Genomic DNA, 513,636 nt, shown 5'->3' on the forward strand with positions numbered 1-513,636 from the left:
TGGGAGTAAAACTGCAAGCTATCCGCACCCAAGTCTCTCCTCTGGGCTAATGTAGCGTTTTGGAAAGCGAAAAAGAGGACCCATTTCCTGGCTTTCAAACAAGTGACCACTATGACATATCTCCTTTTAAGCCCCCCCCCCCCCCATTTAAGCTGTGTTAAGGGCAACTCAGAATATTCCTAAAATATTCAGCAGTTGTTTAAATAAAAGCCCCAAAGGGGACAGACAACAAAAAAGAGGATATCTTCTCTGCAAAAAGAACATCTGATAACCAGGTCCTTGTGACTCCCAGTAGGGGATGGTGGGGGAAGGTTGCTAGATCCCAGCCAGGAATCTCCTGGAACATAGGGAGGACCTCAGTGAGTCTCCCCTACAAAGCATCCACTTTCTCCAGGGGAACTGATCTCCACAGTCTGGAGTCGAATTGTAATTCCAGGAGATCTCCCGGTCCCACCTGGAGGTTGGCGTCCCTGGTGACCTAAGGCTAATCAAATGCTTAATTCAGAAATATAAATTTCACCCATTGGCCCCATGCGCCACCTTGTGGTCATGTTCTACCACAGCACTGTATTGGCTAGCACACTTCTCCTGTCTCCTATCTTCTTCTATAGGTCTATATGATTCTTCACGCTGTGTATATAATTCTGCCATTCGACACACGTTCCTTTCTCTTTACATGCGGGGATAGTTGTGATCTCATCCATGCCACCGTGCTTGTCAAGCCTTACGTCTCCAGAATCCATGCAAACCCATTTCCTGCCTTTAATTTTTTTTTAATTTTGATGTGAGGATTGCTTCCCGAAAAATGAGCGTTACAGAAGGGGTGCATGAATGCTCACTGCAGTTTCCAAAACTACAATCCCCATGTCTCTTTGCAAGAGCAGCATCCCTCCCACCAAAAAAAGCAGAAAGCCAGCACAAGAGCTCAGAGATGGATAAGGTCAGTGGTCCTAGGAAAGAACTCTCCTGGGAGACAAATTCTGAAGGCAAATTGCTGCACCGTGGAAAATTGCTAACTGTGGGAATGATCTCTGACCCCAGGGATTGATGTAAAGGTAAAGGTATCCCCTGGGCAAGCACTGGGTCATGTCTGACCCTTGGGGTGATGCCCTCTAGCGTTTTCATGGCAGACTCAATACGGGGTGGTTTGCCAGTGCCTTCCCCAGTCATTACCACTTACCCCCCAGCAAGCTGGGTACTCATTTTACCGACCTCGGAAGGATGGAAGGCTGAGTCAACCTGGAGCTGGCTGCTGGGATCGAACTCCCAGCCTCATGGTCAGAGCTTCAGACAGCACGTCAGCTGCTTACCACTCTGCGCCACAAGAGGCTCTGGAATTGATATAGAGGAAGGCTAAATTTCCAGTTTTGATCATGCAAGGGATTGTAGAGCCACTGTGCAGTTGATAGCGTTTTGCACTAGGTTAGATTCCCTGTTCTGTTCTGGCTTGCTCAGGAACCTCAGTTTCTCTCAGCCTAAGAGACCTCGGGAGGACAAAGTCTGAGTCCAGGGGCAACTTTTAAGAGCAACAAAAGTTAAATTCTGGGTAGAAGCTTTCTGAAGAAGTGTGCTTGCACAGAAAAGCTTCTGCCCAGAATTATTATTTATTTATTAGATTTCTACCCTGCCACTCTCAGACAAGTTGGCTCAGGGCAGCTCACAACATAGTAAAAACATTTTAGAAACCCATAAAATACAATTTAACAGGTAAGATCACCCAGCAAAAAAACAGCAAGATGGCGATCACACAAGTTGGCCCCATTAGGCCCATCTTTTCCACATTGCATCAGTTCCCAGCTATGTCAGTCAGATGTAGATCAGATGTAAGCCCCCTCCCAGATGTAAGCCCCCTTCGATTATACAAGGATGAGGAAGGACCTGCTCTTATAATCCAGTATTCAGCTCAGCCTCAACCAAAAGCCTGGCGGAAGAGTCTTGCAGGCCCTGCAGAGCCCAGAGTGCTCTGACAGGGCCCTTAGCTCTTCTAGGAGCTCGTTCCACCAGCTAGGGGCCAGCACCGAAAAGCCCCTGACCCTAGTCGAGGCCAGGCATGCATCCCAGGGGCCTGGGACCCTCAAAAAATTCATACCAGCAAAGTGCTCTGCAGGGGGCATAAGGAGACAAGCGGTCCTGCAGATAGGTAGGACTCAGGCTGCGTATAGCCTTAAAGGTCAGAAACAATACCTTGAACTTGATTCGGGAGCAGACAAGCAACCAAAGCAGACCAGTGAAACTTTGCTGGCCTTAAAGGTGCCCTGGACTCAAACTTTGCTCTGCCTCTCAGAGTTTTTGTTGTGAGGACAACGTAGAGCTGCTTTCTGTCTTCACCAGATGCAACTGTAAGGTGTACACATTTCCCTCCCCCTCTGAGGCAAGTCTTTGATTCATCGGGTTTTGTTTTGACCAGCAGCCAAATCCGTTGCAACTGTGCCAACCCAATTTGCAGAAACAAAGCCAGTCAGCTGAATCCATCCTAGTAAAGCATGCCCTACTCCTTGCATGAAGAATGCACGCTCTTACTTCCCTTTTTGGATCTCCTGTGATCAGCTGACCTTGAGCAATGACTGAAAGAATCATGCAGCCTCTCCCAACCATCCGACCCATCGCCCGTCTGCATATGGCCGGAGATTCAAGCAAACCGAATGGATTTCCCAGGCAGACAAGCTAACGCTTGGTCGGCCTTCCCCGCCCTGGCGCTCTCCACTGCATGACACTCTCCTCTCCCAACTGCTGGCAGGATCCACGGTCCCACTGGGAACAGGGGATGATCGCGGCTGAATGGCAGCCAGCATCAGTCTGCGAGGGCAGAAAGGGAGCATTCATCGGCCTGATGGTCTCCAACACGTGGGAGGCCATTCAGATTTGGCTGTGGCAGTCAATCACATTCCTCCTGGGAGGAACACCCCCCCCCCCCCCACACACACACACGCACACACCACCACAGGCACCCTTTGGTTCCTCCTCCCCATGGATGCAGTGTTCACAACTGGCACGCTTCTGTTACGAGCTGAGCATTCGTTTCAAAACGCACACTTCCTGTACCTTAGGTTCCACGTGTTTCGAGACGCATCCTCCGTTTAAGGGCTGCTTGAGATAATTGATTTGGAGCTTGCTTGTTTGTTTGTTAGGCGTATTTGCTTGGGAAATCCCTACATGGGGTCTTAAAAAAAAATAACCCCATTCTGTGCGCATTTACCTAGGAGTCAGCCCTGTTGATATCATTGCGACTTAATTTTGATCAGCCATGCACAGCCATGCAGAATCTATAGAAAACCAGGCACATCTCTCTCTTTCTCTTGTATGCGCTGCTGCTAAGCATGTGCGTGCACGCGTGTGTGTACAATGCAAACAGGAGATGAGACCAAATCACACGTGCCAGGAATTGCGAAATGGCTGGGCATGCACAAAATCGTTTTTTAAAAAAATAATTAGAAACGGGACTTATTGTTTAATGAACAGGTGCGCGCAGGTAGATTTTGAGAGCATCTTTTAAAATACCTGTTGGAGTAAGGCCAGGATATACATAGCTAAACATCTCAGTGGTCTCATTCTCTTCAGCGTGGTGGCCGGAATAGATCGTTCAATATCAGCCATAAGGACCCAGGTTCAAATCCACGCTCAGCAGCAGACCGCGCAATCCTGGCCTGGGTTTACTCCACTCTTTTCAAAGGGCTTAGAACAGCTCTAAACTGGATAGTTCTGAGGCTCTTTTAGGGAACCTTGGGCTGGTCAGCACCTGTTCGTGCTGAACTGCAGGTCCCTGGAGAGGTTCAAAGGGAGAAGAGACAGAGATTCCCCTCCAAGCTTTTGGCTAGGGGGCTGGGCTACAAATCTGAGAGGAAAACAAAATGTTCAGAAAGGCGCAAGATGAGCATCAGCAAGGACTCCAGTACCCACTGGACTAGCTAGAAGTGAGTCGTGTTCGATGCAACCAGACATAGATTTTTAAGCCTCCTTGGTTAGAGAACAGGTTAAGTCACTTCCTGCTCCTACTGAAATCAGGGGGACTTAAAAGATGGTGTCTGAGCACAGATGTACATATTGTAAGGAAGCCGAAGATGGATACATAGCAGCATGCACACAATATGCTGGCAATTGGCCAACACCCCCCCAACTTTGCAACATGTTCAAGCCGACGCTGAGAATCGCATTTTAGACACCTGTATTTCTTGGACAATTTCCTGACACTTGCAACATTTCGTTGTGCTCACATCAGACTGCCCGGCATAAAAATGTGTTGGCCTTAAAGGTGCCACAGGACTCTAAATTTGTTCTGCTTCAGACCGAGGCAGCTGTCTCTCCGGATTTATCATTCCAGTTCTCGTTTACGTGCTGCCAAAGCGAGCACACCTGAATCGATCAGCATGCTAGACGTTCCCCAGCTCCCACTGATCTATCCTCCCTTTGATCCTCACAACACCCTTGCGAGGTAGGTAAGGCTACAAGGGTGCGACTAGCCCAAGGGAGCTTCAGCGGTAGAACAGATATTCCACCCGGGGCCTCCCAGATCCTGGTCTGTAACTGTTCCTCCCTCCCTCCCTCCCACTGGTTTCTTGCACCACAACACAAATCATATCAGAATGAGCTTGTTTAGTGGCAGACATACCCTGATGCTGGCTTTGCTTCTGCTTCCCAGATTCAGTGGCTCCGGATCAGAGGAGGCAGCATGGAGGCTCCGGGAAAGGACGGGCCCTGCGCAGACGGCAAAGGGTGCAAGAGGCAAACTTTATTTGCTCCCCGTCGACACACACAGTGCCGGTTCGTTCTCTGGCGGATTCTTCGCACTTAGCACCTTTGGGCTCCGCTTCATGCACTGGCAGGATCCTGGCTGTGCTCCTTCTTTGCAGAGGCTGCTGTCCAAACGGCAGGTCTCTCCCAGATGCCTGTATGGGGTAAGCTAGGCCCGGCCAGCTGCGAGCCACTGTTGGTCCTGCGAGATTTGCTCTTGTCCCTCCAACAAGGCGGCCGGCCGGTTTCGGAGAAGGGAACGCGGTCTGAGCAGGGAGCGCAGAAGAGAACGCAGGGGTCCAACGAGCTGGAAAATCACAATCGTGCCCAGGGGGGGAGGGGCGCCCTCCCCTTCTCCAAAGAGCCGGCCCCTCTCCTGCAGTCTGCCGGCTCTCCTTGAGCATCCGAGCTTCAGCGGATGGCTAGCAAGCCGTTCTGACTTGGTTAGCTGATGGGGTTGCGAGCAGGCGCCCCCCTCCCTCCCCACAGTTAATCTCATCACTCTGTGTGTGTGTGTGAGTGTGTGAGTGTGTGTGTGTAGAGGCAGGAGGGAGGGCTTTCCAGCCATTGGCTGAGCCATGCCATCCCACCCACATCCCTTCCACATCACCTTGGTGTCTCCCTAAATAAAACCAGCCCTCCTTATCGCAGCGAGGAAATCAAACGCCGGAGTTGGCAGTGGATTTTAAATAAACATTTTACACTCCCCCTCCCCCCCTCCCACCGCCCTTGCCAGGCTGCTGGGGGAAAACGGGCCGGAGAGCCTTCCCCACGACCACCGTCCCCTCCCGTGCACAGCTGCCCCTCTTGGCTGGCCGCCTCCACTGCCTCCCTCGCCCCATGAGCGCCGGCAGGAGCCCCGGAGAAGCCGGCTGCTGGCAGAGGAGGGAAGGGACGCCTCGATGGCCAAGTCTTTCTCCATGGATCTGAAGGACAGCACCAGCGAGGAGAGCCTGGGCAGCCTCCAGCCCTCCAGCCTGCAGATCTTCGCCAACACCTCGACCCTCCACGGCATCCGCCACATCTTCGTCTACGGACCCATGACCGTCCGGCGGGCCCTGTGGGCTCTGGCCTTCGTGGCTTCCCTGGGCCTCCTCTTGGTGGAGAGCTCGGAGCGGGTGTTCTACTACTTCTCCTACCAGCACGTGACCAAGGTGGACGAGGTGGTGGCCCACAGCCTGGTCTTCCCGGCCGTCACCGTCTGCAACCTGAACGGCTTCCGCTTCTCCCACCTCACCACCAACGACTTGTACCACGCCGGCGACCTCCTGGCCCTGCTGGACGTCAACCTGCAGATCCTCCAGCCCCACCTGGCCGACCCGGCGGTCCTGGCCGTCCTGCAAGAGAAGGCCGACTTCCAGCACCACCGGGCCAGGGTCTTCAGCATGAGCGAGTTCCTCGGGCGCGTGGGCCACGACCTGAGGGAGATGATGCTCTACTGCAAGTTCCGGGGTCACGAGTGCAGCCACAAGAACTTCACGACCGTGAGTACTCAGTTTGGCGTCTTGTGGCGGAGTGCGGCGCGCTCAAACGGGTGTCCTGATGAGGCCTTGTCTCGAAGCCAGAGCACCTTCGGCCGAGACCCTGGTGGCAGGAAGTTTGGGGTGTGAGATGGTGGACGTTGTTTCGAGCAAAGGGTGTGAAGCCCACCCCCTCTAGGGCTGTACTTGTTCCAGTTGTGGGCAGACGGTGGCTCTTAGAGGCAAAAGGATTCTTGCTCCCGTTTTCCGGGAAGAGGTAGGGGAATCCGGGACCCCCTGGGTAGTTCCCGTAACCAAACCGGTGTGCGAAGGGCTGCCCTCGCCTTTGAGGTCTTTCTGGCCGATCTGCCCCTGGCAAGAAGCATAGACCACTTTGGCCAGCATGGGCAGGAGGAAGGTGTGATGTTCTGGCGAGGCGAAGTTGTTTGTTTTCAGCGGTGGCTGTGAGAGAGGCAACCAGACGTGAGCAGCTCCACTGTTGCCCTCTCTCTTCCGGCTGGCGTGTGTGTGTGTCACTTGTTGAGTGTCGTGCCATGTGCCGCGTGTGAACGAGCCACTACGGAGAGCTCCCTGGCTCGCCTCCCCTCGTGAGACCCTGTGCTTTTCGAGAGGAGACGGTTTGCACGTTGTGTAATCAAGTGGCAACCCCCCCCTCACCCCAATTACGCAAATAGATTGCTCCCCGTTTGCGAACGCAGCCCCTGGACTGCATGCTCCGGATGTCAGCCGCAGACCCACCAATAAATCGGGGGAAGCTTCCTTTCTGGGATCAGGTGTTCAAAGCAGACTTGCTCCTTGCCTTATTTCTTGATGCCCGACCTGCTCTTAAAGGGGCAGGAGCACAGCCGGGAAAAGAAGTGGGTGCTCGTCATGGACAGACCTGGAGGGATCTGTGAGGCTCCGTAATGTGCCGTCGGCAGTACTACCAGCTCCCCTGTTCTCTAGGGAGGCTGCTGTTTCCCAGGATATGTTCTGAGGCTTTTAGCAATATCCTGAGCTGGAGAAATGTAGCAGGTGAAGTTTTCCCGGCCAGGGAGATAAGCGGATTCGGGTGGGTAGCCGTGTGGGTCTGAAGTGGCCCAATGCAATTCGAGTCTGATAGCGCCTTCGAGACCAACAAAAGTAATTGGGCTCCGGTTTTGCTGCGGGGTTAAGCGGTTAGGGGGAAGCTTCATTGGTAGGGTTGCTCGGCTCTGCATTGAGAAATACCTGGAGATTTGGAGGGGTGGAGCCTGGGGAGGGTGTGGTTCGTAGGGGGATGGTTAGGCCAGGGGCAGCCAAATGGTGGCACTCCAGTTGTCCATGAACTACAATTCCAGCTGGCAGGGGCTCATGGGAACTGTAGTCCATGGACACCTGGAGAGCCACCATTTGGCCACCTCTGGCCTAGAGTCTACCCTCCAATGTGTGTGTGGGGGGGTACTGTGGCACTCTAGTTGTCCATGTACTACAATTCCAGCTGGCAGGGGCTCATGGGAACTGTAGTCCACGGACATATGGAGAGCCACCGATTGGCCACCCCAACAAGAACTTTACCTCTCCAGTAGTACCTCTCCTCACATAGGGTTGCCAGCCTCCAGGTGGTGCCTGGATATCTTTTGGGATCACAAATGATCTCCAGGTAACAGATCAGGTAGCCAGGAGAAGATGGCCGTTTAGGAAGGTGCATTCTATGGCAGGGGTAGTCAACCTGTGGTCCTCCAGATGTTCATGGGCTACAATTCCCATGAGCCCCTGCCAGCAAATGCTGGCAGGGGCTCATGGGAATTGTAGCCCATGAACATCTGGAGGACCACAGGTTGACTAACCCTGCCCTATGATATTATACTGCACTGAAGCCCCTCTCCTTCCCAATCCCCACCATCCTCAGGCTCCCAGTCCAAAATCTCCAGATGTTTCCTGATGCGGATCTGGCAACTGTGCGTCCACGAAAAAACGTCTGAGATTCTTTCCCCCCTGCCACCAGCAGGTTGGGAGTCAGAGATGGGTTTGTTGATCTGCTGACGTGATTTTTGTTGTTCCTTAAGAGATTTTTCTTTACACTGAGAATAAGGAGGACAATCCTTAAAAACCGTGAAGGTAGGAGAAAGTTTTGGAAGTCTGACCCTAGAGGGATCACAGAGAAGCAAGCGATCTGGGCTGTAAGGAATGGGCTGTTCCAGTTAATATTCCTGGTAAGGGCTTGGAGGAGGAGCATGTCTTATGGCTTAAGTGCCACTCAGGGCTTAACACCCACTCGGGCCAGTTGTTCTGCCCCTGAGTGCCTCCTCCTCCAACCGGCTTGCCTGTCAGTCCAGTGGCCAGCCAATCACCTTCTGTCCCCCATCCCTGACCACCCCCTCCTCCTTCCACTTCCCTATGATGCTTGGAGGCTGCAGATCCCTGCCGCTTGAGAGCTGCCCCTGCCAATGAGTTCCCTGTCTGGGGGCCTCCAGCCTGCAGCCTTTCCAGGTCCTGGGGGGAGGGAGAGGCCATCTGCAGACTTCTTCCACCCCACCACCCAATCTAGCACCATTGTATTCCTTAATGCAACAGGCTTTGCCCCTAGTTAGTTAATAATGTGACTATTTAGCACAACGCGTGACGTTTTCAAGTATCCAGAACACTTTCTCTGCCTCCTTCGACTGGAATCCTTACCGCATCCCTAGAAGATGTATTTTTATTTATGATTAGATTAGATTATTAGATTTATATGCCGCCCTTCCCGGCAAGCTGCCTTGGGGCGGTTAACCGCAGAATAGCACATCACATAAATCTAAGGGGCTCACACAGTACTCACGCTAATTAAGCCATAAAACTAGTGAAAAATCTCTCTCTAAAATTCCATCACCAAAACAGAAATGTCTGTATTATTATGCCTCATGCTGGAGGGGGGGATGGGAGAGCAAATGCCTCAAATCTCCTAGTCAGATTTTGAATCCACCTTCCATTCAAAGATGGGTTCTCCCTTCTCTGTTTTGTCTCATGAGAACACTTGATACTCAATAAAATTAAATGTAAAGTTCAGTGTTCTAACTCTTCTGTCTCTTTCTGCATCTGTTTGCCTGCCTATTGATATTTACAGTATTTGCTGGCGTATAAGACTACTTTCCCCCCCTGAAAAACATGCCTCCAAGTGGGGGGGGGGTCGTCCTATACGCCGGGTGCACTTCAGTTGGGATAGACAGAGCTGCCCATAGTGGCCCATAGTACTGTAATGTAATGTAACAAACTCTATATTTTGAGTGGTAAATTTGGGGGGGTCGTCTTATACCCCCAGTCGTCTTATACGCCGGCAAATACGGTATTTAGAAAAACAGATAATAGGAAGAAATCACAGGAAAAGAAGGGTCATTATGTCATAAACCCTGAACGGAAAAGGTTTCTCCTCCGTACCACTTTCATCACAGTAAAGAATTTCTGAAACACTATAAAATACCATAAAAATAACTTCTGTCCATTCAAAGTTTAACCGTTAAAAAATGGCTCTTCGTACTACAACTTCATTGCAGTTCATTTATATGCAGTATTTTAGACGGCTGCTGATTCTAGATTTGTCTTCTGCTTTCATGCATATAATTCACTCTCCATCTCACCTTGAATTTTGTAACTGATCTGTTTCTCAAGTAAGTTGTTAGTTTTGCCATCTCTCTTGAGTGTTTTTGTTGTCTCCTAGCCTGTTTGTAGGAAATGTTCAATTCAAACTGGGAACTTTTCAGTTTGCAGCCTTGTCTCTTAGGTTGCCTAAAACAGTGGCTCACAGCGTGCTGTTGGCAGGTGATCATGGGACTTTTGTAGTCCATGCACATCTGGAGAGCCACAGTTTGGCTACCCCGTCATAATATGCTTGGGGGGGGGAGCAGAATCAACATTCAGTTTCTCAGATGCTTTTTTTTTTTGGTTTGTTGTTTGGTATCTAAACTGACGCCTAGTCAAAATGTTTGGAACTCTGATAATGGGAAATGTCGGCAATGCCAGGATATAAAGGCAACAATTTATCATATGTGGTGGACTTGTCAAAAGGCAAGTAAATATGAGATGCAAAAGCTACTGAATATAAAATTTGCGTTTGATTCACAATGTATGCTATTAAAGATGGCACCAAATAATATTTAGACTGGTTGCGTGGATGGTAACAGGGGCGCACAGATTCTACAAGCACCAAGATATAAAAACGAAACTCCACCAAATCTTATGGCCTGGTTCAACAAATTGGGCAAATACGTAGCAATGGCAAAACTTACGTATCTGATGGAGAACAGACTAGCATCAGACTTCAGAAGAAAATGGAATTCTATCTTAGACTGTATTGATCAGTAAAATGAGATGGAAAGAAACAACCAAATTATACACTGCAAACTGTGGAAATAATGTAGAATGCTGTATGTGGATGTGATGTGGTATGAAGAGGATGTTATATGATGGGTCTTTTCTTCCCGTTTCTTTTTTCCTTAAACGTTGTCTTCTAGGAAACAAGAGTTTTGAAAGGGTGGGAGTTGCACACTCAGCCAGGGACAAAAAGGTTTGGGACTAGCAACAATGATTGATGCTTTGTTGGCGGGAGGAATGCTGCTCTTAATGGGACACGAAATTTGGGAGCAATTGCTTGTGACCCAGAGGGACTGCCATGTTTAGATGCACGTTGCTGTTGGGAGGATAAAATGGAGGAGGAGAACAATGGAAGCTGCTTCGGGGTCCCCATTGGGAAGAAAGGAGGGGTATAGGTGAGGTCAGTGCATAAATATGTTTTTCCAGAGCTTGTGTCTCAAGGGATGCCTATGGAGAACATACACACACACACACACACACACACACACATATATAAAAGTTCCAGCCCTCTGAGTTAAATAAAAAGTTTGTTTGGGGTGTCTGAAATTGTGACTGTGACTGAGAAAAATTGGGAGAAAGCATGCACGGCTTTATCAACTTGTTACATTCATACCCCCCCCCCCCTTTCTGATGAGCTTGCCTTGCATATCGGATGGGAGATACACTTCTGGGTGGCAGTGTGTGTGAGTGAGATTTTGGGGTACTTGTGGACTGTAAGGTAAATATGAGCAGGCAGTGTGATGCGGAGGTAAAGAAGGCAAATGGGCTGTATCAACAGAAGCATCACATCAAAACTGCAAGATGTCATAGTTCTGCTGTCTACCGCATTGGTTAAACCACATCTGGAGTCCTGGTTGCAGTTCTGGAGGCCCCACTTCAAAAAGGGGCAGAGGAGTGCCAATCCCTGTGAGGAAAGGCTGTGGGGCTTGGGAATGTTCAGCCTGGAAAAGGGAGGTTGAAAGGGGGACTCTTTAAGTATTTGCAAGGTTGTGCCTTGGAGGAGGGTAGGAAGTGGATCCTGTTGGCAGCAGAAGATAGGTTAAACCCAATATCGTGGTCCTATGTGTAGAACAATACAGAGCATCTCCTCCTTCTACCATGTCCGCTGTAAGGCGCGAAGGGGCTTAGCCCAAGATTGCAGGTCTGTCAACAAACATGTGGGTTTAGGCCCAGTTTCTCTTGCATGGCACGAGCCCAGCAAAAATACATGTTTTTTTTTTGTTTAAATTTTAGTTCTTGCTCATAAATTGCTCCTTATTTATGGTAGAATTCCCCCTCCCCCCTGCTCCTTCTTGGAGTTCTGAATAGTGAAGAAGTAAGAGCCACTTTGTTCTGTGAGGTTCATAAGTGACCCATAAAAGTGGTTCCTCTTGACATCTCATGTACCATTTTGAATGTCTGAGCGATCTATCAAGCTGCGGGGAAAATACCACAGGAAATATGCATGAAATGGGAAGTCTCTGGCTTGAAACTTTAAAAACACGACTCCCTGGGCATCTAAATATTGATGTTGTAAAGCCTAGGAATGTCATCTTCCAGGCGTATTTTAGCCAGTTTTGATCATTTCCTGCCTGAAAGCATACCCAAGCCAGATTTCCCCCACCATGTGGATTGCTGTGACGGGCTGCAATTCACGTTACTCCTCCGCGTATATTAATTCTTTCCCAACTCCAGGTACTGGATGTGGGATTATATTAGTGTTCTCTAGGCAGGGTGGATAAATAGGTACGAAAAGGAAGACCCAGATTCCAATCCCTACTCTGTTACGATGTTTACAGTGCAGTGATTCCAGTTGCCTGGTGGGACTGGGAGCCATTCCACCCAGAAAAAAAAGCCTTACATCATCGCAATGGTGTAACGCTAAAAAAACCATGCACCTCCCAGAATTCCTCTCTCCCCTGCTGCCGTCTTGTGCTTCCTGGCATTTCGCACACCTGCTCGAAATGGTGGACGAGGGGAACACGCTAGACACGCTCCTCTCTTCCGCCTGTCAATCAAGTCAGGCGGCCAATCACCTTTCTCGCTCTTTTAAAGGGACCGCAGTGCCCGGTATCTTTTTCTTAAATGAGACTTATTCGTTTAAATGCATACGTGTTTATTCATGGAGTTCCAGCTCATCTCCACACTAGAGAGACCAGTTCTCCTGGAGAAAATGGGTGGCGTTGTAACCCACTGAGGTTCCTGTCCTCCCTGGGTTCCACTTCCAAATCTCCAGAGGTTTCCCAAACAGGAGATGGCAACCCTGCCTCTCCTCCCTTCCCGGTGACCAGTGGGACCTGGCAGTTTCCTTACAAGGCAATGTAGAGGAATCTAGATTAGGCTTAATAATCAGGGTGTTGTGAAACCCTGAGGTTTCTTCATGACCCTGGAAGGGTCCTGTTGGTCCGCCACCCGCTCCCCCAAATGGCCACTGATGGGCCTGGGGAGGAGTGGGAAAGGGAGGTGCCCTGGGTGGGCGTGTCCACAGCTCTGCTTCCCCACCTTATTCCGGATGATCGTGCCACTTCTGGGGTTTTTCGAAGCCTTAAGAACGTTTCAGGGTTTTTGTCACTGGTCAGAACATTGAGAAAGGCTAGTCTAGAGAGTTAAGCACCTGCAGTTCTCCGAAAGTAGACAGGATATCTCACAGGCTGCTTAACTGCTTCTTTGCGGAGGAGCCATGAAATTCCCACCCCAAGCGTCCTGGGAATATCTGCGAGAGTGGTTCTTTTGACAACTCGCCAGGGCCAATGTACCCTAAGTGGCTATTAACTAACAGCAAGTGCAGCTTGGGAGTGTTTGTGCTACTCGCATGAATAACACATGAATTGGGGCCCATTGAGCCAACGTCTGTGGATTGCGACTGAATAAACATGAGCCTGCTGGACAGCCTGCCGTAAGATTATGGATGTTGCATTTCCACCGCAGCTTTACTCAGAGGCCGGGTGTGGACGGCTGCCGCGCAAGCCCTGTGTGAAACGAAAGGAAGGGAGCGCCGCCATGCGCCAGCTCCTCCTCCTCCTTATTCAGTGGGGTTTGCGCAGGGGTGATATTACCCCAAATGCTCCCTGCAGCTAGCCTACAGACTTTTAACATCTCAGGTTTTCTGGACCCAATATGAGGATCGGATAGAACTCCGGTAGATTACTTGGCCATCCCTGTTTTAGCGCTGTGTTTGTGGCTCTGCCAAGGACCAAGGCAGGATCTGAGTGTGCAATGAAATTGACCAACGCGTGGCTAGATCCAGGATCCGGTCAGTTTAAACCAAAACCGACCAATAGCAGGCCTTGGTGGGTAGATCTATTATTTGCTCCCATATATAAGTGGAGTTATTCAGGGAGTTTTCTGTTCAGTTTTGCCTCTTCTAACACCATGCTAAGGTCACAGTAAAGAGCTGGTTGAGCTCCCCGTGGTCCTGGCTTCCTCCGAACCCACGGATCTAGCAGTTAGTGCACAGTTTACTTAGCCATTCCCTTTCTTGTTGCGGGGGACATTACGTTGAGGTTAGTCGCAGCTGAAGAAGCAGGGAGTCATCACTGGTCACTGAACTCATCCCCACTTTGTGGCTGTCCCATCTTCCGCCGTTGACCACGGTTGTCTCACCTCCGTAAGAATCTCCGACCAGTCGGCGCTCAGAAATCGTCCTAAGCAGAGTTAGACTGAGGGTGGGTTTGTTGATGTGCTGAAAAGAGAGATTCTGGGTCAATCCTGACCATGGATGTGGGAGAGAATTGGCTCAGGAGAGGAGCCGGGTCTGATGAATATTTCATGGCCTTTATTCCTGGCAGCAGCATCTCCTTGAAGGTGTCGGATTGGCAGGCAGGTGTCTCTTGCGTGTGGACTCCGAGGCAGGGATTATGCTCCTCAAAGATGCTTCACGCACCAGTAACTGTGGCTCATTGGATTTGCAACGGCTTTTTAAAGCATTAATTGCTGTTTTGCAATGAAATTCTTCACCCCGGCTGGCGTCACATAAGCAAGCAGCTGGGGTGGTACAACAGCAGTTGCCGTCGCTACCCTTCTGAGGCCGTCGAGGGTCAGTGGGTTGGGAAGGGCTGTTGTCCCTGTTAGACCGGCACAGGAAGAGCAGTTCCAAACCAGGAAATCCCCTCCTCCCAGTTCAAATCTTGCCTTAGGCAGTCCCTTGCGTTTCTCACGTGGCCGTCCCAGTTTGCATTGTGGGAAGAATAACATTTACATAGTTTGCAGGTTATTGCAAAATTCACAGTGTAGGAATAACGCCGAGGTAATTTGGGCTTTTGAAACACGCTACAAGTCCTTGGTATTGCCGTTAGGGATGCCAGCCTCCTGGTGGGGCCTGGGGATTTCCTGGAATTAAAGCTCATTTTCAGACTATAGAGATCTGCTCCCCTGGAGAAATGGGCTGCTTTGGAGAGGGGGTGGGTGGGACTCAAGCCTTGGGCCCCCAGAGGTTCATTTTCTAAATCCAGAGATGCCAGATCGCCATATATATGTATCTCTATGGGTCTACGAGGGATGTCTCTGGGGGCCAATCCAGGCTGTCCTTCTAAACATTAAATTGAAGGGTTTACCACATGGGTATCATTCCAGCTTGGCTTGCTTGCTTGAGACGTCTGTTTGCTTAGAACAAATAGTGTAACTCTTTTAGTCACATTCAGTCACCAGACTCGAGCTAGGACCTGTCGGTTCTGAGCGGGGAGCCGATTGTTCAGGGAACGATGCGGAGGTGTTTGGACAAATTTGGTTGTGCGTGATTTGTGCAGTTCTGGGGTTTTCTGACATGATTAGTCATTCTCAGCTTCATTATCCCGGTGGCCACCTGTCTACCTCTGCTGCTTCCACCGTCCTCAGTTTTTAATAGGTCCGTAGTAAAAGGGAACAAACACAGGTTCAGTTTGGGATTTCTGAGCTTACTACCTGTCCTAGGCTGTCCTCATTCCTGGAAATCGGTTCTACCAAAGCTTACACCAAGACCGCTTGGAATGATCCTTTTTCATCCACAAATACGTGGAAATTTTAAATTTTCAGCGTGGTGTAGTGGTTAAGAGCGGCTGCTTCTAATCTGGCAAGCGGGGTTTGATTTCCCACCCCTCCACCTGCAGCCAGCTGAGTGACCTTGAGCTCATCACTGTCCTGTTCATTTCCAGGGTGGGGGGGGGAACTCGGGGAAAGGGATAAACGGGCAGATACATCTTCAGCTCAAATGCCAAGAGCTGAGATCATGTCACCAATTTCTCTCCATCTCCTCTCAAGCGTGGTGGTATCTTTCAAGCGGGGCGGTTAGCTGTGTAGAGTTGTCTTCCCTGTCCCCACACTGGAGAAATGCATATCACTCAAAAGGACCTTATATTGTGCTATTCATTACATTACATTACGATCCGCTATTCAGTTCTGTTATATTCCGAATAAAATCAAATAAAGATGTATGGTTCTTTTGAGGCATGCAGAGGTAAGGGATGAATGAGGTTAACATATCTTAGTGAGATAAGAAACCCATATCCCTGTAGAGCCCTGGGGATTCCATTGAGTGTTGCAAGAACTTGCCACTCTGTAGCATTATGACCCATTGATCTCCCTCCCCAAATCCCACCCTCCTCAGGTACCTCCCCTCCAAATCTCCACGTATTTCCCAATCCAGAGCAGGCAATTGTACACCCCCAGCAAACCTGTGAAGGGGCATAACTATATGGTATAGCTTTAACTGTGGCCCTGCTTGGGAAAGGCGAATTTGCTAGGCCACAGAGGGCTGCGCCGACATGCTGGCGGTTGGGGAGGGTACATCATTGATTGACGTGGGGGACAGGGTTTGGGGGTCCTTCTTTGCCGCTGCTTCTGCAGCACGGGTGCCTTTGAGCACCTGTATGGCAGAAGCTGAAGCCTGGATGGAAGATGTTTCCTGCAAGGATATTTCAATCAGAATTTAAAACTGGGGTGCCCTTTCAGGGCTTGGGGGGGCTTCGATACGGATATGGACCAAGATTCATTTCAGTGGGGCTTAATGGGCTGCTTTTGGATATTTGCCAGATAAAACTGGGGGGGAGGGGGAGGGAAAGAATCATTTTAAGAGCCTTTGTTGTGGCTATTTTATTTATACCTCCTCATAACTATGGCAACGCACTTGGGTCCTTCAGCCAGCTCCTTTTCAGCTTATCCTTTGGCATGCCTAGGAGGAACAGACTGTTTCCAGCACTGGCACCCAGGGACAAGCCAGGTAGAATCTGCGAGGCCTCTGATTAGGATCTTTCCTGCCCTTTTTAACAGATGAGAGCCACTGGGCCCCACCACTGAGAAGCAGGCATACTGGATGGGAGATACACTTGTGGGGAGCAGAGTGCGTGAATGAGATCTTGGGGTCCTTGTGGACTATAAGTAAAGGAAGCAAAGGTTGCCCTAGGCTGTTTCGACGGATGTTCCGGGTAGCTATTATGAACTTCTAGGTAAACCGCCCAGAGCCGTATGGAAGGGCGGCATAGAAATCCAAATAAATAAACAAACAAACAAACAAACTAAATAAACAAACAAACAAACAAACAAACAAATAAATACTTCAGCTGTGGAACTGAATGCCTAAGGAGGTGGGGAGCTCCTCCTCACTGGCAGTCTTCAAGGAGAGGCTGGGCAGATCCTTCTCCTGGATGCTTGAGGCTGATCCTGCACTGAGCAGGGGGTGGGACTAGATGGCCTGCATGGACCCTTCCCACTCTAGGATTCTGAGTCTAGTTCAGCAGTGGGAAGGGCTGCCTAAGGAGGTGGGGAGCTCCCCCTCACTGGGGTTCTTCAAGCAGCGGCTGGACAGATCCTTATCCTGGCTGCATGAGGCTGATCCTGCATAGAGCAGGGGGTGGGACTAGATGAAACAGGGGACCCTTCCCACTCTGTTTCCCTGATTCTATAACTACAGGGATGCCCAGCTCTGGTGTGGAAAACCCAGAGATTTGGGGTGAGTCATGGGAGTGGGATATAATGCTGTACAATCCACCCTCCAAAGCAGACTCCCCCCCCCCCCGGAACCGATCTATGTAGCCTTAAGATGAGTTGTAATTCCGGGAGATCTCCAGACCCCATTTGCAGGCTGGCAACACATTCCTCTTCCCATCCCTTCCTGGCCCATCATTGGCCATTTGGTGAGGAGGTCAACGTGGCCATATAGGGTCATAGCACCCCATGAATAACAATGTTTTCAAAATACAGAATACAAAATAATTAACTTTCACCCTCTCAGGAAACCCATCCAGGGCTGTCCAGAACCCCCAGGGTTTTGCGAAACCCTGGTTGAGAAAGCCTGCCATACTCTGTAATATCACTGTCTAAGATAACTTTAGGGGAAATATTCTGATCTTCCTTTTATTTAAATCCCAGTGTTTCGGGCACAAGGGCGATGTGTTGAAAAAGAGAGACGTGCAGCTTCACCGACTCGGGGGGACTTAGCCGATCCAAACTAGTAGAAATGGTCTCTAAAGGCCAGTTTTTGTTTTTTTTTAAATATCCTGGGATTTCAGTATTTGCTGTAATAGACCTGCAATCTTACGTTCATGCTGCAGTGCATTTAAATGCAGGCTGCAGATAATGCCAGCGCTGGCACCAAGCAGGCAGCCCCTCCCCCCCCAGGAGCACCTTCTGGAAGGTCCGAGGGCTTTTCGGCTCATTTCTGAGAGCTGCCACAGCAGTTTCGTCTGTAGCAGGATGGAGCCCCAAGTTATCCCAGGCTCCTTGCCTTTGAGCGCAGCGTAGGCTGCCTCCCATAACAATACTGAGGATTTATAGCTGTTTGACGCTTGGTGCGGAAAGGGTTCTTGCTACCTCCACAGCATTTTGGGGTGTGGCAAAGTCCATAAAGTGTAATGTAGGAAGGTGTGTTTAAAATGAAGCGCTTCGAGATTGCCTCGTGCGTGCGCCGCTAGGGCATGCTGAGAAAAAGTGGGTTCTTTTTCTCAGCCAGTTTGGTGTAGTGGTTAGGAGTGCGGACTTCTAATCTGGCATGCCGGGTTCGATTCTGCGCTCCCCCACATGCAGCCAGCTGGGTGACCTTGGGCTCGCCACGGCACTGATAAAACTGTTCTGACCGGGCAGTGATATCAGGGCTCTCTCAGCCTCACCCACCCCACAGGGTGTCTGTTGTGGGGATAGGAAAGGGAAGGCGACTGTAAGCCGCTTTGAGCCTCCTTCGGGTAGGGAAAAGCGGCATATAAGAACCAACTCTTCTTCTTCTCCTCCTTTTCTCTACCCTGAGGAGGCTTCAAATCAATCGCCTTTCCTTCCCCTCCCTAAGGTGGGTGGGGCTGAGGGAGTTCTGAGAGAACTGTGACAGGCCCAAGGTCACCCAGCAGGTTTTGCATGGGCCTAGGGCTCCTCCAGTAATGGAGAAGCCAGGCTGTCGAGCTCAGTTACAGAAATCGAGGATCTGGCCCAGGGGATATTATAAGAGAATTCTTCCCTTTGAATCAGCACTGGAGGACTACGGAATTGATAAAGCCTTGCTAGAGCCTGGGACAAACTCGGGCAAACTCCACTCGGTTGACTTCTCTGTGGTGAATTACAGACACATCTGCGGTGGGATTTATTTAATACACAGGCTATATCGCACACCCATTATCATTTTCCAGCTTGGTGTAGTGGTTAGGAGTGTGGACTTCTAATCTGGCGAGCCGGGTTTGATTCCCTGTTCCCCCCACATGCAGCCAGCTGGGTGACCTTGGGCTCGCCATGGCACTGATAAAACTGTTATGACCGAGCAGGAACATCAGCCTCACCTCCCTCACAGGGTGTCTGTTGTGGGGAGAGGAAGGGAAGGCAATTGTAAGCCGCTTTGAGACTCCTTCGGGTTGAGAAAAGCGGCATATAAGAACCAACTCTTCTTCTTCCGTAATATCAGGGCCCTCTCAGCCTCACCTCCCTCACAGGGTGTCTGTTGTGGGGAGAGGAAGGGAAGGCGATTGTAAGCTGCTTTGAGACTCCTTCGGGTAGAGAAAAGCGGCATATAAGAACCAACTCTCCTTCTTCTTCTCCTCTTTGGCCTTAACTGGTAAGTCCCTGTGAAGGCAACCAGGAAACACGTTCATTCCAAAACAATAACAATGACATTCTGTGAGCAACTGGACATCCTCCCGTGATATGGGATGATTACCCGGCTGTCTGACATGCCCCATACCCCTGGGGGGAATGGCATAGAGGGAATAGTCTCCTTTAAAAATATATATTAGTGGCTTCCAGGCATTGTAAGCACCATGGCAAATTTGCCAGTTATGACCGCTCAAAAACCGACTGGTGGAGCTATACCTCTGGAGAGCTGACTGCTGGCTTTTACTGTCTCTGGAGGCTCAGAGGCCGACAGATGCTCACAGGTGGGGATGTAGGTCTTTCAGAGAGATCACTGCCTCCCGGGGCCTCTTGCCAGCCGCAGGATTGTCTCTTAGGCTCGTGCAATTCCTTTGGGGACTGGTCCTTGTTTGGGCCCCAGCTGTCTATCTGCGAGAAGAAAAATCTGCTTGCGCTCACTCCTGTCTGCAACTTAATGATAGTGAAATTGCTGCTGTTCAAGAAGTCAGTGAACTTTAGCAGGAGGGTATTTCATTGCCCCGACAGTCCACTTATATCAAGTGAGGCAGGAGTCATGAAAGAAGAAGAAGAAGAGTTGGTTCTTAGATGCTGCTTTTCTCTACAAGGAGTCTCAAAGTGGCTCGCAGTCCACTTCCCTTTCCTCTAGAATGCTCGTATGCCATTCACCTGTTCCACTTAATATTTCTGGTAAGGGCTTGGAGGAGGAGCTGGTCTCACGGCTTAAGTGCCACTCAGCACTTAACACCCACTCAGGGCAACTGTCCCGGCCCTGCATGCTGCTTCCTCCAATCGGCTTGCCTGTCTGTCCTGTGGCCAGCTAATTGCCTTCCATCCCCCTCCACTGACACCCCCTCCTCTTTCCATTTCCCTACGAGGCGGAAGCTGCAGATCCCTGCCACGTGGGAGCTGCCCCTGCCCATGAGTTCCCTAACAGCTGCCTGCAGCCTTTCCAGGTCCTGTGGGGAGGGAGAGGTAAGGGAAAGGAAAGAGAAGGTGATTGTAAGCTGCTTTGAGACTCCTTCAGGTAGAGAAAAGCAGCCTATAAGGACCAACTCTTCTTCCTCCTCTTCTTCCTCTTCCTCTTCTTCATCCTCTTCATCCTCTTCATCATCTTCATCATCAGTGGGACTGGAGCAGATGCAGCTGTACTGGAGAACCTGACTGAATATATAATTCATCTTTTGGTATGTTTAGGAAGGTAGCTAGAAGGATGCAGGTACCTTTGTTGGCTAAGGGGGTTTCTAAGCAGCATTGTGTATTTTTACAGTAGAATTGAATAGCCGCTTGTAATTTGATGTGGTGAAGGGTAGACTGTAATGTGATTTAGAATGGGAGATTGAAATTTTATTCTCCGGTCGGAGGACAGGACTTTCCTGGCTGGTTGCTTGTGGGGATGCCTCTGTGCTTCAGTGACAGGTTTTCTTAATTACTTCCAGGTTCCACAATTGGGAATGCATCTGCTCATTAATCTTTAGAAGAAGAAGAGGAAGAGTTGGTTCTTACATGCCACTTTTCTCTACCCGAAGGAGTCTCAAAGCGGCTCACAATCACCTTCTCTTTCCTCTCCCCACAACAGACATCCTGTGAGGGAGGTGAGGCTGAGAGAGCTCTGACAGGATTGCTAGGTCAGAACAGCTCTATCAGCACTGTGACTAGCTCAAGGTCACCCAGCTGGCTGCACATGGAAGAGCGGGAAATCAAACCTGACTCGCCAGATTAGAAGCTGCCACTCCTAACCATCACACCAAGCTGGCTCTCCTGTTTAATCGTGACATTTCATTCCCTTGCCTATGCTTCCTCCCCAGAGCTGAACCCCGACAAATAATAGACTGATAAACCTTGCTTGTTATTTCTGTCAGACCCTTGAATCCAGTGAACGCTTCCATCATGTCTGACAAAGTGTGCTACACACACAGAAGCATACACCTTGAATAAAACTTAATTGGTCTCAGAGTTGCCTTTGGACTCAGCCTTTGATTTGCAAACACGACCTTTGCGTGGGATTTTTAAGCAGCCGCGTTATCACAAGATGAAGGACTATCATCCGGAGGAGGGAGGTATTGAATGGGGGCCAGGCCAGTCCTGGTTCAGAGACCCGTGCCCACAGACCGGTTCCTCTTCCCTCCTCCTGACATTTGCAGAAAAGGCACGAAAAGTTCGCATTAGGGTAAGGTTCAGTAGCCATGAATTAGCTGCCAATTCCCACCTGCCATCAGAGAGAGCCAGCTGAGTCATCTCCCCCCCCTTTTCTGAATCACTTCTGCGTCTGGGGGAGGGGAGCGTTTCTCCGGGGAGATGCCTGACCCTCCATAAAGTTAAGCAAGATGGGGGAGAGGGGAGATAGACGAGGGGCAGGGATTACAAGGTTTCCTATACAGCTGCCATTTCTGTATTCACTCCCCTCCCCTCCCGGTTTGATTTTATTGCTTTCCACCAGTGTGGGCAAACATAGCTGGATTGACTAGCCAGGCAGCTGCATCCCAGCACACCCAATGGCGGTCCTTTGTGCCACAACTGATTTCGAATCCTGAACCTTACTTGCAGGCGTGCTGCTTTTCTTTCTTTCTGCGTTTGGAGGCAGCTGGATGTGGTTGTCGATTGCCTTTCCCGGCAGCATAAAATTTTGCTTATTTACTCTTCGGTGCACCCGTGCTCCAGGGAAGGCATCTTTCATCCCTTGGCCTTGGGAGGGGGGGGGGCTGTTGGGGGAGAGATTTCATTCCTTGCAGTGAGATTTCATTCCCGCTGCAAGGAGTGATGGTTTGCGAACGCCCTTTGGTGCTCTGATCTTTTAAAAGGATAGGGCATTTGGTCCAGGTAGATTTGGAGTGCTTGGCTCCCGGCCAGATCTTGCTGTACGCTGATTTAGCTTCACTGCTGAAGGACTCGAGTTTCAGAGGCTGGAATCCACCAGGACCCAGTTCTGTTTCCTTTACAAGTTATCTCCATCCAAAGGATCCTGCAGCTTAATCCTCCCCAGAGGCAGGGTGAGCAAGAGTTTACATATGCAAATATGTCTGTGTTAACAAAGTGTTTACATATGCTAATAATGTCTGAGAGCCCTTGTCTCTCCCCAGATGATTCCAGATGGGTAGCTTGTTAGCCTGTAGCAGCACAATGTTAGTCCTTAAGGTGGCAGTGGATGCCGCCTTAGGTGACTGAAAGCGGCTTTGAGCCTCTTTCGGGTAGAGAAAAGTGGCATATAAGAACCAACTCTTCTTCTTCCTATTAGTCCTTAGATTCTCCTGTTAGTCCTTAAGGTAGCACTGAGTTCTTCTATTAGTCCTTAAGATGGCAGTGGATGCTCCTGTTAGTCCTTAAGGTGGCACTGCGGTCTCCTGTTAGTCCTTAAGGCGGCACTGGGTTCTTCTGTTAGTTTTTAAGGTGGCAGTGGATTCTCCTGTTAGTCCTTATATTGCCAATAGAGTTTCCTGTTAGTCATTAAGGTGGCACAGGGTTCTTCTGTTAGTCCTTAAGGTGACAGTGGATGCTCCTGTTAGTCCTTATGTTGGCAGTAGATTCTTAGCTGAAACCTTTGCACTGTCTCTGAACTCTCCTGGCAACATTTGAGCTGGCTTCTTCGGCTTCCAGGTCCCAGGGGGCGGGCAAATAGGAGCCCTGGAGCAGGAGTTGCAGCCTAGATTTTGGGTGAGGTATGTTTCCATGGCAACCTTCGCAAGGAGGAAGCTTGACAACATGCTTAGACCCGATGCGGCTTGATTTTTCACGGATCTCCATCGCTTCGAATCCGCATGTCCTTCGGCTGCAGGCTCCTCCCCCTCCTGCCATCAAGAATTCAGGCGAGACAAAAGCCCCCTCGTTAAAGACCCTCAGAGTGTGGACTGAAGAGTCTCCCCAGAAGTTAAGGTAAAGCGAAGGAAGAGGAGGAAACAGCACAGACTGTCCTGGATGTCGTCTCTGTGCAAGGCCTTTGTCTGGTGCTGTCCGTTCATTTAGGAACGGTCACCATCTGGCTCCACCAAACCCCTCCATTCACCCCTAAGCATGCGTGAAATAGGTTTTGCCGGCGTTTTGCTCCAACCTGGAGTGTGAAAGGGTAAGCGATCCATCTTGCATGTTCTTCACACTTGAGGCTACTGCAGCACACCCAACAACGTGGGAGTAAATCCTGTTGAATTCGGAGGGACTAAGTGGTAAAGAACGGTGGACTCTAATCCGAAGAACGGGGTTTGCTCCCCCCACATTCTCAGAAACCGCTAAACCCCACCCACTCTCACAGAATGACTGTTGTGGGGAGAGGAAGGGAAGGGGATTGCATACCTCTTGGAGACTCCTTAGGGCAGAGAAAAGTGGGGTGTAAAAACCATTACCTCCCCCTCACCTCCTCCTCCTCCGTCTTCGCCTTCTTCGTTGTTGTCGTAAACAAGTCTTGGAAGTTAAGCAAAACCCATCTGCAGATGGAGATTTGTAATGCCTCCCCCCCCCCCCAAATTACAGTCACTCAGTGTCTAGGTGTGGCATTTTAATAGGTTTTTACATAGATGCTGAAAAAACAGCCTCTCCCTTAACTGCCGGGATTCTCTGGAGCTTTCAAAAGCCATTTCCCAAAAAGGTGTGCATTGTAAAAATCAAAGCCTTTTACCGTAAAACCGACTTCTTGACTGTTGAGAATCCCCTGAAACATTCTTCAGGTTTTGAGGAGCTCCAGAAGTGGTGCAATCATCCAGAATATGGTTGAGAAGCAGAGCTGTGTTCATGCCCACTTGGGACCGCTCCTCCCCCCTGAGGCTCATAACTGGCCATTCTGGGAGGGGAGGGGAGGGGAGGTCGACATGACCACATATGGTTATATCAGCAGATAAAAGTTTAACACATTTTTAAAATACATACAATATGAATTAACCCCCACAGTCAGAGTAGTCCAGCAATGGAATGAGCTGCCTAAGGGGGTGGCAGTCTTCAAGGAGCGGCTGGACAGATACCCTTCACTGGTGGGAGTCTTCAAGCAGTGGCTGGACAGATCGTTCTCTTTAGGATGCTTTAGGCTGATCCTGCATTGAGCAGGGACTAGATGGCCTCAATGACCCCTTTCCACTCTAGGATTCTATTAGTCCAGTTCAGCAGTGGGATGGGCTGCCTAAGGGGGTGGGGAGCTCCCCCTCACTGGTGGTCTTCAAGCAGCAGCTGGACACATCCTTCTCCTGGAGGCTGATCCTGCATTGAGCAGGGGGTGGGACTAGTTTGCCTGTAGGGCCCCTTCTGACTCTGTGATTCCATCACAGCAGAACGTATTGGGAGAGGCAGTTCTGTGGATCCGTGGGTCCTTATACAGGGGTGTCAAACAATACAGCTCACGGGCTGCAATTAGCCTGTCCCAAGCTCTTCTCAGGCCCATGAGCAACTGGTCATTACCTTTATGGCCAGAGGCAGGGCATTATGTCCCTGTACTCTATCCCAGTGCTAATAAGTATCAGGGAATAGTATAAGAGTGTTAATGTTTAAAGTGTGCTTGTGTTGGGAGTGAAAAAGGAATATTTCCCATTGGGTTTGCCTGTGCTCTTTACAAAATTGATATCTCCGGGACGTGGCATTACATTTTATATCACACAAGTGAGGCCAACACCTCTGCCCTAATGCGATTGTCAGGGAATGCGGCACCATATCCCTGCGAAGGCAGGAAGGGTCGATAACGGCGACCGCAAATCACAGAACAGGCATTCTATCTGTGCTGCCCACTTTATTTGGCTGTTCTTGTTACTAAAACCTCTGCCACTGACTCATTCAACGGGGAATCAAGAGTGGGCCTGCAGAGAAGGGGATGCTACCTCTGGAAGGGATGAGTGCTAATTTTTCTCCCCCAGCACGGCCAGTGCCACCCCATTTGCCAAGTCAACCCCGCTGACAGACGCTCCCAGGTGTCGCATGTAGGCCTGTCCTTATTAGCGTCCCCGCTTGACAGCCTGGAAACAGGAGGAAGTTCTCACCAAAGCATCTGGCGTGAGATGAATTGTAAATGCCCGTCTGATCAGCCGGCCGAAAGCATCGGTTGCCAAGAGGCAGGCAGCCGAGGGAAGAGGATAAGTGTTATTCTTCTGGGGAGGCTGCACCGATGGCCGGCCGTTTTTCCCCGACTGAAGAGGAGTACGGCCTTTCTGTCGCCCTTCTGCTTGAGGCTGTTTTAAGCTCAGTAACGGGTTCCGGACTCCCCTCAGAACTGGTTACATGTCATCGTAGGGCTGCCTGCTTGTGATTTCAGATCCTGGCCCCCTTAATGACCTGGGACAGATGGCAGGATGTGTTGAGAAACGGCACCAAGATTGAACCTGTCAGATAGTTAGAGAGGTTCCTCAGTGGAACAGGCTTCCTCGGGAGGTGGTGGGTTCTCCATCTTTGGAGTTTTTTAAACAAAGGCTGGATAGCCATCTTATGGAGAGGCTGATTCTGTGAAAGTTCAAGGGGGTGGCAGGTGACAGTGGGTGAGTGAGAGGGTTGTGAGTGTCCTGCACAGGGCAGGGGGTTGGACTAGATGACCCAGGAGGTCCCTTCCATCTCTGTGACTCTATGATGGGTCTGCTTCCGTGTAAGGCAGCTTGATGGGACAATTTTGTAAGCTGCTTTGAGTCTCCAACGGAGTGTGCAAAAGCAGATTCAAAGCCCCCTAGACACAGAAATATTTTCCCCGGAGGCGTGAGTGTATGGGAAACATGGCTTCCCCGTAAAAGGCACAGATCCGAATTAGAAAAATGAAAAATGTGTCTGTTTCTTGCATCGTTGCAGTTCCAGTCATCTGACATATGATGGTTTATGATGATTTTCCCAGCAGGATTCAGCGTAGGCCAGAACTGGGCAGAGGAGGGGGTGTGGCCTTTCGGAGTGGGTGAGATGGAGCTGTCCGTAGTGCTGAATGGCTGCCGAATGGGGAATACCAGTCAAGCCATTTTGAAGCCAAGAGTCAAGGTTGTCGAGATTTTCTATATCAGCACCAGCAATGCCATGACAAATGCAATGAAACAATTGCTTGGAACCTTTGGTTTGGAGTCAGACTAAATTAGCCATACTTGCCATGTTCTTCAGGTTCATTTATACCAGTGTATGTGTGTGTGTGTGGGGGGGAGCGGACTGTGGCTCTCCTGATGTCCATGGACTACAATTCCCATGAGCCATTGTAGCGCATGGCCATCTGGAGAGTCACCATGTGGCCACCCCTGCCCTATACCCTATACTCAGCATTTGATGGAGATCCGTGTGTGTTTGTGTGTGTATGTAGGAGGTGTGAAAGTTCTGCTCTGCTGTTAGACAGTTTAGCCTGGCTGCATCCTCCTTGCCTTCCCATGTCAATGCAACGCCTGTTAAATATCTTGCCACACTCACAGGCAAAGTGCCCTGTGATTCGCTGTGCAAAATAGATGAAGGACTCCTCTTCAAATCTCTGCTGTACAACTCACCAATTAAGGCCGATGAGATTCCATTACTGCTCAGGTTCATGTTCGTAGAACGGGACACAGGATTTTAAATGCTTTGTTCGGGCTGAACATCCATGATAGGCGAGGCGGTGGTGGTGGTGTGGGGGGGGGGGAGAGATAAAACTTTCAAGCCTTGTTAAAACTTGACGAGGAAGAGCAAGTTAGTGAGCAAGAGAGGGAGGGAGCGCACTCAGGCCAATTTGTCTTCTTTCAGAGATTAATTTTTCATTTTCGTTCTCAAGGCCGCAAAACGTTTTTAGCCCCCCCCCCCTCCCATCCTCCCCATCTTCCAGGCATATGTTCAGTCGAGGACAAAATAATCGAGATGGATTTTAAAGCATCTCTCAGTATAGATGTGAGCCGCAGAGACATTTTTACAGCTATAGAAGTCCTGGTCCGCCTTGAGCACAGCCACTTCCTGCTGAAATTCCCGAAAATGCCAGCTTCCTGAAAGAACCATGGCACTACCTAATGACAGAGCTGTGAAGTTTCACCAAATGTCATGGAGCGTGTTGTTAGGGTTGCAAGGTCCCGCTTCAAGAAGCCCTGGAGATTTGGGGGTGATGCTGCAGAGTTTGGAGTTTTCTCTGGGGTGGGGGGAGTTCAACAGAGATGTGATGTCACTCTAGAACAGCCTTTCTCAATTATTTTTTTTACCATTGAGAAACCCGTGAACATTCTTCAGGCTCCGAGAAACTCCGAAAGCGGTGCGATCGTGCAGAATAGGGTTAGGAAGATCACAACCTGGATATAGCATCAAGAGCCATGGTAGTGGCTCGTGGCTGGGGCAGTAAGTTTTTTTTTTGGGGGGGGGGGTTCTCTGAATTTGTACCACCATCTTATTTTTATTGAGAGCCAGCTTGGTGTAGAGGTTAGGAGTGCGGACTTCTCATCTGACGAGCCGGGTTTGATTCACCGCTCCTCCACATGCAGCCAGCTGGGTGACCTTGGGCTTGCCACAGCACTGATAGAGCTATTCTGACCGAGCAGGAATATCAGGACTCTCTCAGCCTCACCTCCCTCACAGGGTGTCTGTTGTGGGGAGAGGAAAGGGAAGGTGATTGGAAGCCACTGTGAGACTCCTTCGGGTAGAGAAAAGTGGCATATAAGAACTAACTCTTCTTCTTCAGTATATATCAGGGCTCTCTCAGCTTCACCTCCCTCACAGGGTGTCTGTTGGGGGGGGAGGAAAGGGAAGGTTATTGGAAGCCACTTAGAGACTCCTTCGGGTAGAGAAAAGTGACATATAAGAACCAACTCTTCTTCTTCTTCTCCTATTGCTACTAGTTGTAAATGTTAGCTTTAGATTGTTTTTATGTGGCATGATTATTGCTTTTACTTGGAAGCCGCCTGGGGCCAACTTGGTGAGAAGGGGTGGGATAGAAATTCAAAAATAAGGATCCAAGGGCCCTGATGGAGCTGCCTAGGTTCTGCAGGGCCTGCAAGATGGAGCTCTTCCGCCAGGCATTTGGTTGAGGCCGGGGTGGGGGGTGTTGACTGGAGTTCTTTCAGGGGTCTTACCCTCGGCAAGCACCCCGAGCATCCCAGGACTATAATTATAACTTAGACTCAATTTACATTCTGGCTGGATTAAGTAGAGTTGCTTTGGAGTAGATTGTTTTCCGCCATCTGATGGAACACTATGTGTACTGTTCTGCTGTTTTAAAGGGGTTTTACGGGATATGGTTTATGGTTTTAATTGTTAGCCGCCTCGAGGTGACAAAAGTCTTGAGAGGCGAGATACAAATCCAAACATAAATAGAAATAATAATTAATAAGTGAACGAATTAATAGGAAGCATAGCTGCGGACACGACCACCTGGGGCCCCTCCGGGCCCATCACTGGCCATTTGGGGAGGGTGTGTGTGTGTCGACTTGGCCATATATGGTCATATCACCTGATAAACAACTCCCACCATTTGGGAAACCCTTCCAGGGCCATTAAGAGGTCCCAGGGTTTCATGGAACCTTGGTTGACCAAGACTGCTCTAGAACTTCAGTTCTCCTAAATTCTGAGTTATCCTCTGGCTCAGACTGGGGCACCCCAATTTTTACCACAATAGGCCTCATGGATGGAAATTGATACATGTGCTGGCTGCATGAATTTTTTTAAATTGAGAACTATGGTGAAGAACACCTTTAGCGCATTAAAAAATGGATTTTTAGAAGTAATACAAAAACAGTCAAAAATCAATTAAATTGACTTTTATCCATACAAAAGCGTACAGGGACAGGCTTCATGCTGTTCACAAATAAAATGGATAAAAATACTGGCAGTTAACAGACTGAACCATTCTCAAGGAGAGAGGGTGTTTTCTGACAGGGTACATCCCAATTCTGACACCAGGTTTATATCAGTGCAGGGTCTCTCCGCATCCATTTCAGCCTCTCATGAAGGCGAACGTACTTCCCAGAGCCAGGTGGACTCAAAAACTGCCCAGAGTTGGCCACATAGCCAGGCATCTCAGGATAGTTCTGAGATTCATATATTTGTCTGTGTAAAAGTGCCGCGCATGCGCGATTTCGGCCGCACATGCGCAATGCGTGGGCGCGGCCCTGATTCCCTCTCCCCTCCCTCCCCCAAGCTTGCGGCCTGGGAAGTTTTTTACTGCGGGGGGGGGCGGGGAGAGGGAGCCGTGGCCCGGCGCCATGGCCTTCGCGGTTTAGAGGCACCTTAGTCTTAGCAAAGCATTGGAGAAGTCCTGCTTTTTCCTAAATAAAGATATTTCTTTTCTCCAACAAAGTCTGCTTCTTGGGAATATCAACTGGAACTTCACAATAACTTCTCTACACCAACTGGGAAGTGAGCAATTTCAGAGCATGCTTGTTCACAGAACCTGGGGATGTCCCCAGAGGAAATGTAACAGATAATTAGCCTATCAGATTTTTTCCTTTTTTGGGGGGGGGGTTAAAGTATGCAAGCTACTTGAGGGCTTTCAAAGTACTACATAAATAAAAAATGCTTGAACATGGCTGTGTGTTGGGTTTTTTGACTCAAAAGTTTGACAGGAGATTCTGACCTTCAGCCCTGCACAGCTCTTAATTATAACCCAGAAAGTTTCAGGAATAATTAATCCCAAGATCAATTTAAAGTTATCTTCCTTTGTTTTTATTGTTCCAGCTGGTCTCATTTTCTTCCCAAGGGCAGCAAAAGCTCAGATTTTATGCCCTGGAGCAAACCCTCTAATATCTTTAGGGTAAACACCCAGGGCTCTTTAGCAAACATAGGGGAAGCGTGAATTAATGAAATTGGGCTAGCCATGGGGCATGTTTGGGAAGGACCTCCCCCCTCCGGTATATTGCTCAGCCTGAAAGCCTCTAAAAAGGTGTGTATGTGTGTTTTGCCATTCTTGTGGGACTGAAGTCACAACCCCTTCCTAGAACGCCTATGTTCTATTCCTGTGATTTTGCCACCTCTGCGGAAAGCTGCTTTGTCAATGAGAAAGTCTCTAGGCTGTTTCTTGAGTGTCAGCCTGATTTAGATCAAGGTGGGAGTTGGTTTATGCCAAGGGAGTTTATGCAAGCCGTTCCTGAAAATCATGCTCAGTTTAATAAATATATATCGCTGTGATTCCTAGAACCTTCCCTTGACTAAAATCGACGGGGGTCAGACCTTTCCCCTCCTTAGTCTTTGAGGGGAAAATTGGTGTGGTAGTACTTGCAGACACCTGGGGTTGCCAACCTCCAGCGGGTGGCTGGAGATCTCCCGTTATTACAACTGATTTCCAGGAAGCATAGATCAATCCACTTGTATAAAAACTTTTGAAGGCAGACTCTATGGCAGGGGTAGTCAAATTGCGGCCCTCTAGATGTCTGTGGACTACAATTCCCAGGAGCCCCTGCCAGCATTCGCTGGCAGGGGCTCCTGGGAATTGTAGTCCACGGACATCTGGAGGGCCGCAGTTTGACTACCCCTGCTCTATGGTATTATTACTCCATGGAACCCCTGCCCTCACCCATCCCCAAACCCTCAGGTCTTTCCCAACATGGAAATGGCAACCCCTAGTCCCTTTCTTCCAGCTGTGTTTTCTTTCAGCAACCACTTCTTATTGCACATGTTTGCAATTTTTAAAAAATGAAAGAAGAGAGGAGGCAGTTGTTTGGTGAGGAATCCAGCCTCTCCTGTCCCAGCCACTTAGGGAAATTTTGCACCACTTTGAAATTCAAATATAGATATAGGCTGGGAGGAGGAAACCTAATAAGGTTAGATCTACATTAGCTGATTTCCCACTCATCCCTCCTTACCCCGCCCCGAGCAAATAATCATATTGCTCAAGTCTCACAGGTATCTCAGACTATATTGGGTTTAGTAAGTCTTTTCTGGGAAGACAAAGAGGTAAAAGGGACAGGCGGGGAGGGAGAGTTGTCAGCTCCCAGTGAAGGCCACGGAAACAAATCTCTGAAGAAGTGAGGCTGTGGGAATAGCATCCAGGGACCTGTTCCTGTGCCATTCACTTGTTCCTTTCCAGCGGCAACACACGTTCCTCTGCAAAAGTGCACGTGTGACAACAGTCCTACTAGGACCGGCTGTGGCCTGCCCTCCTACCCTGTCCGTTCCCTTTGCTTGCAGACCCAAGCTGTAACACAGCAGGGCAGCTGAGCAGAGAAGGGGGGAAAAAAAACTCTTCTAAAGGGTTGCCATTCCATTTTTCAAGTGGAGCTTTGCTCCTCCCTCCCACTTTGGGCAGGTAATGACCAGCCCACCCCAAGGATTTGAGCAGTAGGATGAAACAGTGGTCTCAATGCGATGACGATGAACTGTGCAAGGTCTCCCAGTCAAGGTTGAAGTGCTGATGTCGGGAATCAGGGGCTCATCAGGTAGAGGGTCTACTGCTTGGATATATGTGATGGTACTATCAAGTTGAAGGGGTTGGCTACGGGGTCATGTTCCTGGCAGTTATCCCTCCCCGATGTCTTGGTTCAGTGAGAAGTTGAGGAGAGCCTTGGTGACTCGTCCTGGTAGCAAAGACCTCAACTCCAGATTGGCACCAGCAGAGCATCTGACATGGAAGGGGAATTCATGGCCTTATCTCCATCTGACAACATTGGGGAACCCTCGGCCCCTCACCTACAAACCATCTTTGGCTCTGTTCAGTGCAGTTGATTAGGATGGCAAATGACTTAAAAATCAACTGTTTATTGATTGAAAACAAGTCATAGGACCCTGTTATAGACAAAGAGTAGCTGGAATTTCATCCGATTGGAGGGTGGTAAACAGTGGGGTCCCACAGAGCTCCAAACTGGGTCCAGTGTGTTTCAATATTTTTCATCTAGGATCTGGATGAGGGGGTGGAGGGATCAAGTTTGCAGATGACGCCATGTTGGGAAGAGTAGCGCACACACCAGAAGATAGAAATAGAGTTCAGAGAGATCTGAACATGCTGGGACAGTGGGCAAATGAGAACAGGATGCAATTCAATAAGGAGAAATGCAGAGTTCTACATCTGGGTCACCAAAAAGGAGAAGCAGACATACCGGATGGGAGATACACTTCTGGGTAGCAGCGGGTGCGAACAAGATCTTGGGGTCCTTGTGGACTGTCAACTAAATGTGAGCAGGCGGTGTGATGTGGTGGGAAAAGGGGAATGCAGTCTTGGGCTACATCAACAGAGGCATCAGGTCCAAACTGCAAGATGTCACCGTCCCCCCTGTTTATCGCTAGGGAGGAATGGGGGCAAAGCCAAGGTCTAACAAAGCCATATAGGGTGGAGAACCAATGGGGAAGGGAAGCAGCAGGGGGAGGATGGAGGCTGAGGTGCAGTTTGGCCAGAGGGGGCTGCAGGCAGGACTAGGGAAGGAAGCAGGGTTGATGTTAAATGGTCAATCCATCCACGTACAACCTCAGGCGTTCCCTGATTATTATTATTATTACTTATTGTTATTGTTATTGTTTGATTTATAGTCTGCCACTTCCACAAGGCTCGTGGCGGGTCACAATGATAAAACCCCCATAAAATCCTCCTAATACAATAAAATCTCATAAAAACCCCAACAACCCAACCCAACCAGCTCTTGTTTGGTCCTGGCTTGGAGATTCTTTTGGAAAAGGGAGAGTGTCAGACTTCAGAAATATTCTTCAGGGTTTATTTTTTCCCCTTTGCTGTTGCTGTTGGGGAAGGGTTAGCAGTTCCTCCGACAGCTCTTCTTCCCTTTTCAAGATTAACTGTCTGGATTCTTTTAAGGAAGCCAGGCTGTCGGTGCATAATCCCAGCCTCACTGAAGCATCTCAAATGGGTCTCTTTAGAAAAGTGGATGGGGATTTACTGCTCGCAAGCACTTGTTGCTGCAAATGAGTAGCAAAGAGCCGCTAATGACGGGAGATTTACAACCACACCTTATTCCAGCCAGCCACTCGAGCGGTGCCTGTGGGTTTTTACAACCGGGACACCGTCGGAAGTGCCGTAGCGGTTTGGAAAGCAGGGCCTCCATTCCTGCTCATAAATGTCATGATTTAAGTTTTTGTTTGGTCTGCTGTCATCAATCCCTCCATCATCTGTGTGGCTCAGGGCTGAAGATTTATTGTGGACATTGAGCTACAGAGGGCAGGAGGCTGGCGTCGCGGAAGAAAAAACGCAGGAGCATTTCTTGTGTGACGGAGACAGCAGCAGCACAAAAAGGCAAGAGCATGTTTCCCGGGAGCAGAACTTCTCTGTCATTACACTTCTGCTCTGTAGTGCTGTACTTTGATCGGAGAGACCCAGGTTCGAATCCCCACCCACTGTGCTGTGGATGCTCGCCGAGTGACTTTGGACCAGTCACCTGGTCTCAGCCTAACGTGCCTCCCAGGATGGTGGTGGCAAGGATTAAAAAGATAGGAAAATGTTGTTGCAAGCCTCTTTTTGACCCCATTGGTCCTATAAAGAAGTACTTTTGTGTATATCAAGGCCAAAAGGGATGCCTTCTTTTTAGCATTGTTTTCCTATAACGATGTTTCAGGGTAACAAAAATTGAGTTCAGTAGCACTTCTAAGACCAACCAAGATGAATGATCATATATGGCATCACACGGCTTAATTTGGATATTATGTCACAGTTTACTAATTTGCCTCACTTTACTTTTGCCTTATATCTGTACGCTTATGACCCTTGTTCCATTTAGTCTGAGGAAGAGTGCTTGCATTCAAAATCTCACACCTTGAATGCATTTTTGCTGGTCTGAAAGGTGCTATTGGACTTCATTTTTGTTGTGATACTTCAGTCCAACACGGCGACCCACTTGATGTTTCAGTGGGTTCACATCTGTCCCGGGAGGGTCAGCTTCTTACAGAGCCCAAGGAGGTGTAGAATGCTTCTCAGGGCAAACTGTTGGGAGGGGATTGTGTTTTGACCCCACCTGTATCCTGACCCCAAATACAGTATTTTATTTTCCCCTATAAAACCCAGAGCAGCTGTTTGCTTATGAGGGGAGGAGTGCAGCCTGCCCCCCTTCCATTGAGGCACCCTGGGGTTTTGGAGGAGAGCCAGCTTTGCCCCCGTAAATTGCATCTCATAGTGCTGTGTGTATACTTTCCCCCATAGAACTCAAAGGAGAATCCATTTAGACCTCTGTTGGTTCACATTCCATTTCTCATTCATGCTAGACTGTAGCAACTTGGGCACCCATGAGAAACTGTGGACAAGGGAAATAATTTGTTAAGTGGCTTAGAAGTTTAAGACTGCTGACCCCTGGGGCAAAAGGTGTGCTTACTTGCTTATTCGACCTGAATTGAATTGCAGAGGCCTCATACCATGGTAACTGGTGTTCTTGGGCAACCTCATGTATGTTCCTGTGTTACTGATGTTGCAGAAATATGTATCTAAGGAAGTGAGCTCAGGAATGCTTGTATTGAGAGAAGAGCGGCAGGGATGACCTGGGGCCTGGGGACCAAGTTCTATGAGGAAAGGCTGGGAGAATTGGGAATGTTCAGTCTGGAGAAAGGAGGTTGAAAGGGGACATGATGGCTCTCTTGAAATCTTTGAGAGGTTGTCAACTGGAGGAGAGCGGGGAGCAGTTCCTGTTGGCACCAAAAGATATGACCCGCACAATGGGTTTAAACTACATGTAGAACAGTACTGGCTAGATATCAGGAAAGGTCCCCCCCCCCCACAATCAGAGTAGTTTAGTAGTGGGATCAGCTGCCTAAGGAGCAGGTGAGCTCCCCCTCGCTGGTGGTCTTCAAGCAGTGGCTGGATAGATATCATGAATGCTTTAGGCTGATCCAGCATTGTGCAGGGGGTTGGATTGGGTGACCCGAAGGGCCCTTTCCAGCTCTTTGGTTTTATGAAATAAATATTGCTAGGGTTTAAAGACCTCACAGACTTTAGTTTTCATTACAGACTGTTACAGCTGCCCTTTTGCCAAAAATACATATACATGCATGACAAAAAAAGAGAGCAGTGAGTGTAACTTGGCCAGGGGACTCAGACCTTGGGGGTATTATACACTGCAGGAAACGCCACAAAAAGACTTGGAAAAAAAGACATCTTTAAAATTCTGCACGTGGTGCCATGGAAAAACCCACCATAATATTTTTCATGCTGCATTGTACTCCCCGCTCATAGCAGTGACTGTGTCTTTTCAGTGCAATATTTGAAACTAGCTTCACTATGACTTTCCTTTTACGATGGTGCTGAAGACTCCTGTTTTCGCATGCATGAATGTTAGCGTCTTTTTTGTCTCCTCCCCTGTGCCACCATATACCAATGGAATGTCCCCGTGTATCAGATGCTGGAGACTTTACTTCTCTGAGTGTTGTTGCATTTCTTCATTGCTTCCTAGGGCTATGGTCCCCACACCATGTGTGGGACAGTATTACGGTTTCGCCCTGCTAGGTATAGGTCTCCTTCCTCTGCCTTTGCTTTTCCTTTCATGGAGTTAGAGAGAAGGATGAATAAGTTCTCCTGGTCTGCCTACTCTGTTTGATAAATGCCTTCCGTGAGTGATTTTGTGCCCAGCTCGGGCTTTGCTGATTCAGACCTGCCTGCAGTTGGCTGGGCTTCTGCACCATGGTTCAGAGGCCGGTCTTTCAGCTTGCCAGGCAGAAAGGAGAAAAAATGGAGGAGGTGAAGAGGTCTCGGGCTCCTGGATGCAAGCCTGGAGAAGGCCAGGAGTTCAAGGCTTACCCAGCAGAACCCTGTTTCCTATCAACTTAGTTCTGGGGTGACTGATGGGGAGTGTGAAGCACCAGAACACCTTTGAATTTCTGTTCTGCTGCTTGTGGGACGTGCAGGTGCACTGGCTTTGGAACACAGAGCAAAGCGAGGTTTTGCATCTCCGTTCCTGATGCCCAGAATGCACGCCTCACTTATTGCTTCAAAACAACCTCTAGGGGTTTGACTCCCCTGGGTTTCCCTTTCAGCTTCCTTTGAACTATTCCCTTCCTTTTGATGAAGTTTCCTTTTTTGAAATCAAGCGTTCCGATTGGACTTTAGGGGCCAGTTTCCGTTGTCCTGAATGCTGGAAGTTATTTATTTATTTATTATATTTATATACCGCCTTCCCCTGAGGCTCAGGGTGGTTTACACGGAACTGGAGAAAAACACTACGAATAACACGGTAAATTGAACAATAGCGATACAACAGTAGACCAAGATAATAATGGGAGAAAACATGGTGAGAACATCCATTTAACTGTAGCATACTGATGGCCTCATGGGATGGACATATCGGTGGTGGTTTTCATGGGGGGGGGGCCACAGGGGCCAATGGGAAGTGATTGAATTCAGGTCAACCTCAACCAAATGCCTGGCAGAAGAGCTCGCTTTTGCATGCCCTGCGGAACTGATTAAGCTCTGCAAGGGCTCCTCCGGGAGCTCGTTCCACCAGGTGGGGGCCACGATGGAAGAAGCTATGGCCCTTGATGAGGGTGGTACTTGAAGGTTTTGGACTCACTGTTCCCATCTGAGCAAGCTTGGTGTAGTGGTTAGGAGTGCGGACTTCTCATCTGGTGATTCCCCACTCCCCCATTTGCAGCCAGCTGGGTGACCTTGGGCTTGCCACAGCCCTGATAAAGCTGTTCTGACCAAGCAGGAATATCAGGGCTCTCTCAGCCTCACCTGCCTCACAGGGTGTCTGTTGCGGGGAGAGGAAAGGGAAGGTGACTGTAAGCCACTTTGAGACTCCTCCGGGTAAAGAAAAGTGGCATATAAAAACCAACTCTTCTTCTTCTAATAACCGCTCACGGAGTCTTGAGACCTGCTCCGAACTAAGCCCAAAATCACTACCCTTCTAGTTATAGATCTCTTATAGATCTGAAGAAGTGGACCAGTGACTCGCAAAAGAACCATGACTAGCCCAACATCTGCCAGCTGCCTGCCTGCGAAGGAATGGGGAATCAAACCCAGCTCTCCAGATTAGAGTCCACCACTCTTAACCATGAGGCTACGCTGGCTAAGAAACAATGAGAAGTGCAGGATACGAATAGAGAGTTTTGCAAGCCGGTTCCTCCCCCAGGAGACTGTCAGGCGCTCCGAATCATTTGAACTCTCTACAGGACCCTTAGCAAGACGGGTGATTTCCATGACCACAACGCCTCGTTTCCATGGCTTTCTGTGTGCGTAAGAGAGGATTTGGGTGCCAGCCAGACAAGGACTGGGCTGTGCTGCCGATCCCTTGCAGCCAAAATGATCTGTTGGCATGTGGGATCCGTTGGCGTTCTGCAGCAGTGCTCTGAGTTGTCCGAAATAGGGGGGGGGGAGTCGGTAGTGCCAGCCGCGATTAAAGAACTCCTTCAATCTTCTTTCAGGTTGTAAATACGAAAAGAATTATATTGCCTGTTGGCTGTGATACAAACCAAGCTCTGGCCGCTGGATCCATATGAGGTGTGAAGGGGAATTATATGCCAAGGACAGCTGCATTCTGCACCCCTGCGCAGTTTTAGAAAATGCACACGTCTTTCAGTTCATTCAGTGGGTGCTACTCCCCTTGATGCTGAGCTGCCTGCCTGCTCCCTCTCCTGCATCTCAAACAATTCTTTCTCGAAGCCCCTCCCCTCCCACTTCTTATGCCACAAGGACTAGAAACTTGATTCTTGAATGCATTTGTTTGATTTTACTTCTGTTATACCCTACCTTTCTTCCCCAAAGAATCCTGCCAAATCAGTCTCCAAAGTCATGTGTGGACATCACAAGGCAGTCTTTTGGGTAGCAACTCGCTTTTGGCATGCCCTCCCCCCTGAGGCTTGCTTGGCACCTACTTTCTTTTGAGTGCTAATCTAAGCACATCTTTTTACCCAGGCTTTTAGAAGAAGAAGAAGAGTTGGTTCTTATATTTATTTATTTAATTTATTTTTATGTTTATTCCCCACCTCTCCCAAAGCTGGCTCCCCGTGGGTTACACAAGTCCATAAAATCACATTCAAACCCCCATTAAAAGTAAAAAATTCCATTATGCCGCTTTTCTCGACCCGAAGCTGCTTACAATCGCCTTCCCTTTACTTCCTTTACTCTGCCCACAACAGACACCCTGTGAGGTGGGTGAGGCCAAGAGAGTCCTGACAGAACTGTTGGGTGAGAACAGCTCTAACAGGACTGCGAGTGGCCCAAGGTCACCCAGCTGGCTGCATGTGGAGGAGGAGTGGGGAATCAAACCCAGCTCTCCAGATTAGAAGCTGTCACTTGCTTGTTCCAGCTTGGGGCATTCTTGGTGAAGTGGGGGCTGATGTTTGTGGGGGGGAGGGAGCTCGGTGGGGCTGTGATACACTCATTTTGTCCAGGGAACTGCATTCTGCAGATCGGCTATAATCCTGGGAGACTCACAGTCACCCCTTGAGGTCAGCGGCCCTATTTATAGACCTCACCTTTCTCCAGACGTAGCCCAGGCTCAACATGGGTGACATGAGTCCCCTGACCCAAAGCAGTCATCCATTAAATTAATTGAAAGCCATAATTAAAAACAGACAGGTGAAACAGTTCATTAAAATTGCTAAGGCGGAACCTGTGCAAGTTGCCCCGTGGTGTGTCTTTCTATAATTAAGTTGCACCGGAAGGCCGCCTAAGGAAAGGGAACCTGCTGGGGCCACAGCAGAAAAAGGACCAAGCTGCTTCTCAGGAAAACTATTTGGAGGTCCCGTGGCAAAGAGCACAGCAGTCCCACAAGCCCAGATTAGAAGGTACCTCCTGGTTACAAAACACTTCATGGGCGCTGAGAGTGCTTACTTTGACCAGGGCCTGTTTTCAAAAGATTAGAGGCCTCAGATAGTTTTCTCTGGCCTTCTGGTCCACAAAAATTGACTATGGGTCCCTAGTGTCCTGAATAGATCTTTTTGTGTAAGGGAGCTAGCTGGCTATCACGATTATTTTATTTATCGTATGTTTTATTTATGCTGCTCTTATTTGAAAAGAGCCTCTTGTGACACAGAGTGGTAAGGCCTCTGCATTGGTTCTCAGACCTGCAGTCTGAAAGCTCTGCCCATGAGGCTGGGAGTTCGATCCCAGCAGCCAGCTCAAGGTTGACTCAGCCTTCCATCCTTCCAAGGTCGGCAAAATGAGTACCCAGCTTGTTTGCTGGGGGGTAAACGGTAATGACTGGGGAAGGCACTGGCAAACCACCCCGTATTGAGTCTGCCATGAAAACGCTAGAGGGCATCACCCCAAGGGTCAGACATGACCCGGTGCTTGCACAGGGGATACCTTTACCTTTACCTTTACCTTATTTGATGCCTGACCACTGATAAAGGTGATCTGGCCAGCGGAGGCATTAGCATGTTCGCATGTGTTGATTATATTGAGGCTATGCAAAAAAGCCTTGGGTTTTTTAACCAATGAATAAATATTGGGAGTATATTTTTAAAAATGGTGTTCCATCTTTGGTAGTTTTCATTTCTTTTCCCTTGGGTTGACCTCTGTTGCTTCCAGGGCTAGATATTCCTACGGTAGGCAGACCCAGCCGTGCCCGTGAGGCTGAGTCAGTTTGTGAAAAAGAAGAGGTCCAGAAAAGCAGGCCGAGGAAATGCTTTGGAAGAGGGGTGTCCAAGCTGTGGCTCTCCAGATGTCCATGGACTACAATTCCCATGAGCCCCTGCCAGCACATGCTGGGAATTGTCGCCCATGGACATCTGGAGAGCCAGATGTTGTGAGGGAGGTGAGCTTGGCCACCCCTGCTTTAGAGCAGGGGTAGTCAAACTGCGGCCCTCCAGATGTCCATGGACTACAATTCCCAGGAGCCCCCTGCCAGCATTCGCTGGCAGGGGGCTCCTGGGAATTGTAGTCCATAGACATCTGGAGGGCCGCAGTTTGACTACCCCTGCTTTAGAGGAAAGCGTCGGCTATCTATTTTTTCGTAAACCGTTTTGGGGTGTGTTCACGGCAGGGAGTTTCCAGCTGCGTTCCAGCGTCAGCCCAGAGTCCGCTGACTCGTCCTCGGCCGTCCTTTCTAGATTGTTTTAGATGCTGGGGTCAGTGGGATATGACCCCTCCTGCCGCACGGCAGTCAGCTGTAAAGAGCGGCCAGGCAGCCGGCGGCTTGACGCTTTCACCTTTGCTCTCCCCCACTCCCCTTAGGGGCTCGGTCTGGGGAGTCTCTGTAAGCAGCGTGGGCCGCCGCGGATGCAGAGAGAACGGATCCGCCTGGTTGTCGTAGCAACAGCCTCCATCTGGTACGGATCAGAAGCCGCCCGAGAGCCCCTCGGCAAATCGTTTCGGAGGCTCCGGCTACAACCCTGCAGCCTCCTGCACCGGGCTTGCAGGAGGCTGCAATAAAGTCATAGGATTTATTGGCCTGGCAGGTGGAGCGTGGGAGGGAGAGGCGATGGCGGGCCGAAGTAGAATTAGGGCTGAGCCCCAGGATCCATGATAAATGCTTAGGGGGCTCAGTTCCAGGCTGGGGTCATGATAAAACCTGGAAACCTTTGCCCATGTGCAGGGTGCCTTCCTCCTAATATGCCCTGGAGACCCATGCTGGCCATCATTTTAATGATTTTTTCTTCTGGATTATTTCTTTTTTTTCCTTTTTTGGCAACGCATATTTTTAAAGAAACCAAATGGAATTTCACAGAACTCAGATTTTAAGACTCAAAATTAAAAATTTAAAATAATAAAGCACGAGCACATCTTTAATCCCTTCCCCTGTTCAAAATCCAGTAATGAGAAAATAACGCTAGGGGAAAGGCAAAGTTAAAGACTCCCCACAACAAATTATGAATCCATAATATATATATAGCGTCATGCTTGTAGTCCGCTCTTCCCATAAGGCTCAGGTAACATAATTCAATAAAATTCAGTCATAAGAGAGAGCCTGCTTTCAAGTATCCCAAAGGATGTCAAAGGATGGGGCAAGGGGGAGTAACAGTGGACACAATCCACCAGAAATGTGCAAGATTTGAACAAAAGAATATTGGGACCTTGGCAGGAGTGTTGTGAAGCAGGATGTTAGGTCCTTGTGAGATTTTTCAGGACAGAATTGCTCTGTGGGATCAGATCAGAAGTCCCTCTAGTCCAGCATTCTGTCTCCCACAATGGTCAACCAGTTCCTCTGGACAGGCAACAACAGGCCAGAGAGGCTGAGGCCCTCATGTGGCCTCCTGGTTTTCGGATTCAGAGGTTTAGTGCCTCTGAACACAGAGGTTCCCCTCAGTCCCCTCTATCCCCCTTTAAAGCTGTCTGTATCTGGGGCCGTGACTACATCTTCCGGCAGCAAACGGCACCTTTTAATCGCCCTCTGTTTAAAAAAGCTGGAAAGCCTCCCTTGGATCCATCAGAAACTTCCATAAAGGGAATGCTTTTCTTGACCAGTTGCTTCTCTTTGTAATCACTGAGGCCTCCCCATCCCCTGCTAAGTCTGACGTGCTTAGCTTTCGGAGCGGTTCTCTCTTGCTGGCCTTACTGACACTTCGTAGAAAGGCAGTGTTTTGCATTTTTTTTTGAAAGGCAGCATTAATATTCATTTGCGAAAACAGGTGTAGCGTTGCAAGCGTACGGCAATGCCCTTGCATGATGCGATTTTGCAGCGTCTACCGCCCAGTAATAGGTGTTCTACACATCTTATGGGAGGATATGGTTCCCCCCTGCTTCTGGGAGCAGAGGGCCCACGGAAAAAGTAAATGCTCTCAGATTTCCTAAAGCAGCGGGTGGACAGCTCCTTATCACGGATGCTTAGGGCAGAGGTAGTCAACCTGTGGTCCTCCAGATGTTAATGGACTACAATTCCCACAAGCCCCTGCCAATAAATGCTTAGGGGATCCTACATTGAGCTTAGGGGATCCTACATTGAGCAATGGGCAGTGTGTGGCTTCAGACAGCTGCTGGGCAGGGATCCCTGAGTTAATGAGCATGGCCACAGCTTAGAGGGAACATTGGTATGGACTCATGCCCCTTCCTATACTCTGCCTACAAACCCTGCCTCAGGCCTCAAAGCCATCTCTACTTGGTGGCAGCCAAGTCACTAGTCATAGAAACATAGAACCATAGAGCTGGAAGGGACCTCCAGGGTCATCTAGTCCAACTCCCTGAACAATGCAAGAACACAATGCAAAAAGTTGTGTGTCACAACTACCTGTCCAGCCACAGTGACTCCAGTTTCAGACCCCCTGTGAGGGAGGTGAGGCTGAGAGAGCCCTGATATTACAGAAGAAGAAGAAGAAGGAGGAGGAGGAGGAGGAGGAGTTGGTTCTTATATTCCACTTTTCTCTACCTGAAGGAGTCTCAAAGCAGCTTACAGTCACCTTCCCTTCCTCTCCCCGCAACAGACACGCAGTAATGGTTTTATATGGTCATATAGTTGACAGTTTTAGCGTTCACAATGTTTTACAAATGTACAAGTTAATGGGTTTAATCGCTATTTATCGTCCCAAGACGAAAACAGAGCTGTGAACTGTGAATTCGTGACGCGGACCACCCTGAGCTGAAAGGGAGGGTGGTATCAAAATGGAATGATGAAATCAAATCATAAATCAAAGTCATCAATACAGGTGGCAGCGTTTACTTTGTGACCCTTTCCTGTCACCTCCTGTAATCCCATGATGGAGTGACGTCTCTGATATTCTTGAGGTCAGATTTGGGAGATTGTTCAGGAACCCCCCTATTTCATTGTACAATTAAGGGGTTTTATGGGATATTTTATGGGTCTTATATTGTGAACCGCCCCCAGACGATTTGACGCAAGGGGCGGTATATAAATTTAAATATGAATAAAGAAAATAACCCGTCTTCAGTCCGTTAAGGTGGGGTATGAATGCTAGAAACTTTATTTATTTATTTATTTATTTATTTATTTATTTATTTATTTATTTATTTATTTATTTATTTATTTATTTAGATTTATATACCGCCCTCCCCGAAGGCTCAGGGCGGTTTACATTAAAACTAGTCAACGATACATGAAACATGCTTAGAATTCCTGCCTTTTCCTTGAAGTGAGGCATTGGCATTTGATTCCTTCAGCTTTTTATTTGCAACATTTATAAATTTGGATTTATAGAATATCCATGGAAAGTATGACATCAAAGGTCATATGTCACCAAGACATTACAACATATGATTTTTTAAAGGAGAGTCTTAAACCTTTTGTAGCTATGAACTCCATATGTTTTAAAGAATGATTCCATTGTAAATGCAGTTTTTAACGTCTTGGGATCTTCGTAAAGCTGTGAATCTGAGCAGTACTTACCTCTCTTTCATTTTACCTAGCCCCCAGGGAAGAGTCTTTCCTTTCTGCACCTTCGCAAAGGTCAGCCTCGCTACAGCTAATATATTCACGAGTAATATTGGGCAATTTTTAGAAACTGCAAATACATAATTAAGCTGAGCTAATTCTGGAGTGCAACTCACTCTAACACCAGCTCTTCAAAACTGCACAATCAAAAACATGGTGCCTAATCTGTTTCCTCCTCTAATGTGAAAAGTTTGCCTCTGGGTTATAACTGAGAATCTCCGGTTATTCTTAATAAGCAGGTTTCATTCAGGGAAAGAAAGCTCTTTATTGGAGAAATAATGATCACGGGTTTTTTTTTTTTTTGCTAAGACTGGAGAATCAAACCCAATGACCCCTTATCTAGAAGAAGAAGAAGAAGAGCTTCTTATATGCCACTTCTTATATGCCACTTTTCTCTACCTGATGGAGTCTCAAAGCGGCTTACAATCTCCTTCCCTTTCCTCTCCCCACAACAGATACCCTGTGAGGGAGGTGAGGCTGAGAGAGCCCTGATATTACTGAAGAAGATGAGATGATTCCTATATGCTACTTTTCTCTACCCAAAGGAGTCTCAAAGCAGCTTACAGTTGCCTTTCCTTTCCTCTCCCCACAACAGACACCCTGTGAGGGAGGTGAGGCTGAGAGAGCCCTGATATTACTGAAGAAGAGTTAGTTCTTAGATGCCGCTTTTCTGTACCTGAAGGAGTCTCAAAGCAGCTTCCCTTTCCTCTCTCCACAACAGACACCCTGTGAGGTGAGTGAGGCTGAGAGAGTTTCTGCTCAGTCAGAACAGCTTTATCAGTGCTGTGGTGAGCCCAAGGTCACCTTGCTGGCTGCATGTGAGGGAGCAGGGAATCAAACCCAGCTTGGCAGATTAGAAGTCCGCACTCCTAACCACTACACCAAACTGGCTCTACCCCTCTGCTCATTGCCCCACCCAGCACCAAATAGTTTGAGTACGCAGAGTCCGTTTTGATGGAACAGACAGTCTCTGGTGCTCAAGGCCTCTGAAAATATAGTGGTTCCAAGGTACAACAGGTGTGTGTGTGTGTGTGAAGCAGGAAGGACAGGCCCAATGCATTCACACTTATGTAAGGCAGGACGGCTAGCTTAAGGATCAAAGAGGTTGCTGGGGGATGCAGGCACAATTAACTCTCAGAAGAAGCATGCAAGGTCCGGAACCAGGTTACCTTGTGACCATAACATGCTATCTTAAAATCTGCCTTGGGAAGATCCTCCCCTTGCATCTGACGAAGTGTGCTTTGTTTCACAAAAGTTCATAATGAAATAAAATCTGGTTAGTGTTTAAGGTCCCCCCCCCCCCCCCCGGCTTCTGTTTCTCGTTACCGCAATAGACCCGTACAACCCCTCCCGGAGTGTCCACTGTTGTGACTAATTAGATGTTGATGGGCCTCTCCTCCGTGAATTTGTCAGTCTTTTTTTAAGAGCCCGCTGAGCTAGCCGACAACTCGACAACTTGTTAATTATGCAGTACGCTTAAATGAGCGCAGGAGCCTGACGGTGAGCTGCGCTTCGCGTTATCCCAAAAGAAAAAGAATAGCCTTTTCACGGCTTTGAGAGATCGGGGATCCTCACAACGAATCCGATCTTCAGTCCGTTCACACCTGCTGGCACAGTTCAGGCATTATGTGGAGCGGTGGCTTATTTGAACAGTGGCTAGTTTGTGAGGATCACTCCAACCATTGGGTTCCTCAGCAAATGCTGGTTGCACGGACTTCCCTGACCTGGCATGACCACAGGATGTCCCCTGGAGAAAATGGCTGCTTTGGAGGGTGGACTCCATAGCATTATACTCCACTGATGTCTCATCCTGCCCACTAGAGGATGCATCATATCACATCACAGAGGCATATAAAGCTCAAAACCAGAAGGCCCCAGGGGAGAATAAAAGTGGAAATCACACTGTCAAGATGTCCTGCTGACCTCAGAGGAGAAGGAACCTTCTTGATAAGTAACCAGTGGTCCATTTCAAGCCCATTGGAGAGTAGGAGCAGGGCTATGAGATGGTTTCCTTCCAGTTTTTCCTCTGCTGCTCATTGGACTAGAGGGGAGTGTGTCTTTACCTTAATCATCCTTCCCTCAGTTCTGAGCTGATTTAACCCTGTGGCATTCCTATCACTGCGGGGGCACCTTAGACCAATGTGTTAACATCCCAGTCTGTTCCAGAGGAAGGACTGGGAAACATAATGCACGGCTAAGATTCAATGATGCACAATCAGAAAGCTAGACCCAGTTAGCACAGTTTTGTTTAAGTTGTTTGAGTCCAGTAGCATCCTTAAGACTAACAAGGTTTTATTCAAGCTATAAGCTTTTGTGTGCATGCACACTTCATCAGATATCCGACAAAGTGTGCACGTACATGAAAGCTAATACACAACATTAATCTTGATTGGTATTAAAGTTACCACTGGACTCAGACATGGTTCTGTTGTTTCAAACTCACATGGCTCACCTGAATCTATCTTCACATTTTTATTCATGCAACAGGACCTTGGGTAACAGCTACAGCTTTCCTCCCTTTAGACAGGTATTTAGATTGTTGTTGTTGTTAGGTGCGAAGTCGTGTCTGACCCATCGCGACCCCATGGATAATGATCCTCCAGGCCTTCCTGTCCTCTACCATTCCCCGGAGTCCATTTAAGTTTGCACCGACTGCTTCAGTGACTCCATCCAGCCACCTCATTCTCTGTCGTCCCCTTCTTCTTTTGCCCTCAATCGCTCCCAGCATTAGGCTCTTCTCCAGGGAGTCCTTCCTTCTCAAGAGGTGGCCAAAGTATTTGAGTTTCATCTTCAGGATCTGGCCTTCTAAGGAGCAGTCAGGGCTGATCTCCTCTAGGACTGACCGGTTTGTTCGCCTTGCAGTCCAAGGGACTCGCAAGATTAGATTAGAGAAATATAACAAACTCTGTTTTTCTCCCTTTATATTATGGTGCCTTGGAACTGGTTGTACAAGATTCTAGGCAAGGGGGGACACAAAAGAGGGATGCAACAAATTTGACTTCACACAAGCAGCTAGTGTGTTTTCCCCTTGTGTTTCCACTTGTGCAAGAGCATTTGGCACAAATGAATATTTTGTGCTGGATCCAGGACGTGTATGGTGTGTTTCTTGTGTCAAAGCTTGGGTAGGCTACACACTTAGAAAATAAACCAGTTGGATAGCCCAAGAAGTTATCGGTAAAACAGTAGGAGACATAAATGTTTAAGGCAAACATTAGGAGGGGTTTTCCGCAAGAGGAATTCAGTTCAGCAACAGAAAGAAGGGGATGTCCTTGTGCTACACAAATCCAGCTCTTCTTTCTTCCAATGTATTTAATTTAATTAATTTAATTGATTGCTATACCGCCCTCCCAGCAGATTGGCTCAGGATGGTGTACAAGATATCATTCACATAAAATGACTAAAGGAGTTCATTAATTCAACGAATAGTTAAAATTGCTTTGTAACAGCGTTTAATTTAGGTACTAGATCTTAGTACCGACTAGCAGCGTCAACAGTTCCAGTTAATGACAATTCTTCTGGAGCTAGAGTGTATTCAGCTAGAGTGTATCTTTCTGGTAGGGAGGATGGTATTTAATATCTTCATGGGTCCTATGTTGTCTCAGGAGGCTGTAACACTTTATTTAGCAGAACAAAATCCACTACCAAGAAGTACTTCTCTGCCCTTATCCTAACATATAAAATTATTTCAGTGCTTCCGATGACGTGTTGAACATAACAAGCCTCCAGAAAGAGCTCCACCCATGCAAAGAAGATTTGGAATATTCAGCACACTGGCTGAAGCATGTTGCCCCTTACCTTCACAGGGAAAGCTGTTTGTGAAGGTGGGGGGGGAAGCATTTAAAGGGAAACCCTACTTAGCACTGGGGCGGGGGGGGGGGGGAGCCAGCAAGCAGCTGTCCCAATGAGAAAGATGCCAGCTCCTTAAACCTGCCCCCTGCCATCTGGTCAGGCATCAGGGAGAAGGCTACTTAGCACCCAGTGCATTCCAGCAGACAATGGGCTTCACTGCTAGTACAATATATTTTATGTCATTGCCTTATGTGTTCTTCTGGGATTCTCATATGCCCTTCTGGGAGCCAAGGTTTAACTGAATGTTGGGATTAAGTCCATGTAAACTCTTGGGGGCTCCTAGGAAATCTGAGAAGGCTCTCTCTAGTTAGTAACTGGTAAAGAGAGCCAGTTTGGAGTAGTGGTTAGGAGTGCGGACTTCTAATCTGGCATGCCGGGTTCGATTCTGCGCTCCCCCACATGCAGCCAGCTGGGTGACCTTGGGCTCGCCACGGCACTGATAAAACTGTTCTGACTGAGCAGGAATATCAGGGCTCTCTCTCACCTTACAGGGTGTCTGTTGTGGGGAGAGGAATGGGAAGGCGACTGTAAGCCGCTTTGAGCCTCCTTCGGGTAGGGAAAAGCGGCATATAAGAACCAACTCTTCTTCTTCTTCTAAATCTTTACCTGATATGGAAGTCAGCAATGGCTGCTTCCCACATCAGGATGGGTACTCTGCACATACTCTGATGCCCCCTCCCCTTTATTCTTTGCTGATTACTTCCCAGAGCTGAGCCCTGATATTTAAAATGGATCTGAGGAGCATTCACTCCCTAAACTGGCCCTGTTTGGTTCATTTACATTTAATATTTGTAATGTAATTGCATGGCAAAGATGGCCTGTCATAATCCAGCCTCTTCCAGCTCAGCTGGTCGACCACGCAAGGAAACATCTCGTCCCCCGTGGACTTGGCACATGGGACGGTTGTCCGTTTCCTCTGCAGCAGAGTTAGCCCTTCCGGCAAGCACCTTGCAATGCGCTTGTCCAAGCAGATGTGTCCCTTTCTCCAGGCGAATCTCCCCAGTGCACTGCTGATAATTTTTGCAAAACAAAAAACAAACAAAAAAAAAGGTTCCAGGCACTGCACATCAAACTGCTCCTGCACCTCCAGAAACGTGTTCTGGCATTCGGCGACGAGGTAAAGCAACTCCATTCCCTTTGCATCTCCTTCTATTTTTACAGAGCATGCCTGGTTTCGGGCCTGCCAAAATCAATAGCTGCCTCACTTGGATGTTTCTCTCTTGCAATTTGAAACCTCAGATCCAATTTCTCAGGCAGCCGCAATATTTCCTTCGTGGCGATCTTGTTTCCAGCTTAGCTGGAAGAAAAACACAGACTCGCAGACACAGACACACAAAAGCAAACCGTGAATTTAGGAAGATCTAGTGACAAAAGCTGTTAGATCAAGCATGTTGTTCAGAACAAGCATTTGCTTTTCAGCTGCTTTCTGGGGTAAAAGGTTGCTAATGAGCAAGACTGTCAGGGAGTGATTGCTAGTAAACGAACCTGGTTTTGATATGCTCAGAAGCATTACAGACTGGTGGGTGGGTGAGAGCAGAGTCCCTGTCTGTAGGGAGAGGTTGTGGGGAAGGGTAGTCTGAATATACCAGGGGTAGTCAAACTGCGGCCCTCCAGATGTCCATGGACTAAAATTCCCAGGAGCCCCTGCCAGCTGGCAGGGGCTCCTGGGAATTGTAGTCCATGGACATCTGGAGGGCCGCAGTTTGACTACCCCTGGAATATACAAAGGAAGTAGTTATGCCTTAAATTGCCTGGAAAATCCCACTCTTTGAGAAGAAGAGTGGGTTTGTATACCCCGCTTTTCTCTGCCTTGAGTCTCAAAGCTGCTTACAGTCATATTGTTTTCTTTCCCCATGGAAAGCTCGTTGTGAGGTTGGTGGGGCTGAGAGAGTTCTGAGAGGACTGGCCCAAGGTCACCTCAAAGGCTTCATGTGGAGGAGTGGGGAATCACACACAACGATCCAAATGAGAGTTCATTGGTCTTTACCACTGCACAAAGCTGGCTCCCAACCAAAACCAAGGAACGGAATTTTCAAATCTTCATAGGAATTGGATGTCTGCTATCATAAATTTTCATTCATTCATTCATTCATTCATTCATTCATTCATTCATTCATTCATTCATTCATTCATTTCCTGCCACTCTTGAGGCCGGCTCGTGGCGGATCACAAAGTCCATAAAAACCATTTAAAACCCCCATAAAAGGACATAAAACACAGTAATAATAATTCAGTATTCAAATTTTGCTGGGCGTATGCGTTTTCTTCCTCAGAGTTGCCCTGCAGCATGGAATTGGTGGATCTGGAAGGGCAGGAAGCATGTTTGCCTACATGTGCTTCAAGAAACTGACCCGATTTGTAAGATTTGGAGTGTACAGGAAACGGTGCGACAAGCAAAACAAGATGGTCACATTCTTGCCAGAATGCAGGTGCTGCAGGAACATGGAATTAGTATTTCTTGATGGAAAGTGCAAAAACAAAGGCATCTTTCTAGATTATTTGCCGATGCACACATTGTGTTTTTGTCACAACTGCGATGGGTTTTGGAAAGAAAGTGCCAGAACTTTTGCATACCCTGAATTTCCTGGAGCATAATATTCCTTTCAAATTCTGTTGAATTTCGGGGTCATCACCAAAAACTCTGAGAAGGTCAAGAAACAACAAACCACTGTAATTTAGCCAATTCCATCTTGAAATGTGCAAAACAGAAGGATGGGTCCCTTTGCACATATACCATTTCTGGCTTTTTGTGAGGCCTTAGTGAATCTTAACAGAAAGGTGTATTATTGGGGTTTTTCACAGTTATTCCAACATATTTCTGGGTTTCATGATGGCAGGAAGATCTGAGTCAGGGACTTCAGAGCGAAAAATGGAACCAGCACACTAAATGTGACCAGAGGAAGTCAGCATTCCTGAGTGTGGGTTGCAGAAACCAGTTGGAGAAACAGATGGAGGCTGAACGCATGAAGCTGTCTTACATCAGATCCCTGGCTTACCACCAGTATTGTCTACTTACATTCGCAGTAGCTCTCCATAGACTCAGACTGAGGTCTTTCTAATCACCTATTGCACATTGCCTTTAGCTGGAGAGATGCTGGGGATTGAACCTGGGACCTTCTGCGTGCCAAGCAGAAGCTCTGCCACTGAGCCACGTCACCTCTCCGTTGGGGACTTCCAGGAAACAGCCCTGGCTGTGAAGTGGCGAAACCTTTATTTGTGTCAGTAGAACATTCTGCTCTCCTGTCTGAGGCTGTGATCCTGCTGCCTGCTGCCAGCACATGGGTGGGAATGTAGCATCCTCTATCCAGGGAAAGGGGCCATGTGGCTTTGTTGTCATAGTAACAGGAAGGTGGGAAGCATTTGTCTTTTACGACTTAAGATAATAATAAGACGTTGAAGAACACAGAACGCAAGAAGCTGCATTTTCTGGGATTGCAGGGATTGCAAGAGCATGCCCTGCATTTTATTAGAATTAGGCGTCCGAGTCTTGTTGAGCTACTGGGTGCATTTTTTGCCAGGCATTGAGAACATCATTGGGATGCCATGGGGGCTGGGTGCAATCACAAAAGGCTGAAAGGTTCCGTAATGGACCACACTGATTCCACTGAGGTGATTTTGTCGGTACAAAGTTGATCCCTCCTGGGTCTTTTTCCATTGGTGGACAAAGTTTGAGTGCAATGGCACCTTTAAGACCAATAAAGTTTAATTTATTAAACCTGCCTTGTGTAGTGGTTAGGAGTGTGGACTTCTAATCTGGTGAGCCGGGTTTGATTCCCCGCTCCCTCATCACAGCACTGATAAAGCTGTTCTGACTGAGCAGGAATCTCAGGGCTCTCTCAGCCTCACCTCCCTCACAGGGTGTCTGTTGTGGGGAGAGGAATGGGAGGGCGACTGTAAGCTGCTTTGAGACTCCTTTGGGTAGAGAAAAGCGGCATCTAAGAACCAACTCTTCTTCTTCTTCAGTAATATCAGGACTCTCTCAGCCTCACCCCCCTCACAGGGTGTCTGTTGTGGGGAGAGGAAGGGAAGGCGACTATAAGCCACTTTGAGACTCCTCCGGGTAAAGAAAAGCGGCATCTAAGAACCAACTCTTCTTCTTCTTCAGTAATATCAGGGCTCTCTCAGTCTTACCTTCCTCACAGGGTGTCTGTAGTGGGGAGAGGAAGGGGGTTTCTTCCCCTCCTCAAACGGGAATGATGATCTGCCCCACATCATTTTGAAAGTAGGGCCTAGTTCCACCCCCTTTCTATAGATGCTACAGGGCAGTATCCAAACCTATCCCTGAATATTTTAGACCGGATGAAACAAGGTGTATTATCTTTCTGGGGCAAAGTCAGAGGAATTGGAGCTGGACAACTTGTGCATAGATTGGGTGTGACATTGTTTGAATACTCCCTTTTGCTGCAGGGATTCTGCACTGCCCGTGGGGGGGGGAATCTCCATCCTAACAGCTGTGGAGTTTTCTCCCCCCCCCATTGCTGTTTTAAATTCACTTCAAAATAGAAACTCAGCAAAACCGTTGAAGCAGGCAAAAAAAAAACAACAGGAAATTTCAAAATGAATACTTAAAAAGGGAAGGAGAAGCCATACAAGCGGTGTGCTTGCATTTGAAGAACCCCTTAGGAACAAAGGACAATGAATGTAGACGCTGGGACAGAAAGGGGTGAGAAAATGTGACGGCTTATGTCTTGGCACTAATTGGACCAGCATTGGGCATAAGTGGGTCCACAGTGGGAAGAATTCTCCTGCTTGGACCCATTTCACCCCTTGCTATGTAACAGACCAGCAGGTGAAAAATACAGGGGGCTCTTCTGGCCAAAGGTAAACATATAAAATGGAAGTGATATTAGTTCACTCATACGATTTACCCAAAATTCTATTGTTTAACCAGAGGGTTCAACTATAGAGTTTTGTGTCATTCCTAGAGAATCATCCAAATCAGGACCACGGTGCACCGGCTGTAGGGGCTTCAGCCTTCCCCTCTAGCAGGGTTTCCCCAACTTTAAAAAGTTATTGCACCTGGGAAAGAGGGCCCAGCATGGGTACTTATTCCTGTCTCAGGCTGCCTCCTTTCCCTCTTCTATTCAGTGAAATCCTACAGCAGTCTTTTTCTTTTGACTGTGGAGGAGCTCCTGAAATAATTTTTCAGACTTCAAGGAGGCCTGGGAGTGAGGTCAGCTGGCCATGCCCCCCCACACCCCCCAGAAGTGACATCTCTACCTACACCCTTAACCCTCCCTTTGCTCCCTCCCTCCCACCTTTACTACTACTACTATGGCGGCTCTGCCTCATCAAGGCTAGAAAGAAGAGCAGGAGCTGAGAGGACCGCCTGGACCACCTATATCACACCACTTCAGAGCTCCTGCGGACCCCCTTCAGAACTGTGGACCCTCGGTTGGAAATCCCTACCCTACCACATCAGTGCTGGCATGTTCAGGATCCAGCTGGAAGTGACCTTAACAGGGGTAGTCAAACTGCGGCCCTCCAGATGTCCATGGACTACAATTCTCAGGAGCCCCTGCCAGCGGCAGGGGCTCCTGGGAATTGTAGTCCATGGACATCTGGAGGGCTGCAGTTTGACTACCCTTGCCTTAGTACAACGTTGATGTTTTTTCCCCATGTTCCTCCTTCCCAAGTATCTTGGGGGGTCCAGGCACGCCCCTGGCCAAACTGGATGTCACATGGGATGTCATGAGTGGGGGGTGGGTCCAGTCTTAATGGTCAGACTTTCATCCACTGCTAGAAATGGTTCCACTGAATACTATTGCTGCATATCTGCCATACGTGCTTTGTCACATTGCGTTGTGAAGGGATGGACTGTTTGCAGTGTTCAGAATAAAAAGGAGTGTGAAAATTAACTATGCGTTACGTGTAAAATGTACCTGAGTTGTTTGCGCTACATCGTTGCCTCCCGCCTCCAATTTACAATGCAGTTGTTATCCTAAACAGGCATGCACGGAATCTTCAGACTAATCCATGAAGTTTGTGGGTCAGAATTAGCCCCCAAACCTGTTTTTAAGCATTAAAGGAAGTGGAACATTGAACATTTTCTCCAAACAATTATCAGTTTGGTGCAGGGTTTGAGAGTGGCAGCTTCTAATCTGGCAAGCTGGGGTTGGTTCCTCGCTCCCCCACATGCAGCCAGCTGGGTGACTTTGGGCTAGTCACAGTCCTATTAGAGCTGTTCTCAGAGCAGTTTCTCTCAGAGCTCTCTCAGCCCCACCTCCCTCACAGGGGGCCTGTTGTGAGGAGAGAAAGGGAAGGTGATTGTAAGCCGCTTTGAGACTCCTTTGGGTAGTGAAAAGTGGGGTATAAAAACAACTCTTCTTCTTCTGGTGTGAACTGTATGGTGTGCTGAAATGCTCCCCCCCTGCTTTAGGGATCCCCCCCTCAAGGAGGGGAGGGGGAAGGACAGTCCACAAGCTGCTCTTCATTTACATACTGATTCACCTGGCTGACAAAGGATGGGTGGTCAAATAATCTCCCTTTCCTCCAGACAGGTATTAGAAGTGGAGGGGTCTATAATACTAGATGGTCTCCCAGGAAATACTAGAGGACCCTCCCAAATCTTGAAGGGAACCTATACTGGAGGGAGGACTGGAAATACTGAGGACTGAGTTATTGTTGTTACCATTATGGAGTTTGTGGGCTTTGAGGATTGGGTGGGGGGGATTGTATTTTACAATGTTTATGATTGTATTTTTATGAAATATTTTACTATGAACCGCCATGGGCCAGCTTGCTGGTAGCAGCGCTATATAAATGAATGCATGAATGCATGAATGTTCCTTGGATCCCATGTGACCTAGGCAGAGTGGGTGGGGCAGCTGAGCTGAGAAAATCTCCTTGCAACAGGGACTAGTTCTTTTTCGATCATCCTAGCAGTAGGACCTGGACGTAACAGAGACGCCTTAGAACTTGGCACTCTCTTAAGAATCTGCAGCCTGCCTGACATGTTGACAATCTGGTAGGTCATGTCTAGCGGAGGGTCAGAGGAGCTGCTGTTTCCCCACCATTTCTTTTGGAGTCTCTTGCTTCCAATCTGGACCATGGCGCACCGGCTGGAGTCTCATTAGGATGCGAAGCCTGGCTTTGCCCAGCACCGCGGGGATTTAACCTGAAAGCCTCCTGCTAACGAGCAGGTTCCACCCAGCGCATGTCAAATTGCTTCTCTTCGCTAGCCGTGGCGGATTGAGCTGGGCCGTCGGCGTAGGACACGCGCCTCAGCGTCCATTCAGGGCCGGGAGAGAGGCCTGGCTGTCCCTCGAGCTGCACGGGCAATTTCTCATCAAATCGGAGCGTTCCGGATCCAGATCCCACACCTCATCAGGCGCCGATTGGCAACAGGCCTCTGCAGGAGCCATCCACAGACTTTCTGATGGGTTGCCTCTGTGAGCCTGCAGTCCCTTGAGCATATCTGACAGTGTGGTCAGGGGAGGAGGTAGCCTGGGTAAAACAGGTGTGTGTGTGTGTGGGGAATAGGCTGAGTTCAGATTCTCTATTCCCAGGGAGGAAATGCAACCGAGGTGAAAGCAGACCAACCAATCAGCTTTGGCCCTCGGTTGGTTTTTCTGAGGCTGGGAGGTTGTTGTCCAGAGTTGATGGTGGTGTGTGAGGGCATAAGGAGCTGCTCTTTTCAAGCCATCCTATACTTTATAAGCCCTATGTTGATCTGCTCTAGGGCTGAGCCACCAATACATGTGTATGTGTGTGAAGTAGGAGTGCCAGCCTCCAGGTTGGACCTGGGGATCCATGGAATTATAGCCCATTTCCAGACTACAGAGATCAGTTCCCCTGGAGAAAATGGCTGCTTTGGAGGGTGGACTCCATGTCACTGGGCCCTACTCAGGTCCCTGTCCTCTCCAGGCTCCATCCCCAAATCTCCAGGAATTTCCCAACCTGGATCTGGTGGCATCCCAACCTCCCTATCCTTTGCCAGTGACCAGCGGAGACCTGGCCACCCTCATGTAAAGCGCTTCCAAAGCAAATGACTAAAAAGAGGTGACTTGCTATTGCTCTCCTTTGCAGGGTCTTCCTTAATGTCCTCACTTCCAAGTTCTGATGTAGCTTCAGAGATCAGGCTGCACATGCAGCCTTCCCACTCATAAAGGAATGCTGATTTGCATTTGATGTGCTGCTTCGTACAGCTGGCAGGCCCTGCCATGGTCACTGTCAGAAGTGGACAAGGCTAACCCTGGGCTCCCTCTGCGTCAGCCTGGATGGTAGGGGGAATGGTCTCTAGGAGACACTTTTCAACATTGCTGGTCCCAGGGACTATGCTCTGCCTTCTCTCCCCTTCCCTTGTGTAGGGAAGAGATTGCAGACACACACACAGATATCTGGAGGAAAAGGACTCTCTGCCGAGCCCCTCAAAGCCCAGCATCTTTATTTAGCTTTCTCACATAACATGCATCACTTTTGGCCTTCAGAGCCTGTAGCAAAAGGACACAAGCTTCTTGCATGTAAAGCATATCTGTATCTTCGTTCTTCTACTTGCTTTGCAGTTACAGCTGATGTATGCAGATTAAACAATACACAGCAGGCTTGTGCCTCACCTTGCTACAGAGGATTGTAGACAAGTTGTTGTTGTTGGATCAGACCCATTGTATTCTGATAGCATCGCTATGGCCCAGGGGGTTGTGGTTTCTGACCATTTAAGAGAATCCCTCAGCCTCTGGTTCGATACCTTCTATCCTGTGGCTAAGTTAGCCGTCCCATTATGGAAGTGCTCCAACTCAGTGCATGGTTAATTTCTCCATAGAAAGGTCCTCAAATCATGTTTCTTAAATACTCGTCTCCTCATGTACACAAACTATGCAGAAATCGTATAATGCTGAGTGAGAGCGTTTTCGTCAATGGGCTACTGAAAGACATATAATGCTGGATTCCTGTCGTTTGGTAGAGGTTTTTGAATACCTCCTCTTTCTTAAGGATGGAGGTCTTTTCATGTCCTCCGTTAAGGTTCACCTTGCTGCTCTATCAGCTTATTTACCTGGGTTTTGATTCTGAACCTTTGTTCTCTCATCCCCAGTTCAATAAAGAGTTTGCTAATTTGCATTCACCTGTTAAACCTCCAGTACCTCAATGGAGTCTTTCTTTGGTTCTTTCACAACTGTTTCATAAACCTTTTAAACAGAGAGCCAGTTTGGTGTAGTGGTTAGGAGTGCGGACTTCTAATCTGGCATGCCAGGTTCGATTCCCCACTCCCCCACATGCAACCAGATGGGTGACCTTGGGCTCGTCACGGCACTGATAAAGCTGTTCTGACCGAGCAGGAATATCAGGGCTCTCTCAGCCTCACCCACCTCACAGGGTGTCTGTTGTGGGGAGAGGAATGGGAGGGCGACTGTAAGCCGCTTTGAGCCTCCTTCGGGTAGGGAAAAGCGGCATATAAGAACCAACTCTTCTTCTTCTTCTTCTTCTTCTTCTTCTTCTTCTTCTTCTTCTTCTTCTTCTTCTTCTTCTTCTTCTTCTGAACCAATGGCTACTTGTGATGCCTTGTTTCTGTCTTTTAAAGCCATGTTCTTAGTAGCTATTACCTCTGACAGTAGGGTTTACGAGCTGAGGGCTCTGGGGTGCTCACTGCCTTTTATCAGATTTCACAGAGATAAATTCGTTTTGAGACCTAGTATTGATTTCACACCTTAGGTTGTTACCAATTTTCACATCAACCAGGATATAACCAGTACTCCTTCTCAGTCCAGTTTCTCCTTCAGGACAGACAGTGCCCACTCTGGATATGAGATGGTCACTATGGTGTTGTTTGGATCATACATTGTCCTTCAGCCAGGATGTCTGCTTTAAACAATCTTTTTGTCTGCTTTAAACACCCCAGCGCGGCGTAAAACAGCTTTTATGTAGACTTTGTCCAGATGGTTTACCACTGCAGTTAGCTTAGCATATTCTGCAGCTGGTTTGGATTGTCGATTTCCAGTGAAAGCCCTTTCCATTTATGTTCAAGCTTCATCTGCAGCTTTCAGAAATCATCTGGGCATCAGGGACATATGCAGAACAGTGACATAGTCCTCAGCATTGACAGTCATCAAATATTACTTGATGCTGCTGTGGGAAAGGCAGTACTACCATCACTGTTTCATTGAATGTCCCACACCCACTGCCATGGTAAGCTGGCTTGCTGTTCTTCCATGTGGGACTGCACAGAAGCCACGGAATTTAAAAAATGGTTGAACTTACCTGTAATTCATGTTTGAGTGTCTTCTATGCGGACATACATCCCTCCCTCCGTCCCTGCTGTGAGCAATAGACCATCTCTTAACCTATATGGCAGTGGGAAAGAGGATTTGTTTTGTTGCTTCAGACCAACGCGGCTGCCCACTTGCACCAAAATATGGGAGTTTATGTTTCCTGCCTCTGTTCAGAAGCCTTCATTGGCTCAACCCACGTGCACATTAAGCCCTCGTGGGGCTTGATTTGTGTTCTTCCCTGTACATGCATAACGATCTTGGAGGAAAATAAATGCTTCTGTGATGTTCAGAACATTTTGGATGATTGTCATGTCAGGTATTACCTCCTGCGCTCTCCGTGTCACCTCTCCTGCCATTTCCTCCCAGCGTATCTATTTAAGACAAGATGAAAACTGCTGGGATTAATTGAAGAGGCCCCGAGTGACTCATCCTTGTGTATTGAGGAACACTTCCCATGCTGCTCTTGTCGTCAAGGTCAGAAGTACAGTTAACATCAAGGGTTCTTGATCACCTACCTGTGCCAGAAGCATCCTGCTTGCAGGGAGTGCTTGTGGGAGCTGCATATTCAACGCAATGCTCAAATGTGTCTAATTGCAGAACAATGGTGGGGTTACATACTGTTCTGTCACGTCAGAAAATACTCTGTTCGCGTTCGTGGCACAAACACAATCCCACCCTCGTGGAAGTAACCCCTCACCCTCCCCCTCGCCATGGCGGCGAAGCATGCAAGAACATTTCCACACAGGATTTGTGCATGTGCACACACAACTTCAGGGTGGACACTGTGTGCCGGGGAAAATCTTCCCCCCTTGGCACACAAGAAGCGGTGGGGCAGGCCGCTCTGCCACAAGAAACCCGCTGATCTCTGAGATTTAAATCGCATGTTGAGCTGTACGTTTGTGGAATATCACACAAGAATTCCTCAACAAACAGAACGGACAAAGTTGCAAAAATCAGATTGTTGTGTAAGATGTATGTGAACACATCAATCATTAAAACTCCGTATTCTTCGAATTGTTGGTTTTTTGTGTCAAATATTTTATGTCAACTTAAAGATCTCAAAGATACCAAACTGGTGGCGAGCCCAGCAGGCTGCATGAGAGGAACATGGAATCAAACCTGGCTCATCAGATTGGATGTCCACACTCCTAACCACTATACCAAGGTGGCTTTTGAGGCCAACGTACCTGACTTGGGCCAGGGATCACCAGCCTGTTGGAATTGGTGGAGCGCAATGCTCTTTGATTGGTAAGTTCTTGAAGATTTTGGGGGGTTGAACCTTGGGGAGAGGAGGGACTTGTAACATAGTATGCCATCAAATCTACCTTCTGAAGCAGCCGTTTCTTTTTGCAGGTGAACTGATCTCTGACACCATATCTCTAGTCACCATATAGGGGATGGCCATCTTCTTAAAAATGCAGCCATCAACTGGCAGAATGAGTGTCTTCTATTAGGTTACCTAAAAAGATTAAGTATTCCAACTCTGTATAAACTCAGTTGGCGTTTTTCCAGAGCAAGGGTGGACTCCTTGCAGTTTACAAAACTGACTGCAGATGAAACAATACGAATTGATCCCTGGTTGCTTATTTTTGCAGAATGAGTTGCTTATTTTTGCCGGAATAGCAATGCAATCTTAAACAGACTTAATCCTTCTAAACCCATTGGCTTCAATAGATTTAGAAGCTGTGTTAAATCTGTTTAGGATTCTACTGATTCAGATTCAGAGTACCTTTATTGGCATACGATTGCAAAGGATTCTACTATTCTAACCTGCTATTTTTCACAGGGAGGAGGCTGAGACCACATCCCTGTTGCAGTCCCAAGACTGAGCCGACCACAGCAAAGCTGCTGTCCTCCAACACAGCAAAGAATGGGGCTATTTAGTCTGGGATGCTGGCCTACCAACTGCTTGACAGCCCTGATTCCATTTGTCAAACCGCCTGGGCAGGCAGGAAAAGCAATCGTTTTATTGACCTTTGAGGGCTACCATGCCTTCCGGGCAGTGAGGGTCAAGCCAGATTGAAGCCATTTTCCTGCTCAAGAGCCCACATTGTCCTGCTTAATATAGGGCTTCACCACTCTCTCTCTCGTGTGCCTCAGAGTTCTCGTCCATTGATTTAGCAAAGAACTCCTCATTTCTCTCAAGAAAAGCTGAGCCGAGAACAAATATTCAAAGACTTCGGAGGAACGAACAAAGGAACTATTATCTGCTTGTTAACAATGAAATCCTCGGGAAAGAGCTTCAGAGAGCTTTGTTTAATTGCCCTTGATAGACAGGAGAAGCTTTCCTTAAACCGAGGGATTAGGAGCCAGAGAATCTTACCAGTAGAAGAATCCAGGGCTGTCTTAATGTTTGGGCATGCTGGGCAGATGCCTGGGGCCTCATGAGCACAGGGGCCCCATGCTAATCTGTGTATGGGTTGTTTGTGATCTGTGCATGGACAAAGCTCTCTCTAGAAGGCATAACTCAAGCTCAAGGCTCATGTTACATTGTCCAACGCTTGTGTTGATTAATCTTTGCTGCACAGCATGTTTTTTCTAAAAATAGTGTTCATATTACATTATCGGTTTTCAGGTTGTTTTCACGTTGCAATTTGTATTTTACAACGTTGTAAGCTGCCATGAGCCGGCCTTGTGGGAGCGGCAGGTTAGAAATTTAAGCAGACAAGCCAACAAATAATGTTTGGACACTGGTTTTTGTTGACGGCACCGAGAAAAATATTTATATTATTGATAATTTACTTTTTTATCCCCATGAGCAGTTGTGTGGGTAGGGGCCCCGTGTACTGCTTTGCCCAGGGGCCCAGAATGCTAAGGTGGCCCTGGGCCTAGTCAGGATACCTTTTATAATCCAATCCATGATTTGTAACTCAAAAGAGAGGTATCATAAGGAGCAGTGTGGAGGCTCCTTATTGTGATGGCATGACTCCCTGGGAACTCTCTAAATCTCTATGGTTTTACCATAGAGACTGAGGAATTCCTAGTGTAGTGACATCAGTTCAGGTACTCAGCTGGAAGTGATGATGCTACCTTGCTTCCCAAGTCCTTCCTTCAAAATAACCTTTATGGTTGGCAGCAGGATGGTGAGGTAAGATCATTGAGTGGTACCAAGGATTCCTTTTTAGTATTGGCATGGTCAGAGATCCTGGCCCCGCCTGCTCCTGTCACATGACTATAATGTCATGTGGTTTCCTCTGACGTACTTGTTGCTCAGCATGCCCAGGGTTTAAACAGTGATTCTGTCAAGGTTGAAGAGACACAGTTTGGTTGTTGGAGAAGATGCTCTGGCCAATGTTTTAGCTTATCCTGGGTTCCTAAAGGTTCTCAACAGCCCATATTTTAGTGGGGGTTTTGTGACATATAACCCGCCACAAACCAACTTGGGAGTGGTGGGAAATAAACCTAATATACTACTACTACTACTACTACTACTACTACTACTACTACTACTACTACTACTACTACTACTACTACTAAATTTCTCATCTAGTAACAACAAAAGAGAGAGCAGCACCAGTCCCAGGAGATAAAAATATTAAAAGTATTAAATATTATATTAAATAAAAATATTTAAAATATTCGAACCTTAAACAGTTAATGACTTCTATTGAATTTGGGTCCTATTTTTCTTTTTTCTAATGTATGTGAACAAGGAAACTCTGTAGAGATAAATTCAAGTGGATAGGTGTGTTGGTCTGAAGCAGCACAACAAAATTTGAATGATCATACTGAATATTTTGGACGCTGTGATGCCGTTTACTATTTTACTTTCTCCTTTTATCTGTACCCTTATGATCCTGTTTCATTGTCCAAGGAAGTATGCCTGCACACGAAAGCTCACACCTTGAATTAATCTTTGTTGGGCTTACCTGATCCCCCACTCCTCCTCCCCATGCATCCAGCTGGGTGACCTTGAGCGAGTCAAAGTTTTCTTAGAGCTGTTCTTGTAGAGCAGTTCTTTTAGAGCTCTCTCAGCCCCACTTAGCTCACAGGGTGCCTCTTGTGGGGGAGGGTAGGGGAAAAATGTTCTTAAGTTGTTTTGGGACGCCTGCAAGTAGTGAAAAGTAGGGAATTCACACCCCAGCTCTTCTTCTCCTTATGCCCATTCCATTCATGCTCAGTTGAAAAAGATGCTAGTGTATGGTTATCTTTCCCCCCTACTCATTTGGAGGGGCAAGTGGTTCTGGCAGGGATACTAAGGCAGGGACTTTGGTGCATGGAGGAGCAGCACACTCAGTTGAATAAGCATCCCTCAAGGTGCAGCAGCTGCCTGGCCCAAGGCTCCTAGCAGGATCCACAGCTGTTGCTCCCATCTGTACCTCTCCACTGCCCACCCACTCGGCCATGAGCCAACTGCACTCCCAGTTGCTCGCGCTCCCCAGTGCAGCTGGGGGAAGGGCATGTGCACACAGCACCCAACTCAGAGCCTAGGTGGTGGGAAATCTCATAAGCGAGGACATTAGCACAGCAGGGACAGGAAAGCAGGTGGGGCAGGAAGAGGGGTGCAAGTTGGGCAGGCACAATGGCGAGCAGGTGGCCTCTCCAAACCAGGCAACAGCCCTGGTCGGCTGTCTGACATTTTGGCTGCTGAATTCCCTGACGAGCAATTATTTCCTCCCGATTTGTCGGTGAAGTAGTGCACCGTTGTAAGCATTAAATATGATGACCCAGCATCATTCCGCTTCCAATTTGTATGCAGGGAGATGAAATAGCAGCCTCCTGGGTAAAAAGGTGAAGAAACGGCTCGTGGTGATTCAGTATTTCAGAAGGGTGTTTGCAAATGTAATCCTCGACGTTCTTCATTCCCGCAGCGATAGGCCGTTCTGCTTTATCAACCTGGGCAGGTTCCGTCAGGTGAGGTCGTTGTTCTTGAGATGTATCAGTCCCATCAGGAGTCCTGAGTGCAGTTCTGGAGGCCTCACTTCCAAAAGGACGTGGGCAAAAGGGAGAGGGGGCAGAGGAGAGCAACGAGGATAATCAGGGAGCCTGTGGACCAAACCCTACAAGGAAAGGCTGAAGGACTTGGAGAAGAGGAGGTTGAGAGGGGACAGGATGGCTCTCCGGAAGCATCTGAAAGGTGGTCCCTTGGAGGAGGGCAGGAAATGGTGCCAGGTAGACATCAGTAAACCCAGAGTAGTTCAGCAGTGGAATCATCTGCTAAAGGAGGTGATGATCTCCCCCTTACTGGTGGTCTTCAAGCAACAGCTGGGCAGAGACTTCTGGATGCTTTAAGAGGATCCTGCATTGATCAGGGGGTTGGACTAGATGGATTGTACGGCCCCTTCCAACTCTGTGATTCTATGAAATTCCGTTCAAAGCCCTTGCAAACAACCACAGCCACAAGCCTTTCCAGCACTCCCCCCACCTCCTCGGGGAGCCCCCTGTGCAATGCTGGGGCCACGAGAGAAAAAGGAGCACCCCTTGCAAACGCCAAGCAAGCTGCCTGAAGCCGAAATCCAGGCAACATCCTTTATTAAGACAAACCAGCAAAGGGCACTTCATGGGTTTTGTTTTGGGGATTTTTACTTCGGATGAATGCAGTTATTTGGGACAGTTGTTTTCCAACTGCCTGTTCTGTGCCATGTCTCTGGGCTCGTGATTATGTCTCTGTTCAGCAGGCCCTGTTATGCCACGCTTGCCTCCAGAGCCCAGGAGAGGTTTACATCCACAAACTGACAACTGGGTCTCGTTGCAATTCCAGCAGTCGCCCGGGGGCAACTTGGCAGCCACGGCCAAGCGGTGAGACAGCAGAAACAGGCTGCTTTTGCATTGCAGCCACTACGGCTCCTTTCAAAGAAGCATTTCCCTCCTCCCAGGTGGAAAACAAGGGACACGAAGCCAGGGATACTAACCCAGCAGCTCTTGTACACAAAAACTGAGGCTGCTTTGAGCACTGGTCCCCAACGTTGCACTTGCCCTATAGGGCTGAGAAAGGCACCTTTACAAGTGGAGGTTGTGACTGATCAGCTGTTCCAAGCTGCCACTGGGTAAACTTCAAGGCCTCATGCCAGGAATGGAAGAGCAGCTTTTTGGTTCTCTGTAGCTCTCTGTAGTCTGTTGCCCCAGAGCAAAGAGGGCCATCCGCTCAGCATGACGCTCCACTCATTTTGAGTCCTTTTTGAAGTGGGGATCTGATCACCGTCTTCAAGTATTTAAAAGGCTGCCATGTAGAGGATGGAGCAGAGTTGTTCTCTCTTGCCCCGGAGGAACGGACCAGAACCAACTGGATGAAATTAATTCAAAAGAAATTCCGTCTAAACATCCGGAAGAAGTTCCTGACAGAGTAGTTTCTCAGTGGATCAGGCTTCCTCGGGAGGTGGTGGGTTCTCCATCTTTGGAAATTTTTAAACAGAGGCTGGATAGCCATCTGATGGAGAGGCTGATTCTGTGAAGGCTCAAGGGGGTGGCAGGTGACAGTGGATGAGCGAAAGGGTCGTGAGCATCCTGCACAGTGCAGGGGGTCAGACTAGATGACCCAGAAGGTACCTTCCAACTCTATGATTCTAATGTATCCCGGACTTCACATCCATGTAGACAGTACCTTTCTGATGCACAGGCTTGGTGGAACCTTCCCCAGGAGGTCCCTTACAACTCTATGATTCTATGACTTATTGAATGGCCAAGGCTTTCTCTGAATAAGAACTGAAGAAGAACAGACCCTGGGTTTTTCTCCCTCCAGGTCCAAGCGGAAGGTTCACAGTGGCAGTGGAACACATGTCCTTCATCACCAGTCCAGGGAAGGGGACAGAGCTAAGCTGCATTTCCAAAATGGTGCAGGGTGGCTCCCCACCATTCCAGCAGTTCTTTTAGGACTTTGAAGGGCTTTCTTCTTTCTTCCTTAGAAACGAGTCTTAAAACTTAATTGTTATTGTTCAATAGGGTTATAATGCTAGCTGAAATACTCTCATTGTATGTTGTTGCATTTGTTGTGATTTTACTGACGTTGCCCTCCCTGAGTCTGCTGAGAAAGGGCGGGCGATACAAATAAATGTATAATTATAATATTATTATTAAAGTGCAGGGAAACAGGGGTGATTATTAAGCCATGGGTGGGCAGCACAACTGTCTTCGGGTCTGCATTTTTGGATAAGTAAAATACAGGAAACAGACAGAAGGGGGGTCCACGGCAAAAAATGCAAGGAGGTTTGCTAGGCAAATGCCAGGAATCCTTGGCAGATTTGGGGGCAGGTGGGGGGGAAGATGTTGATACATCAATCCATTTTCTGTAGCGACTGGGAAAATCCCAGCTTGTCCATGAAATCATGTACAGGTCTGAGCAATTGTTGACATCTCTCCCCATCCCCACCTCCCCATTTCCACTCACTCAAGCAGTAGCTGGGGCCAGGCGATAGCAGCAGGAGATTGCCTGCCAAAGCCAATAAATTGGGGACCCTACGGGGTTGTGGGCACTGTGCCCACCATCTATGACACTGCCGGCTACCATCACCAGGGAAACCTCCCCCCCTGCCCATGGAAACAAAGGCTTGAAGGATTTCAGCAGCAGGATAAAAGTATTTGGCAAGCTGAGTACGGATGGACGTTTGTTTTTCTTCCTCATTGCAAAATTTTTGGCTGGATCTTGCTGATAGACAAGTTAAACAGAGAAGTACTTACGATTGTACTGCACCCACAACTGGGAAGCAGGATTTTTTTTGCAACTAAGATGGGAAGGGTTGTTGTAGAGCAGGGGTAGTCAACCTGTGGTCCTCCAGATGTCCATGGACTACAATTCCCATGAGCCCCTGCCAGCAAATGCTGGCAGGGGCTCATGGGATTTGTAGTCCATGGACATCTGGAGGACCACAGGTTGACTACCCCTGTTGTAGAGGGTCTCCTGGAACTGTGAGAAGAACTCTTGAGGTCAGACTCCGGAGACCCAGCTTGGTGTCACGATTAGGAGTAGAGGCTTCTAAACTGGCGAGCCCGGTTTGATTCCCCACTCCTCCACATGCAGCCAACTGGATGCACTTAGGCTAGTCACAGTCCTGTTAGAAGCTGCTCTCACAGAGCAGTTTCTTCCAGGGATCTCTCAGCATTATCTACCTCACAGAGGAAGGGACGGTGATTGTGAGACTCCTTCGGGCAAACTAAAGTGGCGTATATTAAAAAAACCCTCCTCCTTCTTCTGGCTGGGATCCAATCAGTGTTTCTTCTGGAGAAAAGGGGAGGATGGAGTTCTCTTTTGCCACCCAAAAAGGTTACAGTGGGACTCATAGGACCTGCATGGGATAGAGGCTATAATAAGGAGAGGTATTGGTTGAGATGGAGGAGAAAAGCTGGTAGCTTCCAACCTACCATGCTTTTCGCTGAGCATTAAGCAGGGGCTGGTTGTGCTGAAAGTGGTGCTCCCCTGGATGACCTACTTCATGATGGTCCCTCCCATGTGCCAGATTCAAGGTGAAGCATCCCAACATCGCCTTTTCTTTTGGTCAACTTTTGCCAGTGGCCAAGGAAAGACATTGAGCACTGAAGCAGCATTCCGTAACACAAACAACCTCCCCTGCTCCCGAATCATGAGCATTTCACCACTGTCCACATCTCCTGTTAATGGCCAGGAATCAGAACAGCAGCAGCAAACTCGCATCTCCCAGTTGATGCAAACCAAGTTAATAACCCCCATGCTTAAAAAAGTGGTGGAGCGCTGACATTGCATTGTTAACCGAATTTCTCTCTGCAAAAGGACACTGAAGCGAAGAGGAGCAGGAAGAGGTGTTCTGGGGGTAAGAATCAGAATTTCACTCTGCAGATGTTCAGAGACAGGCAACGTATTTCCAGTCTTCCCTATCCTCCAGCTAGAATGCAACAATGTGGTGTGTAACATCAGTTTAAAAAAATGCTGCTGGGGCTCAATTTACAAAAGAGCTTATACATGTTGTGACCGAAAACAATGAAGGGAAATTAAAGAGAAATCCCTCTTTTGAAAGCGGAAAAGTGAATAAGAGGAATCAAATAAAAAGGGAATTTTGGGGATAAAGGAACAATACTAGTGAGATGCATTTAAAAAGTGACTTGTAAAGCAGCGTATAGCGTGATATTGGTCAGAAAGTTGGCAGAAAGTCTGCCGTTCATGGTTAGCTCTGAAAGGCAAAGAGATGGTGACAATGTGGCTCATTTCCAAAAGAAAAACCCTAGATTTCCCAAGAGCGCGAGGAGCAAATAGCGTATTTTATTTGAAAAACCCATGTTAGGTAACTGTCAAACTTCTGACTCCTGTGCAGTTGTCCAAAATAGAAGCTGACTCAGATCCTCCCTACCCATCATAGATTTAAAGCGGAAAAATACATTCTCCCAGCTGTTCCAGGGTGTCAGTCACATTTCAAGACTACAGCAGGCAAACTGCTAAGTGTCATGTAGATGTCTTATGTGGAACTGCAGAACAGAAGCCACCCTGCAGCGTACAAAAGAGTGTCACAAAAAAACCCTGGAATAGAAAAGGGCTTAAACTGTTGAAAGTAATAAGAACTGGCATTTATACCCTGCTTTTCACTACATCACAAAAGGAGTCACAAAACAGCTTATTATAATTGCATTCCTCTCCCCCACAACAGATCCTCTGTGGGGCTGAGAGAGCTCTAATAGAACTGAGATCCTCTGCGGGGCTGAGAGAGCTCTAATAGAACTGAGATTGACTTAAGGTCACCCAGATGGCTTCATGTAATGAGGAATCCAGCCCAGCCATCTGGATTAGAATCATGGAAACCTAGAGTTGGAAGGGTCCATGCAGGCCATCTAATGCCACTCCCTGCTCAGTGCAGGATCAGACTCAAGCATCCAGGAGAAGTATCTGCCCAGCCGCTGCTTGGAGACTGCCAGTGAGGGGGAGCTCCCCACTTCCTTAGGCAGCCCATTCCTCTGCTGAACTAGACTCCTAGAATCCCAGAGTGGGAAGGGGCCATGCAGGCCATCCATTTTCACCCCCTGCTCAGTGCAGGATCAGCCTCAAGCATCCAGTAAGGGGGGCTCCCCAGCTCCTTAGGCAGCCCATCCCACTGCTGAACTAGAATAACAGAATCATATTTATCTTACAGGCCACAGGTATCCCAAGACCTCATTCACCCACACTGCTTCCCAGCAGCGTCTCTCCCATCCAGTATTCATGTGTCTCATTTTTGCGACCCAAATGTAGAACTCTGCCCTTCTCCGCATTGAATTGCATCTCGTTCTCATCTTCCCACTTTCCCAGCATGTTCAGGTCTTGTCGAACCCTGTCTCTGCAGAATGTTGCTCGTATCATCGGCAGACTCTTTTTCTTGGCAAATGGGGCTTTCATAGATTTTTGTATGGCTTTGTTGAACTTGTAAAAGGCCTTGAGCCTCAAGGAAAAGGCCAAGGAATATTTTATTAATATTGAATAGAAAGGGGATCCTGAGAACGACGGAAGGGCAGCTGCAGATGAAGCATTTCCTCACCTGAAGTTCTGCGTGCAACAGAAGATCCATGGAATATCCAAATGCTATGCACAAATTGCAATTGTTTTTGTGTGCAAGTGCTTCTCTTTCCCACTTCCCAGTGCTGAACTTTAAACTAATTTCTCTGAAACAGCAGCTTCACCTGTAAATCCCAGCACATTTCCCCCCCAAGGCCTTTAATGGATGTATTATAAAACACCAGACTCTTTCCCCGGGCTGAACCTCTCTCTCCATCATGAAAATGGACCATTTGAGGTAATACTTGGACGCTTGTGTGTTCACCTCTTTCTTATTTGTGGAAGGAACTTTCCAACCCTGTGCAATAAGTGACCCTGAAAGGTTTCTATTTTAAAGCCCCTGCGAGCTCCTTGCAGAATGATTCAGCCGTTTTAAAAACCATCCTTATTTATCATGTATATATCTCTAGGCTATTTCTAAAGAGCCGGGTGCTTCCTTTCTGTTTTGTTCTTCTTAGCATGGCAAGGGTGCCAACTCCAGCTAAGGGAATTCCTGGAGGCTTGGGGGGTGGGAGCTCAGGAGACTCTCCGTGGGGATGAAATCGGTTTGTTATTTATTTTATTGAAAGACTTATTGAGTTGCCTTTCTTCCTGATGAGGCTCAGGGCAGCTTACGACAGATAAATAAAATACATAAAACAGAGTGCTTTAAAGAGGTAATTTAGGATGGCTTTATTCAAATGCAGACTTAAACAACACCATTTTCAGCGGTCTCCTAAAGGTCAGAAATGGGGAGGTGGGGAAGTGGAGCTCCCTGGGGAGATTATTATTATTATTATTATTATTATTATTATTATTATTATTATTATTATTATTATTATTATTATTATTTCGATTTATTTCGATTTATTTCCCGCCACTCCCAAATGGCTCGCGGCGGGTTACAATGTCTTAAAAAACCCATTAAAACTCCCATTAAAAGACTTTAAAATGTCACAACATGGCAGCACAATAATAAGATCCCCTTCCTACCCCCATTCCTAAAAAAGGGGGGGTGGAGGAGAAGGAGGTCAACGATGTTCAAGAAGCCCGGGGGAGAGCAGTCGATGTACCCCAGCAGCCCCAGCCTCAACCACAGACCTGGCGGAAGAGCTCCGTCTTGCAGATGGTTCCTTAATTGTGGGATGCCACTGTCCTCTCTTGTGTACCTACCCGACAAGGTAGGTTTGATTGATGGGGCATTCAGGAGCGCTTCTCCCTCTGGTTTGAATTCCTGGGTGGGAACATATAGGATAGGGATTCCCAACCAGGGATCGGTGGACCCCTTGGGGTCTGCAGGAGCTCTGGACGGGATCCACAGCCTTTCCTCGTACTGCCTTAATGGACTCAGCCACAAGCTAGGGAACCACCACTTCAAGTGCTTCCCCTCCCGAGCATGAGTCAGTTCTTTCATGGTTTCTGTGCCTAGGAGGGGGCAGAGCCTGCACGCTTACTCCTGCCTTCAACCACCTCCTGTCTCTCCCACCCCTCAGTCAATGCAGGTGGGGATGTCACTTCCAGGGATGTGGCAGGGAGGTGTGGCCAGCGGACAATACTTCCGGGGCTCCTTGAAACCTGAAAAATTATTTCGGAGGGTCCTCCATGATAAAAAAGGTTGGGAAATGGTGATATAGGAGAAAGTCCTTCAAATACCCTGGTTTGGAATCATTTAGGATAGTTTCCCCCAACCCCCGGTCTGCAGATCGGTCCTGGTCCATGGAGCCCTCAGTTCTGGGCCATGGTGGGGGGGCATGCCAGCGGCCGCTTCGGGGGGGAGGCGTGGGCGCAGGCACCAGCAGGCACAAACCCTCTCCCACCCCCGGCCCGAAAAAAGGTTGGGGACCACTGGTTTAGGGCTTTGAAGGTTAACACCAACACCTTGAACTGGGCTCAGGAGTGTATTGGCAGCCTGCAGAGGATTTCTGAAGATAGACAGGCATTCTGGCAGCAGCCTTTTAATGCCTATTTAGGAGGCCTTTCTAGAGCCGGGAATGAGTGTTCCGGTCTTGGCCAAACGGCCCGGAGAATCTCCATCTTTCCCCTGTTGTGACATTCAGAAAGATCTCTCTTTGAGCTGTGCCCCCAGCAAGAATTAATGGACTCTCCAACAAACTGCGAACACAAAGTTCAGTGAAATAGATTCCGGATCCGTTTGGCTGGCGGAGACGGAGCACCTGTCTCCCGGATAAATCTCGTCACAGTACAATTAACGCAACCGTTAAGTGTATAATTGAATTTTTATTAATGTTCTCTCCACTCCCTGTCTTCATTTCCATGTGCAAAATATTTTTGCCTTGCTGCCTGCCTCACCGCCCCTAACAAGTTTGTTTAAAGATGATGATGATGAAGAACTTTGGACAAATGTATAGAATAATTTTTCACCCTGGAAAAAATATAGTTCGAAAGCGTCTTGTTAGCTATCTGGGTTTAAACGGTAGCTGTAGCCTCAAGCATTCATCCGGCAGTCATGAGCAGAGAGATGCAATCTGCATCTGTTGATACTTGCATAATTATTACAACTTAACTACACTGCGGGCAAATTTGTCTTCTTATGCAGCGAGCCTCCCCGAAGTTCCACCTGGGATACTCTGAGATGCAAAATGCTCATGAAGGCTCACCCCTTGATTCATTTCCAAAGACAGCTGGCAGTCTGGAAGAAGGAAAGCCGGCTTAATTGGAGTCTCATTCTAGCCCTTTGGCCTGCTTTGAATGCCACGGCTTGGCCTCGGATGGCTCTTAAGGATGGGTGCTGCTGAAAATGCACAAAAGGGCTTTTCCTTCTTGGCTGGCTGAACCTGTGGCATTCAAACCCTCAGTTCCAAAGGAAGCACTTTCCAAACAATGACTTTCAGACCTAGGTTGAATCCCCATTCAATCATGGAGACGTGTACTCTTGCAAAAACAAAAACAAAAAATTGGTAGCAGGGATAATGATATCGTGCTTTGGGTCCCCATTAGGGAGAAAGGCAACAGCAGGGGTAATCAAACTGTGGCCCTCCAGATGTCCATGGACTACAATTCCCAGGAGCCCCTGCCAGCGAATGCTGGCAGGGGCTTCTGGGAATTGTAGTCTATGGACATCTGGAGGGCCGCAGTTTGACTACACCTGGGCAACAGTGATATACCTAACTCATCCTTTCTCAACTTTTTTACCATCGAGAAACCCCTGAAACATTCCTCTGAGAAACCCAAGAAGTGGTGTGATTATGTAGAACAGGGGTGGTCAACCTGTGGTCCTCCAGATGTTCATGGACTACAATTCCCATGAGCCCCTGCCCACAAACACTGGCAGGGGCTCATAAGAATTGTAGTCCACGAACATCTGGAGGACCACAGGTTGACTACCCCTGATGTAGAATATAGATGGGGACATGCCCATTAGAGGCCCCTCCCCTTCCCACTCCCTGCAGGCCCATCATTGGCCAGGTTTTGTGGGTGGGGTGGTCACCTGATAAAGGTTAAACAAATTGAAAAAAAATTAACTTGCACCCATTCAGGAAAACCTTCTAGGGTTTCATGACACCCTGGCTGAGAAAACCTGACCTAAAGCCCTACTGTGGGATTCCCTGGTCCCTCCCCCTCCCTCCCTCCCTCCCTCCCTCCCAGACACACCTTCAGACAAATGCAGACTCCTTCACCCCCACTTCCCCATTCCCTCTCTCTCCTTCCCTCTTGCTTTCCTGACCTCCTCCCTGGTCCCTCCCCCTTCCCTCTCTATCACACACTCAAACACCCACACTCAAACTCCTTCCCTCTCCCCCTCCCCTTCCCCCTCCCCCTCCCCCTCCCCCTACCTCCTTACCTGTTGAGACAGGAGGAACCCGCCTCTTCCGGCTGTGCAGGCAGTGCTCCAACCCTGGCATCTTTGCAGGCACTGTCCCAGCCCACGGAGGCTTTGCAGGTGGGGCCGCAGACTGCACTGGCAGTCTTCAAGCAAGGGTTGGATACACACTTTTCTTGGATGCTTTATGATGCTTAGGGCTGATCCTGCATTGAGCAGGGGGTTGGACTAGATGACCTGTATGGCCCCTTCCAACTCTATGATTCTATGATCCTGCGTTGAGCAGGGGGTTGGACTAGATGGCCTGTATGGCCCCTTCCAACTCTATGATTCTATGATTCTATGATTCTATGCATTGAGCAGGGGGTTGGACTAGATGGCATGTGTGGCCCCTTCCAACTCTATGATTCTATGGAGGCTGTGTAGATGCTGCCTCAGCCCCCAGTGGCTTTGTGGCCACCACTCCAGCCCACAGAGGCTGCACAGGCAGTGCCACCCTCCTGCCTCTTCAGGTGTGCTCCTTGGGGACATGACCTTCATAGTCACATCCGTTTCAGGGGGCGTGCCAGAAGATGTGTTCCACATCAGTAAGAAAGAGCTTTTCCTGCAAAGTATCCTTCTGGACTGGTTGACTACCATGAGGATTGGAGGCTCTGTTCTCTAGTGGTTCTGGGGATCCTCTGGAGATACTGATAATCTCCAGACTACAGAGATCAGTTCCCCTGGAAAAAGTGGATGTCTTGATTGGGGGGGGGGTGAGTCCATGGCACTGCAGCCTACTGAGGCCCATGTCCTCCCCAAGCTCCATCCCCAAATCTCCAGGAGTATGTTGTGGAAACACACAGAATCGGGTGTGATGATGGGAAATGTTCGAAACAGTGTTTTCCTCCCCCTCCCCCAGCTTTTCCCCTCAAGCTCTGGAATTCCTTGTCCTTGGAGGTACAGCTGGCTGGCTCCTCCAGGCGTAATTTAGAAGTCTGGCCCTTGGGAGAAGGCCTTTGAAACGGGCTGTGTTCTTGCTCTTCCAAAGGCCTTTTAGAAATGCAGCTGCAGAGCTTTAAGGCTGTTTTATCTTAGCCATTGATCTCGATTTGCGCTTTCTTTCTCCCTGATTTTGTTTTGCGGTTCTTGAAGTTATTATCTTTCCTGTTGGAAGTTGCCTTGGGTATTGTTGAGTAGAAGCGGGGCGGGGTGGATATGTATTTTCTGCACAAATATAATAAAATGGCACTCCCCACCCCAAGCAAGCCTTTGGCTTAAGTTAATCAGTGTTTATCCGATGGGCCTGTTGAGCGTGAAATCTGGTTGTTTGTGTTATATTATTTAATTGATTAGTCTATCTGTTGGCTGTTCTCCCCCCACCCCTGTCCATCTCTTGTTGATTTTATTCTTGATGCCTCTAGTTAAATCTGCATGTGTTATTGATACAGTAAGTGGCTCTGCTGAAGAGCAGAGAGTAAGTGTTTTACAGGAATAGTAGACTTCCTGCTGGCACTGAAAAAAACACCTACTGGCTTTCATTTGCTTCCTCCCTCCAGTTAGCACACAGGTATCCAGATGAGACTTAAGCTCCAACTTTTACCAGCTTGGCCCCAGCACCTAACAATTTACTCCATCACTGTGGCCTAGAACAGGGGTAGTCAACCTGTGGTCCTCCAGATGTCCATGAACTACATTTCCCATGAGCCCCTGCCAGCATTTGCTGGCAGGGGCATGGACATCTGGAGGACCACAGGTTGACTACCCGTGGTCTAGAAGGTAGGGAGGACCTGGGGCTGCCATTTCCACACCAGTTTCAGGCATTGCCTGAGTGGTCACGTGACACTTGGGACCTATCAGAACATCTCAGTCTCTGTGGCTTGCAATTGACTGTGAATAAGAAGAGTTGGTTTTTATACCCCGCTTTTCTCTTCCAGAAGGCATCTCAGAGTGGCCTACGATCGCTTTCCCTTCCTCTCCCCACAACAGGCACCCTGTGGTGTAGGCGGGGATGAGAGGGCTCTGGTAGAACTACTCTGAGAGAACACCTCCAACAGGACCGTGGCTAGCCCAAGGCCAACAATCTGGCTGCATATGGCGGAGCAGGGAGTCAAACCTGACTCTCCAGATTAGAAGACCCATTGGTCTTAAAGGTGCTACTGGGCTTTGATTTTGTTGTGCTACTTCAGACCAACACAGCTACCCATTTGAATCTTGCCAGGTCAAGATGGACTGTTCCCAGGGCCGAAGTTCAAAACCAATGGCTCCTTTCAGACCAGTTTCATTTCTGTGTGTAGGAGAGAACTTTGTTCTATTGCTGCAGGGCAACACAGCTGCTCACCTGAATCTTATCTTGATGGTAAACGTGAGGCAAGAATAACAGCTTGGGACAGATGCTTTCTCTGCCTGCAACTTGAAACCTGGGTGTGTGGCCAGGGCCTGGCGGCGGTGATAATGGCTTTGTTTTGTTTTTACAGGAGAGGAGCAGGGAGCTCTGGCCTCATAACCTCATAAATCTTAGATGTGTAGGTGTCAGGGAGGGAGCACCTTGCACGTACCCAGAGGCACTCTCTTTTGTTATCCCTTCATGTCGCTTTGTGTGTGCAGCTGGGAGTTTCCAGGGTCGCTGCTATTGTGGCTGTTTTCTTGTGAGGAGAGGGTGCACCGCAGGCACGCTGCGTGCCTGCAATACATGTTTATTTGCAAATACACATGCTGAACAGGCAGACACCCACACAGTCTAGCATGCTGACTAGTGCTAATCTGTAAACAGCAGAAGTCCCCCCTCCCCGCTCCCTCCAAGCAAACTACGTGTGCTGAGAGCCTGACAAATATTCTTGCTTTTATCCAGCTTCCATACTGAGGGTTTTCTGCCTTTGATTCCCAAATTGCTATTCCTCGAGCTCCTAAACAGAGGAGGAAGAAGAAGAGTTGGTTTTCATAGCTTGCCTTTCACTGATGGAAGGAATCTCAAAGCATCTTGCAACTGCCTTCCCTTTCCTCTCCCCACAACAGACACCCTGTGAGGTGGGTGAGGCTGAGAGAGCCCTGAGATTACTGAAGAAGAAGAAGAGTTGGTTCTTATATGCCACTCCTTTACCAGAAGGAGTCTCAAAGTAGCTTACAGTCTCCTTCCCTTTCCTCTCCCCACAACATACACCCTGTGAGGTGGGTGAGGCTGAGAGTAGCCCTGATATTCCTGCTTGGTCGGAACAGCTTTATCAGTGCTGTGTCGAGCCCAAGGTCACCCAGCTGGCTGCATGTGGAGAAGGAGCAGGAAATCCAACCCAGCTTGCCAGATTAGAAGTCCGCACTCCTAACCACGACACCAAGCTGGCTCTACACTAAGCCATGCCAATTCTTATTGCTCTACCTCAGATCGTCCTAAAAGAGTAGGTCTTCAAACCCACTCAGAAGCCCTTTAGGGCAAGGGTAGTCAAGCTGTGATCCTCCAGATGTCCATGGACTACAGTTCCCATGAGCCCCCGCCAGCAAATGCTGGCTGGGGCTCATGGGAATTGTAGTCCATGAACATCTGGAGGACCACAGGTTGACTACCTCTGCTTTAGGGTACAGCCATTCATGTTTAATACAAGATGGTTGTATTCTAATGACGCACCATAATAGTATTTCTCTAAAGGGGCTCTGGGGCAAGAAGGTGGGTCTTTCCCCCCTTTCTGTGCTACGCTAGTCCAGTGATTCTGCTTTCTTGTGGGGCACGTGGCTTGTTTCAATTGTCGGCACCATATTTGTTCTGCATATTTCTTTCCTTTGGGGTGGCTGTTCTCTTCCTGGGACCTGCTGCGGTCTGGATTGTGCCTGTGGGTAGATGGGGGGCGGGGGGAGTCTAATGACAGGGCCTTGGTAGAAACCTGGCCCTTCCTCGAATCTGCAAAATCAGTCGGCAAAATGTGATTTCCCGTTTTCCTTGGAGGGCAGATTTCTGTGGCCAGCCTGCCTGCCTCGTTGGGTATTTTGGAGGATTATGTTTGTGCCGAGGCGCCTCCTGTGTTCTTGATTAATTGTGTCAATTAAGAGCCTCCGCTAGTCTTATAGCTTGGTTGGAACAACAAAGCCAGCAAAAAAAAAAAAAAAGAAAGTAGAAGAAATTAGAATATTTGCAAGGAGACATTTTGAGAACAGAGGTAGAAAATGCAAAGGGATTTGGAGGCCGGAAATCCTGCACTTGGGAGTCATGAACAGAGACCGTGGGTCCCATTCATGTTAACAAAGCAGCTCAGGAGAATATTCTGATCTATTGTGCCCTCTGAGTTGGATCTCTTTTCCTCCCACTGTGCCAACGCTTAATGACATCCAAAAATCTGCTGTATAAGACTTCTTCTCTGGTGTTTATGCCATGATTCAGCCAAGGGATGGCTCTTTCGGTCACTGAACAAGGCAGGAGCTGATTCGGCATACGAGTCCTTCAAGAAGTCAGGGGGAATATCTGGAAGTTTAAAGTAACCAGGACTGGGTTAGGCTGTTCAGGACTTGAGACAGCTCCCAAAATTCTCTCTCGCACTCTCTGTCTCTGTCTCTCTCTGTCTGTCTCTGTCTTTCTGTTTCTGTCTCTCCCACACATGCACACACACAATCCATGAGAGTGCCATGGTCAGACCGTATTGCCCTGAAGGCTCGAATCAGCACCCTGGAGAGCTCATCCAAAGAGGCCAGTGGATCCAATAGGTTGGTTCTTATATGCCGCTTTTCTCTACCCAAAGGAGTCTCAAAGTGGCTTACAGTCACCTTCCCTTCCTCTCCCCACAACAGAAACCCTGTGAGGGAGGTGAAGCTGAGAGAGCCCTGAGATTACTGAAGAAGAAGAGTTGGTTCTTATATGCTGCTTTTCTCTACCTGAAGGAGTCTCAAAGCAGCTTCCATTCGCCTTCCCTTTCCTCTCCCCACAGCAGACACTCTGAGAGTTAGGTGAGGCCGAGAGACCCCTCAGATTTCCTCTGTTAGGTGGGGCCACGTCTATCAAGTTGGTGCTTTGGCTTCTGACAACGGAGCAAATGCTTCTTTCCCTGAAGAGCGTCCTTGGATCTCCTGTGTGAAAAGTGGTCCTCAAGGACTGCAGGGACATTTCCTGAAATATCTGGTCGATCCTACTTAAAGTTACGCTCCAGTGCAAACCGGTGCTGAGCATATAGGACTTGCTCATAAGGGCAGTAGATTTTTAAAAGATCTGTTTATGATCAGTTCAAGCGCTCCCTTTTAAAGAGATGTCTTTTTAAAAAGGGAAGATTAACATTTCATTGAAGAAAGGAGAGGGACTCTAACCTTCCTCAAAGGCTCCAGTAAATATTTCTTTCATCGGCCCCTTCAAACATTTCAAAGCATTTGGGGCCTTTGACAATGGCTTGCATGTCCTGGTTTGCATTCCTTTTCTCCAGGCTAAGCACGCTTGTGTTTTCCTTTCTTTTCTCCCCCGCCCTCCTCCTGCATTCCCTTCGTGTGTCTTGTGGACAGACTGTGAGAATAGTGAGTGATATTTGGGGAAGCAATTATGTATGTTGTACCTGTGCCCACATTTTCAGATCCATAGTTGTCTCCTCTCAGGAGATCGCTTGCCTTGCCGATTCGTCCGCACTTGGTTCCTATTCGGCATTTTGCACAACGGCTCGCCTTCATTGCCCAAGAGGAATAAAGGACCCCGGATTATTAGAGGTCCTTTAGCAAAAATGTATTTACCTCCAGGTTTAATGATCTCTCTCACACACATACTGATTCACACTAGGTGTCCACCTAGCTCGTTAGATGGTGAATCAGGCCTCGTGAGAAGAATTTAAATGGATAAGTCTGATTGGGAGGGGGGAGGGGGTGCTGTAAGGTTACTGCCAAGCTCTCCAATAAGCAGGCTCTTTGTTGAAGAAATCTCTTTATTGAAGAAATGGGTGCTTAAGGAGGTAATATGCCCCCCCCCTCACTGGCGGTCTTCAAGCAGCGGCTGGACAGATACTGTGGATGTTTTAGGCTGATCCTGCATTGAGTAGGGGGTTGGATTAGATGGCCTGTAGGACCCCTTCCAGCTTTGTGCCTATATGATTTCAGGTGATGGACCCTTGCAGTGTATGATTCTATGAAGGAGAAACAAAACAGCACGACTCCATTATTCTAATTCTAAGACTAAAAATCTCCACAAGCTACAGTCCTATAAAGCCCACAGATACTATCTCCCCTGACCCCGAGTCCAACCTTTGAGAGTAATCAGTCAGGTTGCCAGCTCCAGGTGGGGAACTACCTGGAGATTTTGGGAGTAGAACCTGGAGAGGGTGGGTTTGGGGAGGGGTGGGGTGGGGCTTCAGTTGGGTGCAAAGCATCCATTTTCTCCAGGGGAACTGACCTCTGTAGTCTGGAGATCATCTGTAATATGATCTCTGTAGTCTGGAGATCATCTGCCAGAGATATCCAGGTCCCACCTGGGGGTTGGCAATCTGGGCCAGAATCGAATCATTATTTAAATCCTAGGCTACACCTTAGAGAATGAGGGAATTTATTCCGTTGTCAATTTACGCCAAAATAAATGTTCCTCTTTAAGGTGCTACTGGACGGCTCTGTAATTATCTCTTAGATCTGGCTTCCCACGGTGCAGATTTAATGGATTAATCCTTATTTTCGATTCTGTAATGCAGAGGCCTAGCATACTGGCTAATGGGACAAGCAGTGAATGAGGAAACCCCTTGTTCAAATGTATCTTCCTGAGCTCCTGAGGGCAAGCCATCCTTTCTCAATCTCTGGGCAAATAATAGTTACTGAGTTGTGTTAGGGTTATTGAGATAAGTATACTGAGGCTGCAGGCAGCCATGCTAGTCACCGAACGACACAAAATCGAGAGTTTGGTGTAGTGGTTAGGAGTGCGGACTTCTAATCTGGCATGCCAGGTTCGATTCTGCACTCCTCCACATGCAGCCAGCTGGGTGACCTTGGGCTCACCACGACACTGATAAAGCTGTTCTGACCGAGCAGTAATCTCAGGGCTCTCTCAGCCTCACCCACCTCACAGAGTGTCTGTTGTGGGGAGAGGAAAGGTAAGGCGACTATAAGCCGCTTTGAGACTCCTTTGGGGAGTGAAAAGCAGCATATAAGAACCAACTCTTCTTCTTCAGTAATCTCAGGGCTCTCTCAGCCTCACCCACCTCACAGGGGGGGGAGAGGAATGGGAAGGCAACTGTAAGCCGCTTTGAGCCTCCTTCGGGTAGGGAAAAGCGACATATAAGAACCAACTCTTCTTCTTCTTCAAAATAGTGTGCAACCCATCCAGTTCTCTCGAATCCTTCATTTGGAGAGAGGAAAAAGAGGAAAAAGAAGGCCAAAGGGAGCTGTTTCATGCTACGATCCTTAGGCCTTTATGTCGGCCTCTTTTGTAGGACGCCAAGGTGGTTATAGAGGTAGAAGAGGGCTATGTGGAACTGGTATCGAAATGGTCTCCTGGGAAGAAAAAGCAAGGACGTAAAAACATACAGTTGAAAGATTAACAACAAGAACAGGTAGCAGATGAAAGGTCGAACACCAAAGGCAACATGTGAGTCCCTTACCTGGCTGGCAGGTGATTCATTTGTTTTAGAAAAAGAAGTAGAGCTGTTTTTTATTTTAGGGTAGAAATGGATGAAAAAGTTGACCCTTTAAAAATGCAAATCTGAATTATATCGCTAGTGCGGAAACCATCTGAGTGACTGGAGCAGGGTCACCAGCAAAGCTGGGGATTTGAACTTGGTGCTCCCAGATCCTTGTTCAACACGATTGATTGATTGATTGATTGATTGATTGATTGATTGATTGATTGATTGATTGATTGATTGATTGATTCATTCATTCATTCATTCATTCATTCATTGTCAGCATTTCTTGCTGAGGCTCAAAGCGGATTGCAACTCAAAGCAAGGGGGTAAGAACCGTGTAAAGCCTCCAAACAGCAGCCCTAGAGCACAGCACACAAACACACAGAATCACACACACGATAAAGAAGGATTTACAAGCCTGGAGGACAATGCAGTGAAACGTTTTATTTCATACGGCGAACAACAGGAGAAAGCCAGGCTGCCAAATGAGGAAAGGAGAAGTGGAAACTGTCGTAAGATGTACAGCAAAATGACACTAAGTGTACATAATGAAGTGCAGAGAAATCTAGTGGAATATATGCACATGGGTGGCGGTGGGGGGAGGAGCGTTCAGGGTTGCAGACGGCATTTTTATTTCCTAAGCCCTAAATGCAAACCTACTGCTGTCGGAGAAGCAAGGAGTTAAATGCTGATGTTTCCACCGAGATGCCAACCTCAGGGCTTCCGGGATTCTGTCAGGTGCCATCCTGGCCCTGCTGCTGCCATACTCAGGAGGGTCACCCATCGAGGAGGAATCCAGGGGACTTTCCTGCCAGGGAACTTCATCATTCCATTTGACATCCCCTCCTCCACTAGCTTCCAGCTGCTACTCTGCTGCAGCTGCTGCGGCTGCTTTTGTTGGGCTGCCCAATTGGTCGTAATGCCTCAACCGTGTTCCGCCAACAGGGCAGACAGCGGCGGGGGGGGGGGGGCAGCCCAAGCTGATGTGATGCTGATTTAAATAACAGTGAAGATTACCAGGGGGTGGGGGGGGGTTGCACAGACGAGTCTCTTCTGCTCGCAGTGGAGCTCCAGCGCAATGGCACGGAGCAGAGCACTGGAGAACAAAGGAGTCAGAAGAGTTGTCATCTCTGCCCTGGAGATCTGGGGGTGGCGCATGAGGTGGGTGCTCAGCAGACCTGTGAGGCCAAAACCTCCCCCCAAACGGCCATTTCTTGCAGTGGAATGTTTTTGGTAGTGCGTAGATCAGTTGTAATTCCGGGAGAACGCCTGGCCCTCCCTGGAGGTTGGTAAACCTGGTTGAGTGAGTTTTCCAACTTGAGGGGAAGGGGGTGTCTCCAAAGATTCTCCCACGAGAGAGCTTTACAATGGCAGACATTTTCACCCAGCGGGACACTCCACCAATGCTTTGCAATGCCCAGGGCGCATGAAGAATGCATCCTCTGTCCGCGGGGACCCTGAGTGATTCCTTCAGCCCGTGTTCCACAGCATGCACAACTATGCACCACTGAGCGTAAAGAAATCAGGACTCACTGGAAGTTCCAGGACTCACTCCTGGAACGGCAGCACCATTGCTATGGCGCTGTGATTAGTTTTTAGTGGTAATAGTCAAATCTATGATTGAAACAGGGGACAGAGGAAGATTCCACCCCCTATAGCAGGCTTTCCCAACCAGGGTTTGGTGAACAACAACCCTTGAAAAGGGTGGACAACATGGAGAGGGTGCAGAGGAGAGCAACAAGGATGATCCAAGGACTGGGGACCAAACCCTTTGAAGAAAGGCTGAGGGACTTGGGAATGTTCAGCCTGGAAGAGATTCAGAGAGAACATGGTGACTCTCTTGATGTATCTGAAAGGTTGTCACTTGGAGGAGGGCAGGGAACAGTTCCTGTTGGCAGCAGTACATGGGACCTGCAGGGATGGGTTTAAACTACGTGTAGAGCGGTACTGGCTAGATACCAGGGGAATAAAATTCAGTCTGAGTAGTTCAGCAGTGGAATGGGCTACCTAAGGAGATTGTGAGCTCCCCTTCACTGGCGGTCTTCAATCAGCAGCTGGACAGATGCTTTAGGCCCTGGATGCTTTAGGCAGACCTTGCCCTGAGCAGGGGGTTGGACTCGATGGCCTGTCGGGACTCCTTCCCGCTCTGGGCTTCTATGATTTCCGACAATGCTTCTTAAGAACAGTCCCATTAAAAACGATGGGGTATATTTGCTGAGCCCTTAGCTGCAGACCTGCCAAAACGGCGGAGGGTGTCATGCCCAGCAAAATCTCCCCCGGGGACTATTTGCTTTTCCTGTTATCATCTCTGCACCGTGAAGACATTGAAGTCTGAAAGCATAAACTCACTTCCTGCATATTTAAAAGGCCCTCGCTTTGATGGATGAGAGCAGCAATTACCCGGTGCGTCGTCCTCTGAAGGATCGCCCAGGTGGGATGACAGAGTGCTGGAATGCTGTTGCCACTGCAGGGGAATGGTAAAAGCGGCACTTCGAAATGGGCACATCACGGGGGAAACCATTTCGGAAGCGCTTGTGAAGAACAAGAGATGCCACAAGCAGCGTTAGCTTACTTGGGCTCTTCTGGGGAGGGGGGGGCTTTCCTCATTGTCCCGTCGATCCCAGTCAGGGGTGGTGAGGTGGAGCTGGATTTGAAGGAAGTGCACCTTGTGCATGCTCAGGTATTGCGCCGTGGGCATGCTCAGGGAGGGTTTCTTCTTCTGGTGCAGAGAAAAGGAAGAAACAACCTTCAGCTAATTTTAATTGTTTAAATTTGGAGAGGCTTCGAAGATTCCCAGAGCTTGTCTCTATAAAAAGGAGTGGTTGCTGGGAGATTTTATGTATATATTTAGAAGATAGATATTCACAAGAAAGAGGCAGGCTTCCCATGGAACCCTCCCACAATATTTCCTCTTTCCCCTCCTTGGCAGCCCCCGTAGCCCCTTTTTCCTGGTGCCTATTCTCCTTCCCAACATACCAACAAGCCTGCCTTTATCTGTCCCCTCCCATCTTCAGCTTTCCCTCTTTCCTGCTGCCTGACAAGTTCTACCTGGGGAAGTTATAGACCCGTTGTGCAGCGAGGGCTCCTCAGCCCAACTGCAAAACCTGCAAGGATTTTCTGGGAGCCTCTTACTTTTCTCTATATCCCCCTTCTCACATGATTCCCTCTTTCTCTCCTCCTGTCAAACCCCCCGTCCCATCCTTACTTTGGTTTTCTGGTGGCTTTCATCCACCCTCCCTTCCCTGCTCCCATTTTGGTTCCCAGGTTGGTCTGCTCCTTTGTAGTTTTATCTGTATCCACATCTTTGTTATGTCTGAAGGCCAAATGGCCATGCCAGCTCATTAGCACCTGGGTGTGAACTCTCTGCTCCGGTTTTACTGTGAAGATAAGAACCTGTGTTCAGCGGGAAAGTATTTTGGTGCACCAAATTTGTGTGTGTGTGAGGGAGGGGGATCGCCTCTATGAACCCCAGATTTTTATTAGTTACTTGGTCTTAGCAAAGCCTTGCTACTGCAAAGTGGCCTATAGTGCTCCCTGCGGACTTTAATCAACAGCTTCTGGACTTGCAAGAAATGCCTCAGTTTGTTTTGTGTCCCTTGGAATTGCACCTTAGGTTTGTGACAAATTACGCAAGTAAATAAATAAGTTGAGCAACCTAACAACTTGACTACAACGACCCTTCAGAGTTGACTTCACCCAATTACTCGCAGATTGTGATGCCAGCAAAAGCAGATGCTCTCCCACTGTACCAGAGCTACTTTCCAGATTGTTTCCAGAATCCGCCTGTATGTCTTGTAGTGTGCTAGCTGTATCTCCTCATGCGGGTAATTCTCAGGGGACTTCGTGAGGCTGAAAACTTTGTCCCTCTCAGTTTCCTCAAGATAACCACCACCGGGGCTTCCTTTCAAAGATGAAACAGGTTAATCAAGACCTTTTAAACATCTATTCTTGCTCTCTGCTTGCTTTTCGTTTCCCGCTGAGTTTGGGGCCATTGTGGCACAGAACAACGATGTCACGCTGCTGAAGTGCAGTCCTGAAGGAAGGATTGGCTCTCTAGGGAGCAACAGCATCATGAGGAAATGAAACCTGGGAACATCTTCCTGGAGAAACTGATGGGACAGACATTTAGAAGACCTACTTTCCTAGGGTTTTTTTTTTTTTTTTTTTTTTGCTCCTGGATCCACATTCCTCCCAGTTCAAATCCAGTGCAAAGCTGGGGATTTAGTGCCAGTTTCACACGGAGCTGAAAAATCCATTGACAATGGATGTACTTTTCAAATCTGAACCTTCCAGTATGGAATTTTAAAATAATCTGCTGGCAGGAGTTGATTTGCGCCTCCATGCGCCTTCTGCCAAAGCATTCCCCGCTCCATTCACAATCCAAAAGCACATGTCGGGAGTCAGACTTGAAATCCGTAGCCTAAAATAACGTTTTCTGAAGTCACGTGGCTGCTTTTTGACCTTCAGGAAAGCCCTCTTGCTTATCCATCAAACCCAAAGGCCTGACAGGCTCCAGTCAGGGCTGTGTGCTGCAGATCAGCCTCCGTATCTCTCAGCAATTCTCCCTGCTCCACCCGGGAGCTCCTTTGCAGGCATTTTGACCTTTGGTGGGAATGAACTGTCTGTCAAAACCCATCATTCCGGGCCCTTTCTTGGTGCCGGATGAGAAGAAAGCGCGGGGGGGGGGGGGGGGACATGATTTATCATTAGCCCCGTTTGGAGGGAGGGAAGAATAGAATGCAGGAGTTTAGACCCAATCTCATTGCATGCAATTAGTGTGCAGCGTTACTCCGGTTCTCCACTAGATGGCAGAAAGGGACCAGAAATGAGCTGGACAGGACCGTGAAAGACATTTCGGTGCCAGAATGAGTAAGGTTGGAAGGGGGTGGTTAAGGGAAACCCACATGGCTGTGGAATGGTTCCTCCTTTGGCGGCGCTTGAGTCTCTGCAGCGTGCCTGCCGGTGCAGGTGTGAGTGGAAGAAAACCCGGCTATGTTTTAATGCTCCTTCCTCTGCACATCTCACGAGATGAGTCAGCTGGTATTTGCACACTCGCCTTCCTTCTGCAGAAGCCGGTGGCTCAGAACACAGGTGGTCTCTCCCCAAGGCGGATCACAGTAAAGAGAGGAGCTTTTGCCGGCACATTATAAGGCTGCCGCCTTCAACACACAGGTCAGGACCCTCAGGTCAGCTGCAGAAGTGCCTTCTCCCCGATGCCACTTGGAGAAGTTTAAGATCGAGCATGCAAAACCTGCACGAGTTCCTTGGCCCCAGAGAGATTAAATTGGCCTTTAAATTGCCTCTCCCCATGCCAGCTTCCGCCCTAGTGCCCTGGTCTACTTCTCCAACCTTCAGGTTGAGAGGAAGGAGGCTGCCATGGGGATATAATCTGTAATCATCTGATTCTCACAAAGTTTTGTTTTTAACATTTTATGGTGTTGTTGTTACTTGTTAATTATCTCTGAGAGCCAGTTTGGTGTAGCGGTTAAGAATACGGACTTCTAATCTGGCATGCCAGGTTCGATTCTGCCCTCCCCCACATGCAACCAGCTGGGTGACCTTGGGCTCGCCACGGCACTGATAAAACTGTTCTGACCGGGCAGTGATATCAGGGCTCTCTCAGCCTCACCCACCCCACAGGGTGTCTGTTGTGGGGAGAGGAATGGGAAGGCAACTGTAAGCCGCTTTGAGCCTCCTTCGGGTAGGGAAAAGCGGCATATAAGAACCAACTCTTCTTCTTCTTCTTCTGGTCTCTGGACCAGTTAGTGATCGCTCTGGTCTCTGGAGAGGTAGGATGTACACGACCTAAATAAATAACTTTTAAAAGTTCCAACCAACATCTTTATTGTAGGTAGAGCTTGAGGTAGGGGCCACTCCTTCTTATACATCCTCTTTTCACTCTGGTGACCGTTTCTTCTTTTTGGCCTGGGATCTGACGCCTCGGCTCCCCTTCCTGGGGCTGGCCCAGAAGCAGGCTCTGATGAGAGAGAGAAGCTTGTTGGGCTTCCGTTCGGCACCTGAAAGAAGCCCAGAGAGAGCGAGTGTGGGTTAAGGTCCAGGAAGGCAGGATTGCGATTTGAATGGAGGCCTGAGGAATGGACAAATAAAACCAGCGACGGGGAGAGTAAGGAGGGGAGCCACGTGCCATAAAGTGGGTGAAGGAATGCGGGTAGTGAAAGGAGCGTGCAGAGGACAGCGGAATGAAGAACGACACAACAGTAGGGGATAGGATTTGAGAGACCCGGTTTTGAATCCCCTCTTGGCCACACAAACTTGATTGATGGCATTTATAGGACTGCCCCTCTTGGCACAGCTCTCTCGGGATGGTGTACAACCATTTAAAACCAGCAGAACAGTAAGCAATAAAATTCATTTTCTTAAAAACACATCACAAGGCAGCCGTCAGCATCCTTCCTTTCCCAACTCTGACCCATCCATTTTTGGGAGCACTTTGAGCTGCCAAGGGAGGTCAGAGTTGAGGAAATCCTAGTCTGCTGATGGAAGTTTCTTCTCTTAGTGGAGGTGGACCTTTGGATCCTAGCCAGAGATGCTTCTTTCCAAAGTGCATTTAAGGAAAAAACACCCGGCAAGGCAGCACTGGTATTTTTATTGCCGTGATGAGATTTTGGTTATCACTCACAACCCTTTCTGTCATATTGTTCCCTGGCCAGTGTGATTGTTACCCTTCCTGTGGTAGGAAGCAATGAGTAAACAATATCGATTTCGATAACAGGGTGTGGAAATTCTGAAATTCAATGTTTTGGATATGAAACCGGTCTGTTTTTTCAAAGTTGCGCTGAATTCCACTGCAACGTTGACCGCATGTGGCTTTTGTGGCCTACTACAATGTTTCACAGAGATTTTCTTGTATTGATGTCAAATAAATTGCTCTTGGCAGCTCTTACCTTTGCGTCCAGATCTTTGATTTGGCTTATCTTCCTTGATGGCCTTTCTGAAACAGGAAAGGGAGGGAGGGAAATCAGTTTTTGAACCCATAACCCTTCTCTCCTTTAATGGTCTGAACAACTGTACATTTCATACTCCTACAAAGTTCCTCAAATTCATGTCTGCATGTTCCTCAGATGCTTTGTGCTATCTCTTCGCTTCAGAGGAGAACTTTACAGAGCTGGAGATAGATAGGTCAGGAACTTGGGAACATTTCCTTTTTACTGCTCTGATACTATCCGATGTATAGATTTCTGCTTTGGGGAAAATCTTCTTTCCTTCTGTCTGACTTCTTTTCTCACAATTTGCCAAGGCCTGGATTTTTTCCCTGCTGTGGGATTTCATCCAGAGCGATAATAGCCCGTTTTCAAAACCCTCTTCTCTGTGTTGTAACAGTTTTTTGTTACAACGCGATCCTAGTAAATAAAAACAAATTATTTCCGACTTCGAGAGGGTGGTGCTCAAATGGGGCAGGAAGTTGATTAGGGAGTTCTCACCATGTCACTATGATTGACGACCAGCAGGAAGGTTCAACTTCCTGTCCATCAGCTACCTTGTGCGGCAGGGAATTTCCTGGGCGGACAGGTGGAAACGGGCCACATTCTGCCCCGTGTGGTAATGTGAAGATTTGGGGAGGCTAGCCTTGGACCGAAAACCAGGCTGCAGTGCAGCTTTGCATCCTCCATGCAGTAATGGTCTCTAACTTTTCCGCTAACCCAGGGTTTTGTCGGTTTAACGGATGACAGTTTCCCTGTGTGAACCTTCTCGTCCTTTGTGTCACACGTAATGTTCAATGCAGGACTGGAAAGGAAACCCAAAAACATTGGCTGGGTTTTAGGTTTGCACCGAGGATGGATTGAAGTCCAAACCGTTTTCTAATGAGGACAGCATTTTGCATTTAAAACTTGGACTACCACGGAGAACGGGCGGGCTCTCCTTCCCTCCCTCCCCTCTCCCGCAGAATGCTTTGGCTCGCTCACCAACACTGTGATCACATCCCTTGTTTCCCCTCCTGTCTCTGCCAGCAGCAGCCGGCAACATGGACTAGGAGGGGTTGATCACACTGCTGTGTCACAGCGCATGAAAAGATGCCTAATCATGACCCAAGCTCGTGGGGACAACGCTACAAGGGACAGCTGGTTTGGACTGTGACCCAGTATCAAGAGCCACGTGCCGTACGTGGCAGGGGGGAGGGCCACAGCTCACAGAGCCTCATTTTGGCGCACAGAAGGATCAATTCCAGGTATCTCAAATTAAAAGGATCTCATCGTAGGGGATGTGAAATTCCTCTGCCTGAGACTCTGGAGAGCCAGTGCTTGTCAAGAGTAGATATGAGTAGTCTGGTAGGCTATGTTTCCAAATCTGGTTATGGCAGCTCCGTGTCTTGGCCAGTTTTCCTTGAAACCAGCCTGGCGGGATCAGTCTCCCCCTCGCGTGCCTGCCACCCCGCCCACCCCCACTGCTCTTCTGGTACCTGCGGGTGGGGGTGCTGCTCTCCCGCCTCCCTTTCTGCCCTGCCAGACTCTTGCGGGAGGGTTTTTTCTCTCCTGGCGTCCCCTCCGGCACTTCAATCACCTCCACGGCCTGTGGAGGGGGCGGAGGCCTGACCAGCTTGGCTTCTGGCTGCGTTCTGTCCGGCGGGGCTGGCTCTTGGGCTTTGCCCACGTTCCCAGGAGACTTGGCCTTTTTGCTTTTTTTCTTATGTTTCTTCCCCATGAGGCTTTTGGTGAGGGTCCGCTTACTCCCCGGCGTTGCTTTCTCAGCTGGGCACTTAGGAGACGGAGCCTGAGAGGGGAAGAATAGATCGTGCAACAGTCAGCATTAGTGGAATGCCAAGAAAGCAGATTCCACCTCACCTGGCCTATCCCTCTAATCTGGGGCTAGTTACTTCGGGGTCAAGTGGCCCCAGCAAAGCCCCCAAGCCAGGAATGGTCAAACTGTGGCTCTCCAGATGTCCATGGATTATAATACGAATAAGCTCCTGCAAGCATTTATCATCTGTTTTTTCTTCCTCTTCTACCCATCCTAATCTGTCTGTTCCCAAGAACTCCCGCCTGGTGGAATGAGCTCCCAGGAGAGATCAGGCCCCTGTCGGAACTGTCCAAGTTCTGCAGGGCTGCAAGATGGAGCTCTTCCGCCAAGCCTATGATTGAGGCTGGCTAGATAATAAACATTACATCCAAATCCCGGGCCTCCTTCCCACCCCTTCTGCCCTCCCTTTCCCCCTGGATTCCTCCTTTTTAACATTTAATTGGTGACAAGTCATTACTGTTTTTGCAATAATGAGAATTGTGGTTTACAAACTACTTGAAAATTTTAGATTTAACATTTTAGATTTTAGAAATGACTTAAACATTTTAGACTTGTCAAATGTATTAGTTTTATGAACTTTGTTTTGTGTAATCTGCCCTGAGGCAGTACCACCAAGAGGGGTGGCATGTAAATCTCCTATATAAAATACAGAGGTAATATAAATAAGCCTCCCCTGGAACATTTGAAGGGGGCCACAGATTGAAAAATGTGAGAAAGGGATCCCAAAATGTTTATGGGGACCCTGACAACTGAACTGATGAAATACCTTTTTGGTCACACATGACGACATTAATTTCCAGAAAGTTTGACCTTCGTCAAGGGAAAGAGGAAGAAATGTCATCCATTCCTTCGTGTATGCTTGAATCAATGCATTCAAGAAAGGAAATGAACGTATATTCTTCTCTCGGCCGAAGGTTCTAGAAAGCTGTCTCGTGTAGATATAAAATGTGGTACGTTGGACATCCTTTGGATTTGGTACATTAAATCTAGTTAGCTCACTCTTGGCTTAGGCCTTCCTTAGCCTAGCTCATTGCACAAGCAGACAGCCTACTGCAGGAGGTCTTGGAAGCTGCAAAGAGCTCCTAAAAGGGCTGACCCCCCCCAAAAAAGGAGGTTGAGAATGGCTGGTTTAGAGCATGACAACAGGATGAATGATGGGCATCAACTCCCCTGGTGCCTCCAGGGCCGTGCTGGAGAACATGACGGGTGAGCTGATGTTGCCAGAGAGTCTGGGCCAAGTGACTCCTGGGAGTCAGTTTTGTCCAGGGTTTAGCTCTTGCTCAATTCCAGACAAGCTATAGTTGTCAGCCAAGGTATTAGACCAAGCTTTCTCAACCAGGGTTTGGTGAAACCCTGGGGTTTCTTGAAGGCCCTGGGAAGGCTTCCTGATTGTGTGGGGATTAACTGTTTTTTAATCTATTTTAAAAATGGTTAAACATTTATCGGGTGATATGACCATCTGCAGTCATGTCGATCTGCCCCCCCCTCCCAAAATGGCCAATGATGGGCCTGGAGGGGGTGGGAAGGGGAGGGTTCCCCGGTGGGCGTGTCTACAGCTCTGCTTCCCAACCTTTTCTGCACAGTCACACCACTTCTGGGGTTTCTCGAAGCCTGAATAATGTTTCAGCAGTTTCTCAACACAAAAAAAAAATTGAGAAAGGCTGTATTAGACCTGTTTGCAAACACAAGCGCCCTCGCTCCCTTCTCCCCAGTCCCTGCCCTTCATGTTCTCCCCACACATTCTACGGGATGGCTGCGCTTCTCAGAAAACTCACTTTAAGTTTCGGAGACGGAGGCCTCCTCATGCAGCCGGACTTGATGGCCTTCTCTTTCTTCTCAGGCTTGGCTTCTGCCGGCGGCCACAACAACTGGATGACCCTGATCCAGGAATCAAAGAGGAATTCTCCCCTGTCCGACTTGGGGCACAGCTGGAGGTAGAAGGTGCGGCCGCTCGCCAGTTTGAATCTCAGCTGCTGCCTTTCTGCGTTGTGGATGGAGATCTTCACCAAGCGCAAAGGGAACAGCCTGCCGGGGCATGAGGTTGGGGTCAGGCAGATGTGAGGCTTTCCACTATCACAAATTATTCTGTGCTGTTGGACAGGATTCAAAATGGTAGCCTTTTTCATTGAAAAAAGAATCCCTGTTTCCATTCCCAGTTTGAGTGAATCTGCTCATCTGTCGTTCCGTATTCTAGGAGGAGGATTGTGAGGGCCAGTGGCTCGGCATTCTCATCTTAATCTTGTCCCCCCCCCTTTTTTTTTAAGAACGATGAGAAATTTCAAGATTTTGGCAGAAATTGTGCTAGGACATGCAAGTCTCACTAGAGGACTACTATTCAGTGTCAGGGAGTGAGGACCCTCTCTCTCTCTGTGCAGGGGGCTGACGGACTTCCTGGGATCACGTGTCGAAATAGAACTAGGAATTAAATGACACAGTTTAGGAAGCTTTGTGGTTTCCCGGCTGGCTTTTCCCCTTTTGAGTTTTGCTTTGTGTAGTCGCAGCCTCCCCGTGCTAAGAGTTAACTGTGCTTTTATTTACTTGAATTCTGTAGTATTTGTCTCATAAACCACTTCTTGTTCACTTTACCGGAGTTCATGCCTCAGGACACCTCCTGATTGAGAGGGACATTGTCAGAGTGGAGCAGATATAAGAAGAAGAGTTGGTTTTTACACCCCACTTTTCACTGTCCGAAGGAGTTGCAAAGTGGCTTACGCTCTCCTTCCCTTCCTCTCCCCTCAACAGACAGCCCTGTGAGGGAAGTGGGGCTAAGAGAGCCCTGATAGAATTGCTCTGTGAGAATAGCTCTGACAGAACTGTGACTAGCCAAGGCCTCTCCAGATATCCACGCACTACAATTACCATGAGCTCATGCAAGTGTTGGCAGGGGCTCATGGTGATTGGAGCCCATGGACATCTGGAGAGCCACAGTTTGGCCACCCTTGTTCTCCGTGGACCCTCAACCTGCCTCATGTCACATATATCATCTAGCTGAGCTCTAAGAGGGGCTTTAGAGGTTGATATAAACCACAATGCTTGGAAAACATGATATTACTTAATTTTTATGGGGGGTTGGGGGAGTGGAACGTCCCTCTGTCCTCTTTTTCAGCCACATTCTTGATGTCCACCACTAAACCCTAAGGGTGCCCTTTGAACGTGCTGTGGAAACTGGATGAACGACTCACCTGCTCAGCTCGTATTTCACTTTGCGTTCAGGATGGAACTTGGTATCATGTGGCCGAGTGGGGTCTTCGGACAGGTAAATGGGCCGTGCCACAAGCAGGACATCGGGGATCCGGAGAAGAGGGCTGGTGAAGCTGATCCCGACCGTCATAATTTGTTCCTCGTTGGTGACCTCTATTGGACCCCCTTGCTTGCTGATCTGAGGGGCAGGGAAGAGGAAATGCACCGTTGGCCAGCCTTTCAACATCGGGAATGTCTTTCCTTATTGATTTCTCTCCCTGTGGACCAAACTATATAATTTTTAAAAAATGATTACAGAATACACATACGTGGGATCAATATACACCCCAACTAACTGAGAATTTCACCAAGTGTCAGTTTTGTCCTTTCCCATGCTTTAGATTGGGGTAGCCAAACTCTGGTTCTCCAGATGTCCATGGACTTCAGTTCCCATGTGGTGCCCTCAGCCACCGCTTATATCTTCATAAATATCATCCTGGGTTTAGCTTAGTTCCCCTGCTGCTGCCTTATTAGCTGCTGATGGGACTGGAAGAGAGGTTTCTCAGGGCTGCGAGGAGTGGTAAAAAGGTGACCCTAGCCCACTCCTGCAGCAAACTGGCAACACTGACTTGGCTAGCATGTCGCCCCCGGAGAGAAAAGGCACATTTAGCTCAGAATGAATGAGAATGCATCCCAATCAGCTCCGCTGTTGCTCAGAATGTTATTTTTTCTTAACCCACGAGTTGCTTGCCATCCTATCCCTGCTTATTTGAAATGGCCCATTTGGGTCAGTATTAATTTGGGCAGGTTTTTCAATTACTGGCTTGCTTTCGCAAGCAGTTACAGGAAGGCAGCTGGGGTGGGTATGCTGGGTGCCCGTGTATACCTGTATATGTGTTCATGTGTGTGTCTGCTGGCCAGCTGGCTAAAGGCCCTCACCTGGGACTGTTGGTGGCAGGCACAGTCAGGAGGATCAAAACATGGTAAGGTCACCCAGGGAAAGAATTCACCCTTCCAGTTTCCCTTTGAATGTTGTTTTCTTGTGGGGCTAATGAGCACTGTACAGTGTGGGAGAGCTACTTTTGCATTCTCTCTCCTTCACCTCTTTCTCTACATTGACTATCAATGCGCAGGGAGCTGGAATTGGCGTGTGTGTGTGTGGGGTGAACAAATGAGACCATAAGGTGAGCTTTCCTAAGAAAGCAGAAGGGGGGGGGGGAGATAAACAGGTGGAGCACCTTGCCCTGCATGGCTGCAGTGTGTCCTGGAACAAGGTGCCGGTGTTAGAGGCAGTGCGTTTGGGGTGGGTGCACTGGGCTGACTGGCAGATGAGATGCCATTTTTGTGATGTCAACCAGGCTGCATCATACAAATAATGGAAAAAACCCTGAAATCCACTAGTATAGATGAAAATGACACAATGCATAGAATCCTAGATGAAAGGGATCCCGAGACCATCCGAGAAGCAGCCAAGGTATCGTTAACAATACAAAGGGTAAATTATTCATACTTGAACTTAATATCGGCTAAATAACTAACTTCTGTGAACTCCACTGTAGACTGCACATCATAATATGACCATCTTATAATACATAAGCTACTGAAGGATTGCATATATCATGTCACTGTACCCTTCTGGCACTATTTTATTCTTTATTTTTTATTATACTAATAAAAGTATTCTCTCTCTCTGTCTCATACAAGAGTAACCCAGTTGCTATTGCATGAGTAACAGGCAAGTTGGTCAGGATTGTGTGTGTGTGTGTGTGTGTTTGCGATGTACCTCCCCTCCTGCCCCAGCCTAAAGCACTGCTCTTCTGTTCACACACTAGAGACAAAAGAAAACGTGATGCGCACGCATACTGAAATAATCTCGCCCAATTTAATTAACTCTGATCAGCACACAACACACTAAAGCAGATTTGCATAAAGTATAAAAACAACATAATCATATAATTTGGGATTGCTCTGTCCCAGGTGCCAAAATCCAGACAGCCTAACATGCATATTATGCAAATTATTAATTATGAAAAATCAAGGACATTAGTTATGCATTTCCTATCTCTTCCTTCTTTCCTTTTTCTTTTTTTTTACTAGACTCAGTGAGCACCACAACAAGTGGGAAAAGAATAACATCCTTGTTTTCTTAACTGTTTGCTCATGCGTGCCTTTTTTCTCGGTGAGTCTGTCGTGTGATATTCTACATGGACATGGCTCTAGAAGTAAATACATCTTTAAAAGTGCACGTAGGATTATGTGCACTAGGGCCCATTCTGCACACATTGGATAATGTAATTTCAATACACTTTAGAAGTAGATTTTCAAGAAAAACCCAGGGCTCATTATGCACACATTGGATAACCTTCAATGCATTTTGGAAATAGGTTTTCCTGTCCTGCACAGGAAAAGCCAGCTGAAAAAGCACACTGAAAGTGCATTATTCAATGTGTGCATAATGGGCCCTGCTGTAAGAGCATGTTGAAAGTGTTAGGAATGGGAATTTATTTCTTTCATTTATACCCCATTTTTTACCCTAAGGGACCATTTATGCACTGGGAACTTCACTGCCCCAGCTCCCGTGCAGTAACACAAATTGGGGGTGGATGAGGTGCACCAGGCCAAATGCTCCCCCAGGTCAGTGCAGGAAGAGGTGGGGCAACCTGCCACCACTAAAACTCCAGCCTGTTGCCTGGCATGAAACCTCCAGTGCATAAACGGTCAGGGTGATCCAAAGTGGCTTATATTGTTCTCTTTTCCATTTCATCCTCAGAAGAGCCTTATGAGGTAAGTTAGTCTGAGAATATGTGACTCTCACAAGAGAACCCAGTCAAGGGATACCAGCCTCCAGGTGGGAGCTGGGGACCCTCTGGAATGATGGTTCATCTCCAGGCAACAGAGATCAGTCCCGCTGGAGAAAAGGGCTGCTTAGAAGGTGACTTGTATGGCATTATACCCCACTGAAGCCCCTTCCCTCCTATACTCTCCCTCTCCCCCAAAGTCTCCTGTTTTTTCCCCCAAGTTGGTACTCTCCGGCTTACTTCCATGGCCGGGTAGAAATTCAAACTTGGCTCATTCCATTCAATCCAATTCTTCAGTTATTGGCATCTCTGTCAAAAGGTACACTCAGTAGGGGATACGGACAGCAGCCATTGATCAGCACAGCAAACTAAACCTTGAATTTCTTAAACTGTTCCTTTTATGCACCTATTTTTATACATTTCATCTAGCGTGATTATCTTGCCCTTTATCCGCCTGATCCTTATCGATGGTGTTTGCTGTGCTTATAATTTGCTGCTGTCTGCCGTACCCCTACTGAGTCTCCCTTTTAATTGATATGCCAATAAAGGGTAGATTGAATCGAACGTCTCAAACTGGGCTCTCCCAGATCTTTCTCTGACACTTTAAACACACTGACTTTCATCCTTAAAGTCCAGTCCTGCCCAGGTGTCCTCAGACTGGAGCGCTGTGCATTTCAACGGCATTTGCTTCTGAATGAGCGTAACACAGAACATGATTCATGGCTAGGGAATCAAAGCATTTACTACAGAGGGAAGCTCTTCCTCCAAGTGCTCTCTTTTGACAAGCATGTAGATTAGCCTTTCTCAGATTTTTTTATCGTTGAAAAATCCCTGGAACATTCCTCAGGCTTTGGGGACCCCCAGAAGTGGGGTGATTGTGCAGAATATGGTTGGGAAGCAGAGCTGTCATGGGTTAGCAAGTGGTTTTAAAAAAAGAAGAAACGCGGTCGGATTAAATGGACAGCTTGAGCAATGGGGCGACAGGAGCCGTGGGGTCGTAAGGGTTGGGAAGCGTTGTTAAGTTTTACTGTCAAATGACCTGGCATCAAACATGAACGATGAGGGCAGCGTGTTTCAGCGGACCTGAACGGAAGGAAGCTTAGCAGGATTTTTCGCTAAAAGAGAAAGGAGGCAGAAAAGAACACAGGGAAAAAGAGCTGGTTTTTAATGCCCCGTTTTTCACTACCCAAAAGAGTCTCAAAGTGGCTGACAATCTCCTTCCTTTCCTCTCCCCTCAACAGACATCCTGTGAGGGAGGTGGGGCTGAGAGAGCTTTGAGAGAACTGTGGATAGCCCGAGGTCACCGAGCTGGCTGCATGGGGAGGAGGAGTGGGGCATCAAACCCCGTTCCCCAAATTAGAAGCTGCCACTCTTAACCACGACACCGAACTGATTTGCAGGTATATGCATTTTTAAAAACCACCACACAATCTGGCATTGGCTTTTAATATTTCCTTAGAAATCTGGGCTGTGTCGGCCCCATGGGTCACAGACCGAGCCGGATTGTGCTGAGACTGCACCCTACCAGCATGAAGGCATTAGAATGCAGCGGTTATAGTTTTGAACTTGGAGGCTGATTTGATCCCAAGAAAGGGCCCCTTTTAGAACTGTGAGCCCTCTCCTCGAGACTTCCCCACATTCACCATTTCTGCTCCACTCGGCTGCTTACCTGCACAAAATCGCTTTCCAACATGGGGGAATATTTGAACAGCCCATATTCCCCCTTCCACAGCTGGCGCTGAAGGGGCCCAATTTTCGTGCTGCAAAAGTCTTTCCTGACTCCCATGTCCCGAAAAGACATCTTGGAATTGTCACCAGAGCTGGGAGAGAGGGAGGGTAACGAAAGCAGACGTAGTCAGAAATTTGGCCCAAATTGTGGCTTTGGGGATTAATACTTTGACTCACAAAGTTTTATGGCTCCATTGGCGACTCTCTGTTTAGCCTTGAAAACTGCATCTAGGGGGTTAGTGCTCAGTTGGACTCATGAATACTTTAAGTTCAAGTAAAGCAGTGCAGGAAAGGAGGGATCTAAGATTATTACTGTGTTGAAGTGTGTGTGTGTGTGTGTGTGTGTGTGTGTGTGTGTGTGTGTGTGTGTGAGAGAGAGAGAGAGAGAGAGAGAGAGAGAGAGAGAGAGAGAGAGAGAGAGAGAGAAGCATTGTGTTGGCTCCAGCCAGCTTTTCCTTTAATGAAAAAGGAGGGAGGTCCTCTTTGAACCCCAAAAGGCTAAGATGGAGTTGATGGGGCCTTCTTGAACAAAAGCCGTGTGGGATGCAGACATGGGATTTCCCCATTTGAGGTTCATGATAATTGCCTTTGTCCGCAAGACCAGGGTTGCTGTGTCTTCTCTAGGTATGCAGGAAGGGCAGGAACATTTCTGTTGCATCAACAGCATGATGGCAGCATGTATGGAATTTTAGTATCTTGTTTTAGTGGGGTTTTAATAGGAATTCATGGGGATATATTATTATTTTATGATTTATATGACGATATTGTAAACCGCTCATCAGGAGTCAGTGTCCTTGCCTCTGCCGAACAGCGCATCCATCTGCTTCTGTTTAAACTAAAGAGAAGGTTCACCAGGGTGCTGGTTTGGCCCTGTAATTCCAGTGCCCAGTCTCACGCTAAGAACACATGAAGCGTTCCTCAAGGAGACAATGCCTCGGAGGAGGCCCAGAGTGCCCTGCTCAATTCCAGCCAGATTCCAGATGCCTGGTCTTAGGGGGAGGTCACCTGGGTTTCTAGGCATACCTGGAGCACCAGAACCTCCTTTTTTGTCGTTAATGCCCTGCCCCACTCACCTGCGGGTCTTCGACTGACCTGTGTGCTCCCTGACTGATGTGGCCCGGCCCGGCCAGCTCTTGTTCTTCAGAACCCGCCTTGTCTGTTGCCACATCAGAAGCGGTTTTATGACATCACTATTGGTTTTGAACACTACTTATGGTGCAGACGTTTTAGAGGCTGAGGAATTGGGAGTCGGAGAAATTATGCCTTGCCCAAAAGCAAATCAGGGGTTTGGATCTGGACTCAGGATGTTTTTAACTTCCTCTCCGGTGAGAGTTGGTGAGCCAGCGGCAATGCAGGGATTTCACACTGGTGCATGCTTGCACAAATCCTTGAAGTGGTCCACAATTACCTTGTTTCCTAGGGTCTGAGGTGAAGACCCCACTATTTCTGCTAGTTTTTAACTTTAGAGGTCTCAACTTTTTTTCTGATTGTTAGAAAGTTGAGGATGTTTACCTTGTTGTCTCTCACAATTCTTCAAAATAAACAGTTGGACATGCAAGACGCCCATTTTCATGTGTCCATCCATACAAGCCGTCGCAAATACTTGGAATTCAGGTATATAGAGTCCTCTTAAGAGCATGGTGTTCTGTCTTTTGGCTTGGAGGTAGTAGTGAAGAAGAAGAGCTGGTATTTTGTTCCCCACTTTTTACAAGGGTTCTTTCCCAACTTACTTTGACACCTTTTGAGCCTTCAGCATCTTATTTGATATCTATTTTGTCCATAAAGGTATCCTGCTTGGTGGCTACCAGGAAGATGTGCCATGATCAGCCAGGAGGATGGAGGGCTAGTGGATTTACAGATTGGCCCTACCCTTTATTAAGTTTTTTTCAGAAAAAAGTGGTTTTATGACCCAGTCTACAGTTCCTACTAAAGGTGGTTTCAAGAAATCATTTGATGCAAGATATTATACTCATCTTTTCCCCTTCACTCTCAACTAGTGCAGAAAGGACTCTGCACTCACTAGATATTAAAAGAGCTTTATTGTTTTACACACAACAGTTTTCCTTAAGGCTCCATACTTATTTCTTTGTTGTTCGAGATCATACAAAGGGAAACACGCCTCCTTCCCAACCTTGTTTCTACTACCAAATTATGGTATCAACAGATGGAACTGCCATATCCAATTAATATCTGAATGCCAGCAGCTTTTGTTTGAGGGATTCCATTGACTTGATATCTGCAGAGCTGAATTAAGGTAATCTTTGGACACTTTTGTGAAACATTATTCTGTGGACATCAGTGCAAGAGACATCAGTTGGCAAAGCAGTCCCACATTTTCTGTTTAAGTGAGAACTCCATGCCATGTCCATGGTGAAGAGTTTTTAGTTTACTAATCTGGGACTTCACAGAAGACTGAAGATGGAAACAGTGATGCTCTTGTCTGAAACTTTTGTTAATTGAGTTGTTTTCTATGCAGGCACGCATCCCTCCCTCCTTTCCACACTGTGAGCTCTCTATTGATATATCTAGGTGTTTCTTTCTAGTGAAGCCATGTGGCCACTCTGGAATATAGAGGGAAGGGGAATGCCTGTCCTTAGAGCACGTGACCATTTGAGTCAGAAAATGGCATCTGGCATGCTCCAATGAGGAGGGGCTCCCCTTTATTAAAACAGTCTAGAAAAAGCTGGAAGAATCTTCCAAGTGGCCGGTATGCTCATGCACAGCCCCAATATGTGCCTTCAATGAACAACAATAAGTACAACACTGTTTATCTTGGTTAATAGGGTCCCAATTTAAATCAGAAAGGTGGCATAAGGAGAGGGGGATTTTAGAATATCCCCAGGCTTATTTTCCTCATTTGAAATGGACCATAGGCAGTGCTGTTTTCCATTTTGTGAAAACACATTGGTCCTTTTGGGGAGAGAAATTTCCCGGTCTCCATAATTTTATCTACCTCCCTCTAGCCTTCCCCAGTCACCATCTCTCTGCACTAAACATCCCCAAATGTTTTTGACTTTTCCAGATAGAGAAATTGTTTGGACTCCTTTGCTCATTTCACAAATGTCGCTAAGTCTTTGGGACCGGATGTGTATACAGTGTTCTTGATGCAATTGTGCCATTGAGCTTGCTGCCCATAGTAATTAGCAAGAACTGCAGGGTTTCTATCTAATTCCTTTTAGCCACACAAGAGTATAGGGGGAGGAAAACCTCAAACGATACTTCAGAACAAATCTGTGTAAGTTTTCCCCAGCAGGTGTAAAAGCAGCTCAGGGGTAGCTTTTTATGGCAAGAAACAGGAGGGGGGGGAACAACATGCATCCTGAGGGTTCTGTGGGGAGAGACTGTGTGGGGAGAAATTGAAACTTTGAAAAAACTTACCTGCCTAAATGTTCTACGCTGCTATTGGCAGAGCTGCTGTGACATCACAGACTGCTTTTCAGATAAAATTGGTACAAATGAATTAGGAAGACATTACAATTAAGTACAAATGTTTGGGGTGGGGGTCTTGGGTCAGCTGAATTTAGGCATGAGAGAGGGCTGCCTGTTGGGGCCTGGGCGCCCGGTTTGGTGCCTTTCCTCCCATTTCAAGAGTTTAAGGACCCAGGGGAAATCCCCTCTCCCAACAGGCAAGAAGCCTGAAAAAGAGCAACATTTCTATGTAGCCTGGAAGTGATGAAGGGATGTCGGTGACATCATCATCATCATCATCATCAACATCATCATCAACATCATCATCATCATCAATTAAATTTCTTACCTGCCACTCTTGGGGCATCGACTCATGGCGGGTTTCAACATATAAAACCCCACATTAATAAAAACCCACTTTGTGTGTGTGTGTGACAGCACTCTGCTTTGGGAGAAAAACTCTACGGTAAGCTAATTCTAGCAGAAAGGTTTGCCCCAAAACCAGAGTGTCACCCTGATGTCACCAACAGCCTTACTTTTACTTCTTTTACTTTTACTATTACTTCTAGGAGATGTAGAAATGTCTTTTTTTTCTGGCTTTTCCCCTCCCCTTTCATGGGAAGTTACCCCCATCTCCCACTGGCTGGTGTGATGGACCTGGAAACCCCGATGCCACCTAAAGGAACTTGGGGGTCTGTCACCTGGTGCTTGATCCAGATTCAAAGAAGATTGCTTGGCTATTTAGTATCTTAATTCTGGTGTCCTCAGTGGGAAACTGGAGGGGGGGGGGAGGAATCTTTGGCTGGAATTGAGCTGGAGAGCCAATCAGAGGCTGAGAGATGAATTTCTGAAAAGCCTTATGAGGTTTTACTTGTGCAGCCCTTTCCCTATTGTTAGACTTCAAGTATGAAAAGTTCCTGCATCACAGTTGTTGGTAGCACAGAGAGTTTGGCTTTCCAAGTGGTCATCGTGTGGCCTTTTGAACTCCCATGCCACATTCAGTATCACGGACTGAAGTGGCAGGGTGGCCCAAAGTGCCTAAGGACAGGGTCTTCCACTTCTGCAGGCAATACCAACTCTGGGAAACTATTTCAGTTGGGACAATGTTGACCTGCTCTCCCAGCAACACGCCTTCCCATCCAAATGTTTTCTTCTTAGCAGATGTCTGCATTTCTTTTTCTAATTAAAAGATAGGATGGCTGATCACACAGACTTATTACGTAACATAATTTGATCATTGGATGCTGTACAAAGGTAATGATTTCATATCTATTTGTAAGGTGTTGCCATTCAATTTGCTACAGCACTGGTATTTCTTATTTATATTGCATCCCTTTTCTGTTGCTCCCCCACCCATTTCTATTGTGGATTTTATATTTTCTAAGCGACTTAGGTGGGAGGACTGCAGACACCTTTATTGGCATAACAAACATCTGAATCAGAGGAAACGGAGCTAAATACCAAAAGAAAAATTATACTGTACAAATCTAAGCGTGTTACTTCCGCATTGGCAAACATCGACTGTTTACCGTTGGCATATTCCAAAGTACTTGGCAACTCTAGCAAGCTTCGTCAGATCCTTTTCACATAAATGTGGATTTTATAGCAAGGCACTGAGCTCTGCACCTTGGATTTAAACCTGTGAAATAATCTTGAACTGCAGCTCGTTGGGCTGAAAAGGCTCAACAGTCTAATACAATATGGATTAATGGATTAATCTAGGTATTAATGCAGGTATCTTCAAGTATTTAAAAGGCTGCCACGTAGAGGATGGAGCAGAGTTGTTCTCTCTTGCTCCGGAGGGACAGACCAGAACCAATGGGATGAAATTAATGCAAAAGGAATTCCGTCTCAACATCCGGAAGAAGTTCCTGGCTGTTAGAGCGGTTCCTCAGTGGAACAGGCTTCCTCTGGAGGTGGTGGGTTCTCCATCTTTGGAAATTTTTAAACAGAGGCTGGAGAGCCTTCTGATGGAGAGGATGATTCTGTGAAGGCTTAAGGGGGTGGCAGGTGACAGTGGATGAGCGATAAGGTTGTGAGTGTCCTGCATAGTGCAGGGCGTTGGACTAGATGACCTAGGAGGTCCCTTCCAACTCTATGATTCTATTTTTCTAATGTGTCCAGGACTTCACATCCATGTAGACAATACCTTTCCGATGCACGGTTTGGTGGAACCTTCCCCAGGACACCTTTGAGATAAAAGAGTTTGCTTTTGCCAAGATAAAAGAGTTTGCTTTTGCCAAGATAAAAGAGTTTCCTCCTGCCGGATACCTGGGAGGTAGATTCAGGTGGGTGGCCATGTGGGTCTGAAGCAGCAGCACAAAGTTAGTGTCCGGTGGCACCTTGAAGACCAACAAGATGTTATTCAAGATATAAAACTTCCAGGAGAAGCAAAAGGCAAAGTACAAATATTTTATTCTTTATTTAACAATGCAATGACCCAGTGGCCTTGGAGAGAGCCTGTCTTCCAGATCCCATCCTCTCTTTCCAATTCTTGAGTAGAGGCCACTGCCTGGATTTTAGCCACGGTCGGACTAATATCAGGATCTGGATCAGCTAGCAAGGGACATGGCGAAACTTGGAAACTATCAGAGGCTGTATTCACGGATCTCTCAAAGGGGCAGGCCACTCACAAGCAAAGAAAACCAAACAAATGTTTTATTAATAAGAACGCAAGTGCACACCCCATGTGCTGCTCCTCCTTTGCTGTCCCCCCTGGCCAGGCAGTGGGTACAAAATAGATGTGGTACAGGCTGCTCCTTGTGGAATCTCTTCCCTTCACTTTGCTGACAGCCTCTTCTCTCTGGACTGGGATCTGACACCTTGGATAACCTTCTTGGGGCTGCCCCAGGAGCGGGATCTGATGAGAGAGAGGAGCTTGCTGGGCTTCCGGTTAGTGTCTGAATACGGAAGATAGGGGGAGGGGACGGGGGAGAGAGAGAAAACACCAGCATGGATTAAGGCAGGCGTGAGATTTGCACAAGGCTGGGGAATGGAACAATTGCACTCTTTCCAAAGTGCTTTTAAGGGGGAAACATACATCTGGCAGGATGGCACTGATATCTTTTTATTGTCCTTATGACATTTCGGTCTTTACTGGCCTCTTGCTAAGAATGTAAGTGCTTCCTTTGCTGGAGCAGCTAAAAAAATTTACTAATATATTGTTTCCAACTCTTGTGTTTCTGGAAAGTTCCTAAGTCAGCCTTTCTCGACTCTTTTACCCTTGAGAAACTCCTGAAACCTGCTTCAGGCTTTGAGAAACTGCAGAAGTGGTGCAATGGTGCGGAATATGGTTGGGAAGCAGAGCTGTGGACATGCCCACCCAGGCCCCTCCCCTGTCCACCCCTTCCAATGGCCATTTTGGGAAGGGTGGGTGGGTTGACATGATCGTATGTGATCATATCTCTCAATAAATGTTTAACAATTTTTTTAAATTATAAAATATTAATTAACTCCCACCCATTTGGGAAACACTTCCAGGGTCATCAAGAAACCCCAGGATTTCACAAAACCCTGGTTGAGAAAGCCTGTCCTTTAGAGAGCCAGTTGTACATTTGTTAGACTGTGGTGTAGTTCTTAGGATCTAAGAGACCTGGATTGCATCCCCATTCTGCCCTGAAAGCTTGTGGGTGACCCTGGGCCAGTCATAGTCTCACCCAAACCTGCCTTGCCTGGTTGCAGTTTGGTGTAGTGGTTAGGAGTGCGGACTTCTAATCTGGCATGCCAGGTTCGATTCTGCACTCCCCCACATGCAGCCAGCTGGGTGACCTTGGGCTCGCCACGGCACTGATAAAGATGTTCTGACTGAGCAGTGATATCAGGGCTCTCTCAGCCTCACCAACCTCACAGGGTGTCTGTTGTGGGGAGAGGAAAGGGAAGGCGAAAGTAAGCCACTTTGACACTCCTTCGGGTAGAGAAAAGCAGCATATAAGAACCAACTCTTCTTCTTCTACTTCTTCTTGATGTGGAAGAGAGCAGGACAATGTTAGCTGCTTTGGGCCCACTGGGGGGGGGGAGCATAAATAATTGTCTCTGGCTGCCTGTCCCCAGTAGAGATGAAAGGTTTCCAGAAATTTTGAACCCACAGGACAAGTCAAACATTTTTTCTTTTTTTTTCTTAGAAAAAAATGGAAATTTGGGAGAATTTTTGAACTATATGTAATATTTACCCTCCTATCAAACCTATGCTAATTTTTCCCCTTTAACAACATAGGATACATCCTTTATAACTTGCATAGCATATTAAATGTGCCTTAGTTTTATACAAGCAAAATTGCAAATATTTCCAGTGCTCCAGGCCATACCGCGAGCTGATCTTAGCACATATCCCTTAATCTTTGCGATCTGGTTAAAGAAGCTCCATTTTCAGTTTCTGCCTCACCTCCTTCTGGGGAAAATAAGTTAAATAGGAGCCAAAAGTGCAATACGGCAGTGTGATATTAGGCTGCATTGTTATGAGCAGAGAATCCAGAGCAAGGGGAAGTTATAATGCTTCTCTATTCCGCATTGGTTAGACCTCTTTGGAATATTGTGTCCCGTTCTGGGGGCCGCAGTTCAACAAGGATATTGCCAGTTTGGGAGATGTTCAGAGAAGGGCTATTAGGAGGGTTGAGAGGCTGGAATTCGTGTGAGGAGAGGATGAGAGAGCTGGGTATGTGTTGCTTGGAGAAGAGATGGGCAAGGGGTGATAGGATAGCTGTTTTTAACTACATAAAAGGTAGACCTGTTGAAGAGGGGGCCAACTTGTTTACTGCAGCTTTAGAGACAAGGACTAGGAGCAAAGGGTTCAAATTACAGGAAAGGAGGTTCCACTTAAATATTAGAAGGCATTTTCTGACAGTGAGGGCTGTTCGTAGTTGGAATTTGCTGCCTCGGAGAGTGGTGGAGTCACCCTTGGAAGATTTTAGGAGGAGAGTGGATGAGCCCCTGTAAGGAGGGTGTGGTTTTTAGGTGCCCGAGAAGGGGGGGAGGTCTGGATGGGATGGCCCTTTATGGTCTCTTCCAGCTCGGTGTGATTCTGATCTCCCCCCTCCCGCCCAAGATAGGGCAATAAATGACGCATTACTCAACTGTGTCAGTGGTTTGAAGGAGGTAAGCAACAACGTCAACTACCTCCGGTTGAAAGAACAACCGAAGGCATGCAGCAGCTGAAAATCTGTGAAAATGCCATTTGTTCCCCTCATGACTATTAGTTACCCTTGTAGGTGCAGAAATGCATACTAAATTTAAGGGCTATTTATGTCTAATCTTGTTTTTAAAAACATGTAATTCATAAGAGTTTTTTTCTCCAGCTTTGGCCCAATTTCCCATTGTAAAAACTGGGGGAAAGTCCTTGGGAGCGGGTGGAATGTTATATTTCCCTGAATCTTTACTGTTTCTTCTCCAGACCTTTGCATCTCTGTCCCCCAGCATCCTCGTGAGCAAAGTTCTTTTGCCTCTAAATTCTGGGGTTCCATGTTTGGCAAATGGCGAGCATTTTGCCTCTATGAATTGCCTAATCCTTTTTCAAGCCACCCATGTTGACGGCTATCATGTAGTTGGGGTATCGCACAGCACCTTTTCTGGCTTTTCTTTCACACCTTGGCTGGTGTGGTTGCTTTCCTTCCTTTGGCAGGAAACAATGACTAAACTGTGTTGTCCTAAAAGATGAATGGAAGAATTCTGAAACTTGCCATGTTGTATTTGAAGAAGAAGAAGAGTTGGCTCTTATATGCCACTTTTCTCTACTCGAAGGAGTCTCAAAGCAGCTTCCAATCTCCTTCCCTTTCCTCTCCCCACAACAGACACCCTGTGAGGGAGGTGAGGCTGAGAGAGCCCTGATATCACTGCTTGGTCAGAACAGTTTTCTCAGTGCTGTGGCGAGCCCAAGGTCACCCAGCTGGCTGCACATGGTGGAGCGGGGAATCAAACCTGGCTCACCAGATTAGAAGTCTGCACTCCTAACCACTACACCAAGCTGGCTCTGTTTTATCTGTTTTGTCAAATTGGTTTTGAATTTCATTCCAGCTCAGCCTGCCTGTGGCCTATCGTAGGGTGTCACGGAGACATCCAATTCCCTTTTTTGATGTCAAACAAACAGCTCTGGGCAACTCTTACCTCTTTGCCCAGACTTGCTCCGACTAGGATGACTTTCTTTGGCGGGTCTTCTGAAATGGGGATGAAAAGAAACATCAGAAAGCCATTTTTCAAAGCCCGTAATCTTTCCTTCCCTTTTAGTGTGTCTGAACCCCCCCCCCCGCCCGCCCGCCCGCCCGCCCGCTTCACATGCATAAAGAGATCCTCAAACTCATGTGTATGTCATTTCACAGATGTTGAACTTGCAAATTGTTTTTTTCCGTGTGACACTTCCTTGTAGTTTGTGTCATGGACAAAGGTTAATTCAAGACTGGCAAGGAACCCCCCACCCCCACCCCCCCAGAAAAAACCTTGCTGGATTTTCATTTTGCACTAAGGACTGATTAAGTCAGAACCGATTCAGAAGTGGGACGGCTTCTCGCACGTGAAAATGATATCTCTGGACGGAATATGCCTCTCCTCTCACCCACAATGTTTTGACACACGTGCCTACATGTTGATCACATCCTGTGCTGTCTCATCTTTCCCTGCCAGGAGCTGCCATCAACATGCATAGGGACCGGATGATCACACTGGCATGTCACAGCTCATGAAAATAGGTCTAGACAGTATACGGGCTATCGGGGAGAACACCACAGGGGACAACCGGTTTGGACTGAGATCCCATGTTGAGAGCAGTGTGTTGCTCTACTTTGTGGCTGGAAATACTATAAATCTACCTCCTGAGGCCTGGATTGGAGAGCGAGGGGTGGGGAGACGGAATCAGCTCTCCTAGATGGAGGAGACACAGTAAGACCACACAGCAATACCAGTTTAGTGGATAAGTGGCAGGTGTAAGGGCTGTGGTTTACTGCTAGAACATGGCCTTTGCATGTAGAAGATCGTGAGTCCAATCCGAGGCACCTGGACTTAAAAGGTGATGGGGAAGACCCTCTCTTGAGACTCCGGAGAGCGACTGCCAATTGGAGCCAACATTGCTGGCCTTGATAATCCAAGGGCATGATTCAGTATAAGGCAGAATCTTGGATTGTGCCTCCAAGATCCTCCAAGAAAGGAGCTTGCACTGTCTCCTGAGCACCTCCCACCAAAGACCGGCGCCTCCTGATACCTCCTAGCGGAACGGCTGCTCTCACGCCTCACTTCCTCTCCCGATGGGCTCCAGTAGGAGGCGTTTCTCTCTGCCGGCTCCTCCTCCAAGGCCTGCGGTGCTTTGCCCAGGCTCAGGGGAAACCTGGCCCTGCTGAAGCTCTTGGAGAACTTGGCCATGCTGAAGCTCAGGGGAAACATGGCCTTGCTGATGGTTCTTTTTTCTTTGTCTTCTTTGGGGAGGATGAGCTCGCTCCAGGCCGTTGTGCTCTTAACTGGACGCTTAGGAGATGGAGCCTGGGTGGGAAAGAATAGATCATGGGACAGCCAGCGTGGTGGGATGCTAAGAAAGCAGGTTTATGTTTTCAAGGACTCCGCCCTAATCCCTCACTCTGAGGTTAACTAGAGTTTGAGGCTCCCCAACACCACCACTCTTACCCAAGGTGCTCAGTTCCACTTTGGTTGTTTTTCTTCCAACCTGAGAGCCAACAAAGGTTCCTTTAACATGGTCTTCCCTGTGCGGACAGCAACAAACGTTCTGTCCAAGGCCTCTCCTCCTCTCCTGGCCCCACCCTGAGACCCAGCAAGGGTCCTGCAATGCTTTCTCCTCCAGTGAAGACAGCAACAGTCATTCCGTCTCTTGGCCTCAGCCACTTTCCTCCACCCTGCTAAGGGGGTTGGACTAGATGACCCAGGAGCTCCCTTCCAACTCTATGATTCTACGACTCCCAAACACCTTCTTCCCCAGAGCAGACAACAACAGAGGCTCTGTCCACTGGAATACTATTGCAGTGGGGGCAGCCAGACTAGGGGTGGAGAGCCCCCCCCCCCAGTGGAAAGGGGTGTCACTTGGAGTGTCCTTAAAGAGGGAAAAGGGGGGAGGAAAGTGACTACAGCCCTGTTCCATGGAAGGGGGGAAGAGGCACAGTGTGAGGCCCGTAGAATGTGCTACATGAATAAACCGGCCCTGATTATAAATGAAACCTAGAGCTAAATTTCTGGGCCAGTGGCTTTCAGACAATAGCAGCCTAACAATCACTGATAAAACAGCTAAGCTTTTGTCTGATACGGAGCCTTTAATTACCTATGATATATCACACTTTGCTTTTGGCTGCAAAAAAGATAAGGGCCAAATTAGTTGAGAGCAAACAAGATCCTAATTAAACCCAATCTATAACTTGCTCTTGTAACTCCTTTCCTCTTTTTAACAATATTTATTTGTAGGGAGAGAATTTTTCTTTTAAGTTTATATATATACATATGGGTGTGATAGTGATATGCATGTTTGGAATGCCAAACGATATTGTCCCATGGCAGGGGTGTCCAAACTGTGGCTCTCCAGATGTCCATGGACTACAATTCCCATGAGCCCCTGCCAGCACACGTCTCCAAGGCCATGAAGGGCTCTGTATGTGATAAGTGATACCTTAAATTGAACCTGGTCTCTTCTTGTGCCCCTTTATTCCACCATTCTACTGTCCATTTTTTAAAAATCTCCACCGCACCCTGTGAAGTAGGCTAAGCCGAGAGAGAGTAACTAGTCAACTATCTGGTCAAAGATCACCCACCTTCATGGCTGGGTGGGGGTTGATCTGAGTTCTCTCGGATCCTAGGTCAACACTCTGGCCCTCATATCATACTGACCCCTTAATGGTGGTCAGGTGGAGGAGGAGAGAAGATTAGACCCCTTTGCTTATATCCTGGTGATGTTTTAACCCTTCCCCAGTTCCAGAAATGGACTCTTTCAGAAAATAGTTGTCAGATGAGACCTTAGACCAGGGGTAGTCAAACTGCGGCCCTCCAGATGTCCATGGACTACAATTCCCAGGAGCCCCTGCCAGCGAATGCTGGCAGGGGCTCCTGGGAATTGTAGTCCATGGACATCTGGAGGGCCGCAGTTTGACTACCCCTGCCTTAGACCCTTGCTGTGTCTGCAGACGCAAAGACCCTGACTCCATTCTCCCCGGTTCCTGACCTTCCTGTTCTGCTCCCCACCCATTCTCCTCAATGGCTGTCCTTCACAGAGGACTTACTTTAGGTTTCGGAGGTAGAGGGATTCTACTGCGCCTGGCCTCAGTGGCTTTCTCCATCGCAGCCTTTATCTCTGAGGGTGGCCACAATAAGTGGATGATCTTGATCCAGGAATCAAAGAGGTATTCTCGCCTGTACGATTCGGGGCACAGCTGGAGATAGAATTTGCGGCCGCTGGCTAGCTTAAATTTCAGCTGCTGCTTATCGATGCTGTGGATGGAGATCTTCACCAAGCTCAAAGGGAACAACCTGCTGGGGCATGAGGTTGGGTTCAGACACATGTAAGACTTTCAGCTGCCACTGACTGTCCTATGCTGTTGGACGTTGGGCTTTGAAGTGGTAACATATATATATATATATTAAATCCCAGTTTCTATTACCAGTTTGAGTGAATTTGGTCCTCGGTCATTCAGCATTGTTGGCGGGTGAAGTCTACTGGCTTGTCATTTTAAAAACATATGTGTTCTTATCAAGTTTATTCACAGCCGCAGACCAAAAGAATACAAAAAAAAAAAAGATAACAGATAAAACATAGCAGCAATAATAACAAACCAGGTATATCGGCTAAGTAAGGTCAAAAGTTAAAAGGCAGGCCCAAGAAAGCTGGTAACCTGAGTATAAAAGATTAGTAGTGAACAGTCAACATTAATCAACTATAGAGTGACTCTGTTAACAGCTCAGTTCTTTCTGATTCTAGCAGCTAGCCAAGCTAGTCTAGCTAACTTGATTTGTTCACTCACTGTTTGAATCCGATAACAATAGTTGTAGGCGTTGGTTTCTCAGGCCACAGGGGCAATCTATAAGCAATGGTACTAAAACTCCTGTACGTATGCAATTATATAATTTGCACTCAAATAAGACATGCTCAGTGGTCTCAATTTGACCCTCATTGCAGATGCAAAGGTGAGATCCATGAGTGAGACTCCGTTACATTTCCCACTCAGATATGCAGAGGGGGGGGGGGGGGGAGATCTCATGTGTTCAGAATTTGCAACATTAATTGGGTATGGCATTAATGTGTTCCTAATTAATAGATCTTTCCCAAAGAGTGGGTCATGGATTTTATTGAGATTATGTTGCCTCTCTACTTCCATCACCTTTGCCTTGACAAGATCTGGAGCCTTGGCATAGCCCATGGCCAAAATCAGTTGGTGTGAGAGACTAGGGTAGCACAGTTTTTCTGCGAGTACTGTTTGCCTGGGTGCAACAAAAGAGTCCGTCAGAATTAAAGTTGCAAGACCCTGCTGTGGGAAAAGCAATTTAAACCAAAATATAAAGGTAGAAATGCAAAGCCTGGACTGAACATTTACCCATCCCGTCTCAATCCTAACTGCTGCGTTTGAAACATAATTTGATACCTGCAAAACTGACCTCAGAAATTTAGATTGGACACTTTCTAGATTATCTAAATTGCCAGTTATACTGATTGATGCCCCACGAGTGATTTGAGCGAGAGTTTTAGCTTTAAAGATATTCATTGCAGCTGGTAAACCGCAACCTCCTTTCTGCCAAAAGGATTTTTTAATTGCGCTTACGCTTTTCTGCACAATTAAGGAGATGTTATTGATATGGGCAGATCTTGCCTGGATAATTTGCCTGGAACAGGACACCAAGGTATTTGTATTGTTGAACCTGTTCTGTCAGAGATCCGTTAAGTCTCCAAACATGGGGATTCAGTCTATTCGTGTATCCACCTTGGTCTTCTCATGATTACCATGAGCTTGGTGGTAGGGGTTTAGGGCCCGAAGGCTCCTCTCAGACCTATTGGGGTTCTGGCAAATAAGGCTAAGGCATCAGCATATAATAGTAATGAAATATGTTTCTCCCCAGTTTGGGGTGGATGAAAATTAGGGTTCTTCAGAACACCACCCATATCATTTATTAAAAAGTTGAAAAGGAGAAGTGCTAAAATATAGCCCTCCTTAACTCCCTTTCCAGAGGAAATTATATTTGTTGGGTGACCCTGGGGGTACATTTGTCTCTGTGTTCTCATTTTTAATGAGAAACGTCAAGGAGAATTTGGTAGACCTGTAGGAAATGCGCTAGAATGCAGCTACTGCGTTTTCTTCAACAAGACTTGTTAGATGATTCCACAGCTGCTAAAGAGACTGAACTGGAAACCAGGACTTATGATATACACATTTATACTCCTTTCCCCCCCCCCTCCTCAGTGGGGTCCCAAAGTGTCTCTGAAGGGTGGCCTTAGAGGTTGACATAAACCACAACTCTGGGAAAACACGATACTCCTTAATCTCTACAGGACTAGAACATCATTCTGTCTTCCTTTGGAGCCACAGGTTGATGTCCGCCACCAAAACCGATGAATGGTTTAACACAGTAATGGTGGTATCATTCGTGGGGTGAGACTGAGGAGATTCCCTGGAGGACTGAGTAGCTTTCCCTTGCTTCCCGTGGTGCACCCTCCTGAGGGTGCCGTCTGAACATGTAGTAGAAACAGGCTGAGCAACTCACCTGCTTAGCTCGTAGTTCACTTTGCGTTGAGGAGAATACTTGCTTCCATAACGCAGAATTTGGCTTTCAGACAGGCAAACGGGCCGTGCCACAAGCAGGACATCAGGGATCAAGAGGACAGGGCTTGTAAAGCTGATACCCACTGTCACAATTTGCTCCTCATTAGTGATCTCTACTGGACCGCCACGCTTGCTGATCTGAGGGCCAGGGAAGAGGAAATGGACAGTTGACCAGCTTTTCAACATGGGGAATGTCTAACCACCCTGTCACTCCTTATTGAACTGTGCATGTGAGTGTGTCTGTGTGTGTGCAGTTGTTCCTATGTAGAGGAAGCAATGTCCAATGGAATTGTAAAGGTTTTGCAGAAAGAAACACTCATAAGTTACTTGAAATGGTCAGGTTTAAGTTGTTTCCTTCCTATCACCAGAAGCTAGTCCAGGCTTTCTCAATCAACTTTTCGTGAAACCCTGGGGTTTCATGGAGGCCATGGAAGGTTTCCTGAATTGGAGGGAGTTAATTAATTTGTATATATTTTAAAGATATATTGGAATGATATGACCATATATGGTCAAGTTGACTCTACTTCAATAGCCAATGTTGGGCTTGGAGGGGGGGGGAAAGAGGAGAGGTCCCAGGTGGGCTTGGAGGGGGGGGGAAGAGGAGAGGTCCCAGGTGGGCATGTCCACAGCTCTGCTTCCCAGCCATATTCTGCACCATCATGCCACTTTTAGGTAAGACCGTGTTGGATTTAGTTCAGTCGATTTGGCCAAATCCCAACCAGTGAAGGGCAGTTCAGTTGATCTGGATTCAGTGCAAATCAATTCTGACCGAATCCAAAACAGTCAACATTTCTCCCCCCCCCCAGTGCACCCTGTGAGGTAGGTGGCACGGCTGAGAGCTCTGAGTACTGTACCTGGTCCAAGGTCACCCAGCTGGCTGCATGTGGGGTGGGAGTGGGGGATCAAACCCTGTTCTCCAGATGAGAGGCCATTGCTCTTAACCACGGTGCCCAGCTGGGCATGATACTGTTAGCCATGAGGGGCAAGAGACAAGCCTGGCATGGCAAACTGCACTTCATCAGGCCTCACCAACCTGAAAGTCATCCATGCAACTCAAACCAGATGGCACCCCCAATGGCATCTTGAGAGTGAGCCCACAACAACTGTGGCCTCTAAACTGTGGCGGATGGGAACAGTTTTATCTGCAAAAATACACTGCAAAACAGTCACAACAGGCTTGCGTGTTTCCTAAGTCCATATCCTTTGGGGCTTGAGAGAAAAGCTTCTTCACAACCCAGATCATATATAACTAATATAATTGTATAACTCAGCTTAGCCGTGTTCCAGCTACCCAAATCCAGACAGCCTTATATCCTTATTATGCACATTATTCATTATGAAAATAATCCAGGTTATTAGCTATGCTTTTTCTACCTTTTTTGAGTCTGGCCTTGGTGAGACCCTCAACAAGTGGAGAAGGATAAAGGTGTTTGTCTTCTTACACAACTGTTTGCCCAGGCCAGGAGATAGTCTGCCTGCCTTTTTGTTCTGTGAACGCAGCAAGACAATGGCGAAGAACAATGTAGCCGGCGGCTCTATCCTGCCACCATTTGAAGGTCCACCTGTACATGCTTGAGAAGCAGATCTAGGCATGGGTCCAGCGATGTGCAAAGGAAATGATGTGCAAACATAAATGATCTCAGCACAGTTTGCAGTCTTACAGTGGCCAGGAATTGGCTTTTGTGAGCAGAATTGCAAGTGGGGATAAAAGAAATTTGACTTGGTGCAAATGGCTACCGCACGGTCCTTTTCTTGCATTTCCTCTTGCGCGAAAGAGCTAGCGGAGATTCTGTGCTGGTTCCAGCCCATAATAAGGAAATGTCAAGTAAAAGGGAGAGCTCTTCCTTGGCAGATGCGTGTCAAAACCCTGTATCTATGTATGTATTCCGACACTTTTGCCATGATGATTGTGACTTCATTTTATATGTCTTTGCTTATAGTGAGCTGGGATAGGTCAACTAGGGTTCATTAAATGGGGAGTGCGGGGTTGGTATTTGTTGCCTCTGCCATTCGAGGGGAGGTAGTAAATCTGTTGGTGCTTGGGCTCTGGGTATCTCTGTATCCTTGGGGCCCAGGCAGGGCTGTTGTATCTGGTGGTAGTTTTGTTTTTGGGAGCCAGGAGAAGAGAACAGGAGGGATGTCATCTGGATTTTTCATGCCCAAATTTAATCAGGGGTGAAGAGGGATGGGTTTGGAGATATAGGGGTGCTTGAGTAGGCATGACTTAAGTCTTAGCAAGAAATTGGAGAAGTCCTGGTTTGCTCGTGCCTGAATAAAGAGATTTCTTTCATTAGCAGTCTGCTTGTTGGGAATATCAATGGGAACCTCAGAACATGTTTTAGAAAAAAGGCTTGGGGAATATTAGCCCTAGTTACGAGGGAAATGGCTTGTCTTCTCAGGCTGATTCTGCAGGGAGGTTTTTCTTTGTTTTCATTAATTTTTCTATTCATTCAATTTATATACCGCCTCTCACTAGGATGTTTTGACTACAGTCCATCTTTGGAGCATCTGCATAATGTCAAGCCCAGTATGCCTTTTCTCAACTCTGCTTTTCTCCAGTGTGTTTGGAAAAGTTGCAGTCCAAGCTCATTAGCCGAACATGTGGATGGAGAGTCATGGGTTTCCTTGCATTGCAAAGTTCCTGCCCACATGGGTGTCATTTTCCTATTTTAAATTATTTACAGGCAGCAGTTTCACTGCCATGCCACCAGAGAAGTTTCAATGGCTTTTCTTTTCCTTTTTTTTAAAGCAATTAGTTCTACAGTAATTACTTTAAAAAAATGACTACCCATTTAGGATATAACAAGATGTTTTACTTTCACATACAAATAGACAACCTGGACTAAATATTTCTGTAAGACTTAATCTATTTAAAGACTTTGCTTCAGCTATCTGCAGGATCTATCTTATAAAAGCCATCTTGCAACCTTGAATTTCTGATCTCACGAATGAATTAATTGGGAGTTCTATTTTCTGAACTAAGACCAGCAAACCAGGCAGGAAATCTTCAGAGAGTATCTTTTATTGAAACAAAGGAATAGTTCTCTTTATTAGACAAGACATTAGAAAATACAGGCAAGTGAAAATTAACCCTATAGCTACTGCAAAAATAGATGGCAAATTCATCAGAGCCCCTAACATTTATCAATCTTATCCTTATCCATTGTTCCTCTTAATATCTGTGAAACAGCCTGGGGGTAGAGAGTGTCCTAGCTGTCCACGTTAGAATAGGGCCAATCAGGCCTTTGCTGGCAGCACCCTGATTGGCCCTGCACCTACAGCTCCTGTACTCCCTCCTAGCCACTTTGCTCTAAGATGCTGCAGGAGCTAGCACCTGAGAGAGAGACACAGAGAGCCCCGCCAAACCGCAAACCAGCCCTGATTGCCTGCTATGGCTCCTGCTGAGATGGAGACAGAGAGAGAGAGATCTGCACCTCCCAGTGTTCCCTGGGTCCTAGCTCCCATTGCATTCCTGGTTGCAATGGGCTTTCTTTCTAGTTGTTAGAATAAATAAAATTGAAAGAAAACCAGCTTTCGGGTTATTGTCTTAAGACTGCTTTTAGGAATATTTCTATCAACCCATCTCTCTCTCTCTCTCTCTCTCTCTCTCTCTCTCTCTCTCTCTCTCTCTCTCTCTCTCTCTCTCTCTCTCTCACTCACTCACTCACTCACTCACTTGAGACCTCTTTCCCAAGGAGGACTTACTGAGCAGTTATGCCGAGCTCTCCTGGGAAGAGGGAAAGGCAAGAAGGGATTCTCCCCTTTTGGCCTCCTTTTTGCTGGTAGAGGAGGTACATGATGGTGGTGATGGGGATTTCGTGGATCCAGCAGCTTCATAATGGCCTGCAAAGCATGGCAGTGTGTGTGTGTGGACAATTTTGTTACACTGGAATGGCGTTATAACGCAATTGTGGTAATTAAAAACATTATTTTGGACTTGGAGGCAGGTGCTCAAATATGACAAAATGACATTGGGAGGTAAGTGGGAGATTCCACCACATGACGATGACTGACAAGTAAAGAAAACGGTGGGAAGTTTTGAAATCCTGTCCCTCAGCTATCGTTGTGCATACACCAATCTGTGTACACAAATACACAGAACAGAAGAGAAGAGAAGAGAAGAGAAGAGAAGAGAAGAGAAGAGAAGAGAAGAGAAGAGAAGAGAAGAGAAGAGAAGAGAAGAGAAGAGAAGAGAAGAGAAGAGAAGAGAAGAGAACAGAACAGAACAGAACAGAACAGAACAGAACAGAACAGAACAGAGTTGGAGTCCAGTGGCATCTTTAAGACTAACCAAGTTTCATTTTGGGCATTTTCAGATACGAGAAGACACGAAAGCTTATACCCAGAATGAAACCTTGACTGTTTCTGCACTGGAGGTTCTGCGCCAGGCTGCAGGCTGGACTTTGAGTTGGGGCAGGTTGCTTTGTTTATTCCTGCTCCCACCAGGGGAGAATTTGGCCTGGTGCTCCTCATCCACCCCAGATTTGTGCTCCCGTATGGCAGCCAGGGCTGCAAAGTTCCCAGTGCGGAAATGGTCCTTTTTGTCTTTCAAATCCAATTGGACTCAAACTTTAACCTTTGTTTCAGACCAACATGGCTACCCATCTGAATCGATCTGCAGAGAGGGAGAGAGAGAGAAATCTCACCTAATCTCTTCCAAGAGTTCCATACAGAGAAATCTGATTTACTTATCAATGCATTTTCAGACAAATTGCAGCCTTCTCTTATGCTAAATCTTCCTTAATTTAAATGCGTGATTATTACCTAGATAAACGATTGGCACTTAACTATTGATGAGCTAATCAGATGGATGCAACCAAGATTACACCCGATATGTGCTCATTATCTTTTCTAAAGCAAGACGAGGAGGCCAAATTTAACTCTTAATCTCTATTAAAAGGCAACAAATCTAATATTTCTGCTCACAGTTTTAATTAGCGATCAAAGAGAAAAGAAAAACCTTCGACAATCAGAGTTCGCCAACAGCAGAGCCTGGAATTGGAGCCTACTGTAGGGAAAACATGTATGATAAGCATGATACTGCTATGAGGCCCTCCTGATTGGTTGGAAGGAGAGCTGGGACACCAGTGGGAAGGCAGAGGCTGCTTCATTGCCTGGGCCATCAAAAGACAGCTGTGGACCCAAAGAAGGAGGCTGGGAGGAGGAAGTTGCTGTTAGCAGGCTGCACAGGGGAAGTGGAGGCAGCACCAGGTGTAGCCATCTTGGTGTAGTGCTTAAGAGTGGCAGCTTCTAATCGGGAGAGCTGAATTTGATCCCCCACTCCTCCACGTGTAGCCAGCTGAGTGACCTTGGGCTAGTCACAGACCTATCAGAGCTGTTCTCAGAGCAGTTTCTCTCAGAGCTCTCTCAGCCCCACCTCCCTCAAAGGGGGCCTGTTGTGAGGAGAGATGCTTTGTGTGTACTTATTCTCCAATCTTGAATTAGATGTCAAATATATATATATATATATATATATATATATATATATATATATATATATATATATATATATATATATATATATATATATATATATATATATATATATATATATATGAGCGAGAGAGAGAGAGAGAGAGAGAGAGAGAGAGAGAGAGACTTTTCATTCTTCTAATAAGTATGTGTGTTTATGAAAGTTAATATAATATAATTCCCTTAAAATTCTGGGATGTATTGGTTTGATGAGTCACAGGCCATGCAGAAATGTGCGGACCCCCATTTACTGACTTATGCATATAGCAGTGTGCCCAAACTGGGGCTTTCCAGATGGCCATGGACTACAATTCCCACAAGCCTCTGCCAGAGGGGCAGAGGCTCATGGGAATTGTAGTCCGTGGGTTAGAGCTACCATTTGGCCACCCCTGGTGTGCGACTTCCAACCTGAATTGAGCCTGAGAAATGGCTCATTTTGGAAATGAAACCTCTCTCCCTGCATCTCTTTGGCTTTCCCCTTTCCTGCCTCACCTCAGTGGCTTACCTGAACAAAATCGCTTTCAAACATGGGCGAATACTTGAAGAAGCCGTATTCCCCGTTCCGCAGTTGGCGCTGAAGCGGCCCTATTCGCTTGCTGAAAAAGTCATCCCTGCGATGGATTCCTATGATGTGAAAAGCCATCTTGGAATTGTAGATAGACCTGGGGAGGGAGATGGAAAGAAGGGTTCTGAGCTGGTCCTATTGATTGCTTTCTTGAAGGGTTTGGTGCCTGTGTGTGTGGGAAGAGGCAGGAATATTGGGTTGGCTCCAGACAGCTTTCCTGCTAGTGAAAAAGGGAGGAGGGGTTGGTCCCCAAAAGGCTAGGCTGGGGATGACAGACCCCATGTGGGATGCAGGATGCAACAAAGAGAGGAAGTGGGTACAAGTTAGCAAAATATGTTGCTGGATCGAGCCCACTATTTATTATTCTCCTCCTGTTTAATTCTGAAGCGAGAACTGAATATGGAACTTTGCTGTTTCAGGCTCAGAACATTGCGAGAGAAGAAAAGTCCGCTAGGAACACCTCACAATACCCGGTTTGCCAGTTCTCCTGCTTTATCCTTCAACCCACCAACCACTAGGAAGACTAGCAGGGGGAAATTGCTATTGTGTGGACAGCATGATGTCATTTCTGGGGTAAACCTGGAAGTGAGGTGATGGCACTCTAGGATTCAGCAGAAACTCTATGATCCCAGTGTTGTAACACCACACTAGGAGTCTGTAGAAACTCTATGATAAAGACATGGTGTCTCCACAGAATCCTAGAGTGACATGATGTCATTTCTGGATTTCCAGAGGAAGTAATGTCACATTGTTGGTGCACCCACCAATCTCTTGCACCCTACCTGAGATCTACTGCCCTGCTAGGGCGAGCTGCAGTCATTCCTTACTTACCTCCTCCTTCTGTCTGGGCAGTGAACACAGGAGTAGAAGTGGGACCCCCAAAGAGATGGGGCTGCCTCCCTCACGAAGTGGGGTGTGTCCTCCAATTCCTCCCCTCCATGGAAGCTGATCTTGTAGACCGGAGAACAGTTGTCATTTTGGGAGAACTGTCGGCCCCACCTGAAAATTGTTAACCTCGGTTTTATCCTGGAAACAGGCCCAAAGAGATGCTGCTCGCCCCATGGGCTTAATGACGGTGTACTAGTGGAGGGGTGGCCAATTGGTGGCTCTCCAGATGTCCATGGACTACAATTCCCATGAGCCCCTGCTGCTGGCAGCAGGGGCTCATGGGAATTGTAGTCCATGGACATCTGGAGAGCCACCGATTGGCCACCCTTGTGCTAGTGGATTACTTGTAAATTACTTCGAGCCAACTAGTCCCTCCAGGGGACCATTTCAAGGCAGCAAAATGGTGCAGGGGGAAGGCTTCGACCTTTTTCTTCCCCACCACTATGGATCAGGACTTCAGGGCTTCCTCCATTTGCAAGGGGACTTCCATTTGCATGAGGCCCCCAAGAAATGCTGCACATCATTCATGAGGCGTTTTGCTCATTTGGCTCACTAGACAGCCAACCAGCGCATCCATCTGCTTCTGTTTAAACCGAAGGGATGGTTCACCGGGGTGCTGGTTTGGCCCCGTAATTCCAGTGCCCAGTCTCACGCAAAGAACACGTGAAGCATTCCTCAAGGGGACAGTGCCTCGGAGGAGGCCCAGAGTGCCCTGCTCAATTCCAGCCAGATTCCAGATGCCTGGTCCTAGGGGATGGTTTCTAGGCAGACTTGAAGCCCCAGAACCTCTTACATTTTTCATCGTTAATGCCCTGCCCCACTCACCTGCGGGTCTTCGACTGACCTGTGTGCTCCCTGACTGACGTGGCCCGGCCTGGCCAGCTCTTGTTCTTCAGAACCCGCCTTGTCTGTTGCCACATCAGAAGCGGTTTTATGACATCACTATTGGTTTTGAAGACTACTTACGGTGCAGCCGTTTTAGAGGCTGGGGAATCAGGAGTCGGAGAAATCATGCCTTGCCCGAAAGCAAAGCAGGGGTTTGGATCTGGACTCAACACATTTTTAACTTCTTCTCCAGTGGGAGTTGGTGAGCCAACGGCAATGCAGAGATTTTGCCCCGATGCCTGATTGTCCAAATCTTCTCTCCTGCCTTGCTTCTGGTCTCCATATTGCTGAGCATGGGAAGAGTGGGACAAGATGGCGTACAATGGAAGCATTCTAGATTACGGGCTGCAAGGTGGTGGCTTTGCATGCGTTGTGCTTGTGAGATTTCTCACAGACCATTTGGGTGCAGTGTGAGGGAGAGATTAGTTTAACCCCTTTGGGCAGCTTGTTGGCTTTGGGGCTCAATCCCTCACCAAGGAAATGGTCCAAAAGTGCCTTGTGTCTTGTGATTTGAGGTAAAGAAGGACCCCAATGGTTTGTCTTCTGGGTTCTGCTCCCAACAGAATTCAGGCCAAAGGTTCTCAGTGCTGGTCACAGTTAAGGTACAAACATGATTGAGTTTTCTCGGCTTCTGGTAATAACAGGTTGTAGTTGACATGTCTGTCTGTCTTCTGCCTCTATGAGGAAAGGCTGAAGGACTTGAGAATGTTTGGCCAGGAGAAGAGGAAGTCGAGAGGGGACATGAAGGCACTCTTTAAGTATTTGAGAGGTTGCCATTTGGAGGAGAGCAGGGAGTGGTTCCGGTTGGCGGCCGAGGAGAGGATCCAAAGGAATGGGTTTAAACTTTGGGTAGAACAGTACTGGCTAGATATCAGGAAAATCTCTTCCACAGTCCGAGTCGTTCAGCAGAGGAATGGGCTGCCTAAGTAGGTGGTGAGCTCCCCCTCACTGGTGGTCTTCGAGCAGCAGCTGGACAGATTCTTATCCTGGATGCTTTAGGCTGGTTGTACATTGAGCAGGAGGTGGGACTAGATGGCCTGCATGGACCCTTCCCACTCTAGGATTCTAGGAGTCTAGTTCAGCAGTGTAATGGGCTACCTCAGGAGGTGGGGAGCTTTGCCTCACTGGCAATCTTCAGGCAGCCGCTGGATGGATATTTATCCTGCATGCTTGAGGCTGATCCTGCATTGAGCGGGGGGTGGGACTAGATGGCCTGTGTGGCCCCCTTCCCACTCTAGGATTCTATCTACCTAATCACACCATCAATGTGTTCTGTGCTTTACCGAGAACCCCAAGACCATTCCCTCTCCTCTGACAGCCACTGTCTAAAATTGGAGATGGTAATAACAATAATAATATTGTACAGCTTGCCCAGGAAAGAGTGTGCCTCCATTTCAGTGATATTCATAGGCTACACTCCGAAAGGAACGGAGATTAAGGCATTGTACCGAAAGCGTCCTCAGAAAGATGGATCTTGAAGCTGGCAATCATCATTTCATCTTGTGGCCGCGATCCCACAGGTTCATCGCAAGCGTAGCACTCAAGTACGGCCGAGGAATCCTCAATCTCTTTGATGCACACCACTCTTTTCATTCTGCTTCACTCTCTTTGACCTGTGCTCGTAATTTTATTTTCATATAGTATTGTGGACAAGGGAAGATTGCAACCACTTGTTTTTAGTGAGATATTTTTATCCCTTGTTTGTATAGTTGTGATGGTTCGAGCTTCGGCAACAATAACCTTATCCATCCATCCACAAGGGTAGTGTTAGTAATGCAGTGGTAATGCTGTTGAATAATCAGCTCTGCCTACATCAGGCTTTCTCAGCCGGGGTTTTGTGAAACCCGGGGGTTCCTTGGCAGCCCTGGAAGAGATTCCCGAATGAATCATGAAATCATAAAGTTGGAAGGGACCTCCAGGGTCATCTAGTCCAACCCGCTGCAGAATGCAGGAAATTCACAACTCACCCTTCTCTCACCCTTCTCCTTGCTCATCTCCCTCAGAGAAGGAGATTGGAAGAGAGGAAAAGGAAGAGGATAAAGGATCTCATCAGCCTTGCCTGATAGCTTGGAGAGCAAGGCAACATATGGATGGACCAACAGTTCATGAGGCAGATTGATAGAATTGTAGAGTTAGAAGGGCCCTCCAGAGTAATCTAGTCCAACCCCTGGCAGAATGCAGGGAATTCACAGCTACCTGCCCACTCACAGTGACCCTAATTTAATGCCCAGATGATGCCCCCTCAATCAGAATCCCTGGTCAATCTGGCCAGGAGGAAATTGGGTGGAACACACACACACACACACACACACATGATTTTGTCATATATGTTTTAAATTTGATAAACATTTCTTGGATGATAAGACCGTATATGGTCATGTTGACCTGCCCCCCCTCCCCAAATGGCCAATGATTGGCCTGGAGGGGGTGGGAAGGGGAGGGGCTCCAAGTGGGTGTGTCCACAGCTGTGCTTCCCGACCATATTATGCATGATGATGCCACTTCTGGCGTCTGTTGAAGCCTGAGGAATACCTCAGGGGGTTCTCAATGGTAAAAACGTTGAGAAAGCTGATCTATGGCATTCCTATATCACCAATTGGAGCTAGCCACACCCACCAGATTGGGACAATTTTGGGGGAGGTTGATGCTGGAATTTAAGTCTGGCCATACCTGGGTGAGCTGGTACAGATGAATAGACTACCCCAAATCAAACTGGAAATCAGTGTGTGTGTTAAATTTTATTTATTTATTAGTTGCACTTCTACCTACCTCCTTGATAGGACTTGAGTCAGATTATATAAAACCCCATAAAATCCCCCAAACCACATAAAATCCCACCTTCCTGATGGGAGAAAACAAAGAGAAAAAGCCCTCCACAACCACCCACATAGGGTCCACTGGTTGATATAGTAGAAACCCAGAGTTTTATCTCTGTTCTTGTGCACCCACTGTGCTGCTGGGTGCAGTTTAGCGCTGGGTCAGGAGGGAAGCCGGGAGCAAGAACCATTTGAGGTCACTAATTTAAAGCTGAGGCTTCTTGCAGATGTGGACTCTGCACATAGGGGAATGCCCAAGATCACAGTCATAAGAAGTCAGGAGTCAGACGCTAGGGGGATTATCGGAGCAGAGAGAGAGTCCAAAATCAAACCGAAGAGTCCAAGCCAAGAAGGCCAGAAACCCACAGGGGAGTGCCCAGAGACAGAGTCGTTGTTCCCAGTTCAGGATTGTCAAGGAGTTCAAAAACAAGAGCGTGGAGTCAAGAACTGAGTCGTTGCATCCACACTGCCCTCTTTATGGCTGTTCCTTAAATCAGGCTCAGCATCTGCAATCAATCGCTGTCAGGCTCTCTTGCACACTTAGTACGCACGTGGGGAGCCTTTACCAACAGCGTTTGGCTGCTTGGGGTGAGTCGGAAGAACTACTCTCTTTAGAGCCTGTCGCTTTAACAGGCAAGCTGCTCCGATCCCCTGGCTGGGGCTGTGCCTCATCGGCTTTTGCATGCCTTCATCTGCTGAGCTCCCAACCCTCTGAGAAACCAGCCCCCCTGCTTCCTCTGAGGAATTGTCATCACTGAACGGGGGGGGGGGGCATGACAGCTCCCCTCTGCTCCCACGCCCTGCCCTGCCCTGCCCTGCCCTGCCCTGCCCTTCAAAGCCTTCTCTCACTGGGGGTCAATAACTGGGGATGTGAAATCAATAACAGGGGACGCTGGCACCTCCGCCTAAGAAATTGCATTATATTGATCGATTGAGGGATCGATTTGTTGCTTTTGAACTGCTAGGCAGTGGGAAGCTTTCTGGTGCACCACCGACTAAAATAGTCCGCCATCAGAAGTTGGTTAGCGATTGTGTCAAAAGCTTGCCCTTCTCGTCTGTCCAGAATGCATGGTCTGATATGAACCATAGAGTTGGAAGGGGCCATACAGGCCATCTAGTCCAACCCCCTGCTCTACGCAGGATCAGCCCTAAGCATCCAAGAAAAGTGTGTATCCAACCTTTGCTTGAAGACTGCCAGTGAGGGGGAGCTCACCACCTGACTGTGAAATTGTTTTCCTGATATCTAGCCTATATCGTTGTACTTGAAGTTTAAACCCATTACTGCGTGTCCTTTCCTCTGCAGCCAGCAGAAACAGCGTCCTGCCCTCCTCCAAGTGACAACCTTTCAAATACTTAAAGAGGGCTATGCTGGGGCTTCTGTATAGGGACCTCCAAGCATGTTTTTGTCCCGGGATTTACGAACTGGAGGTTCCGCCTAGTGGAAAGCAATGTGATAAGATCTGCCTGCTTATATCATACAGTGGATGCAATGCAGTTTGGGGTATTTTTATTTATTTATGTTAATTTATATACCGCCCTCCTCGGAGGCTCAGGGTATGTGATCTAACGACTGGAATAGGGAAAGAATGTTGTTCCGCCAACTGCTGGAGTTTTAGATTGTGATATTGTATTTATTGGGAATTAACCGAAGGTTTTTAAAAATAAAATAATGGAAATGGCTACATTTTATTGTTTTATCTTGTTGCAAGCCGCCTCGGGCCGACTGTGTGGGGAGTGGCAGGGTATACATTAAATGATAAATAAAAACAGCTAATCTGAGAAAAGGGGTCCCGATTCAAACCAGAAAGGTGACATAAAGGGAGGGGGCTTTTAAGCCTTCCTCGGTGTCATTTTCCTGCTTTCAAAATGGCCAGGGTGGAGCCCAGTTCACTTTCGTGCGAAAACACACACGGGTATAGTTCAGAAAGGGAGAAAAGCAAGGAGAAAGGGCAGAAAATCCACTGCACTCTGTGATTTCATCTACCTTTTCTCATCGCCACATCTCTGCAAGAAACATGCCCAAACATGTTTAGCTTTTCCACATAGGAAAATGTTCCAGCTCCGTGATAATTTCCCAGACCTGACTGTCTCTCAGGCACCAGAAGCGCCTACAGTGTCCTCAATGCAGCCCTGCAGTTTCTGTTTGGTTCAGTTTAGCCACAGGAGGGTGCTGGCTGAATGCTTTAAAGAACGGGGGCTCTTTTCGTGGGAATGCTGCGCTTCTCTTGCTCTGGGGAACAGGAGGTCGATGGCCAGGCAGTGTCATTCCGCTAAGGCCTAAACAAATATGTTCTTTTGGGAAGGGGGAGATCCCCCCTATGTCTGTGCTGGAGTCCTAAAATCTATAAAGCAATATCTCTTCCTGAGAAACATGGAACATGAGCCCTCTGGAAATATTCCAATACAAGACCCATTCTTTCAACCGTCAAAATCCCCATTTGAGATGGAGCCTTCAGGTAAATGAAGAATATTTGGATGTGCATAAGGGATGTGCTGGTGTTTGTCTCTCAGGGCCCTTCCTTGCCTGCCCAGGAAATGGCTGATCGCCACTGTGGAATGGGAGGTGAATTTCCTCCAGGTCAGGCTAGATTCGGGAGATTTGTGGTGGGGAGATCATTTGGGCAGGTAGTTGTGAGTTCCTGCATTGTGCAGGGGGTTGGACTGGATGACCCTGGAGGTCCCTTCTAACGCTACGATTCTATCAGTCTGCCTTATGAACTGTTGGTCCATCCAGATGTTGCCTTGCTCTCCAAGCTATCAGGCAAGGCTGTCTGATGAGATCCAGTATCCTCTTCTGTCTTCTCTCTCCCAATCTCTTTCTCTGAGGGAGACAAGCAAGGAGAAGGGTGAAAGACAACGGTCCTCATACAAGCCAGGAAAAGAGTGGAGCATGGGGGGAACCAGAGCAAAAAACAGAAAAAAGGAGGAGAACCTCCAAAAGTGTTCCAAAACACATCTCTAATGTATTTAAGAATATTCCTCGACGGGGCCCGAAGCACCTCACATTCGTCTCCTCAGTTTTATCCTCACGACATCCTTGTGAGGTAGGTTTGGCTGAGGGGATGTCGCTGGCCCAAGGTCACCCAGCAAACTTCTGAGGTAGAGAGGGGATCTGAACCTGGGTTTTGCAGTCTAATACTTTAACCCAGAGGTAATCAAACTGCGGCCCTCCAGATGTCCATGGACTACAATTCCCATGAGCCCCTGCCAGCGTAAGCCTCCCTGATCTTCATGCCCACTGATAAAACCAGGAGACATAAAACTCCGCCGGGAAGTCCTGCCCATCAGAACAGCGTGGCAAGGGTGAATTGCGGGTGGAGCGAGGTACCCTACGGGGCTCACGTCCTCAATGCATAAAAGTCCAGAGGGCCTGTAATTTCGCTTTTCCGGCTCATTAACCCCGATCAATATACAGCAGTTGCCCTTCACCTCCGTGGCATCGTTAGCCTAGCTGCAATTTGCCTGCTATTAAGTCCTCTGTGGCTCTTTCTCTCTCATGGTTGGGGGGGGGGACGCAGGAGAGGAGAAGAGAGGGTCGTTGTGCGGAGGGATAGCGTGCATGCAGTAGGAACATCGTGGCAGGAGCTGAGCTAGCTCGAGAGCCTATAAATGTAAACACAAACGAATAAATAAATAAAACCGTGACTGAATTGCTGGACGATCCAGGCCAGGGATAACATATAAAACAAATCCTGCTAAGGGCCCCAAAGATATGCAAAGATCACATATGTAAATCTCAAGGTGTCACCACTTTCTCGTGATGTATAACTGGAGATGTATAAATGTGGACTGCTTCTGCTGGAGAATTTCCCCCTGCATGGGCGAAGGGGAAATCCCACAGTATAGGGCAGGGTGGCCAAACTGTGGCTCTCCAAATGTCCATGGACTACCATTCCCATGAGCCCTTCCTTGCAGAGCTGGTAACCCTAGTTACATCCGTGCTTTTGTACAGATGGGGCAGAGAAAAGGGGGAGGGACAGGGGATGGGGGCAGCAAGCAGAGCAGGAAGGGCTGCATGAAATAGGGGTGGGCAGTTCTGAAGTTCTGAATTTCCTGCATTTTGCAAGGGGTTGGACTAGATGGCCCTGGAGGTCCCTTCCCACTCTAGGATTCCATGATTCTATGCTGATGCTTTTTCCTCCTGTTCCGGCTTGCTTCTTGGTGCCACACAGAGGGAGACGGAAAATGAATTTGCAAGTCTAGCCAACCGTGATTCCTTCGTTTTTCCTGTGCAATATTTGCTTTAACAGTCAAGGCAAAAGAGGGAATTACCCTCAGGCACATTATCAGGGCTCAGTGCCTGAAAGGGAAGTTTGGCCAGTTTTGATGGGTAAACCCAGGTTGTTCGTGAGGACGGAGCCTAAGAGGAGCTCCCTTGTCAAGCTTGGAACGCCCCCCCTCCTTCCTGCTCAATATATCACAGTGTATCTTCAACCAGCATTTTCATAATTAGAAGCTCCTTGCCTGCTGGGCCCTCTGCAGAGATCAAATGCTCCTCTTCAGCACCAACTCGCTCAGCCGCACATCTGCGCAGAATGCAGTTCGCTGCTTCGTGTCCCTTGCACTCCGCGTGGAAATCTTCTGGGCGTACAGCTGTTCCAGGGATCTCATGATCTGGAGACATGCTGCTTGGGGGAATGTGAAAAACATTGCAGTGTCCGAAGCTGTAGCCAGAATCCTTTTTAAAAATAGAATGGCAGAGAGCCAGCTTGGTGTGAGGCTTAAGAACGGCGATTTCTAATTTGGCAAGCTGGGTTTGATTCCCCGCTCCCCTACGTGCAGCCCACTGGGTGACCTTGGGCTCATCACAGTCCTGTTAGAGCTGTACTGATAGAGCAGTTTTCCCTGAGCTCTCTCAGCCTCACCTACCTCCCAGGGTGTCTGTTGTGGGGAGAGGAAGAAAAGGCGGTTATTGTAAGCTGCTTTGAAACTCCTTTGGGTAGTGAAAAGTGGCATATAAGAACCAACTCCTCTTCCTGATATCTAGCCATTCTACAGGTAGTTTTAGCCCATGACTCCACTACACCAAGCTTTTTCCTCACAGTCCGAGTAGTTTGGCAGTGCCTAAGTAGCTGGCTGCCACCAGCTAACCACAAGCCCTACTGGGCTATGTCATTGCTCACTTTCTTGGGAAACGATATGGGATCCACAGTGGGCAAAAATACGCAGAAGCACCAGAATTGGCCTGTCCAAGAACCACATTTGGGTCCCAAGTCACAGAGTGGGTATCACTGCTCTAACCTGAAAACGGTTTGAGAAATAGTTTTTAGACAGCTTGAGGGTTCTTGTAGGTTATTTTAGGTCTCTGGGGAGGCAGTACATCAACTCCCTTAAAAATTCAAACAAAACCAGGGCTCGCTCTGTAACCAGGCAAAGTAACTGAGAAGGTGGCTTTGAGCATGTGCAAAATACCATTCCCTAACATTGCCAGATGTTACACATCTGGGATAAGCATAAGGCAACGCTTGCCATCTTGGAGACTGTGGTTTGAACCTTGTTTCCTTTCTGTATTGGAAGATAATGATTGCCTATGATTGTCTCCCATTTGAATCCAAGTTTCCAGCCCCCTGGGATTTGCTTCCCACTCTTCTGTGGTGCAGACAATAGTTCTGCCTGTCTTGGTGAGGCCTTTATTCATGGCTAATGGAGCATCAAGCTAATCACTGCTTAACAGCGCAGCTTGGAGAAAAGTCTCCCTCTCTCTATTGTGTGCCTCAGTTTACGGACATTACCCTTGCCGGGGAGCACCTGGGGCGTTCTTGCCCATTGAATTAATCAGCTTTTATAGAACAGGGTCGATCGATCCTGCCAATGGAAACAAAAAAAAAAAAGCTGCAAGAATTGGATCCTCGCACGACGAGTGTGAAAACATCAGACAAAGCTCTGTATGGTTTGAATTTTTGTTATTTTTAAAAAGTTTTCATTTTTAACGTAAAATTATTCTCATGTCAAGTTAAAGAACCTGACAAGATGACGCTGTTGGTGTCTGAAAAATAACGGAGATATCACGATGCAAGGCTGGGGCATTATGCTTGCTGTCCGAGGCCGTGACATACAGAGTATGGCTTACTAGCAAAACATATAGTACCTTGTGTCCAGCCTCCTAGAAACACAGAATCATGAAGGGACCTCATGGGTCATCTAGTCCAACCCCCTGCACCTGAAGGTTTACAGTTCGTGTCTCCATGTCCTTTAAATCTTGCCAGTCAAAGATTACTTCTGTATCACAAGGGTGGCCAAACCATGGCTCTCCAGATATCCATGGACTACCATTCCCATGAGCCTCTGCCACCATGCTGGCAGGGGCTCATGGGAATTGTAGTCCACAGACATCTGGAGAGCCACAGTTTGGACACCCCCGCTAGAGCGCATTTTTGACCCACTGGTTTAATTGTGTAATTGTATTGAGGCTTCAGTGCAGCTCGGAGCTCCTCGGAGGAAAGGCGAGGTAAAGTGTTACCAAACAGCGAGTCTCTCTCTCTCTCTCTTCCCTGTTGCTTTCAGCCTTTGGGGTCTTTAATCGCTCAGCTCTCTGCTTTGTGTCTTTCACTCCTCTTCCCCCTTGGAATTGAGACAGGATGCAGCTTGGAGGAAAATTAAAACGGGCGTGGGGCAGCTGGCAAAGTTGGCCATTTGTTGTGGCTGCCACTTCAACCACGCCACCTTTCCCCAATATGGCATGAAGCATCCAGAGATGCAGTGGAAGAGAATTCTTGGCTCATGACACTGTCTTCCCCTAGTTTACGGGGCCCACTACCTGGCCCAGAGTCTCCTATAACAGGGGCTCATGGGAATTGTAGTCCATGAACATCTGGAGGACCACAAGTTGACTACCCTTGTCCTAGAACCCTGGAGCTGGGCCAATGGACAGCAGCCCTAGTAGTCAAGATTCGTTCCAGAGATTGGTTCCTGGCCCTTGGCCCCAAGATTGGTTCCTGGCCCACAGGAGGTTTGCCTGGCCTAATTATGACCTAGTGGAATGAGCTCTTCCACCAGGTTTTGGTTGATGACGGGGTGTGGAGGATTAGAGGGCCCCTTCATACATCCACCCATCTGCATATTTATATATGTAAGTTCATTTGGGACAGGCACCCGAGATCACCCTTGAGGCACCGGGTGTGGGAATGTTGGGGGGGGCGGGGGGCGGGAGGAAGGGTTTTATGCTGCTGCCTGGTTCTTAGTAATTGTGGGTTTTAATTTGGGGGGGGCGTATGTTTTATGCTTGTGGGTTTTATGCTTTATGACGGTTAACCACTGCAAGAGAGTGGCGGGAAATAAATCCATAAACAAACAAAAAGCAAAGCAAACAAGTAAATAAATAGATAAAGCCCATTCTGCACACGTTGGATAATGCACATTGAATGCACTTTAGAAGCAGATATTCCTGTTTCTGCACAGGAAAATCCAGCAGCAAAAACACTGGAAGTGCATTATCTGACGTGTGCAGAATGGGTCCCGCAGGTGGGGATCTCAGCAGGGATCCCAGAACAGAAGCTGATCGAAGGTAAGGCCGCCTTCCCAAATCTTGCATCTCTGCTCCTGATCTGTACCCTGTTGCAACTGTATGCGGCTCCCCTTCCCTTCCTCTCTCTCTCTCTCCTCTAAGACCTGCCTCCTCCCTTCACAACACAACAGAGTATCCACATTTTAAATAATTAATGCTAGGGAAACAAAGAGAGAGTCATTACAGCGTGTCGCTTGCACGCTGGAAGACCAAAGCCAATTCCTCCCTCCTCCAGATAATTAGTTGTTGAAACAGAGAACTAAAAGTATTATTAGGACTTGTCTGCTTATTTATTTATGGGCCGTGTTCATCCGCTCCGTCATACTGTTCCACGCTGTAAATAGGGAGAAAGGAAGGGATCTCCCTCCACACATCTGGTCACGGTTTAGACAGTAAGGCCCCCTCCCTGCTTCTGGCACTCCTTTCCTGGTTCCCCATGTCGCTCTTCCTCCCCCACATCTGGCACTCAATCTTCGTAAAACATGTGGGCTCCCCAAGAAATATCAGGAGGAAGTTTGTACCGCTAGGAGAGACTTCTTGCCCAGGATCCAGTCTTGCAAAAGTGTAGAGCAGGGGTAGTCAAACTGCGGCCCTCCAGATGTCCATGGACTACAATTCCCAGGAGCCCCTGCCAGCATTCGCTGGCAGGGGCTCCTGGGAATTGTAGTCCATGGACATCTGGAGGGCCGCAGTTTGACTACCCCTGGTGTAGAGTTTGCACGCTTGCTCTTCTTGCACACAGGCAGAGAGAGCCCTAGCGAAGGGAAACAAGCAACCCAATGCTTTGATTCTGGAGCACAAAGCAAGGAGGGAATTCAGAGGACTGGGGACCTATGGGGCAAATCCTGCACACTCAGTTTCTTCCCTTCCCCCCCCAAGAATCTTTTCAGTAGCAAACTCTCTCTTCACCAACGAAAGTACAGGGGTGGGGTGGGGGCACTTTGCTTGCTCTGTTGATGCCTGCAGCTTTATTCTGCGTGACGGTCACTCAGACGCTGAACCAGGGGATGGATCTCCTTTTCCTACAGTGGGTTCCATTTGAAGGAACAACTGTCTTCGTATTCGTTGGTAGAAATAAAGGAAGCGAGCCAAGCGATTTCAGGCGGAGCCTATAAATGGGCTTTTAAAACAAATAACGTTTTAATTAACCTGCCATAGATTGTCCGCTTGTAGAGGAGCATTTTTTCTTAATTAAAGCAGCGCTGCATTCTGTAATGGGTCCCCTCCCTTCAACATTGGAGCAGGAATGCCGGATGTATTTATAGCAGGTGTAATTTCACTTAATGGCTCGGGCGCCACTTTTATTGGTGCACTGAGCGAGTGGCCCATTAGCTCTCCGGCTTTGACTGTTGATTATTAATATTTATCATTGGGTCTGTTGTTATTTTCCAATTGTCCTTTCTTGTCCAAGGGAGACATTCTGCTCCTCTCGATATCCGGTGCTAAATCCAGGATGCGTGCTTGGATTGCCAGAGAGATACTCTAGGCACAAACTGCTGGAACAGAGCCTGGGATGATCCATTCTATAATACGCCATCTGAGCAAGTAACGTCTCCCCACGGTGGCCATCAGCCCTTGGCAAAGCTTAGGTGCCTGCCTAGGACGGCCCTCGGTGCAGAGCAGAATCTTGGTACCTAGACTTCAAAAAGATGTCTTTGACGATTTTTGCACTGGGAATTTGCCCTGACCCACTGCTCGTCCAGTGGCAGGTCAAATTCCTGGTTCTAGATGACATCGTTGCCAGACAGGGGCCATCCCAGGCCTGGCCTGACTCAGGCTCTTGTTCATCCTGGGCCTTGATGGGGCCTATGTCAGGCCTGGGCTGTGGGGAAGGGAAGAGTTGGGCCGTCCTGACCTGGCTCCTCCTTACCCACGGCCACAACTACAGCATCCCAGAAGGGACAAAAAATGGCTTTTAAAAATTTATTTGTTTGTTTGTTTGTTTGTTATATTTATATACCGCCCTCCCCGAGGACTCAGGGCAGTTTACAGAAAACAGGAGGAGATGCAATTAACATATGGTAACAGGTAACAGTAATAACAATATAACAATAATAGCTTAACAAGATCAAAAACAATAACATTATAAAATAGAAATTGAGAGAGCGTCAGCTTAACTCTTACTGGGACCCAGTGGGTTAAACCAATTAGTGTTGGTCGTAGGTGGGGGGGAGCTTGGGGGCCAACTGGAAGCGGTGGTTTGGATCGACCTCAACCAAATGCCTGGCGGAAGAGCCCTCTTTTGCAGGCCCTGTGGAACTTATACACCAAGAAAGCACAATCGCTGGACCTAACATCACCTACACCATCCAAGGCTTATTTGCAAGTTAATCTTCTAACGTTGTATATGCCATTAAATGCCAACAATGCCCTTCCATTCTCTACATAGGGCAAATGAGTCAAACTCTCCATCAAAGAATAAATGGATACAAACCTGACAGCAAGAATTACAGGACCAAGAAACCTGTAGGAGAATACTTCAGCCTTCCAGGACATAAAATGGGGGTCCTCCAAGTAGCGGTTTTATGACAAAAGACCTTCAAGAACAGACTGAAAAGGGGAATTGCTGAGTTGCACATTATTACAGCACTCGAAACGATGGAATCCTCAGGACTTTCATATCTCACTACATACGCTAACTTCATCCAGCCCCTAACAATCCCCTGGAAGGGTCATATGTCCTCTTTGTTTTATTTGAATTCTTATTTGGGATAATAGAATTGAATAATGGATTGCAATGTAATGTAATGAATAGTAGAATGTAATGTAATTAAGGAATAGGAGATTGAATTTAAATTCTCAGGTCTGAGGACCGAACGGCCGGTCATTTGTGGGGACGCTTCCATGCTCGGATGGAGATGAATGGAGCGTAGTGACTAGTTCTCTTTTGATTGCTCTCAGGCTCCACAGTTGGGAATGCATCTGTCTGTTAATCTGTCCTCTTGGCATTTTTATTTCCTCTACTGTGTCTCCCCCCCCCAGTATTAAACTCAAATGAATGGCGGCCTTATAAACTCAGCTTGTTATTTCTGTAAGGGCCTTGTATCATTGTGCTGGGTACTAATCCATGACCCACTCTCAGCTTATATCAGTGGTCTTATAACTCCCATGTCATTGTGTGACAAAATGGGCTGGGCATGCAAATGCATATACCTTAAAAAAAACGTTGTGGGTCTCAAACTTTGTTATGCCGTACAGCAAGCAAGCAGGGCATAAGCCCTCCCGCAGACACTTGGCCCTGTGGTGGCTGTGGTGCTGGGACACATGCTCAAGGCACTGTGCTTCTTCTATGCTCCAGGTTCTGAGATGCATTGCTGAGAACCAGTTTGGTGTAGTGGTTAGGAGTGCGGACTTCTAATCTGGCATGCTGGGTTCGATTCTGCACTCCCCCACAGGCAGCCAGCTGGGTGACCTTGGGCTCGCCACGGCACTGATAAAACAGTTCTGATCGAGCAGGAATATCAGGGCTCTCTCAGCCTCACCCACCCCACAGGGTGTCTGTTGTGGGGAGAGGAAAGGGAAGGCGACTGTAAGCCGCTTTGAGCGTCCTTCGGGTAGGGAAAAGTGGCATATAAGAACCAACTCTTCTTCTTCTTCTTCTTCTTCTTCTTCTTCTTCTTCTTCTTCTTCTTCTTCTTCTTCTTCTTTCTTCTAGAAGTTTCTGTTTGTTGGTTTTGCCACAATACAACCAAGATTCTAGGCTCGCATGTATGCCTGTGTACCAAAGTCTAATTGGGATCGTTGCCAAGGAGATAATTGTGTCCCAATTTGTGAGAAATTTTATTTTGACATTTTGCTGTTCATTTAACTTCTTTGTCGTTTGGATTTCCCCCCCCCCCACGCCTCTATTTTTGGCTTAAACGATTATTTTTACGAAAGGCGCATTCAGACCCATGGCACTATATCGCCACAAGGAGTTCTCTGCCTGCAGATGTAGCAGCTTTCTCTGGCTTGTAGTTTTATCTCTGGATGGTTTCGCTATTGGATATGGTTTGGAAACACAGCAGGAGGAGAAATCAAAACATTTAACTACCTAACTTTACCCCAATTTCTGGGTCCTCACCACCACCACTCACTTAATTGGCTTTCTCACGTAGTTCTCACGTTGTAAGTCATGAGAAAACCAGTGGCATACTGTTAGAAATACATCATTAAAAATCCTGCAAAGAAGAAGGTAGTCTGCTTACAAAGAAGGTTGTCCACTTATGTCTCTGTACGAGTCTCTACTTTAACCTTGCATTTTCGTAACGAAACTCTGCTGGGTGCTGGCACTGGTGTGGCAGGATCACTCAGCTAAAACCAACACAGCGTCCCAGAAAATTGTTTCCTTTCAGAAGAGTTTGCCCGTTGCATCTGTGCATGAGTTGCTGTTCTGGACATTTCTCTTTCTAAAAGGAGACAAGCCCAAATAACTGCTTCTGATCCAGCATTGTGTTTCCGTGAACGGAAAGATGTCCTGTTCAGAATATCTTCCTAAATGCTGGTCCATGGGGGAGAGGGGGCCTCTAATAGGAGCATTGCATTTGGAGCAATGGTGACAGAGAGAGGCAAGAAAGTCCCACTCTGTGGGCAGAAATCCTTCCCACCATGCTCTGCTAGATCCAGGCTACTGACTCATGAAACATACAGGAGGTAAACAGCCCTGCACAGAGATTTGTTTTTTTGTGGTCTGTCACTCAAGAACTTTATTGCCTTAGCTCAAAAGCCATAACAAATAATAAACTCACACATGATGGGCAATAAGACAGATATAACACATATGAACCTAAAGCATGAATAGTTAAGATTAAAACACTGCATAAAGTGGACTAAATGGATAATCTCCATTTAAAACCCAGCTAATAACATGCTGCAGATTGTCACTAAACACCATGTTGGTCCTAGCAACTGGACCATTGCTTCTTGCCATTTCCCCATGCCTACCTCAAAGCTTCTGCTTAGCATCCACCCCTGTACAAAATTATTTATTTATTGGGGGGGGGGGTCAAAATTGTCATTCCCCTTTAGTTTTGTCTTTCTTCACTTGGTGTGGGAGAAATGCCCTAAGTGTTTGCAAATAATATTTTTCCACGTCTCTTTCACTGAACTAGTCACTTAAAAAAAAAGAAAGCCATTCACATGGCAAATTGGATTTTCTAAGTACTTAAGACACATTAACTAATTATCATCACAGCAGCTGTCAAAGCAGGATGTTCCATCTCAGTTTCATTTACTGAGATGGCTGAAAAAAGGGGGGGCTGGACTGTTTTTCTCTATTTCCACTCTCTCCTTCCCCCACATTTTGAGTAACCTTGTTTGGGGCACAATAACTAAAAATGAGAGATGCTATTGGAGACCCTAATAACCACCTAGTGCACAGTGAAACATGGGTGGCCTTCCCACATGCCATAGAAGTGGATGACACTTCAAGAGACAGACCTCACTGTGTTAGCTGTATTTAGAATAGATAGTTCACTGACCAAAACGATAGGGAAAGGGTTGAGCAAAGAGCAGAGATAAGAGCTGTTGTAAATCATTCAGGTATGAGTTTTCATGAGCTCCTGCCAGCACATGGCTCCAAGGCCATTTTTGTGATAAGTGATACCTTGAATTGAACCTGGTGTCTTTTTGTGCCCCTTAATCCCAACATTCTGTGCCCTCGATCACCTCCCCACTGCCCCCCCCCAAGTATACTGGATGTGATTTAAGGGAATATTGCCCAAATATTCCAACAGTTGGTCTTAAAGGTGCCACTAGATTCAAACTTTGTTCTGTCACTTCAGACCAACAAGGCCTCCCAGCTGGATGTGTTGTTCACATCAAAGTGTTGTTCACAGCATCGATTCGGTAAATCGACAAAATTTTCAAACCAGAGAAAGGGTCTTTTCGGTCTTTGCTCCAGCTGGGTGGAATGAGTTGCTAACCAAGACTTGGGCCCTATTGGAGCTGACAAAGATTCGAAGGGCCTCCGAGACATGAGTTGGCAGTGTGACAGTGGCTAAAAAGGCAAATGGGATTTTGGGCTGTATCAAACGGAGTATCGTGTCCAGATCACGGGAGGTGATGGTACCGCTTTCCTCTGCTCTGGTTTGGCCTCACTTGGAGTACTGTGTTCAGTTTTGGGCACCCCAGTTGAAGAAGGATGTTGACAAACTGGAACATGTCTAGAGGAGAGCAACAAAGATGGTGAGGGGTTTGGAGACCATGAAGAAAGGTTGGGGGAGCTTGGTCTGTTTAGCCTAGACAGGAGATGACTGAAAGGGGATCTTGTAGTCAGGCAGGGGCAGCCAAGAAATTGAATTAATAAATATAAATGAATATGCCACAGTGTTCAGTTTCCTAGGAAGACACGAAAGAGTGGCAGAAATATGGTTTTAGTTACATGGAAGATGGTAATGGCTGCATGCTGTCCCGACCTTCAACGAAATTTCCTGAAAGACTGGCTTTAGTTTCCTGAAATCTGGCGAATCTCCTTTTTTTTTTTCTTGCCAGAAGTTATCAAGGCCTTCTAGGTTCTCTCTCTCTCTCTCTCTGTGGGGTGTGTGTGAGTGTGTAAGTGTGTGTCAGGCATCAGGAATCCAGCCATCTGAACCTGCCGTTTACAAATTTCCTCTGAGCTCTTTTAGAATTTCTCCATCTGCCATCTTTCATCACGTACCCTGCAGATATTTGTCTGCTATTGATTTTCTCGTGGCCGGAGCACCATTAACCAACATTACCTGGGGCGATGGATTGTGAAGGGACTCACCGGGTAGCTGTTCCTTTCATAATGAGGACGCGGAGCAGATACCATTTGAATACGATTTAATTAATCAGCTAGGAGAGATGACGGAAATGTGAAGAGCTCGTCTCTCCACAGGGCCGTGATCACTGTCCGGGGGAAGCCAGCAATTTGATGGGTAGCTCTTGGCAAGGTCACCGGGCCACGTGGGCATTCGTTCAGGGGGCCAGGCCCATAAAGGGGAACCAACAGCCAAAATCAGGTTACCTCCACAGCTGTCATCTTCTGTCTTATGCTGACATTCAGACTAGAGCCACCTGGCTCTCTCAGTCCGGGGCAGGAGAGATGCTGTGGTTGCTTAGCAACCACAAGATGTAGTTAGGCCTGCCAGGTTCTGAAGCCCTCCAAGATGGAAATGAATGCTCTTGAAATCCCCACCCTCTTGTCTGATGATGGGATTGTAATGAAGCCAGCATAGATGCTTTAATGCTTTCTTTATTAGTGTCAGCCTTTCTAATGGGGGGGTGGGTGGGGGAGGTCTCCAATCAATAAACAGCACCCTTATGACTTGAGAAATGTGTAGTTGCTTCAAGCCGTTAAATGGTTTTCAATAGAATATTTATCATAAACCTAACGACTTTATAATTAAAGGCAAAGCATGAAAGCTCAGGCCTCCCCCCCCCCATTCTTCCTATTTGTCATTAGGACAGCTATGATCACGAGAGGCTGTTATGATAAAAATCACTGTGGTTGTTTATACATTTAATGTTATAATTTTATCTAGTTGTACTGTGGCGAATGTATTGGTTTTAATGTTTTAAATCGTGTAAACTTCCCCAAGACAGTTTTGAGATGGGAAATATATAAATACACAAATAAATACATAAGCAGATAGCTAAATAGATAATAGATAGTTAATGTCTATGAACACGTCAACATTTTAAGGGATCTTCGGTGCCCATCAGGAAGAACATTCAGAACAAAGGCAAATTTTAGCAAACAGCGTCCATTAACACAAGGAAAAAGAGAAACATCGCCGTCCCAAAGGACTTACAGAAATGGAGGGTTTCTTCTTTCCTAGATGCCCTTTTGTAGTGTGTGATGCTCCTACCACGCCTCTGGAGTCCTTTCTCTGACTTGGACCTGCAAAGAAATCTGATCTCTATAGTCCGGAGATGAACTGTAATTCATAGGGCCTTTTCGCACAGGGATCTTTGTTGCAAATTGTTTGCGGAATGAAAAATCGCCATTTAAAATAGTGGAATTCGTCGTTATGCATACCTGCCTTTGTAGTGGAATCAGTTGCGTTTTTTAGCGTTTCCCACAGGCTTCCGGTCTCGGCAGAAATCGCTAGAAAGGAAGCGCTATTGCCAAGCTCGTCCCGCCCCTGGCCGTCAAGCAGCCAATGGGCAGCCGTTAGCATGCTCCCAAACAGCCCCTTTCCCTTTAAGAAAGGTTTTTTTTAAAAAAAAACGACCCATAGCAACGAATCTAGGTAGATTCGTTGCTACGGAGAGACCCATCCAGCTGCCTAATGTGAGCTGTCGTTTGATTGTATGATCATTTGCACGCTGCCTCGAGTGATAAAAAAAAAATCCCCCCCCCTCTCACGGGCCCGATTTTCGGCTGAATTTATTTGTAAAAAATAAAGGGACTTTATTTCAGCAAACGGGCTTTTCAGTGGTTTGTGCTTAGTGACTAAATGTGAAGGACTGAAGCCAGGGAAGCCTCTAAACAGAAAGAGGCTCGCTGGTGCGTTTATCCCCGCTCGCTCGGAGAAAAAAAAATGGTGATCGCTTCGCCGGAGAGCCAGGGGGAGGGACTTTGAAGAACCAGCAACAATGGTAACGCACAGGTCTTTAGCGCTACTGTTGCAGATTGGTTGCAGGAGTGTATCGCTATCCGGAGGGTGAATCCACTTTTCTGGATTCCCCTGAAAGCGCCACAACGAAGCGCTTTTTGCTGATTGGTTTCAGGATTGTTGCAGATTGTCTACGACGTCGTGGGTTATGGCAAATTAGTAGCGTTTCCAAATAGCAACCATTGTGCTACTTTGAAGCCGTGCGAAATGGCCCATAGAATTCTCACCCTGGGTCATTCCTGAATTGATGAGAGAAGAGAGCTGGAAAGACTGTGTTAAAACTTAAGTAGATACTAGCCTTCAGTGGTTCTGTGAGTCCACGGAGAAAGCAAGAACTTGGTAAAACCAAGTTTCATTTGGGTCTTTGTGTGGACAACAAAGTGACATCTGAAATAAGAAATTAACAGCAATTTTCTAAAATTGACATGCGTTTGAATATTATATTTTTGTCAAAACCCTTTTGGATTTTGAGTTTATCCCACGGGGCTTTTTGCACAGTGATTTCTGGTCCGTTGAGTTATAGTCACCCGTTGGGCGACCCGCTTGCTGGTTCCTTGCTCCCATGTAGAGGCTGGCATCCCCGTTCTCCCCGGTTACGTAAAAAGAAATTAGCCGTTTCTCTCAACCTCTGTCCTTCTCTCTCTCCTGCTGCAAGCCAAACTTACTGAGCGGTTGGGGCTGTTTTGCCAACCGTTAGGTTTTGCAAGTATGACTCAGCAGGCAAAGTCAGTATGAATGGCTGGTGGAAGAAGAGAGCTTCACTGTAGGCTAGGCAGAGTGAGGTGAGGAACAGGGCGTTGGGGTGCAATCATTGCTGTAAAGAGATCCCAGCAACAGAAGGAACGCAAGATACAACCTGTGTAATTGCATTATCTTAGACTGCTTTTATTAATACAAGCTTTGTCCAGGGGTGGCCAAACGGTGGCTCTTCAGATGTGCATGGACAACAATTCCCATGAGCTGGCAGGGGCTCATGGGAACAGTAGTCCATGCACATCTGGAGAGCCACAGTTTGGACACCCCTGGGCCTCTGTGGGTTTTTCAATCTCACAGATTCTGAAAACAATCCCCTGCCTCTGGCAGAACAGATAAAACAAGGAAGAGAACAAAGTCATAGGTCACTTTGGGTGCCTATTTGAGGGGAAACTGGGAAGTAATCTCCTTTTCAAAAATCTCTCTCTAACACCTTCATATCCACCCACCCACCCACCCACCCACCCACCTACCTACCTACCTACCTACCTATTTATTTATTACATTTATATATTGCACTCCCTGGAGGCTCAGGATGGTTTACCGGAAACATAGGGGAACAGGAAACAATACAGAGTAACTCGAAACCATGGCAGAACAATAAAACAGTAGCAGCCATCACAGAAAGAACAGTGATTAGCAACCTCCACATTTCAATAGGCCCATGGCTGGTTGGTTCAGAGCGTTTGCTTCATGGGGAGGGAGGCTTGGTAGATGTTTTCCAAAGAGTCACAATATCACTGCCTGCTGAAACAGATGCCCCGTAAAAGGAGTCCTCTGATCAACAAATAAACACCAACAGAACTCCCGGGTTTGTTTCCAGTTTCGGGTATCTTCTTCCGGGGTCAATCAGGACGCACAAATACATCTTTCCATTTTCATAACGATCCAGTGGACCACAGCTTTGCACAAGAATGTCTTAAAACATGCTGGGTTCACGGCAGGGATGCCAGCCTCCAGACAGGAACTGGGAATCCCCTGGAATGACAGACTATATTTTGGATTACAGATATGAGTTTCTCTTCAGGAAACAGATGCTTTGGAGGGTAGCCTCTGTTGCATTGTATCCCACTGAAGTCCCTGTCCTCTCCAGGCTCCATTCCCAAATCTCCAAGGGATTCCAAACCAGAATCTGGTACCTCTATCCCAGATCTCCTACCAGTGGCTGGTGGAACCTGGAAACCCTAGATCAGAAAGCGAAAGGCATCCCTATCACAAGCAAATGAAGAACAGGGTGCCACTGCTGCCCTCTGAGCTGGCCCTTCCATTCTGGACCCTCTTCCCCCCTTTTTCCCCTCATAATGCCTTCCATGATGGCTTCACTAACTTTGCGGGGCACCTTTCCCGCACACAGCTTGGAACAAGCAAGCTGATCGCCTCTCCGCAGCACATAATATTTTCCTGATACAATTTCAAAGGAAATGCGATTGATCACCCCTGTCCTGCCAAAGACATCTGGGGATGCTGCTGTGGCAGAGGGCTGTTTTGCATTCCGCTGGGGCTTGTGCAGTATCAAACAATCTGGGAAGGGGAATGATAAGTCGGGGGGAGGGATTGCAGTAGGTTAGCAGTGACAAGAGAAACGTCTGGTAAAAAGCAGGGTGGGAGCAGATGTTGCACATAGAGATGTCACAGTGTGTTTTTCACCTGCCGTGTGAGGCTGGCTTCCTCCTGCCTTGGCTGTCGATGTGACAGATGCACATTTTAGCTCGTCACACATGAGGCAAACTGTTGTTCTTGCACCTCTCCCTGGGCCCATCTGTTTTTTTAAATTTGCATGGGCACATTTACCCCTATCTGAATTTACCCTCAGCCTGATAATAGACAAAAAAATAGACGTGTTTTTGTTGCAGAATTATTTTGCAGATTAGGGAGAAGCTCTTGGAGATGGCATGGGCACTAGCCAATTGATGCCTTCCACAGCTGGCTTCTGCTGAATTCCCATGCAAGGTGGGGGTCTCATTAATCCTTTCAGCTGGAACTTGGGATCTTCTGTGTGCAAAACAGGGGCTCAGTCAGTATGTTTATTCAGTCAACTGACCCATATAAATAATACATCTGCAGAAACTGCAACTATCAATGATAAAAGTTAATAAATATGTCATCAAAATAATATAAGAGCTATATAAAATATTAAGATAATAAAACAATGTTAAAACAAAATCAGGGGCTCTACTGCTCTCCCTTCCCAAGGCTTGGGGCTTCCTAAATCATAGTCCTCCTTAGGAGGAGGGAACTGAAGAATCAGACATGTGAGAATCAGAAGGTAGCTTGGATCTCAACCAGCAAGGGAATTCTTTAGGCTGAATGCTAGGTATGCTACCCCTCCCCTGTGGTACACATTTTATTTATTGAGATGTTTATACTCTGCTTTTGTACCCAATAGGGACTCAAACCAATTTGCAACATCCTTTTCCCACCACTATTTCATCTTCACAGCTACAATCCTGTGGAATGAAGGTGAGAGGGAGGGCAGTGCGTCTGGCCCAAGGTCAGGCAGAACTCTTTCCATGGCAGAGGAAGGAATTGAACTGGGCCACCCAGAGCTCAATCTGACACTCTTAACAGCTATTATCACACGAGTGAGCTGGACGAGATGTCGAATCCTCTCTTTTCCTCTCTCTCCTCTGGCCTTTTGTTCAACCTGATTCCATCCAGGGCATTAAAGAAGGAGACAGTTTGATCCTCAGATCATGGTTTCTACATTCGTACCCTATTCAGAGCAGCAGAAGAAGGAGCTATAACAGCCTTTCTCACCTTTTTTAACATTGAGAAACCTCTGAAACATTCTTCAGGCTTCGAGAAACCCCAGAAATAGTGTGATCATGCAGAATATGGTTGGGAAGCAGGGCTGGGTACACGCCCACCCAGGACCCCTCCCTTTCCTACACCAAGAGCCAGCTTGGTGTAGTGGTTGGGAGTGAAGACTTCTAATCTGGCGAGCTGGGTTTGATTCCCTGCTTCCCCACATGCAGCCAGTTGGGTGCCCTTGGGCTCACCACAGCACTGATAAAGCTGTTCTGACCGAGCAGCAATATCAGGGCTCTCTAAGCCTTCCCTATAAGAACCTTCTTCTTCTTCTACCTCACAGGTTGTCTGTTGTGGGGAGAGGAAAGGGAAGGCAAATGTAAGCACTTTGAGACTCCTTCGGGGAGAGAAAAGCAGCATATGAGAACCAATTCTTCTTCTTCAGTAATCTCAGGGCTCTCTCAGCCTCACCTCCCTCACAGAGTGTCTGTTGTGGGGAGAGGAAAGGGAAGGCAAAAGTAAGCCAAGGAGTCTCCTCCTTCAGGTAGAGAAAAGCAGCATATGAGAACCAATTCTTCTTCTTCTTCTTCTTCTTCTTCTTCTTCTTCTTCTTCTTCTTCTTCTTCTTCTTCTTCTTCTACGCCATTTGGGGAGGGGGTGGGTGGGTTGACATGACCATATATGATCATATCACCCAATAAGCGCTTAACAAATTCAAAATCAATTAGCTCCCACCCATTTGGGAAACCCTTCCAGGGCCGTCAAGAAACCCCAGGGTTTCACCAAACCCTAGTTGAGAATGCCTGAGCTATAGCCTACTGCTCCTGTTACAGAAACATGAGGATTTCATCAGGACTTTAAAGGGATGAGATGAATTGTTAGGCAACTGACAGATCGGTCATGTATTTGTGAGCCAGGCAGGTCCATTTCCCAAGCCCTGCAAGTGCTCAATGCTGAGTCCTGCCAATGGGGGATCGCTCTCCCCATCCATCATACCCGTCTTGTGCACTCCCTTAGGCCTCCGCTCAAAAGACAGACTGTCCAAGTTTAGCTGGACCATTGGTCTCGAGCCACACAGCCGTTCCTGTTTTCTTTATCCCTGAATTATTTATTCACCAAGCACAGTCCCTGCTTCTGCTCAGGGTGAACCTCGGGCCCTGCAGCATTTAGTAGACATTCGCCCGCCTTCCTGAGTCACTGCAGCTGACACAAGAGATCAGCCCGAACAAGATTTTCCCCTCAGTGCCTGCTGGGATTGAAGGGACCGAAAAAATATTCTAAAAATAATTTCTTCCGGAGTACTCCAGGATTAATGGGTTTTTTGTGTTGACGATTCTGTGAGGTTGGAAATGACAGCTCTCGCGCTTCTTTAATTTTGCTGCATGGCACAAGCACAGCCTGCTGCAATTTCAGTCCTTTCTCGGGGACAGACAGAGGTTGGCCATCTCCTTTCTCCTAGAAACACCACAGTGAATGGAGTGTTCAGGCTGGGTGGACAATTTAAGGATTCAAGTGCCGCTCAGACCCCAAGCGTAACCTTTTGCAAAGATTCTAAGAGATAGTCCCTGTATCCAATTTCTCTGGGGGATACCAAGGAGATCAAGTGTAATTCCATACTAATATACTAATTCACATGTTGCAAAATTGTCATGACTCTCAAATATCTGCCACAATCCTATTGACCAGGCACGCTCTGAGTGTCATGCTCATTACTTAAGTCCTAGTCATGTGATCCAATTTGGGTTGGGACTGCAATGCATGGAGAGAAGGGGCTTCAGTCATCCACCCCCTACCTCTGCTGTTTCGGCTATCTGACATGGCTGCATGGACCACTGTTCAACCCAATGTGGAATGTATTTGTAGGTGATCAGTACATGTGAGTTTCCTCAGTGGGGCTAATAGTGGCCTCCTGGGGCCATTGAAAGTGAGAAAATATCATGGGGGGGGATTAAGCCCCATCTCTCCATGGACTGCAGTTCCCATCTGAATCAGCCACCTAATTGCCTGAGAATCTCACTTCCAGGCACAGAATTTTCGGCACATCTGGTCAACCCACCAGGATAGACAGAGAGAATATATGTGTGTGTGTGAGAGAGAGAAAGAGAGACATGAGGACTTTTAGATATATGAATCAGCCTTTACGATGTGTGAAAACTATAACAGAACAAAGGTATCAGGGACTATCTCTTAACAATGAGCAATATCCGCGGGGATTTTTTTGGACATTCGGCATAGGCTCTGACAGTGGTGCTTAGAAGGATGCACATGATGCTAGAGTGCTCCAGTCCAATGTCATTGATGCAGTCTAAGGTCAGGGCAAGCAGCTGTCAGGAACACAGTCAGAATAAGGTTGGAACAGGCAGCAGTCAGAAGGATAGTGGGAATCCAGTCCAAGGTCAGGGTGGGCAACCATCAGAAGCATGGTCAGAGACTGGGCCAAGCATCCAGGCAGGCAGAGGGGCAAGGCATGGTCCAGAAGTGGTCTAACAGGCAAAAGTCAAGATTTCAGAACAGGCTAGGTGGGCTCTATGCAAAGATGAACCAGTTATTCGCATATGTTGCATTCACACTGCCCTGCAATCCCCAAGTCCTGATCCTGGAATTATTTCCAACAATTGTGTCCCTGCATTCAGCTCTCTTCCTGCAAAGATCTCCCTTCTTCTTCCAGTTCCCTGTGATAGTGATCCTGTAGATGAACACTACATCTTCTCTTTTTAAATTCTTGTCTTTGCTGCAGGCTTCTTTGCTGTAATGGTGTGTGCATGCTTCAGGTGAGCTGGGTACTTGTTTTTTCTAGCAGTGTTGATGGCTCAGTTGTGGGAGGTTTGTTATCAGGAGATGAGGCTTCTATAAAATCTCTCTTCAGAGACTGCTTCAGTCTGTTTTCTGGTTACATTTGGATCCAAACTGATAAAGCCAGATTCTTCAGCTCCTGAGTAGTCCTCCTATGCCAAGGGCCGACCCATGGCTCTGGCTTCCACTGAGGTGTGTCACTCTAGGTCAAGCTCACAGTACTGGATCATTTTCAAAGTGGTGGTGCTCAGCAGTCGCACTACAATATGTTATACAGCTGCAGGAAGAAGAGGCAAATTGCTAGGGGAGCCAGTCAGGGGAGCCTTGCTGTAGAAGTAAGCTTGAACCAAACATGGAAAAGCAAGGACATAAACCTGACCACCAAATGTAGATTAGTTAGATCTATCTTATTTCAATAGCTATTTATGGCTGTGGAAGTTGGACGATAAAAAAAATCAGACAAGAGAAGAATTGATTCATTTGAACTCTGGCGTTGGAGATGGTTTCTGTGGATTCCATGGACAGCAAAAGTCACAAACAGGGAAATACTGCAGCACATAAAGTCTGATTTATCACTGATAGGCAAAATCCGTCTCACTTATTTTGGCCATATCTTACGATCCAACTTAATGGGGAAGGCAGTTATGCTAGGATTGGCTAGTGAAAAAAGGAAACCAGGCTGACAAAGTACATACTGGTTAGATGTGATCAAAATGGACACCAGCCAGAACATCGCATGGCTGAGGGAGGTGGTGTGGGATTGGGGATCATGGCGACAGATGTGCCATGGGATTGCCAAAAGTCAATGGCTCGACTAAATGGCTGACAACAACAACAACCCTGTAGAAGTGGATTTGGTGTAAACATAGGAGACGGGCTTCAAAGAGAGGTGGAAAAGGACAGCATAATTCAAACAGAGCAAAGGAAAAATGAGAAGGTCATCTTAGTGGTGTTTCTGGGAACATTAGGTAAGAATGCATCAGATAGCTTAACGATTTACATTAAATGTTAAGAAAGATTAGCCAAGGGATTGCAAATTAAAAGGCAAGTTTTTTCATGTTTAAATCTGTAGTGCAGCTGCTCATGAATGGCTCCAGTCACTCTGTCCCAGCAAGGCTATTGTTGACTTGGGGAAGGCATGATGAAGGATAGCAAATTTGCAAAGGGTTTGGAGCATCTCCCTTTTGAAGAAATAGCAGCTAAGCGTATTTTTTTTAAAAAGCTGATTCTGGGAGGATATGATAGCAATTCATAAAATTCCAAATGGTGTCGAGAGAAGGGAATTATTCTCTCCCAAAGCACCCAAGCTCAAGATTGTCCAATGAAACTGATTTGCAGCGAGTACAGGACAAACAAAAGAGAGCTCTTCAGCTGAGGCACAATAAATGGGCAGGATTCATTGCCAGGAAGCAGTGACGGTTTTAAGAATGGGTTTGGACAAATTCTTGCAGGGTATGTCTAGCCGCTGCTAGTAGCCATAGTAGCTAAGAATAGAATCTTCGTGCTCAGAGGCTGAATATTCCTGATGAACAGACTGTGGAGAGGAAGAAGTGGGGTTGGAGTTGGGCGGTGCCTGCCTATATATCAGGGGTGGCCAAATGGTGGCTCTCCAGATGTCCATGGACTACAATTCCCATGAGCCCCTGCCAGCATCGGAGAGCCACACCATTGATATATATTATTGCTTTGTCAGCTTCACACAGGTGTGTGATCAGTCACCACTGGTTGTGGAACTCTGGGCTGCCTCAGTCATTATTCTGTTCCTGCAACCTTTCATTTCTTACCTCCTCGGCTCTCCCCATTACCTTATGAAGAGCTAAGGGGATTCTAAAGGGATCTGTAGAAACAAATAGTACAGTTTGAACTTCCATTCTGAAATCTGGGCATTCAAATGAATACATTTCAGACTATGTCATGAATCAGCGGAATGCCAGACCGTGAACGAGCCTCCTGCTGTGGAGAATGACAGGTGGAGTGCTTAAACTACCAATGTACAACCAATCTAAATTGACTTCTCTTCATTCAGGGAGGGTATGGAATCCACACATTACAAGGAAAGGTTGAGAGAGCTGGGCATGCATTGCTTGGAGAAGAGGAGGGCAAGGGGTGAGATGACAGCTGTGTTTAATTACTCACAAAACCCCAGTGAGGTAGGTTAGGCTTAGTGAAGGTGACCAGCTCAAGGACATTAACTGAGCTTCCATGACATTGTGAGAATTTGAACCTCATGTACCCAGATCCTAATCTGGCACTTCCACCACTCCACCCTGGCTCTGTATTGTGTTCAGCTTCAAACAGATCAGGTGTATGGAAATCAGACCTCCATTTCTATTTGCCAGTGCAGCCAATTTTAAAGCCGACCTATGTGCCTAGAAAAAGCACATGGTACAGTCCTCCTGTACTTCAGAATATAAGTTATGGAACTGAATCTGTGGTTTCTCCAAAGTTCCTTTGCCCAAGAAAAACTAGCATTTGGAGGGGGGGGAGAGAAAGGTTCTAGTTATCCCTTTGCTCATTTTCTATATGGATAGCATTTGATTTCCTTGTAAGTCTTCTGGTACATTCTCAGGGATGGCTGTACCATGTGGCATTTGTGAACGCATGGCATGGTTTTAGATTGAAAACTGTTAAGATTTTATGACTCTTGGGCATGGGAATTTCATGGACTGCCAGTTCCCTGGCCTGCCATGTTTGATTCCAAGCTCCCCGGTGGAAAATCGTCATCCCACCACCATTCGTATCAAACTGCATTCCGGGCACCTTGCCAAACTCATTAATATTGTTTAGTGTTTGATTAGCAGTTGCGTTCTTCGCAATGGCTTTAATCCCTGTAATTAAAGAGCCTCCTGCTGTGGCTATAGGATAGAAGGAACAGAAAGGGGGGACGTGTAATAAATTATTTTCACCAGTTCTACAGAACTCTTCTATAAATAAAGTCCTGTGCATTTCTTTAACTCATAATTTACCTTTCTAACTAGCCTAGGAGGTGTGCTAGACAGAGAGAGATAAGTTTGCCCAGCATCTGGGTCCTTCCCAGCTATGTGACAGGCGCTCTCTGCAGGTATTGCATTTCCACAAAGCAGGAGCCTGCTAGCCATGTATCTTGGGGACACGTGATCATAAGAAAAGCCATGTTGGATAAGGCTGAGGGCCCACCCAGTCCAGCGCTATGGGATTCATTCCCTTTAGTACTATGTCAAACAAGCTGGGAATATGTGAGGAATTGCAGAATGGCCAACCAGTTGGAAGCCTCTCTCGCCAGATTTCCCCTCTGGGACGCTCAGAGAATTGAGTAGGGGAGTTTATCCCTCCCTCCTTTTATTATATCATATATGCTCAATCACACTCAATGCTCCATCCTTTGGGGGCCTGTTCTGTCCTCCTCAGGCTGCAGTTTTCTCACTCTTTATGGTTAATTCACACACTTGCCTGCCTGCCCGGCGAGTCCCCTGTGTATGCAGATACCCCTGTTTTGCCTGGGGGTGACCCAGTTTTGCTGCTCTTGTTATCATAACAGGAGCCATCATCTTCAGATATAGTGAGAGGAATCAGAGTGGGGAACTGGGGGGATTCAGGGGCTGATCCCTCCCAGTCCTGAATATCTTTCCCTCCGGGGTTCTCTCTGCTCTCAGGGCACCGAACAGGCTGGTATTGCATCCTCTGTCCCATTTCCTTCTTCAACTGATTCTCAATTGCAGTCAACTTTCCTTCTCTCTGTCTTCATTAGACTGGTTAAAGGTGGGTTTCTTGTTCTTTCTTCTTCTTTTTTGGGGGAAAGGGAATTCCTTTTGCTTTATCTAGAAGCTGTATTTTTCTGCATACTTCCCAAGTCCCCAGAATAGGCCAAGGGCCCTTCCTTTGCTGCGGGCAGGCCTGTTTTGTCCTTTTCCTTTCCGACACGGGGTCAATGAGTTAACCATTCAATCTCATGCTGGGGATGCCTGTATTGATGCTGTATTGTTCCCGCTCAAAAAGACAAAGAAAAAGAGACAAAGCCAGCAGCAGGAGGTACCGGGGACTTGGGCTGAACTTTAGAATGCGGAGAAAAAGGCTGGGAATAAACTCCGAAGATAGCCTTGTCTGTTTGGATTCTGGCTGTTCTCCCTGAGTTTTAATGCTTTCCCTCCAGATGGTGAAGTTGGGCTCATGAAGCTGCAGGTCCAACTCCGAGATCCGACAATCCTCTGTGGAACCTCCTTCAGGATGAGAGACAGCCGTTGTATCACTCAGCAGACTGTAGCAAGACTCAATTTGAGCTGAAGTCCCCTTTTTCTATACCTTATTTGCCACCTTATTGCACCTGCATGGATACTTGAGAGGGTTAGGCCAGGGATAAAGTGTGGCTTTTCAAGTACAAACTGCTTGTCCAGGTACAAATCCTTACCTTTTCCAGTGGGACATTTACAAGGAGAGGGCTCAGGCCTTGCCTTAAACACAGCTGTTCAGGCAAACGCGTTTCCTTCACAATTGCTGAAATTCACACATCTGTTGCACATTTGAGCTGTGGATTTCTGTACCACCTGGAAGAAGCTGCCCAAGTGCCCTCTCTGGGCCTGTATTTAGTACTAGATTTCAACTTCCCACCTCCCATCTTCCAGATGGGAAATTACAGGCAGATATAAAATTGCTAATGGGCTCAGTTTAAGGCAGAGCGTTCCAGTCAGGAGGATCGGTCATCAGGCTAAAGTTCTGAAACTTGAAATGATCCAGGTAGCACCTGCACAAGCTGAGAGAATAGAACAATTCTTACTGAAAAGGCTCCAAACTCCCTCTAGGGTCCAGACTGGACAACTGGACTTGCGGACTTTGGTTGACGTGATAGCAACAACTTTGATCACTCAATAACTTTTCTAAGGACTGGTGGCTTTATTCTAATTTATATGACCTTTCTTGCTAGCTGATAAGTATACCTCAGAGCAGTCATTTTCAACCCTGGGTTGTTAGTAACCCCAGGGTCACTCCAGAGGCCCAGAGGGGTTATTTCAGTTGTGGGGGGGATTGCATTTGCTCTCTCTCTTTCTAACCTAGGGAGGAGTCAGGAGGACACAGCAGCTTTCTGCTTATCTGTCTGATCTGTGGTGGATTGTTGAATACAATGGAAAGGCAATGGGAGGGAAGAGCTGAATCTGCCACACTCCCCTATTGGCTTCTCCCATTTCCTCTGTCTCAGAATTTCTTCTCAGAAAAGGACCTGTAGCATGGCTCTTGCAAGCAAAGGGTTTCAGATATTCAAGCAGAAGAGGATTGTTTCCAGTGCCACATAGTCTTCCCTCCAAAGCAGCCGTTTCCCGAGGCAGGGAGGTGGCAAGAGGACGCTCCCCACCCTGGAAGGTGTCAGAGTATGGGCAGGGATACAATGGGATCCTCCTGCATCCACTGGGCTCTGAATGGGGGGGGGGGAGGGAGATGGGGGAAGTCCCCCCTGAACTCCATGAGCTCACAGTATTCAGAGCACTTGGGGGCGCTGGCTGGCTGTGAGGCCACTTGTAAAGTGGGCTTCACCACGGTGCCATCAGCCACACTGTCCCCATGCTCACCGGTTGAAAAGTGAGGCTCTGGTGGGAAGAGCAGGGCAGATGGGGCCGTGGTAAAGGCCAGGCTTGTAGGCAGTCAGCGGCCTCCCCAGGACTCCATGTGGGGAGACCCTGCACATTTCATTTTATTATATGAATATGATGATGACAGCATTATGAATTTGTGGAGATTCTGATTCTTCTAGATGTCAATGCCAGCCGTAAAATGAAATACTGCATTTTGTCAAGTGTCAGAAGCAGAGAATACCAGGTATCAAGCCCGGAATTTTCATCACTTGACATGTGACTGACAGTCCAATCGGCAGCGATGGATTCTGGGGAGAATTTGACAAGGACGAGGATTCATTTTGGCATTGATTGTGGCGGATAAGCAAAGGCGTATTATGAATCCCTGCAGACGATGTCGGCTTCTGTTCTGAGAGCCCGGTGTCCATAGCTGAATCCTTACCATCCCACAATCTATAGGGAAGTTTGCACTTCTAACTTGCTTTGACTCTAATTGACACTGCTCTCGAGGATTCTGGGATTGAAAGTCAGTCCCCTTTTGTGATTCATGGAGAGAGAGGACTCCAAGTCAGCCAACCAACTGGTATACTTAGCAGAAGCAAAATGGAACCCTGCAACATAGATTCCCAAACAGGGTTCCAGGGAATCTCAGGGTTTTGAGCAAGCTCTCCCGGGGTTACCCAGCCTTCCCCAAATGGCTGCTGACATCACCAGACATCACTGGAGCCCACTTCTGCTGTTGCCCTACAGGCCTAGTCTCTTTTTCCACAATGAAAATGATCAATGATGGGTCGATTGATCGATTGGCTGGCTCCCGCATCTTACTTCCGCACCCATCTGAAGGGCCACATCCCCACTTGCTGTTTTATTGTGGGTTTATCATTCATTTTTATGATAGACAGTTTTGAGAATGCTGCCGACCGTCCCGAGCTAACAGGACGGGCCGGTAGACAAATAAAATATGTATTAATTATCGATTGTCCTTTTTAGCAGCCAGAAGGAACTTAACCTTCACTTTTCGCCGGCAGAAAGGTTGGCGGCATCCTGCTGTTCCCTCACCTTAACTCAAAACACTGTTAAGCCAAAGCACTCGCTGTTGCTGTTTTTTAACACCGCTGAAGCTCCAATAAGGTTGAAAGGACTATCTCAGCCTAAAGTATTTTAACATGAGTGTTATGGGTAGAGGCATCTCTGTCTGAGATGGGAGTGTTTGTGGAACTCATTGGCATTCCTCTTGCTTGTCGATTGCCCTTCTATTTCCTCTGTAAATGGCAGATGATCAATTTCTAAATGTCAGGGAACGTCCTGTGGATTAATGGGTTGAACCTCTTGGATCCAGCGAAGGAGAGTGTGGACAGGGTTAAGGTCAGCTCACAGAGCTGAAAAGTCCCACTGATGCATTTATATGAACCTGCCATTGCGGTTCTGGGCTCATCCCACATACGTTGAATAAGGCACTGTAGAAGTAGGTTTTCCTGTTGTGCCCAGGAAAACCCAGGGCAAAAGCACATTGAAAGCACATCATTTGACGTGTGCGGAATGAACGGGTTGGAATATTCTGCTTTTGTTGATCAGGATTTGCAGGGTGTGTGCATTTGTGTGTGTGTGTGTGTGTGTGTGTGTGTGTGTGTGTGAGAGAGAGAGAGAGAGACAGAGACAGAGAGACAGAGAGAGAGAGAAGGGGATTTCTATGTACATGGAGCTAGCGATTTGAGCAAGGGTGGGGATCACTGGTGCAGAACACCAGAATCTATTCCAATGCAGGTGTCGAGCCAAGGAACACAGAAAAGAGAGCCACTGTGCATGTTCAGAGTGCTTCCCTCTCTACTGCATGACTTGAAAGAGCCACGTCTTCCCATCTCAGTCAAAGGACCAGTTGTTGGAATGCAATACCTGACACATTTATTATAACTGAAACCGAAGAAAAGAATCCAAAGTCTGAACAGTAAACCTTATGCTTAATCAGTTGTTGCTGTCTATTTCATACACTGGAGTAACCAAAGCTGTCCAGTTTTCAAATCAGAAATTGACCTCAGGGATACCTGAAGATTATTTTTGAAAATGATTCGACATTGATTTTAACGCTATGACTGAGGATGTAACCACTGAAGAAAAATTTTGGATTTGAAAACGGGCATCTTTGGTTACTCCAGTGTATGAAATAAATACCAACAATTGATTAAGAATAACGTTTACTGTTTGGCCTTTGGATTCTTTCCTTCGACTTCGGTTTCAAGGATTCGAGAGTTCTGTTTTCGTTTCTACATTTGTTATAACGACTTCATGGAGCTTCTTGGACCAATTTCCTTAAGGGCCGACCAACGAGTTTGTCGTGGCCAGATTCTACAACCAGCCTAGGCAAAAGATCTCCTTGCTGAATGGCAGAGTTGGATCTTTCTAGTTTTCTTGTCCCATCTCGCCCAATTCCCCTGCTTGAAGACCACCTCCGAAGATGGGAGATCTGGGGCAGATCCTGGAAGATGCCATTTTATCTTCTTAAGAAAGAGTGGTTATGTATGCAGAACCCAACTTCACTTTGACTCATACAGTTGAAGTCTTAAAAGGTCCATCCAGCATATGTACACTTTCTCTGGATGTAAAAAATACCTTGGGTTTCTAATTTAAAAGAAAAAGACCGGGGGGGGGGGGGCTGCAGTCGATCCACCACAAGTCTAATCTGCGTTTCCCTCCTCTGGAGAGAAAAATAATTTAAATCCGTTGATACTCAGAAGCCTATTTGCTTCAGTGGCTCGAGGTTAATTTCTATTGCCGATAATTTGACTCGCTTGTTTTCAGAGCTATCTGTTTACCTGTTGGGTAATATAATAAGCCGTTCTTTCTGAGCAATGACTAATCAAGCACATGTCTGTCCTGGTGACCGATTCAAATAATTTCTTTCATTTTCACGTTTGCGGTTGGGCTTTTTAAAAATGGAAAATCTGGGCCTGCAAAGCACGGGGTGATTGTAATTTGGGCACATAGGTCGTGCCATTGCCACATGCCTGTGCATTTTCCTACACAATCACATTCTGTGTCATTTAGGTGGTTTCATAAAATATAATAACACCTGTAAAAATGGGGGATTTGACTGGTGGTAATGCAGAAGATGTGACATACATATTTCACCAAGGGTATATTAGAATATATTAGCATGTATTAGATCTGATTAAAGAGGTTTGAGGAGGATATATCCATCCATGGCTATTAGCCAAGGTAATGGACGATGTTGAGAGGTAGTCAACCTCTTAAAAATTGTGCTTTCATTGAATTATTTTGTAGTTTGGGATGCTGTTTTTAATGGCTCAAACTTTTGATTGGTCAACCCTTTTAATGTTTTTATGTGCACTGTCCTGGAGGCCCTGATAGGGTAGAAAGACAGTGTAAAAATGTTTGAAAGGAAGCCCAGGTTTTTTTGAAACCCTCATTGAGAAAACCTGTATTAATCACTAACCTTATCATTTTTGTTCCCCTTACATTTTTGTGAACGACGATTGAACCTGAAGGACTGATAACTGGTATTCTAGCCAGATATTATTCTACATATTTGTGAGATGATGCTGTTTACTAATTTCCTGCTAATGTTCTCTGTGCTTATATCTGCACTGTGATGACTCCAATTTCATTGGCTGAGGAAGTGTGCATGCACATGAAGGCTCATTCATGCCTGGAATAAAACTTAGTTGGTCTTAAAGGTGTCCCTGGACTCAGATTTTGTTCTGTTGATTCAACTAGTCTTTTTCTCTTTCTAATTGTCCACAAGCAATTGGGTTGGGGAAGTCATTGGAACAGACTTCTTGAAGCTATTTTCCCCCACCGGTAGAGTGAAGAAAAATGAATACTCCTAGCAGGGTTTCCAGCTTGGGCGATTCTTTAGATTTGGAGAATGAAGCCTGGGGAGCTTGGGAAGGGGGCAGAACTTTGTGGATCTAAAATGTCATCCTAGGAGTTACATTTCTCTAAGACTCTATGGTATACCATAGAGTCTGCCCTCTGAAATTGCCACTGGCTCAGGAGGAACTGACCTGTGTCATCTGGAGACTGATTGTAGTGCTAGGAGAACTCCTGGCCTTACCTAGAAGTTGATAATCCTGTTGATTCGGGTTTGGGGTGCTAGAGGAGCTTGTGTTACTCACTTCAGTTTTTTCATTGTCATCCATCATATTTTTGTTTGTTTGTTATGTTAGCTAACGTAACAGATTTCTGCATGACTTGAATTTTTTAATTGCACAAATGTTCTCCTAGAACTGCACATTTGGCGTCTGGCTACACATTTCCAAAAGTCTTGGTTTGCAAGAATATCCACGAGTTCTGTTCCAAAATCAGTAGTGCCATGGGCAGCCCACACATACCAGGAGGGTATTCTTGGCTGCAGGGAAGTTAGGGGCTAGCCAAGCTGTCATGCTTCCTTCTGCTGCATAAACATAGGATAACCACAGGCCAAGCCCGTTGCATTCAGGAATACAACGGGCTCTAGATTGGGGGGTGGGTGGGTGGAAGAACTTTGCAGACAGCCTCTGCCTCCCCCCAGGACCTGAAAAGGCTGCAGGCTGGAGGCCCCCAGGCAGGGAACTCACCAGCAGGGGCAGCTCTCTTGCAGCAGGGATCTGCAGTCTCTGAGCCTTGGAGTGGAGTGGAAGGAGGAGGGGTGGTCAGAGATGGGGGATGAAAGGCAATTGGCTGGCCACTGGACAGGCAGGTGAATCAGTCGGAGGAGGCATTCAGTGGCAGGACAGCTGCCCTGAGTGGGTGTTAAGCGCTGAGTGGCATAGTCAAAAGGTTGAAAAAAAAGGTTAGGGGACTGGCTGTGGTTCAGTGGAGAGCATCTTCTTCTCATGTAGAAGTCCCCAGGTTCCATGCATGGCCTTTCCAGTCAATCAGAATCAGTCACTAGGAGATGTAAAAGATCCTCTCTAGCGGAGGATCTCTAGTGAGACTAGTGGAAGACTTATACCTGTTGCCTCCACCTGTGACCCTGAAGAGCTGCTGCCACTCCGAGTAGACCAGAGGTGGGCAGACTGTGGCCCTCCAGATGCCCATGGACTACAATTCCCAGGAGCCCCTGCCAGCAAATGGAGTAGACAACACTGACCCTGGTAGGCCAAGGATGACTCAACTTCACAACCTGGCTTTTTGTCGAGGGTTGTATCCAAGCACGTGAACTCTTGTCACTGTGAAAGCCCTGCTACTCGACGAAGCCACTCGACAAAGTGGTTATGATGAGATCCAGCTGGTAAAGCAGAACTGAGTTCTAACTCCAGACGACCGCCTGGGAAATGATGAAGACCCTGAGAGAAGGCAAGCTCGTCTTCCCTGTTTCTGTGCTTCAAAGCAGACCATCTAATTGGCAAACAGACAATTCAATTTGGAGCAGAATCTGACGCATCATCTTACGTCAACATCTGAGCTCCATGTATTATGCTTGTCATGTTAAGCAGTTTGTTAGACGCCAATGAATATTGCCTTGCAGACAAACAGCCACGAAAGCTGGAGATCTTCATTCTCTGCTAATCTCTCTTTCCTGGATAGTCTCTTTCCCTACTTCTCTCTTGTCCCAACTGCTAGAGGAAATTCCAATGAAGAGAGGAGAAACATGGGATACAGAGAACCAGCCAATGTCCCCTCCTTCCCTTGGTGTCTTGTCTGTGACCCCTTGTTATGTAGGCAATCCGAGTGGTGCTAACATGGGCCACCATTCAAAGTAACCAATAAGAGGCTCTAAGGGAAAGGACTTATGGGTCAATGAACTGTGCCCATGAAGGACTAATCAGGTTCTTTGGTGGGCTGGCCAAATTGTATATAAATTCGGTTTGTTTCTATGTTCTCTGTTCGGTGTTTGGTTGGAGCTGGATTCAATAAAAGAGCTGTTGTTTTCAAAGAACGTCTGTGTTTACCAAACCCACAGACTTAATTCCCTTCTGTCAGGAATCAGGCAGAGTTAGTGAGTAAAGTCCGTGACAAAGGAACTTCCAGGGCCCAAGCCGAGCAGGGATCCAAAAGGAAGGCTTTATTGAACAGAACTATTACAATAGCAAACACAGGCCAAGACTCATTGAGCAATTGTCTTGGCAGACACGTTGAACATTGGGGTGTACTTATAGGGGGGACCAAGCATGGGAGGGGGAATGAGTACCTGAATTGGCGGGAAGGAAGAAAGTAACAAATCTTCCCAGGCAAAGCCAGATGGCCCAGTGTTTGATCTGAAATAACCCTCTGTTGAGACTCTAGCGAGACAGCAAGGTCACTTAGGCGAGATAAATAAGAAAGCCCCAGTGAGGGCAGCTTTGGTATACATAGGACAGGAATCAATCCAAGGTTTATGGCTTTATGACACCCGGCCAGGATGAGCATTTGATTCTACTGATCCAGGACAATGCGAAGCTCGACTCTAAGGCTTGGTCTACATGTTGCAATGGAGCAAGGTGGCAGAGTGAGCTTTGGGTTCCAGCCCCTCAGGACCTTCATTCCAAAAAAGGAGCAACTGAGCATGCCCGAGAAAGAAATAGCAGCCCAACCCATCCTTTACTGTTCTAGATCTCCGCTTCTTGGGGATTTTACTTATTTCAACAGATGAGAGTATTCAGAAATATGATCCCCCCGCACCCCCACCAGCAATCTCTGGTGGGTAGCACATTCTAGCTAGTGCTGCCAGCCTCCCGGTGGTTAAAAAAAATATGATAAACCATGAGAGGCAAAAGGTGATATATGAATATTTAATACTCTGCTTTCCCCGAAGATAAACAGCGGAGTCAAAAATAATGATCAACATGAACTAGCAAAGAGTCATTCAAGAGTATCGTTCCTGTTGCTGAATATGCACACGAAATGAGGCAGTTGTTCTCAGAACTTAATAGACACACAAAAAAACCCCAAATAGACAGTTTCCACAAGAATTCCAGTTAGAAGCTGAACAGCATCTGGTATAAACTGTTTTCAAGATGTTTCTTCATCAGAATCTATTACTGTATCTAGGAGGTAAACAATATAAAGATTATATATAAATTATAATAATAGAAAACCATATTTACCAGCACCAAAGGGGACGACAGAGAATGAGGTGGCTGGATGGAGTCACTGAAGCAGTCGGTGCAAACTTAAATGGACTCCGGGGAATAGTAGAGGACAGGAAGGCCTGGAGGATCATTGTCCATGGGGTCGCGATGGGTCGGACACGACTTCGCACCTAACAACAACAACCAGCACCAAAGAGCTGATTGAGAAATATAATTCTTCCATAGTGGTTTTATGGTTTTTATATATGGTTTTTTTATGAGCCTCTTGTGGTGCAGAGTGGTAAGGCAGCCGTCTGAAAGCTTTGCCCATGAGGCTGGGAGTTCAATCCCAGCAGCCGGCTCAAGGTTGACTCAGCCTTCCATCCTTCCGAGGTCGGTAAAATGAGTACCCAGCTTGCTTGCTGGGGGGTAAACGGTAATGACTGGGGAAGGCACTGGCAAACCACCCCGTATTGAGTCTGCCATGAAAACGCTGGAGGGCGTCACCCCAAGGGTCAGACATGACTCGGTGCTTGCACAGGGGATACCTTTACCTTTACCTTTTTATATATGGTTTTTATTCATGTAACCTCCTACTTGAAACAAGCAGCAGTTGGCCTTACTATTTTTCTCATGGCCCGAGTAGGTTGGGATGTGGTTTTACGGTGTTTATGTTTTTTATGTATCAGGGTTTTATTCTTGTTGTAACCCACCGCGTGTCAATTCTGAGAGCGGCAGGTAAGAAATCAAATAAATAATAAGAATAAGAATGCTATTTGGGAAGGCAGTTGCATTTCCCCCGGGGAACAACATATCATTACTGAGAAAATGCTGTCATAGAGGAGTTTCTTTTTCTTTGCATCCTGCACAAGGTAGGAACAACTCTTTTGTCCTGCTTAAATGATGTCCTGGTTGTTTGGAAATGCCATCCATACTGATTAAGCAGGGGTAGTCAAACTGCGGCCCTCCAGATGTCCATGGACTACAATTCCCAGGAGCCCCCTGCCAGCGAATGCTGGCAGGGGGCTCCTGGGAATTGTAGTCCATGGACATCTGGAGGGCCGCAGTTTGACTACCTCTGGATTAAAGCAACAGCACTCAGAGCACAGCCTTATAGAAGAGGTTCCAATTCCGGAAAAGGTCTTTTCTCAATATATTGGATGGCAGTAAAATTAGTCTCTGAACATTTTTATTTAGTCACTTAGTTTTCCCTACACCTTTTCCTACACCTTTCTCAAAGTGGCTTGCATCATTCCCCTCTCCTCCATTTCATCTTCTCAATTGTATCAAAATGTTTACATATTGGAGCTGAACATGTTAAGCATGGGCTTAATAATGAGACTGCTTTTTGGAATAGTCGACAATTTTGTTTCTGCAGACAAGTAGCCGCTTTGCACAATTTGTGCATCTGTGCCTTGAATTATATCAAGTAGCAGCAGAGTTAATTTTGCTGCATGCATGGATTTAGATTACCTTTGATGGCATAAAAACACAAATACATACAAGATAGCCGTAACTTGCCAAATACATATCCTAAGATTTTGGACAAACTCAGAGAACTAAACCTTAACATTGCACAAGGTAAATTTGTAACCTTAAGACTGTCAGGCATGGTTCTTCACACTGAGAACGGCTTTAAGGACTCGCAGGTCATTTCTGCATATTAGCTCTAGTTTGGCTGAATTGCGGTACTCTGACTAGAGAGGGGTAGGCAGACCAAAATACTGTCCAGGAGGGTGTCAGGGACACCATGGCTATTTTAGGCATAGACTCTCCAATGTTGGGATTTGACAAAACCTGACATGAGTCACATTTGACGGAAAGTCATTTAGTCTTGCCAAAGCAAGGCCTTCCTTACCTGAAAAAGGTCCAAGGAATATGGAGGGAGAACTTTGTAGGATACGGGAATACCCCAAAATTTGGGGGAGCAGGGGCTACAAGAAACTGAATTTAGATGATGGCGTTCCAAATCCTCAAATCTCCGAGCAATCCTTTTTTGCTGCATGCATATTCAAGAGCACGACGATGCCACACTTCCCAGCTGTCCTGTGGACCTGCTGGAGGTTAGAAATGGCTCTCTCCCACATTTTATATTGCATTTTTTCAATATCCAGAAGAATTTTGATCTTCTTTCCTCCTGTTTTGGCAGCTGATCACTGACTATAGATCCCCTCTATGTCTGTTCCTTGTTTTGCGGAGGTTTCCTAAGCGATGAGACTAATTAATTAAGGCAAGCTTTCAAAAAGCCCAAGAGCCTCCAGCAAATCAGAACTCCTTGAAAGCCTCCAGTTCCTTTGCCAGCAGACACGGAGCCAGCTTTCTGGAACCTAAGAAAGATTTCTTCCAAGCAGGACTTCCACAGTTTGACCTGCCAGCAGGCAAATCAGAAAACAATCAGATTTTTAAAAATGTACAAACATGGTAGCGTAAGAAAGATACAAATCTACAAGCCCAACATGAGAATAATGAAGATATACATCTAAGCACACAAATCTTCAAGGGGAGTAGTTAAGAAGCATCGTAATGAGTTTGCTTTTAGCATATATTTGGAGATGTGATCAGAATGAGTGATGGTGGTTCGTAACTTACCTTGGATGCTGTGGCTTTATTTTTACATCCTGGATCAGGTGGCTGACGGCCGGGTGCCAGAGCTGAGATTGTGAGGCTGACGTAGGTTCCTAGTTCCTAATATGCAGATCCTCTTCACGCGTAGCAGAGAACATGGACTGGGTCTGGGGTCCCCACCTTGTAGCTAAGCATGCCAGGTAATAACAAGAGAAAGGGGGGAGCAAACATTGCCGGTTGAAGCATTTGAGACCAAAAGAAGCAAAGAATGCCTGAAATTGTTTGACAAGGCCCTGAAAAGGAAAATGATGTTCTTCCACTAAAAAAAATTATTTGGTCCATCTATTATTTTGTGAGAGAGAATGAATTCCTGCAAAAACGAGAACTCAGTCCAATGACTTCCGGAAAGAGTTGCTTTCAACCTTAGCTGCAGGAAAGGGAGGAGTTAGCTACAAAATGGCTGCCATGAGAAGGGAAGGAGACAACTACAAAATGGCTGCCATAGGAAGGGGAAGAGTCAGCTCCAAGATGGCTATCTAGGGAAGGGGAGGAGTCAGCTCCAAAAAGGGGGAGGACTCAGCTCCAAAATAGCTGCCATAGGAAGGGGAGGAGTCAGCCACAAAACGGCTGCCATAGGAAGGGGAGAAGTCAACCACAAAATGGCTGCTATGAGAAGAGGAGTCAACTACAAAATGGCTGCCATGAGTCAGCTCCAAAATGGCTGCCTAGGGAAGGGGAGGAGTCAGCTCCAAAATGGCTGCCATAGGAAGGGGAGGAGTCAGCCACAAAATGTCTGCCATGAGAAGAGAAGTCAGCTACAAAATGGCTGCCATAAGACAGCTACAAAATGGCTGCCTAGGGAAGGGGAGGAGTCAGCTCCAAAATGGCTGCCATGAAAAGGGGAGGAGTCAGCCACAAAATATCTGCCATGAGTTAGTTCCAAAATGGCTTTCATGAGAAGGGGAGGAGTCAGCTACAAAATGGCTACCATGAGAAGAGGAGTTAACTACAAAATGGCTGGCATTGCAAGGGGAGGAGTCAGCTACAAAATGGCTGCCATGAGAAGGGGAGGAGTCAGCTACAAAATGAATTCCTGCAAAAAAAGGAACTCAGTCCAATGACTTACGGAAAGTGTTACTTTCAACCTTAGCTGCAGGAAAGGGAGGAGTCAGCTACAAAATAGCTGCCATAGGAAGGGGAAGAGTCAGCTCCAAGATGGCCATCTAGGGAAGGGGAGGAATCAGCTCCAAAATGGTGAGGAGTCACCTCCAAAATGGCTGCCATAGGCAGGAGAGGAGTCAGACACAAAATGTCTGCCATGAGAAGAGGAGTCAGCTACAAAATGGCTGCCATGAGTCAGCTCCCAAATGGCTGCCTAGGGAAAGCAAGGAGTCATCTCCAAAATGGCTGCCATTGCAAGGGGAGGAGTCAGCCACAAAATGGTTGTTATAGGAAAGGGGAGGAGTCTGCTACAAAATGGTTGCCTAGGGAAGAGGTGACAGCTACAAAATTGCTGCCTAGGGAAGGGGAGGAGTCAACTACAAAATGTCTGCATAGGGAAGGGGAGGAGAGTTAGCTCAAAAATGGCTGCCATGAGAAGAGAAGACAGCTACAAAATGGCTGTCATGAGAAGAGAAAACAGCTACAAAATGGCTGCCATGAGTCAGCTACAAAATGGCTACCTAGGGAAGAGGAGGAGTCAATTATAAAATGGCTGCCATGAAAAGGGGAGTACTCAGCCACAAAATGTCTGCCATAAGTTAGCTCCAAAATGGCTGCCATGAGAAGAGAAGACAGCTACAAAATGGCTGTCATGAGAAGAGTAGTCAGCTCCAAAATGGCTACTGTGAAAAGGGGAGGAGTCAGCCACAAAATGTCTGCAATGAGTTAGCTCCAAAATGGCTGTCATGAGAATGGGAGGAGTCAGCTACAAAATGGCTGCCATGAGAAGAGGAGTCAAATACATTTTGTTGATGACTCCTCCTCTTCCCTAGGCAGCCATTTTGTAGATGACACCTCCCCTTCCCGAGGCAGCCATTTTGTAGCTGACTCCTCCCCTTTCTATGGCAGACATTTTGTAGCTGACTCCTCCCCTTTCTATGGCAGCCATTTTGTAGCTGACTCCTCCCCTTTCTATGGCAGCCATTTTGTAGCTCACTCCTCCCCTTCCCTAGACAGCCATTTTGTAGTAGAATCCTCCCCTTTCTATGGCAGACATTTTGTAGCTGACTCCACCCCTTTCTATGGCAGCCATTTTGCAGCTGACTCCTCCCCTTTCCTAGGCATCCATTTTGTAGTTGACTCCTCCCCTTTCTATGGCAGCCATTTTGTAGCTGACTCCCCCACTTCCTATGGCAGCCATTTTATATGAGACTCCTCCCCTTCCATAGGCAGCCATTTTGTAGCTGACTCCTCCCCTTCTCATAGCATCCATTTTGTAGCAGTCTCCTCCCCTTTGTATGGCAGCCATTTTGTTGATGAAACATCCCTTTCATTGGGCAGCCATTTTGTAGCTGATTCCTCCCCTTTCTTTGGCAGCCATTTTGTAGCTGACTCCTCCTTTTTCTATGGCAGCCATTTTGTAGCTGACTCCTCCCCTTCCCTAGTCAGCCATTTTGTAGCTGATTCCTCCCCTTCCCTAATCAGCCATTTTATAGCTGAATCCTCCCCTTTCTATGGCAGCCATTTTGTAGCTGACTCCTCCCCTTCCCTAGGCAGCCATTTTGTAGTTGACTCCTCCCCTTTGTATGGCAGCCATTTTGTTGATGACTCCTCCTCTTCCCTAGGCAGCCATTTTGTAGTTGACACCACCCCTTCCCTAGGCAGCCATTTTTAGCTGACTCCTCTACTTTCTATGGCAGCCATTTTGTAGCTGACTCCTCCACTTCCTATAGCAGCAATTTTATATGAGACTCCTCCCCTTACCTAGGCAGCCATTTTGTACCTGACTCCTCCCCTTCTCATGGCAACCATTTTGTGACTGACTCCTCCCTTTCTCAAGGCATCCATTTTGTAGCTGGCCCCTCCCCTTCCCTAGGCAGCCATTTTGTAGCTGACCCCTCCCCTTTCTTTGGCAGCCATTTTGTAGCTGAATCCTCCCCTTTCTATGGTAGCCATTTTGTAGCTGACTCCTCCCCTTTCTATGGCAGCCATTTTGTAGTTGACTCCTCCTTATTCTATGGCAGCCATTATGTAGCTGACTCCTCCCCTTCCCTAGGCAGCCATTTTGTAGCTGACTCCTCCCCTTCCCTAAGAGCCATTTTGTTGCTGACTCCTCCCCTTTCTATGGCAGCCATTTTGTAGCTGACTCCTCCTCTTCCCTAGGCAGCCATTTTGTTAATGAGTCCTCCCCTTCCCTAGGCAGCCATTTTGTAGATGACACCACCCCTTCCCTAGGCAGCCATTTTGTAGCAGACTCCTCCATTTTCTGTGGCAGCCATTTTGTAGCTGACTCCTCCTTTTTCTATGGCAGCCATTTTGTAGCTGACTCCTCCCCTTCCCTAGGCAGCCATTTTGTAGATGAAACCTCCCCATCCCTAGGCAGCCATGTTGTAGCTGACTCCTCCCCTTTGTATGGCAGCCATTTTGTAGCTGACTCCTCCCCTTTCTATGGAAGCCATTTTGTAGCTAACTCCTCCTTTTTCTATGGCAGCCATTTTGTAGCTGACTCCTACCCCTTCCCTAGGCAGCCATTTTATAGCTGACTCCCCCCCTTCCCTAGGCAGCCATTTTGTAGCTGACTCCTCCCCTTCCCTAGGCAGCCATTTTGTAGCTGACTCCTCCCCTTCCCTAGGCAGCCATTTTGTACCTGACTCCTCCCCTTCTCATGTCAGCCATTTTGTAACTGACTCCTCCCTTTCTCATGGCATCCATTTTGTAGCTGACTCCTCCCCTTCTCATAGCATCCATTTTGTAGCAGTCTCCTACCCTTTGTATGGCAGCCATTTTGTTGATGAATCCTCCCCTTCCCTAGGCAGCCATTTTGTAGATGACACCTCCCCTTCCCTAGGCAACCATTTTGTAGCTGACTCCTCCCCTTTCTATGGCAGACATTTTGTAGCTGACTCCTCCTCTTTGTATGGCAGCCATTTTGTAGAAGTCTCCTCCCCTTTGTATGGCAACCATTTTGTAGATAACTCCTCCCCTTCCCTAGGCAGCCATTTTGTAGATGAAACATCCCCTTCCCTAGGCAGCCATTTTGTAGATGACACCTCCCCTTCCCTAGGCAACCATTTTGTAGCTGACTCCTCCCCTTTCTTTGGCAGCCATTTTGTAGCTGACTCCTCCCCTTTCTATGGCAGCCATTTTGTAGCTGACTCCTCCCATTCCCTAGGCAGCCATTTTTTAGTTGACTCCTCCCCTTTGTATGGCAGCCATTTTTTGATGACTCCTCCTCTTCCCTAGGCAGCCATTTTGTAGATGACACCACCCCTTCCCTAGGCAGCCATTTTGTAGCTGACTCCTCCCCTTCTCATAGCATCCATTTTGTAGCAGTCTTCTCCCCTTTGTATGGCAGCCATTTTGTAGATAACTCCTCCTCTTCCCTAGGCAGCCATTTTGTAGATGAAACCTCTCCTTCCCTAGGCAGCCATTTTGTAGCTGACTACTGCCCATTCTTTGGCAGCCATTTTGTAGCTGACTCCTCCCCTTTCTATGGTAGCCATTTTGTAGCTGACTCCTCCTTCTTCTATGGCAGCCATTTTGTAGCTGACTCCTCCCCTCCCCTATGCAGCCATTTTATAGCTCACTCCTCCCCTTTCTATGGCAGCCATTTTGTAGCTCACTCCTCCCCTTTACATGACAGCCATTTTGTAGCTGACTCCTCCCCTTTCTATTGCAGCCATTTTGTAGCTCACTCCTCCCCTTTACATGACAGCCATTTTGTAGATAAAACCTCCCCTTCTGTAGGCAGCCATTTTGTAGCTGACTCCTCCCCTTTCTTTGGCAGCCATTTTGTAGCTGAATCCTCCACTTTCTATAGCAGCCATTTTGTAGCTGACTCCTCCTTTTTCTATGGCAGCCATTTTGTAGCTGACTCCTCCCCTTCCCTAGGCAGCCATTTTGTAGCTGACTCCTCCCCTTCCCTAAGCAGCCATTTTGTACCTGACTCCTCCCCTTCTCATGGCAACCATTTTGTGACTGACTCCTCCCTTTCTCAAGGCATCCATTTTGTAGCTGGCCCCTCCCCTTCCCTAGGCAGCCATTTTGTAGCTGACCCCTCCCCTTTCTTTGGCAGCCATTTTGTAGCTGAATCCTCCCCTTTCTATGGTAGCCATTTTGTAGCTGACTCCTCCCCTTTCTATGGCAGCCATTTTGTAGTTGACTCCTCCTTATTCTATGGCAGCCATTATGTAGCTGACTCCTCCCCTTCCCTAGGCAGCCATTTTGTAGCTGACTCCTCCCCTTCCCTAAGAGCCATTTTGTTGCTGACTCCTCCCCTTTCTATGGCAGCCATTTTGTAGCTGACTCCTCCTCTTCCCTAGGCAGCCATTTTGTTAATGAGTCCTCCCCTTCCCTAGGCAGCCATTTTGTAGATGACACCACCCCTTCCCTAGGCAGCCATTTTGTAGCAGACTCCTCCATTTTCTGTGGCAGCCATTTTGTAGCTGACTCCTCCTTTTTCTATGGCAGCCATTTTGTAGCTGACTCCTCCCCTTCCCTAGGCAGCCATTTTGTAGATGAAACCTCCCCATCCCTAGGCAGCCATGTTGTAGCTGACTCCTCCCCTTTGTATGGCAGCCATTTTGTAGCTGACTCCTCCCCTTTCTATGGAAGCCATTTTGTAGCTAACTCCTCCTTTTTCTATGGCAGCCATTTTGTAGCTGACTCCTACCCCTTCCCTAGGCAGCCATTTTATAGCTGACTCCCCCCCTTCCCTAGGCAGCCATTTTGTAGCTGACTCCTCCCCTTCCCTAGGCAGCCATTTTGTAGCTGACTCCTCCCCTTCCCTAGGCAGCCATTTTGTACCTGACTCCTCCCCTTCTCATGTCAGCCATTTTGTAACTGACTCCTCCCTTTCTCATGGCATCCATTTTGTAGCTGACTCCTCCCCTTCTCATAGCATCCATTTTGTAGCAGTCTCCTACCCTTTGTATGGCAGCCATTTTGTTGATGAATCCTCCCCTTCCCTAGGCAGCCATTTTGTAGATGACACCTCCCCTTCCCTAGGCAACCATTTTGTAGCTGACTCCTCCCCTTTCTATGGCAGACATTTTGTAGCTGACTCCTCCTCTTTGTATGGCAGCCATTTTGTAGAAGTCTCCTCCCCTTTGTATGGCAACCATTTTGTAGATAACTCCTCCCCTTCCCTAGGCAGCCATTTTGTAGATGAAACATCCCCTTCCCTAGGCAGCCATTTTGTAGATGACACCTCCCCTTCCCTAGGCAACCATTTTGTAGCTGACTCCTCCCCTTTCTTTGGCAGCCATTTTGTAGCTGACTCCTCCCCTTTCTATGGCAGCCATTTTGTAGCTGACTCCTCCCATTCCCTAGGCAGCCATTTTTTAGTTGACTCCTCCCCTTTGTATGGCAGCCATTTTTTGATGACTCCTCCTCTTCCCTAGGCAGCCATTTTGTAGATGACACCACCCCTTCCCTAGGCAGCCATTTTGTAGCTGACTCCTCCCCTTCTCATAGCATCCATTTTGTAGCAGTCTTCTCCCCTTTGTATGGCAGCCATTTTGTAGATAACTCCTCCTCTTCCCTAGGCAGCCATTTTGTAGATGAAACCTCTCCTTCCCTAGGCAGCCATTTTGTAGCTGACTACTGCCCATTCTTTGGCAGCCATTTTGTAGCTGACTCCTCCCCTTTCTATGGTAGCCATTTTGTAGCTGACTCCTCCTTCTTCTATGGCAGCCATTTTGTAGCTGACTCCTCCCCTCCCCTATGCAGCCATTTTATAGCTCACTCCTCCCCTTTCTATGGCAGCCATTTTGTAGCTCACTCCTCCCCTTTACATGACAGCCATTTTGTAGCTGACTCCTCCCCTTTCTATTGCAGCCATTTTGTAGCTCACTCCTCCCCTTTACATGACAGCCATTTTGTAGATAAAACCTCCCCTTCTGTAGGCAGCCATTTTGTAGCTGACTCCTCCCCTTTCTTTGGCAGCCATTTTGTAGCTGAATCCTCCACTTTCTATAGCAGCCATTTTGTAGCTGACTCCTCCTTTTTCTATGGCAGCCATTTTGTAGCTGACTCCTCCCCTTCCCTAGGCAGCCATTTTGTAGCTGACTCCTCCCCTTCCCTAAGCAGACATTTTGTAGCTGACTCCTCCCCTTTCCATGGCAGCCATTTTGTAGCTCACTCCTCCTCTTTCTATGGCAGCCATTTTGTAGCTCACTCCTCCCCTTACCTAGGCAGCCATTTTGTACCTGACTCCTCCCCTTCTCATGGCAACCATTTTGTGACTGACTCCTCCCTTTCTCAAGGCATCCATTTTGTAGCTGGCCCCTCCCCTTCCCTAGGCAGCCATTTTGTAGCTGACCCCTCCCCTTTCTTTGGCAGCCATTTTGTAGCTGAATCCTCCCCTTTCTATGGTAGCCATTTTGTAGCTGACTCCTCCCCTTTCTATGGCAGCCATTTTGTAGTTGACTCCTCCTTATTCTATGGCAGCCATTATGTAGCTGACTCCTCCCCTTCCCTAGGCAGCCATTTTGTAGCTGACTCCTCCCCTTCCCTAAGAGCCATTTTGTTGCTGACTCCTCCCCTTTCTATGGCAGCCATTTTGTAGCTGACTCCTCCTCTTCCCTAGGCAGCCATTTTGTTAATGAGTCCTCCCCTTCCCTAGGCAGCCATTTTGTAGATGACACCACCCCTTCCCTAGGCAGCCATTTTGTAGCAGACTCCTCCATTTTCTGTGGCAGCCATTTTGTAGCTGACTCCTCCTTTTTCTATGGCAGCCATTTTGTAGCTGACTCCTCCCCTTCCCTAGGCAGCCATTTTGTAGATGAAACCTCCCCATCCCTAGGCAGCCATGTTGTAGCTGACTCCTCCCCTTTGTATGGCAGCCATTTTGTAGCTGACTCCTCCCCTTTCTATGGAAGCCATTTTGTAGCTAACTCCTCCTTTTTCTATGGCAGCCATTTTGTAGCTGACTCCTACCCCTTCCCTAGGCAGCCATTTTATAGCTGACTCCCCCCCTTCCCTAGGCAGCCATTTTGTAGCTGACTCCTCCCCTTCCCTAGGCAGCCATTTTGTAGCTGACTCCTACCCCTTCCCTAGGCAGCCATTTTATAGCTGACTCCCCCCCTTCCCTAGGCAGCCATTTTGTAGCTGACTCCTCCCCTTCCCGAGGCAGCCATTTTGTACCTGACTCCTCCCCTTCTCATGTCAGCCATTTTGTAACTGACTCCTCCCTTTCTCATGGCATCCATTTTGTAGCTGACTCCTCCCCTTCTCATAGCATCCATTTTGTAGCAGTCTCCTACCCTTTGTATGGCAGCCATTTTGTTGATGAATCCTCCCCTTCCCTAGGCAGCCATTTTGTAGATGACACCTCCCCTTCCCTAGGCAACCATTTTGTAGCTGACTCCTCCCCTTTCTATGGCAGACATTTTGTAGCTGACTCCTCCTCTTTGTATGGCAGCCATTTTGTAGAAGTCTCCTCCCCTTTGTATGGCAACCATTTTGTAGATAACTCCTCCCCTTCCCTAGGCAGCCATTTTGTAGATGAAACATCCCCTTCCCTAGGCAGCCATTTTGTAGATGACACCTCCCCTTCCCTAGGCAGCCATTTTGTAGATGACACCTCCCCTTCCCTAGGCAACCATTTTGTAGCTGACTCCTCCCCTTTCTTTGGCAGCCATTTTGTAGCTGACTCCTCCCCTTTCTATGGCAGCCATTTTGTAGCTGACTCCTCCCATTCCCTAGGCAGCCATTTTTTAGTTGACTCCTCCCCTTTGTATGGCAGCCATTTTTTGATGACTCCTCCTCTTCCCTAGGCAGCCATTTTGTAGATGACACCACCCCTTCCCTAGGCAGCCATTTTGTAGCTGACTCCTCCCCTTCTCATAGCATCCATTTTGTAGCAGTCTTCTCCCCTTTGTATGGCAGCCATTTTGTAGATAACTCCTCCTCTTCCCTAGGCAGCCATTTTGTAGATGAAACCTCTCCTTCCCTAGGCAGCCATTTTGTAGCTGACTACTGCCCATTCTTTGGCAGCCATTTTGTAGCTGACTCCTCCCCTTTCTATGGCAGCCATTTTGTAGCTGACTCCTCCTTCTTCTATGGCAGCCATTTTGTAGCTGACTCCTCCCCTCCCCTATGCAGCCATTTTATAGCTCACTCCTCCCCTTTCTATGGCAGCCATTTTGTAGCTCACTCCTCCCCTTTACATGACAGCCATTTTGTAGCTGACTCCTCCCCTTTCTATTGCAGCCATTTTGTAGCTCACTCCTCCCCTTTACATGACAGCCATTTTGTAGATAAAACCTCCCCTTCTGTAGGCAGCCATTTTGTAGCTGACTCCTCCCCTTTCTTTGGCAGCCATTTTGTAGCTGAATCCTCCACTTTCTATAGCAGCCATTTTGTAGCTGACTCCTCCTTTTTCTATGGCAGCCATTTTGTAGCTGACTCCTCCCCTTCCCTAGGCAGCCATTTTGTAGCTGACTCCTCCCCTTCCCTAAGCAGACATTTTGTAGCTGACTCCTCCCCTTTCCATGGCAGCCATTTTGTAGCTCACTCCTCCTCTTTCTATGGCAGCCATTTTGTAGCTCACTCCTCCCCTTCCCTAGGCAGCCATTTTGTAGTTGACTCCTCCCCTTTGTATGGCAGCCATTTTGTTGATGACTCCTCCTCTTCCCTAGGAAGCCATTTTGTAGCAATCTCCTCCCCTTTTGTATGGCAGCCATTTTGTAGCTGACTCCTCCCCTTTCTATGGCAGCCATTTTGTAGCTGACTCCTCCTTCCCCAAGCAGCCATTTTGTAGCTGACTCCTCCCCTTTCTATGGCAGCCATTTTGTAGATAACTCCTCCCCTTCCCTAGGCAGCCATTTTGTAGATGAAACCTCCTCTTCCCTAGGCAGCCATTTTGTAGCAGACTCCTCCCCTTTCTTTGGCAGCCATTTTGTAGCTGACTCCTCCCCTTCCCCAAGCAGCCATTTTGTATCGGACTCCTCCCCTTTCTATGGCAGCCATTTTGTAGATGAAACCTCCTCTTCCCTAGGCAGCCATTTTGTAGCAGACTCCTCCCCTTTCTTTGGCAGCCATTTTGTAGCTGACTCCTCCCCTTTCTAGCAGCCATTTTGTATCGGATTCCTCCTTTTTCTATGGCAGCCATTTTGAAGCTGACTCCTCCCCTTCCCCAAGCAGCCATTTTGTAGCTGACTCCTCCCCTTTCTATGGCAGCCATTTTGTAGCTGACTCCTCCCCTTTCTATGGCAGCCATTTTGTAGCTCACTCCTCCCCTTCCCCAGGCAGCCATTTTGTAGTTGACTCCTCCCCTTTGTATGGCAGCCATTTTGCTGATAACTCCTCCCCTTCCCTAGGTAGCCATTTTGTAGATGAAACACCCCCTTCCCTAGGCAGCCATCTTGTAGCTGACTCCTCCCCTTTCTATGGCAGCCATTTTGTAGCTGACTCCTCCCCTTTCTATGAAAGCCATTTTGTAGCTGACTCCTCCCCTTCCCTAGGCAGCCATTTTGAAGCTGATTCCTCCCCTTCCCCAAGCAGCCATTTTGTAGCTGACTCCTCCCCTTTCTATGGCAGCCATTTTGTAGCTGACTCCTCCCCTTCCCCAAGCAGCCATTTTGTAGCTGACTCCTCCCCTTTCTATGGCAGCCATTTTGTAGCTGACTCCTCCCCTTTCTATGTCAGCCATTTTGTAGCTGACTCCTCCCCTTCCCTTGGCAGCCATTTTGAAGCTGACTCCTCCCCTTCCCCAAGCAGCCATTTTGTAGCTGACTCCCCTTTCTATGGCAGCCATTTTGTAGCTGACTCCTCCCCTTCCCATGGCAGCCATTTTGTAGCAGTCTCCTCCCCTTTGTATGGCAGCCATTTTGTAGATAACTCCTCCCCTTCCCTAGGCAGCCATATTGGAGATGAAACCTCCCCTTCCCTAGGCAGCCATTTTGTAGCAGACTCCTCCCCTTTCTTTGGCAGCCATTTTGTAGCTGATTCCTCCCCTTTCTATGGCAGCCATTTTGTAGCTCACTCCTCCCCTTCCCCAGGCAGCCATTTTGTAGTTGACTCCTCCCCTTTGTATGGCAGCCATTTTGCTGATAACTCCTCCCCTTCCCTAGGCAGCCATTTTGTAGATGAAACACCCCCTTCCCTAGGCAGCCATTTTGTAGCTGATTCCTCCCCTTTCTATGGCAGCCATTTTGTAGCTGACTCCTCCCCTTTCTATGAAAGCCATTTTGTAGCTGACTCCTCCCCTTCCCTAGGCAGCCATTTTGAAGCTGATTCCTCCCCTTCCCCAAGCAGCCATTTTGTAGCTGACTCCTCCCCTTTCTATGGCAGCCATTTTGTAGCTGACTCCTCCCCTTCCCCAAGCAGCCATTTTGTAGCTGACTCCTCCCCTTTCTATGACAGCCATTTTGTAGCTGACTCCTCCCCTTTCTATGGCAGCCATTTTGTAGCGGACTCCTCCCCTTTCTATGTCAGCCATTTTGTAGCTGACTCCTCCCCTTCCCTTGGCAGCCATTTTGAAGCTGACTCCTCCCCTTCCCCAAGCAGCCATTTTGTAGCTGACTCCCCTTTCTATGGCAGCCATTTTGTAGCTGACTCCTCCCCTTCCCATGGCAGCCATTTTGTAGCAGTCTCCTCCCCTTTGTATGGCAGCCATTTTGTAGATAACTCCTCCCCTTCCCTAGGCAGCCATATTGGAGATGAAACCTCCCCTTCCCTAGGCAGCCATTTTGTAGCAGACTCCTCCCCTTTCTTTGGCAGCCATTTTGTAGCTGATTCCTCCCCTTTCTATGGCAGCCATTTTGTAGCTCACTCCTCCCCTTCCCCAGGCAGCCATTTTGTAGTTGACTCCTCCCCTTTGTATGGCAGCCATTTTGCTGATAACTCCTCCCCTTCCCTAGGCAGCCATTTTGTAGATGAAACACCCCCTTCCCTAGGCAGCCATTTTGTAGCTGACTCCTCCCCTTTCTATGGCAGCCATTTTGTAGCTGACTCCTCCTTTTTCTTTGGCAGCCATTTTGTAGCTGACTCCTCCCCTTTCTATGGCAGCCATTTTGTAGTTGACTCCTCCCCTTCCCTAGGCAGCCATTTTGAAGCTGATTCCTCCCCTTCCCCAAGCAGCCATTTTGTAGCTGACTCCTCCCCTTTCTATGGCAGCCATTTTGTAGCTCACTCCTCCCCTTCCCCAGGCAGCCATTTTGTAGTTGACTCCTCCCCTTTGTATGGCAGCCATTTTGCTGATAACTCCTCCCCTTCCCTAGGCAGCCATTTTGTAGATGAAACACCCCCTTCCCTAGGCAGCCATTTTGTAGCTGACTCCTCCCCTTTCTATGGCAGCCATTTTGTAGCTGACTCCTCCCCTTTCTATGAAAGCCATTTTGTAGCTGACTCCTACCCTTCCCTAGGCAGCCATTTTGAAGCTGATTCCTCCCCTTCCCCAATCAGCCATTTTGTAGCTGACTCCTCCCCTTTCTATGGCAGCCATTTTGTAGCTGACTCCTCCCCTTCCCCAAGCAGCCATTTTGTAGCTGACTCCTCCCCTTTCTATGGCAGCCATTTTGTAGCTGACTCATCCCCTTTCTATGGCAGCCATTTTGCTGATAACTCCTCCCCTTCCCTAGGCAGCCATTTTGTAGATGAAACACCCCCTTCCCTAGGCAGCCATTTTGTAGCTGACTCCTCCCCTTTCTATGGCAGCCATTTTGTAGCTGACTCCTCCTTTTTCTTTGGCAGCCATTTTGTAGCTGACTCCTCCCCTTTCTATAGCAGCCATTTTGTAGCTGACTCCTCCCTTTCCCTAGGCAGCCATTTTGAAGCTGACTCCTCCCCTTCCCCAAGCAGCCATTTTGTAGCTGACTCCTCCCTTTTCTATGGCAGCCATTTTGTAGCTCACTCCTCCCCTTCCCCAGGCAGCCATTTTGTAGTTGACTCCTCCCCTTTGTATGGCAGCCATTTTGTAGCTGATTCCTCCCCTTTCTATGGCAGCCATTTTGTAGCTCACTCCTCCCCTTCCCCAGGCAGCCATTTTGTAGTTGACTCCTCCCCTTTGTATGGCAGCCATTTTGCTGATAACTCCTCCCCTTCCCTAGGCAGCCATTTTGTAGATGAAACACCCCCTTCCCTAGGCAGCCATTTTGTAGCTGACTCCTCCCCTTTCTATGGCAGCCATTTTGTAGCTGACTCCTCCTTTTTCTTTGGCAGCCATTTTGTAGCTGACTCCTCCCCTTTCTATGGCAGCCATTTTGTAGTTGACTCCACCCCTTCCCTAGGCATCCATTTTGAAGCTGACTCCTCCCCTTCCCCAAGCAGCCATTTTGTAGCTGACTCCTCCCCTTTCTATGGCAGCCATTTTGTAGCTCCTCCCCTTCCCCAGGCAGCCATTTTGTAGTTGACTCCTCCCCTTTGTATGGCAGCCATTTTGCTGATAACTCCTCCCCTTCCCTAGGCAGCCATTTTGTAGATGAAACACCCCCTTCCCTAGGCAGCCATTTTGTAGCTGACTCCTCCCCTTTCTATGGCAGCCATTTTTAGCTGACTCCTCCCCTTCCCCAAGCAGCCATTTTGTAGCTGACTCCTCCCCTTTCTATGGCAGCCATTTTGTAGCTGACTCCTCCCCTTCCCTAGGCAGCCATTTTGAAGCTGACTCCTCCCCTTCCCCAAGCAGCCATTTTGTAGCTGACTCCCCTTTCTATGGCAGCCATTTTGTAGCTGACTCCTCCCCTTCCTATGGCAGCCATTTTGTAGCAGTCTCCTCCTCTTTGTATGGCAGCCATTTTGTAGATAACTCCTCCCCTTCCCTAGGCAGCCATATTGGAGATGAAACCTCCTCTTCCCTAGGCAGACATTTTGTAGCAGAGTCCTCCCCTTTCTTTGGCAGCCATTTTGTAGCTGATTCCTCCCCTTTCTATGGCAGCCATTTTGTAGCTCACTCCTCCCCTTCCCCAGGCAGCCATTTTGTAGTTGACTCCTCCCCTTTGTATGGCAGCCATTTTGCTGATAACTCCTCCCCTTCCCTAGGCAGCCATTTTGTAGATGAAACACCCCCTTCCCTAGGCAGCCATTTTGTAGCTGACTCCTCCCCTTTCTATGGCAGCCATTTTGTAGCTGACTCCTCCCTTTCCCTAGGCAGCCATTTTGAAGCTGACTCCTCCCCTTCCCCAAGCAGCCATTTTGTAGCTGACTGCTCCCCTTTCTATGGCAGCCATTTTGTAGCTCACTCCTCCCCTTCCCCAGGCAGCCATTTTGTAGTTGACTCCTCCCCTTTGTATGGCAGCCATTTTGCTGATAACTCCTCCCCTTCCCTAGGCAGCCATTTTGTAGATGAAACACCCCCTTTCCTAGGCAGCCATTTTGTAGCTGACTCCTCCCCTTTCTATGGCAGCCATTTTGTAGCTGACTCCTCCTTTTTCTTTGGCAGCCATTTTGTAGCTGACTCCTCCCCTTTCTATGGCAGACATTTTGTAGCTGACTCCTCCCTTTCCCTAGGCAGCCATTTTGAAGCTGACTCCTCCCCTTCCCCAAGCAGCCATTTTGTAGCTGACTCCTCCCCTTTCCATGGCAGCCATTTTGTAGCTCACTCCTCCCCTTCCCCAGGCAGCCATTTTGTAGTTGACTCCTCCCCTTTGTATGGCAGCCATTTTGCTGATAACTCCTCCACTTCCCTAGGCAGCCATTTTGTAGATGAAACACCCCCTTCCCTAGGCAGCCATTTTGTAGCTGACTCCTCCCCTTTCTATGGCAGCCGTTTTGTAGCTGACTCCTCCCCTTTCTATGAAAGCCATTTTGTAGCTGACTCCTCCCCTTTCTATGGCAGCCATTTTGTAGCTGACTCCTCCCCTTCCCCAAGCAGCCATTTTGTAGCTGACTCCTCCCCTTTCCATGGCAGCCATTTTGTAGCTCACTCCTCCCCTTCCCCAGGCAGCCATTTTGTAGCTGACTCCTCCCCTTTCTATGGCAGCCATTTTGTAGCTGACTCCTCCCCTTCCCTAGGCAGCCATTTTGAAGCTGACTCCTCCCCTTCCCCAAGCAGCCATTTTGTAGCTGACTCCCCTTTCTATGGCAGCCATTTTGTAGCTGACTCCTCCCCTTCCCATGGCAGCCATTTTGTAGCAGTCTCCTCCCCTTTGTATGGCAGCCATTTTGTAGATAACTCCTCCTCTTCCCTAGGCAGCCATTTTGTAGCAGACTCCTCCCCTTTCTTTGGCAGCCATTTTGTAGCTGATTCCTCCCCTTTCTATGGCAGCCATTTTGTAGCTCACTCCTCCCCTTCCCCAGGCAGCCATTTTGTAGTTGACTCCTCCCCTTTGTATGGCAGCCATTTTGCTGATACCTCCTCCCCTTCCCTAGGCAGCCATTTTGTAGATGAAACACCCCCTTCCCTAGGCAGCCATTTTGTAGCTGACTCCTCCCCTTTCTATGGCAGCCTTTTTGTAGCTGACTCCTCCTTTTTCTTTGGCAGCCATTTTGTAGCTGCCTCCTCCCCTTTCTATGGCAGCCATTTTGTAGCTGATTCCTCCCTTTCCCTAGGCAGCCATTTTGAAGCTGACTCCTCCCCTTCCCCAAGCAGCCATTTTGTAGCTGACTCCTCCCCTTTCTATGGCAGCCATTTTGTAGCTCACTCCTCCCCTTCCCCAGGCAGCCATTTTGTAGTTGACTCCTCCCCTTTGTATGGCAGCCATTTTGTAGCTGACTCCTCCCCTTTCTATGGCAGCCATTTTGTAGCTGACTCCTCCCCTTCCCTAGGCAGCCATTTTGAAGCTGACTCCTCCCCTTCCCCAAGCAGCCATTTTGTAGCTGACTCCCCTTTCTATGGCAGCCATTTTGTAGCTGACTCCTCCCCTTCCCATGGCAGCCATTTTGTAGCAGTCTCCTCCCCTTTGTATGGCAGCCATTTTGTAGATAACTCCTCCCCTTCCCTAGGCAGCCATTTTGTAGATGAAACCTCCTCTTCCCTAGGCAGCCATTTTGTAGCAGACTCCTCCCCTTTCTTTGGCAGCCATTTTGTAGCTGATTCCTCCCCTTTCTATGGCAGCCATTTTGTAGCTCACTCCTCCCCTTCCCCAGGCAGCCATTTTGTAGTTGACTCCTCCCCTTTGTATGGCAGCCATTTTGCTGATACCTCCTCCCCTTCCCTAGGCAGCCATTTTGTAGATGAAACACCCCCTTCCCTAGGCAGCCATTTTGTAGCTGACTCCTCCCCTTTCTATGGCAGCCATTTTGTAGCTGATTCCTCCCTTTCCCTAGGCAGCCATTTTGAAGCTGACTCCTCCCCTTCCCCAAGCAGCCATTTTGTAGCTGACTCCTCCCCTTTCTATGGCAGCCATTTTGTAGCTCACTCCTCCCCTTCCCCAGGCAGCCATTTTGTAGTTGACTCCTCCCCTTTGTATGGCAGCCATTTTGTAGCTGACTCCTCCCCTTTCTATGGCAGCCATTTTGTAGCTGACTCCTCCCCTTCCCTAGGCAGCCATTTTGAAGCTGACTCCTCCCCTTCCCCAAGCAGCCATTTTGTAGCTGACTCCCCTTTCTATGGCAGCCATTTTGTAGCTGACTCCTCCCCTTCCCATGGCAGCCATTTTGTAGCAGTCTCCTCCCCTTTGTATGGCAGCCATTTTGTAGATAACTCCTCCCCTTCCCTAGGCAGCCATTTTGTAGATGAAACCTCCTCTTCCCTAGGCAGCCATTTTGTAGCAGACTCCTCCCCTTTCTTTGGCAGCCATTTTGTAGCTGACTCCTCCCCTTTCTATGGCAGCCATTTTGTAGCTGACTCCTCCCCTTTCTATGGCAGCCATTTTGTAGCTGACTCCTCCCCTTTCTATGGCAGCCATTTTGTAGCTGATTCCTCCTTTTTCTATGGCAGCCATTTTGTAGCTGACTCTTCCCCTTCCCTAGGCAGCCATTTTGAAGCTTACTCCTCCCCTTCCCCAAGCAGCCATTTTGTAGCTGACTCCTCCCCTTTCCATGGCAGCCATTTTGTAGCTCACTCCTCCCCTTCCCCAGGCAGCCATTTTGTAGTTGACTCCTCCCCTTTGTATGGCAGCCATTTTGCTGATAACTCCTCCACTTCCCTAGGCAGCCATTTTGTAGATGAAACACCCCCTTCCCTAGGCAGCCATTTTGTAGCTGACTCCTCCCCTTTCTATGGCAGCCGTTTTGTAGCTGACTCCTCCCCTTTCTATGAAAGCCATTTTGTAGCTGACTCCTCCCCTTTCTATGGCAGCCATTTTGTAGCTGACTCCTCCCCTTCCCCAAGCAGCCATTTTGTAGCTGACTCCTCCCCTTTCCATGGCAGCCATTTTGTAGCTCACTCCTCCCCTTCCCCAGGCAGCCATTTTGTAGCTGACTCCTCCCCTTTCTATGGCAGCCATTTTGTAGCTGACTCCTCCCCTTCCCTAGGCAGCCATTTTGAAGCTGACTCCTCCCCTTCCCCAAGCAGCCATTTTGTAGCTGACTCCCCTTTCTATGGCAGCCATTTTGTAGCTGACTCCTCCCCTTCCCATGGCAGCCATTTTGTAGCAGTCTCCTCCCCTTTGTATGGCAGCCATTTTGTAGATAACTCCTCCCCTTCCCTAGGCAGCCATTTTGTAGATGAAACCTCCTCTTCCCTAGGCAGCCATTTTGTAGCAGACTCCTCCCCTTTCTTTGGCAGCCATTTTGTAGCTGACTCCTCCCCTTTCTATGGCAGCCATTTTGTAGCTGACTCCTCCCCTTTCTATGGCAGCCATTTTGTAGCTGACTCCTCCCCTTTCTATGGCAGCCATTTTGTAGCTGATTCCTCCTTTTTCTATGGCAGCCATTTTGTAGCTGACTCTTCCCCTTCCCTAGGCAGCCATTTTGAAGCTTACTCCTCCCCTTCCCCAAGCAGCCATTTTGTAGCTGACTCCTCCCCTTTCTATGGCAGCCATTTTGTAGCTCAGTCCTCCCCTTCCCTAGGCAGCTATTTTGTAGTTGACTCCTCCCCTTTGTATGGCAGCCATTTTGTTGATGACTCCTCCTCTTCCCTAGGCAGCCATTTTGTTGATGACTCCTACTCTTCCCTAGGCAGCCATTTTGTAGTTTACTCCTCCCCTTTGTATGGCAGCCATTTTGATGATGACTCCTCCTCTTCCCTAGGCAGCCATTTTGTTGATGACTCCTACTCTTCCCTAGGCAGCCATTTTGTAGATGACACCACCCCTTCCCTAGGCACCCATTTTGTAGCTTACTCCTCCCCTTTCTATGGCAGCCATTTTATATGAGACTCCTCTCCTTCCAGAGGCAGCCAGTTTATAGCTGACTCCTCCCCTTCTCATAGCATCCATTTTGTAGCTGTCTCCTCCCCTTCGTATGGCAGCCATTTTGTTGCTGACTCCTCCCCTTCTCTAGGCAGCCATTTTGTAGATGACACCTCCCCTTCCCTAGGCAGCCATTTTGTAGCTGACTCCTCCCCTTTCTATGGCAGACATTTTGTAGCTGACTCCTCCCCTTCCCATGGCAGCCATTTTGTAGCTGACTCCTCCCCTTTCTATGGCAGCCATTTTGTAGCTCAGTCCTCCCCTTCCCTAGGCAGCCATTTTGTAGCTGACTCCTCCCCTTTCTATGGCAGCCATTTTGTAGCTGACTCCTCCCCTTCCCTAGGCAGCCATTTTGAAGCTGACTCCTCCCCTTCCCCAAGCAGCCATTTTGTAGCTGACTCCCCTTTCTATGGCAGCCATTTTGTAGCTGACTCCTCCCCTTCTCATGGCAGCCATTTTGTAGCAGTCTCCTCCCCTTTGTATGGCAGCCATTTTGTAGATAACTCCTCCCCTTCCCTAGGCACCCATTTTGTAGATGAAACCTCCTCTTCCCTAGGCAGCCATTTTGTAGCAGACTCCTCCCCTTTCTTTGGCAGCCATTTTGTAGCTGACTCCTCCCCTTTCTATGGCAGCCATTTTGTAGCTGACTCCTCCCATTTCTATGGCAGCCATTTTGTAGCTGACTCCTCCTTTTTCTATGGCAGCCATTTTGTATCTGATTCCTCCTTTTTCTATGGCAGCCATTTTGTAGCTGACTCTTCCCCTTCCCTAGGCAGCCATTTTGAAGCTGACTCCTCCCCTTCCCCAAGCAGCCATTTTGTAGCTGACTCCTCCCCTTTCTATGGCAGCCATTTTGTAGCTCAGTCCTCCCCTTCCCTAGGCAGCCATTTTGTAGTTGACTCCTCCCCTTTGTATGGCAGCCATTTTGTTGATGACTCCTCCTCTTCCCTAGGCAGCCATTTTGTTGATGACTCCTACTCTTCCCTAGGCAGCCATTTTGTAGTTGACTCCTCCCCTTTGTATGGCAGCCATTTTGATGATGACTCCTCCTCTTCCCTAGGCAGCCATTTTGTTGATGACATCACCCCTTCCCTAGGCAGCCATTTTGTAGCTGACTCCTCCCCTTTCTATGGCAGCCATTTTATATGAGACTCCTCTCCTTCCAGAGGCAGCCATTTTATAGCTGACTCCTCCCCTTCTCATAGCATCCATTTTGTAGCAGTCTCCTCCCCTTCGTATATCAGCCATTTTGTTGCTGACTCCTCCCCTTCTCTAGGCAGCCATTTTGTAGCTGATTCCTCCTTTTTCTATGGCAGCCATTTTGTAGCTGACTCTTCCCCTTCCCTAGGCAGCCATTTTGTTGATGACTCCTACTCTTCCCTAGGCAGCCATTTTGTAGATGACACCACCCCTTCCCTAGGCACCCATTTTGTAGCTTACTCCTCCCCTTTCTATGGCAGCCATTTTATATGAGACTCCTCTCCTTCCAGAGGCAGCCAGTTTATAGCTGACTCCTCCCCTTCTCATAGCATCCATTTTGTAGCTGTCTCCTCCCCTTCGTATGGCAGCCATTTTGTTGCTGACTCCTCCCCTTCTCTAGGCAGCCATTTTGTAGATGACACCTCCCCTTCCCTAGGCAGCCATTTTGTAGCTGACTCCTCCCCTTTCTATGGCAGACATTTTGTAGCTGACTCCTCCCCTTCCCATGGCAGCCATTTTGTAGCTGACTCCTCCCCTTTCTATGGCAGCCATTTTGTAGCTCAGTCCTCCCCTTCCCTAGACAGCCATTTTGTAGCTGACTCCTCCCCTTTCTATGGCAGCCATTTTGTAGCTGACTCCTCCCCTTCCCTAGGCAGCCATTTTGAAGCTGACTCCTCCCCTTCCCCAAGCAGCCATTTTGTAGCTGACTCCCCTTTCTATGGCAGCCATTTTGTAGCTGACTCCTCCCCTTCTCATGGCAGCCATTTTGTAGCAGTCTCCTCCCCTTTGTATGGCAGCCATTTTGTAGATAACTCCTCCCCTTCCCTAGGCAGCCATTTTGTAGATGAAACCTCCTCTTCCCTAGGCAGCCATTTTGTAGCAGACTCCTCCCCTTTCTTTGGCAGCCATTTTGTAGCTGACTCCTCCCCTTTCTATGGCAGCCATTTTGTAGCTGACTCCTCCTTTTTCTATGGCAGCCATTTTGTAGCTGACTCCTCCCCTTCCCCAGGCAGCCATTTTGTAGCTGACTCCTCCCCTTCCCTAAACAGCCATTTTGTTGCCGACTCCTCCCCTTTCTATGCCGGCCATTTTGTATCTGACTGCTCCCCTTCCCTCGGCAGCCATTTTGTAGTTGACTCCTCCCCTTTGTATGGCAGCCATTTTGTTGATGACTCCTTCTCTTCCCTAGGCAGCCATTTTGTTGATGACTCCTACTCTTCCCTAGGCAGCCATTTTGTTGATGACTCCTACTCTTCCCTAGCCAGCCATTTTGTAGATGACACCACCCCTTCCCTAGGCAGCCATTTTGTAGCTGACTCCTCCCCTTTCTATGGCAGACATTTTGTAGCTGACTCCTCCCCTTTGTATGGCAGCCATTTTGTTGATGACTCCTTCTCTTCCCTAGGCAGCCATTTTGTTGATGACTCCTACTCTTCCCTAGGCAGCCATTTTGTTGATGACTCCTACTCTTCCCTAGCCAGCCATTTTGTAGATGACACCACCCCTTCCCTAGGCAGCCATTTTGTAGCTGACTCCTCCCCTTTCTATGGCAGACATTTTGTAGCAGACTCCTCCCCTTTCTTTTGCAGCCATTTTGTAGCTGACTCCTCCCCTTCTCATAGCATCCATTTTGTAGCAGCCTCCTCCCCTTTGTATGGCAGCCATTTTGTTGCTGACTCCTCCCCTTCTCTAGGCAGCCATTTTGTAGATGACACCTCCCCTTCCCTAGGCAGCCATTTTGTAGCTGACTCCTCCCCTTTCTATGGCAGACATTTTGTAGCTGACTCCTCCCCTTCCCATGGCAGCCATTTTGTAGCAGTCTCCTCCCCTTTTTATGGCAGCCATTTTGTAGATAACACCTCCCCATCCCCAGGCAGCCATTTTGTAGATGAAACCTCCCCTTCCCTAGGCATCCATTTTGTAGCTGACTCCTCCCCTTTCTTTGGCAGCCATTTTGTAGCTGACTCCTCCCCTTTCTATGGCAGCCATTTTGTAGCTGACTCCTCCTTTTTCTATGGCAGCCATTTTGTAGCTGACTCGTCCCCTTCTCATAGCATCCATTTTGTAGCAGTCTCCTCCCCTTTATATGGCAGCCATTTTGTAGCTGACTCCTCCCCTTCCCTAGGCAGCCATTTTGTAGCTGACTCCTCCCCTTCTCATAGCATCCATTTTGTAGCAGTCTCCTCCCCTTTGTATGGCAGCCATTTTGTTGATGAATTGTAGATGACACCTCCCCTTCCCTAGGCAGCCACTTTGTAGCTGACTCCTCCCCTTTGTATGGCAGCCATTTTGTAGATGACTCCTCCCCTTCCCTTGGCAGCCATTTCATAGATTTAACTTCCCCTTCCCTAGGCAGCCATTTTGTAGATGACAACTCCCCTTCCCTAGGCAACCATTTTGTAGCTGACTCCTCCCCTTCCCATGGCAGCCATTTTGTAGCAGTCTCCTCCCCTTTGTATGGCAGCCATTTTGTAGCTGACTCCTCCCCTTTCTATGGCAGCCATTTTGTAGCTGACTCCTCCTTTTTCTATGGCAGCCATTTTGTAGCTGACTCCTCCCCTTCCCTAGGCAGCCATTTTGTAGCTGACTCCTCCCCTTCCCTAGGCAGCCATTTTATAACTGACACCTCCCCTTCCCTAGGCAGCCATTTTGTAGCTGACTCCTCCCCTTCCCTAGGCAGCCATTTTGTACCTTACTCCTCCCCTTCTCATGGTAGCCATTTTGTAGCTTACTCCTCCCCTTCTCATAGCATCCATTTTGTAGCAGTCTCCTCCCTTTTGTATGGCAGCCATTTTGGTGATTACTCCTCCCCTTCCCTAGGCAGCCATTTTGTAGATGACACCTTCCCTTCCCTAGGCAACCATTTTGTAGCTGACTCCTCCCCTTTCTATGGCAGACATTTTGTAGCTGACTCCTCCTTTTTATATGGCAGCCATTTTGTAGCTGACTCCTCCCCTTCTCATGGCAGCCATTTTGTAGCTGACTCCTCCCCTTCCTATGGCAGCCATTTTGTGGCTGTCTCATGGCAGCCATTTTGTAGCTGACTCCTCCCTTCTTCATGGCAGCCGTTTTGTAGCGGATGCCTCCCTTTTCCTAGGCAGCCATTTTGTAGCTGACTCATGGCAGCCATTTTGTAGCTGACTCCTCTTCTCATGGCAGCCATTTTGTAGCTGACTCCTCCCCCATTTTGGAGCTGACAATTGTGCCTTCTTCAGGTCCTAAAGAATAACAAGAAAATAATGAAAATGATTTTACAAATGATATTTCTCAATGTGCTTAGTACTAATATTGCATCATGTTCATTGTTATACAAAAGACATAACGGTGTGAATAAGGACCCTGAGAGATATTGTTTGTAAAATCATTTCTATCATTTTCTGCCGAGGTAGGCTCAAGAGTGGGTATTCCTCGAAGCCTTTCCATTTTTGTTAGAATTCATCATCCTTTGTGAAATGATAGATTTATCACATTATTTTTGGTGGCAGAAATTCATTTTCCTTTGCAAGGATTCATTAAACAATTTCAGGAATACTTTGCCCAGCGTGTACCACAATAAGCTTTGTCCGTGGGTCTTTAGAAACTTCTCTGGCTCCTACCTGGACACTGGGAGTGTGCATATCTCCGCAATGCACCTGAATCATGTGCTTGCCATCTTTTGAACCGGGCAACTTTCCATGTGCTTATAGCGGCCATTCACAAAAACCAGGACCTGATTTTACAGGGTTCTGACTGGCCTGAACGGACACTGTATGTGCATGGGAAAATATACATGTTGCCCAGTTCACAAAAAGTAGCAGCCATGTGTATCTGATTCATCACTGGGCCCATGCATTCCTGATATGCATTGTAATAATAATGCATTGTACTCCACTCCTACCAAAGAGAAGGCAGCACCTTTTGATTCGTGACTGGTTTTAATGTGGGAATTGAATTGTTTTAAATGTTGAATTTATGGCTCTGTTGCACATATGTTGTAAGCCGCCCTCTGCCCTCAGGGGAAGGGTGGCTTATACTTTGAAAAATAAATCAATGACTGATGCGTTCCCACTGCACATGAATGGAACAGAATGAAATGTCTGCGGACGCCTCATGTAAGACGAGCCAACGCATGTCTACCTTAAAAACAAAAACGAATAAACAAGAGGTTTAAATTGTATATTCACCGATACGTGCATTGAACGTAAATCAAACGGTACACATACAAAAAAAATATATCAAAGTCCTGTTCACACATTACTAGGAACGTGTGTACAATGTTTATACTCGACTTTTTTCTGCACGAGAGATTCTATAACTGGAGTGTCCGGACACAAATACTGAATACAATACGTGTCTCTTGCAAGAATTCTTCCCGTTTCCTTCTGCTAGACTGTGCAGCGCCTTCTAATCCTATCCTATCCCCAGAGGAAGGGAAGAAAGGTAAAAAAAGAAAAGAAAATGCAGGCAGTGAACAGAAAAGAGGAGATTAATCCTGTCACTTTGCAGCAACAGACCCATCTCCTGAGCGATCTAAAAATGAATACAGCTTCTCTTCCTTTTCTTGGACTCTCCCCCACCACCAGCTTGTAGGGTCACCTCGACGAGACTAAAAAACCACTTTCATCTCCATCCATTCTTGATTGTTTGCGAAATTGCAATGTAAAGGGCGGAATCTGATTTGGTTCTCACCAGGACCTTAATCCTGTTTTTCAGTGCTACGGTTCACTTCCCAAAGAGAACATCATGAATGCCGTATTTATTTATCATTGATCAAATAAATAAAGCTGGAGAGGCCCAGAGAGCATGCGGTTGCTTTTCAACCCTAAGGTTCTTATTACATCTAATATATTGTAATAGCTTCCCTTTTTGGTGGAGGGTGAAAGGACAAGTGGGAGGGAAAGGGTGAGGTGCTGGTAAGAGAGGGCAACTCTAAGCAAAAGCTGTTTAAAAGTAAGGCCCCAGCCCTCAATACGGGAAGGAAGATTCAGGAGAGAGTGCCTCTGAGCATCTGCAGAGTTGCCTCATGACTGAATAAGCATACCATTTAGTGCCGAGGGCCTGTTTGTGGGTCTTTAGTATAATGAAATCTTTTCTATATCGCTCAGGGCCAAGCATGTATGTCTAAAATGCATTAAGGCTACTAGCATCTTCTGGGGAATAACTTATCCCATGGGTTCGTAGAAGTTGGTTTCTTATTTCCCTCGTTGTCTGCTAAAGAGATCTTATCTGTCTGAAATCTTCCTTGATTCCTCTCCGGAGAGAGTTAGTTATCGGGTCTCTAAAGGAAGGCACCCAGAGAAGAAAAAGAAGGGGAACATAGAAGTCAGAAGGGATCCTCTCGCCCATGACAAATAGCATCCCGGTTAATATAACGTTGGCAGCTCTATGCTGCATACTGAAACACAGAGAGGGGCAAATGTGGAATATTAGAAGCGGATTCAGAGTCTAGCTAATTAATAGCCTGAAATGGCTTTTGAGAATTAATGAATTGTGGAAAACTACAAAGTGTATCTGGAGTCCAGTTCATTAACGGTCTAATTTGGTTTGGGGAGGATTAATAAACTGTGCAAGAGAGTAGCATATTTTCCGTCGGACTTTCTGTAATGGTTAATGGCAGATTGTTATTTTTTTGTATAATCAGGCCATATATATTCCTTGGCTGCATGAACTGCGGTGCTGTATGCCTTCCACCCTTCTGATTCCTGTACTTTCCCCATATACATCTCAGGACAGCCAGATACAGCTGGTGTTGGGGGTGGGGAGAATGCAGTGGGAGGGTGGAGGGTAACGTTGAAGGCAACGTGGTAATCTGCCTCTAGACATGGAAGCTCCATTTAGCGATCCCCACTGTGCCATTCAGTTACAGATTTCTCTCTCTCTCTCTTCGTGGGACAGGCTGATGGAGTGGTATTTAAGGAAATGATTACTACTTTCTAATCGATCATGCAGTTATTAGAAATTGGCTTTGGTCCCATATGGGAGGCCAAGATCTGCTCTCTCTTTCTCCCTGTATTAAGACAATGCTGCTTGCGGTGTAACCTTTCGCCCACCGCACAGCAGAGAAAATAGCCGAGCTGTATTTCATGCAAGGTTTTTAGAGAAGTCGAAGAATTAGGTTGGAAGTGGATTTATAGTTTTAATTGTTCTGGTAGAGCTGAACCCGATAGGAGCAGATGTTATCGGATAGGAAATGTTCTGCCAAGTGTCAGCTTCAGAGCTGTGGGTTGACCTGGGGACCTCTTGCCATGCCAGAAACTCCAGGGTTGGCCTGGAGACTTGGGGGTGGTCCTGGAGATAGAATGGAGGGTTAGAGAAGCCATGTAATTGGTCCAGGTATACAACCAGCATCCAAGGCAGCCTTTTACAACTTTTTAACCACTGAAACATTCTTCAGGCTATGAGAAACTCTGGAAGTAGCACAATTTGGTTGGGAAGCATAGCTGTGCACACGCCTACCTGAGGCCCCGCCCTTCCCACCCCCTTCATCATTGGTCCTTTTTGGGATGGGAGGCCGGGTTAACGTAGCCATATATGGCCATATCACCCAATAAATGTTTAACTTAAAAAAAAAAAGAGATATAGAAATTAACTAACTCACACCTGTTTGGGAAACCCTCCTAGAGCTGACAAGAAACCCTAGGGTTTCACAAAACCCTGGCTGAAAAAGCCTGCCCCAAGGTGAAGTCATGTAAACTTATGTACCTCTATAGTTCTTGGCTGTAGCTGAATGAAGAAGCATAAAGGGCTTCCAGTCTGGCGTGTCACTGGGTGATGTCACACTCGGCAAATGTTTGGCCACAGGGCCGTCAAGCCTGCGCGGCTGTCTTTTCTTGCCCAGAAGATGCAAGCGAAGGGGGCAGGGAAAGTGTGTGTGTGTGTGTGAGAGAGAGAGTTTGTGTGACTTTCCTCCTGTTTGCTCTCCGATCTGCACACCATAACTCAGCGGAGTGGGGCTTCAGTGCTGCGCATATTCTTATTGATTTCAAAGGTTTCAATCTCGGGCACTTTAGAAATGCCTCTGGAAACAGCCATATTGGTATTTCTCTCATAAACGTCATTTCAGTTTTGTATAAGCCCCAGCCGTTTGCACTGCTGAAAATGGTTATTTCTTCAGTCACGGCCTGCTGCAGAAGTGCCTCTGAAGGAGAGAGAGAAATCTGTCCTCAACGGTGGATAGGTAATCACTAAATGGAACTTCCGTGATCAGGGGCAGGCTACCTCTGAATGCTAGATCTCGGGACAAAGAACGTCAGGGGAAGTCAAAGCAGCCCAGGAGAAAGCTGAGCCAGTAGTCCAAGTACAGTTGTGCACCTGTGTGCTGGGAAATTCTCAGGAGATTTGGAGGTCAAGTCTTGAGATAGCGGGCTTGGGATGGGAGGGGTCCTCAGCATGTTTATAACACCATAGAGCAGTGGTGGCCCAACAGTGGCTCTCCAGATATCTGTGGACTACAAATACCATGAGCCCCTGCAAGTGTTGTATCCCACTGAGGACCCTGCCCTCCCCAAGCTCTGCTCCCAAATCTCCAGGAGTTTCCCAACCCTACTCCCCCATCCCCACCTCCTGCTGGTGGCCAGAAGTGGACCAGCCACCCTCCTCCCTCTGCCAGAGGAGTCAAATGGGTGAACGCATAAAGAGGACACTGTCTTTTGCATGGTCGCACTTTCTTCTGCAGCCACATGCACGGAAAGGACAGCTCCTTTCCAAACCTGCTTCCCCTGTATGTGAAAAGGTCCTCACAAATCTAGGCCTCACGTCCTACCAGAACTGGCTCAGCCAATAGAGAGGCGTCAACATATCAAGGAGATGACACTTTTTTCACACCCAAAATCAAACAAAATCACTAGGCAAAAAGTGGTATCTTCTTGAAATGCATTCAATGCAGTCCCGGGTTCTTTAAATGCTGTTGCACAATTGAAGGGGCACAATTGAAGAAGTGAACCCTTTACCGAAGAGCTATTGCCAATGTGATCTGCTTTACCTTTATAATTGAAACTAACACTGGTGATGTTAAATCTTTATATTAAGTCTATAATTGCAACCACCAAAGAAGTAGCAGAAAGCGGGATTGAATACCTGGGACCCCGTTCTGGTTGCCAAACCGTTTAAATAACCTAGGACTGCACTGAATAAATTTCAAGAAGATACCACTTTTTGCCTAATGGTTTTGTTTGCTTTCGGGTATATTTCCACGAGAAACCAGCAGTGTTTCTTTATGTGGGCTGCAAGCCCTTCTCAGCCCTGGTATCAGCTCCGACTTCCCAAACATCCCAGCCCACCCGTTGTCATCCATCACAGCCCTAGGGCTTGCCAACCTCCAGATGGGGCCTGGTGATCTCCCACTATTGCAATCCACCTCCAAGCAATAAGAGATCAATTCCCCTGGGGAAAATAACTCTGGAAGGTGGACTTAATGGCATTGTACCCTGCTGAAATGCCACCCCTCAGCAAACTTTGAGTCCCCCCCGGCTCTGCCTTTCCGAAATCTGCAGGCATTTCCCCCTTCCAGAGCCGGCCTCACTACGTCAGTCTCTGGATGAGAATGGAAACCTCTCTTCCTTCCACCAAATGCATCTTCAGAAAACAAGGCCTTGCATGTTGTGTGTGTGTGTGTGTGTGTGTGTTTAGTGTGTATTTCTCCACCTCACTGGTTGCCACGTCATCACGGCCCTTGTCGCCCTGTGCATTGTGCTGGAGCACCAGGCTTGCGGCTTTCTTGTTTGTAGAACATTAAAACATCCCAGGGGGGATTCTGTGGTTTCGTGTATCTGCCACGGGGCGCTGTTGCTTTTATGGAAGACTACCTTTCTGGACGGTAGATTAAGTTTCATACTATGACACCACAATCCGGTTGATGTTGCCACTGCTGCAGCCTCCGCTTACACGGGAGAAATGTTGTTTTCTTTCTTCCTAGGCAGGCTTCCAAGAGACAGATGAATTATTCTATAAAATCAGTCTTTGCCCCTCAGTCTTGCGCTATGAATCTGTGGTATGCATTTTACACTGCAGACCCCGTGAGGTCTTGCAAGGAGGTGTGGTGTGATCTAGCAGCTGAGCTCTTGCAAGGAGGTGTGGTTAGATCCAGCAGCTTTTTAATGCTTTGTTTGTTTGCATGGTCGATATGGCTCAGGCTTCAACAATAAATTCCAGTTCCATCACTGATCTAGCAGCTGAGGTCTTGCAATCCTCTGCTTTTCATTGCGATGGTTCAGGACACTTCAGTGGAGAAATGATGCCTTGGAACAATTGATTCACCTGACCTGTAAAGAAGGTCGGTGTGCTGAAGTGGCATTTTCAAAACAAGTACCCAAGGAGGCAAGAAGGCAGCATTGCAAGACCCAAATCAGACAGGAACCCTGTAGCCCATGGGATTAATTATGTGCCAAGGAAGCTGTTTGATTTGATTCATTGGGTTTCTAAACCGCCCCTCTCAGCACAGCCATCTTGGGGCGGTGTACAAGAAGATAAAGCCAGTAATGCAATAAAACCACAATAAGCCAAATTATTTAACTTAACTCACTTAAGGGGTTTCCAGCCATCCCAAGTAGACACTGAGCTCCTTGATCATCTGGTTCCAGGGAAAAGGAGGATTTCCCCCAGGGAGCAATTGTCATGTACGGTAGTAAATCTCCCCATAATAGGGGGTTTGGCAACAGAACAAAACTCAGTAGTTTATTTCAGGAGAGAACTAACAGCATCACAGGGAGCCCTGTGATGCTAAAGGCGTAGGCCGTAGAATTCCAAGAACATTTAGAGAGACAAATGCCCTTTCGCCTACAGACATACATTATTCAAGTTCATACAGAACAGTTCCTTCTCTTCAATTAAAATGCAGATTGCACTAACACCTCTAGGCGGGGAAAGGGCAGCCTAAACAGCCATAGCCATGAAGTCATCTGGCTCTGAGTATGGAAAGAGCATGATGGTGGAGGGGAGGGGGCAGCTGGAGAACTCTCCAAGAGGATTCTGGGACTTTGGTCAAGCATGACACTCATGACCCTTGGCCGCTCACAGACCCAGGTCTTCCCTGGACATCTCTGAGGCTTGCAATTGCCCGGCCAGCTCCCTTGTTTTCCTTCCCAGCCGGGACAAATTGCCTGATCTGATGTTTACTTGCTGTGAACGCCAATGTGCCTCTTGAACTCAGGAGCCACCATGATTTTGGGATGATCTGGAGGCCAAAATGAACCTATCTGCACTGGGTCCAGTGCAGATAGGTTCATTTTGGCCTCCAGATCCTCCCAAATTGGCATCCAATCCAAGATAACTAGAGCAGACTTCTTGGGCAGTGATGCACCCCAAGATTCTCCTTGCATATGCAGAAGTGGCAGTTAGCCCCCACGGCCACCTTCCGCACGGCTACAGGGGGTCCAAAGACCCTCTGCTTCTACTTAGGCTTTTGGCCACACTGAAAGCAGATCCCCCTTGGGAACAGAACTTTGGCAAGGTGCCACTCATGGTTTACAGTGGATGAGTTGTGAGTGTCCTGCAGGGGGTTGGACTAGATGACCCAGGAGGTCCCTTCCAACTCTATGATTCTATGGTTTGTAGGTATTTCCTACGACACGACCTTTGAGAAATGTGTGCTGACTGCTGGAAATTTACCCCAGGCCGGGTCTGCTAGACCTCTTGGGATGTCTTTGCCGCTGAGGAAAGTGGTTTTTACCGGATGGATGGCGCTTTGGTGAAGACTGCAAATAAAGCAGAAAAAACAAACATAGACCAGAATCATCTTTCCCTCATGGGTTTCAGGTTTGCATTGATTGCACTTCATTCAGCCCCTTTTCAGGATTCTTTGCGATTTCGGTTTTTATACTGAACAAGCTCCTTGCTTGTTTTCGGTGCCTAATCCGGGGGGGCCATCTTTCTTCTGGGCAGGGAGGCCGGTTGAGCGACGAGTCCCCCGGCTCTGTTCGCTTGTCCCGTTTGTCTCCGTGGCTCTCTGCGTGGCACCTTCCCTGACGTGGTGCCGACACGTTATAGCCTCATTAGTCTGGCCCTGGGCTGTTTGGCAAGGAAGATGAAACGCCCCGAGCGTCACCTCTCTCTGTGCTAATGATGCAAACTCGTCCACGCATTTCCTTGTGCCGAACTTTCTTGTACTTTAATTAATTTAAACACCTGGCACTGCGGCAGGGTCAGGGGGAGGGGGAGAAGGCTCACTTTCCAGCTGCGGTTCGGGGAGCAAAGCCCCGTGACGCTAAGAACTTATTGTGCACTACTCTTGCCGTAAAGCTCTACCTTGTAAACATGCAGTCTAGGCTCTGCAGAATACATCAGCCAGATGCCTAGAGCAGAGGTAGTCAAACTGCGGCCCTCCAGATGTCCATGGACTACAATTCCCATGAGCCCCTGCCAGTGAACGCTGGCAGGGGCTCATGGGAATTGTAGTCCATGGACATCTGGAGGGCCGCAGTTTGACTACCCCTGGCCTAGAGGATCGGGAATGGGCAGAAAACACGGGCGCTACTCTATATGAAAGGAGATCTGCTTGGGTTAGGATGTATTATTTCGACCCTGCTTGTCTCCAAGGGGACACTCAGAGTGACTCGCCACACTCTTCTCCCCCTGTGCCGTCTTCACAACAACAACCCTGCAAGGTGGGTTAGGCCGAGAGAGAGGGACTGACCCAAGGTCACCCAGTTCACTTCCGTGGCAAGGATGGAGATTTGAACCCGGGTTGCACAGATCTTAATCAGACACTCTAACCACACTGGCTAGCTCAATGTCATCGTACCTGTTTTTTAATAATGATAGTCATTCTAAGAAAAAGCCAAGTTTGGCACAGACAAATCCTTGAAAAGAATATTATTATTTATAGCGTTCATTTCATTTACTTCACATATCTCTCCTTTGGGAACGCAGAGTGGCTCCTGTTGTTCTCATCTCCTCCTTTTTATCCTCACGATAGCCCTGTAGGGTAGGCTAGGCTGACCGTGTATCTGCTCCTATTTCACCCAGAGGAGTCCTACGGCAGGATGAGGACTGGATTTCCCAGATTCTATTCTGCTTCTCTAATCCAGCCTTTCTCAACTTTTTTTAAGCATCCAGAAACCCCTGAAACGTTCTTCAGGCTTCGAGAAACCCCAGAAGTGGCACTATTGTGCAGAATATGGTTGGGAAGCAGAGCTGTGTACATGCCCACCTGGGCCCCCTCCAGACTCATCACTGGCCATTTTGGGAAGGCAAGGGAGTCGACCTGGTCATATATGGTCCGATCAACCAATAAATGTTTAACAAATTAAAAGATATGTTAATTCCCAACCCTGGTTGGGAAAACTTGCCCACAGCAGTACTCAAACATATCAAATATCATCATTTAGGGGGTGTTTAGCACCCCTCCCCTTTTCTTTTTGCAATGGGTGTTGCTGCTTCCTAGCCCACCCGGCTCTCGGATTATTTCAGCCTTCCACAGGGCTCCATGTCACTTCCTCGATGGCTGTTTATTCTGGCCATGATTCATTGGCTCAGGGTGAATGGGGAATCCAGGCGACTTTTTTTGGCACCCCGCTGGGCACCCGGCACATCCCCCTCCATTGTCCTCCTCTCATTCTCCCGGCCCTGATTTGTGTAGTTAACAATTAATTCATGATTGCCGTGGCTGGCTAGGGAGGGAAGTAATTAATCAGGCTGTAAAACAAAGGGGGGTGGGAAGGGGAAATTGCAAGGAGGGGAGGGATATTTTACTCCTGAGCACCAGTGTGGTCTGCAGCCCTGGTCTTCTGCCCAGTGGTCGGGATCCTTAGGTGGTTTGTGAATCTCTGTTCACTGGGTCACAACCCAGCTGCCGTTGGGGGTTGCTTTTTGGAAGGCTAATTTGGAAAGCAAGTTGTCCAGGGAAGAGATGCGTTTGGTCTTGCTGGGGTGGTTCTCATCTGAACCAGGGAATCCTCTGTGGCAGCTTTGAGCCTCAAAAAAAAAACATGTCTGAAGAACTCCAGTGTCATTGGTAGGTTGCTCATTTATTTAGATAGTTAGACCTCACTCTGACTATGAATTCCTCCCCCCACCCCTAATATCTTGGTGGTACCATTCTACACACAGTTTAAACCCATTCCTGCAGGTCCTCTCCTCTGCTGCTCCCTGCCCTCCTCCAAGTCACAACCTTTGAGATCCTTCCAGAGAGCCTTCATGCCCCACTCAACCTCCTCTTCTCCAGGCTGAACATTGGGCTTGGCCTGCCCTCATCTCCCATCCTGCCTTCCTCTCCCATCCTGCCATGCTGCTCGGAAGCCATGGGTCCTTGACGGTTTTCCATCACCCCCAACAGACATTGAGATTTGGAGGACGTTTGTCCGTCTGTGGACCTGGCCGACTCTTCTCTTGCTTCGCTCTGCTGGGCAGTGAAGACAGCTGAAACAAAAATGATGCACCACTCCAACCCTTCAAGTCAGAATATTGACGGAAGACACTGCATTGTGCAGAGTTTCACTTCTGAAATCAGTCACTGAAGGATAGTTCTAAATTATCCGCTTGACAGCATGCAATATGTCATATTTCTCTACCGGCCCTAACAGTGCAGTCCTATGCAGAAATCCACGCTTCAAAGTCCAGTGATGTCAATGGACTTAGAAGGGGGCAGTTCTGTCTAGGATAGCAAATTCAGCTGCCCCTGGGATTCTCAGTTGGTGGGCCTAATGATGGCCAGCCACACAAGTGGATTTTCAAAGGATTTGCCAGGTTTGTAGAGTAGAACTCCATACTACCCAGAGGGAAATTCCATGTTTGTGGGCAGTCAACTCCTGAATACCAGTGCTAAGGGGGGAAGGCCTCAGCCTGTAATTTTTTATCATCCGTTATATTTTGTAGGTTGCCTCAGGCAGCCTCCCTGGAGAGGTGGCATGCAAGAATTTTAAACAAGTAAAATAGCAGCAATTGATCGTCCCGTCTGTGAAACAGGATGCTGGACTGTATGGACCACTGGTCTGATCCAACAAGGCTCTTCTTATGTCCGCTGAAAACTGGGGAAGAGAAATCAGATTAGGAGAAGAATGCGATTTCAGAAAGAAATCTGGAGCATCTGCATGACAACCTCCTTCCCCCCTCCCCCTGCCCCCACTAAAAACCTCCATTAAATTTGGCTGCTTTGTTGCTCTGTTATGCTGCCCCTGCTGCCTTGTGCATGGATATTTCAGGAGTCCGGGGTTCTCCCCGCCCGCCTTAGCCAAGGAACACAACCTGCAAATGCAGAGTCACTCTACAGCATTTGCTGTGCTTCCCTGGGCAAAGCCCGGGGATTTCCCCCTCCGTTTGTTTACATTGCTTAAGCCTACCCGCTCGTGCGCCTCGGTGCCGAACAGAACAGGCTCAGTAGATTAATGAAGAACTTAATCAGAATCAAGCCTGGATAGTCTGCAGGGCCCAAACAAAAGTGGGCAGAGAATCCCCCCAAAGCCAGGCGCTCTGGGTTTGCGAATACGTCTTGGCCAGCTGTCAGGTGCCGCATCCAGGCCCACAGGGCACTCCGAAACCAAAGAAACTGGAAGCGAATAGCCGTTTGGCCTCCGGCAGAGATAACCCCCACCGGGCCTTCTGTCAGAGCCACGCCAGCTTAACAGTTAATTGCCACCTCTCTTGGAGTGCCTCTGGCCATGTTCAGAGTTCATTTCCCCCGTGAGCACGGCAGCAGGGCCGGATTAAGGCCACTGGGTGTCCTCAGCACGGCCCAAGAATGGCGGCCCTCAGCCTTTTTGCTCAACTGGCAAGTCATTAAAACTCAGCGCGTGCTGGAGGCGGGGAAAAGAGATTAAAAATTCAATTTTCTTTCAAGCCAGACCCCACAACTATATTGAACATACACTTTTGAAAATTCAAAATTGAAACACTAAATAGCAGGAAGCAACATGAGCAACCCCCCCCCCTCTGTGATCCCCCCTTTTCCCTCGGGGTGTCTTTTGCTTCATGGTTCACCCAGGGCTGCAGGTTAGCAAAAGGAAGGCAAGCCGTTCTAGCTCCAGCGTCACCTATGTGAATGACCTCCCAAAGCTGCCTTCTACTGAGTCAGGCTATTGACCTAACAAGGTTAGTTTCGTCCACTCTGACCAGCAGTGGCTCACCAGGGCAGCCTTTTTCAGCCCTTTGACTGTGGAGCAACCCCCTGAAACATTTTGCAGGCTTTGAGGTCACCCTGAAGCGATGTCAGCTGGCCACGCCACACCCCCCGGAAGTGACATGTCCCCAGAAGTGGCAGCATCCAGACACTCCAGGCCCCCCCTCTTCCTAGAGGTAAAAACAACCCAAAAGCACCCCGACCAGCTCCAAGAGGACTCAGCCTGCTGGATTCCAGCTGCCTCCGTCAGGTCAACCATGTGAGAGGCAGTCTTAGTTCTCTCAGAGCTCTCTCAGCCTCACCTACCAGTTGTGGGGAGAGGAAGGGAAGGTGATTGTTAGCTGCTTTGAGGCTCCTTTGAGGAGTAAAATGTGGGGAACCAAAACTCCTTCTCATCTAACCTGGCTGGGGAATCCCAACAAAGCCTTGTTCCTCTGTCCTCTGATTTTTTGCCCTTTCTGACCTCGACCGGCATGCCCTGTTGACAGTTTTCAGCAAAAGTGCACGAGGAAGTTGGTGGCCGGAATTCGCTTTCAATTAGCTGAAACAGAGACGGAATCCTGTGGCGATGGGTGGGGAAGGGGTTGGGGGAGAAATCACAGCCAGGGCTTCTGGAATGTTTGATCGCCCCCCCCCCCCAGTTCCCCTTTTTCTCTTCCTCCTGGTTCCTCTCTGCAGGGGTTATTAGAATTCCACCTCAAAGACTGCCTTTGAGGTCCTTTGAATAGCACTGTCTTCCTAAAATGCAAGGTGGATATGTATGCGGACGTACACGCACACACATACCCACCATTTCATGCCATAAAACCGCACAATGACTGTTTGAGGATGTTGTTGTTGTTGTTGTTGTTAGGTGCGAAGTCGTGTCTGACCCATCGCGACCCCATGGACGATGATCGTCCAGGCCTTCCTGTCCTCTACAATTCCCCGGAATCCATTTAAGTTTGCACCGACTGCTTCAGTGTCTCCATCCAGCCACCTCATTCTCTGTCATCCCCTTCTTCTTTTGCCCTCGATCACTCCCAGCAAGGATACAGCCTGTCATGTCCCAATAGATTATTTCTCCTGAATGATTAAGGCTGGTGTGAACCTCCCATGAATCTCTAGGGTCATCCAGAGGCATCGCATCGGAATCGCAAGATGTCGTAGTCTCACTGTATACCTCATTGGTCAGACCACATCTGGGGCACTGGGTACAGTTCTGGGGGCCTCACTTCAAAAAGGATGTGGGCAAAATGGAGAGGGGGCAGAGGAGAGCAACAAAGATGGCGAGGGGTTTGGAGACATGTGAGGAAAGGTTGGGGAGCTTGGTCTGTTTAGACTGGAGAGGAGGTGACTGAGAGGGGATCTGAAAACCATCTTCACATATTTAAAAGGCTGCCATATAGAGGATGGAGTAGAGTTGTTCTCTCCTGCCCCGGAGGGACAGACCAGAACCAACGGGATGAAATTAATTCAAAAGAAATTGTGTCTCAACATCCGGAAGAAGTCCCTGACAGTCAGAGCGGTTTCTCAGTGGAACAGGCTTCCTCGGGAGGTGGTGGGTTCTCCATCTTTGGAGATTTTTAAACAGAGGCTGGAGAGCCATCTGATGGAGAGGCTGATTCTGTGCAGGCTCAAGGGGGTGGCAGGTGACAGTGGATTAGCGATAGGGTTGTGAGTGTCCTGCATAGTGCAGGGGGCTGGACTAGGTGACCCAGGAGGTCCCTGCCAACTCTCTGATTCTATGATTCTGCCTGCAGCCTCAGCGTAACATCAGGCCACAAACGTCCTGAGGAAGTCCTTGACCAGGAGTAGCGATCGGTCTCTGCAATGCCGTCCTGGAGGGAAGAGCTTCTTGGACATGACGTCACCACCGTCTCATTTTCGCAGGCCCTCGGACAAACTCTGCCAGATTCCAGGGGCCAAGGAGCAAAGTTACGACCGCTGTAGAAATCTCCATGTATTCCACCTCAATTAGGTAGAAGCAGGGCTAATGAACTAAATTGGGCAATTACGTTAAATGGGCTAAAACTGAGTGAGCGGTTCATTTTTGCCAAGAATGGCAAACGGCGAACATGCCATGCTTTCATTTATCCTGCAGCTGACCCAGTCGCTGCTCATATTTCAGCTCTCTGGGAGCTGACAGCCCTTGGGAGTCTTGCAGATAGATTTTGCTGCAGCCGGTGAAATGGGCATGCAGGAACCTCATGTGTGGCAAGCCCTACAGTTAAGTCTCTTCACAAATTAGAGGACTCCAGATCCATCGTCTTTTTAAAAAAAAACCAAACACCTGTGATTTAATGCAGGGCTTTGTGGCTTTCACTTATGGATCAAGTTATCTTGCAGGGTGGAATAATTGATTTAGAAGAACCGACCTTGGAAAAGAAAGGTCACTTGAGACTTCTGAAACTTCTGCTTGTTATCTTTCAAAGTTGATGCCTTGAAATTTCTGTGATGGCGTGGTGTAGTGGTTAAGAGTGGCAGCTTCTAAACCCAGCAAGCCAGGTTTGATTTCTTCCACATGCGGCTAGCTGGGTGACCTTGGGCTCGTCACAGCCCTGATAGTGCTGTTCTGACTGAGCAGCTCTGTCAGAGCTCTCTCAACCCCACCTATCTCACAGGGTGTCTGTTGTGGGGGAGAGGAAGGGAAGGAGATTGTAAGCTGCTTTGAGACCCCTCAGGGCAATGGAAAGTGGGGTGTAAAAAAGAACAACTCTTCTTCCTCTAGTTGTTTTATTTATTTTAAAATGTCTATGCCATCCTCAAGGTGACTCACAGCATTTAATTACAAAGGTTGAAACAATAAAACATTTAAACACCAGTTTATACTTTCCCCTTCCTTCTGTGACAATCCCCCTTTGCAGGTTTTTTTGCATTGCTGAAACCTGTAAGAACATCAAAACAGGAGGAGAGCCCTGCTGGATCCATCCAGTCCATGGTCCTATTTCACACTGTGGCCAGCCAGTTCTTCTGGACAGCCAGCAGGGCAGAGACGCTGAGGTCTTCCCTTGATGTTGCTACCTGGCTTTAGGATTCAGAGGGAAGTTGGAAGTCCTTTGAAATGCTGAATTCAAAACCTGCCTCCCCATAGCTTAAGGTTCTCCTTTTCAAAACCTGGGGGAGAATCGCAGGGTCAGGTAAGGGGTCTGGATGAAAGCTTGTAGCTGAGCCCGGAACCTGAAATGTGTCGAGGAGTGACTCCAAATTATTACCTGCCTCTAGTTGAAAGAGGAAACGGCAGGGAAGCTGGCCAGGAAGGTTCTGAAGAACAGGCCAGAGCGGTTAGGGGATGTTTCTGACTCTTTGAAACGCCTCTGTTCTACTATGAACATCTAAGATACTGCTTTTTATATTTCCTGTGCATGGGCTTTCTTCCACTCGGACATGGCAGCAGACGTGAGCCACAAGCCCTATCTGTGCTGATATCCCTTGGACATTTTGAATTGCTTCTGTTTGGATTAAAGTCCATGGATATTGTCAGGCCCGTATTTTTGGCTGCCAGGCCACCATGCAGCGGGGCTGTGCAAATTCTTCAGCTTGTGCAACTGCGGCTTTAAAAGATTAATGCTGTATGAACACTGTACTCACCAAAGGTGGGCCGGTCACGCTCCCTCAGCCTAACTTATATCACAGGGTTGTCATTGGAAGACTAAAAAGGAGCAAGAAGAACAATCTTGTAAGCCGCTTTGTGCACACTGGGGAGAAAAGTGGGGTATAAATATAATCAAGATGAGAAGAGGTATCCAGATGGATTAAAGGCCCAGCCTTTCTCTAGAATTTTACCATGGAGAAACCCCTGAAACATTCTTCAGGCTTCAAGAAATCCCAGAAGTGGCGCGATCTTCCAGAATATGGGGAACATAGCTGTGTACATGCCCACAGGGTTAGCAAATGGTGTCCCGATGTCATTTGGACCCCTGCATCAGAGACATGTGAGGAAACTCCTCTTGTCTGAACCTGCGATCACCAGAAAGTTCATCTGTCTTCGCTTCTCCACAGCTCTGCGCTCACCTTAGAACTTCGGGGTTACCGTTTGACAGAAGTCCTGGCCCAGCCGGATTCTGCATCCAGCACGGTTCCTTGAAGAGAAGCACCAACTGCACCCAAGAGGGAATCTGTATTCACATCACAGAGGCCAGATAGGGAAAAGAAGCTATTTGAGCCTCGCATGGAAAAAAAAAATTGCTCCAACGCTTCCTGTGTTCCCTCGCTGCGTTTCGTTCCGCGGCTCTTTGCCCAGATGTACTTTTTAATTGAAATCGTTTGGAGTTTGTTCTCTCCATCCTGTCCAATGCAATTCAGACCAGGAAGCCACAGCCTGACCCAAAGTACTTTTCGGCAGCCGCTCAGAAGCGATCGCCCAGACCGTAAGCGGAACATGGGGCTAAATTTGGGCTCAGCATTCACGAGCGGATGTGAGGAGAGAATGAACAGGGAGGAGTCTGCCTGATCGTAGGGAGAGAGACCTTTTCCAGATCTGTGAAATCTGGCTAGCCCCACCCTCGAAATAATTTGGATTTGTGCATTTTGGTCTTTCACATGTGAGACACGTAATACTGAGCTTTATTGAATTTCACGTTCCCGGTTGGCAGAACCAGGATTTCGGCTGAGCTTCCTGGCGACTCAATCAGCATCTCGTCTAATCCAGGTGTATCAATCCCCAGCCGCTCTTATGAGACAGGTCAAGGCCCTGATAGATATTACTGGGAAGGTTTCTGGCACACCTGAAACAATTAGCCAGCCCTTGAAGCTGTGTCCGCTATGCAAAGCCGGAGACGTGCCTCCTCATTCACCCCCTCCCGCAAAGAATAACTCCAGGGAGGAGCATGGCAGCACGCTGTATGATTATTAAAACTATTGGCAAATGCCTTAAAGCAGGGGCGTCCGGATGGTAGGCTCTCCAGATGTCCATGGACTGCAATTCTATGGAGGTGTTTCAGCCTTGCTACATTCTGGGTCTCATACAGCCCAAAGGGCATTATTGACCCTATCGGGAGACTGCACATTCACTGAATGCCATTTTGGGTCGGAAAACTGGCACAGAAGAAGGCCAAAGCTCCTCCTCCCCGTTCCATGGCCTTGATCCAAATTGGGCTCCTGTGGCTCTCCAGAATTGGGCACCCGCAGGGAACTCACAGCTGCCGCACCAGCGCAAGACCTTGTGTCAATCATGTGCTACATGTAATGTGTTCTGTGGGTCCATGTCAGAGCAGGTCTCGTGATGTGGTTTGACTGCAGGTAAGACCTTTCTCAGATCCTTCTCTCCTCTGGCGGTTGCAGCCCTGACACAGCGGCAGCATTGTCCTGGTGACCTGGTTCACGAAGAGCTCAGCAGCACCTGCCGTGTTTCGACTGGAATTCTCTTCGATGACTTCTTTTACAAATTTCATTGCTGGGGTGGCTTGCTCCATGCAGCGGGGGAAGAGAGAGAGAGAGAAAGAGGAGGAAAGTCAAACCGTTCTTCGCCCACCTTTATCTCGCTGCACAAAGCCACCCCCAGCTACTCTCACCCCGTGGGGAAAACCTACCCGTTTCCCCCCAAATACTGGGGAAAACAGCGTATAGGTGGCTTTTTCCACGGAGAAGATATCAGAGGAAGAGTTAAAGTCTCTCTCTCTCTCTCTCTCTCTCTCTCTCTCTCTCTCTCTCTCTCTCTTCCCCCTCCCCTTGATAAAGCAAGCCCGGCAGCTAAATTTGCAAGAGGAATAAAAAAGGTTATTTAAAATAAACAGGGACTCTTCTGTGACGTGTAACTGAAGCCTTGGGGAGTGACAGTTCACTTGGCTATAAGAAGCCAAGAGCCTTGAAATGCCTTCTTGCATCAAATTTCAGGTTTCTTTTTCCAGTGTTGCCCATCCGGGTTCCTTCTGAGCATTCAGCAGCAGGGCCTCAAGCCCCACGGCTTTCCGTTGCTGATTGTCCCTAGCCATTCATCCGGTATTCAGACAGCTCCATCCTCTGCATGTGCCAGTTCCATGTAGCTATCATGGCAAGTAGCTGTTTGCAAGCTTCAGTTCATCGGGGATGGAACATTCGGCCTGCTTGTAGTGAACTGGTCTGAATAGAGCAGAAACTGCAGCTCCCTGATATGTATGGAAGCTTCTAGTGGGACTCAAGTCTTGGGCTGAACTCTGCTACCTACCTTGTTTTTCCCTGCACAGCGTGTCCATCATCTCTTTGGATTGCAGTGGATCTTCCAACCGTGCTGTTTGATAGTTCAAGGTTGTTCTCAGGGTATAAAGTTCCATCAAGTTGTAGCCAATGTATGGAGACCCCAACAAGGGGCATTACAAGACAAGTGAGAAGCGGAGGTGGTTGGCCATGGCCTTCCTCTGCAGAGCCTTCCTTGGTGGTCTCCCTTCCAAGTACTGTCCCTGTCTAGCAAGGGGCTTTCAAGGCAAGTGAGGAGCAGAAGTGGTTGGCCATGGCCTTCCTCTGCAGAGCCTTCCTTGGTGGTCTCCCTTCCAAGTACTGTCCCTGTCTAGCAAGGGGCTTTCAAGGTAAGTAAGAAGCAGAGGTGGTTGGCCATGGCCTTCCTGTGCAGAGCCTTCCTTGATGGTCTCTCTTCCAAGTACTGTCCCTGCCTAGCAAGGGGCTTTCAAGGCCAGTGAGAAGCAGAAGTGGTTGGCCATGGCCTTCCTCTGCAGAGCCTTCCTTGGTGGTCTCCCTTCCAAGTACTGTCCCTGTCTAGCAAGCGGCTTTCAAGGCAAGTGAGAAGCAGTGGTGGTTGGCCATGGCCTTCCTGTGCAGAGCCTTCCTTGATGGTCTCTCTTCCAAGTACTGTCCCTGCCTAGCAAGGGGCTTTCAAGGCAAGTGAGAAGCAGTGGTGGTTGGCCATGGCCTCCCTCCCAAGAGCCTTCCTTGGTGGTCTCCATTCCAAGTTTTGACCGTGCTCAGCTTTGGGGATCGGATGAGACTGGGCTATAGCATGCTGCCTTTCCTCCCCAAGCCTCTTCTACCTACCTTTAAAAGCCTTTCACCCTCTTTTTTCCATTTTTTCTCCTGGCTCCTCAGCTTCCTTCTGTTCAAGCCCCAGCCTTCTGTCCTAGCCCAGGTTCTCCCCTCTGCTCACATTTTCCTTCACTGTCTCCTTTTATTGTCAGTACTGCCTCCTGGACATCCATGTTGTTCCTACCATCATGATACATGAGAAGGCTTTAGGAGTTCCTTTCTTTCCTCGGACCTGCCCTATATGATTTTCTTTCTCTGCCCCCTTTTGTTTCTTTGCATCCCTTTCTGCGTCGTCATTTTGTGGGGAGAATAATCCCCCTTGTCAGAGAGCTGAATCCGGCAGAAAATGTCCACTGATGGAAGCATTTTCCATCAATAGAACAGGATTTGTCCCAAACATCCCCAAATGTTTCTCCTCCCAGCGTTGATGGAGTTGGAGGAGGTCCGCGACGGGTGAAAAATAGCCTCTCCTCCCATCAGCAAGAATCCCCATCCAGATCCATAGCTGAGCACTTGATAAGTGTCAGGAATATGAAAAAGGCACCCATTTGAACACTGTCTTTCCTTCAGTAGCGTCTCTCCCCACACCTCCCAGGTATTTTGTTACCTAATAAATGCCTTTTATAATAATGACATTCCGGAGAACGTGTCCTTCCCTACCTGCTCTCTCCCCTACCCTCCAGAAGCGGGAAACGAGCTACAGAAAATGGGAAAACAAAGTGGTGTCATTAAAATGTACCAACTATAATGTGCAATATGAAGGGAAATCAGCAGGCTAGGGACAGAAGTTAATAACGCAGCGTCATAAAGGAGATGGTTGCCGGAGCCTCTCTGCTGCTCCCTCTCCAAATTATCATCAGTCCCTGTTCCCAGGAGTCGCTAAGTTGGCTGGTCCCGTCATGGAGGTAGAAGGGGAGGTTAGCTGGCTGTTTGTGGCAAATGTCATGCGCGGCTTGTTCTCCGAACCACGTTCCGTTCCCTTCCAAAGCGGCATCTGATTCCCAGTGAGCATCTTTTCAGTCTTACTCATCTTGTCATATAATGTTCTGCTGCAGGTTTTCTCAACCAGGGTTTCGGGAAATCCCGGGGTTTCTTGAAGGCCCTGGAAGGGTATCCCAAATGGGTGGGAGTTGATTTTTTTTAAAAATATATATTTCTTAAAATTTGTTAAATGTTTATCAGGTGGTGGTAGGACTGTGCATAGTCATGTTGACCTCCCCCCTCCCCCCAATGGCCAATGATGGGGGTGGGGAAGGGGAGGGGCCTCGGATGAGCGTGTACACAGCTATGCTTCCCAACCATATTCTGCACAATGGCTCCACTTCTAGGTTTTGTTTTCTCTTTTTTTAAATGTATTTTATTAAATTTCCATATTAGAACAGGCGTACCAAGTACAAAGGCGTACCAAGTACAAAGAACATTGTCTTAGAGCAGGGGTAGTCAAACTGCGGCCCTCCAGATGTCCATGGACTACAATTCCCAGGAGCCCCCTGCCAGCATTCGCTGGCAGGGGGCTCCTGGGAATTGTAGTCCATGGACATCTGGAGGGCCGCAGTTTGACTACCCCTGTCTTAGAGTTTAGATTGTCCATCATGTCCCTATTGTGTAATATATCAGAAAACAAACTGTTCACACAGTCCGAATCAAATGCCAGTGATCCTGGAATTCTTCCAAGGGTCTTCTGTTTACTAAGCTTGTCAATTTAGCCCTCTTAGTAAGTTCACCAGTTTTACCCAACCAGTCGGTCACACGAAGTGGGTCTTGTCGCGTCCCGTGCTGTGTAATTAGCAGTCTCGCTGCCATCGTAGCATGAAAGCAAAATTGCTCAGCATCAATGGGAAAAGCCCTTAATACCATATACTTGATAACATAGGGAACCTCTGGGGTTTCTTGAAGCCTGACACATGTTTCAGGGGTGTCTCAGTGGTTAAAATAAGTCGAGACAGGCTCATCTACAGAATCTGAATTTCCATCTACTTTTTCTGAATTCTTTGGAGAGTTTTGGTTTGGGGGTCTGGAGCCCAGCCCAGCCTGAACGGTGGAGGGAACAGGGCTTCCCAGCTGGCCAGATGATAACATGGTTAGCTGGGCCATTGCTCTTTCGCAGAAAGCATCAGCTCACACGAGCCTCACGCCCTGCGGAAGAGGAGCTTGGCATGCATCCGCCCCAGAGCCGATGTTCACAGGGAAAAGGAGGCCGATCGGGTCTGCTGAGATGCCACTTAAGCTTAAATGGAATTTGCCCACTTTCTGGCAAATCGGTTCGACTGATACATTAACACATGACGGTGTTCCTTTCACAGTCGCTCAATAACTACAGCTATGTTCTCCCTCCCCCCCCATGCCTTTCTCTGTATGTAGAGGAGCAACATGCAATTATTTGCAGAGATTTACCCATACACTTTCCCCCCCCCCACCGCCGCTTCTCCCCTTTTTAATTTTATTGCGTTTGTGAGAAGTAAATTGTTTTGCTAGCCTCTCCAAGAAACCGATCGATTGCAAAGGCAGGCGGTTTTTCATTTCAGTTAAATTGACAACTGCGGATGGTTTCCTTTGCCATTAAATAAGAATTAGGAAGGGGTTCCCCCCCCTCCCTTGGAGGCATTGTAATTATCTCTCCTTTCTTGCTGAAGTCTTATCGGTTTGATTCCTTTTCCTGGGTCTTGATTTACATTTTGATGAAAAAGACATAAACAGGGAGGAAATGAATCTGTGCTCTTTCTCTCCGCCCCCCTCACTTTGCTATGTATCTCCCATTATAATACAAGACGGGGACATTTTCACACTGCTCTAATGCTTCCACTTCCTGACAGCTGACCCATGTCAAGCTCACTTGATGTGCCTTTTCACAGATTGAGCCATGTCAGACTGCAGTCATAGGCCTGAACATTTGGATGTTTCTCCGCCTTGAAAAGCATCTCCTTGTGCGTGTGAACACCAGTCCAAGGCCTGGAATGGTCACAGACTTCAAGCTTTGCCACCTCCCAACCTCAAATGAATCTTTCCCGTTTTAACTTACTTTGGTACAACCTTTCTCAACCTTTTGACCATGGAGTAACCTCTGAAATATTCTTCAGGCTTCGAGTAACCCTGGAAGTGATACCACACACCCCTGCCATGCCCCTGGAAGTGGCACCACAGGGATAAAATCCAAATGGGATGGGGGTAGGAAATCTTTGAGCCCTACCTGACCAGGAGATGGTCTAGCGAAGCACGAAGCCCCTCGCAACCAGACTTGGCCCAGGTGGGCCCTGCAGCTTGGCTTTAGGCGCCAGCTTCCTTTGGTCTCTTGTTTATTTCAACCCTGTTTAATCTCACTTCTCCCTTGACTCTGATCAGCTTACAAATTTACGATCACGGATGATGTAGAGCTACATTAGAACAGTGCCTAACTCATCAGCCCCTCTACTGTTAACCAATATATCTCTTGACCAGAACAAAATCTCATTACTCTCATCCATCACACTTCAAAAGCCTCTCCGCTTGATCAGCTCTTCCCAGGACCAGGCAGGAAACAAACCATCCCCAGACCAAACAACCTCTCTTTACTGAAGCAAAGAATTCCTCCTAGATTTCCTTTACTGCCTCTGGGCTTCATAAGACTCAAGGAGGTATACCTTTTGGATCTGTGAGAGTACCCGTTCAGAAATAGCAGCCTCTGTTGTAGGAAAACATTTGGGCCTCCTGATATCTCGTGGGACTGCAATGCTACTTTGCATACATAAACTGTTACCTAACGTGTCCATGGTCTTTTGGAGATTGGGCAGGCAAAACACAGTCCTGTTTGTGTTTTCTGGTGTGTGTGTGTGTGGGGGGGGGATGAATGGGGGAAAGAGGAGATGTGTGTGATGAAGTAGCCCTCTCCCAATCAGCTAGGCATCAGTGCTCTTTGTTTTTTAAGCCTCCGGTTTACACACAATCACTCTTCAGGGGCCAGGGATTAATTCCAGCTTCTCACAACTCTACCCAAACATAAATAGAGTCTGAAACACCAGGAATCCCAAAGAGGAGGTGCTTTATTGTTGTGACATTTCTCCATAGCTTGCAAATGCGCGGCTTACAAAAACGTGTCTGCAAGCAAGAGGCAGTGCAAATATTGTGCCTCAGTGTGGAATCGGTCAGGGATTCTAATGAAGGAGAGCAATCCAGGTTGACTTTTATTGAGTGCTACATTACCATTAAAGTGCTTACACAGCGCCTGTTTAAAGATCTGTTCCAAAAGTTCTGTTCCAAGGGGTCGTTTAGGAGGCTGGCGACTCGGACTATGTTGCCATCTGTTTGTTGGTATGGGGATTTTAGGGATTATATTGTACTGTTTTATTGTAAACCGCCACGAGACGGTATTCCCGTGAGCAGCGGTATACAAATCAAAACATAAATAAAACCTTTCCTGGTATTGATGTTAAACTGATTGGGCAGTAGTTTTGGGGGACTTCTTTGTTCCCCTTTTAAAAAAATGGCAACTACATTTGCACCGTTCTTGTCCATTGGAATTACTCTGTTCTCCAGGACTTCTCAAAGGTAATTGCTAAAAGTTCTGAAATTTCCTCTGCCAATTCTTTCGATACTCTTGGATCTAATTCATTAGGACGTGGATTTTCATAAATTTCATATAAAGCAGTCAAATATTTCTGTACCACTAGTTTATCAGTTCTATACTTTATCCCTTCTCCAGTATTCTCAACTCTCTTTCCCCAAGTTGAATATCTTTTTCTTGATGAGAAAACACCGAAACAAAGATGGTATTAAGCATTTCTGCCTTGTCACCATTTCCCATTATCATGACACCGTCTCCACACAACCAACATACCACTGACTTTATTTCTCCTTTTGCTATGGACATAGCAAAAAAAAACCCTCTTCTGTTATTTTTAATTCCCCTGGCAAAGAGGAGCATATTCTGGACTTTAGCTTTTTAAACCTTCTCCCGATATTTCCTGGGTATGTTTTTAAATTGCTCCGTGGTGATTTCTCCTTTTTCCATTTCATGTACATGTCCCTTTTGTTCATCATCCATCTTGGTTTCTTTTGACATCTTCTATTCCTCCACTTTATTGGAACTATCAGAGTAGTTCAGCAGTGTAATGGGCTGCCTAAGAAGGTAGGGAATTCCCCTCACTGCCCATCTTCAAGCAGTTGCAGGACAGATCCGTATCCTGGATGCTTTAGACTGGTCCTGCATTGAGCAGGAGGTGGGACTGGATGTCCTGTATGGCCCCTTCCAACTCTCTGATTCTATGATTTTAGGCAGTGGCTGGACAGATCCGTATCCTGGATGCTTGAGGCTGATCTGGCATTGAGTAGGGGGCTGGACTAGATGGCCTGAATGGCCCCTTCCAACTCTGTGATTCTATGATGTCATGAAAGGCTTATGCCTGAGACCTCAGAGAGCCACTGCCATTCTGCATAGATAATACCTTGATGGATCACTGATCCAATTCCGTATAAGCCAGTATGATTTGTGATCAATTCCCATGTCCTGTGGCAGCCATTTTGTGGAAGTGCCAACTATCCTTTCTCAACATTCCACACAAGGTTGGAATCCCCTGGATTTAGACCACCCTCCTGCACGACCTGCCAATCCACGCCTTATCAAGATGTTTGCCAGTTCTGTGGTCATTGAGACTTGACCTCTATCCATGCTTCAACCTGAACATCTGAATTCTTGTGCAAAATTCTTCCTGAAACTCTGCTAGAGGGTCACTAGACTCCCCCATATCTCACCTTCCTGGCTCATTTGCCAGTGCCTCCTCTGGCCAACTGGATGAAATGCCAAGATCCCTGGCCAGAACTAAATGTCCTGTTTGAATTTCGGGTGTCAGCGAGAAGCCAGTTAACTGACCAAGCACCTCCTTGGACGGGTCTATGGCCTAACCTTTGCAGACCCTTCAGCCTTTTGGTGGCTCCATTTCACATTTCCCTTCCTGTAGCCTTGTTTGCGTGCAGCCTGTTGTCTTCACTTCACAAGTGTTCATCCCTCCCCCCTCCCAATAGCTCTTCAGATAGACATCTGCAATTGGTGCCTCAGGGTTCCTCTAGTTGGGAGCCGAATGTTGCAGCGTGTTGGGTAAGCCAGAAGACATTAAAGATCACTGCACCCGGGCCTTCATTTTGCCAGCGCGGGTGTGAAGCAATGGTACAACATGACCAAGCTCTAACATTGGCAGGCCTTCAGCTTTCCAAGCTGCTGTCTGGTGTCATGACTCCGCGGCGTACCACCGCGAGCGGCGCGTTGACATTTGCAGCCCGTTGCTCTGATATGCACCGCTTGCCTCTGGGGTGAGATTCTTCCCAAGCGATCGCAGCCTGTTTTGCCAACAGGGCCAGTCACTCCTGTTTAAGGGCGCGAAGATATGCAAAGGCCTTTGCTGACCCATGATGGTCAAGGGAGTGCAAATAGGGAGAGAGGGAGAATGGGAGAAAACAAACATCATGTTCTTCTCAAGTGGAATCTGGTGGACTTGAAAGCTTTCCGGTGACCATCCTCTGGTAGTTGAAAGCAGGCAAGCATTCCTGTGACCATCCTCCAGTAGCTTTCTGCCAGAGCGCACCCTTCCCTGCCAGATTCCAAACCAGTCACTTCCTCAAGCTTGATGAAGATCCCCCACTGCATGTTTTCCTATTTGTGGTGCTACGGGGAACAAATTTTCCCTTGGCCAGCTGCCCCGTGAATTCCTCAACACGGATTCCCAGGGCACCCCCCCTCCTCCCCACAATTTCTATTTTTGCTGAATCAGTGTGGGATAAACAGTTCTTTGGGCATCTGCTGAGCGCCTTCTGGAAGACAAATGCTGGGCTTGATGAATCCTGCTCTGATCCCACGGTGCAATTTGTATTTTGCGTGGGGAGCCCCGGCTCTCTGGCAAGATTCCCGGTCCCACCATTGGCCCCCTCTGTGGGTGTCGCTTTGCCGCTGCGGTCCTTAATTCCCCGGCCTCCTGTGCTGGAGTTGACAGGCGCGTATGCAGCAGCCAGTCTCCCAAACGTCGTGACGAATCTGCTTCCTGCCACTTAAAGAGATTAGTTCTGATTCCATTCTGTTCATGCCGCTCTGCATACATCGAGGGCAAGCAATAAATATACAGTAAGTGAGTTCTGGAGGCTGCAATATTTCATCAGCTAACTCAAAACAGTTGAGCATATGGTGGCGGTGGTGGGGGAGGAAAACTAAATAAATAAAACCCACAATCTGTTGTTATAAAAATACATCAGAAATGTGTGTATGTGTGCGCGCGCAGAGGCATGTACACAGCAGATTGTATTCCCCACAAGGCTTGTGAATATTTCCCAAGGGTTCAAATGGCTGACAGTTCCCTTCTCCACACCCAGTCAAGGAGTTATCACCTCTCCATTTCCTGATATGATTTCTGTATCATCGGGGGCTTTGCTGAAAATGACAGCTGGTCCCCTTGCTCCGTAACCCTGCTATTTCTGGAATGGAGATAACCTCTCTTGGGCTTATCAGCACAGCCCTAGCTTCTCCTAATAACCTCATTTGTCGTTGTTGTTGTTGTTGTTCGGGGGGGGGGTGGCTCCCAATGATAAGTGTGACAGATTTTCTTCTTTTAGAATATTCTCAAAATGCCAGCTTTGACAAGGATGGTATAAGTGATAACGTGTGAAGTTCTAGTCGGTAGTCTCAATAAGCAGACTTTGGTGAAGAAAATCTCTTTATTTAGGAACAAGCAAAGCAGGACATCTCCAATCCCTTGCTAAAACTAAAACATGGCCCTGGATCTCCATACCCTCCCTTCCCCCTGATTCAAAATTCAGGCATGAAAACTTATGATGATGCCCCTCTCGTCCTGTTCTATTTATTGTATAATTGTGTTTAGTTTTCCACCCTATCTCTGTGCATTAAGGATGGATTACATCATAATTAACTGAGGGCCTGCCTCTCCCAATATGCCCCCAGAAGAACACTAAAATCAACAGGTACTAATATGATGATGGGCCCAAGATATGCTGGGGCTTTTTGAGTCCTGACCCCAACCTGTTAGGGGGGTCTCAGGCCCTGATGGAACTACCAAAGGCCTGTAAAATGGAGCTATTCCACCAAGCATATGGTTGAGGCTAGGACAAATAAATGAAATCATTTTCTCAGTCCAGAATAAATCTCTTGCAGAGAATAATGACATAGATGGCCTAAAGACAAAGGAATAAGAACAAGGCCTAAAAACTCTGGTGTATAGTTTTATGGTGCTTACTGTTTTTATCATTCTACCTGTTATTATTCATGGAGAATTTTAAAATGTTTTACCAGCCCAAGCCCATTAAGGAGGGGCCGTTTATAAATTTAATTAATAATAATAATAATAATAATAATAATAAATACATGTGCATATCAGCTAAAATTCGCATTAATATTAATAAATTCCCTAGTTAAGTATTAAAACAAAGCAAGCACTTCCCAGCAGTCTGCCCAATTCCTGTTATTAGCTTGAGAAGGAAGAGGGTCATGGGACCCATTAGTTGGAATAGGAATTGGGAGGGATTTTGACAGGGAGGTCCGCTACTCTCACATGTTCAGCTGCAGGCCTAGCAGAACAGCTCTGCCTTATAAGCCTTTGGAATTGCTTGGGGCTCTGCAGGGCCCTGATTTCCCTGGCCCTGGCTGAGGCCAGTCTAGTCTCCTTGGGGCTGGAGGTGCTGATTAGGTTCTGTTCACTGGATCTTAAAGCTCTTTAGGGGCCATATGGGGAGAGGTGGCAGGAAGATCCCAGACCATTTAGGGTTTTAAGGGTAATGACTAAATCCTTGAATCCAATTTGGTCTCCAGTCTGGTGCCAGTGCATCTGAGAGAGCGCTGGTCATACATGGGCTCTCCACTAGGCCCTGGTAAGAAGAAGAAAAGTTGGTTTTTATGTCCCACTTTTCATTGCCCAAAGGAGTCTCAAAGTGCCTTCCCTTCCTCACCCTGCAACAGACACCCTCTGACAGGACTGCCCTGTGAGAGCAGCACTATAAGGACTGTGACAAGCCCAAGGTCACCCAGCTGCCTGCATGTGGAGAAGCGGTGAATTAAACCTGGCTTGCTGCTCTTAGAAGCCACTGCTTTTAACCACTACATTTCCCCCCTCAATGGTCATACAGAATGACTTACATTGTTGTCTTCCATTTTATCCTCACAACAACCTTGTGAGGTAAGCTAGGCTGACAGTGTGCGACTGGCCCAAGATCATCCAGTGAACTTTCATGGCAGGGTGGAGACTTGAACCTGTGTCTCACAAATCCAGCTTGACACTGTAACCACTACGCACCACTGTCCCTCAGAAAGTACCAATCCCTCATCCTAAAACAACCTGTTGAAATGTCGGGGGTTATATGGGGGAGGGTTCGTATACAGATTGAATCCCCCAACCCAATTCCTTTCTTAGATCCAATCTCTCAGCCCATCCTGCTGCCTCTGGCAGGTGGGAAAGTAATTAGAACTCTCCCTGGCTGCTGCACGAGAGGGGGGCCGAACACCTGGAGGAGAAATGGGATGGAGGGGAGGAGAGCCGCCACCCCAGAGCAGAGAATAATGGGCTGCAGATAACAAAAGAGAATTGAGGGCGAACAGGCAGGAGAGTGCCTTGGCAGGAAGATCTATTGCCGGGAAGTTATCTCTCCCATGAAACATTGAAAGCTCCATCACCGGAGGCTCCTAAAACACTCCAAGACAGTGCTGGAGTGAACAGCATTTGAGAATCACTCTGTACTTGCAGCTGGAGACAGTCTGGATGTTTTGTGGAAATCTAGGTCTGTTCCCAAGAAGCAGATCCACGAAAGACTCCTCATCTTTGGCGTGAGCTACTATGTACAAGTGTTCTTGGAGCCACAACATGCTGAACCTGGGCCAATGTGAGCCGTGCGCACGTACCTATCTCTTCCTCCTCCTCTTTGCTTGTCATCCCCGCCAGGAAACTACAAACAGGAGGCTTCCTGAAGCTCTGATAAATCACCAGGAAGGGCTGAGAGGCTGCCTTTGGCTTGCCATTGACAATTCAGTTCACACAGCCAGGTGCTTATCTGAAATAGTGCGCTGTGCCTTGCCCAAAGTGGGCGTATTTACAGGGTGCCTCTCAGTGCCGTGACTCTTCTTAACACATCTGGCGATGTGGTCCTGCGTTTCCCATCACCCAGCAAATCTGGCCTGGCGTGACGTGCAGTGGCTGGTTTAGCATTTCAGCACTGGACAGCTCCTGCAGTAGACCATGGAAAAGGGCCTGAAACCATCAGACTGTTTTCACCGGGGCCCATTCTGCACACCTTGGATCATGCGCTTTCAGTGTGCTTCTGCGGCTGGATTTTGCTGCGCGGAACAGGAAAACCTGCTGCTAAAGTGCCCTGAAAGTGCATTAGCCGACATGTGCATTCTTCCCTCACGTGTGATTTGCAGGTGTTGTTATTTTATCTATATTTATCTCCTGCCCTCTCTCCGACGACTTAGAGTGGGTGGCAACAAAACAAAATATATACATTGGATCAAATACAATATAAAAATGTATTTAAATGAGATATTTAAAAATAAAGTAGTATAGTGAAGCTAGCTACTGATAGTCTGATGTTTTTTTCTATCCTGCAGGAATGGGCAGGGAGAGGGGGGGAGCCAGCTTGGTGTAGTGGTTAGGAGTCTGGATTTATAATCCGGTGAGCCGGGTTTGATCCTGCACTCCCCCACATGCAATCAGCTGGATGACCTTGGGCTCACCAGGGCACTGATAAAGCTGTTCTGACTGAGCAGGAATATCAGGGCTCAGCCTTACCCACCTCACAGGGGGTCTGTTGTGGGGAGAGGAAAGGAAGGTGATTGTAAGTCACTTTGAGACTCCTTCGGGTAGAGAAAAGTGATCCTGCATTAAGCAGGGGGTTGGGCTCAATGGCCTGTATGGCCCCTTCCAACTCTTCTACAATTATGAAAAATAATACACAAAAATGCAGATTTCTTTGTGTATCCCCCACAGACAGACACACACGCAGGAAGCTTGGCTGTGGTTTTATCTTTGATGACTAATCCACACTTGGCCAAAATGCCCCGTCCTTAGCGGGTTTGCGTGACATTTGAAATGGAAGGGAAAATAGCAAGTTAATTTCTTCATACGGATGATGGGATTCTGGCCGAGTGACATCTTAATGATGCCGAAGCGAGAAGCGAACAAGAAACTGCCCAAAGTCGCCAGAATGAGGGGCTCATTTTCAAGCCTGCGTTATCGCCAGGAAACAAAAATGAGTTTTCTGCGGCGGAAGAAGATTTGCAGCCATGAAAGCCGTCAGACCGTTGACGGAGGCATTGCAAATATTCAGCAGCATCTTGAGCCTGCTAAATATCCGGCATTTGTACAATTTCGGCTCTTTGTGGGGATCTGTCAGGGCCGGAGCGGAGAACTTCTCAACAGACGTCTCATTTGAGCACGCTTGGAAATATTGGGGGAGGCCACAGATAGTCTGCCTGTTAGTGGAATATTCAAAGCTGTCCCATATTGAGTCAGGACTGTGGCCAGCCAAGACCACGCTTTCCATTCTGCCTAGCGGCAGTTCTCCAAGAGGCCAGAGGTCTTTCCCAGCCCAACTGTCTTTTCCACAGGAGACAGCTTGCTGCAATGCACATGCTCAGCCACCGAGTCGAAGCACCTCAGCTGACATCCATGCAGGACTGGGCCTGACGGCTGAATCCCTTGCAGGATCCGACCTGAAGTCTCTATCCTTATCTGCAGTGGAGGAGTCTGCGAGCAGATCCCTGAACCTTCTGTGAACGCAGCGGGTGCATAAAGCAACTGGAAAACAGCCTTCTCCCTCCCTCCCTGAACACCCGGAGAAAGATGTAAGGCATCAGGATGCCTGAAGAGTTTTCTAGAGTTTAATGCTGCTGAGATAAAACATCCGTCCGCTCGGCAAACCAGAATGCTTTCGGTGTTAACGTATTGCCTGTGCAAAGTTAGCAGTAAATCCCCGGCCTTCAGACAAATGGGCTATCTGTCAGAGTCCTTACGCTGTTGGATCCGACCATCCCGCCTCCCTCGGTCCAGAGGTAGTTGCATGGATCTTCCAGTTGAAGTGGGGTGGGAGGGGGATAAAACTTGTGTTTGCTTGCCCAAATATAGCTCAACGATCCTGAAGGAGTTGGGGGCTTACCTCCTATAGTTGCTAGGCGACTGGAACCAGGTAAAGCAGGCACGATTTGGCAGACCTGAACAAAGACATGATTCTAGATTTAAAGGACTTGGTGCCAGCTGGGACAGAAAGCCTTCCTCTTCCTGTCAGCAGTTTTGCAGGGAGTGTTAAGACTATGGTGCTATGAGATGTGCCAAAATCCTCTTGGGAGCAGCTTTTTCTAGCACAGAGGTGCAGTGATGGGGAGATGTCTGCGTCCCAGGGCTACAATTTCATCTGGTGAACAGCTCCAGCCTAGCAGAACTCCCACGGCAGCCGAGTTCTTGCGAGAGCAAAAGTTTGAGCCTGGTTCGTTGCAGAGGCAATGAAGTAACATCTTGGGGCTACCAAGCACTTCCTGAGAAGTTTGCATTTCCAATAAATTGTGCTTAGAAAACATCAATAAAAACGAATCAGACCTGTATATCAGCCAGCCTGTGGAGTGGGTGGGTGAGTGGGGAGATGATGGAGATTACATTTCAAAAACAGAAAGGAAGGAGGCAGGTGAGTCCTTAAAAAGCTGCTAAAAGTGGGACAGATGTTAGAAAAATTAGAACAACCATGGCTGATCGAAAGCTGTTTGCTTGGCTTGAAGATTGGCATGCCAATCTATGATCTAATCAGGTACCATCAACTGACGAGAACCTTTATCCTATTTTTAAACGTTCATAGCTTACCCTTCCTCAGCGACCCCGAGGAGGATAAAAAGCACTCAAAATTAAAACTAGTCTCTTGAACACTGTTGCCACATGCAACAACATCAACCTAGTTCATTCGATTCATACAAACAAAAGAGGGTTCTGACAGTCCTCCTGAAGACCAGTAAAGATCTTCCACATTTCCAAGGAAAGGCTGTCCTACAGGTCTCCGGAAATGGCTTGAGTCGGACAGTGGTGCTCTTAGAAAAGGACACCCTCAGCTGTCAGTGATCTCTTAGGCATAACGAGCATCTAGATTCATAAGGGGAGATTAGAAATGCCAGCCTCCAGGTGGTAGCTGCAGACATCCCGCTATTACAGTTGATCTCCCGATGACAGGAGTGAGTTCACCTAGAGCAGGGGTAGTCAAACTGCGGCCCTCCAGATGTCCATGGACTACAACTCCCATGAGCCCCTGCCAGCATTTGCTGGCAGGGTCTCATGGGAGTTGTAATCCATGGACATCTGGAGGGCCGCAGTTTGACTACCCCTGACCTAGAGAATATGGCTGGTTAGAAAGGTGGACTCTGGCATTTTCCCTTGCTCTCCCCAAACCATACCCTCTTGATGCTCCTTTCCCAAAATCTTCAGGTGTTTCCCAACCCAGATCTGACAACCCTAGTGAAGATATGTGATTCCAGATATGTGAGTCTAGATGATGAAGGTCAGTTAGAGGGCAATTATAAACAGAATGACACCCTTCTAAGCCTGTTTGGGAATTAAACTTTGTTTAGGAAGGTGCTGTTGATTGGTCACCTGTATTAGAGGGTGTTAGAGAACCAGCTTGATGAGTGGTTGAGAGAACCAGGTTTATCTGGAGAACCAGGTTTGATTCCCCCATTCCTCCTCTACATGCAGCCAGCTGGGTGACCATGAACCAGTCACAGTTCTCTGAGCTCTCTCAACCTCTCCCACCTCATAGGGTGTCTATTGTGGAGAGAAGGGTAGGTGTTTGTAAGCCGCTTTGAGACACCTTTGGGTAGTAAAAAGCAGAGTATATTATTAAAAGCTCTTCTTCTTGATTCCATAAATCTAAGAAAACCACTGTAGAGTACAAATTACCATTAGAGTACAGGAATACCATCATATGTGGCAGGTTAACCTTGAATTGTCCCCCCCCCTTTAGAATCAGAGAATCATAGACTTGGAAGGGACCTCATGAGTCATCTAGTCCAACAACTTGCACTATGCAGGACACTCCCATCCCTATCGCTCATCCACTGTCACCTGCCACCCCCCTTGAGCCTTCACAGAATCAGCCTCTCCGTCAGATGGCTATCTAGCCTCTGCTTAAAAATCTCCAAAGATGGAGAACCCACCACCTCCTGAGGAAGCCTGTTCCACTGAGAAACCGCTCTAACTGCCAGGAACGTCTTCCAAAACTGCTGAAGAAAGATTGCCTAGGCTGGGACGCTTGTTTTCTCCTGGGGCTTGCCTTTTGCCACAGAGTTTCCTAGAGGTATCTTTCCGGTGGCTGGCAGCCAGTCACTCACTCCCCCCTGCCTCCGCCCCCCAAATCCAAATCATGATTTCAGATCTCGTCTGGCTTTCAATGAATGGGAGGGTAACATTCGTGTCTCTGGTTTTTGCTCTTCGGTAAAGCTTCTTCTTGTTGAAGCAGGTCGCGTATCCTTACAAACCTTATCCCATTCAACTTCCGATGAATATCTGCATGAGTGGGCAAGGAGAAGAAGGGCCATGACACATTGATCTCCCACACTGTGCGCGGATGTTGCCATGGTTCCCACCAATGTGCTTTCCCCAGGATTCTTCAGGGTAAAATCCAAATGGACTTGGATGGAACAGAAGGTCACTTTGAGTCAGCCCCAACTACTGATGGAACAGTCAAATGAACTCTGGTCTCATTCTGAGCAGGCCCATCACAGCCACGTATCCTGAGCTGCCCCATAGACTTTCTCATGTCCCTGGGCTCCTCCATCTCTCCCTGTGGTCATGTAAGGGGCGAACTCTCTCCATTATTTGGAAACTGAAACCAAAGAACATCTCTTCCAAGCTTCCCTCCACCTTCTTGGAGCGGAAGGGCCTTCAGAAGAGTCTGCAAGCTCCTTTAGAAGCAATTCAGGGACATCTGGAGAGCTACAGTTTGGCCACCCCTGTCCTCCTGCCTGGTCCTTAACTGGAGATGCCAAGGATTGCATCTGGGACTTTCTGCCTCCCAAGCAAGTGCTCTGCCATTGAGCCATGCCCCTTTCCCTAAACCCCACCTCCTCCTCCTACCCTACTCCCAGTTTGCTACTCTGAGAAGATCTCGTGCTACCTCCGTTGCTAAGCTACTGTTTCCCCTGTACGGCTTTCCTTTCCCTTTGCGGTGAAGCTACCCAATTTCTTTACCCATTGCTGTCAAGCAGAGCCCCTGTCCTGTTTCCTGGGGCTTCAGTGCCGCAAGGATGCCCTCTCCCCCCCCCCCACGCACACACCCCACACAGGCAACTCATGATCTCTGCTGCTGGGTAAGTGTGTCTGTTCATTTGGCTGTCTCGAAGCCAAAGCAGAGAGCGGCTTCCTTCCCACACAGACATCTGGCCAAGCACCATTACAGAATAATTATAGCTGTGCATTCTGCCCTGGGGGGGCAGTTGCCCAGCAGCGCCGGACCATCTTTCTGCCACTCGCCATTTAACCAAAACAGACGTTCCCGCAGTCGGCGTTTGCTGCTGTCCAAGGAAACCTTCCTGACCGGATCCCTCCAGAGTGACTCCGGAGAAGCCCTGCTTGCCCTTAGTCCGTGCAAATGTTACCTGCACAGCAAATTGCGCTGGAAAGGGAGTGTGGTGAGGAGAGGCAGCAAATCCGGAGATTACACGTCGCCGGTTTTTGTACAATTAAGCCATTGGGAAGGGGGGGGGGGAGAGGCTACACCAATCAAACTTTCAATTAGGGCTTTTCTGCATGTTCGTTTTCATGCTGGATCGGTCTCGGCAGGGTGCTCCTGCCACTCGGCAAGGGGCAAATGTGCAGCCAGCGATAACGTGTCTTTCTTTATTGGCCTACTTTGGCTGACAGCACCATTGAGATGCAGAATCAGGGCTGCTTTTCAGTCAAACAGAAGCCTAGGTAATGAGCAGAGGTGTCTAACATATTAGGCTGCCTGGGCATCGGAAGGAGAGAGGCAAAATCTGGGCCGGACTTCCTCCGAAACAATGTGACACTGTAACATGAAGGACATGATCCTGGATAGAGTTACCAGGCCTTTGCTTGCAGCCCCTGGGAAATTGCTGGGGCAGGACCTGAGGAGGATTGTGGGTGACCCAGAAGTGATGTCATTTCCCCTCATATATAGATTTTATTTATAACCAAGGGCCATTGCAGTATAGATACACAACCAACTCTTCTTCTTCTTCAGTAATCTCAGGGTGTCTGTTGTGGGGAGAGGAAAGGGAAGGCAAATGGAAGCCGCTTTGAGACTCCTTCAGGTAGAAAAAAGCGGCATATAAGAACCAACCTTCTTCTTCTTCTTCTTCTTCTTCTTCTTCTTCTTCTTCTTCTTCTTCTTCTTCTTCTTCTTCTTCAGTAATATCAGAGCTCTGTCAGCCTCACCCACCTCATAGGTTGTCTGTTGTGAGGAGAGGAAAGGGAAGGCAACTATAAGCCGTTTTGAGACTCCTTCTGGTACAGAAAAGCGGCATATAAGAACCAACCCTTCTTCAGTAATCTCAGGGCTCTCCCAGCCTCACCTCCCTCACTGGGTGTCTGTTGTGGGGAGAGGAAAGGGAAGGCGAATGCAAGCCACTTTGAGCTTCGGGTAGAGAAAAGAGGCATATAAGAACCAACTCTTCTTCTTCTTCTTGAATGAATGCACGTAGGGGAGTGGAGGGGAATTTCATGACGTCTTTGGCATCTTGGCATCCGTTGCGGGTGACCGAGACGGTGTCCTTCTTGTTCGGCCACTCATGAGCAGCTGAGATTTTGATGCTGTGCCCAGGAGTCATTTATCCTTTGCAGCATTCCTGGCACGACCTGGACGTCCTCTCTGTCTGTATCCTCACACCTAGGCCGGCAGGCAAATCCATTCTCCCATGCACACGTTGCATCAAGCCTCTTTGGAGAGCGAAACGGTGGTTGCTTCCAGTTCCAGCGCCTGGTTTTGGCAGCCTTAAGTCAGGACTTGGCTTCAGGCCATTGGCCTTTTGTCCTTGCTGAACCTTTTTCAATGCCTGTTCTTGGCATCTTTCATTTGCTGGGCTGCGGTTCCAAGTTTGATTCTTTACATGCCTCCCCATGGCTGTGGACCATCAACGAAATATGAGATCCTTTCCTCTTTTATGAATATCCTCCTAGAAAGACCAAGGTAAAGACCCCAAAGGCCACCAGTATGATCTGAAGAAATAAAAAGACAGATTAGTCCGGTAAAGCTCCAGTCCCAGATCGAATTCCACCTGAACGACTTAAAACCAGCATTTATCAAGGTTTTTTTACCATTGAGAAACCCCTGAAACATTCTTTAGGCTTCAAGAAACCCCAGAAGTGGTGCAATCATGCAGAATCTGGTTGGGAAGCATAGCTGGGTACATGCCCACCCCTTCTCACCCCCTACTGGCTCATCAGCGGCCATTTTGGGAGAGGGGGAACATTATCACCTGGTAAAGTTTAATAATTATAGATATAGATATAGATATAGATATAGAGATAGAGATAGAGATAGAGATAGAGATAGAGATAGAGATAGAGATAGAGATAGAGATAGAGATAGATAGATAGATAGATAGATAGATAGATAGATAGATAGATAGATAGATAGATAGATAGATAGATAGATAGATAGATAGATAGATAGATAGATAGATAGATAGACAGACATACCTTCATATTGCTGTAGTAAGCAGGGTTGTTTAGTAGGGACAGGACAACGTACTATAAGTGGGAAATGTTCACTGTCACAGAAAGAGGATACCTCTAATTCTACTAAACTCTGCATCAGATTTGTGGTTACTATGATGTAGTCAATGGTACTCATTCTGTCCCCTGGCCAGAAGGTAAATTCTGCTGGATAGTCTGTTACTACTGAACCATTCAGAATAATTAAGTCCAATCTATACGCCAGTTGAGCCAATTTAAGACCAGAAAGATGATGCTTCCTATCTTTGAAATACCTTCTCTGTAGTGGTGTTAAGATATCAGAGTCGGGAATATATAGGTTATAGCTAGTAAAAAGAGTATGGTCATCACAGCCCATCCTGGCATTACAGTCCTGTCCTAATATGAGGAATGCTGATGGGGATTTCATCAAAAGGTCCTCTAGGTATAACTCAAAGCCCTCCCAATAAGTCTCTATCTGTGATTTCGTTCCTCCCGGGGGGGCAATAATCCTCGCTCTGCACATCGAGGCAGAGCATACAATGGCAGCGGCAGAGAGAGACTCATCCCCTGTGGTGCATATGTTGCAGCATCAGATGACAGCCCCCCCTCCCCCAAAAAAGCAAAGTTTAAAATCAAGTGCGATTTATTTTCCTCTGGTGACAGCTCTCGGGAAGCCGCTTTGCCGTCCTCTCTCTTCCTAACACCCAGCAACCACCCTCTGATTTCCAAGGCAGATTTATTAATAGATGCTTTGTATACATTTGTTCTCAGATGCGCCGGCTGACAGTTCGGACTGTTTGTGGCAGGTCTGTCACTGCTCCCGCCACGCCAAGGACAGGGCCCGATGCCCGAGTTTCCTCCGAGCCATGTGCTGGGGAGGAACATGGCAGACGGACGGGGTTACAGACCTCCTATGTGCTCGTCACGATGCTTCACCGTTGTGTTTGGAGGGTCTGGAAACATCTCTACACAAACTCTCCTCCCTGGAATGGACAGGCAGAATCAGTTGTTCTGGGTCAAGAAGGTTGCAAAGACCAGGTTTTCCTGGCTTGGAAACAGTCATTTACATGTCGACCGCAAGTTCTGAGCTGAGAATTCATTTCCAAAGTACCAGTTTGGATCATAGAATCCTAGAGCTGGAGGGGGCCATCCAGGCCATCGAGTCCCACCCCCTGCTCAATGCAGGATCAGCCTCAAGCATCCAGGAGAAGGATCGGTCCAGCTGCTGCTTAAAATAATAGAACCAGAGAGTCAGAAGGGACACTACAGGTCATCTAGTCCAGCTCCCTGCTCAGTGCAGGATCAGCCTAAAGCAGGGGTAGTCAACCTGTGGTCCTTCAGATATTCATGGACTACAATTCCCATGAGCCCCTGCCAGCATTGGCTGGCAAGGGCTCATGGGAATTGTAGTTCATGAACATCTGGAGGACCCACAGGTTGACTACCCCTGGCCTAAAGCATCCAGGATAAGGATCTGTCCAGCCACTGCTTGAAGACTGCCAGTTAGGGGGAGCTCCCCACCTCCTTGGGCAGCCCATTCCACTGCTGAACTACTCTGACTGTGAAAAATGTTTCCCTGGTACCTAGCCAGTATCATTCTACATGTTCTTTCAAGCCATGACTGTGGGTCCTGTCCTCTGCTGCCATATGATGCAGAGAGAAAGGCATTCAGCCCACCCTTACTATTTTTCTGCTCTGAAATGGGCCTAGGAGATGTCATTTGGTGGGCTATTCTGGCAAACCCCAGTGGGGCAAACAGAACCCTCTCTAGGGCAGCTTTAGGTCGGGAAAGGAGCATGGGGGTAAAGGCTGGATCCCTTTCTTCCTGCACATGCCAGTCCTGATCCAAATTGGGACTCCATGTGCTTTGGAAGAGAGCTCCCGGCAGGGAAGTCACAGCTGACGTGAGACAGACTGACTCAAGTCACACTGGGGGACACAGACACCACATGTCACAGAGTATAATGTGTGGTTTGGCCCTATAATGCTGTTCATTGGAAGAGACTTCGGGTCCTGTTTTCCTGAGACCCCAAACAGAGGCTTCATTGAGTTACTGTGAGAAGTAGAAGGAGAAGGAGTTACATACATACATACATACATACATACATACATACATACATACATACATACATACATTGTTGTTGTTAGGTGCGAAGTCGTGTCCGACCCATCGCAACCCCATGGACAATGATCCTCCAGGCCTTCCTGTCCTCCACCATTCCCCCGAGTCCATTTAAGTTTGCACCTACTGCTTCAGTGACTCCATCCAGCCACCTCATTCTCTGTCGTCCCCTTCTTCTTTTGCCCTCAATCGCTCCCAGCATTAGGCTCTTCTCCAGGGAGTCCTTCCTTCTCATGAGGTGGCCAAAATATTTGAGTTTCATCTTCAGGATCTGGCCTTCTAAGGAGCAGTCAGGGCTGATCTCCTCTAGGACTGACCGGTTTGTTTGCCTTGCAGTCCAAGGGACTCGCAAGAGTCTTCTCCAGCACCAGAGTTCAAAAGCCTCAATTCGTTGACTCTCGGCCTTCCTTATGGTTCAACTTTTGCAGCCATACATTGCAACTGGGAATACCATAGCCTTGACTAAACGCACATGACTAAACGCACTTTTGTTGGCAACATACATACATACATACATACATACATACATACATACATACATACATACATACATATCTTTATTATGGTCTTAGACCAGCAAAATCAAAACAATTTGGAGTTGGCTTTTATTCCCCACTTTTCACTACCCAAAGGAGTCTCAGTTGCTTATCATCACCTTCCTTTTCTTTCTCCCCAACAGACACCCTGTGAGGGAGGTGGGCTGAGAGCTCTCTGAGAGAACTGCACTGTGAGAACAGATCTAAGAGAACTGTGACTGGCCCAAGGACACCCAGTGGTCTGCATATGGAGGACTGGGGAATCAAACCCAGCTCTCCAGATTAGAAGCTGCCTCTCCTAACCAGAACACCAGGTCTAATATTCATTCTAGGACCAACTTATACCAATGTAGAATTTTGTGTCATGTACAGAATGAGAATCTCAGGGTCCTTTTGTGGAAAGCAACTTTCAAAGCTCCATGGCTTGGGTGCAAAGCCAGGTAGAAAGTTTTCTGAAATTCAGCTGCTTTCTCAAGACAGACGCTCCGATGTACTCTTCAGTTAGGAAGGCACCTAAGATTGTTCGGCTAGGGTGACAAGTGGGGATGCGACAGCTTTTTGCACTGAATTTAACACGGATCAGGCCTTCTAAGGCTTGCTTGGATTCCTGGAGCCAGAACGGCTATGTGACTCACCCGAAATGTCACACTTTCTTTCCGAGGCGAAGTTTTGGGACTTATTTATTTCTCAGTTTTTTCACTGTGATGTATGACAAGGATCGCAACAGCTATTATTTTATTTGCCAGGATAATGAATGTTAACTGGGGGCCTTTTATGTAACTGTGTCCCCCCTGCCCTTCTGCTCATATAATAGTGAGTTTAGAGTTCTAGATCGACTCTGCATGGAGTTTTTGTTCCCCTTTCCCTTCTCCACCAAAGAACCAGGTTTCTCCCCCCCCTCCCCGATTGCCACATGACATCACTGTGCAGGTTAAGGGTTCCCAAATCTCTCCTGTTCACTCGTGGAGAATGAAGGCTTGGGTTGCCAAATCCAGGTCAGGAAACACGTGGCGATTAGGGGATGGAGCCAGAGACCTCAGTAGTGTACAACGCTGTAGTGGCCACCCACTAAAACAACCATTTTCTGCAAGAAAACTGATCCCTGAGCCAACTGGCCACCCTGAGCCCAATGGGAAGGACAGGCTATAAAAATAAAGCTATCGTCATCATCATCATCTTTGTTGTCTGGAGATGAGCTGTAGAATTATAGACTCATAGAGTTGGAAGGGTCCCTACAAACCATCTATAGCATTATACCCCATTGAAGTCCCTCCCCTCTTCAAACTCCGCCCTCCTTGGGCTCCTCCCCCCAAATCTCCAACCCAACCCAACCCAAGTCTTCAATGGCACATGCAAATGTCGCTTATGAGTGACAGGAAGCCAAAGAAATCCCGTCAAAACTCCAGACGAAATCCCAGTTCTGATTCTCCCTAATGCATCTTTTGCATGCCTGTTCTAAAGTCAGGATATACAAAAAAAGAAAAACCTGCCAGGATTGGCCTAGCTCTCCCCCATCCTCTGCCATGGTCTGTCTGCCTATCATGCATGCAGTTCACTGGCTGATAACTGTTTTTAGGGTCCACGTCCGGGGAAGGCATCACCCGCCCTTCCCTGTTAAGCTTCTTTTGTTGGGCAGTGCGGAAAGAGGCAGTTCTATGCGATCAGCTCTGGGCAACAGGCAGAACAATGCTGCAGACCCATTACGGGAGTTAATTTACCAGGAGATGCTCTCGGGCAACAGGCAATCAAGTATTTAGGAGGGCAGGTGCCGAAGGAAGGAATCAGCGGCTTGAGTTAAAACGCCCAGCGTGTTGCAGCAGAAGCTTTCCTCGAGGGCAGGCACACGGCATGTTCTGTTTCAAATGGGGGGTGCGCACGACATTCCAGTCCACAGAGAGAGAAGCTCTCTCCGGCAAGGGTTTAGTCTGTCATAGCATTGTGATGGCCCAAGGCAGGGAGAGTTTTCCAGGCTTCCCCTCCCCACCTTAGAGCATAAAAGCCAAACGAAATATGTCTCTTGACTGGGCTTGCCTGGCTAGAAGATGTGCATCGAATGGCACGGTGATGGTGTTTGATGGCCGGCAGCTTTTAGCCACCGGGTACGCGTTGCCTGCTCAGGAGGACGCCGGACAGAGAAGCAACTTGGCGGGCGAATGGCAGCTGCCGAAGGAGAAAGGAAGACATCTGAGTTTTGCAGCCGGCTGGCATAGAGGAGCCCTCCAGGCTTGCCTGATCGTCGCTGCGTGACTTGTCTATTTGCAGAGAAACACACTCTGCCAAACACTGCCGGTTTACCCAGAGCTGACAGGGTCGGTTCAGTTGAAATGTGAAACTAGGATGTCTTTTCCCTGGGAGGAGCTGGTGACACCTGGTTTCTTCAATACGCAGGCAGCGACAGAACTTGAGCCCAAGTGGGCCCCGGTGTCACGGCCTGCAGGCCAGCCTGGGATCTCCAGAGCCAGGGAGTGTTGGATCTAGCTTGGGGAAGGAAGCCGGGATGTCTGCCTTTCTACATCCTGCAGAACCAGAAACCCACCTCATTTGCCCCACAGCAAAGGTATCCCTAGAAAACTGGATTTCTTCTTTCCAAGCCTAATTCAGGATGGCCCAGTGTGGAAATGTGGGCCATCAGGTTCCCCCCCCCACACACACACACTTCCAATTCTCCTGTTAATATATTCATCTTACCCAGTGGTTCTCAACCAGGGGTTTGGGACTCCTTTGGGGGTCAAACAGCCCTTTCACAAGGGGTCGTGGCAGGGCAAGCAGCTTGGCCAGGGGTGTGCCATCCACACAACAGCCTTGTTGGGTAGATAGAGACAGAGCGTTTGTCTGTCTGGAGCAGCGGAAAAGAGCGAGATCGGCACGGTGGGACAAGAGGCAGAATTGAACTGAGAAACCCCGGAAAAAAACCCAATTTATGTACAGTCATCTTCACACCATTGGTCAGTTTCGGTTTAATTGCTGTGGAAGAACCCTTGCATCATTTTATGGTTGGGGGCCACCACAACAGGAGGAACTGTACCAAAGGGTCTCAGCATTAGGAAGGTTGAGAGGCACTGACCCCCCTCCCCTTCAGCAGGCAGTACAGGAACAAGGTGGACACTAACAGCTGGATTTGTCGGTGGACCACCTGGAAAGAAGGTCCAGGGCAGATGAGTCCACCAGTCAGGCAAGTTGCCAATCCGGGTCTCAGAATGCTGGGAACGTAGATCGTTGGTAAGCAGGTCGGGAAAAGATCTGGCTCTGCAGCAAAACCTGCCAGAGCAGCATCCGCCGACCTGAGAAACAGCTCCTGATACAAAACATCTGGTTACTTTGCTGGCAGGCCTCCCTTGTAAACAGCTCATAAGTATTCAGGGAAGGGGCTCCAGACAGCGGTTAGCGAAGGTCAGCGTTGAGCTTTCATCTGCGAGCCACTCGGAGAAGCCGATGCATACGACTTGTTCGATACATCCCAGATCAGAGGAATGCCACTTTAATGGCGCAATATTTATGATAATCCACTTGCGAAATGAAAGGCTGCCTGCATGAGGTGGGGCGGGGGCCTGGCGGGGACTCTGGGAAATATTTCTCCATCAAGGGCTCCACGGCACCGGCCTCCCGTGGTAGAGCTGAGCTCGGAGAAGTTTCAATCTTCATATAATGAGGAGATTAATGCCCCTGACACACCAGCCGATGGAATGCCAATTCGAATAGAACCGAGCGCGGCAGATCAGAGCCCAGGCAAAACACAAAGGGGCAATTTAGACCGCTGATAGAATCATCTCGGCTGTCCGATTTCCACCTGCGGGAGGGGAAGCACGCTTTGGACCGCTCTGCGTAGAAAACAGCTCGCCACCGACTGGAAAGTCGCCCGTTGAGGGGGAAAGCTTGTTAACTTCCCCAAGAGGGGGACTTTTGAAATATTCATGGGGATGCCATTTGCACATTGAAGCCCCCACCCTAGTCTGAAACGGTACGTTTGAGGATATTATGAAGTGCAATCCTAAAATAGTTTCAGGTGGGTAGCCATATTTGACTCTGGTAGAAGAGCAAGATTTCCAGAATGTAAGCCAGGGATTCCCAACCAGGGGTCCGTGGGAATTTCCCCTCCTGCCTTAATAGACGTAGCCATAAGTTATAGAACCAGGTGTTTCCATTGCTCCCCATTCCGAGCATGAGTGAGTTTTCTCGTGGTTTCTGTGCCTGGGAGTGGGCGGAGTCTGCATGCCTCCTCCCACCTTAAACCACTTCCTGTCCTCCTCGAGCCTGCCTGTTAATGCAGGTGGCAAGGCCACTTCCGTGGGGCATGGCAGGGAGGTGTGGCCAGCTCTGACATCACTTCCGGGGCTCCTCGAAGCCTGAAAATTTTTTTCAGGGGCTCCTCTGTGGTCAAAAGGTTGAGAAAGGCTGATACAAGCTTTTGAAAGTCAAAGCTTTTCTGACAAAGGGCAATGTAATAAATAAATGAAGCCAGCGTTGGGAATTTTTCTTGGGTGTGCATATCAAGACAGCGCTGGGGTTAATAGACTATGGAAACTTTGCATCGAAGTGAGCCAAATTCTAAGTAACTAAAGGAGGCCTGTCATGGCGATCTGCTGTACTGGCTTTCTTCTTTGGAAGAATGTATTCTGCTACAGCTCCCCACAGAGAAGAATAAGGGAGCTGTAGCTGGACCTGGTGACCCACATTCCGGTCCCTGGGAAAGGTGCGCAGCCTCACTTGGACCTGCCAACTCAGGGTTGCTAAAGGGATGAGTGTCTTTGATCAATGTTACATATACACGAAAGGTTCCTTGCGTGCAAACAGCCAAAAGGAGATTCATCAGTTTGTGCAATGGCTTTTGTAAAGCGAATGAATCAAAGATTTCTCTAGGACATAGTCACAAAGATGGGGGAAATGCATACACATAGGCATGTGCGCATGCGTACAATCACATACACAAATAGGATCGTTTCCAGTTCATCTGAATCTGGGAAATGGAAGGGGGATATGTGTGATCCTGGGCCAAATATGAAATAATATGAGTTTTGTGTGTGTGCACGTCCCTATGTGTATGCATTCCTATCTGTGTGACAATGTTATAGATCAATCTTTTTAATTATTTGTGCCTGCCTGTGTATTTCTGAAAGGGTTACAGTTATTTAGGGCTAGGGCTAGGGCTAGGGCTAGGGCTAGGGCTAGGGCTAGGGCTAGGGCTAGGGCTAGGGCTAGGGCTAGGGCTAGGGCTAGGGCTAGGGTTAGTTAGAGTTAGCTTATCTGTGGTTCTAGATGTGGAGCTTTTAGGTTTAATGGGAGTCTTAGGGCAGAGAAAAACATGAGGACATGTTTAAGATTGTCCAAAGGTTAAATAGATATCATTCTCATGTTAGGGTTTGGGTTACAGTTAGTTAGGTTTAGGGCTAGGGCTAGGGCTAGGGCTAGGGTTAGGGTTAGGGTTAGGGTTAGGGTTAGGGTTAGGGTTAGGGTTAGTTACGTTTAGCTTATCTGTGGTTCTATATGTGGACCTTTTAGGTTTAATGGGAGTCTTAGGTCTGAGAATAACATGGGGACATGTTTAAGATTGTCCAAAGGATAAATAAATATCATCTGACCTTGTTTTTCATTCAATGTATTGGGAATAAATAGGGATTTTACCTGGATAAATTCTCAGTTTAGGATCAGTGTTAGATCAACTGTGGTACCAGATTGGGAGTTTTTATGTTTAGTGGGAGTGTCAGTGCTGGGGAAAACATGGGGACATGTTTAATTAAGGCCAAAAGATGAAGAAATATCATCTGACCTTATTTTTCATTCAAAATAAGGTGAATAAATTCAGGATTTTACAAGGGTAAATTCTCAGGATAGGGTTAGGTTAAACTGATCTGTGTATCCTGAGGGGAGTGTTGACATTTAGTGGGAGTGCTAAGGAAGGTGGAACCATGAGGACATAGTTAAGAAGGGCCAAATAATGAGTAAATATCATCTGACCACATTTTTCATTAAAAATATAGAGTAAAATTTACGGATTTCTATCAGGGTATTTCTATCAGCGAAGAGGAACTAAAGAGCCTTTTGATGCGAGTGAAGGAGGAGAGTGCAAAAGTTGGCTTCAAACTTAGCATCAAGAAAACAAAGATCATGGCATCCGGCCCTCTCAATTCCTGGCAAATAGATGAGGAAGAAATGGAGGTAGTGACAGATTTTATTTTCCTGGGCTCCAAGGTCACTGCAGATGGGGACTGCAGCAAAGAAATTAAAGAAGCTTGCTCCTGGGGAGAAAGCTATTGCACAGTTCTTGCAGACCTTCTTGAGCTAAGAGGAAAGCCAGGATGTGTCTTAACAAACCACATCAGGTCATAGAAAAAAGCATAATTAAACAAACAAAGGGAGCCAATAAACAGTTCTTAAAAATGCATCAAAAAATAGATCCTAGAAAATTATAGAAATCCAGGGCATAAAAAGCATGCAAAATCCAGGGCCTCAAACAGCAGCCTAAATCCCCCTCGTTACAATCCTCAGATTACAAGCAAATTGTCAAAACAATTCCTAAAGCCAATCCCAGAGTGACAAGCCTGGGTAATGAGAAATGTTTTGGCCAGGGGCCAGTATGTTTATGAGGAAACCAACATCGATGCTCTCGTATTTACCTACACTGGGGGCATGTACGAGTGATAATTGAGATGCAAAAAGATGAAAATGGTGCATTGTGTTGTGTTTCGAGACAGAGGATTTGGTTGAAGACTTCCTTCTCTTGGTACATTTCCAGCAAAGCCAAGTCTGTAACATCTGCTCACAGAATCTTGCATCTCAGTTAGAGCTGCCGTCAACCTCTGCAAGCCCAGGGCACTGTTGGTTGGTTGGTTTCTTACCCAGATTTTGGGATCAATCCATGTCACATCAAACTGTCTGGGGCCACACTCTTTGGAATGGATTTAGATTGGGTCTTCAGAGGCCTTGAGGCTCCCGCCCCTCTGTATGCCCCCATTTTCCTGGTTGCATCACAGTATCAATTTCCAAACCATTCTGAACCATCTTTCTAGCACGCTAGAAGCAAATAACACGAAGATGCGTTGCTGTGCCATGGTTTAGTACAAGGTATCTGGGTTTAGGCTTGCTGTTTTTCTCCCCCTTGGTAAATTTTCTCTCTTTGAGAAATTCAGAAGCATCTCTAGTTAAACGGCTTCAGGGATACAAGGGAGTTCATGATGGCACGGTCATCAGCCAGTAGGCAGGCACCAGCCACAGGGAGATCTGCCCTATTCAAGCTCCATCAAGTCGAAAACATCCAGAACTGGATTTTTTAAAAACAAATTTCCTTGAAGGGCTGGGAGAGGGATAAGCATAGCTATTTACAGAGCAAAAAACTCTCTCTGCTACTCTTAGGGCAGTTTATTTGTACATAGCGCCATAGCTTGAGTGTCATTTGTGAAAACATCAAGGGTGTTCTCAGCAACGGCATTGTAGTAAAGCATCAGTTTATCTGGTGGAGGGGGGGAGGAATCGGGGGCGGAACAACTTGAGATAATTTTAGCCTCTGATCCATTTACAGTGTCGGCCTCAGGGGGCCTGCTCCGAATCCTACTGATGTCCACTTGATGGGACTTGCTCCAGGGGAAGTGTTCTTAAAATCGAACTGCTCAATACGCTTCGATGCTACTTTATTGAAACGTTCTACTTGTCCAGACTGATTTTTATTATCAGCGGCTGCGGGAAAAAGACAGAGTTAAAGCATTTTTTTTTAAGTTACTTGAAATGATCTCTCGTGAATTAGCTGCCAATTACAAGTCGAGAAATGCATGGGAATTGGGAGATGGGGCCTGGGGAAGGTGGTTTGGGGGAGGAGAGGACATCAGTGGGGTGCAATAGGGTTCCCAGGTAGGGTTGCCGGATCCAGGGGTAGAAACTCCTGGAGATTTGGGGGTGGGCTGGACAGGGAATTCAGTGGTGGACAATGCCCTCCGCCCTCCAAAGTATCCATTTTCTCCAGGGGAACTGATCTCTGTAGTCTGGAGATGAGCTGTGATTTTAAGGGATCCCCAGGCCCCACCTGGAGGCTGGCATCCCGAGGATATAAGGATTCTTCAAAGCAGCCATTTTCTCCAGGGGAACTGATTTCTGTAGTCTGGAGATTAGTTGTCGTTCTTGGAAATCTGGATGCCACCCCACCCGACTCACAGTCCTTTTCCCTCCTAGTGCTAACTGGATAAATATCACAAATGCATATCCTGTATGGTAGTGAAGCTTATGTACACCCTCTAGGGAAAAGTACTGTGCTGAAGTTGAAATTGAATGATACACATTGGAGGGCCTGGCAGGAATCGTGTGAAGGGGGGGGGGGAATCTTGGAAACCCTCTGTACAAAGCTCCCCTTTCTGGGATCCTAGAAGCTCTCAGGTTCCCAAACAGACCAGTTTCCTCCTCTTATCCTTTTGCTTCAATCTCTAATTCTCAGCATTCCATGTCTTCTGAAGCGTACTCAGCCTTACCAAGCCGTTTGGGGGTTTTCTTTCCCCCCCCTCGGATTGATTTGTAAGTAGAACCCCCCATGGGTATGAGCACAGGGGGGAAATTCGGCACTTTTCAGATACAAGTTTTCCTGATACAGTAAAACTCAAATCAACCGGATCACTAATTCAGTTAATACATTTGAGTTTGGCCAATTTGGGAAACTCGAACCGCATCGGCCAAATCTGCCTCCAGGCAGATGATTCTGCTGCAGAGAGAAGGCTCTTGGGGGAATCAGCTGTTTTGTGGCTCGGGAGGGATTTAAAGGGACACAGGGAGGCATTTAAAGGGAACTCCAGCCAGTTCTTCCTGCATATCAGCCCTGCACCTCCCCTCCTTTGCCCGAGCCTGGCCTTCATTAGAAGAATGAATTCTTCATGAAAAGAAGGAACGTGACCCAAATGCTTTGCAAATGAACTAATAGTGAAACCTTTTGGTAGTTCTCTGAAATATGTTATGTCTGTAATGAGAGGAGGAAAAGTGACTTTGGCAAACACATGGAAGCATCTGTAAAGTGGGCAAATAAAAAGCCTTAAAGATACAGGGGGGGGGGGGGAGAGAGAGAGAGAGAGCTTTAGATGGACAGATGGGCTGGGAAAAAGGAGAACCTCTTGGTCTTTCGCAAGCTTCTATGCCTTGCGTCCACTCTTGGGAGAGGAATGTTAAGGACTTACTCCTGTAAGCATAAGTTAGTCAGTCATGCCCTCTTGGTTTCATTCTAGAGCAGGCTTTCTCAATGGGTGGCTCATGAAACTCTGCAGCTTCTCGACAGCCCTGGAAGGGTATCACCGATTGGATGGAAGTTAATTGATTTTTAATATATTAATTTTTAAAAAATGTATCGGGTGATATGACCATATATGGTGATATGACCTTTCCCCATGGCCAAAGGCCATGTCTTTGAGCAAGTGCAGAGGAAATATTAGGAAATATCTGGAGGTTTTAGGGGTGGAGCCTAAGGAGGGCAGATTTTGGAAAGGGACATTAATGGGGGCATAAACATAGAATCCGTCTTCCAAAGTGGACATTTTCTCCCGGTGAACTGATCTCTGTTTCTTGGAGATCTCCAGTCACTAACTGGAGGTTGGGAATACTCCCTATATCAGAGAGGCAGGGATTTTTAATTAGACATACTATTTTCCAGGTTGGGTTGAATTTTTTTCCCCTTCCCCTTTTAGGACCCTTTCTGGTCTCTTCTCTGCCTCCAGAGGGCTGCAGGATGGAGTCTCGAAACAGAAACCGCAATCCGTGCTTTTGTTATTCTGCAGATTCCTTTTCCTGCCAGGAAGAAAATAAACCATTGCAATTAAAGTCAGAATACGAGGCCAGGGATTTTCAACAATAAAACTTTTGTGTGTGAACTTGGGAAGGTTTACAGCCCGAAAAACAAGCCTTCATTAAAATGCAACGGAAGGGAATGAACAGGGGAGAAAATGCCTTTGTGCAGAAAGAAATGAAATTTACTTCCATGCGGGACACAGCCTCCTTCCCCCTCCGTCAAGAGTGTTCTCACCTTGGAATATTAGATTTAGGAGGAACCAAAAATCTAGAAGCTGGGTTAGATGTCCTTCTTCACGCAAAGAGTCGTTAACACCTGGAATTCACTGCCGCAGGACGTGGTAGGGGCTACAAGTACAAACAGCTTCAAGAGGGGGCCGAATAAATATACAGAGAAAAACTCCATCAGTGGCTATTGGCCTCAGGGTACAGAGGGAAATATCCTGTCTTGGGCAGTGATGCGCTGTGATCTTGATGCTTGGGGGGCAACACTGGGAAGGTTCTGGAGTTCCAGCTCCACTGGTGGACCACCTGTTGGCACCTGGGTTTTGTCCACTGTGTGACACAAAGTGTTGAACTGGATGGACCATTGGCCTGAGCCAACATGGCTTCTCTTATGGTCTTATATCACTCATATCAGAAACAGCCATGGATAAACCAGTCTCCGACTGCAGTGAATTCTGAAATTGTCCTTTCAGATGTTTGCAGAGCTCCCCCTTTAATATCTTCTTTATTATCTTTCTTGCAACAGAAATCAGACTTGCTGGCCTGTAGATTCCCAGGTCATCCCTCCTCCGTTGTTTTTTTTTAAGTTTGGGATAATATTTGCTCTCCTCCAATCTTCTGGAACATCCCCAGTCCTAAAGATGATGGATAAGAGTTCTACAAGCTCTTCTGAAAGTTCTTGAGCATTCCCAAGTATACACCATCTGACCCAGGGGATCTGAACTCATCCAGTACAGCCAGGTACCTCTTGATAACCTTTCTGTCCATGTCAGCCCAGCATCCACTGTACCTTGCTTACTACCATCTCTAAATGTTTTCATATTCTTCTTCAGGGGAAAAAACAGAGGCAAAATAGGTACTCAGACTTTCTGCATTCTCTCTGTCCTTTTAGAGTTTCTCCATCTTCATCCAAAAATTGACCTGTTGCCTCAGTCACCTTACGTTTGCTCCTCATGTATGAAGAAGCTGTTCTTGTTATAGGGGGCTTTCCTGACCAATCTCGGCTCGCGCTCAGCTTTGGACCCTGTGATGGCTTCGAACCTGAAGATACTCTTCTTTAGAGATCTGTCTTTCCCTCCATTTCTTGAGCATTTCCTTTTTCTTCCTTAGCTCCTCCTGAAGATCTCTGTTCATCCAAATAGGCTTCTTGGATCCCGTACCGTGTTTCCATCTTACTGGAACATTCATGGCTTGAGTACGCAATAGATTCTGTTTAAGGAGAAGCCACCCGTCACTTGCTTCTTACTCTTTCCGCACGCTTGCCCATGACTCTCCGCATGTCCCCGAGTTTATTAAACTCTGCCCTACAAAGGTCTGGCACACACATCTGGTGACAAACTTCCCTGGCCCCCCATCTAAAAAGGAATCCACCCTACCCCACCCCGATCAGCACAAACAATCCTGCCCAGACTCAGATATTGGTTGGGCAGCCAAGGATTATCTCTGGAAGGGTGTCTGTTGTGTGGAGAAGAAAGGGAAGGCGATTGTAAGCCACTTTGAGACGCCTCCAAGTAGAAAAAAGTGGCATATAAGAACCAACTCTTCTTCTTCAGTAATCTCAGGGCTCTCTCAGCCTCACCCACCTCACAGGGTGTCTGTTTTGGGGAGAGGAAAGGGAAGGTGATTGTAAGCCGCTTTGAGACTCCTCCAAGTAGAGAAAAGTGGCATATAAGAACCAACTCTTCTTCTTCTTCAGTTATCTCAGTGCTCTCTCAGCCTCACCTCCCTCACAGGGTGTCTGTTGTGGGGAGAGAAAAGGGAAGGCGATTGTAAGCCGCTTTGAGACTCCTTCGGGTAGAGAAAAGCAGCATATAAGAACCAACTCTTCATCATCATCATCATGAGCAGATTACAGTCTTTTAATCCCACCCCAGCACCATTTTGGGAGTGAGCAATAACATTTCATTGTTGCGAGGGCCTAAGCCATTCTTCATAATCAATAAAATAAGGTTTGGACATATATTGTCTTCTTGGGTCTCTTCTTTCACAAATGAAACAGAAATTACGGTTTCGTGAACATCTTTAATAGCCGGAATTGTATTGCCGAATTAGAAAGCGACATTCGGAGCTGAAATAAATCAGAAGATTTTTTTTGCAATGGTTGGATCTGACTATGAAAGTAGAGGAAATGCTTTTATTAGAAGAAACCACTGGAGATAAATATGATTTGCAGCCATTCTTTGAATTATATACAGCATAATGAGGTAAGATTTATGGAATGACCACTCTGTAAAAGCGCCTGCATTTTGCTCCTTTTTGTAAAAAGGGATAAAACCAGGTGAGCATCCCCTTCATTTCTCTGTATTGGCATGCCAGCGTTTTATCTAAGATTGGCCTTTGAAAAACCACTAGGCTTTATACACATTTTTAAAGAATTATACTTTCAAAGCCGCGATTCGTTGGTGACTGATGCGAGACCACAGGGAATGTCCTAGGTAGCCCCCCCCCAATCTTTGGAACAGCCTGAAAGATAGTGATCACTATCTTGCAGAAGGCCTATCTCTCCTGTAGATTTTAAAAAGAAATCTAACATTAGGAGAAGGCTTTATCAGCCCGGGCTCTGTGAACCCTTGGGGCTTCTTGATGGCCCTGGAAAGGTTTCCCAAATGGGCAGGAGTTAATTCATTTTTAATATATTTTTAAAATTTGTTAAACGTTTAGAGAGAGTTGAGAGTTGGTTCTTAGATGCCGCTTTTCTCTACCTGGAGGAGTCTCAAAGTGGCTTACATTTCCCTTCCCTTTCCTCTCCCGACAACAGACACCCTGTGAGAGAGGTGAGGCTGAGAGAGCTCTGATATTACTGCTTGGTCAGAACAGCTTCATCAGTGCTGTGCCAAGCCCAAGGCCACCCAGCTGGCTACATGTGGAGGAGGAGCGAGGAATCAAACCCAGCTTGCCAGATTAGAAGCACTCCTAACCACCACACCAAGCTGGCTTCTCTTATGTGGTGATATGAACATCTATGGTCATGTCAACCCACATGCCCACCTCCAGTGGCCAATGATGGGCCTGGAGGGGTGGGATGGGGAGGGGCCCCGTGTGGGCGTGTCCACAGCTCACTTCACAACCACATTCTATACAATCCTGCCACTTCTGGGGCTTCTCGAAGCCTGAGGAACTTTTCAGAAAGGCAGGCCCAATGTGTTAATTTTATATGTACACACTCTATAACAAACATTTAATCTGTTGTTTTATTTTAGTGGTTGTAGCTTGCTCCTCATGATGCTATTTCAGTCTTAAATGCCATGCAGGCTCCATTCTGATTTGAATTTCTCCTGTGGTGTTTTGCTATGTAATCAGCCACTAATTTTCACCGTACTCCTAGATGAGGGATAGAACACAATAGCAAATTTACAATTGCCTTTCCCTCTCTCTAGTCCCGCTTTTCTGGATGATCCTAATTTGTGTCTGCACTTATGTATGAGGCATTTGTTGGCAACATGGCCCCTTTTCCTCTTCAAATTACACACCTTTTAGTAGGCGCCTCCCTTTCAATGATCACTTTTCCCCTTTCTGCGGTATTCGGTGAGCTCACGAGCGCAGTTGTGGTGAGTTATGTTGATCACCCAGTTATTTACTGTGTCTTATTCGCCCTTTAAATTCACTTTACGCATTCCAGTCTGTAATGAGAGTTTTATTTCACTGGCTGGTGTTCGCAGTCTCCCAGTGGAGGAGTTTATAGGTACATAGGATCCTTGGGTATGTGTGAATGTTAATGTCTTATTATTCTGCTAGAAGATATTTTAGTTCACTATGCTTTACGGCTATTCTTGACTTAGATGCTGGAGCATGTTTGAAAGATGTTTCCCTGCCGTTGCTGACTCTGGTCTCTATGCAAAGGAGGCCAGGCTCCTTCAAACTCTGGTTTAGTGGATTTTTGTAGCTCCTTTTAGGCTGGGTGTCAGCAAGAGATGCTTAAGGGTGGGTTGGTGTTATTAAATTACAAAGAAATGTTATTGACTGCAGCTTTGCTAGCTAAGGCCGATGGAAAGGGAATCAAGTTCACATCCCAGAATTCTGAGGTACAGTGACCCAGCCAATCCTGGAGAAGGTGAAAGGAACCTTGGGAATGATTCTCTTTTCTTTGTGAAGCTCCCTTTATTGGGAAGGCTGAATAATTAAGAGGAGAGTAATCCTGTCATTCAGGGGTGGCCAAATCTATGATTCTATGATTCTTTGATTCTATGATTCTATCTAGGGGTGGCCAAATTATAGTTCTCCAGATGTCCATGGACTACAATTACCATGAGCCCCTGCCAATTAGCCACACTTTGGCCACCACTGCTGTAGTCACTGTGGTTGTGAAAGCTGTCTTCCAACATACTTGAGAAGCTTAGATGAGGTCACCTGACCACACTGTTCCCTAAAAAAACCTGTCCCTACCAGGTTACTCCATCAGTCTCTGACCACAGGTCATGGGGGGGAGTGGCTATGTTGGTCAGGGAGTCTTTCCCCATAGGACACTCCCTGTGCCAACAATTTCCAGTATTGAATGTGTGGGGCTGGTTTGGAATTCAGTCAAAACAATGGTCAACTGGCTGGTGTACCAGCTGTCTAATTCACCAGCAGATGCGCTGCCAAATTTATTGGCGGCAGCAGCTGTCTGGGTATTGCAGGAGCCCAGGCTTCTTGTTCTGGGAGACTTCAACATCCATACAGATGACCCTGCCTCAGAATCCAGCCCCCGTGTCTTCCATGGCAAGCACGAGGTGCTCTCGCAATTTGTTACTGGTGTCCACCCATCCAACTCGATGTGTGTGCAGACTTGTCATAAAGTCACAAGTTGGTCTTTGGATCCTTTCCAATGTTCTGGTGGTGCAACAGTCAGTTAAGGTTATGACAATGTTGTTATGACAGCGATTTCGCCTTTTCAGAACATTTTGGCATGTCAGATTAGATTTATTAATGCTCCAGCATGCCTGTTCAACTCACACCATCAGCCCAGTGTGTGGTCTGAGATCCTTGGCGAATCTAGGACAGCCTTTCTCAACTTTTTTTTTACCATTGAGAAACCCCTGAAACATTCTTCAGGCTTCAAGAAGCCCCAAATCATGCAGAATAGAGTTTAGAAACATAGCTGTGTACATGTCCACTCAGAGCGAAGGCTGGCAGGGGCTCATGGGAATAGTGGTCCATGGACATCTGGAGGGCTGCAGTTTGACTACCCTTGGCCTAAAGCGTCCATGATAAATATTTGTCCATTTGCTGTATAAAGACCATCAATGAGGGGAAGCTCACCACCTCCCTTGGCAGCCCATTCCACTGCTGAACTATTCTGAATAATTTTATTTTCTCCTGATATTTAGCCGGTAACATTTTCTATACATAGTTTAAAGCCATTCCTGTGGGTTCTATTCTTTGCTGCCCACTGGAACCGCTCTATATATCGTTAGACGTTGTAGCGAAAGTTTCTTTATAGATTTAACCAAATAACACGATGACTTGATAGTTAGGTAGTGCCGTTTCAAATATGAGTTTTCCTCATGGCATGTTTTAGATTTGTGATCTTAAACACCCCTTTTTGTATTCAACTATTTCCTCTGTTGGATTCATTCGGTATTTGAATGGTGGATTTAAACTTGGATGACCGTCAATCAAATGTGACTTTGACAACCCTGTTTCCTCTCAGCCTCCTCTTCTCCAGGCAAAACACTCCCAAGTTCCTCAGCCTTTCCTCCGAGGGCAGGATTCATTGGATTCATTCAACCTGGGGTCGCCAGGTTGGCAGGTTCATGGTTCAAGCCCTGCCAGTGTGCAAGAGGTTCAGCTGCCAGATATATGCTGCCCCTGGATTTGTGTTGTTCCATTCGAAGCATGAACATGGAGCTAACAAAGAGCTCTATTATACCTCTGTGCCATGCGTCTTTTTCATTCTCTTGCTTCCCGCACCGACACTTCAGTACATTCAGGATGGACAAAAGGAAATACATCTTCATACGACGAGGAATTAAACTGTGAAATTCACGGCAAGCCGATGTCGTTATGGCCGTGAGCAAAGATGGCTTTACAAGGAGATTAGACTTATTCATGATGGATGAGAGGGCTAATAAAGGGAACCTCCACATAGAGAGGCAGTAAACGTCTGAATCTTGGTGGTAGGAGGCAATAATTGAGGCAGGCCTCGGCCTCGATGCTCTCTTTGGATCTCCCGGGCAATTGGTTGGCTGCTGCAGGAAGCAGGGTCTTCGATCCACTTGGACACATGTGGACCATTCTGAGATGTTGAAGAACTGGCAAAATAAGGGATGGGTCATTATTGTACCTTTCATGCATCTGACAGAGTGGAATTTGAGGCGCAAAGACTTGTCCCAGAATCAGTTATATGGGTCTTTACGTGAATGAATAAGTTTATTGTTGCAGCCTTGTGCCATAATGCCATGACGTCTGGGGCAAACCAGACAACACTCTGGGAGATCCATAAATGAAACCCCCTTAGTGTTTTGTGACAGGGAAATAGCAGCTGTGTGAAACCCTGATTTAGAATGGGGTTGCAGTGCAAGGGACTCCCGTCTTGCTTTGCCATTCGAAAGGGACTATCTGTTTTTTTTGTTGGCTTTGCAAAGGAAAAAGACAGGCAAAGAGGGGGTGCCTGTTTTTTCCCTTCCCCTTCTCTTTCTTTTCCAGGGTCAATAAAGGTCCAAGGGAAGATGGTTAGGGGGGATTCACATAAGAGGTAAGTTTTAAACCTTCTCTCCTCCCTGAACTGGGGCTCTAGTCAGCATCAGGGCTCTGCATAAATATTATCAGCCTATTAAAATTACTGTGAAGATCTGTTCATGGATCTTCCAGCATCACGTCTCGTTTCAGCCGTTTGAAAGGAAAATCGGGTCAGTTTAAGAGCTGAAAAGCTAATAAAGGACTGTATTCATTATCTTGGCTGCTGGAGCATCTGGATGCACACACTTTAGATACTCCAGGAGACATTCCACTCTCCCAGAAAATTCAGCAGAGCACCAACAGCCCAGCAAAAAGATTGACCTTTGGATTTAGAAGAGGAAGAAGAGCTGGTTTTATACCCCGCTTTTCACTGCCTGAAGGAGCCTCAAAGCGGCTGATGGTTGCCCTCCCTTCCTCTCCCCACAACAGACACCTTGTGAGGGAAGTGGGGTGTGAGAGCTCTGAGAGGACTGCTTTGTGAGAACAGCTCTAACAGTACTGTCACTAGCCCAAGACCACCCAGCTGGCTGCCTGTGGAGGAGCAGGGAATCAAACCGGGGTCAACAGATTAGAAACCACCGGTCTTAACTACTACCCCAAGCTGGCTCCTCATTTTTTGAGAGAGACTTGTCCAGGATCACCCAGTGAGCACCTCTGCAGGAGGGGGGTGTCAAGCTATGGCTTCAGAATCAGAATCACACAGGGCTGCAAGAGACCACCAAGGGACATCCAGTTTAGCCCCCCACTTTCTCAGGAACTTAACAAACACACCCTCCTGACAGATGCTCATCCAATCTCCTAAAAACTTCCAAGGAAGGAGACTCCACCACCCTCCCAGGCGGCATATTCCATCCACAAGCAGCCCTCGCCATCAGAAAATGCTTTTTAATACTGAAGTGGAAACGTCTTTCCCGTAATTTGAACCCAGGGCTCCCAGTCCTTGTCTCCAAAGCTGCAGTAAACAAGCTGGTCCTCACTTAGAATCATAGAATCATAGAGTTGGAAGGGGCCACACAGGCCATCTAGTCCAACCCCCTGCTCAATGCATAGAATCATAGAATCATAGAGTTGGAAGGGGCCACACAGGCCATCTAGTCCAACCCCCTGCTCAACGCAGGATCAGCCCAAAGCATCCTAAAGCATCCAAGAAAAGTGTGTATCCAGCCTTTGCTTGAAGACTTCCCTTATTCTAGTCCGACACCGTGGGAGGAGGGGATGCTGCAACCCTTTCCCCCCTGACAGTGGGCTTTCCGTGGTCATCTAACTGTCCACAGTGCACTAGTTGGGCCTGTGGTTTTGACGCAGCAAGGCTGCTTCGATGCTCTTGAGAGCCAGCGTAGTGTCATGGTTAAGAGCGGCAGCCTCTAATCTGGAGAATCAGGTTTCATTCCCCACTCCTCATTCACATGCAGCCAGCTGGATGCCCTTGGGCCAGTCACAGTTCTCTCAGAGCTCTCTCAGCCCCATGTACCTCACAGCCGTGGTCCCCAACCTCCAGGCCGGGGACCGGTCCCAGTCCATGGATCAGTCAGTACCGGGCCACAGCTTCTCCTCATCCTTCTCCCCGGCTGCTGCCTCAGGGGATGCCCGGAGAATGCTCAGTGGGGTCCGCAGCAGACAGGTCCAGGGCCCGAGGCAGAGTGCCCTGCCAGGACATGTGGGGGGCAGCGGCCCAGCTCCCCCTACCTCACTGTTTAGTCATGATAGGAGTGTGTGAATGAACATGAGACAATTCCATAGGATTCTTACAGCAGTCTGATAAATTAAGCCATTAATCACACTGAGTCGGGAGCTGAGTTTGGCATTCGAACCCAGACCTTTCTGGCCTGTCTAGCAGAGCTGGTGGCCTATTGTTCTAGCCCGGCCATGTTGGGGGAAGCTCCCCAACCCACAGTGGCCTGACCACACAAAGAGAGATTGTTCACTTTGCTTCTAACACGCCACATTCTCCCAGAATCTTAAGAATGTGCAACTGAGGCTGACATGATATTACCATCTTCTAATAGTTTGCAATCTATTATTCTGCAATTACTGGGAGAGTCATACTGACAGCCAGCCTGCTTGCCTTCTGCCCTCAGTTCTTCCTGCACTTTCTGTCAGGAGCATCATTAGCCTTGTGCCAGGCAGAAGAGAGGATGCCACCCTGTCATTCCAGGGGAAGCGGACGCATCATCTGCCCAGATTTTGGAAACCTCTCCTCCCTGGACATAATTCCTTGTTAATTGCAGGCGCCTCCGGATGCTGCTGACGTTCACGTGTCCTGTGCCAAATGGGACCAAATGTAAATCCAGTTTTTAATACATAACAAGATGTCAAATTCCACAGGTGGGCATGACGAGGACCCGACCCACACACTGCGCTTGAATTCACAGAGCAGTAATGCCAGGGTTCTCTCAGCCCCACTTCCCTCACAGGGTGTCTGTGTGGGGAGAGGAACGGAAGGGGATTGTAAGCCGCTTTGACCATCCTTAGAATAGTGAAAAGCGGGGGTACAAAACCTAACTTCTTCTTGTTCTTCTTCTTCTCGCTCTTCTTGTTCTTCTTTTGGTTGCTGTTCTTCTTGTCGTTCTTCTTGTTCTTGTTTTTCTTGTTCCCGTTCTTCTTCTTCTTGCACTGACAGATGACAGTGAGTTTAAAACAAGGAAAGTCCCTCCCCACATGAGTCCCCATATTGCTCTTTTTTTGTGTCTGAGCTTCGGATAGGTCCGGATACCAGAACTGGAACGCATCTCATCACAGAGCTGTGCCAATTTGCATGAGTTCAAAGCGTGCTGTCCAAACATTTGGGTCTCTGGTGCTCGGGAAAAATCAGTGGCGATGGCTGCTTATACAGGCAGCTCATGTTCTGCAGCGGAATTTGTCACTGGAAGGCAAATGTTTCGAACAAAGCTTTCAATTTAGAGGATTTGCTTCTCTTTACTTTGAGTGTTTAACTAAGGAGCTTCTCCGTGAGCGCTTGATCGTTTGGGGAATGGGTTCGGTGGCCTCCCCCTGTGTCTGAGGGCTCTAGCCAAACACACAGTAACAGTCTGCAAACAAAAATATTATCTTGCTCAGAGCAAGGTGCTGTGTAACATCCGTGCGCTGAAAAGCCCTGTGTCAGGGGTGGCCAAACTGGCTCTCCAGATATCCTGCCCTGCAAGGGCTCATGGGAATTGAAGTCCATGGACATCTGGAGAGCCACAGTTAGGTCTATGTAGGGCAGGGGTGGCCAAACTGTTGCTCTCCAGATATCCACGGACTACAATTCCCATGAGCCCCTGCCAGCACGCCCATTTCCAAACCCATTTCCTGGTTCCCATCAAATAGGTCTAGAAAGTGGGCATGGCCTGGTAAGGCTTTTGCCCAGCAAGGATTCTGATTGGCCACTGGGGATGTGGCAGTTTTGTGGCAGTGTCTACCACAAAATGGATGGATGGATGGATGGATGGATGGATGGATGGATGGATGGGTGGATGGGTGGGTGGGTGGGTGAGGAGAGAGATGATGATGATGATGATGATGATGATGATGATGATGATGATAGGGGAGATATATAGAGAGATGATGAAGATTATGAAGATGACCACGACAGACAGACTGTTAGATAACCAGTCCTGACTGTCCTTTGCTTATAGTAACAACCAAATCCCCTCCCCCCACAAAATCAATGCAATTGTTTTTCATGCATTCTGTACCTGGTGAAAATGAACAGCCTTGTAAACGCCAAAAATGACACATTTCACTGCGTTGTTGTGAAAACATCTCCCACTCACAGCAGCAGTTACTAATAAACGTTCCGTTCTTTAGATCCTGTAAATGCTCTCTTGACTGTTGTGTAAACAGTGGTGCACAAAGGCATGATCGGGGCCTGTAACTTGCCGGTGTGCTGCTGGAGAGGTTGGCAGCTGCTGTTTCGCTTTGCATTAATCCCTTCCCTCTGTTTGCATAATTGTCTCTTTAAAACAGCTCCCAGCGTGGCTCTGAATCAGAGATTATCATACTGGATTTCACGAGGGTGGTTTTATTTTGTTTAACCGTTTTATCAGTTCCTTTCCCAGGAAAGGGAGCAGTGGAATTCCGGCCAAGGGTCGGCTTACGTAAAGCAGTTTACGTTTCACTGTGGAGTTGGGGGACATGGGGGAGTCCTAGTCACACTGACACAGAGATATCTTTTCTTGCATGGCCAGTGATGTTGCAGCTTTGGCATGACACACTATTCCTTCTGATGTTTCCTTCCTTGCTATACTGAAAAAGTGGGGGGATTTTATCCATCCACCCATCCATCCATCCACCCACCCACCCATCCATCCATCCATTCACCCACTCACCCACCCACCCACCTACCCACCCATCCATCCACCCACCCACTCACCCACACACCCACCCACCCACCCATCCATCCATCCATCCATCCATCCACCCACCCACCCACCCACCCATCCACTCACCCACACACCCACCCACCCATCCATCCATCCATCCACATACCCACCCACCCACCCACCCACCCACCCATCCATCCATCCATCCATCCATCCATCCATCCATCCATCCATCCATCCATCCTTTGATTTCTGGGGCAATCAGGTAGCAATGGTGTGACACTGAGGGTAACTCTCTAGCACAGGGGTCCCCAACCTTTTTGAGCCTCAGGGCACCTTCGGGATTCCAACACCACGGGATTCATAAAAAGTGGGGGGATTTTATCCATCCACCCACCCACCCACCCACACACTCATCCATCCATCCATCCATCCACCCACCCACCCATCATCATCATCATCATCATCATCATCCTTCTCTCTCTCTCTCTCTCCATCCATCCACCCACCTACCCACCCATCCATCCATCCATCCATCCATCCATCCATCCATCCATCCAGGGCATTAGATAGATCCAGCAAGGCTCTTCTTGTGTTTTTATCAGGGAAGGCCTCAGTCTCTGAGACCTATCTACCTACCGAAATATCTATCAAGGGAATTAGATAGATTCATGTTGTTGTTGTTAGGCGCGAAGTCGTGTCCGACCCACCGTGACCCCATGGACAATGATCCTCCAGGCCTTCCTGTCCTCTCCCATTCCCCGGAGTCCATTAAAGTTTGCACCGACCACTTCAGTGACTCCATCCAGCCACCTCATTCTCTGTTGTCCCCTTCTTCTTTTGCCCTCGATCGCTCCCAGCATTAGGCTCTTCTCCAGGGAGTCCTTCCTTCTCATGAGGTGGCCAAACTATTTCAGTTTAATCTTCAGGATCTGGCCTTCTAAGGAGCAGTCAGGGCTGATCTCCTCTAGGACTGATTGGTTTGTTCGCCTTGCAGTCCAAGGGACTCACAAGAGTCTTCTCCGGCACCAGAGTTCAAAAGCCTCAATTCTTTGACGCTCAGATAGATTCATGGAAGATGTCTATTCATGCAAGCCTCCACATTCAAGGGCACTAATCCTCTGAATTTCAGAGCCAGGATGAGAGAGAGATAGGAGTGCAGCTCAGGTATGAAACGAGTGCTCCAATTATCCTTAACAGTCCTCTGTTGAACGCTCAAATCCGCCTTTATACTGCAAGATTCCAACAGGATTGTTCCATTGACCTGCTCTGGCTCTCCCGGGTCAAGCGAGGCCTTTCCTGATTGCTCCTTGCCTGAGAGCCTTTCCCTTGCGAGCCCGGGGATTGAACCTGGGCACCTCTGCCTGCAGAGCCAAGGTCCTGTCCGTGAGTAGTGGCATCTCCCCCTGGAAAGGGGGGGGGGGGAGGGAGAGATCCTCCCCTTGGGATCTCATTTCTTTTGTGAAAAGAAATATGCAAATCCCGTGCTGTCGTCATAGTAACAGTGCTGGGGGGGGGGGGAGACCGCATTGCTCCCAATCTTGAAGGTACTTTTCAGACTGACAACTGTTCCTGCTCAGACGAATGAGCCCACCCCGAAAATATAGCTGGGTTGTAAGGAAGGAAACGTCCTCTCATGGCCAGAGGTAAACCTGTGAGAAACTCAGAAGGGAGATGGGGGATTCTGTACCGTTACCCTGACAGCCTTCATTTGGCCCGAAGTGATCGCTATTTTTGTTTAAAATCCACATCTTCTTAAATTACATAAAGGCAAGCTAAGTGCTCCAGTCAATCCAGGGAGCTTTCTTCTGTTTCATAACCAGAGTTCTCGAGCGTTCCTCCTGCCCATCGGCTGTCAGCCTTCCTGTGTTCTCTGCCTGAAGGGGTCAAGGGCTCCTGCTTCTCTGGGGTCAGCTACTGGCTTCTGCCAGGCTGGCGGGAGCCTTGACTGGTCGGTGAGCGTGCAAACTGGGCGATGGCAGAATATTTTCCCGAGGTTTCCAGAGTCTCAGAGGCTCTGACGGGCTGCCCCCACGTCCCACTGCCTGTCTGGGGAGATGTTCTTCCATCACAGGGCAGAAAGATTTAGACAGCTGTGATTTTATAGAGAGTGTGGGCAGGAACCGGGGTAGCGAAAAGGGGTAGAGAAAGGGGGCAGACATTTTCTCTCCCTTTCCCATAATATGGTAATGGAGGGGGGGGGGGATAGATTCAAGACAGGCAAAGAGGAAACTTCTTTACTCAGTGAGTAGTGAAAGGGTGGCATTTTTACTGCCTCTGGCACTCCCAGTCAGCCAATCAGGAAACCCTTCCAGGGCCATTAAGAAACCCCAGGGCTTCACAAAACATCGATGGTTTGGAAGGGGGATTAGGGAGATTTATGGAGATTTATGGCCCTGATCTCCTTAGGCAGCCTATTCCTATTCCTGTGTTCTGTGTCCTTTGGCTACCATGGGGGACCCTATGCTTACCCCCTCCTTCTTTTAGACTTGCCCCCAGGCAAATGCAATTGTGGCCTGAAAAATGAGTGCGGAGTTTGAGAGGTACTCCACCGGACCAGGGGGCTTGCCCCCATTAGCAGTTCCTCCAGGAGAAGTCCACAATGTGGAGTAGCGCATGGCAGGCATTCTTCAACTGGTTCCACTTGTCATCTTGTTTAACCAAGATTCTGTGTGCCGTTCCATGGCCAATAATTCTGCACTGGATGTTAGATGGAAAATTTATTCCTTAGAGAGACACTGTGTGTGCCTGTTTTCATAATCCGCTTGTTGATTTGATTTGTATGAAGTCTCCATGCAGGAATGAAAAGACCGGAGGGGACGGGGAGGAGCAGTGAGGAAGGAAGGGATCTGCCTATGCCAGGCAGTGTCTGGATCTCAGTAGCGAGCCAGTCATAACTTGACATTAACAGATAAACCATTATCCAACAGAGATTGAATCCTGGTCCACTTACATTGTGGTGACTGCCCAGACCCAGATTAAAGTCTGCATATGCTCAGAGGTAATCTCATGGTTCCCTTTTTTTAAAGGTGCGAACCACAGTGCAACAGTCTGTGCATGCAAATAGTATAATCCAAAACGCATTTTGTTTGAAGCTCAGAGGCAACAAATAGGCTCAGTGACCACATCTTTATTTCCAGATTCTCAGGTCAAACGACAAGTTCTGGTTTCGAATGACGTTCTTCTTCAGATTCTATCAATCTTGTTTTGAATGATGTTCTTCAGATTCTTTCAGTCTTGTTTCAAATGATGTTCTTCTTCAGATTCTTTCAATCTTGTTTCGAATTACAGTCTTCTTCAGATTCTATCTATCATAAAACACCCAATGAATACAAACATCATGCTGCTTTACAAACACCTTTGCAATTAAAAGAGACCCAATCCCAATATTAAAGTATCAAACAGTTTGGTTTCCTAAAGGATCTGTGACCTATAAGAGAACGACATCGAGCTGTTACAACTTTAAAAGCTTCATAGACCTAATACAACATTTTAAGATGTGCCTAAATTGGAAAACAGCCCCTTGGACAGAGATAACACTTGGCGCTTGCTCAGAACAATCCCAGGGTTATATAGCCTATGTTCTTATCCTGGAAAACAACTTCTGGAATGAACCCTGAAGCTTAAAGGAAGCTCTGGAAACAGCTGAAACTCTTTTTCTGTGGTTGTCTTTGGGCTGGCCTAACAGCCCCAGAATTCTGCATCTTGTCAGACCTGGAGGGAACTTTTGAACGGTCATGGCAGTGACACAAATTGCAACAATACCAAGAAGCCTGTAATCTTGCCGACCCCCTTTTTTAATTAAGCCAGACTTTCTCCTATGGCTGTCTCTACAAAGCCATAAAAAGCAGCGGAGGTTGATTAAACACCAGGCGCCATTGTGCAGCGCGGCATCCCCAAAATAATAAAGAGATGGGCCAGAACGGGAGCGGGGAGGGGGACCCTTCTTAGACGAGGGAAGGAATGGCAGACAATAACAAATGGCTTGCAAGCCTGTATTAGTTACTCCGACAATGCAGAGAATTTTCTCTGCGGGAGACACAGGAGTTCATCTGCAAGGCCAGCCGGAGAGGCAGAAAGGAGGGGTAACATTTCTGGGGCCCAAAGCCAGCTTGAGGGCCCCAAATGGGAGTTCTCCGACCACTGACCCAGTCCAGTCTCCCTCTGCTGTCCTCTTTCTGTTTAAGCAGAAGGGAAGGGAGAACTGGGACCAGCTAGCTTTCACTAACCAGCTTTCTAAACTGAGTGCCTCTTTCCCCTGAAGGATAAGATGGACTTTTTGTACGCCCCCTATTTTCCTTCCCCCATTAAGCAGCTTCCCATTGGTGTGACTCACTCCTGATCTATGTTTAACTTCTAGAGCATCCTTTGTGAACCTTTTGGCCATGGAGGAGCCCTTAATCTAATTGTTTAAGGCTTTGAGGAGCCCCGGGAGCGATGCCAACTGGACACACCTCCCTGCCAGGCCCCCAGAAGTCACATCACCACCCGTGTTAAAATGAAGGCCCGAGGAGGACTGAGTGGGGAGAGACAGGAAGGGGTTTAAGTGGGGGATAGGAAGGCACAGAAACCCCAAGAGAACCCACCCTCAGGGGTGGAAAGCTATGGAAATGTCCAGTTCCTATCTTGTGGCCTAATCCATTAAGGCTGGAGGAAGGAGCCCTCCATGATTGTGATTCTCCCCTTAGCCGGAGTGAGGTAGAGAGTAGCTCCATTGTTTCACCTAATGTTCAAAGTTACATTATCTAGAACAGAAATAATCTCCAGATTAAAGGCTGCCTCTCTTAACCACCCCATCAAGCTGGCTCTCTGGGGGGAACCAGCGCCGTTCCGTATGAAAATGTATTCTCTGCTCTGTAAGTACCGTGACATTTTAAGTTTGATTTATGTACATCTGTCGCCAGTTCAGATTGCAGAGGGCGGCGTTTTGGAGAGCCTCCTGTCGGACTAGGAAGAGGGATGATGATCTTGAAATGCTGCGGGTGAATGTGGGAGAGGCAGTTTTTGGGGAGGGCAAGGTTAACTCCCTTCTCAGGTACAAGGACGTTGGGAAATGGGGAAATGTTTGACTTTAAAGCCCCAAATAAAGCCAACATTGGGCCTGGTTTGGCCAGCTGTGCCTTCCTGGCAATTGTCCTTGTGTCATGCCTGTGTTTGCTGCATTCCCAGATTGCCTCATTAGGTTGCCTCAAAAATCTTAGACGCAGGCCTTTAAAATTTTCATGCGCAAAGTGGCCCTCAAGTGTGCAGGTTCATTTGACTCGCTGGTAGCGTGTGTGTCAAATAACCAACTGGAGAAGTGCCTTTTGAGGAAGGGGCACCTTGGCATCTTGTGTAACAAAACCAGCAAGGCACTGAGTGGCCTGTTCTTGAGAAGGGGATCCAGCCAGTGATTTGCACTGCGAGAGGTTGAAAGGTCCCATTCAGCACCAGGGTCCTCCGGACAGCACCCCAGGTGGGCAGGCAGCCCTAGAGCCCTCTGGGTCTGTTCGTAGCTCCTTCTCAGTCCCTTCGCCTCCGGTAAACTGATGCCAAGACGTCTTCTGAGCAGCCTCCTCCGAAAACATTTGTTTTTCTGTCACCTGCCCGCAGGGGCTCATGGTAATTGTAGTCTTTCGGCATCTGTGGGTATCCGCCTCCCTGTCTAAAGCCATAAAGTGCTCTTGATTGCCTGGAGATCATCAGTAATAGTAAGAAGAATCCAGGTGCCACTTTGAGGTTCGCAGCCCTAGAATCTGGAGGGCCAGGTTTGCATCTTCCGTCTACCGTGAAAACTTACTGGATCACCTTGGGCCAATCTTTCTCTCTCTGCCTACACCACGTTGTGGAGTCTAGAATGGGAATGGGGAAAATATTCTTGCAAGCCACTTTGGGTCCCCTTTAGAGAGGAAGACAGAGTATAAATTATCTAAGTGAATAAATTCATCAAGGAAGGGCAGAGCCTGGCAGAGCTTGGAGACTATGGGCTGTCCAGACTCCCCATTCCCCACTGGAATCAGTTTTTTTTCCGGGCAGGTCAGTGAAATCCTTGCTGTTTGGCAGCCCGATTCGAATTGTTATGGCTCTAATAGGCAGTCTCGTCATCAGAGAGCAGGAGTGGATTATTTCTGTACCCATCTCGGCTCGCTCTCCTCCGCCTTGGATTCTCCGTTCATGGCTATGCATTAGAAATGAACACAGGCAGAGAGAGGGAGACAGAAAGGGAAACATTCATTCCCTGCAGTATGGATATGAATGAAAGCCAAACCAAATTTTTGTCAGCTCAAGGGTCTTAGGACCCCTCCCTCCAGGAGAGAGAAAATCGGGCGACTAGTAGTCAGCATAGATTTTAAGAGTTTAAGAGTTTATTTTCAATTAATTGGTTACTTTTATATTGTGTTTCATTTTATTGATGTATTATGTTGTGTGATAATCCACCCCGAGTTGCTAGAGAGGGGATGAGAAAGCAAGAATGAATGAATGAATGAATGAATGAAGGAAGGAAGGAAGGAAGGAAGGAAGGAAGGAAGGAAGGAAGGAAGGAAGGAAGGAAGGAAGGAAGGAAGGAAGGAAGGAAGGAAGGAAGGAAGGAAGGAAGAATCCTAGAGTTGTAAGGGGCCATACAGGCCATCTAGTCCAATCCCCAGAGGATCAGCATCAAGCATCCATGAGAAGTATCTGACCAGCGGCTGCTTGAAGACAGCCAGTGAGGGGAGCTCAGCATCTCCTTAGGCAGCCCATTCCTCTGCTGAACTACTCTGACTGTGAAAATGTTATTGCTCCAGGCCAGCTGCTTTACAAGAACACCAAATGAAATGGGAGAGTGGTTTTTTTGTTGCCATTTTGATAACTGCAAACAACAGGGAGGGGACAGAACAAACCACCATACTGGAGCAATGCGGTAATTTTCAAATAAAGTCAGGACATGGGGATGTGTGAAGCAGCAAAGCAGGACATCTCTAATTTCTTGCTAAGACTAAGACCAAAGCATGGCCAAACACTTGCCCTGGTATCTCCAGACCCCCTTCTTCTCCTGCCCTCCAAATTCAGGCCTGGGAATTCCTGATGGCAGCCTCTCCTGTTGCTTCTCGATTTACTGCCTACCCCTCCTGATAGAATAGCAGAAATGGCAGATACCAATCCCACCTGCCGTCCTCACCTTCCGAACCCATCCCAGCCTCTGCAGGTAAGCCAGTGTGGTGTCATGGTTAAGAGTGGCGGGTTCTAAACCGGCGAGCTGGGTTTGATTCCCTGCTCCTCCACATGCAGCCAGCGGGGTGACCTTGGGCAAGTCACAGTCCTGATAGTGCTGTTCTGACTGAGCAGTTTTGTCAGGGCTCTCTCAGCCTCACTTCCCTCACAGGGTGCCTGTTGGTGGGAGAGGAAGGGAGGGCATTTGTAAGCTGCTTTGAGACTCCTTTGGGCAGTGAAAAGTGGGGGATAAAAACCAACTCTTCTCTTTCGACAGCAAGGAAAGACAAATTGAAGTTACAGCAGTCATGGCGCAAGTGGGTAGATACATTGGTAGGCGCATGGTCTTGACACCTTTATTTATTTTTACAAACACAACCGAACCGAGCCCTCATGACCCCGCATCCAATAAAGCCATTGTGTTATGGTGTCATTCCAATCAAATAAAAAAGAACAGCCCTGAAAATATATAAACCGAAAGCAAGAGAAGGAAAAGGAAGTAAAAGGGGGGGGGGGGGAGGTGAGCTTCCATCCAAGTCGGGCGTAATTTCACACAATTTCATTACATCCATTTTTGAAAGATAATATCCTCTAATATAACCATTCAGTACCTTAGTCAGATTTTCAAATAAGGGTCTCCATCCAATTAAGAACATTTTCAAATGAGCGATATACTGGAAATTTCGTTAAACGAATTATAAGATGCTTCCAAATTATCTTCGAATCGTCTTCCTTTTTTTTTCTCCCCTGAATTAATCTCCTCTTCTTTGTTAATTTCTCGAGTGCTACCATGTCCCTTTGTGATTCCCAGACCTGGGGCAAAAACCTGCTGAGGCCATTCCATGACCACTAAGGGGGCGGGGCAGGGGGCGGGTCTGGCTCGTGCTCCACCTGAGTTGGCTGCCAGCCAGCCAGACTCTACAGCAGGGGTGGGCAAACTGTGGCCCTCCAGATGTCCACGGACTACAATTCCCAGGAGCCCCTGCCAGCTGGCAGGGGCTCCTGGGAATTGTAGTCTGTGGACATCTGGCCACAGTTTGCCCACCCCTGCTCAAGGGTTTCCAGGTCTCCTCTGGCCAAGGGTAGGGGATGGGAGGGGGGTAGGGTTGCTAGATTCAGGTTGGGGAACTCCAGGAGATTTGGGGACAGAGGTGGGGGACAGGGATCTCAGCGGGGGACCGTGCCAGAGACCCCACCTGCCATGCACCAGTCAGCTCCAGCAGATTCAAGTGGTGGGGAGGACTTCTCAGAGGAAGGGGCAACCAGCAGACCTGTTCCCAACCCACAGCCAGAAACAGGGATGCTGCAGGAGCCAGATATGGATCCACCGCCTGGTCCCAGATCAATGGCCTTGCAGGGGGATCAGCCCCAGCTCAGAAGGTGTAGCCTGTTTTCTAGACCGTTTCCACTTATAGTTTGCTCAAGGCAAGAGCTCTCCAGTCTTGCCCCTGAATCTCAGCCCCACAAACATGCTTGGAAAAGCTCACTCCATTGAGCAAAAAGGGGGTTCAGACAGCACTGCATTGAGTAGATGGGTGTTCTGTCCTCTTCTCCTTTCTGCCAATAAACCCCCTTGAGTTCCTCTTGCAGTGGCTACAAGCGGCCTTCCTCTGTCCCCTCTTGCAGGGAACAAGGCCTTGCAAGCCACAGCCTCGTCCCCCTCCTCTGTCTCGCATGAGAATGACATCCAGGCAGTTAAGCAGCACCTGCCGTCTCCGATGGCCCTTTGATTCTTTTTCCTCCAAGGAGCAGCCCGATGCAGCTGCTGCAGAACTGCTGAACTAGCAGCTTTTGCAAACGCTTTCCCAGGCCTCGGGCAAAATCAGAGAATTTTCAGCAACCCACTTTTAAGAGTTTCAGCTTTGCAGTGGGAAAAGCCAGCTCAGCTGGGCTGAATGGAACCGAGGAGTAACCTGCCAGCACTACAGAGGCAGAGTTACAAGGAACGGATTGCACCCTCAGGATCCACAAGTGAGGCTTTATCTTAATGGATGAGGCAATACTTTACGGAGAAGGAAATCCTGGGCGTTCCTTCTCTGGCTGATTTGCGGTCATCCATGGGTATGCATGCTGGCTCATGGACATCTGTCAACCAGACAGATGCTCTGGTTCGGCCTCACGTGGAGTCCTGTGTTCAGTTTTGGGCACCCAAGGTGAAGAGGGATGTAGACAAACTGGAGCGTGTCCAGAGGAGGGCAACAAAGATGGTGAGGGGATTGGAGACCAAGACGTATGAGGAAAGGTTGGGGGAGCTTGGTCGGTTTAGCCTGGAGAGGAGACGATTGAGAGGAGATCTGATAACCATCTTCAAGTATTTAAAAGGGTGCCATATGGAGGATGGAGCAGAGTTGTTCACTCTTGCCTTGGAGGGGCGAACCAGATCCAATGGGATGAAATTAATGCAAAAGAAATTCCATCCCAACATCCGGAAGAAGTTTCTGACAGTTAGAGCGGTTCCCCAGGGAAACAGGCTTCCTCGGGAGGTGCTGAGTTCTCCAACTTTGGAAATTTTAAAACAGAGGCTGGATAGCCATCTGACAGAGAGGCTGATTCTGTGAAGGTTCAAGGGGGTGGCAGGTTACAGTGGATGAGCGAGAGGGTTGTGAGTGTCCTTCATAGCGCAGGGGGTTGGACTAGATGACCCAGGAGGTCCCTTCCAACTCTTATTATTCTATGATTCTGGCTCATGGATGTCTGTCAACCAGAGGCTGGGCTGGTGGTGATGAGACATCATTGAAAGACTCTTGTTTATGAGGGTCACCTGACAGGGCTCCTGGATTGTTCCAGTTTCCAGATTAAAACATCCAGTCTTTCCCCTGACCTTTTACTCAGTCTGGTTTTAGTACCTTATGGCCTCTCTCCTGCATAATTTGATTCCCCGCTTTAAAGATTGTTTTACGCTGCTACACGTTTATGATGGTTTGGTGCTTGTTAAGGGCCGGTTGATTTCCTTGACGGGGATGGTAATTTTTATCGTGTTGATTTTGCTGTTTCGACCGGCAGCCGCCAAGAGGTCTCTGGAGAAGGGGGCATGATCGGTCAATCAGCCAATCAGTCAATCAGCCAATCAATCAATCAATCAAATTTAATCCTCCCATCCAGAACTGCATGCAAAATAGTTGAAGCAAAAACAAGTAGCTTTGGATATTTGTGTGTTTTGGCTTTTTTAGATAAAAAAGCGTGTGTTTGAATTTGCCAGTCTCCCATCACACCACTATGCAAACACATCCTGGCATTTGCAATCGTTGCTCCTGATTTTTAACCCTTTAGGGCCAAATGCCTTTCAGGACCTCAAGGGCGGCAGCCTGCTGGTGTGAATGAATAAGCTCACCTTGGCATTACACCTCCTGCTGGTACCTGCACGCCAACGCCACAACCTTTTTTAGTGTCTTATTTTTTACCCGTTTTTCCGGCAGTCATCTCCCAAGCTGGCTCCCATCAATCACAAGAGACAGGCCCTGCCCTCTGGCTTACCAACAGAAAAGACAAGAAGGAAAAAGCAATGTCAAGAAAGGAGATCAGTCTGACAATCGAAACCTATTAGGCGTTTATATCTTACCTAGCGCCAGCCAGAATTCCTTGGCTACTGGTGGTGTTTGGGTGGAAGTGGTGCAATTCTGCGGTTGGTGGCAGAGGCCAGAGGGTCTTCTGAAGGCCTGGGGTGATGGGCAGCTGACCTTCTGGCAAGGGGAGGGGCAGGGAGTAGAAAGGGGCTTCCTGTGGCTACTCACCCACAGGCACAACCTCTTGAAGAATAGCCAGCTCTTATGGCACAGGGATGAAAGAGCGGCTTTACTGTATCGGATGAGTGGTCCATCTTTTCCAACACTGCCCAATCTGGGACCACCAACAGGATTTGCGATCAGCTGAGCTCCCACGCTGAACTCAGAAGTCTCGTTCAACTTGTCTGCTGCCCTTTCCCAGAGGTCTCAGGCTCACATCGATAGGATTAAAACCCACATTGCAAACATACATGAGACCTTTATTGGCATAATACAGAAAGGGAGTCCAGTTGACAAGATGTATAGCAGCCAGTTTAAGACACATTAAAAGCCGTTCAAATGCCAGCCTCCAACACCCCTAACGTGGCAATCAAATCACAGCCAGGCATCACATGGAGGGGTAAAGGGGTTTGGTTGTCCGGCTTTTGGGGGCGTATTTTCAATATAAATCCTGCTTTGGGCTGATCCTGCGTAGAGCAGGGGGTTGGACTAGATGGCCTGTATGGCCCCTTCCAACTCTATGATTCTATGATTCTATGATTCTATGCATTGAGCAGGGGGTTGGACTAGATGGCCTGTATGGCCACTTCCAACTCTATGATTCTATGCATTGAGCAGGGGGTTGGACTAGATGGCCTGTATGGCCCCTTCCTACTCTATGATTCTATGATTCTATGCATTGAGCAGGGGGTTGGACTAGATGGCCTGTATGGCCCCTTCCTACTCTATGATTCTATGATTCTATGATTCTATGCATTGAGCAGGGGGTTGGACTAGATGGCCTGTATGGCCACTTCCAACTCTATGATTTTATAAAGGAAGGCTTGGTTTTGCCGCCATGTCGCTGTGTTTTGTAATGTTTCGTCATGTTTAATGGGGTTTTATTAATGTGGAGTTTTGGATGTTGTAACCTGCCACAAGTCGGTGCCCCGAGAATGGCAGGTAAGAAATTTAATTATTGATGATGATACTGATTGTAAACCGCCACGGCACTAAGTTGTTGGGATGGAGAATTGGTTTTTACCGCCATCTTGTGATTCTTGCCGTTACTGTAACGTTCAGGTTTTATAGTATGCTTTATGAGGTTTTACAGTGTTATTGACGTTTTATGCTATATTTCACTGATTGTAAACCGCCACAAGCCAGCAATTCTGGGAGGGGTGGTATAAAAATGCGACTGATAAATAAATAAATAATAGTAAATAATAATTAATCCCCACCCATTCAGGAAACCCTTTCAGGGCTGCCAAGGAACCCCAGGTTTTCATGAAACCCTGAATGAGAATGCCTGTTCTAGATGGCAGGTATTTAAAATTACAGAGCACATCCCCCCCCAACACACACACACTTGGACAGAGGGTGACTGCCCTTGGGGTCTTAATACATTTTAATAACTAAGTTAATATTTTAAATGTTTAAATATGATCTGTATTTAACAATGCGGTGAGCCGCTCTGAGCCTTTCTTTCCCCTTTCCGCCCTCAGCCAGAAGATATATTGAGCTCGGAATAAATGTTACGACCATTTGGCATCCAAGCTGCAAGAGATTTCATTTCCAGTTCCTCTTTCCGAGACGCCCATTTCTCTCGGACTTGCGTTGGTCAGCCGGCGTTGCGCTGATGGTCACAATGCATCATGGAGTCTATAGTCTTCAGGATGACTAAGCCGTTGCCCTTTAGCATGTTCATTTCCTCGGGAGGAGAGAGACAATTTGCATTAAGACGTTTAAAATATGCAGAGGATACATATGGATTGTTGGGAAAAACGGAGGAACTGTATTGATAAATGCCTCGGCTCTCCTTGACGCCTCTCCCTGTTCAGGATGAAGCCTCTTTTGGCATCTGAATCTTGAGATGTTATGAAAACGCAGATGGCTTGGTGTGAAAGAGGGCAAAATGTCACGAGAACATATCTCATGCATGAACACGCGAAGCTTGTAAACAGAATGATCAACAGCGTGCCAAATGGTGAAAGGGATGCATTAAAAAAAAAGGCTGGGAATCCATTTGACCAAATCTCGAGGCTTTAAAATTTCCATTTGAGCCACTTCAGGAGAGGTGGGGGGGGGGGAAGAAACCTGGCAGAGTAATGAGAAGGCTTGAAAGGCACATGCTGGACGCAATGAATCCTGGACGGGGATGGAAAAAGCCTTGGTGCATGATTACTCGACAATGAAAGGATGCCCAGCCCAGACTCATAGATCAAAAAGGCCCGTGGGAGGAGGACATCCAAAACAGATGGTTTGCTGAACAGGAGGACTGTATACAGCAGGATCCACTGCCTTGTCAGGGGAAAGAGAGTCAATTTGTTCGACATGGTCCTTGAGCTGGAAGGGAAACGGAGAGATTTTCAAAAGGCCCATTCACATGTGCACATAAGTCAGTAGATGTGACATCCCTCCATAACTGGCAGCGGAATGTGTGAACTGACTTGGATGAAAAACGCAGGAATTGGGATGTGGTGAGAAGGAGATCTTTAAAATAATTTGTTGAGTTACAAAATGGCTACTGTTCAATCCCCCCTTCAAGGATCGCTGCCTTGTTGTGGCAAGGGGGCTTGCGTAGTTCAGTGAAGCTATGAGCTATGCCGTGCAGGGCCACCCAAGACGGAAAGGTCATAGCTGAGAGCTCTGACAAAAGGTGATCCACTGGAGAAGGCAATGGCAAACCACTCCAGTATCTTTGCCATGAAAACTCTATGGACAGTTCCAATAGGCATAACGATATGACGCTGGAAGATGAGCCCCTCAGGTCGGAAGGTGTCCAATATGCTACTGGGGATGAGCAGACGGCTAGTACGAGTAGCGCCAGAATGAATGAAGCGGCTGGGCCAAAGCCGAAAGGACGCTCAGTTGTGGAAGTAACTGGTGGCGAAAAGACAGTCCGATGCTGTAAAGATTTTTATTCCATAGGAACCTGGAACGTCAGATCCATGAATCAAGGCAAGCTGGACGTGGTTAAACAAGAAATGAGAAGACTGAACATCGACATTTTAGGAATCAGTGAACTAAAATGGACAGGAATGGGTGAATTTAATTCAGATGACCATCAGGTATACTACTGTGGACAAGAATCTCGCAGAAGAAATGGAGTAGCATTCATAATCAATAAGAGAGTAGGAAAAGCAGTCTTGGGATACAATCCCCAAAATGACAGAATGATCTCAGTTCGAATCCAAGGCAAACCATTCAACATCACAGTGATCCAGGTCTACGCCCCAACCACTGCTGCTGAAGAGGATGAAGTTGATCAGTTCTATGAAGTCCTACAACACCTTCTAGAAGCAACGCCCAAAAATGATGTGCTTATCATCATGGGGGATTGGAATGCTAAAGTAGGAAGCCAAAAGATAACCGGGATAACAGGCAAGTTTGGCCTTGGAGTACAAAATGAAGCCGGGCACAGGCTGGTAGAATTTTGTCAAGAGAATACAATGGTCATAGCAAACACTCTTTTCCAGCAACCCAAGAGACGACTCTACACATGGACATCACCAGACGGTCAACACAGAAATCAGATTGACTATGTGCTCTGCAGCCAAAGATGGAAAAGTTCTATCCAGTCAATAAAAACAAGACCAGGAGCTGATTGTGGTTCAGATCATGAGCTTCTTGTTGCAAAATTTAGGCTTAAATTGAAGAAAGTAGGGAAAAGCACTAGGCCACTCAGGTATGAACTAAATCATATCCCTGACGAATACACAGTGGAGGTGACAAATAGATTTAAGGAATTAGATCTGATAGACAGAGTGCCTGAAGAACTATGGACGGAGGTTCGCAACATTGTACAAGAGGTAGCAATTAAAACCATCCCAAAGAAAAAGAAATGCAAGAAATCAAAATGGCTGTCTGAGGAAGCTTTACAAATAGCTAAGGAGAGAAGGGAAGTGAAAGGCAAGGGAGAAAGAGAAAGATACACCCAATTGAATGCAGAATTCCAGAGAAAAGCTAGAAGAGATAAGAATGCCTTCGTAAATGAACAGTGCAAACAAATAGAAGAAAACAATAGAATGGGGAGGACCAGAGATCTTTTCAAGAAAATTGGAGATATGAAGAGAACGTTTCATGCAAAGATGGGTATGATAAGGGACCAAAATGGTAGGGACCTCACAGAAGCAGAAGAGATCAAACAAAGGTGGCAAAATTATACAGAAGAACTATACAAGAGCGAGCTTAACATCCCTGATGACCACAATGGGGTAGTTACTGACCTGGAGCCAGACATCCTGGAATGTGAAGTCAAATGGGCCTTAGGAAGTCTGAGCAACAATAAAGCTAGTGGTAGTGACAGCATTCCAGTTGAACTATTCAAAATCTTAAAGGACGATGCAGTAAAAGTGCTACACACAATATGCCAGCAAATTTGGAAAACTCAACAATGGCCACAGGATTGGAAAAGGTCAGTTTACATTCCAATCCCAAAGAAGGGCAATGCCAAAGAATGTTCAAACTACCGCACCATTGCACTAATTTCTCATGCTAGCAAAGTTATGCTCAAAATCTTACAAGCTAGGATCCAGCAATATGTGGACCGAGAACTTCCAGAAGTACAGGCAGGATTTCGAAGAGGCAGAGGAACTAGAGATCAAATTGCCAACATACGCTGGATCATGGAGAAAGCTAGGGAGTACCAGAAGAACGTCTACTTCTGCTTCATTGACTATGCTAAAGCCTTTGATTGTGTGGAGCACAACAAATTGTGGCAAGTTCTTAAAGAGATGGGAATACCAGAGCATCTTATTTGTCTCTTGAGAAATTTATATGCAGGTCAAGAAGCAACAGTGAGAACTGAACATGGAATCACTGACTGGTTCAAAATTGAGAAAGGAGTTCGGCAAGGCTGTATACTGTCACCTTGCCTATTTAACTTGTATGCAGAGCACATCATGAGAAATGCGGGATTAGAGGAGTCACAAATTGGGATCAAGATTGCAGGGAGAAATATCAACAACCTCAGATATGCAGATGATACCACTCTAATGGCCGAAAGTGAAGAGGAACTAAAGAGCCTGTTGATGCGGGTGAAGGAGGAGAGTGCCAAAGTTGGCTTGAAACTCAACATCAAGAAAACAAAGATCATGGCATCCGGCCCTCTCAATTCCTGGCAAATAGAAGGGGAAGAAATGGAGATAGTGACAGATTTTATTTTCCTGGGCTCCAAGATCACTGCAGATGGGGACTGCAGCAAAGAAATTAAAAGACGCTTGCTCCTGGGGAGGAAAGCTATGGCAAATCTAGACAGCATCCTAAAAAGCAGAGACATCACCCTGCCAACAAAAGTGCGTTTAGTCAAAGCTATGGTCTTCCCAGTTGCAATGTATGGCTGCGAAAGTTGGACCATAAGGAAGGCCGAGCGTCAAAGAATTGAGGCTTTTGAACTCTGGTGCTGGAGAAGACTCTTGCGAGTCCCTTGGACTGCAAGGCGAACAAACCAGTCAGTCCTAGAGGAGATCAGCCCTGACTGCTCTTTAGAAGGCCAGATCCTGAAGATGAAACTCAAATATTTTGGCCACCTCATGAGAAGGAAGGACTCCCTGGAGAAGAGCCTAATGCTGGGAGAGATCGAGGGCAAAAGAAGAAGGGGACGACAGAGAATGAGGTGGATGGATGGAGTCACTGAAGCAGTAGGTGCAAACTTAAATGGACTCCGGGGAATGGTAGAGGACAGGAAGGCCTGGAGGATCATTGTCCATGGGGTCGCGATGGGTCGGACACGACTTCGCACATAACAACAACAACTGTTCAATCTGTGGGTTCAAAAGAAGCCAGGACGCTGGGAGTTCAACCAGCTCTTGAATGTTGGACTAGATGCCCTGTATGGTCCTTTCCAACTTTGTGATGCTGTGACTTACTAAAATTCTCAAAGTAGCAGGGGCCAATTGGAAGAATCACCTTCATTGAGCAAGAGCCAAGGCCCACAGAGACCCAACTAGAGGGGCTCTGGCTTAGTAGAAGAGCTTTGTCTTTGTGTACAGAAAGTCCCAGATTTCAACCCTTGGCAGCTCTAGTTGACAAAGGGTGGAAGGTACCAGGATAGACCCCAGAGACTCCTTGCATGGTGGTCTTTAGGTAACTGTCCATGGCTGGAGAGATACTTATCATGGACACTTTAAGCTGAACCTGTGTTGAAGAAGACAACAAAGTGGTGGTTCTTATATGCCGCTTTTCTCTACCTGAAGGAGTCTCAAAGCAGCTTAGATTCGCCTTCCCTTTCCTCTCCCCACAACAAACACCCTGTGAGATGGGCAAGGCCAATAGAGCCCTGATATTCCTGTTCGGTCAGAGCAGCTTTATCAGTGTTGTGACTAGCCCAAGGTCACACAGCTGGCTGCATGTGGAGGAGGAACAGGGACTCAACCCCAGCTCACCCCAGAAGCTGCTGCTCCTAACCACGCCACCAAGCTGGCAGGGGTTGGGGGAATGCCCCTGGGGAATTCACAAGAAGGGCAGGGTGCCACCTCTTGTGAATTATCCCAATTGGGCTTCCAATAGGCAGCTTCTTAGTATGGCTATTCCATTCATCGTAGCCAGCACATGAAAAACCACAAAGCTAGTTGCCATCATGGGATCTTTGGGCAATAACTCTGGTAGGTTGGACGTTGCACAAAGAAGTCATTCATTGGAAAGATGCCAACTCTCGCCCCTCCCCAGTTTAAGACAGTTCAAGACAGCATAATTTTCTCTCTCTCTCTCTGCTCACTTCCTCCACACTGTTCCCATTTATATAAGCTTCTGTCATGTCCCCTCATATGCTTGGTGTAGTGGGTAGGGAGGCGGACTTCTAAGCAGGTGAGCTGGGTTTGATTCCCCGCTCCCCCACATGCAGCCAGCTGGGTGACCTTGGCCTTGCCACAGCACTGATAAAGCTGTTCTGACCGAGCAGGAATATCGGGGCTCTCCCAGCCTCACCCACCCCACAGGGTGTCTGTTGAGGGGAGAGGAGAGGGACGGCGTATGTAAGCGTCTTTGAGACTCCTTCAGGTAGAGAAAAGCAGAATATAAGAACTACTTCTTCTTCTTCTTCTTCTTCTTCTTCTTCTTCTTCTTCTTCTTCTTCTTCTTCTTCTTCTTCTTCTTCTTCTTCTTCTTCTTCTTCTTCTTCTTCTTCTTCTTCTTCTTCTTCTTCCATTGTTTAAAAATATACCCCCAACATGCAAGCCGGCACTAAACTCTGGCATCTATTTTCAGTTCCCGGACTCCCCACTGAGATATACGGAACTTTAAGAAAAGCGGGATGAACTTGAACAAGAGATCTGTTCCTTTTTCTTCTTCTGAAGGGGATCAAACCAGCCGGCATCAAAGAAATCAGAGACGGCACTTTGAGCCTTTGCAGAAGGCAGGGCTTCATCTCACCGTGGTCCAGTGAAAAGGGAAAGTCCCCCAAAGAGCACTGCAGGATCAGCGGCAGCGGCCAATTCATTCGTCATTCAAGACACGTGCTCCTAAAGACCCAGTTCAGCCAGGGCCAGAGACGGCTCTTTCTCAGTGGAATGAGGTAGTTTGATAAGGTATGCTTTCCGGTGGAGCCAGCACATCGGGTGGGTCCTGCCATGCCGGATTCCTTCATCTCAGCCAGAGGATCCGAATGGGAACATGGTTTTAGTACCAGCAGGGATGGATCGGGACGCCCAGTCACCCAAGAGCAAGCCGGGTACCCCATAACGACCTTGGCAGAAGGGTACCAGGTTGGGAAACCCCTGGATCAGTCTCTTTGAACCTTTCGACCGTGGAAGAACCCCTGAAATGATTTCCCAGGCTTCGAGGAGCCCCGGAAGTGATGCCAGCTGGGCACGCCTCCCTGCCACGCCCCCGGAAGTGACATCATCAGAAGTGCCATCACCGCCTGGAGGAAAAATGAGGGGAGGAGAGCGGTTAAAGCTGAGAATAGGCATAGAGGCTGCACCTCCTCCAAGGTGCAATAACCATGAGAGAACTCCCTCATGTTTTGGGAGGGGGGAACAAAGGAAGAGGTGAATTCCCTAGCTTGTGGTCAAGTCCTTTCAGGCAGGAGAGGAAAGGCTGCAGATCCACTCTGGGGGTCCTGCAAGCCCCTGGGGTCCATGGACCTCTGGCTGGGAATCCCTGCAGAGAGGAGTTGGGCGAGGGGAGGCTACAATACTGCAGAATTCACCCTCCGAAGCAACTGTTTTCACCAGGGGAACTGATCTTGGTCACCTGGAGGTCAAATGATCACAGTGGGAAACCACCAATGCCGCTTAGAGGCTGGCCAGAGTCCTTGGCAAGCGCACAAACCCCTGCTTCTTGGGCACAAGATGATGCTGGAAGGCTTGGCTCATTCACATCCTGGCCGTAAGTCGCCTTCCAGGGCTGCCCGCTGGGGAGAAGTCCAGGTGAGGGCCAACCTGCCCTGGGGTAGAGATCAGGAGTCCGCCTCCTCTGTGTCCTGCCCTGTCCTGATCGCCTCAGCTCTCCAAAAGCCCAGCAGGCTCAGTGTGGTGAGGGCCCTCCCAGGCACTCCAGGGTCCTGCCGCAGAGGCAGGCAAGGGCCAACCAGCCCCCAAGGCCTCCTTCCTGAAGCTCCACCGGGTGGCAAGAAGGCAGGAAGGAACTTCCCAGGCCCTTTGTAAGCAGCTCGGTCGGCTTCCCCCGGGCAAAGGCAGCGGCCCAAGCACACTGAAAGCGCATCGTCCAACGGGGGGGCAAGGGTCGGCAAAGGCACCCAGACAGCGCATGGCCCAACGGGTGGGGGTGATGGGTCCCGGGCTCCTTCCAGCCCTCTGGAAGCAGCTTTGTCGCTCTCCACCCCCCCCCCCCACCCACCCACCCACCCAGCAGAGCCCAGCGACAGCGGCGGATGCGAGGCGTGCTGCGCAGGGCGCCCTGGCTCCGTCCCGGCTGCCCGGGGCCCTCCCGCTCCCGCGGTGCCTCCCCAAGCGGCTGGGCTGGGGCCTCTCCTCCGCCCTCTCCCGGGCAGGCGGGCTGGTGGCGTCTGTCGCCGAGGACCCCCACCTTCCGAGGGGCGGAGCCGCGGCGCCTCCTGGCCCGGCTGGCGGCGGGGGTCCGGCGGGCGCGGGGCCGGGGGCAGCTCCGTCGGGGGGGACGCGGGCGGCTGCCGGGCGCCGGCCTCCCTCGCTGCCTCTCCTCTCCTGCCCTCGGCGCGCCAAGGCCGGGCGCTGGGGGGTTGGCCCGGGCGGCCGGCGCCGCTGCGGAGCGCCGCCTCCTCCTCCTCCTCCTCCTCCTCCTCCTCTCCTCTCCTCCTCCTTCCCGGCGGGGAGCTGCGGCGATGAGCGGCGGGCGGCGGGGCGCAGGGCGCGGGGCCGGCGCGGCCGTCTGAAGGAGGCAGCCGGCCAGGCAGGCAGGCAGGCGGGGAGCTTGCGGGCGGGCCATCGCCGCGGCCGCCCCCGATCCCGGCGCCCCGGCCGCCCCGCCGCGCCTCTGGATGCTGCCGCTGCCGCTGCTGCGCGGCTGGCCCCGCTGCGAGGGCGCGGGAGGCGGGGAGCGCGCATGGCGGCGGCGGCGGCGGCGCGTCGTCGGCGGCGGGGCGGCCCGAGGGGGCGTCCCCGAGCGCGGCCGCTGCGGCCTCGGCTGCCGGGGCTGCGGGCGGTGCGGTGGCGTCGGGCGGCTCCGGCGCGGCGGGCGCTGTGGCTGCTGGCCGTGGGCGCGTCGCTGGGCTTGCTGCTGGCCTGGTCGTCCAACCGCCTGCTGCACTGGCTCGCCTTCCCGTCGCACACGACGGTGCGCACCGAGTGGAGCCGCCAGCTGGCCTTCCCGGCCGTCACGCTGTGCAACAACAACCCGCTGCGCTTCCCGCGCCTCTCCAAGGGCGACCTCTACTACGCCGGCCACTGGCTCGGCCTCCTGCTGCCCAACCGGACGGCGCGGCCGCTCCTGGCCGAGCTCCTGCGCGCCGAGCCCGAGCGCCTGCGCTGGTTCGCCAAGCTGGCCGACTTCCGACGCTTCCTCCCGCCGCGCCACTTCGGCGGCATCTCCGAGGACTTCGTTGACCGCCTCGGACACCGCCTCGACGACATGCTCCTCGCCTGCAAGTTCCGCGGCGAGCAGTGCGGCCCGCACAACTTCTCCGCCGTGAGTCTCTCGGGGCCCGGCAGGGAGGGGGGGGAGGGAGACCCCGGGGCTGCCTTTTCCCGCACGCCGCACCGGTTGGATTTCTGCAGGAAGCGCGGCACGGCCATCGGGGGAGAGCAGAACCCCCCGCTCACGGGATTAGCTGTGGCCGGTCTTTCCAGTGCGTTTTCCAATGCTTCTTTTGAGGGGCGGCTTCACCGGTTGCGTGATGGACAGGCAACCCAACAGGTGCAGCTGCTCCCGACAGTTGACGCTGGGTTGTCTTGGGGAGGGACGCTGCACCTGTTGAAGTGTTGCAGATCTTGACCTTGTTAATTCCAGCTGTGGAGGGGGGGCTTCCACATTGGTTTGGGCAAGCAACCGGGTTTTTTACGGCTGTGCCATAGGCAGCTGAGGCTTTTTTTCATATGCAGCTGCAGCTTTTTTCATATTTGCTGGGGGGGGGGGGAGTGATGCCTCACCTGTTGAACGTCTTCCTTGTTGCGTACTTTTTGCCTTGGCAGTACAAGTGGCCTGCCTACAGGAAAGAAGATTGCAGTGCGTGTGTGTGTATGTGGGGGAGTCTTTGGTAGGAGAGGGCTCTTAGCAGTTCTTAGCAGAGATGCTTGAGGACCCCTGAAGGCCAGTTCTGTGTAGGGTGACTGGCTGCCGGCCAGCAGGGAAACGCGGGTCAAGTCTACTCCTGTCGGGAAAGGGTCGATCGGTTCTTGGTGGTGCGTGGAGTTCTGGAAGGAGGGTGTGCTGCGTGTAAACAGTCCTCCTGCTCTCATTCATTCCCCCTGGGCGCTGAATGGTCCTCTGGCAGGGGAGGGGCTTCCCATCCCTGGAGGCCTCTCTGTCTGCCGGCAGAAGACAATAATCTCCCACTTCTCTGGGCGGGGAAGGGTCGGTCGGCCAAAAGAGAAATTCTGTCCAGGGAAGGACGACTTATTGGGTTTATTCTGCTGTGGATTGGAGGGGTGGGCTTCTTCAGGGCAGCTGGCAGACATTGCTCCCTAATGGGATCTGTCATGGTGGGTGGGTGGGGGTGTTGAATTTGAAAGCCATTTCAGGATCCAGTTGGTTCTCAGCATGAATCTGGGGAGAGAGAGAGAGACGTTGGCTTGATCATGTCGGTCCTGGAAACGAGCCGTTGGGGAAACAGCTTTCGGTCCCAAGAACAAAACGCTTGAATGGTGTGCTTTACGGGTTTCAGGAACATGTACACTTGGAGGTTAATATTTTGGAAATTATGGGCCGGGCATGCTGCCCGTGGTGGTTTGTTTCCCTTCTGTCGCTTGCTAACCTCCAGGATTTAAACTCTTCCCCCTCCTCTGTTTTGTTTACTTAGTGTAAAACAAGCTGTGTTCTCTCAGTATCCTGCCCTACCTTACTGGGTTATTGTGCTATTGTTGCCGCCGGGAGGGGAAGAAGAGGGCAGAAACGGGGAACGATTTCATGAAGGCCAGGGAGAAAGTGTCTGTGATGACCGGGGAGCAAAATTTCAAGGCTGGATTTCCTTGGCGGCTGGTTGGTTTCACAGCTGTTGTGACTCCATACACACAAAAGCTGGCACAGTAACCCCTCTTGGCTTTCATTCATGGAGACCTGCTCCGTTTGTGGTGAATTGGAAGACGCAGGGTTGGTGCCTGCTTGCGAGTCTGCCGTTAGGATCAGGAGAATTCCCGGCGTGATCTTGAAAGGATGTCACTGAGAAATAGTCTTCCTCAAGAAGAATCCTAGGGCTGTGATACAGAGCGCAGGGCTGTGAAGGATCATTGCTCACAGAGAACGTCTGTTCATGGAAATGCCACAAATTGTCATGGCTTAGCACAGGGGTAGTCAACCTGTGGTCCTCCAGATGTTCATGGACTACAATTCCCATGAGCCCCTGCCAGCATTCGCTGGCAGGGGCTCATGGGAATTGTAGTCCATGAACATCTGGAGGACCACAGGTTGACTACCCCTGGCTTAGCAGATCCGTCCCTGGGAGGGGCTGGGCCTTGGAGAAATCAGCCAGTTGCGTTAATATTTTGTGCATGTTTATTGGACTCTGCTCTCAAAGGATTTCTTAATACCTCCTTAGGCAGTGACACCACCCCCATCCCCACCCCCACCCCCGGTTGTGGTCCACTGCTGGTTTTCCACCTCTCCCACCAATTTGCTTCTTATGTCCTCTTTCTCACTCAGGGCTGCTGTCTGCTCCTCTTGTCTCGTGACTTGTACGCCGCTTTCCTCGCCAATGGGCACCCGAAGCAGCTTACAACATCCTCCTCCATCTTAGCCTCACACCAACAGCCACAAATCTGTAATGCAGGCAGTGCCTTGAAGGGACTGGCCCAGGGTTATCGTGAGCAGGGTGGAGCATGGGGGGCTCCCAAATGCCCCCATGTTACATTTTGCTCTCTTCCATGGCTGACCTGGGCTTATTCTGCACTCGTTCGATAATGCACTTCCAATGCACTTTAGAAGTAGATTTTCCTGTTCTGCCCAGCTGCAAAAGCACATTGAAAGTGCATTATCCCATGTGTGCAGAATGGACCCTGCTCTGTCTGTAGCTTCCATTGCCAGCTTCCCCATCCCCCCCCCCGGTGTCCTTTCTGGTAAAGGAGGCGGTCACCGCTGTCCCAGTGCTTGGGGGTGACATTGTAAATGCTGTACACCGCTTAGTGAGACTAATTCTGCTTTTGGCCATAGCTTGTCTGCGTAGGAGCTGTCCCTGTCTTTCCCTAGTGGCCCTGTGTCATAACGATCCTGAAGTTTGAGACCAGGGTTGATTCTGCAGATGTTCAATAATGCACCTTCAGTGCCCTTTAGAAGTAGATTTTTCTGTTCTGCACAGGAAAATAGAGCTGCAAAAGTGCATTATCCAATCCGTGTGGAATGGCACCTGGTGTTTCTGCAAAACTGAGGTGCATTGAAGGTTGGGGCACATGAATACTCGAATCTGTCTTCTGATGAATCAGACACCTGGTCCTTCAACCCATGGCTCTCCAGATGTCCACAGACTACAATGACCATGAGCCCCAGCCAGCTGGCCAGCTGGCTGGGGCTCATGGTCATTGTAGTCTGTGAACATCTGGAGAATCACAGGTTGGTTCTCTCCTGGTCTAATTGGACTGGTTGTGGCTCTCCAGAGTCTCAGGCTGAGGTCTTTCATGTCCACGACTACCTGGTCCTTTTAACTGGAGATGCTGGAGGATTGAACCTTCAGTGTGCCAAGCAAATGCTTTGCCGCTAAGCCACAACTCCTCTTCCAGGCCAGCTGAAGCCCAGTCTCCAGGGCACCCATCGGTCGGCTCAGGGGGGTTGTTCCAAGGGCTGCAGAATTGAGGAGCATGGTGGGTCTTTAGGGCATGGTGGGTCGGAAGAAATCCAGAGTCCTCTGTGGGATGGCTCCTTTAAAAAAGAAATGCATGTTGGGAAATGGGAAAATGTTTGACTTCCAACTTTTGAAAGCCCCAAATAAAGCCAACATTGGGCCTGGTTTGGCCAGCTGTGCCTTCCTGGCAATTGTCCTTGTGTCATGCCTGTGTTTGCTGCATTCCCAAATTGCCTCATTAGGTGGCCTCAACAATCTTAGACGCAGGCCTTTAAAATTTTCATGCGCAAAGTGGCCCTCAAGTGTGCAGGTTCATTTGACTCCCTGGTAGCGTGTGTGTCAAATAACCAACTGGAGAACTGCCTTTTGAGGAAGGGGCACCTCGGCATCTTGTGTAACAAAACCAGCAAGGCACTGAGTGGCCTGTTCTTGAGAAGGGGATCCAGCCAGTGATTTGCACTGCTAGAGGTTGAAAGGTCCCGTTCAGCACCAAGGCCCTCTGGACAGCACCCCAGGTGGGCAGGCAGCCCTAGAGCCCTCTGGGTCTGTTCTTAGCTCCTTCTCAGTTCCTTCGCCTCCGGTAAACTGATGCCAAGACGTCTTCTGAGCAGCCTCCTCCGAAAACAGGTTTTTGTTTTTCTGTCTCCTGCAGCTGTAGGAAACGACAGCTCCCATGCTGGGCTGTGCTTGTGCAAATCAGAGTGGAAGTATTGTTTCAGAAAGCTTATTGCTGTCGAATTTGTTTGCTGAATGGCATCAAGAAATCCCGAAAAAGGAAGCAGGGGGGGGCGACAGGCCTTGAAAGTCCTGGTTCCCAATAAGGCTCCGGTAGCCAGTGTTGCATAAAACCCTGCTTCGTTAGCCACAGTAATCATTATAATTATCGTAAAACCCTCTGTGTCCTGATCCACCTCCTTCATTGTGTCCCGTCATAATCCCGGTGAGGTCTGCCAAAGAGGCAGCAGCCTTTTCCCTCAAAGTGGCGCTCATCAGGAGGACATAGAGAGGCGTTCTGCACTCCTGAATTGACTTCTTTCCAAGGCCTGCCAAAGCAGGAGCCCTCTGGAAGTGATACGGGATTCCTTGGAACAAGCCATTCTGAGACATTTGACTGGGGTGGATTTGATTCCCTGCTCTTCCCCCACATGCAGCCAGCTGGGTGGCCTTGGGCTCAACACGGCACTGAGAAAGCTGTTCTGACCGAGCAGGCATGTCAGGGCTCTCTCAGCCTCACCTCCCTCAAGGAGTGCCTGTTGCTGGGAGAGGAAAGGGAAGGAGATTGTAAGCCGCTTTGAGACTCCTTCGGGCAGAGAAAAGCACCATATAAGAACCAACTCTTCTTCTTCTTCAGTAATATCAGGGCTCTCTCAGCCTCACCTCCCTCAAAGGGTGTCTGTTGCGGGGAGAGGAAAGGGAAGGAGATTGTAAGCCGCTTTGAGACTCCTTCGGGCAGAGAAAAGCACCATATAAGAACCAACTCTTCTTCTTCTTCAGTAATATCAGGGCTCTCTCAGCCTCACCTCCCTCAAAGGGTGTCTGTTGCGGGGAGAGGAAAGGGAAGGAGATTGTAAGCCGCTTTGAGACTCCTTCGGGCAGAGAAAAGCACCATATAAGAACCAACTCTTCTTCTTCCTCTTCTTCATCAAATTCAGAGGGACCCAATTTTGGGATTATGCACACAACCCTTTGCCATAATTCCAGAGGTACCCTGGTTTAGGAGCAGAGATAAACTTCAGTTGGGGAAACAACTGAACTATGGCAGAAATTGGACAGGGGAAGAAGTTATGGTAGAAGCAAGGTGGGACACAGCTCTGTCCTAAAGTAAGAGTTGATGGGGATCAAAATCACCTATCAGTTGGGTCCTTCCTGATCCGTCTGCATGGATCCTCCCTCGATCCTTTGGTAGGCCAGCAGATATGTTCTACAGCTCCTTGATGACACCCATTCTTCTTTTGTATCTTCCGCGGATGACTTCTGCTCCTTCAAACAGGAGCTCCAGCACCTATGTTAGACCCAAAGTGATAATTTCCAGGTGATATTCCAGGTCATGGAACCTTACAGTACCTGCCCACCTGCCACCTCCCCTCTCCCCTCGCTTCACAGGCCATGCCAAGGTGCAAGGATTTTTTTCCCGTGGATACAGACAGTTTTTATTGGCGAGAGCAAGCGAGGGCTGCTCTCACAAGGTCAGGGAATAATGAAGCAATTTCTTCGCACCTGCTTGTTAATTCTGCTCCGTTCTCCTCCCGCTCAGAGCTGTAATTCTCAGCTCAGCGGTAACCATTATGCCCCAGGGCTATGATGATGTTAGAGTAACCCCGAAGAGGCCAGGGTGAGGAACAGTCTGCCTTTCCACCTGCCTTCCTCCCCCAGAATAGGTCCCAGCCTTTGCTGGAAGAAGAAAAAGACCGGGAATTTACTGGCATCGCTTTTGGGGGAACAGACAGCGCTGTCCCTTAATGAAACAAGAGCCGTGACAGATCACTTTTCCGAGTCACCTGGAGCTATTTGCTCAGCGGGTGGCATCATTTGCTGCAGCCCACCCGCTGCTTTGCTTGTGGCATGCTGGGGCTTTTCTGCGTGGCGTGGGCTGTTCCGTGGGAGGGCCGCGGATGGGCCTCTGACCGGATACTTCTGCTTCCCCCCTACCCTGCTTCCCCCCTCTGCCCTTTAAATCATCTTTGCAACTTGCTGGTTTTCTTCAAAGGCAGTGGTGAGAAGGTTGTTATCAGCTGTCCTGCAGATGTAGAATTGCTGGATTTTAGGAGCTACTGTGAAAACCCCCCACTTTTTCGCATGGGGGAAACAGAAACGGAAATGCTGGGAAACCGCTGAAATGTGTGCAGATCTTGCTGTGACCTGGACAAGCAAGACCAGCCTGATCTCATCAGATCATGCTTTGTACTTGGATGGGAGACCTCCGAGGAAGGCCAGGCAAAGCACCTCTGAAGGTAACCACCTTACTGGAAAACCCTACAAGGTCGCCAAAGGTTGGGAGCGACTATCCCCCAACCCCCTGCCCCAGAGCAGTGCTTACTTCCCTGTTAAACATAAACGTACGCTGCTGTGTTAACAACAGAAAATGCATCGTTTGCAATTTAGCGCACAGAATTGTACTAATTGACATATTTATGGAACGTAAAGGTATGAATGGCTTTGTTTTCTACCGATAAAGCTGCCACTGCTGCTCTCAATGCTACCTTAGCACATTTTTTTAAATGTTTGCCGTCTGAATGGTAGGAGGAATAAAAGTTGAAATGGGCATTTGTAGGGAAGCGAAGCTCCTAACGCAAGGAGCTTGTTCTCCATGGCTTCTGTGTAATCCCAAATGTATCTACAAGCAGCTGTGGAATATTCTAGGGCTCTAGGAATGGCACGCAGGTCCCCTTCCCCAAAGTGAAAGTTGCTTTTCAACATCTCAGTGAACATCTCAGCTCTTTCCCCTCTGCCATGTCAGAAGAAGAAGAGTTGGCTTTTATACCCTGCTTTTCACTCCCCGAAGGAGTCTCAAGGTAGCTTCCAATCGCCTTCCCTTTGTCTCCCCACAATAGATATTTTATGAGGGAGGTGGGGCTGAGAGAGCTCTGACAGGACTGCTCTGTAAGAACAGCTCTAACAGGACTGTGACTAGCCCAAGGTGACCCAGCTGGTGCATGCTGAGGAGGCACCTCCCCCACTGCTGACTCTCTCCTCGCTTGACATGTGAGGAGCTGCCTGTGGCACCCAGGAAGGAGGGAGTGGAAAGGAAAGGGGGGGGGAGGGAGAAAGTTTTTGCTTCCAAGTGGGGATTTCACTGCCAGTTCTTTGGCTATAGGTCTTGGGAATTCCATAACTGCTCCTTCCCAGGAGGAGAACCCATGTATGGGAGAGAAGAAGAAGAGTTGGTTCTTTTATGCTGCTTTTCTCTACCTGAAGGAGTCTCAAAGTGGCTTCCAATCGCCTTCCCTTCCTCTCCCCACAACTGACACCCTGTGAGGGAGGGGAGACTGAGAGAGCTCTGACAGAACGGCTCACTTAGAACAGCTCTATCAAATCCAAGAATCAAACCCGGCTCGCCAGAAGAATGGTCCTCTGCTTTAGCCTCCTCTCTCCCTATTAGAGCTTTGACATTGATTTATCTGTGTTCGGTGACAATTGTCCTTGTTTTCTCCCTTTGAGTCACTCTTCAGTGTGTTACCGTCGCTGGGCCTGTGGAAGCCAGAGGCCGCTCCCCACGTCTTCTCATAACTTTCTCCTCAGGAATATTTCCCCTCCTCTTTAGCCTCTCTTTTCTTATTTCCGTTGACGTTTCCTTTCCTCTCTGAGAAGTGGAGGAGCTCTTGCCCTCTTTTGTTCCCTCAGGGGGATGTTCTCCGTTGAAACGTTGCTGAACCCGAGGCGGTCCTTGGCATGTTCTCCTCATAACTTTCTTCTTCGGAATCTTTTCCTCTGTGGTTTTTCGCTTACGCTTTGATTTCTGTGGGAGAAGCGACACGGGTGTTTCTTTTTGCTGATTCCCACAGGCATGTTTTTTCTCCTCGTTCTGAAATTAATGAGCAGCCGTGAGAAGTTTTTGTGCCTTACCCTAAAGGTAGTAGCTTGGGAGCAGCTCCTGGTACCTTCCCAGTCATCGATCCCTGACTTTTTTATCTCAGACAACCTTCTAGGAGCTGGTTTGTTTCTGTTCACCACTGCAGTGGAGAAGCTGCTGGCTTGAGGCTGGGCAGGCAAGCAGGTGCAGATATGGGAGAAGTAGCAACACTGGGATCCCCCCTCTGAAGTGGCAGATGCCCCACTGTTGACCCAGGATATCATTTATGTTCTCCATGAACCACAATAACAACCAGGAGGGAAAGCTATGCACCTACAACCCTTGGTGTCTAGCATGGTGCAGAATGGTGGAGGGGATCACTTTCTGTGGTGGAGGGATCACTTGGGCATGAAACTGAGGTCACCGTGGGTGGGCAGGTAGTTGTGAGTTCCTGCATTGTGCAGGGGGTTGGACTAGATGACCCCGGAGGTCCCTTCCAACTCTATGATTCTATGATTCTATTAATGGACCTCCCAACACCTGGACAGCTGATGTTGACTATGCCTGTCCAGGCAGTACCCCTGTTGTTTTACACTAGGCTCACTCAGGGTATGTGTATGCTTCAGATGTCTGTTGTATTCTTATTTTTTTGGTTGGGCTCATAGTTCAATATGGAATGTCTCCTAGACCAAGGGTAGTCAACCTGTGGTCCTCCAGATGTCCATGGACTACAATGTCCATGAGCCCTACCAGGATGATGCTGGCTGGGGCTCATGGGAATTGTAGTCCACGGACATCTGGAGGACCACAGTTTAACCATCTCTGATCCAGAATCTATGTTGTCACTAAGGCTCTCTGGCAAGACCAGGCATGTGCCACTTTCTGCCAAATAGGGATTAGGAAGAGCATAAGAATCCATTGCTTCTCAATGACCAATCAGAGCCTCTCCCTGCGTCAAAGCACAAATAAATCCTATAGCTCTTGAGGACTCGACCACTTTTGTCTTTATGTTTGTTTGGTGTCTCCTTCTCCTTGGATCTCAGGCCCCCGAGAAAGAGCTTTTTCTTTGATGACAGGCTTCTACTTGATTGGGAAATAACCCACAAGCGAAGACCATTCTCTTTAGCGCACATCACTCCCTGCAATAGTCCTGCTTCTGAGTGGGCTAATGATGCCTTGTCATGCTTTCTCTCCTGCGTGGTTATCAGCACCAAGGACAGAGCCGCTGAGGTTCAAAATGGAGGTTTCATCACAAGCCAATCACGGCACTGAGGAAACCTCCACTGAATATGAATTCAGACAGCTCATTTATCAACTCTTGGTTGATATTGGACTCAGTTTGCTGGAGTCTTGGTAAGGTCATGGTTGTGAGTTCTAGGTTAGAAAATTCCTAGAGCTTTGTAGGTGGGGTCTGGAGAAGACTCGGAGCTCCATGGGCTACACCCTCAAAAGCATCCATTTTCTCCAGAGGTAGTGATTTCTGTAGTTTGGAAATGAGCTGGCATCCTTGCTTGGAGAAGATCTCTGTCCTGTGGGGTTCTAATATGGTGGCTGAGGTCACAGGTGCCTAGAAAAGCCCATTGGATACTCTCTAGCCAGACAATATTGTTACATTCTGGTATTGTGCTATTTACTGGCTACCTGTTTAGTATCATAGAACCATAAAGCTGGAAGGAGTCTCAAAGCATCTTACAATCGCCTTCCCTTTCCTCGCCCCACAACAGACACCCTGTGAGGTGGGTGAGGCTGAGAGAGCCCTGGGATTCCTGCTCGATCACAACAGCTTTCTCAGTGCTGTGGCCAGCCCAAGGTCACCCAGCTGGCTGCATGTGGGAGAGCGGGGAATCAAACCCAGCTTGCTAGATTAGAAGTCCACACTCCTAACCACTGCACCAATCTCCCCACATTCGTAAAGGCTAAGCTTTCTGAATCTCCAGGGCCTCCTTTGGCTTGGATGGCATTTGGGTGATGCTAATGTTTGCTGATGTGCAGGTGTCCCCCCGGACCCTTAGATACCATCTCTTTGGTCTTTATCTCCACTAGGGAAAGTCTGCCCTGACATAACCAGTCTCCCTGAGGTCGTCCCTCCATATGTTCATGCAACGCTGTATGAGGCAAAATCAAAATTCATTTCCATAGGAGCTATGGCACGAACATAGCTACCACACCATGATCAATTTAGTAAGGATGTTAAAAACATTCCCCATACTGTACATAGCTTGGTTTTAAACAGACAATCCTCTCCCCGGTGTTTCTGTTATGTAAGAATTAGCGGCTGAAACCGTTAACAAGGAACGGCATCCAAATTTTTTTAAAAAGGTCAAAGACAGCCTTCCGGATAAAGGCCGTTTCGATGGTCTTCTTTGATTTGTTGCCAGTTTTCTTCCCCTTTTTTTTCGTCCACTTTAGCGGGATCCGAATTTTGTAACAGGAAAATGATCTTCGAGGTAGGCTGATGGGTCTCCCCGAGGGGAAGTCTGCCCTGGAATAACCAGTTTGTTTGAGGTCATCCCTCCATCCCAGAATGCTGCGCTTCCAGTATTCTTCCTGCCCTCTCAGGAAGCTGCACCTCAGGACTCTCTGCTCTCTCTGCTCTTCAGAATTTAGAACAACATGGATCGGCATGATTTTCATTCACTTTCTTTCCCCCCCCCCCGTAATTCCTTGCAACAGCGACCCCCACCTAAGGGGAGGTTTTCTCAGCCTGGCCACTACTGGAACGAGGAGTGCAGGCCCTTCCTCTTTCTTGTCAAAACCAATCTCTCCTTTCTCATCCTTCCTTCCTCCCGTGGCATGCTGCTGCTAAAACTCTGCCATCAGCACTGGGCAGCCTCCTTGACCTTCATCTGGTGCTCTGCCCTTCATGCCCGGCCTGGGACTGATGCATAATTTAGGGCTGCCTTTCCTATGTTCCTGTTTTGCTTCCCAAGCTGGCTCCAGCATCTGCATCTTATTAGGTAGCTCCCCTGCCTGTCACACATAGGTGGCACAGCACAAATGCTCCAAGGAAGGAAAATGGGTGTTTTTAAATGTTAGGTGATACGAGGTTGAGGAAGCCCTGATATTACTGAAGAAGAAGAAGAGTTGGTTCTTATATGCCACTTTTCTCTACCAGAAAGAGACTCAAAGCGGCTTACAATCACCTTCCCTTTCCTCTCCCCACAACAGACACTCTGTGAGGTGGGTGAGGCTGAGAGATACTACTGAAGAAGAAGAGTTGGTTCTTACATGCCGCTTTTCTCTACCAGAAAGAGACTCAAAGCGGCTTACAGTCACCTTCCCTTCCCTCTCCCCACAACAGACATCCTGTGAGGGAGGTGAGGCTGAGAGAGCTCTGACAGAACGGCTCGGTTAGAACTGCTCTATCCGTGTTGTGACTAGCCCAAGTTCATCCAGCTGGCTGCATATGGAGGAGGAAATGAAACCCGGATTGCCAAATTAGAAGCCACTGCTTTTAACCACTGCACCATGCTGTTTCTCATGTATGACCCCTTGAATGCCAGTTGGGGGTAAACAGAGCACTGTTTTTTACGCGGTGGATTCGTGCTGCAAAGCATTTACTTTGCAAAAGAAATCAGGGGAGCATTGCAGTAGTCAGAGCAGTGGTGCTGGGGAGGATCTGTGACTCACCTTTTCCACCTATTTGCTCCTCCCCCCTCCCCCCATTGCAGGATTAACTAGAAATAACAGATGGGGGGAACAGTTGTGATTTGGACGAGGAAAATGCCTTGCAGAGAGGGAGAAAGGGTCGGGCCCCACAAGCGGTCACGTCCTGCTGGCCTGTGTGGCTTGTTTCGAGGAACAACAAGTACAAAACGTGTAGAGTTTGGCAGACTTTGCATTAGAGCTGTGCATCCCTCTCCCAAATATAAAAGCCGCCTTTGAAGCTAATCAGACGGAGAGCGAGATGGGCATGCTTAGCCTTTCCCCCTTTTGTCCGCCGAAACGCCACCTTTTCAAAGCTGCAGAAAGAGTCGATTCCCTGAGCTGCATGCTGACTTTTTAAATCCAACAAATGTCAGGGAAGGGAGAGAGCCAAGATTCCCTTTCCCGCACCATTTCCCTGCTCCCGGTTACGTTCTCCAAGCTGCTGTTCGTGGAAACACATCCATATGTGCATCGGAATGGAGGGTGGGGAATGGATGTCCTTTCTAGCTTGACCCACAGGACTACAGTTCTGTCTAGCAGCCTGAAATTTGGCAGTAGGCGTGTCATCTTGGCCTCACCTCCCTGAAGATGGTCCCTCACTTGAAGCAGCCATGCTCTGCATCATGGTTTTGACGCTAAGGCTCCCGATATCGGCCCTTCCGAAAATGATTCGTGACCTGATGGAGGGAAAGGGCTAAAAGAACCTAAAGGCCCCCCTTTCAGATCCTGACTCTGCTAGAAAACCCACTAGCCAGACAAACGGAAGAAGAGTTGTTTTGTAATGCCCTGCTTTTCACTAATCGAAGGCGTCTGAAAGTGGCTTACAACTGCCTTCCCTTCCTCTCCCCACAGCAGACACCCAGTGAGGTAGGAGGGTCCGGGGGAGCTCTGACAGAACTGTCCTGCAAGAACAGCTCTCACAGGACTGTGACTAGCCCAACGTCACCCAGCTGGCTGGATGCAGAGCAGCAGGGAATCGAACCCAGCTCCCCAGAATAGAAGGCGCTGCTCTTAACCACAGCACTGAGCTGGGCCAATCTAGAAGTGATGTCCTCCGTGAGCCAGGTTGTGATTCCCCAACATGGAACCATCTCATGTACTCTGGGCCCCAGTTTGACCGGGGAGAGTGGAATTAGGGGTGGGGATGAAGCAGCCCTTCCTGTAGTGCGGTACTCCCTGACACCTCTGTCTGTAGAACCTGGCAGATGTTGTTTGGCCCAGCCTCAGTTGGTGGTGGAAAGTGCCATTGAGACACAGCTGATATTTGGTGATCCTGTAGGGCAGGGATGGCCAGACTGTGGCTCTCCAGAGGCCCATGGACTACAATTCCCATGAGCCCCTAGGGGCTCATGGGAATTGTAGTCCATGGGCCTCTGGAGAGCCACAGTCTGGCCACACCTGCAGTTGGGCTATCAAGGAAAGCAGCATTCACTGACGACCCCTGCATAGCGACCCTAGAATTCCTTGGCGTTCTCCCACCCCAATAAGAGTCAGGACCGACCCTGTTTAAGTCCTGAGATCTTATAAGATTGGGAGACTCTGAGCTGTCCAATTCAGAGCCTGCCTCCGTTCCTACTTCTCCTAATATTTATGAACCACCCTTCTCCACCTTGAGGTCCAGGGTGGTGTGTAACATCTGTTTCTACAACAGCATTGAAATCAGAATATAAAAAGTGTCATAATAAAAGTAAAAGCTCCTTCCCCGTGCTCCATCTCAGTATATCTGCATGGCAAGGGGTATCCGGTGGGGTAGGGGGTTGGCGGGGCAGTTGGCCTGGTGGAAGAACACCAGACTTCAGGCCCTGTGGAACTTTGATAGCTCCATCAGGGCCCGCGGCTCTTCCGGCAGCTTCTTCCACCAGATGGGTCGAGGTCAGACGTACTTCTTTAGGGCCAGGGACCGCCAGCGTATTTGCATTTATGGAACTTAAGAGTTCCATTGGGGGCGGGGGCAGATTGGTACAGGCAGTCCCTTAGATGCAGCAGCAATTCCTACACTATAGCAGCATGCGTATTTGCCTACCGTGCAAGGTTGATCCAGGGATGACAGCCAGAAAACCCAGCTGTCGTATTCTGCTCACTGACGGAGCTGTCTGGAGGCTTATCATTGATAAGTGTTTTCCAGCAACATTACGGTGAGCGTGCCCAGACGGCTGGCAGACCCAGGAGCCGCTGGAACATCCTGGGATCCCGCGTTCACACCGACAGGACAGCGTCCTTTCAATCTTAGGGGCCCTTCAGTCGCTTTCTCCTGCATTTGGCTTCCTGCCACGTGCACAAAGTTTTGCATCTCTCAGTGACGAATTCCCTGTCCGTCTCCATCCCCTTCAAAGAAGGCCTCTGTGTCTCAGGTGAGGGATGCCAGGTACAGGGTAGGACTGAACGCTTGCCTCTCCTTCACAATAACAGCAGCGTTGTTTTTTTTGCCGGCGGAGGAGAAGAAGAAACCTCTCTCCCACCTTCTTTCCTTTTCCTATTTGCGAAGCATCAGCAGAGAAAGAGAGAGACATTTAACTGTGTCAGTATGAAGCATGCTTCAGCTGTAGCTGAATATAGACTTCACCAAGGCGGGAGCTATTTGTCAGCGTTGTTGACATTATACAGGGAACTTCCTTCTCCTCCGCCTCTGCAGGCTCCAGTCATCGAGGCTGTGCAGGTGCTCAGTACCTTTTTGGTGTGAACTGGGAAAGAGGCAGGCCTTCCTTTCAAGGGGGAAACAAACAGCAAACAAGGGGAGGGAAAACCCAAGATGAGACGGAGTTGAGAACAGGAGAAGGTTGAGAAAGCTGCTACTTTATATCTTGAAAAACGTATGGCATTTGAATTTTATTCATGGAGCGCAAATATATAAAAAGTGTTTAAAAAAGAATAAAAACAGCAAGGAGGTTCCCAACATCCAAAGATCTAACGTGTTTTGACCTATACAGGTCTTCTTCAGAGGTCAGTATTAAGGTCACACAATGGTTTTAGAAAAACACAAAGATATGGGATCATAGAATCATAGAATAACAGAGTTGGAAGGGACCCCCTGGGTCATCTAATCCAACCCCCTTCACCATGCAGGGCACCCACAATCCTGTCGCTCATCCACTGTCACCTGCCACCCCCTTGAGCCTTCACAGAACCAGCCTCTCCATCAGATGGCTATCCAGCCTCTGTTTAAAGATCTCCAAAGATGGAGAACCCACCACCTCCTGAGGAAGCCTGTTCCACTGAGAAACCACTCTGACTGTCAGGAACTTCTTCCTGATGTTTAGGCGGAATTTCTTTTGCATTAATTTCATCCCATTGATTCTGGTCCATCCCTCTGGGGCAAGAAAGAACAACTCTGCTCCATCCTCTATATGGCAGCCTTTTAAATACTTGAAGATGTTGATCAGATCCATTCTTAGTCATCTCCTCTCCAGGCTAAAATATGTTTGTATCTCATTTTTGCAATCACCAGGGTGGTAAACCAACTTCTACGTTCAAGTGGAGGTCCCTTGCATATCCACTGGATGTCAAATGTTCATATACAGACAAGGGTATTTCAAGGGGCTGTCTTCATTAAACTGCCCTGGTTTTGAACAACACCTGTCGTGTGTTCTTGTGTGCCCGGTTAAGAGCCCACAGGGCCCTGAACTCAATTAGGGAGAACCTTCCACCAGGCAGGGGCCAGAACTGCAAAAGCCCTGATCCTGGTGGAGACCAGCCTTTGGGGCCACAGAGGCTGATTTTGGTGCTCTTTGTACAGGCATAATGGGTAAGGTGGTCCTGCAGATATGCTGGTACCCACCTTCACACTCTCATTCTGGAGCAGCTTTGACATCCTTGCTTCCTCCTTTGGGGCATGAAGAAGGGACACCTGCCTCTGTTTGCACATCTACCTTTTGCAAAAAGAAATAAAGGGATCGAAAGCCCTCCCTCCTCCCTCCACTGCACATTTCTGTGTTAAACATTTCCTTATTTTTTAAACCAGGTATTTCCCACCGAGCAGGGTACGCATTCCCCTTTCACCGCTACAGAAAACATGGCTGTTTATTTTGTACCTGTTCCTCTTTCCGTCCCAAGAGCTTGGGATCGCGTTTGTGGTTTGACCGCCCCCATTCTATGCACAACAGCCTTCTAAGGTAGGCTAGGTTCGGTGTGAGTGTCCGCCTAAATTCCTGCGTCTCCCAGATCCCAGCCCCAAACGAACAGCACATTGGCTGTAATGCCATTTAAAATACTTTTATTTAAATTGCCAACAGGGTTTCCCCCTCCACCCATATAACACGCTTAACTGGCACTCCATTTAGTCCATGCAGTCATCCTCTCTTGCTCCTTCATTCACTTCATTGGCCAGGAACCACCTGGCACAAAGGACTCGAAAAATCTAACACTTGTCCGCATCCTTCCTTTGCAATCGGCAGGATTCTGTTTCTTAACCCATATTTCCTAATTGCTTTCATGCAGCCTCTTGACTATTGTATCCTGGCTAAGGGAGGGGGGGGGGGCGCAAGATTTGTCCCCTTTTGAAAGGAGGCTGTTCTTTTTGCCTATTCAGGAGTGGCTTATTGTCGTGTTCTCTTTCTTTCTTGCGCCTTTTTTTTTGTCGTTCCAGTCTGCTTTCCTTTTGTCCACCATAAATAGACAAGGCTGAGAGCAGGGGGAAAAAAAATCAGAGAATGCCAGAAAGGAGTCTGTGTGAGACAGTGTGAAAATAAGCAGGCCTGCTTCTAATTGGGAGAGACAGTTAGCAGTTACAGTGGGTTTTTGAAAAAATAGTTTCCGGCTGACGAAAGCCAGCGTAATCATGTGAAGGCGAGTGAGAGAGCCTTCTTCGGACCATGAAACTGCCCTTAGGCTACCTCGGGCCTGTTGTTTTCATCCTCACCTGCCTTGCAGGGTTGTTGTGATGACAAAATGGTGGTGCGGAGTCACGTGTGCACGTAGAGAGCCCTGGAGGAAACCCTGGAGAATCCAGGAGAAAAGAGGCATGCCAAACAAATGGCTGCGATTGAAAAATTGTATGATAAAGTAAGACCAGTCCCAGATGCAATGCCTTTGTGCACGTAGAGGCCCTTTGAATGCAGACGTTGCCCTGAGAAGGATTACTAAAAGCACTGGGGAGCCATGCGTGCCATAGTTTTAAATTTCAGTTCCTCTATACCTCACTTTTCTTTCCAGGGGGAACCCTAGGGCGGGGGTAGTCAACCTGCGGTCCTCCAGATGTCCATGGACTACAATTCCCATGAGACCCTGCCAGCGTTTGCTGGCAGGGTCTCATGGGAATTGTAGTCCATGGACATCTGGAGGACCACAGGTTGACTACCCCTGCTCTCGAGAGAATCCAGCTGAAATGGGAATGTCCCTCTGCACCAGTGCCTCTGTAACCACCTCCAGCCAATCTGTTGAGACAGGAAGAGAGACCTCCTTGGCGGTCGCTCCTTCGGACGAAGCCCTTCTCCCCACCCTGCCTCCAATGACTTACATTTCGACCCTTTCATCAGTTGTGTTGTTATTGCTTTTATTAGCCTCGGAGTGCAGCACCTCCAAAGGCCGGCTATCGATCTCCCTCCCTCCCTCCCTCTGCCCAGTCTCGTCCGCAAGGTCGTTTGGTTCCTCCTGTGCAAAAGAGAAATAAATAAAAGTTGGGCCCCCTCTCTTTTATTGACAATGTCTCCCGGCCTTGTCATCAGGGAAATTGCATTACTGTTGACTTGCTTCAGTTTGTCCCCCACCCCCCTGCCTGAGCCAAGGACCGTATTGACAGTGGAGAAGAAGATGTCTCCGATGACGGATCCAGAAAAGATTCCATCAGCGCCTTCTTTCCGACTCAGTAATTTCCGGTCATCTGTAACCTTTTAGGGGTCGGCACGGCGGTCCGGGTTTCTCCCTCATTCGCACAACAATGCGAAGATTCCAGGGGCTGTTGATAAGACGGGCTGTGTTTTTCGGAAAGGGCAAAAGCTGTGAGGGGAGAAAGATGAAATCTGTCATAAATAGCGTATTTTCAGATTGCAGCTTTAGGAAGCCTTTTGTATCTTTTGATTGCATCCCGGCCTGGCTCTTTGTCCAAATTCTGTACTTTGGCGAGGACCCTCCTTGGTTAGTGCAATTAATGTCCAGAATTTACTTCCTTAAGCTTAGGAGGATGTACATAGGATCTTGCAGGTCACAGAACAAGCTGCAGGTGGGAGGAGTCTAGGTGGTCAGCCTTTAGGTAGAGCCTGGATATCTTCCACGATTAACCTTAGTTTGCCAGCATACCAGGGAGAGAGGTTATAATGTGCCAGGTCTCTCGGGAGACGGGGGACATATGAGGAGAGAGATAAAGGCCTAGGGTTCGTCAGCAGCGTTTCGTAGGAAGTGATGATGTCATCATGGCAGCGACGTCCGGCCGACGCTCTGATATTTGAGGGAAAACTCTATGATAAAGCCGGCTTCTACCATAGAGTGTTTGCCCAAATTCCAGAGCATCACCTAGATGTTGCTGGCATGATGACATCACTTCCTGTATGACACTAACAACAAGGCCTGGGCTTTCTCCTGCTAAGTCTCCCTGCTGGCCAGTTGATCAGTGGCTGGGGGGAGCACCTGGCAGTGGGGGACCTCCACCTCCGCCAAGGTGGGTCTGGCGAGCCTAATGACAATTGATCTTCATATAAAAGGGGTCAGTTCTTCTGGAGAAGTTTTAGAGGGCTGCCTTACCCAGCCTCCACTCCCAGAATCTCCAGCAGTCGCTGGGTAAGGGAGCTCTCCAAAACTTCCTAACCTAGAGCTGGCATCCGTAGATGACTCATGTTCTTAATGTGCTCCCATGGAGAAATCTCTCCAAACAAATTTTCAAAACGTTCTGGCGTGTGGCTCTGTATGCAGCCTTAGTTTTCCACTTGCAGGGATTACTGCAGGATTTGAGAAATCCCCATCGTCAGTTTCTCTATATTTCATCATGGTGCCGAGCATTTCCTGCGGTTGTTTTACGGTGGCATCTCCCTCTGTTTCTAGGGGCAGTTACAGAGCTCACATGTCCTTTGGCATCAGAACCTGCTGTTGTATGAAGTTCTTAGCATGCTTCATTCCTGTGCAAACTTAACTTTACGCCTTTTTAGCAGTCGTCGGCGAAATCGTTTCTGAAAACAGGTGCTTTCCAAGAGTCAATAAAATTGAACTTCCATCTTCTGTCTTCATATGCAGCCCCCCACGTTGGGACTGCGCATTCACTGGCCTGCCCCAGATATATTTCCCCCTAGCTTTTCCAAAGCTCCACTGGAGGTGTGCTGTATGCATGCGCCTGATGCATGCGCTGATTTCTTCCCACCTATTTAGGAAACCCTTACAGGAGTGTCAAGAAACCCCAGGGTTTCATGGATCTCTGGTTGAGAAAGCCTGCTCTGGGAGAAGTCTCACTGAACTTCCCTTCCGCCCAAGCCCCTTCCAGCTCCTTGTGTTCCATGAATGGCTTGAGCCCTGACGGGGGCATGTTACAGACCTGCCTTGGGACATAAGCTCCAGATGCCTCTGCCTTGGCCCTCTAGAGCAGGGGTAGTCAAACTACAGCCCTCCAGATGTCCATGGATTACAATTCCCATGAGCCCCTGCTTCAAATGCTCATGGGAATTGTAGTCCATGGACATCTGGAGGGCCGCAGTGTGACTACCCCTGCTCTAGAGATACAGGGCTATGCAGTGAGCAGGGGTCTTGCACTCAAAGTGATTTGTCAGTAGGTCAACCAAAGTTCATTCTCAGCAAATTCTTCAGAATGGTCCATTCAGGACATTTATCTCCATCTGGTTTTTGAGATACTGGGAGGGGTGGGGTCCCCTCCTATTTGCTATGTCAGAATCAGCAAAGATCTTCCGGATCCATAGGGGGTGCCTTCCAGATCATGGGAATCTGAGGATAGAAGGAGCCAGACACATCCTTATAGTACCATATTGGCCTTGTCAGACTGACTAGCCCGAGGGAAATACAGAAATACAGAACTCTTCCCTTTTTGCCAGATCCGTTAGTGCTAGGGGATGGGCCCTATCAAGATCCCGGATGGAGAATCCAGCCCCCTCCTCACTTTCCCAGATGGCATTAGAAGTCCTCCTACAATCCCACGAATGGTCCACCCGGTATTCCTATGAGAGGAGATGGGAACGGTTTAGTGAGTGGGTAGAGGGGAAGGGAAGGTGTCCATTTACGGGTCTCCTCTTGGTGCTGCAGTACCTGCTAGAAATACCAAAGGAAGGTTGGGCAGTATCTTTAGGAAGGACACATTTAGCAGCTATGGCTGTATTTCGAGAGGACGTTCCGATTGCAGAACATGGGTTAGTTGGACGCAGATTCTTTTTTTAACAACACACTGTATCTACAGCCGTTATTCATACCGCCCTGTGTGTGGATGCACCTCTGCTAGATTCTCTCGCCTCCACACGGATTTCTGTGGTTTTTGGAGATGCATTCAGGATTATTGTTGCCATTCAAATGAAACGTTCCCGTTTCCAGGCCTGGTGCTTATCCCATTGTCCCGATTCAGATATCTGTTCGCGGGAAGTCGCCGTCTCACGCGTGATGACACGGGCCAGGAAATTGCATCTACAAAACGGTGTGGTTGTCAGGCTGGAAAAGAGGTGCAAATTGAATTGGGGGGGGGGGGGATTGGGGGGGCGGGAGCCCTTCTCGGCTCCTTCCTTATTACCTGCCTGCGAAGCAAGGCAGAGCGAGAGGCGTGATTAATGGAGCACCTTCGGAGCCTCCAGAGTCAATAACCGCTAAAGTGGGTTCCTTTTTTTTTTGTTTTTATGCCGTCTTCATCGGCTTTGGGAGTAAGGAGCTCATTCAGCGGTAATCAGATGGAACCGTTCTGTGTTAATTTGCTGCCGGGTGAAATATTGCGGGTGGCTGGTCTCTTCCTCCCCCTCCCTTTTCCCCCTGCAGATAAAGACACAGGAGGGGGACGAGCTCTCTACTCTGCTATGCACCTGTTTTACCTGGCCAGAGACCAGAATGAGCAACCCCAGCCACTCACGGCTAGGCGGCTTACAGGCTGGACCAACTCCAGTTGTGATGTCAATACAGGGGGTGCAAGGGGAAAGTTTGTCTCTTTGCGGATTCAGGTATGTTGGACCTGAAAAACATCGTTATTTCCTGGTATTCCTGGATCTCAAGACCAGCCTGGTGTTTGGATCCAGTAAATATTCAGAAATCCCGATTGTTTAAAGGATCCTTATACCCTGTGGCAAGCTTTCTCAACCAGAAAGTGAAACTCTGGGGTTTCCTGACAGCCCTGGAAAGGTTTCCCAAATGGGTGGGAGTTCATTAATTTTAAAATATGCCGTAGATACTTGCAAAGAAGCCGACCCGCATAGAAGCTGAAGCAACCGATTTTACCACAAAATTTGGGCAAACTTATTGACTCACAAATAAGCCGAGAGTGGGAAATGCTCCCTCATCACAGGCTCCCCCATCCAGCCTCCCCCCTCCCCCCAACAATTACAGAGAAGTCAAGAGGATGAATCGCTGCTGGGTTTTGTACCCCGCTTTTCACCCACAGAAACCAAAATAATAGTTTGGAAGAAGTGAAGGCAAAAGGAAAAAAAAGATCAGAGTCCGTCAGTCAAACCGTTGATCAAGCTGCCAGAGCAATGATTGGCTGGCTGGAGGAGGCTTTTCTTTCAATTACCGTATATACCTGCGTATAAGCAGAGGAGGGCTTTTTCAGTGAGAAAACCTTAAAGCATACCTGTATTTGGATCAGGGATTTCTTGGAAATATCCCCCCCCCCCCCAATCACGTCTGACAGACCCGGATTTTTTACAAAACCAGGGTTATTTTTTTTTTTGCGCACCCCTAGTCCCCAGGAAGGTGGAGAGGGCTGGACTGGATGACCCTTTGGGGCCTTTTCCAGCTCTGTGTGATTTTGAATTCTGGAAGCAGGGATTTCTGGATTTCACCCAGCATGCAAGTGATTTGTTGGATTGTCCAATTCCCCAATCGAGGAAATGTCGGTGAAACTAGTATTTCTGGCACTGTGCTTATTCTTACACCCTTCGTCCAGCCCTTGTCCCCAACCTCAGATCTCTCTCTTGTTGGCTGTAGCCAAATCGATAAGTCTGGCTACCAGCACTTCCCCTTCCTTGAGGGATTGGACTTCCTGCTTTGTGGCAGAGGAGGTTCTGGTTCAGAGGCACGCAGTCATCCTGTTCCCCTTCGGGCAGCCCTCCTGCTGCTTTCCCTTGGCAGGGCTTCTCCCCCTGAGGCCGGAGATCATCATCATGAATATAAAATGCTAGAGTGCTTCGGAGACCTTGGGGAGATTGCCTTGGCCGAGGCATCAGTGCTTCCTGGGGCTTGAATTAGGAAACTGGCAGCCCCAGAGGAGGCCTTTACCAAAAGAGCCCCCTCGGTGAGGGAACCTGTAAGCACAGAAGGGAAACCAAGGTGAGCAATATCGATCCCTGTGATTGGTAAACAGTCTGAACTCTCTAGATGGGCCAGGCCTGGGGCTAGCTTTCAGAGGCTGGCCTCCTGCCCTTTCCTGCTTGATGGTGCGGCTGCCTTTCCAGGGTCAGGCCCTGGTTTCAGCTGCAGCCACCCAAGAGCAAAGCTTCAAACTCTGCCATGCAGTGCAGAAAGAGGCATGTTCTTGCCTGCGGTCGAATCCGTAACAGCAAATTCCTTGTCATTGCAGTGTCCGGTCAATGAATCAATGTACGCATTCAGCTCTGCTAGGTACTCTGTTTCCCATTGCCCTGAGTTCCCAAAGACAGGGCAGACTATAAATCCCATAAATCCCACAAATCAATCAGAGAATCGTAGCGTTGGAAGGTCCCTCCAGGGTCATCTAGTCCAACTCCCTGCAGCATGCAGGAAACTCACAACTACCTGCTCACCCACAGTGACCTCAATCCCATGCCTAGAGGATGCCCTCCCCAAAAATAAGCAGAACCCCCTGCCCACTCTGGCCTGGAAAAAAATGTGCGTCCTGATCCCAAAGTGGCATTTTCCAGGGCATGCAAGGAAGGCCCACAAGATCCAAGTACGGACACAATCCCTTCTGCCCACCCACGCACAAAGGAGAGCTTGTTCCCTCCCCCAGCGTCTCAGAGGCCCATCTGACTGCTTATGTGTGTTGCAGCAGTCACAGCACTGGAAATAGGGTTTCAGTGGCATCTTGGAATCTGTGCAGAACTTCGAAACGAGCCAGTCCCCGCTTAAGACTGGAGAAGATGGAAAACGTCCACGTGGGCATGGGGGCGGGCAGGCGGGCGGGCGGGCGGGCAAGGGAGTGATGGTCCTCTGTTGTGGTGTCTGTTGTGCAGGAAATGAACTATCAGGGAATTAAAGCAAAACAGCTCATCGGGCTTGTCGTGAGAAACGGGACTCCAGGGAGGAGCAAGCGTTCAAGCCAGCTTCTACCGAATCAACAGTCGAATCGGGAGTAATTAAAGCCGGATCTGAAGGTCTGTCAACGAGAAAAGGGCAGAGATGTAGTCTGGCGTAGCCGGCAAGATGAACTCGCGTGAAAACATGACTCTTGGTCTGTCGAGGCCAGTTTTGTCTACTCAAACTGGCAGTGGGTCTCCAGGGGGGTTTATTTTGGGGGGAGGGTCCTTCACATCACTTGCTTCCCAGGCCTTTCATCTGAAGATGCCATGGATTGAACTTGGGGCTTTCTGCTTGCCAAGCTGATGCTGTCCCACTAAGCCACGGCTCCCTCTTTCCACTCAGAGGTGTAGGAGGATAAACTTCAGTTGGACTCGCACTGAAACCCCTTAATGGCGAAAGCAGTTTGACAACAGGACCCGTTACTGAGTAGGGGATGTCAAGCAAAGAGGGAGGTTTCACAGGCCAAGAATAGCCGAGCTCTGGATTTTCTGCAGGCAGCAGGGCGTGAAGATAGAGGTCTCGTTCTAACTGGAGACGCTGTGAACTGCATATGTGATGTATTTATAGCAATGGCACGCAAGGGCGGTGACCTTGACGCATTCTGAAATCGTAGAATCATAGAATAATAGAGTTGGAAGGGACCTCATGGGTCATCCAGTCCAACCCCCTGCACACTCACGTCCCTGTATGCCTTTGGGCTTCGAGTGTGAACCATAAGCTGAGCTGCATTACGCAGGGGTGGCCCATTCTTTGAGGAGATGGGTCATAAGCCACGTTAAGCAAATGAGAGTGTGCCATTCTGTATGCACCAGAGCGCACACACAACCGGTGTGCCTCTGGATCTGGCTTTCTCAACCAGGGTTTCTTTCCTCCCCTGTTTTAGCTGGGATATAACCTGTTGACATCTTGTCGGTTGTACTCGTATTGTGTGGCTCTCTCTCTCTTTTTAATTAGTTACCAAAGCTTTAGGCAACCTGGGAGAGGCCATTTTTATTTATTTTTTTATTTCGAATAAGAGCGGGGACTCAAGGCAGGTGAGAACAACAAAAGACAGACTCACAGAAAACAGCGGTAATGAAAACAGTGTCAAGCGAAACTGCCATCAACACAGCCGGCACTAATAACCACGCATACGCCCACTTGAACAAGACTGCTGCTGCACCTAAACAACCCCTGACACTGTCAAGCTCTTAGAAAACTCTGCCTGGCAGCCCTGGCCAAGTTGGGCCCCTCTCTTGAAGGGCTGGGCCAGCCATCAAAACAGCTTGTAACTGGACCTCAGTAAATTGGACTCTGGGGGCAGAGGAAGGAGAAGCTTGGCGGTGCCGGGCAGAATAAAAAGGTCTCATGGGATTATACTGGGAGAGATGGGCCTTCAAGCATGTGGCCTTCTCCCCTGTGGTCACCTCTGAAGCTGTGGAGAGAGGATTCTTCACAGCTTTAGTGGGATCTTCAGCGGAAGTCTTTGAAGACCCTGTCAAGCAGCTGATCTTCAGGATCAGCTACTTGGTGAAGTCTTTCTCTTCCGGCCCAGACCCTTCAATGGCTGTGGTTAAAGGACTCTCTGCAGCTCCATAAGAGTCTCTGGGGATGATATTTAGCGACGGGGTCTTTGTCAGTCAGCCAAATCGGGAATCAGCCGAGTCAAGCCCAATACGCCAATGGCTGCGGCTGAGACATAACAGTAGGGAGCTGGTTGGGGAAATGGCGGCGACCCAGCAGCAACTAGTGTTACAGCCTGTCTCCTTTATTTTTCGAAGGTTGTAGATCAAAGACAGCTTTTGGTTATGGAACAGGAAAGTTCAAGTCACAGGTCTAGTCATTCTTGAATGCTAAGCAGCTTGGTGCTAAAAGGTACTGTCCATTTATTGGGCTCTGTGCTATGCAAGAGTCTGCCCATATTTGGCACATTTAAAGATTCATAGCATTTATTCCAATATAAGTTGAAATGTGGGGAAATGGACCCCACCCCCCAGGCCTTACGCCATTCCTAGGAGTCTTCCAGGGGGGCATTTGGGGCATCAGCCAGAGGGGGGAGGCTAGGAAGTCATGGTCCACAGGTGGAATTTCTACCACCGATGGTGAATTTCGGTAGGATCCGAGCCAGTCAGTTGTGAGGGGGATGAGATTCGAACCTTGTTCTCAAGCCCACGGTGCAGGCAAGGGAGATAGAAGGAACGGATAGCGCTTGGTTTTGTCCCCAGGGAAAGGTATTAAGGCGCTTTTTTATTCTGGTTCTAAAAAGCTTCCTTTAGTTGTCTCTTGTTTGCATGTTTCGTTCCTTTGACAGTGATGAATCTGTGAAATGCACTAAAACAGCGATAGTGATAAAAACAAGATAATGCTCCCCAGGGGACCATGACACAACTCTCAGGTCCGCAGCTGTCAAGAGGCGCTTCTGCAATGAGGCTTCCCCCCATTGCACTGATGTTTTCGTTGGGGCTTTCTGCATGGCATTGCTAGACTTGAGCCAGCCTGATTTTTGCCCGCTTGGCTGTATGTTTCCCCAAACCTGCTCTGATACAGTCTTTCCTGAAACATCGGTGCATCTTATCTCCTTATGCCCCCCACAGGGCTCTTCTCTCTGTGGGTGCTAATCTCTCGGAGGTCCCTGGCCCTGGGGAACAACGCCTGGCCTCAACCCTGGCTGGGGCCTTTTCGGTCCTGGGCCCGACCTGGTGGAATGAGCTCCCGGAGGAGATGAGGGCTCTGCCAGAGCTATCGCAGTTCCGCAGGGGCTGTAAGACGGAGCTCTTCCACCAGAGCTTTGGTTGAGGCCAGGGTTTAGATCAATCTGGAAACTATGGCATCAAATGCCTGCACTGGTGACGAAAGTATGAAGAAGAAGAAAGGCTGGTTTATATCTCACTTTTCACTATCCGAAGGAATCTCAAAGCGGCTTCCAATTGCCTTCCCTTTCCTCTCCCCGCAACAGATGCCCTGTGAGGGAGATGAGGCTGAGAGAGCCCTGAGATTACTGAAGAAGAAGAAGAGTTGGTTCTTATATGCCACTTTTCTCTATCCGAAAGAGTCTCAAAGCGGCTTACATTCGCCTTCCCTTTCCTCTCCCCACAACAGACACCCTGTGAGGGAGGTGAGGCTGAGAGAGCCCTGAGATTACTGAAGAAGAAGAAGAGTTGGTTCTTATATCCCACTTTTCTCTACCCAAAGCAGTCTCAAAGCAGCTTCCAATCGCCTTCCCTTTCCTCTCCCCACCACAGACACCTTGTGAGGGAGGTGAGGCTGAGAGAGCCCTGATATTCCTGCTTGGTTGGAACAGCTTTCTCAACGCTGTGGCAAGCCCAAGGCCACCAAGATGGCTGCATGTGGGGGAGCAGGGAATCATATCTGGCTCACTAGATTAGAAGCCTTAACCACTTCACTATGCTGGTAGGAAAAGCAAGCAACTGAGCATGGACATTGGGAGGGCTTATAAGAAGAAGAATTGGGTTTTAGGCCCCGCTTATAACTTCCCAAAGGAGTCTCAAAGTGGGTCACAATCGCCTTCCTCTCCCCACAACAGACACCCTGTGAGGGAGGGGAGGCTGAGAGAGCCCTGATATTGCTGCTCTGTGCGAACAGCTCTAACAGGACTGTGACTGGCCCAAGGTTACCCAGCTGGCTGCTTGTGAAGGAGCGGGGAAACAAGCCTAGCTTGCCAGATGAGAAGCCGCCGCTCTAAACCACTATACCAAACTTTGACCCAGTGTGAAGATCATGCACAAGCAAGTGTGGGAGAGGGGTAGGGGGTTGGAATGGTACTGAGGGGCCTGATGATGGGTCTATGGTTCCTTAACCTCTGGAACTGGCCATGGTCCTGAATGTCCGTGGTTAAGTCTGGGAGCTAGAACTCTTTATATATGTCGGGGGCAGTCAAACCGCGGCCCTCCAGATGTCCATGGACTACAATTCCCATGAGCCCCTGCCAGCGAACGCTGGCAGGGGATCATGGGAACTGTAGTCCATGGACATCTGGAGGGCCGCGGTTTGACTGCCAACTGATGTATGTAGTGGAGGTGTGAAGAACCCTGTGGTATACAAATTCAATAGTAACATGGTTGATTAATTTATTTATCTGTCACAGTTTGGAGTCGGAGGGGAGGGGGAAGAAACGGCATTTTACTAATTCACTCCAAAGAATACCGTTTCATTACATGCTGTCAGGAAGTGGCAATTTGCATGCGCATGTTTGGATTCTCTACCGCCCGGACCTTTTAACATTTGTAATTTATTTTTCTGAATAAAAAGGAATTCAGACACCCCCCTTCCCCCCCCCCCAAAAAAATCTTTTTTTAATACCCTAGAGTTTTGAAGTTTTCCAATAACAATGGCGAGAAGGTACAAATTAAAAATTTAAAGCGCTTGTTAATCTCCCAGAAACACACGCACAGCCTCTCTCGGGCGCGCGGAGATTTTCATACGCTCTTCAATTATGAAGAAATGCGTATTACGATATAATGAACTGCAGTCCTCAAACGGGATTTACAGCTCGGGAGTGAAGGGGAAACCTTGAAGCAGAGTTTTAAGGGGCTTCTCCCCTCCCTCCCCTCCCTCCCGCAACTCTGCTTCGTAGGTTCAGGGTGAGGAAGCATCGGGGAATTCATTAGCTGGTTTTGTCGCAAATTAATAGAACGATTAAAAAAATCTCCACGTCGCAACTTGCAACCCGTAGGTGGAGCTGATTTCTGCATGCTGGCAGATTTCTGTCGGATGATAGGAGGGGGGGGGATTTCTGGACTATTTCCTCTGCTTTTTGTAGCCTGCTTCGGAGAGCGCCAGAGAACGGTGATGACGAAATGAGCTTGGTGACATCTTGAGTCGCTGATTGGGGCTGTAAGGGGTCCTGCACATTTTGCAGCTCTGAATCTTAGCAGGACCCCCCTTGCTGTCTTTTGCAGTCTGCAGTAGGGCCGGTCTACGTGTTGCCTCCTCCCTGTAGTAAACTGCTTCTGAATGATGTAGTAAACTGCCTCTTCTGAACTCCTTGCTCCGTGAAAGCATTTGACACAGTACCACATCCTTTCACAGCCTGAGTAGTTCAGCAGTAGAACTGGCTGCCTAAGGAGGTGGTGAGCTCCCCCTCGCTGACTGTTTTTAAGCAGTGACTGGATGGATACTCATCAGGGATGTTTTAGGCCAGGACATGTTGTTCAGAACAGAAGAAGAAGAGTTGGTTCTTATGTGCCACTTTTCTCAACAAGGAGGAGTCTCAAAGCGGCTCACACTCGCCTTCCCTTTCCTCTCCCCACAACAGACACCCTGAGAGGGAGGTGAGGCTGAGAGAGCCCTGATATTGCTGAAGAAGAAGAAGAAGAGTTGGTTCTTATATGCCGCTTTTCTCTACCCAAAGGAGCCTCAAAGCGGTTTCTAATCTCCTCCCCTTTCCTCTCCCCGCAACAGACCCCCAGTGAGGGAGGTGAGGCTGAGAGAGCCCTGAGATTACTGCTCGGTACTCCTGGGCTTGCAGAAGAAGGTTATCTCAGAAGCCCGCTGTGCTGGACACATCTGCATGTGCCAGGCTGCACTGGGAGCTCAGGTGATAATTATAGCTGCCTCCCCCTGTGCTCCTGTCTTCCTTTCATTAGCCAGATGAGAAAGACACCGGCCAAGAGGCAGGGAGCAGCCCTGGGGGCAACGCTCTGATTGAACCGGAGCTTGGCTGACCTCTTGCTGGGACACGGCCGGAATTAAGTACCTCTTTAGTGCTGCCCTGGGGCTCCCTGCCTGGGCTCGGCAGCCTTTCTGCGGCTGGCCTTTGACACAAACGTTTGTACCGAAGCCGCTCACGGAGCGCGGTGTGTTAATTGGCGTCTCCCGGCTGACAAGGAAACTACCGGAGACAGAACTCGATCATGGCTTATTATTGGGATAAAAATCTGCATTTGTTCACCGGGCCAGGCCAGCCGGCAGTGATCTCGTAGGAGGAGGATGGGGGCATGCGGAATAAGACGGGGAGGGTTGGCCTGGGTTCGAACCCCACCACTTGCCCTTTCTGCTGATAGGAGCCTAATTGCAGCAATTTAGACTAGCTGGCTGGTCCCTTTAGAAGGGGGATGCTCAGTGGAGTGGCTGCATGGGGGTGGGGGGCTCCCTTCTCTCCTCCCCGCAGCCCATCCCCGCACACAGAAATTATGACAAGGCGAATGCAAAAATGGGCTGTCCACGGAAGAGGTTCTCCAGCTAACGTCCAACTCAGGATTGTGTATCGCAGAACGCAAGCTTTTTGCTCAACAAGACGATAAAGGGAACTTCCGCACGATCCCTGAGTTGCATGGGGAGAAAACACAGCCCTAGAATATTCAAGGATGTTGCATAAGAGGAGAGCTCCTGCTCCTGGCTCAGAACAGCCCCCGCCCCCACTGCGGCCTCCTGTTGGGGAAGCTTCCCCTGAGTCATCCTGCCCGGGGGCTGTGCCACCTCTTGAACTCAGCACCCGTTCTTAGAAGCAAGGATCCCATTTGCCCTGTGGCGGCAGAAATCTTCTTTCACCGCCCATTCAACCATGAACGCCACCCCCCCCCCCACCGCTGCCAGATTCTGCACAAGAGTTTTTGACAGAGCCTTTCTACAGTTTTCTGTGGATTCTTGCGCTGCCGAGGGCTTCCGGCGGTACCTGTAAGATGACTTCTCCCTCCAGGGCTTAGCTGTATGCGGGAACATCTTGTACCTGGAGCTGGCTGCTGAGGATCAGTTTGTATTCTGACGGGACCGAGAAACAGCATCTCATGCCCAGCCGAACAAACAAGGTCAGACTCCGTTCTAAAGAGTGTTTTGTCGATTCATTTTTGTATTGCAATGTGGGATACCGTAGGCCTGCAGAAGCTGTCCCACGTATCTGAGACTGGCGTCCCCAAAAGGAGAAGCCAGGATGGATCCTTCTCCCACTCTGTTTCTGATGTGCCCTGTTTCTGATGTGCCCTGTGAGTTTCCCTCCAAGAAATGACAGCTGTACGGAAAAGGAACATGCTACTCTGGGGACAATTTTAATTTCATTTATTTTGTTGTCAACCTGCCTTTCTCCACTGTGAGACGCAAAGCGGTTTTGCATCACTCCCTTCTCCGCTCTATCCTCTGGACAACCCTGTGAGGTAGGTCGGGCTGAGAGTGTGTAGCTGGCCCAAGGTCACTCAGCATGTTTCCATAGCTGAATGGGGATTCGAATCCGGGACCCATCCGCCGTCCCTGCTCTGTATCTTTGTCTCTCATGCTCCCTGTAATCCCTGCAATTTACATGTCCACCCACCCGCACCATCCCACCATGCCAGGTGTTGTGCAAGACAGAAGTTTCTCTGTGCATGCGCAGAAGGGCTTCGGTTTTGACAAGTGGTCACTTGACCTGTCACAACGATCATCTGTGTTTCAGAAGAGTCCTCATGCAGGGGCACTTGCCTGTGAGTTGCACAGTAAAGATGGGCGATTTTGCTCGAATAAGCCCCAAAATAATGCAGATTCAAGTACTCTTCCAGCTTTTCCAAGCCCAATCATAAGTTTTAATGGGCTGAATCAGCTTCTGGCTTGATTTGGCTGATTGAAAAAGACCCAGCCCAGCAGCTGATTCTGAGACATTTAAAGATTTCACCCAGCAGCTGATCCTGAAACATTTAAAAACTCCACCCAACAGCTGATTCTGAGACATTTAAAGACCCAGCAAACCTGTGTGAGGCTGTGGACAGCCCACTTCTCTTGCCCCCCCCCCACAGCCCATCAAACAGATGATCCCCAGAAAGGTTTCTTTCCCCAGCACAATCAGCTGTCTGGTTGGTGACTGATTCAGCTGAATTGGTTTGAGTTTCCCAAATCAATGCAAACTCAAATTGATATCTCTGGCTCTGCTGCAGTCATCAGCGACACCTCAAAATCCACCATTCAAGGCAGCAGCCTCTGTCTCATGGCCAGGTCAACAGAGATTTTCAGAGTATCGGGGCTAGGTTGGCCTTCTGGCAACGGCAGCCTCGGTGCTGGTTTCAGAAGTCTCGCTGGATGGATGGAACCTTTGGCTTCCTAAACAAACCAGAAAGTTTGGGGAGATGTCCCCTCCTCCTCCTCCTCCTTCCTCATCCATACTCCCTGACTTAAAATGCAAGATTTATGTCTCTGATTGATTCCTGGACACGCTGCTGAAATGAGGCCAAGACAGCCATATTTCATTCCATTCATTCGGGCTTCAGAAGAAAGCCCGGGTTGGTCGTGATTTAAGGCTGAGCAGCAGACAGATTGAAGACGGCGCCCCCTGACCTCAACGCATCTCCCGCTTCCCTTGCTGGGAAAAGAGAGGTGGCTTTGCCAGGTCTGTGCACCAAACCCTATTTTAGCACATCTGGTTTAGCAAATTTCAGAAGCATTCTTTAACGCAGGGCTTCAATTATCATGAGCCTCTTGTGGCGCAGAGCCTCTTGTGGCGCAGAGTGGTAAGGCAGCCGTCTAAAAGCTTTGCCCATGAGGCTGGGAGTTCAATCCCAGCAGCCGGCTCAAGGTTGACTCAGCCTTCCATCCTTCCGAGGTCGGTAAAATGAGGACCCAGCTTGCTGGGGGGTAAACGGTAATGACTGGGGAAGGCACTGGCAAACCACCCCGTATTGAGTCTGCCAAGAAAACGCTAGAGGGCGTCACCCCAAGGGTCAGACATGACTTGGTGCTTGCACAGGGGATACCTTTACCTTTACCTTTACCTCGATTATCATTCCGTCCGAGATCTGGGATGTGCCAAGCACAGGAGCCAAAAGCACGTGAAGGGAAGTCACTTGGGATCGGAATGATGACCTTGCTGGTGTCAAGGTCAAATCCATGTACAGTAGAACAAGGGGGCTGAGCACAGGACACCTGAGCCAAACCCCAGAAAATGCACTGTAGTGAGGAAGGAGCCATGGAGGAATCTTTTACCACTGTTGTTACACCACTGTGGTGTAATGGTTGAGAGTGGTGACTTCTACATAAGGCCTGCTGGGGGATCTTGGGTCAGCCTTGGTTCTCTCAGAACTCCCTCACTCCCACCTACCTCCCAGGGTGTCTGTTGTAAGAAGAGTAAGGGAAGGTGATTGGTTTTAAGATGCTTTGAGGCTCCTTTGGGTACAAAAAAGGAATAAAAACCAACTCTTCTTCGAATGGCCTCACCCCACTGTCCCGTTCCTCATCTCAGTACATAGATAAGCAGAAACAAAACCCAGAAACAAAACCCAGTGCAAGGCTGCATAAAACCTGCTTCCCAAATTAAGTGCCTGCCATTTTACACTCCATTTCACAATTCTTCTGAGTGAATTAAGGTCCTCATGCAGACAGCGCAAGCAACCTCATAGAAGCTGTGAGATATCAGCTAGATATTTCAGTATCGGCTAGGTATCAGGGAAAAACCTGTACAGTCCAAGCAATCCAGCTGTGGAATGGGCTGCCTAAGGAGACGGGGAGCTCCCCCTCACTTCAAGCAACAGCTGAACAGATACTTATCTTGGATGCTTTAGGCTGATCCTGCATTGAGCAGTGGGTTGGACACAGTAGCCTGTAGGGCCCCTTCCAACTCTAGGATTCTATGATTCTTATCCCAGAGCCAGAAGACAACATCAGGGGAAGGCCTTGGCCTCTCTGCCCTGCTGTTGGCCCTCAAGAAAAAACTGATTGGCCACAGTGTGAGCCATAATGCCGGACTAGATTGACAGCTGGTCTGATCCAGCAGGGCTCTTATGTCTTACACATTTTAGTTGGACCGGGAAACAAACTGGTGACCCGTTCCAATTTCATGAGTCAAGGTTAATACATCGAGATGGGCAGCTGCATTAGCCTTTCTGTAGCAGTAGCGAAGAGCAGGAGACTATCAGAAGAGGTGAGCTGTGACTCACAAGAGCTCATTCCCTGCCACAAATGTTAGTCTGCAAGGTGGACTTTTCAGTGGTCGATATATCTTTGTGTGCCAGCAGGTGACCATCGGCAGATGAGCATTCTTAACCGAGCTTGGATATGGAAAGATATGAATGAATGAATAGATGAATGAATGAATAGATGAATGAATAGATGAATAGATGAATAGATGAATAGATGAATAGATGATGATGATGATGGTGATGATCTTAATTCTGCACCCAGCAATGTTTCTGGGCCATCTTCAAAGGTAGCCCCACTCAGAAACCACAGTGGTTGTGTTTTACAGTTCCCAGTTGTTTCCCCTCTCCTTTCAGTTGTTTTTTTGCAACTGTGAGAACTAGAAATTTGGCTTTTTAAAAAGACAAACATTAACTCTAAGCTGGCGGGATGCTCGTCTTGGTGGGGCTTTTCTGCACCTGTAGGTTGCGTGCAGCCCAGTTCCTGTCTGTTGTGGTGCTTAGACACAAAGCCATCAACTAACGGCGCAGGGATGAGAGAACTGGCTTCTTGGATGTTAGCCCTGCCAACTGCCCTCGTGGATACTCACCTGGAGGACCCTTCCTTCCTTTGCACCTGGCTCATCTAGGTCTCCCTCCTATGAGAGGGACATTGTGTCTGGAAGTGGAAGAAGGAGATAAGCTGGCTTCTCCAACCTCCTTTAGTGTTTCTACATCAAATGGGGTTGTTTTAAAGTTTCCCCCGAAGTATTTGTTAGATCCGTGGGTTTATAGAACCAGGACCCTGGGAGTTCATTTCAGCTCTTTATTGTGACCGCCGCATGATGGTACAAAGAGGCAAAAACGGAACCACAGCCAGCCCCAGATTCAAGTGAGTAGCCGTGTTGGTCTGAACCAGCACAACAAAATCAGAGCCCAGTAGCTCCTTTAAGCCCAACAAAGATTTATTCAAGGCGTGAGCTTTCTCACACCTTGAATAAAGCTTTGTTGGTCTTAAAGGTGCTACCGGACTCTGATTTTGTTGTGCAACCCCAAATTATATACTAAAGCCCCACAATAGACCAACCACCACGTAGGCTTACAATCCTGGCTCGGACCTTAACAGAGCTATAGGCCCGAACAGTGCCCATCCTGCTGCCTCTTCCCTACCCCGTGCAGTGAAGGCGAGATTGCAGTCAGAAATCGTTCCAGATAAAGAGTTTTCTCCCCAGATTTTGGGCGTTCTCCAACAGGCACGGCAAGCGAATGGCTGCTCAAAACTAAGGGATGGGCTTAGGCTGCCGTTCTGGTCCCATCTATTTGGGAGCCAGTCCCGCCAAACGCAGCGGGGTTTACTTTTAAGTAAATATGTGTCGGTTCGGGCTGCTAGCGTTGGAGTTGAAAGGAGCCCCGGCAGAGCAACTAATCCCATCTCATTTGCATTTGTTCCGCTCAGTTTCATCTTTAATTGCTACCAAATGTTCTTTTTTTTAAAAAAAAAATTGTTTCTTTTTTAAATGTGTGAAAAGTGTGCACACAGGTCCGTTTGATCATTAAGCTTATTGTTCACATAAGGCACAGAGGCGGTTTCCCAGTAAATCGTTCTCCGATGCTGCCTCCGTTCAGCGGGGGGCCGTCATGGCTTAACCGCCGATGCTCTGCGCGGTTCACCCCGGAGCGGCCTTTTCCAGGGATAAGCAAAAGGATGTTTGGCACATCGCTGCTCAAAATAACAACTCGCAATCTGTTGATTTCCACATTTTTCTTCATGCCTCCTAGCAAGACAGTCATTTGGACAGCTACGGTTCCCAGCTCCAGATTGGGAACTGGAGGTTTTGGACTTGGGCCCACAGGAGGACAGGGTATGGGGAGGACTCAGGCAGGTCGCTGTGTTGGTCTGAAGTAGCAGGACAAAAGTTGAGTCCAATGGCACCTTCAGGACCGGCGAAGTTTCGGTCAAGGCGTGAGCGTACATGTGCATGCACACTTCCTCAGACTGTGGGGTGGAAATCATCAGAGGAGGCAGAGAAGGAGAGAGTAAATTAGCAGGAAATTAGGAAAGACTATCATGAAGATGTCCTACAAATACGCAGCAGAATGAAGCACAACCAGACGCCGTGCTAGAGCAACAGACTTTGTCCGTCCTTTGGGTTCAATTCCCATTCACAAGAACGTAAGGGGAATAAAAGTGTTAAGGTTAGTGATTAATGGGCAGATGCTTTCCGAATTTTAGAAAGACTAGCCCCGTCTGTCACCACCCAAGCATGGAAGTATCCCCCCAAGTGACAAGCAGAGCTGAGTTTGGTCTCCTGTCCCAAGATGACAGAGTTAGATTCTAAATTGCATCATCTCCTACTATTCATTCCATCGCATTACAGTCCTCTGTCCAATCTCGTTGTCCCAAATGAAAGAAATAAAATGAAGATGGGATTGTAAGGAATGGAGAGATAAGAGCTGAATGAGGTTTCCTGATGCGGTGAGTTAAGAAACCAATATCCCTGTTGAGTTTGGGGAAGAAAGGGACTTCATTGGGATATAAGGCCATATATATTTACCAGGGGCCAAGCCTGTTGCATTCAGGAGGAGGAATGACTCAGGGGAGGGACAACCGCCCTGAGTGGGCGTCAAGTGGCACTTAAGCCATGAGACATGCTCCTCCTCCAAGGCCTTACCAGAAATACATAGTGGAACAGATTGATTTTTATTTATTTATTTAGATTTTTATACTTCCATGCGACCTGGCAGTATACATAGAACTATCACGAGGCAGCACAATGATATAGTAGTCTTCTCTATGTTTATAGGTGAAAAGGTTATAACATAAAGTCTAAATGGTCAAAGATATGATCAAACATAAAGAGTCAACCAAAACGGGATCCTAGGTTAAGTGACCCGCTTCCTGTTTGATCTTCGTCAGTGGTTGCTCTTCCAATATACTGTCACAGTAGTAGTCGTAGTATCACATTGGCAAAATGCTCATAATCGTCTGGGGATTTCATAAAGTAACTTTAACGGGACCTTTAGGTAGGGACTTGTCAGTCCTGGCCCCAACCTGGTGGAATGAGCTTCCAGGAGAGCTGAGGGCCCTGATGAAGCTGGCAAAGTTCTGCTGGGCCTGTAAGACGGAGCTCTTCCGCCGGGTCTCCATCTGAGGCCGGGCCTCAACGCTACACTATCGAGCGGGCCCCCTTCTGGATGACTGTGGGGAGGTTGGAGGGTTTTTAGCCATCCTGATAGATTCAAATGAGTAGCCATCTTGGTCTGAAGTAGCACAACAAAATCAGAGTCCAGTCAGGCACCTTTAAGACCAACCAAGATGTATTCAAGGCATGAGCTTTCGAGTGCAAGCACTCTTCTTCAGCCATCTTGATGTTTGTGATATTTTTAAGTCTAGTTTCAAGGAATAGGGGTTTCTATGGGGGTATATTGTTACGTGATCCGCCTTGAGTCCTAGGGGGAAGGCAGACTGTAAATCTAGATGATGATGATGATGATGATGATGATAGGACACTTTCCCAACTAAAAGCAACCCTAGACAGTGGGACATCTCCAGAATCAGACCCAACCACCCCGACTTGTGCCTACTTAGTGAGGGTTACTTCCAGAATGTGGTTCTTTGCATTGCACTGGGAGAGTTTTTGGTTCACTTACGGCTTGCCCAGCGTCGGGGCACTCTGGATTCCGCCAACCACGTTCCAGACCAAAAGGAAAGGTGAATCCCCTGGCAGGGGCCGCGGAGTAGTTGGTCTTTAGCCGTCTTTCCCTCTGTTGTGAGGCAGGTTGCGTTTACACGTCCGGGGTGAACAAGCTCGCAGCCAAGGCTGAGCAGAGGAAAGATGGCGGCGGTGCTGCATAGGGAGAGGCAAGATGGATTGCTCCCGTTGTGCTTGAAGATCTAAAAGGTCTCCTGGCTCCCGGGAGAAGGGTTTTCTCTCTCCAGGCTGGTTCTCCTTGGTATTTGAAGGCAGGTTTTTGGGAAAGAGGCAGAGGCAGAGTTGAAACTGCTGAATGCAGGAGTTAGTACACTGTCTCTGCCCTACTCTGGCATCTTGAGGGGGGAAAGGTAGGGCTGTCAGAAGATATTACCACCCGTTGTGTTTGCTTTCCTGCCTGTTAATTGATTCTATCTATCTGGAATTAATGTGGCTAATATCCTGTGCACACCTTTGCCCCCAAATGTGCCCCACTGCAGCTGACTCAGGAACCCGTCTCCTTTGCTCATGTGTGTGTGAGTGGTGTGTTTGTAAAGTGCTGTCAAGTTGTGGCCAATTTGCAGTAACCCCAGTGAGGGGCTTTCAAGGCAACTGAGGAGCATAGTTGTCCTTTGCAGAGTCGTCTTTGGTGGTCTCCCTCCCAAGTTCATTCGTTCTCTCTCTCTCTCTCTCTCTCTCTCTCTCTCTCTCTCTCTCTCTCTCTCTCTCTCTCTCTCTCTCTCTCTCTCTCTCTCTGTCCTCCAAGGCTAAGAGCCAGCTTGGAGTGGTGGTTAAGAGCGGCAGACTCTAATCTGGAGAACTGAGTTCGATTCCCCACTCCTCCCCGTGAGACCTGCTGTGTGACCTTGGGCTAGTCCCTCTCTCAGTCTCCCCTGCCTCACAAGGGGCCTGCTGTGGGGAGGGAGAGTGAAGGAGACTGTAAGCCCCTTTGAGAGATATGAGGCCTGCTGGGTGTCCTTGGGCCAGTCACAGTTCTCTCAGAACTCTCTCAGCCCCACTTGCCTCACAACGGAATGGCTGTGGGGAGAGGAAGGGAAGGTGGACGTAAGCCACTTTGAGACACATGAGGACTGCAGGGTGACCTTTATTAACATTTATTGTGTGATATGACCATATATGGTTATATTGACCCATTCCCCCCCCCCTAAAAATGTCCAATGATGGGCTGGGCATGTACACAGATATTCTGCATGGGAAAAGAAAAGTAGCATATAAGAACCAATTCTTCTTCTTCTTCTTCCGGCTGTCAAACGGACCAAGCTTATGTCGCTGTATTTTAGTTCTTCGTGCTGTAATCAAGAAATGAAACGGAAAATAATTGTAGAATTGCATGCCTAATGTCTATTAAATTATTCTATACCATAGACGTCGAGGAGCATTCAGTGCCAGACTCCCCACTGTGCGTGCTGCAACTATGCTCAGCTTAAGTGTCTGGCGAGGTCCTTTGCAAATCCTTTCTTTTCCGCCTGAGACTGCAATAACCTCTATGTAACTTCCAGATGGGCCAGCACAAGCATGATGTGCAGAAATGTGTAGAATCGGCATTGCACAAGAGGGGGGGGGGCAGAGACCAAGCAGATGGCAAATCTGCCACAGGTGAACCTAACACGCCTCGGCACACCTGTTCTCTACCTGCAGCTTCCAGCAAAGGGAGGAGAGATACCTAGGGAAAAGCTTCTATCTGGCAGCTGTTGCACTTTGCATCTCTCCTCCCCCCTACCCATGTCTGTGATTGGCGGGTGACCCTTGGAACAAATCAGGGAATTAGTTGGTTCCAAACCTTGGGACGACCTTGAGGCTGGCATGATGCCTTGGATCTTACAGAGTGGAACAGAAGGAGTCTGTAAACTGGTCCTCACCCCTCAAAGATTTCGCCGTGTGGTCTAGACAGCACACACTCAGTGCAGGGAAAGTGCTCGCAGATGTCTGTCCGTAGCTGCTTGCCTGCAGAGAGTAGAAATTTCTCGTCCAGGCAGGAGGGGAACTTGTTGCTAAGAGTGGAATGGGGCTTTTCTTTCTAAGAACAATTCAGAATTGTGATTGTAGTTTGTTCTGTACCACTGTAACATGCCTGCAGGTGGTGGTGGTTATGGGAGAACTGGGTGGCTTTGTTCAAAAGTCAGGGGTTCTAGAACAGTTTGGACCATTCGCTTTTAGAGTCGCAGTCTTCTGAAATGTCAGTTTTGTGAGACTTGACTTCTAGAACTGCATAAATGTTGTTTGGGGACTGCACATCTTTTTTGTGTCCGGGTGCACATTTTAAGCAAACCTGTTGAAAGTGAGTTATTTTTCCCGTTTTGGTTTTTTTTTTAAGGCTGTCCTTTAAGCATCCAGTCCTCTGATGCCCCTCCTCTACAACAAGTGGGCAATCTTGCTGGGCCTGCCTTACAGGGGTGGGGTTACTAAGATATTGAACCTGAAGGGTGTAGATAGAACATGTGACATTTTCACTATTTAGGAAAGTTGTGCTTTTCAGTATGCTTGCATGAGACGCTCCCTCTGGTCACTGGATACAGCTGTCTCTGGAAGGAAGGGACCTTTCATGACTCACCACTTTAACTGGCTAATAAAAGGTTTATTACGGAGTTCAACATAAAGGTTTAGAAATCCGGTCATAGATTTTTTACAGGCTGTTACTGAATGCTTGTTTCTCGAAGAAGCAGGGATGAGCTTTCAGATTCTGTGCTGTCAGAGCCTTGGGCTCTCCTGAAGCCCATGAGTCACCTGTACTGCCTGTGAGAGCTGAGGCAGCTGTGGTGCCCCCATCTTTCTGAGAAACGCGAGGACCTCCTATATCCTCTCTCTTCCACCAAACCTCCTCCTCAGACCTCTCTCCAATACCAAGTCTCTCTGTCTCTCTGTCTCTGGCTTCTTAACTCCCACTCTCTGACTAACTGTCCTTTCGGAATCCTCTTCCTTTATTTTCAAGCATTTATTTTAAACAGCTGGATTGGAGGGGGTTTCCAGCAGACTCCCCCCAAGGCCACTCCCCAGCTTGGTGTAGTGGCTAGGAGTGAGGACTTCTAATCTCCCAAGCTGGGTTTGATTGGAGCCAGCTGGGTGACCTTGGGCTCGTCATGGTGCTGATAAAACTGTTCTGACCAAGCAGTGATATCAGGGCTCCCTCAGCCTCACCCACCTCACAGGGTGTCTGTTGTGGGGAGAGGAAGGGAAGACGATTGGAAGCCACTTTGAGACTCCTTCGGGTAGAGAAAAGCAGCATATAAGAACCAACTCTTCTTCTTCTTCTCCTCCTCCTCCTTCTTCAGGGGTGTTCCCTCCCAGTAGGAATTCTTAGATCCTACGGAAGTGCCTTTGAATTCCTCAACGTGAGGCCGTCACAGAACATATGAAAGGGCTCTCTAAATCTAAACCGTAATCATTACCAAGCCGCCTTGATGAGAATCCTACCGGTAAAGGAAATATATGAACCCTTTCAGGATGAAGGCTGCGGAATCGGAGACGCTTGAGATTTACGGAAACGAGCAAGTTTTTGGGTAGGCGTTTGCAAAGGGCAAGTGGAATGACCTTTTCTAACAGACAGGCTTGGCTGGACTGTCAAACCACTGCTGCTGTTGTGGTTCTTCTTTTAATGGCTGCCTTTTGGTGGTTCGAGACAGCTTCTAAACGATCCCGGATACGTTGTCCAGGTGCCCGCTGGTGCATTTGCATATCCAGCCGTGCGAGCTAATGCAGAACCACGGCTTTTAACTTCCACGTTCTGTGTCAGTACGTCTTGTTTGAACCAGACCTTGTCAAATGAGGCTTATTTTGCAGAACGTGGGTCGGTTCTGTTTGTTTCACCTCCTTTCCACTCCACATCTGCTCCACTCCATCAGCTCCATAGAATTCTGTTTCAGTACAGCCCCGATTTCAAGTAGGTGCCTTTCCAAGCCACAGTAAAGCTAATCAGCAAGGCCTCTGGTTCAGACGCCTTGACAAGTAAGGCCAAAGAATCTAGCGTCCTACCAAGGTTCTTACACATGCTGGCCTAAAGGTGTCTGTATTGATAGTATAGTAAGAGTGCCTGATTTGATTTATTAAGGTGGAGATATGATTAATATGAACATTAATTTGAACATTTTGAATTTAGGACTCGACCGCTGAAGAAGATATTGAAAACGGAAATGATCTAGAAACCGTCATGGTTGATTCTTCATGCATATTTTAAAAATGTATTAAAATTACACATATAGATATAGATATAAATATATAGATATATAGATATAGATATAGATCTGAGGTTCCTTGTTTTTCTGAGGTAGAGATGGGTGCTGTTCAAAGGCCTTTTCCCAGCCTTGCACTCTCTGTCCAACCACGGTTTAGATGTTTCTCCAGACCTAGGTTCCTTTGCGATATTAGGGCTTATTAATATGGGGTTTAAGTTTTGCATAAATTGTTCGTAAAGAGCTCGGGCTGATTGTTTCGAATGAGGATTTGTAAACTCTGAGCCGTACACCTGGAGATTTTAAGAGGCGAAGAGGGCTTTCACCTTCTGCTCCAGATTTGTTACACATTCGTGACATAAGAGAAAAGCAATAGTGTCTTCTGTAAACGTTTCCTCGCCTGGTTACTTGGCGGTGATTTTGATTCGCCATGGGCGATGAGGGCAGCAGCTCTTTGCAAGTCTGCCCGAGATACAAAGGGATGTTGGTAATCAGGAGTGCAAAATGGCTCTGTCACAGGATCGGATTGCTGGTCATGCAATAAAACCCATGGGATCCTATGCTCAGTGACTCCCAGGTCTGCAGAGGCTGAAGGCCGTTGTTCTGCAGACGAAAGCACTGGAGCAAGAGGCCAAGAGCTACGCAGAGTCCTGAAGCCCCCCCCCTCTCCTCCCCCCACTGGTTTCTGAAATTCCCCTCCTTTGTTAAGCACATTTTCCACGATGAGGGCTGGAATGGAAGGGGAAGAGCAGCTTGATTTAATTACATCGGTCACCCACTTGGTAGCATGTCTCCACGGCTCTGTGATAAACTTGGAGGTAGCCCCCACAAATAAATTATGTATGGGATCGGGAGGGGGTGGAGGAGATGTGACACTTAATAAATTTAGATGTGGGTGATTAAAAATGTTCAATCCCATTTTAGCAAGGTAAGTTAACTATTCTATTAGCAGAAGAAGGCAGGCAGGAATTGGAGAGGCCAAGGAGAGAGTCTCTCTCTCTCTCTCTCTCTTCCTGTCTGTCATATGCTTTGCTGCAGGGGAGATTTCCAATCTGTCTCAAGTGGCTGGAACACAGGCTGGTAAAATGTGTGATCTTAAATGGGCAATGCTCCGGCCCTTTCTATAGGCCCAACATCAAGCCCCTGTTCTCGTGGGCACACCTAGAATCTGGGTGAGATCTGCAAACCAGTCAGCCAGACAGGGTTCAGCCTGCTCTGTTTTTGAGTTCCCCTTTATCAAACAACCATAAGAGAGGGAAATATTTCTTTTAAGTTTAAATTTGCAAGCTATTTTGGCTTTGACCACTCAGCAAACATGGGTAGGTGGGCACCAGTTTGGTGTCGTGGTTAGGAGCGCTGTCTTCTATTCTGGCCAGCCGGGTTTGATTCCGCGCTCCTCCACATGCAGCCAGCTGGGTGACCTTGGGCTAGTCACAGCACTGATAAAGCTGTTCTGACTGAGCAGTCATGACTCTGTCTTTGACTGATGAGCGTCCCATTCTTTGGGTTCCCCTTCTAAGCATCCAAACACGACCTGGTGGGATGAGCTCCCAGAAGAGCTGAAGGCCCTGACAGAACTAACACAGTTCCGCAGGGCCTGTGAGACATAGGTGTTAGGTTGAGGTCAGGCTATGAAAGATCTCAGTCTCCTCCTTCAAGTACCAAACCCAGAAAACATAGCAGGTAAGGGAGACTATACATGGGTGAGGGTGGGTTTTTAGGCTTGTTTGGGCAGTATGAACGACTGATTTTATAGTTTGTTCTTAACCACCGCGAGATGGCTGGTCCCGGATAAAATGAAATCAATCCACATTCCCTCTTCTTCCTAGTATACACTTAGAGACGGGTAACCTCTGCATCTTTTCTCCTGTTTTGACTTGCCAGGTGTGTTGGGTGAAGCCGGGGATGAAAATTAATGCCTACAAATTCACCACAAGCAGAGAAAAATCACTCCCATTATGCAAAGTGACCACTTCGCATGCAAATGCAATTTGCTATTTCTATAGAGCTCTCCCAACGCGAAACAATTTACAGGCCACTGTTCCATTCGCGTTGCTGATGTTGAGCTAGAGAGTCAAATGATACTTAGGAATGAATGGATGGGTGTCCCTCTTTCTTTTGCTTGACGGCTCCTGGATTCTGGCTTAGCTGGGCGAATTTCCCAAAATTAGCACCAGAACGGGGGTTCGATGCAGTTTGGTCCAGCAATTTGGGGACCTTACGTCGATTTTCCATTTTCCCCTTCCCACTTCTTCCCTGGGATGTGTGTGAACAATACTGTAAACCAGGGGTGGTCAACCTGTGGTCCTCCAGATGTCCATGGACTACAATTCCCATGAGCCCCTGCCAGCGAATGCTGGCAGGGGCTCATGGGAATTGTAGTCCATGGACATCTGGAGGGCCACAGTTTGACCACCCCTGCAGTAAACCATCTGAACATGATAGTTCCCGGTTTTGGGTTCAGATTCTTTTCTCCCGCGGGCGTTTCCCTACACCCATGCATGCCTCTGCACGGTGGCCAAGCGTTGCACAAAAATAATCTTGAGATTATTCCTACCGCCTGTAGGAATCTGAGTGGTATGAAGTTTGCCGTTGTGCAGCAAGTTGTTTCAGGGTTCAAAACAAAACCGGATGTTTCCTTGACACATTTCCAAAGCGAGAGGAGATGGCCTGGGCCTCCAGCATCTGGGAAATGGGGGCAAGGAGAATTCCATTTAAGCAGGATCAGCGGATCCTGGCTGAGTTTGTCTTGCTTGTTGTGAGCCGTATTTGGCTGGCCAGTCCTAGTAGCGCTGGAGGATTTCTGGTCGCAGAATTGGCAAGGAGTCCAGCTGCCTGCACAAAGAAAGGAATCTCTGTTTGGTTGTCCCCAGAGCCTTTATTGTGAAATTTTCTGCATAGAATCCTAGAGTTGGAAGGGTCTTCTTGGGTCATCTAGTCCAACCCCTTGCACAATGTAGGACACTCACAACCATCACTCACAACCCTCTCATCCACTGTAACCTGCCACCCCCTTGAGCCTTCACAGAAACAGCCTCTCCGTCAGAGGGCTATCCAGCCTCTGTTTAAAAATCTCCAAAGATGAAGAACCCACCACCTCCCGAGGAAGCCTGTCCCACTGAGAAACCGCTCTGTCATGAACTTCTTCCGGAGTTTTAGACAGATTACTTTCATCCCATTGGTTCTGGTCTGTCCCTCTGGGGCAAGAGAGAACAACTCTGCTCCATGCTCTACATGGCGGCCTTTTAAATACTTGAAAATGGCTATTAAATCCTCTCTCAGTCGTCTCCTCTCCAGGCTAAACAGACCAAGCTCCCCAACCTTTCTTCATACATCTTGGTCTCCAAACCCCTCCCTGTCTTTGTTGCCCTCCTCTGGACACGCGCATTTTCTGCAGTATGGTTTGCTCCACCTTACTGTAATGGGGAGAACTTTATAGTGCTAGCGGCCTTTCCAAAGTGGGGAAAAGGCCCCAGAGAAGCCCTCCAAAGCTGCCCTGGGGAGAAGGGTGACCATGAGGGCTGCAGAGGACAATAATGCCCTTGTGGGCAGCATTCTTGAAAATGCACACCTTCCCATTGAGATGAAACGTTTGAACTCCCTCCAAAGGCCAGGGAAAAGCAAATTTGAGAAAGAAAGCAGTGAGGATGGGGAAGGGACAACTGGACCCTAACCAGCAGTGGCCTGGCAGACTTGAGCAACAGCAGAGGGCAGTGTTTCCTCCCTGTTTGTTCGTTCGTTCGTTCATTCATTCATTCATTCATTCATTCATTCATTCATTCACTCATTCATGGGATTTTTAGGCTCCCCCTCTCCAAAGTGGTCTTGGGGCGGCTTACATCAAAAATACGAAACAGATCTAGTACCAATTCAAATGAAAGGCAAAACACCATGCTAAAAACAGACCCTGTAACTCTTGACTGCAATCGCTCGGTCGGGGACTATTTTGAGTGACTCTTCTTAAAACCAATGTTGCGAGTGGGAGTCGCTCGTGGGCGTCCTTCCAGTTTCCTCCTTTTCCCGGGAGCATTCGGCAGTGACACCTGGATGCATGTTTGCTAGGGCACATACATGTCCATGCATGCGCCTGGATGCAGAGGCATCCTGCAGTGTGCCGCCTGCTGCTTTGCATGCCGCAGAGGCTCCGTTTGAATTGATAACTATAATAGAGCAGCTATTTTTTCCCCCTAGTGTGTCTCTAAGCAGATGCATAAGCACCTTCTTTGAGTAGGCACAAAGCTGCGTTGTAACGAATCGGGTGCAGCCTCTGTTTTGCTTAATATGCTGGCTGGCAGCTGCTTTTCAATGCTCAGCAGGGTCCCTTCCTAGTCCTGCTACCTGGAATCCTTTGCTGGAGACAGCAGGGGCTGAATCTAAGATCTTGTGCATACAAAATATGTGCTTTCTGGCAGGGCAGGTGGAAGGTGGAACAGAGAGACAGAGAGAGACAGAGAGAGACAGAGAGACAGAGAGAGACAGAGCTGATATAAAGCTGATGGATTCAATAAAAAGGGCCATAGGACTGGGCCTACATCGTGTTTTCTTGAGGAATGGGTTGAGTTGAGAATCTAACTCCTGCATGATGGCTTTATGCTTCTGTGCTCTAACTCCTGACTGGTGGACTGTATATGCAAGCTCCACTTGCATCCATCATTTACCATTTCCACTGTGGAGAAAGAGTGTCGGCCAGTTGAGCGACAGGGAACGTGGTCTCCAGGGACGTCTAGTGAGATCAGCACCATCCCAACTACTGGGAAAGGCTGTGTAAACCCTGAGGAGCTCTTGCATAAACCCTGGGAATCCCTGGTCTACTCTGATTGCTGGAGGTTCTCCAGAATTTGAGGGAGAGATGGTTCACTTGACCTAGTTTTTGCTCCCCTTCAACGGTGGTGCCAGGGATTGAACCGGGGACCTTCTGCATGCTAAGCAGATGCTCTTCCACTGAGCCACATCCCTGTCTTTCCTACAGTCCTCCGTTGGTGTTGCAGTCACCAAGAAAGGAGTCTCAAGTTCGAACCTTCTAAGCCAGTGGACTGAAGTGGCCCTGGAATTGCTGGTTGGTCTGAGCTGTAGAAAGATAAGACTTGGAGGTGTCCCTGTGGGTCTTGCACTTCCGTTTCTGTCTCACCCGCAAGGCCCGTAGGAGCGGTGGAGGAGTTGTAGGCATGTTCCTTCAAACGGGGCTTCAGAGAGCATGGCTTTTCCCTCTGCATGCACAAAAGGAAACCCAGCGAGGGACAAGAGATTAAGGGGCATTGCCTGAAGAATTTGCATGAGATGAATGTCAGTGCGATAAAAAAACCCATCTGTGTGGCTTTTAAATCAGCTGCAAGGCAAGCTCCTGTTGCAGAGTAAATGAACAGGGTGTGTGTGTGTGTGTGTGTGTGTGGGTTTGTGTGTGTGCTGAGAAGTGCCTCCAGCAATGCAGAATGTTGTGGCTGGAGGGTTTCAGGCAGGGAAGGGAGAAGAAGGCGCCTCTTTTCATGGATGCAACTTTTGAGAGAGTGTAACCTTGGGTTGCTTCCTTGGGAGATAGTCTCTGAGTACTCCGAATGAATCTGTTTTTTGCAACCAGAAGGCTCACGGAGCCGCAGTTTGCCTGGGACCTGTGCAGGGAAGGAAGAGGGGCGTTAACCCTTTAACCTCCATTCAGCCTCCGTGTTCCAAATCAACTTCCCTTCCAACAGGGACGGCTTCTCTTCTGTCCTTATGAGGGATCCAGAGGGCCGTTTCTTTTCCCCTTTGCCTCCCCCCTCCTACTTGGTTAGCTCCCCCAGAAAACAAAGGCATTTCCCCTTTAAATATGCCTCCTAGCCCCCTTGGTGGCCACGACTGGGCAGAAAGGCAGGCTGGAAGTAGTGTAAGTGAATAAAATAAAACTTAGTACAATTTTATATGCTAACTCGGTTAAAAATGATGCGTTTTATGTTGTTGGCGCAGGAAAATCAGCTTCGGTCTGCAGGAAAATGCCGTGCTGCACATATTTCAGCTTTTCTCACACTCTGCTTTTTTCCCCCTATGGCTTTAACATTTTTGAAAACTTTTCCATCTCTAACTCAGCCTTGGGCATATGTATCGAATGTGGCCCAGAGTAAATGGCTCTGGGTGAACTGGACTATTTCCTACTTGGCACAAGACAGCTCTTTATCCTTTACAGCCGAGGCGGTCTCTCCATGACCACTGGCTGCTCCATTGCAGCCGTGGGGAGCAGGGGTGGAAGAGGTTGAGGATCCAGCAGGGGCAGGGGCACGCCAGGGCCTGTATGTTCTGTCTGGCCAACCCCATGCCACATACTGAAGGCCAAGCCAGGCCCATCGTATTTAGAGGGCCATGCCTTGTGGCTGGCCTCTTCCCTTGGCGGTCTGGGGCATGAGGACCTCCCTAAGAGGCAGGGTGGATGCTGAGCGTGGCCTGCCTCGCAGGGTTGGCCTGGTGAGCTCACATTTCCCAGTGGTGGAGGCTTACCATTTAGAGCAGCCTTTCTCAACTTTTTCACTGTTGAGAAGCCCCTGAAACATCCTCCAGGCTTTGAGAAACCTCAGAAGGGGCGCAATGGTGCAGAACAGGGGTGGGAAGCAGAGCCATGGACACACCCACCCAGGGCCCCTCTGCTTCCCGCCTCCTCCAGGCCCATCATTGGCCATTTTGGGAGGGAATGGGTGGGTTGACGTGACCAGTTGATGCCTGCTGGTACCCATCACCTGCCACCCGCCAGGGTTGTTCCCAGATGGGAGCTCGATGTGCTCCCTGCAGACCGAGTGGGGGTCTCGGCCGCACGGGTGGCGCCTGGGAGCAGAGTTTCCTGGTGGACCGCTGGCAGGCAGCTACCCCCATGCTGTGCCCTGCTCCTGCATGGAGATATAACAAAGCTGCGGCCTTGTTTACTCCATCTTTCTCACCCTCCTTCATGCCCCCCTGCCAGGCAAAGGAGAGAATGGCTGGCTGAAGACAGTTCCATGAAAAAGCCTTTCTCCTGATTGCAACCCCCCCCCCCCACTCCCTGCCAAAATAAAAAAAAATACCCTGGAGAAGAGAGAAGGCTGAATATGGAAAAGAAGACGGTTGCATATATTCATGCGGAATTGCATGATTTTTAGTGAACGTTTCCCCTTTTCATTTGGTGAGGAGCGCAAACCCAAACAGCTCTGGAAAAAATGCCCGCTCCAAACTGGAGGAGAAAAATGAACCACAAATTTTTCCTCTGAAGGTTTCTATTAGCTCTTCAACGCTGTTCAGGTTTATTAGTTTTTCTCGCGTGGCGGGGATGGAGTTGTCACGGGAAGCCAGGCCGGGGAGAGCAAGTCCGGGAAGGAGCGGGGGGAGAGCGAGAGACTCTGCTCTTGCAAATATTTTTAGGGGCGTCTGCGTCGCATGGAGTTCTCGGGTGCCACGTTTAGAATGAGCTTGCGCGATTGAGCGCCATGCAAGATTTAGAAGGCAGAGATGGGGTCGGGAAGGAGGAAAGAGTCCCTTGAAACCAAGAAACCCATGGGGCAGGAGGACATCCCTTCTGCATGCTGTGGAATCCTACAGCCAGCAACGCCATGGGACGTTATCTGTATCAGGGATCCCAACCATGGTACCCAGTAATACAGTCTCTGGTGCCCGCCAAGAGTTTTTAGGGACTGGGTGGAGTCAGGATTTTGCCCAGCAAGATTTCTGATTGGCTATTGGAGATTTGATTGACTGTTCAGATATTTTTTTAAATGTTGTTTTGGCAGCAGGTGCCACCATGGCGCAAGGATCTATACCGGGGTGGCCAGACTGTGGCTCTCCATGGAGTACCATTTCCATGAGCCCCATGTCTGTCTCCCTCCCTCCCTCCCTCCCTCCCTCCCTTCCACTTTCTCTGTTCCTTCCTTCCTAGCTTCCTTTTTTCCTTCCACTTTCTCTATGTTCCTTCCTTCCATCCTTGCTTCCTTTCACTTTCTCTCTGTTCCTTCCTTGTTTCCTTGCTTCCTTGCTTCCTTCTACTTTCTTTCTCTGTTCCTTCCTCCCCCCCTCCCTCCCTCCCAGCTCCAGTTCCTTTCCGTGCTTCAGTGATTTCTTGGCAAAGCACTTGGCTTGGCCTTTCACAGTGAGGCTTCCTCCAAGTCAGTGGAACGGGCATAGCCGGGCGGCAACATCCTGTCTCTGCCAGCAAGAGGCCTCTGCCAGCCTACCCGCCTTCCACTTCCTGGGGTGGGGAAAAGGGGGACGGGAGTCCATGTTAGGATAAGAGCCAGTGCCACCTTCCTAGGAAAAGGCAGCCTGGGGCACATCTCCATACACATGAACCAGTTGTCTCCCATTACCATTTCTCTTCTGCAGAAGGCTCCTTGTGTCGAGATCCATAACAATGTTTTTGGAGATTAGATTCATACTTTCAAAATCGACATTCACTTGATCTTTGCCACGCCATAAATATCCATACCCTCTGAACCACAAGTCATAACCTTCCCATTCTAACCATCTTTTATACTTCAATGATGCCCGTTCTTTCAACCCTACAAAACAACCGGCTGCAAAGTACAGTTTCAGATGCAGTAAGCCCAAGCCGCCTCTTTCTTTAGCATCTCAGAGAATCTTATATATTGAATACGAGGCCTTCCCCCGTGCCAAATAAATTCTGATCAGCCTCATTGGCGGGGCTTAAACGGCGCATCTGAAATCAACACGGGAATTGGGTTGAAACGCTGTCCTAGGCAACAGCGGATCTTTTCTGACATGAAAACCTCCTCAGAAGGTTCTAGAGCATCGAGCCAAAAATTAATATTCAAACCTGTCCCTTTGCAGAAGGAAATTGTGCTGTAATGCCAGTCTAGGCTTGCTCTATTACCAGAAAGGAGGGGGGACATTACTCACCTTCCCACTTAGTTCTGTTCTGAGTTATCATTTCCACATTTTCTCTCCGAGAGAATTATCTCACCTCTCCAGCTTTGTTTATCTAGAATCTAGTCAGGCCATTCTTATTCTTACATCTGCCGGAGGCCTAATAGTGTTTCTAGAAGATGTTAGTCTCATCTGGCGAATCGGCCGCTCTTAGCTTAGAACCAGTCTGAGCTGGTCACTGCTAAGATCTTTGTCTGTCAAATGGGGTAACTTGCCAGTAAGTCCTGTCTAGCTCAGGGGTAGTCAAACTGCGGCCCTCCAGATGTCCATGGACTACAATTCCCATGAGCCCAATTCATTCCCAGTTCATGGGAATTGTAGCCCATGGACATCTGGAGGGGCCGCAGTTTGACTACCTCTGCTAGTCGTACAAACCAAATATTGTCACCGAGGTGACAGGGGATCGCTGGATATGATAAATTTGTTTGATTCAGTGGGAACTCCAAGCAGGTTGAAAAAGTATGCACAAAGCCGAGTTCCCTTGCCTTTCATCTCCTGTCCCCAAATCACGGATAAAAGAGAATGCCTCCGGCTGATGATTGATCTTGGATGATTCTTCAGTCTTGGAGGGCTTTTTTTCTTTGCTTTGAAGCATCTGGTGAAGTAGGCCATTGCCTGTAGGAGCTGCGACGTACCTCCAAGTCTCTCTGATGCCAGGACGTTTTCGATATTTGCCTTAGATCTCCTATAGATGGCCAATTGATACCAGTGTGTAGAGCATCCAGCTGTCCTCAGAAGGGGATTTTGGGGGGAAGAGATTTGGGGGGGGAGCATGGAGTTGCAATCTATATGCGTCCCCTTCCATAAGCCAAGATTAAAAGGGGGCCTTTTAATCGAGTATGTCGGTAGCTACGAAAGTCACGGTAACTTTAGATGGGCAATTAGAATTAATTAATTGATCAGTTATTTGCCAGTGCTGAGATCTTGCATTCTGAGCATTGGCAAGGCTGGGAACATGAAGTGTCCAGTCCACCTTTCTGGGCTGACTGTGTGTTTGTGTGTGGGGGGGGTGGAAATGTATCACCCCTTAGGAGACAGCCTAGTGCTACTGGAGTTTCTGGATTGTTTGTGCCCCCTGTGGCGCTGGTTTCTCAGAATGCCCAGGCATACAATTTGCTCATCAGCATTTGCCGAGACAAGCCCACCCAGTTAATTCTTTACCGGCCAGCCCACTGATCCCAAACTCCCTCCCTTGCATGCTGTGTGTCTCTCGCGCTGGGCTCTCACTCCCCCACTCCTGGCAGATAAATCTACTTTCATGCCTTTCAGCTCCCTCTTCACTCAGAGGCAGTTGTTTGAAAAATAAAGGAAGAGGCTGCGGCGTATCCCAGCTCGATAAATAAGAGGCTTTATGCTTTGCATGCAAGCGCTGTAATTTCAATAAAAGGCTTGGAACGAGTTCAGTTCTCGTGGTTTTGCCTAGGGGAGCCTGAAGGTGGACTGGCAAGGAGGCCTTCTTCCAGGACATCTGTTCTACACAATATATTTCTGGTAAGCCTTCGGAGGAGGAGCGTGTCTCATGGCTTAAGTGACCTTAACGGTCCCGCCCCTGAGTGCCTCCTTCTCCAACCGGCTTGCCTGTCTGTCCAGTGGCCAGCCAATCACCTTCTGTCCCCCACTCCTGACCACCCCCTCCTCGTTCTGCTTCCCCCTGAGGCTCAGATCCCTGCTGCGTGAGAGCTGCCCCTGTCGGTGAGTTCCCTGTCCCAGGGCCTGCAGCCTTTCCAGGTCCTGGGGGCAGCAGGAGGGGGTAGTCTGTCTGCAGAGTTCTTCCACCCCACCCCACCCATTCTTGCACCCATCGTATTCCTGAATGCAATAGGCTTGGACCCTAGCTCTTAATATTGACCATGTGCCCATCCTCAGACATGTGCAACAATTATTCCAAGGCAGAGGGAGGCATTGATAGTCCAGATGTCAGCAGATTCAACAGCGAGGAATTCAGTCCAATAGAAAGCAAGCACCTGGCTCTGCTTCTGAGTCTCAGTGCTTCAAGCCAGGAACCAGATTCCACAGGGACTCTTGTAAGCCTTCAGCAAAGAATGCAGAGGAGGCAGGGGGATGCGATCTAACTTGGAGCCTTGGAGCCTGGTGTTTCAAATTCTTGCTCCTGGTGGTGGTTGCTCAGTCAGTAAGCTTGTGTTTACCATTTTAGGGGATCAGGCGCTCCCATTTTGTCAAAGCCACATCTCTTTATGGGGAGCTCTCCAAGGTCCTGCAGAAGTCCACCTCTTCCTGGAACCTTATGCCAGATACTTGGTGATCCGTACTGGATAGCACTAGTTTCATCCAGGATGGGGAAGTGGTTAAGAAAGGCTTTCTCAATTTTTTTTAACCACTGAGAAACCCCTGAAACATTCTTCTGGTTTCAAGAAACCCCAGAGATGGAGCAATCGTTCAGAATGTGGTTGGGATGGCCATTTTGGGATGAGGGTGGCCGATCCATGTGACTGTATATGGTCATATCACTCAATGAACACTAAACATTAACTCTCACCCATTCAGGAAACCCTTCCAGGGTTGTCAAAAAACCCCAAGGATTCACAAAACCCTGGTTTTAAAAGCCTGTGTTAAGAGCAGCAGGCTAATCTGGAGCAGCAGGTTTGAATCCCTGCTCCTCCACACGAAACCTACAGGATGAACTTGGGCCAGTCAGTTCTCTCCGAATTCTTTCAACCCCATCTATGTTTTGGGGTAAGCAATTATAAATCACTTTGTTAGTGCAATCCGAAGAACACATTCCTGAGAGAAAATCCCACTCATTCAAATGTGAAGGCTTAAGGGGTTGGCAGGCTACAGTGGATGAGCAATAGGGTTGGGAGTGTCCTCCATAGTGCAGGGGGTTGGACTAGATGACCCATGATGTCCCAACTCTATCATTCTATGATTCGATGATTCTAAATGGAACTGACTTCTGCGTAGACATCATGGATGCTTTAGGCTGGTCCTGCATTGGACTCGATGTCCTGGATGGCTCCTTCCAGCACTCTGATTCTATGCCTGTTCTCTGAGACTCCTTAGGGTAGAGAAACCTGGAATGTTACAAAAACAGCTCTTCTTCAATCTCTTTTTGATGTCTCATAACCTTTCCGCTTGATCAGCGGAGACCGGCACTCTCAAAAGGACTTCAGTTCATATAAGCAAAAATAAAGCAGTTGCCATTTTTTTTTTAAAAAGATACGCTTTTCGTTTGAGCAGCCAGAAATGATCGCTTCTCACAACAGCCCCCCTCCCTCTGCAGCCAGAGGAGACAAAGCGTATCTGTTTCAAACTGGGGTTTTGTTTCTTGCTGGCTTTCGATGCTATTAATATTGTGTCCTCCTCTGCTCCAGAGAATGGCTGCGTAAGTTGGAAGCAAATAAATGAAGGCAACTGGATTTCTAGTCACTCCCCAAAAGAGTACAATCCCCCCCCCTCCACCGCTGCCATCAAATATTTAAGGCGCTTGACAATTCTGTCTTCTGGTAGGTCTTCATTGTAAGCTTCGCCCGTGATTTTTCCTCTGAAGTCTCTTCCGAATTCTTTGTTAAAGTCTAAACAACCAAACAAACACCGCCAGTCAGGACATGAGCTACCAGGGGCTGAAACAACCATGCCAACCGAGCTGGAAGGCCTTGGCACAACACTGGGGAGAACGGTGCACGGTGGCAGCCCGAATCGATTGGGCCGCTCATCGGAGCTGGCAACCGTTCTCCAGAAGGCTACAACAGGGGTAGTCAACCTGTGGACCTCCAGATGTCCATGGACTACAATTCCCATGAGCCCCTGCCAGCAAACGCTGGCAGGGGCTCATGGGAATTGTAGTCCATGGACATCTGGAGGACCACAGGTTGACTACCCCTGGGCTACTGGACTTATTCATTGATAGATCCAGTGATTGCTCAGGGCAGTCCGATGTTCTGTCCGTGGAGATACAACTCAAGAGCATAGTTCTTTGCCGAAGATGTTGCCTGTTTTGACTCTGTTGGACTAGCCCAGCCTTTCTCAACACGTTTTACCACTCTAACCGTCAGGAACTTCTTCCGTGCGTTTAGCCGAAAATTATTCTGAATTCATTTCGACCCGTTGGTTCTGGTCTTGTCCTCCGGGGCAACAGAAAACAACTCTGCTCTGTCCTCTATGAAGATGTGATGGGTGAATGACCCTCCCCACCCCCTTGAAACAAACCCTTCAAAACCCTTCCGATGCCACCTGGTAAAGAAAACTATTTGGGGGTAGTTTATCGCATCCGTGAGATGCGAGGCGGGGGAGGGGGGGGAGAGACAGAAACCTTTTGTCATCCTAAACACAGCTTTACATGAATGAACCGTTATTATTGCAATTATTTAATCAGCATAATGCTTCCTCGGTACGCCGCTCGGTGGCTCATGGCATCTCAGTGCTCTCCCCCACTTCTTGCAAGGGGGAGCCAGCGCTGGAAGAGGGACTCAATCTGTCATCAGCAGAAACATAATTGACTCGTAGCGACTTGTTGGGTCAGGACTTAGCGCTGATTTATTTTTAGCAGAAAGGGATGGGAGATTTGGGATCGGGGAGGGGAGAGTGATCGGAGGCAGAACTGACGAGAGGAAAAAAAGCATCGTCTAAAATTGGGTGTGTGGGTTTTTGCGTTTTTCTCTGTTCTGCTTCACACGGCAGCGTCCTCCTGTTTTGAAGTTACGATGGGAGAGGAATTCTGCAAACCAGGGAAATTAGCAAAAGACGCCATCATCTTTATCTTCCTCTGGCAAAGCACAGGCGTTTATTAGTGATCAAGAGAGCAGATAGAGTGCAGGGTTTTGAATTTTTATTAAGGGCGATATAAATTGATGGACTGCTGCAGTTTTGAAAAACAAGCCATCGGCGTGGAACTCCTAAATGCAGCCTGCATGCAGCTGCTCTTACTGGATGCAGGGGGCTGGACTGGCCATTTGACTTACGGGGACTTTTAATTGATCGATCGATTGATTTGAATGAATTGTCCCCTCTCCCTAAGGGAGGGTTGACATGAAAGCACATCTCCTTCAGGAATGTCTTTTGTACCCTAATCTCAGGAGGCATTATATGTTATCATATTTGCAAGTTCATTTAGACATATATTCCTATGACTTAGTTACCATTGGACTTTCTGACGGGGATCCCAAAAGAACTCTTATCAGTTGTCAATCTTTAAAAAATCCTTTGTCTATTGCAGACTTTCTCAACTTTTTTTTCTACCATTGAGAAACCTCTGAAATAATAGTAATAGTAATAGTAATAGTAATAGTAATAGTAATAGTAATAGTAATAGTAATAGTAATAGTAATAGTAATAGTAATAGTAATAGTAATAGTAATAGTAATAGTAATAGTAATAGTAATAGTAATAGTAATAGTAATAGTAATAGTAATAGTAATATCATCATCATTAATTCGATTTATTCTCCACCACTCCTAGACGGCTCGTGGCGAGTTACATATATCTGAATAAAAACCTCATAAAGCCCCCATTAAAACCCTAGACATAAAATCAGAAAAAGAAGAAATGGCGGAAAATCTCACTATTCTCATTCCCCCAATAACATCTCCTAGGGGGTGGGGGTGAGAAGAGGGGTGCAGATGGAACTCTCAAACCGCCACTCATGCCTCTCTGTCCTGGAAGGGGGTCCATGCAGATCTTCCTAGCTGCACTAGCCTCAACCATAGACCTGGTGGAAGAGCTCCATTTTGCAGGTCCTGCAGAATGTTGAAAGCTCCCACAGGGCCTGCAACTCCTCCGGGAAGCTTCTTCAAGCTTCGAGGAGCCCCAGAAGTGTGCAGTCTTGCAGAATATGAGTGGAAAGCAGAGCTGTGGACACTCCCACCCAGGGACCCTCCCCTTCCCACCCTCTCCAGGCCCATCATTGGCCATTGGGGTGGGGCAGGTTGCCATGACCATAGGTGGTCATATCACCTGATAAATACCAAACACAGCTCCTACCCATTCGGGAACCCCTTCCAGGGCCATCAAGGAACCCCAGGGTTTCATGAGACCCTGGTTGAGAAAGCCTGGTCTATTGGAAGATAAGCGATTAATAACTGTCCACTGCTGAAGAACAATGGATCATAGAGCTTTTATTGAAGGTATACAACGGGTGCTAGACTGGGGTTTGTGTGTGTGGAAGAACTTTGTGGATGGCCTCCCCATCCACCCAGGACCTGGAAAGGCTGCAGGCTGGAGGCCCCCGGGCAGGGAACTCACCAGCAGGGGCAGCTCTCATGCAACAGGGATCTGCAGCCTCAGAGGGAAGTGGAAGGAGGAGGGGGTGGTCAGGGGTGGAGGACGTGAGGCGATTGTCTGGCCACTGGACAGACTGGCAAGCTGATTGGAGGAGGAGGCACCTAGGGGCGGAACAGCCAACCTGATTGGGTGTGAAGCGCTGAGTGGCACTTAAGCCATGAGACCAGCTCCTCCTCCTAGGCTTTACCAGAAATATTAAGTGGAACAGATAGGAAAGGAAAAGGCTCGTTGTCTCACCAAGCCCCTTAGAGATATTCCAGACAGCCCAAAGAACCTTGTCTTGGAGAACATGCTCGGGGGAAGGGAAAAAAAAAACAGAAGAAGAAGGAAAGGAGGAAACCAATCTTGTTCCTCATTGATCAGCTGTTAAATTTCCAGATCAATGCTGTGCTCAGCTTGATAAGCGGATTAGGCCCAGCAAGCTCTGTATGTTACCTGCGGGCTCGTAATACATCGTGCAAAATCTTTAATTCGCAGTCAGTCTTCAGACCCGTCCAAGACGAGCAGCTTTACAGTCCCTCTGGGAGAGATTCGGTTCTTGGCAATCTTACTCGCTAATAACGGGGGGGGGGGGGGAAACGAGTTCAAGAAAGGTCCTTTCTGCTTTGCTTTCCTGACTGTTGCGAAGACTTCAGCCGTGAGCGCCCTTCGTAGCGGCAGCTCGGAGCGCCTGACTTGGCGTTTTCCGACAAATTGGTCCCTTCTTGCTCAATTTAATTTAATGGCCCGGGATGACTTCTGCTGCGTATGGGGACAGAGGCACATGCACAAGGGCCTTCAAGATCCATGGGAAGGGGCGCACCTGAGAAAATTGGCTGTCCCGGTCGATCTCCTCGGGGCGGCTTCTGAGCAAGCAGGTGCGGCGAGAGAGGCTGGTGATTTCCAGAAGCATGGAATGGTTTTTCTTCTGGTGGGCGGCTGGGAGATGGAACTGATGTTTTTGGCATTGATTGAGAACAGTTTTGTTCAACCCTTCCTCTCAGGAGCCCAGGGCAACATCCTTCCTTTCCTTCTTCATTTTACCCTCACAACAACCCTGTGGGCCGGGTTAGGCTGAGAGACAGTGACGAGCCCAAGATCACTCAGCCAGCTTCCATGGCAGAGTGGAGTTCAACCAGCTTGGTGTAGTGGTTAGGAGTGCGGACTTGTAATCTGGTGAGGCAGGTTTGATTCCCTGCTCCTCCTCCTCATGCAGCCAGCTGGGTGACCTTGGGCTCGCCACAGGGGGCTGCGCTAGAAGGCCTGCATGGCTCTTTCCAACTGGATGGTTCTGTGAAAAAGACCATAATGCTAGGGAAAGTTGAAGGCAGCAGGAGAAGAGGAAGCCATGGACCTCCGTTTGCAAGACACGAAGGTGGCTATTAACGAGAGGACGTTTTGGAGGACATTCATAGGGTTGCCATCACCCTGTAGCAACTGACAGCACTTACATCCACAGAGCATCAGCTTCATGGGCAGAAAGTCCTTGACTGCTCAAGCTATGAGGCTCAGGAAGTTGTTGATGTGGGCATTTTCTACCTGAGGTCAGGCCTGCGTAGCTGTGTTCCCTGTTGCCTCAGCACCTGTTGATCCTGTGCCATAGAGAACGGGCTTCCACATGGCCAGTTTCCACATTGTGTTCCTTCCCCGGCTCCCTGGCTGCAGCCATTTCTCCCCCCCCCCCGAGTTGCCACAGAGCACCATCAGTGAAGCAGTTCTGTGAATATTCCACGTTGCAAATGGAAACAATCAGGAGCAGTGTTGGAGGTTTATTCCACTTTGAAGGAAAGAAAATCCTTTGGACCATTGCGTCTTCTTTTAGATTATGCATACGCGTGCCTGCATGGTTTCTGGGTATGGGGTGTGTGTGTGGGGGGGAGGACTTCAGTTTCATTATTTCTCTGCTGGTTGGGAGGCCTTCCAACGAGAGAATTCACAGACCCTCCCCGTGGCAGCAGAGTATATAAATGAACGGAGACGCTTTACAAATGCGGAAGCATTAATGTTTACGTAATGATCCGCAAACGTAATCTGGCAGGATGCTGGGGAACCGCCAGAGCTTCTGGAAGTCCATATGTGTGAACGGAGGAGCAAAGGGAGCCCCATTAATTCAGCACTTCCCGAAATACCGCCGTTCGGCAAGGGATTTAAAGTGCCAAGCTGTAGAACAAACGTGAGGATGCCGATTTATCAACCATGCTATTGATAAACAGCGTTGTTGCAGGATGAATCTTTCTGAATGTTGACTTTAAAAGCCATGCAATCTCAGGGGCTCAGGGCACCATTCGGCTTCGGTTCTGTCTTCTTAAAATATGTGGAGGATCGCTTCTTCATGGGGGATGAATTTACTTGCAGGCTTGAGACAATGGATGGGATCCAAACAGCTTTTGTATTGATCAAAAAGGCAAGAGGGTTTCCCATTGATCACCCTACAGGCCAGGCTGTGGGTCGTGGGACTTGCAGGAACGAAAAATCAAATAGGACATTGAAGAAGGAGTTGGACGGGATGGAATGGGAAAACTGGCTGGTTCTGACCTGAAGTTACGAGGACTGCAGCCTTTCATTGTTTTTTTTTGGCCTAGCTAGGCATGAACCAGCTCGCAGTCTGTGAAGAATTTCCTGATTTGCAAACTGAAGTTCAGGTGGTGTCATGGTTAGGAGTGCCTTCTAATCTGGCGAGCCGGGTTTGATTCCCCGCTCCCCCACATCCAGCCAGCTGGGTGACCTTGGGCTCACCAGGCACTGATAAAGATGTTCTGACTGAGCAGCGATATCAGGGCTCTCTCAGCTTCACCCACCTCACAGGGTGTCTGTTGTGGGGAGAGGAAAGGGAAAATGATTGTAAGCTGCTTTGAGACTCCTTCTGGTAGAGAAAAGCAACATATAAGAACCAGCTCTTCTTCTTCTTCAGTAATATCAGGGCTCTCTCAGCCTCACCTCCCTCACAGGGTGTCTGTTGTGGGGAGAGGAAGGGAAGGAGAATGGAAGCCGCTTGGAGACTCCTTCAGGGAGAGAAAAGCACCATCTAAGAACCAACTCTCCTTCTTCTAAAATCATAGAGTTGGAAGGGGCCTTACAAGCCATGTGGTCCAACCCTCTGCTCAGCCTAAAGCATCCATGAGAAGTATCTGTTCAGCCGCTGTTTGAATACTGCCAGTGAGGGGGAGCTCCCCACCTCTTTAGACAGCTGATTCCACTATCCTGACTGTGAAATTTTTTCCCTATCTAGCTGGAACCATTCTACACATAACCCATTCCTACAGGTCCTCTCCTCTGCTGCTCCCTGCCCTCCTTCAAGTGACAAACTTTCATATCCTTCAAGAGAGCCCGCATGTCCCCTCTCCACCTCCTCTTCTCCAGGCTGAACATTCCCAAGTCCCTCAGCCTTTCCTCACGGCAGGTCAGCCAGCACAAACTGTCCATGAATTTTCAAGCCCTTCATGGCCGTTTGTGTGATTCCTGAACAGATAAGTCCAAAAGCAACTGGTTTCCTGTGCGTTTGGTGTTAAATAAAACAAAAAAAATAATAATTAGCTCCCAACCATTTGGGAATTCCTTCCAGGGTTATCAGGAAACCCCAGAGTTTCATGAAATCCTGGCTGAGAAAGCCTGATCTATATATTTTGAGTTTTGCTGCTTACAATGTTCTACTTGGTCAAATACTTTTCCAAAGCCTCAGTATTCTGCGAGACTCTTCTGCGTTTCCACTAGAAATAAACATTCCAACTTGGCTGTGAAATTCTTTGCTGCTCCGTAATTGGATAACAATGAGCATTTTGAGAGCGCACCCATATACACCCTCGCTACCTTTGATATAATTTTAATATGTTCCGAGACAGTCTGCTTGGAACGTGCATACAAAGTGTTGCTTGGTTGCTTTGTAGTTACAAGTACAGATTAAGGAGACCAAACAAATTGCTGTTATCTTTCAAAGAGGCATTTATTTCTTTGAATATTTATGTTCTGCTTCTCCAGTCATTCAAGCTGCTAAGCAGCCCGTTCAAATAAATTTAAAATCCACCAAACAAAACTGAGATCTGAATATGTAAAGACTTTTCAGAGGAACAGGACAGTTCTAAGAACACATTTCTGGGGGCGTACACCTCCGTAAGCTTCCGAGTAGACCTGTTTAGGATTGCGCTATTAAGGGGCCCTCTGTTTGGATTCTTACATTGCAACCCTGTGCTGTATTATCCATTCAATGCACACGGAGTTCTGTAGGCTTCAGTTGGAGCACCTCTGCATTGGATTGCATTGTCGGCTAGGTTTATGCAATTTGGTACAATTTTCCTGAACAAAACCAACCAAATCAATGCCCGTTTGGGGTTTTTTCAGGCTACCCCAAGCCAAATTGCAATTCCAATTAGATCGAATGGGGCGGATCATGGAAGACTGAATCGATTCGGCTGATTCGAGCCGTTTAAATGCCTCCAAACCAGGCTTTTGCAGTGGTCCCAGAAGGGTTTATAGATGTAATTTTAAATTTTCCAAGTGATACGACCTACCGCCTTCCCCAAATAGCCAGTGATGGGCCTGGAGAGAGTGGGAAGGGGAAGGGCCCTGGCCATGCAAATCCTTGCTGGTCAAGGCTCATGGCACATGGCAGTGCTTGGAGTCCAGATGAATAAGTACTCTCATTTTAACTTAACTATATGTGGGGAGGAGGAGGAACAGCATAGGCCTGCCCCAGTCAGCCCCGTTTCTGCAGGCTCCCACTGCAGGCTCCCTTTGGTGAAGAGGAGCAAACTGGGGGCCAGCCCAGAGTGCCATCAAGGTTCTGTTCACAAATCATCTGAAAATATTTCTGTGCTGTCACTCCCTGTGCTGCCAGGCTGGGGGGTAGTCTGGCGGCGTCACTTCAGGTGACATGTGACTTCTGGGGGCGTGGCAGGAAGGCGTGGCCTGCTGATATCACTTCCGGGGTTTCTCAGGGGGTTTCTCAGGGGTTTCTTCGTGGTCAAAAGGGTGAGAAAGCCTGCTCCAAGTGATTCGATCCAGGGCTCCTTTCCCCTTCCTTCCCTTTGGAAGGGGGTAGAAGCGTAAGGGAGCCCTGAAACAGCTGCTGGCATTGTAAACTAAACAGCCTGACTGGCCCACTGATGAGTATTTCAGTTTAAATGGCCATCATCAACATATGCCAACATTATTATAATAGTAATAATTATTTATTCTATTTATATTTTATTTATATTCATAATTGTATTCCGCCCCTCACGACAGGTCGTCTCGGTCGGTTTATACATAAAACCAGTAAGAATTCGGCATAAAAGCCCATACAAACCCTTAATTATACAAGAACTTAGAGTAACACCAAAGGAAAGATGGCGGCATAGTTTCTTCAACCCAGTAACTGTTCCAGCCATATCAGCATGGATGTCCCTATAATCCTGTCCATCCAGGGCAGGTCATACATATGGGGAGGGATCCACCGATAATAAGCTTTTATTTATATCCCACCCTTCCAGTGCTTAGGATGGGTTACAATCATAAACGTAAAATATTGAAACATTAGACATTCCCATTTCTGCCAGTCATGTCCTCGACTAAGTCTCTGATGGGGAGAGGGGATTGGCAGGAGTAGATCTTCCCTTTTGTCTCCTTCCTCCCCTAGTGGAGAGGCCATCTACTACGGTGGATATTATTTGGGGCCTCGACCATAAGCCCGGCAGTGTAGCTCCATCTTGCCAGCCCTGTGGAACCAATTTAGGGATATACCTAAAATCCCACACTGAATCAGCAAAAACAAAACACACACAAAATAGGTTCCTCGTGAATGACCAAGGCCAGTTTGGAGAGAGAGAGTGTCAGGGACAGGAAAGTGAAAAATCCGTGGGAGATGTTGTGTCTGGGGCCTCCCCCAAACAGAGCTTCCATTTAGCAATAGCAGTGCGGAATCACTCCATGTGGGAGCAACCCTAGTCCAATATGTTCTTTCCAACGGTGTCCGTTCAGACGTCTAAGGCTCGCAGACAGCTGTCCTCACCATCTGACTACTCCTCCGAGCCTGGCAATCACAGAGACTTTGTGCCTGGATTCAGACACCCCATTTCCACTTTCACCGCTAATAGGCAGCAATTGACCCGTTCTCCAACCCCGCCCCCCTTTTATTCTCTAACAACATGGTTAAAAATCAAACAAAGACACCTCGTGCTTCTTGCATTTGGGGTGTAATTCCTACCTCCAAGGCAAATTCCAGGGTATCTAGAGGGAGGGAAAAGAGTCCAACAGAACTGTTACTGTTTATGATGGCAGAAAACATTGTGGTTCAGAGTACTTGAAATACCCAGAGCTCATCCCCTTTTGGGTAGTGAAGCATTCACACCACTGTGGTTCCTTTGCAGAACTATAATTTATTTTATTATGTCGGGGGAGGGAGCTGCCAATTTTCAGCTGACTTACGGCAACTCCGGCAAGCCAGCGAGAAGCAGAGGTAGCCAAGTCAAACTTTATTGCACTAGGCCATAGACCAGGGGTAGTCAAACTGTGGCCCTCCAGATGTCCATGGACTACAATTCCCAGGAACCCCCTGCCAGCGAATGCTGGCAGGGGGCTCCTGGGAATTGTAGTCCATGGACGTCTGGAGGGCTACAGTTTGACTATCCCTGCCATAGACCATCACAAGATCATCAGACAACAATGAAATTGTTCAAAACAAACACAGATCCTGTCACAGTTATCACCTAACCAGAATACAAAATTATACTTAACCCCTACATTCTGCTTATTAGCTACTTGGAAAGCCCACAGTAATTGCCCCAAGGCCAGCTCAGATCTTTCTTGCGGCCAAAGCAAAGGTGGCAACCCTTTGTGTCACAAATCGGTCCCTATCACAAAGCAAATGCCTTAATTTATCATGATCTGAAGAAAATGCCCCTGGAATAATTTTATTTAGAAAGTGGACTTTCCAATAGATAGTGTGACAGATCTACTGGGTCCCCACAGATACAGGGATAAAAGAGGAATTTGAGCATATCTCCCAGTCAGAACAGAAGAAGGCATTGGCTGAAATCTCATCGCTGCAGTTTGCCTTTGAGACATGGGGAGGGGAATGACCCATCCTCTTCCACCCAATCCTGCCACCCACCATTTGTGGCTCTGCACATTTTCTGGCACCCCTGTGCCAAGCTGCAGAAAATGCCTAGCTGACACCCAAGACCTGTGGAGACCTTCACATAGTCTGCACAAGCATGAACAATACTCGCCTGTTTCATTCAGAGGAGGAATTTTAACTGTGCTCCTTCCTTCTGCTCCTGTACTAGATTTTGGTGGTTTAGAGGGCTGTAGACCACCTTGCTTTATAAATGTTTTGGGAGTCTGTTTTGTATATGGATGAATGTCTGGAATTGTTTTAGGAGCCTCTTGTGGTGCAGAGTAGTAAGGCAGCAGAAATGTTGTCTGAAGCTGTCGGCCCATGAGGCTGGGAGTTCAATCCCAGCAGCCGGCTCAAGGTTGACTCGGCCTTCCATCCTTCCGAGGTCGGTAAAATGAGTCCCCAGCTTGCTAGGGGGTAAATGGTAATGACTGGGAAACCACCCCCTATTGAATCTGCCATGAAAATGCTAGAGGGCGTCACCCCAAGGGTCAGACATGACCCGGTGCTTGCACAGGGGATACCTTTACCTTTACCTAATGGGGCTTTTAACTTGGACAATTGTAACCCGCCATGACCAAGTTATGGGAGTGGCAGGTAATAAGTCAAAATTATAAATAAAAACAAAATCAAAACTCTCTTTAATTTTTCGTATTTTTCCGCAAACTTGTGGGGGTTCCCTTGAAGACAATAGAAAGTCCTTTCTGTCTGTACCTAGCCCCAGACTCTGGATGGAAGGAGCCACAGCTAAGGCCATGCTTACAGTGAGATACAGTGGTACATGATGTGGATGGGAATTTTTTTTTTTTCTTAACACTGGAGCTTGAGAATCTGCCGAAGAAACTGATTAGCCCCACGTTCTGGGTGAGTAGAGAAGATTTGTTTTGTAATAAACAATTAACTTGCAGAGCTGATTACCACAAAGTTTGACGGCTGTTTCGGTCCGATGCCTTTAAATAAAGATTCAGCGTCAGCACAGAGCAGTGGTCTGTTAACAACTTGGATACAGCAGAGGGATTTCTGTGAATGAGAACAGGGAGCAATTTTTGCTGATTTCCCTCTCGCCTGCTGCAGACTCCCACCATGCTGTTCCTGAAGATCCCCTTTCTTCCCCAGGGTTGGCATTCTGGGCTGCACCAGGAGCAGGGAGGTTCTTGCTTTCCCCCCTTCTGTTTACAGCAGTGTCCTACCGCAGTTATTGGGAGCGGAATTAAAATCAGTTTATAAATTGGGTGTAGGCGTTATGGCCTTTTCATCTTTCTAAGCGGAGCCATGAGCGCACCCGACTGTCTCTGCCGCCATCTTGGTTCTGATGTTATCCCAACAGAGGCTGTGGGTGAGATGAGGCCTGGATATTACTGCAAGGAGGTGGAGCCACAGGCCACTCCCCTCCAGGAGAAGGCTTCCAGTATTTAAGGGTGCCATGCCCGGTTAGATCCTTGAGCACTGTGATGGGGCTGAGGTGGTTCACGGTTTGAGAAGGCTTGAGGGGCCAATTGGGGAAAGACCTCTGTTGCTACAGCAGTCTACAGGGTGGAGGGACCAAATGGTTGTGTCTGGCCTGTTTCTCGTCCTCTGTGTCAGGGGAGGCCGAACTGTGGCTCTCCAGGTGTCCATAAACTACAACTCCCATGAGCCCCTGCTACATAATGCATGTGGGTGTTGAGTGCCATCAAATCACCACTAACGTACAGTGACCCTATGAATCAGTTGTCCTCCAAAATGTCTTGCAAACAAGCAAACAGAAAAACGTGGCTTTGATCTCACTTGGATCCATCTCACGCTGGGTCTTCAGGATGTACTGAGAGCCTGCTCCTGGAGGGGAGGAGCCTATACCTCCACCTAGTCCATGATGGACCATTCCCAGTGTGAGGAAACTCTGCTGCTCTTCTCCAGTTCTGAGACTTAGACCCGTGTTCTTATTAGATCCATTCTGAGATAGATCCCCCAGGCTGCTCTGCTTCTGACGAAAATGCAAGAGAGATGGGGATAAGGAGGCCAGCCCCCGCCTATACAAAGGCTAGACTTCTATCTGTCATTTGGACACTCGGCGGACAGGATTATAATATTCCTGAGCGAGCAAAGCCTCAAGTCTCCCCCTCCCAGCAGCTGCTCAGACCCTCCCTGGGCAGCCGTTGAGACGTCGCTGGGTAACAGCATCTGCAGGAATCCCGTCAATGCATCTGGGAGGCAAAGGAGCGACCCAGTAGCTATCCAAAACAGTGCCGGGGGGGGGGGTGTCCACTTTCCTCAGCTCCAGCTATTAGTACCTTGCTCAGTTGGCAAATGTATCTGTTTGGCAGGACATATTTGAGCTGTAAAAATCCAAAGTGAAAGCTGAGAGGCGGAAGGAGCCTCTTCAGCAGGAACCGTTTGCACCAGCTCTTAAATATTAATAAGACAGCCCAAGAAAAGAGCAGGAAGCGGGAGGTGACACCTGAATTTTTAAAGCAAATGAAGGCAAGCTGTTATATTCTCTCTGGCCTCATGATGTGAGCATTTGCATTCTGTAGGGCTGTGATGAGGAGACGGATTTAAATTAATGGCTCCCCCCCCCCTTGTGGATGCCTGTGAGTCCCTTCTTTGCTATTGGTTGGGCTGCTGTGAGGTCACTGAATGCTCATGAGCATTGCCCCGCTAATTGAGGGTCAAGAGCCAGTCATGGAATGACGGAAGTGTCAAGGCAGTTCTGAAAGGATTCGTGTGGAAGCTGAAAAATAGGCTCCCTCTGAGGCAAAAGATGACAACATCTCCCAAGCAAGAGATAACTATGGACTGCAGGAGTATTTTATGAGGCAGGGGATATCCCTGGGGGAGGCAGAAAGAAACCAAGTTCATAACGTCTTATAAATGATTCATTAATGCTCCAGGAGAGTTTGTGGAATCTGTTTTTGAGACGCTGTTCTTCAGGACTGAGGGTCTAGCTACAGTTACGTTGTCCTCATGTTTTTTCAAGGTCTTGGGAATCAGCGATCCACCGCAGGCTGTCCGGTTGGAATTTGATCCTCAGGTTTATAGGGGGCAACTTGTATTACAACCATGATGCAAAACCTTTTCCCTGTACAATTTTCTTGACCTGAAAGGGCCCCACAAGGACACTGTGATCCTACACCTGTGACGGTTGACTATAGATTGGGGAAGGATTGCGGGATTATGCTGCTGTTTTATGGGTTTTTATGGTATTGGGGACTGATGACTGTTTGAATGGGGTTTTAGTTTGTTTTTCATGTAACAAGCCGCGCGTCTACGGAGAGTAGCAGGATATAAGTCAAATGAATGAATGAATGAATGAATGAATGAATGGTTGGCCACTGGGGAAAGGTATATGTGACCCCTAGTCATGTGGTTTCCTTAGTAAGGGAAATAGTGGCCTGCTGATGTCATTTTGGGTCAGGAAAATGTTGCTTCGGGAGTCTAAGCCACTCCCCTCCGCACGTGCTGAAGTCCCAGTCCAAACTGGCCCGCTTGATCCTGGGAATTGTGTTTCCAGACTGGGACCACAGCCCAGCTAATATCCTGAGATGGGAGAAGGTGGGCTGGACTGGGTGGCCCTTCATGGTCTCTTCCAGCTCTGTGAAACTCTGATCCCCAAGACTTAGGAAACATGCAGGGAGAGTCACTGTGGTATAGCAGTCAGCATTTTGGACTGAGACCCGGGAAACCTGAGTTCAGCATCCACCCTGCCTTGGAAGCTTACTGGGTGAGCCTGGCCTAGTCCGACAGATTCAGCCTAACCTCCCTCCCAAGGCATCAACACGAAGGTTAGCAGGAACAAGGGGAAATTGCAGAAGCTGCTTTTGGGCCCGCACTGGGGGAAGCAAATAAACAATGTGTTGCAAGCCCCTCAGTCCTACCCCAATATCATTGTTTTATGGGCTCAGAACTGCCGTCCTTTTCACTCCCTGGAAACTGTAGCCGCAATTGGAATGGAATATACCGTTATGCATACTTAAGACCCGTTGATTAAAATAGAATGGCCTCTGTGAGCCAGGATTGAATGGAAGCCCAGTAATTCCTCTCTCCTAACAGCCAATGACGCTGGAGCAGACATTGCCGAAGGAGAGATATAAGGCTTATTGGATCATTTGGCCAAAGTTGCATCGCCGGACTGGTGTTTAAAATACACCTTTAATAAATCCAAGATTGGTTCGCTCCGGCCCAGATTTGCAATAAAAATTATTCTGGCCGTAAAAGGCAACAAAATAGCCTCTAAAAGTTTATGACCTCGCTAATATTTAAACGCTAAAAGGTTGCATTCTTATTCCAAGTGTTAAAAAAAGTTATATCCCAGTTCCCGGACTTCCTTGGACGGGCTTTCGGGCCGGTGGGCTCCCCCCACGAAGAGGGCGAAATTGTAGGTGGTTGCAAAAATAAAGACTAGAAAACAAAATTGTCACTTTCCCAGGAGGTTAGGCACTTCCACTTGTATAAATCAATGGTGCAGCCTCATTTTGAAGACGCTGTTACAAGTCTGGTCATTGCACCTCGGAAAAGATATATTATCACATGGGAAAAGGTGCGGGAAAGGGCAGCTCAAATTATTCAGATGGAAACACCTTCCCACTGTAAGAAAATTAAAGTGGGTATGTCTTTTTTAGCTGGGAGAAACAATTTGAGATTAGAGGTTGACCGAATTATGCATGGGCCGGAGAAGGGAGAGAAAGAAGTCCATCGCTCCCTTTCCCGCAGTACAAGAACTCGTGGGCACTCCCTGAAATTAATAAGCAGAAGGCTGAGAACAGGTAAAAGGAAGTCTTTCCTCACCCAAATACTCGTTAACAGGTGGGATTCACTGCTGCAGGAAGTAGCAGCGGCTACAAGCATAGACAGCTTCAAGGGGGGATCAGAGAAATGTATGGAGCAGAGGTCCATGTTTAGCTATTAGCCAGAAGGTATTGATGGAACACTCTGTCTGGGGCAGAAGTTCGGTATTCATGGTGCTTGGGGGGCCACAGTAGGAGGGCTACTGGAGTTCTGGCCTGCTGGTGGGCCTCCTGATGGCCCCAGAGTTTTGGCCAATGTGTGACATAGAGCATTGGACAGGATGGGCCATTGGCCTGTTGTAGCATGGCGTCTCTTATGTTCCTATCTACCAAGAATGGTTGCCCAGGATTGGTGCACATGCGGTCAAGCAGGGCTTAGGCATTACATCGGCGACCTGGCATGAGAAAGAGAAGGTTCAGGTGGGTCCTGTCCCTTACCTCTTACAACATCTGAAAACGACTTCCTTGTATGTATTTCTCACTACTGACCTGATATGTTTTCCTGTGATTGTGTGGAACTTGGGGAAGAAGCGACTCACCAGATTAGAGGTTACTTGAGCATCCCCTCCTGACAGTGGCCATCCAGGCAGGATAGGAAGAGCAGAGTGGTGGTGATAGCCCATGCTCTGCTGCTACCTGCCCCTGTTTGCTGGGACAGAGGTTTCTAGGCGGTATGTCTATATGTTTCCCAGGTGTATCCCGGGATCAAGTCATAGGTATGCTGGGCTCTGTGCTTCCCATGCACACAGGAACTTCATTAGGATTGGGACCTGTGGAGTATAGGGAAACAGGCCTATGCCATTTGCCTGACTTGAAATGACTTCAAGAAGCTGATGTTTGCCCCACTGGGAGTGGTGCTGGAAGTAATATGACTGCATGTAAGGTTTACCTAGCAGAGTGGATATCAGCCCCTGGGGACATTACAAGGGGGTGGTCAAACTGTGGCTCTCCGGCTGTCCATGGACTACAATTCCCATAAGCCCCTGCCCCTGACATATGGGCAGGGGGGAAGTCTTAGCCTGCTTTCCCACAAGCTGTAGTCCGAGTCGGGACCCAAGGATCTGCAAAGCATGGAGAATCACAAATCTGTTTGTGACCCAGCCCAGGGGCATACTCAAGAGAAAAGCATTGTGCTTTCAGGATTCGAGAAGTGGTATTTTCAAAGGATGGGCCTGTTGCCACTCAGAGTATCAATATTTTTTTTTAAATCTTGTCTCTGTGAGTTCCGTAGATCCTGTATGTTTTGTCGAAGGACTCTTGTTTTCTTATTCTGTGCCAGTTTTCCAACAGGAAGTTAGGACCCTGTTGCCTTTTTGGGTTATGACCAACTCTGGCTGGGGGGCTTGTGAGCTACTGACTCTTTATACTGCCCTGGGGGTGCCCTGTCTCCCTCCCCAAGCCCGTATTGCGTGAGGAGCCCCACCTTGGCCTCTGTGCTGTTTTTCACGGCATTTAGTGCGCCGCTGACTCAACGGCAATCTTGTGAGCCAGGCGGCGCCTTTGACTCTTTCCCACTTGTGCGGGAGCCTGGCCAATTTCCTCCCCCACTCCTGAGATTGTATTTATATATTTGGTTTGTCTTTCCAGCTTGTAATGCTTTTACATTTTGCTCTTTGCTGAATTTCATTTTACCACTTGCAGCCTGGAGTGCCAATTTATCAAGGTCAGTTTTATCGAGGCAATTTTGCAAAGTCTAAGTGAAGTCTCCTCTACGGAGAGAAGGAAGGCGAAGGGGGAGATGCGGAAGTCGGTGCAGGGGCAGCGGAACACCACCGCCCCACCCCATTCGGCTCCGGTAGCTTATTGAGCCCATCCCCACGGCCTTACCTACTGCACAGGGTTGTGGGGAGAATCAGGCCAGAACAACCCTTGCAACAGCGTCCGGATGCAATGAATCAAGGGCTCCAGGGAACAGTGGTGAAACAGCACGAGGTGCATGAAATTATAGCAGCATTCCCCCTGCAACCTACTCCCCATAACTTGTGGGGAAATACTGGGATGGGAAGGAGGGTTAACCCTGAGGAGGGACGGTGGCTCAGGGGTAGTTCCTCTGCTTGTTCATGCAATCTCCAGTGAACAAATGTTCACCGTCTGAGTAGTTCAGCAGTGGAATGGGCTGCCTAAGATGGTGTGGAGCTCCCTCTTACTGGTGATTTTGAAGCAGTGGATGGACAGATGCTTACCCTGGATGCTTGAGGCTGATCCGGTATTGAGCAGGGGGTTGGACTAGAGGGCCTGGGTGGCCCCTTCCAACTTGATGATCCTATGAATCTACCACAGCAGGCTCTCATTCCAGATCCAGTAGAACAAACAGAGCAAGAAGCCCCCAGAGTGAAAGCTTCCCTTATCAGCCCCAACTTTGTTGAGTTTTGACTTGATAGCTTATCTACCCCCAAAACCTCGTTGGGTCTCTGAGGAGCTCCTGGACTTGAATGTAGCTGTTCTACTGCACACCGACACGGCCGTCCTTCTGAAAGCTCAAGGGATCCCATTATCATGCATGAAGGAAAACTTCACCCTCTGGATCTTCGCAGGGTCCAGGGCACAACTCGGGGAAGGGGAATTGTTCCCTGCTTCTTGTATAAGCCCTCGTGTGGACTCTACCATTTGCTGGTTCTGCTGCTCTCCACCCTATGTCTTCTCCACCTTGGACAGCTCCCTATAGCAAGAGCTCCCTCTTCTACCCTTAGGCCAGTCTTTCTCAACCGTTTTACCACAGAGAACCCCCTGGAACATTCTTCAAGCTTTGAGAAACCCCAGAAGTGATGCAATCCTGCAGAATATGGTTGAGAAGCAGAGCTGTGGACACGCCCACCCGGGGCCCCTCCCTTTCCCTCCAGGCCCACCATTGGCCATTTTGGAAGGCGGGAAAGGGGTAAACATAACCAAATACGGCCATATCACCTGATAAATGTTTAACACATTTTAAATATATATAAAAGATTAATTAACTCTCACCCATTTGGGAAACCCTTCCAGGGCCATCCCACCCAAATCTCTGCTTCCTATCCTGGCCCAGACTTTTGCCCCCTGGCTGTTCAGATAACGGACCAGAGAAGACCTTACAACGGGCCTGATAACCACAGCAGTTCCTGCTCCCGTTCCTTTTCCCCTTCCAGAACCGTACAGGAGACGGGGAGATAATGACGGGCGGGCGTCAGCCACATGTTCACGGCTTTATTTTTTAATTAACTTGACACTAATTACGGGAAAAGCTTGGGATTCTCAGAACTTCATTTGCATGGAAAGTAGCTCATTGAATAAAGATTGGTCTTGAGCTCCATTTGAAAGGATTAATCCCCAGGTGTTTGCTATTCAGGACAGGAATCTTAAAACTTCCCCCCGTCCTGTCATTCGGAGGCTTGCAGGAGAAAGTTCATGGCGGAGCAGCTGCCAGGGAAGCATCTGGGGAACGGAGATGATTGGAGCAAAGCGATATTGGAGTTCTAGCACAAGTGCCAGGTTTTTAAAATGGGTGTGTGCTTGTGTGTGTGTGCGAATTTTGAACACTGAAATCTGTACGTTGGATTTGGAATTCTAGACCAGGCTTTCTTGACGGCCTCGAAGGATTTCCTGAATGGGTGGGGGTTAATTCATTTTGATATATATTTTTTCAATTTGTTACACATTTATCGGGTGATATGACGATATATGGTCATGTCGATCTGCCCGCCCCTCTCTCAAAATGGCCAGTGATGTGTCTGGAGGGGGTGGGAAGGGGAGGGGCCCTGGGTGGGCGTGTCCACAGCTGTGCTTCCCAACCATTTTCTGCATGATCGTGCCACTTCTGGGGTTTCTCGAAGCCTGAAGAATGTCTCGGGGTGTTTTCAACAGTAAAAAAAGATGAGAAAGTCTGTTCTTGGCCTTTGCAATTGTAGGCCTTTTGTGGGAAGTGGTTGGATGTGGGTCATAAAATGTGGAATTTCCCACTCCGCTGGAAATTCCAGAATGCCTCAGTAATGTACGGGCTAGTGTACAGAATAAAGGACTTTATTCTTTCTAGACTGGACTCACCTGTGCAACTTGCTGGGTAAACTGGGACAGGTTGCTGTCTGCTGACTGGCCCTACCACACAAGGCTGTTGTGCAAATCACTCTGGCTACTTTGAGAGAAGAAACAAAAGTAAATATAATAAAACAGGAATAAGAAAATTTCCAATTTTAACTTTCCCACTCAGAGAGTGGGAAGGGGCCATAAAGGCCATCTAGCCCAACCCGCTGCTCAGTGCAGGATCAGCCCAAAGCATCCATGATAAGATAATCAGCAACATATGAGCTCCCTGGAAGAGCTGATGTCCTGCCATTCTCAGTTGTCCCTGTGCAAATCCTGTGTTCTGAATTCCTACCTGGGGGTGATGAGACCCAGAAGGCCCAGCCTATGATACCCTTTGTCAATTGACACCCTAGACATACACAGGGTCTCCATGACAGATTTCCCGTGACACCACAAGAGGCATGTTCACCTGGAAAGGGTTGGGTGTGTTTTTTTTCTCCTTCAGTGGAGGGATGTTTGTTTGTTTTTTTTAAAGTTTGAAGGTCAGAAAACAACAGCCATTGGTGGGTCTACAAAACATGAAATGAGTGCCTTTTTTTTTAAAGCCACGCTTTGACAAATGTTAAATGAATCCTAATTGACATTGCTTTGAAAGCACTGCTGCTCTGTGCAGAAACAGCCTACAGGCATCCTTTAAGCGAATCGCGGTGTAGGGTCTGTAGGGTCTCTGGGCATCTGCCTTCCACAATGACTGGTTAACTTACAAAAATGGTTGAAGTGAAGATAAATACCCCCAGACTGTGGCAGTTAGGGGAGTTATCAATGAATTAGATACTGTGGACAAATGTGTGCAAACGAGACGTAATTTTCATACTGGACAAATAGATTCATCAGAAAGTCTGCGGGCAGGTGGTTGATGGACAGCAGCTGACCCAAGATTTGTAATGCGCAGAATGGTGGTCATCCCCTAGCTGGGGACTAAGGTTGCCAACCTCCAGGCGGTGGCTGGAGAGCTCCTGGGCTTATAACTGATCTCCAAGCAGCGAAGTTCAGTTCCACCTGGGAAAAAATGGCGGCTTGGAAGCCTGCAGAATTATTTCAGGGGCTCCTCCATGGTCAAAAGGTTGAAAAAGGCTGAGCTAAGGCAAGGGGGAGAATATACTTCTACCTCTACTGGAGGACATGTCCTCCAGGAATGGCATGAGGCTTTTTTCTAGATCGGTTTTCAGTACAAGTCCCCCCCCCCAAAAAAAAAGTTATTTATTTTTCTACAGTTTAAAAGGAGGATAAAGTAAAAAAAGAGAGAGAAAAGAAAGAGAGAAAAGGAAGGAAGGAAGGAAAGGAAAGGAAGGAAAGGAAGGAAAGGAAGGAAAGGAAGGAAAGGAAGGAAAGGAAGGAAGGAAGGAAGGAAGGAAGGAAGGAAGGAAGGAAGGAAGGAAGAAAGAAAGAAAGAAAGAAAGAAAGAAAGAAAGAAAGAAAGAAAGAAAGAAAGAAAGAAAGAAAGAAAGAAAGAAAGAAAGAAAGAAAGAAAGAAAGAAAGAAAGAAAGAAAGAAAGGTCAACTTCATTAGTTTTGTATGTCTCCAGCAGCTAATCAGTTCACAAACCATAATTTGTGCTTCATACTTTTTGTATCATGTCGAACTAATTAGAATTAATTCTTCATCTTGCTGTCTTGAGTCACTAAAGCCGCAAGTCATCCCACCATTCCCCCCCCCTCTTTCCTGCAAGAAGTCAACAAGAGGTTTCCAGTTAATCACAAAGGGAGTTATCATCTTTCCTCTGATCAGTGCGTGAGTTTAGCCGTTCCAGCGAGTCCCAGCATCTTCAACAGCCAGTCCTCTATTGCAGGGGTAGTCAACCTGTGGCCCTCCAGATGTCCATGGACTACAATTCCCATAAGCCCCTTCCAGCAAACGCTGGCAGGGACTCCTGGGAATTGTAGTCCATGGACATCTGGAGGGCCACAGGTTGACTACCCCTGCTCTATTGGACTTGTTGGTGGCTTTCCAGTGTGTTTTCCAAAACCTCCTTTTGCCCTCCATCTCTGACCTGGTACAAGTTTGGCTGGAGTCTCCCATTGGCTGAGTAAAACAAAAAACCACAAGCAAACCACACCTCTAGCCAAAGGGGAAACATCTAATTTATGTTTAACACCAAGCAGTCTGGGAAGAAAGATCAGAGATTGGGGAGGGGGGGGTCAGCAACTATGTGGGTAACTTTCTCTTTCATCTTCTCTATCCGAAATCGCATAGTCATAAAACCAATAATCCTAATTTTTCCATGCTACCATAACCAAGTGACTCAAAAATACAGGATTATTTCTTTAGCTGAGCAAAAATGCTCACGTGGAGATTTTTAAACAGAGGCTGGAGAGCCATCTGACGGAGAGGCTGATTCTGTGAAGGATCAAGGGGGTGGCAGGTGACAGTGGAGGAGCGAGAGGGTTGGGAGTGTCCTGCATAGTGCAGGGGGTTGGACTAGATGACCCAGGAGGTCCCTTCCAACTCTATGATTCTATGATACTTGCAGGGTCTATTCTGCATGACTTTTTACCCCCTTCAGCATTTGGTATCATGGACAAGCAAAGGATTTGCTATTGACAAAGAGACAGAATCAGAAAACTGGGCTGTCTCTCATGGCATGCGCATGAGAGTGACAAAGATAGAATCCTGGTGTTGGGCAAAGAGTTTCAAGAGGTCTAGCTCCTTAGCTTGCATTTGAATGATGTCTCCACTTGGCCTTTTGGAATCAGATGGTTCTGCTTGTCTTCGCTAAGCTGCCTGGAGCTTTGACAAATGAGGATGCACATCAAAGTGGGAAATCAAAAGCTTTTTCTGGCACCCAGGCCCAATATTCCTTCCGCTATACTTGATGTACGCTTTAGGACTTGAACAGAAGCTGCTGGGGAGATGAAGACTTTGACAAGGAGACCTTCCTAGCTGAGCCTGGATTTAAATTTCAATGTTCCTCCTCCAAGTTCTACTTCTGTGCCCCATGGCCTGTGTGCTAACTAAAAGTTGGCAAAAATCAAGAAATTGGCAGATGGGGGGGGAGAAGAAACGAAGGAGGGTCACTGCAATTCCGCCCCTGAACTCATTGGCTGGGGATTTTTTTTAGCATCCTCCAAGAGGATGCATGGAGTGCACAAGCTGTTTGTGGAAGATGCCGAACGGGGCTTGTAGCGATTTGGCTGGAGAGTTTGGCCTTCTCCTCCCAGCTCTGGGCTGGTAGCATCTGGGATGACACATTTGGAGAACACTGGGGCACTTGACCCTGAGCCCTGGAGGAGGAGCAGAGGGGCTGGCGTCCCACCAGAGATCAAGAAATACACAGAGAAGAAAGCAACTTGGCCAAATGGACAGATGTCCCTCCTGTTCGTGTCGACTTTTCTTGGCCCAAACTCTTTCTCCTCCTCGGAGAGCCCAAACTGGAATGGCGTCCCTGGAGATATAGCAGTCTGGGGGGGAATGGAATTGTGGGGGTTTTTTAAAGGATTTTGCTGTATTTTATTGTGTTTTTAAACTGTTGTAAGACACCGGGAACAGAAGCCTAAAAATAGAATTATAATTAAACTAGAAAGAAAGCCCATTGCAACCAGGAATGCAATGGGTGCTAGGACCCAGGAGACACCGGCAGGGGCAGATCTCTCTCTCTCAGCAGGAGCCATTGCAGGTAATCAGGGCTCCTTCATAACAGGGAAGCAAGGATCAGTTTGGGGCTCATTTGCAGTTTGTCTCTGTCTGTCTGTCTCTCTCCCTCGCAGCAGGAGCCATAGCAGGTAATCAGGGTTCATTTGCGGTTTGGCAGGGCTCTCTGTGTGTCTCTCTCCGGCATCTGAGGGCAAAATGGCTAGCATCCAGGGAAGGAGGATGGGAGCTGGAGAGGGAGGGCCAATCAGGGTTGTCCCTATTCCCTCTTGGACAGCCAGGACACTCTCCACCCCCAGGGCTGTTTCACAAATATTAAGAGAAACAATGGATAAGGATAAATAAATCTCCAGGAATTCCCCAACCCAGAGCTGGCAACCCTGTCACTGCACCACTTCCAGGGCCGTACTTTTGAACGGAGAGTCACACGTTCCATTTCAAGCGGGAATGGAGGCGGGATTCATAATCATAGGCACCTGCGGGTGAAATACATTCACACGGTTGGCTGGGGTCATCTGTGTACATTTTGTGTGTGTGTTCCCCAATTAGCAAACAGGTTAAAGGCAAAGGTCACTCATTCAGGTTCTTTCCCCAGGAGGGCTCCCATTCCTTTCCCTGCATGGTACAACAGCTTGTGAAAATGTCAGCCCGAGAATGTAGACAGCATAATTCTCTCCCAGAGAGAACTGTGGATCTTTCCAGCCATCCTTCCGTCTATGAGTGTAAGTTCCTCTTTGGGAGTCTTAGCCACTGAATGTCTCCCGCTAGAGTTGATTATTGTTCCCTTTATAGCCCGCTATCCCCTGTTCGCTCAGCATGTTAATTCTAATTTCATCCGAGCTAATGCAAGCGTTAACATTTATGTGAACCTGAAGCCCACCCGCCGTGCGTATCGGGAGAGGGCTATCTCTGGCTCACATGCTCGGAGGCAACACACGAGCGGAAAACCCACCCATTGTCCCGTGCGTGCAATACAAGGGTTGCAGGTGTCAAGTGCATTTCAGAGACTGGGCATACCTGATAAACGTGGCCAGCGAATTTCCAGTTTGCAGGAACAAAACATCTGCGTAGGGCTGTGTTTTCGGGGGCCACGAAGCCTTGGCGATCAAGCTGTGCGACTTTAGGGGGGTCACAAAACAGCGCTGTGTCAGAGACGTGTCAGGAGCCCCGTGATGTCTTGTCCGTGGCTGTTTTACAATCGGCTGCAATGCTGTCCCGGTTCCTGATTGAGTGTCCTTGTACACCATCTGGCTGTGACTGCCATAACGTCGTCGTATAAGTTAAAAGGCGCTGACGCAAAGCCATAAAGCTGCCACCGCCCCCCCCCCCAAAAAAAATGGATGCCCTTTTCTAGGAACTGGACTGTCGATTTCCCCACAGCGCCGTCCTTGCCAGCGTCTTTATCGTTGACCGAGTTGGGTCGGGCGTCTGCCAGCCCGGTAGGAGGTGGCCTGTGAAGTGTCAGGCTTAATCTCCTGAAAATGAAAGAAGGATGAGGTTGGGAGATGGGGAAGGCAGTGATCATAAAGCTCTCGGACATGTGTTTACAAGAGAGAGGCTTCCTTGTCAGTGTTTGGGAGGGAACTTCCTACGGGCAGGCTGACAAGGAGCTCCGGGAGACGTGTTTCGGGTTTTGGATGGAAGGATGCGGCTGCCGATTTCCCACCAGCCAGCTGGCCTCAGACAGGGCCTGAGGCAAAGAGAGGGGTGAGCTGCCATGAATACGGTTTCATCTGATACAGTCTCCAACCGACTGGCGTGGCACACAAGCTGAAAACACTTTTTCACAAGGGAATATTCCAACCTCCGGGGCAGTCATTCTCAACCAGGGTTACTAGTAACCCCAGGGCTACTCCAGGGCCCCTGAGGGTTGGCTATTTATTTATTTATAATTTAATTTATATCCCGCTTCTCTTGACTAAGTCGTCTCGAGGCAGCTTGCAGCAATAAAAACGTACCCCATAAAATCCCGCAAAAACATTTAACATACAATTCCCTACAAGAATTCACACATGGCGGCAAAAACCTATGATTGCCCTCTAAACTAGTGGTCCCCAACCACCGGGCTGTGGCCTGGTGCCGGGCCGCGAAGGCCCTGGCAGCGGGCCGCAGCTCCCTCTCCCCACCCCTCCCCCGCAGTAAAAACTTCCCAGGCCGCAAGCTTGCGGCCCGCCAAGTTTCTTACTGTGGGAGGGGGGAGAGGGAAGCAGGGCCGTGCACACGCATTGCACATGTGTGGCCGGGCTGCGCATGCGCCACGTGCGCGCAAAATCACACATGTGTGGCACTTTCTAGCATGCGCCCAAGCACAAAATGCCACACATGTGTGGTTTCGGCCACATATGGCGCATGCGTGGCCACGCATGCGCGGCATGCACGGCCGGGCAATTGCCCTCCCTGCTGCCGCTGGTCCCCAGCTTGAAAAAGGTTGGGGACCACTGCTCTAAACCAATCAGCGGTTATCATTGCCGATGCATCTACTTAACTCCTCCAAGCTCAGATCTATCGCACCAGATGTCCTGTGCACATAGTTGGGTGGGACCCCCAGTTGGAAGGGATGTTTACATTCTAGTTGGAAGGGATATTTATATCGCTACTGGAAGGGATGTTTATATTCCAGTTGGAAGGGATATTTATATCGCTATTGGGATATTTATATTCCAGTTGGAAAGGATATTGATATTGATATATTTATATGGACTAGTATCTGGGGGCTTGGGTCTGGGCAGGAAGCAGGGCCTACGCTGAGGTAGGGTGCAGCTTGGGGCTCATCCACCATGTATTCGATACAAAGCTCAGATGGGAGGGAGTGGGAAAGACTAAAAGAAGAGCGAGGACCAGGGCTTTCTGGAGCCCACCATCATTTCTATGTATTTCCCTCACAAAAATGAGAATTTGGCACTTCGAGTGAGACTGACTAGGGGAACAGTCCATTGTCTTTCCGTCTATCCTCATCTGGCGAGTGGCCAGTCGAGAGGAGAAACGGGTTACTGCTAACGAATCACCATCCAGGTTGCAACTGGGCAAAGCCCGAGTAACCAGAATCCGAACCCAGACCCAACATTCCCATTTCAACACTGCCAGGAAAGGAAAGATTTGTGGGTCCGAAGAGAGATGGTGGAGTCTTGTTTTCCATCCCCTCCACGAACCGAAGGAAGTCTGTGGAAATGACGGTACCCTTTGCTTCTGATTTAGCTTGGTGCCCTAAGACCAGATTGGCACGCGGCTTTTGTTTGACTGGCGCTTGCTGTTGAGGGCTCTTAGAAGTGTGGTAAATCACCTTTCCGACCATCAGCACAATTTAGCCTTGCGTGAGTGGGTCTTTAAAAAGAAATACGGAGCTAATATTCAGGCAGTGGCGGGGGGAGTGCTAGCGGTCAGGCTCCTAACAGCTAAGACATGCATGGGATCATAAATTAAACAAATTGCTGTCTTCACGGCTCTTTCCCCAAAGTGCTAATTATCTGGAATGAAGAATAAACCAACGGTCAGAAGATGGGAAATTTGAGGGAGGGAGGAGAAAAAAAAATCTCCTTTGCTTTCAAGGACTTAGTTAGCAGCAGCATCCATGGGGAGGACGAACCTTCGGTGCCTAATGGGACACCTGTGCGATGCTCATAGTCCTAGGTCCATTCCGCATGAGTTTAATGTAGCAGAAGGCTTTCATATTGTAAACGCTACTAATTTGCAGTTCCGCAAGACGTCGCACACAATCTGCAACAATCCTGCAACAGTACCGCGAAAAGCGATTCGTTGTAGCACTTCTAGGGAAATCGGGAAAAGTGGATTCACCCTCCGAAAAGCGCTACACTCTTGCGAACAATCTGCAATACTAGCGAAAAAGACCTGTGCGTTTCCATTGTTGTGCTTCCAACAAAGTCCCTCTCCCTGACTCTCTCTTCCAAACTTCCGGTGAACTGTTCGCCATTTTTTCTTTTCTTTTCTAGTCTTCTCCTTCACCCAAAAAGTAACACCAACATCATTGAACATCACATTTTCCTTGCCGGGCTGAGCTCTCTCTTTTGGTTTCCAGCAGAAGACTCTGGATTCTCCCAATAGGATATCCAGTTGAAGTCCTCCTTTCTATTTATCTCTTGTATTTATTACTACTCAGAGGCACACCTTCTTCCTACAGGAAGGTTTTGTTTAATTATTCCAGTTGACAGCCAGTGACAGAGCTGTATCCTGGGAAGGTTGAAAAAGCCCTGTAAACTAATGGTCATCACAGCCTCATGTGTAAAAAAAAAAAAAACATTCATTGTGTTAAAAAAAAACTACATCCTTCACCTTTTTGTGTGCAACAAGCATGTCTGGGTTCATTCGAGCGTACTCTTGGTTATTGTGATGTTGTGGAATTAAGCAGCTAGAAAAACTTGCTCTCCACGTTTTTTAGGTATCTCTTCACCAGCATTCTGTTTTTCTCATCTTGTTATTCCCCCAAAATGCAGGGCTTTTATGCTTGCCAGGTTTAACACCCTCCCATCAGCAGTTATAGCAGCGAGCTTTCAGAGAATGCGACATTGCCCATGTAAACAAGGTTCTATAGAAACCATAGAGCACTTTTTTGTTCGTTTGTTTTACTGCCCCATATACGATGCTATTTGGGCTAAAGCTCTAGACCAGGGGTAGTCAAACTGCGGCCCTCCAGATGTCCATGGACTACAATTCCCATGAGCCCCTGCCAGCGAACGCTGGCAGGGGCTCCTGGGAATTGTAGTCCATGGACATCTGGAGGGCCGCAGTTTGACTACCCCTGCTCTAGACTCACTCCTAGTTAAATATATTGGCTACTCTGATAAATACAAGGCACAGTTCCTTCTCTGTAATCAGGATCCAGATACAGTTGATAAAGTGGCTAAATTCTTACAAATGGCAATTAAGCTGCATGAACTTAAGAACAAATTGTCTGTATTCTGATTTGTCTTGTTTTCTATGCCAATAAAGGTGATTGTTGTCATTGCGATGTTGTGGGCAAAGCCCAGGACATGTCCAGAAAGGTCTGTGGTATGTGGCCATGTGTAGGACGCTGAATGCTGATTCTTTTCACCCAAGCTATAGAGAACATCAGTCTGTCAGGTTGGTTGAAACAGAATCAGGCCTAGCCACGAGGTATTCTAACAAGGGTTAGTTTTGGAAACCAGGATTCAGGCTGCTAGCAACTTTCTTAAGGGAAGTTTGTCTCTCTTAAAGCTACCCAAGCGTTCTTGGCATGACGTGGCATGGATTTATTTGTATGTTTATTGTTAGCAGAGTAAATAAGTCATAGATATGCACACGCTGTATTTTAGGATCAGGAGAAAAGGGTTTATTTAAGGAACGGCCATACTGGATAGTGCAGAGGAGAGACAGAGACAGCCGGACTACATGGCTGTATATCAGAGAGAGGAGGAGAGAGTAGTTTCTGAGAAAAAGCAGGAAATTGTCCCTAAGAGTAGTAATCTAGAGACAGACAAGAAATAACACGTAATAATCTTCTTGCTGCCCCCTTCAGGCTTTTCTTCTCTTCGTATCTTTGTACACCAGACATTGCCTATTCTAACATTTATACCCCGCTTTTCACCCTAGGTAAAGGTAAAGATATCCCCTGTGCAAGCGCCGAGTCATGTCTGACCCTTGGGGTGACGCCCTCCAGCGTTTTCATGGCAGACTCAATACGGGGTGGTTTGCCAGTGCCTTCCCCAGTCATTACCGTTGACCCCCCAGCAAGCTGGGTACTCATTTTAACGACCTCGGAAGGATGGAAGGCTGAGTCAACCTTGAGCCGGCTGCTGGGATCGAACTCCCAGCCCCATGGTCAGAGCTTCAGACAGCATGTCGGCTGCTTTACCACTCTGTGCCACAAGAGGCTCATTTTCACCCTAACGGTGACCAAAAAGCAGCTTAAAGCATGAATCTCTGATTTACCCTCTCTACAGCCCCGGGAGGTAGCTTAGGCTGCCGGCAAGTGACTGAGTGAATCTCGGAAGAGGTGGTCGAAGGAGATTCTTGTGGTCAAATGATAAGTCCGGCTGGGAGAGAGTGACTGAGTGAATCTCGGATGCTGTGGTCAGGCACGATTCCTGCGGCCAGGCAGCAGTCTGTAGTGGGCTGCCACCTTGGCTTTGAAAATCAGGATATTGAGAAGCAATGTGGAAAGACCTGTGAAATTAAATTGGCAAGGGAGGGAAAAGAGATGGAACGTACATTCTTTACCCAGGGCCCCAGAATCTGAGGCACGGAGGGGCGTTTTCTCCCCCTGAATAGTGTGGCGATACACAGTCAGTGGCAAACGGGGACAGATTTTGAAGCCGAATGCCGGAGGAACTTCGGAACCAGCGGTGAAAAGGAGGCGCATGTCTTGCATCACGCCAGAGGCGAATCAGACTGACGGGCACGTGTCCCGAGTGGTCAGACACGAGTCCGCCCTTCATGCTCCGGTGTGTTTACCACAGGAGAGCCTGGCACGGCTGCTGGAGACGCGATCGCCCCATCTAGTCAGGAAGCCGCTCTTGTTCCTGGCCTGGGTGTGCAGAGGGGTGGCGGAGGAGGCCGTTAAATAGCCTTTTGTCTCAGCGGCTGGAGAACTGGCAAACAACCTCATTAAGGAGGGATGCAGCCCATTGTGCAGCGAGCTTTTGCTCTCTCAAGAGCGATGAGGTGGCCGTGGAAAAGGATATTGGAGTGCCGCGTTGACAGGGAGAGCGTCTCCGGGAGTTCAGCCGCATAAGCCGCGCTTTGTTCATTTAGAGGGGAACGGCGGCCCAGTGGAAACACGACATCCTGTTTTAAGATGCTGCCCACGTTCTTGGGCCGTGACCTCTCTTTTTTTTCGGAAGGGAGAAGGCACGGGGTCTGCGAATCGAGGGTATCCTGCAGTAGCCGAGCTTCTCCCTTGCTTTCTCGGAGGCTTTGATCAATCCCTCTGCTTCCAAAAACAGTTCTTTGAGAGGGAATGCAACACCCAGATGAGGCTCTGTTCCTCTTCGGCTGGGCCTTAGAAGCAAAGCTTGTGAGCCGCAAGGAATCCTTTGGGGGGCTTTCGCCACCCCTGCTTCGGTTTCCAAGGGGATAATGACCCTTCGAGGATGTGCCCCAACTGTCGGGATCCGATAGGTCACCAGCCCTGAGATAATTTGGAAGTCATTAATTTACCTCAGTCGAGCACCCTGCAAGGAAAAGAACCCATGGAAGCCCTTGCAAAAGCTGTGGGTTTAAGGAAGGGTGAGATGTGGCACGTTGGGAGGAGGGAGAATTAAATGGTGACGGAAATGTAGAGGCAAGGCTTTGTGGTACAACAAAGCCGTCTGGAATGTAAAATACCGATTTTGGATGCTGAGTTTGAGGCTGTCTCTCTCGCAGTGGGAGTAAACAGGAGTCTTGTGGCATATTAAAGACTAACCAATATTTTTCAGCATAAGCATTTGAGGTCTAGCCAGCTGCAGGGGCTCATGGGGATTGTCGTCCTTGGACATCTGAAGAAGAAGAGTTGGTTCTTATATGCCGCTTTTCTCTACCCAAAGGAGTCTCAAAGTGGCTTTCAGTCGCCTTCCCTTTCCTCTCCCCACAACAAACACCCTGTGAGGGAGGTAAGGCTGAGAGAGCCCTGATATTACTGAAGAAGAAGAAGAGTTGGTTCTTATATGCCGCTTTTCTCTACCTGAAAGAGTCTCAAAGAAGCTTCCAATCGCCTTCCCTTTCCTCTCCCCACAACAGACACCCTGTGAGGTGGGTGAGGCTGAGAGAACCCAGATATCCCTGCTCAGTCAGAACAGCTTTATCAGTTTTACCCAGCTGGCTGCATGTGGGGGAGTGGAGAATCAAATTTCTTTAGTTGCATGAGATGGATCTTGTTTCTAGGAAGGGGCAGCCTAGAAATAAAAATATAATAGGAATAATGAGAATAATCCTAATGAACCGAAAATTTATATATGAGGTGAACAGTTAACATTTTAACTACTGAGCACTGTTTGTTCGTGGGGTGCAGCTCTTCTAAAAAGTTGTGTGTGTGGGGGGCCGTTGGTCAGAATCTGGCCGACAGCCCCACACTGAATCTGTGGGTCAGAATCTGTGAGTCTGTTCACAGTCTTCCTCAGGATTCTAGCAGAGGTGAAACTGGTGACTTTCGGGGGGCTTCTAATGGAATCTCTTCCTGAAGAAGACCTTGTCAAGTCCATGCTTTTCTGGTTAATCATTTGGGGGCACTTGGGACCATCACACGGATCTCTCACTGCTGCTGCTGCTGCTGCAGAAGCAATTTTGGCTTTTTTAAGGGAAACGCTTTGGATAAGGGGGAAGCAGAATGCAAACAAGGCACTCCAAGTCGGTCATTTTCAGGCTGTAGGTGGTGGTCACCATGAGGAACATGTGCAAGAGTTCCAAGCCAGTCAGAAAATGAGACTGGGAGTGAGATCCAGGAGACACGGGGGTAGGGAAATTTGGTAATTCCCCAGGCCTTCCCTGCTAGCCATTGGCAGAGATGTTTCCCTTCACAGCCGTGCCCTAGAACATGTGGAGAAGTCCGTCCAGCCGTGAGAGTGAATGCCTTCTTTTTGTCTTTCTCCCCTCAGGTTTTTACGAAATATGGAAAGTGCTACATGTTTAACTCAGGAGAAGATGGGCACCCTCTGCTGACCACAGTCAAGGGTGGGACGGGCAACGGTTTGGAGATCATGCTGGACATTCAGCAAGACGAGTACTTGCCAATATGGGGAGAAACAGGTAAGAGGGGGATGCACCATCAAGCAGAGGAGTTCAGGGGCAGAGACTGGCTAAATTTGCTCCAGCAAAAGGTTTTGTGAGATTTTCTTAATGTTTACCATATGCAGAGGCTTGGTGTATCGCTGACACCATGTAGCTGTAATGCTCAGTTTGTGAAACGAGAATGACGCTCACGAATGATCACACAAACCCTAGTTTGTTAGAATCACACAAACCCTAGTTAGAATCATAGAGTTGGAAGGGGCCATACAGGCCAGAGCTTGGATGCTCTACCCATGGGAGGAATTTCGTAGAATGGTTTTAAATGCACTGTTCTCCGCTCTGAGTCCGCTCCGATGTAGAGAGCGGTCTATAAATTCAAATAAATAAACAAATTAAAATCAATCAATCAATAAAGTCTAGTCCAACCCCCTGCTCAGTGCAGGATCAGCCTGAAGTGTCCAGGAGAAGGATCTTTCCAGACTCTGCTTGAAGACCACCAGTGAGGGGGAGCTCACCACCTCCTTAGACAGCCCATTTCATGGCTGAACTACTCCCCCCCTATCTAGCGAGTTCTGTTCTACACATAGTTTAAACCCATAACTGTGGGTCCCATCCCCTGCTGCCAACAGGAACTGCTCCTTACCCCCAACGTACAATAGCCTCCGTTTAGCTGCTACGGAGAATTCAGGCCTGATTTGAGGTGACCTAAGCTAACTATTCAGAGCCTCTTGTGGCGCAGAGTGGTAAGGCAGCTGTCTGAAAGCTCTGCCCATGAGGCTGGGAGTTCGATCCCAGCAGCCGGCTCAAGGTTGACTCAGCCTTCCATCCTTCCGAGGTCGGTAAAATGAGTCCCCAGCTTGCTGGGGGGTAAACGGTAATGACTGGGGAAGGCACTGGCAAACCACCCCGTATTGAGTCTGCCATGAAAACGCTGGAGGGCGTCACCCCAAGGGTCAGACATGACCCGGTGCTTGCACAGGGGATACCTTTACCTTTACCTTTACCTTTAAGCTAACTATAACCAGATTTTCACTTCAGCTCCTATGTTCTGCTTCCAATTCAGCTGTCAAGTTTCTTGCAGCAGTAAGGAAACTTTTTATGAGATTCTCATTTCCCCTCTTTCACTTCTTCTGGAAATTGTCCTAGAAGCTCTGTTTTAAACACGCAGGAGCTTCTGTTCAGAATTTTCTTAACTGGGCATTGCTACATCAGATACGGTAAATATGTCTGGCTATTTCATAACGCACACAGTGGAGCCTGTGGTTGTAATTTTCGCACTTCTTGCCGGCCTGTAATACTATCTGTATAAGATGTTTACAGCATCCCCTCTCATTCCTAAGTTTATGGAAGACTTTGGAGGCTTTTTACTTCCCTTCCCACCAAACAGTTTCCAAGGTATCCACTGAAAGATCTCACCCCCCCCCCCACCCCCCGCTTCTGATTCTCAATATAAAACTTCTGCTTTCCAGTTCTTTCATACGCCTTATAAATCTTCGCCACAAATCCCCTGGCAGAACTATGATTTGGAGAAATTTATTTAGTGAACAAAAACTGCTTTTTGGATCAACCGCTTCATCGAAAGGCCAGACTTTATGGTGAGAGATGTTGCCAGCCTCCTGCGGATGGAGGTGCAGTCTATTATGTGCTGTTTTATTTTTTTTATTTATCGTTTCATGTATTTGCCATCCTCTTCCCGGTACAGAATATTACCCCTGGTCATGCTTCAACGTCCTCTCTGTCCTTCAAACTGGGCGGTCGCTAAAAACGAAAAGAAGAAGAGTTGGTTTTTATATGCTGTTTTTCACTACTCGAAGGAGTCTCAAAGTGGCTTACTATCGCCTTCCTTTCCTCTCCCCACAACAGACACCCTGTGAGGGAGGTGAGGCTGAAAGAGCCCTGATATTACTGGAAAAGACTTGGTTCTTATATGCCGCTTTTCACTACTCGAAGGAGTCTCAAAGTGGCTTACGATCACCTTCCCTTCCTCTCCCCCCAACAGACACCCTGTGAGGGAGGTGAGGCTGAAAGAGCCCTGATATTACTGAAAAAGAGTTGGTTCTTATATGCCGTTTTTCACTACTCGAAGGAGTCTCAAAGTGGCTTACAATCGCCTTCCCTTCCTCTCCCTGTGAGGGAGGTGGGGCTGGGAGAGCTCTGGCAAAACTGCTGGGGTAGCATTCCACAGGATAATGAAGCAGTGATGGAGAAAGCACCACCTGGAGGATTTCTGCCTGCGAGGCTCCATGCAGCCCTGCCAGGCTAGAAAGAAAAAGAGAGGTGTTTTAAAATGTTTAAACGCTGATTTTGTTGGTGGTACTGATAAATATTAGCATCATAGAATCATAGAGCTGGGCCCTACAGGCCATCTCATCCAACCCCCTGCTCAATGCCGGCTCAGCCTCAAGCATCCATGAGAAGTCTCTGTCTAGCCACTGTGTGAAGACCACCAGTGAGGGAGAGCTCACCACCTTCTTAGGCAGCCCATTCCAGAGCCAGTTTGGTGCTGTGGTTAGGAGTGCGGACTTCTAATCTGGTGAGCCGCATTTGATTCCCCGCTCCTCCTCCACATGCAGCCAGCTGGGTGACCTTGGGCTCGCCACAGCCCTGATAAAGCTGTTCTGATCAAGCCGGACTATCAGGGCTCTCTCAGCCTCCTCTCCCTCACAGGGTGTCTGTTGTGGGGAGAGGAAAGGGAAGGCGAATAAGCCACTTTAAGACTCCTTCTGGTAGAGAAAAGTGGCATATAAGAACCAACTCTCCTTCTCCTTCTCCTTCTCCTTCTCCTTCTCCTTCTCCTTCTCCTTCTCCTTCTCCTTCTCCTTCTCCTTCTCCTTCTCCTTCTCCTTCTCCTTCTCCTTCTCCTTCTCCTTCTCCTTCTCCTTCTCCTTCTCCTTCTCCTTCTCCTTCTCCTTCTCCTTCTCCTTCTCCTTCTCCTTCTCCTCTATTTTGTCAAAATTTCCCCTCTGATATCTAGCTGGTACCGTTTGGCACATAGTTTAAAGCCATTACTGCAAGTCCTCTCCTCTGCTGCCAATAAGTTTAATTGCATCAATATATTATGTTTTTCTTCCTGTGAGCAGTTGTGTCGAAAAAGCCCCAGTGCATTCCTTTGCCGGGGGGGGGGGGGGGAAGGGGCTATCATGCTGTCAAGACAGCCCTGTCTATACCCACCTCTTCAAAGCAGGTACACAGCTCCTGTGAAGTGAGCACATGCAAAGCTCGTTCCCAGGTCAGTGCCGCTGAAGTCCAGAATGAGTTCTTGGCCAGCTTTTTGAGAATTTCAGCTGCCCTTTAGATATCTACCATGTTTCTGTTGCTCCCGGCAGAAGAAGGGACAAGCTGAATTGTTGTAGTCTGAAGGGTGGCTGTTAAGATACCAGCGGCTGTAACCTTCCCCGTAGTCATGGGCACTAAAAAAACCAATTGCGAACAGTGATTAGTAATGGATAATGTTTGAGAGACCGTGCTTTGGAGGGGCTACAATTAGTATGCAATTCTGCAACTGCCTTTCTCGCCTTAAAAAGCGGAATCATGCCGGAACTAGTCGGGAAGCCCATTTTAAAAATAGGCAGGGGGGGGCTGTTCCCCACCACCACCTCTCCTGGCATCCAGGAAGCTGGGGGGGAATGGATCGTGGTGAAGGGGTGTCCCGCTCCCTTCTCTGGGGGGCAGTGGGCAATGTTGGGGCGGAGAGTGTGCCCAGGTTCCAACCACCTGCCCCAGAAGCCAGGAGGGCTGTGGGCGTGGCAGGGATGTGGTGGAGGCCAGTGGTGACCTGGCCCCATCCGGAGGCTGGGAAGGAGTGCGCATCACCATGGCGAAGGCCACCAGTGCTCCTGGCCCCATTGCAAAAATGTCCTGGCTCTGGTCGAGTCCAAGCACACCTCTCTGGGGCCGGCTGGTTTGAATAAACTAAACAGAGAGCTCTCCCGGGGGTGTATTCGGAGAGGCAGTCCTTCGAGTACACAAGTCCCAGACCACTCCGGGCCTTAAAAGTGAAAAGCAGCACCTTAAACCTGATCCGGAACTCAATTGGCAACCGGCACGGATGTCTGAGAACGGGTCATATATGCACTGTCCACGCGGTCCCTGATAGGACCTGGGCAGCCGCATTTTGGACCGACTGCAACTTCCAGATCAGCAATAAGGGGAAGCTCTTGTGTTATCTTGATGGACCGATGGTGTGATTCAGTAGCCGGTGGTTTCATGTGTGTTCCTGGGTGCCCAGTTTGTGTAATTAATTCAGGCCACAGAACGTCACTTTTCTTGCCGAGGAATTCTGGTGGCACATGCCCACGGCAGCCCCCTCTGTTGAGCAACCCGACCCATGGACTTCTCCATCCCCTGGGTGCTAAAAGAAATCAGCTTTCCTCCTGCTTGTAAATCTCTACTGCAGCTCCCTTCCCTTGTCTAGTAGGACTTCATCTCAGGCTCCGCTATTAAACTCCTCCATAAAACAAACTCAGCTCAGGCGCCCACCGCCTCACAAAAGGAAGGACACGGCTCTCTTTTAAATAACATTAAGAGGCTGCATTACCTGGTAGCCATATTTAGTCACGGCTGTAAAAAAGTGACAAGGTTCTTGATTGATGTTGCCGGGAACATAAAAAGACCGCCTGGATGAATAACACCCTTAAAAGTGCCAGCGGGCACAGGAATAAATAAGCCCTGGGAGAATGAGGAGGAGGAGGAGGATGCAGGGAGGGAAGGGAGTTGGCCGGAGCACTTGTTTCTGAGCCAGCCCTGGTTGCCCTTGACCTTCAAGGAAGACAGGAAGGGATGTCACCCAGAGGAGAGCACACAAATGTTCTCCTGTCTCCTTACATCTTGGACCTTTTCCTAATGAACGGCGGAATCGAGGCAATTAGCTGTGTTTTTGCAGAACGGAAAGGTCAGATGCGTTTCCCCTCCTCTGGCAACAGTTTGTCCACCCTAGGAATGGAGGCACCATGGGCGGCTTTGTGCGTTTACACAACTGCTTCTGCGGGATGAGGACCAGACACGCATCTGGCCCCCTCTGCTCCGCGCCTCAGGACTCATTCACGTGCTCTGGGCGACAGAAGGGCAGGAGCACACAAACTGCACCGCCCGTGCACCTAAGATGACAGGTGAGCCAGGAATTCGGCAATTCTGAATGAGGGCTACTCTGAGGGAGTGCTGCGGACTTGAGGTAGGGAGCGAGTGGGGTGTAGTGGTGAAGACCATCGGGCTGTAATCTAGACCAGGGGTAGTCAACCTGTGGTCCTCCAGATGTTCATGGACTACAATTCCCAGGAGCCCCTGCCAGCATTTGCTGGCCGGGGCTCATGGGAATTGTAGTCCATGAACATCTGGAGGACCACATGCTGACTACCCCTGGTCTAGACAACTGGGTTTGATTTCTCACTCTTCCTCCGCAGGTAGCCTGCTGGGAGACCTTGGGCCAGCCCCAGTTCTCTCAGAGTTCTCTCAGCCCCATCTACCTCACGAGGTGCCAGTTGTGGGGAGAGGACTGGCAGGCAAGTGTAAGTTGCTTTGAGACTCCTTAGGGTAGAGCAGGCTTTCTCAGCCAGGGTTCTGTGAATGGAAGACGAGGTGGGACCCTGCTGCACCTGCCTCCCAGGGTGCCTGTTGTGGGGAGAGGAAGGGAAGGCGCTCGTAAGCCTCTCCTTCCAGTAGTGAAAAGCGGAATATAAAAGTCAACTCTTCCTCTTCTTCCTCTGCTTGCTTGCTTGCCGCAAACGTCCGGTGCTCAGAGGCCCCGCAGTCTCCCTCGGCTTCTGAGCCTCCCCGTCCCACCAAGCTCTCCTCCCCGGGATGTGTCGGATCCCCTTCTTGAAGCTATTTCTTAAAAAGAAATGGTTCTGCGAAGGTCAGCCGGGTTTCGGCTGTCTCAACTGGATCATTGAGCAGAATGATTTGTTCCAGCAGTAAGGGGCGGTCTCTCTGGAGCACTTGAACTGAACAAGCGTAGCCGTTGCCAGAGCTCCTTTGCCCTTTAGCTGATTCCTGTTCCCAATGAGTCATGCTTTGGCCTGGCACTCTTTCTTCCACCAGTCTTTCTCAGGGCCTGCTGCCCTGTTGTGTCTCTCGGGGAGCCAGGGGAGGGAGCCTTGTGAGCATTCTTCTCACACCTGGCGGGGGGGGGGGGGGAATCATTTAAGTACAGGGATAAAGAAGGACACTTCTGGGTTATGTTCTCAGTTCTTCGACAAGGATTGTGAGGGATGGAGTGTAAACTTGGGACCGGGGTAGATTTTCATGACTAGTGATGAGATACTCGATTTCTGGCTGGGAGAATTTATAAGAACGCCTCCCCTGTGTGATAGAAATCATGTCTCTGGATTGTTTTCTTTGCATAAATTAGAGTTGAGGTAGGGACTGTCTGAAAAGAAGGGTGTGCTGGGACATCAGGCTGACTTCTTGGATGTTGGTGAACATTCCATCGCCTCCCCACTGTTGCAATGGCTGGGTCTGGTTTGTGGACTGAAGATTCGTGTGGGTAAGAAGGTTAGCGTCCCAGCGAGAAGACCTTGTTTGGGGCAGTGGATTCTGGGGCAACTTACCAAAAACCAAATTTAAGGGAGCTTTATAAACGTCAACAGTGGCAGAGGTGAAAAGGGGGCATCTTGGAAGTACAGCTACTACTGCGGGTATCAAGAATGAGCCCTTGCACTTGGTAGTAAAACACTGGGGAGATATGAATATACTTCATGTAAAACATGCAGTATTTCAAAGAGGTCTGCCACACTCAGAGGTAAAAACTGTGGATGGGACAGGGGACTAAGATGGAAAGTCAAGTGGCCAAGGGAGTGCATCTAAGGCAGGCTCTCCAGATGTCCATGGACTACAATGACCATGAGCCAGGAGATGAGCTGTCATTGCAGAGTCCCCCTCTCCAAAACAGCCAATTTCCCCCTGAGGAGCTGATCTCTGTAATCTGCAGATGACCTCCAATTCCAGGAGATTTCCAGGCCCCACCTGAAGGTTGGTGTCCCCTGGGTCAGGAATGTTCCTTGAGGGTTTGGAGGTGGGGCCTCAAGAGTCCAGGGGTGGTCAGGAGCTTTTGCCATGTAGGCCACAGTGCAGGTGTACATCCTAGCACCCATCGTCTCCCTGAGTACAATGGGCTCTAGTCAATACGTTTCTGAAGGGACCCTTTGACTCTCAACAGCTTGCCCCCCACCCACTCCTTATTGGTCGCCAAGACTTGACTCTACCCTTTTCACAAGCTGTCTGAAGCCAACCCAGAACGGCCGCTTGCATATCTAATAACAGCCCTACTTAATGGAAAAAAGGAAACCCCTGCTTCTAAGGTGGGAACCGTGTTCCTGGCGAGGGAGCTGCCGTGGTGGATTATGCAGAACAGCCCTCAAACCTCCCTGGAGGTTCCTTTGCATTGTCGAAGACCATTTCCCCATCTGGCATTCTTTTCCCCTCTTCCTCCTTCTCCCCCTAAAGGAAGTCAGATGCGCAAGTACAATCCCAACCAGAGCTGCGCCCTTCGAGGCCGGTGGGCTTCAACGGGCACCGAAAGCTATCCCCTAAATCTGAGTGGATTACTTGCCACTCGGTGCGATGTGTATTTTTATGTTTTGGTCTGTTTGGTTGTTGTGGCTTCGGCTTCCGCAATCGACCTTCGTATTGTACCGGGTGTCCTTTCCCTCTCAAGAGAACCCGCCAGTCCCTGTGATCCTGTGGCTACGATGAAAGGAGAAGGAGCTACCTTGAGCTCCCAAGAAAAGGGGAGGGAGGGATCCTTAGCTTTCTTGCTTTCTCTTCCAGTGCCACCTACCAACCAGCAAGAGACAGTTCACAGAGCTCCCGTGTGCCTTCTGTTGGAGAGACCAGGCACAGGAGGGAGAACCCAATTTGTGAAACAAAACCTGCATCCCCCCCCCCCCCGAATGGAACGACCAGAGCTGCACCTCTCCGTATGTTCAGAGAGGGATGTCGGTCTAGCCCTTCGGCCTGACCTTTTCCGAGCTGTGCAAGTGATGATAATAATAATCTTTATTTCATAATCTTATTTTTTTTTAGTCCCCCTTTCCTAATAGACTCGAGGTTGGGTCGCAGCTTATGAAAACAGACAAAACCGCATGTGTGTGTGTGTGCGTGTGTTAAAATCTGTGCAGAGATAAACAAGCTGTTCAAAACCCACCTCTTAACATGTGACTTGGAGGTGGTTAGGTTGTGACAGCAGATCAGAATTTTAGGATCGGTATCTTACGAGCTTCCAGCAAATGTGCCCACAGCTTTTTTAAGCAGCTTTAAGAGAGCCAGTTTGGTGTAGTGGTTAGGAGTGTGGACTTCTAATCTGGCGTGCAGGGTTTGATTCCCCGCTCCCCCACATGCAGCCAGCTGGGGGACCTTGGGCTCGCCACAGCACTGATAAAACTGTTCTGACCAAGCAGTGATATCGGGGCTCTCTCAGCCTCACCCCCCTCACAGGGTGTCGGTTGTGGGGAGAGGAAGGGAAGGCAATTGTAAGCCGCTTTGAGCCACCTTTGGGTAGAGAAAAGCGGCATATAAGAACCAACTCTTCTTCTTTCCATCATGCTGTATTTTTGAAATTTCAGCCAAGAGGTTCTGGAGCCGGAAATCAGAGGTGCAGCTTAATTGCAACCTCCCCTTTATCAGGAGATAAGCTCAGCTCTGGAACATGGATTGCAGCAATAATGCCAAGGAGATACAAATCTGCCAGAGTGCAGGGATGGAGGGCATTGAGTTGCTCCAAGGGAGCCATTGCTTGAGCTTCTCAACACTGGAGCTTAACTTGAATGTGTGAACTGACACTGCTTTAAAAGAGTTGGGTGTCGAGTCCTCTCTGGTTATCTGCAAGCCGTTTCGATCTGTTACAGGTTTGGTGAGTGCATAATAGAGGATCTTGCTGCACATGGACTTTGTGACACATGTTGTCACCATGTTGTGTGAATTGGTCTGTGCATGTGTTTTCCAGCTTTGATTTGTACACACACACAACCCCCCCCCCCCCCAAAAAAAGAAAGTGTGCTTCCACTTGCATGCACCAACTGGAAAACATATGCTTGGCTGGATTCCTTCCAGTTGGCAGTAATGTGCAACAGGAGGCTTGCGCAGAGCGCCATCACCCCTTCATCGTCACATCTTCAGGGCAGTCTCACATATGTGGCTGCACAGATGACGCTAGATGAACACTTCCAGGTAAGTGCAATCATGTTTTTAATACTTGCTCGGTTGGCCAAAGTTATAACATCCGAGAAAGTGCCCCATTCAGACCTGTGGGTTATTGCTTGAATAATTGCATGATCAACGTACATGTCTGTACAATATTCTTATCCACATTCTTGCACAGCATCCCTCTGCGTGTGTCCGGCTACGGCCTGCATCCCTCCCCGAAATGCTGGGGCGACAGGGCTTCTGTGATAGCAAGCGTGGCTCCCAGGCAAGCTCCGGGTCCTAACATCTAGACATTTCGACTCTGTTCTCAGGCGACTTTTATAAGATATGTTCTGGAGAGGGAAGGGGGAGCTAGATTTCCAGCCAAATTTGACTCCGTGTTCAGCCTCACTTTGTCACTGTTGATTGCCGAGAGAAAGGGGGTGCCAGAGATGGATTTGTGTGGCGGCAGCTGGGAAGGGGGGGAGCGGGGGGGGGGCAGACAGCATCCCCGGGCGTTGCACCTGCAAAGCGTTAGGAAGGACTGGAACGTTGTGAACAAGAGCTGCTTCTTTCAGGCAGGGGGGCACCCACAAAGTGCAGGTGACAAACAGCTGCGTCTCGTGGTCCAAGGATGCAGGAGTTTGCCCGGCCGGGTTGCCATGGAGACGGCTGTGAGCATCTCTTAGCCTCCCGCACGACTCCGGGAAAGGAAACCGGTGGCAAAGTCTGGAGCTCAGCACTAAACCGGAGTTGAGTTGCCTGGAGGGCAAAAGGAGGCCACCAGCAGGCTCCGTGGAACGCAACCCACGGCCCAGGGAAAGACAGCTCAGAGCGGGGAACACACAGAGGCAGGCAGATGTAGTTCTCATGGGGTGGCTCCAGGGCTGGGAAAGAACAGCGGAGGTGAAAGGAGAGGGAGATCAATGCGGCAGGAAGCAGGACAGAGGATCGAAGCAAGGAAGAACACGAGTGGGAAGGACCCGACTGTCTAGGGCACCCTATGGCAGGATCTTCAGTAAGCATTGCCTGCTCAGACCAAGGGCAGGATTGACCAGCCTAAGTTAGTACCCTAAAGCAGGGGTAGTCAACCTGTGGTCTTCCAGATGTCCATGGACTACAATTCCCATTTGCCCCTGACAGCGTTTGCTGGCAGGGGCTCATGGGAATTGTAGTCCATGGACATAGAGAACCTTGCAATAGAGAACCTTCCTGAAATATCTTAATTAGTTCTTGCTCACTTTTTCCCTTGAATAAGTCTTTTTCTGTGATTTTTCTACCTCGTACCATTGTTAATAGATTTTCTTTGATTGAATGGGTAGCTTTTTGTATTATTTTAGAATCTTAGAATCCTAGAGTGGGAAGGGACATCCTGGGTCATCTACTCCAACCCCCTGCACTATGCAGGACACTCACAACCCTCTCGCTCACCCACTGTCACCTGCCACCCCCTCGAACCTTCACAGAAACATCCTCTCCATCAGATGGCTAATTTATTCAATCTTTGATCATGATCATAGGTCTGTTGAGTCTGGTGGCGCTTAAAACCACTTCCATTTTGTATTTCGGAGCAACCACTTAAGATAATTGCCCACTTTCCATGTTTTGGGAAAGATCATCAATATGAATTTGCACACCATGAGAAGGGGGGAGGGGGGTATGTGCTTTTCTGAATCCTGCCCAAACCAGCCCCAATTTCCATCCATCCCCCTGGCTGCTCATCCACTGCTCGAAGTTTCCCCCAGTTCTTAAAGTTTCAAATAATACATCATTATAGCTTAATATTTTCCTGATACCTCAATTATTTTTTAAAAAGCACTCCAGTGGCTGAAGAATAAGGGGGTGCAGCATGGAATGCTTAGGGGGAAACTGGGGGAGGGAGGGATCATCTGGGCGTGGAATTGGGGCCCCAGGAGTGGGCAGGTAGTTGTGAGTTTCCTGCATTTTGCCAGGGGCTGGACTAGATGACCCTGGAGGTCTCTTCCAACTCTATGCTCCCATGATTCTCTGTTGCCATTGCAGGTGCCCCTGCATTCACAGCAGCCGTGTAAGGAACCCAGCAAGCCACTGCAGTGTGGATGGCACTGTACTCTTTTGGCCACGGGAGTCGAGGATCGCAGCCTCTCTCTCATCAGGCTGAATTCTGCAGGCTTTTCTCCTGGTGTAAAGAGGTGGCAAAGGGGGATCCCCATTGACTTCCAAAGAGACGGCCCTGGAGCCCAAAGGACCTCCATGGTCAAAAGCTGCATGTGGATGGGGAAGTCCAGTAAGGAGGAGAGCTGAGTGAGATCATAGAATCATAGAGTTGGAAGGGGCCATACAGGCCATCTAGTCCAACCCCCTGCTCAACGCAGGATATGGAGCTAGACAGCTGCCGGTATGTGTGAGAATGCCTCCCAACCGTTTCCTGCTCTCACCCCGGCCGGGAAGAGAGCTGCCTGCTAGCGGAGAGGACCTGATGCAGGCCGCTCTTTCCACGGCGTTCCTTTCAGTGCGGAGCCTGCGACGTCCGCCAGGCCCCGAGGGAGAGATTGACAAATGTCAATGTTTATCCAAACAAGCTTCCCACATGCCAGCGGCAATCCATCTCTGCTGTCTCATCTCAAAAGCCGCCGGCGGGCAGGGGTGTTTATATCCGTAACCATCAGAACTGCCTGATTTGGTTATTTACATGGATATTATAGGAGCTTCTATAAATATTCCGCCTGCCGCAAGAATAATTAAGCATTGTTTGTGCGGGGATGGAGAGACTAGCGGGGACTTGTCTACGCCAGGGCTGTGTCCCCCCCACCCCCCAGCAAATGTGGCTTCCTTGTGCAGCTGGGGCTTGGTTCACCATGGTCGTTCCGGTGGCAGAATATAAGAAAAGTCCAGTGGTGCAGTTGAGCCAGGGCTCACTTCTTTAGATGCTGTTGTGATCTCCAAGCACTGCCAGAGTGGTTGGACCTTCTAGGCCTGTGAGAACTGTTTGGGGACGGGATCTGCTGCTTTGGAGTCTCCTTTGTTGGAAGTTTTCAGGTGGAGATTGGATGAGCACCTGTCCAGAGTAGGTGCTTTTTAAGTCCCCAAGAAGGTGGGGAGCTGGACTGGAGGGCCCCCTGTGGTCTTTTCCAGCTCTGTGAGATTCCGATTCTGACCTCTGGAACACAAAGTCCTTAATTCCCACTTTCCCTAGGGATGGAGGATGGGTGCTCAATGGCAGATCGTCTGCTTGGCATGCAGAAGGTCCCAGGTTCAATCCCCGGCATCCCCGGTTTAAAAGGACCAGGCAGTTATAGGATGTGAAAGAAGTTCCTGATGGAATGGTTCCTCAGTGGAACTGCCAAGGAAGCCTGGTGGGTGTTGCCATTCTTTGGACATTTTTAAGCAGAGGCTAGATAGTCATGCTAATTTTATGAACGTAGGCAGATGGTGAGTTGGCGGGCAGGAAGGGATGTGCCCGTTTTTGTCTCTCGTGGCCCTTCCTTGCACACCCAGGGAATTGCTGATCCCCACTGTGGGATGGTAGGTGAATTCCCTCCAGGCCAGGCCGGATTCTGGAGATTTTGGGTGGGTGGGTAGGGGATCACTGGAGCATGAAATTGGGGTCATTGTGGGTAGGCAGGGAATTGTGAGTTCCTGCATTCTGCAGGGGGTTGGAACTAGATAATCCCGGAGGTCCCTTCCAACTCTATGATTCTGTTATTCTGTGACCCTGGAGAGCCATGGAGACGGGCAGAGCATCTTCTTGGCATTCAGAAGGACTCAGTCCCCAGTTTCAGAGCACCAGGTGATGGGTTAAGACCCTGGAAAGCTGCTGCCAGTTTGAGTAGAAGACAATACTGATCCTGGTGGAGCAATTGTCTTATTAAGTCTAAGGCAGCTTTCATGCTTGTGTCCATGGCTGGGACTGGTTTTTGGGCACCCCAGTGTGCTGGAAAGCAGGGAGAACGGAAGAGTCGAGAGAGAACGGATCAAGGAGATTCCCAATTGGAAAAAACTGGCAAGTGGGTGCTGGTTGCTGATGCCAGGCATGAGCCAGTGGGTGATTTGCGATTGCGAATCTCACCTAGGACCCAAGCTTGGTCCTTGACGGAACCACATACACAACCCTGGGTGTTTTCTAAGGCATATCATTGTAGGTAGAGCATGCTCCGTGAAGACTACATGGAGATCTCTGGAAACAGCACCTTGCTTGCTTCCCATGTCCCCTGTTCTCACATCGCAGTGGCCGGTGCTTTGTCATTTCTTCATTTTGACGTGACAGCAGGGCATTTCCACAATGGCAGCTTCATAAGAGCGTGCTGCTGGTGTAGGAATTGACAGGAGCCGTCGGGAGCCATTGTGGCTCATGACAGGCAGAGACGGGCCCGCAGAGCATCCTCACAATCATCTTATCTTACTGTGTGCGGCAAGGAGGCCCAGTTGGCTTAGCTGGCACTCCACGTGAATTGCCTTTGAACGTTCTCCCAGAATCCTCTGTGCCGGGCAGCAGCTCCTCCACGGACGCGTCGAAAGGCTTCCCCGAAGGTAGCAAGTGTTGAACACAGTTGCCGTTACACTAACTCATTCATCCTTGAAACAAAACGCCTGCTGTATAGATTGCTATTATTCCCAGAGCATGTGTGCGGTACAAATGCAGATCGGGTTTCTTACCTGTTTTAATTGTCATGATACCCTTCTCACCCCCAAGGAACCCTGGGAATTGTTGTTGTTGTTGTTATGTGCGAAGTCGTGTCCGACCCATCGCGACCCCATGGACAATGATCCTCCATGCCTTCCTGTCCTCTACCATTCCCCGGAGTCCATTTAAGTTTGCACCTACTGCTTCAGTGACTCCATCCATCCACCTCATTCTCTGTCGTCCCCTTCTTCTTTTGCCCTCGATCTCTCCCAGCATTAGGCTCTTCTCCAGGGAGCCCTTCCTTCTCATGAGGTGGCCAAAATATTTGAGTTTCATCTTCAGGATCTGGCCTTCTAAAGAGCAGTCAGGGCTGATCTCCTCTAGGACTGACTGGTTTGTTCGCCTTGCAGTCCAAGGGACTCGCAAGAGTCTTCTCCAGCACCAGAGTTCAAAAGCCTCAATTCTTTGACGCTCGGCCTTCCTTATGGTCCAACTTTCGCAGCCATACATTGCAACTGGGAAGACCATAGCCTTGACTAAACGCACTTTTGTTGGCAGGGTGATGTCTCTGCTTTTTAGGATGCTGTCTAGATTTGCCATAGCTTTCCTCCCCAGGAGCAAGCGTCTTTTAATTTCTTTGCTGCAGTCCCCATCTGCAGTGATCTTGGAGCCCAGGAAAATAAAATCTGTCACTATCTCCATTTCTTCCCCTTCTATTTGCCAGGAATTGAGAGGGCCGGATGCCATGATCTTTGTTTTCTTGATGTTGAGTTTCAAGCCAACTTTGGCACTCTCCTCCTTCACCCGCATCAACAGGCTCTTTAGTTCCTCTTCACTTTCTGCCATTAGAGTGGTATCATCTGCATATCTGAGGTTGTTGATATTTCTTCCTGCAATCTTGATCCCAATTTGTGACTCCTCTAATCCCGCATTTCTCATGATGTGCTCTGCATACAAGTTAAATAGGCAAGGCGACAGTATACAGCCTTGCCGAACTCCTTTCTCAATTTTGAACCAGTCAGTGATTCCATGTTCAGTTCTCACTGTTGCTTCTTGACCTGCATATAAATTTCTCAAGAGACAAATAAGATGCTCTGGTATTCCCATCTCTTTCAGAACTTGCCACAATTTGTTGTGCTCCACACAATCAAAGGCTTTAGCATAGTCAATGAAGCAGAAGTAGACGTTCTTCTGGTACTCCCTAGCTTTCTCCATGATCCAGCGTATGTTGGCAATTTGATCTCTAGTTCCTCTGCCTCTTCGAAATCCTGCCTGTACTTCTGGAAGTTCTCGGTCCACATATTGCTGGAGCCTAGCTTGTAGGATTTTGAGCATAACTTTGCTAGCATGAGAAATTAGTGCGATGGTGCGGTAGTTTGAACATTCTTTGGCATTGCCCTTCTTTGGGATTGGAATGTAAACTGACCTTTTCCAATCCTGTGGCCATTGTTGAGTTTTCCAAATTTGCTGGCATATTGAGTGTAGCACTTTTACTGCATCGTCCTTTAAGATTTTGAATAGTTCAACTGGAATGCTGTCACTACCACTAGCTTTATTGTTGCTCAGACTTCCTAAGGCCCATTTGACTTCACATTCCAGGATGTCTGGCTCCAGGTCAGTAACTACCCCATTGTGGTCATCAGGGATGTTAAGCTCGCTCTTGTATAGTTCTTCTGTATAATTTTGCCACCTTTGTTTGATCTCTTCTGCTTCTGTGAGGTCCCTACCATTTTGGTCCCTTATCATACCCATCTTTGCATGAAACATTCTCTTCATATCTCCAATTTTCTTGAAAAGATCTCTGGTCCTCCCCATTCTATTGTTTTCTTCTATTTGTTTGCACTGTTCATTTAAGAAGGCATTCTTATCTCTTCTAGCTTTTCTCTGGAATTCTGCATTCAATTGGGTGTATCTTTCTCTTTCTCCCTTGCCTTTCACTTCCCTTCTCTCCTTAGCTATTTGTAAAGCTTCCTCAGACAGCCATTTTGATTTCTTGCATTTCTTTTTCTTTGGGATGGTTTTAGTTGCTACCTCTTGTACAATGTTGCGAACCTCCGTCCATAGTTCTTCAGGCACTCTGTCTATCAGATCTAATTCCTTAAATCTATTTGTCACCTCCACTGTGTATTCGTCAGGGATATGATTTAGTTCATACCTGAGTGGCCTAGTGCTTTCCCCCACTTTCTTCAATTTAAGCCTAAATTTTGCAACAAGAAGCTCATGATCTGAACCACAATCAGCTCCTGGTCTTGTTTTTATTGACTGGATAGAACTTTTCCATCTTTGGCTGCAGAGCACATAGTCAATCTGATTTCTGTGTTGACCGTCTGGTGATGTCCATGTGTAGAGTCGTCTCTTGGGTTGCTGGAAAAGAGTGTTTGCTATGACCATTGTATTCTCTTGACAAAATTCTACCAGCCTGTGCCCTGCTTCATTTTGTACTCCAAGGCCAAACTTGCCTGTTATCCCGGTTATCTTTTGGCTTCCTACTTTAGCATTCCAATCCCCCATGATGATAAGCACATCATTTTTGGGCGTTGCTTCTAGAAGGTGTTGTAGGGCTTCATAGAACTGATCAACTTCATCCTCTTCAGCAGCAGTGGTTGGGGCGTAGACCTGGATCACTGTGATGTTGAATGGTTTGCCTTGGATTCGAACTGAGATCATTCTGTCATTTTGGGGATTGTATCCCAAGACTGCTTTTCCTACTCTCTTATTGATTATGAATGCTACTCCATTTCTTCTGCGAGATTCTTGTCCACAGTAGTATACCTGATGGTCATCTGAATTAAATTCACCCATTCCTGTCCATTTTAGTTCACTGATTCCTAAAATGTCGATGTTCAGTCTTCTCATTTCTTGTTTAACCACGTCCAGCTTGCCTTGATTCATGGATCTGACGTTCCAGGTTCCTATGGAATAAAAATCTTTACAGCATCGGACTGTCTTTTCGCCACCAGTTACTTCCACAACTGAGCGTCCTTTCGGCTTTGGCCCAGCCGCTTCATTCATTCTGGCGCTACTCGTACTAGCCGTCTGCTCATCCCCAGTAGCATATTGGACACCTTCCGACCTGAGGGGCTCATCTTCCAGCGTCATATCGTTATGCCTATTGGAACTGTCCATAGAGTTTTCATGGCAAAGATACTGGAGTGGTTTGCCATTGCCTTCTCCAGTGGATCACCTTTTGTCAGAGCTCTCAGCTATGACCTGTCCGTCTTGGGTGGCCCTGCACGGTATAGCTCATAGCTTCACTGAACTACGCAAGCCCCCTTGCCACAACAAGGCAGCGATCCTTGAAGGGGGTGGGAATTGTAGTTCATTATTAAAGATGGTCTTCCACCATCCTCGTTTTCCTCGCTGCACAGCAGTCCCCGACGAGAGAGCCAACAATCACAGTTAACTCCCCACAAGGGTAATTAAAGAATAAAGAAGGCATGGATGATCCCACACCCCTGGCTGCTTCTGTTATGGTTAGGATGCATATGTGCTGTACTAAACTCAAAAATGTTGTGCCGGATTGGCCCATATCCTGACACTCTGCTCAGCCAATCTTGCAGCCTTCTTCCAAGACAAGAGCCTACTCCCCAATCCCTTGCATGAGAGGAAGAAGAGTTGATTCTTATATGCTGCTTTTCTCTGCCAAAAGGAGTCTCAAGGTGACTTACAGTCTCCTTCCCTTTCCTCTCCCCACAACAGGCACCCTGCGAGGGAGGTGGGGCTGAGAGAGCCCTGAGATTACTAAAGAAGAAGAAGAGTTGGTTCTTATATGCCACTTTTCTCTACCCGAAGGAGTCTCAAAGCGGCTTACAGTCACCTTCCCTTTCCTCTCCCCACAACAGACACCCTGTGAGGGAGGAGAGGCTGAGAGAGCCCTGAGATTACTGAAGAAGAAGAGTTGGTTCTTATATGCTGATTTTCTCTATCCGAAGGAGTCTCAAAGCGGCTTCCATTTGCCTTCCCTTTCCTCTCCCCACAACAGACACCCTGTGAGGGAGGAGAGGCTGAGAGAGCCCTGATATCACTGCTCGGTCAGAACAGCTTTCTCAGTGCTGTGGCCAAGGTCACCCAGCTGGCTGCATGTGGGGGAGCGGGGAATCTAACCCAGCTCGCCAGATTAGATGTCAACGCTCATAACCACTACACCAAGCTGCCTCTGGAAGAGAGGAGAATGATGCCAGCTGTTTTGAGTCCCCAATGGGGAGAAACCTGGAGTATCAAGCAAACAAGTAGCTTCAGTTATACTTGTGGCTCTTCAGGCCCATGTAGTTTCAACTCCCGAGAAGCCCCAGGCCTCCTGCTGCAAAGATGCCCAGAGGGGCCGCAGATCAGAGATGGGGCTGGGGAGCGATCTTTTTATAAAAAATGCCTCCGGAAACGTCATTCGGATGCCACACGATGACCAGGGAGAAACTAATAATGAGGAAGGTCATCTGTCTATCTCAGCTGGAAGCAATTCACACCTTCAGCTTTTCCAATTTTGTACGATAGATGGCTGGCATTTTGCTAGCCCGAAGAGGCAAAAATATGGATGGAATGACACAGAGTCACGCCGTCATCTGTAGGCACAAGCAAGGAATGCGGCTCGGCAGTTTATTAAGTTGTGATAGCCGAAAGGTGTGAATCCTTCCCCAACCCCTTCCCCTTTAGCATCATGCAATCCTGTGCAGCACAGACTAGAGCTGATTAGGTTAGAGAAGAACCCAAGATCACTGTCTGGGAGTTGCGAAAATTCTTCGTGGGAGTAATGCAATCCCGAGGATCTTCCAATATTCAGGATCTTCCAATATTCAGCTGTCAAAGATCTCAAGAAGCCCACTTGCTCAAGCACAGCTCTGCAGCTGTTGCTCATGGAAAACTTGGGGCCCCTTCTTCCCAGTTTGTTTGTTTTTTTCCATATCTGCATGCTGCAGCATGCACCTGAAATATGGTGTCCTGGGTCAAGAAAGGTAAGGGTCTCTCCAGGATGTTTCCAGATTCAAAGCTTGTTACTGGATGGGGTTTCCCCCTGCATCTTCGATCGTTTCTCTGTTGAGCAATTTACTAATTAGCTTTCCTGAGACAGAACTCGCTTCTTCAGATAGAATAGGAGGAAGAAACCTTGACACCTCAGTTTTGTAGAAAATCACAGAAGGGGATGGGGAAAGAGGGAGGAGTTGAGCCAAGAGGAGGGGCTGAACCAATTTCAGGAGAGGAGGGCTTGCACAAGAATTGAACCAATTTCCGCAAATTTTTATTTATTATTCTATGTTTATACTGCCCATCCAAGTGAACCCGCTCTTTGTTATTTTGAATTCTGTAATGTTTGTATATTATGGCATTTGGAGGACAAACCTGTTAAAAACTGAACTCTCTGACTTGGAAGCCAAAACCCACCACTTTGCTTACAGTTTTGGGATTCTGCAGAACGTGCAGCAAATCTTGTTTCCTACTCTATTACCTGACTAAAGCATGCAGGATCCCCACATCCTGCCGGCTGGGGACAATCCAGCTTCACCTGGGGGAGACCCAACTCATATTGGGGGTTGAAAGTTCAATGCAGATGGGGGACCCAACCAGCAGTCAGACAAATTTTTTGAACTAATCAAAACTCCCTTGTATTGGATATCACGCACACATACACACAGCCGTTGTTGGCATAACAAAAATAAAGAAATAAAACAAGAATAAAATACAGTCACAGTACGAAATCAGGTTTGCAAAGCAAAACGATTACAGATCATTGTGGGCGGATGCTCACATTCATAGCATTCATTTGTTCCAAGTGAACAACAAAACTCCAAACTGAAATCAGCACCATCACACACATCTTAACAGGATCCTTCCCGTGCAATGCTGTCCCAAAACTGAGTTGCCCGTCCAGGTGGGCGAGATGAACCTTGCATAAGGAAACCCTCCAACGTGGGCAGTCTAAAATTAAATGGCCCAGCATATACAGAGTACAACACCCATGCAGGCACATCCTTTAGGAAACAGGGGTCTTACTAAACCTTGTTGTTAGTTGTGAAGTCGTGTCCGACCTATCTCGACCCCATGGACAATGATCCTCCAGGCCTTCCTGTCCTCTCCCATTCCCCGGAGTCCATTTAAGTTTGCACCGACTGCTTCAGTGACTCCATCCAGCCGCCTCATTCTCTGTCGTCCCCTTCTTCTTTTGCCCTCCATCGCTCCCAGCATTAGGCTCTTCTCCAGGGAGTCCTTTCTTCTCACGAGGTGGCCAAACTATTTGAGTTTCATCTTCAGGATCTAGCCTTCTAAACGTTATTAAACCTGCCGTCCATTAAATGAGAGGGGAAAATGTTCATTCTAGCTAGCAGAAATGCTCTTTGAGAAGGGGGTTGTCTAGCACACAAAGATAGGGATGTATTTCTCTATAATCTGTTGCTATTCCCCAGTCCTTTGACAAACATGAACTAACTGCCTCAGACCCGAAGAATGGCATTTCCAGATTCAGTTCTTGGATGTCTGAGACAGGCATAAAATAATAGATACATCCTGGCATTGCTCTGATGTTACCCCTCCTTTATCCTTGCCTGAAGATCCTCTTCTCTTCCCCGCCCCCCAGTCTTGGGCTAGAAGAGGAGGAAACATTTGCCAGCAGAATTAGGATAAGGCTCATCCGGGCATTTTGATTCCAAGGGACATCAAGGTCTTCAGAAACAAGGCCGGGAGGAAAAGAAGGACAGCTGATAAAAGTCCCATAGCCGGGACTATAAACCATGAATCAAGAAGTCTCCGTTTCAAATGAACAGTAAAGAGAAAAGAAATCCAATGGTGCAGGGGGAAGGCCATTTTATCCCAATGTGTTAATAGCCCCGACATATTTCGTATTGAGCATCCTCTGGAGTATCTAGGAGCCGGTTTAGCAGTAGCATCGCTGCTTGTATATTCCACAGATGGTGGTTATGACCAAATTGGGATGAAATGGCCTTCCCACTGGACCACTGTAGATGCCTTTTCCTTCGTCTTTGATTTGTTCTCTTCTAGTTGATGCCTTGCAAGCAGTACAATCCTTGGCTGAGTTACTACAGCTTTCCAGAGGTCCATGGACTACAATCCCTGGGAGCACATGCTGGCAGGGGCTCATGGGAATTGTAGTCCATGGACATCTGGGGAGGGGCTCGTGAGAATTGTAGTCCATGGACCTCTGGAGAGCCACAGTCTGCCCACCCCTGTGGAATCCTTGACAAACAACCTGTATTCAAAGATTTGACCTTGGAGGGCCGATGATTCTCTGCTGCTTTGGATGCCCATCCAGGAGAACAAGCAGAGTATAAATGAAAATGGCAAAGGCAAAGGAGCCAGGAGTGGGCAGGATTGATTGTGGGGCTGTGTGCCTCAGCTCCCTTTCGGTGGAGGATGAAGCAGAGCCTCTGTAGAACAGGCATGCTCACCGGAGAAGTTTGAAGGAAGGGATGACGCCAGGGAGACGCAGCTGACTTGGAGAAATTGCAATGTGTTGTTCGCACAGTTGGCTTCTCCTGGAGAAGATTTCCCCAGGGGAACCTTACAATCTTTTGCACGTTTCCTACCTTCCTCTCGGTGGGCTGTTCCATCCCACTGAAGAGATGGGGGGGGTGCATAACTGGCCACGCCCGTGTCGGTCCATTGGGGTTTTCGGGCCTGCCAGGCAAGTTGCTTCTCTGGAGACTTCCCTGTGCAGCGGGTGACTTCCTTCGCCAGGAACTGGGGCCGGCGCCGTTCTGTCCTAGATATTGTATAATGTGATTTTAAATAATACACCTCGGGGCATATGGCCTCTGGATTTTGGCTGCGAGCAAAATCTGCTTGGCTAAAAATAGCTGGCGTGCGTAATGGCCTCCGTTGCGACACCTTCTGTTGCTCGGGGAGTCGAAAATCGCAGCTTTGCTTCTTGCAAAGCGGCTTGAAGCAGAGGAGGGAAAGGAGGGCCTGGCGTCCTGGTTGCGGCAGACTGGGGAGGGCGCGGAGAGGCCAGGCCAGGGCTGGTCGGCCTTCTGGCCCTCATTGTGCTCATGAGGGTCCCAGGGAGGGTCTCCTTGGCCTGGCACCTGTTGGTTTCTTTCCAAAGCTACCCCCCCCTGCAAAACTAATGGCTGACCAGTTGCAAGCCAGCCTCTGGAACCCAAATATGCCAAGCTCTGCATGTGGGTGCATGCATGTATGCACATGCAAGACATGTAGTTTCCCAGTGAGGGTTGGCATGGCTAAGAGAGTGAGCTAGGAGTCAGGGTGCTCCCTGGTTTACATGCCATAGAATCATAGAGTTGGAAGGGGCCATGCAAACCATCCAGTCCAGCCCCCTGCTCAATGCAGGACCAGCCTAAACTAGCATCCAGGATAAGTATCTCTCCAGTTCCCCACTTCCTTAGGCAGGCCAGTCCACAGCTGAACTAGACTTCCCCTTTATGAGTCTAATTCACTGGCGGTCTTCAAGCAGCGGCTGGACGGATCCTTATCCTGGATGCTTTAGGTTGATCTTGCATTGAGCAGTGGGTTGGACTAGATGGCCTTTATGACACCTTCCAACTCTAGGATTCAGATAAAAGACTGTAACTTTGGGGGAAAATAGATATAATTATTGGAAGTGTTTGCTGTTTGCTTATTTTTATTTCCTCTTCCCTTTTCCCTCTCAACAGCCCTGCCAGGTAGGTAGGGTTTGAGAACCTCTGGGGAGCCCTAAAAGCGCTTGACTTCCAATTTCCGCTCTCCCCTCCCCCACATGTGTACACGATCGCTTCTCTCTTATACCAAAAGCATTGTTGACCGACGAATGATTTCTGCTTATTAACCATCGATACCTTATGGTGCCATCTGTCAGTCGTCCGTCTCCCGGAATGGCGAACGGCGTTTAAAAAAAAAATCAAAACGGGACGAGCGCCTCAAGCAGTCAATAAGACAATTTAAAAGCTCCAGTTATTATTTATTTATTTAGTCGTCTTCCCTTCCGGGTGGCGCTTTCTCCACGAAATGGAATTTAAAAAACCAAAAAAAAAACCCCTCACTCGAGATAGTTTACAGTGCGCCAGTAATAACAAGCCATAAAAGCATCTCAATAAAACTCGGTATACACATACCTAGAGAAATAATTAATGACGCCTGGAAGCCAGAGACATCTTTCAAAAACGGCAGTGTGAAAAAAAACAAAACCTCAGCAAAACGGCCCTTCTGAGAGAGATCCTCTCGCACGTTCCTGCAGAAGACAGAAAGGGGAACGAATTGAGTAGCACTTCCCAGAGACTCAGTGCAAGAAGACCTGGAACTGACCCTTGCTGTCCTAGGGCAAGAGAGATTGGCCTGATTCTTAACCCATCTTTTCATTCACTGCATTTTTAGCTCCTCCTTTTCTCAGGGCAGATGACAAAACTCTTCCTTAAAAACGCAATCAGCCCGCCTAAGACAACCCATCAATGATGCAGGAAGACTGGGATTTTGGGCCCAGGTCTCGTTAAGGGGACGTCGCCCTGTAAACACAATGCACACCAGGCAACAAATCTTTGGAATCAAAACAGGCCACCTCCTTTCTTGATTACAGTCCAAGGGGCCTTGGCAGAGCATGTGAGTGTGAGTGGGATCACAAGAGCAATTGCCTCTAAATCAGGGATCCCCAGCCTGACCTCCGTCTTTGCGGCCCTCCAACCTGCTTGTGTGCCGCTATCACCCTCAGGGCATTTCCCCTCAGACCCAGACTGTTCTTCTTGCCTCTTCCTGCCAGTTTGGTGTAGTGGTTAGGAGTGTGGACTTCTAATCTGGCAAGCCGGGTATGATTCCCTGTTTCCCCCACATGCAGCCAGCCGGGTGACCTTGGGCTCACCACGGCCCTGATAAAACTGTTCCAATCAAGCAGTGATATCAGGGCTTTCTCAGCCTCACCCACCTCACAGGGTGTCTGTTGTGGGGAGAGGAAAGGGAAAGCGACTGTAAGCCGATTTGAGCCTCCTTCGGGCACAGAAAAGTGGCATATAAGAACCAAGTCTTCTTCATCTTCTTCTTCAAGAGGCACCATCTACAGCTGTTCATCCTGCCCCTTTCTTGCAAAAAGGACAACCAACATTGTTTGATTTGGTCTCCATGCTCCCTTCTGTCAGCCCCCTCTTGTTCTTATCCTCCATAATAACATTTTGGCCATTTTAGTAAAGCTCAGCCAGTAAAGCTCAGGCAGCTTTTTAACTCCCCCTCTGCATGAATTACCATGTTGAAGCTATGTATGTATATAAGGAAGGTAAAGTCACCGTGGGAATGGGTTCAGGAGATGTCAGCTCTGCTTTTGCAGTCCTGGGTTCCCCCCACAGCCTGTGATTGGCTCCTAGCCAAGTCTGCAGGTTTGAACCAATTGGAACATTTAAATCAGGGGTAGTCAACCTGTGGTCCTCCAGATATTCATGGACTACAATTCCCATGAGCCCCTTCAGGCAAACGCTCATGGGAATAGTAGTCCATGGACATCTGGAGGACCACAGGTTGACTACCCCTGATTTAAATAATCCAGGGGCAGGCTGGATCCTGCGTTGCCAGATCTATAGCACCCAACAGTCCTGCTGTATGAACTCCGGCTCCCACTCTTGTGTTTCTGCTTTGCTGCGTACCCAACGCCAATGATAAACAGCACAGCCATGGTGGCAATCAAGGGGGCACCCCTGCCTCTTTCTCACCCATGGAAACCCCATCTTTGCACGTGGCGCTCTCAGCAACCCCTGCAAGGTTTTACAAGACAAAAGGGGTCCTTTCCCCAAGTGGAGACTTGCACAACCCATCAGGGATCTTTGTCTGCATCAGAAGGCTCAGTCGAACTCTGGCCACAACAACCTGGTAGGACGGAGCGAGGAGGTCTGTGCTGCCAGATGTCCAGCCAAGCCGGCATCTGAGCCGGATAGGAGCAGAGTGGTTTTCATCAGCCAAGAGTTGTCCAAAACCCTCACCGTTTATCACCGAGCCGTCTTTTCAGCGGACTCCATCCGAGGAGTCATTAGGCTGCAGACTGCCCTAAATAATTTAGCCAGTTAAGATTCAGCGGATGATGTGATACTGGATGTGCGGGGGGGGGGGGAGAGAGACTTTCTTTGCCTTTCAAAATGAGCTCTGTGTCGTGTTCGGCCCAAGTCTTCTGCCGGCAGGAACTCTCGATATTGCCCAACTCTCTTTATTTCCTTTATCTCCTCGGCAAACTGGGAATCTGAGGCTGTATTGGAGGGAGGGGGAGAGAAAGAGGGCACTGGGGACTCACTTGACACGAGCGAAGCCAGAACAAAGGTGAAATAAAAATCCATTTCCCAAAGGGCAGAGAGACAAAAATACCAATAAAACAGGAACATACAGTTGGAACAGTGATAATATTGTCTCTAATGGTTATAGAGGTGGCCCTACTTGTATAGCCAGGCGACGGAGGGGAACTATTTATTTTATTTGTTGTACAGCATTGCCTAGTGCAGTGTCGTGGCGAAGAGCGGCAGCTTCTAATTTGGAGAGATAGGTTTGGTTCCCCGCTCCTCCACATGCAGCCAGCTTGGGCTAGTCACAGTCCTGTTAGAGCTGTTCTCTGGTTGATTGGTTGATTTACCAGCTATCCCAGTAAACTGGCTCTGGGTGTTTGCACAACATAAGATACATATATAACAAGTAAAAATGTTAAGATAAATTTAAAACTCATTAAAATAACAGTAAACCAAATTCTAGTTGTAAAAGTGTCCTGCATCAACATTCACAGAATCAAATACCTGAATCTGGCAAGACAGACGCTGGTCCAGATCTCCCATAGCTGGAGAAAAATAGCAGTGTTTGGAAAGGTTGCAGCCCAATGAAAGTTCATGCTCACCTTTTGTCAGCCCCAGCCAAAAGCCTGGTGGAAGAGCTCCATCTTGTAGGCTCTGTAGAAGTGTGCTAGCTATGGCAGACCAATAGAAAGAGAACACTCTGCTAATGAGGGCCAATCAGTGCAGATTAAATGCAAACAACACACTCCCTACCTGGTTGGCTCTCCCTGGGGGTGTGCTGCTAATAGAAAGAGAGTACTCTGCCAATGAGGAGCAATCAGTTCAAATTGCAGTCTGACAATGAAGGCCAATCAGGTCAAATTGGATGCAGACAATTCACTCCCTACCTGATTGGCCCTTCCTGGGGGTGTGCCACTAATAGAGAGAGAGAGCACAGGAGAGCACACTGCCAATGAGGGTCACTCAGGTCAAATTGCATGCAGATGGCCAGGAAAAGCCTCTACCCTGGAAATATTTACTCATGAGTAAGTCATGGCTCTCAGCCAAGAATGGCCCAGCCTCAATGAGGAGAGCTCACAGGCAAAAAAGGAGAATAGAGTTGTAGCTAGAGCACAGGCAGAAGAAGCTGTTGCAAAAGTATGGTGTAAGTCTTTTTTTACTTGCTTATTGACTGTTATGGAATTCCTGAAGAATAGTTCAGAGGTTTCTCAGTGGTTAAAAACTTGAGAAAACTTAGAGGCAATAATTGAGAAACCCTCTGTAAGTTCTTTGCCAGCCAATGTTTTCAATGTTGATTGTAACATACAACTGTTTTTTATTTACTTTGATAGTGCACTGAACTGAAGAACATACAGACTAATGGGTTTTCAGTTCTTTGAGTAAATTTTGCTATCAAATATTTCTATTGAAGGAAGAAACTGTGACAAGTTAATGAATTATTTGATGTTTATTGTTATTAGCAGTTACTGCCACACAGCATTTCTCTTTGTTTCTCTCCTGGAGTCTGTACCTCCATGGGATTCAAGCCAGAGAGTCCCTACTCCCAAGTAGCCCTTTTCTCCAGGGGGTCTGATCTCTGTTGCGTGGAAATGACCTGCAATTCCAGCAAATCCCCAGGTCCAAACTGGAGACTGGCATCCTGCAATCCATCCTCCCAAGCAAGCCCTTTCATCTCTTGGAGCCAGGAGATGAATTGTCATTGCAGAGTCCCCCTCTCCAAAACAGCCAGTCTCCCCTGGGGAGCTGATCTCTGTAATCTGCAGATGACCTCCAATTCCAGGAGGTTTCCAGTTAGTGACTCCTGGGTCAGGAATGCTCTTTGAGGTTTGGAGGTGGGACCTCAAGAGTCCAGGGGTGGGCAGGAGCTTGTGCCATGTAGCTGCCCCCCAGGAAGGCCACTGTGCAGGTATGCATCCTAGCATCCATCATCTCCCTGCATACAACGGCCTCTGCCTCTATTTATTATATAATGCTTTTTTGGGGAGGGGGTTGTCTCCCTCTGCATTCTAATGTGCCTCAAATAGCACATGGCATTATGTTCCATGAAGTGTATGTTCCCCACTGCCTTCCATACTTTGATGCAATGCTGTGGTTACTTATCCTCCCCCCCAATAAAAAAACAAAAGTTTTATTATCAGTGGCCCAGCTAGAATCAGAGAGATTTGGCTTGAGAGAGAGGAATCCTTCAGCCTCAGCCCCATTGAACTGAGGGAGAGAGACACGGTGTGAGAGTTCCTTGGGAAGAGGTGTGGAACACTCAATCTCTTATCTTTGTGAAATGTCGTCTCTGTTATTTATTATTTATCAAATGAATTTTTTATAAAAGTATGGTGGACCATGATGGATTGCTCCCTAGATCTTTCTCCGCATTAAAGGAAAATGTTCCTCTGAAAGGCAGCTCTCTGTCCCTCCCCGTCACTGTTCCATCTCTGCAGCTTTGTTCAGCCGTGGGAGTGTCTGGGAAGGGGTAGAGCTACCGTTGTCAGAATGAGACTGAGGCATTTTTATCAGCCAACAAATAAAATAGTTTTATTTGCAGAGGAGGAAAGGCGGTTGTAACCCTGCCACTTTCTCCCTCTTCTTACGTCTGGTGTATTTTTACTCCTACCTCCCTTCAAGGCCAGCAAATCAGCATACACGCCCCCGCCCCACCTCCATTTTATGTTCATAGCAAGGTAGATCCAGCCAAGAGAGATTAACTGGCCCAAGGATTCACAGCGGCTTTGTGGTCGAGCGGGGACTTGAACCCATATCTCCCCACTCGTCCGCTTTCAGCACCTTACCACACTGGCTCTCAAATCAGTTGATCCCAATATATGGAATCAGCCCCTCACCACTGCAAAGGTCAAAACGTAAGAAGAGTCCTGCGGGATGAGATGGATGGTTGTCAAGTTCACATGTCCTCACCATGAGTTGTTTTTCCGCCTTGTATTACATTGTTTAACTGCCTTCTCATGCCTTTATATTTTCCCCTCATGCGTTGACCTGCTTCTAGGGCCTGGTTCTTTGGTTCTGTATCACGTGACACTTTTAAGCCCGTTCTTGCTGACCCCAACTAGCGGTGCAGTGAACTTCCACCGAACTCTTTCCCATGTTCTCTTCCGCCCTGGCCTTGGGTAGCGGAAGTGAACAGCTTGGAACGTTCTGTAGAGTAGCTGCTGCTTTTGCAGGCTTTGAGTGTGGGGATGGCCACTGAACCTTTTTTGCACTTGACCCCTTTCTTTGCCCTTGATCAGCATGTGAGAATAACAATGACCAGCTCCAAGAATAACTCTGCACATCTAAGGGGACGGTGCTATGTTGCCTGATGCAACCATGCGCAAGATGAAACCTCTGGTGTAAAAGGGATCCGCATTGAATGCTGAAAGGGTTCACTGGAAGGGGCCCAGTTTCAAAGCCAGTTTGTATTGATTCATGCCAACCTCGGGTTGGTTGGAAGCCATTCCCCAAAATAAGAAATCCTGCAGGTTTTAACGGAACCAGCGGGCTGCCGGAATGGCTGTTTGGCATTATGTAAGGGTGGCTTTTATAAAAGGAAAAAAAAATCCTATTTATCCTTAAACTGTTTTGAGGCGGAACGGCAAGTATTTGAAAAGTTTATGTATTAATAGACCGTCCTCTGTGCCACAGTCACAAAAGCCTTTGAAAAGAAGTTTTGGGCTGCAGAGGATACAAAAGTGCCTTCCTCTATCCGCCAGCTCCACGCTGTATGTTGTGAGCGTATGGCTAGAATTACCTGAATGAAAAACAAGCGGAATGTCGAGGGGAGGGGGTTAAACAAGCATTGATTTGGAGAGATGGCTATCTTAGAATTAAGGCCGTCTTTGCTGCCAAAACGTGGAAGAGAAACGGTGGAATCCCTAGTCCCTGCCACCTGGTAGAAGAAGAAGAAGAGTTGGTTCTTATATGCCGCTTTTCCCTACCCGAAGGAGGCTCAAAGCGGCTTACAGTCACCTTCCCATTCCTCTCCCCACAACAGACACCCTGTGGGGTGGGTGAGGCTGAGAGAGCCCTGATATTCCTGCTTGGTCAGAACAGCTTTATCAGTGCTATGGCGAGCCCAAGGTCACCCGGCTGGTTGCATGTGGGGGAGTGCAGAATCGAACCTGGTATGCCAGATTAGAAGTCCGCACTCCTAACCACTACACCAAACTGGCACCCAAAGAGACAGCTGAGCTCCAAAGGGGATGTCCAGGAGAAAGCTGATGTGGGCAATACTGGGCAGGAGAGAGTATTTATTTATTTGTTTGTTTGTTTATTTGATTTATTACCCACCACTCCCTGTGGGTTACACACATCTGAATTTATGTGAAAACATCAAACATTAAAACTCTAGGGATTTTTTTAATTTTTTGACAAACCTTTATTCATTAAGTTTTTGTGACATTTTCAGTGTCCGGTAGGCAAATCAAAGATCTCGACGAGACAAAACTGTTGGTTTTCAAAGTTTTGCAGTCGTCGACAAAATAATGGCGAGATCCCAGTGTCACGCTGGAGTAGTACGCTGCCTGTAGCCATACTGTATGGAGCATGGGTCGCAAGTCAAGCGCGTACCGCCTGTCCAGCCTCCTGTCTTTGTAGCCTCCTTGGTCCATCTCCCATTCATTCTCTGGTTGGCAACTGTGTGAGACGGGAGGCTGGACTAGATGGACCACTGGTCTGATCCATTAAGGTTACTGGAGAAAAAGTTCACCACCACCAGCCTCCCACATTGCGGTGTTGATCCGAATTGTAGAAAGTTCTGTCTCTCTTAGCTCTAATTCAGGGGTTTCCAGTGTTACTCTCCTCTGGTAGTTCTCTGGCTGCTATGGAATAGGTTGTGAAGCCTGTATAAGAACCAGGGGAAAAAGAGTGAAAAGGTCTGTTCTCGGTCTTCTGTTATTTTTTTAAGTGTCTATTTCTTAGGCTCTTTCTTTGTGCCATTTAGCTGAATAGCTTCCTTTCTGGCACTTTTCCTTAACAACTTCTGTTTCTAGGTAACATGCTGGGGGGGGGGCAATAGCTTGGGATATTTTTCATTACTGAGAAGTCGCTCTTATTAACTCTGCTGTAACTTGTTCTCCTGATGGAAGTCTGGGTTTCAGAATGCACCAAGAGGCTTTCACCCCTTCCCTCTTGCCCCTTCTTTAGCATATGCAAGCGGTAGAGTTGTCCTGTATTAAATTATTTACAAAGTTACTTAGAAAAATCATCAGGGACTGTGATCCAAGCACAGTAGTGGGTTGAAACTAGGATCATGCTGTGGAATTTTGCCTCATTTAATGTGCCGTGTTGATACTTCTACTTTGCCTTGGTTCTGTTGTTGTTGTTATCATTATTAATTAAATTTCCATACCCCCCCTTTAATACTGGCTCAGGGCAGTTTGCATGCAATTAAAATTAACAATAGATTACAACCAGCATAACATTACAATATAAAACATAACAAAAACCTAAGTAATCAATTCAGCATTTAAGTCATAGCACCCTCCAGATTATTCACTGCCCGTAAATCTCCTGACTAGATGTCTCTCTATGGAGGTGTTTTCGTAGGGGAGGAGCATAGATGTTGCTAAGTCATTGGTCCCAACCAAAGGCTTGTTGGAAGAGCCTCTGACTTGCAGGCCCTGATGCACTGTGCCAGCTCCGACAGGGCTCTGGTCTCTTCCAGGAGCTCATTCCACCAACTAGGGGACAGGAGTGAAAATGTCCTGTCATTGGTTGAGGCCAGACGTACTTCTCTGGGACCAGGGACCACCAGCCAATTGGAATTTGCAAAGCAGAAGACTCTTTGGGGGATATAAGCAGAGAGGTGGTCCCCCAGGTAGCCTTCTGTTTGGTTCTACAGCCTACAATCCTGTGGCGTTGTCTATCTAATATCCCACCCATCAATTGTCTTGACTCTCTCTGTGTCCAAGTGAGAAAGGAGGACTATAAACAACATGAATCAAAACAGAAGAATTGTGTGTATCTGTCATGTCGTTCTCCCCATGAGTGGCCAATGTGAAATGCCATTTGAAAGCTGAGCAATTTTATGCTAATTTGTTTGCCGTTCACCAGCTGATAAAATTCAAGTTTTGTCAGAGTAGAATTGTTGCATCTCAGACTGGCTGAGCACTGAAATTGTGCGAGACCCTCCCAGCTGAGGAAGCTTTTCTTGCTCTCTCGACAGACGAAACAACGTTTGAAGCAGGAGTCAAAGTCCAGATCCACAGTCAGGCTGAGCCGCCGTTTGTCCAAGAGCTAGGATTCGGAGTGGCCCCCGGATTCCAGACTTTTGTGGCTACGCAAGAGCAAAGGGTGAGTTCAGCTTCCTTCATATACACAACCAGGCCTATTCCGCACACATAGGATAATGCACTTTCAATGCACTTTAGAAGTAGATTTTCCTATTCCGCATTATCCTATGTGTGTTCTCAACCATATTCTGCAGGATCACACCACCTCTGGGGTTCCTTGAAGCCTGAAGAAGGTTTCAGGGGCATCTCAACAGTTAAAGAGTTGAGAAAGGCCGGGATATGTTGAGGCTGGATCTGAGAGACCCAGGTTCGAATCCCCAGTCTGCCACGGAAGCTCCCCGGGTGATTTTGAGCCGGTCACTCTCTCTCCGCCTAACCTGGTGAAAACAGCGTGTTTTTCATGGGAAATGACAGGATGCTGCTTTAAAGCAGAAAGTCCAAGTGGTTCCCCAAGGATGGTGACGATCTAATTGCTCACAGCCATTCCTAAGCAGAGTCATGCCCTTTTCAGCCCGTGGATTTCCGTGGACTTAGAAGGATCTGACCATCTAAGATGATGTTCTAGATCAGGGGTAGTCAAACTGGGGCCCTCCAGATGTCCATGGACTACAATTCCCATGAGCCCCTGCCAGCGAACGCTGGCAGGGGCTCATGGGAATTGTAGTCCATGGTCATCTGGAGGGCCGCAGTTTGACTACCCCTGTTCTAGATGCTGCCCATAAATAGCATCATGGACTGACTCTTGAGAAGGGCTTCATCCACCCAGCAGCTGGGCTGGCCCTGCTCCCTGATACTTCTGTGCACCCAGACAAGAATTGCCGACAGCATCCTCCGAAATCTCTGTGAAGCTAATGCTAATTTAATCCTCAAACATTTGGAGATGTACAAGTCTCCGCTAATTACTTTCGCTGTCTGTCCTCGTTCCCCGAACACACTTTTGGAATCCGTATCCTTTAACTGCGTGTCGTCTTGCAGGGTTTCATACCGACAGTTTGGAAATGAGTTGGGAGGGCAGAGGAGATCTTCCCAGTCCCAATTAGGACCGATTACGGGAGACTGTTCAGCTGTTTGGCACGGGGAGTTCGCTTTTGGGGCTCGAGGAAACGTGTTCAGCAGCGTTCATAAAAACGGCATGCCTGCAAGACGGGAGAGGGGAGAGGGGAGAATTGCCCGGCTGTTGGGGGAGCAGATGGAGCGTGGCTGGAGCGATCCACGAAAGGCTTTGAATGGGGAGGTGAAGAGACAAGCTGCAGGACAGAGCAAGGTGGACAAGGAAAGGGTGAGAACCACATGGAAGAAAGAAGGGGGGGGGTGTGTGCAGGGAAGGAGGTACCAAGGAAACGAATAGTAAGAACAGAGCTTTTCACAGAGGGTCCCAACAGATCTCATGAGATCTTGGAGTCAGTACTTTGATGGGAGACCACCAAGGAAGGCTCTGCAGAGGAAGGCCATGGCCAACCACCTCTGCCTCTCACTTGCCTTGAAAGCCCCTTGCTAGGCAGGGAGAGTACTTGGATGGGAGACCACCAAGGAAGGCTCTGCAGAGGAAGGCCATGGCCAACCCCCTCTGCCTCTCACTTGCCTTGAAAGCCCCTTGCTAGGCAGGGAGAGTACTTGGAGGAGAGACCACCAAGGAAGGCTCTGCAGAGGAAGGCCATGGCCAACCACTTCTGCTTGTCTTTAAAGCCCCTTGTTGAGGTTCCCATAAGTCAGCTGTGACAGCACCTATAAGCCACCCCATGGCTTTGGGTGGATCAGAGTCTTAAAAACAGCAAAAACAGAATCAAACCATATTTATATAGTGGATTAAAAATGCAACATTTTCCATGCTAATGTCCTGAACTGCAGTGAATTCCCCCCAAAATAGGCAAAACTCGGGATTTGGGCAAAATGACTCCGAAGTTTATTTTCCAGGACAAAGAACACTTCGACATGCACTTTATTTGATATGATCATTGACCAATAAGATTCCAGCATAACATAAGAAAAAAAAATAGCAAATTAAAATTCTGGTATGAGACTCCTCTTCTAAGTAAATACTGTGCACAACTTCTTATATGTATATATTGTGTGTGTATATATGTATGTAAGAAGAAAAATAAAAAAACAATGCAACATATGTATAAAAACTAGTTCATAAGAAATACACCATCATTAGCTGCTCACGTTATTTAAAAGTGATGAATTCTGCTTACACATCAGGATGCTGCAAAAGTTTCAACCGTAAATCCTCTGCATGAATTGAGAAACTTTCAAGGGGAGGGAGCAAGACCTAAATCAGAAGTATTGTATGTATTGTAAACCTCCCCCCTCTTAAAAATCCACCCCCAGGCCTGCCTAAGTCAGTGGGGTAAGGGTCTGGGGGGGGGGGGGTCAACAAAAAAGTGGCAACCAGCTCTGCAAACTTGCCTGGCTTTGAGATACATCCAACTGCCCTGGGGATTTGGTGAGAATTTTCTGTTATTTATGTCTGTTATTTATCGTCTGCCTTTCTGGCTGGGATTCAAGGCAGATTACACTGACTAAGTCAATACAATTGGCAGGACGGCACACTGAATAAACTGAAGGACGGCGTAATGTGTTAACGTAACACATTAAAGGATACGAGATTACACGATGTGATCCAATTTGCAGCAGACTACACACGTTCCTATAAGCCTGTCTCCAATAATTTGTCCAAATAACTTTATAAATCATTTCGTTCAGGAATGCCCCAATGCCTGCTTAGGAAACCCTCTTGAATAATGTTGTTTTTGTTTTGTTGTGGAATGCCCGGAGAGTGGCAGAGAGCCAGCGTGGTGTCCTTGTTAAGAGCGTTGGCTTCTGCTCTGCAGAGCCAGGTTTATTTATTTATTTGTTGGATTTCTAGACTGCCCTCCCATAAGCCTTCGGGGCGGTTTACATAAAACGTTATGAGTATACATGGAAATCTAGTGACAGTCACGTAACCGTGGTTCCAAAGTTGAACGGAACAAATGAAAACAAAACATTGGAACAGATTCGCAGTGTGACATCTAGGGTTGTGCGCCGTTCCAGGCCGATTCGGACACCGCTGCGCACAGCTCTCAACTTTTAACATGAAGCCATGGCTCAGATCATGAAGGGGGTGTTTGGGGGACCAGCAGATGTTATTGAATTGGCCAGCCTGAACCAAATGCCTGGTAGAGGAGCTCCCTTTCACATGCCCTTCGGGATTGTGGTCGTTCAGGAAGTGCCCTGATCTCTTCGGGCTACTCTGTAGTTGCTTCTAATTTAGTTAATTGGTTGTTGGGTTTTTTTGATTGCTAGGAAAGAGTTGGTTTGGTTGTTGGGGAGGTTTCCTGCACACAGGAATTTCCCATGCATCAGTCTCTAGTAATGTTGGGTCAAGCAAATGCAGAAACAAGGGGAGAAGAAGCAAGGCGACACAGGATTAGGAACTCCTTCCACTGAAAACCTTTGAGGGTTATCCCTCTCACATTGAAGGAAATATTTATTTAATTAGTGACTTCAACAACTTCATTCTCACCAAACCTCAAAGCGGATCCCAAAATCTTAAGGCAATGCCATACAAGCGACAAGACGTGTAGCAAACGATGCAATCAAGCCATTTTGCAAAAAAAAAAGAAAGAAATTTAGAAAACACCGCATTTAAAAAAGCCCATTCACGTATCATACACAATGTGAAATCTGGATTACCAAAATGAGAAGCCCGTGCAGTAAAACCGAGACTCCATTAATAGGGCAACCTTGTTCCTTCCAGCATTCTGAGTGCATCATTTCCCCAAGGGACGCTTCTGCCAGCAAAGGGCTTGCTGAACCAGGAGGAGAGCCATGGCTGGGTATCTCCAGCACAGTGTGTCCTTATCACTTTATAATGGGGGGAGAAGGACTACAAGTTCTCAGCAGGAGCTGCATCCTCACATGAGACACCCTCTTGTTTCGCCCAGCCCAGTTTCTGTCCACCGACTCCCGAAACAAGCCACACAGCCTGTACTACTTCCAGGACAAAAGCACTGGGAAAACCCAACAGAACCTGCCTGTGCACACCAGCTGGAGAGACAGGAGCTGCTCAAAATCATAAATTCTGGGATCGATGTTGTATAACTTGTCAACACCGTACCTCTGTGCAAAGGAAAGCTTCCCGAAAACAGCCCTTGCTGCCAGCTCAGCCATAAAAATTTAAGAGGCGTCAATTAAGCAACAGGTTAGAGATGCCGTTTGGGCAATATCGGGTGGGGTGGCTGAAACGTGCCTCGGGGTGTCATCCTGCCACACGTCGGCACAGCATGGAAACCGTAAACAGCCGCGGAAGAAAAATATCGGATGCCCGAGGGAATGGGGAACAGCGTTGCCCCCTTTGACCCAGATGGTATTGCCGATTTAGACACGATGGTCAGGGGTCAGCTCCCTCGCCTTGTGGATCAGGACTGTACCATGTGTGGAGAAGGGGGTAGCGGCATTCCACCCCCTCTCTCGCCATTTTCCCAGCCTGAAACAGTTTTTGGAGAAGTGTTTGGCTTGCAAGGGAAATGAACAGGACTGGTGGTTGCCCGTTGAAGGCATGAGGAACAATGATTAAGGATACGGCTTGGGGACCCCAGAACCAATCTGTGTTTTTTCTGACACACATGAGATGCACTCTCTGTGCAAAGTAAAGCAGTAGCTGAGAGTGGTGTTCCTAGATATTACATATCTTAGAACAGGGGTAGTCAAACTGCGGCCCTCCAGATGTCCATGGACTACAATTCCCAGGAGCCCCTGCCAGCGTTTGCTGGGTTTGATTTCCTGCTCCCCCACATGCAGCCAGCTGGGTGACCTTGGGCTTGCCACAGCACTGATAGAGCTGTTCTGACTATAAGCCGCTTAAAGACTCCTTCAGGTATAGAAAAGTGGCATATAAGAACCAACTCTTCTTCTACTACAAAGTCCTCATGTCCTCAGTTTGTCCTGTCAGCAGACAGGTTCTGGGAGTTCCAAGCTTGACACTTAATTCCTGGGTGTGTAGGGGCCAGATTCAGATTGTGGGGAGGATTGGCTTCAGCTCTCACCCACCCTCCATTGTTTCCTTGGCCTGAAATGATCCCGAGGAGCTGCTATTTGAATGTGCAGCCCATTAGTACCCATACACTTATAGCCCACCAGTACGGCAAACCACCCTGTATTGAGTCTGCCAAGAAAACGCTAGAGGGCGTCACCCCAAGGGTCTGACATGACTCGGTGCTTGCACAGGGGATACCTTTACCTTTACCTTACAATTTCTAGCATAGTGGCAGTGAATCTGACTTGTTGCCTGGGAAGTTCAGAGTTCAAATCTTGATAAAGTTGCCCAGTTCCCAGGTGGTGCTGAGAAGCCTTGAATATACCCAGTCTAGGGCTCATCTGTGGCTTACAGGAAGGGCCTCTTCTTAGCATGCAGAATGTCCCAGGTTCTGTTACCTAAACCAGACCTGAATGTATGATGGGGAAAATAGCCATTCTAGGAGACTTTCCATTGCGACAGGTGGTAACGAGTGAGAATGCTCCTCCTGTTTATTCAAAATTACACCGCACTGGACTGAGCCAAAGGGAGTGTTTTTATAGCCAAAAATGTATCCTTGGGGCCAGGTTTGAGTGATTAGCATCTCAGAAAATATGTTTGGATTAGCTGCCAATGTGAGCCAAAGAAGTAGAGACTTTGCTAATGAGTAAACCAGTTTTTGACAAAGAAGCTTCAAATTTGCCTTTTGGGAAACCTCCGGTGCTGACTTAACAAAAAAGGGAGTTCCATAAGTGTTGTTCATATTTGTATTTTGGCTTGAATGGATGTCTTAGGTGTGACGGGCCACCGAATTGAGGCTTGCTCAGTTAAGATTTTGTGAAACCCTGAGGTTTCTTGACAGCCCTGGAAGGGTTTCCTGAATGGGTGGGAGTTAATGTTTGATATATTTTTTTAAAATGTGTTAAACATTGATCAGGTGATATGACCTTAAATGGTCATGTTGAAACCCCTCCCACCCCAAAATGGCCAATGATGGGCCTGGAGGGGGTGGGACAGGGAGGGCCCTGGGTAAGCGGGAACATAGCTCTGCTTCCCAACCAGATTCTGCATGATCGCACCACTTCCGAGGTTTCTTGAAGCCTGAAGAACGTTTCAGGGGCTTCTCAATGGTAAAATAGTCAAGAAAGGCCGACCTAATCAATGGTAGCTTGCCGGCCCAGCAATTAAGGATGGAGAAACCATCTGGAAAAGACATTAAGGGGAAACGAGACTTCAGGTGTTTGAGAGCCGTTGAGGGGATTAGCCACCTGCTAAATGCCGAAGAATCTTGGTCCACGTCCTCGCAGGGTTAATGAAAAGCTAATGGCCCAGACCTTCCTTTGTGCTGATTAATTGCATCACTCCTGGGAAAGTCAGAACTTCTCTTGGATGTGACTGGCCTCACGTAGAGCCAGCATTGACCTATTTCTGATACGCAAAGATTTCTGGGTAGGCTCCCTGGCCTAAGCATCCTAGCTTTAAGTATACCAGAAATATTAATAAGTGGCTGCTTGCAGCCTCATCCTTCCTTGAGCACAGCAAAGGGGATCTTGGGACCCAACGGCCTCTAGCATCTCCAGTTTAAAGAAAGGCCTAGCCGAAGGTGACGTGAAAGACATTCCTCTGACTGAGACCCTGGGGAACTGATTCTAGTCTGAGCAGACAGCACCGACCTTGATGGATCAATGATCCGATTCTGTATAAAGCAGTTTCCTGTGTTCGCGTGAGACTGAATGAACTGAAAGCATTATCAGAAAGATTTCTGAGACGATTCGTGTGGACTTGCTGGTGTGCCACGACGATGCTGGAATGATTCATTTTTATCGTTTCCAAATTGCCCTCTCCGGTTGATGTCAGAACTGTAGCGATCGGTCTTCTTCCAAAAGACATGAGAGCTGTAAGAAGTGGCATGGCCCACTCTGGCCCATGGATCAGGGAATATTCCTTGGCCTTGGGCAAAAGATTTCCCCTCTCCAAGCCTTTGGCAATCAGCTGGCATTCTGCGGAAGCAGGACACCTTTTCCTTCTAAGCTCTCTTTTGGTGAGGCTGCCCATTTCTCCCCAATTTTTGGCAGATTTGTCGTTTTCCTATAAGTATGGACTGGAAATTCCCATTTCACCGGGTTCTCTTTTATTCATTTATTTATTTATTATTTAAATTTATATACCGCCGTTCCTGATTGGTCTCATGGCGGTTCACATAATAAAAGAATAAAAACACAATAAAACCCATAAACACCCCTAATTCCAATTTCTAAAGGTGACAAGGCAGCAAGTGAAAAAAACTAAACTCACCCTTCTCGACCACCCAAGGTCAGGTTCTACAATTGGGAATGCATCTGTTCATTATTATTTCATCTTCATCTTCTTGTTTTCTTTACTGTCTTCCCCCCAAGAGTTTAACCCAAACGAATGATTACGCCTCTCCAGGCTAAACAGACCAAGAGCCCTCAACTATTCCTCAAAAGTCTTGGTCTCCAACCTCCTCACCGTTTCTGTTGCCCTCCGCTGGAGACACTAGGCTTGGTGTAAATGCAAGGAGCCTGGGCCTTGCTTGGCCAACAGAGCTGACCGTTGGCGCCCGCTGCCCCTCCAGGAACTGTGTCCCTGGACCGTAAACTGGAGTAGACGCGCACCCTGCCTTGAATCGGCGTGTTTCTGCAAGAGCAATGCCAGCTTTGACCACCTCTGTCACTCGAGGGACCTTGGAGGAGGATGCAATTAAGCATCCCGGCTGTGCTTTCCTCGCTGACGTCAGAGGCCGCCTCGGAAGGGATATGGCTCCGCGCCAAGGCTAGCTAAGCGTGAGAAGCGCCGAAAACGGAGATGGTGATCGCCCCATCATTTCCCATCCCGTCACCTCCGCGGCGGCACACGGCGACTGAAGCAACCACGAAGACTCCGTTAGACGCGGAGCTGCAGCAGACGCCGAGGTCATCGGAGATGACGATTGTTGAGTCTCTCTTCTCGTAGCGTCTGCAACATATGGGGGACGCTCCCCGACTCCAGATGACTAAATGACAGCAGATGCCGCACCATTATCTTGATGACGGGATGCAAATGAGGCATGCAGTCCTCCGACGGCTCTCTGTCATGTCACAGGGACATTCTCTGCTCTCCCCCTGAGGGGTGTCCCCGAGAACGCCCCCAAACTTCGACCTTTGGCCTGTTCCTGCTGCCAGATGTTGATGGGGGGTCTCATGATGGCCTTTGGTGCAGATCTCCTTTCTCGCCAAGCCCGGTGATTTAAAAGTTGGGGGGAATTCGCTCTTTTATTCATAGAGCTGAATTTAAGTCGGGGAGGACTGGCATTTTGAACCTGCATGTGAGATGCTTCATTTCAGATTGTGCAAGAGATTGCTTCGGAGCAAGGCCGCACACAAGCGCAGTGGGGTGTGCCGGGGTATTAGTCCCCCCCTCCACAAAGATCAACTAAAAGAAATAACACAATAAGCTACTCATCGAATCACTGAGAATCTATTAACAACGATACGGGATAGAAAAATAATAGGGAAAGAGTTTAATTTTGTTTTTAAGTGAGGAAGAACTTATTGAGAAGTGTCGTAAAGGTTCTGGAACGTGTTGTAGACAACCCCTTTCTTAAAATGCCTGTGCACAAGTCTGATTTGGTGGTAGCTGTAGTACTTTTGTTGTTGTTTTGGGACCAGGAGTAATTTGAAAACTCAGGAGGGGGGTTAAACGTAATAGCAAGTCGGGTATAATGTGCCCAGCCATTTCAGAGTACTCTTATATAAAGCACATATTTCCCATCATCTTCATTTCAGTATGTTTTCTTCCCTAATGCATAATAAGCATAGTTTGCTGGCATCTTCCTAACAAAGAAAGCCCCTTAAAAGTTTTACTTTGTGCTGTGCAAAACATTTTACTGTGTTAGTCCCTTAAAAAGTTTTACTGTCCCATCTGCAAACATTCTTGGTACTGCTGGGCAATTCTTACTCTCCTTGGGGGATGAAATGAATACAAGCGATGCTTATTCTGTCTATATAAATAGGAAATCTAAAAAGCTGAAGTTTGAAGGATTAAGGCTCTTCTCCCCGCCCTACATGATCCCCCGGCAGGCTGAAAGTGCAGTTTCTCGTCTCTGAGTTGAACGAGGCAGCGGTGGGGTAGATAAGAGTGGCGGCCAGGTTTGAATCCCCGCTCCTCTGCATGCAGCGAGCTTGGCGACCCTGGGCTTGTTATGGTTCTCTCAGAGCTTTCTCCATCTCAGCCACCTCACAGGGTGCCTGTTGTGGGGAGAGGAAGGGATGGTGATTTTAAGCCACTTTGAGACTCCTTCAGATAGTGAAAAGTAGGATATAAGAACCAACTCTTCTTCTGATCTTCAGTCTGGACTCAAAGCTGTAGTTTTAAGCCAGTTGGGAGACCTTGGGCTAGTCCCAGTTCTGCTAGATCTGTTCTTGAAGAGCAGTTCTGTCAGAGCTCTCTCAGCCCCAGCTACATCACAGGGTATCTGTTGTGGGGAGAGGAAGGAACAGTGATTGTAAACTGCTTTGAGACTTCTTCAGATTGTGAAAAGTGGGATATAAGAACCAACTCTTCTTCTGATCTTTGGTCTGTGCTCAAAACTGCAGTTTTAAGGAAATCGGTTTTGGGGAGAGGAAGGGAAGTCCCCTGTAAGCTGCTTTGAGACTCCTTTCGGTAGTTAAAAGCTGGGCTTAAAACCCAACTCTTCTTCTCACAGAGCAGTTCTTCCAGAGCTCTCTCAGCCCTACCTACCTCAGAACATGTCCATTGCAGGGAGAATAATGAAAGGTTATTGTAAGCAGCTTTGAGACTCCTGCAGATAGTGAAAAAGAGACAGGGGTGTAAAACCAACTCTTCTTCCTCTAATCTTCTGTCTGAGCTCAAAGCTGCCGTTTTAAGCAGTTCTCACTGAATTCAGTGGGACCCCCATCCAAAAAGAGTGTTTCGAATCGCACTGGAATTGTTGAAAGAACTGTGCCAGCAACATTCAGCTAGGAATCCATGTGGCCAGTGTCGGGAGGGGGGTTTCCCAGGTGTCCTGTTTCCGAGATGAATTTCCTAGGGAGTGGGAAATGCCTTTTCGACCCCTGCTGACCGGGCTGTCCCTCCCTTTCCCCCGCAGCTGACGTACCTTCCCCCTCCGTGGGGCGAGTGCCGCTCCTCCGACTACGGCCTGGACTTCTTCCCCGTCTACAGCATCACTGCCTGCAGGATCGACTGCGAGACCCGCTACGTGGTCGAGAACTGCAATTGCCGGATGGTTCACATGCCCGGTGGGTCTTCGGAGATGAGCTGCCACAGGCTCGGAGGAAGCCTAACGCGTGCCTTTTTCCCTTGAGGAATCAGGCCGCAGCCTTCTCCGCCTTGTTGAGGTTATGGGGGCGGTTCCGTTATTGTTCCCCGATAACCAGGATTTGCGGGGGGGGGGGGTCCCCTCTGCTTCCCTGTAGCTCCATAATCAGGACAAATGCAAAAGCTCAAAGAGTGATTCCCTTTGTCTTTTTTCTTTTTTTAAAAGCACATTAAAGCCGCTCCAGCTTGACTTTCATCATTAAACATTGGACTAGCCTTGAAAAGGCTCCAGTGTCTTCTCAGAACTCACCGCAGCTCGAAATGAGCAGCTTTTGAAAAGACTGTCTTGTCCCCATCACTAGCTGAGATATCTGGATGGAGCTATAAGTGTGTCCAGCCTCTTCTCCAGCCTTTTCCAACCTTTGGACCACAGAGGGGCTCCTGGAACAATTTTTCAGGCTTCTAGGAGCCTCGGGAATGGTGCCACCTGGCCACGCCTCCCTGCCACACCCCCGGAAGTGACATCACCGCCCCCGTTAACGGGCAGGTTTCCGGAGGAGTGAGCGGGGGGGGGGGGGAGCCAGGAAGTGGTTTAAGGTGGGAGGAGGCTTGCAGGCTGCACCCCCTCCCAGGTGCAGAAACCATGAGAGAGCTCACTCCCAGCTGGTTTCCTAGCTTGTGGCTGAGTCCATGAAGGCAGGAGGGAAAAGGCTGCGGACCCCCAAGGGGTCCACGGACCCTTGGTTGGGAATCCCTGCTCTGCCCATTTAATAACTTTCCCCACCAAGGAAAATTGTGTTGGATTGGAGCCAGATCTGCTTTCTGAGAGAGGCCAATGCAACCTACTGAAGTCATATAGCCCACTTGAAAAGCTCTTATAAAGTGTCACCCTTTTTCACACTCAAACAGCTGGCCCGCTCCGGTCTAAAAGCTGACTAAAATTGTGTAAATGAGAGAGCCCTTTGCCCTTTCTCTGCATCCCTTCCCACCCACAACCTGATCTGGCCCCTGTGCCAAGTGCGCTTGGTGGTATGTTCTAAAATATTTCGTAAACATTTCTTAGTGGCTTCGTAAATAAGCCAATCGCTGCTGGGGAGATCTCATTTCATCAAACCGAAGGCAGAGCTTTCCCAACTGGCAGCTCTAAAGGTTTCAATGTCTGCATTGAATGTGCAGGGTGGTGTTTTTCTGTTTGTTATTTGTGTGTGTGTGTTGGGGGACCAGTTGGCAAATCACATTTTTGTGCCAATGATTGAACGTGGGTGGGAGCACTTTTCTTTTTTTGGTCATTTCCATGCATGTCGGGGGACTCAGGGGCAAATCCCGTTTTTGTACAGATCTCTATAACCTTTGCAAACCTCACATAAAAATAGGCTGTGTCTATTGTTTTCCTCAAATGGGCCTCTTGTGGCGCAGAGTGGTAAGGCAACAGAAATGCAGTCTGAAAGCTCTGCCCATGAGGCTGGGAGTTCAATCCCAGCAGCCGGCTCAAGGTTGACTCAACCTTCCATCCTTCCGAGGTCGGTAAAATGAGTACCCAGCTTGCTAGGGGGTAAACGGTAATGACTGGGGAAGGCACTGGCAAACCACCCCGTATTGAGTCTGCCATGAAAACGCTAGATGGTGTCACCCCAAGGGTCAAGACATGACCTGGTGCTTGTACAGGGGATACCTTTACCTTTACCTTATTGTTTTCCTCTTTTTATTCAGGGGATGCTCCATTCTGCACACCGGAGCAGTATAAAGAATGTGCAGAGCCCGCGCTAGGTGAGTGGTGAACCAACGAAGGATTTTCTCATTGTGGATCGTGTTTAGTTTTCTCAGTTTCGTGAGCAACCACATCTGTGTTTTCTGCAGATAAGCATTGATACTTCTGATGGCTAAAAAGAATTTGGAATGCTAATCTGCAACACCAAAACCTGTGGCCTGGCTGTTCTTGAGAGACCAAGATGGACCTTTGGTCCAATACAACATAGCGTCCTTCCTGTCCAGATGCACCACCATGTGGTTCTCTCAATTGTTCACCATGTGGTTCTCTCAATTGCTTCACTTTTCAGGCCTTCTTGGTGAAAAGGACAGCAGTTATTGTGTGTGCCAAACACCGTGCAACCTGACCCGCTACAACAAGGAGCTGTCCATGGTCAAAATCCCCAGCAAGACTTCAGCCAAGTACCTCGAGAAGAAGTTCAACAAGTCGGAAAAATACATTTCGTAAGGGTCATTTCTTTCTTTCTTCATTCACCGTCAAACCACAGCTGACGAATGGGCTTTTCAAGGCAAGAGATTTCCAGAGGTTGGTTAGCCTTTGCCAGAGTTTGCTGAATGAACCCGGAATTCCTTGGTAGTCCCCCCTCCAGATTACAACCAGGGCTGACCCTGCTTAGCTTCCACTGAAGCAATAGAACCAAGTTTGAGTCCCATGGCACCTTTAAAACCAATAAAGTCTCATTCCAGGCCTAAGCTTTTGTGTGCATGCACTCAGGCTGTGTTCTATCATTAGGAAGTAGCATACATGAGATCTCACAATAAGTAACAAATACACAACAGCTTATATCAGTCCCTTCTCTAAAAAACCTTTTTAGGTTCTTAAAATCTTGGCATGCCATTTCCATCACAACTGGGTTATCCCACCATCCCATCTACCCCTCCGATATGGTGGTAGAGGAATGTGCCATCAAGTTGCAGACAACTTATGGCAACCCCTGAAGAGCACAGGTGGCTAAACTGTGGCTTTCCAGATGTTCATGGATTACAATCCCCATGAGCAGCTAGACAGATGCTTAACATGGATGCTTGAGGCTGATCCTGCATTGAGCAGGGGGTGGGACTAGATGGCCTGCATGGCCCCTTCCCACTCTAGGATTCTATGAGTATAGTTCAGCCATGGAATGGGCTAAGGAGGTGGGGCGCTCCCCCTCACTGGTCGGCTTCAAGCAGTGGCTGTCCAGATCCTTATCCTGGATGCTTTAGGCTGATCCTGCATCGAGATGGCCTGTAGGGCCCCTTCCAGCTCTACTGTTCTCTGATTCTATGAATCTTGCTCTTGACTCCTTCCTGACTCTCAGTCGTTCTTCCCGGCAGGGAGAATATCCTTGTGTTGGACATATTCTTTGAAGCCCTCAACTATGAGACCATTGAGCAGAAGAAAGCGTACGAGGTGGCAGCTTTGCTTGGTGAGTAGCCAAAAAAACAAGTCACGCATGCATCTCTGTGTATAAGCTGGACATCATGGGTGGAAGATGGAGATAAGTCAGGAACTTGGGGCTGGAACTTGGTTCCAGGGAAAGGGAAGTCCGGGGACAGAGAGTCCCCAACCGTTCTGAGCCTGTGGGCAGCCTTGGAATCCTGGCACTGAACAGGGCACAACCTCAAAATGGCTGCCTCTAGGGGTGGAGCCAGCCACAAAAAATCTCAGGGAGTGAGGTCATGAATAATTCCAACAATAACTCTTCAGTGTTTCAGGCAGAAGCTCTGTGTTCTTTCAAAACAAGCATATTGCTTAAATACATATTTTTTAAATGCATACAGACAGCTTATCTTCAGCCACACAGTGAAAACCCTCCCACTGTGCTGGTAGCAGCTGCCAAGAAATATTTTGGAAATTCACACTGCCAATCAGATCTTCCAGGGCCAGTCGGGAGCCTTGCTGGGCATAAAGTGACCCACTTTCTAAAACCACTTAGTGAGTGCCAGGAAAGGCAACCTTGGCACCCACGGGTACCCGGTTGAGGATCCCTGGTGTAGGAGATAAAAGGAAGCCAAGAGCCAAAAGCCAATCAAAGTTTCATAGCCACCGGTAAGACGGGAGGTTCCTTGCTGCTCAGATCAGTGATCAAACTCAACCCTGAATCTGTTCTAGCGGCCATAGTCCATCACCAGTTCTGTTTGGGCCCATTGTTGAGCTGCTTCATTTTGCATTTTCCCTAATGTTGAATTCTTTCTGCGAGCCAGCTTGGTGTGGTGGTTAGGAGTGTGGACTTCTAATCTGGCGAGCCAGGTTTGATTCCCCGCTCCTCCACACGCATCCATCTGGGTGACCTTGGGCTGGCCACGGCACTGATAAAGCTGTTCTGACCAAGCAGGAATCTCAGGGTTCTCTCAGCCTCACCCACCTCACAGGCTGTCTGTTGTGGGGAGAGGAAAGGGAAGGTGAATGTAAGCCGCTTTGAGACTCCTTCAGGTAGAGAAAAGTGAACTATAAAAACCAACTCTTCTTCTTCTTCATAAGGGCAGGATTCAATTTCCATTTTGAACAATTAGGGACAACCAGTGCATTATATTTATATGGATAAAATAAAATGTATTATAGCCCCCAAGCTGTTTATTATAATCCCCCTTTTCTCCCAGTCAACAGGACGAGATGCAAAGTAGGCGACATAACCAGCTGAAATCTCTCTTCACAAAAATACAATAAAAATTACAAAATTGAAGTAAGCCGTTTACCCCCTTCATAATAACTAATGTGCACTTAAAAATCACCTAAAAGACATTGGAAAGGCTCTCCCCTACATACACCCTCCCAAATCTCTGCAGTTTTGGGGTAGTCATAGTACAGCAGGGCCTCCAGAAATACCTTCAGACATCCCATGTTTTCTGAACATCTGAGAAAGAGGGTACTGTTTTCAGAATTTGTCTTTGAGGAGTACCTTTTTGTAAAAGGTAGATCTGAAATCCTTGTTAGTTGGCTATAACGTTGAGGATCGATTCAGGGAACTTATTATAATACACTTCATTTCACAAAAAAGCAGCATAACTCAGGGTTTTTTTCATTAAAGATGAAGAATTCTTAATATACATTTAGGAGCATTTGTGTGGGTCCTCCACCCTCCTCCCAGATATTAATTTCAGTTCTGTGGCAAATTTAGCAGAGTTGGGGATGGGGGGGGGAGGTTTTTCCCTCTGCCTCCACCCCCAACCTGTCTCCGAGACTTTGGCTTTCCATCCATCACGTGGAACGTGGCTTCACTTGCTCTCCTTGTCAAAGTCATTATTTAGACCCTTCTGTTGTCTGGATGAAAGGAAGGCAAGTTTAATTTCTGTTTGTTTGTCCCGCGGCTGCTGAAAAGCTATGCTTAAACATCCACTCTGTTGCCATGGGGATACCAGCCTGTCCTTTCCAAACAGTGATATCGGTACCCGTCTGTGCAGAGAATATCCGTGAGACTTAAAGGCACGGGAAGGAGAAAGATGCCTCCAAGATGCTTCTAAGCCCCTTCATCCTTCGCTTCGGTCCCTGGGACCATATGAAGCTACCTTATCCTGACCCTTGAACCTTCGGCCCATTAAAGTCAGTATTGTATACCCCCCAGCCTTTCTCAACGTTTTTTAACATTGAGAAACCCCTGAAACTTTTTTCAGGCTTCGAGAAACCCCAGAATTGGTGCAATCATGCAGAATATGGTTGGGAAGCAGAGCTGTGGACACGCCCACCTGGGGCCCCTCCCCTTCCTGTCCCCTCCAGGCCCATCATTGGCCATTTTGGGAGGGGGGGGCAAGTTGACGACTATATATGGTCATATCACCTGATAAATGTTTAACAAATTTTAAAAATATGTTTAAAATTAATGAACTCCGACCCGTTTGAGAAACCCTTCCCAGCCCGTCAAGAAACCACAGGGTTTCATAAAACTCTGGTTGAGAAAAGCTGGTCTGATTGGACAGCAGCTCTCCAAGGTCCCCGGCTGAGGTCCTTCCAATGACCGCCTGCCAGAGCTGGAATGGAATAGCAGAGATGAAACTTGGCTGATGATGAAGAATGAAGCACATGGCCCATAGGAAAGAGAAACCAAATTTGCAAGGTCATGTTGAGCAACAAGGCAGCTTATCTCCTTAGGATAATTTAATTCGTGGGTGGCCCAAAATTGGGAGAGGCTGCAAATAAGCTACAAATGCTCCAAGAGGAAATGTTACAGGTGTGAATGAGGAGCCAAAGGTAACAGGTAGCTGAGAGGGTTGTGGGGTGGGGCTTTAATGAAGGGTGGATGAGGTGAAATTGCATTTCTGCAGCAAAAAAAATTGCATTTTTTCAGCATTTTAGGTTATATAAGACATGAGTCAGTGGGAAAGACAATCGTGCTAAGAAACAGTTGAAGGCAACAAGACAAGGTGAAGACCCAACCTGAGATGGATTAGCTCGGTCAAAGAAGCTACGGCCCTCTGTTTGCAAGACCTGAACAAAGCTATTAATGATTGGACATTTTGGATAGCGTTAATTCATTGGGTCACCATAAGCTGGAACCTGCTTGACGGCCCTTAACACACACACACAGAGAGAGAGAGAGAGAGAGAGAGAGAGAGAACAGCTCAAGTAAGACCAGAGAATAAAATTGCTTCCTGTTTTCCACGAGGATCCAGAAAGAAACTGTAGGATTTAAACTACAGAGAGGGGAGTTTTGAAATGCTCCACTTTCCAGGTAGCACTGGAATAAGCTGCTTAGATGGGCAACAGAACCTCTTTCTTCCAGGGTTTTCCAAAATGGGGATATGAAAAGGTCTGAGTCGTGTTTCGGCTTATTCATGAGCGTCCCACTATTATTTGGATAGGTTCCGAATGAAAGGGCGTGTTGTCATTTAAGCATATTGATTGAAAACCAAATAGCCTTTAAGCGACCTCTGAGGCTGCAGAAATAAGCTTCTGGGATACATAACTTAGTACTTTTGACTATTTTTAGACAGTTATATACAACCAGGGATTATTTTTAGACCCCTCGGGTGACCTAAATAGAGGGGCGGAAAGACTTCAGGACCTTTTCACTGTGCAGCACAGTCCCAATCTGAATTGGGCCTGCAAGCTCAGCGGAGGCACAGAATTCCAGAGCATTCGCCAAGGCTATTGCAATAGCAAAGTGTTTTGAGCAGGCTATAAAAATGCTGCGTCTTGTTATTCTTTAATGTCAGGATTTGGGTTTCAGAGCAGCTCTCTGTATCTTGGCGTTTTTCCAAGTCGTTCAGAGCACGGATGGGGTTTTAACCTCCTAGCGGTGCTGTGAATGGGAATTCGAGCCCCAGGCCTTCAGCAGACTTCCAACCCACAGGTCTCTTGGTGAGGAAGAAGCCTTCCTCCAGATTTAGAGAACAAATTTGTGCAAACAAAGCAGGCTTTCTAAAAAGAAAAAGTGTTTTAACCGCTAGGAGTTGACCTCCGACCATGATGCTCCAGTCCTCAAAAATCCCTTAGCATAGGATGGCAGGGGTGGCCACACTGTGGCTCTCTAGATGTCCATGGACTACAATTCCCATGAGCCTTATGGGAATCGTAGTCCATGGACATCTGGAGAGCCGCAGTGTGGCCACCCTGCCACAGGAGATGCCCATGAAGGATGGCGACCACAGGACAGTGGGCCGTGACTGGCTCTGGCAGATCGAATGAACAGTTGTTCCTCTGGTCTGCTGAGTCTGAACACGCACACTGGCCTGAAACATATTCCGTGAGCCAATGGACAGGGTGCTTCTGAAATCCTTGCATTTCCCCCCACCTTTTTGAGTCCGTGGGCATTGTTGGAATTCTGCCACATGGTAGTGTTGTGGCTGCCACAGGAAGTGGAGCCAAGCACAAAATGCCAGGGAGGAAGATTAGACATTATCAGGTAGCCAAACGCCCACCTAGCCCCTCCCACATTCTAAAAGCACTGGGTGGGCTCTGGGAAAGGTGTCCCAGAGGAAGGTAAGGCCATTTGTCAGACATCACAACACTCTTCTGCCCAGAATACAGTTGAGGCCAAAATGACCAATGAAGCACCACCACTGGACATTAGAACTTAGGAACAAGTGCACACTGGCCCTGCCAGTGAATCATGGGATCATTTACTCTTACCTTGCATTAATAACTGCTGACTGGTCTTAGGGACTGTTTTTATGACTTTTTATAATCTCTGTACGAATGAGTTTTATGTTAACTGCCCCGAGCGTGCTCGCAGGGAGAGCCAATGTGGTGTCGTGGTTAAGAGCAGAGGCCGGTTTGGATTCACCGCTCCTCCACATGCAGCCACGTGACCTCGGGCTAGTCACAGTCCTGTCAGAGCTGCTCTCACAGAGCAGTCCTGTCAGAGCTCTCTCGGCCTCCCCCACCTCACAGGGTGTCTGTTGTGGGGAGAGGAAGGGAAAGGCGATTGGGCGGCGAAGAGCAGGGCGTGACAGCTTAAACAAACCAATAAATAAAGCACACACTTGCAATTACATCGATGACATTTACATGGCTTTAAAAATCTGTCCATCACAGCGCTCTTCTCTTCTCCCCCAGGTGATATCGGGGGCCAGATGGGCCTTTTTATCGGTGCTAGCATCCTCACCATTCTGGAAATATTCGACTATATCTACGAGGTACGTGCCAGCCCTTTCTTGCCTGACGTCAGCGAGGTCCGGCGGCTGCCAGTGTAGCAGGCGAAGGAGAACACATGTGTCTTGCTTGGCCCTCCTAATACCTGGCCTCTCCTGTTAGTGCTGTGTAGCAACAACACAAGTCAATCGCTATTTACACCATGTAGAAAAGGCTTATCCGGTGCTTAAAAGCATAAACATAACACAGCAATTCATCAAGGAGCGTTACGTAACTGTATGCAACTGTCTCTCACTTTAACGTTTCCTCCGCTGGATTTGGAATTCCCAGTGGCATTCCTACGGTTGCAGAATATTCTTGTAGAACAGTTTCCTGGAGGGCGTTGTGTGTTTTTTCACACAACAGGTTTCCTTGCTAGTAAACAATCAAACACATACTGGTTGCCGTGACAGGCCTCTTCCTGCCTTTCCCCTCTTCCGGTGACCCTGATAGACTCTGAGTCAGTTTGGTTCTGTTTGTTCAACACAGCGCCTGTTTAAATGTCAGGATTGACTTCTGACTACAAGTTTCCAAACTTCAACCCAAGCAGAACCATCAGGCCACGGCCCACCGTCCCCTCATAATCATCTCCGCTCTTTCGGCTACCCCACTTTCCCCCCTCACATCCCCCCTGATAGCCAAGAGGTCTGGGTGGACGCAGTTTGGTACCTCCAAAAGCCCAACAAGAACCTGTCTTATGGTATTGGCTGCCTATTGCTGCCCGGATCAGGTTCAAGGTTTTGGTTTTAACCTTCAAGGTCATACACGGGTTGGGACCCACATACCTGAGGGACCACCTACCGCTTTATGCCCCCCGCAGGGCCTTGCACTCTGCAGGTGAGAACCTGCTGGTCGTCCCCGGCCCGAAGGAAGCGCGCCTAGCCTCGACCAGGGCCAGGGCCTTTTCGGTCCTGGCCCCTACCTGGTGGAATGAGCTCCCGGGTGATCTGCGGGCCCTGCGGGATTTGTCAGCTTTCTGCAGGGCCTGTAAAACGGAGCTCTTCCACCAGGCCTATGGTTGAGGCTGGGGTCAACGAATCAGGGCCATCGCTCCCCCCCAGGAGTCGGAGTGTACACTACTCCCCATATCCTTTCCTCTTCACCTCTTTGATAATTGGGGGAGGGATGGGATTTTTAGCCGTCATGTTAGTAGATAGATGTTTTAATGGGAATTTTAATGGGGTTAGTTGTTGTGACCCGCCTCGAGCCTGTCGGGAGAGGCGGGAAATAAATCTAAAAATAACAATAATAATATACGTAGAGCGAGTCTCGACTTCATCCTGACTGAAAAGGCTAAAGGGACGTTAGTCAGAGGTGGTTCACCAGCCCAAATTGTAGGGAAAAATGCATGGTCTGCTCAATTCATGTGCTCAGGTCAGGTCAGGTCAGTTCAAACTTTACCACAGTTGTTCAGACCAAGTTGTATGAGGTTAATACATAAAAGGCTGTGTTGCCAACTGCCAGGTGGTGAAACGAAAAGGATGAGTCTGTGTGAGGCGAAAAATATAAATGAGAAACGTGCCATCGAACAGCTTCTGCTTCCGTACAAACAAAACATGTCATCGAGGGGGTGGATCCCCCGTAAGTCTCTGATCTCAACCCATTTGTTTTCGCCAGACTTCGTCTGCGGGACTGGAAATGGGTTCTGTCATGTCCCTCAAGCTGCCCCTTCCTGCAGCTCGATGAGCGTGATGGAAATCTCTTTTATTCTTGAACCAAAACAAGTTGATCTCCTAGGAATGGTTGGAGAACTAAGACTTATGCTCTTGATGACAAGTTTTGCTTGTACTGGAGCTATTCGATGACACAAATATTTCTCCTTTAGATATTTTCCCTCATCTTTTTTGTTCAACTTACTTGCTACGTGGCCACATTTTGGTTCCTCTCCTCCTGGTGGTGCGTGGAGATCTCCTGGAATAATGACCTGCACGTCAAGTCCTCCAGAAGGAAGTCTTCTCCTCTCTACACACCGTTTTGTCATTTCTAAGCCATGGAAGAAATTTCCCTTGGCTTCATACTGTGCTTGATTTCGGTTTCTTATGTCAGTTCTGTGCTAAGCAAACCTGTCTCCAGGCTTGGCTAAACAGGCAGCATTGAGCGATTAGGCGAACACGATCACCAATCTCCATCCTTCTCAGATGCCCATTCCCAAATTGAGGGAAAGGGCTCCCAAGTCCCCCATCTGTGTCAACCACTCTACGTTTTTATGGTTTATTAAAACCATTTATATCCCACCCTCCCTTGTGCTTCAAGGAGGCTTCTGAGAGTGGTTAAAAACGTTTGCAGTGGAAACCAAAATGAAACGGCAAAGGGCCATTGGCCTTTTTGAAAGTCCCCTCTCCTCACCTTCTTCCTGTCTAGGAGGCAAGAAGGGACTCTCTGGGTGTGGCAGATTTATATCCTTCAGTTCATGGGGGACCCTTAGCACTTGACAAGTTGGCCAACAGCATGAATGATGCCCCCAGGGCTCATGGCTGGCAGAGATGGGCTTGAATGCATGTGGGCAACATTGCAGAGCCTAAGATATAGAGTGGGGTGTGGGGATACCAGCCTCCAGGCAGGATCTGGAGATCCCCTGGAATTGCGGCTCATCTCATAGAATCATAGATTTGGAAGGGACCTCCTGAGTCATCTAGTCCAACCCCCTGCACTATGCAGGACACTCACATCCCAATCGCTCATCCACTGTAACCTGCCACCCCCTTGAGCCTTCACAGAATCAGCCTCTCCGTCAGATGGCTATACAGCTTCTGTTTAAAAATGTCCACAGATGGAGAACCCACCACCTCCCGAGGAAGCCTGTTCCACTGAGGAACAGCTCTAACTGTCAGGAACTTCTTCCGGATGTTGAGACGGAATTCCTCCTGCATTAATTTCATCCCCTTGGTTCTGGTCCGTCCCACTGGGGCAAGAGAGAACAACTCTGCTCTATATGGCAGCCTTTTAAATACTTGAAGATGGTTATCAGATCCCCTCTCAGTTGTCTCCTCTCCAGGCTAAACAGACCAACCTTTCCTCCTACGTCTTGGTCTCCAGACCCCTCGCCATCTTTGTTGCCCTCCCCCAGACATGCTCCAGTTTTATCAAGACTACAATGATCAGTTCCCCTGGAGAAAACAGATGCTCTGGAGGGTGGACTCTGTTGCATTGTGCCCCATTGCGATCCCTGTCCACCCCAAAATCTCCCCACCCTACCCCATTGGTGGCCAGTGAGGACCTAGCAACCCTAGCGGGGCCTAAGAAGATGGTGAAAAGAAAGGGTCCATGTCCTGTAGGGCAGGGGTAGTCAACCTGTGGTCCTCCAGATGTTCGTGGACTACAATTCCCATGAGCCCCTGCCAGCAAGCGCAGGGGTTCATGGGAATTGCAGGGGTAGTCAACCTGTGGTCCTCCAGATGTTCATGGACTACAATTCCCATGAGCCCCTGCCAGCAAACGCTGGCAGGGGTTCATAAGAATTGTAGTCCATGGACATCTGGAGGACCGCAGGTTGACCACCCCTGCTGTAGGGCTGTCTGGGAACGAGAAGAAGCCAGTCAGAGAGTGCCTATTTCTCTTTTGCCATACCAAGGCTCTGTTGGGACCAAGAGCATAACCCTGCCTCCCCTCTCTTGCAGTTGATCAAGGAGAAATTGTTAGATCTTCTCGGCCAGGAAGAAGAGGAAGGAAGCCATGATGAGAATGTGGTGAGTTTTCTACCCCACACTACTCTAGAAAAGTTTTGAGACAGGGGAAAGGCCCAGGGCCTCGACATGAATTGGAGACCTGCACCCTCCATCCTGCCAAAGGAAAGGCCGTTTTGCACATGCCTGGGAGCACTCTTGTTTTTTTATTCATGCCTTTTACGATTAAGTCCTGACCCCTTGAAAAGTTTCTGGGCTTGAGGGAAGGAGACCCCAAGGTGGCTCTCTGAAGTTCAGGTGACGTGTAATTTCTGAAAAATAAAGGGGCAGGGACACCATCTTTGGTGCGTTCTGGCCTTGAAAGCCAGCCCCTCATTAATGAATCAATCAGTAATGAAGGAGAGAGAACCTCCCAGCAACATACTCTTAAATGTGGACTTCTGCAGAGAGCCAGTATCTCTCCGGTGCTGCTGAACTTCTGTATGTGTCCCCTCGGCCAGCTAGTCTGGTGTTCCGGGCTTGGGTGCCTTCAGTATGTATCAGCATTGCTATTAAATCTCGTATGCAATGTTTTTTTTCCATCCCTGAGGAAGCAATCGAAAGAACTTTGGGCAAACAAACCTGGTTAGAACCATTAAGGAGCTTCAGGCCATTTTTTCTGGGAGTAAGCTCAGAATAAATAGCAGACTTACTGCTGACCTTCATGGGGCCCGTCTCCAATCCATATATTTGATGAAGCTCAGGCCAAATGAATGGATGTGCTGGGAAGGCTTTTCGCTGAGTTTAGGAATGAGCTGTAGGGCACAGAGGCAGGCTGGGACAGTGTAAATTTGCAAAGAAGTCAGCTTGTCCTCCTTTGCAGCGAATCAAACAAGTTCTGCCTTTGGGGGGTCTGCTGAGATTGTAAAAATGTGTTTGCTGTCCACAAGAACTGCGGAAGGGGCCAGACCTCTCAGGAATTCTGGGTCCTTTTTTTGAGTTAAACATTCGTGGCAGTCAACGAATAATCATGGACGTAGATTGTAAGCCGCTTTGAGAGTCCTTCTGGTCAAGAAAAGGGGCATATATGAACCAACTTTTCCTCTAGATCAGGGGTAGTCAAACTGCGGCCCTCCAGATGTCCATGGACTACAATTCCCACGAGCCCCTGCCAGCATTTGCTGGCAGGGGCTCCTGGGAATTGTAGTCCATGGACATCTGGAGGGCCGCAGTTTGACTACCCCTGCTCTAGATTATCCCAAGGGTAAATTATACTTTTCGTGGGCCACCATGACAGAAGACAGCCTGGATTAAGTCAGGCTGTCTCAACTTTTTTACCATTGAGAAGCCCCTGAAACCTTCTTCAGGCTTTGAGAAACCCCAGAAGTGACGCATAGCTGTGCTCACACCGACCTTCGGCCCCCTCCCCTTCCCACCCTCTCCAGGCCCATTCAATATGGAAGCCATCATACTATATACCAATCAATTAACTCCAGACCATTCAAGAAACCCTTCCAGAGCCAGCAAGAGACCCCAGCCTGGATTAAGTGGTCTCCAGAGCTTTGGGCATATGACCCCTCTGTGCATTCGGAGTGCGCCGGAGCATGCTAGCCCTACCCCACACACAACTGCCAGCTCATCAGCAGTGTGTCTACATGGGGCGGAAGTGTGCTTAAGTAAATTTCCCAGATTAGGGGCACTGCTTTCCAAAAATAGGGTGTGAGACAGTACCTTAAGTTCTGTCTTCTTACACATTCCAGTCCCAATCCAAATTGGGTCCCAGCATGCCTGAGAACTAGGGTTGGGAAATAGCTGGAGATGAGGGGAGGGTGGGTTTTGGGGAGGAGAGGGACTTCAGTGGGGTAGACTACCATAAAGTCCACCTTCTAACGTGGCCATTTTCTGCGGGGGAATAGATTCCTTGTTGCCTGGAGATCAGTTAGAATCCCAGGAGATCTCTTGGGGGCAACAGAGAACCGAGTCCTGGGTTCCTGAGAGCCAGCCTGGTGTAGGGTTAGGAATGGCTAGGAGTGCGGACTTCTAATGTGGTGAGCCAGGTTTGATTCCCTGCTCCCCCACATGCAGCCAGCCGGATGACCTTGGGCTCACCGCAGCACTGAGAAAGCTACTCCGGCCAAGCAGTAATCTCAGGGCTCTCTCAGCCTCAGCCACCTCTCAGGGTGTCTGTTGTGGGGAGAGGAAAGGGAAGGGGATTGTAAGCCGCTTTGAGGCTCCTTCAGGGAAAGAAAAGTGGCATATAAGAACCAACTCTTCTTCTTCTTCTTCTTCTTCCTAGTAAGGAACTCCAGGCACTCTTCTGATTGAAAGTCATCAAGATGGCCACAAGAATTTCATAACATTAAAACAGGCTCTGGGAGATAAAATAGAATATAGGCATGATCCAGCCAAAATTATGCATTTTTAAAATCTCAGTGATTCCCACAGAGAGTGAAATATGTGCTTAAATCTCTCCCACAGAAATATGCCAGGCATATTTTTATAGCCAATTTTCCTGTACTTCAGGTTGAACAAATTATCCTATCCAAACTGCTGGGGTTGGAAACGGAAAAGGAATCTGCTTTTCAGAACTGAAGTCACGCCCCCCCCCCCGCTCCCCCCGGAAAATGCACCATTTGAAATGCAGCCGGTCAAAGTGCAAAATGTGATTGTTTTGAGAACCGTGACTTCCCTTTAAAAAATAAGATTACAACCCGGCAAAGTTAAACGCTCTGAAGTCCCACTGATTTCAGAGAAAGAGATTAACGTCAGATGCTTAATCCCCCCCCCCTGTTAAAATCAATTAGGATTTAAGAGCTGTAATGCTGATTGGATTTTGTCCAACATGCACACGCTGCTCCCCGAATGTCTGTTTTGACACTGGGATCATCGTACGAAGCAAGGTCTCCCGAATGGGTGGGAGTTAATTCATTTTTTGGACATGGTTTAAATTTGTTAAACATTGATCGGGTGATACGACCATATACAGGTCATGTCAACAAGTCCCTCCCTCCCCAAATGGCCAATGAGGGGCCTGGAGGGGGTGGGAAGGGGATGGGCCCCGGATGGGCGTGTCCACAGCTCTGCTTCCCAACCCTATTCTGCATGATTGCGCCGCCTCTGGGGTTTCTCATATCCTGAAGAATGTCTCAGGGGTTTCTCAATGGTAAAAGAGTGGAGAAAGGCTCGTATGGAGCGAACCACATGTATGCAGAGCCTACAATGGGCATCAGATTTCGTTCTGATCTCTAAATTTCTTCCTGAAATCGGCAATGCAGATCTGGAATACCCAGGCTATCTTCTCAGCTCCTGCCCTTATTTCCGCCATAGGAGTGGTAAAGGCAGGAGGAGGGAGCAAAAAGAGAGTGAAGGGTGTGGGTGATGATGTCACTTCCGATGACGTGTCACTTCCAGGGGGCGTGGCCTAGAGGCGTGGTGAGCTGCCTTCAATTCCAGGGGTCCTTGGAGTCATAAAATTGATTTCAGGGCCTCCTCCACCCCGTCTAAAGATTGGGAAAGGCTGACGTAGAGGGTGGCATCCCAAATCGTGCCCCTTTGCTACCCTGGCTTCCTTCTTTCTCTCTCTCTCTGCCTCTCCCCCTCCCCCCTTCTGCAGAGCACGTGCGATCCTTTGCCAAACCACTCGGACCCCATCAGCCACACTGTGACAGTCCCCCTGCAAACGACCCTCGGCACGCTGGAAGAGATTGCGTGCTGACGACACCCTCCCCAGGCCCCAGGCACGGCCCGGATGGCAGGAACGCCTAGCCGAGAGCCCGGGAACAGCGCGCAGGTTCGCCGTGCAGGGTGGGGGAACGGCCGAGGAATCTGCTATGCATCCAACTCTTCTCTTTCTCTTTTTTGCCAAAATCCAGCGAGAGATGCCTTGGACTCCCCTGCATCGCCCCTGTCCATTTGGAGATGGGAGGAGGAGGAGGAGGAGGAGAGGGCAGGAAGGGGCGGGGCCATCTCCCCCCCCCAGCAGAGGCTGCGTCTTGGTTTTTGAACTGTCCGAACCGGATTACCGAGGAGCGGCCATTTCCGAGACTGCCCACCAAACTTGTACAGAAGAAGCCTGCATGCCAGTCCTTTTGATGGCAACATCTCCCCCCGCCCCCTTGGTTTTTCTTTACAAGCCACGTCTCTTGTCTAAAAGCTGTTTGTTCGTTTCTTCCCCCCACCACGAAGGGGGGCGGCCACGGCACAGACGCCCCCCCCCCCCCCACGTTCACCGTTCCTTCAAAACTCCACAGGCCGAGTTAGAATAAAGGGGGAGGGATCAAAGACGGACCGCCACACCCCCCCCCCCTCTGATTTTTATCGAAAATCCATGGCAGGGTCACAGAGCTTTGGAGGGTAGCTGAGGTGAGCAGGACCCGGTGAAATCAGCTTGCCTCATCTAACCGCAGGAGTCAGCCCCCCCCCCGCCCAACACACCTACACACAGAGACACCTGCCCCATCAGCGCACACATTTCTGCCACAGCTACTGTTGTGATCAGGTCGGTGTGTAATACGATGTGTGTTTCGGGACTGGGGGTGGGGAGGCCGAGTCCGGCTGACTCTCCACCCTGGCTTGCTCCTCATTCTTTACAGTGCTATTAAAGGAGGTCTTGCAGAAGGGGGGTCCGGTGGTTTCGCTTGTCTCATTTCCACCCTCGCTGACGTTTGGGGAGAGATCGAGGGGAGGGCTTTGTAGGGGGGGGGGCAGGTTCCTGAATGACACCGGAAAAATTGTATTTATTCATGTAATTTGGATACTGACCCTTACTGTGCCGTCTCGGCGGGAAATGGGAGAGGCGTGTTGAAACATTTGGGACTGTATAAACAAGCAAACAGATATAACATAACAACAACAACTGGGTAATCACAACAGGGTCATGGTTAGGGACTTGCAGGGTGTCAAGATCTCCTGGCAAGAGACCGGTTATTGGCCTCATCTGAAAGCCTGGAAGGAGACCCTGCAGAACTGTTGTAGATCTGATAGGGCCTTGATTTCATTGGGGAGCTCGTTCCATGAGGTTGGGCCCACAGATGAAAAGGCTCTGGCTCTGGTTGAGGCCAGGTGTCGTTCTTTGGGGCCAGGGATCCCCAGAGTAGTAGATGGGGTGTGTCGCTCTTTGGGGAATATACTTGAATAGATGGTCCTTGACATACGCAGGACCCTAACCACGTACGGCCTTGAAGGCAAATGGTAAACACAAGCATCCTCTTCTTGAAAAGGTTAACTAATTTGTATTCACTGTTGTTAACTGGGCTGTGGGAGGGATGGCAGCGTGGGCCTACCTCACTCATCAGATCCTAGAAACCCAGCAGGGTCAGAACATGGATGGAAGACCACCGAAGAAGACTCCGAAGATGAAGGCAGTAGGCCAGGGGTGGTCAACCTGTGGTCCTCCAGATGTCCATGGACTACAATTCCCATGAGCCCCTGCCAGCCCCTGCAGTAGTCAACTATTTCGGCTTCTTGCTGGCCTTGATAGCCCCTTGGTGTAAGTCAGCTGCGACTTGAGGGCACTTTACACGCATGCACATTAAGCAGCCACCTCAGCCGCTATCAAGGCTCTCTTGTTGGCCCAGATGGCGGCAGCCCATGATGATGTCATCGCGGCGCCTCAGGATGATGTCACTGTGTCGCTTCACCTGGCTTGATTCACTGGGGCCTGGCGTCATCTCAGGTGGCTCCATGGACTCGCGTGAGCTCGGTTAAGCGTTTCAAGAGAGCATTCCAGTGGAGCCCCTTCCAGCAGAAAAGGGCGAACAGAAAGCGGAGCAGGTGTGAACAGCTGTGTGGAAACGGCCTCAATTTCCAACTCAAGGCAAAATTTGCTGTGACAGAAACATCCTGGGCTGGACCCAGGCAAAGTATCCCATTCATGCAAGGCATTTCTGCCATCCTTACCTTTTCTGCTCGTGCCTCCCCAACTCCTGTTGCAGTTCATTCATCTCTGCAAAATGCTGATTTTTTGAGGGACACAGAACCCTCCGGAGGCACAAGGGGGGTCTGCAGCAATAATAATGATAATAATAATTAATAATAGTATCTTATTTCTAACCCACCCGTCCCCAAAGGTTCAAGGCAGGTAACAACATATATAAAGCCATTTAAAAAGTTTAAATATTCTGCATATAATTGCTTCTGACCATCTTTCATTTCCCAGTTGGGGAAGGACCAATGTCAGTATGGTGAAAATTCAGCTGATGGTTTAGGCAGGGGTCCCCTAAAATTTTGGTGTCATTCCTGGCTTCAACAAGAAGAGGCAACTAGCAGAAATTACCCCACCCTGTCAGTTAGCAGAAAATTTAGCCTGGGTCCACCCAGCTGTTCCCCTGGGAGTGCGCATTTTGAACAGAAAAACATACAGAAATTCAGCAATGCTCTGCCGTTTCTTTCCTGCCTTGTGCTAGCTGTTCAGAAAAAGGATGTACCGGCCAAATTAAAGCCACTCATCTTCCAGGTTATGGCTTGAAAGTCTATTGTGATAATGCCTAATTGCGAACAAGGTGCGCTTGGCACATCATAAATATGTTGCTCATCTCCCAGTAAATATCAGGGGAGCCGTTCCAGAATGACAGGATATTTGATGTATTTCCAGAGAGGCCTCTCTGCACAGAACAGGCATTGGCAAAGGTGCAATTTCAGGAAGGAGAGGAGGCAGGAAGAAAATGCCGCTTGCTTCTCCAGGAGGACGATCCAGAGCGAAAGAGGCCTTGCAGAAATAAATTGGGTTGGTGCCGTGTGGAAAGTTGACCGATCTGTCGATGCTAATGCAAAACTTGCACCGGTGGATAATTAAGGGATGTTTTTCCCAAGTTAAAGTTGCCAACCAGCTTGTGAGGTTCCTGCCGATTGCCACACTAAACCATGACGCCGTGCAAAGATTGGAAGACTGTTAGGACACCTCACTGATACATTGCCGAGACTAAAGAACAATAGAAGAGGAAGAAGAAGAAGAGTTGGTTCTTATATGTCGCTTTTCCCTACCCGAAGGAGGCTCAAAGCGGCTTACAGTCGCCTTCCCTTTCCTCTCCCCACAACAGACACCCTGTGGGGTGGGTGAGGCTGAGAGAGCCCTGATATCACTGCTCAGTCAGAACAGTTTTATCAGTGCTGTGACTAGCCCAAGGTCACCCAGCTGGCTGCATGTGGGGGAGTGCAGAATCGAACCTGGCATGCCAGATTAGAAGTCCGCACTCCTAACCACTACACCAAACTGGCAATAATATCGGGGTGTTTATCTCTTCCTGTCGCCAACCCCCCCCCCTCCTGAGTCTCAGTTCTAGCGGGAAAACAGACTATGCTGCAACAAAGACACAGCAACTCCCTGCGAAAAAGCCAGGTAAGACCTGACAGTAAAGGGAGACGAAACCAAGCACACTTCACACAGCCCATGCCCCCCAAGACCCCCCCCCCCCATTCTGCCAAGGGCCCTATAGCATCACTTAGCATGCCCAATGGGGACAGGTACGGAGTTCCATCAAAGGCTAAATGAATGGCCAGGTGCAGCCAGATGCCCAGATGCATATCTAAGTAAAAGGTCCCGAGGAATGGAATGCACGAATCCGTGGCAGGATCACCCACTTCTGACACAGCTAACCTGAGCTCCTCAAATTCCACAAGCTATGCAGGGCGACTACCTAGGAAGTCCAGAGCGGCTGCATAGACAGAGGCGGGCAATGGCTACCCACCCCTGAAGGTCTCTTGTCTTTAAACCCCATTAGGGGGAATCGTAAGTCAGTGGTGACTTGACGGTCATGAACTACAAGCTTTTTTGCCAGTGGGCAGGTAACGGCTAGGTGTTTGGCTCTTGATCAAGAGTGATGTCCTGGCCTTGCAGACGTAATCATTCACAGGACTCAAAAACAAGAGGTGCCACAGTTCTCACAACCCTCCAGAGCCAGAAATATTTGTTTTCTCCATTCTCAATGTGTGATGAAGTTACAGGAGAGTCCTGGACTCTTGTTTTCCAGCCCCCAGAAATGGATCTATAGTAGTAAAGGACCTCTAAGCAGGTCCAGAGTCTCTTTCCCTCACAACTCAGCAACCAGAGGTTGTCCCAGACTGAGAGTTTCGGGAGTCCTATGGGCCATGCCCAGGTTGCCGCACTGTTTAAAGGTATATTGAGAGCAAGGGAAGAGAAGAGCATTAGACACTCTGGCCAAGGTGTCGAACTAGGGTTTGGGTCTGGAGATCCAGAGTCAGATTTCCCTTCCTGCCATGGAACATTGGTTCAGTTGTTCACCCGAAACTACACAGCCCCAAAACATCCCTTTTCCTCCTCCTCTCCAAGGTACACATGCCCAACTCTCCCACCCTCTCCTCTTCAGCACCCAGAACTGAATCATAGAATCATAGAGTTGGAAGGGGCCATACAGGCCATCTAGTCCAACCCCCTGCTCTACGCAGGATCAGCCCTAAGCATCTAAAGCACAGTATTCCCAAGGAGGCCTAGCCGATGCAGAATAGAGTGTTCTGGTTACTTCCCGTGCTCTGGATTCTCTGATCCTAGCAAGGCAGCCTGATATTGCATTTGCCTTCTTCGCTGCAATATAGCACTGTGGGCTCATATATAATTTCTTGTCCACCAATCGTATGCCCCTTCTGGGGTGCAGAAAGGGAGGGACTCTTCTGCACCCAGTTTGGCGAGTCGTGCCTACCACGGAACATGCCAGCCTGCTGCCAAAGGCCTGTGAGAGGGTGCCACAGGGGAGAGGCTGCCTGAAGAATGGCACCATCGCATGGAAGGATAGCGGGAGATACAATTCAGGAGTGAACAGAGCCTGGAGCTATGGAACACTTTGAAGGTAATAGCCAGCCCTTTGGGGAGATGGGGAACTGGTCTGTGGGGGGCTTCCCAAATCCTTTCTTCACCAACCCACAATTCACAGGCCCCTTACTGGGACACACAACACACACAAACACACATTAACAGTGCCATCCTGTGCAACATTCCCAATGCAGAACAGAGGGGCATTATAACTTCCCTTGCTCTGGATTCTCTGCTTCCAAAAATGCCAGCCTGATATAACATTCGTCTTCTCCGCTGCTCTATGGCACTGTGGACTCCTAGTCAACTTTTTGTCCACCGACCGGATGCCCCTTCTAGTGATTTCCTTTTAATCTGGAGAAAAGCCACAGGGACTGCACTCCAGTTTGGGGTAAAAATGGTGGTATGGCTGCAGACAGAGCATCCATCTGGACCCTCCGCCCACAGTTTACATAGGGGGTAGTGCTAAGGTCCCCTTGCAAAAAGGGGAGGGCCTCAATACTGTGCATTACCCCCCACCCCAGCATGGGGGGTGGGTGCTGCCCCTCCTTCCTCCTCCCGTGCTGCTTACAGCCGCCTCTTCCATGCAACCAGGGTCTGGAGAAACGCAGGTTAAAAAATATTAGTATGATTATATGTGTATACATATATAAGAGACTCTTGTGGCGCAGAGTGGTAAGCGGCAGAAATGCTGTCTGAAGCTGTCTGTCCATGAGGCTGGGAGTTCGATCCCAGCAGCCGGCTCAAGGTTGACTCAGCCTTCCATCCTTCCAAGGTGGGTAAAATGAGGACCCAGCTTGCTGGGGGGGTAAACGGTAATGACTGGGGAAGGCACTGGCAAACCACCACGTATTGAGTCTGCCATGAAAACGCTAGAGGGCGTCACCCCAAGGGTCAGACATTGACTCGGTGCTTGCACAGGGGATACCTTTACCTTTATACATATATAAGGGGAAAATGATCTTTAAAGGCATTTGTTTAAGCACTTTAAATAAAGAACAGGCTGGATCGGAGGGTTCCACCCATCAGCCTCCCGTTTTGTGCCTCTGATCATCACACCACCTCAAGTGGCCAAGGGCGTTCCGTGTGGCCTCCCATGCCTAGAGACCACCCTGGAAAGCAGCCATTATCTCCACGGGGACTATTCAGTCAGCTGGGGATGAGCTGTGATCCCAGGGAATCCCCAGGCCCCACCTGGAGGCTGGCATCCCTAGTTCTTCCCAACAGAGGGGAGCAGGCTTAAGGCCTCAGGGAAGCAGCCGGCGAGGTCCACAAGATCCGCCGGCTGCTTGGCAGCACTGATGAATGGGGCCCCGTAAACTAAATGAAGGACCGTTGGGGCTGGATTAATGTCCTGCCCCTTCCCAGCAACGGGGCCCATCTCCGTTCCAACTCATTCAACATCAGGAGGGCATTTTTCTCTGTCTTGTGGAGACATTTCATTTGCGGGGAAGACAAAGTAACTCTCAGGATCTTAAGAGCCAGCTGCTGCCCCCTAGGAGGAAGGTTTCTTGCCGTAGTTTCCAGCTGTGGACGGGGGGGGGGGGGAGTATTCCTTCACTCTTGGCCAGATTTCCCTGTTGAGGAGGCAAATTTGGGGTCCAGGAGGCGCATACCCGCTCCCTGCCCTCCTAACAACAGTAGGCATGATTTCCTGAATGCTCTTTAGGTTCTGGGAGAGATTTCTTGCTGCTGGTGAACGGGAACAAGGCCATGCACAATTGGGGGGGGGGTTAACCCCCCCTCTCCAGAAAATATTAAATTAAATAAATAATACCAAAAGCTACTCACTGGATCAATGAAAACCTATTCAGAATGATACGAGAGAGAAAAATAATTGAAAAAGAGTTTACAAATCCCCCCCAAAGTGAAAACGAATTAAGACATTTCACAAAAGTTCTGGAATGTATAGTAAGCCAACCCTCCCTTTTTTAAAAAGAATCCTGTGCTTGAACCTGAATGGTCATATTTCCACGGCATTTTGTTATCACAGCCCGGGGGGGGGGGGGGAGATGACTGACATTTCATCCCAAGCACTGAGGAAAAATGGGAGAAACGGAGATTTTTGTGCAATCGCACATTTTGGTCCCACCACTAGCAAAATCCTCAATGCATAACTATTGGTTACTATCTTGGTACCTTTGTAAACGGTTAGCCACTATAAAGCTGTATTCCATTCTGTGATCAAGGGAGGGAAAAAATCCAGAATGAATTTGAGTGTTTGCAATTTAAGGCTAATGGCACCATCTGGTGGCCACAGTACTTAGTGCTTGTTGTTGTTGTTATGTGCGAAGTCGTGTCCGACCCATCGCGACCCCATGGACAATGATCCTCCAGGCCTTCCTGTCCTCTACCATTCCCCGGAGTCCATTTAAGAGTCAGAGAATCACCCAGAGCGGGAAGAAACCACTGAGGGTCATCCAGTCCAGCCCCCACCCTTCTTCCTCTCGTTTTAAGCACCTTAAACGTGGAGCACCCCTTCTCGGGGACTTAAAAATCACCCACTCTTGACTGGTTCTCATCCAATCTCCTCCTAAAAACTTCCAACAAGGGAGACTCCACCACCCTCCGAGGTAGCCTATTCCATCTACTAACAGCCCTTGCCGTCAGAAAATGCTTTCTAATATTTGAGCTTCCTTCCCCGTAATTTGAACTCATGGCTCCTAGTCCTGCTCTCTAAAGCTGCAGTACACAAGCTGGCCCCCTCTTCCACAGGTCTGTCTTTTGTCATAGTTCACCCCGGCTACCCTATCCCTTCTGGCCCCTCCTCTTTTCCAGGCCATGCATAAGGTGAACAGATTTTAACATTGGTAAAGCGGGACACCATTGACTGGGGGGGTTCTTGATTAAAATTTTGGTCTATATGGAGCAACAAAAAGTTTCATAGAACGCAAAGATAGTATTGTAATATATATATATATTTTAATTTCAACGTAAGTACAATTTGCCAGGTATCCCCAGATGTCCCTCCAAAAGTGGGACAATCTGGTCACCCCACTCTCTCAACCTCTCCTCATAAGGCACAGATTCCAACCCCTCAGCCACCCTAGTTGCCCTTCTCTGACATCTCCCAACTTGTCAAGATCTTTCTTGAGCTGCAGCGCCCAAAACTGGACGCCTCCCTCCAAGTTGGAGAGGAACCACTGATGACCCACAGAATCCCCTTTGGGTTCTACCAACCAGCCAATTACAAATCTGTTTGATGGTGAACTTACCCATCCCCGTTTTTACTAACTTTCTCACAAAAATAGCAGCAGCAGCATTATTATTTCAAATTTATTTCCCACCACTCCTGAAGCCTGGCCTAATCCATCAGGGCTCTTATGTCCCTGGGAAGGCCCTGTTTCGGTCTGACCTCTTGGCTTACTCTGGGCTCCAGTAAATTTCATGGCTCAGATCCTGAGCATTCACGCTGCACCCTGTCTAAGCTAAGGCCGTGTACAAACCAGACTCAGAGCGGCCTCCTGGCAGGGCCAGCGTGTTTGTATGCAGCTTCCTTGGCAACCAACTCATGCGTTTCCTTCCTTGTTGTAGCAGCAACCTTCTTCATTGGGGCTGCCTGGGACTTTGCTATGGATCTGGAGTCAGCTGGAGATCCCGGGGGGACGCAAGGCGTGGCCTCACCACCAGTTCACTTCATTCAGCAACCAGTAAGTGGACCTTCTGGGCTGTGGAAATGGGCACAGATTGATTTGTATTGACTCCAATCTCTGCATTGCTTTTCCCCCAGTGGGGACCCAAAGTGGCCTATATATCCTTCTCTCCTCCTCCCTGCAATGTAGGTCAGACTGTGTGGCTCACCCAACAAGACCCAACCAGCTTGCGTGACGGAAGCGGGATTCGAAGCTGGGTCTCTCCGATTCCAGTCCAACGCTCTAACCATGGTGTTGTAGTTTAAGAGCAGCAGCTTCTGAACTGGCGAGCCGAGTTTGATTCCCCCCTTCTCGACGTGCAGCCAGCTTGGTGACCTTGGACTGGTCGCAAGTCTGTGTCGAACTGTTCATGCAGAGCAGTTCTGTTAGAGCTCTCTCAGCCCCACCTACCTCACAGGGTTTCTGTTGTGAGAAAGGAAGGGAAGGCAACTGTGAGCCACTTCGAGACTCCTTTGGGAAGTGAAAAGCAGGGAATGAAACCCAACAGTACAAATCCCTCCCGTCCTTTCTGGAATTATTAAGCCAGCCTCTACCGCAGAATTAAAACGAGCCACATCCGAGCCAGGGAAAACAGACTGGATTTCTTTTTCTCCCAGGTTGCCCAACAGCCAGAGGTGACAATTCTTCAGCAGATGCCCTGGACCCCCTCTTCTGCTCCTCTGGCCAACAGAGGAGGCCAAATCAGGGAAGGTAGGGAGCCAGCAAATGAGGGAGCCGTGCCTGCCACGAGCCAGGGGGTCTGGAGGATGAGAAGGGTGAAATTGGGGGCAGGAGCACTGCCACATTCCTTTGCAGGGGGTGTGATGGATTCCGTCCCAGACTGGAAGGCAGGAAACGGGGACCAGGGGCTGGCCAACTAATCTAAGCGCAGACCCGGAGGTGTTTGTGTGCACAAGGTCCACTTTGGGGCAAAGCCAATGCAAGGCCAAGGGGAGAGCCAATCCAGTTTTTGGCATGGTGGTTGCATCTGGGTTGCAGTCCGACTGAAGCAACAAGTAGTTTCTGGCAATGCCTGATGTCAAAAGCTTTTTTGTGTGCCATCTGACCTCAGGGGGGTCAAAAGCTCTCCACCATCATGTGAGAGTCAATCGTTGGCCGGAAAAGGGGGGGGGAGGAAAAGAAGGGTGCTGTTTTTCCTCCTTGAAAGGGATTTTGTCAGTTCCTCCTCCTGTGCTATTAAAGGCCAGGAAATCGAACTAGCAAGGACTGCTTGGATTTTATATATTTTTAATAAAGATGACGAAGAATAAGAAGAGCTGGCTTTTAGAACTGGCTTTTTACTCCCCGAAAGAGTCTCAAACAGACTTACAATCGTCTTTCCTTCCTCTCCCCACAACAGGCCCTCTGGGAGGTAAGTGGGGCCGAGAGAGCTCTGACAGAACTGCTCTGTGAGAACAGCTCTATCAGGACTGTGAGCAGCCCAAGGTCAGCCAGCTGGCTGCACGTGGAGCAGAAACCGCTATTATAAACCACGGTTTCCTTATTAAACGGCAGGAACAGCAATTAGATAGTTGTCTATTTGTGATGACAGGGCCATATGTGTAGTTTTGAGAGCAGTATTGTGTGTATATTTATATATATATATATTTTAAAAATGTTAAGTTGAGCTGCAACCCAAAAAATCCCTTGACCACTGGCCAAGATCTCCATTTTACACTTAACGCTTTCCTCCTTCCCTCTTGTTCTGTGTCAAGCCTTCCTCTTGCATTCTTTCTTTCCTTTGCTCTTTCTTTCGGGGCAGATCTGATGGAGATGATGATGATTCAAAACACCCAGATGCACCAGGTGATCATGAACAAACTGGCCATGGCAGCAGCGGCCTGCTTTGGGCTCAGCTCGGCTCAGTCGTCCGCCCAGGTGGGTATCTCAAACTGGACTACCGTCTCCCCCTCCCTGGAATGTCCTCTTAAAATTGCCCTGTGCTTGTCACTCATCAAATGAGTCATAACCTTGATCCTTGTATTGACGAGACAGCCTAACAGTAGAATATCAGGAACAGAATGAAATCTCAATCTTTCAATCTCTCTCATATCCCCAAAGGGCTTGAACTCAGATATGACTGCCCCTCCCTAACTCCACAGGATGTTTTCTTCCTCTTCCCGGGTCCACGTGATCAGAGACCCCACCCTGTGCAGCCATTAAAAGCAGCGGCTTCTAATCTGCCCAGCCGGGTTTGATTCCTGGCTCCTCCACATGCAGCCAGCTGGGCCTTCCTCTGATAAGAATATAAGAGGGGCCCTGCAGGATCAGAGCAGAGAGGCCGAGGCCTTTCCCTGATGCTGCCTCTGGGCTCTGGGATTCAGAGGATGAGTGCCCCTGGACATGGAGGTTCTGGTCAGTCACTAGGGCCAGTAGCTCTTGCTAGACTTAAGCCTCCACAAATCTGTTTATTCCTCTGGCAACAAACCCCACGTTTGAACCCAGATTCCCCCAGCACCATACTTCTTGCCTTCTCTCTCCCTCTCTGCTTTTCTGCCAGTGAAGCAAAACACAGAGGGCTCCCATGGTGAAGGTTTAGCTATCCTATGAATTATTGTGCCTCGTTTCCGGGATCGTACATGGTCGGGTACTGACCAGATCCCTGCTTGTTCAGCATCCTGTGTGCCTCAACCATCCCCTTGGCTACAGCTTTCCCCAGGTTTTCTTCCTCTCCTTTGTTCCCTGCAGGTCCCCCATTTCCCTTGGCAGGTAGAAGATGATGAAGACGCTGAGCCGGAAACTCTGGTTTTCCATCACCACTACCCTTCCTGCCCCAACGCCGTGCCCTTCCGGGACTGGCGGTCCCTGCCTCGGGCATCTGCTTGGCCGCAGCCGACCATTCGCCACGTGGGCCCCGATCCTCAGCCAGCAGTAACACAGGATGGGTGAGTGCAGCCGGATGGGAGCGAGTGTGTAGACTTCGCACCCAGGCCTGCATCCCAGCAATGCCCAGGTTGGAGGACCTCCACGGAAACTCCTCTGTGTTGTGTGCATAAGGCCCTTGGTTCAGTCCCCGGCATCACCCGTTAAAGGCTCACTTAGCAGAGGGTGGGAAAGACCTCTCCCTGGGACTCCCTGCCACAAATTTTGTTAATTTTTACGGTGCTACTGGGCTCTTGTTCATTTACTGATAATTGATAGTTGCCCTCCCTTGCTCCTCTCCTCTGTCTTATCTTCACAACGACCCTGTGAGGTGGATTAGGCAGAGTGTGCTTGTCTCATCCAAGGTCCCCATGCAGCTTTCCATGGCAGAAAGTGGATTTGAACCTGGCTCTCCCACAGTCTGATCTGACACCTACGATATCATGCTGTCAATGGGCCTTCTACTAGTTCTTCCAGTTTCTAGCATTTAATACAATAAGAATCCAGCTGTTTTGGCTGTGGCTCCCTAAAGGCCACATAGCTCTGCAACAAAAAGGATGGGGGGGGGGTTTCCTCGTTAACAGGAGATATACAGCAGACTTTCTCAACTATTTTACCACTGAGAAACCCCTGAAACGTTCTTCAGGCTTTGAGAAACCCCAGAAGTGACGCAATCACACAGAAAATGTTTGGGGAGCAGAGCTGAGGACACGCCCACCCGTGGCCCCTCCCCTTCCTGCCCATCCAGGCTCGCCATTGGCCATTTTGGGAGGGGATGGATAGGCTGGCATGACCATAGATGTTCCTGTTACCTAATAAAGGTTTAATAATTTTAAAATATATATATAAAAGATGAATTAACTCCCACCTATTTGGGAAGCCCCTCCAGGGCCGTCAAGAAAAAGCTTGGCATAGACTTCTGAAATGCTCTAGTGAGCAACAATTTCCAGTTTTTAAAATCCTGAGAGGAAGAATGAGGGCAGGAAAGGACAGGAGAAACGGTACCCAGAAAATACACAGAGAATCCTTGCGGTGGGAAGTGGGCTTCCCATTAAAAACAGTCCCCACGTGGTTCTTTCATCTGAAGCTATGCTGAGTGATACAAATGGCTCCTGCTTCCGTGTAATTCATTTGCAGTTCTGCTGTTTACAAAGGAAGACTTAGAGCCCCTGTGGCAGATCTCCCAAAAGCCTCTTGTTCTCTTCCTGAGGCTTTTGCACAGCGCAATACAGATATTTTGGTCTGCCGCCATCAGGACTAGAACCTTGGCTTTTAACAACATGCACAAGCTGCTTGGGGGGGGGGGAGTGGGATGCAGAATTCTGCACCTGTGCCATGGGATCCACAGAACTGCCATCTCAGTTTCACAATCCCTCAATTTGTTCCCACAGCCCCGTGGTCCCTCCACCGCCGCCACCGAGCGCAACCGGAACAGTGACAGCTGACGTCCCGCCAGCATCAGGTAGGCCTTGGCAAGACGGTTTTCGTGTGGGTCTCCCCGATCTTCATGCCTACACTGTGCTGTCTGTGGGTGTTCTTGCCCCCAGCTGGTTTTCGGGACCCCGTGTTCCAACGATCCTCCCTACAGCACGATCTCAAGCCTGATCGCCAACTTTAATAGACTCTCCTCCCGCGCTGATTAAATCACGCTAAATATATTTAACGCACGTAGACCCTCCGTGGGGCGGATCCAGACAGCTTTCAAGCCCCATGCTTGGTGTGTCAGCAAGGCTGAAGTCAGCCAATTTCTTTGGTCTTTTCCAGAATACTATGACTTCACCCAGGGACGGTTTTGACTGGATCGAGGCCCGGAGGGCTGGGCAGCCCCTGTGTAATCGTTGTGCGTTCACAGCGCAGACCGTTGGGAAGAGATATGGTCTACCTGCCCTCTGTGATCCAGCTTCTGCACATATCAGAATTGTCTCCATTGCTGGATGGACCAGGCATAGGGTAGACAAGCTCCAGGTGGGATCTGGAGTTCTCCCAGAATGACAACGGCTTTTTAGAAAACAAAGGTTTGTCCTCCTGAAGAATATGGCAACTTTGGAGGACAGATGCTATGGTGTTGTCAGCGTTTCAATGTGCAGAGAGGGGTATAGCACCTGAATTCTTAAAAGAATAAAAGTTTTATTGTGATTCTTGTATAGGAAGAGAGGAGAGAGAATTAGCCCTAGCTACCTGTCGTGTTCAGTCTGACTGGAAGCAAACAGGGAAGAACTGTGTTCAAAGGAGCAGGAAAGCTCTACGGAGCCAATTAGACACACGAGGAGATCATTCGAAAAATATCAGGAAGTTCCTGGTCTAACTATGCTAAATACACATCTCCTATATTGCCCCCTGCAGGACATTCTTCATATCCATCTGAATCTTGCACACTACAGATCTTGCCTATTCCAGCATAGATTCTAGGAGAAATTCTTCCCCAAATGTCCCTGGCATTCCCCTCCCCAAATCTCCCCAAAGAATTTCCCAGGGCAACTTTGGCAACACAACCCCGGTTTTCACTTGCATCCAAATGTTTATTATTTATTTAAAATTATTACATCCAGATGTTTATTAATAGGTCGTTTCTGACCAGATGCCTGAGATCCCTTGTATCTCTCTCCCAATGACTGCCTCGGGTGTGGTGGGTAGACAAGATAAAAATATATCAAGCTGGCGATGGCAAAAACTTCATTCAAACGAGTTCCTAGGCATAAAGCCTCATTTGTGTTTTAATTCATCAGTGAACTTGTTTCTTAATTGTTTTGTTTGTCAGGGATACTAATAAAGTCTTCAACACACTGCCTTATATTTTATACCTTATATTTTAAGACATGACTTGGGTCTATTGATATCAAAGGTCCATAAAGGTAACTATCTTATAAATGAGCTCTGATGGGTAACAGAAGAAGACAATTAAAAATTATTGTTGAAGAAGGCTGTAGACGGGGTAGAAGGGGGGGGGGGAGACCAAAAACATAAATTCTGCATGCCCATGATGCTGAGGAGAAGAATTACTACAGGGAAACGTCTGACCAGCAGAGGGCACCCACAACCAAGCAGGGATTTTTAGAGAGGTAGCAAGCCAGAGAACTTGTATACATGTTTGAGGGTCCCGACAAGACATGCAATTGGTCCTTCATGGAGGTCCTGGTTAGGTCCATTAAATTGTCCAGTGAACTGCTAGGAATGGGGACTCAGCAAATCCCCATTAAGAGTCCAGGATAACAGGTCCTTGCTCTGAGCTCTCTGCCACAGATTGTCCCCATACACCTCAACTGGGGTGTTGACCTGGATTTTGAATTTAGTCAATGCAGCTGATGAAGGGCAGGTTGAAGATAGGCCCTGGAGGGGGATCCTCATAAAGACCCTCAGCAGCACCACTTGTAACTTCTGGACCAAAGCCAAGGATAGAAGAAGAAGAAGGTTTGGCTCTTATATGCCGTTTTCTCTACCCGAAGGATTCTCAAAGTGGCTTACATTCACCTTCCCTTTCCTCTCCCCACAACAGACACCCTGTGAGGGAGGAGAGGCTGAGAGAGCCCTGATATTACTGAAGAAGAAAAAGAGTTGGTTTTTATATGCTGCTTTTCTCTACCCAAAGGAGTCTCAAAGGGGCTTACATTCACCTTCCCTTCCTCTCCCCACAACAGACACCCTGTGAAGAAGATGAGGCTGAGAGAGCCCTGAGATTACTGAAGGAGAAGAGTTGGCTCTTATATGCCGCTTTTCTCTACCCAAAGGAGTCTCAAAGTGGCTTACATTCACCTTCCCTTTCCTCTCCCCACAACAGACACCCTGTGAGGGAGGAGAGGCTGAGAGAGCCCTGAGATTACTGAAGGAGAAGAGTTGGCTCTTATATGCCACTTTTCTCTACCCAAAGGAGTCTCAAAGGGGTTTACATTCGCCTTCCCTTTCCTCTCCCCACAACAGACACCCTGTGAGGGAGGTGGGGCTGAAAGAGCCCTGATATTCAAGCTCCATCAGAACAGCTTTCTCAGTGCCGTGGCGAGCCCAAGGTCACCTAACTGGCTGCGTGTGAAGGAGCGGGGAATCAAACCCAGCTCACCAGATTACAAATCTGCACTCCTAACCCCTACACCAAGCTGGCTTAGATAGACCCGCATAGAGCGAATCACAGTAATCCAGTCCAGAGGTGACCATCACATGGATCACACTTGGCTAGGTCTTCAGGGGCCGGATTGGGTGCTAGGTGCATTCACCTGACATAGATGGTAAAACGTGGGGTGAGCTATGTTCATGATCTGAGCCTCCTTAGAAAGGAAGGCATCAAAGATCACTCCAAATTGCTGATGGAGCGCCAGGTTGTGAATTGCACTCCATCAAGACAAGAGAAGCATGTTTATCATTCTGGTCCTGCCTTTCCCAGGATCTTCATCTTCAAGGGGTCAAGCCTCAGGCAGCTCTGCCGAAACCACCCAGTCCAGCCTCCAGCAAAGACAGGGGTGTATCTGGCCGACCGCTCATCAGAAGATAAGATCTGGGTGTCATCGGCAAACTGGGGACACCCCAGCTCATATCCCTGGGTCAGCTGCACTCTCTTATATAAGACTCAGTAATTAAGAAGGGGATTGTTCACCGCTTGGAGACTGCATAGGGTAAAGAAAAGCAGGGTATAAAAGCTGTTGAAGAAGAAGAGTTGGTTTTTATACCCTGCTTTTCTTTACCCTAAGCAGGGTGTGTATATATATATGTGTGTGTATATGTGTGTGTGTATATATATATATATATATATATGTATGTATGTATGTATGTATGTATGTATGAATGTATGTATGTATGTATGTATGTATGTATGTATGTATGTATATGTATATGTGTGTGTGTGCGTATGTATGTATGTATATATATATATATACACACACACACACACACATACATATACATATACATATACATATACATATACATATACAATATACCTATACCTATACCTATACCTATACCTATACCTATACCATATACCATATACCATATACCATATACCATATACCTATACATATACCATATACCATATACCATATACCATATACCATATACCATATCCATATCCATATCCATATACCATATACCATATACCATATACCATATACCATATACCATATACCATATACCATATACCATATACATATACATATACATATACATATACATATACATATACATATACAATATACCTATACCTATACCTATACCTATACCTATACCTATACCATATACCATATACCATATACCATATACCATATACCATATACCTATACATATACCATATACCATATACCATATACCATATACCATATCCATATCCATATACCATATACCATATACCATATACCATATACCATATACCATATACCATATACCATATACCATATACCATATACCATATACCATATACCATATACATATACATATACATATACATATACATATATGTGTGTGTATGTGTGTATGTGTATATGTGTATATGTGTATGTATATGTTTGTATATATGTTTCATAGCACTGTGGTAAAAACTCGATGGAGAGGTGGTGGTATTTAGCGTGAAATAAAAATATAAATAGTCCAGTTGCATTTTTTCAAGAAAATGTGCCCTGGCCTTGGGTCATTTCTGCGCTCCTGTGAGATCTGCGCCCTAATTGACCATTTCTTTGGCGTAATGGCAGCTCTGGCCCTGCAGACATGAAGGGAATCACAAACTGTTTGGGAAAACTGATGGGGAAACATAACCTTCAAAGAGCAAATCTACCAGAAAAGAGAGGACCCCACTTCCCCATCTCCACAGGAGTCTACTGCATACTGCGTACATTCAGCATTCAAACAAGAATAAAAACACAGGAAAGACTCTGCAGATTAAAACAACCTGAGAAATCGGCACCAGCTGAATGTGCTCTGAAATAATCTGGATGTTGTAGAATCCTATTTGAAAACAGCGACTACTAAAATTCACAAATACCGATCCAACATCAAAGAAGAGAGTCTGAAAAACAATGAAACCTGGTGACCAGCCCTAAACAACACCAGAATAGAAAATCATGGGCCTCTAAAAACACCTCACAATTGTTCATTAGATAAGACAGGCAAGACCTTGACTATTGGACTTTCTAATGAACACCAGGATACAGGGGGGGGGGGAACACTTCCTAATGGGCTTGCTAATGAAGTCCACCAACACAGAAAAGGAGCTTCCTAGTTGCGGTCTAGCCCTTGGAAGGCCCCCAGATAAGACAGGAATTTTACATTACAACCCCCACCCCAAGAAGTAAGTAAATGTCCAGCAGCCACTCTTTGACATGTGTCCTACCTCTGAAGACAGCAGCCACAATTACTGGAGAACTAAAATTTCCAGAGCATGGCCACACGGCCTGCAAAACCCATAACCACTCAGGCAATTCATTTTCTGCCACTTCCACGTGTGCTCCTTGTGCTTCTGTTGCTGGCTGGCACCAGGATGTTGTGGCAAACTGGGAAATACACTGGACTTTTGCAGTCCTCCCTAGCTGGGGCAGTACAAGAAGCCCACAGGGGGTTCCTTATGTTTCTTTATTCTTGTGAGATCATGTGCGTGCCAGTTCCTTTAGAAAGACACACAATAACAAGCGTTCGGGGCAGGGGGAAAGAAGCTTTATGGATTATTAATCTACATGCTGTTTACCCAGGGATGCCAGCTTCCAGGTGAGGACCGGGGAGCCACTAGAATTACAGCTCATAGAATCCTAGAGTGGGAAGGGGCCATGCAGGCCTTCAAGTCCCACCCCCTGCTCAAGGCAGGATCAGCCTTAAGCATGCAGGAGAAGGATCTGTCCAGCCGCTGCTTGAAGACTGATTGCCATTGTGGGGGAGCTCCCCACCTCCTTAGGCTGAACTAATTTGACTGTGAATTTTTCTTCCTTGCTATCTAGCCGGTACCGTTCTGCACTTAGTTTAAAGCCATTCCTGCGGGTCCTCTCCTCTGCTGCTGCTAACAGGAACTGCTACCTGCCCTCCTCCAAGGCACAACCTTACTTCAAGAGAGCCATCTGGTCCCCTCTCAGCCTCCAATTCTCCAGGAGGAACATCCCCAAGTCCATCTTCAGAAGGAAGGAAGGAAGGAAGGAAGGAAGGAAGGAAGGAAGGAAGGAAGGAAGGAAGGAAGGAAGGAAGGAAGGATGCTTTGGAGGGTGATACATTATACCCCAATAAGTTCCCTGTCCTCCCCAAGCTCCTTCCCCCAGCCTCTAGGAATTTTCCACCCTGGATCTGAGAATCCCAATCACCCACCAGAGGCTGGGAGGGGTACTGGAAACCCTACAATTATCAGTCATGCAAAGTGGCTTAGTTTCAGCTATGCAAATGGGTTTTTTCCCCATCCTTGCTCCGCTCTGATCTCTGACTTTAATGATAGGGTTGACAGCTAGATAGTCAGCTGCCAGGTAATGGCTGGGGAGCTCCAGCTATTCCAATTGATCTCCAGGGAAAAGGTATCCCTCCATCTGGAGAAACGTGGCTGCTTTGGAGTGAGACCCCCCTGTCAGTCTCTCCCTTCCCCAAACACCATCATCCGTAGGCTGCACCCTGAACTTTTCCTGATAGTTCCCAGCCGGATACCAGCCAGTCTTTAAATTTTACGCAGAAAACACATTAAAATGTATTTTCCTCTTTCTCTGTTCTATGTACACCGCCCTGAGACATCACAGTGAGGGGCTGTGAAGGAGCTGGCTGGCTGGCTGGCTGCATGCATGCATGCAAAAATCCAAAGCTGCAAAAAGGAACCAGGTAATTAGTGACCACAAATAAAAATGTTGAGGGGAGGGAGAGAAATGAGGCAGGTCAGCTACTGAGCTTCAGGGGAAAAAACCAAGGTGGGAACGTTCGGTTGCCAACCTCAGGGTGGTACCTGGAGATGCCCTGCTTATTACACTTTATCTGCAGATGACGAAGTCCATTTCCTCTTTGGAGGGAGGACTCTGACCTTATACCTAATGCGGTCCCTGCCCTCTCCAAACCCCACCCCCCCCTCCAAATTCCAACCCCGAAATGTCCAGGTATTTCCGAACCCAGAGAAGCTCTATCAGAGAAGCCTTCTAAAAAGATATGATATGTCCAACATTCTTTTAAACATCCATGAAGATAACCATATGTTATTAATAATAATTAATAATATTCATCATTTAATAATAATTAGATTTATTACGCACCACTCCCGGAACCAGAATATATTATTAACGGCAACAGATGCTGAGTACATTAGGGTCATTCTTGTAAATGTTGTCACCACGTGATCCCCCTGGCCCCGTTTTGGAGTGATGAACCCATCTGGGACACCTTGATATTTAGAGGTAAGGATCTGGCCTTTTTACAGGGCATGCAGTTGGAATTTTGCCTAGTGAATAATGATTTGGACATATTATCACCTCTAATGTGAACTGTTTCCGCACAGGTTGAATATATAGCGCATAGGGAGAGAGAAGTAGAATTGTCTATAAGGTAGGCATTTTTAGGTTTGAAGAATTTATTAGTTTTGTTATACGAGACTTGTACGCCTTTCTGTACATTGATGCTTGAGAGCCACTCACACAAGTACGCATCAAAAGTGAGCAATTTCTAACCAAAAATGAGCATTTCTTTTGGCGTTGTGCATGTGATTCTGCCATTGCCCGCTTGGTTTTTGTCTCTCTGGCCTCTTTGATGGTGGCAGTGGCCAGAAAGGCCAGCTGGGCTTCAGAGGTGGAAGTAGCAGGTCTACGGAGCTCCTGCCAATGGTCAGGAGGCATACCGGCTGGCCGTGGATATACTCAACTTACCTCCTGCTGGCTCTGTGTGGTCAAAGTGGGAGGGAGGTGGGGAAGAGCCCCTGACTGGCCCTCAGCGGGGAAGGGCCTTCCCAGTGAGATCCAGTCAGAGCCCCCCACCCCACCCCGGTTGATGCTCTCAATGACATGCCAGCGCATCTGAGTGGCTCTCAGTGGGAAGGGCCGTCCCCACCGACGGCCACTCAGAGAGCCAACACGTCATCTGAAGAGCCCTTCACATTTTATGTGGTATGATGCTTCGAATTGTTTTAGATTTCCAATTGCTATTGTTACATGGAAATGTATATTGGAAACCCCCCTGAATGGGCTGTGCTTGCTGGTAGAGGCAGTAAATAAATCACACATTAAAAAAATAATAATACACAATTTTTTTAAAAAACCTCACAGAAGGAGCATTCACACTGTTCTGGCCTTCCGTCCAGACCGACAGCTTGATGATGAACCTACATTATGGCTCAACCTCACGCCGTTCTCCAGTATTCACCGAGGGTGACTCAGTTTGGACTATCCTTACTCATTCTGCCCTTTATTGGTCCTGTCCTGGAATGTGTGTGGGATGTGGACTTCAGGTCATGTCCCTCCCACAAGCCTTTGCTGATATACCTCAGATATCGTGACAGGAGTCCTGTGTCCCTGTAACACCCACAGACAGCTCCTGTGGATACCTCGCTTGCCAGTACATGAAGGCCTGTCTCCTCCTTCATGTGCCTGGCTGGATACCACCCCACCAAGGACTTCATAGTGCGACCCTCCGGCGCATTACCCAGACCCGCCTCTAGCCCATCATCTGATACACAATGGACCTCTTCCACTGGGGCTTATTGCTGCTGCTCAGTGTTCTGGTAGTCGGGATCGCTCTCTTTTACCGATGGAACACCACCTTCAATTTCTACTGCAAGATGGCTTTGTTTTTTGGCTGGTGCGGCTACTGGACAGCCAACATGTGCATTTTCCTGAGTCCAGTCTTGAGGAGGAATCCGGATAACATGAAGTGAGTAGAACGCCTTGGCCAGGGTTTGGTTCTTGTGGGGAGGGGGGAGGTAAGTTCTAGGAGGTGGGTTGGCGCCTGGCTTTCCCCCCGACTTCCCCTCGGAATAAGGCCCAAGTAATTGAGCCGAAAGGACCGGACTCCTTCTGGCTAAGTTCTTGAGGGACTGGATCACTTCACAATGGTTTAGCTCAGAGGTGGTCAAACTGTGGCCCTCCAGGCGTCCATGGACTACAATTCCCATGAGCCCCTGCCAGCGAATGCTGGCAGGGGCTCATGGGAATTGAAGTCCATGGACATCTGGAGGGCCACAGTTTGACTGCACCTGGTTTAGCTGGACAGCCTGCCACAACCAAACCAATGAAGATCAATATCGCAACCTTAATTCATGTGGGGGATTCTCTGGAATTATACTTTATCTCCAGATTACAGGGATCGGTTCCCCTGGAGAAAATGGCTGCCTTGGAGGGAGGAGCCTGTGGCATTGTACTCCATTGAGAAAATATCAGATTGTGGTTTTTGTCCCACATTAAACAGTAAAGGGATGCTGCATTCAGGAAGTAGAGTGGCCAACCTCCAGGTAGGCACGCCTCTCTTCAACAAGCCAGATGCCTCTGAGGAGTCCTCTAAGTCCTAGAAGAGAGGAGGAGGCAGCCCACCCTTCTTTTGCACGGTTCCTAAGAATTGGTGCCGGTTAGCACAAAGCTCCTTGACATGAAAGCAGGATTCCCGTGGAATTCCGACTCCAGACTTCAGAGAGCAGTTCCGCTGGAGAACGTGGCAGCTTTGTAGGGCAGGCTCTCTAGAGGGGCCTTTTTCAACCTTTTGACCATGGAGGAGCCCCTGAGATAATTTTTCAGGTTTCAAGGAGCCCTGGAAGTGATATCAGCTGGTCACACTTCCTTGCCACGCTCCCAGAAGTGACATCACCACTGTGTTAACAGGCAGGCCCAAGAAGGCGGAAGTAGGCAAGCACCTTCCACCACCTCCCAGGTGCAGGAATCGCAAGAGAACTCACGTTTGGGAGGGAGTGGGGGGGGCAATGGTTCCCTAGTTGGTGTTGGAGTCCATTAAGGCAGGAGGGGAAGGACCGCGGACCCCCTATGGAGTTCCTGCAAACCCCCAGGGGTCTCTGGACCCCTATTTGGGAATCCCTGCTCTAGAAAAAGCATCTGCCATTGGGCATCTGCTGTTACAGGCTGGTTAGATCCCATTCCCAAATTTAAAAATACAAACACCTCATTTCCTCCCTCACAGAGAGGTCCCCTTCTTGAGGAAATGAGGAGGCCAGCTCCTTGTTAAGGAGGGACACACAATTCTCTCCCAGCCCACTTCCCCCACACCAGAAGCATCCCTGCTTGGTGGGCATCCCTCCGATTTCTCCTCCCTCACATGGCCTCACATGGCACAGGGCAGCAGAAAGGCTCGGGGGGAGGGAAATCTCAAAGTTGGGATGGAGACAGCTTGCTGGAGGGCCCCGAAATGGATGGTCCAAGACACTATGCCGAGATATCCCTCAGACTGGATCCAGCAGTTTCCTGTTGACTTATCAATTACAAATTCAGTGCCTTTATTGGCATATATAGGAAAGAAAGGATCAATATTTAATTCATGAAAGAGAGTCAGCCCTCTCAGTTCCAGTTCAAGCCATCAAGAGAAGTTGTCATGGAGTTATAGGGACAAGTACAGAAACCTGGCATTGATTTCGACCATCTGAGGGTAGGGTCTTAAAAAAAGGAATTAGTTAACTTCTAGGTATTTTGCTTGTCCAATCAATTCTCATTAATGGTTTCCGGAGACGTTCCCGGTGGTGTTTACGTCACTCGCAGTACAAGGGAACCTGCTCAGTGGATTCTGGTTGTTTTGCTGAGCAGGTGCAGAGTTTTTCCAGATATGGGACATTTTAAAAATGGCCTTACCTAGCAATTTCTGCAGGGGTCAGTGAGCCAGCCCTAGGCATAAAGCATCCCAGACAGGTATCTATCTGGTCACTCTGTTTCTGCTTCACCACTCAGCCCACCCTGTAAATCTCCAGGAAAGGAGATTCCCATTTGGGAGAGAACAAAATCCGAAGTTAAGAGGTCCTTTGAAGGCTAAAGGCATAAACTTTCATGCTTCACTGAAATGGAAGTTAAAAATCCAGACATATAGGAAGAGGGTGAGCATCAAATCTGCATAAGCATAACAGATGCCAGGACCAAACTGGAATGTTTGATTTATAGGGTCACCATTTGTTTGGGTTTAATTCGGGGGTGGGGGTGGGGGGAGAAGAGTGAACAAAACCAAGATATCAAAATTAGAGATCAATGGGCAGATGTACCCTTCTTGTTTGTGGAATGCTGCGATTAATTCACTGAGACCCGGTTGTTCCTCTCAATCTGCCTTATCTCAGGCATGGAAGCACTTACTAAACTCCTCGAGTGCATTCCGACATCACATCTAGCCCACAGTTAAAGAAAAAAAATGTACACAAACATGACTCGTGGGCAAGCCAGCGTAGATGCCTCACACCTGCCTCCTTCACAGAGAATCACAATTAATAAAGAAACAAAACCTACCCCTAGTTAGTCATAGCGTATGAATGCAGGCATGCCGGTTAAGCACAGTTAATCCGCTCCTGAGATTTAGAATCCTGGCTACTAGGTGTGCATGAGGCCCTCTAATTATAAGGAGAAGAAGAGTTGGTTCTTAGATGCCGCTTTTCTCTACCCGAAGGAGTCTCAAAGCGGCTTCCAGTCACCTTCCCTTTCCTCTCCCCACATCTGTCGCACCCAAAGCACCAAATCGATTCGGCTGAATGCAAAGCAATTTGATGCTATTAAAGTCAATGGTGCCATTGAAGCCCCTGGGAAATTTCCCCTTTCTGTCTCTTCTGTGGTCTGGGGCAGGAGAGGGGAAAGGCTCAAGGTAGAGGCACCCAAATCATTCAAGAGGCATACCTGTGCTAGGGCCCAAATGGATTTCCCTCCTTTCTTCTTTTGGGGCAGGGTGGCCCCTGACATGGGAAGGGGTAGGGCAGCCAAACCCAGGATGGGACACTGCTGGAGATTTGGAGATGGAGCTTGGAGAGGACAGAGACCTCAGGAGGGTACACTGTCACAGAGTCCACCCTTCAAAGGTCCTGGGCTGGAAAATTCCTAGAGATTTTTGGAGTACCAGGGGAGGGTGGGGTTTGGGGAATAGAAAGAATCTTAGGGGGACAGTATAATGCTGTCCAGTCCGAAGGAGCAATCTCTGTATGCTGGAGAGAAGCTAATTCTGGGCCCCACCAGGAAAATGGCATCTCCTACCAGGGGCCCAACTCTGGTGTGTCCCATTCAACTTCTCCTTGGTGGCCTATATACCTGGGAGCAAATAAGCCTCCTGAGGCTCTTGTGGCGCAGAATGATAAGGCAGCAGAAATGCTGCCTGAAGCTGTCTGCCCATGAGGCTGGGAGTTTGATCCCAGCAGCCGGCTCAAGGTTGACTCAGCCTTCCATCCTTCCGAGGTCGGTAAAAGGAGTACCCAGCTTGCTGGGGGGTAAACGGTAATGACTGGGGGTGGGTAAACGGTAATGACAACACCCCGTATTGAGTCTGCCATGAAAACGCTAGAGGGCCATCAAGGAAAAGTTTATATATATAGGGGGGGGGCAAGAAATTCCCCCCTGGAGCTACCATGCATGAGATGGGACGTGGGAATCTTGTGATGTAGTCCAGGGCAGGGGTAGTCAACCTGTGGTCCTCCAGATGTTCATGGACTACAATTCCATGAGCCCCTGCCAGAATTTGCTGGCAGGGGCTCATGGGAATTGTAGTCCATGAACATCTGGAGGGCCACAGGTTGACTACCCCTGGTCCAGGAGATACCCATGTCTCTGCTGGAGGCTGGCATCCCTAATAGGCTTGTGTGCTTCAGCTAGCGCTGCAGCGCAGGGAAAGGGGCAGTGCGCCAGTCGGCACATGGACGGTGGCGCCTGCATGCAAGCGCCAACTGGCGCACTGGAGCTGCGCTGCCCCTCCCCCCGCGCCACAGCACTAGCCGCTTCGGGCGTGAATGGCTGACAAAGTGTCCAAAGCACACAAGCCTAATCCCTAGACAGGATGCTCCGGCTCCCAACAAGCTTACGCTAGAATTCCCTTCAAGGAGCTACTGAACTCCTTTATTCTACAGCTTGTTGTGACCTTCCTAGATGGACGTGATTGGCAGTAAGTGTTGGAATCACCTGCCTCGAATGCAGTTAATGGCTGGGATTCATGCCTGCTTGTGGTTCCTGACAAAACTCTTTAATAAACAACAGGAGGAGCATTAGCATGTTAATTGTGCTTGGTTCCCTCATGACAAGGCATCACGCACCCTGGGAAAGCCAGACCTCGAACTCGGGGCACATCAGCGTAGCAGACGGCTCTCAGATTTTTTTTTGAGTGGCCCCTCACCCGGAGGGTCACGTGACAGCTTGGATCATTAAAGCCAATAAGGTGCAAACAGCATACAAACAAATACATGCAAAAGGCTAACATTAAAATTTGTGGCTGTCGCTCTGCTACTGGACTGGTTAAACGTGGCGGCTTCTAATCTGGCGAGTCGGCCTCGATTCCTTGCTCCTCCACACACACAGCCAGCTGGGTGACCTTGGGCCAATCACAGTTCCCTCCGAGCTCTCTCAGCCCCACCTACCCCACAAGTTGCCTGTTGTGGGGAGAGGAAGGGGAAGGCAGTTGGAAGGTGCTCTGAGACTCCTTCAGGGAGTGAAAAGCCAGTTATAAGAGTCAACCGTAACCTTCTCACACAGCCCAAACATCATCATCATCATCATCATCATCATCATCATTATTGTTATTATTGTTATTATTATTTCGATTTATTTCCCGCTACTCCCAAATGGCTCGTGGCAGGTTACAGTGTCTTAAAACCCCATTAAAACTCCCATTAAAAGACTTAAAAACCATCCCAGCATAGCAGTGCACTAATAAAATCCCCTTCCTACCCCCCTTCCTAAAAGGGGGGGGGCGGAGGAGAAGGAGGTCAACGGTGTTCAAGAAGACGCCCAGGGGAGAGCAGTCAATGTACCCCAGCAGCCCAAGCCTCAACCACAGACCTGGCGGAAGAGTTCCGTCTTGCATGTGGTTAACCTCCAAAGGACAAGCAAAACAAATCAGTTTTGCATGCCCTGCAGAAACTAAACAAGTCCAGCAGGGCCCGTTCTCCGTTCAAGACTGTTTCCAAAACCAGAACGGGAGAGGAGAGTGTCGTGTGATGACAATTGCTAGCCGTGGGCACGCAAGATGAGGCGATACAGGATGCGCTGAGCAGATTTGCCAATGACACTCAATCTGGCGGGGCAGCTAATACATCGGAGGAAAGAAGCACTGTTCAAAGAGATTGGGATAGATTGGGAAACTGGGCCATGGACAGCAAAATGCATTTTAATAGGGAAAAGTGTAAAGTATGACATTTGGGTTATAAGAATGCTGTGCAGGCATTTAAGACGGGAGATACCAGACTTGAGAGAAGTACATGTGCAGGGAACTTAGCAGTTCTGGGGGGCAATTAGTTATACATGAGCCAAGCATGACATTTGGCAGCTAAGGGGCCAACTGCGATATCAGGCTCCACTGCTAGGAGCAGAGAATCTAGAGCAAGGGTAGTCAAACTGCGGCCCTCCAGATGTCCATGGACTACAATTCCCAGGAGCCCCTGCCAGCATTCGCAGTTTGACTACCCCTGATCTAGAGCAAGGGAAATTATAAGGCCACAGTATTCTGCACTGGTTGGCCTTACTGGGAATAATGTCCAGTTTGGGGTGCTGGAGTTCAAGGAGGATGTGGAGGTCAGAACATGTTCAGAGAAGGGGGAGAAGTTGGAATCCATGCCTTATGAGGAGAGGGTTGGGTATGTGCAGCTTGGAGAAGAAGAGATAAAGGGGTGATAGGAGAGCTGTGTTTAACTACATAAGAGGTATGTCGCAAAGGGGGCCAACTTGGGTACTGCAGCTTTAGACACAAAGGACTATGAGCCATAGGAAAGGGGGTTCTGCTTAAATATAAGAAAGCATTTGCTGATGGGGAAGGCTGTTTGTAGATGGAAGACGTTGTCTCAGGAGGTGGGGGTGTCTCCTTCGTTGGAAGCTTTTAGGAGTATGGATGAGCACCTGTCAGGAGGGCGTGATTTTCAAGACCCCCAAGATGGTTGGGGGCTGGACTAGATGACCCTTGGCGGTCTCTTCCAGCTCGGGATGATTCCGATCTGCTAGAAGTGGCCGAGACAGATTGGCTTCTGGGAAAATTCCCAGCCAGTGGCCATAGTTGGTACGGCTGGCCTGTGGTCATAGGGGGTTGCCACACTGTAGGGAGCACTCAACTGAACTAGCTCCAGGGCCACTTTAATGTGGCAGTCTGTCCTCGGAGGTACCTCCCGGTGTGCGCATGTGCGCGTATGCACGAGTGTTCTTTCCCTCTGTGAAAAGTCCGTGAGGGATGCAGTCTCTCATTGACTCACAGACCTGCCTTTCAAGTCCCGGAGGCTTCCTCTGTCAAGGGAGTGCGTGACTCACCCACAAAAGATTGCAACAGCTTGTAATAAAACATTTAGGAAAATAATCACGGTTAGCATTTTTATAGCTGCGTATTTTGAGTGGCACTTAGTTCAACAGGAATCAGAGCTAGCATTACGGAGATGACAGATAACAGCTCAGCACAAGGGTCTTATTAAGCAGAAACTATTAGTCTGCAGATACTCAAGAGATTCCTACACCTTTGAAAGGGAAATCTAATTTTTCCTTCCCCCGGACTCCAAATTCTCTACCACCCACTCCTGTTGTGTTTCCCTGTTTCCCACTGCCTAGTTCACTGTTTTCTGCCTTACGCCATCCTGTTGCCTCTCTTTCTCTGCCTCCAGTCACCGTGTATTTTTTAATTTAGTAAACATTTATTGGGTGATATGACCGTAGATCACATTGACCCTCCCTCCCAAAATGGCCAGTAATGGGCCTGGAGGGGGTGGGAAGTGGAGGGGCCCCAGGTGGGCCCAAAGGGGGTGGGAAGGGGAGGGGCCCCGGGTGGGCCCAAAGGGGGTGGGAAGGGGAGGGGCCCTAGGGGGGCGTGTCCACAGTTCTGCTTCCCATCCATGTTCTGCACAATCGCACCACTTCTAGGGTTTCTCAAAGCATGAAGAATGTTTCAGGGGTTTCTCTGAACGTTGAGAAAGACACACCTGTTCAAGTGAAAAGAGGTCCCCCTGAGGCCCCAATCCTGTCTTTTGAGGAGAAAGGTCCCACACCCAACACAGCTAGCCTACAGTACCACAATGTCCTCAGCCCACGCAATCCTATGCCTCCGTTTTCTGCCCTGTACAGGTACTTACGCACCTTCATTTGGCCACTCAAACGTTACTACGGCCTCAAGATAGCTGTGCAAGGCTCTGAGCACCTGAAAACAAAGGGACCCTACGTGATGGTTTGCAACCACCAGACCTACCTTGACCTGATGGGTACGTAGTTAGCACGGCTAACCTGCAGCTTTGCGCCCAAACGCACTGGGAAATTTGGATTGCGTTGATAGCATTTATTTCACAACTGGCCTCCAACGGCAGAGGAAATGAGGGTGTTGGCTGGATAAGAAAGGGATGGAAGTCCACCATCCACCCAACCCAACAGGCTTCTAATAATCTGAAATCTTCAAGTTTGTACTGAGAGCCCCCGACACAAATTCTAAACTTTTGATATGACCAAATGTGATTGAATTGTCCCAAGTTCAAATTCGGCATGAATCTGTCCAGCTTCAGTACAAATTTTGTTTTTACCACCTTCCTCCATGGATTTTTTCCCTTGGTGGTTTCATGATGCCCCCCCCCACACACACACACAAACACACACTCCCTGCAAAACCTCGACTCACAATGGAGTTTGCAAGATTGGTGCCCAGATAATCTAAACCAGCAGCCGGAAACATGAAGGTCATTCTAATCTGAGAGTTGGACATTTGTTTCTGTTTATTATACTAATCTGCTGGGAGGAGTGAGATCACGGCTGCAAATCACATTGTGCAAGAAAAAGTGGCTGGGAGGAGGAGGAAGCGCCATCTCAGGAGCTGACTGCTCGCTCCACCCTCTGCTGGGCAGGCCTTTTTCTAGAATTCTATAATTCTATTATAAATTGATGTCTGCTTTTTTAAGAAATAGTATTTTATTTATTAAGGATTTCAGGAGGCAAGTTGTGGTTTCCCACTCCTTTTTCTCTAAACAGTTTCTACTGATGATTGTATGTTGCTGTTTGCCTCTTTGAAATTTGTTACTGAATTGCCTTGTTTGCACATATCCAATATATTCTTATCACTTTCTAAATACCATCGTTGGTGTTTGCATATCTACACGGTGGCTTTTGCCTCACAGGCATCAGAACAGCATGACGTTGCGCAGACATCCATGAAAATTGCAAACATTGGGTGTTTTCTAGTGGCAAGTTTATTCTTCCTCTGCCTCTCGAACGGACCAAGATGCGTGCATGTGCTCAAGAAGCACAACATGCAGACAACTTGCAATTTCTGTTCCTCCGTAGAACTGTGTATATATTCGTAGTTTTGCCAGTAGCAAACGAAAGAGCTTTCACATTTGGTGATGACACCAAATAGTATATTTTTCCATGCTAACGCAGCCACGATGCAGTAAAATACGTTTTGTTTTAGTAAGTTAGGCTGTGATCGTGGGCATACTTACCTGAGAGGCAGCCTTATTGAACAAGATGAGCTTCACTCCTGCTAACATGTCTTGACCTGGGAGTCCTGGGTGCAGTTTTGGAGGCCTCGGTTCCAAAAGGACATGGACAAAATGGAGAGGGGACAGAGGAGAGTGACGGGGACGACCCAAGGCCTGGGGACCAAGCCCTGTGAGGAAAGGCTGAGGGACTTGGGAATGTTCAGCCTGGAGAAGAGGACGTGGAGAAGGGACATGATGGCTGTTGTTGGCTGTCCAGAGGAACTGGTTGTCCACTGCGTGAGACAGGATGCTGGACCAGAGGGACCACTGGTCTGATCCAGCAGGTTCTTATGATGGCTTTGGTGTTTCTGCCCCGTTATTGGCCCTCCAGAGCAACTGGTTAGACACTGTGTAAGATAGGATGCTAGACCAGACAGATTATCGGTCTAATCCAGCAGGGATCATCTTCTTAACTTCTCCCCGCCCCTAATTAAATTCCTAGCTGCTTCTTCCAGCTTCAGAATTTCCAGAAATTTCACATCTCTGTGAGCAGGAGCTTCAGGGAGAATTCCTGGCCCTGGGGCACGAAGCCGCCCTGTGGACCTGCAAGCCGGCAGATCCAAAAATATTCCTTTTCCTTCCTCAGGGATGATGGAGATCATCCCGGATCGCTGCGCCCCTGTGGCCAAGAAGGAGGTGCTGTACTTGGGCCCAGTGGGCTATGCCTGTTGGCTGAGTGGCATGATTTTCATCGACCGCCGGAAGAAGGAAGAAGCCAGGGCGATCTTAAGGCAGGCTGCAGACAACATGCACCGTGAGAATGTAAGCACCGGGGGGTGATGAGCAGGGGTGGATTTTGGGAAGAAACAAAGGGGAGGCATCACATGAGGGTTACCAGCATTTTCGCGGGGCAGGGCCAGTTTCACACTGCAGTGCACAAAGGTGAATTGTCATCCCTGGTTACATGGTAGAGATGCCAGTCTCCAGGTGGGTATCTCCAGACTACAGAGATCCGTTCCCTTGACCAGGCAACCCTCCATCATGGCGATGCTCTAGAAATCCCCCCATTCTAGAGAGCTGGGAAATCCCTAGAGCTCCTCCGTGAAGCTGTGACATCACTTCCGGGCATGTGACCGGAAGTGATGCCACAGTGTCGCCACTTCTATTGTTATCTTGTTTCTGCTGCTGCCCCAACTTACAGGGGGAGCTGGAGGGGAGGGGAAGTCTTGATGGGAAAGTGCAGCAGGGTTATTTCAGCATGACACAAGAGCTAATTCTTTCAAACTGCAATGCCAGCACCTCCAGGGAGATGGTAGGGCTGTAATTCCCATGAGACGTAATAGAATATAATCAAAAGCCCCTCGAGAAGACCCTGGTGGAATGAGTTGCCCATCGAGAGCCAGGCTCTGATGGAGCTGTCAAAGTTCCGCAGGGCCTGTGAGTTGGCGCTCTTCCGCCAGCCCTATGGCTGAGACCAGGGCAGTGGAAGTTTTAGCGGCCTCCTTCCGCCGTCTCTTTCTCATCTCCAGTCTGGAGTATCTGGCAGAAGGCGCAAAGGGGGTCCGGGTGGGGACAGGGTTTTAAATTGTAATTTATTGTCGTTTATTATTGTAACTCCGTTTCCTTGCATGTTTTATCGCTGCAAACTGCCTCAAGCCCATCTGGGGACTAGGTGGGATAGAAATTACAGATCGTTATTGTGTATATTTCCACAGCAGTGCAAACAGGTGCTCCCTGGTGCTGCTTCAGGCCAGAAAAATTAGAGGAAAACATGCTGGCCTGGGGAATTCATTGTTAACGCAATTAACACAATCCTTGAATATCTGGTTTGACAGGACCTAGGGCAGGCCTGTTAAGAGTGTAGCCCTGAGCTAGCCATTGTACAGGTGTGGCCAAACCGTGGCTCTCCAGATGTTCATGGACTACAATTCCCATGAGCCCCTGCCAGCTGGCAGGGGCTCATGGGAATTGTAGTTCATGGACATCTGGAGAGCCACGGTTTTGGCCACCCCTGATAGACAGGTTTCATCAAGACTACATTTCAACTGCCTTTGCCTTCCCTCATTTCTCCCCATACCTCCATCCAGATGAGAATCTGGGTTTACCCAGAAGGAACCCGGAACAAAGGGAAGACCCTGCTACCCTTCAAACGAGGAGCTTTTCATCTGGCTGTGCAGGCCCAGGTAAATGATGAATCTGGTTGTCTTTTATGGCAGGGGTAGTCAACCTGTGGTCCTCCAGATGTCCATGGACTACAATTCCCATGAGCCCCTGCCAGCGTTCGCTACATTACTAATTTTAACGACATGAAACCCAGGTTTTAGACCAGGGGTAGTCAACCTGTGGTCCTCCAGATGTCCATGGACTACAATTCCCATGAGCCCCTGCCAGTTTGCTGGCAGAGGCTCATGGGAATTGTAGTCCATGGACATCTGTTTTAGGGGAACAATTGAGCATGGGGGGATCGGGGCCCGGCATTCATGGAGCAATATTTTGTCACCGAATATTTCATCACTGGCTCATGTCAAATCTGCTGTTATCTACCTATTTTTTTAATGCCTTTATTAAGGGATAGGATATGCTTAGCTATAAACAAGGGATGCCAGGATCTAGGTGGGACGATTGTACACTAATAGTGAAAGAGAACAGGGCTTTGTATTGGCAGACTATCGACAAAAAAGGATGGGTTTCCGAAATAGCAGGGTTGGTTATCTTCAGTAAGCCCACTGTCAGTTTTGCTTTCAGCCTTATTAAGAATGGCAGCCCTTGCCTCGCTCAGATTGATGACTAGTCAGGTTGCCGACCTCCAGGCCATGACTGGAGATCTCCTGGGATTAAAACTGATCTCCAGGCAGCAGAGGTCGGTTCACCTGGAGGAAGCAGCCACTTCGCAAGGGGGACTGTAGGGCGTCATGCTCCATTAAAATAACTCCCATCCCCAGATGGCAACTTCCTCAGGCTATACCCCCCAAACCTCACGGTATTTTCCAAGCCAGAACTGGCAACCCTAGTTGCTAGGCATGTTAACAGGAATGAGAAAAAGGCCAGAGTAATGGAAGGTGAAATCAGAAACAACTTAATGGAGGTTGTCTAGAATCATTGAATTGGAAGGGACCTCCAGGAGCATCTAGTCCAACCCCTGCGGAACGCAGGAAGAGCCGAGGGCCCTGTCAGAGCTCTCTGGGTTCTGCAGGGCCTGCAAGACGGAGCTCTTCCGCCAGGCTTTTGGTATGAGGACGGGCTGATTACTGGGCTAATAAAATCAGGTCCTCCCCTGCCCTTGTGACATCTGGATCCCCTGGGGCCATCCATCGCCCAGCTCTGTAACAGATGGACACTGCCAGGAACGCAGAAGATGAATACGGGTCTAGTCAGGGATTGTGACGCCTGCCATCTTGGTATTTAAATTGGGACAACTGGATTGCATTGTATTTCATCAGTAAGAATCTTGTCTTGTGTTTTTATCTTGTTGTGAACCGCCACGAGCAGGCTGGTGTGGGAGCTGGTATACAAATTTAATAATAAATAAATAAATAAGGATTCCTCTCTCCACAATTGCTGCTGCAGGACTCCTTAACTCAGAGTAACATAGCCCTAAGTCACTTTCCTACAATTCTTTTTTGTCACAGGTCCCTATCATTCCCGCCGTGATCTCTTCTTATCGGGACTTCTACTGCTCCAAGGAGAAGAGGTTCGCTGAAGGTGAGTGACCAGGGGATTGGAACATATGCCGTTACTTAAAATAGAATCATAGAGTTAGAAGGGGCCATACAGACCATCTAGTCCAACCCCCTGCTCAACGCAGGATCATAGAATCATAGAGTTGGAAGGGGCTATACAGGCCATCTAGTCCAACCCCCTGCTCAACGCAGGATCATAGAATCACAGAGTTGGAAGGGGCCATACAGGCCATCTAGTCCAACCCCCTGCTCAACGCAGGATCATAGAATCATAGAGTTGGAAGGGGCTATACAGGCCATCTAGTCCAACCCCCTGCTCAACGCAGTATCATAGAATCATAGAGTTGGAAGGGGCCATACAGGCCATGTAGTCCAACCTCCCCTGCTCAACGCAGGATCAGCCCTAAGCATCCTAAAGCATCCAAGAAAAGTGTGTCTCCAACCTTTGCTTGAAGACTGCCACTATATCATTTAGTATAGACCAGGGGTGTCCAAACTATGGCTCCCCAGAGGTCCGTGGACTACAATTCCCATGAGCTCCTGACAGCATGCTGACAGGGGGCTCTTGGGAATTGTCGTCCGTGGACATCTGGAGAGTTACAGCTTGGCCACCCCCTGGTTTAGACTATAGCTCAGCTGACAAGCCTGAGGACCAAGCCTGTCTATGGGCAAAATGTTTCACAAGGATGTGGACAAAATTGGGAGGGTGTAGAGGAAAGCAAGGAAGGTGATCCGGGGCCTGAGGACTGAGCCCTGTGAGGAAAGGCTGAGGGACTTGGGCAGGTTCAGCCTGGAGAAGAGGAGGTTGAAAGGGGACAGGATGGCTCTCTTTAAGTTTTGAAAGGCTGTCCCTTGGAGGAGGGCAGGGAGCAGTTCATGTAGGCAGCAGAGGAGAGGACCAGCAGTAATGGGTTTAAATTACATGTAGAACGATACCAACTAGATATCAGGATAACATTTTTCACAGTCCGAGTAGTTCAGCAGTGAAATCCACTGCCACTGAGTTCCCCCATCAATGGCAGTCTTCAAGCAGCAGCTGGACCCAGATGCTTTAGGCTGATCCTGCACTGAGCAGGGGACTGGACTAGATAGCCTCTAGGGACCCCTTCCCACTCTACGATTCTACCCCTGTGCCAGCTCGAACCTGGGAATCAAATCAAGGTGTGAGCTTCCTTTAGAGCTGGAATTCCCTGCCACGTTCAACATATCCTTTATTGAAATATCCTATTACAAAGGATCCCTACCCCACAAATGCATTTCCAAACTTGTCTACCTTACAGGGTTGTTGTGAAAATAAAATGGGGAAGAATGCTGTAAGCTGCTTTGGGTTCACCATTACAGAGAAAAGCAGGGTGCACATGAAGTAAAATAAAATAAGTAAAATAAATTCAACTAGAAAACGCTAATTGCGTGGGGTTTCTCTAAAATTCTTTCCTGTTCTCTGGTCGAGCATTCAGAGGTGCTGACCACATGCTAAGAATGTGAGAGAAGCCATGTTGGATCAGGCCCCTCCAGCCCAACACTCAGCATCACAGTGGCCAAAACCCAGGGGTCACCAGGAGGTCCACCAGCAGGGCCAGAACTCCAGAAGCCCTCCCACGGTTGCCCCACAGGCACCAAGAAGACAGAACTTCCCCACCCCAGACATAAGAGTGTTCCACCTATACCTTGTGTCCATGGTTCTCTGCTCCAGAAATCTCTCTGATCCCCTCCTGAAGCTGTCTATGCTTGTAGCCACCACCACTTCCTGTGGCTGTGAATGCCAGGTGTTAAATTACTTTTAGAGTCAAGAAGTGCTTGCCCACACAGCTGTGCTCAATCCTCAATCTAGCCCTTGTGCAGAGGGGCTGTGCCAGGAAGCAAAGCAACCACCCTACCTTCATTTAAAGGGCAAGGTAACCAAAACCAAAATGTGTGCTGCAGGTTTTAAATTATTATGGGCAACCTCTGACGGGAACAATAAATACTTGAACCTGATGGGGACGGCACTTGACTCCTGCCCGGGTTCAAGCCTTCTTTGGCGATACAGTTCAAAGATCTGCACTTCTAGGCTAGGTTTAATAAGGAGCTGCAGGACGGGGCCGGTGTCCTTGAGGTTCTGCTCAAATAAAAAGGTAAAGGTAAAGGTATCCCCTGTGCAAGCACCGAGTCATGTCTGACCCTTGGGGTGACGCCCTCTAGCGTTTTCATGGCAGACTCAATACGGGGTGGTTTGCCAGTGCCTTCCCCAGTCATGACCGTTTACCCCCCCAGCAAGCTGGGTACTCATTTTACCAACCTCGGAAGGATGGAAGGCTGAGTCAACCTTGAGCCAGCTGCTGGGATCGAACTCCCAGCCTCATGGGCAAAGCTTTCAGACGGCTGCCTTACCACTCTGCGCCACAAGAGGCTCATCTGCTCAAATAGAAGTGTTTATTGATTATTTGTGGCATTGCATTGATTTTTTTTTTTGGTTGCATTGACTCTATTTGGTCAAAATGGATCTTGGCGTTATCTGAGATTTCTGGCCGGGATGAGTATTGCATGGTGGTGTTCTTGGGAGATGTTTTCCCATCTAACAAAAATTGAGACCAAAGGCATCTGTTAAGACCAACAAAGTTTTATTCAAGGCGTGAGCTTTCATGTGTAGGCACACTTCCTCGGACAAAATGTTTTTTTCCCCATCTGTTACCTTAACGGCTGCCCACTTTATGTTCTCTTCTGTAATTCTGTGTTACCGACACCCATTAACTGCCTGTACCTAATTTTAAGCTAATTGTAAACCCCAATTTTGTTGTAAAGGTTTCCATTTTATTTTTAATTCTTGTATGTGAGGCATGTTGCTGGATGCTCCGTGTTTTCTGTCTTGTTCTTACGGTCGGTACGGCCGATGGCTTCGACATTAAACCGATACGTACTCCGATGTGCCTTTAACTGCATCTTCTCTTGCTTCGTTTTCCAACAGGGAACCTCATAATCCGGATTTTGCCCAAGATAGAAACAAGAGACCTCGGTGCGGAAGACGTCCCTGTTCTTACAGAGAGCATCCACAAACAAATGCAGGAGGCTTATAATGAGATCTGTGAGGAGGCAAGGACGGGGAAGGATACCAAACTATGAGCGGGAGGGAACAGAGGCTTCAGGAAGGCCAGTTCTGGCCAGGATCACAGGGTCCATCTGGACTTCTCTGCCTTTCCAGGTCGTCCATAAACACGGCGTCCTCTCCTCCGATTTCTACAAGCCAAGCTTTTTTGCTGGGACATATTTTACTGATGCCTCTTGAGGGCAAGTTGACCACAAACGGGATGAGGAGCAAAACACAGAATGCCTTTGAATCCTGGGGCGAAGCAACCTTCAAGTGTTTTGAGGCTCAGACCACAAAAAGGGCTAAGTAATCCCAGATAGGGTAAGAACACACACGGCATCTATTCCGTCTAGGGCCCGAGCAGTAGATTTCCCATTGTGTTCCATGCACATCTTCTTTGCTAAGAGCAACCCAGCCAGCTAACTGGGGCAGGGGGCCGAGCCTACAGGACTTTGATAAAAGGAAGGGCATGACCCAATCTTTTTTCAAATTGGGACTCCTTGGAAGAAGAGGAGGAGGAGGAGGTGGTGGTGGCCCCACGGCCGGGTTATTTAAATTGGTCGTTTATGAAAGCTGCAGGCAGATCGCTGTGATTTTTATTTGAGGTGCTATTTATTTGTTTTGCTTCAAAGTGTTATTAAAAATCTTCCTTGGAGGCCTTTTGTAAGCCAAAGGATTTTTTTAAGGATAATAATAAAGGTGTCTTTAAGCATGTGCAGAGTGTTTGTCTGTGAAAGTAGAGCGAGTTGCTAGACGTCGAGGTCTAAAGGACTTCTTTCTTAGAAAATGTGATTTATCTCCAGAGTTCCAGGAAATAATCTTTTTAAAAAATATATATATTGGTGCAGGGATTCCCAATTAGGGGTCTGTGGGAGCTCCGGTGGGGGGTCTATGACCTTTCCCCTCCTGCCTTAATGGACTCAGCCACAACATAGGGAACCAGCTGCTTCTCAACCTGGTGGACAGAGCTGCCAGAAGAGATCCAGGCCCTATCAAAGTGACCAAAGAAGGGTCTGCAAATGGTGCTCTTCCGGCCAAGCATATGATTGAGGCCGGTGTAAACACATAGAAACACCAAAGCAATCCCTTCTGGACTCTCTTCCTCCCCAACACCAGAGACCAGAGCCTGAATTTGAAACTCAAAGCAGAAACATAATTTAGAGCAAGCCCTGCCTGCTCCTTAGAAGGCCAGATCCTGAAGATGAAACTCAAATACTTTGGCCACCTCATGAGAAGGAAGGACTCCCTGGAGAAGAGCCTATTGCTGGGAGCAACCGAGGGCAAAAGAAGAAGGGGACGACAGAGAATGAGGTGGCTGGATGGAGTCACTGAAGCAGTCGGTGCAAATTTAAATGGACTCCGGGGAATGGTAGAGCACAGGAAGGCCTGGAGGATCATTGTCCATGGGGTCGCGATGGGTCGGACACGACTTCGCACATAACAACAACAATATATACATATATTTATATATATCCGGGGTAGTCAAACTGCGGCCCTCCAGATGTCCATGGACTACAATTCCCAGGATCCCCTGCCAGCGTTCGCTGGCAGGGGCTCCTGGGAATTGTAGTCCATGGACATCTGGAGGGCCGCAGTTTGACTACCCCGGATATATATATATATGAAATTAGTTTCTAAACCAGCTTTTCTCAACTTTTTTTAAATCATTGAGATTAACATTTGTCAGGCTTCGAGAAACCTCAGAAGTGGCACGATCGTGCAGAATATGGTGGGGAAGCAGAGCTGTGGACACACCCACCCGGGGCCCCTCCCCTTCCCACCCCCTCCAGGCCCATCCTTGGCCATTTTGGGAGGAGGTGGGGGTGGGGCAGGTCGCTATGCCCATACCCGGTCAAAATCACCCAATAAAGACTTAAATAATTTTTTAAAAATATATAAAAATAAACTTCCACCGAAATGGAAAAAAACCCAGGATTTTGGGAAACCGTGGCTGAAGCGGCCTATTCTTTGTTGGTTGAATTTTAAAAGCATGCGTATACGGGCTTTTCTGTTGTGAACCGCCCCGTGCCTGTCATCAGAGAGGGACGATCTACAAGCCTCGAAATAAATAAATTAAATAAGTCCAGCTCCTGAAAAGTCTGGCCCTGTGATTAAGGGTGCTGCACCCTCAGGATATCGCTCATTTCCTAAGTAGATGGCCCTATCTGAACATCAAGCCAGCTTCCCTCCCTGTCAACTGGCATGCAATTAAAGTTGGCTCCTGTTATGGGGAGATGCCGACTGAGCAAGGAGCAAGCACTGCCAGAGGCCCGCTGTGTCTGAACAGAGGCCCGCTGTGTCCTTAGGTAACCGGAAGACTGAGATGAGCCAATGGCTGGTAGCGTCCTTGAGGGAATCGCTCACTGTACCTCTTCGGCCTCTGGCAGGAGCTGTTGGGACACGTGGCCTAGAAAAAGCAAATTGACCTTGTGTTAAGCCTTAACACCCGCTCACCTATCCCTCTGGGAATGGCAGGCTTCAATCCGCGTGTGCCAGTGGGCATCCGGTTCGTGCCAACCTGGCTTTATCGTGCCTCCTGACTGGCCTGTTGAAAGCGGTTGGCACGGGCTTACCTACAGAACACCTCATGGCTGAAGGTGGTGGGACTTGCACAATCCGCTTGCTGTCGATCTGGGACACATCAGCGCTACGGAGGTGTGCACACGTGATTTCGCTTGGGGTACTGATGGTCGGGCTTGTCCTTTAATCTTCCCTATGAACGGAGCTTAGATTGTGGACCCTGTCTTTGCTTTCCAATTTGTAGACGCCTTTTGCTTTCAGCTCAGCTACAATGGAGGTCTCGGGGATTGGGTAGCCCAGGGATTTTTATTATTATTATTATTATTATTATTATTATTATTATTATTATTATTATTATTATTGGATTTCTAAGCCGCCGCTCCCCTGAGGCTCGCGTCTGGTGACAACAATAAAAACCCCATAAAACCCCTAATACATAAAAACACCTAAAAACAATCCCCAACCCTCCCCACCTGATGGCAGCGGAACTATCCAGGAAACCAGGAGTCCCTGCTGATGTAGAGGGGGGGCCCGATCTATAAAGGGGATGGGCCAGCCTCAACCATAAGCCTGGCGGAAGAGCTCCGTTTTGCAGGCCCTGCGGAAGGATGGCAAATCCTGCAGGGCCCGCAGCTCCTCCGGGAGCTCATTCCACCAGGCGGGGGCCAGGACCGAAAAGGCCCTGGCCAAGGCCAGATGCGTCTCCCGGGGCCGAGGAAGTAAAGTAAATTAGTCCTCACCAAGCATAATGCCCTGGGGGGGGGGGGCATAAGGATTCCCAACCAGGGTTCCGTAAGAGCTCCCAAGGGGTTGCACAGCCTCTCTCAGAGGTTTGGATGGCCCCTGACAGCACTAGATGTCCCGGAGCCCCCTTCCCCTGTCGCTCTACTGACCTAGTCTCCATTTCGGCAATGGTAAATGATCGATCGATCGATTGGCTGGTTTCTGCTCCCAGTTCTCGGCAGGAGCGTGTCCCTACTTCTGGGTCCCTCAAAAGCGAAGAAATATTTCAGGGGGTCCTTCGTGGACAAGAGGTTGGGAAAGGTTGGCCGAGCCCCTTGCCCGTGGGATCCTCCCTGCCAAATTTCAAACGCAGAGCAGAAACCGTCCCCATATTATAGGCAAGTCCTGTCTGCATAATGGGGCACAGAGAGACGAACGTAAACTTGTCTCTTCCCTGACATCCACAGACTGGGACATCGGCTCGGATCAAAACGGGGAAAAAAGGGCATTTCAAATGAAGGAGGCCAAACCTCACACCTTCCCCACCTGTGACACCACTGTCCTCAGGGTCTGTGCCGGGCCTTTGCTGATGAAAATGCTCTAAGGGGGCAGGTGTTGCGTCCCTCACCCATCCCAGCTGGTTATTCCCACATGCACCCAAACAGGAGCATCTTTTCATTCACGTCGCATTTGGATTGATGGTTGTTGTTCTCTCCAGCTGGGATTCAAGGTGGTGCAATTCTCCCTCCCTCCTTCACAACAACCCTGTGACGTAGACCAGGCTGGGAGTTAGGGCCGGGCCCAACGCCACCCGGCCAGCTTCCGCGGTAGAAGTGGGCACTTGAATCCAGGTCTCCTGGGATCCTACTTCAAAAGCCTTCCCTGCCACCCTACGCCCTAGTTGGACGTAGAGTAGCGGCAGGTACAGAGAGGCCCTGGCTTTGGGGAAGGCTGGTGCTCACCACTCATCTTGCATTCCTCCTTATCGAGGGATCTCATCTGACCTGGCTCCGGTTTTGCTTTCACAAGGAAGCCCTTGACACTGACTCATTCCCACCCACGCATGATCTGAAGCAAGCACGCCTGCATTATTGTTATTCCATATTAATCACCCCTCTCTGCAGCCAGGCTTGGGGTGGTGTACAACTTATATTTCTACAACCAGAAAATAAATAAAAACAATAGCAGCAAAAACTACCCCAATGTTCTGTCTCAGTATATATGGGGGACATGGGGTGTCTGACGGGGAGAGGGGGGCATACAGTTTGTCTGTGCTTCCTGGGCTCAGCCGAATGGCTGGTGGAATGGAGCCATTTCACAGGCCCTGTTAAACGTTGATAGTTAAGAAGAAGAAGAGCTATTTCTTCTATGCTGCTTTTCTCTGCCCAAAGGAGTCTCAAAGCGGCTTCCAATCGCCTTCCCTTTCCTCTCCCCACCACAGACACCCTGTGAGGTGGGTGAGGCTGAGACAGCCCTGATATTACTGAAGAAGAAGAGTTGGTTCTTAGATGCCGCTTTTCTCTACCCAAAGGAGTCTCAAAGCGGCTTACAATCGACTTCCCTTTCCTCTCCCCACCACAAACACCCTGTGAGGGAGGTGAGGCTGAAAGAGCCCTGACATTACTGAAGAAGAGTTGGTTCTTATAGGCCACTTTTCTCTACCCAAAGGAGTCTCAAAGTGGCTTACACTCGCCTTTCCTTTCCTCTCCCCACAACAGACACCCCATGAGGGAGGTGGGGCTGAGACAGCCCAGTCAATGCCCATCAGCCTATTTGCATGTGTAGAGCTTCCGAATTTGTGCTGGTTTTCTCAACCAGGGTTTTGGGAAACTCTGAGATTTCTTGACAGCCTTGGAAGGGCTTCCCGGATGGGTGGATTAACATTATAGATTTTTAATGTTTTAGACATTTACCGTGTGATATGACCATACATGGTCATGTTGACCCCCCTCCAAAAAAAATGGCCAGTGATGGGCCTGGAGGAGGTGGGAAGGGGAGGGGCCTCGGGTGGGCATGTCCACAGCTCTGCTTCTCAATCATATTCTGCACAATTGTGCCACTTCTGGGGTTTCTCAAAGCTTGAGAAACCTTTAGGGGGTTTCTCAACAGTAAGAGAGTTCGGAAAGGCTGCCTTAACAACTTACCTGCCCGTTTTGAAGAAGTGAATGGCCATCTTCCATTATTAGGGAAAAGACCGACCGACTTTATGCAGACGACACTGTGATCTTCTCTAAAACGTACGAGGGCCTGACCTGCTGCCATCAGCCACTCGTTGATTACTGCGGTAAAAAAACAGCTGAAAATTAGGACAAAACTAAGATTGTGGTTTTATTGGTGGGCAAATGGACACCACACAGAACAGGTAAATCACCTGAAATATTTAGGCATTGACTTCAGTAATAACAGCAAGTGGACAAATTGCATTTTCCTTGTCAGCTCGGGATTCTGAAGGGTTCCCGTCAGCCTCTTCCTACATGTATCTTACTTGTGTAAAAAAGATTTCCGGGACTTCCTGGCTTTTTTAGCTGGGTTTTGTCATCAAAAAGGCAATAAAACCCCACCGTCCATTCATAAAGTGCACAGCACAAAAATAATTCAGCATCCATATGGAATTCCGTCGAGCATGTTGGAATATCTTCCCCTCAAATACAACTTGGGGAAGATTTCTGCATATCCCCCTCCCTGTTTTCATGGTTGTAATGTCCCTGATATGCTGTTTCTTATACTCCTGGAATGTCCCAGTTTTGCAGTTCCACTTCCCTTTACCCAATTACACGAAGAAACTGAAATTTTCCTGGGCAGGTGAGAAACACTGGATAACTTGCAGTAAGGTGACAAGGAGCCGACATTTATTGAAAGAGTAGCCAAGGTTTTGTCAGCTATTTTAAGAGACAAATCCATCTTTTTTTCTTTTTTGGGAGGACACGGCCTTTATTTAAGAGCCCAGTACGTTCTGTTCATTGATTTCCTTTATGCCAATGAAGGTACTCTGAATAGGAGGAAGCAGGCAAGTTCATGGCCAGGTTTGTGAGGTCACAGAGCTTGCTGGGATTAAATAACATGGCTGTTATTGGGAACAAGACTGGTTGGCAAAAGATCTGATCCAGCAAGGTGATTCAGTCACCTGGTTCTCCAACGGCCAAGAACACACAGACCTAGGGAAATCTGGACACATTTTGCTCAAGGTTTACAGGTAAGAACTGAAGTCATGTGACACTTCATTCACTCATCTTATCCTTCAGAGTCAAGCTCTATTTCGCAGACTAGGGGGCCAAGCCTGTTGCATTCAGGAATACAATGAGCACTGCATTGGGGTTGGGGGGGGTGGGTGGAAGAACTCTGTGGATGGCTTCTCCCTCCTTCCAGGACCTAGAAAGGCTGCAGGCAGCTGTTAGGGAATTCACCTACAGGGGCAGCTCTCACGCGGCAGGGATCTGCAGCCTCCGAGCCTCAGAGGGAAGTGGAAGGAGGAGGGGTGGAGGGCGGAAGGCTATTGGCTGGCTGCTGGACAGACAGGCAAGCCGGTTGGAGGAGGAGGCACTCAGGGGTGGGACAGCCACCCTGAGTGGGTGTTAACCGCTGAGTAGCACTTAAGCCATGAGACCTCCTCCTAGGCCTTACCAGAAATATATAGTGGAACAGATTACAGGCAACCCTTCCCATCCTCTCCCCTGTCAACTGTCAACTGATCCCAAGATTTTATAAAATATTGAGAACACATCTCTGTAGAGCTAGAAACTGGTCTTTAATTAAAATAGGGAGTTAAAACCAGAGCTTTTAAAAGGTGCCGTTTTGTCCGAACCTGATCGCATTAAATCTTGGGAGCTAAGTAAGGCAGCATTTGGATGGCAGATCTTTGAGAAATACCAGGGTCATGACACGGAAACAAGGAATGAGAAGCCACCTCTGCCCTCTTGCCCCGAAAATCCCACAGGTTCACCATCGGTCGGCTGTGACTTGACGGCAAAAGACCAAAACGAACCTTGCTCACCCAAGAATCATGTTTTCGTTTGTGACGCACAGTGAAGGACTTACGCACAAACCTCTATGAGATCTTCCCTCGCAGAGTCGCCCACCAGCCTGCTCGGCCTCGTTCTGAACCATCAGGGAAACAAGAGCTCATACAGAAGATACAGAGAGTCAGATATAGCTTATGTGGGGAACAAAACCAAACCAAGCCCATTTAATGACCAAAGAGCAAAACTCCCAAAGGGAAGGCACTTGAGAAGAGGTCAAACTCTGCCACATTGACACAACCTGCCACCCCTTCAACTGATCCAAGTGCCAAACCAGTCACAGGCGTGGATTTCGTGTCAGGGACGAGTTCTTTCACTGGCAAAGTCCAGGGAGTTCCGCCAGAACATTCCGGAATGTTCTTTCAACGTTTCGATGCCTCTGAGGCTGGCGGGAGAGGCTCTTGCAGTGTCCCGCAACAGGCCTTCACTTCTGCTGCCGGCGCTTTGGCTTCTGTTCTTTCTTCTTCTGGGCCCTCATGTCCTTCTTGAGACGGCTGTCGACCACCTTGAACTCGCCTTTCACTCCTGCAGGGCGCCGGACCTTCCGGCCGGCGCCTTTCTTGGCCACGACGTAGGTTACCTTCCGCTTTTCCTTGCCTAATCCTGCCTTCTTGTAGAGGCTGCGGGTATTGGGGGAAGAAAGAAACAGGCATAAGGGAATTTTCTCCTCAGAAACGATATTCAACTCTCACCCCTAAGGAAGGCACAGGAGTCCTGGTTACCGTGATAATTCAGCAAACCATGTGAACTATCATGGGAATTGTAGTCCATGGACATCTGGAGGACCACAGGTTGACTACCCCTGTCCTAGAGAACACACAATGTTCCTTTTTTAGGCCTTCATTAGAAACCACGTTCGCTGCAGGGCTTGGTCAAAAAAGAGCTCAGCTGCAAACCTTTCAATTCTGGTCAATGCTCTATTTCCACGCTCAGCCAAATAATTTATTAACTCATCTACTGGGTGATCCTAAAAAGAAATTACACAAGAAATTACAGAAAACTGGCCTGAACATTACAACTCAAGATGACATAGTCATTTTAAAACTATTAAGTCAAAGACACCCAATTATTGGGATTCTCTAGTCTATGGTACTTCCCACAGGAGAGCCCTCCTCCTTTATACAACCCCTAGGCAGCTTACCAAAGACAGTTGGGATTTATAATTTTAGAAAAAGAAGAAGAAGAAGCAAGATTCAAACCAGGCTCGCCAGATTAGAAGTCTGCACTCCTAACCACTACACCAAGCTGTAGGAATTCACCCTGAGAGAGAAGCTTCACTGGGGTAGGCTTGAGAGAGAGAATTATGAGACCTAGAAGAGAACTTTCACAAATGATTCCCCATAGTGGTAGATCATGGAAACTTCAGTCCTTGCTTAGGTGCCATACACCCTTCAGAAATCATCTTTTACAGCTTCTGGTAGCTCTCCCCTAGGCCCCGTGGTCAGTTAAGGTTTCAAGCACACCCTTTCTTTCAAGGGAAAGTTGGTGTCAGGGGAGGCCTGTTCATAGCTTTGGTTGTCAGTTTCAGCAAGGGAAATATTTGTTTCTGTTCACCATTTTCCTCAACAAAGAGATTTCTTTCCCTTGGATCTGCTTACTGGAAACTCAACAGGGTCGTGACAACACAAAGGGTGACACCTCCCAGAATAATTTTTGAAGCACCTCCTTTTCCAGTGAGATGGAGGAAAGCCAGGACTGGCTGTGTGTTATGGCATCAGGGAACACAATCGCAGGTTCACTGGTCCACCATCTGCTACAATAAGTACCCTCAAGCTCTGACATACTGTTTGTCCAAAAAAACTAAAAATGTATCTAATGGATCCTAGAGCATAAAATGTCATGGCTATAGGTGATGAAAAGGATGTGGGGAAGCAAACATTTCCTAGGAAACTACTTATCTTAAATAGGATAGGATTAATTAGGGTTGCTGATAAAGCAACTTCCTACAGCAGCCTTTGAACAGCGGTCTAAATTAAAAAGGGTGCGTGCCACTTGCTCAAGAGCCTCCTAGCCAGCTGGGCCTATCTGCTTATCACCGCCTGCACACCTCACAGCTGGCTATTGCAAATGCATCGTCTTAATTTGCAGCTTGAAAGCTGACTCACGCATGCCAAGCGGACGCACCAGGAGGGCTCTGCAGCATCCCGGAGGGGAAAGAAAGGGAGGTTTGAAATGGGGCAGCCGAGATGGAAGGAGGAAGGGAGAACCATCAAGGCAAAGAAAGGAATCGGCTGAGATTAAGGAAGAAGACAGAACAGATGTGTGTGGTCCAAACGGACAGCGTAGCGGAAGGAGGTTACGGTTGGAGCAAAGAAAGACAAGCCATTTCTCGAAGACGCGGAGCAGTTAGTGCAATGTTTTTTTCTCCAGCCCACGGTTCCCCAATGTGGTGCCCGTGGGCACCTGCTAAGACCTTTCCTGGTGCTCACCAAAGTGTTTGCACCAAATGGGTGGAGCCAGCTGGGCCTTCCGAAGACCTGATTGGCTGCAGACATGTCCTGGAATGCTGCGTTGGCGGCAGCTGCCGCCGCAGCCCAGAAAACGTCGCCGTGTGATGGAAGGTGCGTAACAACAACAAATTTGTTCTTTACAGCTTGTCCTTCCCGGTTGTCTCCGGGTGGGTAACCAGAAGGCTTAGGGCGAGTCAGCAAGCTACACGGATAAACTGTTATTAAATGTCCCGGAGGGAAAAATCTATTCATCACATTCGATTATTAAGCCGCCCACATTATTAAATCTTATAAATGCAACTCCATTTCACTGGGGTGGCTGGGTGTTGCTGGATGCTGCTTTGGTGTTTCGTAAGCTGCAGCAGCCATTTTATGGCCGGCCCAGCCTCGGGTGGCAGCTCTTTTTTGGCTGCGTTTTGTGGCTCTGCCTGTCAGGTTGGGTCGGCGTGCCAAAGGTCCCTGCAGGCTCAAAACGTTTGAGGACCTCTCCTCCGGCCCGTCTCCTCTCAACCCCTGAGGATCTCTCCCTCAAGAATAACATCGCTCGGCTCAAGATTTTCCAAGCACAGACTTCAGGGGTTGCGTTCGCTGCCTTTATAAGTATAAATCTGAACTTCATACATTATTTAGGCTCATTTGTGAGATCGAGATCAGGGGTAGTCAACCTGCGGTCCTCCAGATGTTCATGCACTACAATTCCTATGAGCCCCTGCCAACAAACGCTGGCAGGGGCTCATGGGAATTGTAGTGCATGAACATCTGGAGGACCACACGTTGACTACCCCTGATCCAGACATAACATCCCACGGCCTTCCTGAGTAATGCAGCCCTCAAATAAAGCCTTCTGCCGTAAGTATGTCAAGTGTCACGAGGAAGGAACCCTGTCTTCCGAATTGAACAGCCCTGTGCCTGAGGTCACAGGAGGACACGCAATTATGTTTACTGATGATGATGCTCTCCCGCATCTCCCAAGGCGCCCTTTCTGAGCTGACTATGTCGTTAGGAAGGCAACCTGGCATCTGAAAGTTAACGCATGCTTTTGCTGGGGAAATTCGGCTTCGGAAAGTGGGAGCGAGGCACGTTGCCTGGCGTGCCGAGATCTGAACTGGGGAGGAGGGATTGCGAGGGAGCTAAGCTTGTAGCTTTGGTCATCAGTTACAGCAAGGAAAACCCTCGGCTTTTGTTTGCCGTTATCAATCCCGAGATTTCTCCCGCTTTTCTCAGGTCAACTTACTGAGCTCCTTACCTTCCCCAATGAAGCCAAAAGACCCACCTGCGCAGCTGGGCAGCCTTTTCCCGCTCTGAGATGTCCACGGTGTTCACCACGGACTCTGCCTTTTTCTTCAACTGCTCCATTTTTTTAAGCATCTGTGGACAGGAGACAGAGGGCTCAGTGCAACGGAAGACACCCCCAGGAGAGAGGGAGAGGTGGGTGCACACAGGGAGAGGGGGCTGGGGTTCAATGGCAGGACACCTCCTTGGCGTGCAGAAGGCCCTGGGTCCAATCCCCAGCATCTCCAGTTAAAAGGACCCGGTCGAAGGTGATGGGAAAGACCCCTGGCCTGCGACCCAGGGAAAGCTGTAACCAGGCTGAGCAGACAATAACCAACCTCAACCTCAATGGACTGCCAGTATGACTCAGCATCGGTGATCCTGCACTGACTGAGGGGTTGGGCTAGATGGCCTTTATGGCCCCCCCTTGCAGTTCTATGACGTGGAATGGAATGCTGGAAAAATTCCATACGCTTCCCACAGCCGGGGGGGGGGGGGGGGCTGGACGCAAGCCACTTACCCGGCGCTTCTTCCGGGCCTTGGCTTCGGCCACTTTCTTGATGGGCCGGGCATTGATCTCCCGCCAGCGCTGGCGGTACTCCTCCGCTGCCTGCCGGTCCACAGGCATGGGCTTCCGCCGGAACTGCTGCTCATTCTGCACAAACCACTCGGGGAGCTCACCTTCCTCCTCGTTAAACGCGTATCTGGAGGGGGAAGGGGGCAGGGGAAACAAGTACTCCGGTCAGGACAGCCTCTCTCCTGCTTCTGATGCAGAAGCACACCATCCCCACCCCCCAAAATTAAAATTGAGAAGCTGACCTGATTCTTGTACACAAAGAACAATGGTTGAGTCTTAGCACTCCTAACGGGAAGGGGGCGAGCTCAGAGATGCAATTCATTCCAGAGGCTTAATACGGAACACTGAGGGGCTATAACCTGGCCGTGTTCCTGCAACGGGAGTCCAAGGGACCGCCTCTCTGAGTACGTCTCCCAAAGAGCACTCTGCTCAGCCAATCCCAATTTTCTGAGGGTCCCTGGCCCCAAAACACCGTGACAGGCTTCAGCGAGGGCCAGCAGAGATCCGGGCCCTATCGGAGCCGTCAAAACCCGAAAAGGCCTGCCTAATGGCGCTCTTTCAGCAGGCATGCGGTCGCTCTTCCGCCAAGGACACCAAAATGCCCCCCTTCTCCCTCTCCCTCTGAATCCTGGGGAAATGGGTTAAACTGCAACTATTCTGACACCAGGGTCTTTGGAGGGAGTGGCAATGCATTCTTTAATGAGGGATTTTATTCAACCTGGAAATGATTTTTAATATTTCAAGGCATACCTGTGTGTGGGTCATTAAATGACGTTAGCTGCCCCTGATTGTCATTAGAGAGGGGCGGCCTGGAAATCTAGCAAGCGCTACTCTGAACCAAAGCTTGTGGGAAGGAGCCCTGGGGTGGGAACAGGTGATGATTCAGAGAAGCAACAGGCAGCCTCCTCTAGCAATAAGCACCTAGGTCAGGGGTAGTCAAACTGCGGCCCTCCAGATGTCCATGGACTCCAATTCCCAGAAGCCCCTGCCAGCATTCGCTGGCAGGGGCTTCTGGGAATTGTAGTCCATAGACATCTGGAGGGCCACAGTTTGACTTCCCCTGACCCAGGGGTTGCAGAAGCAGCTGCTGGGACTGCTTCTCACAGTGTCCAATCTGGCTACGATGACTGATTTGGTTTCGTTATTTACAGGACGACTTCCTCGCCGGGAGACAAGGCAGACGACACAGAGTGAAGTCAGCGCAAAAGATAAGACGCATCATGTAGTAAACAATGAAATAGGATTTGGGGCGCAGAGCCAAAAAATTAGGGTTCTTTTGCCCATCCCAATGAATCACACAGAGAAAAACCTTCTTATATTTTTACTGCAGAAGAAATATTGACCCAGGGGAGTTCCCAAATCAGCGTGGAGAACAATGCAATTGCATTCAGTTCAATAACTTCCCATCGGAGGCGGGGAAAGGTGGTGCCCTTAGGGGTCAAGCCAATAACTTTGGGTCTCCACCCCTCTTGGACATGCCACGGGACCACCCTGTGTCAGGATCAGCCCCTCTGCTCTCTGACATGATCTGTGTTTGACCAAAGAGACTCCATGTCGGTTTGATGTGTGTTGTTCGAAGAACCTTTTGTAACCCTTTTACAACCCTGAAGTATCTCACATTGCTTTGTGTATCCTTTTATGCTGTGTCTCTTTCTTGCAAATGCTGCTCTGCGTGTTGTTATCTGAAAGGGAAGGTGCCTGTCGCCCAAGGCCAGATGGGCAAGGGACTGTCTTGCCAGGAAGCCCAGGATGGCACCTGTGAGAGGGGGGTAATTCTACCCTGGGAAAGAGGGGGCATTTGGGTGGGAAGGATGCATTGAGAACTGCTTGCTTGCCATGTATCGATTAGCCTATTAGGGAAGAGTGGCTTATAAATCTAATCTTTTAAATAAATCAGACTACTAATAACAGCCTGTACAGGAAACCGAGTCCCGTCCTGAAAATTCTACCCTGATGCAATCGAAATGACCTGCCAAGGAAGTAGAATTCGGCATGGTCAAACCATCGGCGGCTTTGCCAAATCACGGGGCAGGGTGAGAACTTGCGCAAGGTGCAGGAAGCACCAGGAGATCTCGCCAAGCGCTTTGGGCACATCGGCAAGGCCACTGTCAAAATCGTAAGGGCTGGAAAGCTTGTGGGGGGAGGGGGAGGAGGCGTTGTGTGCTTCAAAAAAAAAAAAGACAGACAGACAGAAGGCAGAGAGACAGACAAGACTCAAATGTAACTTTCCCCAGATTCGCCTCCTGACGCTCCACATTGTGCCACTTCTGCATAACCACAAGCCACAGCTGGATGTGGTACCCCCCCCTGTCTTTCACGTTGACCAGGGGTAGTCAACCTGTGGTCCTTCCAGATGTTCGTGGACTACAATTCCCATGAGTCCCTGCCAGCAAGAGGACCACAGGTTGACTACCCGATGTTGACAATGACTTCTGCGGCCAGCTCCCGTATCACCAGCCCCCCCCCCCAGAAGGCCCTTGCAATTTTTGTCTCAGCCCAACCAATTTATGAAGGACCTTTCCGGACTCGCCCCCCGCCTCCCCCGCCCCTCCGGACGTTACCTGTTGAAAGAACCGTCGATCAGATCCCTCTTGGCCTTGCGAGAGGCAGCAATGGCCGCCCCCAGCGCCAGCCCCTCGGCGTCCAGCACCCGAGCTCGCTTCACTGGGGAAAGAGAACGAAGCTGCAGGCGGCTCCCAGGCTGAAGGGGGCAAAGGTTATGGGGGTTGGGGTTGGGGGGGTAGGACACGCCCGTTTCTTCTCTTCCAGCTCACCTGGGTCTTCGATGGGCACCACCTCGATCCCGCCTGCCTCGGCCAAGGGACGCTTTGCTCCCCCCCTTGACGCTGGCGGCACCCTGAAGGGGGAAGCAGAAGGGAGTTACGGGACGGATCGCTTCCCCTGTGGCTTCACAGAGCTCAAAGGGCACGCTGGATGGAGAAGACCCCGTGTGTGAACAGGGCAGGCAGGAACAACAACTACCTGAAGGAGTCCCAAGGTGGCTTACGATCGCCTTCCTTTCCTGTCCCCACAACAGGCACCCTGGGAGGTAAGGCAGGGTCGGAGAGAGCTCTGAGAGAACTGTGAGAGCAGGACCGTGACTAGCCCAAGGTCACCTAGTTGGCTGCATGCGGAGGAACGGGGAATCAAATCCGGCTCTCCAGAGAAGAGGCTGCCACTCTTAACCATGACACCACGCAGACTCCCCACCTTTCTAAAAACACTCAGGAGGAGCCAGGAAAAGATGTTAATGGGTGCCCTGGTGCCCACAGGCAGGCTGTTGGGGTCCCCTGGTCTATAGGCCAACTATTGCCCTACGCTGACCTCCAAGAACAGCCATCTGCAGTGTTTTTCTTACATGTGATATATTTTGCCAAGTGATTCCATCTGCAAAGTAACCTCTCCCCCTCAATTTTTATAAGAATCGTCAGCTCAAGACTTGGGGCAGGATTCAAGGCAGCATGGAGGGGGGGGGGGGAGGCGTACAACCAGGGAGGCCGAAAGGAAGGGGAAGACCGGGGGGGGGGGGGTGCCATCCACACAACAGCCTTGCGGAGTAGACTGAGATAGAGCGTTCGTCTATCTGGAGCAGCAGAAAAGAGCAAAATTGGCATGGTGGGACAAGAGGCAGAACTGAACTGAGAAACCCTGGGAGAGAAACCAATTTATATACCATCATGAACAATGGATCTTCACGCCATTCGTTTCGGTTTAATTTTATGGCTGGGGGGGGGACGGGACTGTATTAAAGGGTCGCAGCATTAGGAAGGTTGAGAGCCACTGCTCTACGAAGCAAGAGGGGGTTTCCCAAGGAGAGAGATGCTCGGAGGTGCTTGGCCACCCCTGCCTTGGTAGCTTCCCATCCTAGGCCTGACCCTGTTTTACAAGGTTGTGACTCCGGGCCTCCCCCGGCTAAGTCACAGGCATCTCGCCCGATTTCTCCACCTGGGCCAGCCGGGAAAAGGCCGAGGCTCACTTCCAGATGCAGGACTGGCTGCCGCCGACACTTCAGAGGGTGTTGGGAGACACACCCACAGGTAGGGAACATCTGCTTTCCGCCCACTCTCAAAATTCCTCAAAGTCCTCGAGAGGTACCACGAGGGCAGGCACAACTGGGTCTGGCATTTATTCATTTGTATAATAATTTGCACACCGCCCTCCCCCAAGGGCTCAGGGTGGTTTACCGCAGTGGAATACAACTCAATTTGTTCACCACCGAGAATCCCCTGAAACACCCTTCAGGCTTTGAGGAGCCCTGTCGGTATGATCAGGCAGAATATGGTCGGGAAGCAGAGCTGCAGACACGCCCATCCCTGCCCATTTGGGGAGGGGCCAAAACGCTTAACCCCCCCCCCCTTTAAAAAGAGATGCAAAATTCATTCCCTCCCACCCGTCCGGGAAACCCTTACGGGGTCGTGAAGAAGGCCCAGGGTTTCCCAAAGCCCTGGCTGAGAAAGCCTGGAATAAACATTGAAAATTATTTTTAAAAACAGTATGTTAAAAGAACTCATATCGGAAAGCCCGGGGGTTTCCGCCCTTTCTCACACATAGGGGGAAATAAAGGGCTGTCCTGCAGTAACTCTATGGTGGTTAGAGGTGTTCTTTCTGTACTCCTATGGGTGTGTCTGTACATGCGCAAGGAGGCTGGTTCTCCTCGATCTTCTATTTCCATCCCAGAGTCATTCCCACGCTGTTCGGCCAAGCGCTACCTGAACCTCAAAAGCTACCTGAACCTCAAAAGCCCGTTCTTGGTGCTTGACAGTGTGGCTTCCGGTGCCTCTCCCCAACACCCCTTGTGCTGTGGTTCTGAGGCAGAGAGCAAGAGTAAAGCTTCCTGGGAGACGATCCCGGAAGTGGCTACAGAGCTATAATGGCTGGACTGTCAGTCTAAGATCTCAGAGACCCGTTTTCGAAACCCTACTCTGCCAAGAGAGCTCGCCGGGGTGACCTTGGGCCGGTCCCACACGCTCGGCCCTGGGCTAGTACGGACGGCTGGTCTATAAATTCAATAATAATAATTAACCTACCTCGCAAGGGCGTTGTTGTGAGCGGAGGGGGCGGAAAGGACAGTATCGTAAGCCGTTTTGCAAGCCGTATCGCAGCCTGTATCAGGCCGGTGCTCTCGCAGCTGACTCAGGATCAGGTTCAAGGGTTTGGTGCTAAGCTTCAAAGCCCTTAACAATCCGGGGCTCTCATATTTATGGGACGGCTTCTTCTGCTATACCTCCCCCCCCCCCCGCCCAAGAACACTAAGATCCAGTGATCAGATCCTCAACCCCAAAGAAACAAATCTGGCTTCGATCAGAGGCAGGGCCCTGAAAAAGGCCCTGGCTCCGGCTGTGGGGCCTCAACCAAATTCCACGGGGCCCCAGACCTACAGCTGAAGCCCGGAAATGAACCCCGAGACGGCCACGCGCCGTCCGTGATACCTCAAACCACCCAACGCAAATTGAGAGGTTTCACATGGGGGCGGTTTAATAATACAATAATTAATACATCTCCATTTCAAACATTTAATAGCGGCTTATCAATGTCACCGTAGGACTGCCTCGGCCTCCTTACCCGCCCTGAGTCAACCGGAAAGGACGGGCTATAAAAATAATTATTGTAATATTATTAAAGGTAAAGGTATCCCCTGTGCAAGCACCGGGTCATGTCTGACCCTTGGGGTGACGCCCTCCAGCGTTTTCCTGGCAGACTCAATAAGGAGTGGTTTGCCAGGGCCTTCCCCAGTCATGACCGCTTACCCCCCAGCAAGCTGGGTACTCATTTGACCGACCTCGGAAGGATGGAAGGCTGAGTCAACCTGGAGCCGGCTGCTGGGATTGAACTCCCAGCCTCATGGGCAGAACTTTCAGACTGCATGTCTGCTGCCTTACCACTCTGAGCCACAAGAGGCTCTATATTATTATCCCAGAGCAGAAGTCACGTTTAGCATGCTCCAGAAGGCCCCCTGCTGAGGAACGCATTCCCAACAATCAAAATCAAGTCAGCCCCCCCCATCCTGCAGCCTCAAGCGCACAAATGATACACCCAGGACCCTTCGTTGCAGGATTACTTCACCTCTCCTCCTCACTGTCGCTGCTGCTCTCCTCTCCGTCAGAGTCTTTGGCTTCCAACGCCGCTTGGGTCCCTCCCAAATCTTGGCCTTCGCCGAGGGTCGACTCCGGCACAGCCTCCTGCTTGGGTGCTCGCTTTGGCTTCTTTTCCACCGTTCGAGAAACTAGGCGAGAGAAGGCCATGGGTCAAGCGAGGGACCTCCCCTGCCTCAAGAGGAGGAAGAGGATGAAGAGGACGAGTTGGGCTTTATACCCTGCTTTCCACTACCCAAAGGAGTCCCCAAAATGTCTTCCTTTCCTGTCCCCACAACAGACCCCCTGGGAGGGAGGCGGGTCTGAGAGCTCTGGGAGAACTGCCCGGTCAGAACAGCTCTGACAGGACTGTCAGGAGCCTGGTGGCTGCATGTGGAGGGACAGGGAATCAAACTCAGCTTGCCAGTTCAAATCTGGATTTGGTCAAGAGGTCTTAGAAAATTATCTCTTCTTTAAAGGGAAGAAAGACAGGTCTGTTGGTGGCACAATAGGGAAATGCCAGCAGAAATTTTACTAGCGATACAACGATGCCACCCAGTGGCCAGGGTAAGAATTACAACTAAAAAGTAAATATTCAGAAAATTAATTTTAACCTGTGATAATCGTTAAGAGAAATTGGACAGTGTGTACACGTCAGGCTAATTATAGAAAATGCTGCTTATTTCTTTTGGATGAGCTAGATGGGTGGAACAGATGTATAATACAGAATAAATTAAATAAATAAGATAAAGAAGAGAGGACATACTTGCCCAAAGACTACAAAACCTCCTGATCAAATAACCTTATTTGCTTTTCCTTTACAAACATCGCCAGCCCCCTTGGATAACCAAGAGGGCCCGGGGTAGCTCTATTTCCTCCCCTCCCCGTATATATTCATCTCCATCGCTAGGCTCCACATTTCCCGGGAGCAAAGGGCTTACCAGCAGTGGGAGCCGCTGGGCTCTGGGCCAACATCTGGGCCTGTGCGATTTCCAGATCTTCATCACCATCGTCAATGATCCCAGCAAAAGCTTCCTGAGTATCAGGAAAGGAAAACACACACAGAGACAAAAAAAGGGTCAACACAGAGTTGGAACCGTCCCCTCCAGGATGTGCAGCATCAATCCCCCCCCCCCTTGCAGGCTTCTCAATTGCATGCTCATTTGGGGAAGGGGAAAAGGCACTCACCTTCCCAAACCACAGGTGGGCCTGGTGCTTCTCTTGTTCCTCCTTGTCCTCCAGAGGCACCAGCAGGGGGTTCCCGGCCTCTGCGCCCTCCTCTTCCTCCTCCTCTTCCTCTGCAGCCCTACAATGAATCATCAGGGCTCAAGAGAAGCACAGAGCCCATCCCGCACCCCTCCACAGAAGCTGCTCAGCCTCACCGCCGTCTCCCCTCATCTTACGTACCTCGCAGGGGCACAAGCCTCCCGCAGACGGTTCGCCCGCTCTTCAACCTCGGCCAGCTCCTCGTCGTCCAGCTCGCTGGCCAGAGAGACGTCGTCCCCAGATTCGTCCCCCTCTGACAGGGACAGGTCGTCTGGGCCCGCAGCAGATGCCACAAAAGAGTCTGCGGCCGCCATGTCACCCTGGGCCACCTCGTGGAGGAGCTGGAATTTGGAAAAGGGCAACGTGGATGCGTGACAGAAGAGGAAAATTGGGTTTTATATCCCGCTTTTCACTGCCCAAAGGAGTCTCAAAGCGGCTGACAATCCCCTTCCCTTCCTCTCCACACAACAGGCACCCTGTGAGGGAGGCGGGGCTGAGAGAGCTCTGGCAGAACTGCCCTGTGAGAGAACAGCTCTGAAAGGACTGGGGGAGCACAGAATCAAACACAGCTCTCCAGATTAGAGGCCACTGCACCAAGCTGGCTCTTGGTATGATACGTTCCACTGGATTTCTCTACGGGAATTGTATCCACACACACACACCCAACACCATCTGAATGCACATTTGCTGCTGGCTCCTCGGTCCTCACCTGACTTTTCCCAATGGCCCGGAGGGAAAACATCCCCGTGTTGCCGTCATCCGCGACGGAAACGCCCGGGAGGTCCATCTTGAGCTCGACGCGCTCTCGCTGCTTCCGTCGCTCGCGTAGGATTTTCCGTTTTTTCCTGGGGACGGAACCAAAGGAGGGTTAACTGCAGCCAGATGCCATAAGGCCCCCACCCCCTTGAGGGGTGCAGAAGAGAGTGAAGAGCATGATCCAAGCCCTATGAAGATAGGTTGAGGGACTTGGGAATGATCAGCCTGGAGAAAAGGAGGCTGAGAGGGGACATGATAGCCCTCTTTAAGCATTTGAAAGGTTGTCACTTGGAGGAGGGCAGGATGCTGTTTCTGTTGGCTGCAGAGGAGAGGACACGCAGTAATGGGTTTAAACTACATGTGCAATGCAACTGGCTTTATTATCAAGAAATATTTTTTCACAGTCATAGTTCAGCAGTGGAAGAGGCTGCCTAAGGAGGTGGGGAGCTCCCCCTCACTGGCGGTCTTCAAGCAGCAGCTAGACAGATGCTTCTCCTGGATGCTGGAGGCTGACCCTGCATGGAGCAGGGGGCGGGACTAGAAGGCCTGTGTGGCCCCCTTCAAATCCATGATCCTAACCCTCCCCTCTGGACTCCCCCCCAAACTTACCGCTTGAGTTCTGCCATCTCCTGGGCCTTGAGTTCAGCCAGCTGCATCTCCAGCTGCTCCTCCTCTGCTTTTTCGTCTTGCTCCTCAGCGGCGCCCTGCGGCTCCGGACCGGCTCGCCCAGACTGCGCCTCTTCCTCTTCTTCGCCGGAGCTCAAGCTGACAAGGGGGAGAAGGGACCTTGGAAATCCAGGCCGTTTCCTCCCTCTCTGGGGAGGGGGCTGTCGCTCCGATCACACAGAGAATGTGCTTTCCATGCAGGAGGAATTTCCTACTCAAGGAACTTGGGTAGCAGCAGCTGGCACAGATCCGCACCCAAGACCTTGCAAAGCTACGGCCGGTCAACAGTGAACAGCCAAGATAGTGCAGCCAAAGGGAGGGGGGGGGGAATCATCCTCCCCAAGGATCAAATAAAAGAAGAAGAGTTGGTTCTTATAGGCCGCTTTTCTCTACCCAAAGGAGTCTCAAAGAGGCTCACAGTCGCCTTCCCTTTCCTCTCCCCACAACAAATACCCACCCCCACAAGGGAAACCCCCACCCCAAGGCAGAGCCTTGGCCCCTCTTACTCGATATTCATTTCCTTGGCTTGTTCTTTCAGCTTCTTGGCAAGGAACCGCCTGAGCTTGGCCCTCCAGTTCAACAGAGCCCTGGGAAGAGAAGAAGACAGTTAGGCTCTGACGGTCTCCTCTCCCCATCTAAGCAGACTCCCAACACAAGGCCTCCGGCCGGAAAGTATTGCTGAGCCCCACTGGCAGTGGACAGTGGCCACGAGGCTTCCACCAGCTTGTTCCACCGGGGCTGGCAAAGCGCCTTCTGGGCTGACACGATCCCGCCTACCGGCTCTTATGTTCTCTCTGCACACACGGAAAGGGTGAAATCAGCCCCATACCGGAGCTCCTTGCGGCCCAGAACGCGGATATCCTGGCAGCACTGCCGCAGCTCCTCGGTGGTTGCACTGTGGTGTTGCAGCTCTTCCTTGTCGATGACAATCTAGGCCGGGAGGAGAGCAGAGGAAACGGTCTGATCCCTCCTTCTATCCGTGTGACGTCCCCTCCCTCCAAGCTGTCCCCATGCCGAACAAGGCTGCCGTCCGGCAGTTTCCGAAGCTCAGGCCCAGCTCACGGAACGCCTCCTGCCCTGCTCCTCTGCCCTCACCTCGCTGGCCTTGGACAAGAAGTCCACGGGGTTGGAGGCCTTGAGGAAGTCTGTCAGCGTGCAGCGGCTGTAGAGGACCGTTGCGCCGTCTTCGTAGCCCTCCGCCTGTCGGGAGGGAAGAGAGGCACGGTGAGGAAGAAGATGCCCAGAAAGTCCTCAAACACTTTTCTCCTCGCGTTTCAAATTTCAAAAGCTTTCACCTTGCTGACTTCGCTACCACCTGGACACGAACCTAAATCACCCAATAATCCAGACACCTGTTCATGCAGCCAGTTTCTTAAGATCAAGACTCAGATCTTGGCGGTTGTAGGCAAAAAGCACAACCATTTTTTTAAAAATCATAAAATATTGAGGGAAGCTGACAAAAATTACAAGCCTTTTTTTTCATAGAATCATAGAGTTGGAAGGTGCCATACAGGCCATCTAGTCCAACCCCCTGCTCAATGCATAGAGTCATAGAATCATAGAATCATAGAGTTGGAAGGGGCCATACAGGCCATCTAGTCCAACCCCCTGCTCAACGCAGAATCATAGAATCATAGAGTTGGAAGGTGCCATACAGGCCATCTAGTCCAACCCCCTGCTCAATGCAGAGTCATAGAATCATAGAATCATAGAGTTGGAAAGTGCCATACAGGCCATCTAGTCCAACCCCCTGCTCAATGCCTAGAATCATAGAATCATAGAACCATAGAGTTGGAAGGGGCCATACAGGCCATCTAGTCCAACCCCCTGCTCAACGCAGGATCAGCCCTAAGCATCCTAAAGCATCCAAGAAAAGTGTGTATCCAACACTTAATTTAATTTCTATCCTGCGTTCCCCTCTTGGAGAGCCAGAGCCAATTTTCATATTGTTTCCCGCTCCTCTTCCACTCAATCCTCACAAGCAGCCATGTTGTGAAGGTAAGTTAGGCTGAGAGATTGCGATGGGCCCACGGTCACTTGGCGGACTTCCAGGGCTAAGGGAGGGATTCAAACCCAATCGACATAGCCCTGCAGGGGTGACCAAACACTGGCTCTCCAGCTGTCTGGGAACTACAATTCCCATGAGCCCCTGCTAACATGGGGCCTGCAGGGGCTCATGGGAATTGTAGTTCCCGGAAATCTGGACAGCCATAGGTTGGCCACTCCAGTTCCAAACCAAACAAACAGAACTGGACATTTGAGAAATCTTATATTATCTTTTACTGCTAGGACCAGAACAGCATGTCCCTTTTGAATAGGTTTATCCTCTAGTGACTGTATCTAAGCCTCCATATGTGCAAAACCCTCATTCCCCACACGTTTAACAGCTGCCCTACACTGGATCTCTGCAAAATCACGCACTGACCTTGGGTTTCTTCTGCGACACCAGCTCACTCACAGACTTGGCCTGCACCTCCACTTCCTTGAAAGCGAACTTGGGGTCAAAGAACTTGCTGTCGATTTTTTCGGGAGCTAAGTAGCCTGCGGAGGACAGACGGGAGAAGGTCGTTAAGAGCAAGACCGGCTGAGACACGTGAGAAATGGAGGCCCATTCAGACCTGGTCCTAGCAACTCACTAACGTCCAGTTACATCTTGTGAAAACTTCAGGTGCTTTTTTTTCCTTGTTGGCATGACAGGGGTTTCAGAGCTCCAGGTGCTGACTTGTTGATGCTAAGTGGGCCGAAGCATGACCAGGGCCCAGATGGGATGCAATTGGGACTAGCTCCCCTCCCCAATCTGTTAGATATGGAAATAACAAATGCAGCATATACCTAAGGCAAGCTTTCTCGAAACCCTGGGGCTTCTTGACAGCCCTGGAACGGTTTCCCGAATGGGTGAGAGATAATTGTTTTCTGTATTTTGTCAATTTGTTAAACATTTATCCAGGGCTATGATCATATATGGCCACATCAACCCCGCCCCCCAAATGGCCAGCAATGGGCTTAGAGGGGGTGGGAAGGGGAGGGACCCTGGGTGGGGGTGTCCACAGCTCTGCTTCCCAACCCTATTCTGCATGATTTTGCCACTTCTGGGGTTTCTGGAAGTCTGAAGAATGTTTCAGGGGTTTCTCAAGGATGAAAGGCTGTCTGAAGGCAACACCTTGCAATTTTAATAATTAAACCCCCCTGCAAGGGGGAAAGAATCCTTAGCATTTTCCATCTCAAACTCCAGAATCTGGAATGTTTTTTTTTTTGTAATCCACCTCAAGTCTCAGCAAGAAAGGTGGACTACAAAGACACGGACAAACAACACCTGATCTTTCACAGGCAAGCCACCCTCGACCCTTCCCGCCCACTCACCCTGGCAGACCACGAAGATTTCCGCCGACTCGTTGCGCGAGGCCTGTGGCTTCGTGGCTTGCACCTTGCGGAACAGCTGCTGGAAGATCCAGAGGAGGGGCTGGTAGTCGCGGGAGCGGAAAACCTTGCTGATGAACCAGCCGCCCTTGGAGAGGAAATCGCAGGCCAGCTTGAGCGCCGACAAGGTAAGGCTGGCTGCGGGGAGGAGGACAGAGGAGCAGGGAGTCAGCGGATGCCAAGGGAAAGGCAACAGGGATGGCTGGTATGCGCACACGCACACACACACACACACACACGCAGTACCCATTTCATGTTTTTCCATCTCCGAGGCACCTCCCTACACAAAACAGGGCGTTTCGAACTCTGTATGTGGCCTTAATCAAGGAGGTCCTCCCCATCTGTAATAATGACGCTGCCTACCTCACAGGGCTGTTGTAATGTTTACAGAATGGTAAAGTGAAGTGCCCTGAAGGCCCCAAAAGGCCACATTAGCGCTAGGCACCATTATTTCGCGAAAAAGTGCTACGAGCCATGTGCCACCCTCGAACTAGTAGGTGGCTCCCTAAAAATACTGGTTAAAAAAAATCCATTTAGGTGGGAGTACTCAGGGTTGATATATGTATTTCTGCAATCAAGGACGAATGGACCCTTTGCAAACTGGGAGAAAAACAGAGATTCATAGAATCGTAAGAGTGGGAAGGGGCTGCAAGCTTAGCAATTTCTCTAGGGGGGAAATTCAGCAAGCCAGAAATGGAAACCGTACAGCTCATGCTAACTGTCCAATGTCAGGGAGAAAAATTACCCCTTCCACACCACACACCCGCAAGCCACTGGTGGAATGGGCCACAGGTCCCATACCTTGAGAAAAGGCGTCGTGCACCCAGCTGGCTCCCACGTTGGGGGCCCCGTCGTTGAGCACCACATCCACCTTCCATGTCTTCAGCTCTTTGCGCAGGGCCTGCAGGCAAGAAAGAGAGACACATCTTGAGGGCAGGCCACCCTCTCCATCCAGTGGAGCTCAAGACACCTGTGGGCCAAGGCCAGAATATCTCCCTGCCCAGGGCAAAGTCATTCAGGGCAGGAACCGGGGAGAGAAGATTCCAGCTCTGTTGGACTAGATGGCCTGTATGGCCCCTTCCAACTCTATGATTCCAAATCTGTAACAAGAACAGGTGAGAGGGACAGCCATCCCGCTAGCATGGAGGCGAGAGGAGGACGTTCTAAGATCCATTGTGCCTTATGGCCCCGAAAGGAGCCTATCGTTATACAAATACAAGAAAAAAGGGTTGTTTTTTTTTACATCTGGCAAAGAGAAACTAAAATCCTGGCAAGATATTAGAGGTGAAGGAGACAACATTATACAGCTGCTCTATTACCAGCCAGTTTCAAGGTTAAAGAAGATCATTAATATGGAAGGCGGAGTGCAAAGAGATGACTGAGTTTGAACCGCTGATGGCAAAAGGAAGAGATCACGTGATGATGTATATACAAGTTATTACTTCAGTTTGAAACAGAAGGACAAGTGGGGAAAAAGCATGGTTAAATGGATGCAGAATTTTAGAGCACAAATACCAGTGCACCAATGGGAACACATTTGGGAAAAAGAAATTAAGTTCTCAGTAAGTCAGATGTTAAGAGAAAATATATACACACATATATATATTTCCAGATGGTACATTACCCCCAAAAATATTGAGAACACAGATTGAAAACTATAAAGGAAAATGTTGGAAATGTCCGGGTGGAACTTCTTACCATATGTGGTGGACTTGTAAAGAAGGAAAAAATTTGGAAGGAAAGAGATCTGTTACCTGGCGACACTTTTCCGTAGTGATGTCTTCCTGCAGAGTGACCACATTGGGGATGGGCTTGATGGGAACCAGGTCAACCCCTGAAAGGAGGGAAGAGGGGAGATGTGAAAAGACAGGAGATTGGGGGGAAGGGGGATGACCAGTATGAGAACAGGGAAGGGGAGGGGGATGACCAGTATTAAAACAGCATGTTGACCCATCCTCCCTTCCCAAAATGGCCACTGATGGGCCTGGATGGGATGGGGAGGGGCCTTGGATGGGCATGTCCACAGCTAAAAGTTACTCACCAACAATCAGACTGGAGATCGGCATGAACTTGGAAGCCACCTGGAGCCTGTGGGAAGCAGAACCAGAATCAACACCAGCCTCAGAAGACAGGCAAGGGATGCAGGCAAAATACCTTCTTGGTGTAGGGAGTGGGGCCCCAGGGCTCAGTACAGGGTCTGGTACTTTTCAACATTTTATCTAATGATCTTGACAAGGGGGTGGAGGGACTGCTCACTAAATTTGCAGACAACACCTAGTAGGGAGGAGTATCAAACACCCCAGAAGACAGAGATAAACCTTTGCCCAACTGACTTCAGAAGCCAAGAAGGATTAGCCCGGCTTAGTAGTCAGATGGGAAACTGCCAAGAAATACCAGGGTTATGACACAGAGGCAGAGAATGGAAAACTTTCAATGAGATCTGAACTGGCTGACAAAGTGGGCCCATGAGACCAAGATGCAATTCAATGAGCAGAAGGGCAGAGTTCTACATCTGGGCCACACAAATGAGTCTTGGTAAAGCGACCATCCTCCTGCCCAGTAGAATGCTACTCCCACTGGTCAGGGATTAAGGGCAGGTGATAATCCAACTAAAGTGATCCCCGGTCACTTTTGGCCACCTGCCAATTATGGATCCCTGATCTTGTATCAAAGAGTTTCTCAAGTGAGGATAGGTTTGTTGAAACTCCAAGCTCCCCGAGCCCTGCAGCTGGAAACAGCACCTGGTCCCACAGTTACTGCCTTCAGGGTGCACCAAGACTGTTGTGCCCCTTTAAAATGAAGCAGGAGCCCAGCACCACCAAAAAGACTAACCAGTTTAATCCAGCATGGGTTTGTGTGAGTCAACGGCACATCTGTCATTATCTCCCTGCTACTGGGCAGCTGTTTTATTTTGCTGGAACAGATCCCCGTGGCTACCCCTCAAAAGCATCCTCCATTCTCCCCACCCTTCTCACTGACCATCCTCCAGGAGCAGCACAGAGGTCCAAGAGAGCCCGCGACTTTGGGAGGAACTGGAATTTGCGGTTTAGCTGGATGAGCTTGAAAGACGAACGGGAGCGGAACCCTAGAGAAAGAGATGTTCAGTGTTAAGCTTCAAAAGAATAACTGAACCCAAAGCTAGGAAGAAGAGTTGGGTTTTGTACTCTGCTTTTCACTACCCAGAGGAGTCTCAAAGCAGTTTACAATCAGCTTCCCTTCCTCTCCCCACAACAGACACCCTGGGAGGTAGGTGGGGCTGAGAGAGCTCTGGCAGAATTGCTCTTGGAGGACAGCTCTAGCAGAACTGTGACTGACCCCAGATCACCCAGCTGGCTGCGTGTGGAGGAACAGGGAATGTAACCTGTCTCTCCAGATTAGAGGCCTCCACTCTTAGCCATGACACCAAGGGCCCAGGTCGTGGTTCTCTTAACCTAGCCGTTCCCGAACAGCATGCCCCAGAAGCACTTGTATACAACAAGACTGAAAGCAGGACTTCAAAATTAATCCACCATACTGGATGTACACACCCACCTAGACCCTGTGCAGCATTTATTTCCCCCAATCCCCAACCTGAGCAGTTAACATTGTTCTGAAGGGACCCACTGGGATTTGGTGATGCCTCTCAAAGCATGGAGCGGTTCCAGAAGCGTCATCTTGACATGCAAAGCACAGCCCCAACACTCAGCTCAAACAACCCACTTCTGACCCAGAGATGAAGTCCAGCTCGCCTGGGCTCCCCATACAGGGCCACAAAGATGTGATGGGACATTGCACAGGATTTGTGGAGGGCGTTTTGTGAGTGTTTTAATACATCCCAGGGCTTCTGAATTAGTGCTTTCTCACTTCCTTCTTGAATTTTTAAACTCGCTGGCTATCATCATAATAAATACAATAACAAATGCATAAATAATAAATAAGATAAACAAACCATTTGTCTATCTCACACCACCGTTAATATGCTTTAGTTAATTCAAGGAGCAACTTTCTGTATTCTTCATTTAATCCTTTTATTGGGGGGGGGGGGAGATTAAACCCTCTTCCCTTGGCCCCAGCCTTGCTATGAAGCAGCAGCAACCCAGGGCAGCCTCCCCAAACATGGCAACCGAACCGGGGACCCCCCTCACCGGTCTCCTTGGCCAGGTGGTAGAACTTGTCCTTTCGGCTCTTTCCCACTTTGCCCTTCTTCCCCATCGCGCACGGGAAGCCGCCGCCTCTAAGCCCGAGCAGGAAAAGTACAGCCCGCACCGACCGCACACGTGCGCCAAACGCGATCTGTCCCTTGCCGCGACTCGTAGCCTAAGTGCGCACGCGCGCAAAGCTTCCCTCCACCATCTTGAGTGTGGCAGAAACAGAACCGCTTGCCCGGAACATTCCTTTTTCTCTCTCGAGTCAGAGAGGAGCCGTGCTTTCTCGAACGGCTTCCTCCCGATTCCGAGCAGCTCGTGCTTTGAGCTGAGGCAACTCTTTTGAAGGCCCTCCGCTGGCTAGAAAGGCCAAGACCTTACCAAGATGGCGCCCGCGGGCGGCCGACTCTTTCTGGGAGTTTTCGTCGCGTGAAAAGGCCCTCCATGAGGGAGGCGGGACAAAGAGACCAAACCATTGAATCACGTGGTATTCACTTCCGGTGGCCGTTCCGCGTGTCTGGAAGCCCTTCCTGGGGAGTGCAGGAGGGGCGGATGGGGCTGAAGGAGCCGCTACAGGGAAAGCAGTCGCCTCTTCATTCCCCTCCTGCAGCAACGACTTTGCAAACACGTTGAATCCAATGGCACGTTTAAGGTCAACAAGTGCAAGCACTCGAAAGCTCACGCCTTTAATAAATCTTTGTTGGTCTTTAAGGTGTACTTGGACTCAATTTTTGTTGTGCAGGAGGTTGGACTAGATGACCCATGAGGTCCCTTCCAATTCTATGATTCTACTTCAGACCAACACGGCAACCTACTTGAATCTCTCTAATTGCTAGACCGCTTTCCCATAAGGCTCAGGGTGATTTTCACAAAACACCATGAATATACATCAAAATCTTGTGACAGTAACATAACAGTGGCTCCAAAGTTAAATGTAGGAAATTGTGTAGAGCAAGATGACAAACCATTTTCATCCATTGTTTTTTTTTTCAGAAGAAGAGTTGGTTCTTATATGCCGCTTTTCCCTACCCGAAGGAGGCTCAAAGCGGCTTACAGTTGCCTTCCCATTCCTCTCCCCAAAGAGGACAAATGCCAAAAAAAGAGAGAGGTCATCTGGCAACCCCATAGCTGTCTCCCCCGTAAGGTTGCCGACTCTCAGCTGGGAAATTCCTGGAAACATGGCAGTTGACCCTGGGGAGGATGGGGTTTGGTAGGGCAGGAAGGGACCTGCGCGGTGTACAGCCCAACGGGGAAGGGCAGGCCACAAAAACATTTTATCTATTTATTTCTTATATTCATTTCTGACATTTCTCTACCGCCCTCCCCTTGCGGCTCAGGGCGGTTTACACAGAACACAGGAAAGGAGATAACATCATTCAGAAGAGCATCAGGAGGCACAGCCCTTGCCTAATAATTCAGATCTAATACAGAGCGATTTTAGCCTAAGCCCCCAAAGGCTGGTCAGCTCAGGATTCAGTCCAGTCCAGGAGATTGTGCTTCTTGCTGTTGCTGCTGTCATAAGACACACCTTACCACGAAATCCACCTTCCAATGCAGCCCTTTTTCGCCCAAGGCCCTGAGATCAAAGGCTAGAGGGGGTTCTCCCGGCTGCACCGGGGCGTTGACAACGCCCTCTTTGAAACCACAACCCGATCTCGATCACGGCTCCGTAGCAGACGCCTTCCCCGGGAAGCTACGGCGGCCATCTTGGCTAAGGGCAAGGAGTGAAACGGAAACGCCCGCTGCTTCCGGTTCCAGGGCGGAGCATGCGCACCGGCTAGACCGGTGCGAGACAAAATGGCGACCGAGGCGCTGGAGCAGGTAAGGAGTGGGCTCGTCTTGCTGAGTCACTCGGGGACCCCCCCGGTCGGGGCGGGGGGCAGAAGGGGAGGGGGGCGCCCTGAATGGAGCCTTTGCTTAAAAGGCTTCCTTGGAAGGGGAGCCTGCTATGCGAGAGAGAGAGAGAGAGAGAGAGAGTTGCCAACTCCAGCCTGTACATTCCTGGGGAGTTTGGGGGTCAGGGTTGCAGCAGGGGGGGATGCCTTAAAGGGGTGCAGAGGAGAGTGACGAGGATGACCCGGGGACCAAGGCCTAGGAGGAAGGGCTGAGGGACTTGGGAATGGCCAGCCAGGGGGAGAGGGGACAGGATGGCTCTCTTGAACTCTTTGAAAGGTTGTCATCAGGAGGAGGGCGGGGGGGGGGGCTTTTTGCTAGCAGCAAAGGAGAGGACCCGCAGGGATGGCTTTAAGCTGCACGGAGGATGATATTGGGCTAGATAGCAGGAAAACATTTTAAGCAGTCAGAGCGGGTCAGCAGTGGAATGGGCTGCCTAAGGAGGTGGGGAGCTCCCCCTCACTGTCCGTCTTCAAGCAGTGGCTGCACAGATTCTTCTCATGGATGCTGTTTAGGCTGATCCTACATTGAGCAGGGTTAGGACTAGATGGCTTGTATGGCCCCTTCCAACCCTATGATTCTGTGATCCTGCATTGAGCAGGGGGTTGGGACTAGGTTGCTTGTATGGTCCCTTCCAGCTCTATGATCCTAAAAGTCCGATTGATCCCTGTTGTCTGGAGATGAGTTGTAGTTCCAGATCTCCAGGCCGCAGCAGTAGATTGGCAGACCTAGTGGAAAAACTTTGAATGGAGATCCTGGAGAACTACTTGCAATCAGAGGAAACAGGGCGCTAACCATGATAGACCAATGGTGAAACTCTCTGTAAAGCGACCCATTAGAAAAGGCAAGGCAGGAATCTGTGCTGTAAGAGTAAGATACGAAAGGGCAACTGAACTTACTAGTTAAAGATGCATGCGTCTTAAACAATAATAAGTAAATAAAGCCAACATCTTCGTATCATGCCCACATAAGTAAATAAATTCAGATGCTTCTGAATGGGAGAGTGCTCATTTCCACACTAGCAGCCTTCTGAATATGAATGCCTTTGCAATACAGAATTGAGACTTCTGGTAAGATCTGCATCTAATGTTCATAATCAGTTTACGAGGACATTTCAAAACACAAGCATGACAAACTATAAATAACTAATCCAAACCATGCCAAGCTTGTGTCCCATCAGAAAGTTTTTTGCAGGAAGTTGACTCTGCGATAAATCTTATGGGCAAAACATTAACACATCAATTCAGTGTTGTAATATTAGGGGCTCCTGATGTCATTAAAACATACCGTGGACCACAGTCTTAGAAGAAGGGGAAAGACCATGTAGGCGCTTGTAGGCTGAAAGTGTGTTCACCCAGCAAACTTCCTTAGCAGAGTGAGGCTTTCAACGTGGTTCTAGATCCGAATCAGAATCACAGAGAGCCATCTGGTCCAGCCCCCACTTTCTTGGGGACTTAAAAATCACACACTCCTGACAGGTGCTCCTAAAAAATTCTGGCAAAGGAGACTCTACCACCCTCCGAAGGAGCATATTCTATCTATGAACAACCCTCCCCGTCAGAAAATTCTTTCTAATATTTAAGTGGAACCTCTTTTCCTTTAATTTGAATCTGACACTCAAACCATCATGATATACTGCTAGTCACCAGAGAGAACAGAGATGGGGGGGGGGGCGGGAAGTACAGGAATAACTCTTTCCATTTCAGTACTGCCTTGGAGACAGGGCAGGAAAGGAGAAAGTCTCTCTTCCTTGGGCTCGAGAAAGGTAGGATGCTGTAACTGTAGGTGACCAGTTGTAGACAGGTAGTTGTTACAGGAGGAACAGAGTCCTATAGCAGTCTGAACATTCACTTTGGGGGAGCTTCCTCTAAGAGGTTTTATTCCACAATAATGGTTAGCCTTAGGTAACTCTGCGTACTGCTGCAGTGTAAGTTTTAAAGATTCTACGAGATCATTTGTCATAAAAAGAGAACACATATGATGGGAGAAAACTGAAAAGGAGGGCTTGACTCTTGCCCTGTTTGAGCTGAACAGACTTGTTTCTCTGACTCTCCCGGACAGATGGAGCTGGATGAGGGCAAGGGTGGGACTGGACTGCGCCAGTATTACCTGTCCAAGATTGAGGAGTTGCAGGTAAGATGGGCCTACTTGTTTGGAGTGTGATGGAGCAGGGTTGCCATGGTCATGACCCACAGAAAGCAGACCCTTAGGAACAAAATAGTTGAGTCCATGACAACCCACCTGAGATCCCTCCCCTTCCTAGCTCATCCAGGCCCATCACTGACCATTTTGGGAGGGGAGGTTGGGTTGGCATGACCACATACGGTCATATCACCCAATACATGTTTAACCAATTTTAAAATATATATTTAAAAAATAATTAACTCCCACCCATTCAGGAAGCCCTCCCAGGGCCTTCAAGTAATCCAAGAGTTTCATGAAACCCTGATTGAGAAAGCCTGCCATATATCATCATATCGTGATATATATATAATTAACTCTCACCCAATTGGTGAAACTGTTCTGAGGCCATTGCAAACCCCCAAGGGATTTATAAAACCCTGGCTGAGAAAGCCTGAGGTAGACTTTTGGTCTGATCCATCAGGGCTCTTATGACAACAGGGTTATTTTCAGTGGGAAGGGATGAAGCAGTCTGGCTGGAGCAGCTCTTTTCCTGGCTGGTGGCTGCCGCCCTTCTTTGCTGGGATGCTTTTCCTTGAAGGGAACAGGTACCACTTCCCTGTGGCCATTAGGTAGCCCTGCAGTTGTGGGATGAAGCGTCATTTCTCTGCTTTCCTCTTCCAAGCTGATAGTCAATGAGAAGAGCCAGAACCTCCGGAGGCTGCAGGCCCAGCGGAATGAACTGAATGCGAAGGGTAAGCATTGAGATAGCTCTGTGCTCTTCCACTCTGCCCGTGTGGATGGGTGGCAGGAAGCAAAGGTGGGCTGTGCTTTGGTGTGCCTAAATGCCCCACAAACTGAGCAAGTCTTTGAGGTGTAACCGTGGGAGGGGAAGAACATATATGATAAGCCCTGCTGGTCCGTGTAGTCCAGCGTCTTGTTTCGTACAGACGCCACTCACTTGTTCCTGTGGGCCACGGAACGTCTCATAATAGTCAAGGCTTTAGTCTGTTGAGACAGGGCAGAATGAAAGATTAAGTTATAAGTACATGTTGCTTCCTAGTACTAGGCTTCCTGCTTCTGAGTATGGAGCAGTAGAAAAGGGCAAGAGTCAGGAGTGGCCAAACTGTGTCTCTCCAGATGTCCATGGACAACAATTCCCATGAGCCCCTGCCAGCAGCATACATGGCTTTTTTGTGGCTTGTTTTGTTATTTAATGCCATGGCCTATTTTATAATCTAACTGTATATTTTGAGCTGTGGTTACATATGTTTTATGCCAATTAAAGGCTCCTAGAGCCTGAAACTAGAACTAAAACTCTCAAATTCCCAATCATACATTGTTCATAGAATCATAGAGTTGGAAGGGGCCATACAGGCCATCTAGTCCAACCCCCTGCTCAACGCAGGATTCAGAACAGCAAAACAAGCTGGCAAGAACATATGAATAACAGGATCTTGACACGCCTGCCTTTTCCTCCCTTGCCTAGTTCGCCTGCTGCGTGAAGAGCTACAGCTGCTGCAGGAACAAGGTTCCTACGTGGGCGAGGTGGTGAGGGCTATGGATAAGAAGAAAGTACTAGTCAAGGTAAGGTCTTCCTCTGGTTACCTACCTGCATCCAATGCTTGTGTTCTCCCGCTTGGCAAAAGGAGATCTTTGAAAGAGATGGAGGAGCGTAGGCCGAGATTCAGAACCCTTATCAGGGCTTGTGAATGTTCAAAACACGGCACTGCCTGTAGGTCATTAATAATTATGGCTAACATCCCTCCATATTAAGTAGTAAGCATCCATATTAACATCAGATCATCCTCCCTGCTGTATTGCACCCCACCCAGAATTCTGGCTTCCATACTCTCGGGTGAAATTTCAGAATGGTTTTAACTGTGATTTAAATTGTATTACCGAGTCCATGTCGTTTACCACCCAGAGTCCGCTCCGACAGAGAGGACAGCTTAACAAATTTCAAATAAATAAAACTCCTAAAATCCCGGCAGTATTTCTCCGACATTTCTTATTTGTTTATTTCTTAGGATGCTCATAGGCTGTGCTCTCCCAAGGCGTTTTAAAATAAAATTAAAAAATCTAATCTAAACAAAGCAATAAAAGACTTAGTAAGCAGCAATTTAAAAGCAGACCGTGACCGACATATTATGGGGAGAAAAGATCAATATCAAATTAATAACAAACGCATTATATGAAGAACAGGTCAATATCAGATTAATAACGAACGCACTATATGAAGAAAAGATCAACATCAGATTAATAACCAATGCATTCTATGAAGAACAGATCAATATCAGCCAGGGAAAAAAGCTCAGGAAATAATCACATGCTCAGCTCCTGAGGACTAATCAATTTGGTGCAAGGCAGGCTGCCAAGGGGAGGGCATTCTATCATCCAGACTCTGCCACGGACCCTTCTTCCAAACATCATCATCAGAACAGAACATAAAAAAAGGGTCGGATCAGTGGCTGATCTAATTCAGAATTCGGTTTTGTTCAGCAGCCAAAGATCTTCCTCGAAGGGCCCAGCGAAAGGACCTGGAGGCCAAAGTCTTTCTGCTGATGCTGCCTTTCTGCAGTGGTATTCAGGCCGAAAGAGAGGCTCCTTTCAGTCACCATGGCTTGTAGTAGCAGGCCTCTTATAACATAAACTAGAAATGTATGTAAGCTGAGAGCCAAATGAAATGAAGGGATGGTGAGGTATGCTTCTCCAGTTCCTCGCACTGAACCCACGTGGTGTTGAGGATGTGAGTGTTCGTTTCTCACACTGATCACTGGCCTTCCTTCCTTTCCTTCAAGGTCCACCCAGAAGGCAAGTTTGTGGTCGACGTGGATAAAAACATAGACATCAATGACGTGAGTGTCACAGGCTGGTTCCAGTCTTCTCGTGTCAGGGAGGGCATTGTTCAATATTTTACATTTGGGTAGAGAAGTTGGTTGGGGGGGGGAGCGGTGCTTGGTTGGACGGGCGTGCTTTATTGTCAGCAGCGGGGTTTATCTTTCGCCCCCATTCTTTGCCCTCCAGGTGACCCCCAACTGCCGTGTTGCCCTGAGGAATGACAGCTACACCCTTCACAAGATCCTGCCCAACAAGGTGGACCCCCTGGTCTCTCTGATGATGGTGGAGAAGGTGCCCGACTCGACCTACGAGATGATCGGGGGCCTCGACAAGCAGATCAAAGAGATCAAAGAAGTGATTGAGCTGCCCGTCAAACATCCGGAACTTTTTGAGGCTCTGGGGATTGCTCAGCCCAAGGCAAGCAGGAGCGTGGATTCCGCACAGGGCGTGATTCGAGACGTCTGTCCTTCCTTCTCGCCCACCATAAGCCAAACAGTGCTAGAACCCTGGATGAGACTAGCTTTAGGAGGGGTAGGAGTGGAACGTTGTCATGGGAAAATCATGAGCAGCCATCTCACTGGAGGTTGCAAGGAAGCCCCCCTCTCTAACTCCCTGCCTCTCTTTAACAACCTTTACCTGCTGTTGTTTACAGGGTGTGTTGCTGTACGGACCCCCTGGTACCGGAAAGACTTTGTTGGCCCGGGCAGTGGCGCATCACACCGACTGCACCTTCATCCGCGTCTCCGGCTCTGAGCTTGTGCAGAAATTCATCGGAGAGGGTGAGCCTGCAAGACAGATGGCGACGGCCCTCGAAAAGCGAATTGTTCCCCTAAGCGTTCCCTTGGCTGCCTTGGAAGGGAGCAGACAGCTTCAAAAAGCTCTTGTTTGGGAAATCCCTAGCGATTTGGGAGTGACGTTTGGGAGGACAGAAAACTTAGTGCAGACTTTCTCAAACTTTTGACTCTGGAGGAGCCCCGGAAGGGATGTCAACTGGCCATGCCTCCCTGCCACACCCCCGGAAGTGACATCACCACTCACAATAACAGGGAGACCCAGAGGAGGACTGAGGGAGAGATGGAAAATTATTTAAGGCAGGGGTAGGCGTGCAGGCTTCACCTCCTCCCAGGTGCAGAAACCACAAGAGAATTCTCATGCTCTGAGGGGGGGCAGTAACGGCAGCAGCTGGGTCCCCTAGCTTGTGGGCGAGTCCATTGAGGCAGAAGGGCAAAGCTGGTTGGGAATCCCTGGCTTAGCAGGATGCAATAGCACCCTTCAGAGTTGTCACTTTCCCCCAGGGGAAAGGACCTCTAAAGCCTCGAGACCAATTATAATTCCATGAAGACCTCCAAGTCTCACCTGGAGGTGGAGAACCATAATCTTTTAGAACCGCAGCTCTAAACTGCAGTTTGGAGGGCTAGCAGGATCCAAGCAAGGGGGGGAATGGGACAGAGGCATTCCGTTCACTGCAGCTCTCGGCGTTTCCCGGTGACAGGTGCCCGGATGGTGCGCGAGCTGTTCGTCATGGCCCGGGAGCATGCTCCTTCCATCATCTTCATGGACGAGATCGATTCCATCGGCTCCTCCCGCTTGGAGGGCGGGTCCGGCGGGGACAGCGAAGTGCAGCGCACCATGTTGGAACTGCTGAACCAGCTGGACGGTTTTGAGGCCACCAAGAACATCAAGGTATGTCGAGAGAGGAGCGGGAACTGTGTGCCCCGCTTCCGTCAGTTTTGAATGCCACAAAATTACCTAGCTTGCTTACTTTTATCAAAGGTGCGGAATCTAACTCTTCTCCGTATAAAAGATGGGTGGGTGGGAGATGATACACTTACAGTCTTTTTGTGGAAAGAGGATAATGCCGGGAATGAGAAAAAAAAAAGATCAATGGATTGGAGGAGGGGGGTGTTTGCGGAGAACGATCATCTCTAGCCGCTTCAAGTAATGTTCTTTCCATGCAGGTGATCATGGCCACTAACCGGATAGACATCTTGGATTCCGCCCTGCTTCGCCCTGGCCGCATTGACAGAAAAATCGAGTTCCCCCCGCCAAACGAAGAGGTGACGGAGAGCTGGTGGGAGGCACCGGTCCTTTCCGGCTGTCCTCTTAGCATCCCTTCATTAGCCCCCTTCCATCCCTCCCGTAGGCCCGCCTGGACATCTTGAAGATTCACTCTCGCAAGATGAACCTGACCCGGGGGATCAATTTGCGGAAAATCGCAGAGCTGATGCCGGGGGCTTCGGGTGCCGAGGTCAAGGTGAGGCGGCCAAAGGGGTGTGCCCAGCATGGGCAGCAGGACTCTACCCCTGACTATGCCTTAGGGGCAGGTTTTCATGAAACCTTGGGGTTTCTTGACAGCCCTGGAAGGATTTCCCAAATGGGTGGAAATTAATCTCTGTCTAGATTTTAAAATTTGTTACATATTTATCGATGATATGATCATATATGGCCATGTCAACTTGCCTCCCTCCCCAAATGGCCAATGATGGGCCTGGAGGGGGTGGGAAGGGGAGGGGCCCCCGGGTGGGCGTGTCCACAGCTCTGCTTCCCAACCATATTCTGCACAGTTGTGTCACTTCTGGGGTTTCTCAAAGTCTGAAGAATGTTCCAAGGGATTCTCAATGTTTAAAAAGTTGAGAAAGGCTGTTGCATTGTCACAAATGGTGCATTTGATGATCATGGTCAACCCGTCACCCTAGGAGCAGAGCTTTCTGTAGTCCAGACTTCCATAGCAGAAGCCTGTTTGAGGGTTTATGGGGCGGCTTGAGTGGGTTCCTTACAGATGTGTGTTACAGGGAGTGTGCACGGAGGCAGGAATGTACGCCCTGAGGGAGAGGAGGGTACACGTCACGCAAGAAGACTTTGAAATGGCCGTTGCAAAGGTACAGACGGTTCTGTATTTGGGGGGGGGCGGCATTCCTGGGAGTGAAGAGACAAAAGAAAAATGAAAACCTGGGACTTAGGGCAAGGATCCCCAACCTTTTGGGCACAGCAACGAGATGGCAGGGCCACCCACAAAATACCTGCCACGGCTTAACTTCGGTAACACGGTGCAAATCCTTTCTGCTGTGGTGGCCGCTGTTCCCAAAGCATATTTAATCAGGCCCCACCTACTTCCCAAAAATGCTTGGCAGGGACCCCTGACCTAGAGGGTCTTATCCCACTGTGCTCTCCCCCAACCCCACCTGTTTTATGGTTCCATGGAGATTTGAAGGGAGGCAGCCTTTCCTGCTGCTGCTAGGACAGGCGACTGCTTTGAGTGGGAGATTTGGCCTTGATCTAGCTGGGAGCAGTAGGTAAGAGGTGGGGCGTTACTGGAGCCACGGGTAGCTTAGTCTTCTGCGAAAACATTAAGGCCAACAGCGTATCAAGTGGCAAAGACCAGCTTTCGGATGCCGTGAAGCAGCACATATTGCTCAAGTAGCCCTGTGATGGCCAGGCTCTCTCTCGGCCTCTTCTGTTTAAGTGATAGCCTTTCTCTTCCTGCACAGGTGATGCAAAAGGACAGCGAGAAGAACATGTCCATCAAGAAACTCTGGAAGTAAAAGTTCATCTGGGTGGCATCTGCTCTTTCTCTCACGCGTGGGGAGGGAGAGGGCATGTTTCGCTGTTCATTCCCTGTTACCTCTTGTTCTTTTTCCGATAATAAAAGTTGAGCGTTAACAGTCCTGAGTCTTAAGAGAACGGAGGGGGGGGGGGGGGAGAACACGGTCATGTCTGAACACGGGCACCTTTAGTTCTCAGCATGAGCTGCGCTGTGCGCTGTTTTGGTTCGGAAAGCAGAGGCCGAGTTAACCTTAGCAGCCGTACGCAGGAGAGCCCCTTTCCGAGCGCTGAGAATTATTTGGGGTTGCTAATAAAGCTGTTTTGTTGTGCTGCCCTGAGAGACGGAGAACTAGGGAATGATGTCGTAGGGCAGGATTGGCTGAACTGTGGCTCTCTCCAGCTGTCCGTGGACTACAATCCCCATGAGCCCCTGCCAGCATGGACATGTGGGGAGCCACAGTTCGGCCACCTGTCCTAGGCACTGGGGCAGGAGCAGAGCCTGGCTCTCACACTGCTATGACACAAGACCACCTAGCAGCAAACTGAACGCAGTTCACGCTTTCCTAGGCATCCTTCCAGTTCAGCAGAGTGTCACGTTAAATGGATGTTTCCACGGGCTTGGAACTTTGGAACGGATCCTCGGCTGTCTCGTCGCGGGACCCCAAAAAACTCACCCGACACGGCACGAGCCGCTGCTTGAGAATGTGTGTTTTATTAGAAAACTATTCAACATGGAAACGGATCACAACATCTTCACTCGTCACTGGCACATTCCCCCCACCGCCACCACCACCCGCACGCACACACGCCAGTGCCCGCTTGGCCGGCTGTACACCTCCAGAGGAGGACCCCCCCCCCCCACCAAGGGCATCTTCCCGATTTAAGTGCTGAGGGGGGTGAGGAGGTTGGGGCAAGAGGGGCAAAGGCACTTGAGAAGACCAAGAAGGCAGAGGCAGAGGTTGCCTCTTTTCTCCCCCTCTTGGCTGACGGCCCAGGAAATGTTTTCTACAGTGCTAAACGGGGCCTGCAAGGGAAAAAAACGAAACTGGTCCCCCGCCTTCTAACACCGCCTCTCCTCTCCTGGAGAGCCAACTACCGGCCACTGATTGTCAAAAACAGGAGCGAAGGCCTGAGCAAAACCCCTTCCCACACAACACCGGGTGTCTTAAACTGGAGGGGAAAGAACACCGCACATTTAACAAATCTTCCTCTGTACAAGCCACCCCCCCCCCCAAAAAAAAATTATAGAGAAACCCTGCTCCCCCACGAAAGAGAGATAGTGCAAAGACGAAAAAGCCAGCGGGGCTGGCCGTTTGGAATGGACAAAGCTTTGGTTAAAAGTGAGCAGCGCCAGCGGCCGCCTTGCCTGCGTCGCAGAAGGGGCTGCCCAGGCTTAGCTAAGAGGTAGAAGGTAAAACAAAATTTCCTGGCGTCCCAGAGATAAAGCACAGAGGGAAGGAGGGGGGGTCTGGTGAGGGGAGCTCGCCGCCTTCTGCAAAGAGCCGTTCCGCCTTGCATATTTCAAGGAGGTTAGTGAGTAACCCACTCTTTGACCTCCCTTAAAAACAAAAAAAAAAAAGACTGCTCCAAGAGCAACAGGCAGCTAGCAGAGCTCCTCCCAGCCCCAGCAGGAAGCGTCTGTCCAGTTCAAAGTACCACAAAAGGTGCAGGAGAGTCGGAGGCAGGAGCTCTAAGTGAGGCGGACCCCGAGCACTTGTTCCAGTTCTTGTCTGCGCTGCTGAACCTGGAAGAGACGGAGCAGTTAGAGGGCTAGGCGGGCAGAAGCCTCAATGTAGTTCTCCACCCATTGTTCTCCAGCAGAGCATGCCCTCCTTCCGAAGGCTTTCTTGAGGCTAGTTTTGGAACCCGTGCCACCTCCTGGGACCGAAGTCCAGACCTGGGGCAGCATCGGGGAGGAATAAGCTCTGGGTTAGGGAGTGAGAGTAAAATGGCTGATACTGTGGTGTCCCCATATAGATCTAGCCCACAGGGTGCCTGCCGTAGAGAGAAGAAGCCAAGGCAATTGTGAACCGCTCTGAGACTCCTTCGGGTAGCGAAAAGCAGGGTATAAAAACCACCCTCCTCCTCTATCTATGGCAGGGCCTCATTGGGAATACTGTGCACAGTTCTAGTCACCAAATTTCAAAAGGGACTTTGCAGAGCTGGAAAAAGCACAGGGGGGGGGCAGCCAAGGGTATTTAGCAGCCTTGAGCACTTCCCTAGGAGGAAAGGCAGGGACTTTTCAGCTTTGAAAAAAGTGTCTAAGGAGGGACACGATAGAGGTTTATGAAATTCTGTATGGAGTGGACAGAGAGGACAAAAGGAAATTTTTCTCCCAAAATACTAGAACGCGAGGCCATTCAGCGAAGCTGTCAGGCAGTCGGTTCAGGACAGACAAACGGAAGTGCTGATGGCCACAGGAATAAACAGCTTTAAAAGGGGATAAGATACATTCATGCTGGAGAAGTCTATCAATGGCTATAAGCCATGGTGACTGAGGGGAACCTCCACATTCAGAGGCACTAAACCTCAGAATCCCAGAGCCGGGAAGCAGCATCCGAGGAAAGCCTCAGTCTCTAGGCCCTGCTATTTGCCCTCTAGAGTAACCGGTCGGTCACCAAATGATGGACAAAATGGGCCCCTAGCCTGACCCAGCAGGGCTTTTCTTGTCCTTATCAGGGGAAGGCCTCAGCCCCTATGCCCTGTTGCTGACCCTCTAGATCAGGGGTAGTCAACCTGTGGTCCTCCAGAGGTTCATGGACTACCATTCCCATGAGCCCCCTGCCAGCAAACGCTGACAGGGGGCTCATGGGAATGGTAGTCCATGAACATCTGGAGGACCACAGGTTTGACTACCCCTGCTCTAGATGAACTGGCCGGCCTCTGTGTGAGACAGGAGGCTGGATGAGATGGACCTTGGGTTCTCTGAGTGGCTAAGAGCAGCTGCTAAGAACCAATACGAAGTGACCTGATGAGAGGGGCAGGCCACAGGGAAGAAGCCAGATCTAAGGTGCCCCTTCTGTAGTAGCTGGATGTGGCCCCAGTTTGTACTCTGGGCTAACACACGTGAAACAGAACTCTCTCACACTCTCCTCTCCCTCCCTGGAACGGTCAGGGTGAAATGATGCCGCACCACCTGGAATCCCCGGGAAAATCTTGAATGAGGGCAGCGTCAGGTCAGGCTCTCCAAACCTTGGCAAAGATGTGCCTCCCAACAGCCTCCTGCATCCAGGGTTGCTGGTAGAACTCGGCGCGCCTCTCCTCTTCGGGGTTCCCAACCACGTCTGTGATAATCTAAGGCAAAAGGGGGGGGGGGAAACAGAACATGCTCAGGGGAAGTGAAACTTCTCGGATGGCGGTGTCCCAAACCCGGACACAGGCGGGGACAGCTGCAAGGATGCACAGGAGAAACTGGAGGGGTGGCTGAGGACGAGGAGAAGAGTCAAAATCATGGCTGGATCCAATCAAGGCCAGTCATGTGCATCTTCTCACAGTTCGCCAGAGGCCTGGCAGACACTCGCAAACATGCCTGGGTGTGACACATCCTGCCTCTCTCGCCCTTATTCAAAAGTCTGCGCCCAGAATAAAATAATGCAAGGAAATCGATTAGCTGTGCAGATTTTATTCTGCCTCCAAACGCTAAGGAGCTGACAGACTTTTGGGTGGCCAAAGAGGGAACGGAGGGGCAGCGCAGAGCACATCTGCAGTGGGATGTGAACAAAGAACTGTGCCAGATTTCAGATTTATTAATATAGGGCTCCAAGCCAGTTACAAAAACACGTCAAAACCCCAAGCAGCACTATGATTATTACAAAATAATATTGTAAACCAGTAAGGAGTCATAAAAATAGGGAATTTAAAGTCGTATCAAACAGGAACAGTATCAAACAGGAAAGAAAATTACATTACCAAAATCCCTAACGCGTTTCCAGAGCTAATGTGTGTTTAACGTAACTTGCAAACCACAGCAGAATATTTAACTACCTGCTTAGAGATGTTGGTGTTTTCCCCTGAGAGGTACATTTTGATTTTCCCTTCCTCTGATGCTCCAGGAGACCGAAGCAAAAGGGGAGCAATGATCTTACTGCGGTGTAAGAAAACATGTCCAGGGGTCTCTAATTCCCTTGACCGAACTGTGCCAGTCACTGAAGATCTCCTATCTGACTGGAGTTTTCAAAACCAGAGCTGGATGGTCCACTCACAACACACATAGGCCTCCCTCCTTGGATTCTCAGTTCTGAGAGGCAACGGGTACCTCAGCCCATCCATGGAAGGGCTGCTAGACAAGGGGAGGAGAACCTCCAGGTAACTCCACGGTTCCGTTGTATGCTTCCCAGCATGGCTCCTCCCAGTCCACTCCTACTAGTAAATACCTTCAGGTCCCTCTGTTGAGATCTGATCCACTCCTGGATGAAATCCTGGGGGCTGTTGCTGAAACTCAGCATGAAATCTCGCTGGGTCTTCAGCTGGTTGATGGACTCGATGGTTTCGTGGATCTGAAAGGGAAAGGGATGTGCTGTGGGGGGGTGGAAAGGCCGTCTGAAGAGCCAGCCGAGTCATTTGCTCCTGTCCCAACTGGCTGCTAGCAAGATGGAGCTATCACGGTGGGAGCTTCGTCCTTGGACTTCAGCCCACGCTCTGCCCAAAGTCGCCAAAGCAAAGGTTGCGAAGGAGCCCAGGGACTCACATCTCTCTCTCCAAGGTCTGCCATTTTGACTGAGACCAATGGGGGTTTCTACTCTCAGGTGGACACGGGAGAAAATGGTTGGGCTTACAGGAGGCGTGGAATCTCTGAAGTACAGCGACGGCTTCAACCAGAGAAACTGTGGTCCATGAAGGAGGAAGAAAAAAACCCAAAGTCCAGGAGCACCTTAAAGACCACTGACGTGTCTTAAAATATGAACTTTTGCAAGTCGCCACCCAGAAAGAGGTAGTGCCTCACAAAGCTCATAGTTTAATAAAATGCCAGTAGTCAGTTTGGTACAACAGACTGGCGCTAATCGCTTGCAATTAATCAGGGAAGCAGCAGCTATGCAGCAAGTTATGCAGGGAACAACCCCCACCCCCAAAAACACATATATATACTCACTATTTAATAGCGTGACTCAGTTCACTTGAGATATGGCAAGCTGTACAACAAAGTTAACAGTCTGGAATTCAAAGATGCTGACATCTTTTGTTTCCCCCTTTTATTTATTTTTGCAGCGTAAAAACTTGATTATGAAGTGGGTTGGCCCAAAACTCCCTTTTGGGAAGGATCCAGCATACAGAGGAATAAAAGAAGATGAGATGGGCGTGGGGGAAAGTATTTATTTTCCTATTTACAGGCCGCTCATCCCTTGGGGGGGCTCACAATATGATGATACGACATGATGGAAAACCTGATTTAATTGATTAAAATTAACAATTTAAAACCAACTGTCTCAAAAGGGGCCTCCTCCTTCTCTAAAGAGAGGGGCTCATCAAGTGCATCTGTACCGATTGATAGGTGGTTGTTTTGGGTGTCTCGGGTCAGACAGCTGATGGTGTTTCTAGACCTCAACCAAGTCCAACCTGAAGCTGTAGAGCTAAAGTCTGTGCCTAGAGCCCTTCTGTTCAGCACAGCAAGGCATCCAGCTCCCAGCCCTTACAGCACAAAACCCCGCCCGCTGGTCAAGAACAGCGATCAATACACACATGCCCAATTTATGCAGAACTGGTTCAAAGGAGAAAAGGGGTGCATGGCGCAGGCAATGTACTCTGCCCAGCCTGCCATTCATTTTACAATTCAAGAATTTAGGTTTCTGTACCACGAGACTGCAGAACTCGACACCAGGCCGCATAGGTAGTTCCATCTTTGCTTGTGAGATCTCCTAGAGGAGTAACATGTCCCAGTCTCAGAAGCCAGCTCTGCTGACTGAGATTTTCCGGATACCCTAATGCCAGCCTGAATTTGGAAGGCTTTCATCCCCCCGCTGCAGAGCCACGCCTGAGGAGCACACTAGGGTGGGGGGTCCCCAACTTGATCGAGCCTGCGGGCCCTTTCGGAATTCTGACATAAAACGGCAAGAAGGAAAAGAACTAGTTTTTTATACCCCACTTGTCATTATCCAGGAAGTTCCAAAGTGGCTTACAAACTTTTCCCTTCCTCTCCCCACAACAGACACCCTGTGAGGTGGTAGTAGTAGTAGTAGTAGTAGTAGTAATAGTAGTAGAAGAAGAAGAAGAGGAAGAGGAAGAGGAAGAGGAGAAGGAAGAAGAGGAAGAAGAGTTGGTTCTTATATGCCCATTTTCTCTCCCTGAAGAAGTCTCAAAGCGGCTCATGTTCACCTTCCCTTTCCTCTCCCCAAAACAGACACCCTGTGAGGTGGGTGAGGCTGAGAGAGCCCTGATATCACTACTTGGTCAGAACAGCTTTATCAGTGCTGTGGCCAGCCCAAGGTCACCCAATCTGGCTGCATGTGGGGGGAGTGCAGAATCGAACCTGGCTCACCAGATTAAGAAGTCTGCACTTTTAACCACTACACCAAACTGGTGTAGGTGGGGCTGAGAGAGCTCTGAGAGAACTATGCTGCAAGAAGAGTTCTACAAGAAATATAATGCCCAGCTGGCTGCATATGGAGGAGGAAAAGGGAATCAAACCCAGTTAGGTTTGATTCAGGTTAGAGTCCACCTCTGCTCTGAACCGCTGCATCTCACCAGCTCTCAAAGAGGCTCAGCCGAATACAAAATGGTTGCCACAAAACCTCAGAGAGTAAGGGCATGCTTTACTCTGGAAGAAACTCTTCAGCATTTCGGGCAGAGACTCTGTTTAACAGGAGGGTTTAAAAAAAATAAACATATTGTTTAAATTACTGCCGACTACTTCCAGGCACGCAGAGAAGATCCTTGTGGTGGCAGCGACTGCCAAAGCAACTTAAAAAAAAAAACAGCACAGTGAATAAGACCTCCAATGGCCAGTCACAAGTTCCATCTGGCCCCATTAATATTCTGGAACACTTGGCCGGCGTTATGTTGAGAAGCCTTGCTCTGGCATTAAGGAGGGAGAACGGTGTGCCCAAAGCAAAGAAGAAGAGTTGGTTCTTATATGCCACTATTCTCTACCCGAAGGAGTCTCAAAGTGGCTTCCAATCCCCTTCCTTTTCCTCTCCCCACAACAGACACCCTGTGAGGTGGGTGAGGCTGAGAGAGCCCTGATATTCCTGCTTGGTCAAAACAGCTTTATCAGTGCCATGGCAAGCCCAAGGTCCCTCAGCTGGTTGCATGTGGGAGAGCAGAGAATCAAGCCCAGCTTGCCAGATTAGAAGTCCACACTCCTAACCACGACACCAAGCTACAGTGATAATCACTGAATGAGCCACTTAACACTGTCCCCCAGGTTCGCCCTGGGTGAGGGAGGGCAAAACAGTCACCCTGAAAGAGCTTGCCTCCCCTGGGTTATTCTCTCCTCCTGACCCCAGGTCAAGGTTGTGGTGGTGGTGGTGATACTGGTCTAGGCTTTCTCCTATAGAGTGCTTATTTGTGCCCACTTGTGGAGAGTTATGGACCCGATAGGCTTCCTGAATGCTCTGTGGGACCCAATGCCCACCAGCGATTCACTAGATGACTTAGTCAACGACTGGTTTAACCGGATGTTGGCAGCCATCGATGCAATTGCTCCCCAATGCCCTCTCCACCCCCGAGAACCAACTCTTCTTCTACTTGGACCCAGAACATCTAGCCACAGTGACCTCTGCAACAGTCACCTCCAAGCTAGATAACTGTCACGAGCTTTACGCGGGCCTCCTTTTATCCCTGACCGGGAACTTACAACAGGTACAGAATGCTGCTGCCCAGGTCCTCACAAAGACCCTGTGAAGAGCCCACATTCGACCTGTTCTCCTGCAGCTGTACTGCTCGCCACTTGACTTCCGGATCAGTTTTATGGTGCTGGTTTTTACCTTTAAGACTCTCCGCAGTCTGGGACTTGCATGTCTGGGACTGCCTCTCTGAGCACACTCTCTGAGGAGGACTTAGTTCTGCTAGTGCCAACCCGCGAGTGAGGAATGGGCTGTCAGCTGAGATCCGGGCCCTTTTGGAACTGTCAGGCGCTCTTCCACCAGGCTTACGGTTGAGGCCGTGGCCAAGCACTTCCTGGCATCTGAATGGGCTCCTGCTGCCACCCCCTCTCTCCCTTCCACCTGAGCGTGGATGAAAACCTGGTCCATCTGCCCCCAGGCCTTGGTACGGAGCACGTTTGTTTGCTTTTATGCAAAGACTGATTTATCCTGACTGTAAATATATGTGATTTCAAAATAGTTACTGCTGTAAGCTGCCCAGAGGCTGTTGCAAGAGAGGGGTGGCCTAGAAATAATAAAAAGAGGAAGAAGAAGAAGGGGAAGAAGAAGCAGAAGCAGAAGCAGCAGCAGCAGCAGAAGAAGAAGCAGAAGTAGTAAAAGAAGAAGAAACAGTAGAAGCAGTAGAAGAAGAAGCACAAGCAGAACAAGAAGAACAAGAACAAGAAGAACAAGAACAAAAGGTCACATGCTTGGGTCTCGTCTTTGCTCCACGGTTGGTGAGACCCTACCTTGACATCCAAGGAGGCAATTTCCTGCTGGTTGGTGGTGGAGGCCAAGAAGTTGCTCATCTGTGCCTTCAAGGGGTCATCCACTTCCACTTCGATGTCATAGCAAGCCGTCTTCTTCTGATCGTTGGGATCCACACTGGAGAGTTTGGGGACAGGAAGCCGGGGTGAGGGCCAGGAGCACGTGCCTGACTAGGAGCTGCTCCTTCACCACTAGCCCACAAACAGCAAGATCAGGACTAGAGTCTTACTTATCTGCCCTGAATCGTTTCAACCGATTTCTTTTGCACATTTTTATCCCACTCTTCCTCCGAGGAGCTCAGGGTAGTATAGATCATTCTTCCCTCTTCCATTTCTCCCCATTTCTCTACCCACCACGTGGAGCCGGGTCAATGGCTTTACCCCCTGCCCCTGCCGAGGCGGGAACCACCATCTAGGGGGTGGGGTGGGGTGGGAGTTTTTTGCCACTGGGCAAATTGTTGTTGGGACTATTAGGGGATTTTATGGGGAGTTATTCGGGAATAATTATTTGTAACCCGCCACGAGCCATTTTTTCAGGAGTGGTGGGCTAAAAATCAAAATCGAAATGAACCCATTCTGGACTATTTCCTATTTCTGAGCCTGTGTGCACATTAGAGACTCTGACACTGGCTGCGTGGCACAACTGCAAAATGGCAGCCTAGAAGGCATGCGCAGAGGATGTCCAAGGGCCGGGGTGAAGAGGGGTCGTTCAAAGCACACTGGGAAAGAGAGGTAAGAAAATCAACCTTGTGGCGGTTGCTGCCACTGAAACAATGCTATTTAATCTGCAGGAGACCCATCTGCCCCCCCCCCCATTTTTGGAGACCCTTGCTGAGCACCAAGAACGGTGTTGGTGGGCACCAGAGTAATCACGAGCACCAGGCTGGGGTCCCCTGATCTGGATGACCAGGAAGAAGACCTCCCTCACCCTGATGCTGTTCTTTATAAGCACCGAGTCATGTCTGACCCTTGGGGTGACGCCCTCCAGCGTTTTCATGGCAGACTCAATACAGGGTGGTTGGCCAGTGCCTTCCCCAGTCATTACCGTTTACCCCCCAGCAGCAAGCTGGGTACCCATTTTACCCACCTCGGAAGGATGGAAGGCTGAGTCAACCTTGAACCGGCTGCTGGGATCGAACTCCCAGCCTCATGGGCAGAGCTTCAGGCAGCATGTCGGCTGCCTTACCACCCTGCACCACAAGAGGCTGTTTCTTATAGGTCTTGTAATCAGCTTTCGCAAACTGCCAAACTAACCAACGGTATCCCCATTTCACCGATGAGACACCAGGAAGCCCAGAGGTTGTGGAAGACCAATTACGGATTGTGTTGGCTCCGAATCCTTCATGCGATGTGGGATTGGGGGGGGGAGGGTGCAGAAAGCTGGCTGCAGGTGGGCCACAGTGGACAGACAAGATTTGCTTCCTCACAAACCTTGCATTGCCAGCCCTACCTGATGATATGGTTGATGACAATGGGATCCGGGTGCTGCAACAGCCCTGCCAGCTTGATGGGGATCTCGGAGAATCGCATGCGGAGGCAGCCAAAGATCTGGGGGGAGGGGGGGGGGACACACCAGGGAGTGAAGAGTGCACAAATATCACTGGCCGTCTAGAAAACAGGCCCAAAGGACCTGAGCTAAAAGCGTCTCAAAGAGGACACCGGCCAAGTTTCGTCATCCTCAGGGTCATGTGACTGAAACGTCCCGAGTTTGAAAGCATCTGGCATGCAAGCGGTGGTGCCCCCAAGGTCCCGGCATACCGACCTGGCGGAAGTAGCGGTTGCAGTTGATGTACTCCTTCTCGTGGCTGTCCTGGAGTTTGTTGTGTTTGATGTACAGCCAGAGGGCCTGCATGATGCTGGCGCGGGTCTGGGTGTGAACGCCCAGCAGGCGAGCCAGGCGGGGGTCCAGCTTGTACTGGGGGGGCTGCAAGGGCAACACTGCCTGGTTAATGCATGTGTGCTTCCGTTCAAGCCAAGTGCTCTAACCCACCCCCACCTTCCAAAACAGAAACAACTATGACAGGGCCCTTTGGACTATCTAACAGAGCAGGATCATCCTTGCAAACTGGAAGGGGAGGGGACGACACATCTCAGAAGGACCATGGTCAGACTTCAAACACCCCCCAACCCCAGTTCTAATCTGCAGATTTGTGCAAACTAGAACACTGTACAGAAGACAAACTAAAGAACAGCGGCTCTGGATGGCAGATCACAGACAGATCTCCCCTCCGCCCCACATTTCACATTGGTCAGGTCAAGGCCAGAAAAGGACGGCACAAGCCTATTGCTGGACCGCCCCCTCCCCTCCCAATGTTCTGCCGTCTCTTCAGTTAACATGGCTGGGATCTTGAGAAGCCGGGCCATTGCCTCCGGCCCACGCTGGAGCCTCTTCCCAGTTACCTGGTGGTCCAGCATGAGCAGCAGGGTGCATTTCACATTGACGTCACCCGGGCGCTTGACCTGGAAGCCGTCTGTCTCTTGGGTTGTGGAGACCCGGTGCCACTGGTGGAGGGCGAGACACGAGCATGTGAGAGAGCAAGGCACAGGTGATTTGTTCTACTCCACGGCACTTTCGTTTTTAATCCTTTTTTCGGGTTAGCGTTTGAGCCCCATTGTTCACGCATCGGGGCAGGACAAATCAATTAAAAAACAATAATTTCCCCAGCTAGAGTCTTTAAGACCAAGCAGTCATAGAACCCAGGTGGGAGGGTGGCCCGACCACATCCAACCCCATCGTCCCGGTGCTTCATCTCTACTGTTTACATCCCTCTGTTACCAAACATGCATCACGCGCAGGCTGCATTCAATAGCCAAATAAGCCATTTTACTGTTGCTCTATTAAAAGTGTTTGTTAAAGGCAGAGGTGGACAGTGAAGGGACTTCAATAGCAACCGTTCAAGGGATAATAAATAGATATTTTATTGCATTTATAGCTTCTCCCCCCCTTTTCTCCGCAATAGGGAATGTGATTATTCTCTTCTACTCCATTTTTATCCTTACGACAACTCTAAGAGCTAGGTTAGGCTTAGAGCGTGGGGCTGGGTCGAGGTCACCAAGAAAGTGTCCGGGGCAGAGCGGGATTTGAACCCAGGTCTCCCAGGTCCTAGTCCCACACTAACCACCATGCTAAATTGGGTCTCAGACCACACCCATAAAATAAGGCATCTTCTGAACAGACATTTCAACATTCTCTGAGAATACCGGCATGAGACCCATAACCTGACAGCTCCCTGATGGAGAAAGTGATGGTCTGCCCATTGAGCAGCAAAAGACCCTGACAGTTTTGCTGCCAGAGCAGCTGAGAAAAGAGCTTTGTAAGCCATGAAAAGCACTGGAGGAGTTAATAAGATTAGGCATGGCTGTACTGTGGGGAAAGATGCTCGTCAATGCAGGCTGAATCCAACAGCGAAGGCCCTAATTCTGTTCAGCCGCAGGGGCTTACAAGCTGCTGCCAGGATACTGCTAGAGGCATCGTACCCTTAGAAACCTCCCTGAAACGCTGAGCCTGAGGGACTGTTTATATGATGACACCACTGAAGAAGAAAGCAGCTTTGAAAAACATTTTGTTTATCCGGAACCCGTTTTGGTTTAGGTTTCCCCCATGACAGATATGAAGAAAATATCTACCGAATATTAATCATTGAAGTTATTCATTTCTTTCAATAAACGGCAACGATACAAACAAAAATAGATTATATATTTTTGATAGCCAACCGGCTATTGTACCCGGCTGCAATGGCATATCTCTGAAGAGGGAAGCCGCTCAGGGGAAAGAAGGGATCGGCACCACCCCGCAGGGAGAAATGTGATCCAGTATGTCGGCTTGCTAGGGCAAAGGGTGTGTCCTCCTGAGCACGGAGATGGGGACTGTTAAGTCACTTCCAGGGGCTTATCACTCTCCCCCACGCCCACCCGACAACCAGGCACCTACCTCCACCAGATGGTTGTCTGGCCCATACAATTCCTTGTCCAGCTCAATGACCAGGCTTTTGAAAAAGGAGGAGAATTTTCTCTTCTGCTTACTTGTCTAAAACAGAAAGGAAGTTTGATGAGGGACCAAATATCCACATGCCCAGGAAGCACTGCTGACCTCTAAAACTAAGGGGCAAGCTTTTCCGAGATTAGAAGTGCCCCCCACCCTACACGAGGGACATCATCCTTTGGGGCCAATTACCATAATGATGGTATCTTTTATACAGTGCTTCTTTGCAGCACTGATCTTTTGGAAATTTTTAAACAGGCTGGATAGCCATCTGATGGAGAGGCTGATTCTGTGAACGCAAAGGGGTGGCAGGTGACAGTGGATGAATGATAGGGATGTGAGTGTCCTGCATAGTGCACGGGGTTGGACTAGATGACCCAGTAGGTCCCTTCCATGATTCTATGATTCTATGAAAGGCTTTCTGTAAGACAAGAGATGTAGGGACAGAGAAAAATCAAGAAGAACTGGACATTTTGTAGATCCCCCTGCATTCTGGACATACTGAAAACCAGGGACAAACACTTTGTCTGAAATACAGCTATGTTCCTTTTATCTCCTATAGAATTGGGGAGTTGGAAGGGACCTCCAGGGTCCTCTAGTCCAGCCCCCTGCACAACGCAGGAAACTCACAAGTGCCTGCTCACCCACAGTGACCAGATGAGGCCAAGTCCTTCCACTGGTAAGAACCTAAGAAGAGCCCGGCTGGGCCAGAGCAGGGATCGATCTAGTCTAGTATCTTGTGGTGGGACAATCTGGAAAAGAGGGCAATCTAAATTCAGCAGCCCAAACTCTGGAAGAGAGAACTGGGCGGAGGCCACCAGTCTGAAGCCAGGCTGTGGTGAAGCCCTTACCTAAGCTGAAAGAGTTGCCACCAACTGATCTCCCACCCCCCACCCCAGAGGAGCCACACTAGCTAGCCCTCTCCCCCCCCCAGAAAAAAACATTCATCGCAAGTAAGGCTCCAGTCTTACATCGTCCAAAAGTTTGCCCTCCACGCGAAGTTCCCATGAGGCTATCCGCTCACTCCCGTCACAGTCCTCCTTCCCAGGAGTAAAAGTATTGGAGATGTAAATGCGCAGCTTCCGCTTTTGCTGAAAGTTCAGAGGAAAAAAAATTATTTGTTGGGACTGTCTATTGGGATGGAATCGTGACACAGACCCAGCTCCACACTCTGGCCCAGACCTTCCTTCACAGGGCAAGCGCAGTTAGCCGGACAGCAGAGGCTATCCGGACTATGGCCTCAGGCAGCCAGGGAAGGGCCGCTGGAGAGGATCAAAGGACCTGCCAAGCCACCCGTCCCGCCCAGCCCTCCGCACCGTCAAAGGTTTCTTGATTGCCTCCTGGATCTCCATCCTTTTGCGGGCGATAGTCTGGTCCAGCTTGCGTTCAAAGGCCAGCAAATCCATATAGGCCTGAGACTCCGGGACGAGCTCGCGGATCTATCAAAACCAAGGCAGCCCATCAGAGACGCATCTCTCTGGTTTGGGTGACCTGATTCAATTTGCACAAGGCTCCTGGGCCTCAGAAGCGACGGCCCATGAAGAGGAGCTCCACAGTATTCATTTCTCCTGATGTTACAAAGGAGGAAAGTCACATTCTCCGAGATTTCTTCTGTGATCCTCATTGCCTCTGAGGCATATCTGGGCTCTGCATTTTATTAGGAGGGAGGCAATAAGGCTTTGCTTCAATTTAATTAAGGACAGATGCAGATGAGTTTCGATCTCGGAAATATGACTGCCCTGTCGTAGGATTGCAGCGTGAGGAGTAATGAAAGGACGTTGAATCTCTTTGTAAATTAAAGAAGATCACAATGTCATGATGGACAGGACTGCTCTAGGTGGGCTGAAACTGTCAAGACAAATTAGACACCATCCAAACAGAAACGGCTGTATAACGTCCCGGTCCCTTATAGGAAGGCGTCGTGCAAGGGAACAGCCTCACTTAAAGGTTAGCAGAAGCATCCAACTTCCCCTGAAGCAGTGGCTTCTATTCCTTTCACCAGTCCTTCCAATTGCTGCGGAACAAGGTGGTGCAGGCCTCCAAATTTGTTCTTCTCACCTCTAACAACTGTTATCTCCATTGCCCTTTTGCCCTCCTTTCAGGGTTAGAAGAGTTCTCAGAAAAAAAGAACGCTTACCCTCTGTGGTAGGACCTTGTCCGCCATCTTCCTCCGCTTCAGCCTGCAAGAATTGTGCAGAGTGGTTAGACCATGACAGCATCTTCAAGAGAAATATACTTCTGGGGGACAAAATCAGAGTTGGATATCTTTTTGTCTGATAAAAACCAGCAACCTTTGCACCAGTTGGCTAGATTCCGCGCCCAGGTCTGCAGATTTTTTTTTAAATGTGGACATTTGTAAGTCAGGGACGACTGCATGGGGCATCTAAAATATAATGTGGTTATAAGAATAATAGTATTTAATACAATGTCAATTAAAAGCTACCAAAGGCTTTATGCACAGCCTCGGATAAAATCTGATCCTATGAGCATATTAATGTCTCAACGCCACTGAGCAAATGTGTTTCAACGCTGCTGCCTTTATCAGTAGTCTGGCATACATGTAAGTACAGCACACGAGAAATGTACAATTAATTTTGTAATATATTAGCTCCTTTGCATAGACAGAATCTTAACAGACCGATAATGGACACTGTGTGGATTAGTCACACAGGTGGATCAGTTTTATCTTTGTATTCATTTGTTTTCGTTATCCAAACATGGTTGAATGTCCATCAAGGTTTTTGTATGTATCTATATTGAGATTGCCCGAATTTTATTTTTCTGTATTGTGATTTGATTCGATCTGGCCAAAGACCGAAATAAATATCTGATTCATTGAGTCATCAGCCGTTACAAAGAGGAGCAAGCTGGCTAAAGGGCCTCCAGATGATGTGACCAGACTCTACAACTGGACTCAAAGAAGCAAAGTGGAGTGGCTTCAGATGCCAATCGACAGTAGCCGGCAAATGGCAACAGCAGATGTGATTGGATTAGGTGTGATATGCAAAGAGGTTAATAGGTTTAGTAGAGAAATCAGCATTGGTCATAAGGCAGGAAGCCTAGCAGTCGGATGCATTGTCTTGAGCTACAGTTATCAGTTGCAATTCAGCAATCTCTCTTTCTAATCTCCCTCTGAAATTCCAATGCAGGTCGGCAACTGAAAATCCTGGAAGGTTAAAAAGTTTCCCCCGCTGGTTTTTGAGTGCTGTGGCTGCTTTGCAACATGTTCCTTCGTGCTCTTGTCAAAGAGACTGGCCTGTTTGTCCGGGCTGGAAGGGCACTGCTGACCTGTGATGGCATACAATAGAGCAGGGGTAGTCAAACTGCGGCCCTCCAGATGTCCATGGACTACAATTCCCATGAGCCCCTGCCAGCAAACGCAGGAGTAGGAACCTGACGTGGTCTGGTCAATTTTGCTGGGTCCAGTGATGGGATCCACACGGCAGCAAGTTGGCATCTTAGTTTGTTGCAGGCCTGGGTATTATTGCAGGCCCATGTTATTATTAAGTAACTTACCTTCGTGGATGAGAAGCTGTTTCAGGTTAGCAGGCCCGTCTGTAGGCCCTTCACTTGAAGGATCTGCAGCATTTCTGCAAGTATCCTCCTGACACGCTCACCCTCTAATACGATTTATACCGTCTGTGCCAGCACTGCCCTTCCGTCCTCTACGCTGGACAAGCAGGCCAGTCACTTCAACAAGGAATTAATGGACGTAGGTCGGATGTCAAAAAACATAACGTTCAAAAACAGCGGGGGAGAACCTTCCACGACATCCATCGCTGACCTAAAAGGAGCTCTTACGAAGACACTTCAAAGGGAGATTAGGAAGAGGTGCTGAATTGCAACTGATAAGGAAGCTCTGAGATTAGGGATGGGTGGTTCTGCTCGAATAAGGCTGGAAGTGCTCAGATCGCTGCTGGTTCAGGTACTTTTCGGTCTTATCCGAGCTGAATCGCATATCCCATCAGAAGTGTGCAGCTGAGCGTATTTCAGACATCTCTAACTTCCCCTCCCCCCCATTACCGGGATTTCAGGATTTCGGGAATCTCTCTGATACACTTCTTAAGGTGCACGTGAAGATTATAATGCCTGAGTCCCCAGAGAACCACGAGATTCAGCAGTACTGATCATACTTCTCATTTCCAAGGCCCTTCAGTTGTTAGAACAGCACCACGTTGGCTTGGGTGAAAAATTGGCGCCTGTATTTATGAACATCTTCCAAGGTCCACCGACAGAAACATGTGCTTATGGCTCATCTCCTCATAGGAGCAAGCAGAGCAACGGCACAACTATGAAAATAGCCTCAGACATCATCAGAAAAAAATACGGGACTCTGCTATTATGGAGAAGTTTACGCATCAGCTTAAAAATTCTGCTTGGACTGGGTAATCTACATAAACTTGTTCATTTATTGATTTAGGCCAGGCTTTCTCAACCAGGTTTTTGTGAAACCCTGGAGTTTCTTGACAGCCCTGGGTTTCCCAAGTGAGTGGGAGTTAATTAAAATAGCAGATGTGTCTGGAAGGGGTGGGAAGGGGAGGGGCCCCAGGTGGGCATGTACACAGCTCTGCTTTCCAACCACATTCTGCCCAATTGTACCACTTCTGGGCTTTCTTGAAGTCTGGAGGATGTTTCAGGGGTTTCTCAACAGGAAAAAGTTGAAAAAGAATGATTTAGGCCAAAGAAGATAGTGTGATGAACTGTTGAGGAAGGCAAGGGGGTGGATGTTTTACTAAACAAACAGATCGACTTTTCTGAGCAAAGCTGATGTGTTTATTTAGTAAAACACTCGTCCCCCACTTTTCCTTTTGGCTCCGACTTGAAGCCATCCAATCTAAGGAGCCTGCTGTCAAATTAAGTGGTATTTTCGACTGGAAAAAAGAACAATCTGAATTGGAGGGAGTCTCCGTAGGCTGCAGGAAGACTTAGATTCACTTCACTGTTATTAGAGAAAGAGCAGGGTTCACTGTAAATGAGCCACAACGGCTGCATTCTGAAATGAGTTTAGTCTTGTGAAGATTCACAGCAATAGAGCAGTTACAGTGGTTTCTCAGTGGAACAGGCTTCCTTGGGAGGTGGTGGGTTCTCCATCTAAGGAAATTTTAAACAGAGGCTGGATAGCCATCTGACAGAGAGGCTGATTCTGTGAAGGCTCAAGGGAGTAGCAGGTGACAGTGGATGAGCGATTGGGATGTGAGTGTCCTGCATAGTGCAGGGGGTTGGACTAGATGACCCAGGAGGTCCCTTGCAACTCTATGATTCTAGGATTCTATGATTATAATATAATTGCGTTTTCTGCATCCATCTTATCCAATTCTCCTCCTTACCTACACCCAATGTTGCCCAATTCTCCTCCTTATTGACTTCCCGTGTTTCTATTTGCACAAACGGAGTTACCTCGGGTATCCCACCGTCCCTGTGACATTTGCATCAGGAGACTTATCCCACTGTCTTATTCCCTTGTTTCCTTCCTTCTCGCTGTGAAAAATTTGGCCTTTGAAATTGAACTTGGACCCTGAAGCCTGGACGCCAGATGTCTGCAGCTGCTTCACGCAATTGTTTCCTTGGAGCAAGAAGGGGGGGGGCAGGGCTTCCCAAGAAACTGAATGTCACTCACACTCTATTTGTTTTGGAAAACACTTGGCAAAAGCCACTGCGAGCAGGGCCTGAGAGGGACCAAAAGTATGCATGAGCGAACAACAAAGCACAGCCCAACTTAGTGCAGGCCGCTCATATAAGCGGAGCCTGGAGAGTCACGAAGCTGGAGAGGCAGCGTTCCCGGAACAAAATGAGGGAGGGGAAGAACGGGAGGCGACTTATCCTCAGTTCCCACCAATAAAATCATCCGGAGCCAGGAGGAGTCAGACTTTACAGGCAAGTGGGTGACGTCCGTTTACGGGGTCAGTGACCCTAGAACAGCAGCTTCTGAAGAACCTTGGTGTAGTGGTTAGGAATGCGGACTTCTAATCTGGCGAGCCAGGTTTCATTCTGCGCTCCCCCACATGCAGCCAGCTGGGTGACTTTGGGCTAGTCACATCACTGAAAAAGCTGTTCTGACCGACCAGTGATATCAGGGCTCTCTCAGCCTCACCTCCCTCACAGGGTGTCTGTTGTGGGGAGAGGAAAGGGAAGGTGACTGTAAGCCGCTTTGAGACTCCTTCGGGTAAAGAAAAGCACCATATAAGGACCAACTCTTCTTCTTAAACCTCAGCTCACTTACACGCATGGCTCACAGTTCAAAGCAAGGAAGCAAAAGGATCTCAACAGTCACGAAAGCAACAGCAGCAGCGTCATCTTTGGGTGGCTGAGATCACCTTCGGACAGAAGGGCACAAAGAGTCTGCCGGTGGCTCAAAGAAAGAGCATCCAATAGTTTATTTCCCCTAGGCTAATGCAGGAGGAGCCGTTATAAATGTAGCATGGGCAGCAGAGGTTCTGAGACCTCCGCCCACCAGCACACCTCTGCTTCAGGCCACCTTCCCTCTCATTTGGCGTTCACTTCGAGTTCTGGAGCAGCATTTGGACAAACGCAGATGATCCAAGGCAGCTGACAGCTTCAGCCCTCGCCTCCCACCTGCATGATGCTTCACGCACACAGTGGATGCAAATACAGAAGCAACTGAATGGGTCTGCCGCTACACGCTGGAAGGAAGCAACCTTAGGGGGAGGCCTCATTCTCTATGCCCTGTTGCTGCTGCCCTAAGGAACTGGTTGGCCACTGAGTGAGACAGGACGTTGGACTAGATGGACCACCGGTCTGCTCCAGCAGGACTCCTTAGGTTTTTAAGATGTTAAAGTTACGTTTGTCCAGAGACTTAGGAGACACAGACCAAGGATGAAAACACCCAGCTTTCTAGCAGGTAGCCCTCTGCAAATACCAGAAGCTGGCCCCCAAAGATGTCAGGATCAGGTAACTCCAGGGTAGACAGCCCAAGGGGAAAAGGCCATCATAGAATTTTTGAAACAGCCCCACCAAAGACCTCTGGTCTGCATTTCCTGTTCTCAGCTAAAAGCTCTACCCTCTTATTGTCTATGATGATAGATCAGGGGGCCTGGAAAGGACCCAGAGCGTCTGGCAAGAATCACTGGTTCTATTAACTGAAAACAGACAGTGGGTGCATTCAAGGCCTCTTCACCACCATCATCAATAAAAGGCCTCACCAAGTTCCGCCCTGCAAAGATGACAGCTACCAGCTGCACAGGATTCCTTTGGGGGAGGGGGGGGGAGAAGCAGACATCCAGGGATAGAGGCAATTTGTGCTTTAAGTGGCACCCCCCTCTACAATCCTAGGGGACCCTACATCCTGCCACACTACTGTAAATAATAATGTATTCATTTTATTTATGTATGATTCGATTTCTATACCGTCCCTCTTGGTATTCCTGGCTCAGGGCAGTTCAGGTCGAGCAATTAAAAATGTTCCAAACCCATATCAGCCGAAAACCTTAGTTTCTGAATCACCCCATCCTATTCAGGGGTCGGGTTTAGTCCTAGGGAGGGCCTGCCCAGATGATATCCTTTAGTCGTTTAATAGCCCCAACCAAAAGCCTGGCAGAAGAGCTCTGTCTTGCAGGCCCTTTGGAACTGCGGAAGTTCCTGTAGGGCCCACAGCTCTTCCGGAAGCTCGTTCCACTAGGTGGGGGCCAAGACCAAAAAGGCCCTGGCCCTGGTTGAGGCCAGACGTACTTCTCTAGGCCTGGTCCATAATGGCTGAGCTAAGTGCTCTATGGGGGGAGGTGTATTATAGTCAGTTAGGTGGTCCCTCAAGTATGCCGGGCCCAGATCGTAGATGGCCTTGAAGGTCAATACCAAAACCTTGAACTTGGTTGGATGTCCAACTGGGAGCCAGTGCAGTTGCCCAAGAATAGGCCAAATATGGGCCTTCCGAGATGTTTTCTAGAGCAGGGGTAGTCAACCTGTGGTCCTCCAGATGTCCATGGACTACAATTCCCATGAGCCCCTGCCAGCATTTGCTGGCAGGGGCTCCTGGGAATTGTAGTCCATGGACATCTGGAGGACCACAGGTTGACTACCCCTGCTCTAGAGGACCCACACTGCTGAATTATGGACCAGTTGCAATTTCTGGATCGAGGACAAGGGTAGGCCCCTGCAGAGTGAGTGACAGAAGTCTAACCTGGAGGCGAACATCGCATGGATCACTGTGGCTAGCTGTTCTGAAGCCAAGTAACAGCTTAGCTTGGTGAAGATGGCAAAATGTCAGGTGAGCTACTTTAATGACTTGAGCCTCCATCAGGAATCACGCCTAAATTCCTAGTGCAGCCTTACCTGTACGCTGTCCAGGAAACGCCAATGTGCTTCGTCTCCTGGTCTTTTTCTACCTAGCCATAGGGCTTTTTTCTCGAAGGGGTTGAGTTTCACACGGCTCTGCTTGAAACTGCCTCCGAACAACTAGGCAGTCTGCTTCCGAACAACTAGCAAATGTTTCCGCAGGCGAGTCCGGATGGCCATCCACGAGGAGACAGAGCTGGGGGTCATCAGCTGACAAAACCTGGCCCTGCGGAACTCCACACGAGAGCTACACGTGGCGCAACTATCAATCACTGCAACTCTCTGTATGCAACTATAGACAGAACATTAAGTTCTACTTTCTGCAGTCTCTTCTGTTCTAGTTCCTAGATTGCACGCGCACACACACACACTCCCCATCCAGTTCCTTCTTACCCTCGCCTTTGGGTTAGTGCTGGGGGCGGCTGGGCCTGCGGAGGCAGCAGCCGCTTCCGGAAGGGATCCATCATGGATGGCGGCATCCCGGGTCTCATTGGAGAAGCCGTTCCGTAGAGAGGTCCCGAGGCAGACCCCACCTGCATCCCCGCCATGGGCATCCGGCCACCAGGTAACATTCCAGGGCGCTGGCGAGGAAGAACAAAAGACATTTTAGGGAAACTGGCTCTTGTGGCTGCCAGGAATTCAGGCCATCTCCTTCCCCCAAAAAAGCATCTAGAACGTTGGGCTCAAGAGCTGTAGCCCTGGAGGGGGATGAATCTTCTATTACCTCTTTCCCTCTGGTACCCTACCCAACAGTGGCAAAAATGAGACGGCCGGGACTCAGTGGAAGAGCTGCTGCTTGGCGTGCTGAAGGCCCCAGGTTCAATCCCTGGCAACCCCAGTTAAAACAACCAGGTGATGCTAAAGTCCTCAGCCTGAGAGTTGCTGCCAGTCCGCCTAGATCAGGGGTAGTCAAACTGCGGCCCTCCAGATGTCCATGGACTACAATTCCCAGGAGCCCTTGCCAGCACAGTTTGTCTACATGCTGGCAGGGGCTTATGGGAATTGTAGTCCAGGGACACCTGGAGAGCCACAGTCTGGCCACTCTCCAACCTCGATCCAGGCAGGCAGCCGTGTTGATATGAAGCAGCAGAACAAAGCTTATATCCAGAGGCATCTCTAAGACCAACAAAGTTTTATTCGAGGGACAAGCTTTCACGTGCACGCACACTTCCTCCGGGGCACCTTTTCAGTGGGTCTAACCAAGCCGCTGCTTATATGCTACGCCAGCTTCTCTCAACCTGTTCACTGTTGAGAACTCCCTGAAACATTCTTTAGGCGTCGAGAAACCCCAGAAGTGGCGCAATCGTGCTGAATATGATTGAGAAGCAGAGCTATGCACACACACACAGGTCCCTCCCCCTTTCCACTTCCTCCAGGCCCATCACTGGCCATTTTGGAGGGTGAGGATCAACATGACCGTATGTGGTCCTATCACCCGATAGATGTTCAACAAATTTTAAATATATATTAAAAAATTAATTTATTCCCACCCGTTCAGGAAACCCTTCCACGACCGCCAAGAAACCCCAGGGTTTCACGAAACCCAGACTGAGAGAGCCTGTGCCACACCATCTTCCCGCTTGACTGCTTCTTCTACCTCTACAGGCTCAGATGACTATCCGGCCAAGAAGAGGGAAAGCACCTTCTTAAGGCCTCCTCCATAAACTCCAGTTAGGACTGCCAGGTAATAAAAGCAGCCGGGGAGATGATTCACAGAGAGGGACGCCAAAAGCACTAGCTCCTGCAGTTGCATTGAGCCAAGGCAGCCGAATCATCACATTCAAGGCTTTAACGGGGAGGGGTGTGTGTGTGTGTTGAGAACCTTGTCCTAAGCCACTTTCCCCTAGATCTTGGGCTCTGCCGGGAACAGGCCCAAGGCTGACGAACTGATTACAAGACAGGGCTGCTTCGCTTTTAATTACTCCACGCATATCAGCATGCGTGCAAAAAAGCAGGCCTAGATCAAGGGAAGCGGGACCTGCCAACATTTCCCCCCCTTTCGTGCCGCTGTTAAAAGGCACGCCCGGGACCGAGCCAAGCAGCCCCAAACTCCAGCTGGCGGCTGATTCGACAGGAGAAACGCATGCAGGAGCCTGCCATCTTTCGGGGCTGCCCTTAGCTTGGGTTACCCAGCTTGTTTACGAAGTCCTGGCGGGGGGATTTGGTTGGGTGTGCGCGCTCGCATGTCTGCTTCGGAAGGTCTCCCGCTCCCTCGCCCTCTGGGACTGAAACAGGTGGCGGTTGCCAAGGTGCCGACGGCGCTGCCAAAGCCAGCCGGGCAACATTTCAGCCCTCTCCCAACAGGCCCGGGCAGTGCTCTGAGCCGGCTGCCACTCCTCCCCAGAGCGCCGCGGCGGCAGAGGGGGTGGGGCAGCGCCACCCAGGCTCACCCGCCGGGGGACGGCCTGCGAGAGACCGTGAATGCCGAGGAGGCAGGGAGCAGTTCCACCAGCGTCGAGGAGGGCCGTCGGCAGGGCAGAAGGCCAACCACGCACCAAACGGTGGAAAGGAACGCTGGCGTGCCGGAGGCCAAGGACGTGCCGTGGCCGGGTCCAGACATCTGAAGAAGCGTTGGGAAAGAGAGAACCGCCTTCCGCCTACTGCAGAAAAGCCGCTGTAGCACACAGGCGCAAAGAGAAAGGGGTTGTTTCCTTGGAAGACAAGGCACAGGGCCCCTGTCCCTCAATGGAAGGCTGGCTTCTTACCCAACCCCTTTCTTTGGTCCTCCCTCCAAAAGCCCTTGTGTAGTATGCATCCCCAGGCCGATGTTGATTTTGGCTGAGGAAAGAGATAAGAGACAATTGTCCTGGGCATTCTTTGGAGAGGAAGCAACCTTAGGCCATTTGAATAACAAGCCCCCTCCAGTAGCAATCACCCAGCGTCCAGTATTGCCTTGAAGACTACCCAAATCTGTGGCAGGGGAGGAGTTTTCGGTTAGTCTTTTAAGGCAAGGGCAGTCAACCTGTGGTCCTCCAGATGTTCATGGACTACAATTCCCATGAGCCCCTGCCAGCATTTGCTGGCAGGGGCTCATGGGAATTGTAGTCTGTGAACATCTGGAGGACCACAGGTTGACTACCCCTGTTTTAAGGTGCTCCTGGGTTCCGGCAACCCGCTCTCTTCTTCCATACGCATTTCCACTTTCACACAACTAATCGCAACCTGAGCGTTTGTTCTGTTTGTTATCCACGCACAGTTACATTTGCGCTATTTGGATCCTGCCATTCCAGGAAATGTAGGTTTCCAAGGCCAATGCGCCCCCTTAGAGTACACCCCCCCCCCCGGTTTTCCACATCTTGATGAAAGCGTGAGGATATTCTAGACTTCCGCAGTTCAACGAAAGGGGAATAGGTGAAAAGAATCGATGGATGTTTCTCTCTCGCATGTAGGGTGACCCAGATGTTTTAAAAAGGCACTAAGAAGTGTGACTGGTAAGCACCGTTTGCAAACAGCTGTATCGTATGGATATGATCGTTGTGGACACACAAACTGGTGAACTTGGCCTTTTTGCCCCTACCCAATTGCCCTGAGCCGAAAAGAACGAGATCGGCATGTTGGGACAAGAGGCAGAACTGAACTGAGAAATCCCGGGGGGGGGGGGGGGGGGAACAATTTATTTACAATCATGAACAACGGGTCTTCACGCCCTTGGTCAGTTTTGTTTAAATCTCTGTGAAAGAACCCTGGCATAATTTTATGGCTGGGGGTCACCACAACATGAGGAACTGTATTCAAAGGATTAGGAAGGTCGAGAACCACTGGTATAAACTGACGTGCAGTGAACTGAAGCAGTGGGTGTTCCTGTCTGGTGCCTGGGAAGGATTGCCTTTGATCCCCATTGTTCTGCCTTGATACCCTAGAAAGAGGGCAGAAGGTGGGAGGGGAACAAAAGAGGGTGCGGGTGGTTAAACATCTGCCGATTACTCCTCGCTATTGCTCAAATGCTTCTCTCAAGGGGTGGGGGCTCAGTTACATATTCACCAACAGCGTGTTTTCTTTCTTCTTACCCAAGAGGAGCACTCGAGAGAGATTCGGGCAGAAGGCTGCTTCCATCGCTACCTAGGTCCTCCCAGAGGGTGACCCGACCATCTGCGGCTTAAAACAAAACACCTGTTTCCTTTAGACCCCGTCCTGATTGCAGGCAGATTGCCCATTCGTCTGTCTCAGAGTATTGCCCCGTGTCCCTTCCTGGTCACAAACCCATGAGGGACACAAGTCACCCTGTCCATTCTCCTCCTGCGTAACACACACCAAAATATCATCTTAAACTTACGACGTGAGACACATGGCCTAATTTGTAAGCAGTCGTCTTGGAAGCAAAACAGAGGAGAAGAGAACTAGGGGGTGGGGGCAAAACGAAAATTTCACCCATATATACGTATATATAAACACAATCCGTATTTGTATGTCCCAAGAAAATCATTCTGCTTTTAAAGACCACTAGGACAGGGGTAGTCAACCTGTGGTCCTCCAGATGTCCATGGACTACAATTCCCATGAGCCCCTGACAGCATTTGCTGGCAGGGGCTCATGGGAATTGTAGTCCATGTACATCTGGAGGACCACAGGTTGACTACCCCTGCACTAGAACACTTACTAAAGCTCTCCAGTTGTTAGTCTCTTCCCCGAGGTCATAGAGTTACTTTTGAGGGGAGAAGGTTTATTTATCATATTTATCAAGCGGCAAAGAGAGAAGAGTATTGGTTTCGATGCTAGAGTAAGCATGAGTGGTCATGCAAGGACGTGGGACACGAAATGCCAGTTCTCTGCTGCCTGGGCTCTCCGTGGCCTTCCCTGTGAGTGAGTACGTGTTAGCTGCCATACCACGATAAAAATGCCACCCCCGCCCCAGCGTCTGTTTTGTCCCTGAGTTGTAGCTACCTAATAAGTACAAGCAGTTCCAGTGTGAACGCAACGCCAAACATTCTTGGGTTTAAAAAACACAACGTTTTGTTCGGTTTAATAATATACCTGCTCCAGCGACCAGTGCAGGATTAGCTATTATGGAGTTAATAAGGAATAGAGAAACCAGGGCAGAGCCGCCTTGCAATAGGAAGGGGGCCATGGCAAGAGGACAGGCATTCTGCAAGTGCACCAGAGTCCCTGATTTCACCTGCAAAGTGTCCAAGGTGGCGGCACCAAGCACAAACTTCGCGCAAGGCGGTCCCTCTGCGGCGCCCGTCAGGACACTGATCCCCATAGCGACAGTGATCCAGGCCCATAGCTGGCCGATACAGCTCCATGCCCTCTCCAAAGGCAAGCCACACACAAGGGTTCTTCTGGTAATCGCTATCACCCTGAGCATTTGCTGAGAAGCTACATGGGTGAGTCAGCATTCGGTAGCCAGAGGTGTTATGCAATTCAAAGCACAATTTAGACAAACCAGGCAGAAAGAAGAGAGGGCGACACGCTCAAGATCAGGAGAAGAGCACACAAGAAGTGCTCCTATTAAACATCGCAATGAGCTTTCATACTTTACAATATTATCTTACCACCTCTGTGGCTACGGAGAGCATCTACGAACATACGGAACGCACTCCCTTACCTCCTGCGCACTCGTTCAGAACGGTGGCTTTGGCCAGGTAGGAAAACGGCTTCTAGGCCTCATGATGCAAAAATGTAAGGGATGTCTGCTAGATTCCAAGATCCAAGAAGTAGCTCTACCCTATATCCCCTAAGCCAGGGGTAGTCAACCTGTGTTCCTCCAGATGTTCATGGACTACAATTCCCATGAGCCCCTGCCAGCAAATGCTGGCAGGGGCTCATGGGAATTGTGGTCCATGAACATCTGGAGGAACACAGGTTGACTACCCCTGCCCTAAGCCACATAGTGTACTACCACAGTTGCTCAAACTCTTCTCCTACCACTCACTCTGCCGTCCCTCTCCCTGTTGAATATATTCCATTCACACATTGTGTTTTGTTTAAAGTCTCTCTGAAGCCAAGTTATGCGAATTAGTAATATCACAGAGTTCGAAGGGACCTCCAGGGTCTTCTAGTCCGACCCCCTGCAGAATGCAGGGAATTCACAACTTCCTGCCCACCCAGAGTGAACCCCAATCCCATGCTCAGGTGATGCCCCCCCCACACACACACACCAAAAAATTCGGCTCCCAAACCCAAAGCAGCAATCGGCATTTTTGTGGCCATGCAAGAAAGGGCTACGAGAGCCAAGCACTGACACAATCCCTTCTGCCCACCCACTCACCATCTGCCACTTGGAAATTCACAGCACGTAAGGCAAAATATTTTGTGGGGCTGCTTGTGTAGCCTGCACAAACCTCCAAGTTACACAGAGCCCTTTATCCGACTGAACGGGGCATACTAGGGTAAAGTGCTGTGCCCCTTGAAAGTCTGCACACTCTGATGCTAACAGAAGGAGGCATAATGACGGAGTTTGCCACATCCACTGTAAACTGATTCTTCAATCCCAATCGCAGTAGCTTGTGGCTGATTATTTTGACACTGGGTTATAAACTGTGCAAGACTATAATCACCACAGGAGTTCTTTCAGCTGTTTTTTCCCCCCCTGCCTGAAATGCAGAAGCGATCCTGCGGTAATTCTAAGTCACACGCTTGCAAAGCTTCCCCCAGCAGGTTCATGGGGCTGGTGTGCTGGGCGGCTTCTGCTTCCTGTTTTCTTGTTACAGACGCGCTGCCGCGGGAAGAGAAGGGACATGCAGAGGCACGGCCTCCCTCGCTGCCGGAAAAAATCAAGCCAACGCACGGAAGGCAGATCTGAGCTTAGCTTTCTTGGTCACTGAGCAAAGCTGAAACTTCTCACCCACGACATATACAACCTTCAACATAGAATGCAACTTCCAAAGCAATAACCTCCGGGGGCCAAGAGCCGCTGACCCGGCATCTTCTCCCCAAACTTCTAAACCAGGTCAAGTTGCTGATTTGATAAGGAAAACGGGAAGGGCATTGTAAAACTGACTTCTAGAACTATAACATCTATGTTGTATATCTTACCCCAAGAGCCAGCTTGGTGTAGTGGTTAGGAGTGCGGACTTCTAAACTGGGGAGCTGGGTTTGATTCCCTGCTCCTCCACATGCAGCCGCTGGGTGACCTTGAGCTCACCAGGGCACTGAGAAAGCTGTTCTGACCAAGCAGTAATCTCAGGGCTGTCTCAGCCTCACCCACCCCACAGAGTGTCTGTTGTGGGGAGAGGAAAGGGAAGGTGATTGGAAGCTGCTTTGAGACTCCTTTGGGTAGAGAAAAGCGGCATATAAGAACCTTCTTCTTCTAAAAGGCTGGGCATTTACATCTATGTACCCCAACCCTAGGTTGGTCTGCTCGGGAGGTAGGGGCTGTTTGGCTGCTAATCTTGTGGGGTTTGCCAGGGGAGTTATTGGTCGATGAGATTTTATCATTGTAAGCCGCCATGAGTCTCTAGAGAGTGGCAGAATACAAGTCCATAAATAAATAAACAAACAAACAAACAAATAAAACTCTGGGAAATCGTCTGATCCCTATCGTTTTCTTTTTTACAAAAGGGGAACTGAGAACATCTGCTTTTCAACAGAAACAGTCTTTACAACTTTTGGCAATGCTCATGGGCAAAAACACTTCCTGCCGAAGATAAAGCCATAGACTTGAGCATAACCATGTCCAGAAATAAACAAAAATGAAAGCTGACTGAAAGAGTCAGCTTTGGACCAAGCTACATGTGAGTGTTTTTAAAGAGCTGTGAGTGTTTTTAAAGAGCTGGGCATGGGGTTCTAGAGCAGGGGTAGTCAAACTGCGGCCCTCCAGATGTCCATGGACATCTGGAGGGCCGCAGTTTGACTACCCCTGTTCTAGAGTCACAGCAGCAGCTTCTGAAAAACCAGGGAAATGCCCTCTTCCACTGCTGTTTCCGCACAGGAAAAACAGCTTGGGGGGCAGGAGAGAAGGCAGGGGCCCAATGACAATCTTCTGGGTCCATTTGAGTGCCCCCCTCTCACATCCCTAAACGTTGCTGTGCGGCTGCCGGAAACCTGGACCCTCTGAAAACACAAATGCGCGGTTTGGTCCTTGCAGTTAGTCATTAGCACGTAAATGGCTCATGAAGCCAGTTGCCATTGAAAGACGGTGTTCCTCAACTCATCAGGGACAGAAGACTCTTTTCCTGTGCAGCAGTGCATTTTTCTACATTTCTTCTCTCTTTTACACTCCCCCCCATTTCTGATGCCATTTTGTGGCCTTCTGACTAATGGGCACCATTAATTACTCCAGAAGGAAACACCAGCGTTTCTGTAATGCTCGAAGGCTGCTGGAAACCATACCCTTGCACTCCTTGGCTCGGTACTCGTAAATCACCCAAGTTAATTAGGAGCCCGAACAATCTGGGCTCCATCAGCCTGAATGAAGCCAAGCGGCCAAAGATGGGAGCCCGACAAGCATTCTGGCTAGTTTTTGCCGTCCTGGGCAGGCAGCAATCACAGATAAACCCTTCCCGGATCACAACAAACAGTTCAGGGGCGGCATTTAAATTAGGATCGAAACTGCACAGGCTTTCTGTATTAGATTCCCTGTTTTTTTCCCACAGGCATACATCAAATGCCGCGTCAACCCGTTTGTCTCCACTGCAAAGGCCCACACTTCAAACAAAAGGGGGGAGGAGCAAGAGGCTTAAATTTCAGGTTCCTAGCTGCTCTAATAATCCCCCATTCTCCCCCCACCACTGAAAGCTAACATAAGGGAACCACAATCATGTGGCGAAGAGGGACATTCTGTCTCTTAGGCCTTCTGAAATGTGTAATGGAGATGGGGGTGAAAGGACAAGGCGAGAAAAATATTTCCCATTTCAAAATGCCGCCAGGATTTTATGAGACTGAACTTTTCTGAGCCCTAGTCCTGATGGATTCAAGGTGCACGCGTCCTGGCCACATGTCACATGTATTTGTGGCAAGGCCTGCCTCACACGTGGAAAAGCACTAGTTCTTCAGCTACCTGCATCCATGAAAGAAAAGCTTTCACTATCAAACTGGCAGAAACAAAGCATTTAATTCTTAAAGGCATGCTATCACCCTACACACACAAAACAGTAACAAAAAAAAAAAACCCTCAATATAAACATCATTCTGGAATTCTTTGTAGCACCTGAGATAAATCTCTATATTATTTCTAGTCCCTCCCTTTTCTCCCCTGCGATATCAGAATGAAAGTAGGAGGGTTTGTTTTGTACGCTCACAGATTGCTGACAGTTTGAGTTAGATAACAACTAACCCAGTATAATAAAGTACTCGATATACCAAGCTGAACGTGCATTGGACTAGCTCAACCTTGTAACCCACGTTTTAAATTACTCTGGAAGGCACTTTTGCTTGGACGAGGCTAGTGGGGAAAGAAAGGCGTTTCACAGGTGCCTCTCTCCTGAAACCACTAGATTTTGCTGACTCTTCCTACCCCACCCTAAAATTCAGCAGCCGTCTCACGTCTGTAACGGCCGGGCCACGCAGCTTCCCTTTCACTTCTGTGTGCGCAGGTGAGAGGGAGTCAGATAATCCCCCCAGGAGCACCCACTTCTTCCACGCTGACAAAAGCCGCTTCCAAATGGAACCCACAGTTAGCATGTCCTCTCTCCGAGCAAACTCACCTGAGGGTGTATATAAAACATTTTAATCCCAGCGTTCCTCCAACGAGCTCCATGTAGCATGCATGGTTTTCCCTTGCCTATTTGGTCCTCCCCACAGCCACGTCGATTAAACTGAGAAAGACTGGCTGTAGGTCACCCGGTGATCGTCTTGGTCTATAGGTCACCCGGTGATCGTCTTGGGTGAAGGGTAAGTCGAACCTAGGCCTCCATACTCTAGCCTGACATACTATGAATCTGAGCCTCTGCTTCACAGCCCTCTCTGGTTTGTTTTATTTTTCATTTATATGTGAGCTTTTATTCCGTGCAGACCTGACAGGTGTGGAGCGATCCTCTGTGTTCCCCGGTAACCTCCAACCACAGCGTCTGATTTTATACTGCCATATTTAGCCTTCATTAGCAAGTGTTAGCTGCAATTCACTTATGTATCAGTAAAATGCATACAACTGATAAAATATAGATTTTATGTTACCGGAGGGATGGGATATAAATAAACATGTGATATGAATATATATTTGTAAGGGATAAATAACTCTCGCTACTAATAAAATCCAGTAGCACCTATAAGACCAACAAAGATTTATTTAAGGCGTGAGCTTTCGAGTGCAAGCACTCAAAAGCTCACACCTTGAATAAATCTTTGTTGGTCTTAAATGTGCTACTTCAGACCAACACGGCTACTCAACTGAATCTCTCACTACTAATGTTATCCTACAGTCTCACTCACACATGCATCTATACAAACATACACACCTATACTTAAAGATAGATCCAGGTGTGTAGTTGTGTTGGTCTGAAGCAGCAGAACACAGCGTGAGTCCGATGGTGCCTTTAAGGCCACATTTTATTCAAGGTATTCAATGGACTCAAACTTTGTCCTAATATATATGTACTTAACACAAGCCCACCACACATAAATTTAACAAATAAATAAAATAATATATATGCATACCTCCCCATCTGTCCATCTAGACACACCTTCCACACCATATGTTTAGGTCTATATGCTCAAACTTACAAAAAGCTCATCACCTGCCATGAATTTTGTTGGCCTTTAGGTTAGGGATGCCAGCCTCCAGGTGGGACCTGGAGATCCCCTGGGATTTCCGCTTATCTCCACACTAGAGAGATCAGTTCCCCTGCAGGAAACGGCTGCTTTGGAGGGTGGAATCCATGACATTGTACCCCACCGAGGTCGCTGTCCTCCCCATGTCCCACCCCCAGTTCTCCGGAATTTTGGTGACCCAGAGCCGACAACCCTATTTTAGATGCCTCTGGATTTTTGCTCTTTTCTATCACTACAGACAGACACGGCTACCTAACTTGATCTATTTACATAAATCTCATGTTATACCCACAAGTATGATATACACACACTTGCTGTTGTCGTTCTCGTTGTTGTAGGAGATTTATAAACTGCCCCTGGGGGCGGCGGCCAACACGTTACAAGAGACATAAAACAGGGCAATAAAATCATACACAACAAAACTTTTTAAAACCTTCCTTGTGGCGCTCTGCCTTCTCCTCCTTAACCTTTCATCCAACTAATCTCACCGGCCAGTTGTGCTGGTATGTTGGGGAGGGGGGTATATTCTGGGAGGAGGGGGAGACCCACTGATGTCACTGTTTGCTCAACCCGGCCTCAGCCCTGCTACGGCTGGCGGAAAAGCACCACTTTTGTGGCCCTGCGGAACTTCGTTCATCACAGTCCTATCCTGGGCATACGGCAGGGGTGGCCAAAGGGGGGCTCTCCAGGTGTCTACAGACTCCCATTACCATGAGCCCCAGCCAGAGTGGCCAGCTGGCAGGGGCTCATAGTAACTGTAGTCCAAGGACAGCCATTGTTCCCCCCCACCCCAGGTATATGGAGACATGCATGCTGCACAGTGGTTAAAGCAAGGGTGGCCAAACAGTGGCTCTCCAGAAGCCCATGGACTACAATTCCCATGAGCCCCGGCCAGAAGGGCCAGTTGGCAGGGGCTAATGGTACCTGGAGTCCATCAAGAGCCACCGTTTGATCCCTGCTGGCATATATTATATTATTATTATACAGTTCACTATACTGTTTTCTGTTACAACCACTGTTACGATTATTATGTATGAGTATTAATGAAGACTATTCCATGTATTATTTATATGTTTAATGTAAACCGCCCTGAGTCTCCGGGGAGGGCGGTAAAGAAATATAATATAAATAAAAATAAATAAATATGCTACACAGTGGTTAGAGCAGGGGAGGCCAAACGGTGGCTCATCTTATGCCCATGGACTACAATCCTCATAAGCCCCAGCCACAACGGCACATGGTAATTGTGGTCTAGGGAGAGCCACCGTCCCCCCCACACACACACACACCCGATGGAGACACGCAAGTCACAGTGGTTAGAGCAGGGGGTAGTCAAAATGCGTCCCTCCAGATGTCCATGGACTACAATTCCCATGAGCCCCTGCCAGCATTCATGGGAATTGTAGTCCGTGGACATCTGGAGGACCACAGATTGACTACCCCTGGGTTAGAGCAGAGGCGGCTGTCCAGGTGTGCGTGGACTACAATTCCCATGAGCCCCTGCCAGCACGTGCTGGCAGGGGCTCATGGGAATTGTAGTCCACGCACACCTGGACAGCCAGTTTGGCAGGTTCCAGGGGAGAGAAACCCCAGCCCCCCCCCCTTGGGCTCGGCCTCCCCTCCCCTCCCCGCCTACCTGGAACTGCGCGGCGGGCCCCATGGGGCGGTAGGCGGCGGCGCCGGCCGGCCCGAGCCCCCGCAGCAGCCCCCCGCCCGGCCCGGGGGGCAGCGGGGCGAGGCCGGCGGGCGGCGGCGGCGGGACCCCCGCGGGGGGCGGCGTGAGGGAGAAGCCCCCGCCGCGGCCGGCCATGGAGCGAGCGAGCGAGGGAGCGAGGGAGCGAGGAGGAGGAGGGCGGAAGGCGGCCCGGCGGCGGCGGTGTCGGCAGCAGCAGCAGCAGCCTCGAGCCCCGCAGCGGCCTGGCCCAGCCACACACCCAGCGAGCGAGCGAGCGAGCGGCCGACGGAGTGGCGAGGCCCGCAGCGCCCAGGCGGCTCCGCCCCCGGCAACCGCCCAGCCAGCGAAGGAAGGAAGGAAGGAAGGAAGGAGGCGGGCCGGGAGGTGGCGCGGCGGGGCCCCCTGCGGGCCGCCGAGGGGAAAGCAGGCGGGCGCCCCCTCCCGGGAGGGCGCTCACACAGCGACCCTGCGAGGAAGGCCAGGCAGGAGAGGCAGAGAGAGAGAGAGAGAGAGAAATCTCGCAACCTGGTGGGCCCCGCCGCGCTTCAAAGGAATCCCCCCTCCCGTTGAGCCGCACAGTGACCCTGCGAGGAAGGCCGGGCAGCAGAGAGAGAGAGAGAGAGAGAGAGAGAGAGAGAGAGAGAGAGAGAGAAATCTCGCAGCATGGTGGGCCCCGCCGCGGTTCAAAGGAATCCCCCCGCCGTTGAGCCGCACAGCGAGCCTGTGAGGTAGGCTAGAGGAGAGAAAGAGCGTTCACATTAGGGGAGAGTTGCCAAAAGGGACGCGACATTCGCCCCTGGAGATAGTGGGGGGGGGGAGTTTAGCAAGGATAGGGGCCTCAGTGGGGTACAATGCAACAGAGCCCCCCCCCCCCCCGCTCTCCAAAGCAGCCCTTTTCAACAGGGGAGCTGATCTCTAGTCTGGAGAGGAATTGTAATCCCTGGGGATCCCCAGGTCACACCTGGAGGATGGCATCCCTAGGTGGGAGACTCCTGGGGATTGGGGGATGGAGCCTGGGAAGGATAGGGGCCTTTACAAGGCCGTAGAGCCCACCTTCCAAAGCAGCCCTTTTATTTATTATTTTTATATATACCGCCCTCCCCTAAGGCTCAGGGCTGTTTACACGGAACTGGAGAAAAACAGTACAAATAACACGATAATTTTCTCAATGGGAGCTGATCTCTGTAGTCTAGAGATGATCTTTGATCCCTGGGGAACCCCAGGTCCCACCTGGAGGATGGCATCCCTAGCTGGGAAACGCCTGGAGCTTGGGAAGGATAGGGGCCTCAAGGGGGCTCTGGAGGGTGGGATCCCTGGCATTATCTCTACTCAAGGCTGTGCACAAAGGGAGGGTCGGGGGTTTAACTCTATCCCCCAAATTAAATCAAAGAATACAAAAAAGCTACTCATCAAATCAGTGAAGACCTATTAACAGAGGTACAGGTCAGAAAAACAGCAGGAAAAGAGTTTTCAGATTGAAGAAAAAGTGCAAAAGAACTCATTCAGAAGTTTCACAATGTTTCCGAAATTATCACCCAGCCGACCCCCTTTAAAAATCCTGTACATGGGCCTGTTTTCCCTTGAGATGCAGGATTTTCCCAACCCAAAGGTGGCAACGCTGCCCAAAGCTAAAGGCAGCAAGGCATTGTTTAAACAGTGCTGTCTTAGTCTGAGTCTCTTCTCTCTAAATCCACTGGTTTCAGTGGGTTTAGACTGGGTTAATTCTGTATAGGATTGCGCCCCAGAATTAGAGATGGCTCACAAAAGCTCACGCTGAAATGTGCATTCATTTGTTCGTTTGTTGGTTTGTTTATTCTTTCATTTGTTTGTTTATTCTTTCATTTGTTTGTTTATTTATGGGCATATTTAGTGATTTGTTTAGGAATTTATTGGCCACCGTGATGGCTTACAATTTTGATAAAGCACAATAGTCTAAACAATAAAAAAAATTGGCA

General features: G+C 48.6%; 8 protein-coding genes, 1 long non-coding RNA gene and 1 other non-coding gene across 16 annotated transcripts; 4 read left to right on the forward strand and 6 right to left on the reverse strand.

Moving 5' to 3' along the window:
* Positions 1-5,241: 5,241 nt before the first annotated feature.
* Positions 5,242-404,430, forward strand: ASIC2 (acid sensing ion channel subunit 2). Of its 2 annotated transcripts, XR_013226960.1 has the most exons (11): positions 5,242-6,212; positions 346,359-346,509; positions 377,552-377,679; positions 387,728-387,878; positions 389,608-389,664; positions 389,955-390,108; positions 390,979-391,070; positions 396,137-396,216; positions 399,829-399,897; positions 403,427-403,603; positions 403,686-404,430. XR_013226960.1 is itself a non-coding variant. In XM_077313633.1 (10 exons), exons 1-10 carry the CDS (start codon positions 5,631-5,633, stop codon positions 403,526-403,528), a joined length of 1,566 nt encoding a protein of 521 aa, XP_077169748.1. In that variant the 5' UTR covers positions 5,242-5,630; the 3' UTR covers positions 403,529-404,430. The 2 variants fall into 2 exon arrangements, 1 of the variants encoding a protein (XP_077169748.1); XM_077313633.1 differs by having other exon boundaries at positions 403,427-404,430.
* On the reverse strand, positions 85,203-99,601 carry LOC143826505 (uncharacterized). The gene is made up of 8 exons (XM_077315343.1): positions 99,584-99,601; positions 96,900-96,982; positions 95,768-95,918; positions 91,303-91,499; positions 89,896-90,145; positions 87,783-88,093; positions 86,269-86,315; positions 85,203-85,380 (listed from the first exon to the last, which is right to left on the reverse strand). Exons 1-8 carry the CDS (start codon positions 99,599-99,601, stop codon positions 85,259-85,261), a joined length of 1,179 nt encoding a protein of 392 aa, XP_077171458.1. The 3' UTR covers positions 85,203-85,258.
* LOC143825564 (uncharacterized) lies at positions 101,633-118,817 on the reverse strand. 2 transcript variants are annotated; one of them, XM_077313635.1, is made up of 8 exons: positions 118,708-118,817; positions 117,826-117,993; positions 116,935-117,091; positions 110,899-111,095; positions 108,429-108,675; positions 106,418-106,692; positions 105,331-105,380; positions 101,633-102,134 (listed from the first exon to the last, which is right to left on the reverse strand). In XM_077313635.1, exons 1-8 carry the CDS (start codon positions 118,800-118,802, stop codon positions 102,013-102,015), a joined length of 1,311 nt encoding a protein of 436 aa, XP_077169750.1. In that variant the 5' UTR covers positions 118,803-118,817; the 3' UTR covers positions 101,633-102,012. The 2 variants fall into 2 exon arrangements, with proteins under 2 accessions (XP_077169750.1, XP_077169749.1); XM_077313634.1 differs by having other exon boundaries at positions 108,429-108,678.
* Positions 308,115-308,185, reverse strand: TRNAA-AGC (transfer RNA alanine (anticodon AGC)). Its single transcript has one exon. It is a non-coding gene; the product is annotated as a tRNA-Ala (tRNA).
* Positions 396,085-438,983, reverse strand: LOC143825567 (uncharacterized). Its single transcript, XR_013226961.1, has 3 exons — positions 438,873-438,983; positions 405,712-405,813; positions 396,085-396,336 (listed from the first exon to the last, which is right to left on the reverse strand). It is a non-coding gene; the product is annotated as an uncharacterized LOC143825567 (long non-coding RNA).
* PRR29 (proline rich 29) lies at positions 412,087-417,857 on the forward strand. Of its 3 annotated transcripts, none has more exons than XM_077313637.1 (6): positions 412,087-412,227; positions 412,827-412,920; positions 413,925-414,087; positions 414,898-415,094; positions 416,463-416,533; positions 416,836-417,857. In XM_077313637.1, the coding sequence occupies exons 1-6, from the start codon at positions 412,089-412,091 to the stop codon at positions 416,865-416,867; spliced, it is 696 nt and encodes a 231-aa protein (XP_077169752.1). In that variant the 5' UTR covers positions 412,087-412,088; the 3' UTR covers positions 416,868-417,857. The 3 variants fall into 3 exon arrangements, with proteins under 3 accessions (XP_077169752.1, XP_077169754.1, XP_077169755.1); XM_077313639.1 differs by having other exon boundaries at positions 413,972-414,087; XM_077313640.1 differs by lacking the exon at positions 412,827-412,920 and having other exon boundaries at positions 413,972-414,087.
* Positions 424,664-440,920, forward strand: LOC143825565 (1-acyl-sn-glycerol-3-phosphate acyltransferase alpha-like). The gene is made up of 6 exons (XM_077313636.1): positions 424,664-424,857; positions 432,189-432,322; positions 434,172-434,347; positions 435,613-435,708; positions 437,155-437,227; positions 440,150-440,920. The coding sequence occupies exons 1-6, from the start codon at positions 424,664-424,666 to the stop codon at positions 440,302-440,304; spliced, it is 828 nt and encodes a 275-aa protein (XP_077169751.1). The 3' UTR covers positions 440,305-440,920.
* Positions 440,921-446,433: 5,513 nt separating this feature from the next.
* On the reverse strand, positions 446,434-468,327 carry FTSJ3 (FtsJ RNA 2'-O-methyltransferase 3). The gene is made up of 21 exons (XM_077313875.1): positions 468,128-468,327; positions 466,983-467,088; positions 466,045-466,091; positions 465,758-465,837; positions 464,805-464,904; positions 463,947-464,141; positions 463,012-463,127; positions 461,682-461,786; positions 461,416-461,516; positions 461,093-461,173; positions 460,530-460,685; positions 459,874-460,009; positions 459,306-459,505; positions 459,087-459,204; positions 458,840-458,933; positions 457,891-458,050; positions 454,602-454,684; positions 454,389-454,491; positions 451,771-451,954; positions 451,252-451,346; positions 446,434-448,148 (listed from the first exon to the last, which is right to left on the reverse strand). The coding sequence occupies exons 1-21, from the start codon at positions 468,192-468,194 to the stop codon at positions 447,953-447,955; spliced, it is 2,523 nt and encodes an 840-aa protein (XP_077169990.1). The 5' UTR covers positions 468,195-468,327; the 3' UTR covers positions 446,434-447,952.
* Positions 468,328-469,862: 1,535 nt separating this feature from the next.
* On the forward strand, positions 469,863-478,642 carry PSMC5 (proteasome 26S subunit, ATPase 5). Its single transcript, XM_077314365.1, has 12 exons — positions 469,863-469,948; positions 472,082-472,153; positions 472,827-472,896; positions 473,631-473,728; positions 474,943-474,999; positions 475,169-475,399; positions 475,635-475,761; positions 476,475-476,665; positions 476,941-477,039; positions 477,126-477,236; positions 477,775-477,861; positions 478,471-478,642. The coding sequence occupies exons 1-12, from the start codon at positions 469,925-469,927 to the stop codon at positions 478,522-478,524; spliced, it is 1,221 nt and encodes a 406-aa protein (XP_077170480.1). The 5' UTR covers positions 469,863-469,924; the 3' UTR covers positions 478,525-478,642.
* A 576-nt stretch (positions 478,643-479,218) lies between these two features.
* SMARCD2 (SWI/SNF related BAF chromatin remodeling complex subunit D2) lies at positions 479,219-512,022 on the reverse strand. 3 transcript variants are annotated; one of them, XM_077313581.1, is made up of 14 exons: positions 511,643-512,022; positions 499,753-499,940; positions 493,208-493,250; positions 492,387-492,509; positions 492,042-492,161; positions 491,020-491,115; positions 489,489-489,590; positions 488,851-489,012; positions 488,539-488,636; positions 487,071-487,206; positions 484,315-484,377; positions 482,899-483,021; positions 481,659-481,819; positions 479,219-480,269 (listed from the first exon to the last, which is right to left on the reverse strand). In XM_077313581.1, exons 1-13 carry the CDS (start codon positions 511,814-511,816, stop codon positions 481,703-481,705), a joined length of 1,545 nt encoding a protein of 514 aa, XP_077169696.1. In that variant the 5' UTR covers positions 511,817-512,022; the 3' UTR covers positions 479,219-480,269; positions 481,659-481,702. The 3 variants fall into 3 exon arrangements, with proteins under 3 accessions (XP_077169696.1, XP_077169695.1, XP_077169697.1); XM_077313580.1 differs by having other exon boundaries at positions 481,718-481,819; positions 511,643-512,020; XM_077313582.1 differs by lacking the exon at positions 484,315-484,377 and having other exon boundaries at positions 481,718-481,819; positions 511,643-512,017.
* Between the last annotated feature and the right edge of the window lie 1,614 nt (positions 512,023-513,636).

This window comes from Paroedura picta, chromosome 16 (assembly GCF_049243985.1).
Source record: "Paroedura picta isolate Pp20150507F chromosome 16, Ppicta_v3.0, whole genome shotgun sequence".
Classification (NCBI taxonomy): domain Eukaryota; kingdom Metazoa; phylum Chordata; class Lepidosauria; order Squamata; family Gekkonidae; genus Paroedura; species Paroedura picta.

Bases quoted from the DNA above. Each gene is read 5' to 3' on its own strand.
- SMARCD2 (XM_077313580.1), bottom strand. From the start codon at position 511,816: ATGGCCGGCCGCGGCGGGGGCTTCTCCCTCACGCCGCCCCCCGCGGGG. The intron at 483,022-484,314 runs GTACAGAAACCT...TTTCCCTTTCAG, and splicing joins TCGAGTTCTGCAGTCTCGTG to ATCCACGAAACCATCGAGTC. The intron at 480,270-481,717 runs GTTTGGAGAGCC...CGTCTCTTCCAG, and splicing joins GGAGGCACATCTTTGCCAAG to GTTCAGCAGCGCAGACAAGA.
- PRR29 (XM_077313637.1), top strand. From the start codon at position 412,089: ATGCGTTTCCTTCCTTGTTGTAGCAGCAACCTTCTTCATTGGGGCTGC. The intron at 412,228-412,826 runs GTAAGTGGACCT...TTTTTCTCCCAG, and splicing joins TTCACTTCATTCAGCAACCA to GTTGCCCAACAGCCAGAGGT. The intron at 412,921-413,924 runs GTAGGGAGCCAG...TTCTGTGTCAAG, and splicing joins AGGAGGCCAAATCAGGGAAG to CCTTCCTCTTGCATTCTTTC.
- FTSJ3 (XM_077313875.1), bottom strand. From the start codon at position 468,194: ATGGGGAAGAAGGGCAAAGTGGGAAAGAGCCGAAAGGACAAGTTCTAC. The intron at 460,010-460,529 runs GTAAGTTTGGGG...TTCCGTCCCCAG, and splicing joins GAGATGGCAGAACTCAAGCG to GAAAAAACGGAAAATCCTAC. The intron at 458,934-459,086 runs GTGAGTGCCTTT...CCTGATACTCAG, and splicing joins CCCACCTGTGGTTTGGGAAG to GAAGCTTTTGCTGGGATCAT.
- PSMC5 (XM_077314365.1), top strand. From the start codon at position 469,925: ATGGCGACCGAGGCGCTGGAGCAG. The intron at 469,949-472,081 runs GTAAGGAGTGGG...TCTCCCGGACAG, and splicing joins CGACCGAGGCGCTGGAGCAG to ATGGAGCTGGATGAGGGCAA. The intron at 477,237-477,774 runs GTGAGGCGGCCA...TGTGTGTTACAG, and splicing joins CTTCGGGTGCCGAGGTCAAG to GGAGTGTGCACGGAGGCAGG.
- ASIC2 (XM_077313633.1), top strand. From the start codon at position 5,631: ATGGCCAAGTCTTTCTCCATGGATCTGAAGGACAGCACCAGCGAGGAG. The intron at 346,510-377,551 runs GTAAGAGGGGGA...CTCTCTCGACAG, and splicing joins GCCAATATGGGGAGAAACAG to ACGAAACAACGTTTGAAGCA. The intron at 377,680-387,727 runs GTGAGTTCAGCT...TTTCCCCCGCAG, and splicing joins TGGCTACGCAAGAGCAAAGG to CTGACGTACCTTCCCCCTCC.
- LOC143826505 (XM_077315343.1), bottom strand. The intron at 91,500-95,767 runs GTAAGCAGCCGA...CCTGCCCCTCAG, and splicing joins TGGAAAGCGATTTTGTGCAG to ATCAGCAAGCAAGGGGGTCC. The intron at 90,146-91,302 runs GTGAGTCGTTCA...ATGCCCCGGCAG, and splicing joins GTGAAATACGAGCTGAGCAG to GCTGTTCCCTTTGCGCTTGG.
- LOC143825565 (XM_077313636.1), top strand. From the start codon at position 424,664: ATGGACCTCTTCCACTGGGGCTTATTGCTGCTGCTCAGTGTTCTGGTA. The intron at 432,323-434,171 runs GTACGTAGTTAG...TTCCTTCCTCAG, and splicing joins GACCTACCTTGACCTGATGG to GGATGATGGAGATCATCCCG. The intron at 435,709-437,154 runs GTAAATGATGAA...TTTTTGTCACAG, and splicing joins ATCTGGCTGTGCAGGCCCAG to GTCCCTATCATTCCCGCCGT.
- LOC143825564 (XM_077313634.1), bottom strand. From the start codon at position 118,802: ATGTGGCAACAGACAAGGCGGGTTCTGAAGAACAAGAGCTGGCCAGGC. The intron at 111,096-116,934 runs GTAAGCCACTGA...CCTGGCCCTCAG, and splicing joins TTGAAAGCGATTTTGTTCAG to ATCAGCAAGCGTGGCGGTCC. The intron at 106,693-108,428 runs GTAAGTCCTCTG...TTTCCCACCCAG, and splicing joins CTCTACCTCCGAAACCTAAA to GCTCCATCTCCTAAGCGTCC.